This window comes from Tursiops truncatus, chromosome 4 (genome assembly GCF_011762595.2).
Source record: "Tursiops truncatus isolate mTurTru1 chromosome 4, mTurTru1.mat.Y, whole genome shotgun sequence".
Lineage (NCBI taxonomy): Eukaryota > Metazoa > Chordata > Mammalia > Artiodactyla > Delphinidae > Tursiops > Tursiops truncatus.
Genome location: NC_047037.1, coordinates 114881328 through 115458043, shown reverse-complemented (window position 1 = coordinate 115458043; position 576716 = coordinate 114881328). Strand labels below are relative to the sequence as shown.

General features: G+C 36.6%; 5 protein-coding genes, 5 long non-coding RNA genes and 1 pseudogene across 15 annotated transcripts in view; 5 read left to right on the top strand and 6 right to left on the bottom strand.

Annotated features, from left to right (window-relative positions):
- The window catches only part of LOC109547966 (uncharacterized), a 94091-nt gene extending 35147 nt beyond the window's left edge, over positions 1-58944 (top strand). Inside the window, exons 3-5 of one of the 2 annotated variants that reach the window (XR_012331564.1) lie at positions 10852-10955; positions 31949-32027; positions 57304-58944. This is a non-coding gene — a long non-coding RNA (uncharacterized lncRNA). Of the gene's footprint in view, positions 1-10851; positions 11342-31948; positions 32028-57303 lie in introns of those variants that run through there. The other variant, XR_012331563.1, reaches the window with a different exon arrangement.
- On the bottom strand, positions 37848-79138 carry LOC141278604 (uncharacterized). Its single transcript, XR_012331568.1, has 3 exons — positions 78943-79138; positions 51292-51361; positions 37848-37903 (listed from the first exon to the last, which is right to left on the bottom strand). It is a non-coding gene; the product is annotated as an uncharacterized lncRNA (long non-coding RNA).
- A 37259-nt stretch (positions 79139-116397) lies between these two features.
- On the top strand, positions 116398-244004 carry SAMSN1 (SAM domain, SH3 domain and nuclear localization signals 1). 2 transcript variants are annotated; one of them, XM_019923246.3, is made up of 14 exons: positions 116398-116535; positions 132174-132211; positions 134858-134895; positions 137049-137135; positions 143619-143698; positions 161433-161559; positions 162970-163322; positions 218438-218509; positions 220848-220997; positions 225346-225475; positions 227811-227962; positions 230095-230301; positions 232229-232379; positions 243140-244004. In XM_019923246.3, the coding sequence occupies exons 1-14, from the start codon at positions 116413-116415 to the stop codon at positions 243340-243342; spliced, it is 1911 nt and encodes a 636-aa protein (XP_019778805.3). In that variant the 5' UTR covers positions 116398-116412; the 3' UTR covers positions 243343-244004. The 2 variants fall into 2 exon arrangements, with proteins under 2 accessions (XP_019778805.3, XP_019778806.1); XM_019923247.3 differs by lacking the exons at positions 116398-116535; positions 132174-132211; positions 134858-134895; ... (2 more) ...; positions 161433-161559; positions 162970-163322 and adding an exon at positions 195409-195538.
- LOC117312181 (uncharacterized) lies at positions 150456-174896 on the bottom strand. 2 transcript variants are annotated; one of them, XR_004526437.2, is made up of 6 exons: positions 174736-174896; positions 168005-168061; positions 165612-165742; positions 155123-155241; positions 151876-151954; positions 150456-150996 (listed from the first exon to the last, which is right to left on the bottom strand). It is a non-coding gene; the product is annotated as an uncharacterized lncRNA (long non-coding RNA). The 2 variants fall into 2 exon arrangements; XR_012331567.1 differs by lacking the exon at positions 165612-165742.
- Positions 233615-338949, bottom strand: LOC117312180 (uncharacterized). Of its 3 annotated transcripts, XR_012331565.1 has the most exons (6): positions 338764-338949; positions 324227-324420; positions 322812-322896; positions 257057-257153; positions 235929-236057; positions 233615-233762 (listed from the first exon to the last, which is right to left on the bottom strand). It is a non-coding gene; the product is annotated as an uncharacterized lncRNA (long non-coding RNA). The 3 variants fall into 3 exon arrangements; XR_012331566.1 differs by lacking the exon at positions 235929-236057 and having other exon boundaries at positions 233616-233762; positions 338764-338941; XR_004526436.2 differs by lacking the exons at positions 233615-233762; positions 235929-236057 and adding an exon at positions 246848-247177 and having other exon boundaries at positions 338764-338941.
- LOC101336383 (glucose-6-phosphatase 3 pseudogene) lies at positions 249134-250782 on the top strand (annotated as a pseudogene).
- A 30-nt stretch (positions 338950-338979) lies between the features above and the next one.
- HSPA13 (heat shock protein family A (Hsp70) member 13) lies at positions 338980-349695 on the top strand. Its single transcript, XM_019923146.3, has 5 exons — positions 338980-339109; positions 340681-341021; positions 343439-343652; positions 345430-345597; positions 346556-349695. Exons 1-5 carry the CDS (start codon positions 339085-339087, stop codon positions 347221-347223), a joined length of 1416 nt encoding a protein of 471 aa, XP_019778705.1. The 5' UTR covers positions 338980-339084; the 3' UTR covers positions 347224-349695.
- A 6459-nt stretch (positions 349696-356154) lies between these two features.
- On the bottom strand, positions 356155-434143 carry LOC101328856 (multidrug resistance-associated protein 1-like). Its single transcript, XM_019923341.3, has 28 exons — positions 433778-434143; positions 428624-428685; positions 421385-421532; positions 420519-420661; positions 415051-415228; positions 409162-409416; positions 407832-407897; positions 404459-404596; positions 402900-403046; positions 401065-401149; positions 400904-400970; positions 400401-400527; positions 395837-396013; positions 392300-392467; positions 390977-391139; positions 385963-386038; positions 379149-379209; positions 378478-378697; positions 372250-372404; positions 370235-370390; positions 366805-367004; positions 365712-365838; positions 364175-364276; positions 361540-361683; positions 360459-360617; positions 359007-359173; positions 357818-358012; positions 356155-357477 (listed from the first exon to the last, which is right to left on the bottom strand). The coding sequence occupies exons 1-28, from the start codon at positions 433847-433849 to the stop codon at positions 357339-357341; spliced, it is 3897 nt and encodes a 1298-aa protein (XP_019778900.2). The 5' UTR covers positions 433850-434143; the 3' UTR covers positions 356155-357338.
- A 9568-nt stretch (positions 434144-443711) lies between these two features.
- On the bottom strand, positions 443712-455654 carry LOC117312179 (uncharacterized). Its single transcript, XR_004526435.1, has 2 exons — positions 452094-455654; positions 443712-445300 (listed from the first exon to the last, which is right to left on the bottom strand). It is a non-coding gene; the product is annotated as an uncharacterized lncRNA (long non-coding RNA).
- A 9166-nt stretch (positions 455655-464820) lies between these two features.
- RBM11 (RNA binding motif protein 11) lies at positions 464821-478759 on the bottom strand. The gene is made up of 5 exons (XM_019923244.1): positions 478566-478759; positions 474941-475103; positions 473543-473615; positions 469428-469524; positions 464821-466787 (listed from the first exon to the last, which is right to left on the bottom strand). Exons 1-5 carry the CDS (start codon positions 478659-478661, stop codon positions 466503-466505), a joined length of 714 nt encoding a protein of 237 aa, XP_019778803.1. The 5' UTR covers positions 478662-478759; the 3' UTR covers positions 464821-466502.
- LIPI (lipase I) lies at positions 478660-559627 on the top strand. The gene is made up of 11 exons (XM_019922137.3): positions 478660-478814; positions 494578-494723; positions 496742-497127; positions 499346-499454; positions 501298-501399; positions 511916-512005; positions 512966-513133; positions 514819-514923; positions 520911-521022; positions 531416-531592; positions 553733-559627. Exons 1-11 carry the CDS (start codon positions 478660-478662, stop codon positions 553818-553820), a joined length of 1638 nt encoding a protein of 545 aa, XP_019777696.1. The 3' UTR covers positions 553821-559627.
- Positions 559628-576716: the final 17089 nt, after the last annotated feature.

The following is a 576716-nucleotide window of genomic DNA, read 5'->3' as shown; positions in this document are numbered from 1 at the left end:
AGAAGATGCATTACTATGTTGAAAGAAATATTGTTCATAGGAGTCGAGATATCATAGGAGACATTCATGTGTTCAAGAACATCAGAAAAGAGGGCTTGTGATTGATGCAAGCCTCTAATACGGAGGCTGGCATTTTTATTTCCTTTTAAGTTAAAGTTCAAGGGTATTCTGTAGTATTTTCTGAGCTGCTTCTACTTTTGCAGGTAATGAGAAAACAAATAACCAAATATAGCTCTAGATTTCAAGATGTTTACAATTAGATAAGACATATTTGTATGGGCGAATAAAATTTTTAAAATTTCTTGTTTAACCACATTACTTTATAAATAAGGAAATTATGTTACTTTAGCTATTCATAGGATGATAGGATTTTGTGGCAGAGTTGGGGCTCAACTCAAGGATTTTTTTTCTTTCTTTCTACATTAAACAATGAAAGATGGCTGTGCCTTATTTTCTCCTTCTGTAAAATGGGTATTATTATCATGCCTTATGCATTTTATCATAATCATTGTGAGGATTAACTGAAGAAATACTTGTAAAGCAAATATTAATTATTAGGAACATAGTAAGGACTCAGTATGTGAAACCATCAGCAGCAGCATTGGTTCTATGTTATCTGGCAAAGACTATATTTAGTGCCATAGGAGTTTAGATAAAAGAATGATAATGAAGAATGGAGAAGGCAGATTCGCAGTCAGGTAGTAGAAAACCACAGTACACACTTGTAAAACTAAGTCTTCTAGAGAAAGACAATTTGGGTATAAATTTTCTGCCACTTACTAACATTAGAATTATGGACAATTTAGTTATAATTTTAAAAGCTTTAGTTTCCTCCAGTTTATAATGATAAAACCTATGCCCAAGTGTATCAGGGGCACAAACTTGGTGTATTATAAATAGCCAGTATATGTTAGCTTTTATTTTACTACTAACCGAACAATTTGATAAAATCTGGCAATTGGCTAGTTAGGTCAGTACAGCCAGAGGAAGTATATATTCAAACTAGCTCGTACTATACACATAAGGCTTAACTCTCAAAATTTAGTCGCATCAAGGTTGGATTTTGCCAAGGTTATAAATGAAATTTTAAGTTGTCTTAATAACAACTAGAAATATTTATTTTGCTATTTCTTTTCCATTTTACTTTCAAACAGTTTTGTTGTCTTTTTTTATAAGGATCTCTCAATGAAATGTGTTTAATAAGAACTCTTTGCTTTAAAAAGTTATGTAATTAGTGTTGAAATAATGCTGATAAGTAACATATGGTGATGATATAAATACTACAGTAGATTTTTCTCTTACAATTATTAAAAAATTGGAAAAGTTTGGTGTCTGTTGTGTTAGTCTAACAGAAGCAATGGGAACAGGATCTTATCATTTCATATTATATTGCTCACTGACAGAAAAGTGAATTATATATCACTAAAAATAGAATTTTAACCTCCCACTGTAAAAGGGAAATTCTATATTGATAGATATTGACCCTGATGTTTTAATGTATATATACCTAATTTAAGATTTCTAATGTATTTAGAAATTAGAAGGTATATATTATAAAATATTGATAGTAATTTAATGCTAAGAAAAATTAGAAACAAGTAAGAAACAAAATAACAGTTTCATTTTTTTTTCCTTTGTCCTTTGAATAAGATCCAACAGACATACTTCAAGAGTAAGGGTATATTAAATATCTACTGCTACATAACAATGAATCCAAAACCTAGCAGCTTAAAAGAACAAGCATTTCTTATTTCATGGACTTTGGGAGTGGCTTAGCTGGGCAGTTTTGGCTTAATGTGTCTCATGTAGTTGAAGTCAAGCTGTTGGCCAGGACTGTAGTCTCATCTGAAGTCTTGACTAAGGTAAAGTCTGCTTCTGATCTCATTCGCATGGTGCTGGCAGGCCTCAGTTCCTCACAGGCTGCTGCACAGAGAGTATCATTTTCTCTCTGGCTAGTGGCCAGAGGCCTCCTCAGTTCCCTGTCATATTAGCCTCTCTATGGGGCAACTCACAACATAGAAGCTGGCTTTCCCTAGAGTAAGTGACTCAAGAGAGAGAGGGCCCAAGGCAGAAGCCACAGGGTTTTATAACCTAACCTTGCAGATGACACACCACCACTTCTGCTATATCCTGTTGCTCATACATACCAACTCTGATAAGAAGTGGGAGGAGATGTTACAGTAAGCAGGAGACTGGAATCCTTGGGAGCCATTTTGGAGACTGGCTACCACTGAGAGGAAATGGTTCTCCTTACTTGCTGACAGAGAGAGTTGCTTACCTTGTCTGAGGATTCTGGGCCTATATCCCCTGCCTTAGATGATGATTTCTGTGAGACTAGCCTGTAAATTCAATAAGTCCTTACCTTAATGATTACTTTGTAAAAAGACAAAGCTTCTGGTCTAAGCAGACATTTGCTTATTTTTTTCCCATGGCTTCCTCCACAGCATTTAGCCTGTTTGGTCAGTTCTTCAGGGTTCTGAATCTCTCTCTATAAAGCAGATTGGAAGGAGGCCTCACTGAGGATATTTATATAAGGTGGTAGAATTCCTTTTATGCCATCTCACCCCTAGAGTCCATGTTTCCACAGTTATTCATCTGCATGCAAGACTGGATTGAAAACAGTTCTTTCACAGTTTAGGACTTCTTACCTCTCTTTTTGTGAACAAAAAAGGAATTGGTAAAACTGGGGTCCTTTCCAACAGACTGTTTAAGGAAGATCACAGTTGGGTTATCTCTGTGACCAGTTGACATGTATAATAAGATTTGAAGAGTCGATGGAAATAGTAAGTTTAACATGTCAATCGGTGGCTTATCAAAGTGATCATCCTTGACTAGTTGGAGGAATTTTGTTTCATTTAAATTGCATCTATTTTTCACTCAGAACAGATGAATGAAAGAGTATTTAGGCTTTACTCCTGATCCGACGGATTTTTTTTTTTTAAATCCAGGCTCCAGTACTTACTGTATAATTGATTCTGGGCATCTGATGGATGGCAGGGAAGCCACACCCCCAAGGTCTCTTTCTAGAAACTGCCTTATTTTCTCTTTCCATATGTTTTTAGCCTGCATTTTGGAGTTGAACTTAAGTGCTTATGCAAATATATCAAGGGAGTGATGATTGCTATATGTATTGTCTTAAGCTGTGGATGGCTGGAGAAGAGTAGCGGGCAAGAGCGTAGCCTGACTCTGAAGAGTGGAGCCACTCTTTCAGCTTAATTAACCACATGGGGTGGATTTTATTATTGTTCCCAAACATATGCTCTGTCCCTAAGAGGTATACATCCATTCCTTTTGCCATGTGACTGTCAACGCCTTCCACTAGGCAAAATACACTTCCCATATCACTGTTAAGCTTGATCATGTGACTTTATTTGCACAAGAGCAGAAATAATTCTTCATCAGCCTGGATCCCAGAATAAGATATATAGAACAATGTTGAGCAGAGTTGTATTAACTCTTAGACCTTGAGTGAGAAATGGATGTTTATTGTTGCAAACTCCTTAGACTTTAGAGTCATTTGTTTCCATAACCAAAGCTGATTAGTACACTATATAGACTGTGAAATGGTCATATACTGTGATGGACCCTGTGGACAATATTCCATGACTGCCAACCATAGCGCAGGCTGTCCCCTTGCACTCATTAAGAAAGGACTGATGGTATCCATTGTTTTACACATTTGAAAGTAATGAGGAACAGAACTTTCAACTGTGAAGAATATCCATAAGTATGTATGTTTTCTATCACTATATAATGGATGATCAATAGGCTAGATGGCAGTGAGCAGCTTAAGTTCAAAAAGAGAAATGTGGTACATATTAGTCTGTTATAAGTGTTTGACATTAGAAGTTTCTCAGGAAAGTGACTGTTTAGAAGAACTATGGTATCTTCATTCTTTATTCATCCATCAATTATTCCCATGAGGACTAGGAGGATATTATCAAGGAAGAGATAGATTCTTGGATTAGAACAAGAATGTATGAAGGGTGGTGGAAATCCTGAGGGAAGAGTATAGATTTCTCGTTTCAGGAGGTTGTGCGAAGTCACGTTTATGGAGGAAGTGACATTTGAATTGACCGGGAAGGAAGGATTTACCTTAACGAGGTTTGATGGAGGAAAAGACATTCCAGAAGGTCAGATTCATGAGCAAAATGTCAGAGATGGAAAAGCATGGATGGTTATGAGAAACAATAAGTATTTTAATTTTAATGGAACATGAGGCACATGGAGGAAAATAGGCTCAGGTGAGAGTGTGAAAAGACTTGAATATTAGACACTGGAGTTCAGGCTTTGATTTCTAGGAAATGGGGAAGCACCAGAGATTTTCAAGTGGGGGATTATATGACTATTGTTATTTCTCAGAAAGATATATATATATATATATATATATATATATATATATATATATGAGAAATAAGTAGTATATTTGATTCTTCCTATCTATTGTTCTTCTATCTTTTCCCTTTTCTAAAAAACATAATATGAAAATAAATAGTCACTTAAGAACCTTATCAAATTGAGTGCTTCTTAGAGAATTCTGATCTCTGGCAAATAAATCTTATCAAATTTTGCTTTCAGCACTCACCTATCTGTTTAGAAACTTTAAGTCTTTCCTTACTTCCTGTTCATCAATTCTAAATCTACTGCCTAGTTGCCAGCTTTTCTGTAATATGATCCCAAGATTTGTGGTAGGACTTCCAGTGTGAAGACATGGAAGCCTACAATGAATAGACGAATAGGAGATGACAGGAAGGACATAAGGGAGAATCTGAAATCCTAGCGGCCATAAAAGATAGTCTTGCTCTCTTTTAAGGAGGCGGCCCAGCCATTTTATATCTGAAGCTACTTGCCTGTAGGTCATATACATAAGTGATAAAATTGATGTTTAACCTCAGGTATGATTTATTATAAAGTCATTTAAAACCTTTACTATTACCCAATGTTGGAGGGAACAAGAATTTACCAGACTTGGCAGAACATACCAACTATCACAGAAAGACCAAGATATTGATCTAACTTGTTCTAACATCTAGGGCACTCTTAGTTTTGTAGGCTGATTCCAAAGGCAAATATTCAGCATCTTGCTTACTTTGATCATTTAAGATAAACCTGAGAATGGATAGTATATTCGAGTACTCTGTGAAAAATTTGATAAATACTTAAATTTCTCCATTCTTGGTTATCATCACTACTTCTCGTGGTCTGTAGTTAACTCTAGTCAAAATGGGAAAAAAAAAAAAGTATCTCAGTCTATTTCAGACTTAGAGAAGGCAAAGTTGAGAAGTCTATATGCTGCTTTCCAGAACAATCTGGGGTCAAGAGTAGTGGTGGTGCTTATCAGGAGAATAAAGTCTAAGGGCAAATACCACGAATTCGTAAGGTAAGAGCAGGAGTTTTCTGGGAATTGAACTGAGAAGAGGGGATGAGATGATCACAGAGTTTGGAGAAAGGCTTCCAGGTTTGTTTATTTTCCCCCTTCAAGTTTTATTGAAGTATAGTTTACATATAATAAAATGCACTTACAGTAGGATGAGTTTTAACAAATGTGTAACTCACATACACCACCAAAATCAAGACATAGAACACTCATCACTCCTCCCAAAGTAACCGTATATCCCTTTCAGTTGATTCCTCTTATCCCTGGCTCCAGGCAACCAATGACTGAGTAAAGTAGCTTTAATGTATTCAATCTTTTGTGCTTATCTTTTGTTCCGCATAATATTTTTGAAATGCTTCTATGCTGTTTCTACATCCATAGCTCTTTACCACTGAACTACTAGGGAAGTCCCACATTATATTTATGTTTGAATGTTTGATCAACCTTACATTCTTGGATGAATTATCCTTTGTTATGGTTTATTTTAACATTACTGGATTTGATTTGCTCATTTTCTTCAGGATTTTTCCTGAAGAAATTTTAAATTAAAATTTAAAATTTAAAACTGTTCCTATAAATGTCAAAAGCATACTGAATTTTATTATTTTTTGAGTCAGCTTTGATAATTTGTCTTTCAAATAATTTTCTCATTTATGTTGTCAAATTTATAGGGATATGGTTGTTCACAATATTCCCTTATAATTTTCTCTTAACATCAGTAACTTCTGCAGTGATATTTCTTCTTTAACTTACAAAATATTGGTAATTTAGATCCTTTCTCTATTTTATTTTTTGATTGGCCTAGCTAGACCTATTTAATTGATCTTTTCAAAGATCTGCATTTGCTTTCATTGATTTTCTCTATTGTTGGTCCATTTTCTATATTACTGATTTTGACTCAGCTTTATTTTTTCTCCTTTCTACCTCTTTGTGTTTAATTTTCTTTACTAGCTTCTTATCACAGGAGCTTGGATCATGGATATTAGATCTTTCTTATTTCCTTGTATAAGAATGTAAAGCTATAGATTTCCCTCAAAGTACTGCTTTAACTGCAACTAAGGTTTTGATAAGTTATGTTTTCATATTTGTTAGTTCAAAATATTTTCTAAATTCCCTGTGACCTCTCTGACCTGTGGCTATTTAGAAGTGTTTTGTTTAATTTCCCTATACTGGGGGATTCTCTGGATTTTTGTTGTTGTTGTTGTTATTGATGCCTTGTTTAAATCCTTTATAGTCAGGGAACATATTTTGATTTATTTTAATAATTTTAAAATTTGAATAATGTGGATGTACTTAATGACACTGAATTGTACACTAAAAATTGTTAAAGTGGTAACTTTTATGCTATGTGTATTTACCACAATAACAATTGTTAGCTATCATTTCTGAGTATAATAATTTTGAAACTGTCTATTAAGACAATTTTTGAGACTTGATTTATGTCTCAGGTCTATTTGGTCTGTGGTAACTTTTCCAGTGCCAGTGTTGTTGGCTAGAGTGTTTGATAACTATCAATTAGGTCAGTTCTTTGAGAATGTTGTTCAAGTCTTCTGTAGCCTCACTGATCTTCTGTCTGGTTGTTCTATGAATTAACAGAAAGGAATTTTGAAATTTCTAACTATAATTGCAGATTTTTCTTTTCAGTTATATTAATTTTTGTTTAGTGCATTCTTAGAGCTCTGTTCTTGAGTGCATGTCTACTTAGTGTTATGTCTTGTTCATGATTGACCACTGTATCACGAGGAAAGGTCCATTTTTTTTCCCTAATGATATTCCTTGCTCTGAAGTCTACTTTGTATATAACTACCCAACTCTCCTGTATTTAGTAATTGCATAATGCACATTTTTTCCCATTCTTTTATTTGAACCCTATCTGAAATTTTACATTTCAAGTGTGATTCTTACTGTCATTTTCTTTTATTGTTGTTTTAGTCCAACATGCTCACTTAACTTTATTATAACTATCAATGTGATTGGGTTAAATCTATGACCTTACTCTACATTTTCTATTTGTTTCAGGGTTTTTTCTTTTTCTTTTCTTTTTTTTTCCTTTGGTTGTTGTTTTCTTCTTCTTTTCCTGTTATGTTTTTTGTTGAGTATTTTTGACTATCATTTTATCTCCACTCAAATTAATATCTATACCTCAATTCTCAATTTTTTTAGTGATTATTCTGTGTTGAAGGTTTACATATGCATACTTAAGTTATCACAGTTTACTTTCAAATAATATATCTCTTCTCTACTTTATGACAGTATACTGCCATTCCTCCCTCCTGTTTTTTGTGCTGTTTGTATCATACATTTACAAACCCTACCATACATTTATAAATCCCAGCATATGGTTTTTATTTAAATAGTCTATTTTTTGTGTGTGTGTAGTACAGTGTACTATATTCTTTTTTTAAAGGTTTCTTTTTTTATTGAATGAAAGATTCTTTAAATTCTATAGTGTTTTACAATTTTCAAAAGTTTCACACATATAATTTCCCATTATAACCCTTTTTCCCCCTTACCCCTCTATTGCTCCTCCCCCCGTTCCTTCTTCCCACTGATAACCACTAGTTTGTTCTCTATGTCTGTGAGTCTACTTTTTGTTTATTCAATAGTTTGTTGTATTTTTTAGATTCCACATATAAGTGATATCATACATTATTTGTCTTTCTCTGTCTGATTTATTTCACTTAGCATAATGACCTCCAAGTCCATCTACATTGCTGCAAAGGCAAAATTTCATTCTTTTTTATGGCTGAGTAACATTCCATTTTTTATATATATATATTTTTTTTTTTCTTTCTTTTTGGATGTTTCTGCATGTGAAACATATCATACACTTTTAGAGGTGGAAAACCCCTTTCTATTTCATACCAAATTATAAGATTCTCTAGAAATAAGACATTATGCTCAAATATCTAAAATGGAATTAAGAATAGAATATAATTTTCAGACAAGTGCAAACTACTCTGGTATGCAGGTCAAAATCATTAATGTAATGGCTATGACTACCTACTTCAGAGAAAACATGAAAAAGGAATGGGCATTTTCAAGAAGAAAAACATGAACAGAGGAAAGAACTGGAAAAAATTCCATCAAAGTCCCATAGGCTCTAACCATGTCTAATGCTCTTCCCTAAACCAATCTCTGTGGCCACAGAACGCAGTACCATGGTTGGCTTAGTCTGAGCCAGCATTGGAACCCCTTTCAAAAGAGACAAAAATTTGGGAGTCTTCAGCATGAAGACGACATGTAAAGCCACTGAAATGAATAAGATCACCCAGGAAGAAAATTTAGAGAAGAGCCCCAGGAGGGCTCAAGAGGAAATAACTTTCAAGAGGAAAAACATGAACTATATATATATATGTATGTATATATATATATATATATATATATATATCACATCTTCTTTATCCATTTATCTGTTGGTGGACATTTAGGTTGCTTTCATACCTTCACAAGTGTAAATAATGCTGCTATGAACATTGGGATGCATGTATCTTTTCAAATTAGTGTTTTGGGGTTTTTGTTTTTGGGGTTTTTTTTTTTTTTTGGATATATACCAAGGAGTGGAATTGCTGGGTAATATGGTGGTTCTACTACTTTTAGTTTTTTGAGAAAATTCCATACTGTTTTTGACAGTGGCTGCACCAATTTACATTCCCACCAGCAGTGCATGAGGGTTCCCCTTTCTCCATATCCTTGTCAACATTTGTTATTTTTGTTCTTTTTGATGATAGTCATTCTGATGGGTGTGAAGTGGTAACTCACTGTGGCTTTGATTTTCATTTCCCTGTTGATTAGAGATGTGGAGCATCTTTTCATGTGCCTGTGGGCCAATTATCTTTTAAGTATATTAAAAATGAGGACAATTTTCTTTTCTTTTTTTTTTTTGACAATTTTCTTTTATATTTACTTATATTTACTGTTTCTGGTGTTCTTAATTCCTTTGCATAGATTCAAATCTCAATCTGATACACTTTTCCTGTGCCCCTCAAATTTCCTTTAACATTCCTTTCAGTGCAGATTTGCTGGTGGAAAATTTTTGCAGCACATGTTTATCTGGATTCTTTACTTCACTTTTTGAAGGGTATTTATGCTGTGCTCTCAGGGTTTTAACCAGCGGAAGGCGATGTGCCTCTCCACAGTTGGAGATGGGGAGGCACAGCTACACCTCCAGGCTCTCAATGAAGCTGGAGTTCTTCCTGGTCGTGGCACTGAATTTGTAGATGAGGTTGTTTCAATTCAAGGCTTGACAAGAAAAGAGAATAGTTGCTCTCAACAGTCTGCTAGAACAATAAAAATATTACTAGGAAATGGTAATAGTTTACTTGTAATAGATCAATAGTAATTTGTAGTGTCATTCAAATATTGAATTTTTTTTTTTCCTAGCAAGAAGTTTACTAGTGTGAGTTTTAGATTGATTTTCATTCCTGGAGAAGAATTGGTCTAGGTTTGCTTTCGATGTATGTCTGTTTGTTCTCTCCAAGGCAGTGCTTGTTTGTTTTTCCTCTTGAAAATGCCCATTCCTTTTTCATGTTGTCTCTGAAGTAGGTAATCATAGCCATTACATTAATGATTTTGACCTGAGTACCGGAGTAGTGTGCCTCTTGTCTGAAAATTCTATTCTATTCTTAATTCCATTTTAGATATTTGTACATAATGTTTCTAGAGGATCTTATAATTTGCTACAAAATAGAAAGGGGTTTTCCACCTCTAAAAACCCATGATTTGTTTCACATGCAGAAGTGTCCAAACTTTGTAAGGACAGGTTGATGGCCAGAGCTTATATTATATAGCAATACAATTAGTGAGTTACCTCTTGCCAATATATTTTTTCATTATATATTGGAACTCATGAATTATGATGCCACTTTTCTTCATTCTGTGATAGAACTTTTGCCTATCATATTCTGAAGCTAATCACCATCAGAGTGGCAGTTGTATATATCTTGATAGACCCAGCTCTGTTATATACTGGTGTGTGACTTTTGGCAAGATATTGAACCTCTAATCTTCAGTTCCCATTTCTGACATTTGTTTAGCTCACAGGGTTATTGTGAGTTTAACGAGATAATGCACATAAACCACTCAGTTACAGTGTCTGCCATACTGATGAAATCAATGTCAAGCATTATTTTAATTAGCTTTCATGTTCAGTGAAATACATGAAATTAAATAAAATTGAATCCTCTCCATTATGGATACTTCAGGAAGCATGGAGAGGACACAAGAGAGATAAACAGTTGAATGGATAAATGTTAATGTTTTTATAATTTAATGGAATGTCTTAGTAACTATGATATAAAAAGAATGCAAATGGTTTCTTGAGAAGCTTTTTGTTGTAAAGCAGAACTAACGGTACAACACAATAGGAAGGTCACTGGGCTTTGTATCAGCAGACTTTGCTTTATCATGGCTCTATCACTTCCTATTACCTAATTTTTGCAAATATAGCTTTTATCCTTTCTGGCCTTACATAGGAGATAAACTGCTTCTGGAGCCCCTTGACAAAAGTGAGAAAGGTTCTGATGCTCTGTCTGGAAGGACCATTGGTAGCCATGAATAGATGAGCTATACTCCTGAAGTAAGTAACTGAATGCCACTTGTTATGGGCTAAATTGTGTCTCCCTCTCCCCCCACCACCCCGAATTTATGTGTTGAAGTCTTAGCTCCTAGTACCACAAAATGGGACTGTATTTGGAGATATGGCCTTTAAGAAAATAATTAAGGTTGAATGATGTCATTGGAGTGAACCCTAATCCAATATGACTGATGTCCTTATAAGAAGAGGAGATTAGGACACAGACATACACAGAGGGAAGACCCTGTGAAGACACAGGGAGAAGACAGCCACCTACAAGGCCTTCAGAAGAAACTAACCCTGCTGACACCTTGATCTTGGACTTCTAGCCTCTAGAACCATGAGTAAATAAATTCCTGTTGTTTGAGCCACCTGGTCTATGGTACTTTGTTATAGCATCCCTAGCAACTAATACACCACCTGTCACCTTTGCCCAGAGTCTCCTTGTTAAACTGGCTTCTTCAAGGGCTTGGGGACTTCACTATGTGGGTAATATCATAAACTTATGAGGAGCCCTCTTCATGCTTCCCTTAAATAAAAAGAATTAAATTAAATGTGTGCAAAGTGAAAAATGACTGAGCCCACATTTGAAAGACTCTGTTTTCCTTTAAATGCTGGGGTTTGACAATATGTCATAGATTAAAGCCCATCAAGATATGGCAATGTGGCTAGCTGTGGCTCTTCTCTGAACCCATGAACTAAGTTCGCTTTACACAGAAAGATTCCTCTGAAGGAGGAGAGCAAAGAAAAAAGGTAGGCACATCCTTCTAGTTTCCAGAGATTGATATATGAATATTAGATGCTGCTATCTAGCCTAAAAGGAAAGTGAGTGTGCCCTCAAGACAAATGTACTGAAGGAGTGACTGCCTTTAGGAAGCCAAAGGGATAGTTCAGATAATCTGACCATTACAAAAGCTCACTAGGGAAGACCTCATGTTCTGAACGTTAAATTTTCAAGTGGTTCTTTTGTCATCAAAAGTAGCAGGTTCATTGCAAAATGTGGGTGACTTGCAACAGCATTTTAAGTTAACAGCTAGTATTTGTTTGTTGTTGCTGCCATAACAAATTACCTCAAATTCGGCAGCTTAAAACAACACCCATTCCTTATCTTATCGTCTGTGAGGTCAGAATCTGGGCATAACATGGCTCAGCTAGGTTCTCTCAGCTCAGCACCTTCTAAAGGCTGAAATCAAGGTGCCAGACAGCCTGGGCTCTTACCTGGAGGCTCTGGGGAAGAGTCTGCTTCCAAGCTCACTGGTGGTTTTTAGAATCCAGTTGTAGGACTGAGGTCCCCATTTCCTTAACCCCCTTCTTTTTCAAGCCAACGGTAGCAGGTCAAATCCTTCTCCTGCTTTGACTGACTTTCTCTTCTGTGACCAGCTGGAGAAAGATCTCTGATTTTAAGGGCTCATGTGATTAGATTAGGTCTACCTGGATAATCTCCCTATTTTAAAGTCAGCTGATTAGTGATCTTAATTACATCTTCCAAGTTCCTTTTGCTATATAATCTAATATATTCCTGGGAGTAATGAACAAATATTACAGGAGCCAGAATTCTGCCAACCACACATCTTTAAGTGATATTCTCTTAACTTACCTAAATGAATTTTTATTTCATTTTGGAATAGTTATGAACATGTAGGTAGCATTTAAGTAATGGCATTTTGACTTCCATGGATGCACATGTCTTTGCTTTCTTTCTTTTTTTTTTTTTTTTGCAGTAAGTGGGCCTCTCACTGTTGTGGCCTCTCCCGTTGTGGAGCACAGGCGCCAGACGCGCAGGCTCAGCGGCCATGGCTCACGGGCCCAGCCGCTCCCGGCATGTGGGATCTTCCCGGACCGGGGCACGAAACCTTGTCCCCTGCATCGGCAGGCGGACTCTCAACCACTGCACCACCAGGGAAGCCCAATAATTTGCATTTTTAATGAGTTCTTAGTAATGATATTACTACTAGTCCAGCATCCACGCTTTGGAAACCACTGCTTTAGTTTGTTTTATTTTTATTTTTTTCTATTTATGAAAAAGCACACATTTGCTGCTTCATGTCTCTGGAGATACCTGTAATATACATGTTACTATAAATATTTTATACTTATCTCATCAAATAATGTGCATAGAGTAGAAACCTGAGAAAAAAAGTGGCATGGAAAGAAAGGAGCCTGGTCATCAATGATACTTAGGACATTTCCTTATATGTACCATGCAATGATGAGTTTGTTTTTAATCCCTTATTTATTTTCTTGCTTTATCTAAATATGACCCTATAAATATTAGACATAAGACAGTAAGAGGGTCTGGTGACAATGGAGAGCCAAAGAAGAAATGAATTGTTAACATTCAAATGTTTCCATTGGAAGTGAAATGTTCAGGGGAAATTTTTTTAATCCTTATTTAAATCTCATGCTTCATCTACTGAACCAAATACCCATGCTTCATCTACTGAATGAAATAGGAAATATCTGCTAAAACTTTATCCCAAAATGTAGTAAAGTACTTTTGTCAGTGGTATAATTGTCCACGCTGAATAAGGCTATGTCTATTCAAAAATGTTTGTTATCTCCTTTTCATGGGGAAGGAGAAATATATTTCATTGTGAAGGTGGGAAATCTTTCAGCAAAGTAGGATATTGTTTCTTACAGATGACAGTTATTTCTTTCATGTTATGTAATTCCTATTGATGGTAATTATCACTAATTCTAATGAAGATGATATTGATGAATTGGTTATCATAATAGTGGTTACTATTTATTAATACCGAGTATATAATACCAGATATTACTATATAAGCGAAAGGTCAAAACTCGAATCTGTAAATGGAGACATTGAAAAAAAACATTCTCTGTTCAATTTATTGAACGTGGCAAGGTTACATGTAAGATACAGTAGACATGGGCTTTGGAAGCATAGAAGCAAGTGGAAGTTTCAGAGGAGATGAAAAGAATTCTGATCAAAGAAGAGGGAAAAAGATGATAATGAAAAGCGTTACTTTCCCTTTTCTCCATGATGTCACAGTGGATTTCTAATTCTCTTTTCTGACTTGTTTTCTTCAATACAGCTCTAGCCAGTCTGCTAGTTTCTTAGAACCTCATTGGGAAAAGCAGGAAAATATATTCCTCAAAACCTCCAATATTCTACATGGAATCTTTTGAAGTCCAGGGAATCTGACTCTGAAATAAGTTCCCCCAAGCACCCCTGCTTAGAAGGAAAGAGCACCAAAGGCCATGGGAGAGAGCAAATGGGTTTTACACCTTGACATTGTTAAGAAATTTCTAATTTCTTAAATTTCTTGCAATTTTGATACTTAAATTTTTAATATTCGTGCTTTGAATTTTAATAAACTGAAAATGATTTATACTATGAGTTTGTGACAAGAATAGACTTAGGAGCAATGCCAAAAGTTAATATGTAGCCCAGCACTGGGCTGAGGCTCTAGTTGCCGGGGGCAGTTCATGACCAAATAGGCAGTTAGGTATGTATCCTGTGTAGGGTGGGCCATTTTTACATAAAGGTGACAATGAATTGGAAGCAAATGAACAAAACTGCCAGTTGGTAAACCTTGGGTTTACCTCAGATCGTTGATGATTCATGAAATCTGGAATAACAACCCCAAGAATTCTCCCTTATATCAGCAAGTTTGTTGCTGTTCAAAGATGCTTCCCTGGGAGCTTAGAAGCTTGAAGCAACTACAAAAGTTCCAGAGGGTTTTGTCACATAAGAAGCCAGAGATAAATATCTGCTAGGTGCCACTGTATATTTTTCTTTCTTCAAGTTACAAATTGCCACTATGAATCCTAGAACCAGATAGCACTCACGTAACGTACTTTGAGATTAAGTGGTTGATCCATCAATGGGAGTGAATTTACATGTGTAGAAATGTCTTTCAAACCAAAATGTAGCGGCATGTGGGTCTAGAAGGGTCAATAATAGGTATTAAAATCCTGCCAGATAGGTTTGGGGTCCATGTGTCTGTTGTGTATATGATGTGGCAGAGGTCCTGCTTACAAGAGCGGCCTATTTCTGTTTGAAGGTTGTTATATTTGGGGAGAAGGGAGGGTTTTTCTTACTCTGACTTAGCTTCTAAGAGACATGGTAAGAGAAAGGGAAAAGTTAATGGAGAAAACAAAATACGCTGTGGCCTTGGGGAATATTCTGCAGAGAAGAAGTATAGCAACGTTCTTTTTCACCAGCTTCATGAAGTGTAATGACTGGTACTAAAGAGACAGAAATACTAGTTTAAAGTGCATGTGATGTGCCAGGCAGTAGGCTAGATGTTTACATTTGATTCCAATTATCAACCAATTTGGGGAAACTGAGGCTCAGAGTAGCAGAAGGAATATGGATGGATTGTAAGTCCGGGTGTATCTGGCTCCCAAGCCCACCCCACATCCTGAAGTGCTGACAAAATCTGACTGGAACAGCCACCGTGACCTGCATGACTTCTGCAAAAGTCACAGTGTTCTCATATGTAAAACAGTAGATCATCTTCTAAGGTTTAATCAAAAATCTAAAAACATGACTGCATTCCCAGGAAGTTAAAAGAATTTCACAAGGGCATTGGCAAAATCTCTTCTACCACAGGCTAAGGAATTTCCCCCAACTTTGTAAAAACACTCACACCCATTTAACTTCAGTTTATTCAAAGTCCTTTGGGTGTAAATAAATGAGATGTTTTAACAAGGTAATTACTTTTAGAAAATAGATAGCATAACAAATTACAGAACAATTGGCACCAGGAATAACTTTCTTGGTTTTACTTCTTCTAGATTGGCTAATTTATTTTCATTCCCCAAGAGGAGCAAGGAACGTTGAGCATGGCCCTAATTAAAGTCCTGTCACAAGTGTCATAGAAATTTAGGCTCGCACTAAAGCCTTGACTTCAGCTGCAAATCTCTAAGTGACCTGGTCCCTGCTCACCTCTCCAGCTCGTCTCCCACCTCTCACGCGAAGCCGCATTAGCCCTCTTGCTGTTCTTTGAACACTCCAGACTCTACTACCCCAGGCCTTTCTCTTCTCATTGCCTGGAATGCTCTTCCCATAGATACTTTCTTGGTTTATTCCCTTACTGCATTCAGATTTTGACACTGAGGGCTCCGCATCACAGTGGCGTTGTTGGACCACGCCGGCCTGAAGAGTGTGTTCCATCTACCCCCATGGGCCCTCTCTATACTTTTGCTCCACTCTGTTTTTCTTCATAGCACTTACTCTTATATTGCACGTTTATTCTTTTATTTATTCCCCAAACCCTTCAATAAAACCCCACTCTAAGCTCCAAGAGTGCAAGGAACGTGCTTATCTTGTTTTATCAGTCTACTCTAGCTCCTAAGGCAACCCTGGTCAAGCCAATGCCAATAAATGCCATATTTGCTGAATCAAGTGGTTGTAACTTTTGTTTAAAATGTTTAAAAGTATTTCATCTGAATAAAGCTTCTCATGGAAATTAAAACCAAGCAAAAGAGCTCATCAGATTAGTTTTTTTCCTCTGTCTTTGACTTCAAAAGCAGTCTGAAAATTCCTGGGATAGGGCAAGACACAGAAGCGGGCATCAGTTTAATTAAAGAGGAGCCATTTGAAATAGGAGAGTCACTTTGACCCCGTGTTAATGAGGGGAAACTGACGTTGCAGCTGGGGCTCCTCTCCTGGCTGTGCTGCTCCTGCCTTGCACATGTGGCTGGAGTACGGTCCCCTGCACCCAGGCTGCCACTGAGACGGCAGGTGGTGCCACTTGCCTGGGCAACCAGGGCATCTCCTGTGGGAAGGTCAGCCATGCAGTGTCATTCATGCGACGACATGGAGGAGCCCTTTCCTCTACAGCAGGTGTTTGGGAGCGAAATTTATGAGGATCCCGGAGTCAGGAACTGGGATAAAACCTGCTTCCTAGGATGCCAGTGTATGGAATAATTACATCTGTGAGTGATAAAGAGATTGAGAGGAGAAAGGCAAGTGGAGTGGGGGCGGGGAGCGGGCAGGATAACTTGCTTATCTGTCCGTTCATGTTCACGTACTCCAGGAGAGAGGGGCTCCCAAGATGCTTCATTGAGCCTTGGATGCATTCCTCACATACAAGTTTACTCTCTCAATTTTGAGAGTATGCTGTGAAGAAAATGTTCATTTATATTAATGACATTTTATTTCAAAATGGAACCTTTTTTTCAAAAGTGGAACCTATAACCCATGTTTTTGAAAGCCTACTATGTGACAGTCTTTGCACTAGCAACTGAGGCCACAAAGTATAACAAAACATGATTCTTCTCGACAAGGTGGGGTATGGAAACAATGTTTTAGGCACCCTGTGAGAGGTATGAACAAGATGTTATGGGCTTCCCATGGAGAATGTATCAGTAACTGGGGGAAGCAGGGAAGGTTTCAGTTAGAAGATGATGGGTGAATTTGAAAGATAGTGGGAATTTTTCAGGCAGAAATGTCAGGGAAAATTTGCACCATGCAAAGAGAGCAACAGCTATCAAAACAATGAACTGGATTTTAGTAACGGCAAGAATTTCGGTTTGGCTGGAGCGTAGGGTGTGTTTTTGTGTGTGTGCGTGTGTCCACTTGGGTGGGTATATCAATGTTTGTTCAGGAAAATTTCAGACACTTTCTAAATTTCAAGGTTGAAATGTTTAATTCAGGGAATTAGAAGCTTATATTCATTGGAAGGCCTTGGGGAGATAAAGATAACTGTAGTGCGGAATATCTATGGAACGATTCTGAAGAGCCACTCAGAAGGTGCTTCAGATCTCATAACCACCCAAGCACCTGCTTGCAATATCTGAGGAATAATGCCCTCTTTTTCTCTCTACCTTCCAAGTCTTGTATGGTGCCTCTCAATGGTTGATTCTAACTCAAAACCTCATAGGAAGGATATTCCCAGCATCCTCTTTGTTGTTGGCTTCTTCCAACCTTAGGGAGACTAGAATGCTGCTGAACTGATGGGAGACAAGTGAGTTCAGTGAGATAGGTAAGGTTGGCTGGCATCCTGTTGTAAGGCTTTCATGACCCAGTACGTGCTTATATTTTATCTTAGAATCATTGGGGAAATTGTTAAATGTCTTAACACAGGGAATGAAATGCTTAACTGAGTTTCAGAAAGATTAATCTGTTACTTTTATTACCAGAAAACTAATTCTATACATTTACAGAGGAAAAAATTAGGGAAGAAACCTATGACATTCTGGTAATTATGCAAAGTTTGGATTAAAGGAATAAAGATAGAAGACAGAGAGGCCAGTTGCTTTCCAAGCTCTTTCCTTGCCTTAACAAACAAGTTTTGGTTCTGTAAACATTAAATTAAATTAGCACCTCTAGTTGTGCTTCCAGAAAGAGAAGTGCCCAGATAGTCTCCACTTTCATACTTCCCAGTCCTTATTCAACTGACTGGAAACAAAAGTCTGTCTCTGCAGAGGTCACCCATGACTTCTGTGGCAGAGATGCTAGCTGTCTATTGGAAATCTGCATTGCCCTCATACAGCTGGAAAGTGGCTGCTTGACTATCGTTCCCAAGCCCTTTGTATCTACATGGGACCATATGACTGAATTCTGTTCCTTGGAATATGGGTAAAAGTGAAATACACCACATCTAGAACTGGTGCGTAAAAGCCTTCCGCACCATCTAATGAGCTCCCTTCCCAGCTGCAGGCCAGATGAAGCCCTGCTGGATGACCTTGGAAGCCACAAAATAAAAGAGTCTCTAGAAACTTAGGTCGGGGGACCTAAGCTTTACCCCTGCACTACATTGCCACCACCAACACCAACTGAACCTTATATAAGCAAGAAAAATACTTCTATTTCACTAAATCACTGGCATTTTGGAGCTTTTCTGTTCCATAGCTGGTAATACTTTTCTTTATGCTACTCTGTAGCAGTAAGTACCATCTCTTTAGCATGTGATGCTGGTGGGCATTTAAGAGCGAATGTCTTTTGGCTACCTGAAAATGTAGATAAGGTATTTAGGAGGGTCTGAATATATAGGATTTTGGAGTCATTGGCACATAGGTAGAAGTTGAAACCATAGGTAGGATGATTCAGGAAAAATGGATAGAATGAGAAAAGAGGGCCAAAGTAGGAATCTTGGGGACTCCAGCAGTAAAGGTGCAGGCAGAGGAACAGGTGGCAGCAAAAAGAGAATAAACTACATTCTGTCCTAGAATTCATGAGAATTCAAAGGAAGTAGGACTAAGTCAAAGGCTGAGGATAAATAATGTTTCACTAGAGTAAGAGACCAAAAGTAAAATTGCTGTGCAGTGAGGAGTGAATAAAGGTAGCGCAAGGAGAGACAGAAACTGCAGCTGATTGTAGATTGCAGCAGTATGGGAAGGAGACACATACCTTCGGGATCAGCAAAGTGAGAAGATGCATGTTTAGTGTGAAGATGAGTTACATAGGCTTGTAAGCTGAAAGAGAAGAGTCACCAAGAGAGGATATATTGAAGATGAAAAAGGAGGTGAACGTTAACAAGGGCTTGGAGGACACAGTAGAATGGAAAATCCATGAGGAGAGGGCCTTCATCTGTTTTGGTTAACACTGTATCCCCAGCTTTGAATATTCTGACACTAGAAGGCACTCGATAAGCAGTTATTGAAAGAACCCATGAAGAGAGGAAAAGGGAAGGGAGGGGAAGATGAAATCGAGAATACAGATAGAGGTGTTATCTTTGGAAGGATGGGGAACATGCAGATAATGTAGGGGGTGGAGTTTGTGACTGATGGTTGCTATTTTCTCTGTGAGGTAGGAGGCTAGGCCATCTGTTAAAAATGAGTGGGCAAGTCCAGCTAAGTGATTTCAGGAAGAATGATAAAGGTTTATAACATTACTGGCATAAATAAATATAGTTATTTACTTAAGATGAAATTACTGGACAATTCTAACAATGCACAAATTGTGAGAATAAATTCATTCATTTGAGATTGTTTAAAGAAAGATTTACAGAACACAGACTACTGGACCACAGGATATATTTAATCTTTGGTAAGATTAAGGTTTAAGCTTAAACCCTGAATATAAATTTGTTTTCAGATTATTTAGAGCAAAGTTGGCTGCATGTTTTATATATTATACAATTTCAGACACTACAGCAGTCTTTCTCCATGAACTGTTTTTTTTCTTCCAGTTTTATTGAGATATAATCGACATACAGCACTGTATATGTTTAAAGTGTACTTTGTCATTTGGAAAATGAAATAGTCGTTAATTTTCTGGATTCAGCTAACAAGTTTTAAATAATGCCTTTTATGAAGAAAACATAAGTGAATAAATTCTATGTGAACACTTAAATAAATATTACAGTGAGAGACTGGCTCTGAATTGTAGATTTCATAATGTTGACCATAACGAAGACTCTTATGGCGATAAAGAGCTGTTTGCTTGGTATTTTAATATAGTGTCAGGCATGTACTTTTGCTTAATTACCCTTTTCCAGACTAGATCCATATAACCTTGGGCATGCCTTCACTCATTCCTTCAAGGAATTTTTACTGAACACTTTCAGAGTGTTGGGGACATAGTGAAGACCAGAATAACATGCTTTTCCTGACCTCATAGAGATGAATAAATGAATATTTTCATTAGCCTCACAATGAGCTCTTCCCAAATTTTCTACATGAACCACAGACTCCTCCCTCTTCACAATTTTATTAAGACTCCATGCTGAATTGGGCTAACCAGTTAATTGCCCATATCTCATTTTGCCATGATCATATGGGAAAAGCAGGGATGTGAGCAAGTCATCATTTCATTTGCTTGGAAGAGTATACTAATACCATGATTAAAGGTTTTATGTTGTGTGAAAGGCTGTGTGAGAGAAGTGGACAGTGGAACCCATGTTTGGTGTGTAAGTAGCAACATTTTAAAATATGGACAAAACACATTTGACTTTTTAAGTACAATGATCTGCAGTATACATATGCTTTGGGGTTACTCTCCATTAGGCTGGGGCATTTCAGAGGTAATGCAATAAATGTCATTATCTGTGGAAGTCCCTTTGGTTATCATTGTATTATGATTTATATTGGTAGTGGGTTCTCTGAGGACAGAAGCTCCTCCAGGGAGATAAAATTTGAATCTTAGCTTTAACCACATATTTTTCCCCCTAATATGGAGTGGCTCTGGAGTTTCATGCTTCAGATAGGAGTTGAACGTTTTAATTTATAATTTTATATTATTATTAGAGAGCAGTGAGTTGAGATTAGGAAATCTTTGTTTTTCAGTCACTGTATGAAGGTAAATATTTCCTACTGTAAGAAGCCGTATTTGCCAAGATAATTTAATTTTACAATGATTATTTATTTTTATTTATTTATTTTTTTTGCGGTATGTGGGCCTCTTACTGTTGTGGCCTCTCCCGTTGCGGAGCACAGGCTCCGGACGCGCAGGCTCAGCGGCCATGACTCACGGGCCCAGCCACTCCGCGGCACGTGGGATCTTCCTGGACCAGGGCACGAACCCGTGTCCCCTGAATTGACAGGCGGACTCTCAACCACTGTGCCACCAGGGAAGCCCCTGCAATGATTACTTTTTAAATCATTAAACTGTGTATATAAATAAAAATAAGCTATAGATTAAAAGGTCCTTTCATATTTATAAATAAAGTAAGGAAATTCTTTTTTGGTGAATGTTACAAATTATTTTTTTATTGTGGAAAAAGACACATAGCTTGAGATGTATTCTTTTTACAGAACTTTAAGTGTACAAAACAGCATTGTTAACTATAAGGACAATGTTGTATAGCTGATCTCAAGAACTTTTCCATCTTGCATGACTGAAACTCTAAATCTGTTGAACAGCAATTCTCCATTTTCCCCTTCCACCAGCCCATGGCAACCACTATTCTTCTTTCTGTTTCTGTGAGTCTGACTATTTTAGATAGTCATATAAGTGACTCCACTACATAAAAGTGGAATCATGTATTATTTGCCCTTCTTTCACTGGTTTATTTCACTTCGCATAATGTCCTCAAGATTTATCCACGTTATTGCATAGGATAGTATTTCCTTTTATTCTTATAGCTGAATATCAATATTCCACTGTGATATATATATATGTGTGTGTGTATATATATATATATATGTGTGTGTGTGTGTATATATATATATGTGTGTGTGTGTATATATATATATATATATATATATATATATATGTACATTTTCTTTATCCATTCATCTGTTAATGTATATTTAGGTTATTTCCACCTCTTGGCTATTGTCAATAATGCTGCAATAAACAGGGAGTGCAAGTATCTCTTCGAGATTCTGATTTCAGTTTTTTGGATAAATATCCAGAAGTGGGATTACTGAATCATATAGTAGTTCTATTTTTAACTTTTTGAGGAAACTCCATACTGATTTCCATTGCAACTCACCATCTTACATTCTGACTAATAAGGGTGCAAATTTCTCCACATCCTCACCAACATTGGTTAGAGTGTGTTTGTGTTTGTGTGTGTGTGTGTATGTTTATGTGTGTCTGTGTGTTTATAATGGCCATCCTAACAGGTGTGAGGTGATATTTCATTGTGGCTTTGATTTGCATTTCTGTGATTAGTGAGGATGAACATCTTTTCATACCTGTTGACCATTTATATATCTTCTTTGGAGAAATGATTATTCAAGTCCCTTGCTGATTCTTATTTATTTATTTATTTATTCATTTTTGGCTGTTTTGGGTCTTCGTTTCTGTGCGTGGACTTTCTCTAGTTGCGGTGAGCGGGGGCCACTCTTCATAGCGGTGCGCGGGCCTCTCACTGTCGCAGCCTCTCTTGTTGTGGAGCACAAGCTCCAGACGTGCAGGCTCAGTAGTTGTGGCTCACGGGCCTAGTTGCTCCGCGGCATGTGGGATCTTCCCAGACCAGGGCTCGAACCCATGTCCCCTGCATTGGCAGGCAGATTCAACCACTGTGCCACCAGGAAAGCCCCCTTGCTGATTCTTAAAATCAGATTTATTTACTTATTTTGGCTGTTGAGCTGTCAGAATTTCTTATGTATTTTGGATATCAACCCCTTATCCAATATATGGTTTGCAAATATATTCTCCCATTCAATAGATTGTATTTTTACTTTATTGATTCTTTCCTTTGCTGTGCATCAGCTTTTTAGCTTGATGTAGTCCCATTTTATTGTTGTTGCCTGTGCTTTTGGTGTCATATCCATGAAATCATTGCCAAGACCAATGTCATAAAAAGTTTCCCCTATGTTTTCTTCTAGGAGTTTTATAGTTTCAGGTCTTACATTTAAATCTTTAATCTATTTTGAGTGGATTTTTGTGTATTGTGTAAGATAAAAGTTTCATTGGTATCTGTGTCCATTTTTTGGCCAGTACCATACTGTTTTGATCACAATAGCTTTGTAATATAGTTTGAAATCCAGATGTGTAATGCCTTCAGCTTTCTTCTTTCTCAGGATTGCTTTAGCTATTCAAGGTCTTTTGTGGTTCCATACAAATTTTAATATTTTTCTATTTCTGTGAAAAATGCCACTGAAATGTTGATAGAAATTGAATTGAAACTATAGATGGTTTTGGATAGTATGGATATTTTAACAATATTAATTCTTTCCATCTGTGAACATGGGATATCTTTCCATTAATTTGGGTTTTTTTATTTTCATTTCTTTCATCAAAGTCCTATAGTTTTCATTGCACAGATCCTTTACTTCCTTGGTTAAATTAAATTTATTCCTAAGTATTTTATTGTTTTTGATGTTATTATTATAAATGGGATAGTTTTCTAAATTACTTTTTCAGGTATTCTGTTGTTAGTGTATAGAAATGCCACTGATTTCTGTATGTTAAGTTTATATCTGCAGCTTTACTGAATTTGTTAATTCTAACAGTTTTTTTTTTTCATTGAGTCATCAGGATTTTCTATATATACGATACATCATCTGCAAATAATGACAGTTTTACTTCATTTCCAACTTGGATATTTTTAATTTATTAATCTTGTCTAATTGCTCTAGCTAGGACTTTCAGTACTATGTTGAATAAAAATGGTGAGAGTGGGCACCCTTGTCTTATCTTTGATCTTGAAGGAAAAGTTTCCAATCTTTCCCCATTGTGTATGATGTTCGCTCTGAGTTTGTTGTACCTGGCCTTTATTATGTTGAGGTACAATTCTACTCTACACAATTTGTTGGGTTTGTTTATTTATTTATTTATTTTTATTTAAAAAGATTTATTGGAGCATAGTTGATTTACAGGGTATATTTATTTTTTATAGTTTGTGTTTTAACCTGTATACCAGAATTAAAAGTGATTTACACACACCATTGAGTATTACAGCACTCTCTATTTGTCTAAATATCTACCTTTGCCAGCAATATTTATACTTTTGTATTGCTGTTAAATGCCCTTTTGTTTCCATTTGAAAGACTCCCTTTAGCATTTATTTTAAGCCAGGTCTAGTGGTGATGAATTTTCTCTTTTGTTTGTCTCAGAATGTCTTTATCTTTCCTTCATTTCTAAAGGACAGCTTTGCCAGGAATGATATTCTTGATTGGCAGGTTTTTCTTTGAGCTTTTTGTACATATCATACCACTCCCTCCTGGCTTGCTTGTAATGTTCCTGCTGAGAAATTCACTTATAATCTTTTGGTTCTGGTAGCAATTCCAAAGCTATGGGTGTGTGTGTGTTGTTGCAGGGGAGGGGTTGTTTCCCACACAGCAGCAAGTAATTCTTCAACACCAGTAGCATGTCTGAGAATTCAACTCAATTCTGACACTATCTACCTGGAGATAGCATCAGATCCCACAGATTAAGGATTCAGTTCTACAAGATCATCTCCCTCAACTTTAGAGGCCAGTGTAAGACCAGGTTATTACCTGTACTTCTGATTGACTGGCTATAAATCAGAGGTTCCCATGATCTCCTCAGGTTTGATTAATTTGCTAGAGCAGCTCATAGAACTCAGAGAACTATTTTACTTACTAGATCACTGGTTTATTATAAAAGGATATAACTCAGGAAGAACCAGATGGAAGAAGCATAGAGCAAGATATGGGGAAAGGGTGTGGAACTTCTGTGCCCTTTCTGGGTGTGTCACTCTCCCTGAATCTACACATGTTCACCAACTAGGAATCTTCAAACCCCATCCTTTTGGGGTTTTATGGAGGCTTTATTACGTAGGAGTGATTGATTAGCTCATTGGCCATTGGTGATTGATTCAACCTCCAGTCCCTCTCCTCTCCTTGGATGTTGAAGGGTGGGACTAAAAATTCTAAACTTCTAATCACATGGCTGGCTCCACTGGAAACCCCCATTCTTAGGGGTCCAAAAGTCACCTCATTAACATAAAAAAGACAGCTTTACGACTTTCATCACTCAGGAAATTCCAAGGGTTTTGAGTGCAACATGCCAGAAACAGGGATGAAGACCAAATATATATTTCTTATAAGCCACAATATCACAAGTCTTATGGAGGTTCTCTTGTGTATGATGAGTTTCTTTTCTCTTGCTCCTTTCAAAATTATTTCTTACTTAGTGTTTGACTTTTGAGAATTTGATTAAAAATATGTCTCTGGTTGGACTTCTTTGGATTCATTCTAGTTGGAATTTGTTAGTCTTCTTGAATCTGGTTGTCCATTCCTTTCCCAGATTTAGGATGTTTTCAGCCACTGTTTGTTAAAATAACTTTCTACCCCTTTCTCTTGCTTTCTCTTACTGAGATTCCCACAATGAATATACTGATCTACTTAACAGTGTCCCATAAATCCCTTGGATTTTCTTTTTCATTCTTCCCCTTCTCCTCCTCCTCCTTCTTCTTCTTCTTCATTGTTGTTTTTCCTTTGGTTGCATAATTTTAAACGACCTATCTTCAAGTTCACTTACACTTTCTCTGATTGATAAAATCTGCTGTGGAACCCCTATAGTGACATTTTCAGTGCAGGTTTATATTCTTCAGCTCCAAAATTTGTTTGGTTCTTTTAAAATATTTTCTATCGCTTTGTTGATATTCTCATGTTGTTTATGCATTGTTTTCTGGAGCCCATTAAACATCTTTATGACAGTTATTTTAAATTCTTTTTCAGGTAAGTCATATACCTCTGTTTCTTTATGTTTGTTTTCTGTAGATTTCTTTTGTTCCTTTGATTGGGCCATGTTTCCTTCTTTCTGCATATATTTTATATATTTTTGTTGGGATTTTTAAAATTTTATTTAAGTTCTTTAAATAAATTTTATTTACTTAGTTAGTTTTGACTGTGTTGGGTCTTTGCTGCTGCACATGGGCTTTCTCTAGTTGCGGTGAGCAGAGGCTACTCTTCGTTGTGGTGCATAGGCTTCTCATTGTGGTGGCTTCTCTTGTTGCAAGCACGGGTTCTAAGCACTTGGACTTCAGTAGTTGTAGCGTGTGGGCTCAGTAGTTGCAGAGCATGGGCTCTAGAGCACAGGCTCAGTAGTTGTGGTGTGTGGGCTTAGTTGATCCATGGCATTTGGGATCTTCCCAGACCAGGGATTGAACCCATGTCCGCTGCATTGGCAGGCATATTCTTAACCACTGTGCCACCAGGGAAGTCTGGGATTTTTGCACTTGAAAAAGCAGCCACCTCTCCCAGTCTTTACAGACTGGCTTCATGGAGGCTAAGACCCTCGCCAATTAGCCAACTGGAGATTCCAAGGACCTCTGAAACCTTTTTTCTGGGCAATATGACTTCTCTGGGCCTGTATGGACAATTTCTCAATTGTTGATTTCTTTTTCAGGAGTCTGTAATATTTTGACTGTCTGTGGCTCTGCAAGTTCTCTAGTTTTACAGAAGCAAGCCACCCAGTCCTCTTTATTGTCATTGCCTCAAGGCCTCAGGAGTATAGCAGCTCTCTTTCAGTGCTCTGAGTCAGATACCAGTCACTTGGGCAGTCCTCTGAAAGCCAAAACCCTGAAAACACACTCCACTCTTCTCCCTCCCTCCTGAGGAAGAAACCTCAAGTTATTCACCTTCTCTTGATCATGCTGTGCTGTGCCAGCTGTGGCAAGCCACCCGTCTCTTTCCTGTGTTCTGAATGGTCCCCAGACATCCAAACTATGTTGGTTCCATCAGTGTTCCAAGTGAGGTGAGACAGAAACCAGTCTCTTGAGCAGTCCTCTAAAGAGCTGGAAAGCTGAACACATGCTCCACTCTTCTCCCTCCCTCCTGAGGTAGAATCCTAAGGTTGGGCTGCTTTTCCCAATTGCACTTAGCTGTGCTGGCTACAACAATCTACCCAAAGGTTTTCTTTGTTTTCAGACGTTTCTAGACATATAAAATATACTGGTTTTGTCAGTCCTCCACCTGAGGTGAGACAGAAACCAGTTCCTCATGCAGCTCTCCAGAAAGCCAAAATATTGGAGGCATGTTCCATTATTCACTTTCCCTCTGAGGGAGTAGTCATGGGATGGAGCATTCTATCTTGGTATTGAGCTGTGCTGGCTTGAGGGAGAGGCTGATGCAAGTAAAGTGAAATTACTCTTCTTACTTATTTCAGTGTGGCTGTTCTCGGTTTTGTTCTCACCTGCTGCACTGCAACTTTTTAACTGGATTCTGGAATTCTCATAAAGGTATCCTGATTGATATATCATTGGTAAATCAGTGTTTCTATGGGTAAACAAGGGCTGGGTCATCTTGCTGATGTCACAAACTATTTTGAAATGTTTCAATATGTTAATAATTCACCTTATTCAGATTGCTTGCATCATCAAGAAACTCTGCATCAACAAGACTCTCACTTGAAAACATGTGGGTAGCCACTGGCATCAAATAGTCAAGAATCTACTCCTTCTGGAAAAAAATACTTTATTATGGATTATTAGTGTGTGCAATCTCTCACTTGTTACTGAAAAAGTCTTGTTGACATTGAACTACAGTTTATAAATAAGATATTAAGAGGCAAAAAGTGGGCTACACTATGAGTTCTTCACATGGAAGCTTTAATCTCAGAAATTTGGAGTGAGTACTCATTGTTCTGAAGCATACCTTCCCCAGAAGAAGACGGTTGGGGATTGAAGAAAGGGGGAAGACATGTCCTGGAGAGGGGTTTTTTTACATAGGGATGGTGGAGATCAGATTTTAGCAACATATTTCTAACCTTTCTTTAATGTGCAACATGGGATTTTGGTCATCATTTTAGTGTAAAAATTTCAATTTTATACCCAGAGAGACAGTATAGAAGGACATTTTAAAATTTTGTTTGTTTATCTTCTTTCTCCTTTGCTCTCTGTCCCCTGATATTCTCTATATTTATTTTCCTTCATACTTATCAATCTATTTGTTGCCATTTTATCCTGTTGAATGTGTCATGCATTTTATGTTGCCCTTTATAAATTGGCATGCATGCACTACTCACTAATTCTAGTTTATCTTTCTTCTCCAATGACCAGTGTGTTTTCTTTTTCTCCTTTACCTGACCCTCCTTTTCTCCTCTTTGGAAAAACTGCTTACTGCTTACAAGGAGTGCCTTGAATGCTAAGTCTATAATTCAAGCACTGATTTTTAGACAGAATCCAAGGGTTGTATTTGACATTGGCCTGACTGTGTTTCTGCCATATGCCACTGAAATAATCCATTGTTTATCACTATTTCATTGTGTTTTTATACAGTTTCATACTGCTTGGGTGTGATATGGCACTGTTAGCTTATCCACTTCAAAATTAACCAAGCCAGCTGGAGAAATGTAATTTAGAGGGGTAGCACATGGGTATGCTGACATCTTGAAGGTGCTCTGGGGGTGTCTCTTATGTTTCTTTATACCCTATATTCACCCAAATAAAGCATGAAAATTAAAACGTATATCCACTCCCTCACATATGCATAAAATATTTGCATTGTTTAGGTTTCACTGAAATATCAAGAAAATGAAAACAATAGTATATGGAGTTCTTTTAAATCATAGCAAGTGTGTGGTATTTAAATATATTCAAGCATGTTATGATATCTAAATAATATCTTGATGGTTATTTCCAATATTCCTTTGCATATTTTTGTCTCATTTTATTATCAAATATTGTATTTATTTAGTTCTCTCTTTCTGCCTCCCTCCTTTCCTTTTTCCGTTCCTTTCCTTTTTTCCTTCCTTCTTTTCTTTCTTCTACAAATACTTACTGAGCATCAGTTATGAACCAGAGATTTCAGTGATGAATAAGATAGGCAAGGAGATGTTGTATAGGTGAGACACACCCCATATAAAACACTAAATAGTGAAAGCATGATTTTCAACAGTGGTAAGTTTTATAAAGTAAAGTCATTGTTATATGATAAGAGATAGATGGATGATGGTGGGCTAACTATTTTCCTGTAGAAAATCAAGGAAGATATCTTTGAGGTGGTAGTATTTGAGTTGACATCTAAATGATGAAAACCAACCAACCAAAGGAGGACCTGGGGCTCAGTGTTCTAGACAGACAAATAGCACATATGAGCTTTGTATGGTTTAAGGAACATAAAGCAAGCCAGGAATGGTAAATGTGGGGAAAAGTGAAAGACATCTGTTCAGAGAGGTAGGCAGGGCTCTGTTCATGTAGGGTGATGAAGGTCATGGGGAATGGGTTTAATTTTATTCTAATTGTAACAAGAAAATATTGGAGAGTTTTAAGCAGGGAAGTGATATGGTTTGATTTATGTCTTGAAAAAGATCATATGGCTACTGCATAGCAAATGAGGAGGGCAAGGAACGGAAGCAAGAACTGGGAAACGTAAACACAAATGCACTAAAATGTTTTGTCCTAGACTACAAAGTAAGTTATAGAACTAGAACATTTTCCTTCTGACTCAAAGTCCAGTTCTCCTTATCATTTTATTAAATTGAAAATATACCTTTCGATTTAATCATTTTGTAGTTATTTTTCTATTGTTTTGCCCTCCAGACAAGATCTTCTCAGATTATTCTAGCAGTTACTAAATTATTCCTTAATTTATTCTTCTCATAGATTGACTTTGCTAGGTTATAGAAGCATGTTATACTGTCTTTATTAAGGTATGCCCTTTAGTGAGGGTATGCTTTGTGCATGTGTTGTATCTTTAATTAAATGTAAAAATATGGTTCTAGGATAAAACTGAACAGATTAATACCTTTCCTGCTGAGAGAGGACATTAAGAAATAGGGCAGTAGTAGAGAAAAAACTAATTTTTAGTGTTTTTTATCAATGGCTTCCACTGATTCCATTTAATTTTCCAGGGTAAAAATGATCACTTTTATAAAATAACACATCTAGGGAAGTGTGGGATAATTCATGCACAGTTTAAAAAGTGAAAATTTTAGATGAAAAATAGATATTATCTAACCATCCTAATTTAAAGTAGAACAGAATAAAACTGTTGCCAATATCCACAGTAAAAAAAATCTTATTTTTTCCTCTTAATTTGCTTATTCATTCAACAAGTCTTTATGGAGTAATTTGTGCGTGCCTGAGATGGATGCTCTCACAAATCTTTGACTTCCGAAGTGCTAATCTCTCTTGGTTTGTCCATTTCTTATTTCTTTGGATAATTTACTTTCCTGACATGTATTCTGGCAATTTAGTTATGATGTTCTTGCATATTTCTGCCAGATTGAACACTTTCATCGTGTTTCTCTCCTTTCAATCCCTTTCTCTGCTTCCCGGGCTCCTTATCCCGCACTCTTCTCCCTTTGTTAGAGTCACTTGATCTTGCTTGCGTATTCTAGCCCCATACATTCTTTGTAACCTGATCTGCCTTTAATCTGGGTATACTTAAGGGATCTTTTCTGAGTAACTTGCAGGAGACAACAATAAAAGTCAATCTTACTACTAGTTCTGCTTGTGGTTCCTTTGTTTTCAAGTTCGAATGATAATGCTTTTTTCAGTCACTAGTTCTCCACTTGAAATCCTTTTTTTCTCTCAGATAAGGACACATTGTGTTAGGCTAGGAATCCTAGCCTTGAACCATAATTCTACCTCTGGGTCAGACTTCTCTGCACATTGCTTACTTTGGACACTTCTGTCTCTGTGTTTGCTTCATCCCATAGTATACTATCACCCCAGGTGATGGGACATTACCTCCTGCCTGTGTAAGCCAAAAGAGATTCTAACGTCTTTCCAGACATCCGTCTCCTATTCAAAGGAACTCACTACAATCTGCTTGTTTTCCCACTACCTCACAATACATACACTGACATCTCTAAGGTCACAAATAATGTTCTATGTAGCATATCCAATGAGCATGCATCAGAGGTAACAGTCTGTTTTGATTTTTTGCACACTTGTCTTCTCTAACCCAGTGTTTTGCTGGTTCTCCTCTCTTCCCTGCTTCTTCCATGGGCTTACTGCACATGACTTATCCTTTAAAGTCAGTGTTTCTCGGGATTCTATCCCTGACTCATTTATCATTTTAAATACTCAGGGGGTGATCTTATCCGTTCTCTTATTTCAACCCATATACCCCAGCCTTAATCCTCATGCTCTAGATTCATATATCCGACTTTCTGTCAACCACTCATCATCACCTTGATCCTAATATTTCAGAAACAGAACACGTCAGCTTCTCTCAAAATTCCTCGTCTTTCTAAACTACCTGTTTAATCATCTTCATCTCCCACAGTTCCGTATCTACACAGTCATAAGTTGATAATTTTAATGCTTAAGTACTTCTTAACATTTTCAGCTTCTTTCCCTTTTATCTACGCTACCTCAATTCTGGCTGGACCATCAAAACAGTCTTCCTGCTTCTAATTTTGTCACCTTCAAGCCCATCCTCTGAAGAACTGACAAAAAGCTGCTATTTAAGATGTCAGTAACACTACATCAGGCTGTTCCTCATTATCTACAGACTAAATTTCAAACTGCTTTGACAATACGTACAAGTCATCCATGATCCAGCTTCATCCCCCTGGAACTCTGGTTCAGCGACACTGAATTACTTGCAGTTTTCTATAACTTTTTCCTCATGTTTGTGTCCTTGGTCCTGTGGTCTGTTTACCTGGAGATATCCCTTCCCCTACCTGGCTGATCTCCCCCTTTTACCTGCCTCCATGGCCAGCCATCTACTATTCATCTTTAGTTTAATGTCATTTTCTCCATTTCTTTTAGCATAACCACTATAACACTGGCATTCCTGTTCAACCTCCCTCTGCCGCGCTGAGTTAGATGTCCTTCAGCTATACTCCAGGTACTGTGTGCATATCTGTATTGTCTTTTTTTTTTTTTTTTTTTTTTTTTTTTGCCGTACGCGGGTCTCTCACTGTTGTGGCCTCTCCCGTTGCGGAACACAGGCTCCGGATGCGCAGGCTCAGCAGCCATGGCTCACGGGCCTAGCCGCTCCGCGGCATGTGGGATCTTCCCGGACCGGGTCACGAACCCGCGTCCCCTGCATCGGCAGGTGGACTCTCAACCACTGTGCCACCAGGGAAGCCCGACTCTTAAATTAAGTAAAAGCAAAAAAAAGAAAAAATCAAGGGATGAAAGAGGAATCATGAGATCATTCAACCATTTCATAGCTCAGGTATATAAATGGGTTTTCTCCTTAAATTAATTGAATAGGGAGAACACAAGAAAAGCATAATGGGTCAAATCTACTCATGATAAACTAAGTTAACTGCATGGTTTTGAGCTTTTTGGAAATGTCAAAATAACTACATTGTTGTGTATCACATTATCAGTTGGAAAAATCTAGCATTAAGGAGTAGCCTCTTGGAAGTGAATTTTCAAATAAAAACTAGTATTTTAATGCGAAAGGATAAGAGAGGGGTATTAGGAGATGGATATGGTCAACCTATTTCAAGTCTGTTTCTTCATTTTTTTTTCATTTAGTCATTCAGTGTATTTATTTGAGTGTCTCTTAGTTATTAATGACCTTTTTTCTATATTTTGTTTAGCTATGTTGTTTTTAACTGGTTTTACTTCATGACTTTAAATATTTGAGGAAAGGGGATTTAAGTATGTTAACTGGATAAAGCACTTGTTAACTTAACAAATATAGCCCACCTGGTATACAGTGAAAACAGTAAACAATAAAATATTTCAACCAATGAAAGTGACTTAGATCAGCGGAAGTTGGAGAAAAAGCACACATGGAATTATTGTTTATAAAAAAATTCTATAATTAGATGAAATAAGCATTTTTTCCCCTGTGGAATATCTGTTAAGACATAGGTATAGTTTTATCATGTAGATTTATTCTTTTCAATGGGAATTTTGAGGAAATTTTAGCTAGAGCACAAGCAGGAAGGTAGCAGAAGCTTCTAGGAACTTGAGCTAACAAGCGTACCTTTTGTTTATAAAATGTGTACTCTACAAAATGAGTTCACACTTATGGTCTCAACAACACTCTGAGGTAGGCAATAAGAAAGCTAAGCCAGCGATTTTAATTAGGGGGAGCAGCAGGGGGTAATTCAGCAGTTTTAAAATTGTATTCTAGATCAGTGCTTCTCACGTTTACCTTGCACACATACCACCTGGGGAACGTGTCACGTGTTAGATTCTATTTAGTGAGCTTGGGGTGGGGCCTGAGATCCTACACTTCTACTCTGCTCCCCAGTGATGCTGATGGACACTTTGAGAAGGGGTTTTGGAAGTTCTAGGACTGAGTTTGTACTGCCTCAGGGCTAAGATGGAAGGTGTGGAGAGGTCCAGTGGAATCCTTGAGGTCTGGCATCACTGTGATCTGATCATATGTTGAAGTTGAATGTTGGATTTTATTTGAAGAACATCTTTTGGTGCTAATTTTGTTTTCTTAACCATTGTTTTCAAAGTATTGAAAAAAAAACCCCGCTAGGCTTCCATTATATCTCTAGAAGTGTGTATCATTAATCGCTCAGGATGTGTTGCTCTTCTCTAAAGTAAGTGAAATCAAACACAAAAATCTCCAATGTAACTGCAATTCTTTAACTGATATTATTTTTTATAGTGAAACTGATAGCAAGTGGTAAAATCAGAGGTTGGATCCAGATCTTCTGGGTCCAGGGATCTTGTTGCTATACCATATGTTTATTCAAATATTTCTGGAGACTGGGAAACAAATATGGCCCTTTTGTTCATGGTGAGTAATGGAGGAATCATTGGCTTTGTTAGAGGATTTCATATAAAAAGTTAGAAAGCAATAGTGCATGTTGGAAATGACCATGTGATGAGGTGGGAGAAAGACCTGTCCCTTCCTATTTATAGGTTATTCTTGAGTATCTTGGGAAATAGTGGATAAATTGGTCAGAGAATTTACAACTGGAAGGGATATGGAAGATTTTTCTAATTTGAACATATTGTTGCAGTCACAGAAGTTAAGTAACTAGTCGCAACGTCACTCAGTGGCAAAATTTGAACTATGCCTTGGATCTCCTGATTCTTATATGAATATTTCTGCACTTCTTTTTTTTAATCTTATAACAAGCCTCCTACCAGTACTGATAAAGTGAAGCCATTGTGGTGGATTGAAGATTTCATACATTTGGTTTCTACCTTCACGCCCCGCCTCCAACTCCCCTGCTAGACATTATTTGATGAAGATGATATAAATAGGAGCAAAGCAGTAGATAGTGGGACGAACAGAGACCAAAGAATATACCCTGGGGAGCTGAGCGCCAACCAAATTTCATAAATACTGTTTATTATTCACTGTAGAAATGGCCTTTATTATGCATGCTTCAGATTCTTTGGTGTTAGTGCATTCTGGTGCAAGAACCCCTTGCTGGGATACTGGGTGAAAAGTAGAATTTCATGACAGGGTAATATGAAGCCATGGTTAAAATAGGTGATGACACTGAAGGAGATTTCATGAGTACAACAAAATATTTTGGATATCCAAAACCAAAAACATTTATTAATATACTTATTATTTTAGCAGAGTCGTCAGTATTTATTGAGAACTTATATGGTAGACTGTTCTAAGTGTTTTATACATCTTATACATTTAATTCTCAAGTACATGCAGTTTCAGGTTTGTGTGTTGCCAGAGTGATAAATAAATGAGATGGAAAAGATAACCCACAAATAAGCTTCTGCCGCTACGAGATTGAATTTTCATTGAATTTATAGTTGTTTGACTTAATGCACCAAATCTTCTGATTTCTTGGGCATCCTGTGGACACACATCTTGGCTAAGTCACTTTAGAGCTCTCCCCTTTTGTTTCATCTTGTGATGTAGAGCCTTCAAATGACTCTGAGGCCTGCTCTTTTCTCTTTAAGTTACCTAGAACTATTTAAAACATATCAATATTTTCTGTTTCTGTTCTCTCTCCATTCCACCTTGGGAACAACAATTATAAACAGTACACCTGAAACTAGTATAATATTTAAAGTCAACTGTACTTCAATAAAATTTTTTTAAAAATTAAAAAATAAGTGTAAACTATAAAGAAACTCTTATTTTAGGTTCACTAATTCTCAGTTCAGTACTTTTGGCACTAATAGTTGAAGTGGTCTAGATTTTGCTGTGTCTTTTTTTGTTATTCCAGATTTTTAATTTTTTGTTTCTTATAGGAACATCAGGTTCATTTTAAGGGATCAGAATACTTGCTTTCTTAGATATACCCTTAAGTTTCCCTTCTAATCCATTGTTGATATATCAGCTATAAATGTTAAACCTGAACTATCTACTGTATATAGATAGTTCTGGAGGAAAGAGTTCTATGAGGTTAATAACCACTGCATAAAGTCCATGACTAACTGGTCAATATGTGTGTGTGTGCGCGTGCATGCGTGTGTGTTCTTTATGGCTAGAGTCCTGGATGTTAGGGAATGCCAGTCTTCCTTCCATCAAAGCCATTCTACATGGAGATGACATAGGATATGCCTGGGACTGGGGATCCTCTGAATACAGCAGATGATCCTATGCTCATGGGGATGGCATTCTAGTGGGAAGATATATCAATACATTATGGCTATAGGGATATGGATCTCATTCTTCTTAGTCCTCTCACTGCTTCAGTCTTCCTCTTTGATAATAAGATCTTCTATCTTCTTTGTGAAAATTTTCCTGAACACTCCAGAAATAATATTGGTAAGACTCATTCAAATATATACATTTGTAATTTTGGATTGTCATCTGCTTTTTTATGTGCAAACGTGTTTTCTCCATAGTTAGACGTGATAACATTTTTACTCACAAAACTTCTGACATGAAATGTGTGGGTTTTTTCTTTCATCCAGCAACCAATTCTCCGATTCTCTGGACGCAACCGAGTGTCCTACAATTCAAATTTCTGATACTAACTACAAAGAGTTAGCACAGGTCCCATAGCTTAAGGGCTTAGTCCCATAGGACTGTCACAGTAAGTCTCAGGCTTCCATCTATACTTCTGACTCACTAGCTATAAGTTCAGGGAGTTCTCACAACCCCCTCCTCAGGTTCAATAATTTGCTAGACAAGCTCACAGAATTCAGGAAAATAGTTACTTACTATTAACAGTTTATTATAAAAGATACAACTCAGGAACAACCGAATGGGAGAAATGTATAGGGCAAGATATAAGGGAAGAGGCACAGAACTTCCATGCCCACTCTGGGTAAGCCCCTCTCCTAGCACCTCAATGTGGTCACCAACCTGGAGGATCTTCAAACCCCATCATTTAAGGGTTTTATGGAGGTTCCATTATGTAGGCATGATTGACTAAATCGCTGGCCGTAGGTGATCGAACCCAATCCTTCCTTCCCAGGTGACCTTGGGTGGGACTGAAAGTTCCAATCCTCTAATCACATGGTTGGTCTGTTTGGCAACCAGCCCCCACCTGAAGCTACTCAGGGACCTACCAAGAGTCACCTTATTAGTATAAACTCACATATGCTTGGAAGAAGCTTTGTGAATAACAAAATATGCTCTTATCATCTTTATCACTCAGGAAATTCCAAGGGTTTTAGAAAATCTGTGTCAAGAACTGGGGACAAAGATCAAATATATATTTCTCATTATCACACTAGATTTTTAAGGGCAAGGATTACTACACACATATTACTGCACACATATTCAGTTGCAATATATCTTTCATAGTGACATGTTAAAATGCCAAACCTAGCAAATTTCCTCTACATTTTAGAGTAGTCAAATTCCAAGCTGAGCTCACAAACAGGAAGGGTGAGAGGTGGAGTAGAGGTGAAGTTTTCAGAGTCACCGTAGTAAATTAAAGGTTCAAATAGAATCTGATAGGAACTTAATGATAGTGCTTAACTTAGAGTGAAACGTGGCTGCCGAATGCCCTTTGTGAGCCCACAAACACTGTTAATGTGCCGTTTCTCTGCATTACCTTTTGGACAGGACTTAACTCATACATTACTGTATAAATGAATCACAACTTTTATGGCTTGTTGTCTGTAAGGAAAACTTCCAGAATTGCTTTAAGTGTAGTCATCAGCTTACAGCTGTTATTGCTCAGCGCTCCAGAAGACAGAATTCCTATGGCTGCAGATTGGCAAGTTACCACCAGTCCACTGTGCTGTAGATGGGTGGACATTTAGCTTTCCTGGCATGGCTTGATTTAATCTACTGGCCAATCCACGCAATTAGCTTAGGTCTCTTAGAGTCTCTCAACACTGAGAGAAATATAAAAGTCCCAAGAAAAAAATGCTTTATCAATGACTAGTTTCCCCCTCTCCCTATATTTCCACATTGTGCTGCAAATCAAGTAGACAAATGTAGAAATTCAAAGGCCCTTGTGATTTTTTGCTGTTTGGAATTTATCTCAGCAAATGAGGAGATGATGTCATATCACAGGGGAAGTGTGATGATAAGTGCGAGGACAATCATCCCTTAACAAGGGAAGATTAATGTGGTGTTCTAAAATGGAACTATTACATGTGCTGTTTACCCAAAAGAAGTATGAAAGTGAACAAATGGAGCTGTCAGACAAAGTGCTGATGACATACAAAATATTGAAATAAATAGCTGATGATGCACGAAGCATCGAAAGACACGTTGATACCCATGTAGGCTCCATTGCTCATTTATTTCCACATGGTTGTCCTCTTCTGAATGTGATAGAGCTTTTGCTCTGTTAATAGTCTTCCAGATGGGGTCTTCAGAGTGACAAGGGATCAGGGAGTTGGGCAATTTTCCATTGACTATAAAATAATAGAGATAAAAAATTAAAAGAATTCAGAAAAGATAAATCAATTACCATAGTTCGTAAGGAATTGTTTTTAGCTGAAAATTAATTAAATTAGTCATAATGATTGTGGAAGTGACTGGTGCTACTCAGAAGCCTGTTCCTTTTTCTATGCACAAAATACAAACACATTTCTCTGCATTCTTTGCCATTGAGTTAGGGCCACGTACCTAGTTCAGACAAAGACAATGGGAATGAAAGTGTTGAAAGTCATCTCCAGGTTTAGTGCCTAAAATCTCCCATGAGATTCTTCATTTGCTTACCCTGTATGTCTGGAAATGAAAGACTCCAAATGACAGAACCACACAATGGAAGGAACTCAGATGCCTGGGTCTCACTTGAAGGAGACAGGAAAGTTGCCAAATGCACAAGAATTTTCTTTGAGCAAGAAATAAAACTTTATTAACACTGAGATATGAGTGTTTGTTAGAGCAGCTAGCATTTCTATCATAATATAGTAATCAACTAAGTTTCATTCAAACTCACATTTTTATCTTAGATTATTTGTATGATCTACCATTTTAGATTCCTTCAGTTAATATAACTTTAATTATTCTTCCTACAGCTAAATTGAAACAAATCATAAGTATAATGCATTTCAAGAGGACTAGACAATGAATTTCATTTACAGAAATGGGACCTTAACACTCACTTGAGAGTTTTGATTTCTGTTTCTCAGAAATATCATACTTTCTTATCATTCAGATTACTCCTGTGTAAATACTTCTTTTGGAGTTTCTAGATCGTTTTGGCCTTTAAAATATAACAAAGTTAGAAATGAATGATCATTTTAAAACTACCTTTTATGGATATAGAAGGAAGTCATGAAAGACTTTACAATGGGTTAAGAAGATTGTTTATAAGCATATACTATGGGTTATCTTATTCTAAGATTCCACAGATTCTCTGTCCTTTCACTGTCTTTGAGCTATTTACAGTTCTTTTCATTGTAGATAACTAATAGCAATGTAAATGATTCTTGTCCACAGACATACAAATGAATTTTGCCCAGTGGAATACAATTGCTATCCTTCTACTAAGCAATCCAGATGATAGCAGAGATTCTGTATTTTATCAGAATAATTTTCTGTGCTTTTTGTTGACTTGATTTCCTTATTATGCAAAACAAAAAAAAAGAAAGAACAAAAGTTCCTCACTTATGAAAGAGCGAAGTTTTCTACAGTCATGGTTATTTTAAAATATTTTATTGTCACTTTACTTAAATAGGTAACAAAGTATTATTTCTCAGGCATTCATGATCTTATTTTAATCATGTTCCAGATCTCCTCTTAAAATGTTTTGATTTTAGCCTTCCCAAATTCAGGTCTTAAGTACAGAAAAAGTAAAATAAAATTTTCAGCATTTCTTTTACTCTTAAGCTATATTTGGAATTTCCCAGAAGTCCCCTGAAAAATCACAAAGATTTGTTCTTTGAGACACTAGAACTAATTAGTTTTGTTTGATATTCTACTTTATAAGAATTGCTTGGGGGAAGTTTTCAGGTTAGAAGAGATACTAGGTTAAGTTTGTAAAGGTAAATGTTATTAATATAAATATTTCAGAAATTGTATGCTTTGTATTAAGTCCCTGAAGATTTGTCAATGCCTTACTTTATATAATACATTTTTACCTCTGGTGAGACACTGATCAAAATCCTTATGCAATAATCTGTCTTATGTATTTATCAGGGCTCTAGAGTACTTTATGTGATGATGTTAAGCCACAACAATATAGCATCATCTGTCACAAATTTAATTATTGCCACAGCCTTACTTTTTTCATTTGAATCTGTTGAAAGAGACATGGGTTGCTTGTGCTCTTGGGTGTCTTGCTGGGAATGCAAAGATTTCAAGGCCCTGACTGCTCTTTCACCTGTACCTGTTCTTGGGGCTGTGCTCTCATGAGTAATGTGGAGGAACAAGGTTCTGTTTCCCTCTGAGACAAAGATTAGCCTTGCTTACTGCTTGTGATAGAAGCAATGGATTTGCCCAAACTCAGTGTTCCTCAGGCTGTGACATAAACCCTCTGCATGTACAGCATCCATCTGGGCTCTTTCTGTCACCCCTGTGGGACTTGGGGACAAGGGAAACTAATGCAACTTTTTATGCCCGTGCTGTTTTCTGTGATGTGATCAATAATGTCCTTTATCACTGACCAAGGAGTCTCATGTCTTCTGCCAGCATCCACAAAACCATAACAGGATATCTCAGGAGCTTGTAAGTAGAGTAAAATCAAATCCCATACCTCCCAAAAGTTAGCATCTTCTGGCCAGTGGTTCTTTTTTTTTTTTTTTTAAATTTTTGACTGTGTTGGGTCTTCATTGTTGCACGTGGGCTTTCTCTGGTTGTGGTGAGTGGAGGCTTCTCATTGAGGTGGCTTCTCTCCTTGCAGAGCATGGGTTCTAGACACGTGGGCTTTAGTAGTTGCAGCACGTGGGCCTCAGTAGTTGTGGCTCGTGGGCTCTACAGCACAGGCTCAGTAGTTGTTGCACATGGGCTTTGTTGCTCCACAGCATGTGGGATCCTCCCGGACCAGGGATTGAACCCGTGTCCCCTGCATTGGGAGGTGGATTCTTAACCACTGTGCCACCAGGGAAGTCCTAGGCCAGTGGTTCTTAATTGGAGATGAACATAAAACTTAGCCAAGGAGTTTTATACATTTTGAATCCCTATTCCAGCCTTGTTGAAACTCCTTACTTGATATCCTTGCTATATTCTTTGTATCTCATGTATATTACCTCTCAGAATTATTTTATGCTATATCTTAAGATTTCTTCTCTTAAAAGTGCTCTTCCATTTAATAAAGTAGATATAACATTCAAAGACATCTTTGAAAATAGACTTAATCATTACTCAGGAATTATTTTTTGGAACGGCTTTATTTTTCATGTCACAGAAACAATCATCTGCTGCTTTTCAATTGTATTATTCATATCAGAAACCTCATCAAATTTTCACATTTGAAAATTATCAGTAATAAATTAACCACAGCCATTAATTCTCTGTCATCTTCAGATAGTGTTTGTTTTATTCTGATGCTTTCATGGGGGCTCCACTATAAGCTACAGGGAAGAGGTTGTGTCTTCAACAAAGAAGGAGAGTTTCAGAGTCTCAAGGAAAAAGCCTGTACTTCAAAGTGTTCACATATCAGGGCTGATCTTACATTTTTTATAGCAAGAGTCAGTGATCTATGGCCTGCTGGCCAAAAATATCCACTGCATGTTTTTGTAAATAAAATTTTATTGAAACATACTCATGCCCAGTTATTTATGTATTGTCTCTGGCTGACTTTTTGCTACAATTGTGGAGTTGAACCGTTGTAACAGAGAACATCTGGCTTGCAAATCTTAAAATATTTACCACCTGAGTTCTCACAGAAAAAGTTTGCTCTCAGAATCTAACAGTGGATGGCTCTGGATTTTCACAGCTGCTTTTAGCTAAAAATAGATGGCTTCATGAAACTGGTAGCCCAAGATCCAGCAGATCAAGAATTAATTTAATAGATCTAAGTGAACTGATGAGGAATTTTTATTGTAGTAATTATTTTACAATATTGTTGTCTTATTTTTCTATTTTCTGGGTAGATGAAGAAGTCCTATCTTCTTTAAAGCTATAATGTACAACAATTTAGTAAATGCTGCTTGTGTAAACTAAAATGAAATGTCTTAAAATAATAGCTGATTCTCACTGACTTCCTAGAATTCCAAAGCTCTGAGTAAGTGTCTTTACTTTTGATGGTAATATAGTTATGTGTGTAGGTTCAATAGGAATCTGTTCTCTGTTCAACCAGATTATAATTGGACAAGTCAATTATGCAACCAATGCCTCACCTGAAATGTCACTTTTGAAAATAAAGTACATTTGATCAAATATGACAAGTCGCCTTTAAGAAGTTGATTTTACATATGGAACAAATGGCTACAAAGCCCCCCCAGGAATATTGGCTCACAAGGTTCTGGTCTTATAGGTGGTAAGATGGTCTCTTTCTTACAAGGCAGGAGACAAAAATTAGGGGGCCCTCAGAATAGAGGAATCCATGCAAATTTATAAGGTACTGAAGGTGAAATATGGAGTAGATGTTTTCTTGGGCTTGTTTTTCTAGTCTTATGAGAACAAATGAAATGTTTATTAAGGTTCAATCAGAGATTCCTATGGAAACTTTCAGACAGAAATTAAGTTTAAGACCTCAGCGGTTGTTTGATACTATACAGCTGTAGATTTGCAAGGCAATCTCAAAGAGGTTCATTAGCATTCTTGATGCACCTGTGTAAATAATCAGGCCAAAAAGAGTGGGAGCAGTCTTTTATGTGATCAAGAATAATCCTTCTTTGAGATAATTATGATCTTAAAGTGGAGGGTGATTGGAGACTGTATTAATGTCCTATTGCTTCTGTAAAAATATTATCACAAACTTAGTGGCTTAAAATAACACAAATTAATTATCCTATAGTTCTGAGGTCAAAAGTCAGAAATGGGTCTCACCAACCTAACAGCAAGACGTCAGCAGGCCTGCCTTTCTACTGAAGGTCCTGGGGAGAATATGTTTCCTTGCCTTTTCTGGTTTCTAGAGGCCACCTGCATTCCTTAGCTCATGGTGTTCTCCCACCATTTTCAGAGCCAGCAGTTGCATCAGTTGGGCCTCTGCTTCCATCATCACATCTCCTTCTCTGATTCTGATTCTCCTGCCTCTCTCTTTTATTACAAGGATCCTTGTGATTGCAATGAGCCTACCTGGATAATCCATGACTATCTCCCAACCTCAAGATCCTCAATGTAATCACGATTGCATAATCTCTTTTACCAAACAAGGTAACATATTCATTGGCTCTGGGGTTAGGACACGGACATCTAGGGATGTCTACCACAGAGACAACAGGAAAAAGTGTGAAAAACTTTGAAATGGGCTGAAAACTAAGTGTTGCCTAAACACATTCTTTCAGGTCACCTGATTCTACAGCATTTCTGCAACTTTCATTGCTTTTAAGATTTTTAACAACCCTTTAAATTGCAGATAACTGCTACCAAACAGATGATTGTGGAATATAGATATAAATGTGTTTGTCCTGTGGAAATACAATTGATTTCATACCACCACCACCACCACCACATTCTCAATGGAATAAGCCAGTTTTATAAATACGCTTCAGGATTACTTACTACTTATAAAAGTTTAGTTCTTTGAAATCTCCTTTTAACTATGGGCCTTCTAACTATAGGACTTACCTAATAGATACTGAAATTAATTATAACATGGCATATATTACCATAGGAAAGTACTGGCATGAGAGTAGACAGATAAATAGAAAAGGTTATGTGGGCAAAAACAGATCCCTAAATATATTAAAATTCAACATTTGATGAAGATGATGTCATAAATTAAGTTGGGAAGAGAGAGATATTTCAAAAAAGAGGTAGTAGAAATTGGCAAAATTTGGTGGGGGGGAAATACATTGCAGAGCCTTTTCATATACTATATGTCAAAATAAATTCAGATGGTTTAAATAATTAAATGTAAAATAAAACCCAGAAAAGCTGGTGAAGGCATGACAAACTGTCCACAGATTTAATTTTAAAGGGTAAAATACAAATTACAATGAGATATCACCTCACACCTGTTAGAATGTCTATTATCAAAAAGACAAGAAATAACACATTTTGGTAAGGACATGGAAAAAAGACAAGTCTTGTGCACTGTTGGTGGGAATTTAAATTGGTGCAATCATTATGGAAAGGAGTGTGGAGGTTCCTCAAAGAATTAAAATAAAGAACTACCTTATGATCCAGCAATTCTACTTCTGGGTATTTATCTGAACAGAATGAAAACATTAACTCAAAAAGATACGTGCACCCCCATGTACCCGGCAGCACTATTTATAACAGCCAAGATATGGAAATATCCTAAGTGTCCACTGATGGATGAATGGATAAAGAAGATGTGAGATAGATATATACTATACATATATAGCTGGCCAAAGCATTAGTTTGGGTTTTTCTGTACCAACTTATGGAAAAATCTGAACAAACGTTTTTGCCAACCCAATATATACCATAAACTATTATTCAGCCATAAAAAAGGATGAAATCATGGACCTTGAGGGCATTAAGCTTAGTGAAAGCAGTCAAATAGAGAGAAGACCTTCAAGATGGTGGAGGAGTAAGATGTGGAGATCACCTTCCTCCCCACAATACATCAAAAATACATCTGCATGTGGAACAACTCTTACAGAACACCTACTAAGTGCTGGCAGAAGACCTCAGACTTCCCAAAGCCATGTGGCTGACACGGTCTTGTTGCTCAGGCCAGGTGTCAGGCCTGAGCCTCTGAGGTGGGAGAGCCGAGTTCAGGACATTGGACCACAAGAGACCTCCCTGTCCCATGTAATATCCATCAGTGAGAGCTCTCCCAGAGATCTCTGTCTCAATGCTAAGACCCAGCTCCACTGAACAACCAGCAAGCTCCAGTGCTGGAAAACCATGAAAAACAACTAGCAAGACAGAAACACAACCCCACCCATTAGCAGAGAGGCTGCTGAAAATCATACTAAGTTCACAGACACCCCAAAACACACCACCGGACATGGTTCTGCCCAGCAGAAAGACAAGATCCAGCCTCATCCACCAGGACACAGTCACCAGTCCCCTCCACCAGGAAACCTACACAACCCACTGAATCAACCTTACCCACTGGGGGCAGACACTAAAAACAACGGGAACTACGAACCTGAAGCCTGCAAAAAGGAGACACCAAACACAGTAAATTAAGCAAAATGAGAAGACAGAGAAACACACAGCAGATGAAGGAGCAAGGTAAAAACCCACCAGACCAAACAAATGAAGAGGAAATAGGCAGTCTACTTGAAAAGGAATTCAGAGTAATGATAGTAAACATGATCCAAAATCTTGGAAGTAGAATGGGGATAATACAAGAAACATTTCACAAGGACCTAGAAGAACTAAAGAGCAAATAAACAACAATGAACAATGCAATAAATGAGATTAGAAATTCTCTAGAAGGAATCAATAGCAGTATAACTGAGGCAGAAGAATGGATAAGTGATCTGGAAGACAAAATAGTGGAAATAACTACCACAGAGCAGAATCAAGAAAAAAGAATGAAAAGACTTGAGGATGGTCTCAGAGACCTCTGGGACAACTTTAACACACCAACATTCAAATTATAGGAGTCACAGAAGAACAAGAGAAAAAGAAAGGGACTGAGAAAATATTTGAAGAGTTTATAGTTGAAAACTTCCCTAATATGGGAAAGGAAATAATCAAGTCCAGGAAGTGCAGAGTCCATACAGGATAAATCCAAGGAGAACCACGACAAGACACATATATATATAAATTTTTCTTGTTTTTTGTGGTATGCGGGCCTCTCACCACTGTGGCCTCTCCTGTTGTGGAGCACAGGCTCTGGATGTGCAGGCCCAGCGGCCATGGCCCACGGGCTCAGCTGCTCCGCGGCACGTGGGATCCTCCTGGACTGGAGCATGAACCCGCTTCCCCCGCATCGGCAGGTGGACTCTCAACCACTGTGCCACCAGGGAAAGCCCAAGACACATATTAATCAAACTATCAACAATTAAATACAAAGAAAAAATATTAAAAGCAGTAAGAGAAAAGCAACAAATAACATACAAGGGAATCCCCATAAGGTTAACGCTGATCTTTCAGCAGAAACTCTGCAATCTAGAAGGGAGTGACAGGACATATTTAAAGTGATGAAAGGGAAAAACCTACAACAAAAATTACTCTACCCAGCAAGGATCTCATTCAGATTTGATGGAGAAATTAAAACCTTTACAGAAAAGGAAAAGTTAAGAGAATTCAGCACCACCAAACCAGCTTTATAACAAATGCTAAAGGAACTTCTTCAGGCAGGAAACACAAGAGAAGGAAAAGACCTACAATGACAAACCCAAAACAATTAAGAAAATGGTAATAGGAACATGCATATCGATAACTACCTTAAATGTAAATGGATTAAATGCTCCAACCAAAAGGCATAGACTGGCTGAATGGATACAAAAACAAGACCTGTATATATGCTGTCTACAAGAGGCCCACTTCAGACCTAGGGACACATGCAGACTGAAAGTGAGGTGATGGAAAAAGATATTCAATGCAAATGGAAATAAAAACAAAGCAGGAGCAGCAATTCTCATGTGACAAAAAATAGACTTTAAAATAAAGCCTATTACAAGAGACAAAGAAGGACACTACAGAATGATCAAGGGATCAAACCAAGAAGAAGATTTAATAATTGTAAATATTTATGCCCTCAACATAGGAGCACCTCAATACATAAGGCAAATGCTAACAGCCATAAAAGGGGAAACCGACAGTAACACAATCATAGTAGGGGACTTTAATACCCCACTTTCACTAGTGGATGGATCATCCAAAATGAAAATAAATAAGTAAACACAAGCTTTAAATGATACATTAAAATAAAATGGACTTAACTGATATTTATAGGACATTTGATCCAAGACAACAGAATAGAGTTTCTTCTCAAGTGCTCATGGAACATTCTCCAGGATAGACCATACCTTGGGTCACAAATCAAGCCTTGGTAAATTTAAGATATTTGAAAATGTACCAAGTATCTTTTCCGACCAAAATGCTATGGGACTAGATATCAATTACAAGAAAAAAAACTGTAAAAACTGCAAACACATTGAGGCTAAACAATACACTACTAAATAACCAAGAGATCACTGAAGAAATCAAAGAGGAAATCAAAAAATAACTAGAAACAAAGGACAATGAAAACACGATGACCCAAAACCTATGGGATGCTGCAAAAGCAGTTCCAAGAGGGAAGTTTATAGCAATACAATCCTACCTCAAGAAACAAGAAAAATCTCGAACAAACGACATAACCTTACATCTAAAGCAATTAGAGAAGAAGAACAAAAACACCCAAAGATAGCAGAAGGAAAGAAATTATAAAGATCAGATCAGAAATAAATGAAAAAGAAATGAAGGAAAGAATACCAAAGATCAATAAAATAAAAGCTGGTTCTTTGAGAAGATAAACAAAATTGATAAACCATTAACCAGACTCATCAAGAAAAAAAGGGAGAAGACTCAAATCAACAGAATTAGAAATGAAGAAGGAGAAGTAACAACTGACTCTACAGAAATACAAAGGATCATGAGAGATTACTACAAGCAACTATATGCCAATCAAATGGACAGCCTGGAAGAAATGGACAAATTCTTAGAAAAGCACAACCTTCCAAGATTGAACCAGGAAAAATAGAAAATATAAACAGACAAACCACAAGCACTGAAACTGAAACTGTGATTTAAAATCTTACAACAAATAAAAGCCCAGGACCAGATGGCTTCACAGGCAAATTCAATCAAACATTTAGAGAAGAGCTAGCATCTTTACTTTTCAAAGTTTTCCAAAATATACCAGAGGGAGGAACACCCCCAAACTCATTCTACGAGGCCACCATCACCCTGATATCAAAACCAGAAAAAGATGTCACAAAACAAGAAAACTACAGGCCAATATCACTGATACAGAAATCCTCAACAAAATACTAGCAAACGGAATCCAACAGCACATTAAAAGGATCATACACCATGATTAAGTGGGGTTTATCCCAGGAATACAAGGATTCTTCAATATATGCAAATCAATCAATGTGACACACCATAGTAATAAATTGAAGGATAAAAACCATATGATCACCTCAATAGGTGTAGAAAAGCTTCTGACAAAATTCAGCACCCATTTATGATAAAATCTCTCCACAAAGTAAGCATAGAAGGAACTATCCTCAACATAATAAAGGCCACATATGACAAACCCACAGCCAACATCATCCTCAATGGTGAAAAACTGAAACCATTTCCTCAAAGTTCAGGAACAAGACAAGGTTGCCCACTCTCACCACTATTATTCAACATAGTTTTGGAAGTTTTTGTCACAGTAATCAGAGAAGAAAAAGAAATAAAAGGAATCCAAATCGGTATAGAGGAAGTAAAGCTGTCACTGTTTGCAGATGACATGATAGTATACATAGAGAATCTTAAAGTTGTTACCAGAAAATTAGTAGAGCTAATCAGTGAATTTGGTAAAGTGGCAGGATACAAAATTAGTGCACAGAAATCTTCCATTCCTATACACTAATGATGAAAAACCTGAAAGAGAAATTAAGGAAACACTCCCATTTACCACTGTAACAAGAAGAATAAAATACCTAGGAATAAACCTATCTGAGACAAAAGACCTGTATGCAGAAAACTATAAGACACTGATGAAATTAAATAGAGATGATACAAACAAATGGAGAGATATACCATGTTCTTGAACTGGAACAATCAACATTGTAAAAATGACTGTACAACCCAAAGCAATCTACAGATTCAATGCAATCCCTATCAAACTACCAAAGGCATTTTTCACAGAACTAGGACAAAAAATTTCCCAGTTTGTATGGAAACACAAAAGACCCCGAATAGCCAAAGCAATCTTAAGAAAGAAAAACGGAGCTGGAGGAATCAGGGTCCCAGACTTCAGACTACACTACAAAGCTACAGTAATCAAGACAGTATGGGACTGGCACAAAAACAGAAATATAGAGCATTGGAACAGAATAGAAAGCCCAGAGATAAACCCACACACATACGGTCACCTTATATTTGATAAAGGTGTCAAGAGTATACAGTGGAGAAAAGACAGCCTCTTCAACAAGTGGTGCTGGGAAAACTGGACCGCTACATGTAAAAGAATTAGAACACTCCTAACACCATACACAAAATAAACTCAAAATGCATTAAAGACCTAAATGTAAGACCAGACACTATAAAACTCTTACAGGAAAACATAGGCACAATACTCTATGACATAAATCACAACAAGATCCTTTTTGACCCACCTCCTATAGAAATGGAAATAAAAACAAAAATAAACAAATGTGACCTAATGAAACTTAAAAGCTTTTGCACAGCAAAGGAAACCATAAATAGGACACAAAGACAACCCTCAGAATGGGAGAAAATATTTACAAACAAAGCAAATGACAAAGGATTGATCTCCAAAATATACAAGCAGCTCATGGAGCTCAGTATCAAAAAAGGAAACAACCCAATCCAAAAATGAGCAGAAGACCAAAATAGACATTTCTCCAAAGAAGATATACAGTTTGCCAACAAACACATGAAAAGATGCTCAACATCACTAATCATTAGGGAAATGCAAATCAGAACTGCAATGAGGTATCACCTCACAGCAGTGAGAATGGCCATCACCAAAAAATCTACAAATAAATGCTGGAGAGGGTGTGGAGAAAAGGGAACCCTCTTGCACTGTTGGTGGGAATATAAACTGATACAGCCACTATGGAGAACAGTATGGAGGTTCCTTAAAAAACTAAAAATCGAGCTACCATATGACCCAGCAATCCCATTACTGGGCACATACCCTGAAAAAAAATAATTCAAAAAAAGTCATGTACCACAATGTTCATTGCAGCTCTATTTACAATAGCCAGGACATGCAAGCAACCTAAGTGTCCATAGACAGATGAATGGATAAAGAAGATGTGGCACATATATACAGTTGAATATTACTCAGCATAAAAAGAAACGAACTTGAGTTATTTGTAGTGAGGTAGATGGACCTAGAGTCTGTCATACAGAGTGAAGTAAGTCAGAAAGAGAAAAGTATATATCATATGCTAACAGATATATATGGAATTAAAAAAAAAAAAACTTGGTTCTGAGGAACCTAGGGGCAGAACAGGAATAAAGACGCAGCCATAGAGAATGGACTTGAGGACATAGGGAGGGGGAAGGGTAAACTGGGACGAAGTGAGAGAGTGGCATTGACATATATACACTACCAAATGTAAATAGATAGCTAGTGGGAAGTAGCCGCATAGCACAGGGAGATCAGCTCGGTGCTTTGTGACCACCTAGAGGGGTGGGATAGGGAGTATGGAGGGAGACGCAAGAGGGAGAGGATATGGGGATGTGTACATATGGCTGATTCACTTTGTTATACAGCAGAAACTAACACAACATTGTAAGGCAATTATACTCCAATAAAGATGTTAAAAAAAAAAAAGTCAAATAGAGAAAGACAAATGGCAAATACCATATGCTCTCTCTTATCTGTGGAATCAAAAAAAAAAGGAAAGGGAAAGAAACCAAGCTCATGGGTACAAAAAACAGATTGGTGGTTGCGAGAGGCGAGGGCTGGAAGGTGGGAAAAATGAAATGGGTGAAGGGGGTCAAAAGGTAAAAAAATAAATAATAAATTAAAAAACTTCTTTAAGAATTCAAAAAAGATATAATACTTCAGGATATTAAACAACTTTATAATCACATATTTGCAGCATATTAACAAAGGGTTAGAGACTTAACTTTTAAAGTACTTATAAAAATTAATTAGAAAATCTCATGAAGAATACAATAGACGAATGGCAAAATTCATGAGCAGACATTTTTCAAAGAAAGAAATACTTATTGTTAACTAGTATACTTAAATGTTTATCCAGTTAGAAACTATAAATTCAGAAGAAAAAGCTGTCAAATTAAGAAAGCTGTACTAAAAATTATAATGCCCTATGTTGGCAGTTGTACGGCGAAGCATTCATTCCTCACTGTTTGTGGGTACATAAACTGGTATAATCTTTCTGAACATAATTTGGCAATATTTATCAAGAGCCTTAGAAATGTTCACACACATCCTTTGAAATTTCACCTCTGGGAATCTAAAGTTTAATGAAGAAGAGCAAAAAAAAGGAAAAAAAAAGTATATGTCCAGATTGGGGAATAATTACATAAAATATTATTATGTTACCATAGAATATTGCGTCCTTCCAGCTTACAAGAATTGTGTGCATCTCTTCCCAGCTCTGCATTCAGTGACATGATACTGATAGCTTGAAATCAGCTAAAATGGGAGTAGTCACTTCATATAAATTAGAAAATGCTAATATAAGGACTTTTCCCCCTTTAGAAATCCAGTTGTTAACTACTCATCAGCATACTACTAATTACGACTGGCATGAGCCTTGAGAATAGTAGTCTAATTTTCTTATTTTACTAATCAGTATACAATAGGCTGTTCAAGTTCTCACAGTGAATTAGTGGCAGAATTAGTGCTGTAATCTTGTCCTCTGAATTCCTAGGCCAAGAGCTTTTAACTTTAACACTTTGCCAGGGAAATTATCTGGTGCTGTTTTAAATCCCCAAACTCTTGACCTAAATACCAAGTTCTGGATGAAGCTGCAGTTAAAATGATGCTTATCTGATCAATTCTGTCAGTATTTACTGTCAAATAAAGCAGGAATTAATCATGATTGTCTATTTATACCTGGAAAACTTGCTTTAGATTGGTCCTGGCACGAAGCGTCCATATTACTCGATCTGTCTCCTATAGGTATCTAGGAAAATACCATATGAGACATTGCAGCATGTCATACTTGCAAGCAATCTAACAGAAATTCACAATTTAACTTGCAGAATATCTTTGTGATTGAAACACATAAAGTCCCATTTTCCTGGAATCTATGCAGCTGTATGAGTTCCCAATACACTGACACATTAAAAAGCAGACCCAGAATTTCCAGCCTTCCTTCCCACAAAAATTTGTTGAGGACCTATATTGTACCTGCCCAGGGCTTGTGTGATCCCTGCCAGAACTCCAGAGTTTATTCCCTTTTCTCACTACTTTCCCCTAATGATTTCTCACAGGCTGTTGACTCCATCTTGTCTTTTAGGGAACTGCAGTTCTTCCTGAGTATGGCTGCATCTTAGTTGGGAAGGAATCTCTTTTCCTTCCTATCACCATTGTGTTGCCCTCCAATCTCTTTAGATGCTACCAGGGATATATATAGATATTTTTTTTCTTTCCAATTTTTCTATTATTCTCAACCACAATCTTGTCAGCAGGGGAATTGAATTTCTGGGCTCCACTTCAAGGTGTCATGATTTGGAGATTTACTTTCTATCACGGTTCACCAATTTAAAAACCGAAGTGTGCACAAAAGTTACTTTCGTTATTTATTTATTTTTGCGGTACGCGGGCCTCATCACTGCTGTGGCCTTTCCCGCTGCGGAGCACAGGCTCCGGACGCGCAGGCTCAGCGGCCGTGGCTCACGGGCCCAGCCACTCCGCGGCATGTGGGATCTTCCCGGGCCGAGGCACGAACCCGTGTCCCCTGCATTGGCAGGCGGACTCTCAACCACTGCGCCACCAGGGAAGCCCACTTTCGTTATTTTTTTGTTGTGAAAACTCAGTTTTCCGTGCCTTCCTCCCAGTGCTGATCTGACAGACCTGACATGGGACAAGCATTATGCATCTCACAAAGCTAAGCTCTCCAGGTGATTCTGATGAAGGTGATCAGAGATTTACTCCTCTGGAAACTCTGCTTTGTAGGGAATCTGCAGTAGATGGCTCCAGGGTGCACCAGCAGAGAGCTCACATAGACGGAGAAGCCTGAGTCACCATCAGGTGAACCAGATAGTCATAACTTCTGTCTTACCTGACTTTATACCAAGTCTCCGTGTAGAAAGGATGAAGTGCATACAAAAATGGAAGTTTGGTAGTTCGATCTGTAATGTAGAATTTGAGATTTGCATGGTTTCCCAATTCCTAGTATATTTAAACTAGAAGTCAAAAAAGAATGACTCGAGAAAAAGAAGTCTTTGAAATATTCAAAAATAACTTTTTAGACTTTCTTGTCTTTCATGTCAGAATACTTTTCCACTTTGACTCTAATAAATACTGGAAGTCTTTGAGCCCTAAGATGACAGTAGTGATAATAGTAATATCAATAAAAGGATTGGGCTTCCTTGGTGGCGCAGTGGTTGAGAGTCCGCCTGCCGATGCAGGGGACATGGGTTCGTGCCCCGGTCCGGGAAGATCCCACATGCCGTGCAGCGGCTGGGCCCGTGAGCCATGGCCGCTGAGCCTGCGCGTCCAGAGCCTGTGCTCCGCAATGAGAGAGGTCATAGCAGTGAGAGGCGCGCATACCGCAAAAAAAAAAAAAAAAAAAAAAGGTAATTTTATATGAAACACCTGACCTATTTGGTATATATCATAAGAATAAGCTATGAATACTCAGCTATTCAAAAAAGTGTCAAACTCCTGATAAAATTAAATATTCTTATTATTTATTTGAAAAATGAAAATATCTGTCTGTTAATGAAGAACCAATAAATCTAAAATATCAGAACATATGAACCCACAAAGTGACGTCAACTGGCAGATTAGCTCCCCTCTTATTTATACACCCCTTTTACCTATTCAGCTTTTATTCATCCTTCAAAATTTAGTTTAGATATTACTTCTCCCCTGCATTCTCTGTTTACCCCTCTCAGAACACTTCTTATCTTCAGTTGCAACTGCCTCTTTCCCATCAGTGCTGCTTTGGGTGGAAATATACCTTGTTTACTACTGTATCTCCGGGCCTCCTACAGGCTGTGGTAATAACTGTTGCAGTATAGGTAGTCACTGGACAACAGTTAGCCAGGACCTTTCAGCGTTTCTGACAGAAAGCTTCTTGAGGATAGGTATTCTATTCCTAGTACTGAGCACCTCATAAATATTTTGGAAACAATGAAAAAATGTAAGGGGAAGCCAACTATGGTATCCCCCAGGCCCCCAGGGGGTGCTAAAGCGCCAAGTCTTGTTTACTTATGACTTCAGCCAGAGTAAAATTGCTCTGTACTGTTTCAGTTTAAGGAAACAAACATTTATTGAGTGTTTCGGGTTTCCTTAGAATTGCAAAGATAACCAAAACTCAGTTCTTGCTCTTGAGGTATTTAGAAGCTGGTGCATAACTAATGTGCAGAAAATTACATCAAGATTATCCACTAAAGGCAGAACACCTGGCGTTTTAGATGCAGTAATTTAAGGGATGCTGCAGTGCCCAAGACATTTACAATACTTCAAGGCTATTCCAACTGCCACCACAGACCATCCTGGATCATTTGCAACCGTACCCTGGATTGTCTTCTCCTTAGGAATTCTACTGAAGCTTGGGATAATTCCCAAGCCAAGAAATCTAGAGTTGATGAAAAATTCAAAAGTTCTCCACAGGCAACTTTCTATTCCTCCCTAGATGCAGGTTCAGGATTGGTCAGACCTAACTGATATAAAAGCCCTGCCCCTCTTGTTCCTTTAAGACAAGTTACATATCATTTGATGGTCAATAGATGCATTTGAATTACTGGTCACATGTATTTGGCCATATGCTCAGAAATTTAGGCACTGCCAGAGGTGCCTCTGTGGATAATGACTCTTTCCTGGCCACAGCTTCTAATTGCAAATGTCTGTAATAATATAATCTGAACATAGGTCAAAGGACTGCTGGGTGAAGTTTTCCATAGGGCAATTGTTTTTTTGTTGTTGTTGTTTTACCTGGCAATGATCAAAGCCTTCTAATTTACCTAATTAGAGAGTATGATTTTTGAGTGACCAAGGCTTAAGTTTATTACTAACAAAACACATGTCACCTGTGCCCTAAACGGAATTGGAACCTATAATTCTTCTGGCAAGAAACTAGTTTGCAAACTTATTTTAACTGCTAGGAACTTTTTACAGCAGAGTTTTTTAATGTTAAATTTGGAATTAGATGGGTAGAGTAGTAATTCTTAGTAGGAATTGCTTGGCTAACTCTGTGTCTCACTGAAAATTTATATCCTAATATTAGCTTTTGGCTAATGTATATTCTATGAGTGAGATATAAGCTCTGCTTTAGTAAGGACCCCCACTGAAGGGTAGAAATGGCAATGGGAGGGTCCAATTCTTATTGACCCCTTAGGTACTATATGCAAGCTGAAATATAACCTGAAGAGATCAAGTGATAAAATATTAGGAAACAAGGAGAGGTTAATGTATAATGTTACCTTCTGCAAGAAACAGGATGTTTTTCCTTTTTTTTTAATCATGCAAAGAACCAACACAGGTGTTTCTAAATAATGACTAGTTCAACAAAGAATGTGTTCCTTTAATAGCGAAAGCCATATTTTTGTGTTATGCTGGCTTGTCACACATTTAAAATTGACATACATTGGAGCACTTCAAATTTATATCTCCATTTCAACCATTCATTTAGTAGGTCAAATCATCATTATATTTCACCAGTATGGTGGATTTTAATTCATTTAACATTTTAATCTTCCATCAGTTTTTCATTTAAGAGGATTTCACAGCATATATGGGATTTGTATAAATTTCTGTGCAGTAAATTTATTCTTTTAACAGTTTTAGTCTTTCATCAGAAATTCATTTAAATGGATTCCACTATATGTCACTTCCACTTCCAGTGCAGCTTTAGGTCAGGCTGTAATTGATGCAAAAGAAATGAGGTATTAAAAGAGATGGGAAATATCTGAAATTGGAAAGAGTTCAAGAAGTGGGCCATTGTAAGGGCATTATGTGCCTCAGATAAGGTGGGGAGGGGAAAATGATATAGCATTTTGATCTGAAGCCTTGCATGCTTTATAATTTCAATTCTCAACAAAGTCAAAAAGATCTATGTTATCTAAGCTTGTGTCTTTAAAACAAAATTAACTGCTTCAGTGCCCTAAAACAGCCCCCATATGGCCATGTGAATGTGCATGTGTGTCTTTAACGGCCATTTGAATTAATGGCACAGCTTCTTTCAGCGAACATTCTAACTCCTCCCTCCCCCCTGCCGACATTCATTAAATGACATCCAAGTGATAAATATTAATATAATAAATACACTAGCTATGGAAATAACCCAGGGAAGAGGAGCATTCTATCATGTTTTCATATAGAAGTAGATGAAAATCACCAGTAGTGCATTATAGTTGGTGACAGAAAACTGCAGTATGAGAGATGCCTTTACCAAAGAGCGGAGGTGCTGGTGCTTGCTTTGTGTACATCAGAAAAGCAAACGGTGACCTTGAGAAAATCCTCCTTGCTCTCTAGGTCTCTGCAAAGGGAGTGACTGCTTTTATGATGCCTAATATAAGAGGGCATTGATGTCGATTGGTGAGTGAAAGTGCTAGAGAATATTGGTGGAAGTCAGTATTTATTTGAATTTGCTAATGTCTCTTTGGGAAGACAATGCCTCAGTAAGAAATGTTCTCACCACACACACACACACACACACACACACACACACACACACACACTAATGGTAATTTTGTGAGTTGATGGATGTGTTAACCAACCCTATTGGGGTAATCCGTTCATTATATATACAAGTATCAAATCATCACATTGTGTACCTTAAACTTACACAATGTTACATGTCAATTATATCTCAGTAAAGCTGGGGGAAAAAAGAAAAGAAAAGGAAAGAAGGAAGGAAAAGAAGGGCAAAAGAAAACAAGGAAGGAAAGAGGGAGAGATATTTTTTGTGATGTTGTCGTTGTATTCAATATACTCCTTTATGAAACTGACAGCTACTTCTTTCTCTGGTTTATTGACTCTGGATTGCTTGTTATGTCAAATGCCCAATAAATGTTTGTTGAATTGAATTGAATTGTACTGAATTGAAAGAAGGAAATTTTACATGCTGGGAAAGATGATCCAAGCCCATCATCCCCTAACCCCCATCTCCCCACAAGGTCACAACATAATCTGGAGTTAGAAATATGAAATCAATTTAACTTATCACTCTGTTCGTAGAGCATGTCCCTTTACCACATCTGACTAGGGAGAGAATATGACTGAGAGGAAAAAGACTGCACTCAGACTAAACATCTAAATTAGTATTTCTAGTGAAAATGATGATTGGTCATGAAAGATTACAGGAGGGTTGTAGGAAGATCATACCTTACTTCCACTTTAATGTCATGCTGAGCTCTCTTGTGCCTCCTCTTATGAAATTATGGAAGGCCTAGTTCTGGTCGATTTATATATATATGGCAGATTTTATATGGGAGTTTACAAGTGAGTTGGGGGCAATCACTGGATTTCTCTGCAGGTTCAGTGTAGCTCTCATGGGTTCTAGATCCCATAAGACATCCTAGAACTGATTGAAATATAGAAAGTCTAGAATATTTCCACCTATGTTTAGAAAAACGTCATTTTCTACAATGGTCTAGGGGAGACAGGGAGAAGGGAAGGGACACATTTTTTTCTCTCTGAGGTTTCTAGCCCTTTGGTGGACTGTATTCTGTCAAGTCTGGTCAACAGTTTTTCAGGTCAGTTGGGTAAGGCTCCTGGCCCACCAAAGGTAACCATATGTACCAGGAAGTTTATTATGTGAAAGCATCTTATGGAAGGCTAATTTTATTTGGACATAACTTAACCTAGCTGTCAAACTACAAGTAGGAAGGTGAAATTCATTGTGTGGATGATTTTATAACCTTTCAAATGATAATTTCCTCAATTTTTATGCAGGTATACACTGATGGAGACTGACAGATGTTGAAAAGAGCAGAGCCACAAGCCAAACCATAGAACTGATGATAAAAATCATCCTTCCACTAGTCCCTCCTCTCTTGCTATTTTTGTAATGCATCAAAGCTCTCCTTCAAATGCAAAATATGAAGCTGGGCTCTTATTTACCTACCTGATCTTGCATGCATGTTTCCTTTAGCTACGGCTGCTCTTCTGACCAGCCAATCTCCTGCCAGCAATTTCATATCAGTGTGTTCATCTAGATGGTTTTCTCGTTATTACTCTTCTGTCTAATATTAGTAAGACCTGGACTTAATACTTGAGTAATTTGGTTCAGGAAGAGCTAAGAAAGTCTGCAAAACTGTAGTCATCAATCAATTACACAAAGGCTGAGCCCCACAATGTATTAGATTATCTGAGCATAGTTGAGTGTGTTAATAAAGACATAGAGAACTCTGAATTTTATTTTTAATTCTTGTTTACATGGCATATCTTTTTCCATCCTTTTACTTTCAACCTACCTAGATTGTTTTTGAAGTGAATTTCTTAGAGATAGCATATAGTTGGGCCATTTTTTAAAATCTGCTCTGCCAACTCTGTCTTCTAATTGCTATATTGAGATCATTTATAATATAGGTAATTTTTGATATGATAGGGCTTAAGTCTTCCATATTGTTTGTTTGCTGTTTATTCTCTGTTTCTTGTATATCTCTTTATTCTTGCCTTTCTGTGAGTTGCTTGACCAATTTTTAAGACATCACTTTGATTTTTAATGATTTTGAGTGTATTTCTTTATATAGTTTTCTTAGTGGTTGTTCTAGATGTTATAAATATAAAAGGTATCAACAGTGTACTAGTCTTAATGTTTTACTACTTCCAGTGAAGTATAGAAATATTATTTTCATTTTGATCTCTTTATACTCCAACTGTGAAAATACAATTATCTTGAATATTTTCTCTCTCTATATTGAATATAGGGCCTTATAATTTTTCTTCAATGATCAAATGTGATTTTTTAAAAATCATGCAGAAAAGAATTGTCTTACCATTATTTTCGCCCATTACATTTTTTGTCTTTCTTTTCTGGAATTCCTAATCTCATTCTGTTGTCATTTTCTTCCTATTTAGACATCTCTTTAGCCATTCCTTAAGGGTAAGTCTGATGATAACAAATTCTCTTAAATTTCCTCTGTCTGAAAAATGTCTTTATTTTCTCTTCATACCCAAAGTACATAGTTGGGGTCAATAGCTCTTTTCTTTTTTTTTTTTTTTTTTTTTTTAATAGCTCTTTTCTTTAAGTGCTTGGAAAATGTCTTATAACTTCTCCCTGGCCTCTATGGTTTCAGATGAGAAAAATGTCGTGGGTTGACCCCCTATAAATAATACGTTGTTTGGCTGCTTTCTCTGTGTCTGCTGTCAAACTTTTGTCAAAAGTAAATAAACCTTTTATTTTAATGTGTCTTGGTGTGGATTTCTTTGAGTTTATTCTATTTGAGATTTTCTCAGCTTCTTAAATCTATAGGTTCATATCTTTCATAAAATTTAGGAAAATTTTAGCCATTATTTCTTCAAATATTTCTTCAGCTCCATTCCCTTTCTCCTCTTCTTCTGGGACTCTGAAGACAAAACATTTGATTTTTTATTATCATCCCACAGATTTCTGAGGTTCTGTGTGTGTGTGTGTGTGTGTGTGTGTGTGTGTATGTAGTCTGTTTTGTCTGTTGTTCAGAATGAGTAATTGGTTATTCTATCTTCAACTTTACTGAATTTTTCTTTTGTCATACTCATTCTGCTATTGAGCCCCTCTATTGAATTTTTAATTTGTTATTATATTTTTCTATTTCCATAACTTCCATTTGGTCTTTTAAATTTTTGATGAAATTTTAATTTTTTTCATTTGTTTCAAGGGCATTTGTAATTGCTTGTGGAAGCATTTTTATGATGGCTATGGTAAAATCCTTGTCAGATAATTCCAGTATCCTATTTATCTTAGTATTGCTATCTATTGTCTTTTCTCATTCAAGTTGGGATTTTTCTGTTTCTTGTTATGGCAAGTGATTTTCAATTGTATCCTGGAAATTTTGATTATTATTTTGGGATACTGTGGGTCCTATTTAAGTTTTCTGCTTTATCAGTCATATTCTTCATGTTTTCTATGTCTTCTATGGTTTCCTATATCTTGTGTCTTATTTTTGTGTTGAACATACAGTGCCTACATTTTGTGGGCTACAGTTGCACTGACGATTTAGTTTTCTGAGCCTCTGTAGTATATTTTTGTCTCTTTGGTTTGCTTGTTGAAACTTGGTCTCCTCATGATTCTTTTTGGTGGCAGTTACCAGACCAGGCCACCTAGAGTTTTAAGGGGGAAGAAAGGAGACTCCTGCTCATGGGGTTGAGAAAGTTCCATGGGTCTCCTATTGTTCGCAGGGTTCCCACTCAATCCTTGTTTGAGATGACTTCCTGTGTTTCTGAGCATGGGGGTAGGGGAGAGTCTTGGCCATAGGGACAGAAAATAACTATCCAGGATGATTGTTGTTGGTAGTACACTTCTTCAATCTGGGGAAGGGATCAACTTACCAGAACCATATTCTGCCATTAGGTTGGGGAATCAGAAAAAGTTGGGCCTAGTTCTCCTTCTGCTAGTGCAATTAGGGGCAGGGGGATGTGAGAAGATCCTAGGCCACAGTGTTGTTTATACATACCTGGTGTCTCTAGCTAGCCTATCTTCTTTTTATGTTTTTGGGTTCCCTGTTGGGTTATTTTCAGAGTTTTTACCTGTACTTGGTAAGGGAGGAACAGAGAAAAATGAGTCTGTACCATCCTGTTTCCCTTCTGCATTTATATGTGAATATATATTTTGATAAGAGAGAAGTAATCTTTTACACTGTTATCATAAATCTGTGTGCTTTAATGTACTCAGTAACTCTATTAAAATATAACGAATGAACTTATTAGAAAAAATATGAGAAGAAAACATCAAAAATCTTTCATGATTTTCTTTTGGTTGATAGGATTATGGGTCATTCTTATTTTCTGCTCTATTATATTTTTTAACATCTTTATTGGAGTATAACTGCTTTACAATGTTGTGTTAGTTTTTGCTGTATCACAAAGTGAATCAACTATATGCATATGTATAACACCATATCCCCTCACTCTTGCGTCTCCCTCCCACGCTCTTTATCCCACCCCTCTAGATGGCTGCAAAGAACCAAGCTGATCTCCTTGTGCTATGCAGCTGCTTCCCACTAGCTATCTATTTTACACTTTGTAGTGTATATGTGTCAGTGTTACTCTCTCACTTTGTTCCAGCTTACTCTTCCCCCTTGCCATGTCCTCAAGTCCATACTCTACTTATATGTCTTTATTCCACTCCTTCTCCTAGGTTCATCAGAATCTTTTTTTTTTTTTAGATTCCATATATATATGTTAGCATACAGTATTTGTTTTTCTCTTTCTGACTTACTTCTCTCTGTATGACAGACTCTAGGTCCATCTACCTCACTACAAATAACTCAATTTTGTTTTTTTTTATGACTGAGTAATATTCCATTGTATATATGTGCCACTTCTTCTTTATCCATTCATTTGTCGATGGACACTTAGGTTGCTTGCATGTCCTGGCTATTGTAAATAGTGCTGCAATGAACATTGTGGTACATGACTTTTTTTTTTTTTTTTTTCGGTATGTGGGCCTCTCACTGTTGTGACCTCTCCCATTGCGGAGCACAGGCTCCGGACGCGCAGGTTCAGTGACCATGGCTCACGCGCCCAGCCACTCCACAGCATGTGGGATCTTCCCGGACCGGGGCATGAACCCGCATCCCCTGCCAGAGCAGGCGGACTCTCAACCACTGCGCCACCAGGGAAACCCATGACTCTTTTTGAATTATATTTTTTTCAGGGTATATGCCCAGTAATGGGATTTCTGGGTGATACGGTAGCTCTATTATTAGTTTTTTAAGGAAGGTCCCTACTGTTCTCCATAGTGGCAGTATCAATTTACATTCCAACAAACAGTGCAAGAGGGTTCCCTTTTCTCCACACCCTCTCCAGCATTTATTGTTAGTAGATTTTTTGATGATGGCCATTCTGACTAGTGTGAGGTGATACCTCATTGTACTTTTGATTTGCATTTCTCTAATGATTAGTGATGTTGAGCATCCTTTCATGTGTTTTGTCAATCTGTATACCTTCTTTGGAGAAATGTCTATTTAGGTCTTCTGCTCATTTTTGGATTGGGTTGTTTCCTTTTTTGATACTGAGCTCCATGAGCTGCTTGTATATTTTGGAGATCAATCCTTTGTCAGTTACTTTGCTTGCACATATTTTCTCCCATTCTGAGGGTTGTCTTTTCGTCCTGTTTATGGTTTCCTTTGCTGTGCAAAAGCTTTTAAGTTTCATTAGGTCGTATGTGTTTATTTCTGTTTTTATTTCCATTTCTCTAGGAGGTGGGTCAAAAAGGATCTTGCTGTGATTTATGTCAAAGAGTGTTCTGCCTATGTTTTCCTCTAAGATTTCTATAGTGTCTGACCTTATATTTAGGTTTTTAATTCATTTTGAGTTTATTTTGTGTATGGTGTTAGGGAGTGTTCTAATATCATTCTTTTACATGTAGCAGTCCAGTTTTCCCAGCACCACTTATTGAAGAGGCTGTCTTTTCTTCATTGTATACTCTTGCCACCGTTTTCAGAGATAAGGGGACCATATGTGTGGGTTTATCTCTGGGCTTTCTATCCTGTTCCATTGATCTATATTTCTGTTTTTGTGCCACTACCATACTGTCTTGATTCCTGTAGCTTTGTAGTATAGTCCAAAGTCCAGAAACCTGATTTCTCCAGCTCCATTTTTCTTTCTCAAGATTGCTTTGGCTATTTGAGATCTTTTCTGTTTCCATACAAGTTGGGAAATTATTTGTCCTAGTTCTGTGAAAAATGCCATTGGTAGCTTGATAGGGATTGCATTGAATCTGTAGATTGCTTTGGGTAGTATAGTCATTTTCACAATGTTGATTCTTCCGATCCAAGAACATGGTATATCTCTTCATCTGTTTGTATCATCTCTGATTTCTTTCATCAGTGTCTTATAGTTTTCTACATACAGGTCTTTTGTTTCCTTAGATAGGTTTATTCCTAGATATTTTATTTTTTTTTGTCACAGTGGTAAATGGGAGTGTTTCCTTAATTTCTCTATCAGATTTTTCATCATTAGTGTATAGGAATGCAAGAGATTTCTGTGCATTCATTTTATATCCTGCTACTTTACCAAATTCATTGATTAACTCTGGTAGTTTTCTGGTAGCATCTTCAGGATTCTCTATGTATAGTATCATGTCATCTGCAAACAGTGACAGCTTATTTCTTCTTTTCTGATTTGGATTCCTTTTCCTTCTCTGATTGCTGTGGCTAAAACATCCAGGACTATGTTGAATAATAGTGGTGAGAGTGGGCAACCTTGTCATGTTCCTGATCTTAGAGGAAAGGGTTTCAGTTTTTCACCATCGAGAACAATGTTGGCTGTGGGTTTGTCATATATGGCCTTTAATATGTTGAGGAAAGTTCCCTCTATGCCTACTTTGTGAAGAGTTTTTATCATAAATGTGTGTTGAATTTTGTCAACATCTTCTTCTGCATCTACTGAGATATTCATATGGTTTTTATCCTTCAATTCGTTACTATGCTGTATCACATTGATTGATCTTCATATATTGAAGAATCCTTGTATCCCTGGGATGAACCCCACTTGATCATGGTGTATGATCCTTTTAATGTGCTGCTGGATTCTGTTTGCTAGTATTTTGTTGAGGATTTTTGCATCTATGTTCATCAGAGATACTGGCCTGTAGTTTTCTTTTTTTGTGGCATCTTTTTCTGGTTTTGGTATCAGGGTGATGGTGGCCTCATAGGATGAATTTGGGAGTGTTCATCTCTCTGCCAGATTTTGGAAGAGGTTGAGAAGGAAAGGTGTTAGCTCTTCTTTAAATGTTTGAAAGAATTCGCTGGTGAAGTCATCTGGTCCTGGGCTTTTGTTTGTTGGAAGATTTTGAATCACAGTTTCAATTTCAGTGCTTGTGATTGGTCTGTTTATATTTTCTATTTCTTCCTGGTTCAATCTTGGAAAGTTGTGCTTTTTAAAGAATTTGTCCATTTCTTCCAGGTTGTCCATTTGATTGGCATATAGTTGCTTGTAGTAATCTCTCATGATCCTTTGTATTTCTGCAGGGTCAGTTGTTACTTCTCCTTCTTCATTTCTAATTCTGTTGATTTGAGTCTTCTCCCTTTTTTTCTTGATGAGTCAGGCTAATGGTTTATCAATTATATTTTTCTTCTCAAAGGACCAGCTTTTTGTTTTTTTGATCTTTGTTATTGTTTCCTTCATTTATTTTTCACTTGTTTCTGATCTGATTTTTATGATTTATTTCCTTTTGCTAACTTTGGGTTATTTCTGTTTTTCTTTCTCTAATTGCTTTAGGTGTAAGGTTAGGTTGTTTATTTGAGATGTTTCCTGTTTCTTGAGGTAGGATTGTATTGCTATAAACTTCCCTCTTAGAACTGCTTTTGCAGCATCCCATAGGTTTTGGGTCATCGTGTTTTCATTGTCCTTTGTTTCTAGTTATTTTTTGATTTCCTCTTTGATTTCTTCAGTGATCTCTTGGTTATTTAGTAGCATATTGTTTAGCCTCCATGGGTTTGTATTTTTTACAGTTATTTTTCTGTAATTGATATCTAGTCTCATAACATTGTGGTCAAAAAGATACTTGATTCGATTTCAATTTTCTTAAATTTACCAAGGCTTGATTTGTGACCTAAGATATGGTCTATCCTGGAGAATGTTCCATGAGGACTTGAGAAGAAACTGTATTCTGTTGTTTTTGCATGGAATGTTCTAAAATATCAGTTAAGTCCATCTTGTTTAATGTGTCATTTAAAGCTTGTGTTTCCTTATTTATTTTCATTTTGGATGACCTGTCCATTGGTGCAAGTGGGGTGTTAAAGTCCCCTACTATGATTGTGTTACTGTAGGTTTCCCCTTTTATGGCTGTTAGCATTTGCCTTATGTATTGAGGTGCTCTTATGTTGCGGGCATAAATATTTACAGTTGTTATATCTACTTCTTGGATTGATCCCTTGATCATTATGTAGTGTCCTTCTTTGTCTCTTGTAATAGGCTTTATTTTAAAGTCTATTTTGTGTCATATTAGAATTGCTACTCCAGCTTTGTTTTGATTTTCTTTTGCATGGAATATCTTTTTCCATCACCTCACTTTCAGTCTGTATGTATCCCTAGGTCTGAAGTGGGTCTCTTGTAGGCAGCATATATATGGGTCTTGTTTATGTATCCATTCAGCCAGTCTATGCCTTTTGGTTGGAGCATTTAATCCATTTACATTTAAGGTAGTTATCGATATGCATGTTCCTATTACCATTTTCTTAATTGTTTTGGGTTCGTCATTTTAGGTCTTTTCCTCTCTTATGTTTCCTGCCTAGGGAAGTTCCTTTAGCATTTGTGGTAGAGCTCATTTTGTGGTGCTGAATTCTCTTACCTTTTGCTTGTCTGTAAAAATTTTAATTTCTCCATTGAATCTGAGTTAGATCTTTGCTTTGTAGAGTAATATTTGTTGGAGGTTTTTCCCTTCATCACTTTAAATATGTCCTGCCACTCCCTTCTGGCTTGCAGAGTTTCTGCTGAAACATCAGCTGTTAACCTTATGGGGATTCCCTTGTATGCTATTTGTTGTTTTTCCCTTCCTGCTTTTAATATTTTTTCTTTGTATTTAATTTTTGATAGTTTGATGAATATGTGTCTTGGTGTGTTTCTCTTTGAGTTTATCCTGTCTGGTACTCTCTGAGCTTCCTGGACTTGATTGACTATTTCCTTTCCCTTGTTAAGGAAGTTTTCGACTATAATCTCTTCAAATATTTTCTCAGACACTTTGTTTTCCTCTTCTTCTTCTGGGACCCCTATAATCTGAATGTTGGTGTGTTTAATCTTGTCCCAGAGGTCTCTGAGACTGTCCTTCATTCTTTTCATTCTTTTTTCTTTATTCCGTTTCCTGGCAGTTATTTCTATCATTTTATCTTCCAGGTCACTTATCCATTCTTCTGCCTCAGTTTTTCTGCTATTGATTCTTTCTACAGTATTTTTAATTTCAGTAATTGTGTTCTTCATCATTGTTTATTTGCTTTTAATTCTTCTAGATCCTTTTTAAATGTTTCTTGTATTTTCTTCATTCTGTTTCCGAGATTTTGGATCATTTTTACTATTGTTACTCTGAATTCTTTTTCTTGTAGGGTGCCTATTTCGTCTTCATTTATTTGGTCTTGTAGGTTTTTACCTACTCTTTCATCTGTAACATACTTTTTTGTCATTTCTTTTTTTTTTTTTTTTTTTTTTTTGATGGGTGGTGCTATATTCCTGTCTTACTGGTTTTTTGGCCTGAGAGGTTCAGCACTGGAGTTTGCAGGAAGTTGGATAGAGTCAGGTCTTGGTGCTGAGATGAGGACCACCAAATGGCTTCACTCCAATTAATATTCACTGGAGTCTGAGTTTCTCTGTTAGTCCAGCAGTTTGGACTCAGAGCTCCCACCATAGAAGCTCTGGCCCAACCTCTGGCCTGCGAACCAAGATCCCACAAGCTTCATAGCATGGTGAAAAAAGAAAGAAAAAAAGAAAGAAAGAAAGAAAGAAAGAAAGAAAGAAAGAAAGAAAGAAAGAAAGAAAGAAAGAAAGAAAGAAAGAAAGAAAGAAAGAAAAACAAAAGAGGATTACAGTATCAAAGAATAAAAAACAAAATAAAATTAGAAAGATAAAAAATATATTAGGAAAAATAAAACATTATAGTTTTATGCAGCAAGGTAAAATAAGACCACAACAGAAAAAAGAAAAAAGAAAGGGTGTGTGTGGGGGGGGGGGGGGTAACAAGCCAAAAGGAGAGAACAATAACAAAGTATAAAGAATAAAATAAAATTAGAAAAATAAAAGATTTATTAGGAAAAATAAAAATATAAAAGAATCAACAACAATGAATCAACAAGGTAAAACAGAACCCCAGTCTAAAAGAGGAAAAAGGAAAAAACAAAAAGCCTTGGTTATGGAGTGGAGTTTAGGTGGGAGTGGAATTTAGACAGGGGTGGGGTTTAGCCTGGGGTGGGACTTAGGGTGGGGGGATGACCTTTGAGGGTGGCATGGGGCCTATGTTCAGGACCCACTTAGTGGGAAAAGGCCTTGGGGGTGGGGCCTAGGCAGGGCGATGTTCAAGTGTGGGGCGGGGCCTCTGCTTAGGACCTCCATGGAAGGGGAGAGGCAGCATGTGGAAAGGAGGGCCTCTGGAGTGTGGAGTTCCAGAGTTTGGAGGTAGAGTTCTGAGTGAGGGTATGTGGGTGGGATTTAGGCCCAGCACATTGGAGAGGGTCTCCGAGTGTAGAGGTAAGGCCCTGAGTGGGGGTGTAGGGGCGGGGCTTGGGTTCTGGGCAGAAAGAGGGAGGCTCTGAGAGCAGAGGATTAGACCTGGGAGCCCAAGAGGCTCCCCAGTGCCTAAGTGGACAGGGAAAGCGCTGGCCACATTCCCTTCCATTCCTTCACCCCCCCCCCACCATCTCCCCCAAGGTCTCCCCCATTGCTGCTGGACCCATAACCATGAGTGGGTCCTGTTGCATGTAGGAACCCCTCCCCTCCCCCAGCCACCCATCAGGGGTGTTGGTCCCATAGGTCCAGCCTTTACTTTTGCTCCCCCTTCCCTCCTTCCCACTCCCTCAGGACCCGCGTGGCTAGACGGGGCCTTGGTGGGCAGAGGATCAGGTCCGGGATCTCAGCAGCTTCCTGGGGCCCCAAGTGGGCAGGGGAAACCTGACCACACTCCATTTTGATCCTGTGTCCTCACAGTGGTTCCCCAACTTCCCCCTTCAGACATGGGATCCCTTCCCCTCCCCCAGCCACCCCTCGGGGGAACCGGTCCTGTCCCACCTCCACTTCTCCTCCCCCTTCACTCCCCCCAACCCCCACGTCCTACCCAGTCACTGAGGGTTCCTCCTGTCCCCTTAGGTGTCCATGGACCCCCACCAGTTGTGAGGAGTTCCCCTAGTTGTGAGGAGATGTGAACTCCACGTCTTCTTAGTAAGCCATCTTGACTCTGCCCTCCCAACTCCATTTGCTCTATTATTTTTTGTATGTTCTAATTTTTTTTAATCAATGAACTATATTATTTATTTAGATAACTATTATTTATCAAAGAGGAAAAAAGAGGCATGAGAAAGAGATATGTATTAAGCATGGCTAGCTCATAAATCACTGAGGAATAGTAAAAATAATAGCATCAATGTTTTTTATTTCTAGGAAGTGGGCTCATGGCTTTCTGTGCATCAATACTTAACTGGATAACATCTTCAGAACTCTTGTTAGCCATCTAAAAAAGATAAAGGCCTCTAAAATCACAACAAATGTAGCCCTAGAGGGCAGTGGGAAAGGGTGGTTATTTTAATAAATAACCTGGGTCAATTGAATGTCCATCCATAGGGGAAAAATACAATATCTCAATCCATATCTCTCACTGCACACAAAAGTCAACTCTAGATGAACTTCAGATCTGCAGGTAAAAGGTAAAACAATAAATCTTTTAGAAGAAGCATTGAAAAATCTCTTCAAGATCCTAAAATAGGGAAGTATTTCTTAAATATGGCCTCAGAATCAATAACCGTAAAAGAAAAATTATTAAATTAAACTCTTAAGAATGTCCATCAGACACCAGTTAGAGAATGAAAATCAATCCACAGATTGGGAGAAAATATTTGCAAATCAATAAGAGAAAGACAGAAAACCCAAACTGAAAAATGAGCAAGAATCCAGAAAAGAGGATGTCAAAATGACCAATAAACATATGATAAGATATTCAACATTTTTAGTCTTTAGATAAATGCAAATTCAAATCACAATTGATATAACTGCATGCTCATCAGAATAGCTAAACTGAAAAACAGACAATATCAAATATTGGTGAGGATATAAAGTCAATAAACTCTCATAAATTGCTGGAGGCAGTGTACATTAGTACAACTACTTTGGAAATTCTTCAAATTTGTGTTTGTACAAGTACAACTATTTGGGGATTCTTATTAAAGTTGAACACAGGTATATCCTATCTCAACAGTTTAAATCTTATTTGTACATTCAAGAGAAATATTTACATATATTCACTGCAAGATATATTCAGTATAAAAAATATTCATTGCAGCTCCACTCAAATAACCTCAAACTGAAAACTACCCAAATACCCATCAATCGTAGAACTAATAAATACATTATAGTATAATCAGACAGTGGAATCCAATACTACAGTATGAATGAGCAAACTACAACTATTACCACAATATGGATGTACTGTATAAATATGGCACTAAGTGTAAGAAGTCAGATGCAAAAAGTACACACTATCTGATTACATTCTATAATGTTTGGAAACAGGTAAAACTTATCTATAGTGTCAGAAGTCTGGATAGTGATTATCCTTTGAAGGAGGAAGCACCTAGAAGAGGGGACAAAAGTGGTTGTTCTGAGATGTTATTAATGCTCCATTTATTGATTTGGATTCTGGTTATATGAGAGTGCTTACATTTGTGAAAATTAATTGAGTTTATTTTTTATATTCTTTTTTGTATGTTATTTAATAAAAATATGACTATATTTTCACATATAATAGAATTTTAATAAAGATAAAATCAAATAAAACAACTATATTTTAGATAGGATTTGTATTCAGTTTTAGTTTTTTATGCAATTCCTGCTTCCCCAGGCCACAGAAAGGGAGGGGACAATAATCAAAGGGTAGAAACTGGTGACAGATGCTCTTCACTCTCTTAGCCACTATCCTGGAGTGAGGCTTAGGAAACACATCTCATGCTTCTTCTCCTTTAATCTTTTTTTTTTTTTTTACATCTTTATTGGAGTATAATTGCTTTACAATGGTGTGTTAGTTTCTGCTTTATAACAAAGTGAATCAGTTATACATATACATATGTTCCCATATCTCTTCCCTCTTGCATCTCCCTCCCTCCCACCCTCCCTATCCCACCCCTCTAGGTGGTCACAAAGCACCAAGCTGATCTCCCTGTGCTATGTGGCTGCTTCCCACTAGCTATTTTACGTGTGGTAGTGTATAAATGTCCATGCCACTCTTTCACTTTGTCACAGCTTATCCTTTCCCCTCCCCATATCCTCAAGTCCATTCTCTAGTAGGTCTGTGTCTTTATTCCTGTCTTACCCCTAGGTTCTTCTTGACATTATTTTTTCTTAAATTCCATATATATGTGTTAGCATATGGTATTTGTCTTTCTCTTTCTCACTTACTTCACTCTGTATGACAGACTCTAGGTCCACCCACCTCATTACAAATAGCTCAATTTCATTTCTTTTTATGGCTGAGTAATATTCCATTGTATATATGTGCCACATCTTCTTTATCCATTCATCTGTCTATGGACACTTAGGTTGCTTCCATATCCTGGCTATTGTAAATAGAGCTGCAATGAACATTGTGGTACATGAATCTTTTTGAATTATGGTTTTCTCAGGGTATATGCCCAGTAGTGGGATTGCTGGGTCATATGATAGTTCTATTTTTAGTTTTTTAAGGAACCTCCATACTGTTCTCCATAGTGGCTGTACCAATTCACATTCCCACCAGCAGTGCAAGAGTGTGGTCTCAAAATAAAGTCTGTTTTGTCTGATATCAGTACAGCTACTCTGACTTTCTTTTGCTTACTCTTTGCATAGCACATCTTTTTCCATCCTTTCATTTTCAACCTATTTGTGTCTTTGAAAAAGTGTGTCTCCTGTAGACAGCTGTGTTGTGCATTGTAACAAGCTACTAAATATTAGAGCCATGAGAACAAAGAAGACCAAAATTTATAATGGCATTTGTGGGAATTTGTCTAAGAACACTTAGTAATTTTAATCCAGTTTTATTTCTTTATGGTTCTTAACAAAAAGGGAAATATGTACAGAGGGCTTCAATCCAGAGCCTTCCTACCTTTTTTCTTTTTTTAATGAGCTTCTAACATGAGCTTTTTTTCTTTATTTCTTCACACGGATTCACGTTACTGTCTAGTATCCTTTATTTCAGTCTGAAGGACTCCCTTTAGTAGTTCTTGTGGCAGTAGTGAATTATCTCAGTTTTTACTTATCTGGGAAATGTCTTATTTTTAAAGGGTAGTTGGATATAGAATTCTTAGTTAATAGTACTTTTCTTTTGCCCTTTGAATATGTCATCCCACTGACTTCTGGCCTCAATGGTTTCTGACAAGAAGTCAGCTGCTAATTTTAATGAATATCTCCTATACATGATGAGTTATTTCTTTCTTGTTGCTTCAGAAATCTCTTTGTCTTTCAACAATTTGATTATGATATATCTAGGTGTGGATGTCTAACATTGCCAATGATACTTGTGTTGACTTTACTGATTTTACTATGGAAGTAAAGTCTGTTACCAATAAAGTCCCAGTTCTTTTCATAAGTTCCTCAAAGAGTAGCCTTGTGTTACATTAGACCTAAGCACATATGTACATCTGTATCTTTCTTCAGTGACATCCAACCACAATGAGCTGACCACACCTGTTACCCCAGGTGAAAGTCAATCCCTTTGATTTTTCACCTATCATCTGAGTTACTTTCTTCATAGGGTTGGGGCTAATTTTATCTCCTCTTTTTTGAGTTTCAACAAGATGTTCTCCAAATGTTCTCTGCTAGTCTTCTAAGGAAAAATCAATTGTCCTTAAGTGAATAAAACTCTTGTTGTCATACACAGAATTATGGAGGTAGGCTTGACGACTTGACACTCCTTCCTCTCAATGACCACTTTTCTTCAAGTTCTTTCTTACTAGGAGAAGATGGTAACTTCAAAAACTAAAGGAGCTGTTGAAGTGAATTGAGAATATTGTGTCTCAATAGGATGTAATTACATTGTGGAAGAAATGAAAATGTATCACAGTAGTAAAGAGACATAAATTAGGAAGAAGGACAGGGCCATCTGCTTTCATTCTTCACTGACTTCATTCCTTTCTTCTCTTCTTATCAATGGCAAAGTTCAGTGAGTCCATATTTTGGTGAACTATCTTTCAAAATAGTTGTGCTAAGTGATACATTCAACTTTAACTCTCCCATTTGGAAAGAGATTGAGTGTAGTAAGATAGTGGCATGGAATTTGGAGCATTACGGATTCTCAAAATGGAAAAATAAACAGATTTTAATGACTTTCACACTAAACCCTGATCCGAGGCATTGGTTTACAGAGCATATAATTCTTTTTCACTTTCCTTAGGGAGACTGGGTATGTTCAGATGACTAATATTCCCCTTCTATCAAGTCTATCAAAAAATTGCTAGTACAAGGGAGAGCAAACAACAACCAGACGACTAAATGAGGAAGTGTGTCATGGTATCTCTCTCTTGCACTTGACTCTTTTGTGTTTTGTTTAGTTTTGTTTTTAACTGCAATAATGGCTATTTCCAGGAACACTAATTTGCCAAATTATTGACGAACTTAATAAAAATGGGGTAGTAAGACATATTAAGCAGAGATTACAACATCAACACTAAAGTATAATTTACAGTGATCTTGTGTTCTTTATTCGATTCAGGATTCTTTCACAGATAGATGTGATTGCTGAGGGAGGAACTCAATATGTCTGGGCACCAAGAGTTGTTATCAGTCTGGAAGACTTGTATATATGTTTTTATACCACAGTGGGTCATCTAATATGACTGCTTGGATCTCCTTACCTTACCGTGGTTAGAGAAATGCTTTGTTGCCAAAACTATTACCTTTAAACAGTGCCTGTTTAATAAGCTTGGTACACAAACCAGAGAAATTTTAGGTACTATCATAACTGTCTGGAAGGGCTACCCATGATTGCAATTGGTCATTGCAAAAACTACAAATCTGCAATTTATAACATTGGCGTTTGTCCTGAGATTAAGGTAACATTTAAAAATATAGGCAAAAGTGAGCACCTCTTACAGTATATTCTAGTCCTTCATCAGATTAACATTATGGATCATCCCATTGATAAAGATGTGGATAAACTGAAGAGGACAATGAAAAGAGCCCTGAAGGTGATTAAAGAAGTGAAAACAGATCTTACGTGTAAATATTAAAGGAATAGGGCATATTTAGCTTAGAGATGAGAAACCCAAGGGAAGTCTTGAGCACTAATTTAAAATTTATTAAAGATGTTATGAGGAGCACACCTAACAGTTATTCTTTCTGTTCATGGAGGACAGAATGAGAAAACAGATTTAACTGCTTATTTTCTTCTTATTATTATTTTACTTGCTGATTAACTACTTAACTAGATATTAATAGAATTTATTTCCCATTACCTAAATCACTCCCTGGCAGTAATTTGGACCCTAAGGGTTGTACATTAATTTTTTTCACAGCTCAGGGACACCATTTAGTACTCTTGAGCAGTAGCATTAGGTACTAAATAGTATAGGGTGACCTGAAGCTGGCTCACTGATCATTTAGTTATAGATCAAAAACTGACTTTAAGAGATCATCCGGTCCAGGATCCTGAGGGGAATAATGCATCATACAAAGCATAGGTTTTATTCTCTTCTTGAAGCTCTCCAGGGATGGACACGCCACACCCTTTCTCACTAATGAGAAAGGAACACACACATACACTAACTGATACATAAATTCATTACATACATTTACGGCTCACAAGAAAGCAGCATGTTAAAGGCTAATGATGAGAGAGTGGAGAGTGGAGGGAGATGAATAAAACAAAAATCCATCGCTTCTTTTATAAAATGAACAGCTTAATAAATAGTGAATGCAGAGGACATGTTTTATGAAGCTCATAAGTCAAATTTTTCGTTCTTTTCACACGATCCAAATTTATGTAAACGCTGTAAGAAACTTTAATTCATAATTAGTTAAAAGTCACATTTACACGCTATGCCTACATATCACTTCAGACTGGCCAAAAGTGCAGCTTAAAGTTTAAATAGCAAAAATAACTAGTGTTATCGTGTCTAGAAGTAGAGCTTTAAGGAAACTGGCAGATTCTCCTTCCGAAGGGAATTGAACCACTATATTTCATTTTATTAAATCATTAATATTTCTGTTTTTTTCCAATAAGAGATATGTGAAATTAATTTATGCTGCAAGAGGGAAATGAATCCTGTGAAGTTTGATATCTTCAGTCATACATCAAATTTTTAAAATTAAAATACTATTTAGAATCTTTTGCACCACGATTTGAAAATCACTGTTCTGTGCCAGCATTATTTCTTCTATTTATGAATGAATGTAGGTGGTATCTATAATTCCAACTTTCTGTTTTGGGAGTTCCACCTCCAGGCTGTTCTGCTATCTCAGTATGTCAGAGAACTAGTTCCTAGCTTGCTGCACTCCATTTCTTTCTGACAGCCAAGAACTTTGATTTTTATAATGAGGTGTAAATCATAGAAAAGGGTTGTCTATAAAAGACTTCAGCAGAGATAAGAGCAGGAGTATGAGTTTATGCCAGTCATGCTGTAGGTTGAAAAAGAACATGAGAATTCAGGACACCATCAGAGATTAATGGGACTTCAGTTTATGTGTGTATCCTATTTCTGTATTCAATATACAGTGATGGTGACAATTAGCAGTGGTATATTTCATGTTTGGATCAATTTCTCCTATGATGGTTGTCAAGTGGGCTGTCTAACAGACAGAGGCATGGCATAATACACATGATAATCTTTAACATCCTCTTGTGATTTCCACAAAGCAAGGAGAAAGCAATAAGGGAATATTCTCCCTTCCTGATCACAAACACCTGAGCATAATCATAGCATGACATCACTGTAAGGACCCTAGACATGCAGAACAGAAAAGGAGTGTTTAGAATTTTGGTAAAAAGAAAGTAAGCCTCATTGAGATGAAAAAGTTGTCTCTGTCCTAACTGATGGAGAAGAGAAAGGTTTTATTTCAGGATTTAAGTGTGGTATTGATACTTTTGGCATTTAGTCAGCTTCTTATTTTATTATTATCCTTGAATACATTTTCCTATTTAGTATCTCAGAGGATGGTTAGAAAGAAAATGAACAAATGGGATGTATCCCTAGTCGGGATTCCTGTTCTCTCTCCTTCTCTAGCCCCAGTGAATTTTTATCAGGTAAAACTGGGTTAGCATCAATATGGTGTCAGTGTAGACCTGAATGCTCATATCTTCAATTGACCAATCAAGTAAATTATAGCATTTATTCATAAAATAAAATTGAATTGATATGTAATGTGATAGCTATAGAATCCCAAAAGCCAGATAAAAATTTTGTCCAAAATATATATTCAGGTAGTTGTGTACAAAATATAAAACACTCACACAGAATGATAAATATCTAGATATTTTGCTCATTTAACACCAAGTATCCAGATATTTCAGAAATATCCAGGTAACTGATGAGATGTTTCTATACTCCATGCAGATATTTGGCAAAATTTATTGATGTATTTGTTCATGAAACAATTACATGGAGGTATGCAATCCTTTGTCACCTGAGATACGTTTGGGTAGTAAGAGGGACATAGGTCTTAGAAAATTATACACATTTTCTCTTTCCATTATATGTCTCATATGTTCACAATTATTCTTTACCATGATCAAGTTTTAATATTAATATCTTATTAGTCAAGATTAGGGTTAGGTTCAGGAAGTGGGGATGGATAGGATCTTCTATCTTCTATCTGGCTTATATCACCACTTGGATAACCTTCAAGCCCATTGGCTCAGATGCTCTATCTATACATTTATTTGACTCTTAAATAACAATTTGACAAACTCTAATGTTGATGACGAGGTTTACAATGATGATTCACAAGAAAAACCTATTTGCTTCTCTATATGTGCTTGTTTGCACATCATTCCTCTGGTTGGATTAGTGAGCAGAAGGAATTGTAAAACCACAGGGGAACGGTTTAAGTGGGATAATGCAGACATTCAAGAATGATTAACAGTAATTTCACAAAGGTAGAAGGTAAGCTGCTCATTTTTATGAAATGGAACAAATGTGTTTGGAATGATTAACGAAGTAAGACACGAAAAAAAATTTAAAATGTAGCCACTCAATTCTATTTGGGTAACAAATCATATGAAATATAAATGCAGATTTTCCCCCCAATTCATGTATTTTTAATGTTAAACTTCAGCTAGACTGTGGCAAACAACCTGCACAGAACATAAAAACCACAGTGCTTAAATGCCAGCTATCCCACTCAGTTAAAAGGCAGTTTATATGATGTGTACTTTTCTTGAATTTTTTTATCTCACAGAAACCAGCATAAGTCAATGCTTATCAATAGTATTTGAATAAAGCCTAGACCACCTTCCGCAGCTAATAGGTCAGACAAGACACTTAAATCCTGAAAGCTTCCAATTATCTTGTAAAATAAAGAAAATTCATTTATTCATGCATTCGTTCATTCCTTCCACATATATCTAACCTTTATTTTATGCAGAGCACTATCTTCAGTGTTGTGAGAAATGCAAAGGAATCTATGTAAAGTGTTGTCCTACAGAAGCTGGGCAAGGAGATGTCTATTCAAAATACTTTTGTTACTATCCAGAGGTACTTGTTTTTTCCGTCACTTATGCTAGGTAGGGACCAGTTTTAATTTCTGGAATGCTGCTACTACAGCTTTCTGAAACAACTTTCAATAACTACCCTTTCCTCTTTGTTTCCTTGCATCTGCTCACGGGTAGATGGACCAAAGAACTTCTTTGAAAGCGCTGTGTCTATACCTCCCTAGTACAGCACCCCACATGGTAGCTTTGCTCTATCATTACCACACTCTGATCCATGGATCTGAAGACCACGATGAGGGTACTCTGGAGCTTTGGCAATATGAGAACTGTTCATTCCTAGGAAGGTTCAGGATTGTCTTTGAACCTTAAATCTTTGTTTAAAAAAATGTGGTGCATGGACAAGTAGTATGGGCATCACTTGAGAGCTTCTTACCAAAGGGGTATCTCAGGTTACACATGAGATGTAATGAATCAGAATCTGCAATTATATGCAAGTTGAGGTTTGAGCACTATAATAAACTAACAAAAGATAAATGAGTTGAAAGAGCTCTCTTTTACATTCTTTTTTATTTTATCTTATATTGGAGTATATTTGATTTACAATGTTGTGTTAGTTTCAGGTATGCAGCAAAGTGATTCAGTTATACATATACATATATCTATTCTTTTTCAGGATCTTTTCCCATATAAGAATATTGAGTAGAGTTCCCTGTGCTATACATTCTTAATTTGAGTTCAGATTAATTAAGGCACAGTTGATCAGAATATGGTTTAATGAACTCTTATTTTCAATGCAATGCAGACAATTTAGGATAGGGATTGTATCTCTCAGGATATTATTATATCTCAGATTATATTTGTTTCCCAAATGCCCAGAACAATGCTGACATACACTAAATAGATATATGTTGAATGAGTTTATATGGCCTGCCCAGCATCAAGTATAAAATTCTCTCTATGCACAGTATATGCTTGTTGACTACAGATTTGAGAGAGAAATTTGGTATTTCAGCTTTCATTTCCCAATGCCTAAAAATCTATCAATGCCTTCTATCTGTTGAATTCTTATATAAGTGCATCCCATTCAATCTGTAATATTTATTGAGCTCTGCATCTATTCCCTTTACCAGGAACTTGGAATTAAAGAATGAAAAGAGATTTTCCTTGCCCTCAGCGTGTTTATATTCTAGCTCATCGGCAGTTATAAAACTATGCTGTAATAGAGGGATATATAAAGTACAATAGACACGTAGGAAGATAATTTAATATTTCTGGAGTACACCAAGAATGGCTTCACAGAAACGATGTCTGAATTGAGACTTGATGGATGAGTAAGTACTAAAGTCATAAAAGTTTGAGAGCATTCTAGGTGAAGGAGTTGAGGTGTAAGAGAGCTTATAAGATAACTTATTTCTGGTGTTTATGCAGAAAGGATGATGAAAGGGACAAGAGACTGCACAGAAAGGCAATGGCCTGACCAAGCAGACCCTTGCGTGACTAACCAATGGGTCTATTTATCATTGAGTAGACAATGTGGGAGCCATTGACACATTCTGGAACAGAATGTGAGGTGATCAGATGCATATTTTAGAAGGTGTGGGGAGGGAAGAGGAAGGCTTGCCATCAGAGTCAGAGATACTAACTATAGGAGACAATAGCAAGAGTCTACGTAATTAAAATGATAAGAACACGGGCTGTGACAGTGACGATGAGAGTGGAGAGGAGGGAAAGAAAAGAACTATTCTCAGGAGGTATAAAAGTGAGGGGGACTGTAGAGTTACCTATATTTATTCAGCTTGGCCAAAGTGAGAGTGAATTTCTCTTGGCAGAATTATTTTCATTGGTGGAATGAATAACTACTCATCATTTCCCTAAAGTAAAAAGAAGCAATGGCCTCCTGAGGACCAAAGTTATGTTTAGTCTAAGAACCTAGAGGATAATATCAAGAAGTTCAGAATCAACACAAAAATGGAGAGACCCAGGCTACTTGTCATGAAAATCTAGGCAGAGAAATTATCCTGAAAGGCACTGTCAAGACTAGCCTGCAATATAAGAAAACTGGCTGAGTTATGATTGATTTATTTCCTTTACAAGGAAAGCAAATATGAACAAGACTTTCCTCACAGGTAGGTAGGTTCCATTATTGCTTTTACATGATATGATTTAAGGAATGACTTCAAAAGCCTTCCCTGTCCCTGTCCTTACTGATGTCCCAAATTCTCATCATTAGAAGAGCCATGCATTTGGAGTAACAAGTCGTCCATGCCGGGAGAAAACACTGAAAATATCCCTGCTCTGTTGAGACATGATAGAGGGTCAGGAAAAGTGAACCCAGATCTCATGTGGAATTACAGAAATGTACCAGAGCATGAGAAGCCCTTTTTCTGTATTTCCAATTAGAGCGTGGTTTAATTAGAGGATAGCTAGTCAGACTATGGCTTAATGAGATCTAACTCAGAGTTTCTCAAATGTTAATGTCCTTACAGAGGTCTGAGGATCTTATTAAAATGCAGATTCTGACTCAGTAGTTTTGCGATGAGACCCATCTCAACAAGAGATGTGTTTCTAAAAGCTCCTGGTGACGTTATGTTGCAAACACTGGCTTAAAACAAAACACCAGGAAGTGAGGAGTAAGGTGACCAGAAGTTAACAAATCAGTTACCTCCCAGGTCTCTGAAGGAGATGAGACACAGGGCGGGTAGTTTGGACTGTGTTAGGGATAATGTGGGTAGAAGGATGTATTGCCTTCATACTTCCTTCACATAAAGAATGCCTCTGAATGCCATTCATTTATATGGCAAAGAGAAACTGGTTCCTTTGAGTGTTGCTTTATTGAGAGTAGGGTATAAAGGCACAGATATCCTTTCTATGCATGACTAGTTTATAAACAAAATGTCTCAAGATGATTTAAAAAAATCTATAACCAGATTCACAAATCAATATACTGTAAGAAAATAAAAATGAAAAGAAACTATTTACAAAAGTAAGACAGAGAACTGGGGGTGATTTAATAGAATCCCCACCTCAAATATACCTCATTATACACCACTTACTTGCATATTTTCAGCTGAACTCACTTTTATTTTTTTGGACAGTTGAAATAATTGCTCACATTTTCCACTTCATATAGACACATCCTGATTGTAATTAGAAGAAATGCATCTGGTTGAATATAATCCAAAGCATAAAGCTGAAATGAAGACATTAGCTATAGGCGACAGAACACTTTAAGGTACAATTAAAAGATTGGCTCTGGCTATGTTTGTCATTGTCCCTTCTTGCATAAAAAATACTGGTTTACTTATTTATTTTTCTTTTTTTTTTTTTTTTGCGGTACGCGGGCCTCTCACTGTCGTGGCCTCTCCCGTTGCGGAGCACAGGCTCCAGATGCGCAGGCTCAGCGGCCATGGCTCACAGGCCCAGCCACTCCGCGGCACGTGGGATCTTCCCAGACCGGGGCACAAACCCGCATCCCCTGCATCGGCAGGCGGACCCTCAACCACTGCGCCACCAGGGAAGCCCAATACCGGTTTATTTTTAATGAAAGATAAAATTTTACTAAATGTTGACACTTTGGACAGAGACAGTGCTAACAAATGGAAATTTCACCTGGCCTGAATTCCGCCTATAAAAAACTCTTTTTCATTAAGTATAACAGTCACTTTATCAGCTTATTTAGTTATTTTATATTTTAAATAGATTAAAAATATGTGACCACATCAAATTACCTGGCTTTGAAAATTAAGCCCCTGGGGCTTCCCTGGTGGCGCAGTGGTTGAGTCTGCTTGCCGATGCAGGGGACACGGGTTTGTGCCCCGGTCCGGGAGGATCCCACATGCCGCAGAGCAGCTGGGCCCGTGAGCCATGGCCGCTGAGCCTGCGTGTCCGGAGCCTGTGCTCTGCAACGGGAGAGTCCACGACAGTGAGAGGCCCGCGTACCGCAAAAAAAAAAAAAAAAAAAAAAGAAAGAAAATTAAGCCCTTGGCTGCTCCTGCCATATAGCCATTCTCTGAACTTGCTCCGCAGACAGACAGGCATAGTATAAAAAGAGGATTAAAACTGTCTTCTGTATCCTCAAGTTTATCAGGGATAACACAGAAATCTCCATCATTCATACAGCCTAGAGAGTTCTAAAGCATTAACAGTTTATCTGGCTTACATGTTATAAAAGCTAGAAAGTATATATATTTTAAACCAATCACCCAATCCAACCATAATGCAAAAAGTTTTATTGCAAGTTTGATTGGTGCAGTTCCTGCTAAATGAATAAAATAAGGGCATGCACCTGGAAAAGCTGGTGTCCAATAAACTTAACAATAAAATCTTATCCAAAGAGGTTAAAAAAGGTATTTGGGGAAACACGCTGCTTTGCAAGAAAGGTACTATCTTTGTTGTGTAAATATCTTCGTTTTCTTTCTTTTTTTTTTTTTTTTTTTTTTTGCATTTGTCAGGATGAACAACATAAGCCATTGGCTTTAGTCATATAGATATAAATAAAACTTAGATTACAATGTTCCTGGAGTTATTTCACCATCACTTATCCTTTGTCCAGAAGAACTACTTTTAAGAGTTGAGTTCAAACAGGGCTTGCCGGGCTGGCCTTAGGAAAACTCAAGAAGGAAAGGTTGCTGTTCAGTAACTTGCAATGCTTCCCCATTTTCCCCTCCTCTTTACTGTCCTTCTAGCCCTCAGTGTATGTCTGGGGTAGGGGATCTATTTTTCTTTATTTCTTATGCAAAGTAAAGGTTTGTTATGGGAAAGGAAAAGTGATCTCTGACATCCATATAATAAGCTAGTTAACAGAATGCACTTCCTAAAACCAAATGAATACCTGACAAATCTGTATTTTCTTCAAGTGTCATTATGCATATTGCAGGACAATAGATTGTAATTCATGTTTTATGTCTTTATCATTAAATTGATATTGCTAGAAACACTATATTTTTTAAGGAAGTGTCTTCCAAAGCCTGGTTTAAACAAGTTTTCAATACAAACACAAAAGTCAATAAACAAGATGAAAATAAATTACCATCCTCTGTAAAATATACAAAATGTGAAAGCAAGATGACTCTCTCTCTTTCTCTCTCTGTTTCTGTCTCTATCTTATCTCTTTGCCTCCCTCCCTCCCTCCATTCTATATGAAATCCTTAGAGTATCAAAAAGATGAAAAGCAAAAGGACAGCCAAATGAATACAACAATAGTCAAAAGAAAGTTGAATTTTAGATGAAATAACCACTGAGGGAATTGACTAGTGGTAGAAATGGATTTGGGTGACTGGACTTTAGGTAGGTTCTGGATTCTGAGAGCATGGTGAGAAATCCTGTTGCCTTAGAATCACTTGCCAGCTTATTTGAGATGTAGATGCCTGAGCCCTGCCACAGACCTCTGAATAAGGCTTGGAAGTTGGGTATTTATCAGCGTTTTAAACAAGCCTCTCTGATATTCTTATATATATCATAGTTTGAAAAACTCTACATGATTGGATTCTAGAATCAACTGGACTTGTGTGCCTGACAATGACAGTGTCTAAGGTTAATGATCTTTTCCTTGCATTGTATAGATGTGCGAAAATGTCATGTTGCTTTACAAAATACTTCTTCAAGTTAGCTGTCCCTGAAAGAGCAAGAAAGGTACAACTCAGCACTCACCCAAGGGTTCTCAATTTCTTGACTTTATCCCCATTGTTTTGTGGTATTCCTTAAGTCACATATCAAGTATCAATGCCCTAAAAATCCAACACAAAATATGGTGACAAACAAAGTTAAGTTTGGTAACCTACTGAAGTAAGGGAGAACACTCACTACCTTATTGAGTCTTGGAAGCGTCTCAAGAAGGCAAATGTCAGGACAGGGTATTTATAGGGTTTGGAATCTGGGTTTAAGTGGGTTTTAGGGTGGGTGGTTCATGGTGGAGAACTGAATGGACCTGGGCAACATTTGTGACATAATAGTTTATGATGAACTTAAGGGGGGGGGGGGGTCTTGAAGTGAATCTTGATAAGTTAACTGAAATATGGTAAGTGAGCTGTTTGCCCAGGTGAGCAATCTATTGTCCTGATAGGAGAGCGAAGTATTTGCCCAGACAAGTTGGTTTGCAGGAATTTTCCTAAAGCAAACAGCACAGTTCTTTCTTGATTTATAATCTTATCTTCTTGGGTCTCACTAACAATTACTAGGCTCTGTAGACAGAGGCCATCTTATTTCTCAAACCAAGGAGAAGCAAAGAGGGCTTTCCTGAGATTTCTTCATTCTAAATTCTTGGAGAACTTCATTTCACAAATGTTAATATGCAGTAAAAGATGGAAAGTACCAAGGACAGATACTGGTATTGTCCCCCTGACACACACACACACACACACACACACACACACACACACACACACTGCCCACGACAGACATTAATAAGCAGTCACAACATTCCTTCCTACTCATCCTGAACCTGGCCTCATGATGTTTTCCAAAGTAGCATTTAGGCAATCATTTTCAATTTACCAGAGTAGTCACTCAAACTGCAACCAAAGGGACTGTGCTAAGTATTTGGGGAATATAAACGTGAATCAGGCATGCATTGTGTTCTCAAGGAGTTTAGAGTTAAGAACGCATAGGGAGTACCCAGGGAACATTGCTAAGGGGTTGGTTAGGGCAAAGCATACATGAAGGTGAGTAGTATGTAAGTCCACATGGACAGCTGTTGGTCATTACAAGTGAACTTTAAGGTGAGAACACTGTGTGTGACACTTACGTGATAGGGAATGGGGAATAAGTGAATTAGGAAAAGTTGCAAATGAAAGAATCACCACTATGCTTTGAGATTATTTAACTGGAAGTAGACAAGAGATTCCATAAATGCAAAGAACATGCAGGATGCAACTGAAGAAAATTTGGAAGAACATAATTTAAGAATAGATTAGGTCAGTTATAGGTAGATGGAAAGGAAGGGGTGAGCAGGAGAAAACATTACAGACATGGGATTGACAAGTTTTGACCACAGTGGTTTGTTGTAGGGAAGAAATTAGAGGAGAAGAAAGAAAGAATTTTTAAAAATATAAATTTTTCATTTTTAACAACAAATTTAAACAACAAAAATTGTTAAATTTTGAACAACAACAAAAAGAAAATTTCAATCAAATTCAGTACTCATGAAGAGAAAGAGTATGAGAGAGATTTGATTATTGTAGGGCTTCTCTTATTTCTGTCTAATTTCGCTTCCTTTGGGAGGTTATCTGTTCTCTTCTCCTTGTGACTTTTGTGGAATACAACACTCCAGACCCTGTCCCTCTCGACCACAAGATTGCCATGTAGCTCACCCTTGACCAATGATTGGCACTCTATTGGGAATCTGATTCTTCAGGTGAGATACTCAGGAATGAAGGGTGGTAGGAGCTGAGTATCCAGATGGCAATGTCCTAGAGAGACGTTTTGTGTGTTAATACCATTGAGTTTGTTAAGATACTCTAGTTCTTATCCTTCGGGAGATCTGGTTGTTCAGTTCTTCCTTTGAGCCTGTAAACTATTCACTGAGAGCCAAAAGCAACATCATTCCCCGTCCCCCTGTAGGCAATACTGTGATCCAGCAAATATTGCCTACCTACTTGCTCCAGGATATACAAGTTCCTGGAAGATAAGATTGTGAACCAATGAAAATCAAGACTAACAGCTTGTTCATCAAGACTCATTTCTAGGCCCTTACCTCACTGTGTTCACTTAATCTAAAACTACTATACGATACATTCTGCCCAAATAATTCCCTGCTTTGCTGTCTTGCTCTTCAATCACTATATCCAGGCCCCCAAACCCTATAAATATTGACCTTCTTTAGTGCAGTAAGTCTAATATACTTCGCTTTGCTTAATCAACCAGTTTTTCTGGTGGTCTTCTGGGGAGCCGAAAGTCAACACTACTAAACAATTAATAAATCCTTTCTTATTTCCTGGATAAATTAGATACAGTTAAATTCTGTTGCCTGAAAGTAAAAATTGCCAATTGTATAATGCATTAGGATAAATGCTCATGGAACCTCATTTTGTGTGTAATTTGTCCCATAAAATTAGACTGCAAATTTCTGGAGGGCAAAAAAAATGTCATATTGGGGGCTAATGTTAAATAATGTAGAATATGAAGAAATAGACAAACTTACCACTTTGTGCCATTTCTTGTCTCTCAGTTACTAGCGTATTGCCTTAATAAAAGTATATCTCCGACATTTGTTGTTTGACAATAGCTGTTGTGCTATTTACAACAGGTCTGTAACTTTTAGGTAAAATCCGGCAGTAGACATTGTCGGAGTGTCACCCATTTCCTCTTGAATTCTTTTTACATTTCAGCAGGAGGCAGCCTATGATTCCTAAATAACACCATTAGCATTTTAGTTCAGGGCTGCCCTTGGGAATTTGTTGCAGAGGCAATTCTTCACTAATAACTGATGAGCATGGAGGGATAATTGGCCAGGGTAATTCTGAGTTTCTCAGGGGGTTAACTTTTAGTCATCCAGTGTGGTAACTGGCTTAATAATTCACGCTTTATTGGTTGCCTTCCCTCTGTGTCCTCTCCATCCCCCACTTGTACAGGGAAAGTTATACACAAAAATGATGTTCCTCAAACATGCCCAATAACTGCCATAATTTGGTTAAAACTTTTTGTTTGCACGTAATAGAAATTGATTTTGCCTGAAGTGTCTAAATAAGAAGGAATTACTGGTAGGTTACTGGGTTTGACTCCTCACATTGCCAGCAGAAGTACCTGTTAATCAAGCACGGCTAAGATTGTACGTAATCCTTACCTCAGGGTCTGCTTATGGAGAGAACACAACTGAGACATAGACTTCTTAGGAAAGCATGTTATCTTCATCCTTTTATGGTAAAACAGTTCCTAGAATTGCACCAGGGACAACTTTTGGGGAAGAGTCAGTGAGAACATTGACTCCCTGGCAAGGTGGTGTCTAGTTTGTCTTTGTCTATTGAGTGCCTAGTACAGTGCATATCACAGAGAAGGTAATCCGTAAACATCTGCTGAATGAATCACCATGGTCTACATAGCCTGGTTGCAGGGTCTGATAATTCCAGGGATCTGACAATCACAGCAGACTAGAGTTGAACCATACTGAAGATGAAAGAGGGATTTGTTCAAAAAGTGTTTTAGCTAGCCACATAACCAGGACTGATGATGCTCAGACAACATGGTGGCTGGACCAGTTGTCCATGGCTGTTGTCCATTCTAAAGCTTGCTTTGTCTGTTCTGCTTGGTTCATGCCCATGTTCTCCTACTTGTTAAATATTTTCATATTATCCCTGTTCATAGCCATTTTTTTCAAACTCTATTTCAGATGTGCTTGAATCTTGCTCTTCAGATCTGAAGAGAATGTTCTTATATCCTTCCATGTTCCTTATCTTAATGTCTCTTCTCACCAGCTCTTTAGCATTTCAGAGAAAGAGAGTGTCTTGGCCAAAGTCATTGCTTATTTCTAAAGCACGTATACTTGATCATGCATCCATGCAAGTATTTATTTTCCCCCTCAGGAATTATTTTTCTTATCATCACTGATTGCATTTGTCTAGTGCCAGTCTACTCCATGCCCTATTAGATAGCATTAAATATTAGTTCTGTTTGATACTGTAGAACATTACTTATGATAACCTGGACAGTTTTAAGTCAGTGCTTAAAGCCAATCAATCAGAAAATAATATGTTAGTATCTAATATAGGTAAAGCACTATAAAAATGGCCAAGGGAATCTACAAGAATTTCAACAATGATCTCTGCCTTCTAAATACATAAGATTCCAATCCAGGTTTGAACACAGTATTTTTACAGTCCCATGCAAGTGATTTAACCCTTGTTCCTCATTTACTCCTATGTAAAATGAAGATAATAACTACTGTGCAGGTTAGATGTAAACTTTTAAATACATAAATGCTCCTTAACACGTAATAGGCAGTCAAAAATGGCAACTGTGATAATCACCAGTCTAATTGCAAAGTTGAAATGTCAAACACATTCACCTGATAGGTGAAATATCACCTGATAGGTATCAAAAGGCAGAGTAATTTTTCACACGTGCAGAATCTAAGCACTCTGAATTCAGGGGAGGTAGCCATTCTGGGTTGGAGAAACCTGGGGAAGTGTTTTGGAATCAGTGGAATTAGAACTGAGTGTTGAAGAAGGGGTAGACGTTGAGCAAACACGCTCACTGTCTTAAGAGGAGAAGTGCAAGGTACACTAGGGTGCCTGGGACAGGTGCCCTAACCACACTGCATTAGGCTTCCAGGCTAAGGGGCAGGGGTCAAGGGTAAAAAGAGAATCTGACTCTTGTCCTTCACCATGAAGAGATCAGATTGAGGGAGTTATAATTTGGCTGTAATCAGTGTAATGAAGATAAAAAACAGGACTGTATTGGGCTGAATTTTGAGAGGAAACAGGCAGGGTGGAGGCAGAAGCTGGGAACTTTGATGATGAGGCCATAGCTTATTCAAAGAGATGAGAATGAGATGAGAGATGAGATGAGAATGCTCACCATCTACTTTCTGAGAATCAAGATTTCTCTCTTTGTACTCATTCTCTCTGGGGTAAGCATATATAGGGTGGTCAAAAAGAATGATAAAAATCACTTGCTTCCTTATTTTTTAATTTATTTTAAAACAAGACATGATACCATACCTATTATACAAATAAAGAATTACTTTCCAACTCTTTTGCCCATTTCATGCTGGAGTTTCATTTTTTCCTCCCTTGATTGTGCTTATTTATAAAATGGTATTATAAGTTATTCTTTCAAGTAATAGAGAAAATATGAGATATTTTCTATTTTTCATTTAAATTGGCCGTATTTTAATTTTGTTATTATTATTTTTAATATCTATTTTACTTGTTTATTTATTTATTTATTTGGGTCTTAGTTGCGGCAGGCGCACTCCTTAGTTGCAGCTCGCTGGCTCCTTAGTTGTGGCATGTAAACTCTTAGTTGTGGCATGCATTTGGGATCTAGTTCCCTGACCAGAGATTGAACTCGGGCCCCCTGCGTTGGAATTTCGGAGTCTTAACCACTGTGCCACCAGGGAAGTCCCAAAACTGGCCATATTTTTAGGAAAAATACTCATAGAGTCTACTCCTTAAAAGAAAATTTTAGAAAAGAGAGTAATGGAAAAAAGGAAATATGTTCTAGAGTTCTTCTTAAAATCATCATCTGCTATGCAGAGATGAAGGTGTTAACTTTGGTCCTCAGGTCCATTCTTATGTTACCAGGCAAAACCACTGAATTATAGGTATGAGAGCCATTATCTCCCAGAAGCACCTTGAAAAAAGAGATGTCATTGCAACTCCACATTAAGTAAATTCCCCATATTCAGTAGTCCTTCGTTCTTAAGAAGAAAATGTCTTATCCCTCCCTCCATTCATCTCTTCTAAAAAAGAAAAGAATCTCAAAGAAATTCGAATTTTTACTAACCAGAATTGATTTTATTTCTTTCTATTTGGTATTCCTCAGAACATTGTGTGTGTGTGTTTGTGTGTGTGTGTGTGATGTAATGGATGAATAAACTCAGGAGAGCCAGTTTGCTTGCCAAATGTTTACCATAAAAATTATTTTCCTATATATTGACTCCTCTCTCCATTTCTTTTACTAAGTATATGCTTATTTAAGAAAAGAAAACAGCCTAATAAGCCTAGTTTAATCAACCTAACCCTAACCCGAACCCTAACCTCTGAGGCAATACTTGGACAATGCTTGAGAAAGTATTTAACTGGGATGTTGAAAGGCTCAGGAGGGGGAATTCCCTGGTGGGCCAGTTGTTGGGACTCTGCGCTTTCACTGCCTTGGGCAGGGGTTCAGTCCCTGGTCAGGGAACTAAGATCCCCCAAGCCCTTGCGGCCAAAAAAAAAAAGAAAGGCTCAGGCCCAGGAGGTTTTTCACTTCTGCAGATGAGCTGCACTAGAGGGGCATCCTGCAGAGGCTTCATTTTCTTTTTTAAAAACCTGCTCTACGTAGTTTCAACTAGTTCTACACTAACAAGAATGTGCAGCTTGGCATTTGCAGCCAAGTTTCTAACCAAACTCTGTTCAGTTTTGATATCAATGCTGAGCTTTCTCCCTTATAATTTATGAGATATGGTTAATGGATTATATAGAACAATCATTTGAGCAATAGAAAGTAAAATGAGAATTCTTTTTTCTCTAAGTTTGACGTCAGGTGACTTTCTCTCTCTTCACCCAAACAAGTGTATCCACTCCTTCCCACCACCAAGCACACAACCTCTTCAATGAAACAGAAACAAATATTGAGGGACTTCCCTAGCAGTGCAGTGGTTAAGAATCTGCCTGCCAATGCAGGGGACACGGGTTCAAGCCCTGGTCTGGGAAAATCCCACATGCTCGGAGCAACTAAGCCCATGAGCCACAACTACTGAGCCTGCGCTCTAGAGCCCATGAGCCACAACTACTGAGCCCGCACACCTAGAGCCGGTGCTCCACAGCAGGAGAAGCCACCACAATGAGAAGCCCGCGCACAACAACGCAACTAGAGAAAGCCTACGCATGGCAATGAAGACCCAACGCAGCCAAAACTTAATTAATTCATTAATTTTAAAAAAAGAAACAAATATTGATTAAAAATAAAGAGACAAAAAGGTAAAATTATATGTTCACATTAGTGCCCCCAACAAAAGTGTTACTGAGTGACAATAAGTTTTTATTTTACTTATTTACATTTTCCTGTTACGGAGAGGCATACGATTCTCCATGTGTACACACAGCAGTAATGTACAAAGTGAAATATTACTAAATATCTAAAATTCAGGGTTTTTTTAGACACGTCTTGTATAAATGGCATATACTTATCTCACATTTTAATTTAGATATAAAATTATTTAGTCTGAGAAATCCTGAGACAAGTTTCCCTAGACTCAGAATTTTAGAGCTAGAAGTGATCATTAATATTATTTAGCCTAACTCTCTGTATCAGAACAAAGAGCTACAGAGATAACTAGCACTTGGTTCTCATTAAGAATAGAGACAAAACTATAGTCCGTATCTGTAGTAAATTATAAAGTGATCATTCTTTCCTTTTAATCTCTATCAAAAGAATATCTTCTTATAACACTAACTTTCCTCATAAAACACAGTATTATAAAATCTTAAATATGGACACTGACAGGCTTTGACCAATCGGCATGGTCACCCTTGCCTATGTGCCACTCTGGTGCTTACTACCTGAACATTAGCTCTGCTTGGTGACCATACATGAAGATTTCTTCATGTTTCCTGACATGCCATTGACCTATTAATACAGCTAGGAATTATGCTTCTCTTAGTTACAATGTGGATTATGCCAGGTTTCCAGTGGGGTCAGCTGTGACCTCAAATGCCTTTCTGGCTTAGACAAGTCAGTCTAGCTCTCTCTGGATCTTTTCTTTTCTCTTACCTAATTGACATGAGCTGCGTCCCATTACTTCATCCTATTTAGACCCACAGGCTATTTCAGCTTATAAAGGTCATGTCTTATTTTAGCTGGTTTTGGCTAATTCACAGCCATCAGAAAATGAATTGGAGAGCAGATTCACCGAAGACAGTATGTATACCATGACCAACATCCAACTGATTCAGTCAAATGGGTGAAAAATCAGTCCAGTCAGTCGTTCGGCTTTTTTGAATTAAGCAACTATTAATTTATTGTGTCACTTTTCAATAATGGTGCCGGATTGTTAATAAAATAGTTAATATTGTTTAAAGGTCTAACATAGGTGGAATGCCACTAGAATTTTGACTGCTAGGATAGGAAATACCCACTAGTAAAACTCTCTTGGAATGACCCCTAGCACTTTTACAGTCACCTGCTGATAATTTGATTTAAATCACATTTCCTCAATCTGTTGGCGAGAACAGTACTTTAGGACAGGGCGAAGGGATGGATTTTGGTGAGACGTATTATGTCTACTCCCTCCTTCGGCCTAGCAAGTTTGTCTACGTAATAGAAAAAGAATATTTTTATAGCTTTTAGGACTTGGTGTTGGAAAGCTTTTCTTAATTGGGATTAATAATTTTTAATAGAAGCTATATGGTCGACAGAAAATTGTAGTGACCAAGTTGAGCGTGATAGAAAGAAACATTCTTTTAAATAATTAATAGCTGCTAAAAGGTCCCATGCATTATGGAGGGAGAAGACCAGATTTAATCAGAGGATTCAGGAAGGAGGTTTGATGAGAGAGATTAATTAAACTAGCGCATGGTCATACAAGGGACAGGATCAGATGATTCATTCACAAAAAATGAGTAAAAGCAAAGGAGACACGGAGAGTGGGGGGAGGGTGACGCGGTGAAGAAAGTCACATATGCGGTGGTAGTCAGACGTCAAACCTCATTAAAGAAGTTGTCCAAAACCTCTCTAATGAGCCGGAAACAATGTGCGACTCACCTGGTTAGAGGCTTTTTTGCACAAATCAAACTCAGGCCAGGTTGCTCAATGGGTCTTCAGAGAAATTACAAACCCTGAAGTGAATCCTAGCCAAGGAGAGCTGTGTTAACAGACTCTTCCCAACCACACAACTTTGATTATGGAGACAGAGATGGATGCCTTACCTCTCTGAGGTTAATACTCAGTTGGCTTCACCTGTATGTCGCCATTAATAATTGCTACAGAAGATATCAGGGCTAGGGAAACAAAAATAAGAACAACAACAAACATCGCAACACAGTTTGTCTAAAATGTCAGGAGAAAGTAAGGCTGGGGGCCAGATATCCGTGAGCAGGGGAAGGATTTGATGGAAATCTGCGTCCCTCTGCCAGAAGAGTTAGCTGCACTGAGCCACCTTAGCCATCTGTACATGCAGAATGACCTTGGCACAAGTGGGACACATTATTTGTTTCCAGGGAAGAAGGGTGTGTGTGTGCTTTTTTAATCAGGTGTCATGGTCTGGTGCAGAGGTGTCCTCACTTTTCCTGCCAAGAACTCCTGGGCATGTGATGAAAGGTTGTGAAGTGCTTTTGAGTTTTTGATCTCAGTTTGTCTTCCATGTAGGCTTTAAAATGAATGGATTAAAAAATCATCGGACCTCAATCGTTTTTTTAATTTTTTTCTTCTTCTTCCAATTATAAGCAAAAAGAATGATCTTCTGCAATCATCCTTTTGATTATGTCGCCCTCTTCAAATAACTTTAAAAGAACGCTTAGTTTTCACTTTCATCAAAATACAATGTTCTGACTCTCTTCCTTTCTCTGTCCTGTACTTTACTGTTCTGATTTTGCTTGGTACACTGCTCTCTCCTCCTTTCTGCAGCCAGACATAAACTATTTGCCATCCTGCTTCCCTTATTATTTCCCTCCTTGAAGATTTGCTATTGTCCTCACCTAAAACATCACCCCAACCCCTTTCCATGAAACCAGGTCACTTATTTCTGTCCAAATTTGTTTCTGGACAAATATATTTGGACTGTATTCTGTCTTCTGTTGTGTGTGTACCTGTTCCTGATACTTTAAAAAAATTCACATGCATTTATGTTGTGCTCTTCTCCACCAACAGTTCGTAAGTTTTTTAAGGACAGGAACCCTGTATTCTTTTTTGTCATTATAGTAGTGCACGGCTTATCACTGTCAGTCCCATTTACAACCAGTAAATACCATAATCCTTTGCTCTCCCCTCAAGCTTGGGTACACTGTGTCACTTTGTACTAAGATTGATCTTTTCCATTTTCTATTTCTTCAGGTTTCTATCTCAAATCTTAACATGTTTCAAGTCTTAACAGAAGCACACTGTGGATGGATTCCAGTGATCAGGGCGTGCTTTGGAAAACCTAGAGAATGTAAAATAAGGAGCAGACTCAGAATTCTCTCATCTTGCAACCACCCAACAGATACCTGACTCTGTGTTTACGTACAATATGTTAGATTCTTACTTATTCACATACTCATCAGTGGCAGGTGTGTCTGTTATTTTATTTATAGTGTAGGTTTCCAGAGGTATCACTTTTCTATTGATTAATTTATATTGTCTAATTCATAGTATGGTGTTATGTTCCCAGTCTCTCTTAATTACTTATTGAGGATGATTAAACCACCAAACACGGTTTCTTTAACAAATATTACCAAAGCAAGAAGAAAACAAAAACACATTGTAAATGATGGCATTTTCTACATAAGCCTCACTTAAGTCTTAGTCATGATCTTGTTACTTGCTGTGAGAGCTGGATCTTCTGGGAAAAAAGCTCTGAGAACCATGCATTAAGTACACATAGACCTTTAAATGTGAAGAATTTAAGCCCAAACATGTATTTGTGTTTATGTGCAATACCCACTTCTTTTCAGAATGTCTCAAACTGACCCCAAACGACCTTCTTTGTGGATGCCTACCTTCAAGGACTAGTATTTAATTGCTCTCCTATCACTCTGTCTCTCAGGGTGTGAGCCTGGCTCTGAGATCATTGTACTAATTTAAAATATTTGGAGACCAGCAAAAAGACAGACTTGAGAATATATTGGCTAAGTCCTATTCCAGGAGGCTTCACATTTTCCCTTGTGCTGAAAATGTCAAATTTTGCCCTTCAACATTTCTCTAAACAACTTTCTCCACTCAAGTCTCAATAGCAAAAAAATAACCAATAATTGAGATAGTTAAGGGGGCATGATGAGAATACTGCTCTGAAGTTTTCTTACAATTCTGGCTAGGAAAAAATAATGCAGTGCTAATGGGATCTCTGTGGCATGCATGTGAGTTAGAGCATTGTAAGAGAGCCTTGGGAAGTGTGCATGGAGGTGTAAAGTGTGGATAAAATAATGAACAAGGATGGCAAATTGATCTGGGCTATTATTTGTATTTTTAATGTGAACGTCATGTAAGGCTGTCTCCCTCAGATTCAGGAGGAGCTTGTTAAAAATGGCCCACGGGCCTGCTGGGTCAGCCTCCTCTGGGGGCGGTATTCGGGGAAGCCACCTTCTTAACAAGACATCTTAAGAGATTCTCATGTTCAGGAAAGCTTGAGGGCCACTGTATACACTAAAACAGTAAAGAAAAATATTCACCAAGTGCTGTGTGTCGTGCTGGGTGTTGAAATAAAAGAGTAAATAAACCAAACACACTTCAAGAAATCCCAAAGACAAATTATAACACCCAAGAAAGTGAACACAATTATGTGCTCCTATAGAGCAAGTTCATCCGAAACTTGAGGACTGAGTTTTTAAGTACGTTACTTTTAGCTACTTTAAATGGAAATGAATGTTCTTAACAATTAATCTAAATAATTTATTTAAGATGTTCTTAAAATGTTCTAGCTGTTACAGTCAGAAAGTTTTTTTTTTTTTTTTTTTAATCTTATTGGGGACTTCCCTGGTGGTGCAGTGGTTAAGAATTCACCTGCCAATGCAGGGGACACGGTTTCAAGCCCTGGTCCGGGAAGATCCCACATGTCACAGAGCAACTAAGCCCACGAGTCACAACTACTGAACCTGCGTGCTGCAACTACTGAAGCCCATGCGCCTAGATCCTGTGCTCTGCAACAAGAGAAGCCACAGCAGTGAGAAGCCCACGCACTGCAATGAAGAGTAGCCCCGCCCACTGCAACTAGAGAAAGCCCGCACAACCATGAAGACCCAATGCAGTCAAAAAAATATATATATGTATATTGTAGTATAGTTGATTTACAGAGATGTGTTACTTTTTTCTGTACAGCAAAGTGACTCAGTTATACATATATACATTCTTTTTCATATTCTTTTCTGTTATGGTTTATCACAGGTTATTGAATATAGTTCCCTGTGCTATACAGTAGGACCTTATTGTTTATCCATTCTATATATAATTAAGCCCCAAACTTTTGAAAAGTTATTTGTCTAAGGCGATCTAGGATGTTTTGGCAGAACTGGAGAGGCACTTCTTCAGGACCCTGGCTTCTCCTTTTTTTGTTGCTAGCATCTCTTTGATGTTTCTTCAAGGGTCGCCTGACCTCATGGCCCTTCCCCTGCTCTCTTGTCAAAGCTGATCTAATGATATGGGTATAGTGGAGAGTGCTAAGCTGGGAATCAAGAAAATGGGTGTGCACTGTGACTCTGATAGTAAATAACTTACATGGCTCTGAGCAAGCTTCTTAACTGTTTGAGTTTCCTTATCTAAAAAAAATAAATGGTAGGGTTTTTAGAGCGCTGGTGTCCTTTCTGGTCCTCTTTCTATGATTCACTGAGTTCTCCATGCATTGCACTTTAAGATGGGAACAGAGGTCTTCATTTGGCAGGAAGAGAGGTCACGTGGGGAGGAGTCTTGGATGAGTTGCCCATGAATGTTGGAGCGGGGATGTGAGCAGGGCCCCTTCGAGCCTCAAACAGAGCACCTGTTTGAGGGAGCCCAGCTCTACCTGTGACTTGGTGCGTGAGATGTGAACACATCCTATGGCTTCTCGATGATTGATTTTCCTCGTTTCAGGGGTGGAGACAGTAATGATAACTGTTCTCACAGTGTCATTATTCCCCAGGGGATGAGCAGATGTGTTTAAGGCACAGGATGGGCATTCCATAACGTTTCTTTACTGACTAAGAAGGTGTGGTTAATTCACTGCCTCACTTTACCTTCTCAAGTTGGGCTATTTATTTAACAAGTACATTCAGGGATCATGATATTCCAAGAACTGATCTAAGAGCTTCACTTTAATAGTAACTTTTTTAATCCTTATAACAAGCCTGCAAGGAACTATTATTATCCTACTATTCAGATAAGACATTTAAGGCACATAAGCTGCCCGTGGTCACCCAGATAGCAAGCCAGGTAGGCAGTGTGGGTCCACAGTCTGTGCTCTCCATCTTTGTTCTACTAGCCTACATGAAAGATCAGAGAACAAGAAATGGGGGATGTGGGGAGTGGGCAAGACACCTATATTATTTATCTAAGAGAACATAAATTTGGTGTAGCCAAAAGGTACCATAATAACTCAGCAAAACATCTAAAATTATGTGTTAACCTACAAAACGTCCAACCGTGGGGTCCTTCTTTTGAAGAGACATTAGTCTGGCATCGGGAATATCTACAAGGCTTTTTAAATCTTTGTGGCTGTCCCTCACAGACAAACCAATGGGCGAGGATGTTCTGAATCTTGAAATAGGAGTGGCAATATTTCTTAAACATCCTCTTTCCCACATGTCTTCCTATCACACGTCTCATCGGAATAGTAACTCACGAGGAATGTTTCCCCTGATGTACTTAGAGGTCCCCAAACTCTTTCCGCAGCTCAGCAGAAGCACGTCTCACTGGCAGCTTCAGCAGGCTAGCTGTATCTTCTCTCCTTTGTTACTTAGATCATTATACATTATACATTGCCTTTTTTCTTTTTCTCTTTTTAAAAACCCCTTTTACATGGGCTAAGAGAGTAAAAATTGAACATGTTGTGGGGATAAATCTCTTTACAGAAATAATCACTAAGGCTGGTTGCTTACCTGTTTTCTTTCACTCTGGTGCCTCAAATTTGACTGTGATAGTCAGTTAGGTTTTCTTTAAACAGGAGACTTTATAAAACAAGAAAATGACTAATTAAGAATAACAATGGATTGGAAATTACTGTACCTATAACTTAGTAGATAATAAAATCAGCATAATTATTTTTACAATGAACTAATATTCATTTCCAATTTTGCCTTGTAATTAAATTTATTTAGTCAATTAGAAGTAAGAAAAGAATTCTGCTCAGGGTTGCTTTCAATGGTTACGTTTTTCTACTGCTCAAATTCTGCCAAACTTCTTAGGTAAGAGGAGATTCCACCCTGGGATGTTACTTCCTCATTTCAAGCTCCTTTGGCTACAAGCAGATGATTCTCAGCCTCTGCTTATATAATTGGTCAGAGTGTACTTTAAGTAAAAGTTCTATCCTTCATGTTTCTGAAGGGGTTCACTCCCAGCGACATGCTCCGCCAAACGCCTGCTGTTAATTACTTCTTGCCTGGGGGACCATTTCCCTTGATTGAAACATGACCCTGAAGCTCTCTGTCTCCCTTCTAGTTCTCCAACTTCTTGCTCAGCTGACTTTATGTTCTTTCACTCATTGAACTTTGACTGAACATCTACTCATGCTAGACACTGTTGGGCACTGAAGTTACCAGCGTAACTAAAAGACACCCTCTGTGTCCTGGAGGCTCACCCTTTACAGAGGGAGAGCCGTATAAACAGACACCTACCATCTTATTTGATCAATGCCACGATAGAGATTTGCCTAGGTACCATGGCAACCTAAAAGAAAGGTATCAGTTGTATAGTAGCCAAGCGGGGGCAGAAAAGATTTCACAGGAAAAGTGACCTGTAAGTCAAGTTTTAAAAAGGAAATTGAAGTTAGGTAATGAATGATGTTGGAGAGGCCAGAGTACTCTGGAAGGAGAAGCAGCGTGGGCAAAGACATGGAAAAGTTAGAGAGCTGGTGCATTCAGGAAACCAAAAGAAGTTGATGTGGCTGGGCGTAAAGTGTGCAGAACAGCTGGGGACACTGGGATTGCAGAGATCGTCAGGGCTGGGTCATGAACGGTCTTCCACTCTATGCTAAGGTTTTTTGCTTTGTCCTGAAGGTATTCATTACTACTCTTCACTACACAGAGACCACAGAGAGTTAGTTTTCTAGCAACAAAATTTATTCCAAAATGAATATTATAAAATTGACTCAAAGGATGCCATGAGTTACATGTGGTGATGGACTTAGTGGTTTTTGGTTTTCTAAGGCAACAAAATCCATCATTTCTTCATTTAAAATCGTATATAGCTATGTTTTTAAAAAAGTATTAATAATCAGGAGCTAAATTATATCATAAATAAGCATGTGTAGTATAAGAAAATAACTAAATTCAAAGTTCCTGCTAATTTGCAGCTCTGTCTCGATGCCCAACTCTGAGCTTCCTGTTAACTACCTTCAACTGGGAAAAACAATGAGTCACCATACCTTTCATTGGCCAGTAGAAGTTGGGACAACCAACATGTTTCCAGGTCCTAAACCCCGAGAACAATATTTTATTTACAAAGACTTTTCTGCCCTTCCCTCCCTCCCTCTCTTTCTCTCTTTCTTTCCATTAGGCACTCTTTGATAGTGTAAGCACTGTGTGCAAGAAGAAGGTGAGGCAGGGTGACACAGGAGGTAAGGGAAGAAGACGTGCTATAAAGAAAGCCAAAGACCTTTGTAAGCCATCTGTAGCAGGTGCTGTCAGAGCCTCACCCACATCCCTTGTACTTAAACCAGTTCACTGTGCTCCAGTGAAAACTTCAAGCTGTGACTGAGGCTTGGTTGGATCTGTAGAAGGTCATTCTGCTCACTCATAGCAGGCTAGAAGTGCCAAGGGAAGTGAGACCCCCTCCCAGAAGCAGACTGACTGGAGTTGATGTGCAGACACTTCAACAAACCTCACCCTCCAGTGGGATAGCTCTGAGACCTGAGTTTTGCAGAATTTCCCCGAATATTCCAGCAGGATTAAGCTCCAGTCACCCTGCCTTCCTGTCTCTGCCTGAGTTCCCCACTCCCTTACTGGTATTTCTTGGACGTTCAAATAAACTATCATCGTGTGAACCCTTATGTCATGCTCTGCTTCTGGGGAAATTTAAGCTAAGGCAACATGATAAGAAATGGTAGGAGGGAGTTCAAAGGTTTTAGACAAAAATAATTGTGAGAGGTCACATTGACAGCAAGAGGATAGATGAGGTGGAATTGCAAGAGGGTGGAGGCAACAAGACTCATGAGGAGAAAATTGCTAGAGTCTAAGGATAGATCATAAAGACAGAACTAGGGCACTAGGTGATGGAGGGTGGAGGCAGATGTGGAAGCAGTGGGCAGATGTCATGGCAGTAGATGGGAAGGCAGAATCAAGGCTTCGGGGGAGACTGAGAGGGAATGGTCAAAGGAATAGCAAAAGGCCATCAGAAAGGGTTATCCATTCTAGGAGGCAAGAAGCAACCAACTGTGCCAGGAGCTACAGAGAGATGGCATTGCCGTGGTTCCACTGGATTGGGAATTTGAATCCTTAGTATCTCCCACAAATCACTTTTTGTGGGATGATGGGGTCAGAATTCTGACTGCAGCAGATTAAAGAACAAATGAGCTGACCGAGTGATTATAAACCAATCTTTGGAAGAACTTAGCTATAAAAGGAATGAGAAAGAGAGTGATGGTTAATGGAATGAGGTTTAAGGTCAGAGAGGGTGTTCTTTTTGTTGTTGTTTTTGTTTTTTAAATCTTTATTGGAATATAATCTCTTTATAATGGTGTGTTAGCTTCTGCTTTATAACAAAGTGAATCAGCTATACATATATCCCCATATCTCCTCCCTCTTGCGTCTGCCTCCCACCCTCCTTATCCCACCCCTCTAGGTGGTCACAAAGCACCGAGCTGTTAAAGGCAGGGATGGCTTGAGCTGATGTGTGGGCTGCAGTGATAGAACAAGCACAGGTGAAAAGGCTGAAAACATGTCAGTTAGTAGTATAAGGTCTTCGTTCTGGAAGAGATGGTGAGGAGGGGATGAAATCATGAACATAGAAGGAACTTAACCTCACATTGCCAAGTTAAAGAGAAATCATTTACGTGCCACACACGAGGAGATGAAGGAAGTCAGGAAACTGGTCTAAGAGGGATGTCAATTGTGAAATCTCCTCTTCTGATTGTTTTCATAAGGATTCCTGAAAACTCATGTTCATGAAGAGAGTCAGAGTGCTTGTTGCAATTGCAACCCTGTGTCTTCAGCTGTGTACTACAGAAACAGAAGGTGAATATAACCAAGGATTGGGAGTGGGAAAGAAAGGGGCCAATTTGGCAAATGGGACTGTAAAATTTATGGTGCTAATGATTTTCAAACATTTTCGGAAGCAATGGAAAGAAGAATGCAAAGAAAATGAGTTTATTTTCTAAAATGCACTTTTTTGTTTTGCAGTTTTCCCTTGCTAAAATCATCTAAATTTCTGTATTTTGAAAATATAAAGACTGCACCATGTGTGTAACTTAGTACTACTCATCACTCCAGCAGTAAACAAGTGGACGAACTCTCTAGGTTTCAATAGAGCAGGTTGCTACTTCTTTACATCAACTTACTAACTTCTCTAAATTCTACCTAAGATGTATACAATGAGCACTTTTAACATCTACCCCTTCCCCAAAAAGGAGCTCTCAATATTAATCCTAAATATAGCTCTGCGTGACCTCTGTCTGCTCTTAGCAGGTTTTAGTTTTTCAGATCTTATATTTGGTGTCTAATTTCCTAAAGTCCAAGAGACAGCTGTCTGGGGGCCTGAGAGCTAAGATGATGAACATGCAGATATCAAGGAAATGGTTTTCTTACAGAAACAGCTCCATTTAGATCTGAGCATTTCCTCATTCTTGCCTGACTGTAGAGCTTCATAAATTGCAATTAGTGCTAAATTCAGTCATATCCTTTCTTGCTGGTGGGGGTGGTTAGGTTTAACTTCTTTAGCCTGCTTTAATTTAAAACAGGCCAGATCTAATTAATCTCCAGATTCCAGTAGTTTGACATTTTAACTGTGTATCCTCTAGGAAAACAAAGTACACAGATATTTGCATATCAAACCAATGGAAAGTATTAAAAATCTTTTTTTTAGCATTCAAAGAAGATTTGTTTTTATTTCTAGGCAGTAACACTTTCGATTTTAGGCATTGTTTCCTCATCAGTCTGAGAAAACAAAGCGTTTTGTCTTCTCTTGAAGTTGGGGTTTCTAGAAGAGGATGTTACTTTTCTGCATATGGAAAGAGGAAATACCCTTGACTGGTTGATTGACTTCTTTCTCTTAGCATCTGCTTGGCTAAAGTTTAGGCTTCCTAAACTTGGTTGAATCTTGATGGTGCAAGTGAAATAGAAGATAAAGCAATTAACCACTTAAATTATGTTTGAAGTCAATCCAAGTATTCTAACATCTGGCATTTTCACATCCTGAACTATTGATGAAGACAATCTACAGGGCAGAATATTGGTGATGAGCCAGTACCGAGCTGGGTCATTTAGGACGTGAACTAGACAGTTCGCTTTCTAACATAATAGAGTATTTGGAATCCCTCTGGATGACTTATATCAGTGTTGGCAAATGGCTAAGCTGATCATTTTCAATCATGTCCAACTGGAAATACTGTTATGTAGTTTGATTTTATGGCATCCTCTTTCACTTTTATGTTCTATGTAGCAGTTTTGCACTTCAGTTAAGTGACTTTACACTTAACCAAACAACTGCATGCCACTTTGTTTATAGATTATTTTTTCTTCAAGTTAACTAAAAATCCTCTGATTTGCCCTAAAGGCAGTTTTGGAAATCATTGTATTAGAAATAAAGAACAGCAAGGAATCCCAGGGAGCATCTGGTCCTAACCCTTAGAGGTAAGGAATCTGAGGCCAAGAGAGGCAAAGCGAACTGCCTAAACTCAAACAGCTTGTTCCTGGTTGTGGTAGACCAACTACAACATGGTTGTAATTGTTCTTGCCGCTCATGTCCACATCCACTGCCACATGACTTTGCAGCTCCTTCCATAAAAAGGAGACATCTACTTCCCCACACCTTGAATCTGGACTTGCACTGCAACCTCCTTTGGCTGATAGAATACAGGAGAAATAAGGGTGCCAGTTCTGCAGCAATAGTTAACTAATATATAATTTTCTTTCTTTTTTTTTTTAAGCTCCCAGAGTATTCTAGAAAATCAGCAGTACTCAGATTTTTTTTTTTCCTCAACTTCTGCTTCCAGCTACTTGGCAAATTTTCAAATATTTGATTTCTTTGCTTGTATGTTGTGCCACTTCTTTTACATCTTCTGCCTCATGAAGCTTTCTAAATGCGTTCTTTTCTGGTTTTGAGTTTTTAGGGACATTTTCAGCTGAGGTGGAATTCTTGATGGTGCTATTGGGCATTACTTTGTGGTACAAACTTTTAATCCACTTAACAGCTTCCAGCACATTAATTTTTTTGGCAGGCAGGTGATGTTGTCAGCTATGTCCATACTAGAAAGGCAAATTGCAGCAAGTGAGTAGCTCTTGGAATGAATAAAAAAAAATCTTTAACTAAGGGGGAGGTCAGCTTGCTGTGTTTGATAAATTTCAGTTCTTTGTCCCCTGAAGTCATGTATATTAGCATAAGGCTCGAATGGAACCATGTTATCTGAAAGCCTCTATTTATTTTGGATGATTTACTCACTTGGGGGGGGGGCAGGGAAAGGAAGCATGACATAATAAAATTAGCATTGAATTTGGTGATTGGAAATGTGAGTTTCAATTCTAGATCATCCACGTATTAGGTGTGTCACTTGAGAAGTCACTTAACTGCTTTTAATTCAGTTTCTTTCATTTTCAATTTCCAATTTACTTAGGGTTTTTTGTTTGTTTTTTTGAGAATAAGGTGAAGTACCTAAAGCATTTCGTAAGCTGCAAACTCTAATTTCTACTGCTCTTCTGAACTCTACATATTTTCAGTTGCTTACTGGACATTCTTTCCTGGATGTTCCACATCTAAAATCCATCTCCACACGCACTACTCAAGCTTTCATTTTCTCTTGACTTCCCTAATTCTATTCAATGACGCTAACATTTTCTCAATTACCTAGGTTTCAAATCACAAAATAAGTTTTTTATGCCTCTCTCTCATTTACTCCTCATAAGGCATTTACTTATGTATTAATTTATACAACCAGCGAATGCTTATTAATCACCTGCTCTTTTCTATTGCTGCATACCCTCCTTTCAGTCCCATCCCTATGTTTCAAACTAGTGTTTGCTCCATGTAATCTCTTTATTTCAAACTCTGCTCCTCTGGATTTGGCATCCACCTTGGATCCCTCAGCCTAGACCTTGACCACATTTTATCATTCTCTCTCAGTCTTCTCACCAGTTCCAGTGTCTCTTGTCTCTGGCAATAAGAACATCCTATTTCTAGTCTGTGCCCTTTAGGACCTCCCTCCTCACCCCCAATAGCCAGCGGTGCCACTAATCCAATTTGTTCCCATCCCCGTCTCCTTGACAGAAGAAGGGAATCAGACACTCTGACACTGAGGGTATTACCTAATTGTAATAAACCTTTCCTCATTTATGAAATAAGAGGGATACTGGCTACAAACTACCTCACTAGGTCATTGTGAAATGAGATACACATATGACTGGCACAGAAGAAGCACTCACAACCTACGAGTTCTTCCCAAAGACCTGGATGTGATTGTACAATGCTAAATGCAATACTCCCAGGCTTCCCTGGTGGCGCAGTGGTCGAGAGTCCGCCTGCCGATGCAGGGGACACGGGTTCGTGCCCCGGTCTGGGAAGATCCCACATGCCGCGGAGCGGCTGGGCCCGTGAGCCATGGCCACTGAGCCTGTGCGTCCGGAGCCTGTGCTCTGCAACGGGAGAGGCCACAACAGTGAGAGCCCCGCGTACCGCAAAAAATAAACAAACAAACAAATAAATAAATAAATGCAATACTCCCCATCCTGCTGACAATTCAAAATAAAAGCATCTTAGAATCTAATTAAGGAGATGAGAACGACATGTTTAATACAATTTATGTATACGGATAGAGTATGAAATGCAGTGCAGGTGAGTGAGTACTAAGTATGAAGTAAGTTTACTCAAGGAAGACAAGCAGGTAGTGACTTGTAAAGAAACTAAGAGATATGAATTTGTGAAAAGAGAGCAAGAGAATATTTTAGGTGTGAAAAATTACACAGGAAAATTCTCAAGAGCAAAACAAAGTGTGACATTGGGGCACTGGCCTGATGAAATGGAGACAATGGCTTTTAGGTTAAAGATTGTGGCACCAGGTACTGCAGACTTCAATTCTTTAAGACTTCATCTTAAAGAATTTGTAAATCTTTTGATAATGTATTAAACATTATCTCTAAATCCACTTCAAATGCATTGTTTTAAATGTGAAATAATATTTGTGGAAGGAAAAATTTGGCTACATTGAAGCAACCATCCTTCCAAGGGAGGTCTCCTGTGTTTTATTTATGAACATTAATTCCCTTCCCTTTCTATGTGAATTGGGCTAGAAAATCACAAATGTGTCCTTGGGTTTGTCTAATTCAGGTCCTGCATATTTTACAAATGAGGAACAGAGAGAGGGAGGTTAAATGTCTTTCACAAGGTCGTAGCTAGACAGTGGCCAAGACGAAACTTAAACTTCTCTCCAGGTTTTCAATCTCATGCCTTAAAAAATATACTGAAGGACTTAGGATAGTCAAGATGATATTAAAGACAAAGAGCAAAGCTGGAGTACATCCACTACCAGATAGCAAGACTTGCTCTAAAGCTATAGTAATTAAGAAAGTGTATAATTGGCACAAAGATTGACCAGTGGAATATGATAGAGATTCCAAAAACATGTCTATTGATACTTGGAAACAGTGCCTTGATTTGATAAGGACGCCAGTTCACTTCAACAGAAAATCGATGGTCTTCTCAAAAAATAGCATTGGGTCAACTGGATGTATCAGTGAAAAACAGACAAGCAAAAAGAACCTAGAATCCTACCTCGAATTCACCAAACAGAGAAATTAATTTGAAATGGATCACAGACATTACGTATGAAAGCTAAATCCATCAAGCTTCTTGAATAAAACATAGAGAATATCCTCATGACTTTGAAATAGGTAACGATTCCTTAACTAAGACAAAAAGCCACTAACAAAAAGGAAAGATTAATAAATAATTAAATTTAATTGTTTAATGAATACATAATTTAAAAATGCTCTTTAAATGACAGCAGATGAAAATCAAGCCACAGGCTTGGAAAAGATTGATGTAATACACGTGTGTGTGTGTGTGTGTGTGTGTGTGTGTGTGTGTGTGTGTATTTGTCAGTGTTCATCAACAGAATATAAAGAACTCTTACAAATAAATAAATAACTCTTACAAAGAAAAAAATACCCAGACAACTCAATTAAGAATGGGTGAAAGATTTGAACAAAAATTTCTTAGAGTCGAAAAGGCTAAGAAACATGAAAAGGAGTTCAACATTGTTAAAACCACAATTAAAACACACATGCCAGGGTTTCCCTGGTGGCACAGTGGTTGAGAGTCTGCCTCCTGATGCAGGGGACGCGGGTTCGTGCCCCGGTCCGGGAAGATCCCACATGCCGCGGAGCGGCTGGGCCCGTGAGCCATGGCCGCTGAGCCTGCGCGTCCGGAGCCTGTGCTCCGCAACGGGAGAGGCCACAATGGTGAGAGGCCCGCGTACCGCAAAGAAAACACACACACACAGATGCCAGAACAGCTAAAATTAAGAAGGTAAGTTACAGCTCAATTTTTAAAAATTGGCAATGGTGTTATTTCCTGAAACAAATAGTTTACCATTAGAAATCTTGGAGGAAAATTTGCCTCATTTCTCTTAGGCTAATAAATACTTCAAACGTTTGCTCTTGTCATCCCAGCACCGTAGCTCCCAATCCTTGTGTCATCATGGCCCACACAGACAATGCTGATATTTATGACACCTGGTACGTTACACAGCCGGAAGGGACAGGTCTGGGATTTCTAGTTCCTCGAGGCCCTGCCTGGTGGCCTGGATGCATATCAGTATTTTGGATTGGCCAACTCTGTGAAAATAAACACTGTTTTAGCATCATTAAACAAAGCATTGGCATAAGGCAGATACGGTCTGAGGTTGTTCTGGACAATGGTACATAAAAAGAGAAATTCAACAAGTAGACACTGACGGCTGTTCTGTGGCACATATTTTCCTTGATACTAAATTTATACTGTACCGAAAGCAAAGAGATTAACAGTAGACAACCATGTGTACTTCCTAGTGTCATGAAATCTTACCAAGGAAAAGCCTTTCAATTTAGTTGAGAAAAAGGTTGTATTCCAGAGTCATTAGCATCATGCAGCTCACACGGAGTGCTCTCTGGGGCTAGTGAGCAGGTCTTCTCTTGAAATTTATTGGATAGAAGATACTAGTTATATTTGCTATTACCTATATATATATCTTTTATACTAAATTAAAATGTTAAAGGTCTATTAATGGAAAAAATGACAATTTTATTTGTAGTCATACTGCTTCTTTTTTTTTTTTTTTTTTTTTTTTTTGCGATATGCGGGCCTCTCACTGTTGTGACCTCTCCCGTTGCGAAGCACAGGCTCCGGACGCGCAGGCTCAGCGGCCATGGCTCACGGGCCCAGCCGCTCCGCGGCATGTGGGATCTTCCTGGACCGGGGCACGAACCCGTGTCCCCTGCATCGGCAGGCGGACTCTCAACCACTGCGCCACCAGGGAAGCCCCATCTTTTTAAGTTAAATACATTTTTTCCATTTAGTTTAGTGTTGTCAGATATTTTAAAACTCACTTATTCCAGTTTGCTCACAAAGCTTAAAGCCATCTTCCATTCATTGCAGTTTTCTACAGGAGTTTGGAAAAAGATGCAAGAACCTTGAGACCTTGAGATTATTCAATTCTATGCCGTATGCCTTACAGATGAAATTGAGGCACAGAGATATCATTTATGGATCATTCTTCTCCCACTAGAATATCCCTTTAAGAAATATTTTTCTTCTCTACCGTATCTGTAAATCACTACTTTCTAAAATGTATCTCTTAAAAGTCCCCAAATCTTATTCTTTATCAAATTCTAGTTTGGTTGCAAGAAACATTGACAATCTTTATCAGATAAAGCTAGAAATCTCAGCATTTCAAAACCAACACATTTCTGTAAACATGTATCTAACAAATATGGCTCTCCCTAGCTGTTCTTCAAAATCTGTCCGTGAAAAGTTAATATTTATTGTTTGTTACAAGAATGTACTTTCTCTTTCTCCTCTCCTCTCTTCTCCCTCCCTCTCCCTCTTCTCTCCCTTTCTCTCTCCCTCTCTTTTCCTTTGATACTAGATGATTTAAAAACGGGAAAACAATGTTATCTTGGTTAACCAGCTAATAGAGATGATGGTAATACTGCCTATGCATTATTTCCAAAATGTTAGGTATTTTATGTTCTACTATTCTAATTAGCTTCTTCAAAATGCATGGCTTTACATCTGTCCTTTGTTTATGAAATTTTAGAAATGGACCAGAAACAATAAATGACTATTTATTGAATTAAGACATTCCGTTGCAATGAAAAAGATGGTGTGATTTATAATTATTTCAATTTAATTTAAGGAAGTGTCACCTGCGGATATGGGGGTCTCAGAATTGTCTGTACTATAATTCATGCAGCAGTCCACAAATTTGAATATAAACATTAGATTTACCTCTATCTAACTTGAAAGGCATTTCCTCTCCCTCACTCTAACTTTACCATTTTCCCTGCTCTGAAATATCCATCACGAGTATCAGGAGCTAGAGGGATTCTAGATATCCTCCAGACCAGAGTTTTCAAATGGTGTGTACAACTGGTGTACTGGTGTGTACAACTGGTGTGTACCTGCTGATACACTGTGAATGGTTATAGATGTGTTGAGATAGCATCTCCTCGGAACCTGAAGTGGCTGGTAGGGCCTTGAGGAAACTTCTGTTTTTTGTGTGTGCTTTTTGTAAAAAATGTTGAGAAAGACTTAGTCTATCTCTTTTGTTTCGTTGATAAAGAAGCTGAAAAACCCTTTGAGTTTGGGAGGCTTTGTCACGAAGTCCCTTAGTTCTAGGTCTAGGTATAGGATCCAGATCTTGTGGCTTCTGCTCTGAGGTACTTTGGTCATGACACACACTTCCTTCCTTCTCTTCGAATGAGACAGTGAAGTTTAGTGGCTGCTCGTGTTACGCACTTTAATTGGAAGACGTGACCAAACTAATTCATGCTAGCAGTCTGCTGAATTCTTCCTGGAATTCACTTTATACACTTTGGTATCAATTTATATAAACAGATTTTAAGACAGATTCTATCATCACTTTTTTTTATAGAAGTGGGAAATCAGCATTCAGAGAAGTTAAGTGACTTGTCAAGGATTTCATAGTAAGTTACAGAATTCAAATGCAGGGCTGTCTGGTTCCAAAGCTTAAGATCTTTGCACACTACCGTAATAACTACCTGTTGGAATGAAAAGTAACTGTCATCTTACAGCGTATAGAAATTATGTCTGCGGAATATATAGATAAAACACAGTTAATTTTCAGCATCTGAGAAAAGAAGGATGTGAAGGGAGGCAATAGGGGCATTTGCTGTGCCCACCAGGACCTATTCTGCCCTTTGAATTAGCCATGACTTTTGGGGAGTGGGTGCCTGGTATAACATGAAACACCTCAGAGACCTTTTGCAGAAAGAATCTTAGGATATTTTATTGTTTTTATTGCTTCTACCAGATATAAGTATTAGGAAAATTTCAAGTTGAAGAAAAAGTACAGAGAGAAAATTTTTACAAAGATTTAAAAAGTTAGATACTACAGTTTTATCTTTGGATTCTCCCAATAGCCACCTCCTCCCAAATGACAGGAGTCCATGAAACAGAAGGATTACAAGGAGGGATCTCTGACTCTAAACTGTACCACAAATAGTTTGAAGAAACAAGTTCTCTAATCATTATATGTGGGAAATAACTGATGTCTTAAAACAAGCAAATGATCTTGCTGTGATTTTTGTCAAAGAGTATTCTTCCTGTATTTTCTTCTAAGAGTTTTATAGTGTCCGGTCTTATGCTTAGGTCTGAAACTAACACAACATTGTAAAGCAACTATACCCCAATTTTAAAAATTGGGAAAAAAAACAAGCAAATGAGGATCAGAGAGAAAAATTTAACAGCAAAATACCATGGCACGTGGATTTGGCCTTTTAGAAGCTATTGAAAGATTTCAGGCTTTCCTTGGACGGATGGCTGACTCTTGATTTGAGGAGGAAAATGAGCCCAGAACTTCCTGTTGTGCTGGAATTCAAGAAACTCTGAGAATGTGAAGATGTTCTTTGCTAGAATACAATTACTGAAAGTCTGTCAATGGCCAAAGATAGGACATAATTGGGCATCAAGAATATTGGAGATGGGCTTCCCTGGTGGCGCAGCGGTTGAGAGTCCGCCTGCCGATGCAGGGGACACAGGTTCGTGCCCCGGTCCAGAAAGATCCCACATGCAGCGGAGCAGCTGGGCCCGTGAGCCATGGCCGCTGAGCCTGCACGTCCGGGGCCTATGCTCCGCAACGGGAGAGGCCACAGCAGTGAGAGGCCCGCATACCGAAAAAAAAAAAAAAAAAAAATCATTGGGGAATTTAACTATGGAAAGTGCTTTGGCTATCTTGTCATATAACAAACCACCCCAGGATTCAGTGGCTTAAAAAAACCAATAATTTCTTTTCTCACAGTCTTGTAACTCGGGCAGGCCTCTTGGGGGACAGCTCTCTGCTCCATTTGGCATAGCTACGGTGGCTCGTCGGGGACTTGGGGATTTACTCCCAAGATGGTCTCTCCTACAGCGCTAGCGCACTGGCTCTGTCTGCCAACTTGGAGGGCAGCTGGGGCCGTCACAGGAGCCTTCAATGTTCCTTCATGTAGGTATCTTTATGTGCTGCTTGACCTTCCTCACAACAGGACGGATGGGTTCAAAGAAGAAGGAAGTGGAAGTTGGCAGTCCTCTTAGAGACTAGGCTTAGATGGAGCGCAGTGATACAGCTGCCGCATTCTAGAGACTTATCAGTGTAGTCACAGCCTCAGCCTCATTCAGGGGATTGGAGAAATAGACGCCCTCTCTCTGCGGGGGGTGTGACATAAGGAGGTTGTTTGAAGTTATCAAGGAATAATGTTTAAGTGTAGCAAGGGCATTCTGATTATCTAAGAAAATTTCAAAAAAATTTTAGAGATACAAAGTGAAGGTATGTAGGAGTGAAATGGCTTTTTGTTTGGGGTTTAAAATATTTTAGCAGGAAAGAAGAAGGATAAGGATAAAACAAAATATCTTGATAATTTTTTTTCATATAGGTGATGGAAATACAAAGGTATTATTTATTTATTTATTTATTAATATCTTTATTGGAGTATAATTGCTTTACAATGGTGTGTTAGTTTCTGCTTTATAACAAAGTGAATCAGCTACACATATGCATATATCCCCATATCTCTTCCCTCTTGCATCTCCCTCCCTCCCGCCCTCCCTATCCCACCCCTCTAGGTGGTCACAAAGCACTGAACTGATCTCCCTGTGCTATGCAGCTGTTTCCCACTAGCTATCTACTTTACATTTGGTAGTGTATATATGTCAAAGGTATTATTGAACTCTACTTTTGAGCATGTGTGACAATTTTTTAAAAATATTGGGATTTGAAGTAATGTTATAGCTCCTAAAAGAGACCCTAAGGAAGAGATTCAAAGTTTTAGTTTCATCTGGTTTTGATTAAATTTTAATATTACATCTTCTCAAAATATACCTTAAATAATACTCCCCACAGGTACTAACTTTGAGAAAGTATGCAGAAAGAGCGAACCTTACAGGGGTGCTTAGGCTGTTGGTAGGAATCATAGAAAGGCAGCTAAACACAGAAGGCTGCTTGACATCAGTGCCTATGATGTCTGATTCTTTCATCCAAGAGTGTGAGGACTTAATGCTTTGAGCTTCTGCATCGATATTCAGACCCTGAAGGGAAGGGAAAGGGAACTGCAGCCAGTGCCCACGACTCTGACCTCACTGACCCTCTGCATCAGTGCCAACAACTGTCAATCTGCAGACCAATTCTTATATGAGAAGAACAGCTCTAATTAATGAGTAAGCACTCAGTCAGGTACTTTGTTACATGAAATTCAAAGCTTTCTTAGCTAATAACATTCCAAAGCAGAAGTTGCCAATGCAACTCTCCACGTATTCCTAATTAAAGGATAAGGGACTACTGTAGATGTGCTTTCCGGGAGTACTAGAAATAAATGTGGCTTAAAGGAAAAATAAGTCTGGGACCAGCTGAAGAATAAGCCTGTTTGCAAGATGTAAATTTAACTTTGCAGCAATTCTACCTTAGCATTTATAGTCAAAAGAATGAAAAGCAGGGACACACAGAGTTATGTACACTCATGTTCATAGCCGCATTATTCACAATAGTCAAAAGGTAAAAGCAACCTAAGTGTCCATCAACAAAAGAATAGGTAAACGAAATGTAGTACACATATACAATGAATATTATTTAGCCTTAAAAAAGAAAGAAATTCTGACACACACTACAACATGCGTGAGCCTTGAAGACATTATGCTGGGTGAAAGAAGCCAATTAACAAAAGACAAATACTGCATGATTCCACTGAAATGAGGTATATAGAATAGTGAAATTCTTAGAAAGTAGAATGGTGGTAGGGGCTAGGGGGAGGGAGGGATTGGGAGTTAGTGTTTAATAGGTATAGAGTTTCAGTTTTATAAGACAGACAAATTCTGGAGATGGATGGTGATAATGTTTGCACAGCAATGTGAATATACTTAATGCTACAAAACTGTACATTAAAAAATGGTTAGAATGGAAAATTTTAAGCTATGTATATTTTACCACCATAAAAGTGCTTATCTCAGTATCTTTCTATATAAGAGATCCAACATTATTTTAATTAATGGAAGAGATAAAAGGCACGGGAAGTGGGGAGGCACATGGTACCAGAGCCTCAAATTAACCCTTTGAAGGGAATGTGTTACTTTTATATTGGAGGATGACATTTTCTTCAGGGTGTGTTTCATATTCTCAATTTAGTTAGGTAGGCCTATGATTATTTTCACTGCATTCTTCCTCCAGGTTTTAGGAATATTATTGTCACCTTTGAAATCTCTTTACAAAGATCATGGTAAGTCTTACTCTCTCATTTTGTTAGTCAGCGTTCCTCATTAATTTAGAAAATTGTTCAATAAAGACCCATCTCATTTGATAATGGTCTGTGAATCCTGGGATTATGGCAGGGATTTTACTTCGTAGTAATCTCCCAGAACTGTCCAAACAGCTTTGAAGGCAAGAGAGAGCTACAGGGGGCACAGCAACAGGGGGCTAAATCTGACCAAAATGAATCTTTTCTGCTTTTCGCTGGTAAGTGTTTTTTTATGTGCACCATTTATATCCTCTTTTTTATTTTATTGTATGGAATTCGGGTTTACCCTAAACTTCCTAAGTGTTATACTAATACATTTTAAGGTTTCATAAGAGAGTCCACATCAGGAAAAGGAGGAAGCATGTTTTCATTAAAGAACGTAAGCCGACTGTATTCAGAGGAAGTAATTTACAAAAAAGTATACATTTATCTATAACAATGACTAATTACTTAAAATTTTTATACTGAATTTCTAAGTGGAATATGTAAATAGTATTTTTGAGGAACTATTTTCTTTTTTTTATTATTGAGTATGAGTTTTTTTTTCAAAATATGCTGCATTTGGGTTGCTGGTTTTGCTTTGGGACATTCCTAGGAATCAAAATTTCTTCTTTATTGTTTGAGTAATGAATTCTGTTCGATGTTGGTTTGGTTAACCTACCATGAGGCAGCTTTCTGAGTTACACAGCACTGTAAATGCAAGGTACAATAGATTAATCCACTCCTGCAGATGTGCTCATTCAGGGTATAAGCACCTCTCAAATTCTTTTTTACATTATTGCTTTTTTTTTTTCTTTAGCCTGAAGTGGATCAGTGGAAGTTAGCAGGTAGTCACAGATATGGAAATACTTTATAACTCTAACCTGCAATTGTGACCATCTGCCAATGCAGAAAATGGATTTCAAAAATAATTTTATTCATTTCTATATGTGTTTACAGCAGGGTATTATGCCTATTCATTGGTTTTTCAAGATGTCTGTGGGAGATCCCTGTCATTTGAGGAAATAAAATGGTTTACTATGATGTTTGTTTTCTTTCCAAATTGCAAAGAAGATTAACATAACTGCTAGAGATGGTGCTGACATAGGTTGTAATACCTAAACAGGAGGCAGTTTAAGTCAAGATAAGGGATTTAATCTTAGAGCATCTTGAAAAATAAAATGGAATTGTGAGTTGTGGCAGGCTGAATCATTGAGTTCAGTTTGCCTATATAGTCCCAATTTACAAAATAAATGCCAGTGCTCAACTTTGCTTTGTGCCATATAAATCTGACTGGAGAAATCCCATTTCGGGTGATTTAAGTGGTATTGTGCATTCTTCTCTAGTTGCTCTGCAAGAGCTATATGAGGTTTACATGAATATACTTCCCATGGAGAGAGGCAGTGTAGCGGCACAGATGATTGTGTTCTGAAATCACCCTAAATGGTACTATAATCAGTATGCTAATGTTTCTATCACATAGCATAGCTCAGCATACTGTGGCATACACTTTGTAATCCTGCTACGAAAGACATATAACCACATAATGAGCATGATTGTCTTTCTCTGTAATATAGGCAAGAAGGCACATACTCAAAAAGAATTGCTTCAAAGCTATGCCTCATGGACTCAATTTGACTGCAACTCTTTTCCATCTTTTAAAGTTATCCTTAAAAAGTTCCTCGCTCAGAAACATATTGGATTAGGCTGAGCCATCATGAACACTAACTAAAATTATGTAAGCATTCCGAAGTTTATATGTGATCAAAATTAATTATTGCTTTGATAAGAAAATGTCCACAAGGTACCTGGGGAAAAAAATCAAAACTATTTTAGGTATTTTTATTCCTTCCTGGGGAATAAATAAATAATGTTATTTAGCGTATGGGCTCTCAACCAGGGTGTTGTGACACCCTACTGTGCTGTTATGAGCTGTGAAGAAGGGGCGGGGTTACAGTTTTTGCCAGGAATTTGTGCATAATTCAAAACATATTTTATCTGTGCCTGTAGGAATGTGAACATATGGGACACAGCATTTTAAAAAAGAGATTTAAAACTACTGATTTAGTGGAACATTTACAGAATTAAAAAGTGGAAGTGGATATAAATATATTGACCTTTAAATCTCTAGGAAGGAGGGGATTTAAAATATTAAGCATCACCTAAAAATTAGCACTCAGGAAAGTCAGTGAAAGAGTTAAACTTCTCTTAAGTGTAGGGGGAAATTGTAAATCTTTTAGTAAATGGGGTTTTTAAGAGAAATATAAAGGAAAACTTAATGAACTACCCGTTTTGAACCAAGGATACTATAAATAATCCGTTAAAGGTGATTGCTATTATTTTGGATCTATAAACTCCAAACAGGGTCTATCTTTCAAAAGGGAGGCAGAAATATCCTTTTATGTGTGCCACTCTGAATCCAGAATTTTTCTTAGAGTTTTACATCGTGATGAGGTTTTTAGAAAGCTTGCTCGTTAGAAGCAAGGTGATTTTCCTGTTGAGCTCATCATATAGTTACAGAGTTTAATTTGACTTTGTAACCCAATAAGGCTACAAATCAATTATCCCTGAACCATTCCTTCAGTGATTCGAAATGCTGCCTTTATGTTTATTTGGTGTATATATTTTATCCCAATGGTTTATCTCCATCCTTCTCTTTATTACTGTTCTACATACTATTAAGGTAATTCTAACGCCAACTAGATACCTTACTCAGAATACCCTCTCCTTGTCTTTCTTCAAAATGTGGACTTCTAAAGTCTCTGTGCTTCTATATAAATACAGAAGCATCTTATCAAGTTATATGAAAATCTTTGATAGGATTTTGATTAAAATGAATTTGAATTTTACACCTTTAGGGGAACTTGACTTCATTATGAGGTTGAGGCCTCTCATCCGCAAATATGGATAGCTCTTCATTTATTCTAATCTTCTTTCATGGTCTTTAATGATGTTTTATAATTTTCTCTATAAAATTCTTTTTTAAAGAATTTTTTTAATTTAATTTAATTTATTTTTTTTATACAGCAGGTTCTTATTAGTTACTTTATACATATTAGTGTATATATGTCAATCCCAATCTTTTGCTAACTTTATTGCTAGCAGTCTAAGAATTTTGGTTGCTGTTATTATTTGTTTTCCTAATTTGTTTTTGCTGATTTATAGATACATTATTGATTTTCAGATATTGATACTGCAAATAAGTAGTTTTGCTGAATTTCTAAAATTCTGGTAGTCTGTGGTTTTTAATGCAGATAATCTGTAAGTTTTCCTCTTCTTTAGCAATTATACCATTCTCAGCTTCTCTCTCTCTTTTATAACATTGACAAGTAGAAACACTATAATGGCAGGCATCCTAGTCTTGTTTCTAACATTCATTTAATTACCTTTAATTGCATCTTCCTGAGGTTTTTGATAAATAACTCTAATGAGGTTGAGGAAGTCCTTCTTTTCCCAGTTTGCTGAGATTTTATCAAGGATGAGTAATAATAAATCTTTCAAATGCCTTAGAATATTTATTGAAATTATAAGCTTTCTTTTAAACACGTTACAGTATATTTAAATATTGAAACATCTTATATTCCTGTATTAAACACTAACTGGCCATGGTATATTTTAAAATACATTACTAAATTTAATTTTGTTAACACTACAGTTAGGATTTCTTAAAACTATAAGTAAAATTAGTTCATAGTTTTCTTGAAATGACGAGAAATATCTGTCATTTTATTTTTCTAGAATTCCTATTAATCTGATGTTGTAATGCCTCAAAACGTCCTCCACACTTTTACCCGAATATTTCATGTGTTTTCTATTTATCCTTTTATGCTGCACCCTGGGTGAACTCCTCAGCATTTGCTAATTCTTTTGAGAGGTCCAGAGTTCATCCCAATTTTTGATTATTTAATACAAATTTCTATGATTATATTATTCATTTTCAAGACTTTTTAATTATTCAGTGTTTGTTTCCTTTCTGCCTGTTTTGGTTTCATCACAGGTTATTTATTTTTAATTGTATATTCCGTTTTTATTTAGCTCTGTGAAGATAATAAATATTTTTCCTGAAATTATTTTTCATCCATTTTATGATTTTAATTTCATCTGGAATGGAAATGGCTTTATTTTCAGATTGTCAATTCAGTTGACTCTCTTTCTCAGCATTCGATCCCTTCCTGTGTTTTGGCTAATGTTGAACGATAACTCTTTTTCTCTTCTCTCTCTGTGTCTCTCTCTGTGTGTCTCTTCTCTGTCTCTCCCTCTCCCACTCCTCTCCCTTTCACCTCCATCCTCCCCTCTCTCTCTCTTCTCTCCTTCCTGGCCTCTTTACATTTCTCCATTTGGTTGTAAGGCATAAATCTCCAGGCTCTCCGAGGCCCCAGTTAAGAACTAAGGCTTACATTGCTGGTCCAGGGATCTCATCCCAAGGTGATATTTGATGTATTACTGATCCATCACTGAGCCAGCTGGCAGCTTGTTTCTGATCTCAGTGTGCCAGCTGCATTGTTGAATTTTGCTTTTCTGACCTACAGCTTCCTAGAAGCAAGAGCCCCAGCAGCTATGGGTAGGAGATATTTTCAACCTCTTTTCATAGCTGTGGGTACTGCTGCAGCCCATGGATTTCAGCACAGAGTTTGCTTTATGTGGAGGAAAGCTATTACACATTACACCACCAGGCCCAAGGTCCATCAAGGCTGCCCGTTTGTGGGTGGACAACTAACAGGTCCAAAGCTTAACTTCCATGCACCACTTTGTGCTTCTGTTAGGTTTTTGGTTTCCCTACATGTTTAGGTATTTAGAGCACAAATGTCTTAGAGCTTACTTAAGTCTTTCAAATTTTCCCAATAATTTGCCATGTGTTTGGAGCAGAAGTTACTTGAATTATGGAACTGTAGAACACATTGGTTGAAATTTTTAAAGGTAGACAATGTGAATACAATTCAATCTTAACTTTGCTTGTATCTTAATAAAATATATTTTTAAAGATGAGAACATTTTCAGTGCAACACTCATTATTTAAAGCAAAAAACTTTTTCATAATCCAGCAGACCTTTGTTTTGATGCCACCATTATCAGCCTCCCCAGTTACTATGTCTAGAAATTTTCAATATATTAAGTGTGTACCTCTTTCCCTTAAGGTTGTTTCCAGATGACGCCATAACTAGACCAATTCTGTCTTAAAAGGAAAAAAAACATAAGAAGCCAATTCAGTTAAGTTTGCTTCCCAAATACAAAGGGGATTTAACACAGAGTTTACAATGGTTTTCAATGCAAACTCATACATTCTAACATTCAATATTCCATGAAAATATAAAAACAAATGAACAATATTATTTATTAAGATAAATACTGTAAACATTAATATGAATGCCTTTACTGTACTTGTGAAATACTTTTGCTGTTTCAAAGCAAACACTGTATTCATTTCATCCTGAGAGTTCCTCTGTAAGGTGGATAAAACTGCAGCTTTACAGTTGAGGAAGCTGAAGTACAACAGATTGTGTTTCTTATACAAGGACATGTACTAATTAGTACTAATTAGTACCCTAATTAGAGGGATACATATAACTAAAACCTATGACCTGACACCCAACACAGTTTATTGGTGTCCAAATAGGTCTTTATTTAGTACCTCGAACTTCATGTCTTCGTCATGCTTCTTGAGAAATTGCCACATTTTGTGCATGGCTCCCCAACACTTAGAGTTTTGTTTGAATTCCTGGCTCTGTAATAAGTGCTAAGAATGCCTCTCTTTACTGTCTTGTTCACTGTTGAACACTGGCATACCATAAACTCGTAATCCCAATGCACGGGATCATTTAGATGGGGTACTGTATAAAGGTGGGTAGATGGTTAGATGACTTTTCAATGAAAATTATCATTTTATTTTTCCTTGACTCAGAAATCTCTTTATTCCAGGAGGGCTCTATGGACAGCTTATATGAGCCAGTCCCAGAACAACAACCTCACCAAAAGGGAACTTCTGGTAGAACTGATTCTCTTTTCTCACCCTCTGGGGAAAATGGAGACTTACACAACAATCTCTTCATGGTGAGTGAACCTTGAATGGATCACCTCTTCTCTATTATATATTTAGAATCACTTGCTTAATGAAATCTGTTAATACAGCAAAAAGACCCTGTTTTCAGAAAGTTCTTCATTTACTTTTAGTTTCTGCTTTGCTCTTCACTGTGTCTCTTACATGATTTTGGCTTATTAGTATGAACTACCATTTACAAAGTATGCATTAGGTGATTATATAACTTCAGTCACTTAACCAAAAGCAACCTTATGACAAAGAAATAATTGTATTGTTTTCTAGATGAGGAAATTGCAGGAGAGAAATACAACATAATTTGTTAAAGACTATAAACCATTAAGTGGTAAATCTGGCAAGTAAATATATATATGCCTGCATCAGCAGTTTACTGGTATACCAGGTTTTTGGGGTGGATGCGGGGAACCTGAGATTTGTATAATAGCCTTTGCCAGTTTCCATGGTGTGAATGCTCCTGCCATGGTTGATTTCAAACTACCAATGGTTTAATTACAGTCTTACAATACCTGAATATTTAATTATTCATTCTCTCTAGTGTCAACTCCAGCACACCTCTGGCTGCTTTAAAGTCTGTGCTAACCACTTTACTGAGCTGCTTCTTAAATTTATGGACACACACCATCAACTTACTTACAAAATATTGAGTATTACTAGAATGCAAAGGCAAATGGTTTTTGTGAATTATATTTATAATTACTAGAGGCATAGAGTTCTCCGTGCTCAGCAAAGTTGACTCTGTTCCTGTTTTACAGTGCAGGCTGTTTTCTTAGTCAGTTGTGCTGTATTTGTGTTAATCCCATTCTAATAAACTTATGTGGCTTCTATTATGACTTAGGACAATACAAAAGATCCTACGTCTGCAGCAAATAAAGAACTTCTCTATACTTGTAGATTTAGATGCCACCTCTTACCCTTGCAATCACACATTTCCCCAATAACAAAAAATAATATTAACTACACTAGATGATGTTATATATGAAATTATCTGTGTTGATCCTTACAATAAACCTTTACAGAGGTTTAGAAATGTTGAGAAAGGCTAAATAACTTTCCCAGTTAAAAAGAGGATGACCCAGGATTCAAACCCAGATATCTTTTTGCTCTAGAGAAAGCGTTAGAGTAAAATACCTTCGAGTTTTGTACTTGCCTGTACAGCTACCAGTTTTATTCTTCGGGAACATTGAAAACTTCTTATTTTCCCAACTTCCAGAATGTTTCTGTTTCCCAGAAACTTAGATCAACTGAAAGGTAATGTACTGTAAGTTAGTAAACAAGTTCAATAATAAGTCTCAGTAAGTAAATATAATTTTAAAAATTTAGTGCAGTGGAAACTCTTCCCTCAACTCTGTATACTTTTTAATACCCAGAAGATATTGATGTTGACAGATATGCTTAAGAGGAAGCAGCAATACATTTTACATCTTAATGTGAGAGACAGAGAGAGACCATTTACAGTGATACTGTCAATTGACATTGCAAACTGTTTGGAAGCATTTTTACGCTACAATTAAAAAGAAAAACTGAATAGGCTGAAAAGCCTGAAGATATTTCCTTAAACACGTGAGTTTAATAAGTATGCATGAAAAATAAACAAGTTCATGGCCAGTCTAATAGGATTGTTATCAAACTTCATCTACACTGCAAAAGTAGATGAGAATAATAAAAACATGATTTAAATTGCTACAGCTCTCTCTCTTTCTGTCTGTATATTTCTGTCTTTCTGCATATATAATTAAATACTGAGGTATATATATATATTTTATATATGCATATATAATATATATACTCACTAATTTTAAAATATATACATTTATACAAACATAAATGTGTGTGTGTGTGTGTGTGTGTATATATATATATATATATATATATATACTGAAAAACAACTGGTTCAATTATTGATTCTACTATTCAATTGGTGAATTATACCAGTTGTATCAAATTATCATTGATACCTACTTTATTCCTAATTAAAATGATTCCACAGCTTGGATAAAAGAAGGTTAGTCTTTTAATAATGAAATTTAGTGATTTAGAACTTTCCTCCTGACTTTCCATCTAAGCCTCTGAAGAATGGATGCTTTTTTTCTCCTACTTTCACTCCTCACTTTCCTTTTTTTTTTTTTCAAGGAAAAAAAGATTTGGACCAGTTTTAATAGAATTGGAAATAGATTCTTCTTTTGGATTAATGTTCTGAAAATACTATGAAAACATCCCTAAAGTTAATGGAGTTATTCCTCAAGTTCCGAGAGTCCTCAGCCCAAATGTATTTGTAATTTTAATTTTACTGGAAAGGAGAGGTGCTCTCAAACTTAAACTCTTTACACCCAACCCGACAGCATATCTAGTTGTTACAGTGGAAATTTGTAGCCCATACTAAAAATGTCACTTGCCCCATGAATTGAAGAGAAAAACCAAAATGAAAAAAGAATCCTAAGCTTCTTGGCTTCCCTTAAAGCTATTTTATTTATGCATACTAATTAGGAGCTTTGCTATGTGGAAAACACCATGTTAATCAAAATGAGGAGTTACACAGGTGGATGGAAGATGCTCCAGAGTCCCAAAGCAGATGATCAGTTGTGGACCAACTGCACAATTAAGGATAGAGAAGGCATTTAAGGGAAAGAAGTTAATGTTGGGATTTTAAATGAAGAACATCAAAAATATCTAGTTTACATTTTAATTGCAGTTCTAGGAGGGGTTGGTAAGGGAGAGCTGGTCTAAAGAGAAATTGATTTAAAATGAGACTTTATTAAATTTCATAAAGGTAAATAATAAGAGATCCACTTATAGTATATGGCAAAGCCAGAGAGTTTTGGAGGTCTTCTGCCAAAAAAAAAAAAAAAACTAGCTATAAAGTTTGACAGAGTGAATGATCATGCAATTAAATAAACATGCTGAAAGAAAATAGAATAACATACTAGCCTCACTGGAGATTGACTACTTTATCATTACATTGGTTAAAATGTAGGCTGTTACTCCTTGATCCTCTACCTATTTTAGCACCTCTTTATTATGTCTGAAGCTAATAAAGGATCTTGAATTAGAAAAAAAGTAAGAACATAAAATGTTTGTACCTCTGCCAATTGCGGTTAACAGGATCAAGCCTGAATTATCAGGCTTGCCATCTATATTGATTGAAGTTAGCAAATAATTGTTAATTTTCCACTTCATTTTGTATCTCATAAATTAAATTGGTAAGATATTTGAACCTTTTCAAAAATGAGCTTAAATGTGGAACAGGGGAAATGTCTGTATTACTTGTATGTTGCACAAATACTCATTCAATGACTACTGAATGAATGGATCAGTGAAGGTTCATTAATCAAACTAAGGAAAGTCTTAATAATGCAGAATGTATGATGCAGTGTCATATGTGAGCCCTGGAGCTGGGCAGATATGAATTCTCATTCTAGCTCTGCACTTACCAGCTATTTGACTTGGGAAAGTTGCTTAAATTCTCTAGACCTCAGTGTCCTCTTCGTAAAATGAGGAGAACAATCCTAGGTATGGATTCAGCTTAGTTCAGTTTCAGAGAAGAGCATTCCTTCTTGCTACTGAGCACCGGGGTTAGAAGGGCAAATATGTCACTGTAGAGCTGCGGCTAGAACTACTGCCCCAGGCGACCTGTGTGTGTACTGCCCATGAGCTAAGAACAGCTTTTACATTAAAGCAATTTTTTTTAAAACAAAAATAGAGAAGACCATGCCATAGAAACTGTATATGGCCCACAGAGCCTAAAATATTTCTATCTGACTTTTTAGGGAAAAAGTTTGCTGACCCAGGGAGTGACATTTTTAAAAAGAGAAACAGGTGGACATTTATTTAATAATGTATTTAAGCAAGTATATCTAAAAGATTATTCTTTCAACATGTAATTATTATAAAAAGTTAATTTTATATATATATATATATATATATATGTATATATATATATTTTTTTTTTTGCCATACGCGAGCCTCTCACTGTTGTGGCCTCTCCCGTTGCGGAGCACAGGCTCCGGACGCGCAGCCTCAGCGGCCATGGCTCACGCGCCCAGCCGCTCCGCGGCATGTGGGATCTTCCCGGACCGGGGCACGAACCCGTGTCGCCTGCATGGGCAGGCGGACTCTCAACCACTGCGCCACCAGGGAAGCCCGTGGTGTGTATCTTATATATCTCAATTCAGATGCTAAAGTTTCAATGGTTAAAGTGAATCCTGCTCCTAATGAAACAATAAAAATTGTGTATTTTTTGACCCAGCTTCAATTTCGAAATTAAGATTAAATTAAATTAAAATTTAGTTCTTCGATCGGACCAACCAAATATCAATTGCTCAATAGCTACATACCGCCAGAAATGGCTACAATGTTGGACAGCATAGAATTAGAGGCTTGAATTTGCTGGTGATGTTGAGGCATCAGAGTAATCAGATAATATAAATCCCCTACTTTACTTATAAAAGTATATATAAGTATATATATATAAGTATACTTATAAAAGAAATATAAAGTATAAAAATACTTGAAGATAAACAGTTATATACTTTTAGGAAGAGACAAGACCAGAGGGAACAAGTATATTAACCAATAAGGAGGCTGAGATTAATGACTTGTCTGAAATGAGGGATGGAGTCAAGACTGCAGCTCTGGCTTCCCAAATACTAATGTTCTTTGGCCTTTCTGTCCCAAGCATGTGTGTGTGTGTGTGCTATGCATGTACGTCTATGCAAGACTTAGAGAGAGTAGGAGAGGCTGAGTGTGAGAACATGTTTTGGGGAGATGAGAAGTGAAGAGGAGGGGAAGATAGGAAGATAAAGAATCCAACCTTTTTATATGCACATTAAATACAATCTGATATGTATATATATATATGTATGTGTGTATATATAAATATATATGTATATATAGGACATACAGAGAGAACTTGAGATGAGCAATGAAGTTAATAAACTTGAGTTTTATTCCGGTTCCCCAGGTAGCTGAGAACTGTGTATCCTTGAGAATGTTTTTGAACTTCTCTAACCCTAAGTTTTCTGAGGAATAGAACATGTATAAAAATGTCTGTCTCTTGGTTTGTAGTGAGGATCAAATGTTAAAACAAATGTTAAGCACCTGGCAAAATGCATGTTAATGTGCATTTTCCTTCCTTTAATTTGGTATCCTTGATTAAATGACTTTAAGTCAAACTCTCATTTGAGCTTGGATGTCGTTTTAAAATAACTGTTCAAAATAATTTGTAATCAACACTCCTTACCTAAAAGCATTGATTTTTACCAGGCTGGACAAGAAGAAGCAACAGAATTTATTGTTACGTGCATTAGAAAACCCAAGATTTTAATCTCCACAAATTGCCTCAAATCATGAACACCCAGTTTGAGTGCAATGTTTGACATTCATTCCTAGATTTCCTTCCATGTGTAAATAACAGTAAACAAGAAAATCTATCACGGTGGCTCTTGTTAGCCTAATTTATAATTCAGGTGCTGGTTTTTTTGGGGAGGGTCCATTTTAACTTAAATATTTTAAAATGCAAGTTTCATTTTTTAATGTACTCACATTCATCAACATTCTGCACTGATAAAAAGCACTGGAGAAATCAATTTAATTGTTCCCAGCTACCAGATGTGAATAAGAGCGTAATATTCATATTTTTATGAATATGTTTTAAAGACAGAGTTTTAAAGACAAATGATACAATACATGTCTAACAGTTGGTTAGAGCGCAGCACTAATGAATGATACAATACATGTCTAACAGTTGGTTAGAGCTCAGCACTAATGAGCCCAAGGTCAAGGGTTTAATCCCTTCTTGGCCAGTTAGTTTTGCTCTTTTCCGTAGCCACTGGCAGGATCTATGACCCAGCCTGCCATCTTGGCTGTGAACACCACTGATCATTAAGGAATCTGGGTTGGAGGATGAGGCAGCACCGGCACAAAACCATTACCCGCTATCGGAAGAGCGACTGAAGGGAAGAACAACCCAGCTGGTCAGTAGTTTATCTGCCCAGGAAGATTTTCCTTCACTATAATCAGTCTTCAGGCGACTAAGTGCAATTCTCGGCTCTCAACTTAGGAGAATTTATGGGGTGATGGTAAGGACCTTAAGAGAGAAAACTGAGGTCTTGCCCTGGCTTTGTTCCTAAATAGCGCTGAATAAGTCATTACACTATCTGGTTCTCTGTTTCCACCTCTATAAGATAATAAGGTTAGACTAGATGGTCTCCAAGGTCCCTTGCTGCTCTAAAATGGTTCCATGTGTACACTTTAAATTTTTTGGGAAGGGGGAGTGTTTTCTAACCTAAAACACTATTATTCTCCTTTTGGAACTGTGGAAGGCAGACTTTTAAGATGGCCTCTAATGAACCCTCTTGTATAAATCAGGGCTCTGTAGAGAAATGGAACTGATAGGATGAGGATATATAGAAAGAGAAATTTATTTTAAGGAATTGGCTCATTGGCTCCAATATGGAGGCTGGCAGGTCTGAAATTTGGAGGGCAGGCCACCAGGCTAGAGACTCAGGGAAGGGCTGATGTTGTAATAAGAGTCAGAAGGTAGTCTAGAGGCAGAATCCCCCTTCCTTGGGGGGCTACAGTTTTTTTGTCTTAAGACCTTCAACTATGGAGATGAGGTCCAGCCACATTATACGAAGTAATCTGCTTTACTCAAAGTCTACTGACTTAAATGATAATTTCACTTGGTGTTTGACCAAATACCTGAGTTGTGTGGCCAAGCCAAGGTGACACATAAAATTCACCATCACATCTGCCTCTGGTATTTACGTCTTTATGTAATACTCACCTTTCTTTGTGTGAGACTTGATTCCAATAGAATTTGGCAAAGGTGATAGGAAGTCACTTCCATGATTAAGTTATAAAAGACTATAACTTCTGTCTTGCAAGAGGACTGTCTCCATTGCTTTCTTGCTTGCACGTTATGGTGAAGCAAGATCCCATCTAGAAGAGGCCCAGGTGAGCAGCATTCAGCCTACAACCAGCAAGGAACAGTGGCCTTCATTTCAACAGACTTCAGAAAACTGAATGCTGCCAACAATCACTGAGTGAGCTTGGAAGAGGATACTCTTCCCAGCTAAGCCTTTAGATGAAACCTCATACCTTTGGGCCAATAACTTGACTGCAAGCCTGAATCAGAGGACCCATTTAAGTCATACCCATATTCTTGACACACAGAACCTGTGAGATAATCCATGTATATTGTTTTAAGGCATTCTATTTTGGAGTAATATATTGAATAGCAATAGCTAACTAATACAGGACCTAAAATTAACCTGATAAGTTATTGATCAGGATTAATTTGAAGATAACCAAATCCATGTTAGCTAATTTAAGCAGAAAGAAATGGATTACAGCTTAAAGAAATCTCAGAATTGTTGGGAGGCTGAAGATAGATACTCTAGCCGAGCTTGCAGAAATTACTGAGAAGCACACTACAAAACTTGCCACCCCCAAGAGCTGTTGCTTCTGCCACCATCAGGAAGTGTCCAAATCAAGAAGCTACTATCATAGCAGTAGGCTCCAGAACCACACTCTCTCTGCTGAGATTTGCTACATTAAAAATGGATGCCCACACCTTATCTTTTCTCCCATTTAGTCAGTTTTGAATCAGTGTCTTAAGTTTGCCCGTGTGATGGATAAGACCTAAGTCACATATCTCATCCTAGTAACAATGGGAGTCCTTTCTCTCTCTCTCCCTCCCTCCCTCTCTCTTTCTTTCTTTCTCTTTTTTTCTCTCTCTCTTTGCTTCTTTCCTTCCTGCTCTCCTTCCATCCTTCACTTCTCCTTCTCTTTCTCCCTTCTTCTTCTTCTTCCTCCTTCTTCTACGCATTGATTTTAGGTTTAGTGAATGACAGTTGTCAACTACAGTAGAAATATGTATATCAAAAATATCTAGAGAATAAAATAAGACACTATGTAATTAAATGCTGTATTATAAGTATCAAGCCCAACTTCTACAATATTTCTCAGAAGGAATTTCAAAAAATAAATAATGTAATAGTCAGGAGCACAACATTTGAGGGTCAAATAAACTTTATTAAAATGCCAGCTTTGAAATTTACTAGCTACATGATCTTGGACAAGTTCCTTAAATTCTTTAAGCCCAGTTTCTTCTCCTATAAAATGAGGAAACTGCTTGTTACTCTCATTCATTATTTGAGAATAAAAAGTGACAGTGCAATTAACATTATTAGCACAGTGGCAGGCACAAAGTAAATGATCAATAATGTGTTATGACTAAGAACATGATAGTGGTTTGTGGTTTAACGGTGCAAGTTCAGTGGAGAAGGTGAGATTTAAGCTGGGTTTGTAAAGGAAGAACTACAGCTTAAAATGGTGAAAGGAGGGCTTCCCTGGTGGCGCAGTTGTTGAGAGTCCGCCTGCCGATGCAGGGGACACGGGTTCGTGCCCCAGTCCGGGAAGATCCCACATGCCGCGGAGCAGCTGGGCCCGTGAACCATGGCCGCTGAGCCTGCGCGTCCGGAGCCTGTGCTCCGCAACGGGAGAGGTCACAACAGTGAGAGGCCCACGTACCGCAAAAAAAAAAAAAAAAAAAATGGTGAAAGGAAGGTAAGACAGTATCCCTGAACATTGTCCTAACATCTTCCAGAAAAGACCTTAAAAATCACTTATAGCCAAGTGTCTTATAAGCGGATAAATGGACACTGAAATGTGACATATCTTAGAATAGGTGTAATGAAGTCATGGTAGGTGACTCCCAGGTTGGTATTCTAAACACTCAGCTGCATTTCTTACTTGCCTCCAAACTATTAAAATCGGGAGTTCTTGTGTTCTGTCTCCATATTAACGTCAGGATTGACATAGCTATGAATAACATAGACACTAAAGGAAGAAAATGAGACTAACAATGGCATCCCATAAGCTAGGTCTTCATCAAACTATAAACAAGAGGAGTCAGTGTCAAAACAGTGCATGTAATCCTTTTCTTGATTTCTAGATTGTGAAATGACTCATAACAAGTTGACATATAAAACATAGATCACCTTCATTAAAAACACTGCACTTTTCTTTTTTATTTTTTACCCATTATATCTACGATCACATACAGCTATTCTTCTGCCACCAATTCATATGTGAACACTTTCTGTTGGTTTTAATTAGTTTCCTCCCTTAAATAGAAACTTATGTTAAAATAAAATAAAATCAATAGATTGAGGTTAATTATGCCCTATTCTCTTTTTTATTTCCTAAGTTCATGATATAATTACTAATTGAATCTAAGGAAAGCCATGCTTATCTCTTTATTCATGTTTTAAAGAAAAAGCTGTAAAGCAAAAAAGCCCATTCCCATTTTAATTTTCTCTTAAAACCTTTTGTCATCCCTACTGACTTTGGATTGAAATATTGTAGATAAGGAAACATGGATTGTTTTTACTGGAAGAGATTTTCAAGTTCCTGTTCACTAACCTTCATACTATTGATGTAGAGACAGTTCTGAGAGGGTTCTTGGAACTGGCCCAGTTTAGTAGCAGACCTGAGAAATCAAGCCACGTTCTGGAGTGCCAGTTCGGTGCTTTTCCACTGTAAGGATGGAAGTTGATATTTTTACCCATCTTATTTCCTATCACACTTCTTGCAAGTTTGTTTGGTTTGCTTTTGTTCCATTTGTGGCTATAAGGATTAAATAAAATAATGATATAAGTGGCAGGTAACATGAAATCTAAACATTAGTTGTCTTTCCCCTTTCTAAAACCTTGTGTAAATATAATTTCATAAGTCAGAACACATTTAAGCCTACTTAAGAAAGTTCTAAAAAATGATAAAAATGAACTTATTTACAAAACAGAAACAGACTCACAGACTTAAAGAATGAAATTATGGTTACCAGGGGGGAAGGGTGGGAGGGAGGGGTAGACTGGGAATTTGGGATCGACATGTACACACTGCTTTATTTAAAATAAAATGCCTTTCCATGAAAAAAAATGGAAGTCTGGAAAAGAATCTTTTTGAAAAGGAAGAACCTTTTATAATGCAAATAACCATCCTCTAAGTACCCTATTTTGCCATCCTGGATATTTATAACACTGTGAGAGGAGTTTGTTAGTTCAGGATTGATAGAAAGCTCACTTGGCACACCACTAGATGAATGACAAAGTTCTATGCAGTTTACCAGCTCTGTCCCTCATGGGTTAGATACAGTACCCGTGCATTCTCCAGGCACTGCAAGCTATAAGGTCTGCCCTGAGATGATGAGCCTTGTTGGGACGCCATACACCACCTGCTTCTCTTGGGGAAATCAGAATTCATTAGCGTATAGGGTTATTACTCTTTGACAGGAGCTGGTGGGCTGGCAAGAAAGTCTACTTTTCCCATCACAATGAGCTGAGGTTGCTTCTGCTTCTTCTTCTTTGTTGTATTCTCATAGGGGGATAAAATCTGTTTTCCCTGAGAACCATAATTTTATTACAGTAATATACTGGGGGGCCTCCAATGTGCAGTCTCTCATCTAAATTCAAAGATTCCTGAAGTGCCCCTTTTTTTTTGCGGAACTATACTCAATATTTTGTAATAACCTATAAAGGAAAAGAATCTAAAAAAGATTCTTACATATATATTCTTTAGTTATATGCATAACTAAATATAACTGAATCACTGTGCTGTACACCTAAAACTAACACATTGTAAATCAACTATATTTCAATTAAAAAAAAGAATTATGTGCAAAAAATACTGAATTATTCGTATTAGTACTTTGATAAAAGTGTGCTTTCTGAGTTTTTTGTTTAGTAGTGGCATATAGTATTACATTTCTCTAGCCACTCTCTCTTCTGGCCAACAGTTCGTTTGTGGGATCTCTGATCTAGACGACAGGGAGATTTTGTATCTGTGTAGTCAAGTATTGAAGTAGCATTGTGTACTCATTAAGGCATCAGGCATAAAATCCCAGTTTTACCACTTACTAGTTATGTGACCTTAGGCAAGAATTTGACTGCTCTGTGTCTCAGTTTATTCATGTGTAAATTGAAGACACATGACTGTATAAACCTCACGGGATTGTTGGGAGGATTAAATGAATTACTCCATGTAAAGCATTTGGAAGTGTGCTTGATAATCCGTAAGTGTTCTGCCATTATTACTTCGCAAATGTGTTAAATCAAGAAATTAGAAAAGCTATAAAAGTCTTGTCATTCTTAGTAACTTGCTTTAACCACCTGGGCTCAAACTAGCTATGTTGACTAACATTTCTCTTTGTGGTGTGATCTATTTGATAGTTTAGGAGACTTCTTCATGTGATTTTTCTCCACATGTTTGTAATCAGGTGTAGAGGCAGGATGGAGGACCTCATAGGTGGCAGGACTCCCTCACACGGGTGATGGTTTGTTATCCAGCACACAAACTGCCTCCTCGTTTTGAGAACAGAGCTGAAAGCTGGGTATACGTTTTTTCATCTCTCTGGTGGCTTTTCAGTGCACTTCAAAATTAGCCCACTTTATTAAATTTGAAGCATCATAAGCATCCTCTTTCCAGATGTCTATTAGAATTTTTTTAAAGGGAAATTCTGTGAATTTCCCTTTCTTTTTTTGAACATCTGTGGGAACGTTATTGAAGCCTAAGAGGTTAAGAAATGTCCAGACATAAGCTCATTTAGTTTGGATGTGGCATTCTTGGAATCACAGTATTTTGATATTAGTTAAAATAATTTTAGTTATGCAAGTGAATTATCTTTATTCTTGCAAGAGAATGAGTTGAATAAAATAGAAACTGGGTTAGCTTATTTGAATAAGAAGTTATATGTATGTATGTTTATGTGTGTGTGTTTGTATTTATGTTCAATTCTTACCTTATTATCAGAATTCCATGTAATCATTAATGAATAATTAATCTAATGAGAAATAACATCTGTAAGTATCTTCAGTGTGTTTGGAATCATGTAAGGATTTTATAAAGGCTAGCTCATTTAATCTTCAAAATTAGGAAAATCATGGAATCCAACAGGATCCTGAGAGCAGCGGTCATTGATGGTGGATATTTGAGAGAAGAGCCACTTGTAATTCTTTTTTGACTCTAAAAGAGTGTTTGGTACATAACAGATGCTCAATAAATGTTTGTTGAATGAACTATAAATCTATGAATGAATGAATTATATGATTCTAAAGAATACATTAGAATGAAAAATATGAGTAACATTTAACCAAGGTAAAGCACTGTATGTATGCCCCTAGACATGTCAATTTACCATCTGGGACCTCAATTTATTCATTTGCAAATCAAAGGTCAGATCTCATCAGCTCTTCAATCTTAAAAATTCACCATGGAATTTACACCATCATTTACTGTCAGTCATTATTCTCTGTGCAGAAATACCTTTCACATTTCCATTAGCTGGTCAACAACAACTCCTGACATATTCTTCACTTCATTTTTCCTTTTGACTTTGTGATTTGAAAGTAAGATTTAAAAACGAATAACACAAGAAACAGGCACATATTAGACTCAATCCCAAAGGACAGTCAACTGTAACCACTGCATAAGAATAGAAATATGGCAGTTAGTATCCAAAATTTCTCTATTCTTTTAAATGACACCTTCTCTCTCTTCATTTCTAATTGTTTTTAAAGTTTCCTTAATTTGACCTAGTTTCATAGTTATGTGAAAATGCTTTGCTCCTAGAGCCTACTCTCATCTACTTGAAAAATAACATAGGTTGGACATATTCTTTAGTTTCTACTGGCCCATTTATAATAATTTGTCTACATTTCATATTTTTTTATTTTCCTAAAAATTGCCAAGGATAACAATTAAATTAAGCCACAAGCTCCCTAGTGAATGAAAGGTAAGACTAATGATTAGTGCTTGACTTAGGGGATAATGAAGGCTAACAGGAGCAAGTTTTAGCTGGTATTTATGGCAAGTGTCAAATTAATGGACTAGACAGAATGATTTCACTGACTCTCTGAAATGGTATTTTCCTTTTGTAGTTCAGAGTATCACACGTGCACCGCACACACACACACACACACACACACACAGATATAGTTCTAAAAATAAAGCTATGTTTAGTCCTTCTTGACTTGCCCCTCCAGAAATAAAGAACCTAGGATCTGAACTCCAAAGTACATGACAGTCTGCTTATGTAAGCAGACTGCTTGGTACAAGAAGTACTAAAAATTGCTTAACCAGTTCAGTAGTCATCTACAATTAAGCAACACCCAGGGAACAGAAGTCTTATTCTTATAAGTAGATGTTGCCCTATTTGAGTAATCCCTTTCCTTCATATAATCACACCTGAGACTGAATTTAGGGTGCTTGACTCTCCCTACCCTCTTGTAGGAAGAAGGTTACCTAAGGAGAACTACATTAACTCTCTCATCTTAATAAGGATTCGAAAGAAGTTTTAGCTCAAAATCTTTTTCAAAGTATTCATTACAAGAAAACTCTTTAATAAAAGATCCCCAAACCTAAGCTGATTCATTACAAGCAAATGTTGGATGACCCGGATTCCAGTAAAATAGAACAAAGTAGATAGTCCCTAGAGAATGTTGTGACAACGTATGTTCTAAAAATAACCAGTCTCCATCTATGGTCTTATGAAATTCTTTCAAGTCTTGGTCCAGATGTCTCTAAACCTCAGCTCAGAAGCTAATTGTGTCCCTTTCACTACAATCAGTAACTACACATATTTAACCAGTTTTGGTCCAACATCTGATTTTATTAACTTAGCTAAGGCTTCACCCAGCTGAAGCAAGAGGCTGTGCTTGAATAATATGCCCTCTGCCCCAATTCAAACACTTGGGGCTCAATTGCACACAAGTTTTGTGTCATCTGGAATTAAATCTCTTTGGTAGCAAAACACAATGAATTATTGATATAATAAGTGGATTCAAAAAGTACTATGATTCAAATGATAACAAATACAAAAGATATCTAATGTTTCCTATCTTTCTTATTTCAAATCCATCTTCTGTACTGCTTAACTCTGGACCAGACACCTTTCCTCTTTATACTCAAAAGAGGTAGAATTATTTTGAAGAGTGCAAGATTCACAATCCAAAGAAATTTATCTAAACTCACATAACAAATTAATGAGACTCATGACAATGGATTCTGATTATTGAGACATAACTGGCCCAAACTGCATAGATTATGGGAACATGGAGTTTGCTCCTTCCTAGCTACATTCCAAATATGTATGACAGGAAAATGCTACTACAAAGATGGGTGGCCATCCCCTTTCCTGATGACCCTCACAAAGCTTGTGTGTCCTCTGATTGTGGTGAAAAGGATACAGTTAGCTTCCGGACTGAGGTTTGGAGACTTCTAGACCAGACTGAAAAAATTTCATAAAAAGACCATGGTTAGAGATGGATTATTTTTAGGACCCCTGATGACAAAGCACAGAGAATCGAAGGAGTGATCAATCTAACCATTAAGTCCTCAAAGTCTGTTGATATCCCAATTCACCTCAGGGCTTGGTTCGTGACTCCCACATTTTTACCTTCACCCCCACATCTCTTCTATAAGACGTTGTCCTCTGGGTGATCCACAGGCATCTTAACTTGGCAAAACTTGTTTCTCGAGTTGGGGACTGATTATTTCAGTACATGGGTTTTCAGTTCTACCCAACAATGTGAAATAGGTAATTCAAATTGTCTTTGAAGTTAAATCTTGATAAAAACACAATAAGGGTTTGAGAAAGGTCCCCCTCAGTTACTATGTAGGGGAAAGTTTCTCCTGAATTTTACAGTGCTCAGACTAATACTGTCAACTATTGGAATAATAAAACCAGCTTTGAGTAACATCTGCAAAAAGAATACTGAATCACTATGCTGTATACTTGAAACTAATGTAATATTGTAAGTCAACCATACTTTAATTAAAAAAAAAAACAACTTTCCTTTTTCTGATTTTTGTTCACCACTCCTTCCAGCCTTTGCTTTTCTCACTACGTGGAATATTGGTCTCAATGTCCTTTACTACACAAATTCCTACCTCGCCAAACAAAACCCTTCAGAACATGGTCTGTTGCCTATCATATAGTAGGTGTTCAAAAAACACTGAACATCAAAAACATAAATGGTTTTTGAATGAAGGAGTGGATGAATGAGAAGGAGAATCTGAAGAGTTCTTAAAGGCGCCTGGAAGCAGTTTAAGCTCTTTCGAGGATGGTGAAAGATGTGGCAACATATTTCTTCTGCCAGAGTATAAGGGATTTTACGTAGCATCAGCGGCTCTGAAGAAAAAGGTCAGATGAATCACAGGTGTATTTCAACACACTTAGGGTATTGTAATAGGCTACTTTCCATCTTTCTTAAAGAAAGGTAATGTAATTAACATACTCTGGTATGTGTCTCTCCCCCTGGTCTTGGTGGGTTGAAGGGGGATATAAACTTGAGGCTACAAGGATTTAATTACAGGTTTTTGTTTAAAAGACTTGCTCACTAACTGTCACGGACTTACAATAAGGTAAACATTTATCAAAATTACAAAGACAAAGAGAGAAAAAAGTAAAAACTAGAAGCAAGAGTCTACTAAATAAAGTACTAAAATACAGTCATTTTACTAGGAAAAGGCAAAATGAACTGCATTTGGATTATACTCAAAGATAAACTATACTTGAATTCTCTGATTTCTTGGGGTAGTAGTATTTTATTTTACTTTTTATTTTATTTTACAGGAAGTTTCTCATTTTGAGAATGCAAAACCAGAAAGAAAGTAAGTCAAATTTACTTTGAAAACTTTATGTTCTCTTAGTTCTACAATGTTGAATGGACTATTTTAGTGGGTTTCCTGTCAAAGTGCTTTTTTAAAAATCGTCATGTACAAATCTAGGTATGCTTTACCCTGCTAACATTTATGTTTATGCTTATACTTAGGAAACTTGTGTTGTGACATTCCTGTAGACTGGGATGTGAAAATTAAATTTTCAGAAGAAGAAACATGTGTCTAAACTAGACTCAGATTAAAGTGGAAGCCTACTCGAAAACATGTTTCTATCGGTGAACTATTAATCTTCTGGAGTTCTCCTAATCCAAACAAAAATGTGTTTGCAAAGAGATTTGGGTTATTTAGGTCAGGCTTGGCTTTATATTCAGCACATCAAGCTGCCAGAGGACGTGACACACACATGTTGCATAAGGTAATGAGATTTTTAACTAATAAGCAGGAAATACATAGCAGCAGGAAGTTGGTTTATGGGGAAATTTCCAGATTGGTTGCTGATGATACAGAAGAACGGCTTCCTTGCACTCTGGAATGGTCTGAGACAAAATTGTTAACATGTGAAGTTCTTTCTGGATGTAGTCTTTTTTGACAGCTCTTGCCTCTCCTCCTCCCCCAACTACTTCCTCCCACAAAACATTTTGTGCTTTCATAGTCTTTCCTTCCTTTCCTGCTCAAAGCTTTCTCCCAGTAAGGATATAAAATGCAGCCATAGTAAGTAGATAATTTCATGATTAACAGTTTAGAGCACCTGCCAGGCAAGGGTAGTTGCATTTTAGTCATAGTTACCTACTTAAACTACCTCAGTGGCATTTGAAGCATGAATGGGAGTAAAGAGGGTTTTTTTAGCAGGGTTCTTCTCAGTCTTCAAAATCGCCCCACCTATGTAGCTGTTTATTCTATCCATGGATAAGGAACTCACTCATCCCAAATCAAATACTTAAACAAAATTACAGCCATTGGCTGACGATTGATGCTTCTACAGATTAGATGATACCTAAACATGGAGGGGCAGAAGGAATTAGGAATCCTTAATTATTAGGATTAATTAAGGATTAGGAATTAGGAATCTTCAAACATAAGCCAAATCAATTAACACCCTCCTCGGATTCCAACCAGTTAAAGTTGAAGACTTTCCTGAGTTCCTCAATTCTTTTGTCCATCACTCCCCTGAAGGGAATAACCTCTCCTGTCATTATGCACCTACTTCACTTTATAATATTATAAGTAGCTTTATTGGGAACACCTGTTACTTCCCAAGAGTTGTCCTGAATGAGCATTTTGCGTTAAAAAATTAAAACAAACCAAAATAAAATGGTTAAGAAAAAAAGAAACATTATATATGTAAGTTTTTGCTTACAAACCTGAGCTTAAAAAAAAGGTGAATAATGGAAAACACTCCAGCTCTAACAAAATTATTTACATGTACACTATGTGTGTGTGTTCACCCAATGTGTAAATTGATTAACATAATCAAGTATCAATTTATAGTCAATCTTATTTCATCTCTACCCATCTGACTCCCCACTCCCACCCCCCTCACTGGGTTTTGTTTAAAGCATATCAGACAATTTCATGTTCCAGTATATCATTAAGAAACAAGAATTGTTTTTTTTAAACATAGCCACAACACCACAGCCGTACTAGAACAAAATAAGAAAAATAACCTAATATCACCAAGTATACAGTCAGTATTAAAATGTCTCCGATAGCCTCAAGAGCTTTTTTAACAGTAGCTAGTTTATTTGAATCACGATCCAAAGAAGATCCAAGTGATGCATTTTGTTCATGTTTCTTAATTTATAGGTTTTTCTCCCCATTTATTTGCTGAAGAAACTGGATTATTCGTTCTGAGGAATTTTCCATATTTTTTAATTTTACTGATTGCATCCTTGTGTGTGTGTGTGTGTGTGTGCGTGTATATGTGTGCGTGTTTGTGTGTGTTTTAAACATGTGTTCTCTCTTCTGTTTCCTGTAAATTTTTAGTTAGATCTCCAGGCTTGATAAGATTCAAGTTTGATTATCTATCTATATATATTTTAAAAGTAGGTCATCAGTGACTGTATATTTCCTGTTGCATTACATTGGAAGCTCATATATCTGGTTGTCTCTATTTTTACAACTGTGAAGTTGCTTAATGGGTTCAGATGGTATCAGACTGATCCATCCAGCACTAAGTTGCCCATCGGCCTTTCAATTAAAAACTTTAACAGCAACTGGTAATTACTGCCCCGATTTATTGTTTCATTAGGGATTGTACAATAGTTACATTCAATTTGCAATGTTCTTTCTGTATGTATTGAATAGAATTATTTGAAAAAGAACTTTCCCATATGAACTATTTGATTATCTTGAGATGCATTCATGTAGAAATGGCCTACCCTTTTTTTTTTTTTGCAGGGGTGGGGTAGTGAGATTTATGAAAGTTAGTTTCTTCATATTGCACGGAAATTTCCAGGCAATATGTATTAGCTGTACTTTGCCATCCAGAGTCAGGAAGATTCAGGCCCATATGTAGAACTTAGAATTTATTCCTGCTCTCCAGGACATTGCACACATGTCTAAGTGATCTAATTTCTGTTCACTTAAAATATAAATGATTAAATCTAGACTTAAATATTGGTTTCTTTTTTTTCCTAGGTCAATCCGGAGATCTATGTCTGAAAGCAAAGTATTTGGTTAGTAATTCATAAGATTACTCACGCATGATATGTTCTGTTTCTCTAAGAGTGATTTTCTGCTGCTAATGCCATAAAGCAACAGAAAGTAATGGATGAAAGTCAAATTGATTTGTCTTTGAATTTTATAGAAGAAATTTAAAAAAAAGACATGTGGTTCCATTCTAATTTTAAATGGCTAAGACAAATAAACCATTGATTTATTCAGAATAATTTCCTTTTATATTAAAAAAATAATTCTTTTTGGCTTATTGGCTGACTATCTTCCAATTTCCCAACTTCAGCTTGGAAGGTCCATGGTCAAGATGATCTCTTAGATATCTTTTCATATCTAGGAATCTAGGAATGAATAAAAAAGAAATAAAAAATGGTTGAATTATGAAAGACTTTCCTCAGCATTTCAAGCACCAGAGCTTTTCTTCAGTTTCTGTGGTTACAGTACCCATAGTAATAATAGGGGCAATTGGCTTGATTTGTATTTTAATTTTAAAGTAAATATCTAATTATTTTTAGAAAGTTAATGGAAGATATCTCTCTTTCCTTTACAGAATATAGAAAAATAGAATGTTTTATAGGAATTATAAAACATTTGTAGTGACAAAACAACTGGATTATTCAGTTAATAATTCATTTTTTATGCAGTTCATCAAACTTGTGGGTACCCTTTTTCCCCAGCAGCACCTAGAAGTCGGATGCTCAAATCCCCTTTTTCCTCTTTTCAAAACCAGGTTCCTGGATAGGGCATGAAAAGCACACTCAGGCCAAAGTCATGATCGCCCATGGATGCATCTACCAAGGGCATCTGCATTTTAATTGGGTCTGATATTCTTCCAGTGGCAACATCTACAGGGGCTGAGTCCCATCTCATTAGTCAAGGCCCTGTGGGCAGTAGTTGCTAAATATTTTGAATACTAGCCCTGATTTGAATAGTGCATGATCTGAAATAAAAGGAAGTAGTCACTCTTTTATTTTCCATTTATATATGCCCTTCTCATAGCATATTCAGTTTGTGCACGTAGGACTCTAGATGTGTCCATGCCAATATAATTCTTGATGATCACCTGCCTTCTCTGTAGTCAAATATGAGAGCAAATACTGACTTTAGAAACAGCACAGCATGCTGAGTTTGTGTGATGCTTTTGTCGCATTATTTAAAATTTGCTTTATCAATGGTGTGATACAGCATGTGGGATGCTTAGTCTTCAGTAAACAGATTAGAAGGGATTCCAGTTCTTTATTCTGGTGCAGTTCACTTCTTTACAACATGTCTAGACCCTGCTCCACGTGTTAGAAGGACAAGTCTGGGAAAATCATGGTTCTCCCAGTCAAGGATCTTAAGCGTTTCTTGAAACAACTCAATGTTCTCTCTACACGCTTACTTAATCATTTTGTTAAAAACAGTGAAAAGGGCTTCCCTGGTGGCGCAGTGGTTGAGAGTCCGCCTGCCGATGCAGGGGACACGGGTTCGTGCCCCGGTCCGGGAAGGTCCCACATGCCGCGGAGCGGCTGGGCCCGTGGGCCATGGCCGCTGAGCCTGCGCGTCTGGGGCCTGTGCTCCGCAACGGGAGAGGCCACAACAGTGAGAGGCCCGCGTACCGCCAAAAACAAAAAACAAAAAACAGTGAAGAATGTGGAGGGTGGAGCTACTTTAATTGATGTATAAAAAAATAAATGGTTATTAATTCAAGAAAAATACTCCAAAGAATAATGTAATCAAAATCTATCAAGAGGTATTTCAGTAGCAACCTTCTACCATCTATGCTTGAGTGCTTATGTAGTTTATGGAAATAAATGGGAGCCCACAGAACATCTGGGAGTGTCCATCAGGGACCAGAACTCCCCAGAATGGACCACAATGCTTTCTTTTTTTCCCGCTGCGGAGCACAGGCTCGGGACGCGCAGGCTCAGCGGCCATGGTTCACGGGCCCAGCTGCTCCGCGGCATGTGGGATCTTCCCGGACTGGGGCACGACCCCGTGTCCCCTGCATTGGCAGGCGGACTCTCAACCACTGCGCCACCAGGGAAGCCCCCACAATGGTTTCTTAACATATTACTTACCAAGTTACAACCGTGTGCTGAACTTGTTTTGATATCAAATTTCTTACACAGATGTTACCGTGAATTGTTCTAACCAATCTTCTGCTTTGCTTTAGATGGAAAAACTGTGAATGACACAACTTGGCAGGAACCCAGCAAGCCTGAGAATGATTCCCACATCAGAAGACTCTGTCAGCTAAAAGGTAATTGCTAAATTTAGTTCAGCTGACTTTGCATTTTCCCAAAGCAGTTTAAAGGGCAGGTAAGAAAAATTTACATCTTTCTTCATTAAAATAAGCAGTGCACTGTGGTCTACTTAAAAAGGAAAAACTAATAGAATAGAATGTATACATTATTAATAGAATATATACGTGTGTGTGTGTGTGTGTGTGTGTGTGTAGATACACACAGACATGCAAAAAGGAAGTAGAATGTAATTAAGTTGCCTGTTGAAGCAAAGAATCAGTTGCAAAAATATTTGAAAGTCTTTAATGTCTAAAAGAATGCAAAAATATATTAACAGTTGTGATTTTTAGGTTTTCTTTAAGAATTTAAGAGAAATAAACTTGACTATTAATGCAAAATTATGTCATTTTATGATTTAAAAAATCCCAAGAAAAGCAAATTAGCAGTCAGGTATAGGAAAATGTATTAATAATAAAAGACTTCATAATTAAAATTACTTAACTTTGGGAAGGTAATGAATAAAACAGAAAGTCGTAAGAGTTCAGAAAGATGAACAAGAACATAAAAAGCTGATCTGCTTGGTATTCACCTTCCAATGTTACTGGAACAAGAAATAATTGCTCATATTAGTTATTGATTATTTAAGAGTTTCTGATTTTTAATTTTAAAAGACTTTTTAATATTTGGGGACAAAGGGAATTATAATGTATTTTTATAGTCAGGAATTTAATGGTTTGATTATACACTCTGTTCAGATTTTGCCTTTTGAGCTCCATGAAGGAGCTCATAGATTTACAAAGTAATTATTTATGAAAATAATCATTTTCCTTTGAAATATATCAATTTTATCCAAGATTAAATAATGTTTTGGTAAATAGTTTTAACTTAATTTTTAAATATTCACAGATTTCTCCATTATAAATAAATAAATAGGTGAAACATTTTGGGATTATTTTAGATATTTTCTTTTAATTATAGGAAATCTTTTATTAATATTGTGTTTTGATTGGATTCTGTCTTCACCTCATGAATGCTAGCTGTATTCATTCACACCTCAGTTAGTTAATCAAACATTCATCCACCCATCCATTCATTCATCCATTTCTTTAATAAGCACGTGTTACTTTTAGATTATTGTACATTAATCTGTGAATAAAGAAGGTATAACTATATTACAGATTATTTTTAGTCATAAATTTTGCCATAAAACTCTTCAAGTATTCTATTTTCTTTAACATCCTTTTTGTAAAATGCTGTGGGTTTTGTTTTTGTTTTCAATTTAGCAGTAGTAGGTAAGTAATTCTATTATAGCTACACTGACAAAGCAGCAAAAAATCTTGGCCTGAGTTGAGGTGCTTCTGATTAGTGATCTTTTCATTGTCAGAGAACAAAAAAGAAGCCTTTAAAGAAGACTTTTCAGCTTTGATATTTCTCAGATTTTTAAGCACCCCTGTGTTCAGTCTGTGTATGTGTGTGAGTGTGTGTGAGTGTGTGTGTGTGTGTGTGTGTGTGTGCATGTGTGCCTAAGAAGTTCAGCTGACATTTCAGCAGTACCAGCTGAGTCACAGGACATTTCTTAGGGATTAATGCTGTGCTAGAAAGAGTTGATGGCCTGAGACCAAGGCTGTCGGTTCCATTGTAAATTGTAGGGAGACATTTAGTGGGAGAGGGAGAGCCACAAGTTGTGGACTTGAATTTTATGGGTGTAGTAGTTTCCTTTGGAAGGCTCAGAGTCTTTCTAAGCAACCTGTGCCCTACATATCAACCTATAATATTTCTTTCTCATTTTAAGCACTACTATTTAGCTGTTAATTGCATAATTACTTAAGAGTGGTTTACTGGGCCTGAGGATAGGCAGACTGTGAAGTTTACTGAGGTGAAGATAGATAGGTGCATTTTTGTTATCACCCATGCCCGTGTTTTTATTGAACACTAATGATGAAATTGTAAAGACCATCTTTCAATAAAACAGAAGAAAACCTATAGGGAAATGATAGGAGTGACATAAACTCCTAAAGAATCTATTACATACTTCAAGAACCAAAAAAGTCCATTCCTCTCAATTTCAATATCAAAATGGTCTTTCCACATGACACAAGTTATATTAACAGCAATTCAGTCCTGAAGAGTATTGAGCCTGATGAACGAAACTGCCACAGGCTATATTTAGCCAAGGATTTGTGCCTGGTATTTTAATCCATAAAGATATTCGCATACCCCAATAACATGATTATGTTATGTTGCTTAAGACAAATTTTATCACAATAGTTGAGAGCCAGAAGCATTTTTAGTTTATGTAGTCCATTTCCTTCTTCTAAGAATACTTTCATCTAAATCTACATCTGTGATACTGGGACTACATCTGTAAAATACATGCAGCTTAAATTGAGTGTTCAGGACTTTACAACTGAAAGATTGGCATAATTTAGGTATCAAGGCAAATTAATCTATAATTCATGTTAATTGTTTTATTTTTAGCATTCTAAACAGGCAGAATATTCATAATATTCATTTTAGTAAAATTAAAATTGATTTTAAAAATCTTTAAATTTATTTTGGCCTTAGTTTTATGGGGGGGAAAAAAGCCTGAAAAGAATAAACTTTGAAATCTATGAATTGGAATTTACCCAAGATCAAGTTATGATTTAAGTAAAGATATCTTCAAGAACAGGGTTTTCATTATTTTATACTAAAAAGTACAAAGAATAAAAACAAAGCAAAATTTAAAAAATGGTAAAGGAAACAAAACGCACTTGGAGATTTAGAGATTTTTTTCAAATGGTGTTCCTGTGATAGACTATTCCATGAAACAGAAAATATGTGAAAATAATTGGCTATGTTTGTAAAGGATATAAGGGGCTGGATACATTCAGGAAACATGGTTAGTGATGGAAGGAAAATTAACTCTACTCATGCTGCTGCAAAATTATTTTTAAAATGAATCCTCTTTACATATGATTTTGATGAGATTCATTATAAAAACCACATTGGTAAAGACATTAAGACCTTCCAGTGTAACACTGGAGTTACCATTAGTTTGAAAGATTCTTTCTGGAATTCTAGTCAATATCATTATTTGACCAGCCTTTTCAGAGTAAGCATAAGCATATAAATATTTCAGTTTAACTTCTCGAGATCTTATTCAGTCTTCTTCTTTACTGGCTTGATACCCTCATTTTCAAGATGGTGAATGTATAGAGTCACAGGTGCATTTACCGTTCTGCTTAATTTTCAGGGACCACAATTTGATTGAGACATTATTTCCCAAGAGCATGTACTTTAACTCTGTTTAGACTGGACTACATGAGGAATGACAGAGAGAAGCCTGATCTCACACCTGAATGTCTGCTTCTGATGTGGGAATAAACTTCCTAAGCAAAGACTGCTTGCCACAGCAGGCCTCTTTTATTTCTAAGGAAGCCTTTCTGAATTGAATGACAAGAACACTCTGAGTTCTAGTGTTTTATACAAATGAATTTTGGTATCCCTTCAATTCTTTAGGCGAGTTCTTACTAGAATTATAGTTACATGAGTATGGTCCGAAGTCTAATTTCCATTAGAATCACCTAGAAGCTGATTAGAGATATTGCTTTTTTAATCAAATCCCATTTTTTTTTTTCTGCATCTGCATTTGAAGGGTAGTTGGAGTCTGAATGTTTATGCTGGAATATACATTCTTATGTACACTGTCTTTTGTGACCCGCTGATGTAGTTTATGCATGTACAGATAATCTATTGCTACAACAAACCACCCCAAAATGTAATGACATGAAGCAAAATGTTATTCGGCTCATGGATTTTGCCAGTCAGAGATTCAGTCAGGGTAGTGCTTCACAATGTCTGAGGCTTCCTCTAGGAAGACTTGAATGACTGAGGCTGGTGGCTGGAGTCATCTAGAGGTTTCTTCACTTACATGTCTGGTACTTGTCTGGGATAACTTCAGGTTGGGCTCAGCTGGGAGTGTCAACTGGAGAACTAATATGTGGCCTCTCCATGTAATTTGAGCTTTTCCCAGGCTAAAGCCTGGGTTTCAGGAGGGAAAGACATGAGAGGGAGCTTCACACATCACACAAGGAAGTGTCTTGAGAGTGAGTATAACAAGAGACCCAGGTAGAAGCTGCCAGCCTTCTTCTGACCCAGACTTAGAGGTCACAACACATCACTTCCACTGCACTCTCCTGTGACAAGCAAATCACTATGGCCAGTTCAATTCAGCAGAAGGAGAATTAAACTCCATTTCTTGGTGGAGGAGTTCTAAGGTCACATTGCAGAAGAACATGTGCTATGGGAGATATTGTTGTGGCTGTCTTTGGAAAATATAACCTGCATATTGCCTAATTCAACTATTGCCTTTGTTGCTGCTTCGGACCAAATTGCTCCTATCTTTATAAATGTTTTTGGCAGGGTAACATTTGGGAGGTTAGAAATAAATGAAATGTGTAAGATTACAAAACGAAGAGTTAATCTTCATAAAATGCCATTTTCCTGGTGTCCCTTTCTTCGTCCAAAACCCTCATAAATCTCCCATTTTTTAAGCAGAGGCCACAAATGGGTAGTTTTGGAAATAAATTTATTTTGAGAAAAAGCTTGTTTAGGCCGTACAGTATTTTAAAAATCAAGAAATTTTACCTTAAAATTCATATATTTATACTCTATTGAGAAACATGAGGGACATTGCCAATCGTAGGTCCAAAGTCTGAGGTGATTTCTGTTGAGAGAGCTGAGAACAATGGCTGCCCGTTAGCAATGGCGGACAGACCTTCACCTCACCACAGATCTCCCAATGTCTCCTTGACAAAATTCACTTCACTGAGTTAAATTACTTATTTGCCTTCTGTAGATGTTTATATTTGCAGCACTGGTCTCGTGGGTTATGTCCACATTCCTCCACCTGGCACTCAAGGTCCATTGCCATTTGGCCTTACTCACCCACCCAGGCTCACCTCCTCTTGTGCAATATCTAGAACTGCCCTCTGACGTGACCAATCTCAATTTCTACATTTAATTCAACATGTTCCACTTATTCCACACTATAGGCTAGTGTTCACAGTATTGCTGCTGTATCTAACTTTTCCTTTTCTTCTGCCTTTCCAAACAATCTCCATTCTTCAAGCTTCCACTGGGGCCCTGCATCTTCTGGGAGTACTCTGGGTCCTGGTGCTCTCTTCCCACCATAGTGTATGAATCACTCATCTTACTGCCTTGCACTGTTATGGAAGTGATATAAATGCATTGTGCCCATCCCTCGCTCTGTGGCTTCCAGATTCGAGAGTACAGGAGTCTACTTCACTGGTGTTTTCCTGAGCCCAAAAGAGTAATTATAGAGGGAGCTCTCCAAAATTCAGTTTCGAGGGATCACAAAAAAGAAAAGAATTGAAAAGGAATATAGGAACAGAGGAAAGATTTTTTTTTCTAAGTACAGAAAATAAATTTTAAGAAAAAGATGTAAAAACTCTGTTTCTACCATTCTGACTGTGTGATGGCAGATCTTTCTTCAAAGAGGCAGATCACAAAACCAGCTCATTTTAAAATTTCAGCATTTTCTGGAGCCCTGTAGTGTGGTGACTCTGATGTGAAATATTAACTAGGTGGTGTAAATAATTCTGAGACTGAGCTGTGAATTTAATATATCTTTTAACCATAGCTATAATGGGGATGGGGGGATAAACCTGCTTCTGTTTTTCACTATGCGTGGAAGGTAGGCCTTGCCCCTTCCTTCCTCCCCCTCAGAATACAAGAATGAGGAATAGTGGAAACTTGAAGTAGTAGTAGTGACTGGAAGTAAAAGGGAGTGAAGGTGAAAGAAAAAGTCATTGGCCTGGAGGCCAGGTGATTTCTGTGGGTCTCAGTATCCTCATCTGTAAACTACGGGGCTTGGAGTAAGTGATCCATGAAGTCCTGTCTTCTTTTAGCGCACTGTGTATGTCAGATTTATATAAATGGAGCCCGTTTTACAGGGCCTGAAAGGGAAATGCTGCTATCTTTTGAAAAGGTTTCATTTAGCTGCAAGCAAATGGATGACACACTCCAAAGCTTTTACCAAAGCAGGCAGAGAAGAATTTCAACATAAATAATTCATGTTGAGAAGACATAAGCTAATGAAGCTCAAAATGCCAGGGATGGAAAGCTCGGTTTAACAGAAACAAGTGAGGTGATAACATTACCTCATAGCATTTTGGAGTTAGAAGTGGTTTAGTAGCTTAGATGCTACTCTTTTATAAGTGGGAAGGAAACTGAGTCCCAGAAAAGTTCCATGGCTTGCTCAAGGACACAGCTGGTCAGAGGCATCCTTTGTTTTTTTTTTTTTTGTTAAATTTCTATTTTACTTTGATTGGTTTCTTATAAGAACAGTGTATCTTTAAGAAAGTAAACATTCATGGTCTAGTCAATATAAGGCCTTAATAGACTAAAGAAAAGTTTTTAGGTATTCAATTGCACTTAAACTTCTTAAATCTTGTAATTTCTGATAATCTCTGTGTAACGCTTACCTCTTTTCATAGATCTAAATGAAGATGATTTTCTTTTGAGTAATAATAGACATACTCTTCAAGGAAAAAAACTCCAAGGCATTTCTTATCAGGTAATGTAAATAATCAACATTTACACGGTGTTTGGTGAAAATCATCTTGTTATAGATGTGTACGTGGTGTACAATACTTAGCTTTGTAGCTATTTTGTATTTAGTTACTGCAGGCTGTTTTGTAATTCATAGGCTTATGTCTCTGTGAATTGGAATATAAATGAAAAAATTAAATGATGATGAGTTAATAAACCATTTTGATTATGCAAAACATCATGCTCTATAGCCTCTTGATAAGTAACTCTGAACTTGATAAATTAATATACTGGGATTTTCTCTGGCAAAACCTGTGCTAAGTGTTTAGAACTCTCTGGCAATCTTCAGTGAGGGGCATGTCCCTCATGTTTTATGCTTGATGTAAAAACATATACTGTGATTTCTGACATAGCCCTTTAAAACTTGCATTAATTAGCCCAGGAGTTCAAGCAATTAAGCATGTCTGAACCTTGGGCCTCCCTAATAATAACAACATAGCATTAAGTAACAGCCAAATCATTGCTATTCACCCTGTAACAAAAAATCATATATGAGTCAATAGGGCCAACTCAGTCATCATACTGATTTTTGATATTTTTCTGACAGCCATAGGGTTCTCTTTAATCATTCTGATGGTTTTATTAGAAAATTTAGAACTGACCTTCCTCAGCACAGTAGATTGATCCACAGGCAGATGGTAGGTAGCATATGAATTATGAGGGGTTGATTTGGTGAGGAAAGGGAACTCAAATTCCTAAATCCAGCCTGATTTCTGAGGCTGTCGGAGGTCCTCCGATGAGTTAGACAGTGGACCATAACTTTTGATCAAGCACAGCTCCTGCTGGCTGCTCTGATGTCGCCGGAGCTATAGAACTATGCTCCCGAGAGAGGGCTGCTGCACCAGCTTGCACTTCGCCGGGAAGTCTGTCAACCAATGGGTTCTCCTGCAGTGTACGGTTGAGAGCTCTGAAAACAGACAGGGCTCTGCTGGAGTCTTAGTTTGGCCCTCGTAGCTATATGACCTTGGGCAATTTACTTAATCTCTCGATGCCTCAGTTTTCATCATCTGTAAAATCAATCTATAAAGAACCTATATCTCATGGCTGTCATGAGGATTAAGTGAAATACTTCATTAAAGCACTTAGCCTCATGGCTGGCATTTAAGAGATGTTTTTAAAAATTTAGTTGTTGTTAGAGAGCCTCGTCTCTTCTCTTTCCCCTTCCTTCTCCTCTTACTCTTTGCAAGAATTTAATGACCCTTTCACGAGCACAGCTGGTAGATTATCTCTGAAACATGCAGTCTCATCCTCCCAAATTTAGATGAGCTTAAGTGAAACACTGTCTGATAGCAAGGAAAAAATAACAACTGGTTTATAGTAAGAGCTCCCCTGACATGTTTTGTGCCCAGAGGAATTCTTCTTTAGGTCTTTAGTAGAAAAATAGAACTATCTCTTAGAAATAAGAAAATGATATAGAACATTCTTAGACTAAAGGGTTGAAGGTAAATCTTTAACACCAAACTTTCTGTACAGTTTAATTGGCTAAGAAATGATTCTTCTAGAATGGTAACCGTTCAAATGTACTATGTAGTTTATCACTAAAGATTAGTTGAGGGAATTCATACCCAGTGACAGACAGGCAGGAGCTATCTAATCTAGAAATCTTCATTTGAGAGTTGGGAGGTGATCTTATCTATCTTTAATATCCCTCTTCTTATTCACAGTAGGCATTCAGTTGAGCTTAGTTAATTAAGAAACACTTTTTCTGTATGACAGAATACTTCAGTGTAACAGAGTATTATTAAATATTAAGCAGCGCTATGAAAATTATTAATATATTAACTCCTTGTGACTGAGGAAAAGAAAAGTAGAAGCAGTTTACCCTTTGAAAGATGAAGGAGAGAGGGAACCATTCTCTGGTGAGAAGGGGAAACTGGCCCTTTGGTGGAATCCATAAGAATGGACTTTGGCACAGACTGTGGCCTCTCATCATGTGAGCAAATGACTTACCAGAGCATCGTTTCTCCAAGTGTGGCCTGGGGACCATCTATATCAGAATAACTTAGGGTATTTTTTTAAAATGCAGATTTCTGGGCCACACCCCGGTCCAACTGAATTATCATGTCTGAGGTCCAGGAATCAGTATTTTTATGTGAGTTTTCAGAGGAGGCTCAGTACATGAACCATGAGACTCTGGGAACCAGATAGTTGATGAGAACTTGTCTGCAGACTTGATGTCTCACGTATTTTCACTTTACAAGCCCCAACTAGGTTCAGGTCTGGTCTGGGAAGAGAACAGCCTCCTGGAAAAACAAAGTTGAGAGTTGTTCCATATTACAGGAATGATATGCATTCATTACAGAACTTTTTAGAACTATATAAAAGTAGAAAGGATCAAAATACTGAATAATATCTTAAAAGGGTGAATATATTCATATCACTGGCAATTTTACTGAATATCATTAACATGGGATAAAGTTCATAAGATGTAAAACATATTATAGTTATTATTACCCTAGGACCATGCCTACAAAATATATTTTGGACAATACAAACATTCAGAATAAAAGATTTAAACATGAATTGAATTTCCAGCCAGAATACATTCAACCAGACATGTTTCCTTCATGTTCTCAAACTGAGAAGATGATCTCAGAAGTAAAAGAAAGTACAAGGAACCAAGTGGCCGGAGTGGGGGAAGATATTTATGGAATGCTTTCTCTGATACTGACTTTACTCCGTGAATATTTTTGTCTACTTGGCCTGGGATTAGTTTGTTGGAGGACCAGGCTTGCAGGAGAAGTGCTCAAGGGGAGAGTTTGAAGCAAAGCCAGCTGCCTGGTACTGTGATCATTATAACGACCATAAAGAACATCTTGCGGCAACTTGACTCCCAGCCTTGATTTTTGTATCCTTGTTCTTGTTTGTTCTTTTCCGGCAGCATTCAGTTGATGGCTCAAACCTTCTGTAGCATATTGAAAAGGGTATAAAATATGCAGTAATACGGACTTTGGGCTAATATATTTTCAAAAATGTTTCATGCCTCATTTCTCATGTAAATTCTTTGGTTGCATTCAGCCTTCAGAGCACCATTCATATTCATGATATAGAAGAAGGATAACATTTATTACTTTCAGTGCTAGTGGTATTCAGCAATGTCAAGTACCTCCAGCCAGGAATGCACCAAAACATTTTCTCCCTGAGCAACTTCCGTGGAAAAAGTGTTGCTGAATGAATGAATTTTTTAAATATTAAAATAAATATTTATATTTATACACAATATATTTATAAAATATATAAATATATTTATATATTTATTATATATTTACATATAAATATATAATAAAAATATATTTTATTATATCTATTTACATGTAAATAATATGTTTATATTTTTATAAAAATATATGTATATTCCCCAAAACCTTAGGTTTCCTAAGGTTAGAGTGTTAGATCACTCCATACGCTTTCAATCAATTTCTTTCTTTCTTTCGCGGTACGCGGGCCTCTCACTGCTGTGGCCTCTCCCGTTGCGGAGCACAGGCTCCGGACGCGCAGGCTCAGCGGCCATGGCTCACAGGCGCAGCCGCTCCCGGGCACTCGGGATCTTCCCGGACCGGGGCATGAACCCGTGTCCCCTGCATCGGCAGGCGGACTCTCAGCCACTGCGCCACCAGGGAAGCCCCCAATCAGTCTCTTTCTTTATGTTCTTTTCTATGGCAACTGTAAGGATAAGTATTTGAATTGTCAGCCTCCCCTGCAGTTAGGGGTGGTCATGAAACCCAATTCTGGCCAATGAGATGTAGTCAGAAATGCCTGGGGAGGGCTTTCTTTTTTGAAAAAAAATAAAGCAAAGCTTCATGAGGAGAAAGCTTTGTCCTTTGCCCTTCTCCCTCCCTGGAGCTGGGACTTGATATCTGGTAAGTTAGCAGCTATCTTGCAACCCTCAGGGCAAAAGGCACATGTTAAGGATGGTGAAGCAGGCAAATGTGTGGAGCTTTACTCATCATTGACGTTCTTGAGTAACTGCATCAGCATTGGACCGCCTATGTCTGGACTTCTTATTGTGTGGAAATATAAACCCCATACTTGTTTAAGCCGCTATTGTTAGGTTTTCTGTTCCTCAAAGCTGAATGTATTCCTAACTGATATACTTTATTTTTAAAATGGTTACTTCTGCTAATACTGAATCCTAATTGGTTTAAGATATTAGACCCAAACTGTGCTCACAGAGTTGGATGATGTCTGGAATCAGCTCTGACTGTACAATCTAGACTAGCCTCCTTCAATTCTCAAGCAGTGTAATCACCATCTAGAGTTGGGAGTCAGTCATTTAGTCTGTCAGATGAAAATTAGATTAATAACAAAAAATCTATGGACTACATACAGTTCATTGGCTATATATATATACTTAAAACTGTATCCAGTACAGCACAGCATTGTTGGGAAAGGTGTGTATATTAGATCAAAGCAGAATTGCTTTTTGGTGAGCTTAACTGAGGTCATGACACCAAGTGACTAGGGAAGAGCTTTAAGGTTATGCTGTGATCCTCTCGTTAACAAGCAGCAGAGGCAGGTCCCTCATTAGGTTTCATCAGACAACTTTTCTGTGGTTCTAAGCAAAGTTGTGAACAAACCATAAGGCAGGAAAAAAAAAGAGGCCAAAATGACAGATTATTTAAATAGCTCCTGAAAGTGTCAACTAAAAAATAGTCTTTATGTGTGATGTGATCACTTAAAGATGAACTAATGATGTTGTGCATTGCTCTTATTTTCAAGTACTTTCTTCTCCATTATATAACTTTAGCTACTATATTATCTGTTGCTGCATAACAAATTACCCCTAAATTTAAGGACTTAAAACAGAAAACATTTATTATGCCACAGTTTCTGTGAGTTAGGAGTTTGGCAGTGGTAAAGCTGGGTGATTCTAGCTCAGGGTCTCTCATGAAGTTGGAATTAAAATAGCATCTGAAGGCTGCCTAAGACGAAGGAACTGCTTCCAAACTCCCTCTTGTGGCCGCAGCCAGGAGGCCTCAGCTCCTTGTGGGAGGAGCTGTTTGGAGGCATCAGTCTCTCACCATGTTGGACTTCGCATGGGGCTGCTTAAGTGTCCTCGCAGCATGGAATTTGGCTTCTCCCAGAGTGAGTTGTCACAGAGTAAGAAGGAAACCAAAATGCCTTCTAAGATCTAGTCTCAGAAGTCAGATACCATCACTTCCAGCTTATTTTATTTGCTAAAGGCAAGTTATTAAATCCAGCTCATACTAAGGGGAGGGGACTTATGACCCATCTTTTGAAGAGAGCAGTATAAAACAATTTGTGGGTATATTTTAAAACCACCAGAGCTACCTAATAATATTTTGAGGCTACAGGTGGAGGACAGGTGGAGGTGGATTCCTGCATCCCAAGACCAAGATTATAACTCATTTCACAAACAGAGAGAAGTAGAACTCTATTTGGTAGCTAGAATAGACTGTAACCTCTTTTTTTTTTTTTAACTTTAAGACTTTAAAGACTGGCTTTAATTGGTATTAAAAAACATTGAATGTTATGTAATGTACATTTTTGTCTCTGGTGAAATGAAGTTAAAATCAGACTAGATCTTGTTTCAGTATCCAAAGTTATACTCTATCTACCTATCTATCTATCTATATTCCCTTTTAAAGCAAGGAAAAGAGTTTAAGCAACCTTCATTTTAACTTTTAGTTTATTCACAGAAAAGGAAATGGCTGGTAGTAACAAATGAATTTTATGAATGAGCTGTGTTATCTAGCCAAGTTCTAATTCTAAATATCTGTGGGCATTTTCACCTCTTGATCATCTTAAAAGGTTGATAGGAATTATTTGGGTATTTCTCAGTATTATTCTCATTTTTAAAAATTAATTAATTTATTTATTTTTGGCTGCGTTGGGTCTTCGTTGCTACATGCAGCTTTCTCTAGTTGCAGTGAGCGGGGGCTATTCTTCATTGCGGTGTGTGGGCGTCTCATTGTGGCATCTCATTCTCTTATTGTGGAGCATTGCCTCTAGGCACGAGGGCTTCAGTAGTTGTGGCTCACGGGCTCTAGAGCACAGGCTCAGTAGCTGTGGCGCATGGGCTCAGCCGCTCCACGCATGTGGGATCTTCCCGGACCAGGGTTCGAACCTGTGTCACCTGCATTGGCAGGCGGATTCCTAACCACTGCGCCACCAGGGAAGTTCCAGTATTATTCTCATTTTTAAAAGAATTATATAATTTAAAAAATGACTAGCAAACATATTCTGGTAACTTAAACTGTGCCAAACTAGTTGATATCTTTAAAAGAGAACACAAGCCTGAAAATGTGGGCCTAATTCTTTAAAAATCCACATGCTACACTCAATGGCAAAATAAAATCCAATCACTCAGTACTAGTTTCCATCGCTTCAGCTACTCTGTCAATTTCTACATTTTGCCTCTTGGTTTTGGTCTAGAACTTGTGGACTTCTGCCTAGCTTTGGTTACTATAAAGTAACCAAACTTGCTTTACCTTTATGTGAGTCATAACTCTTGACTTTGGACTTGTTTAAACTCTGTGCCTCAAATTCATTATGTGTAAAATGATGCTAAGAGAAACTTCTTATGATTGTTATAAATATTAAATGAAGCAGCATATGTATACTACCCCTAGAAGATATTCAATGAACATTTATGTCCTTTCCCTAAACTCTTCTTAATCCCATTTTAAGACTTCCCCTCAGAATAAAAGTTGAAATTCGTGTCTGTTTTCTATTATAAACTCCATCCAGTGCCTTTTGCTGTAGGCTTGTGGTGCCCTGGGTAGAAACCGTGCTTAATGCCAGGTACTTGGATTTTTCAAAAGAGTAGAAGTTGACAGTAAGGACCTTACATTGACAGGAACCAAACATAATAAAAATATCCTGTGCTATTGATGCAGGAAGGGGAACCTCTTCCAGGGCCCAAGGATGAGCTCTTGTCTAACACTCAGAAATGAATTGCCCGAGGAGACACACGTGCTGACAAAACAAGAGACTTTATTGGGAAGGGGCTCCCGGGCAGAGAACAGCAGGGTAAGGAACCCAGGAGAACTCTGCCACATGGCTTGCAATCTCAGGTTTTACGGTAGTTGGGTTAGTTTCCAGGTTGTCTCTGGCCAATCACTCTGACCCAAGGTCCTTCCTGGTGGCGTGAGCATCACTCAGCCAAGATGGATTCCAGTGAGAAGGATTCTGGGAAGTTGGTAGGACATATGGACTAGAGTCTCCGCTCTCCTTTTGACCTTTCCCGAATTCTTCCCATTGGTGGTAGCTTGCTAGTTCCACATTCCTTACCAGGATCTCCTGTTGTAAGATAACGCATGCAAGTGGTTACTACGGTGCCTGGCCAAGGCGGGCGGTTTCAGTCCCCTAACACTATGATGCCAGATATGACCCAACTCCAAATGTATATTTAGTTTGAGTTTAAACTCTATCAGAGTTTCAAAGAGAGATACCCATTATGTACCCAATGATGGAGGGCATTAAGGGAAGAAGAAATAGACGGCTTCATAAACCATTTTTCTGACCCTAACTTTCTTTCTACCAAACTTCTTCTGGGCTTTGGACCATGTGTTGGGACTTGAGTAAGTGAGGGGTTGGGAGTGAATTCACTATACATATAATGTATATATACTATATGTACATACATGCGCATACGTATTCATCTTTGTATACATGTATGTAACGATCAAGTTACCGATGAAACATTAATCACTGTACTTTGATAATGTGATAATTTTGGTTGAGGAAATGAATCCTTTCCCAGTTATTCTGGTATCTTTGTACAGTTTTGTTTTTGTTTGTTTTAAAGAATGTCAACGTCAATCTTCTTTTCTTTTTTTAACATTAAAAAGGGTGACATTTGAATGTTGAAGTTCTTCTCACTCCCAAGACATATTAAGCCTACTGTATCATATTTAAGGGGTTTCTCCATCTCTTTCCCAATAATTTTAATGCCATGAGCATTGTTTTCTATAGTTCTTTGTTACATTTGTTTTCAACTGGCACATGGAAGTGTTTTTAGAGAACATAAAAAGACTTGTCCTTATTGAGAAAGTTCCTGACCCAAGAGAAGCATTTCCTTCAAAGAAGGATGAGTTTTTAATGTAAAAAAACTTTCCCTAAAATTTAGCAATTTCTCTTGAGACATGGAAAACTTTTTAGTGTTATAAAGTATATCACCTTTGTGTGCCAACTCTCTCGTATGACATTGAAATCCTCAGATCACGTCAACCACCTTCCTTTCCTTGTTGAGCTATTGCTAAACAGAGGTTCAGGGAAAGGACATGTTTTAGCAGGTATGGAAACATTTCCAGGACACTCATGTACAGCAGCAAGTCTTGTAATATTATGGGCTTGAATAGACTGTAAATCCTCTTTGCAGTTCTTTTTCCAGATTGGCTTTTGGGAACACTATAAGCTAAATTATACAACTTTCTTTGATTATTATTTCCCAAGATGTAATATAAATTTGCAGAGTCTGTGGCAAATAACCATCTATAACAAATCATTTTCTTTATGTAGGTACAAATATAATAGTTTCAAGATATCTCCATTTATGGCCCGCTCTTCCCAAAGATAATTAACATGTTAACATCTAAGTTTCTATAGTTTTCTTCTCAACAGTACTTTTTTGTCAAAGGAATGATAGCTATACTAGGTAGGAAGAGGTGATGGAAAGGTACTATTTAAATATTACTTCTATTCCCTGAAAAATTACTGTACCCTACCTTTGCTGTTTCCCATGACTTCTGAGTTTTTAATGACTAGTTAAAATATCAAAGAGCTGTGGGAAGAAAAACAACTGAATCTCAATGAATACTAGAAGGACTTCCCCGATGAAAATAAGGCTATGCGTTTGGGAAGACTAACAGATAACTTAATTAGAACAGAATCAAAAGAACTGGATCAAAGGACCTGGAGCTACCACTGACTGTGTTCTTAGGCTATGAAATTCATATTTCTGTGCCTCAGTTTTCTCACCATTAAGGTGTTGGACTAGATGAATACAAAGGCTTTTTCAAATGCTAATAATCTGTGATTAATAGTAGCTCATTCCCACTTTTTCCTTGATACTCTTCTGAGGTCCAAGAGTTTATATAAGGTAGCAAAATGGATACATATATAATGTAATGTCCCTAAACTTATTTGAGCAGCAATGCATTCCTATGATCCAGCTCCTCATTTTGCAGACATATAGGGAAGTGACGTGGCTTGCTCAAGTGCACATGTCTAGTCACAAAGCAGAGCATCACAGCAGAGCAGTCACTTATCTGCAGTCCAAGGCTGGTTCTATTAAACCAGGTTTTCCTGACACTTTTCATTTATTTATTGTGTATGTTAAATTATAACTCCTAGATACAAGGGTTGTATTTTTTCTATGTAATTTACTATACCCATAGCTCCGTATAGTGTTAGGAATCCAACAGGTGCTTAAAATAAATTAATTAACTTGTATACTGGCTCTGAAATTTCTTATCATTCACATTTTTTGGTCAACTAGAGACTGTACCCCCCCCAAAAAGAAATGTGCTTATGAACTGTTCCAGAAACTTCTTCAAAATTTCAAAGCAGAGGATATTACATGCAAGTAGGAAAGATATTGCTTCTGCAGCCTTTCCCCTTAAACCAACACAACCTCATTTGCATCTCTGACTTGTGTAATCCTGGCAGCTTCCAGATGGCTTGGCAGTGTCTCCACGTTAAAAGATAGACCGCAACCTACGGGTCAATGAGCAAAGAGCAGTCTTGGCTACCCACACAGAAATGGGGAGAGATGGCTGTGAACTTGTAACTTCCTTGCGTCTTGGAAAATAGAGCCTAGATGACTCATTATTCCAAGACCAGAATTATGCACCCCAAAATCTGCTTGAGAGGTAGAAGAAGGAGCCAGAAATCTGTTAGAACTTGAGTGGGTGATTTGTATTTATCTAGTGGGATAAGCCTGTTACACAAAAGGTTTTATTAGACATGCTAAATTACATTGCTTAGCTGTTCGAATGCCTGCTAATCCTCTAGGCAAATGCATTTCCTTTCCGCACCTTACTTGGTGCAGTCTTTCCTGTGAATAACCATCACATTTTATTTGTATTTCTCATATGACACACATTCACCTTTTCCTCCAGATGTATTTTTCACCAACTGTTCAGTTCCCATATATTTATTGAGCATGTTAGAGACCGGGGTTGAGATGTACAAAACAGCTCTGGAACCCCAAAGAGCTCACCTTTCAGGGGAAGGGACAGACACAGAAACTTAGGTGACTGTTTTCTAAAATCACTCATATTAAGCAATGAGCATCACAAGGCAGACAAAGTGTCTTATTCTCTTTTGCGTCTCCCAGAGGTTAGGTGCTCAGTAAATATGTGTTGAATGAATGAGTAAATATCTTATAAGGCTTCTAGGAGAATATATTCTATTTCATTAATTAGTGTAGGCACCTGCCTATTCATTCAATGACTTTTTTTATTGTGCCCAACCCTATTTTAAGTGCTGATACAGTCTTCATTTCATTTCAATTTCTATCACAAAAATAATACATTTTCTAATTATAATTATGTAAGTATATTTAACATCAACATGGCAATTTTTCCACCAGTTATTTCTTCAATCAATATTTCTTTTGTGTAAATGAATTATTTCCAAATTGTCTTTTTAGCTAGTTGTAGTTCCGAAGAAAGCAGTGAAATAAACCTCTGAGATGAAACTTGTTTGCATTGATTGATTCTAGTTCATAATCCTCTTGGTTTTATTACTGTCCATTGAGTTACTAAATGTTAATTGATCATTGTGACCTTACAAATTATCTTTTTAGAGTATGTTTTAGGTCATAAATAGAGAGTAATCACTTTCACGTGAAAGAGAATGGAGATACAGTTTTGGCAGAAATAGATTTGATTAAAACAAACCTATATTCTTAATACATTTTTAAAATTATGTAGTTTCTCCCAATTATAGAAGTAATACGTCTTCATTGTAGAAAACTTGGAAAATGCCGAGTATGTAAAGAAGAAAGAAGGCACTTAGAGTGGTGTTTATACTTTTTATACAAATTTGCATTCTGATTTTCCACTTAACAGTGTATTGTGTGCATTAAAAAAAATCATTTCTAAAGCCCTAAGAATTGGCAAAATTTGAGTAAATATGTGAAAAGTCATAAGACTACGAGGTTCAGAGAAATCGTCAATGTAAAATACATGAAACTACTTGAAGTTTCACTTCAGGGTGTTAATTAAAGCTTCCTTTAAAAATAAACCAAGATAATAGGTTTTTAAAAACCTCTATTTCCGCTTTTGAAGAAATTATGTGCTATAGATGTCAGGTGATCTGGTTTTTTCTATTTGAATACTTGCTAAAGAGATCACTAGGAGGAAAAGTTTTCTAAATCAGAAATTAAGAACAAAAAAAGAACAAAGGGAAATTATTTTACTTCATTCAAGGTCTATCATGTTACTTTCCAACTTCCTTTTCATTAGTAGCATAAAGAGATCGCAGTTCATACAGTTAGATGATTTGGATTTACTTAGTCTCCATAAGCCTCAGTTTCTCCTGTGTAAAAGGAAGGGGATAAAATTAGAAGAGATTTAAATTCCCTGGTAGTGAAATACATATATGAAAGAGAACACATGTATAAATATATGTGATATTAAATATTCATATGTATTATATATAAAGACATATATAAAAGAAGATATATATTATATATTATATTATATATATATATGAAGATAGGCCTATAAATCTATATACCTGATACTTATCCTCTATATTGGAGAATCATATTTAACTTATAGATCAAAACCCTGAGTTTGGTTGGTCTTAATTTGACCATCAATACCAGATAACTAGTAACTAGATAATTAGTTGGTTCCTAAAAATCTTGTGAGAAAGAATATTGGATTAAAAGTCAGAATACTTGGGCTTCCCTGGTGGAGCAGTGGTTGAGAGTTCGCCTCCTGATGCAGGGGACACGGGTTCGTGCCCCGGTCCGGGAAGATCCCACATGCCGCGGAGCAGCTGGGCCCGTGAGCCATGGCCGCTGAGCCTGCGCGTCCAGAGCCTGTGCTCCGCAACGGGAGAGGCCACAACAGTGAGAGGCCCGCGTACCGCAAAAAAAAAAAAAAGTCAGAAAACTTGATTCTCATCCTAGCTCTGTTATTAATGAATTATCTTTCCCTGGATAAGCCACTTATCTTCTCTGGGTTTTCTCTTTTTTTAAATAGGGTGGTAGACTAGAAGTCCAGTAATTTCCATCCTGGCTCATAAAATATGATTGTAGGACTAATCCAGTTCAATAATTCATTGGTGCTATTTTCTAAAAATTGTTCTATCATCCTAATAGTCAAGCAAAGTGTCAGAAAATGAGGTGTATTTAATCCAACACTTATAACAAAATTTTTACATTATTTAAGGAATGTGAGCCAAGTGAACTAAAAGATATGCACATTTACATATAAAAATATAGTATATAAATTTTAAAATATATGTATGAAACTATTAAATTTATATTCACATATAATTACCATTTTGTTGAAGGAAAACAATAAGTAAGCAAAATACAATAATTTTTAAATTTCCTCTCATTTCTCAATTCCTAATCCTGTTTTTTGCATCATTACATTTTGAAGAAATAGATAGATTTTACCAAATCAAGTCCTCATCCATTTATTCATTCATTCATTTCATATTATTTATTTATTTATTTTGGGGTACGTGGGCCTCTCACTGCTGTGGCTTCTCCCGTTGCGGAGCACAGGCTCCAGACGCGCAGGCTCAGCGGCCATGGCTCACGGGCCCAGCCGCTCCGCGGCATGTGGGATCTTCCCGGACCGGGGCACGAACCCGTGTGCCCTGCATCGGCAGGCGGACTCTCAACCACTGCGCCACCAGGGAAGCCCTCATATTATTATTTTAACTAATTCATGTGGAGTACTAACTGTCAACAATGTTACAGATACTAAGGCTACTGCATGATACCTATATAGAAGGGTATGGTTCCTACCTTCCTTCAGTTTAGAGCCTATTGGAGAAGAAAGACATTTAACCAATGATGACACAAAAATGTAAATCTGAAATTTCAGTGAAAGACAAGACTGTAAAAGAATGCAGACCTAATTTGGACTTGGGAGTCAGGAACGATCTGCCTGAAAAAAATGACATTAGGCGGAGGCTCCAGGGGTGAGTAGGAAGGAATTAACCAGGTCAAGAGAATGAGAATAAGCATTCCAGGCAGACGGAGCAGCATATACAAAAACCCCGAGAAAGGAGAGTTACAGAGATTAGGAAACTAGAGGCCTGCACCTTCTGAGCCAGTGGGGACCCTAGAGAAGTGGGCCTTATAGACCCAATTAAGTTTTGGATTTTATTAAAAGAATACTTGGGATTTCTGCAGTCATTTAAGAGATAGTAATATCACCAGATTTACATCTTTCAAAGAGAACTCTAACCTTATATTACAAATCAACTAAAGGAGTACAAAAACTAAAAGAAAACCAATTGGGGACTCGGCAATAGCTTCAATGAAAGAAAATTAAACTAGGGTGATAACAATGGAAATGGTAAAAAAGAAACAGCTTCAAGACACATATTGGAGAATAGACCAAACTCGGTAATGGGATAAATATAAGTAACCAAAAGAGAGGTAAATGGCAAAGGTGATAATCCGATTTGTGGGATATGCAGGAGGGTGGATGAAGATGGCATTCAGTGAGTTGAAGAAGACCAGATGAGAAACATGTTTGGGAGCGGGGCGGCTAGAGGTCACTCTTGATCAGGCTTATAAATCATTTTAAATAGACAGTTGGAGAGGTGAGTCTGAAGCTCTGAAGAAAGCCTTAGAGAAATAAATTGGAAATCATCAGCATATAAGTGGTATTAAAAGCTGTGTGTGTGTGTGTGTGTGTGTGTGTGTGTGTGTGTGTGTGTGTGTGTGTCTGTGTGTGTGTAGATGAGAAAAAAAATGATGGCAATATTATATAAAGGCCCAGAGCTAGTTCTAAAGGAATTTAAGCATTTAATTTTGAGAGAAAATGAGATGCCAGCATATAGGAGTTAGAGAAAAAACAGCCAAAAAAGGTGAAAGGAAAACACAGGAACATATAGTCACAGAAGCCAAGAAAAGAAAGTATTTGCTAAAGGTCATCATGGTCAATATTGCTGAATATCACGTAGTAATGGAGTTTGTGGAGTTCATTGGACCACAAAAGCAATTTAAATGGAATAGTAGAGACAAAAGCTGATTGATGAGTACATGAGATGGGTTGAAAGGATGAGAAATTAAAAAGATTCAATTAAAGGAAACATACATAGTTAGCTTTTTTGAGAAGCATGCCTGGGAAAGGGAGTAGAAAGAGTGGTAAATAAAAGATTGTGAATTAAAGATGGATGAGATCAGAGCACGTTTGAAGGCTATTGGGAAAAGTCCTTTAAAAAGGAAGATGATCAAAATTCAATGAAGAGGGAAGATGAATAAAAATATAAGCCAAGTTGTGTCACTCCTCTGATTAGAATAAAATATATATTCCTCAGCCTGCTTTAAAAAATCTTCCTTGAAGACTCCTAGTTAAATCTCCAGCCTTATCTCACGCCACTCTTCCCTTCTTTCTCTTCCTTAGGTATACAGTAAGAATTCTCTCAAGAATTCCAGGTTTAGAACCTTTGCACAGGCTGTATCCTCTTCCAGGAATTCTCTTCCCTCTGCAATTTGCCTAGCTCGCTCTTTTCCATCAAAGTTTCAGTTGAAATGTTCTTCCTGACCATCCACTGAATCCAAAACGATCTCCAAATTTTCATATGTCTGGTTCCTTCTTGTCATTCAAGCCTCAGTTTCAGTATCCTCAGTGAAACCCTTCTGATAACCTAATGTAAATTAGTAACCCCCCCATTCCCTTGCCATCACCCTGTGAATTCTTAGCACAGCACTTCTTATGCCACATTTTATTGTTCATGTGCTTGTTTATATGTTAATGGTATGTCACTTCTCTCTAGAATGTAGACTACGAAAGCAGGGATCTCATCTTACTTGCTCAATGCCGTATTCTCAGAAAATGTGATAGTGTTTGGCATATAGTAGGTGCTCAATAAAAGTTTGTTGATTGGTTGAATGGTAAGTTTAATTTACAGGTCGGCCTTCTTAGAAAATATCTAGAAATTAAAGGGCACATTATGGAAATTTTAATCAAATTCAGTCTAAATATACAGGTAACAGATTAGAGGATTGTAGTGAATAACACTATTATTTAAAAATATTCTAGAAGACTTATTTTTAATAGAAAATCTTAATGATTCTATACCCCTTATAATAATATTAACTCTAATTTTCATGCATCAGGTATATACAATCTAATAGCAAGAGAAAGTTTTCCAGAAGTACTTTGCTATTAAAAAGTAGCCAGCCTAATATAAACAATTTACTACGAGTAATCCATTTGGTAGATAAAACATAAGTATGAAGCCAAGAATATATTTACATTCAGCAAGCATTTATTAAGCCATGCACAATCCTAGGCATATCGGATTCAAAAATGAATAAAATGCAATAGACTGATCTCTAATAATTCAAATATGAGTAAGTGAATAAAGATACAAAAGTTAACAATACTGTGTCTTAAAAACGCTATAATAGGGCTTCCCTGGTGGTGCAGTGGTTGAGAGTCCGTCTGCCAATGCAGGGGACACGGGTTCGTGCCCCGGTCTGGGAAGATCCCACATGCCGCGGAGCGGCCAGGCCCGTGAGCCATGGCCACTGAGCCTGCGCGTCCGGAGCCTGTTGCTCCGCAACGGGAGAGGCCACAGCAGTGAGAGGCCCGCGTACCGCAAAAAAAAAAAAAAAAAGGCTATAATAGATTGTGAACAAAATAATGCAGGGCCAGTTTGTTTTACCACCTCTGGGCCGTGGAACCACACATTTGAATTTAGACACTATTCAAAAGTTTCCATTCCTCCTAGGGGCAAATGGTTAATAAGAAATTCAGTTACCCTGGATCTAACATCTTTCCCCAAATCAAGTGAAAGTCTTTTTCACAAAGAAGGGGGAAAGAGAAGGTTATTTTTCTGCCAGTGTTTCAATGGAGCAATTAAGCTTTGTCTGTAAGATGAAGAGGTTGCCATAAGAAAAGAAGCACAACAACAAAAAATACTGTGCTCAATGGTTGTGCAATGCCAGCTCATTATTTCTGGAAGGGGCTAAAGATTAGAAAATCACTCTTCTTGAGTTGTAATAGACCTGTAAAGCTGAGTAACTCAGAAAGTACTGAAAAGGAATACTGGGGAAAATAATACAAAAATAAATAGCAATAGAAATCGCGGTAAGCTAAGCATGACCTATGGAAAAAGAGGAAAATTTTGCATATCTAAGAAAATCTCATCACAGTCCTCTCTGTAAGATTAAAATGATTTCAGTATTTTTTCATTTATTTAATGCAAACAGGTATGGCTTGCTCTGACAAAACATCCCATTTAGGTATACCTAAATGGTATACCTAAATAAGGTATACCTTATTTAGGTATTATTATGCAATCAGAACATCAAGTTTATGTTGGTTGTTCAAAGTCATTCTTAAAAGACCAAGAATAAGAACTAAATATAATAATTAGAAACGTTTGCATGCCAGAGATCCTTTTCTTCCAAATATTTCTTTGGGCTTACAGTCTCTGTCAAAGGATTGGGAAGCACTGTTATAAATATGGCTCATTCAAACATTAATGAGGAAGCAAATCATTCAACTTTTAAAAATTGCAGCATCTATTTCGATGTCATTTATCAGCTGTTCGATGAAAGAATGAGGCAGAAGCAGGCAGAGAAGTATTTCTGAATCCTGAGTTTTCTGAATGAAAAAGAAGTATTCCTCTATGCATAATTTCTTATCTTGTTAATACAACAGAATACAGCTATCTTACCAATTAGTATAACATTTAGCACGTAAAGTATTAATTTCCAAAATATTTTGAAATCTTTAAGAGAATAATATCTTAAAAATAATAGGTAAAAGCAATATAAATACAAATTTGTCAACATTAAGCTAGCGAGAAATATTTCTGTATCTTCCAAAAAAAACTTTGAGTCATTAAAGCAATGTTAATTCTTTTATCAATACTTTTTTTTGCCACAATAAACCAATGACTAAATACTAATGACTATGTACTAAAACGTAACATAGAACATTGTGGCTGTGTTTTTGCTTTTCTCCATGTGTATCTTTTAGAAAGCAAGAGGCTATTTAAAGAAAAGTATATTGTTTGAAAATATTTTATACTTGAAATAAAATGCTGTTTTACCAGAAGTTTCCAGAAGGAAAATAAAGAAAATTGTATTCTGCTTTTTTTTTTTTTTTTTTTACCACTATCAGTCTATTCTAACACATGCAAGTAGCAACTTTCAATTTCTGGCTCTATCTACGTTATGCTGCAAAGGACTTTTTCCTGTCCACCATTTCACCTTGAGCAGGGGTGCCTCATTTATAGATTGCTCTGGATTCAATCCATTTTGCTGCATTTTAAAGTAAAAAGAAAAAAATTGGTTAAAAATTGCTCCGTCTTGTTATGACTGGCCAGCTGTAATATACTTTTACAAATTTGAACCTGCAAAAGGTGGTGTGTTTTCAAGTTATTGCTTAAATTGTCTCAGGCTACAGGTCAAGGTCATATTATTCAATTTTCCTACGTTTATGATCTCGACACATTTTATATTTAATTTTTTGTGGAGAATGATTTGTCTTTACCCCGAGCTGTGTTTGTGCTAGGCCATAAAATCAGGTGATGACCCCGCAGAATCCGTGGGCACCTTAAAGAGACTACAGAAATTGGTTTGGACCAAGAAAGCCAGGGTGCCGAGTCTGAATGAGATGAAACCTACATCAATAAATCTCCGTAAGTAAGAGCTCAATGAGCTGATAAAAACGTTTTGAGGAAGAATTGGGGTAGCATATATTAATGAAGGACATTTTGATAAGGCCTTAAAGTCATCATTAAATGTTGAGTTTTTTGGGGTTTTTTTTTGCCAAGTTATTTGTGAAACAAATATCCTTACACTGTTCCTGAATTTCATCCATGACATTCCCTTTCCCCTTTCCTTCAGAACCAGACTCAGAGGAAGAGTAAGAGAAAGCTACGGGTAAAGCTCAACAAGAAAATAAGGGTCAACATTGTCCACTGTTCCCATTCCTTGGCCATAGAAAACAGTATGATTCAGTTTTGATGTGAGTGCAGCTAATTGGCAGATCGTGACATGCAACTTTGATTTTCATTTATTTACAAGAATGAGCTATTAATCATAATCTTTTGTTTATACCAGCTAAGCATTTGAACTTAAATAGATTCGACCATATGGCACAATTTACTAAGGGTAATATATGTTTCTATTTTCTATAAATGTTTTATATACTAACAGAAATTTCATCAGACCCTACACTACATGCAAATATAGGTCTCACTAATCAACTTTATAGGACCAAAGATTGTGCCTTTTCCTTTTGTTTTCTCAGTCTTGTTCTTACTTTTCCAAAATATTTCACCAGGAGACATACCACATGAATAAATCTCTTTGCAGATTGATACTAAAATAGAGAATTTTAGGATACCAAAAGAATTTCCAAAAATCTCTACTGAGATTTCATTCTTTTAAGTAAGGCAAAGATTTGATGCGCTTCTTTATGATACTCTCTTATACACATGACCTCAAACATTAAAAATATTTAAGAATAGAAACATACCATATCATGCTTATAACATGTGGAGAATTTTTTTTAATTTGTATTTTTTCTACAGTGTCTTTCAGTACACTATTTGCATGTGGCTTCCAGTCATTCCAGTCAAACTGGCTTTAATCATTATATATGCCTTCAAAAAATTTTAGGTAAATCTGTTTTTACAAAACCAGTCACTTAATATATCAAAGATTTACCCTTTAAAGAAATGCTATTGTAGGGCTTCCCTGGTGGTGCAGTGGTTGAGTCCGCCTGCCGATGCAGGGGACACGGGTTTGTGGCCCGGTCTGGGAAGACCCCACATGCCGCGGAGCGGCTGGGCCCGTGAGCCATGGCCGCTGAGCCTGCGCGTCCAGAGCCTGTGCTCCGCAACGGGAGAGGCCACAGCAGTGAGAGGCCCGCGTACAGCAAAAAAAAAAAAGAAATGCTATTGTAAAACTATTTTGTAAAATTATATGACTTCCTGGTTTAGCCTGTGATGTTCATTCATTTCTATTATATAAAAGGAATTATAATAGTCATAATTTCTACATGTGAAAAATTATCAGACCTCTTATTTTTCTTTACCATTCAGAAGATGAAGATGAAACATTGATTTCCTGTATGAAAGTAGCCAAATCCCAAGAAAAGAGAGTTAATAATGTTAGTACAAGGAGGAAGGAAGAAATGGAGATTAGATTGGATTCTATTTCTGCATCACTGGTTAGACCCAGTACTTCAACTGGATGCAGCTTGGCCAAAATATTATCCCCCAGTGGAGGTGAAGTTCAGATGTGGAAAAGCTGGAAGCCTTTCCCAGAAAACCCGCTGTGGACATATGTTGATTTCCAAATTGACCGGGTTGGACCCTGGGACAACTGTTTCCACTGCACTCACCACCCACATCTCAAGTCTTCTTGTACAGATATGGATCTCCCACACTCATGGGTAAGTTTGTAAACTACGGAAATGTATCATCTTATCTGGTTGTTTGTACTAGCTGGAAAGAAACAGATAACAAACGTACTATTCAGTCAAATTTATGAGTCTCTGGAAAGTTACCAGAGCTAGAGCTGTCTTTCCAAAAAGCAATGCAGCTCTTGTGACTTCTGCTATCATGTTACTATTAGACATGTTCCTTGTGTTTGAATAAACTACTGCATAATATTTTCCAGGGATTTCTTTTTAACTAAAGGAAGACAATGAATGTTGATTCAGATCAAGAAGATGTGCGTTGAATTGTCTAAATTATTGCTGTTGTCTTGCAGTTTCACTGACAAATAATAGCTAATTTAAATGAGCATTTTCTTTGTGCATGCTATTCTTCTAAGCACTTCACATGTATCATTTCATTTAAATTTCACAACAACCCTATAATGTAGGAAGTGTTATTCTACTATTAATTCCTTCCTATTTTACAACTGAGAAAAATGAGGTACAAAAAAGTAACAGGTACAACGTCACAGATCTAATAAGAAATGGAGCCAAGATCTAGAAACTAGACTAGGGATCCTGATTTAAGCTAATACATTATAGTGTTTTCCATATACTAAGCTAGGTCATAAGGCTATATGGTGCAAGAGAAAGAGTATGGATTTGGAGTTAGACAAATCTGGGCTTGAATCCAACCTCTGCTATTTGTTTAGCTTGGGCAAATTATTGAACTTTTTAGTTTCAATTTTCTCAATAGTGAAATGGAAATAGTAATATTAAACTCATGAGGTAATTGACAAACTAAAATTAACTAACACAAATATTCTAAGATTTAAAAGTGTCTAATTTTTTTCAACTTGAACATAAGTTACTTATCTGCCTGGTATATTATTGTTTCCTTTAAAAACATTACCCTATCCCTTCAGACTCAGATCAAATGCTTTGTCCTCTAGAAAGCCTTCCTGGGTCATGCCAGACAGGAAGTTCCTTCCTTTGAACTTCTAGATCACTTAAGGGCATTATTCTTTCATTGTATAGGCATCAAATATATATTGGTGTCGCTGTGTGCCAGTACAATATTAGATTGGGGACGCAGAGCTAAACAATACATGCACTGCTCCTGTCTTCATGGAGCTTACCACACTCCACACTGTAGTGGGATGAGTTGGACGTTAGTTTATTTGCTATAAGTAATTCATCTTTGTATCCACCATCGTCTCTAGAATATTATAGGCACTCAATAAATATTTGAGTAAAATTTGCTGACTAAATGAATGGAGTTTTAGAAACCAATGGACTTTGTTACCATAGATCTAGATAAAACTTTTCTTCTCATTCTTCTAACTGGCCCTATATTAATGCAATCGTACATAAACTCAGTTATTATGTGTGTGTGAGTGTTTGTGAATGCGTGTATTGATTTTGGTATATATACATAGTAATGTTTTTCTTTTTTATTTAGGTAGTTTTGCCTATTTTAGTACATAGCTAAAATGATTAAGTAAGGAGTTTTTATCTGCAGAAGGTCAAACATATCTGCAGAGTGCTCAGAATTTCAGATGATAGTGTTCAGCATTTGTGAACAGGAAAACCTCAGTGGATTTGGAGAGAAGGTTCAAGAACATGTTAGAGTTAAATTGGTTTGGTAAACTTAATGAGACCCCTTGCACTCAGGGATTTGAGACATAGAGTGAAAGAAGTTGGATGAGTGCAAATTATTATTTTTATATTCTACACATATATGCTATAATAATAGCAAGTAAAAAATCTAGTTTCATTTTAGCATAGCTGGTATTTTTTTTCTGTAGTAATTACAAGGCTATTATTTGGGTTATACTTTAACTGTCATTCTAGGCAAGATACAGAAGGCAGATAGTGTTGAGGGAAAAGTCTTCTCAAATGAGTGTTACTTACTATCAATGACAGATAGTCAGCAGTGACATTTTTGCAATTTTATAGGGTAAAAGTGTGACCAGATTTTTTTCTAAATGTACCTACATATACAGATACATTGGAGCTGGGCCTAAACCCCACATTTTTGGGGAAATAAAACCAATCCACGAATTAGTTTCTCGATGTCAGAAATTTCAGCAATAGTGGATTGCAGTGTTTTTGATCCCATCATTAAATCAGAGTTTTGAGGTGGCCTGAAGGTGACTTGTCTTCCAGACAGTCCTTATTCACCCAGGTACACCTCCCTGCTAGCCCACTTCAGGCTCACACTCTCAAAGCTTGTTCTTATAGAGCTGGGTGTAATGCCAATGCTGACATCACTAGCAAAGTGAGATTGGGCAAACTCCTTACCCTCTTTAATGCGCAAATTCCAATTCTGTATTGGTTTCAGACCCTACTCATCTCTTTTCCTCCAAGTGATTCTTTGCATACTGAAAATACCCATTTGTAAAACAAGGTTATCGAGGTCTGCTGTGCAAAGGCTGTTGGGAAGATTAAATGAAATCACGTCAGGACTCAGTTGATAGTAGGTAATATTTATACCTAAATCAAAGGGTCAAGAGGCTTGAACTGGGCTTGGAAAGGAGCAACATTTTACTCAGTTGAGATACCATAAACAAATTGAATCCAGACAGGGAAATGTATTATTTGTGAAGGACTCTTCACAGAAGTCAACGAGGGGAGAATGAGACACACATAGATGTTTAACATGCAGTTTAGTTGTGTATAAGGTCTATGGGATCTGAGGAGTGGGGAGAGATATGTGATTACAGACTTGATATAAATTGAGAAAGGCAAAAGATGAGATTTATGAAAGTGTAAATTCCACAAGAGAGATGTGAAAGGAAAAACTACTTAGGGTTGTCGATCTTTTCTAACATCCAAGATGAGTGGTGTTGAGAATTTCAGATGCATCTTAAGAAAGGTAATAGTGGAGGTAACCAAAAATAATATTTGTAGCCAAGTGTTTACAATCAACTTACAAGGAGAGTGATTGAAGTGTATTTATGAAATCCTGCGTGCTGAGAACTTGAAACATCATAACAAAAAAGAAGAAAGTGAGCCACAGACTTAGTTGGGAATAAGGGCAAGAAAGAATAAATTTGTGTGTTGCAAAGGAGATGAGGTCTTCCTTTAAGGTAATATTAAAAGAGTAGCTAATATATTTTTCAAAATCTCGGATACTTTTTTCAGATTTATAAGAAGAATAAATAGTTTATCAGATTAAGAAATGGAAGTAATCTTGACATGAAAAAGGGGAATAAATATCCCTTTTTCCCTTCAAATGTCTAAAATGTTCCAGAATCTATTTTATAAAAATAGTGTGATATATTTAAAAATGATAGTAACAAAATCTCTTTCAGAAAGAAGGAAAGTCAAAGGCCTGAAAGAACAAAACAGAGACCCATGTACAGAAGAATTCAAATGCAGCATAGATAGAAAAATTATAATAATGAGAAACCAAATTACATAAAAGTCAAAGAAAAATGAGTGAAGTTTATATACCAAATCTCAAGGTGAGAAAATAAACAAAGCTCTACTTAAAGCATCTTAAAATGCATAAGAAGAGGATGATAAGAGTGGAGCTGAAAGGTCTTATTGGAGTATTATGTGAACCCATCAAAATTGCACCAAAAGAGAAAGTATGGAGAATGGAAGATTTTTTTACAGAACTGTTTCAGTGAGAGGAACAGGATGTGTGCTAAAGTTAACCAAGAAATAAAGGAACAAAGATTTTACAGTTAACCTTTCCATTCAAATGGGAGTAGTGGATGTTCTAATTATTGACATAGAAAAATGCTCTTGGGTCCTACAGCCCCACTGCTAAGTGGTTTCAGAGTTTTAATACTGTCCCCCCAAAACTACTGATCTATGGGAGAGAGATGACAAAACCAGGATAAGCTATTTGTGCCTATCTTCTACTTTGTCTTTCTATTCTCAACCTTGGCAATCTCTCCCAGTATCTCTGACCCTAGTCTAGTCTACTTCCTTCAATCAACATGACATGTCATTACCAGATTAATTTACTTGACTAATCTACTTGATAAATGCTACCTGAATAATGATTCTGAAGCTCAGAATCATTAGTGTTACTAGTGCTGCTGCTCCCCTTACAAACTTTTAAGCATCTCCCCAACATCGACAGGTTCAAAAGCAAACTCATTCACCTATTCTGCTTTCTAACTAGATTCTCACCAATCTCTTTCACACACACACTCTGCTATAAGCACAGTGATACCATCCTTTTGCCAAACACAATGATTTGTTTCCCATCTTCGTAGCTTTGTTTATACTGTTTTCTCATTTAGAACTTCCTTTCTTCTCTACCTGTTTGATGAATAGTATGGAAGGTTAAAAATACATATGGATGAGTAAGTATTCATGTGGTACACTTTGAAGAAAAAAATGTGTGAAAAGGAATGAGGATGAGAGGACCAGTAAAAAGAGAGTAAGGAGGCACGTGGTTTAGAAAAAATGCAAAATTAATTTCATAGGCTCTATTATCATTTTCTTTGTACATTAGTGATGTTAGATTCCTGACAAAAGTCTCTGTGTCCCACTGATGGGCATATTTTTACTGGCCCAGTGAATAACACATACCAAGAAGACTGTTCCCACATCCACGCAGAGGAAGACAGGCTATGAACCATCAATGCCTGATTCCTCATAGTTTAACGCCCTTGTATGCAACTCTAACAGCAAAAGCTATTTGTTAGAACAGCTTTAAACTTGTATCTGCTTACCTTGGAATTACGGCGGTATGGAAAGAGAACAGGTTTTAATGAATGGATCTGGACAACCTGTGAAAAGGAAGGCAGAGTAAATGATAATCTGGACTGAGAAATGCAGAAGGAAAAATAGGAAAATGTGATAGAAAAATACCAAAAGATATTTATACTTATTACAATCTGCACGGAAATTAATTAACTTGAGAATCAAGATTCTAAAAATAATTTAAGGTCCTAAATGAACAAGAACAAATAATTAATTATGAGTATTTTACATGACAAATTTTTAATTATAGCCAATGATATTTGATGGAAGGAAAATTAACATTTACCCAAGAGAAGAATTTGAAAAATGGGAGATGCTGCAACAGCTTATTCATTCATTCATTTATTCATTCATCCATTTATTCACTCATTAGCAAACTCATGTCAAGTGCCTCCTAAGCCACTTAGGCTATGAATATGTATGTGGGAGGAAGAATCTACCGTTTCATATTTATAATGAGAGTTTATGGGGTCTTATGAAAAAAGGTAAAAAGGAAAAACAAATAATCACAATCCTCAATATAAAAATTCACTAAGATGGGAAACATATTGTGATACTTGTATATAAAATAATCCTGGAGAAGATCTGGCCAGATGTGCAAACACATTTACATTAAAAAAGAGAAGTTGGGCTTCCCTGGTGGCGCAGGGGTTAAGAATCTGCCTGTCAGTGCAGGGGACATGGGTTTGAGCCCTGGTCCAGGAAGATCCCACATGCCACAGAGCAACTAAGCCCATTCACCACAACTACTGAGCCCGCGCGCCTAGAGCCCGTGCTCCGCAACAAACAGTAGCCCCCACTCACTGCAACTAGAGAAAGCCCACGCACAGCAACAAAAACCCAACACAGCCAAAAATAAATAAAATAAATTAATTTTAAAAAATTAAAAATTTAAAAAAATTAAAAAAGAAGTTATGGAAGAAACATTTAAATTATGAGACCTTATAATAATGCAAGATATCAGATTTATGGAAATTATTTAGGTTGAGTTTGATGAGAGTAATTTGGAAATGTTTATGAAATGTTTAAATGTATTTTTCTAATAAAATCTTGTATAATAAATATAAAGATAAAATGAGAAAATGTAATTGCTCTGTAAGTGTGAAGTCTTATTCTAGAAGTCCAGGATAACTAGAGATATTTTTAAATTAGACTTTTGAAGCAGGACAATGTAGAATGCAAACGAATCAAATTATTTGGGCTAATGTTTGGCTTTTCCCAGTTACACAAACCTCATGAATATAAGTGAAAATAACAGACCCGTGGTCTAGTTCTAGAACTATTATAGAAACCAAGAATCCCTCTTTTTCATGAATTGCCCTAAGAGTTTTGTCCCACTTCTCTCTTTGTTTTGTTGTTGTTTTTTCTCTGTGCTTATTTACGCAAGTGCATCAAATTAAGGAGAAAGTTGAATTGGTACTCCCCAAAATAAACTCTTTCTAAAGTCATCATAAAATATTTGTAATTTAGAATAGCTCTTGTGATAATGATATAGGACCCATGATAATCAATTATAACTACATTTTGGCTTCTACAAGAAAGTTGAAATTTGCTTCTTTGGATTCTCAGATAGACAAAGGAGGACAACGAATGTCAATCTGAAGGGGACCCAGTTATGCTCATTGAACATGGGAGACCTCAAGTGCCTCCTTACTGAGAACCTAACTCTTTTGCGCGGTTCAGAAGAATGAAGCAAATCACTAATACTGGACATTGGCCTTTGGGAAGAGAGAGGCCTAAATGTTAGAACATTTTATATAATGAGCCTTGGAGAATGCCCCAAGTATTGGTAGAATTTCTTCTGTGGCAGAGAAGCAAGCTCAAAATTCAAATATTGCTAAGCAAGCTAAAGACAAAGTCATATTTTGAGTGTGCAGCATAGTGTGTCAGAAGCCATGTTACACATCAAAGGAGCACAGGTTGGAGCCAGGAGAGCCAGTTGTGAGCTCAACTCTGTCACTTACTGGGATCTCTCTGGGTCAGGATGCTTAATCTCCATGGCCTGCTACCTCCTCATCTTTAGAAAGAGGGAGAGCTATCAATGATATTTAAGACTCCTTTTTATCTTCAGTATTTGGGCTATGAGGGTACACCAAGGAAGATAAGACCTATGTGCAGAAAGAGATTAGTACATAAAGATTTTCTTTCAGCTTTTTCAAAGCAGCTCTCTTCTCACTTTTCAGGTGCCCATTGTTGACCTGGTTTCTTTCTTTTTTTTTTTTTTACATAAGCTATTTTAGGTTTGGATTTTTATTTTTTATTCTTTTTCCTGACCAACTACATTTCCTCTGTCCTGGCTACTTCCTCATGTTCTGAACCAGCAACTATGTATGTGAATACAGACTTCACCTGGGATACAGCCAGGTTCTCCTGACCATGAAAACTTCTTCATGAACCAAAATGTCTATATTTCCATTCTCAGGAACTAAGAAGGTTTCTGCCACTCAAGAAGAACTATTTTTTTAAATCCTTTTGAATGCCATCTCAGAGGACAAAACCTTGTTTTGACAAATGGGCGGGTGAAGTTTAAATAGAATTGTAGAGGGTGGCAGAAGAGCAGGGGCCATGCAGTGTGAAGAGTGCTGGGCTGGAGTGAAACATCCTCTTCTGCCACCATCACCCATCTCTCTCTCTTGCTCCCTCTCTCTCTCTCTCTCTCTCTCTCTCTCTCTCACACACACACACACACACACACACACACACACACACTAGGTGGCACCTTTGAGATCTTGTCCTGATCATGCAGACATGTCAATACAATGACGATCATAATCTCCATTGAGTTAGCAGTTGACTATATTTCAGGTGCTTTTATATATGCTATCTTTGTGTTATGATTCAGTTAGGTGGTATTATTATTCCCATTTTAATGGTAAAAGAGATTAAATAATTTATGTAATGTAACAGTAGGTTGCAGGACTAGATTTTAAACCCAAATCAGTAAGAGTCCAATGTTTTCCTGCAAAGAGCATGACTTCGTAACTTTCGAGATTAGGCTAGTAATGTATCTACACTTTCTCATCTGTGAAAAATGAAGACGTTAGTTCCCAACTTTCAGTATAAAATGAAATGATGCATTTGAAAGTGCCAATTCAAGATAGGGGCTTAATCACTTAATAAATAGAGTCCCTGCCTTTGAGATGCAATATAACTTTTCCCACATTTCATTTTATACTGGCGCTGTGAACTAGGCAAAACATCACTGCCATCTTACAGATGGAGAAATTGAGGCGCATGAAGGTTAAGTGAATTACCTGAGGTCCCACAGCAGATGATGGCAGAGGTGGTACTGAACATAAACCTCCTAACTCTCAGTCCAGACCTTTCCTATCACAAAGTTATCTTTAAATAGTTCAGCAGAAAGAAAAATAAACATGGTGGCAAAGAGGAGCTGTACATGGTGGAAACTAAGAGTAGTGGAGCCGAAGAAGCCTAGACTTGAACTGTAGCCTCACTGCTTACTGTCTGTGTGATTCCTAAGTTACTTGAATTCTTTGAGTTTCAGTTTCTTATCTATATAGGCATAATGAAGATTTCGTTGTGGAGTTCTTGTAAAAATTGGATGCAAAATGTTTAACTATACCTGACACACAGTTGGAACGTAATGAAGAAGAGCTACTATTTCTAGTGATGATTAGTACTATTTAATTACAAGTTTTAATTATGTGTTTATAATTATTTACCTTTCATGCAGTGAAAAACAGCATTATGTCTACGATACGTCAGGTATTTCTCTGGGCTGTGGGACCACAAAGATGTCACACCTGACGTCAGAGTCTCACCATCAATAATTCTCAGCAATTTTGTATCATATGAGATAATGTTGTAGTAAATGTACATTTACTAATTTTCACTAATTTTTAAAATGTATAAGTATAGTTTGCCCAATTTTCTCCCTATAGATAAGAAAGCCAGAACTGCCTAGTTTGGGTAGGGTGAGACCCCGCTTATAGCTTCTCGGAGGTGCCCTGGTGACCCCACGCTTGTGAATCTCTGAGACATGCAGACAAAAAGAAGGTGGGGTTCAGAGTACACGTACTGGGCTCCCCATTGCCCTTTTCTGACTTTCCAAATTATTCACCGTATCAGCAGTGTCTTACATATGTAAAACAATTTTAGCTTTTTAAAACTCCTTTCATATATTTTGTCATAGCCATATCACATATGCAGGTCATGGCATTTTATTTTAGAGTCAGAAGATAACTCTCAGGCATAACACACCTTTTTCATAAGAGAATGAAAAATGAAGGAAAGAAATTCATGTCCCCTTGCCTTCCTATGAAATTGTAAAGCAACTGGTTGAATTCACCCTTAAAGCCCTTATGAATATTCAGTGTAAGATCTTTATGCATCTCATGGTTCCCAGCTATTAAACGCAACCACACTGATGAATAATTAGATTAGAAATATGGCCTTTTTGCAGTTCACCTCAAGCCCAACCCAAACTGAAGCCCACATCTCACCCACTGAAAAGGATTTTTAGCCAGGGTGCAAAATGGATTAAAGTCAGGAACTCATTTATTTATTCACTCAACAATTTGTTTTGAAGTATTTGCATTGTTCCAGGTGAGGAAGATACAATGTTGAGCAGAACAAACACTGCCAGCCTCATAATCCAATCAGAAACAAAAATAGAAATAACCACAAAAATAAAAATGAAATGGTAACTTTGATGAGAGCTATGAGAGCCACGTGGCTCTATGGAAGCCTATATAGGTAGATTTGATCCAGCTGAGGAGTCAGGATACACTTTCAGGGGTGATGATGATTGAGCTCAAATCTGATGTAAAAAGCAGGAGTTAACTAGCCAAAAGGAGGGAGGATGAGAGTCAGCATGGCGGGGAGAGAGAGCAAGAAGTTGTGGCACAGGTAAGTACAGATGCGGTACAAGAAAAGCAAGGAGATGAGGCACAAGGGAGGATCAGACCACTTACGGCCTCATAGGTTATGCTAAATTTTGTTGTTCATCTCCTAAAACAAGGGGGAGCTATGCAAGAAGTGTTTTAAGCTAATGGCTTGTGTTTTTTGTTTGTTCGTTTCTTGTTTAGATGCTTAAGTTTTTATTTTGAGAAGAGTGCTTTCCATACAGTGATGAAAACAGATTGGAAGAGAAAAATAGATGCAAGATGATGGTGACTTGAACGGTAGTGGTAGAAAAAGAAGAGACGAACAGTTCTCAGGCTCGTAGACTTAGGTCCCCAGTATACACATTTCTCCAAAGGAAAGAAATGTCAGTTTTGAAAGCCATCTTTGGTCATGCAAACCAAAAAGCCCCTTTCACTTTAGGACATGTGGTCACAGATGACGACGGAGAAGTGATACAGTGACATGACTGTACATTCCAAATCTGTCCTTTCATTTTTAAAACTTAGAAGCTCATAGCCACCACAATGGCTTAACGGAATCATTACCAATGGATAAGGAAATTTCATCCATTTGCCCCCTCTGACTCCACTTGGACATAGGCCATGGTTTCTACAAAGAGTGGCTTGGAGCCATGCAAGGTTTCAAGGGAAATTGGCCTTTCAGAGGGGCATAGGAATAGATAATGCATATTGCCACCATAAAAATCTCTAATGAATATTAAGGGTGGCTTTCATTTGTGGTGATTGAAATGAACCCATAAATTCTCTCTCTAAGGTGTGGGAACTTTTTTCCTCCCTGTGGAGAGATTTAATGGATTTGTGGCATTCTGGATGATTTGGCAAGAAATCAGAGGTACCTACGCAGTCACCCACAAAGGGAACTTAGTTTCTTGCATGGGATAGTCACCACCACAAAACATTTTCTGTAAGAACCCAGAATGATTGATGCAACCCACCGTAAGTCATGACAAGGTGTCAATTGAAAAACTAGAAAAAGAAGTGGTTAAAGACACCACAGCAGCTTTGAAAACAAATTTGACTTTTAGAGAAGGGTTATTTCCTTTTGGAAAAAAGTTAGACCTGCCACCTGCAAGAAATTTAGATCAGTTGTTTGTGGCGAGGGCCATCATATTTTGAGGCCACTGAGACCTCCTACTGCTCTCTCTGGAGTAGATTAAACTGTTCCCACACAGTGATAAATATATCACAAAGAGCCATAACAGGAATACAGTAAGTTGTAGCAGTTAATGGTACAATTTCCAGTTAAAACAATATTCTTAGGGTTTCGTTCGCCAGTCCCCATTTTATGTGTGCTGTTTTTTGATAAGTTAATTTTTCAACATTTGCAGAATCAATATCTTTCAAAGCTTTATGAAGAGTGAAAAGAATTAGAGGAAAGAGTTCTGGGGATCTTTGCAAGCTGTGTGGGCCTGGGTTAGCAGAACACACTCTGAAAAGTGCAAAAATAATCTGTGAAAACAGCAGATAAAGATTCGTATTAAAAATATCATCAGCTCTAAATTTTCTGTACACATGGAAAGAAAATGGGGAAATAACCCAAAGCAGCAATTACCCAAAGAGCATTCAGATTTTACGATGGAAAGTGGCAGAGAATCTCTATTCAGAGCAAATAACTTTTTAATGCTCTTTAATGCTAGACTTTCAATTATTGAAGTAAAAAGGTAACTTTATTCTGTTGGAGGAGTGTATTCCTTTGTGGAATAAATCTATGATCCTACTTTTTTATCCCATGAGTTAAGGCATTATGAAAGAAATTAACCCAAATGTCCTGCATTCTATTTATATGAAGGATTTATGACTGTAATTTAAGATACCAGATTCCTTTCTGACGTGGGATAACAAAGCTTGGTTCAGTGGGGAAATTTTTCTGAGCGTAGACTGGCTTCTCGATTAGGATTCCCTCGGATGGGAAAATTCTTCGTTGGTGAAGATTCTGAGTTGGAGGATAAGCCAGATGGTATAGGTTGCGATTTCTTCATCTGTAAAACAAATAGGTAAGACTAGGTAACCACTAAGATCTCGTCCAGGATAAATATTCATGAATCAACTTTGTGAAGGAATAAATAGCAGTTGTGAATTATATTAAGCCATCATCTAGGGAATAGGACCTGATTCCCATGAAAATATTCCCAAACTCAGAGCCTTATATTTTAATATGTAAAATGGTGAACACCTTTTAATTTATTTTTATCCAGTTTTAAAATAAATAGGCAGGAGGAAATGTGTAGTGCTCTTCTAACTTGATGTCTTGCCATTGCATGCTTACTAGAACTCAATGCTGCTTGGATGTGAAAACTTGATATACGTCTATTTAGGAGTGGGACTTAGGGAACTCATTCTAGATGAGAATTAGAGGGTTTGGAAGCCTGAAGATTTGAAGGAGAGAAAAGACATTGAAAGAAAGAATCACAGTATGTCTGATGATTCCAAATAAAACAATCTGCCTTAAAATCTGGCTAGAGTATTATGTTTTAAAACTATTTCTCTGTGTGTGGTTTCATGAACCAACCACATCGGAATCACCTACGGTATTTGTTACCAAGGTCTGCCCACTCCAGATTACTGAATCAGAATTTCTAGGATGAACATTCTTTGACAAACTCTTCAGATGATATTTTTATGTTCACCAAAGTTTGAGAATCATCTCTGCATAGAAGAAAAGAATTCCCTGATTTTTCAATTTCACCTTCACCAATCCAGGAAGTCTTTTTGAGAAGCTCTCATATGTATATCACTTTCAGAAGTTATTTAATCTCATAAACACGACAATCCCAAAAAGTAGATAATTCAATTTTCCAAATGAGGTAATAGGCCTCAGAAGGTTGAGGAAGTTGCCCAAGCCCTGTTACAGGGCCAAGCTGGGATTTTAAAGTCTTCCAAGTCCCATACCTATAAGATAGTCAAGTCACTTTAGGGATCTCACACTGAGAACACAACAAAGGAATGCACTGGGCAGCCGTTGGGAATTCTCAGTGCTAAAGACTCCTGTGATCAGCCTATATGGAAGTGTACAGAGCCCTTAGTGGGTGCCACTGATATTTCCCCAGAAATAGTTTTGTGCTTTCCAAACTGATTTGGTTGAAACTCCTATCAGAGAGTGTTTGGGACTTTTGGTAAATCACAGAGTAGAAAAACCCCTGGACAGAGGGTATAACAAATGACCAGGCCAATTATGTATCTTCCAGGTTTTACAAAATGCTTTTGAATATAAATAGCTCTTATGATAATACTTATTTTTTTAAGTCACTTTCTAAATAGAATGTGATTTTCTTAACTGGGTCATTGTTGTTTTCTTTTGAGCTTAATATCCAAGCTGGGTAAAAACCATTCACCTTACTCATTGGTGAAACTTTCCCCAATTTATGGGTGACTTTCATTTTTTATGCTCCCATTTCTCAACTGTCTCTTCTGCCAACTCCTTAATACAGATGTTTTAGTGGATTGCCTTCCTATTGTTCTAGTGGCATGGAACTCTCTGCCAACATTCCTCTATGACCTAAGGCCCTTAACACAGTGTTCTACCCGATTGCTGAGGAAAAAAATCATTCCCTCTGTCAGAGAGTCAAAGAAAATGTCCAATTTTGCTAATTACAGAGCCCATTTACTTTAATAAGAGTTTCCAATATCATTTGGTCATGATCATTAAATCCTGAGATGTTTGAACCAAGTTGATAGGTTTGAATGGGATCTTGAGGTGGTATGTGTGTGTGTGTGTGTGTGTGTTTCTTTGCATCATATAACACTAACATAACTCAAAAAGAAATATGTGAAAAAGGTTTCATTTGATTCACCATAGCCAACCTTCCTCTGCCTTTATCTTTATTCTAAACCAACTTTTAAGTGGCATTATATGGTGGTAGCCATATATAATGCAATATGTATTTTTTCTTAATGTTCCTTTAAATGTCAGAATAGGTTTGGGAAATAAAAATCATTGGTGTGAAATGGTAACAAAGCTGATACTTTTGAAATATTTATGTTAAAAGGCTTTTTGAAATTGAATGCTTAGGTTCTGTAGTGTGCTTTTCCTGACAGTCTGTAACCCTTGGATATCCTTATTCACCGCAATTAGTAAATTTGATGCCTGTATTTATTATGCATTAATTCAGTTCAGATGGAAGTGGGAAAGAGCCTCCCTTGAATAAAATACAGCTGAATTTAAATTCAGCCAAAGGAACCACAGCCCAAATGTGGTTACTGCCAAAGAGTTGTCAAGCAACATTCTGGTCTTTGTATCCAGGCAAATTGTTAGAAGAGTGAGCTTATGTCTTTACCAGTAACAGAACTAACTAGAAATTCAGTCTGCGTGTATGGAATTGGAAGTGAATAAACTGTGATATGTCCCTGTTCTTTCCACTGTCTAGATTTCTGCCCTCTCTCCACCCCACTGGCAAATGTACATTAGCTTTCCTTTTAAAGCAAAACCTATCAATCTCCAACATTTAGTAAATGCTAGCATCCACAGAATATTTTTGCATTTTTCGTATGGCTAGCATTGTACTCACCATGACGTTTAGAAGTTTATGCAACACAGTATAAGGGGAAGGCCATTAGACTTTAAAGGAAGAAATCCTGAGTTTAAATTTGGAATCCATGGCATACACAATCACATTACTGTCTGAGTCCCAGTTGTTTCTTCGGTGTAGCGGGAAAAATATAGCCTTTCTCCCAGACTTATCATTAAGATGGTAAGAGATGTTTTATGTAAAGGTGCTTAGCTCCCTGCCTGGCATATTAATGGTGACCAAGAACCCCAGGAACCAAAGTTAAAAGGAAACAAATACATTTTTAGAAAGTTGTATCTCAAGACCAGGGTGGTAATTATAGATGCAGGTGTAAATGAAGAATTTTGTTGAGTTCATTGACCTACTTTTGAACTTTACTACTGACTCTCAACTTTTCAGTATTGCTCCCAGAGTAAATGTTAACTTTATCAACAGAGGATGAATCGTTGAAATATTTTCAGTACATTTTCCAGGACTTCTATATGGTATACAGAAATCAAAATGTGTTTTCTTCTCAGCTTTACATGTTCTGTGGTGTGTCCCTTTTGTTTTTCTCCCTATCACCTCCACTCAATTTCAGTTACCTCCTCAGTCCTTTTTCCATTCTTTCAAAGCCTGCATGCTGTCTGGTAAGTATGTGTTTGCTACAACTTCTCCTACTGGGTTGATTTTGAGTTACCCTTCTCTGCCCTCAATTTCCTTCTCTGACTGCTCCTGAAATATACTCCTTTGGGGCCTTAGGAGGAAGTGACAGTGTAGTGAGGCCTTGGAAAAGAACTACAAAATAGAGAGTGAGAAAAGGGACTAGAGCAGAAGAAGGGGAGGTGGCCCATTCTCTAGCTACAAAACCAAGGTTTATATGTATAGCTGACTGCTAAAGAAATGAGTGGGGTTGCTTTTGGCTTGCTGTGTTCTTCCTTAATTTGTTTGTGAGTTTTATTCTACATGAAAGGTTTGGCTGTGTAGTATAGTGAAGTCAGCCCTGAGATCAATTCTTGGCCATTTGTTACCTTTCTGACTTTAGGTGAGGTAGCTCTTTTGTGCCTCAGTTTCTTCTTTGTAAAACGGGAGATAATAACACTTTATACGTTGTTAAGAGGATTGATATGTAATGCTCTACAGCAGCGTTATCAATAAATGTTTGTTCATTTTCCTCTTCCAAAACTCTATCTTCTTCTTGTCTCATTCTATACTTTAATAACAAACTAGACTGAATATATGAGTATGCAAAATGTTGGCTTTTAAACTCTAAACTGTATCCATATAACTCTTCTTTCAAGTCAATATTTTCTCTCTTAGATGATCTGATCTGAAATCAATTGCATGGGTTCAGAACTAGTCATCTTCTTCTTTCTAAAGTGCAAATAATATATGCAAAGTGGCAATTTTTAAAATGAAGATAATTTCCAATGCTAGGCAACACAGTAGGAAGTAAAATATGGTGTTTGGAAGAAGGAATGAAAAAAATGAATGAATGCCAGTGGGTATGTATACTTAACTCAGCCTCCCATGTGGACATAGGGTATTTTGGGTTTACTTTTTGTTACCACTCTGAATTGTGCCCGTATTACTGGTTCAGTCTTTTCCTATTTAGGTAGTTCTACCGCTATGGGTGCTGATACATGTGTCAATCACAGAGAGACAAGGCACTCCTCTATCAATATCCATGTTCACAACTGCTCCCAAATATTTTATATCTGTTCTTTCCTGTTTTGCAGGGTAAGAAACTGTCATACAATACCATTTAAGGCCTCCAACCTCTCTAAAATGTCACTTTGTAGGAACAACTAATCGAAAACCCCTGTTGTTTGTATACCCATGGCTTAATAAGTGGGGAGGAAGGTCACATGACAATAGTTCCGCACTACATTTTCATGACAAATGACAAATGAAGAGGCCAGTGCTGTCCTTAGATCCAGTACTGCCCTTAGCTGTTTCCTTAAATCAACATTCTTCTTCTCTCTCAGCCTTAACTTTCCCAAGTGAATTTTATGATTTTACATGTGTCCAAGACATCTGAATATTAACTTGTGTTCACAAGTTTTTCATGTTTATTTAGAGTCTTAATAATCTCACTGATTTTTAAATGTATTGTACTCTGTGCTTCATGTTTTTAAAAACAGAAGTGACATTAAATTGTTTCTTCAATATAATACAATTAGAAACATAATTTACATTTTGGGTTATGTCATATAATTAATATTTTTGTAACATTGTCAGTTATGGTATTCAGTAAATGAGATGAAAGATATATGGAGATGTGTTTTATATTCATTAAATTATTTACTCATATATGCAAGTATGACATGTTGTGTCTCAGGAGGTTGAAAACAGCTAAATAGTATGTAGCCTTAGAAGTGTAAGTGTCATAGGTTTGAATACCACCTACTTCAATTGGAGAAAAGTCATTTTCTTGCATCAAAGCTGCCAGTTATCACAGTTCATGATATTTCTAGGAAATACCCTTAACAGAAATAACAGCTGTAGTCTAGTTTCCTTAGTATTGATCTTAGTGATAGTGTGTTTCTTAACAAATTTTTTACGTGTACAGGAATAGACATTTCAAGATGTGGATATAAACCAGATTCTGCAACTAAGATAAAGAGCAAAGGAAACAATTTTGGGAACCTAAATGGCTTGCTACTGGAAAATTAATTTTATTCATTTCAGGGTTCTAAGATTTTTTAACTGAATTTTTAAATCAGTATCAAAATACCAATATCAACATCATTTCAAATGTCCATATTATTGTATTAGTACTGTCAGTCTTCATTGTGACATTTCCATCACTAAATAAAGTGATCTGGTAGGACTGAATTTCAAAGTATGCCCTTTTCTTTATCCAGGTAATGTTATGCAGACAGGAGAGCTCTAATATAATGTTTTGGGCCAAACTGAGAGAAGTAGAAGGGTGATCCTTTTTGTTTGTTTCGTAGGTGAGGAGGTACTGAGGAACTATATTGGTCAATAAGCTTCGGAAATGTTGCAGATTCTCTCCATTCCCCACCTCTAATCTGTGCTCCACATTTCAGCCAGAACCCATTCTGTAACACACAAATCTGGTCGCGTTGCTCTCTTGCTTCAGTAGTTTCCAACCCATATAAATTATGATCCCATTACATTCAAATCTACACTATTTAACATGTTGTATCAGTTTCCTAAGGCTACCATGATAAAGTACGCACCCTGGGTAGCTTAAAACAACAGATATTTATTATCTCACAGTTCTGGAGGTTAGAAGTCCAAAATCAAGGTGTTGACAGGGCCATGATGTCTCAGAAGCCTTTACAGAAGGATTTTTCCTTTTTTCTTCCAGCTTCTGGTAGCTCCAGGTTTTCCATGGCCTGTGGCAGCATAACTCCAATTTGTGCTTCCATCTTCACATGGCTATCCTCTCCCTGTGAGTTTCTATGTAGACTTTCCTTTGTGCATGTGTGTGTCCAAATTCCCTCTTCTTTTAAGGACACCTGTCATGTTAGATTAAGTGGTCACTTTAATCAAGGATGACCTCAATTGAACTAATTATGTCTGAAACAACCCTATTTCCAAATAAGGTCACATTCTGAAGTACTGGGGGTTAGAACCCCAACATAGCTTTTTGGAGGGATACGATTCAACCCATAACACATGGCCTCCAAATCCTTCATAGTCTGGCCTTAAGCCACCTGCCAGACCCATCATCCGTCTTTCTCCTCAATTCCCACACCCACTTGCTGTGGGGAATTACTCCTCACTCCCAGACCATACCAAACACTCTCATGCCTCTTGCCCTCATATACTCTTCTTGCTGGAATCCCCTTGCATTTCCCCTTGTCTGCCTGGTAAATTCCTGTTTAGCTCATTATTACGTCAAGTACTCCTGAGAGTTTTACTTCCTTAGTAAAATTTTTCCTTATTTCTTCAGACAAATTAACAATGTGCCCTCTATGCTGTCCCTGCTCATATACCCTGGGTTGATACAAAACACATTATGTTGAATTGTCACTCTATTGGTCTGTCTTCTCACTAAACTGTAAACTCTTAGATGGCAGTGCCCATGCCTCTCCATCTTTGGAAACCTGGTAGACTGCCAGGCCGACAGTAGACATTCAAGACATATTTGTTAAACAAATAAGATAGGGCCCCACGTCCATATCTTGGAATACAACGAGAATGATGAGAAGAGTCGAGAAGTAATATTTTACACCTGTGGGGCATTCAAGTCCCACTTAGTCTTCTCTGTTTGTTTGCTAGAGGGCTTTTGCCAAATCTGTCTCTCCAGGGCAAAACAGTGTGTCACAGGAAAGGCGTTAAAGCATATTAAGGGTTGCTACACTCATGATGGCCAGAGGTGTGATGGCTTAAAGACTAGCAACAGATTTCTACAGTTTCCAAATTGGTACCATCTCCAGGTGGATTGTATTCACCTGCTGATTGTCAGCGGAGGAGATGACCTTTGCTGGCTGAAATAAAGAAGTTGGCTCTGCATGAACCATATGACATACTGACTGATTGTGCTAAGAGCTAGAAAAAAAAAAATACACATTTTCCCCTAAGTATTTATCATCTTGTAAAGAAAGTTTATTTTTTCTTTCAAAGGAGAAGTGTTAGTTTTCTAAAGTGTCATCTCCACAACGATGAGTTAACAAGTTCAAGTCAAGCTTTAATATTTAGAGAATTATGGGGCCAGCATTTTAGTGGAGATGGGACCAATATAATTTCTTTCAATAAGAAAGAAGATATTTCACTCCAGTGAATGCTTTGCAGGAAAGATCCCAGGCTCAAAATTAGATGTCCTAGAATCAGGAGCCGAGTTGGTAGAAGAGGAAATTAGGTCTCCCATGTGCATAATAACATCAGGATAAACACTTTATTGGAAAGCTGTTATGGTAAAAACTTATGTTAAAAGATGTTCAGCCTTAAGAAAAAATGTGATATAAATCAATAATAGATCATACAGATGGCCAACAAACACATGAAAGGATGCTCAACATCACTCATCATTAGAGAAATACAAATCAAAACCACAATGAGGACTTCCCTGGTGGTGCAGTGGGTGAGAGTCCGCCTGCCAATGCAGGCGACATGGGTTCATGCCCCAGTCCGGGAAGATCCCACATGCCACAGAGCAGCTGGGCCCGTGAGCCATGGCCGCTGAGCCTGTGCGTACGGAGCCTGTGCTCCACAATCGGAGAGGCCACAACAGTGAGAGGCCCACGTATCGCAAAAAAAAAAAAAAAAACTAAAAATAGAACTACCATATGACACAGCAGTCCCACTACTGGGCATATACCCTGAGAAAACCATAATTCAAAAAGAGTCATGTACCAAAATCTTCATTGCAGCTCTATTTACAATAGCCAGGACATGGAAGAAACCTAAGTGTCCATCAACAGATGAATGGATAAAGAAGTTATGGCACATGTATACAATGGAATATTACTCAGCCATAAAAAGAAACGAAATTGAGTTATTTATAGTGAGGTGGATGGACCTAGAGTCTGTCATACAGAGTGAAGTAAGTCAGAAAGAGAAAAACAAATACCGTATGCTAACACATATATATGGTATCTAAAAAAAAAAAAATGGTTTTGATGAACCTAGTGGCAGGACAGGAATAAAGACGCAGATGTAGAGAATGGACTTGAGGACATGGGGAGGTGGAAGGGGAAGCTGGGGCGCAGTGAGAGATTAGCATTGACATATATACACTACCAAATGTAAAATAGATAGCTAGCGGGAAGCAGCCGCATAGCACAGGGAGATCAGCTCAGTGCTTTGTGACCACCTAGAGGGGTGGGATAGGAAGGGTGGGAGGGAGACGCAAGAGGGAGGGGGATATATGTATACATATAGCTGATTCACTTTGTTATACAGCAGAAACTAACACAACATTGTAAAGCAATTATACTCCAATAAGGATGTTAAAAAAAATAATAGATCTTTATCTTCATTAGCAAGGTATGTTGACATATCTCACTGATTTCTCCATAAAAGAGAGTTTTTTGAAAGCGGTTTATAGTCTGTGTGTTTCAAAATTTTTGCAAGATTTTTTTCTGATAATGTCTAGTTAAACAGTTATTCTGCCTGCCATAATCCTTTCTGGTTTTGAGGGGTACTAATTCTGAGATTTCAATCCTGATACTTGTTAATCCAAAGAAATGGCCTAAACTGCACAAACCTATAGAGTTGAGTTATTCATCTATTCAACAAACACTTCCTGACCTCTCCCTATGCCAGGCACTGTGCTAGTGCTAGCAATAGGGGTGGCCTCTACCTTCTAGGTAACCGAGACAAACAAACAAACAAATAAAAGCAGTTAAAAAAAAGGTCAAGCACCTACGTATATTTAGTTGGAGAAAGCCCTCTGTGGAGGTGACATGGAGGCCGATGCTTTAAGAATGACAAGGAGCCAGTCATGTGAAAGGGAAGGGAAGAGCACTTCAAACAAAAGAGAGGGCTTGACTAAAAGACCAAGACACAAAAGAACTGAACAGTGTCCAAGCACAGAGCGAAGACCAGCATGACTGGATCAGGGAAAGAAAGGAGAGTGGCCCACACAGGCAAAGGCCATAGATGTCCAGGCCTTCCTGGTCATGAGAAAGTATGGAGTTTGTTTTCAAAGTGCAATTACAAATCCACACTTAAATGCTTATCACCAAATCTAACTGAAAGCAGAACTGAAGTCTTCTGTAGAAATTTCCCCTGGTTGGTGGCTGAGGATAAACAGCATATTCAAATATCATTATAGCATGTGACAATGAGAGAACAGCAGGTTAAACTAGCCATGGCACATGTACCAGCATTGGAAACCAGAGGCTAGACGTGTTCCCAAGAAGTTGGGTCACACTGTGACCACAATGTAGAATGAAAATAGGACTTGAAAGCCTAGAAATCTAATGCTTTTCTACTATGTATTTGAAGGAGAGGGGATAAAACTAGCATTTGTTAAGATCTTCTATGTATCAGGAATTTTATATATATTGTCTGATTTAATCCCAACAATAATCACACGAGGAAATACTGTTTTCCCCTTTTACCAATGAGGCAATTGAAAGTTGGAGAGGTCAAATGTTGGGCCCAAGTTTATATAGTTTGACTGAACTCAAACCTATGTCAGTCTTCCAAAGTCCACACACTCTCATCACATCACAGGGCCTCCAGAGAAGGGTGACATGAGGAAAAGCAGACCCCAAGCCAGGCTTGCTCAGCAGACGACTAGTAACCAGAGCGTGTAACTGCTGCAGTGGCTGCTTTGAGGGTCTAGAATCCCATGCCCTTGAAAATAAAACAGGGAATCCTATTTCCTTCCAAATAGATGTTAGGTTTCAATTAATCAGTTAGTTTTCTTAGGCTGCTGGACACGGATGTTAACTTGGCTATTTGATTCACCACACTACTTGATTGACAAAGAAAAAACAGATTTTCCTTTCTCACAAGTATAGCTGCAAAAGTTATGGAAAGTTTTCATATTCGAGAAGAAAATAGAATTGAATTATGGGTAACATACTTGTAAAATCCTGTAAATGATCACTTGATTTCTCCCTTCCCAGAAATGACAAATACAAATGCTTTAAAATTAGAATGCAGAAGAATTCTCAAGAAGAAGGCTTCTGAGGACCTGTGTCTTGCTGTGGTTTCACACTTTATGTGGAAACCTCAGTCTGTATGTGTTGGGTTGGGGTGGGCAATGTCTACCTATTTATATCATACGTGGTCTCCTAAGAAGTTCTTCCATTACTCTTTGTATTAAAAGGTAAAGATGGAATTCCATATAAATGAACACATATATACATGCATATATACACATGTATACATACATATAAATACATATATATGCATACATATGATTTAAGTGTATGTATGTATGACACTGTGAAATTTGATTTTGCTGTATACAGTTTTACATTAAAAACCTTCACTACAATCATATTCTATTCATTTCTTTTGTAATTAAACTGATATGCAATTAAAGTATTCCATCTTAATTACAAAGTTGAAGGGATGAAGGTCCCATAAGGGGTTTTGATTAAGTAATAGGCTATACAGTTACTATCTCTTACAGCTTTAGCATAGTTTCAAATGTTAAGGTATGAAAAATAATCTGGTCACTCTTGAATCTGCTATAAATTTTTCCAATGAGTGAAGGTAGAAAGGAAATAGAAATAATTTTGTACTTCCTGTGTAAGAATAACTTCCTGAGGAAGCTCATATATATCTCACCAGGAGTATTTTATTAATACATTTTTCTTCAACAGGTAAAGAGAGGAAATCATGGTCTATTGATCAGCGTAGTCTACCTTCCTCTTGTGCTTCTGGGGAAAGAAGTACGAATTAAGCAGGGGATTTTTTATGGCTTTAGAAGTATTTTAAAGCCGACATTTTTTAATGGAATGAAAGATTTTTTAAATTCTATAGTGCTTTACAATTTCCAAAAGTTTCACACACTCATTGCTCCTCTCCCTGCTGGTAACCACTAGTTTGTTCTCTATATCTGTGAGTCTGTTTCTTTTTTGTTTTATTGACTAATCTGTTGTATTTTTTAGATTCCACTTATAAGTGATATCATGCAGTATTTGTCTTCCTCTGTCTGACTTATTTCACTTAACATAATGTGCTCCAAGTCCATCCTTGTTGCTGCAATTGGCAAAATTTCATTCTTTTTTATGGCTGAGTAGTATCCCATTGGGTATACATAGCATATTGTCTTTATCCATTCATCTGTTGATGGACACTTAGGTTACTTCTATACCTTGGCAATTGTAAATAATGTTGCTCTGAACATTGGGGTGCATGTATCTTTTCAAATAAGTGTTTTTGTTTTTTTCAGATACATACCCAGGAGTGGGATTGCTGGGTCATATGGTGGTTCTAGTCTTAGTTTTTTGAGAAACCTCCATACAGTTTTCCACAGAGGCTGCACCAGTTTATATTCCCACCAGCAGTGTATGAGTGTTCCCTTTTCTCAACATCCTCTCCAATATTTGTTATTTGTGTTCTTTTTAATGATGATAGCCATTCTGACAGGTGTGAGGTGATATCTCATTGTAGTTTTGATTTGCACTTCCCTGATGATTAGTGAAGTTGAGCATTTTTCATGTGCCTGTTGGCTATCTATATTTCCTCTTGGGAAAAATGTCTATTCAGTTCTTCTGCCCATTTTTTTAACTGGGTAGTTTGGGTTTTTTGATGTTTTTTGATGTTGAGTTGTATGAGCTGTTTATATATGTTGGATATTAACCCTTTATCAGTCATATCATTTTCAAATAGCTTCTCCCATTCAGGTTGTGTTTTTGTTTTGTTGAGGATTTCCTTTGCTATGCAAAAGCTTTTAAGTTTAATTAGGTCCCATTTGTTTACTTTTGCTTTTGTTTCCTTTACTCTAGGAGACAGACACCCCCCCCCCCCCCCCAAATAATGCTGCAATTCATGTCAAAGATTGTTTTGCCTATGTTTTCCTCTAGGAGTTTGTAGTATCCAGTCTTACATTTAGGTCTTTAATCCATTTTGAGTTTATTTTTGTATATAGTATTAAAGAACGTTCTAATTTTGTTCTTTTACATGTAGCTGTCCAGTTTCCCCAGCACCACTTATTGAAGAGGCTGTCTTTTCTCCATTATATATTCTTGCCTCCTTTGTCATCGATTAACTGACCATAAGTGTATGGGTTTATTTTTGGGCTCTCTATTCTGTTCCATTGATCTATGTGTCTGTTTTTGTGCCAGTACCATACTGTTTTGCTTACTGTAGCTTTATAATACAGTCTGAAGTCAGAGAGCATGATTCTTCCAGCTTCATTCTTCTTTCTCAAGATTGTTTTGGCTATTCGGGGTCTTTTGTGTTCCCATACAAATTTTTAAATTATTTGTTCTAGTCCTGTGAAAATACCATTGATGTTTTGATAGGAATTGTATTGAACCTATAGATTGTCTTTGGTAGTATGGTCATTTTTAACAATATTAATTCTTCCAATCCAAGAACATGGTATCTTTCCATCTGTTTTTGTCATCTTCAATTTCTGTCATCAGTGTCTTATAGTTTTCCAAGTATGGGTCTTTAACCTCCTTAGGTAGGTTTATTTGCAGGATTTTATCCTTTTTGATGCAATGGTAAATGGGATTGTTTCCTTAATTTCTCTTTCTGATAATTCATTGTTACTGTATAGAAATGCAACAGATTTCTGCATATTAATTTTGTATCCTACAACTTTACCAAATTCATTGATGAGCTCTAGCAGTTTTCTGGTGGTGTCTTTAGGATTTTCTATGTAAAGTATCAAGTCATCTGCAAAAAGAGACAGTTTTACTTCTTCCTTTACAATTTGGATTCCTTTTATTTCTTTTTCTTCTCTGACTGCTGGGGCTAGGACTTGCAAAACTATGTTGAATAAAAGTGGCAAGAGTGGACATCCTTGTCTTGTACCTGATCTTAGAGAAAAAAAAAAAAGGATTTTAATTGTACATGTACTATGATCTGATAAAAATTAATTTAAAAATGTTTTTATGCAAAGTTAGTTCAATTTGTTCAGTCAGTATTGTACTATGAACAGAATTTCCTTTTAGCCTAATGAGGCATAATTCAGGAGGTACTGGATTATATTCTTAGTTTAAAAATTACTTTGAAGATTTTTAATAAAAACATTTCTTATTGTTTTAGACTATCTATAAAGAATGAAAAGGCAAACTATTTTCACAGGTTACTGTATTTCTGTGCTTGTGAGAAGAATCTGAAAATGTGGAGAGAACACAATTACTTAAATGTGAAAATGGATTTCTATTGAAAAGCTTCATATTTTTACCTGCTTTCTTCCTACTGTGTCATACCAGTAGCCATGTCCTATGTCAATCTTAAAAATTATAAGGTTGGAGTGGTAGTGATAGGGATCAGTTTTATGTAATTAGCTACATGCTTCATGTAATTAGGAGTTTAGCAAATAAGATAAAGAACACAAATGTTTTAAAGGGCAGAATTAAAGAAGAGAGTTGGAGGTGATAAAAATGTGAACAGTTGGCAAAGCTAGACTTTGCTTAAATGTAGCATATCATCTATATACATTTACCAAAAAGATGCAAACCCACAAATACAAAGACATTTGGTAAAAGGATAGGAGAAGAGATGCCAACTAATGTTTGGGATGATGGAAGGTGAATGGAGGATTGGAGCAAGGCAATCTCAGAACCTGCAGAAAAGGATGCTGCAATGAAGTGAGTTAGTGTGCACCAAAGAGTCCCTCAGAGCCCCAGCATTTGAAGCCTGCAAGGAAACTAACCTGCTCCTTCACAGCCCATCCAGGACATGGGAGGATTATTACCTGCAGAACTTAAATGATCTCAGAGAACAGAATTTCAGAAGCTGCCATTTAGGGTTCTCCTGATAAAAAGGCTTCTTGCTGCCTGATCACTTAACAAGCCCACCCATTTACACAGAGCTTCCAGTCAGGATTTTTATACCATACTCTTAGTGATGTATCAACAACCAAAAATCACTAGACATTTGAAGAAAGCCTCAAAGATGAAAGACAGTGGTTAAAGCAAACAGTGGTCAAAGAAATCAGAAAGAGACAAAAACAACGAAAGGAACAGAAGGAAATTATAAAAATGGTAATTAATAACCTCAGATATATAAGAGAACTTATTCCATTTATATTTTAGTTCTTAGTGTTTTAGTACACGCCAGGCACTTTTCTACTAACTTTATAATAGTGTCGTTAATCCTCAGAGCAATTCCTTTGAGGTAGGCACTACTATCATGTCCATTTTATAGGAAGGCTATGTAACTAGCCAAGGACATCTTAGCAAATGGCAGAGCCAGGATTTGAACCCAGGTAATCAGCTTAAAGTCCACCCTCTTAACCATTACATTTTACCTCCTTTCCAAAAATTAAGAATAGAATGTTCTCAAAACCTCACTTTTCTTTAGTTAGTTTTTAAAATGTATTGCTATTAAAATATACCCTTGAAGTAAAAGCTAAGACCTCAAAAATAACCTGTACCCATTTACACTAACCCCCCATTCCATCCCCTGACTCTCTGCACCCAAGTAAATCATTACACTAAAAGCTATGTTCCTCACTCCTTTATTTTTTATACTGTGTATGTATTTTTCTAAAGAGCATCATGCTATATGCAATTCTTCTGTGAAATGTTCTTTTCGCTTAATATTGTATTTCCAATATTCATCCATATCGTTGCATGTTAATTGATTTCATTAATTGTTACTCCTGTATTTAAAAAAAGAACAAAGTGTTATGAAAGGAAACAATACGAAGTTTTACAAAACAAAAATTTTTTTTTTTATAAATTTATTTTTGGCTGCGTTGGGTCTTCGTTGCTGCACACGGGCTTTCTCTAGTTGCAGCGAACAGGGGCTACCCTTCATTGTGGTGCGCGGTCTTCTCATTGCTGTGGCTTCTCTTGTTGCAGAGCATGGGCTCTAGGCACATGGGCTTCAGTAGTTGTGTCATGCGGGCTCAGTAGTTGTGGCTCGTGGGCTCTAGAGTGCAGGCTCAGTAGTTGTGGCACACGGGCTTAGTTGCTCCACGACAGGTGGGATCTTCCTGGACCAGGGTTCAAACCTATGCCCCCTGCATTGGCGGGCAGATTCTTAACCACTGTGCCACCAAGGAAGTCCCAAAACAAAATATTATAGTTAAAAGCAAATATTTATTAGAATAATTAGTGGAAAAATAATGGAATTTCCTAGAAAGTTAAAAGAAAAAATGAAGAAGGGGAAGGAGAAGGGGAAGAAGAACAAGGAGGAAAAGAAGAAGGAGAAGGAGGAGGAGGGGGAGGAGAAGAAGAAAACAGAGAAATATAATACAGTTGGGGTGTCTAACACTGTACTAATAAGATTTCCAGAAAAAGAGAACAGAGAAAGAGATGAAGAATTTATTAAAGAAACAGACCTTAAGGTTGTGTGTTTCCAGTTTGAAGAGCCATTGAGAGAGCAGTGCAGGGAAAGAAAAAATAAACTATATCAAGACACAATATGACATTTTAGGACATACCAAGGATAAAAGGAATATATATATGCATATATATATACATGTATATATATATACATGTATATATATATATATATATTTTTTTTTCTTTCTCTCCAATGTCATTTGTCTTCTCAACAAAAACTTTGGAAGCTAGAAGACAATGGAGAGGCTGTCTAAATTCTGCAGAAGAATAAAGTTAGAATTCCAAGTCAAGATAGCATTCAAATGTTAAGGATCTACAAGGTCCTAAAACATTTCCATTAGGGAGGTGTGTTTCTGCAAATGAAAGAATAGACAAAAAAGATAATGTGAGATTCAGGTCAAAGAGGATCCAAACCAAGAGGTGATTGAGAATTTCCATTTAAGCATACTTAGAGATTAATCACACCCCACTGAAACCAGGAAAAACTAAATTTGAAATGTTTGAGCATTTAAAATTATAAGTATGGTGACTGAACTTAAATGTTCAAAAAAAATCAGTTGATAAATTTGTTGGGGGCATTTATTTGGGATATGTTAGCAATTATGAACTCCAAAAATAAACAGCAAGGGAACACAAAGCAATAAACATAATTTTACTTATCCATGAACAATATTTATAAAATAACAATAAGTAATGATTTAACGAAATAATTATAAGAGAGTAGGGAAGTGAAAGGAGTACAAAATCCTCAAGGACAAAAACAGGAATCAATAGACAACGTCTAATACATAAATCAAGAAAGTGTGGGCCTATCATGTAGAAAAATGAATTTAACCAATGAGAAAAATGGTTTTAATACTGGATGGATAAAACAAAGAATTGAAATAAGAACTCTGGGTGTATAAATGGATGTCACAGGGAGCTACTGTTTTTTAAGTTTTTAGGGTAAACATTTCAGTTTTTACAAGATGTTAAATGACATTTAGAAGTGTAAAAGGGAAACATATTATAGAAATGAGAAGATTATAACTATAATTTGGGTGTGACATTGAGGCAAGCAAAGATTGTAAGATTAAAAGTCAAAGGTTAAGAGAATAATAAATATTTTTTAGAAACATAAATTGGGGAGCTATAGCTCCAGATCAAGGAGAAAATAGAATATGCTTATGGTAGTAACTTCAGAGATAATATCAATTCATAGATGGATGCTTTATCAAAAGCCATCAGCAGGGAACTTCAGAACCTAGGGAATTTCATATCATGTAGACAAATCTAATCTGTGCTCCAACCCTGATTTTTATAAGCGTGAAATTAGAAAAAATGATTTTAAAGATTGCTTAGAGAAGATCTGGACTCTTTACTCAGAGTCACAACAAGGTAGCCTGGGTGGGAGAAGAAAATTGAAGAGGTAGCAGTTTTGTCTATGTGGTACTGAGTCTTAATTAAAGAATAGGGTTCTAGATAGTTACACACTTACTGGTTTGATATTTTTATACACACCTACTGATTGAAACACTCTTTCCAACCAATAGCTCAGCATTACCTTCCCTCTCCCCAGTCTTAACCCCTAACCATTCCAGACCTTAACCCCTAAATAAATCACTCCCATTTTATGTCAGGTCCTTAGGCATAACTATGGTATAGAGTGATGTTTATGAGCTGAGATTTTTGGATTGAACCTTGACTCCACCACTTCCTAGCTGTGCAAACTGGGCACATTACCTAACCTCACCTGGAAGTTGAGGATGACAATGTTAGTACCAGCTTATGGAGATTTTTTGAGGATTACATGGGAAATATGAGTAAAGCACAATGCAAGGCATATAATAAGCACTCAAAATTAATAGTCATCATTATTATTATTAACTTTGAGAATAAGAAGACGTCATGAATATTAAATTTTTAATCATGAATGTATGAAATTTTGTTTTATCATTACTTATTATGGCAACCACTTAGAAAGTATATATTTATAATTTGTTGAAATAATCTGAGTAAGTTGCATATATTTTAAACTTAGATCCCCTAATTGTTTTATTCAGTGATGAACTGGGACACCTCATTTTTTGTTTACTAAGTCTTCTCTTATGTTGTTTTCAAACATCTTGCCATGCATAGATGTGATCTAAGAAGTTCTTCCTCTGTTTCAAAAGAGTTTCTTCCTGTATGATTCTTTAGGTTCACCATTCATCTTAGACTGTTGGTCCTTTTTATTTATCTCAATTCTCTGTTTCTTCTACAACTAAGATAGTGAGGTAATGTGCCACATTATCTCTTTAGAAATTTAAATAAGAAATAATGTCACAAGGCCAGGTTCTCTCCCAAGAGACTTCCCAAGATATCTAGGGCCTCACCAGCAGCTCTCCTCTAACAGAAGCATAATGTTTGCAGCACACCAAGAGGGGATCCTTTTTGCGATACACTCTGATTAACCACCATAGTATTTTTAAAATTTACAGTGAGAAATAGCGATTGCAGAGTTTCTGGGACTTGTTGTCCCTATGAACAATGCATTCTCTTTCTGCTGACAGGAATTAATCTGTGATTTGAATTTGGATAGCAAACTATCAATAAATATTTATTGGACTGCTGAAACAACTCTTTTATGTCTCACTTTACTTTCTCATAAAATACACCCCAATAGCTGTCATTTGTTTGCAATTTCTTTAAAATGTTGCCTTACCCACTATGATGCAGAAATTGTAACTGACATATATGCCACGAAGTCCCAGCCTTTTTTCACCTTGCCTGTGTTAAGACCATTAAGGTAATGTGTGAAAACAAAGCAATGAGACTTTGCTCTTTTGCAATTTCCCTGTTTGAGAACATGTCTTAAGCAACATGTGGCTTCGTGGTTCCATCATGACAGGGAATTTGTGTGCTCAATACTGACTTTCTACCTCATTCCTGTTCTATATACCTTTGACTTTAGAATTTGCTATATCACTCTGGGTCATTCATTAAATATCTTGATAGCACCAGACTTCCACAGAATAGGAGATAATCGATCACAGCATTTGCTACTCTGTCACCTGAGATTTTCCGAGGACCAATATGTTTAATACAGATTGTAATAGCACCTCAAACGTCACACCTGTTTTTAATCTCTGGAAAACATCTTTCTCGAGTAGAAGAGAAAGTTGGAAAATTGCTTTTCCCATCTTTAATTCTGAGGGAAAAAATTTCAAGCTTTATTTACATTTTAAATATTTCTTACAGTATTAATGATGGTAAAAAGGCCTAGAGATCATAAATGGAGATTTTTCTACAAGCCGCTTGAGTGCAATACTTTTAAAAGCGGCATATAGTCCAGCTGTGGTCACGATGAATGTGAGTGTTCTCTATTCTTTACTTGTGATTATAGAAATACAATCTATAGCAAACATTATCCCAAACATAACTGTTTGAAATCCATGAACATTTCTTGACATAAAACATTTCTTAAATAAGTACATTCTTTATTGGCATTTCCTTTTATTCTCACCAAAACCCTAACATGTGATTAGCACATTATCATTCCCATGTTATTGCCTGAAGTCTAAAATTGAATTAAATTTCTACTCAGAGGTGAAGAAATGGGGCCACAGAGGTTGCAAATGTTTCAGTTAAGAAATACTTTTTTCATGACTTTCAATTTCTGAAGAAATGAAAAAAATTTTGCTTAGATCACTGCCGTAACTTAAGCCCCAACAGAAAGTCTGAAAGGAAGCATACTTCTAGGGAATTACCCAACCTCAGAGTCCTCAGGTTTTTTAGTGTTATCCTCTGTGTCATTATTTTGAAAATACCAGCCTGGTTACCCTCTGTGTCATTATTTTGAAAATACCAGCCTGATAATTCTTGAAAAATATAATTCCGCTCTTAATATCCAGTAGAAGAAGCATATTAACCATAATCTTGACAAGTGTATTCCTTCAATTCTGCTATAGAACATAAACTATTTTTAGCTAGTCAGGATGCTCGATATATTGTCAGACAGCACACAACAGACGCTCAATTTAATATTCGTTAAATGAATCAGTGAAATTTGGAAACTAGAACTGGGTTTCAGAGAGTAGGGTCTTAGAGGTATGAGGAAAGACTGAGAAATAGAGTCAGCTGATTTGTAGAGAAGCTGCTCATTAAGAATATGATACCACTGTTTTTCACCCCAGGGGTTTTATAAACAAAATCTAAGTTGATTTCCTTTACAAGCCGGTTTTAATAGAAGTGGAATTTCAGACATTTTACCAGTCTCCCTTTGGTAAATCACTAATTAATAAGAAATCTTGAACTTCTTGCTTTTACTTCCTATGTTGGTTTTGACATTATAATAAAAATGTTAAACCCTTTAGTTTGATAGGGAAAGTCTTTCTAAGCCTTATTAGCTCTCTTCCAGGCCCGTTAAATAAGGACTTGGGATGCTTCATTTGAAGGTACCATTGATCCGTTGGATCATCACTCTAACAGCAATTATCAGCATATGACAAAGAAGTTTGTAGCAGAAGGACACTGGTTAATTGAGGGACTGTTTAATTGATTTCCATATTAATCAGAACTTTACAAAAGTAACAATATGCATAATCATTTAATTCTGGATTCATATTCCTATTTATATGAATTTCATCCATACTCTATTTTTTTTAATGTGCATACATGCTTTAAATAGGATTAGTATTGTTTAAAGTCTAGTTTATTATGTCTTCCAATAAAGTTTACCTAGGAAGCAAAATTGACTACCTTGAGTATTCTCTTCATTTTTAAATACTAAAAAGCTCACATTTCAAGTTTTGTTTCATTTATTGGCTCAGATGTTTTCTTCCCTCTACCTGTGGAATGTGTTATAGATTTTTATTTTTGTGTCTACTGAAAAAATGCGTTTTATTTGGAAATCTTCATGGTCCTTGTAAACGCAGGCATGTCAAAATGTGAGATTTAGGAATCTACCTCGTAGAATACAGCAGGAACAGAACGTTAAAGAGTTACCAAAGAATTACCGTTAAAAAAAAAACCAAAAAAAACTTCACCCGTGTATATGTGAAGTCATATCCTGACCAAAAGAGGAAGTGGCAGGTTACTAGGCTCAAACTTATCTGTGGCTCTACATCATAGATAACATACTGCTGACCGTCTTCAGTTGTTTCTGTAACAACAGAAAGTGCACTCACTCGGAGTAGTCTGAATTCAAAATGCTGAAGAGAAAACCATCCAATGTTTCAGAGAAGGAGAAACATCAAAAACCAAAGGTAAGGTAATTTCATACATAGTCGGACAAAACCAACATGTTTAATAGAATACACACGCACACACATTGTTCTTATCTGTCAGTTATAAATCAATTCAACCATAGGGTTGAATCCCTCATGGCAAATATGGAAAAAATTGAATTGCTAAGTTAAGTTTAGGTGTTAAATAATACCTGACAATTATTGTCTCTGTAATTTTATCTTATAGGGCATATTTGATTATTTACATCTGTAACTGAACTTTGAGCTTGTATTGTCAACTTCACGGAAATCATTTTGGTGGTCTCTTTTTGAAAGGCTGATATTATGAAATCTTGGTGTACATTTTTAATAACTATAAAGGCGTCAAGGTCTATTTAACAATCTACCAAGTGCATTTTATCTTATGCATTCTCAGCTCTTCATAATATATTTAATTATGAGGTTGTAAAATGGAGGTGTTTTGATTAAATATTTAATTTTTTTCATTTTTTCAGACTAAAATATGATAGCTTGTTGTAGAGGTTATTTTTTCTACTCTCTCTCTCTTGAACTAACTTCACTACTAGAGAGAGGACTGGGTTGTGTTTGGGAAACATCAAAACCCCATAAATTTATAGATTTGACAAATTGGTTTTATTTGAAATGTTACCCTACTCTTTGTATTGAAAATAATTATTACTTAAAAAGTAGGATATGAGATAACAAAGTTTACATTCTATTGTAGAACTATAAATTAGTTTCATTAATAACATAAAAGAAAATATCTGTGAAATATTGGTGTCAGAGAAGTTTTCCAAAACCTGTACAGTTTTTGAGTTTCTTAGGTAAATAACAATTTAAATCTGCTTGTGAATAAACAATAACTGAGTTCAGGTGTCTTTTTAGAGGACTGATTTATTATCAATTATTGACCTTTATTTGCTAGGCACCATTCAGAGAGAAAGGAGTTGGGAATTGATTGTGAACTTTTGAATTGTTGTGACATTGAACAATGGTCTATGTTTTATAACTCTTTGCAAGTTACCACACAACCTCTCTGAATAAAACTGAAAATAAATGATTGCCAGTCTTTGAAAACTAAGAATAAATGATTTTCAATATTAATTCTTTCTGACACAAAAATCTGATAAAGGGTAGGCAAGCATCTCTAGTTAAAAATACAGCTGGGGGCTTCCCTGAGGGTGCAGTGGTTGAGAGTCCACCTGCCGATGCGGGGGACAAGGGTTCGTGCCCCGGTCCGGGAAGATCCCACATGCCGCGGAGCGGCTGGGCCTGTGAGCCATGGCCGCTGAGCCTGCGCGTCCGTAGCCTGTGCTCCGCAACAGGAGAGGCCACAACAGTGAGAGGCCCGCGTACCGCAAAGAAAAACCAAAAATACAGCTGGATAACATAGCATGATTTCTTTTTCCTTAATAAAATAAAAATTCAAGGTAACATTTCCCAAAGAATACAACAAAGTTTTTAAAAGCATTACTTACCTTTCTGTTCAAGATTATTTTTACATACAATTTGCTTGATTAAATACAACCAATATTGAGTTGACAGTAGTAAGTTTTAAGGAGATCACAAAAATTAATATGAAGCAGTGGTTTCCCTCCAAGTATTTAAAATTTAAAGTTAGAGTATCTCATAAAAACTCTATTATGTAGTGAACTACTATCATATTTATGTCATTGAACAATTTTCAAAATGATACTTTAGTCTATGATCATCATTTGCCTTAATTGTAGGAACTATTGTAATAGAAGTGGTATATTGTTCATCTTACTGACTTACTTATTCATAAATGTAAAAATATATTTGATAAAATATACATCTGGTAACAAAATATATCACAGAAAATAGTCACACTGGAAACATTAACTTTTGCTGTGAATGAATTCCTGTTTCCTTTAGATGGATGGTTTCATTTTATATGAATTTAAAGAGCTATGTGAATGTATATTCACATGTTCATACCTTCCAGATCAACTAAATCCTTTCCTTTTAATATGGAGGTGATATTTTTCCAATTATTATAATTATGTGTTAGAAACAACTTTGCTTTAATTCACATTTATTTTACTGGGTAATTTTCTTTGTGTATTTTATGGGAAAAGAGCCAAATCCCTAAGAGATGGCAGAGATTCCTACAAATAAATGTCTAGTAGAGTGAGGACTGCAAATCCCTTCATCTACTAGAAGGGAACATAGGACCTGTGTCTAGAAAGATAGAATAGGACCATCAAGAAATCAGTCTGAAATGTAGGGAATCACCGTCTACACTAATTGACTACATACCAGACAATCATTCACATCTCTTGACCTGGAAACATACATTCCTTGTGCTATACTCTTTCAAAATTTCTGAGAGAGATTTCCTTGCTTTTTAACTGTAAATGCTAAAGTAGGTAAGAAGCAACAACATTAAAAATGAGGTGACTATTATTTAGTCATGCAGTTCATGTTAACTTCTGTGGGTTGTAGTTCAGGTGACCTAATACCCAATTCAAATGGTGAGTGAATATTATACCTAATGTTATTCCTTAAATAAAAGTTACAAAACTGTTCATTTGAAAAAGTAAGTAAATGGAGAAGGACTTTGTTATTAGTATTTTTAAATATGTCCTGTGGTTGTAAGAAAGTTCAAAACATTCATGGATATAAAATGTAGCAATAGATTTTATAAGTCCGTATACAAAATAATTTATTATTTTCTTATATTCACAAGACTTATCAATAAAGATATCCATGAATCAAAAAAAATCAGAACCCATTAAAATATCATTTTACCATCTATAATTTATTAATATGTTTTCTTTTTCACCTTTTATTCTCCTCTGTTTCTCCATTTTTGGTATGGGTTCTTTCCTTCAAATAGCTCATAAATAGGACAAATAGCATTCATATTTATTATAAGAAATTCATAGTGTAGGTTAAAAAGGAGAGACCAGAAATATTCCATAAGGGAAACTGTTGTAATTCATGTCTCAGAACTCTCTATGGCGTATTAGTAAATTCCAAATTAAGAAAGATATTGGATAAATTTCTTTTTGATAAATGATTAAGTATTCTACATTTAGATTAGTCAATCAAAAATAGCCTTTCTTAACATACTTGCAAGGTACTGTACTTTCCTTTTTGAATTTTGTTTTCACCTCATCATCACTAGTGCCCACTACTGATTGTGAATTAAAAAAATAAGCATATCTAGTATGCAGAGTGCAAAAGATATGATCTCATTACACTCAATAAATCTTTAAATTATAGAACATAATTTTCCTTAACTCTTTTTCCAACTAAAATGTTTTAGTTTGCTATATTTACTGTGAGGTTATGATGTACCAGTGGCTGTGTTTAGAGCTTTTTGCACATTAATTTATTTAATATTTGTAACATTTCTGTGAGAGAATAACTTTTATTTAGCCTTATAGTTGAGAAGGCATAGAGAAGGTTAATGAACTTAAGCAAAGATACACAGATAAAAAATAAAACTCTGTTGTATAAAATACATATGTCAATTTCCGGCACTCCTGTTCTTAATTATTATGCCACCGTTACAAGCATAGGGACCATAGATACTATTTCTATTTCTGTCTTAATCACCAGCTAAATTTTAAGGAAAACTGGGAGAGCATATTTTTAAGAGCCTCTCTCTGTCAGGTGGAAAGGAATTTAGAGGTCCTCCATTCCTGTCTCTGACAGGATTCCACCTATTAAATCCCTCCAGGTGTCCATCCAAGCTTTAAAACTTAAAATTGTAAAACAACAATAAGAACAACTTTATTAGCATTCAAATGTTCAAATTGTCAAAAAAATCATGACCTAGTATTGCGATAGCTAAACGCATGTATTTCCCTCCTAAATCTAGTATAACACCTTTAATGTAGTAAGCTCTTAATAAGTATTTGGAAAGTGAATGAAGTTTCTTGCTTCTACTGTATGCAACCTGGTTCAAGTATGAATACTGACTAGTACTATGTATTTTCATTATTCTTGGTAGCAAGACTGTTAGTGTGTACATAAGAAAGTTTGTATGCATGTGTGTAAATACAATTATAAATCACTTCTAAGTTTTATTTTGAGAAAAACTCCAATAAAGTAAATGTTGTGCAAGAATCCCTAGAGAGTCCCATTGTTACATAACAAGTAGACCATTGTTCCAGGTTAGGGAATATGGTAGAAACTTTGAAAATAGAAAAGGAATAGACACCACAAATGAAGCTCTGCTCCTGTAATTGGAACAGGTTGACCTTTATTTGGCTGGGATTAATGATCTGTGTTAATAAATCTTAACTCAGGTTTTTCTTTGAGTAAAGGAGATTCAAATACCACTGTTATTTTAAAGGGAAACACTGATATAATGGCAGCTCTGGAAATAGTTTTTTCTTTGTTTTTTTTACCATTTTTTAAAATCTAAAGTGCATACTAAATGAGACACCATTAGTGTCACAGATGCTAATTTTCACTAGCAATGACTGAAGTGGCATTCTTTCCCATTTGCATTTGATCCTAGCAATGATGAGAGGTGATGAGTTGATTATGAGTTGTTTTCACTGCACTGCCCGCTGTGCAAATTTATGCTCCTAGACAAGGATGACACATAGTTGTGGCATTTAAGAGCTTTCTTCATTGCTTTTCCTATCAAGACTGTTAAGATACATTTTTAACTCTTATCTAACCAGGTATAAGAAAAGAGAAGAAGTATTTATATGAACCGGTGCTTACTTTAGGCCAAGTACTTGCACAAGGGGTTTATGGAACTCCCTCCACCACCTAATTTACAGAAAACAGCACTGTAGCTGTGAAAAATTTTGTCCAAGATATCATGGCTAGCAAAAAAATTGATTTGAGATTATTCGGGCGGCTTTTCTTTTTCTAAACCTGTGGGTTTCCCCCCTGCTACTTCTTTTTGCGTCATCATCTGGGGTATAATTTTCAGACTTTAATTTATGTTTCTTCAGTTGAATGTTTTGGCTTTTCAAACAAAGTGATTCCAAGTAAGGTATGTGATATACAATGTAAGTAATATTTTGAATCTACTTTTCCCATTAGAAAAATGGTGGGTATAAATAAATGTTTATCTTTACTTTGAGTTATTACCCCCCCGTTCCCCTAAAAAATCTCTCTAAAGGTTCTCTTCACTTCTGTATTTAGTTAGTATTTGTGTCATATTTGTTTTCCAAGAAATATTTAAAGTAAATTATAATGCAAACCTAAAGACAAATAACATAAGACAGAAGAAAATGGAGTATAGACCACAGTAAAAAGTATTACAGGGCCACCAAGTTTGAGTTGAATATGGATCTAAGTATTGCTACTCATTGTGGTCCTACAGACTAGCAACACTGGCATTCCAGGAGTTTGTTAGAAATGCAGATTCTCTGGCCTACCCCAGGCCTATTAACTCAGAATATACATTGTAGTGAGATACCCAGGAGCTCTGTGAGCACTTTAAAGTTTGGAAATGATTTCTACATTGATGGTTCTCAACCTAGGTTGCACATTTGAATCACTGAAGAGCTTTAAGAAATACTGATGATTGGGTTCCTTCTTCAATATTCTAATTTACCTAATGTAGAATGTACCTGAGCATCAATAACGTTTAAAGTTTCCCAATCTGGAGATATTTTTTTCTACTAATCTCTTCAAAGAACTTAAAAGTTAATTCACTCCTTCCTTCCTTCATTCTTCAAAGCAATAGATATCTACTGAGTGCTTACTATGAACAATATAGACCATATGCTGGGAATACAGTGGTGAATAAAACAAAGACCCCTGGCCTCATAGGATTTACATTTACTGGGGGTGACAGACAATAAAAAAGATGAATATGTTAAATACAGAGTAGGTTAAGTGATGGTAAGTGTTAAGAAGAAAAGGAAGAATACGAAATACAAAGAACCAGGGAAGACTTGGTGAGAATGGGACATTTAAAAAGGGACCTGAAGGGAATGAAGTGCTGGCCATGAGATTGGCTGAGGAAATCTTACTCCAGGCCCAGGGATGAGCAAGACCAAAAGCCTTTTTTTTTTTCTTAAATTAATTTTTATTAGAGCAGAGTTGCTTTACAATGTTGTGTTAGTTTCTGCTGTACAGCAAAGTGAATCAGTTACACGTATACATATAGCCCCTCTGTTTTGGATTTCCTTCCCATTTAATTCACCACAGAGCATTGAGTAGAGTTCTCTGAGCTATACAGTAGGTTCTCATTAATTATCTATTTTATACATAGTAGTGTATATATGGAGTGTCCCTGGTGTGTTTGAGAAACAATGGATCAGAATACACAAGGGAAAGAGCAGTCACACAGAGATGTAGAGGGCCTTCTAGGTCATTATAAGGATTTGAGCTAGTATTAAAAGACTTTGAGAAGGGAAGAGAAGGATCTGGCTTATATTTAGTGGGTTTATTCTTGCTTTTGTGTTTCAAATACACTGAAGAAAGTGAGGGAGGAAGCAGGGAAAGGAGACCCTTTAAGAAGCTATTACAGAAACTAGGAAAGAGATAATGGTGGCTCAGACAAGGGAAGTGACAGGTGGATGTTGAGAAGATGTTGAATTTGGGATTTATTTGTACATACTGTATACATCTAGATATATAAGAAAGGAACTTACCACATGGGCTCTAAAGGTGGTAAAGAGAAAGGCTGCCCCTGCTCTGCACTGTTCTTTCTTCCAGCTGGTGCCCACACTTCAAGGAGAAATGCCCTCATCCCTCTGCTCCCAGCCACCAGAAAATTACCCCCATACTGATATGCCACTTCCCAAAAGTTTCTACTTCTTTCTTCAAAATACAATTTTCTATTGAATTTAATTTTCATTTCTGGGGTACCTTGAATCAGAATAGATGAACTAATAATTTGTTTATTTCAACTTGTTGAATTGTTTGAAAGAGGTAAATAATTTTAGCCTTGAAAAATTATCTTCAAACAAAGTATCAATTCACTCTAGCCATCCCATTTTATAGAACATGAATCTGTAATCAAGTTTTATTTCAAGCAAGTAGCAAAGGGTTAGTACCAAATAGACGGCTATATCTGAAAAAAACACAGTGCCCAGATGATACATAGAAAGTTCTGGAGACAAATGGTTTGAGAGAAATGACAGAAGTGTAGACTCCCCTTGTAAATGTGGGTATTACATCCTATAGGAAGGTATAAAGTCATTACCTTGACTACCAATGCACTGGATTTGTTAAAAATCAATTTAATGACACACTTATCTCTTTAAACTTTCCTTACCTTGCTTAGGAGATAAATGGCTTCATTATCCCTGCAGATTGTGTGGTTTCTTTTTAATAATGGAATTAAGTCCATACTCTACATAGCTGTGTTTCCAAATTTAGCATTCCCAAACTGATCCATTTCTCTTCCTTTCTAGTGTTAAGGACTTAGGTGAACTTTTGGAAACAAGACATTCATAATTAGCTTCTTAGTAGAGAACAAAAATGTCCTCCATTAAGAATTGATTAATAAGAATAGAAGAGGGTTTTAAGCTGTCTCTGGTGGTAGACAAAATGATTCTTCTATACATAGAGAGCCATTTGTCAACACAGCTGGCCATGTCCCCTTTCTCCCCTCACTTAAAGAGTTTTGGAAGTTTTCACCTAAGTCTGTATTAGTTTTCTAGGGCTTCTGTAACAAAATACCATAGACTCAGTGGCATAGAGAACAGAAATTTATTTTCTCACAGTTCTGGTGTTTGGAAGTCCAAGATCAAGATGCGGCAGAATTGGTTTCCTTTGAGGGCCATAGGGAAGGATCTGTCTAGGCTTCTTTCTGGCTGGCAGTTGGCCACCACTTGCTGCCCTTTAACTTTGTTGCCCCTCTGTGCACATAACCTGGTGTCTCTCTTTGTGTATCCAACTCTCAGCTTTCAGTGGCTCTGACCACTCATTCTTTCCTGTTTGTGCCTCTCTTACCCTAGAATACATTTGCCCATTTTTCTCAATTCATGAACTTATTTTTTAATACCTCACTGGACTCTCATTCCCTCAAGAAAGCCTCCACCAGTTAACCCAAGGCAGTGCATTAGAGGGCATTCTGGCAGAGCAGGAGGAAATATGAACTAAAGTCTTATAGATTGGGTTTGAGGTCTTATTTTGATATTTCTTAACTATGAGATGTTGAACATTTTGTTAAACATCTTTTGAGTTTCTTGTGCTTATCTGAAGAAGGGGATATGTTAAGGCACGTCACATAGGATTGATGTGAGAATTAAGTTAATTACCATATGTAAATTCCCTAGCACATGGTACATGTTTGATTAATAATCTCTCCCTCCTTTCTAGTTTAATAGTACTTGTTCAATACCTCTATTGTTTCTTTTAGCATAGTTTATTCTAATATGTCCTCCCAAATGGAGTTACCATCAAGAACAGGGGATGCATCTAATTCATATTTGTATCCCTGCAATTTTGGGGGGGGAACAAAGGGTATTGAACTCTGTCTAACTTTCAGACTCCATGTGCCCTCTATTACACTTTGGCTACCATCAAAAATATTTATAATATGGAACATAGTCGTGTTTCCTCAACATATGCACAATACTTGTGTAATGACTAATGGATAATATAAGTCATCTAAAGTAGTACTCTACTCCAAGACATAGTTTGTAAATGTGTCACTGATAAAGATCTGGGCAACACCCATATAAAACAAAGTAACCATTCTTAGAATGTAATGAGACAAAACAATAATCAAAAATTGTAATGTAATCTGTCTGAAGGAAAAAAAAAACAGCATTTGCAAAGAGTTGCTTTCAGGGAGGTTAGAAAGGAGGTGGAGAGTAGAAATTTGCCATTGAGTCTGCAGAACAATCTGTATCAACAAAAGCAAATATTCCATTAGGCTCAGCAGACTTGCTCACTTAGGTGAACTAAGTTCAGGCTATTATAACTTCGTGTCTCTAGCCTTTAATACAACCTAATTCACTTTTCTGTGACTCTACTATACTAATCAAACAAACTCCCAGCAATGACTTTGCATCCCATGTCTCTAGGGGAGACATTTCTTTGATCAGTCAACAAGAATATGCATTCTTCTTGGCAGTTGAATTTCTCATACCTAACCAATACTTGGTATTGCCATTTTTGGTAGCCTAACAGTTTAGTTTATGAGTCAGTCCCCCTTGGAGTTGTTTAGTTCTGCAAGCTTGAAAAATAAAGTTCTTGTACCTGTCAATGTGAGGGCTTGACATTGGACATGGAGACCCAACCAAGGAACTGGCTTCTTGGAAAGACTGGCTTAAGTTGCCACCTGACCCCACCTTTTCTCTATATTCATAAAATAAAGACAGCTAAACAATGAAGTTTCTTTTCTATGTTTTTCATAATGTTAACAATTTAAATTCCTGGAATAAGATTCAAGACAGATTTACCTTATATCAATATCATAATATATAGTGATATGACATTGGTCTGAATATTTGATTAAAATTTTTTCTGAATATTCACATGGTTTTAGCCTGGCAACTTTGATTTTTTAATTAACAGTAATAATAAATAATTTGATATATAAATTTTGTAATGCTTATGGGTATATATTCTTTATATTGTGAGTTATTATACAGCCACCATCTTTTCTAAACTAAGCCATCTACAAATTTCAAATTACTTTAAGCTTATGAATATCTCACTATAATTATTTACCAATTTTAAAGTACCCATTACCAATGAAACAAAGGTTCATAATTTTAAAAATAAAATTCCTTCAAAGATAAATGTTCTACAATTATCAGACATATATTGTAGGTTTAGGAATTGTCGTAAACTGAGTTCATTTCTACCACTACTATTAGATTTCAAACCACTATTAACTCCTCAATAGACTAAAATATTTTTAGAGCCAAATCCAAATACAATGAAAGGAAAATAGATGTAATTGACAATGAAGAAGTTATAGAACCCAAACATCTCTTCCAAATATCCTAGCATGAACTTACAACTATTTTTTTTCTACTTATTCTTTCCTTGTTCAGGATTACATACTGTATATTTGCCCCACATAAACATGTCTGTTCTTACTAAGAAAAAATAGTTTAAATTCCTAAGCATAGTGTCAGCGGGTGCTGCCTGAGATGGGAATGTTTATAAGCTTTATGATATTAACTGCAGCACTCAACCTCAGGTGGCATAAAACATGCAAAAAAGAACTTTCTGTCAGTTTTATTATTTCTAAAAAGGTTCCCCTTGAAGCAGAAGAGTGACCTTGCTCTGCTGAGCTGACATATGCCACTGGATTAATGGTCGAGCTCTGCTGGAGGGAAGCTCACAGAAACATTACAATTCCAGAAGCTGGGCTGGCGGTGACCATTAATCAGGGGGACCAAAATCATGCATCAAACACACTCATTTAAAAGTAGTAAAAATGACTTTAAAAAAAAAAACCTTTTTGAGAATTAGCTTGTTGTTTGTCATTACCTGTGTTCAAGGAGATCACTGCATGACTGGACCATCCCTTGGGGAGAATGTTAGAGGTCATTATGTACCCAGAGACCAAGTGAATGTGGTGCACATTGCAGACTAACGGAGGTAAAGGAGAGTTTTTGTTCCAGAGAATTTGATGGGAAAGTGTATTAAATGGATTCTATTTTCCCAACTTTATTTTCACTCCTTTATTTAACTAAGATTTCAAAGCAATGGGTACTATGAATGCTGGCCTCTTTGTGAAGATTTTATTTTATTTTTAAAACTGGAGTAATTGGATTTAGTGGTAGAAACATTTGACTGGTAAACTTGGTTAGGAAATTTCTCAAGATCCTAAAGTTTGAGTCAACATACTCAACTACTAAGTACGTGAATAAGTATCTTCATGGACTTAAAGGTACTGTACATTCTTCTACCACATGTCAACTAAGAAAAAATTTTCAAGACTTTTTCTCTCTCTGACTACTGAAAAGGAGAAAAGGCTTAAATCTAAAACCTGAAAGAGAATGTTCAGTTTAATTTAGATGATAAAAAGTTACTCTTGCTTTTTACAAATCTCTTTGATGATAAAGTTGAATAGGCATAACCTCTCTTTCATTTCTTTAATAGTTTGTCTTTTAGATTAATGATACTATGCATAATACATATGATATAATTTCATTAGTAGGTAGAACAAATAGTAGATTATGGCCTTTATTGAGAAAACCAGCCCATTGACCATTAAGATTATGATCAATGTAGTAAGGCCTGCTATGATTACTACTTCAAAGTCATTCTTCTCCTAAATAACTGCTGCCTTCCTTAACCATGATATTCAATATTATCTTCTTTTGTTAGCCATATGCTACTCTGGAGAATTACTTATGCAGACTTATTTGTTTTTGAAGATTATAGGATTAAAATAGTTGACAATGTCGTGACTATAGTTAAAATATTATTGAATATTTGGCTATAAGTAGAAAAACTCTAATAGGTACATAATAGAAAGTTAATTTCTAAATTTATGGGAGGATTATACATATTTCTTGTAACTGGAAATCTGAATCATCCATTTTTCATACTGCATTCTCTCTATCAAGGTGCCTAGGAAACAAAATTAGTAATGGAAATTTGCTCACAGAAATTACTTATCATTGAATAGGTATGGTAAATGCATAAAGTATGTTACCTGTAATTCCTCATTCCCCTCCCCACCATCTTCCCTAAAACACAGACCATCTTGTGTAACCTTGGTGGACATGGTTAATCATGATCTCTAACTCTCAGCCCGAAAGTGGCATTGGAACGCTTTTCAACACAGCTCTCCATGAAGGTCTTAACAACCCATCCATGCTGGTGCAAAGAATTGAAAAGTTCCACTTATTCTGGTTTCGAAAGATAGTCCATCCAGACAATGGGAAATCCTAGTGATATATTCTTGTGAATACACAACACTTTTCTAGTGCCCCCAAATGATTATGTTCACTAGAAACAATCTTTCTTTCTCTCCCTTGAAGAGTTCGGGATATATATATATATATTTTTGCAGTACTCGGGCCTCATTGTTGTGGCCTCTCCCGTTGCGGAGCACAGGCTCCAGATGTGCAGGCTCAGCGGCCATGGCTCACGGGCCCAGCCGCTCCGCAGCATGTGGGATGTTCCTGGACCGGGACACGAACCTGTGTCCCCTGCATCGGCAGGCGGACTCTCAACCACTGCGCCACCAGGGAAGCCCCGGGAGATAATTATTAAGACACATTTTTTTGTCATCCAGTGCTCCTTTTAATACACAGTGTGTGGTTCATTGTATTTTTATTACTTTAATCATCATTTTAGCAATTATCCTCTTTAGATTTGGCAATTTCTAAGTAGTCCCTCAGTCAATAACTACACAATCTCTTACAGTAAATAATTTTTGAAGATGGTTAAGCAAATTCAAATTGTATTGATTTCAGCTAATTTCATGTCCAAAATCTGTGATCATTTTACTGTCTTTCTTTAGACTATCAATAATATAGATATAGACATATGCATACAAAATGCCTTTCATGTATTAAGTAGTCAGTACAAGTATAAATAATGATGAATATAAATTTCCAAGCTGACATCTAGTATACATTTTTAATTTATTGTGTGTGTAAATATAGTCTGCTTTTAGGAATTGCTTCTATATTTGTATACCATTCATCTGAATATGGCTCTATTTAGCTCTTATAGATTGGAATTCTGTGATTGATGCCACCAATAGAGTGTAAATTCCTCCAGGATGGATTCTTATTCATACAGACAGCCCTGATCCCAAGCACAAAGTTTAGCCATAGAAGCCCCTTAGTATATTTACACTGAATTGCATAATGTAAAACATTATGCTCCTTAAGTAAACATCAGCAAATTGTTTTCTTTGACTATAACGTGACTAAGTTATAATTTGCTTTTGTGTAACTGTGAAATGTATGGTTTTTGTCATTTAACTTGAAGAGAAATATGTGGGATTTGTCATCTGTTGTGATTTTCCCAAGGCTCCCAACTGTAGGATTTTTTCTATAGGCCTACATCGCTTAAGATCGGTGGCAATCAATGTGTGCTAAAATGATGAGGTGTCGGCAAGTGGTCTCATAGACAAGGTAGGACTTGATCCTGCCCTTGAAGAATGGGCTGGATTTGAGTAGGAGGAAGAAGAGCGGAAGAACTTTCCTTGAGAGAAAAACAGCGTGAGCAACAGCTTAGAAACATAAACGAGTGTGTCCATACTGGCCAGCAAGAAGTGTCAGAAGTTCTGCTTAATCAGATTGACTAGCACTACCTGAATCCATGGGGAATCATGAATGTGCAGCATGCTAAGTTTGGACTTCATTTTGTTAACTAAAGAAGAGTCACTTAAACTCTCTGAGCCTCAGTTTTCCTCATCTGTAAACTGAAGGAATCAATAACCATCTCAGAGGGGGGTTGTATTTGTTTAATGAAATAATTATAGATAAATCACTCGGCATAAAGCAAGCTCTCAGGGGCCAAGAAACCAATGTGGAGCAAGCTTTACATTTTGAGAAGATGAATGGAATGATGAGAATTGGTATTTTAGGGAAAGGAGTCCAGTGTTGTGACGTCTTTAGATGACTGGAGAGGCAAGAATTTGGGAACTAAAGAGCTGAAAGTTGTTATTTCGTTGACTCAGGAATGGGGTTATAAGCACATAGTTGCATAGCGGTAATGAAGATAAATGCCTACAACAGAGATTTGGGAAAAGAATTGAGCAGATGTGAAGGCTGAAAGAATGTGTGTGTGGTAAATATATTACATTTTGCATTATGTGTCCAAACTCCCCAAAGACAGCAGTGAGCAAATACCGGTTTCCAACAGTGCAGGTGGAAGGTTCAGAAGGCATGATCAAAACAGATCCTCAGGGGTAAGAGGCCATAAGCAGAGAGAGATTTTTGTTGGCATATACGCCTTCCAGCCTGAAGGCAGGCAGAGAAGCTACTGTAAATTAGAGAAGCTGCAAAATTGGGTTCCCTAAGGGAATTCTTGAAGATTTCAAGGAAGGATGGTATAATGAAACAATTCCAGGAGGATCAAGAGGGACCACTTAGTATACTTGTTTAGTTTAGTAGTTAGAAAAAGAGAGAGAAGGAATAGAAAGTCAGTGCTATAATAATAATACAGGACTGAGTAAGCCAGCAGAAGTTTTACAATAGGTAAAACAAGAAGCTGAGAGGTTCAAGATAGCCTGATCATGGTCACATTTTTTAAAGTTTTGCATTTCCTTTTTAATAGGATTTTGTAAGAGTTGATACCTAGTAATATCAAGTGACTGAACTTTGGTTGCATTATGCTTTTTACCTGAAAAAAAGATATTTAAGACATATCAGTATTATTTATTTTAAAAATTCTTTCCAGCTAAAATAGAATATCTTAATTTTTATTCAATTCCTAAAAGTGCAGCATACTTATAGTCAGTGAATGTAATGTAAATCATGAGATATGGTAATAAGTAAGTAATGCAGCAGTGCAATTGAGAATTCTCAATGTTTGAATCTTTTTCACTCATAAAACTTATTTTTGTTACATTAAATAATAACTCTTTTACAGGTATGGCTCATTCTGCATTGATTTTTTTTAGTTCTAGTTTTCTTTCCTTTAGGTAATTTTCTTTGAGGTAGTTTCAATTTACAGAAAACATCTCTTGGCACATCAACTTCTGAAAGGAAAGCTTTAGCATGGAAATTTTGACACAACTTTTTAAAACGCTGTGGTGGAGTCAGAATCTGCACTTCCTTTAGATAGCGTGCAGTTGATAGGAAAGATACTGAAACAGAGAGATCAAGTAGACTCACTTTTGTTCTAAGAGTCCAGATGTACATTAAAAATATTTAGAGCATTGATACATATTTGAGTACTGAGTTGCCTTTACCCAAGGTTAAAATGTTAGTGTTGAAGGCCTTATTTCACACGCTGCTTGTCTTTCAGCCTTCAGCTCCCTGACGCCCAAACAACTGTCTTCCATCAGCGCCACATGATAGTGTAATTATTTAACACTGAGTCAATCCTCATAGATTATTTTAAGTGAGTTAAATTTGTTTCATACTCTTCAAAAGATCTCAGCACCTGAGTTAGTTAGAACAATTAAATCCTCAAATGCCTTTGGATAAAGGCTGACAAGCTTATTGAGATTTAGCATACCATTATTATAGAATATTCATACAAGCACGTGCTGAAACAGAATTCTGAACTTTAAGAGCATATTACCAATGAAGGCTCTATGTGCAATATTTAGATGATGTGAGAACTCATTGGCAGAGTGTGTGTGATTTTTAATTTGCCAGTATATTTCAAAATACTGCAGATGTCTGACTCATATATGCAAATTTTTCTTTGAAATAGACTGTGAAATTTTCCACCGATGCCTTACCCAAATATTGTCATGCTGGATGGAGATAAGATTTTACTTGAAGATCCCAGAAGCTGGAGAGTGGTTAAAAAATGAAAATAAGGGTTCAATTCTTTTGGTTTTGGTCAAAAGGTTGATTTACGTTCCAAAAAAAAAAGAGACTCCCTAATTCTCCTTCATGTTGATAAATTTAGGATGGTCATTGTTTTAAGAAACCTACTCAGTTCTATTCTATATATCAAGCTAACTTTACATATTTTTCATCCCGCTTAAATAGCAAGTTTCTTTGAAAATGGAAAACAGGATCAAAACTTTGTAATGCAATGACATAGTGGAGAGTACAGCAGGGTGGAGAATTGAAAAAAAAAAGGGGGGGGGATTTTTTTTGCAAGTTTTTGTTCCTATAACAGTTTCCTCATTGAGAGGGACTATATGATTTCCAAGAATCCTGCTAGCTTTATATAATGAATAGACATTCTGTAATAATTAGAATTATACAAAACTAGAGAAGAAATGTGACGAACAAAAAAGAATCCTTTCTTAAGTTCTTTGCATTGCGTAGGGACACACACACACGAATGAGTCCAAACAACCCAAATGCCAGTTATTCAGCCCTATTTTTGCGGAAGCCAAGTAGGCTATGTGGAAGAGGGTAACTGTACCACATAACCAGATAGTCTTCAAAAGGTAGTCTAGTAAAATACATTTATATCGGAAAGTTAGTTGTACTAAAATAAATTTAGAAAGCAAAACTTTATTTTCTCCTTAAATACATCCATACCTCTAAACAACCATGACCTAAGTAATGTTAATGATCTCTTTAAAAATTAGTTCCTTAGAAAGTTGTGCAACCATTTACCCTTTTTTTTTTAAGACTAATTTTTTAAGAACAGCTTCAGGATCACAGCAAGATTGAGGAAGTTACAATTTTCCCATATGCTTCCCCCTGCCCTACACCTTATTAACTCTTTGTAAATTATTTTTAACTTTTATATAGGTACATTTGGTTCTTTTTTTAACCCAACATTTTATTATGGAAAATTTCAAGCATATGTAAACTCAGAGTGTAGTACAATCTACCCCATATATCCATCACCCAGTTAATCATTAAATAACATCCAGTCATGTCTCCTTTATGCCCACATACTTCCTGCCCTCACTAGATTATTTTGAATTACAAATGAAAAATAACAATACTTCCTCAATATCATCATCTAGCTACTTATTTTAAAATTTCCTCAGTTGTCTCCTGGATGTGTTTTGCTACAGTGGTTTATTTGATTTATATCTAAATAAGATCTATGGATTTTGCAGTATTTATTTAGTTGATACAACTCTTAAAGATTCTCAATTTATACTTTCCCTCTCTTCTTTTATTTCTTTCTGTTGATTAGTTGAAGCAACCAGGTTATTTGTGCTGTAAATTTTCTCATTGTCTAAAATTTTCTGGTTGACTTCATCTTTTTGATGTCATTTAAGATGCTCCTCTGTCTCTGTATTTTTTGTAATCTGGTAGTTAGATACAGAAGCTTGGTGTGATTGCAGGTTTTTTTAAAAAGAATATTTCATTGGTGATATTAGGTGCTTCCGTTATGAAGCCCATATTCTGGTTCATTCTTTTTTGTGATTTGAGTAGCCATTGATGATTGTTGCCTAGATCCATTATTGCATTTGGGACTTACAAAATGGTACTTCGGTAATTTCATCACTTAATTGATTAGCTAGAATATATCACACATATACATGGAAAGAAAAATTTTCCTTTATTAAATATTTATTTACTCTCAAATATGTTTTATACAAGAAGGACAGATTAAATGTTTGTTTTTCCCTTTATTTGCCAGTTTTCATAATATGGCTGTAACATTTCCAAAAGTGACAACTGATATTTTTCTTCTTAGTATCATTATGAACTCATGAATTTTGATATATTAGATGTATTTCAGTGTAGCTCAGTTATTATTCTTCCTTTTACTAAAATTGTCCCATATTTGGATACAATTTACCCTAGTGACAATCTTTTAATATGGCCCTTGTGTCGTTTTGGCATGGCCCTAGTAGTCTTTGAAAGCTTACCTACTTTATGGTATGACAAAATGAAAAATTTGAGAATATAGACTGAGAATTTTGACTTCAAATGTCATTAACATCGTTACTTATTTTCATTGTCTCTCAACATTTGCATTTATATATATCGATATCATTAACAATGGTGTGAATACTGAAAACAGGTTAAAATTAAAAATTTTTTCCTTCCAGTTTTATTGATATATAATTGGCATACAGTACTATATAAGTTTAACATGCACCGCATAATGATCTGACTTACATCCATCATGAAATTATTATCACACTAAGTTTAGTGAACATTCATCATCTCATATAGATATAAGATAAAATAAAGATTAAAAAATCTTTTCCTTGTGATGGGAACTCTTACAATTTACTCTTTTAACAATCATATATAATATACAGCAGTATTAATTATATTTATCATGCTGTACATTACATCCCTAGTACTTACTTACCTTACAACTGGAAGTTTGTACCTTTGACTACCTTCATCCAATCCCCCTCTCTCTACCCCCTGAATCTAGTAACCACCATCTGATCTCTTTTTCTGAGTTTGTTTTTGAAGTATAATTGACCTACAACACTATGTTAATTCCTGGGGCACAACATAATGATTTAATCTTTCTATATATTTCAAAATGACCAACATGCTGTCTAGTTACCATTTGCCACCATACAATGATATTACATTATTATTCCCATATTCCCCAATTTCATACCTGTGACTCATTTATTTTTCAGTTGGAAGTCTGTATCTCTTAATCTTCCTCACTTATTTCTCTCATCCCCCAACCCCTCCCCTCTGGCAATCACCTGTTTGTTCTCTGTATGTATGACTGTTTCTGTTTTATTACGTTGTTCATTTGTTTGCCTTTTTTCAGATTCCATATACAAGTGAAATCATACAGTATTTGTCTTTCTCTGTTTGACTTATTTCAGTTAACAAAATACTCTCTAGGTCCATTCACGTTGTTGCAAATGGCAAGATTTTGTTCCTTTTTGTTCCATTGTGTGTGGGGGGTGTGTGTGTGTGTATGTGTGTGTGTGTGTGTGTATTTGTATACCACATCTTCTTTATCCATTCATTTATTGATGTGCACCTAGGTTGCTTCCATAGCTTGGTTATTGTAAATAATGCTGCAATGAACAAAGGGGGGCAAGTACCTTTTTGAATTAGTGTGCTTTTTTTTTTCTTTGCATTAATACCCAAGAGTGAAATTGCTGGATTGTATGGTAGTTTTATTTTTTAATTTTTTGAGGAACCTCCATACTGTTCTCCATTGTGGCTACACCAGTTTACATTCCCACCAAGAGTGTACAAAAGTCCCCTTTTCTCCCCATCCTTGCCAACACTTGTTATTTGCTGTCTTTTGATAATAGTCATTTGACAGGTGTGAAGTGATATTGTAGTTTAGATTTGCATTTCCCTGATGATTAGTGATGCTGAGCATCTTTTCATGTGCCTGTTGGCCACCTGTATGTTTTCTTTGGAAAAATGTCTACTCAGGGCCTCTGCCCATTTTTTGATTGGGTTGTTGGATTGTTTTTTTTTTTTTTTTTATTTTTTTTATGCTGAGTTGTATGAGTTCTTTGTATATTTCCAATATTAATCCCTATTTGGATACATCATTTGCAAATACCTCCTCCTATTCAGTAGGCAGCCTTTTGTTTTGTTGATAATTCCCTTTGCTGTGCAAAAGCTTTTTAGTTTGATGTAGTCCCATTTATTTATTTTTGCTTTTGTTTCCCTTGCAGGAGGAGACATATCCAAAAAATATATTGCTAAGATCAATGTCAAAGAACCTACTGCTTATGACTTTGTCTAGGAGTTTTATGTTTTCAGGACTTACATTTAAGTCTTTAATCCATTTTGAGTTTATTTTCTTATGTGGTGTGAGAAAGTAATCCAGTCTGATTCCTTTGTATGTAGCTTTCCAGTTTTCCAACACCATTTGTTGAAGAAGCTGTCTTTTCTCTATTGTGTATTCTTGTCTCCTTTGCTGTAGATTGACTATATAAGTGTGGTATATTTCTGGGCTCTCTATTCTGTTCCATTAAACTATGTGTCTGTTCTTGTGTCAGTACCATACTGTTTTGATTATTGTAGCTGTGTAGTATAGTTTCAAATCAGGGAATGTGGTAACTACAGCTTTGTTCTTCTTTCTCAAGATTGCTTTGGCTATTCAAGGTCTTTTGTGTTTCTATACAAATTTTAGAGTTATTTGTGAATTCATACAATTCTGTGAAAAATGCCTTTTGTATTTTGGTAGGGATTGCACTGAATCCATAGATTGCTTTGGCTAATGTGGTCATTTTTACAATATTAACTCTTCCAATCCATGAGCATGGTATATGTTTCTATTTGTTAGTGTCATCTTCAATTTCTTTCATGAGTGACATAGTTTTCTGAGTACATGTCTTTTACCTCCTTAGTTAGATTTATTCCTAGGTAATTTTTTTGGATGCAATTGTAAATGGGATTGGAAAACAGGTTAAAATTTGTCTTTTTTTTTTTTTTTTTTTTTTTTGGTCCTTCAAACTATCAAATTACTGTCTTTTTTTTTAATTGTTTAAAATAATTCCTCTCTCTAAGCCACCAATTCAATATGAAATTAGATTCATTATTTTTATTTGGAATTGTTAAGGATTGCTTTTATTTTTATTTAATTTTGTTTATAAATATGTTTTTAAAGTTACATGGTTTTAAAGTCAAATTTATAAAACAAGGCATATTCAGAGAAGTTTGTTTTCTGTCCCTTTTACTTTGTTTCTTTTACCCCATTTCTCTAAGAAGGAAAATATATTTTTGCCTGTATTGAGACACATACATGTATTTTCACCCTTAGATAAAAGGTGGTCTATTATGTACACATTTCTCCATTTGTCTTTTTTCACGTACACTGTCCTGGAGATAATTCCATAGCAGATAGTTATATTTCAGTGTTTTTGCAGATGCACACATTTCTATTGTTTGAATTTACCATAAATTATTCAATCAGTCTTCTGTTGATGAACATTGAGATTTATAGCTTTTCAATATTATAAAAGATTTACATTGAATGTGCATGATTTATATTCAAGTGTATCTCTGACATAGACGTCTAGAAATGAAATTTCTGGGTCAAAGGGCATATACATGTAATTTTGCTAGTTTTTCCAAATTACCTTCTACAGGTGTGCCATTTTACAAACACATATCTAATTGCATAAGGAAAGACTGTATAGATTTATAGTTAAAGACTAAATATAATCTAATGTCAACAAAAACAAAGAATTATCTAAAATATAAATTGCATTTTTATTTAAGTTACTCTTGTCGATAGCTATTTGTTTATATAATAGCTCTGTCTTGATGGGAGTTCTGTCACAAAATAGTATTTGCTAAACCTAATCCATTATAATTATACAGTGCAAAATTATCAATATTGAAATACATTCTTATTTATAAAGGACTATCATCTATGAAACCAGCTTACCTCCACGTGATTCACCTTTTCACTGGAAACTTAACAGCAGTAGAAATTACACATTTGTTCACTGTCCATATCTCATAGTAGACATTAGCCCTTTTTCATTAAGGCATAACCTATACATTGTGAAACCATCTCAGAAAGTCACTAACTTTTTGACTAGAGAATACTGAAATTTTAAAAACGTTATTTTAAATACTTAGATTTGCTTCTAAAGGGTGTCTTAGGACAGATTGGTATTTTACTCCTCTGGCTTAAAGCTGTTGAGTGATTCATAATGAGATGACTGACAAAACCCAAAGTAATAGTCCTGAAAACCACTACTCCATTATCTGCTTCTCTTTATTGACATAGTGAGGGGAGAATTAATTTTAAAAGATGGTGACTATAGATTAGTTAATGGCAGAAGATACTGTAGAGAAACGCTGAAGTGAGCCTATTCATGCCGGGCAACACGACCGATTATCCAGTGGTGGATATCATGCTGTAACCCTCATTAATATTTAGTAGGCAGGACATAGGCTGGTTGTAGACTACAAAATTGCCCTAAGCACAGGCTCCAATAGGCCATAAGAATGTTTCAAGTAGATAAAAGAGTAACAGATTTCCCTGTGTTCAGGTAGTTTATAAGCAACACAAGAATACACTCAATTCCCTTTTGTGATTTCTGGGCAATTATGGCCTGGCAGAAATGCCTACTAGGCAAGTAGAAATGATTAATGCTCTGGGAAATCACTCTAAGTTAGTAAGCCCTGCGTGAGAACCAGAGTGGTTCTCAGTTTCAGTCCTTCTTTTTCTCTCCCCTCACCACAAGGTGAAGGGCTTCTTCATCAGGGGTAGCAAGTCAGCGAAAGGCATTATTTGTGTCTAACACAGCCATCATCCTTGGGGTGACGTTCTGTATCACACTGTCTATCAAGCTAACCCCTTGTCACGTGTCAGGATCTTTTTATTTAAACTGATTTAAAAGGGAAACAAGGAGTTTTAAAGATCACTATTAGGGAGACATGAGAATAAAAATGCTTGTAAAGACTGAGCCTTTGAAGCCGACTTGAACTAATGATCTGTGACTTTTAAAGGACAATACAAAGTTTTATAGATTACTGACTCCCATTTTTAACTTTTCAAATTACCAGGTTATTTTTCAGTACCACCAGCTTATTTTGAAAATATTATAAGCTTGAAATGAGATAAAGTTCTTAAGATAACATATTCTTGGGATTTGTGGGTATATAAAGTCTGTAACATCCGATATCCACCATCCCAAACAATGTATAAAATTAAATAGTGAGAAAATATCAATTTTGTGACTCAAAGACTCTAAAGATTTTTGAAAATGTGTTTAGGAGAATCATTTACTTTGCAGTATATCAGGAATTGCTTGTAATTACCTGCCTAGAATGAGTTACATAGGAATAAAAATTTAGCCTTGTAGGCAAGAAGTATCCAAGAGAATAAGTCTTCTATTAACATACTGAGCTTTTTCTTAAAACGAGTGAATGAAATTGACCCAGGGGTCTCACTGTAATTCCATGTTAAATGTGGAAAAATTCATTTTCCTCCCAACCTGTGTACACCTAAATGCGCTTTTCAATTTATTAATAGGTCTGTGTATGTGCCTTCTCATTCTGACATCTAGTAGAGAGTTTCAAATTATCAGGAGTTAGTTACAGGAAATGCATTTGTGTTCATTTTTACTTTTTGATAAATATGATCTTTATGAGGAACAATTGTGGATCTACTCAAATGCTTGTTTTTGTGTGTTTGTTTTGTTGTTTTTTTATTAGTTGGTTGGTTGTTTAGTAATACATGCCATTCTCAAGAGCAAAAGTAACACTATAAATTAAAAATAATTTAATAGATTTTTCTCCAAGGTGCTTAACACTGTAACATAAACATATGAAGACATTTTATGAACTGTAAATATTACAATGTTAATAATAGTTACACCTTCAGTGCCATTAGATAGTCCAGAGAGATTTTTTAATCCTGTATTTGCAAGAGACTGATGCTTACTGAACCATAATCTAATCTATTTAGCAGTTTTATCAGTGAAAGTCACAAATCCTAAATTTCCTTTCCTTTTTCTTTCCTATTTTATAGCGCAGCAGCAGTTTTGGGAATTTTGACCGTTTTCGGAATAATTCCATATCAAAACCAGATGATTCAACTGGGGTTAGTATTCTATTCCATTTTAATGAGTGTTATACAAACACATTATGAAAAATTATGAAGCCAATGTAATTTTTGCGAATTACAGTAAGAAAAAGGAATATATTTAAAGATCATAACCTTGCATACATTTTTGTGATAAATGAACAAACAATTATTTAGTATCTAGTACCATGCTGGACATTAAGAGTAAAAATCTATATAAGAAACCTAACAGATGTTTGGGAAGGCAGAACATCAACTTATGAAGGATTTACAGTTTAAAGTAACACAGACGATCCCAAATTTTCTGAGCATTTCCACTATAAAACAACATATATGTTAAATTTCATGTAAGTTGTAATTGCTTTAATTTAGGAAATGATTAAATGGCTTAATTGGAAATTAGTTAAGGAGAGCATAGGCTGCTCATTTGCACTCTCATACTTCTGTACACTTTGAAATGTCTCAGTGGTGACCATTCCATACACATTTGCAAACCATGAACACTTTGAATGTAGCTTAAGAAAAGCTTCCCATAAAATTATTTACATCATCATCATCATCATCATCACTACATTTAACTGAGCACTTACCAGGAAGTAAGCACAGCACTAAGCACTTTACCTACCTGTAAGTAGGAACTATTATTATTTTTATTTTATCACTGAAGAAATATGTTTGAATAAAATTACTTCTAAATTATACAGGTCATAAATGACAAAGGCAGGATGCAACATCGTGTCCAAAGTTTGCTATTTGTTATACTGTCTCATAAACCATGGACCAACTGTGATAAGTGATTAATGAAATGTAAAACAACTAATAAAATAGAGGGGAGGGATGTACATTGAGAAAAGTAAAAATATATGCTTATCATTGAACCTGAGTTATCTATTCATGTGATAGATTTGTTTTAGATCAATAGGCTTTAGATCTTATGCACTTCTTAATTATTCATTCTATATATTGCATCTTTATTTTTTGTTTTTTTTAATAAAGAATTCTTTTTATCATATCTGACTCTCAGAATACCTTTCAGATTCCTATATCCATCTACCTATAATATCTTTAAATATGTTGATTTCAGCAATGGATATTCTAGACAAAAAAAAAGTAGAAAGAAAATGACACCTATTATTACTTTATAAATACCTCCATTAGTGCATACATATGCATGTGTATATATAATATATCCCCTTTTATACATATATTACATCTATCCCTTTTTATTCACCTATATATTTATGTATATATAAACTTATGGATAAACTTGTATACATGCATGAATATACATTGATAAACTTGTATATAGCTATATGGTCTATCAACATTTACACAGTTGTAAATAATACAATGCAGTATGTGTATACAAATAGTGAGAAGCCCTATATAATTTTTTTATCATGAGGGATTTCTTGTTGATCTTTTTTTAAAATTTTTATTTTATATCAGAGTATAGTTGATTAAGAATATTGTGTTAGTTTCAGGTGTACAGCAAAATGATTCAGTTATACATATACAAGTATCTGTTCTTTTTCAAATTCTTTTCCCATTTAGGTTATTACAGAGTATTGAGTAGAGTTCCCTGTGTTATACAGTAGGTCCCTGTTGGTTATCTATTTTAAATATAGCTGTGTGTATATGTCAATCTCAAACTCCCATATTGTATAAACCTTCAACTTTCCATAATCATACATAGATATATTTACTGTTATTAAGTTTATAATTCTAGAGTTAACCTATAAAAGTTGCTCAGGCTCATTCAAATTCATTGATTAGTAATGGTGGCCTAGCAATTTGTGAAAGAACTTAGTGAATCTGATAAAGTAGTTTGCACATTTTTTAGCAAACCATCATTTATTCATTCAGTAAATGTGTGTTGAGCATCTACTCTATGACAGGATCTCCCTTAGGCACTCAGAAAGTACTGTTACAATACAGGTGAAAATCCTTACTTCATGAAGCCTAGAGTCTAGGAGGAGACAGACTTTAAAACAACAGCAAAACCCATAAATAAATATCTAAATAAAATTGTGATTCAGGCTATGAAAGAGAACAGCACAGAAAAATGTTGAAGTTAAAAATATGCTTAGATAGTTTCTTCAAAGCTTTTGTAAAGGAAGATAGAAAAACCTGAAATTAAAAATATTTATAGTACTCTTTTCTAAAACTTAGGTAATGGTAAGTTAACACAGATAGTAATAAACTAATCTACTTTCTTATTTATTTTAGTTTGTAATTTTACAGTGAAGATAAAGAACATTGAAGTAGAGAAAAGAGAGAAGAAGAGGGAGTGTGGACAAATGACAATGTTTTTCATTGCTTTATTGTTTTGTTTTTTGTAAATAATTCTAACTAGGTACATGAAGGGGAACGCATAAATGAAAGTGAAGAACAAAACAAAACTTCAAATAATGGAGGAAGTTTAGGTAAAAAAATGAGAGTTATTTCCTGGACAATGAAGAAAAAAGTGGGTAAAAAGTATATCAAAGCCCTTTCTGAAGAAAAGGTAAGTGTCCTCTGTTAATCACTTGTGTTTTTCTGTTAATATTTTTCTAGGTAGTTTAGAAATATTTGGCAGTTTATGAAGGCCTTCAATGTATTTTCTCCCTCAATAATTGTGCCCAGAAGTTGGGCGGAAGAAAGCATTATCACATTCTCATAGAGGAAATTGAGGCTTAGAAAGATCACTCATGTAGTATGTGAAGAACATATGTCATTTATGTTGTAACAAACAGTAGTACATCACTTCTTTTCATCACCAAATGATATTCCATTTTATAGATAAGCCTCATTTTATTCATCCTTTCATCAATTGATGAACATTTGGTTGTTTCCATTTTGGGATTATTTTAAATCATGCTGAATGAATGATTCAGCATGATTTAAAATATGAATATGAATATCTGTGTTCAAGTTTTTATGTGGAAGTATTCTTTCATTTCTCTTGGTTATATGGTAACTCTGTCTGATACTTTGAGAAACTGGCAAACTATTTCCCAAAGAAGTTGCATCATTTTACATTCCCACTAGCAATATGTGAGAGTTCCACTTTCTCCACATGCTTGCTAACACTTGTTATTGTATGATTTTTGATGCTACCCATCAAAATGGGTGTGAAATAGATTCTCATTATAGTTTTGATTTCCACTTCCCTGATGACTAATGATGTTGAGAATATTTTCATGTGGCCATTTGCATATCTTCTTTCAAAAAGTGTTTATACAAATTTTTTACCTGCTTTTTAATTGGGTTGTATTTTTATTGTTGCTTTTTTAAAAAATACCTTATGGATACAGATCCTTTATGAGATATACGATTTGCGATATGATATATTTTCTTCCGTTCATGGATAGTATTTTCATTTTCTTGATGTTGTCATTTACAGAACAAATGGTTATAATTTTGATGTAGTTCAATTTATTTTTTCTTTCATCATTTGTGCTTTTAGTATTGTATTTAAGAAACCATTGCTTAATCTAGGGTTACAAAGATTTACTCCAATGTTTTCTTCTAAGAGTTTTATAGTTGTAGCTCTTAAATTTTGATGTATGATCTATTAATTTTTCTACACGGTGTGTGGTAGGAGTCCAACTTCATTCATTTGAATGTGGATATTCAATTGTCCCAGCACTACTTGTTGAAAAGACAATTATTTCTCCATTGTATTGTCTTGGCATCCTTGCTGAAAAATCAATTGATCATAAATATATGGTCAGAAATATATGGATCATAAATATATGGATTTATTTACGGACTCTCAATTCTATTCCATTGATCTATATGTCTTACAGCTATTTTCTTTTTAATGCATTTCAATAGGATCTGTCCCCAGTACTCCATTAAAACAGTTGTCACAGTCAGTATTAACCTCTATGTTGCCAAAGCGAATGGTCACTTTTCTTTCTTCTTACATGACTTTTCAGCTGTACCTGATGCAAGTGATGATTTCATTACATATGAAACATTCTTTTTTCTTGGTTTCTTTGGGCATTCTTCTGGCTTTCCTTCTTTCTCAAAGTTTCCTTTCTTAGCTCTGCTTTCTTTCCTGTCCTTCTAAATATTGAGTCTTCCTGAGGCTTGTTCCTAGATGTTCTACTAGTTTAGTCTCTCTTCCTAAGTGATCTCATCTTGTCTCATGACTTTTTCACAATTACATCTCTAGCTATGATCTCTCTCTCTTTTTAAAAAAAAAAATATTTATTTTATTTATTTATCTTTGGCTGTGTTGGGTCTTCGTTGCTGTGCGTGGGCTTTCTCTAGTTACGTTGAGCAGGGGCTACTCTTCATTGTGGTGTGCAGGCTTCTCATTGTGGTGGCTTCTCTTGTTGTGGAGCATAGGCTCTAGTCCCGTGGGCTTCAGTAGTTGTGGAGCATAGGCTTAGTTGCTCCGCAGCATGTGGGATCTTCCCAGACCAGGGCTCGAACCTGTGTCCCCTGCACTGCCAGGCAGATTCCTAACCACCGCACCACCAGGGAAGTCCCATATGATCTCTTTATTTATCTGTTATACAACCAACTGCTTATTTGATATTATCACTTAGATGCATAATAGATAACTGGAACCTAATATATCTAAAATGGAATTATTGATTCTCTAAGCTCTACAGAAATTTTGTTTCTTGTCCAGTCTTCCACGTAGAAATAGACAACACTGTCATAACTGTAGATGCTGGAAAGAAAGGAGAGGGAGGAGAGAGAGACAGAGACAGAGAGAGAAGAAAGCCTACAAATCACTCAAAATTCCTTCTTTTTCTCACTTTTCACACCAATTCATCAGCATATCCTCTTGGTACTAACTCCAAAGTATATCTAAAACCCTTAACTTCTCCATGTAAATTATTCCTGCTTTAGACTAAATAAACAAACTCTCTTGCCTAGATTACCTAATTGGTTTCCTTTCTTCCACTCTTTCCTCCATAAAAGCGATTCTCCACATGAAAGCCAGAAAGATCTTTGAAAAGTCAGATTCAGAACACATCACTCCCTTGGTTAAAATTTTACAGTACCAAAATGCATTCCCTTACTATGATGTGTTCATTCCAGTCCTCTGAGAAGTAGACCCACAAGAAGGGAATAGACACACCAAAGACTTACTGGAGGAAATGCCTGTGAAGGATAAAGAAGAGAAAGAAAAAATGAGCAAGGAAATCCTTCAGACTACAGTGCAAGTCTGACACCTGTAAAGGGAGAGGAAGAAAGAAGGAAGATCATTCAAGTCTCAGGCTTCAACACTGTTCTAAGAAAATTTTGGCCAGATTGATGGGAAGTCCTTGAACCAAAAGTTTCCATTAGAGAAGCCCCACATCCCACCAGAATGGACTCAAATGGTAGCCCCACTGCTTAAGTCATTGGAACATGGCTTCCTTGCAAACACAGTGATCGATACAGAAGGCTAGTAGTTGGGGCTGTCAGTAAAGAAGTGTCCCGCAGCAAGAGATCTGAGTGCACATTTCCATGGTTACTGAAAGTGCTCTATAAAGCCCTTCCTGAGCTGACTCCAGTCTACTTCTCTGAGCTCACATCCTAATGCTCTCCTTGCTCTCACTCAGCTCCAGCTACCCTGGCCTTGCTGTTTTCCTCTGCATAACCCAAGCTAATTCTGAGTTTAGTTATTTTGTTCTTGCTATTTCTTTTGCTTGGAAAACTGTCTCCAAATCTTCATATAAGTCACATCTTCTTATCATTCAGGTCAAGAATTCAGAGACTCTATTACCTTATGGAGGAGGTCTTTGGAGGCTCTTCCCTCTAAATCAGTCAACATTCCTTCAACCCTAACCCGAGTAGCTAATCCTCTCACATCACCCAGTTTTATTTCCTTCATAGCACTTATTATTCTCTGAAATTGTCTTGCTCACTTTGTTTACACAAACCTCCCCAAACACTACAAACACACACACACACACACGCGCGTGCGCACACACCCTGACAAACTAAAATGTACCTCACTTAAGATAGGATCCTGTATATTGTTTCCCATGATATCTCCAGTTCCCAAAACAATGCCAGGTACTTAGAAGGTGTTCTACAAACTTGTGTCAAATAACTGAACAAATGAATAAAAGAATGGATAAAAGCAGAGAATCAAACTGAGCATATATCGTATGTATAGTCTGAATTTTTACCAATGTTTAGAAATGCTCAAAAATGAGGAATATTGAATTATATTTTGAAGAATATTAAGAAATTCATAGGCTTTGTTGAAACTATATAAACATGGAAAATATTTGAGATGTTTTCAAGCAGATGTAATTTCTTTTGAAATTGTCTGTCTTTCCTAATTTTATGCAAGATGTGCTTTTCACTTGACTAGGTGGCAAGCACCATATGAGATTTGTAAAGCTTCTTAGATAAGCTTTGCTTTAGAATTGCAAAGTGTGTATGTTTTATTCATATCTAGTGGTCTGGTAGGGTGCAAATAACTGACATGAAGCAACTATGCAGGGTTTAAACTTGTAATATCAGATCTCAAAGGATTAGTAATGGTGGTAAATAGATGATAAGGAGACCATGAAGAAATAAAAGTGCTTTAACAGATAAAGCACAGATGTTAATAAATCTAGCATTTCTGATTAAATAGTCTTGATACGATATTCATCCTAACTACAAAAATAAACTTTATAATTTCAGTTAAATTCCAAAATGTGGGCTGTTTCATCTAAAGAATTTTTCCCACTATACCATAAAATGTTATGCTTGAAATTGAGCTAAAGATTCATGACACTCATATTTTATGCTGATGTATTCCTAAGTATTTTATTGCTAAAATATGTCTTCTTTGTTAAATCAATGCACACAGTGAAAGTCTCCAAGGAAATCAGTTCTTTGCATTTAACCTCTGATATGATTTTCTGAAGGATGGGGAAGATGGAGAGGATGCCTTACCTTATCAGAACAGTGATCCCACGATTGGAACCCATACAGAGAAGAGCTCCCTCAAAGCCAGTGACTCCATGGACAGTCTCTACAGTGGGCGGAGCTCATCAAGTAAGGCTATAAAATAAGTGACAAGAGTCTAGATGGGAGATCTGGGTTAAGTTAATTAAAAACAACAGATTTATTTCTCTTTGGCTTGTTTGTCAAAATTTCACCAATGTTCCAACTACTTGATAAGAGAAATAGTGAAAATGTAGGATGTGTTGAATCTATAGCAATGCTATTGTCTAAAATAATATATAATATATTAGAATTATGGATTATTTTGAAACTTTTAGCACTGTGGTCAGCAAGGCTCTTGGGGATATTCCTCCAAAAGATTATATTGCACAATTAAATCAGAATCCCTACAATAAAGTGTGCTGGGGAGAACTAGCATTATTTTGAGTCCAAATTTTTTAAATGACTTGAAGTATTCAGGAAACTAAAATCCTGTTTTCTCTTTTTCCTTCCCTTTCTCCCCCCCTCCATGTACTTCTTCCTTTCCTTTTCTCTTCCTTTCTTTCTTCCTTCCCTCTCTCCCTACCTCCTACCTCCTTCCCCTCCTTCCTTTCTTTCTTCCTTTTTTCTTTCTTTCTCTTTCTTTCTTTCTTTTATTTTCTTTCATTTTTTCTTTATTCCTTCCCTGTCCTGCCCTCTGTCATGTTTTCCTTCCTTTCCCTTCCTTTTTATCCTGAAGTATTCTGAAAAGAGCAGGACATCTGCATCAGTTCTAACATTTACTTTCTAGGTTTCCATTCAGCATTAGCCGGTAAAGAGTGAAGTAGTATGTAAATACTAAATAGTAGGAATATCACCAATTAGTGACAAAAAGGAATCAGCATGTGTTCAATAAGAATTTTCTAAAAACATCGTTTCTACCAAAGAAGTCACTCAGGCTTCAGTCACATGTCCTGCTACAATATTTGAATGAAACTACTGATACTACAGGGTGCCTTATAATTTTTTTTTATATGCACACTGTTACTTATCCCTCTAATCTTTTCAGGGCTTTTAAATGTTTTTTTCAAAGTTTATTTTCCATTTCATTTAAAATCAACTGCTTCTGTTATTTGAAGATGGATCACAAAGACCAGCTGCTGCAAATATCCTGAATTTTATTCCTACTTTCCTACTGGCTGTAGAACAGTTATTTTGTGAAGAAAAAGCTAATACAGAAGCATTTGGGGGATATATTTTTGCATGTGTGAAATTCAGATTTTATTAGTATTCATTTCTGCTGGAAGTTTTAAAATTCAAAACTGTAATGCCAAATATGGGTAGAATTTTATAATTCTACAATTATAATTATAAAATTTTATAATTTTACAATGAAAAGCCAGGGACTGGAGTGGTCATGGAAGGGAGGGTGTGAGGAGATGGAGGTCTACTTAGCTGTTATCATAAACAACTTAATTTCTGTGACTAGACGCAACTCACCTTTCTTTTACACCAGTCCATATTTAAAAAAAAAAAAAAAATGGAGAATCGCTAAGGATCTTTCTCTTATTTCTGTACTTATTTGAAAGAATGGCAGAGATACTGGGGCTGTTCCCTCATGAAGCAGAGCACTGAAAGGCCACAGTGAAGGAAAAAATGAGGTGACAAGTGAGAGCAGTAGGGAGACTCAGAGTTACTTCCACTGGGAGATATTCTTGCCCCCAGGCAGGCAGGAAAAATGGAATCTCTTTTTTTTCCCCCTTGAGGTTCAAAATCAGAAAGGAAGAGGACCAGAGAGCAAGGATTTGGAGCAGTTTAAAAAGCCCAGTTTAGAACAATTTTGAACAGTTTAGGAGTACAGACATTGGAACACACTTCCTCTTTCCCTGATGCTCACACAACAAGCAAAAATGCTACCTTTTATACACAGAGATGTTGCCTCAAAATGGCTTTTGGTACACAGTAGGAAGTCTGAGACACTATTTTTGCTACATTGTGATAAGTTGTAGGGAAGCTTGTGGTCTTATGCTTTGATCATTCCTGATCAATAGCACACAAAGATCAAACTGTCGCTATAGGTTTCTGCCTTTGTTTACACGTACAAAATTAATTATCTGGTTTGTACAGGGAATTAAGTCTCTACTGTCTGCCTCTTTAGCAAGTATCCAATGCTCAAAGCACTGTGCTACTGGATCAGATGATAGAGACTGAAGTAAGAGTGTTTGGTTTGGTGGTAGAGGAAAGAATGATCAGGTTGACTGGAGAAAGATCAGAAATGGCTCAGAGGACAGAAGTCAGCGGTGGAAAATGACTGGGAGGCAGAAACAGGGATCGGTCACTTAGGACCGCCTCAGGAGGCTGGCATCCAATGCTTCAGCATTATTCCTGCCTAGTTATGTCCAGGTGATGGTTCAGAATGTTATGAACCTTCAGTGAGAACTGTTAACCTCTGCTTTGCCTTTATCAGGTGGAATAACAAGCTGTTCAGATGGTACAAGTAACCGGGACAGCTTTCGACTCGATGATGATGGCCCCTACTCTGGACCATTCTGTGGCCGTGCCCGTGTACATACCAGTTTCACACCGAGCCCTTATGACACTGACTCCCTCAAAATCAAGGTGTGTGCACATCATATCCGCATTCTGTATGGTTTGTCTAGGGCTGGGTGTATGATCTTTTTCAGGAAGTGCAAGTATGGGGAACTAGGGGGTGAGCACGTTCTTCCCAATAGAACTGGGGACTGGTGTACTACGGCAGGAGTTCAAACAAAACATGAGAGGTAGGGTAGGGGGATCAGTGTTTTGAGGCTATTTGCAAAAGTTGCATTATGTAGATAATGTAGAATCAGAGCTTATTCGGGAAGAAGGAATTGTCTACATTTTTCTGAAAACCAAAATCCTCACAAGTTGCTGGAGGTGCCCAGTTCTACCTGAAGCCAAGGAGAGGGAGAGAAAATGGAACTATCAGGCAAGAGCCCAGCAGAGCAAACGTCTTGGGAACCTGACTTGGCCAGGCAACTTCAATACTTAAGTCAATACTTGCAAATGCCATGAGTAACCTGACAACTTTCTCTCAGTGACATTCCCTCCTGAATTCCCTTTTTTTATTCTTATCCTCTTTGTTCATTTTCTTTTGCTGTGAGGGCTTCACAACACAAAGGTTGCACCACCGTTTGTGCTGCCTAAGGGGACATTTGTGGAGCTCGAGTAGGACACAATAAGGATTTCCACAGACACACGGTGTTGAATACTGTTGCTGACCATCCTGGGTCTTATCCGAAATGAAATTGGATTTTTGCTTGTGATCTGTGGGCTTCCCTGTAATGTATGTTTTTTACAAGTTTAAAGGATAATAAGAAGGATGTAGCATAGGACTGCCATACTTTGAAGCTTCCCCTAGAGCTTCTGGGGATTTTCTAGGTCTGCTTAGCTGATCCCATCTAGCCTAGGATTTGATTCCCTATAGTTAAAGACAGGAAAAACTAGGTGAACAGCTCATAGTGTCTGAAGAGCAAACTATCATAAATCGGAAAGAGCAGATCTTTTAATCACATTGAATTCTACTATTACAAATAAAATCCATGTTTTAGATGGAAGAATACACATTCACAGAGCAGCAGCAAAAAAAATATATTTAGTAGCAGACTTAATGCTTTGTTTGAGGGTAGACCCTTAAAATGACAAAAATATCAGAATCTATAATGTTATCTCTGAGGTAGAAAGCTGTAAGTCTCAACGGAGTAACTATGACACAAATATAGACACTATATTTGCATAGAAATCAACTTTCTTTACAAAAAAAATACCCTGTGGAGTTTTCTACTCTTGCCAATAACTCCTGCAGTCTTACTCTTAGATGTGAATAAAGAGAAAGACCAACTGGCTTGTCTATCCCAATGCATTTCATTCATACTTCAATCCAAACTTTGCTGTGGAGCTCAATCTAAGTGTTAAATAAGTAATTAGTAATTAATTATTAATTAATCTAGGATAATTAGCTTAATTTATCCTTAGTGCATATATACTTTTGTTACATATTTGCTATGTACAAAGTTCTGAACATTTTGATTATTTTAGATGGATACAATACTTGAGGTGGATTTATTTCACACTGTAGATGAATTTTTCAGATGAACTAGAAGGACAGACAGAGTCATAGACTTGTCTTTCTTCCCCTTCCTTACTTGGGACCCCCTCCAGGAATGATAGCTTGAGTTTTGCTACATATATATTGTTTTGACAGGGTAAATAAAAAGAGCATTATTTTTGAATTCAAGCAACTTAGGCTTGAGTTCTGGTTCTGTCACTAACTTCCTGTAAGCTCTTGGGAAATTATTTAATGCTTGCATTTCTTTTTCTGTAATATTTAGAGTAATAATGATACCTCGCATACATATCTAAGAGGCATGTTGTGGGCATAAAATGACTTAATGAATGCAAAAGTGTTTTGTAAACTATAGGATACTCTACAAATATAAGTTGATAAGTTGATACGATACCAAAAACATAAACACATCATCAAATACATTTAGGAGCCTTTCTTCAAGTATGTTGGGGTTTTTTTCAATATTACTAGTAAATAGTTTCCTTAAACTTTTAAAAGAAATTTCCTCTTAGATTTATTTTTAACTCTAAACCTCCTTAGTGTAATGCCCTCATTATTCTAATTTTCAATGATTCCATTCTTTCTACCAATTGTCATGGACACCAGAGTTCTCTGAAATCTAATTTGTATATTTCTTTGTCTTTAGAAAGGAGATATCATAGACATTATCTGCAAAACGCCAATGGGGATGTGGACAGGAATGTTGAACAATAAGGTGGGAAACTTCAAATTTATTTATGTGGATGTCATCTCAGAAGAAGAAGCAGCCCCCAAGAAAATAAAGGCACACAGAAGGAGTGGAAAGGAAAAACCTAAGACTCTGCATGAGTTCTTAGAGAGGATTCACCTTCAGGTTAGCAAACCTATGGCCTGTTTGATTTTGGTGGCATACGGATGGAGTAATTGAGAATGGGTCAGTGTTTGTTTAGTTAAAAAATACATGACTTACAGAAAGGGAAAATCTGTTTTCCAAAAAACAGTTTATATATACCCTTTATTACTTTTATTATGCGAGGACAGGTCTTGATACAACATCCTTTGGACTAAACTCTAATGGTACTTAGCAGTCGTGGTAGAGATTAGGTTGAGAAAGTGCAGTGAAAAATGAAATATACTTGGGAGAATAAAAGTCCTGGAGAAAACATGTAATGAGAATGATAAAGAGAATATAAAGAGTGAAGGTAAAGATTCAGAGAATTGAAAGGAGAAATGAAAAGAAAATTGTATTTTCTATAGAGCAGAGATCAAAAGCAAGTCAAGAGAAGATAACTAAATTGTTTTTAAAGTAATTTGTTAGGAAACAGTGATCATTAAGCCCTCATAATGATTGTGTTAAGAAAACTGTGTTGTCTGTATTTAAAATCCAATTATTTTCTTGTTACATTAGAAAACTTTTTATGAAATATCTATGTTGTTAAATGGCATGTACATACAATATGCCTAGCCTCACTCAATTTACTGTTTTGCAATCCATTTCTAAAATTAACACAGCAGTACTTTGATAGTTTTCAAAATTCATCAAGACAATAGCCAATTAATCTTTCCTTAACTGGTTTTCCTGAATTATCTAGTTGCATTTTTGTCTGTAGACACATTACATAGACCTTTCAATATTACTATTGGTGTCCCCCAAATGGGGTACTCCTTGGAGGAAGCACAAGTTTGAATCCTGCTTCAGCTACTTGTTTGTTCTGTGACCTATGAAAAAACCAAGGTCTAAGGAAGTGAAATACCTTACTCAAGAATCCACAGTTAGTTACATCAGGATGGGAATTTTTTGTTGTTGTTGTTGTTCTAACACAGTGCTCCTTCTAGGATACATCACTTTTAAAAGAGTTGAATTGCTACTCCTTCTTTCCCTTTTTTAAAAATAAATAAAGGGCTAGTAATAAGTTCTTTCTGATTACTTAAAACTTTTATACCTCCTCTTACTCAATTTTAGTAACTAAAATAAGGATATTGAAATTATGATCAAGTAAAATGGGAGGAATATCTGAGAAAGTTGAAAAGCATTCAAATTTACTTTGCATTTCTATTGTTAGAGAGAAGTTACATAAATAACATAACAGACTTTGAAATCAGAAGCCTATGAATTTTAAACTAATTTATATTGATGCAAATGATGGACAAAATATACATGATAAGAAATGGAAACAATACTTTTCCCAACCACAGTGCTTTCATGCTTAATAAAAGCTTTTAAATAAATAGAAAGTCTGAGATTCCTTAGGTTTCTATAATGCCTTTCCACCAAAATGCTAAGTATACTTTTTTATATAAATTGAGTCTATTTCAAATTCATTTTTTAACCTACTCCAAGAAGTTAATAAGGGTAGATGATTTTGCAACCAAGCAAACAAGAAAAGATATAGATCCAGAAATATTATTATAATATACTGTATTAGAGGCATTTTATTGACAGACTTAATAACATACTAGCTTTGTCAATTTCACTATTTGAGAAGTGAAAAACTGCCAAATGGGATGAATGATCCAGCTATTTAATTGATCCATGATTTAGCATTGTATAGCTTAAGGTAGTCATTTCTTCTTTACATTTGTCCTTCCAGAAGGTGAGAACTGTACAACATACTGTTTAAATGCCCCCAAGTTCATATGTGGAAAACTAGTACAAATAAAATAAAGTTAAGCAAAAGTTCTGTTGGCACCTTTGGTTTTCGTGCATTCCTACACTTTTTGTTTTTTAATCTAAAGAGAACTAAAAATAAAATATTTGAATCTGACTATCTTATATTATGCATATTTTTTCTTCCCCACAGGAATACACCTCAACACTTTTGCTCAATGGTTACGAGACCCTAGAAGATTTAAAGGATATAAAAGAGAGTCATCTCATTGAATTAAACATTAAAAATCCAGAAGATAGGATGAGGTTACTATCAGCTGCTGAAAATCTTCTTGATGAAGAAAGTAAGTACGCACACCTACTCTTCTCCCTAGTTGAGAATCACAGTTTAATGTAAACAGTAAGATCATTAAAAACAAAGCCCCAGTTTTATTTACTGAGAATCATGTAAAGCATTCTTTCCAATAAAATAAGTATTTTCTTATACATTTGGAAACAACAACTCTGGTCAAATATATCATTAGAAAGAGGGCCTTTTTTTCCTGACTGGATTCAGGAAACAAAAGGGCTTTTCTGGGTACCTCATTTAAATTCTGCAGAGCTATTAATTTACACACAAGTGGATGTCCACATTCCCCAAAACTGAGGGAGTTAGAAACAAATATTTAGTGACAGCATGAGCCATTAGCGAGAAATGTCATATGCAACTTCTGTAGAACAGCACAGAGCATCGCTCTGAGCTAATGAGTCTTCGCTCCACACAAGAAAATTTGTTTCATTACCATAGAGTCACATCTTGTAAGTGTTTACAGTATTCTTTCAAAATGCTATAATAGCTTGCAAAAATATTCAGCACTTACTTTTATTATCTGAGATGGTTCTCTGTATTTGTAAGTATAAACTAAAGATGGAGTAACACATGTAGATTCCCTTGAATATTGGCTACATTAACTGGATTTGTAAAGATGGGATAGCTTTTGTTTTTACAACTGCCCAATCTGAGCATTCTTCTTATTAAATCTGGCCAGGCTCCCAAAACTCTGAGCTCAGGGAGTGCCAAACTCTGCAAGGAGTATTTTGTTAGAAAAAAGGGGGGAAGGTGTCTAATTTTAAAGGAGAAAAAGAACTTAGATCATCTAATCCAACCTTCTCTTTCACAAGTAATATTAATAATAATCATTAATTATCCTTTGAACATGTTCTCTGACTAAAACTTTGAGCCAAGATCTTTACATTTATTTTCTTCTTTAATGCTCTCCACAACTCTGTGAGCTAGTATCATCCCTATTTTTATAATGAGAAATTGAGAAGATAAGCAACTTGTCCAAGCTCACGCACTTAGTGAATTAGAAAGCTAGGACCAGCGTTTGTGATGCTATGTTATACTTTCTTACACAGCCCAGACTGAGAGTAAAGAGGAAAGTTCTATTTAGGACCCAGGTCTCCTGACTGTCCCTTCGTGAGCTTTTCTATATCCTCCCTCATATGCCTCACAAAATGGCATAGTTGAACTGCACATGTGTATTATACACTGGCCTTTTATCTAGTGAGAATTAATTTACTTTTTTAGAAACTGTACCTTACTTTATCCTTACTTACTGTCTTGAGTTTGCATAGATCCTCATCCTGTTCAAAGAGTTTTCACATGCATCACTAATTTGACACCCGCAGAATTGATTTCATCCTTTGGCCTAGGAGTTTGTATGCATTCTTTGAAGTTGTGGAGGCTAGGAGGTGCAGAAGAGAGAGGAATCGGGTCACAGAGGCAGACACAGGTCAAACTTAAGAAAGTAGCCTATTTACTCAAAAGTACAAGCCAAAACAAAACTGATCAGTGTAAACTGGTATAGCAATATCTTCAAAGGAAATGAGGCAGTTCCTTTCACATCTCATCATTTCAGAACATGGGTCCTCACTAAGCAATATTACGCTAAGAAATGGATTCTGTAGATTTCTTGTAATTGATAATTTTCAGTGTCATTGTCAATGCTCTCCGAAATAAGTTGATGCTGAAGTAGAGGGAGGAAGAAGAGTATTTTTTGAGCACTTGTAAATAATTGCTTTTCGTCTACAATAACATCCATGTAGGTATTTTCCCATTTTATAGATGAGAACATATTTCAGAGATGAATTTCAAAGAGGCCAAACAGCTAGATTAGTAGCAGAGTTGGAGTTTTAATCAAAGGCAGTCTACTCTAAAAATCCAAGTTCTTTCTTCCACACATACAAACTGGTAAATATGAATAGAACAGTGACTATTTGAAAATTCAAGTTTTCTACTGCTTGGTCAATTTTCCCAAGAGCTTCAGTTCAGTTTTCCATCTCAGAAAGTGGAAGTTAATATTTAAGTGAGAACGGAAACTTTGCGACAGCATGACGCCCTGAAAGGTGAAAGGCTACTATGGCCTCATTGAAACAAGATTTGTGAATGAAGGGACCTGAGAGCCATGGGAAACAGGGCTTTCAGCCAGACAAGTGCGCTCAGCAGAGACCCACAGAGGGAAGCTCAGTCCAGTGCCAAAGGCATGGGCCACTGAAGGCCTCCCTCATCACCCATCTACTTTCCATGTTAACAAAAGAATAACTTATGGATGATACCATATTAGAGCTAGGTGTAATTTTCAAAACCGTCTGACCCAAATTCTTCCTATACAAGATGGGGAAACTAAAACTAAAGTAGATAAGTAGCCTTCTCAAGGTCACATACCTAGAACCCAGTCTCCTAAATCTATTAGAAATACATTCTGCTACGCCCTGGTCTCTGAAAACAAAAGACAGTATCTCCAAAGCATGATGTGACTTTCCATGTTTGACCTAAAAAAGTAAAAATTCCCTGAATTATTTCTCTTTATAAAACTTCAGAAAACAGTACTTGAAGGTCACTAGAGGTTGATCATTTAATAATATCCAGTAATGTACAAACATACCCACACTGAGTCAAATTCTGGGAGATGAAAAATGGACAAAATGTAGATTCGACCAGTGTTTGTTGTCAACATACAACCCTGAGATTTTTCTTCCTTTAATCTTACCGGTCTAAGGTAGTATTAGAATATACATGTCAAAAAGATGCATATTGCATGTTAGCCTATTCTGACTGAAAGCTATTTATCTTATATGAAACTGCTTTGCTCAAGAAATAAAGAAGAATGACTTCTATTTGTTGATAAGAGGCTGAGTTCTGATGATTCAGCACCATGCTGCTGCGTGCTTATTTTTATCTATTCTCTACTCTGTGAATCATATCTTCTACAACCATGCTAAAGATTAAATGCACAACCTTCATGTACCTTGAATGATAAAGACCTTGAACGTATGGTTGTATAAAACTGAGACGTTATTAGAAACAAATGCATGTCATAGTCATAGGTTAAAAATAGTTAGCTTTTTGTGTGTGTTTAAGAATGAGGTATGCAAATTGGCCAGGATTTTATGTATGCATTTTATTTTGATCACTGAATAATGTCAGTTTGGGGGAATGTCAATAAATTCCTAGTTTAGAGTTTCTTTGCTTCTTAGGTTGGAAACTGGAAAGTTTTGCTTTGCTTATCATTCAATGTAAAAATTGAGCAGAGTGGGCCCCTGTTTTGAGGGCAGGAGTTAAAGCTTTGAGATTAGGTAGAAAAGACCACAAGCTCCATGTGAGCCTTTAATACATCTAGAGGGACCAAGAGGATGGGGGATGGAACAGGGACAAACAGAAATCTAAGATTAGAGCAAGCAATTTCCCTGTTCTCTTAGGCCAAAATAGATAGCATTGTACCCACTCTGACCTTGAAAATGTTAACCGGATTAAACTTTTTTAGGTCACTACTTGATAGGAGGTAAAGTTGCTTCTCCAAGAAGCTGACAGTAGGGCTGGCCAGTGGTGTTAGGGCTGATCACAGTATTACCTCTGGAGTAGAATAACGACTTTGGGTTCTGCAATCCCAGGCAAGACCAATACAGAGATATTCTGAATTTGTTCTCAAGTTGCATTAGAACTGAGCAGAATTAGGCTACTGGCTCCTTCAGCTGGGAATCTAGATGAGGTTAGAAGAAGAAGAAAAATTAGGGTGAAGTACTCAGCTCTTGAAGGAGCAAAAGACCACAATCTGTTTATTTTGTGCACATTGGATTTTCTCTATTTATCTTCTGAATTTTAAAATTGTTTGTTTACTTTGAGTAAATATTCCCAGCAAGGAAAAAAGAGAATAGAGAATATATGTGTGTGTGTTTTTCCATAAACACAACCTTCAAAACCCCTTTGCCTTGCTGAGAAATGGCTCTTTAAAATAATAAGAGAGGTAACTGCTGTTTATAGTTAAACAGCTCTTTTTATTCTGAACTTGTTTCTCTTTTCCTACATTTAGAAGCACTTTGATGTGTCTTAAAAGTGTGTCTATGAGAATGTGTACTATTGTCCTTGGGGAAAACAGGAGATGGAAATATCTTGTTTTCCCCATAACAGAGGGATAATTAAAATTTAAGTTGGAAACCAAAAACAACTTAGTAACAGAATACACAGACTATACTAGAGTCTGTCTATAACATATTGGAGGTTACTACCTGCAACCTTTGTTTGCAGTGTTCAGTGAGGAGGAAGGGGGAGGGTGGGTTGTGTGCCAGGCTGTCAGCACCAGCTGTGGTCACAGCAGCCCCTCATTGCTCAGCTATCCCCAGTTGTGTCTTCCTGCCTGCCTCCCTGCCCCAAACGATACAGGGCAAATGGCAAGGCCCAGCCAGGAGCCTGGAACATGAGCTGCCAGCAGGGGAGGCTTGTAGCTATGCCAAGCAGCAGTCCAGCAGTTGGCCTGACAGTGTGCCAGGGTAGCCTGGTGCATTAGCCCCTGACATGCATGCCTGGCGTTTCCAACCCACTTGCCGTATGATTTGGATCTAGATTCAAGAAATGTGGGGCCTTTAAGAAAATATATGCTAACTATCCAGAGAGACGGAGAAGGCACCCAGGCATTTTACATTTATGTATTTATAAATATGCATTTAATATCTATTTCTAGGCATAGAAATTTTGCTTCATGAAATTTACTTTCTTCAGATTTTTTTGGTTTTACCCCCTAAGATTGAAATTATGTTAGATGCCGTATTCTGTATAATACAAAGAACAATAAAATGAAATAGAAACATTTTGTACTTCAACCAGAGAACAATCTCCAGAGGAAAGAGTTCATAGAATTTTCACCTCAGTCACTTATAATGTCTGTACATGTAGGGCATTCCTGTACTTGTTTTTATATTGCACTGTGATTGTGTACTAGGCAATGGCTTTGTAGTGTTTACCCTGGCCAAACAAGACCGAATTCTCTATTACCATGTACCTTCCCAAAGCCCCTAGCACCACACTTTGCATTGAGTGGATGGTAACAGATGCTTGTAGAATGCATACATGTTGAATGAGGGAGTGAAGAGATCTGCAAATAGTGAGCAAAACTTTTTTCTGTTTATAAAACTTAAAGTCCCCTTCAATCCCACTTTACACACAGAAGTTTTGTAACGGGCAGGTGGGTGTTGATACGTGTTGTCAAGATTCATTTTATGTATATGCTAACCATGTGTGCATGTGAGTGTGCAAGTGTGTAAATGAGTACATTTCTAGAAGGAGATAATGTAAAAACTGTCAAAGTTTAAAATGTGCATACTTTTTTATGCAGAAACTCCAGTTTTAGGAATTTGATTAATTTCTACAAATGCATAAAAACACTAGCTAAACTACGAGGAGTTTCATTAAAAACTAAAACCAATGTGAACTTCCATCAGTAATTAATTTGTTATAAATAAATTAAGATATATGTGAACAATAAAATAGTAGGAAAATATTAGGAGAATGAAATGCCTACTGACATGACAATGTCCGAAACATATTAAATGATAAAAGCAAATTGTAGATCAGTAATATGCAAGGTAATGTTATTTTTGCCAAATAATAATATATTTTAAAATAATGAAGTTAGGTTATTTTTTCACCATGTGAAGTAAACAGGATTAATTTAACCTGTAAGAAATACGATATTGATTTTCCAAGGTCCCTAATTTAGCAATAGAATAATAGCCTTTAATATTATTTGGTCATTATCAAAATAGTCCAATGTGACAACAACTCAACCACGGGTAAACATTTCCTGGGACCAAAGCCTCTCATGGAACTGTGTGCTTGAGTGAAGTGGCAGCCTAATGGTGCTGTCCCTGTCGGTGCTGAGTGATTGGATCTTGAGTGAGTGTGCCTCTACCCTACTGAAGGAGCCAGCAGAGTGGAGTGGAAGTTGTTGGGAGTGTAAGTGAAAAGATGTACATCTCATTAGAGAGGAGAGTACGATGCTAGGATGCAAAGAGAGATCTGCAAACAGGGAGAGTCATTTCAACTCCATATTCTCTCATGGCCTCGGGAAGATAGCAACTGGTTGGTTTCCCGTGAAGACATTACTATTTTCAGTTTGTTCTTGTTGTTTTTCCAAAAGGTGGGTAGGTATTCAAATGAAATAAATACCAAATCATCACTAAATAGAAAATTAAAATATTCAGGTAATTTAAGGACAGATAGAATAAGAAATAATTAAGAGTTACACCATGTAACTGAATGTTCCTCCATGGACAATGCTACCTCTGGACAAATAAATATAGCCATAGTTATCTGGAGAGTGCTTGAGTTTTGGTTTGAGTGACTCATGTGGAGCTACCAATGAGGATGAGATTTTGAGCCATCCTAAGATGTGCTTTAAGCCTGGTCTTTCCTCTTTGGAGATGGTACCAGGCTAGAGAACAAGAGGAAGATAATACAAAGACTCAAGAGGTACCGTCATTTGAATTTCAACAAATTTCTTACTTGATCTTCTTTAGTTCATATTTCCTTTAATTAATCTAAACATTACATTCTTTTTATTAAACACATTGTTTATGGAGCACTTTCATTGGCCAGCTATTTTCCAGTGCCCTCCGGATTGCATTATTTTATAATGTTGTACTTGGCCTAAAGAACAGAGGCTTCATACCTAAGGAAAACAAGATAGTAAAGTCAAAATCTGGAATATTTGGGTAAAGAAAACTGGGAAAGTCAAGCAAAAACTAGTAGTTTACATTTTTTTATTAAACCTTTAACTTTCTAATACGTGAATATAGGACAAATTTTTCTCCTTAGGGCATGAGAAATTTTTCCCAGCAATAGGAATCTAGTTTGATTTCCTTAAAGCTTTCTTCATGTTTAGTATAATTGAGATTGCCTATACTTAATTAATTAAATGTCACAACTGGATATTTATTTTATGAATAATTATATTAGCTCTCTTATGTTCTAATCACCATGCCACTTTTTATCTCCATTGATGACTACCTTATGTTGAACCATGGGCTTTATACAATTCCATAAAAATTTTGGTAAGAAATAAAGTATTTTAGTATTCAAATTAGTTCTTTATGACAAAATACCTCCTAAATAATTTTTTGTTAACATAATTATTTTATTTTTATTACATAAAGTACAGAACTGTTTGGGGCTGCTTTATGTACTCCTATTATGCCTGCTGTTAGCTGGTAGCAATAAGATATACCCTTTCTCAAATTATTTACTAACTCTCCAATATACCCAGATTTTTTAAATGTACAGCTTTGGGGATATTTGCAAACCATTCAGGAGCTTTATTAAAAAATGGTACCATTTTTTTTTTGTACTTTATTAAAATAAAATATAAAATGTATATGATCCAGAAATATAGAGGAACTCTATCTAAAATTTTAACACTTTCATTTGTGAATTATATGATATCTCTAAGCTTTTACAGTTTTAATAATAGAAAAATTATATATAATAATTTTTTAACTTAACATATTATCAGAAATATTTTGGTATAAAAAGATGCACTCATATACCCTACGGCAAGTCTGTAATTTTGTAGGCAAACTGTTTCTTATTCCAATGTATTACTTGCCTGGTTAGCTCAGATGATTGGACCATGGGACAAAATTGATGAAGGTTATAGTTTCAATTTCTAGGTAGGTCAGTTAGCTTTACTTGGCTTCATGGCCACATGAAGGGACTAAATGACTTAGAAAGAACATGTGGAGGTATTAGTGTGAATTCATCTCCTCTGCTGGAAAAACACGCATAGCAGAAGACCTAGGTTTGTGCCAATCCCTAAGTCATTAGCGTCAAGATGAAAAAAAAAAAACAAGAAGAGGAAAGTCTTGACCCTCCAAATACAAAAACTGAATGCTAGATAGCTTTCATTTCCATAATATAATTTACTGACCTGCCTTCTCTTTTTATAGTTACAGTTGAGGGTCTCCAGCCGATCACCTGCCTGAAATTACTGCAAGCCTAGTAGGAAGCTTTTGAGGAGGCGTAGTCATGTTTTCATTTCATTAGGAAATCATTTAGCAAATTACTGCTGTTCTGTAAATTACTGTGCTGCATAACTTTCATACTGAGCAATTATTTCCTTTTTCCGTAAAAACTGCAGATGAAAGCTTTCTACAATAAATAAACTGTATTGAAAACAAACCATTCCTGGAATTTGGAGAATGTGATACAGCATTTCTCAGGTGGAAATAAAAACAAATATATTGTTTACTTTGTTACTCTTTGAGGTGAATGTATAGCGGCTTCTGAGGATGAAATCACAAACTAAGTATCTAGTTTTTGAAAGGAAAAGAGCTAATTTTGGAAATCAGAGTTCTTTAAACCTAAGTTTTACACCCTGAAGAGAGCCCCACCATCAGTAATCAACCTAAACAGAACACGGTGTTGGGAGCAGTTTTCATTATGCCAAGTCCAAATGTTTAGGATGTCAGTCTGTGGGTAGGAACTCAGTTCTTTCAATTTTGTGTTGAGGCAATGGGCCCAAATATAAACTGAGGAAATACAGCCTTATCCCCACAGCCATTCTGACTAACAGGACCACATTCCAAATATGGAGATCACTGCTGATGTGGCAAGAAGCATTGCAAAAAGACTGATTCCTCTGGCCTTTTCCGGAAACACTTGGCTAATGGAACACAGGGCTGGCTCTTTCATTTCAGTGGCAGTAAGACCGAAAAGCAAAGGAAGAGGAGAAAGCTTTTCCTTAAAGAATGAGGTCCCATTTCAGTGCTGCCTTTTCATAAAAGAAGGGCTTGGAAACAAAAATGAATGACTGATACTCATAAAGACTAGTCAATATTAAGTAGATGCCCCCAAACCTGAAGGTCATTATAGCTAATAAAGAGAAAATGCTTCATGATAGCTAACATTTTAAAATAACAATCACAATAGGTGTATATTAAGTTTAAGGTCCTTATACCTAGAACTAGTTATAACATCACTAGACTTAAATTTGTGCTACTTGAGTCCACAGTTAAATAAAGTTGTGACAAATGTGGAGAAGATTAAGAAGAATGGCATAAATGTGGTTTCATCGTTGCAAATGAAAACTTTGAGGAAAAGGTTAAAAGAACTGTTATGATTCATTTTGAAAATGAGTGAACTAAGAAATTTTTATCATTTTTTCCAACCTTTCTCAACTTGTGTTTCCCATATAAACCACATGATACAGAAAATAATTTAAGTGACTCAATTCCTCCATGAAAGGTACATAACTAGTACCATTGTAGATACATTGATAAGAACTTAATTCATTATGTACAAGGATGTTGAGGTACCAGGGCTTAATTCTCTCTTGTAATAGAGGTTGATAACAATTGGATACACAGTGGACCATAAACTAATGTTGGCAAGATATCCGAAGCCTAGAAAATGCATTTAAAAGCAGGAGATGTGTAGACAAGATAAAGGGTAGATTTCCAAAAGATAAATTACAGGAAAATTATACAATTACACAATTTCCTTCTTCCAAAGATTTTGAAGTTTGGATTTACTTTATTCTCACTGGAAGGGGATGAAGTGCATAGCCTCTGAAGGCAGAGGTCTTAATCCACCCTGAAATGTATGTTTTTCCAATGTAGGGCTATTCAAATCTCCAAAGTGGAGAAGCCCCAAGGTTAGAAGGGGAAATAGCAAAACATGCTGATACAGCTGAGAGGTGGTAGCCTAAGATCCATCTCCTTTCCTTGAAACCCATCTCATGATACAGAGAAACATGTGTTTACTGGTGTCAGGCATGCAAAGAAGGAAAGTTCACATTGAAAATGAGAACACTGATGCTTAATATTCTTGAGGAGAGTAAAACTATAGGGCTGCTTAGGTTCTTTAGAAATATCTTTCGTTACATCGCTAATGTAATTTTTTTTTCTAAAAAGATAATGCCTGTTGAATCCAGAACACTGCCTTGATGACACAGAATTACCACTCTGAATATAAATAATTGTTATTCAGAACTATAAACAAAGAAGTAGCAGACAAACTATAAAAGGCAGATTCAATGGACATAGTGTTTCTATCTAAAAGCAACCTGGGGAATTCCCTGGTGGTTCAGTGGTTAGGATTCGGTGCGGTACTTTCACTGCCATGGCCCGGGTTCAATCCTTGGTGGGGGAACTAATATCCCGCAAGCCATGTGGCACAGCCAAAAAATTAAAAAAAATAAAAGCAGCTTGGTTTCTACGTCTACTTTTCTGATGAATGCAAACATAGGAAAATTCTGGACACTCTTAAGTTTTATTAGTTAAATTCCAGGTTATTGAAATCCTATTGTACATTGTTGCCCATAGTGATTTTTTATTCATTAATCCACATTATCATGATTCGAGAACTGTTCGAGAAGATCACTACTGACTTGGATTGTACATTTAAACTACAAATGACTTCTTCTAATGTTACTTTAAGGAGTATTTGGACAAGGCATCAGTCACACTGTGGGTGCAATCTGCTTTCTTTGGCAACTTGTTATTAATGTAAAATGAGAGCCCATATTGATCTTCACTTATGTAAGCCATTCACATGAACTCCGTGAAACTGCAAGTGAGCAACAAAGGGAAAACTGTCTTCTAAGAAAACAGTGGTTTGAATATTGGAGTTCAAACTACTCTTTTATAGTAAACAAACATATTGTTTACTTACAGAATTTTCAATTGTAATGAAGTCAAGTTTGGAACAGTTAAAATAGCTCAAAGATGAATGAGTATATGAGCAAAACTTTTCTTGGCTTTGCCTAACTGCTGCCCTCTTTTCCATTTACAGCTATTCAGGAGCAAGAAAATGAATCCGTGTCCCTGTTCTTAAGCCCAGACATCTCCTTAAATAAGTCACAGTTAGATGACTGCCCAAGGGACTCTGGTTGTTATATCTCATCAGAAAATTCAGATAATGGTAAAGAAGATCTGGAGTCTGAAAATCTGTCCGACATGGTACAGAAGATTACTATCACAGAGCCAAGCGGCTGAATACATACTATCAACTCTACATCTACAAATGTGTTCTATTTTAACTCTTCTTGAGCTATCAATAAAAGATCAAAAAGGAGAGGAAGGGAAGTATTTGCAGATACAACCTGAAGTTAAAATGTTTTAATAGGAATGATTGTACATAAAAGCTCATATCTCTAATGTTCCCAATTATTGTAAATAATATGTATATTTATCATTTTAAATGCTACGTGTTAATATTTCACTTACCTGTATCAGAAAAAGGATAGCTTAATTTTTTGGTATGTGCGACATAAGCCTTATTTGGCTTTATTTTATAAGTGCAAAATAATTCTGCAAAAAAAAAAAAACTTCCTTTTTTTATACCTGCCAGTTTTGAATTTGTGTATATTGTTGAATGAATAGTAACAGAGCGTGTGTCTGTTTAACTAATTGTCCAAGCAAAGTGTGAGTTAATACTGGAGACATTTTATGCTGATCCACAGTGGAGTTTTAGTCATTATTTTTTGTTGATTTCTTCACTGTTATCTGTATGAAAGTATAGATAATGATATATTGTCAATTCTGATTTAGTAAAACTAATTTTAATAATTGTACAGATTTTTCATCTTTAAGTGTAAATATTTTTAATTTTGAAATACCCTAATTTTAATAATAAAATGAACTATGTGCATTTGGTATTTTCCAGACTAGTGTTACTTAAAGTATATTCATCTTAGAACTTTAGACAAAATATTTCCTATCAGACGAGGTTTTATAGTCAGTTCTCACATATATATATACAATTTCCAAATCAATTACCTCACCTCAGTCTCTCTCCTGAACCCCAGATCTGTGTTATCCAACTTCCTAAATACTTGTATGTATTAGCTCAGGCTGCCATAACAAAACACCATAGACTGAGTGGCTTAAACAATAGAAATTTATTTCTCACAGTTTCAGAAGATAGAAGTCCAAGATCAAGTCACCAGCATGGTTGGGTTCTGGTCAGACCTCTCTTCCTGGCTTGCAGATAGCCTCCAACATGGCAGAGAGAGACAGCAAGCTCTCTGGTGTTTCTTCTTATAAGGGCATTAATCCCATCATGAGGTCCCCACCCTCATGACCTAATCTAAACCTAATTATCTCCCAAAGACTCCATCTCCAAATACCATACGCTGGGGTTTAGAGCTTCAACATCTGAATTTAAGGGGATGGGGGGAGGCACAATTCAGTCCACTGCACTCTAGGAAGCTTCAACTCAACTTACCTAAATTCTTGATTTTCTCTGCAAATTTGTCTCTCTTGTTTTATTGCCAATCTACCTCTCTCTTTAACAGTACCAACCTCTTGCCAGTTACCCAAAGCAGAAAATAATTTCTTGCTTCATCTCACATGTATCCTTTTCATACAGATTCAATAAGTAATCAAGCCCTATGTATCCTACCTCTAGAAACACTTTCATATTCATGGCTTTCTATCTATTCCCATAGTTGCTGTCTTGCTTTGGAACCTCATAATCTCATGTGTGAAATGATGCAATAATTTTCCAACTGACTTCTATTCTGTCAATGCCCTACCTTCTAATCCATCCTCCACATGATCTCCAGAAAAAGCTTCTAATACAAAATTAAATCACATACTTCCCAGCCTAAAATTTTTTAATGGCTTTTCATTGTCTTTAGTATAATATTTAAACCCTCAGGGATATAGAAAATCCTTCCCAACAATTTTTAACCTACTCTATGAGTCATACCTTTCCTCTCCCACTCTCACTCTACATTCTCCAGCCAAAATAATCTACTTGCAATGCCCTGAATTCACTATTCCCTTGGCAACTTTTCTTATGTTACTTGTTTTCCTGGAGTGGCTCCTGCTATTTTCTATATCCAGAAGCCACCCTCTGTTTTCTGTCTTGAGACTCACCACCAAAGTCACTTAACTCTGTGAAGCCTTCCATGATTCCCTTTGGTGTTCCCCTCTTTGTGTTTCCATAGCAACTTGTACCTCTGTTGGTTACAACACTTATCATGTTACACTTTATTTATTATGACACTTGCCCTTACATGAGACTGTAATCTCCTTGTGACAGGTTATGTTGTTTAGTCTTTTTAATCTCTGGTGTAATACCAGGTACAGAGTGGGCATTTAGGAATTGTTTGCTAGAGGGCATTAAATATAACGATTATTCCCATACAACACATTCCATATTTATGTTTAAATCAATCTACTCAATCCATAGGTAAATGCTTTCCAAAGTGACCTAAAAGTTTTTTTAAATAAATAAAACATAATGCCTTAGGAAAAATCAGGAAACACAAAGTGTTATTTTAAATTCTTGGAGACAATATTACACTGTTAATCTCGATCATATTTTTCCAGATCCATGAGAGTTAATCCCAGATATAGTGCCCAGGTCAGGAGTAAAGCACATGTCTCTTTCTGTTCTTCCCTCTCCACAGCAGGAAATCATGTTTCAATTTCAAATTTCCAACATGCTGGCTCCATCATGGCCCCACTCCTGGTAGGACTGCTACCTCAAAGAGATTATTCTAGGGCCTCCTTGGACACAGCACAACCACTGACTGTAATTTTTACACTTTAATCAACCTGTTGCCTCAGAGAGGTCAAGAGAGTATAGCTTCTTTATGAAGATGCCAGGAAATTGTAGGTTGGGAAGCATATAAGGAACTTCCTGATTGTAAAATGGTGGATATCACCTGTGAAACATACTCAGCCACAACTTCAATCCCTTCAAAATGAAGGTACCAATCAAGAATTAAGGGAAATACTTTTGAGCAGAAGTGCTGCAGAGGCCTTGAGGAGACTGAAGCAGAGGAAGAGAACTTGGATTCATGCAAAGAGAGAAGAAAGGAGGAAAGTGAAGACACCTTGAGGTTGCAGTTGCTGGTAGGATGGCCCCATCATGGAGCACAGCACCGAAAAGGACACTGTAGTAGAAGTACATGTTGGGAGCACTGCTGCCTTTACTTTACCTACTCAATCCCTGCAGCTGTAGCCTCACCTTCCTTAGGTTTTTCTCTTGACCATGGAAAGCTGGATAAAGAGGAGTGGAAAGGCAATAAATAGGTCATCCAAGGTTGTGAGGTAGTTGAGAGACTTAGACCTTCCACTGTTGGCTGGGAGAGAGACACGAGTCTGAGTCTTTTAAGAGTAGATGTGAAGGTGGTTCAAGGATTGACATTTTAATGTTTACCAGATGATTACACTGGCTTAGGCTGAAACCTGGTGAGAGAACCAGTCTCACTCATTTATTTAATCACTCAACAATATTTAGACATGGAATATATATGCTGCCCAAGACTATGCCATAAAAACCCTTTGGATCAGATAATCTGCATCACAATCTCGCCACAGCCTCTCCATTGGAAGCAGCTGAGTCTCTCAGTTTAGAAAGGTTGTAAAACCGTTCTGGAACACAGTGATTATTCTGATCCCGGGGATAGCCTATATTTACAGATTCAAGTTTGTTGTGACAGTATGCATGGTTAGAGAAATTTCATTTCAGGTAAATGGATAAAATCTTTATAATACTTTATTGATAAGAGCAAAACTTAGATGATTTAAATTCTGGTTTCCTCCCCCCCACCATTCTATTGCTGATATAAACAGGCATGTATCTTCACCCTGAAGTATTTTATCAGAAGCTTTTTTTAATCAATTAAATTGTAAAAAGAATTCATTAAGAAATAAAATAACTTTTGAAACTTCTAAAATGACAGCGAGCTAAAAATTTTCAGCTTTTAGACACTGTCCAATTCTCTGAGGTTACAGTCACGTGCCTTGCAACTTCCTGAGTGAGACCAAATTGATGACATTTCATGTTGAGAAACTTCCGTTACAGGCGTAAGTTCTGAGAAAAATAATATGATGAAATTTTAGATACTTCATCACCCCACACACACACCCACTTCCATCTCCCCACCACCGATAAAGAAAATTGTATAACCCATCAGCATGCAGACTTCAAGTACTCTTTCATAAAAGTGGGAAGTCATGCTAAAATTATGTAAAGGTTGAAAGCAAAATGAATAGGGACTAAATACAGGCAAAAGAACAGCAGTTTCTAAATTTGACCAGGTTTTTGGCTATGGAAATAAGACAGAAGTAACCCTCACTTTATGCTACCGCCTATCTTACTACTGAATTCATCTCATCACACCCAGTGTTGACCTAAACACATTGACCGGAGATCCTGGTTTGAGGACTGTGTGACTTTGGGTAGGTCACTTATTCTCTGAGCTTAGCTTTTTCCCTCTACAAAATATATATAATTATAGTACTAATATTCCACGTTATCTTGTCGATTAAATGAGATAATGTGTTTGAAGCACCAGCACAATGCATGCAGTATGTGCATAAAAACTGATATCTGAACATAAAATCAAAGCAGTGCACATGTTACCATAATACTGGCATGGTTTTGTAGTGATATGAAATTCTTCAGACGCAAATGCCCGAGGGCTAAGACAAATGTGCTGTCCAGCAGCAATGAGAGAGAGTCAGTTGATTTAACAGACCTTTACAGATTCATGACCATTTTGTCATGACAGAATATTTCTTTGTTTACTCCTGGCAGTTTAGGGAGAGGCTATATTGTATTTAGCTCTGACTCCTCACTCTTGGCACATGATAGGGATAATCATTTTTGAAGAATAAATGATTAAATATATAAATGAATGTCTATATTAAATAAATAAAAGGTTTGGGGTTATTCTGCACCTTAAGCCCTGGTCTTTACAGTATAGAGTCACAGCCGAGTGTGCTATAGCCAACAAAGAAGCCCTTAGGAAGATACCCGAAATGTAAGATTTAAATATTTGCAAAGTTTATGGGCATTTGGGCAAATGATCTATCATGGGAAATCAAAGAGCAAAGAGAGGCTACCAGGAAAATATGAGCTTTTCATTACTCCCCCTTTCCTACTCCATCACGCAAACTTCTCACATAGAGTATCAATGCATCTGTATGATATTATAAATTAAGAAGCCAAGACAAAAGAACCTAAAAAATGTAACATTAGTGTGTTCAGAGATTTTTTTTGACCTCTGGGGGCCCCGGTGAGCCTGAGTGCAAAGCACCATTTCCTCACGGGGAAGAGGTGAAATCCTGATGCATAGGCTAAAGGCATGGTTTTCCTCTCTGAGTTCTTGGGCACTAGGCCAAGTGAATGGGCAGGAATCATTCCACTTGCAGAGTAAAATGGGGTGAAAAGCACTTCTGGCACACTTTGTCCATATAAATTATACTTGTTTGCAATTCATCAACTCCTTCTCTCCTTTATATCCATATGTAATGTAAAGGATCATCTTTCTCTGAAGCTCCATAATGATGCACAGTTCAAAAATGTGATAGAATCAGCTAAAAGAGAGCAGATGGAAGCCTTTTTTCCCCAATATGCATATTCATAAAAAAATAGAGAACTCAACAAAAGGAGATACAGAAGTACTTGTACCCGGGGGCTGCAGAGACTTATGTATAATAGTAAGTTGGTTTTCTGCCACTATTCATTCTTGAAACCTTTACTCATTCATTCCTGCAGTAATCATTGAAAATGCTCTGGGAAAAAGTCTGTCTCTCTATATAACACCAAATATATTTCCCTTTGGATTTTTATTGTACCTTAGAATCCACGATTCAGGAAGAAATGGTTAAACATTTTACTAAACAAATATAATTAGAAGGCAAACTATGGAAAGGGGGAGGGGCAAGGCGAGCTTAGAACTGGGAGGAAGTGTGACTTTGACTCTTATACTTGTTTGCAATTCATCAACTCCTTCTATGTGTAAGAACTCTAAAGCCTTTGGGGATGACCCATCAAAATCAAGAGGCTTATCTGTCAGCCTCCAAATCAACAGCAGATGAATTCAAGCAAGAGAGTCTTGGGCTGGGGAAGGAAGGCATGGACCGATTTGCCAGCTGTGTGTGCAAACTTAAGGTCCTGCTTCAGCACGGGCCTGGGATGCCTGGTTCCCTGGAGCAGGGGTTGTCCCTAGCCTTTTCTCCAAGAGATCTCGAAATATCTAGGAGGGTAGTGGTGCTGGAGGAGAAAGCTCTGGTCTGGAAGGAATCTTGGCCCTTGATATTACATATCCATCTTCACAGCAGCAAAGGAGGGACCCTGGACACATCACCAACCCTCTGATCAAACCCTGGCCGGGCCGGCCCCTTGGTCGCCACAGAGTTCACACTGGGCGAGGGCATTGCAATGGTCGAGGCGCTGCAGAACCAGCTGCCCTGGTTAGAGAACGTGTGGCTCTGGGTCAACTTTCTGGCTTTTTTCTGTTCTACTTCCCTGCGGCCTACTAGGCCTCTTGCTGGGTGGGCATTGCAGAGCTCTGGATCAGCCTCATCACCAAGTGGCTTGACCTTGTCTTCATGTGGTTTCTGTTCAGAGGCAAGCCCTTTTGGTGGGTCCATGTGTCTGGGTACTACAGCCAGGCTCCAGCCCAGGTTCACCAGTTCCCCTCTTCTTGTGAAACTGGTCTAGGCAGCCCTTCCAGACACTGTAAGATCACAGGAGCAGCTCTCTGGCCCATAATGATGGCCATCTCTTCCCAGGTGGCCACTCGGACCTACAGCCACTGGGTGAGAGTGATACCTAGCTTGGCTTATTGCACCTTCCTGCTGGCAGTTGGCTTGTCCCAGGTCTTCCTCTTACCACATTTCCCTCACCAGGTGTTGGCTGGCCTAATAACTGGTGCTGTCCTGGGCTGGCTGATGACCACACCCCCAGGTGCCCATAGAGCAGGAGCTAAGCTTCTATGGGTTGAGCTCACTGGCCCTCTTGCTGGGTGCCAGCCTCATCTGTTGGACTCTCTTTACACTGGGGCTGGATCTTTCTCGGTCCATCAACCTGGCTTCTAAGTGGTGTGAGCGGCCTGAGTGAGTACACTTGGACAGCCGGCCCTTTGCCTCCCTGAGCCATGACTCAGGGGCCGCCCTGGGTCTGGGCATCACCCTGCACTCTCCCTGCTATGCCCAGGTACAGAGGGCATACCTGGGATACAGCCTGAAGCTAGCCTGCCTTGTGCTGTCCACGGGGCTGCTGGGCCCCCTGGACTGGCTGGGCTACCCCCTCAGATCAGCCTTTTCTACATCTTCAATTTCCTCAAGCACACCCTCTGGCCATGCCTGGTCCTGGCCCTCGTGCCCTGGCTGGTGCACACATTCAGTGCCCAGGAAGCACCACCCATCCGCTCTTCCTACTCTAGGCGCTTCCTACTGCCACTCTCCTTCTCACAAAGCCCACACTCCATGACCTCCACAATCTGGGTGGCAGCCCCATCCCCTTCCAGCTCCCAACAGGCCCCTCTCATCTTGAATTTTCTACTTTTCCCACCACCTGGTCTCAGCCCCAAATAAGGGCCTTCTCTCTCCCAGGAAGGCTGGTCTTCCTCCTGCCTTTCCTCCCAAGTCCCCAAAGAGCAAAGGCAACAGCAAGACCAGTGGGTGCCTGGAACACTGTGAGGGGCTCAGAACAGCCCTAATAAAGACCTTCCACAGCTCTGGAAAAAAAAAACAGAAGAAGACAAACTATGTAAAAAAGTGAAGACTTCCGTGTTCCTTTAGCAGTACGGATTACAGATATTTAAAAGCACACTGTTATACCAAACTCTATAGTAATAGTCAGAATAAAGTTCAGAATAATGAACTGTCTGGATGGCATTTAGCTATGTGGTTTTTCTCCCCTATGTACTTTTTTTTAAAATTGGGGTATAGTTATTTTACAATGTTGTGTTAGTTTCTACTGTACAGCGAAGTTGAGTTCCTCATGCTATACAGCAAGTTCTCATTAGCTATCTATTTTATACATATTAGTGTATATATGTTAATCTCAATCTCCCAGTTCTTACCACCCCTCCTTTTCCCCCATGGTGTCCATACACTTGTTCTCTACATTTGTGTCTCTATTTCTGCCTTGCACACCAGTTCAGAATCTAGCTAGGTGGGTTTTTTAAAAAAATATCTGATTACTCAGAGGCTAAGGTAGTTAATGCTTTTGTACTGAGGAAGCAGCATTGCTACTAGAAATTTTGTTAAGATAATGAATATAGTATCAGGTGATATTGTGAAAGAAACTAGCCATAAAAGAAGTGCTTTAAAAAAGGAAACACATTCAAAGAGTGGTTATGAATTTTGGTCAGATAACTAAAGAAGTGGTATTCATACTAAAATTAGATGTTTCTGACTTCCCATGTCACCCTCACTCTCCACATGTGAATCCCTAGTATCCACTCAGGGAAGCTATAACCTGTATGGATCACATTCTTGACCTGTGCCTTTAGGTTCCTGTTAGGCTCAATGAATGGAAAGTCCCATCAGGAGACTGAAGGGAGAGAGGGGAGTGAAGTCAGGGTATTTGTTTTCTCCATGAGATCACCTTGTGCTGGCGGTCCCCCTGAATCAACGGTCCCCCAAAGGTGGCTTTTGGTAATGACTCTCTTTCCTTCAAATTCTGATAACTACTCCTTTCTCTTGTCTCCTGAGGCATATATTTAATAACAGCTCTGTGGCTGTTAGCTCTCACTACCTACACAGCCCTTAATGGTTCCCCTACATTTGTAATTAGTCCCTTTATAAATAAGCTTTCCTTGAATTACCCTAATTTTATTGTGCCATCTGTTTCCTGTTGGGAGCTGGACTAGTGCACTGATCCACCACAATTGCTCATGACCTCCAGTTACTTAGGTCATGTTCTTGAGTCCAATGAGCACTGCTCTGTTATTCCAGTGCAACTGCATTTACACAGTCACAGGTCACTTCTATCTATTTCAGGACCAACCTCCATCCCTGCTGACAATCAAATAACTTCAGGGTAAAGCATTTCCCCTAACATTACCAAAACTCATGCCCTTTACTCTTTCAATTCCTCATTCATCTGTTTCATGGGGCCCACCCACATATTTCTCCTTTTCCCAAGCAACTAAGAATCCTTGGAATTGGGGTGACTGGCAAAACATAAATGGAGGTTTTCATGGTGAAGTTCAGGCCAACCTAACTGCAAGGAACTCATATTCTATCCTTTTCTAACAACTGAGCCCACAGTCCATTTTGCTATGAAACATAGTGTCATTTCTATTAGGACAATATACCATCTACCAACATTAACATCCATCCACCAACTATGTAATAGAATAGAATGAAGCTAGTGCATATTTTCACTGCTTGCTACCTAATCAGAAGTATCTGACATTAATATAATTTTTGTTTTTTTAATAAACATGATGGCACATAGCTACTGAAACTTTACTAGCAACTTTTCATTGCTAAAATTCTTTAAGTTATATTTCATCTACAATATCATTCACTAACATGGGTCTCTCATACACAAAGCCTAAGGCCTCAATCTCTGAAGAGAGTTATTGTAAAATATGGATGCCCAGATAATTTGCATGATTAATGAAAATATGTTTTAGAATATTAAACATTTAAGATGTTAGCATTTAGTAGGCTCTCAGACAGAAGTTAAAAGACTATTAGAATGACTGATGAATTGCTACAGTACATTAGCCCTCAGAACAGGGAACGTGCTAGAGGACATTTATGTAACTTCTTTGCACTCTTTTTTTTTTTCCTTTTTTCCCCCCTCCAACTAAGCTGTCCTTTTGTGACCTTGGTTCGGTTGTAAATGACCAAGCATACAACTTTGCAAAATTCTGAAGACTTAAAAATTACATGGAAAGCTATTGACAGGGAGAAAGAAAGCAATTGTATTAGCCAGGGCTTTGTACATGATATCTGTCATGGTAGGAGATGAATAAAATGTGTTGAAGGAATAAAACCTCTTTTTCATGGTTCAGAGGGTCTTACCTCAACACAGTGGAAAAAATGAAATAGAGAATTCCTCCCTGGCTAGTGACAAGGTCACTGACAGTTTAGCTGTCCATAACGAGGGAATGTAGACACACTTATTCTTTCCATTTGTTATGAACTGTGTTTCCAAATGAAACTCCACATGCTGATGTCTTTCTAGAGCTTTTATCTTTGATTGCTGCAGAGTTTATCAGTGCTTATTTGGTCATTTATTTCCTCCTCTTGTTATATTTACAGATGAAATATACCAGAAAGGACTGTCAAGGAGGTGGGTAAAAAGTAAAAAGTAAAATACCATTGAAAAGGTAGGACCACAAGAAATACCAAAATAAATTCTAGAGGTAGGTGCAATAACCTGCTTAATGGCCTTGCTTTGGGGGAGACAATTAACATTAATTTATGTGAGGTATTATCACGAAGTTATGAGCTCCCTTTCTGAGCTCTTCTTGCCAAAGCCTGCTTCTTTAGGCAGCATTTTCCTTAAAGTGTTATTTAGTTTACAGTTCTCCAACACTCACTTATACAGTACCCTCGTTTCTGCGTCGGTGAGCATAGAGAAATGTACACTATTATACATCAACTGGAATCCCACTACATAGTCATTAATGCAAAAGTGAACAGGGAAAAAGTAGCAATCTGAATAATTGCCCCCAAAGACAGAAGACTGTAATCCATGGGACCTTGTAAATGTTACCTTATTTGGGAAAAGGGTCTTTGCAAATGTGATTAAGTTAAGGATCTCAAGTTAGGGAGACTATCCTAGATTATCTGAGTGGGCCCTAAATGCAATCACAAGTGTCCTTATAAGGGAGAGGAAGAAGGAGATTTGACACGCAAAGAAGAGAAGGCAATGTGAAGACACAGCAGAGATTTGAAGATGTTGGCTTTGATGATTGGAGCGATGTCTTCATAAGCCAAGGAATGCTAGCAGCTACCCGAAGCCGGAAGAGGCAAGGAATGGATTTTCCTCTAGATCCTCCAAAGGAAGTGTGACCCTGCAGACATGCTTTGGATTTTGGTCCAGTGATACTGGTCCTGGACTTTCGCCCTAGACAACTAGGAGAGAATAAATTTCTGTTGTTTTACATTATGGATTTTGTGTTAGTTATAGCCACAGGAAACTAATACTAATACAGTAAGGCTGAACTAAACCACGTTCAGACTTAAACAAAAGCATAGTGACCCCTATTCATGGTCATTACTAGTAGAGCATGGGAACAATTATATTATTAGCAGCAAGTTTAATGCAAAAGTATATCAACATACATATCCTTTGAAAACTATATATACAGTACTCTTCTTTATTTGTACTTGTGTTGTGTGAATGTATTCAAGCAAGCCTTTTTTGTTTTAAACAGGACAAAAATCTCCTTCAATAACATAATGAATTTCTGAATATGACAGTTAAGTACGCATTATTTTTACCCTTAAGATGTTTAAGATTTCACTTAATAAGAGTATGCTTTCTTTCATCCCCACCTGGAAGAAACATAGCTGTTATGGGCTAAAGAGCATAGTTTAAAATGTTCTTGCAAAACAAAAAATCCTGATTTTGGTTTTATTAAGACCAAAATCTTCCTTAAGACTTGGAAATATTTATTTTGCTGAACGAAAAATGATATTTTTATCACGATTTATTTATTTCTTAGTTTCTTCATTAAATGTTTATTGAACATGTTCTAGGTGCCTGGAAACTCTTCTCAGCTCTGGGAATAGCAAGATAAATGGCAACAGCACCTGTTCTCAAGGAGTTAAGAGTTTAGTGTGCTCCCTTGGCAAATGTGTAAATAAATAAATCCCTACGCAATGTGATATGCTAGAATAGCACTATAGGCAAGTGGCGTGGAAGCAGGATTTTAAAATAAATCCTTCATTTCAGAATCAAAGAATTCTATGAGCTTGAGAAGAGTTAAACTCTGCCTAGGTATATGCAGTAGAAAAATAATTCAACGCATTACGTTGGAAAAGTTTCTTATTCCTTATTTTGCTGCCAAATGCTTGGGTCATTCATGGTCAAAATCATATTCAAGGTTATAGTAGACAAGATTCAGCATTTTCAGATTCTGGATAACAGAATTAGCAAATTATAGTAATTTTCTCATGGTTTCAAAAACAACTACTTGTACGATAAAGGTTGCTTAATTAAAACCTACCCAACTGAAATGCCCATTTATCTGAAACAAATGTTTGTGCTATAGACATCAACCAACTCTTCACATGAGTAGCTAACAATAAACAATGGAATGATGCTTGATGAATATCAATTAAAACAAATTGCTCCCAATAAACTTTGTCCTAAAAAAAAAAAACACCCTGCATGGGCACATGTTCACGCACACGCACACACACACACACACACACACACACACACACACACACACACATATAGCTTTGCCATTGTAATTTGCCTTCTTTAAATTTAAGGTCAGTTAGCATTAACTGCATCTTAAAGATTGTACCTTCATTTTTTCATTGAGCCTAGTTTTAGTCTCTGGTAAGGCATGAGTTTCAGGTAGGACCAGATACACAATAGGAGATGGCCAGAGTGCTTAGAATAATGGCCCAGGGTGAAATGGAAATGCAAGGCCCCTTGTTCAAAACTATTAAGAATTTTAAGACAGCAATAGGAGAGCATTAACCTGAATATGGGGCCTTTGTGAGAGCAGAGCCCTGTGCAATAACACAGGTTACATGCCCATAAAGCCCGCCCTGGTTTCAGGTATTCCTTATCAGTAGTCCCCGTTTGCATTCTCCGAAGGACCATACTATAGATTATAAAAATGAAAATAATCTGCCTAAAAGTCACATTATGATCATATATTCTTTGCACTGGCCTATATTAACTCTGAAGGCATTGTTGGGCACCCATTAAAATTCTATTATGATCAAAGTTTTTCATGCTTACTTGATTTTGCTTTTCTCTGCTCTACCCAGCCTTACTCACATAATCTATGAGGCAGAGAAAATGCTATGTGTTCACCAAACTGTGTCTATTAGGCTCCTGGGCATATTATGAGCTCTCTTGCATTCAATCCAAGTAACAAGTTCTGGGCAAAGTTAAGGCCTGGACCATAAGATCTTTCTTTGAGGTTCATGTCCTCCCCTCACTAGGTTTTCCTTAATCTTTCTTGTGCTTCCCCACCCCATTATCTATATACCTGGAAGCAATGAACTCTGAATTATAGAACTCTGAATTGTGGAGACTACAGGAAAAGTCTGAACCCCTGAGTCATATTTGGAGAGAGCCATTCAGGAATGCTGCTTGTCCCAAGTTAGAGTACCACATAAAATTAAATTTTACTATCTTAAGCCACTTACATTCCCCTAATACTCTGTGTTTGAGAGTATAATAGTCTGAGGCAGGGAGCATAGGGCCCAGAGCAGTATCAAGCTCATTGAGTGATTCTGATCCATCTTTTGAAAAACATCGCTAAATTCATCTTTTTAGTGGACTATAAATCAGTGTGTTATTCGTGTTATCTTGTGAGATTGTTTAGATTCTCATAATAGCATACATTTATAATTTTCAAAGCACTCTTTCCTATGTATTTTTAGAGAATTCTGGAACCTTTTAAAGACTTCAAAATCGATAGCAATGAATTATCAGGGATAGAATGACCAATGGCAACAATGACCCTTTGCCAAACACCTCTGCAAATCTCATAAATCGTCACCTGTCTGCTTGTAGGATTTACAGACCTCAAAAATTCAAATTACCCAAGGAAATGTTTGATAGCAACCCTGGAATCGGGCTGAGTCTAAGAATCTGGTAACACTAGTCTTAGGAAACTCAGAGCCAGGTATTATTGGTAGGGACAAGAGCGCGGGCCAGAGTGCTTAGAATAATGGCAAGTGTTCTTTTCCCTTTGGCTGCAGAATGTCAGCATTTATGGGAAAAAGTCGATCAAGTACTTACTGGATCTGCTTAATCAAGCATAACTGTCACCATGTGACTGGCAGTTATCGGAAGCTCCTTGGTGAGACAGCGCCAGAACCAGTATGCGAAGATCTACCTATATTTTAGAGAGTAAAAGAAAAAATAAGTTTTCCTCAGCACAGGAAATCAACATTAAGCAACTTAAGAACATGCATTTTTGAAATGTGAGAGATTTGGGATCAGACTTAGTTTCAACACTCATTTGCTTCAGTTCTTAAGCATCTAAGCTCTAGTTTACTCCAATGTAAAAAGAGAGGTTAATGCCTCCATTGCAGAGTTGTAGCTTAAACAAGTAAGGCACCTAGCATGATTTCTGCAGCATTTTACCTCTGTCAGTTTCATTATTTGTATTAGTGATATTATTTTTAATAGTAATTATACTTTAAGAATGAAGAAACACCCTCATTGGGCACTCTCAAATTTATACCATAAAGAATCCCCTTAAACGTCCTTCCTGGCCTCTCTAAAGCATAGAAATGATTTCTCCCAGATGTTTTCTAGACACAGTGTCAAGCATTTATAATTACCCATTTCCCCACACAGCCAGACTTATATTCCAAACAAAGCTTCAATTGTCCAAACACTCAAAACTTGTAGGAAATAATAATTCATTAAATATTTATGAAATATTGAACTATCATATTCATACCAAGGGAGTTTAATGAGAGAAATTACATCCTTATCCTGAGTCTTAAAAAGGACTCTGGGGACCCTGATTTATATAGATTTTCATAGAATGTCTCTTTTATACTGCCTTTATAAATGTTGTGTTTACTATGCTTTTAGAGGTCTAGGGTAGGTTTCCCTGAACAAAGCCCCCAAATTCTTCAAAACCTAGGCTAATTATTTAAATTTAAGGTTTATAAGTGCATTTCTGAGATATGAATCAGGCAGAATATAAACTTCTATTAATAAAAATCTACTATCTTTTGTCAATAATTAGGAAGCTGCCCACATTTTAATGTGTACTGAAATGTTGATAAAGAAAAAATTCAGTTATCCAACAAATTTGTTATTTTAGATGAATTAAAGTCATTTTAATCTTGAAATACCCTACACCTGCATAAGATCACAGACTAACCTCTATGATATTATCTAAAAGACGTAAATATATCTTTTGATATAAAGGAAACAGAATAACACATCTTTAGAGTAGTTAAATTATTATAAAAGAAAAATAGGTATTTCTACATTAAGCTTGTTTCATGAATTAGGAAATTCAATAAGTAAACTTACATTTGTTGCCTTTATGGTGAGCTTGCAATGGGAAATGTGTCTATTGCCCTACCTATAGCATTCCAGCAAATATTAATTGAGCACTTTCTAGATAAGTAAAACTCTATTAGACTCTTGGAATACAGAATCATAAGATATGTGGTCTTTGCTCTCAATAAATCTGCAATCTAGCTGGGGAGGCAGGACAAATACCAAAGACTATAATAGCAACACCATCCTATAACAAAAGATGCATCATAGTGCCAAACCAACAGGACAGAATAATAGCTGTAGAATTCAGAGAAGGAAGGCAGGCATCCCTAAAAGCTGTAAGATTGGGACACTTCTAAACTGAGACATTCTGCTTCTCAATTTGTAGTTTCAGAGGGAAGGGGGAAACCACACAGAAATATATGGTATCTGGGTGGTCCCCACCTCCGCTGTGTTAAAACTATAAGTTGAGAACCAGAATACATCAGTTTGTAATAAATATAATCATATACTAGATAAGTTATTTGTGAAGTAGCAACTACTTAGCTGTATACAATATTATTTATGGGAGGTATTGTCAATTAAAAATCGAATAACCATCAATTACACTAGTGTGGATTTCAGTTTACAACAGAATACCAAATGATTCATTTCTACATTCCCTTTTCATTGAGTTCCATGGAGAACTGTTTATTTTTCAGTGATTAAAAAGAAATCTGCAGCCTATACAATTTTTTTCCATAAGGTTTAAAAAATTATGTTGTATAACTTACTCAGCGATCAGTTATATGGCTTTATTAGATGGTAGGTGCTAGGGATACTTAGAGGCCCAAAATGCATTTCAGATCTTCAAGGACTTATCAGCTAGCTGGGAAGTCAGGACTTATATGTAATACAATAATACAAAGTGGCCAAAGGAGTCTATTGGACATCGGTGTCCCAATGGTTATAAGATTTCCCAAACCAAAAGGAATCAATTCCATTCTAACCCTGACTCTATGAATATGGGGATGATGCTGATATACCCTTCTCTGACTTCAAATTCCCAAAATTTCCATTGTCTGCAATAATACAAGACAGGTATGGGTAAAATCCTGGGAGAAAAGAGTTACTAAACATTAGTAACCTGTAACTTGAGTATCATAGATAACTATTTTCAAAAAATTATATATAGGGCTTCCCTGGTGGCCCAGTGGTTGAGGGTCTGCCTGCCGATGCAGGGTACATGGGTTCGTGCCCCGGTCCGGGAAGATACCACATGCCACAAAGTGGCTGGGCTCGTGAGCCATGGCCACTGAGCCTGCGCGTCCGGAGCCTGTGCTCTGCAACGGGAGAGGCCACAACAGTGAGAGGCCCGCGTACTGCAAAAAAAAAAAAAAAAAAAATTATATATAAAGTACTTTAATGCTGATGGTCAAGAGGATGGACTCCCGTTTTCAAGGAATCACAGATGTCACAGATGGAGGGGACCTGGAGAGGGTCTATCCCAATGCCATCACATTGTAGAAAAGATTTGAGGTCTAGAGGGGTGAATAGATCTATCCACGGTCACACCTATTCACAAACAAGAAGAATTCAGGTTTGCACTGTGATCTGGAATTAAGTCCAGGCTCTTTCCTTCATACCATGCTGTTCAACCCTACGTGAAACAGGATATTGGGCAAAGTTAGATATTTAACATAATATCGCTGACTGAAGTTTTGGCTCATCAGTAAAAAGCAACTTCTCTCGTCCTTACAAATCCTCTGAAATTTGTGTTTCCTAAATAACATATGGTCCCTAAGTAGGAAGAAAATAGAATCACCAGTCTAGGTAACATTGATCTTAGTAACAGCAAAATAAAAAATATCAACAATATAGTGTTTGCCTTTCAGAATCCTTATAAGTGTACCATGCCAGAGTAAGAGAATTTTTGAGCCAGACGAGGCTTTACGAATTTTCCCAGAACTTCATGTGAAATACTAGATCTACACCAGCCAATTTAGAGAAAAATCATACCTCCTATAAGGTGTTTTGAACACCATCAGAGCCTGTGAAACAACATTTTGATTAGCAAAGTGAAAATGAATCACAATTATTGGCAAAGAGCTGTGCCACAGTTTTAGTCAAACCAAGAACAATTGGTTGAAAAGAGGTGAAATGTCAAGAAGAAAGATTCATTCTACACACTGCATTCTGATTAGGTTCCTGGATCCCTGCATTTAAGACCCTTACTTTCCCCAGGATTCATCATGGCCCGGTGATAATTACAAAGGTATGGTAATCGAGGGCCTTAAATCAAACATGCATAATAGATCTGCTGTCACTGCAAGAATCATTTCATTGCAAGCTGGCAGGGAAGGATGTGCTTGCCTTTCAACTGGCAGAGCCGGCCTCTTGGCTGGCACAGCAACCAGCTCTGCTTTAAATCTTCCTGAGCTATGCCCTGTTAGAGTAATTTGGCTAATTGAAAATGTCTGTCTTTGGAGACATTTTTCATAATATGAGTGTCATTTGCAGGTTGCTAAGGAAGATCTCTAGAGCTGCAGTGCTGCCTTGCTGCCTACAAAGCCCCCAGTGATTAAGGTCCCATCCAAAGAGTCCACTTAGGCAAGAGACCATCCAATGACTTGCCAGTCATCCTCTCTTGCCAAAAGGCAAAAGTGAGTAAAGTGTCTTGAGTGGACATGTAGCCTCCAAGTAAAGCAATGTTGATGAGGGATTCCCAGGCCACTCTGGACAGTTCCAGTTATCTCAAGAAGTAGTATGGAATTGGAATATCCCCAAAGGAAAATTTTCCAACCATCTTTGATTGTAAAAATAAAGTTATTTACAGCCACTTGGGAGGCATAAGCAAGAGGAGGTAAAAATCAAAGCAGAGGGCTTCCCTGGTGGCGCAGTGGTTGAGAGTCTACCTGCCGATGCAGGGGACGCGGGTTCGTGCTCCGGTCCGGGAAGATCCCACATGCTGCGGAGCGGCTGGGCCCGTGAGCCATGGCTGCTGAGACTGCGCGTCTGGAGCCTGTGCTCCGCAACGGGAGAGGCCACAACAGTGAGAGGTCCGCGTACAGGAAAAAAAAAAAAAAAAATCAAAGCAGAAATTCTTTCACAATTTAGGCAGAAACCACAGTTGAGACACCATGTGTTAAAAGTTGTATGGAAAATGATTTTTAATAAAATCACAATAAACATGGTATTGTTTTTCAATATTCTTATTTCCTCGTCATTTCATCTCCTTTCAATCACAGAGCCAATTTTCCTTAACCTTTAAAGCATTAATCTGCTAATAGAAAATGTGCAAGTTTTCGATTCTTTCCCTGAAATGAGAGGTTAAATTTCACACTATGTCTACCCAAATAAATTATACCAAAATATATCAGTGGATTTGACAAAACAAGCTGAGAGCATTGGTGGGAAAAAGAAATCAGTCTGTGAGCAAATAATTTTTGTTTTATTCTTCCTTTCCAGCTCAGCTCAGCCTTAATTGGCCTCCAGTTCCCCCTTTTCCTGTGTCTCTGAGTCCCTTATCTAATCCTGGTCTCATTATGCTCTGTTGGTCTCACCAATCCTTCTGCATCCAATGACTCACTCTTGCTTCCCCTCTTTACTTCTTCCCTGAACACTATCTGGTTGATTTCAAGCCTTCCCTTCTTCTCCAAGTGGTTTATTGCTTCAAAATCTCCTCAACCATGAAAAACTAGCAGTTATAAACCCTTACAAATATTTCAGGCAGAACAGTCAATCTAGGAGCCCCCAAAACACAGACCTAATCTTTGGGATCTGATATCATGACAGATGTGCCTCTCCTCAAAATTCATTTCTAAGGGCTCTAAAATATGCCTTGGTAAGTGCTCTCTATTATATGCCTGGGATGAGTTCATCTGTTTAAAAGTATTCCCCAGCTGAGCAGAGCTATCTTCCAAAGTTTATTTGTAAACCAATCCTTTGGAATTCTAAATTTCTTTTCTAATGTAAACTATCTTACACAGATTGGTTTAAGTTCCAGATCAATTTCGAATATCTATCTAGCCCACAAATTATATGAAGAATAATACTAAACTAGAGCCAGAAGGGAGCTTGGAGCCGGAAGGGAGCACAGAGATTATATAATCCAACTCTTTTGCTTTATGGATGAGAAAACTGAATCTAACATTTCCATTCCCATGTAGCATGCAAGAGACAAGTGGAACTCTATTACTGTCTGGCTTTATCTCAATTAACCCACACACAATCTTAAAAGACTGGTATTATTATCCATGTAAGGAAAGTGAAGCTAAGAGAACCAAGTAATTTGGCCAAGACACATAGCTAGTACCAGTAAATTGGAGCTGTGGTTTAATCTCAGTTTTCTTAGATTTTATGTATGTTCCAGTCCACTGTCCCTCACCTATATTATCTTTCTTTCCCTTCACAGTCCAGTTTCTTCAGAGATGTTTAAACTTGTTTTCTCTTTTCAATCTCCCATTTATGGCACAACTTATTACAGTTAGGATTTTGCCCCACCACTGCACTGTAATTGCTCTAACAAAGATCACAGTGTCTTGTAGATCATTCAGATCAGTGATTTTCAATCCATTTTCTGAACTCTGTAGGCAGCATTCAATAGCTTTGACTATTCCCTTCCTGAAACTCTTTTGATTTATGTAAGTCCTATCCATCTCTGAACCATTTCTTATCTGCCTCATTCATAAGTTCCTCAGCCACTACTTGGTCTTGAATGCTTACGTTTTCTATAATCTTTCCCTTGATACTCTTGTCTCTAAAAATCAGTGGTTTCAACTTTCCTTGAACATTGGAAACTATCTATAAGGAGATTTAAAATTTCTAATAGAAAACACTTCTGAATGGCAGAGCACAGACCTATATAAATCCACTCCTCTATAAAAGCAAAGAGAATACTAGCAAAAATGGTCAAAATAAACTTTTTCAGAACTCTAGAAATTAATAAAAGGCTTTCAAAAACATGAGTTTAAAAAAAAAAAAAACAGATGAACTTTGTTAAAAACACCAAGCTTTGTGGCATTTCAACCTGTTCTACTCCTACTATCCTTATCCACCAGTCTCTGTGGTAGCCTTCAAACCAAAAGCTACATTGTACAACTCAGGGGATACAGCCACTGTTTTATAATAACTATAAGTGGAATATAACTTTTAAAATTGTGAATCATTATATTGTACACCTGAAACTTATATAATATTGTACATCATCTATACCTCAACTTAAAGAAAACAAAAAACAGCTACATAAAATGAGCAACTGGGAGGAACAGAATGAGTTTGGCATTCCCCCCAAATCCCATCCCTACAGAATTGTCACTGTTTACCTGTCTGGCACTTCCATTCTCGGACATATTTTTATTTGACCTGAGTGACAGCTGAATCAAACCTAACTCAGCTCACTTAGTGTGAACAGCAATGTCTCTAAGGCACTTGTGAAAACAATCAATGCCAGTGGTTCAACAGTGCAGTTGCCTGAGGTAGCAATACCAGTTGGGTTAAATAAGAGACATACCAAAAAATTTAAAAAGAAAAGCTGGAGAATGAGAGTCTCACATGGGATGTTGAAAATATACATCAAATTCCCAGAAATCTCAAAGTTCACATGCATGTGCACAGGTGTGTACAGGCTCAGGAAAGACCTGAGAAGACCCTAATCTCACACCTATGGATGATTTTGAGGCTCTGCATAAGCAGGAAATAAAGAATAAAGTAGAGTTTTAAACTGCTTACTGGAGTATTGAAATATTCAACCCCACACATACAAAGCCCATCAGTAAAGTCATGAACATTTGTTGGTTTAATGCATTCAAGGAAATATCTCTCCAACCATTAGCTGACCACTAAGCCAACTGAGAAGAGATGTTGAGTGGTATATACAACAAAGAATTAAGGTACTACAGAATTAGTCCAGGAAACTCAATAAATAAACAAACATCCAAGGCAACAAAAAAACACTACCACCAAACAGCTACAAAAAAAAAAAAAAAAAAAAAAAAGAGTGGAGAGAACTGATTTCCAGAATTGGAAACATCCTGTTTTTAAGAAAAAACAAACTATGAGACATGCAAACAAACAGGAAATTATGGCCCATACAAAGAAAAAATACCAGTCAATAGAAACTATCTCTGAGGAGTTCAAATATTAGACTTACTAGACAAAGATATTATATCAACAATTATAAACATGTTCAAAGAAATAAAAACATTTCCAAAGAATTAAAGGAGAATTTAAGAACCATGTCTCACTGAATAGAGTATTAATAAAGGGAAATTATTTTTTTAAAAAGCCAAACAGAAATTCTGGAGTTGAAAAGTATAAAAAGTGAAATGAAAAATTATTAGAGGGATTTAATAGCAGATTTGAAATGGCAGAATTTTTGTTTGTTTGTTTTGTTTTGTTTTTAACATCTTTATTGGAGCAAAATTGCTTTACAATGGTGTGTTAGTTTCTGCTTTATAACAAAGTGAATCAGCTATACATCTACATATGTTCCCATATCTCTTCCCTCTTGCATCTCCTTCCCTCCCACCCTCCCTATCCCACCCCTCTAGGTGGTCACAAAGCACCGAGCTGATCTCCCTGTGCTATGCGGCTGCTTCCCACTAGATATCTACTTTACATTTGGTAGTGTATATATATCCATGCCACTCTTTCACTTCGTCCCAACTTACCCTTCCCCATCCCCATGTCCTCAAGTCCATTCTCTACATCTGCATCTTTATTCCTGTCCTGCCCCTAGGTTCTTCAGAACCTTTTTTTTTTTTTTAGATTCCATATATACGTGTTAGCATACAGTATTTGTTTTTCTCTTTCTGACTTACTTCATTCTGTATGACAGACTCTAGGTCCATCCACCTCACTACAAATAACTCAGTTTCGTTTCTTTTATGGCTGAGTAATATTCCATTGATTACATGTGTCACATCTTCTTTATCCATTCATCTCTCGATGGAAAGTTAGGTTGCTTCCATGTCCCGGTTATTGTAAATAGAGCTGCAATGAACATTGTGGTACATGACCCTTTTTGAATTATGATTTTCTCATGGTATATGCCCAGTAGTGGGATTGCTGGGTCGTATGGTAGTTCTACTTTTAGTTTTCTAAGCAACCTCCATATTGTTCTCCAGAGTGGCTATATCAATTTACATTCTCACCAAAGGTGCAAGAGGGTTCCCTTTTCTCCACACCCTCTCCAGCATTTATTGTTTGTAGATTTTTTGATGATGGCCATTCTGACTGGTGGGAGGTGATACTTCATTGTAGTTTTCATTTGCATTTTTCTAAAGATTAGTGATGTTGAGCATTCTTTCATGTGCTCTTGACCATCTGTATGTCTTCTTTGGAGAAAAGTCTATTTAGTTCTTCTGCCATTTTTGGATTGGATTGTTTGTTTTTTTTTTGATATTGAGCTGCAAGAGCTGCTTGTAAATTTTGGAGATTAATCATTTTTCAGTTGCTTCATTTGCAAATATTTTCTCCCATTCTGAGGGTTGTTTTGTCATCTTATTTATGGTTTCCTTTGCTGTGCAAAAGCTTTTAAGATTCGTTAGGTCCCATTGGTTTATTTTTGCTTTTATTTCCATTTCTCTAGGAGGTGGGTCAAAAAGGATCTTGCTGTGATTCATGTCATAGAGTGTTCTGCCTATGTTTTCCTCTAAGAGTTTTATAGTGTCTGGCCTTACATTTAGGTCTTTAATCCATCTTGAGTTTATTTTTGTGTCTGGTGTTAGGGAGTGTTCTGATTTCATTCTTTTACATGTAGTTGTCCAGTTTTCCCAGCACCACTTATTGAAGAGGTTGTCTTTTCTCCATTGTATATTCTTGCCTCCTTTATCAAAAATAAGGTGACCATATGTGTATGGGTTTATCTCTGGGCTTTCTATCCTGTTCCATTGATCTATATTTCTGTTTTTGTGCCAGTACCATACTGTCCTGATTACTGTAGTTTGTAGCTTTGTAGTTTTGTCTGAAGTCTGGGACCCTGATTCCTCCAGCTCCGTTTTTATTTCTCAAGATTGCTTAGGCTATTCAGGCTCTTTTGTGTTTCCATACAAATTGGGAAATTTTTTGTTCTAGTTCTGTGAAAAATGCTATTGGTAGTTTGATAGGGATTACATTGAATCTGTAGATAGTTTTGGGTACTATAGTCATTTTCACAGTGTTGATTCTTCCAGTCCAAGAACATGGTATATCTCTCCATCTATTGTATCATCTTTAATATCTTTCATCAGTGTCTTATAGTTTTCTGCATACAGGTCTTTTGTCTCCTTAGGTAGGTTTATTCCTAGGTATTTTATTCTTTTTGTTGCAGTAGTAAATGGGAGTGTTTTCTTAATTTCTCTTTCAGATTTTTCATCATTAGTGTATAGGAATGCAAGAAATTTCTGTGCATTAATTTTGTATCCTGCTACTTTACCAAATTCATTGATTAGCTCTAGTAGTTTTCTGGTAGCATCTTCAGGATTATCTATGTATAGTGTCATGTCACCTGCAAACAGTGACAGCTTTACTTCTTCTTTTCCAATTTGGATTCCTTTTATTTCTTTTTCTTCTCTGACTGCTGTGGCTAAAATTTCCAAAACTATGTTGAATAATAGTGGTGAGAGTGGGCAACCTTGTCATGTTCCTGATCTTAGAGCAAATGGTATCAGTTTTTCAACATTGAGAAGAAGGTTGGCTGTGGGTTTGTCATATATGACCTTTATTATGTTGAGGTAAGTTCCCTCTGTGCCTACTCTCTGGAGGGTTTTTATCATAAATGGGTGCTGAATTTTGTCAAAAGCTTTTTCTGCATCTGTTGAGATGATCATATGTTTTTTATCCTTGAATTTGTTAGTATAGTGTATCACATTGATTCATTTGCATATATTGAAGAATCCTTGCATTCCTGGGATAAACCTCACTTGATCATGGTGTATAATCATTTTAATGTGCTGTTGGATTCTGTTTGCGAGTATGTTGTTGAACAGTTTTCCATCTATGTTCATCAGTGATATTGGCCTGTAGTTTTCTTTCTTTGTGACATCTTTGTCTGGCTTTGGTATCAGGGTGATGGTGGCCTCGTAGAATGCGTTTGGGAGTGTTCCTCCCTCTGCTATATATTGGAAGAGTTTGAGAAGGATAGGTGTTAGCTCATATCCAAATGTTTGATAGAATTCGCCTGTGAAGCCATCTAGTCCTGGGCTTTTGTTTGTTGGAAGATTTTTAATCACAGTTTCAATTTTAGTGCTTGTGATTGGTCTGTTTATATTTTCTGTTTCTTCCTGGTTCAATCTCGGAGGTTGTGCTTTTCTAAGAATTGTCCATTTCTTCCAGGTTGTCCATTTTATTGGCATATAGTTGCTTGTAGTAATCTCTCATGATCCTTTGTATGCCTGCTGTGTCTGTTGTAAGTTCTCCTTTATCATTTCTAATTCTACTGATTTGAGTTTTCTTTTTTTTCTCATGAGTCTGGCTAATGGTTTATCAATTGTGTTTATCTTCTAAAGAACCAGATTTTAGTTTTATTGATCTTTGCTATTAATTTCTTTTTCATTTATTTCTGATCTGATCTTTATGATTTCTTTCCTTCTGTTATCTTTGGGGTTTTTCTGTTCTTTCTCTAATTGTTTTAGGGGTAATGTTAGGTTGTTTATTTGAGACATTTCTTGTTTCTTGAGGTAGGATTGTATTGCTATAAACTTCCTTCTTAGAACTGATTTTGCTTCATTCCATGGATTTGGGTAGTCGTGTTTTCATTGTCATTTGTTTCTAAGTATTTTTTTATTTCCTCTTTGATTTCTTCAGTGATCTCTTGGTTATTTAGTAGTGTATTGTTTAGCCTCCATGTGTTTGTATTTTTTACAGATTTTTCCCTGTAATTGATATCTAGCCTCATAGCATTGTGGTCAGAAAAGATACTTCATATGATTTCAATTTTCTTAAATTTACCAAGGCTTGATTTGTGATGCAAGATATGATTTATCCTGGAGAATGTTCCATGAGCACTTGAGAAGAAAGTGTATTCTGTTGTTTTTGAATGGATTGTCCTATAAATATCAATTATGTCTACCTTGTTTAATGTAACATTTAAAGCTTGTGTTTCCTTATTTATTTTCATTTTGGATAATTTGTCCATCAGGGAAATTGGGGTGTTAAAGTCCCCTACTATGATTGTGTTACTGTCAATTCCCCCTTTTATGGCTGTTAGCATTTGCCTTATGTATTGAGGTGTTCCTATGTTGGGTGCATAAATATTTACAGTTGTTATATCTTCTTGAATTGATCCTTTGATCATTATGTAGTGTCCTTCTTTGTCTCTTGTAATAGTCTTTATTTTAAAGTCATTTTTTCTGATATGAGAATTGCTACTCCAGCTTTCTTCTGATTTCCATTTGCATGGAATGTCTTTTTCCATCCCCTCACTTTCAGTTTGTATGTGTCCCTAGGTCTGAAGTGGGCCTCTTATGGACAGCATATATATGGGTCTTGTTTTTATATCCATTCAGCCAGTCTATGTCTTTTCATTGGAGCATTTAATGCATTTATATTTAAGGTAGTTATCGATATGTATGATCCTATTACCATTTTCTCAATTGGTTTGGGTTTGTTATTGTAGGTCTTTTCCTTCTCTTGTGTTTCCTGCCTAGAGAAGTTCCTTATCATTTGTTGTAAAGCTGGTTTGGTGGTGCTGAATTCCCTTAGTTTTTGCTTGTCTGTAAAGTTTAATTTCTCCATCAAATCTTAATGAGATCCTTGCTGGTAGAGTAATCTTGGTTGGAGGTTTTTCCCTTTCATCACTTTAAATATGTCCTGCCATTCCCTTTTGGCTTGCAGAGTTTCTGCTAAAATCAGCTGTTAACCTTATGGGGATTCCCTTGTGTGTTATTTGCTGTTATTCCCTTGCTGCTTTTAATATTTTTTCTTTGTATTTAATTTTTGATTGTTTGATTAATACGTGTCTTGGTGTGTTTCCCCTTGGATTTATCCTGTATGGGACTCTGAACTTCCTGGACTTGATTGACTATTTCCTTTCCCATATCTGGGAAGTTTTCAACTACAATTTCTTCAAATATTTTCTCAGTCCCTTTCTTTTTCTCTTCTTCTTCTGGGACACCTATAGTTCAAATGTTGGTGAGTTTAATGTTGTCCCAGAGGTCTCTGACACTGTCCTCAATTCTTTTCATTCTTTTTTCTTTATTCTGCTCTGCAGTAGTCATTTCCAGTATTTTATCTTCCAGGTCACTTATCCCTTCCTCTGCCTCAGTTTTTCTGCTATTGATTCCTTCTAGAGAATTTTTAATTTCATTCATTGTTTTGTTCATCATTGTTTGTTTGGTCTTTAGTTCTTCTAGGTCCTTGTTAAAAGTTTCTTGTATTTTCTCCATTCTATTTCCAAGATTTTGGATCATCTTTACTATCATTACTCTGAATACTTTTTCAGGTAGACTGTTTATTTGTTTTCATTTGTTTGGTGTCGTGGGTTTTTACCTTGTTCCTTCATTTGCTGTGTGTTTCTCTGTCTTCTCATTTTGTTTAACTTATTTTGTTTGGGGTCTCCTTTTCATAGGCTGCAGGTTCGTAGCTCCCTTTGTTTTTGGTGTTTGCCCCCAGTGGCTAAGATTGGTTCAGTGGGTTGTGTAGGTTTCCTGGTGTAGGGGACTGGTGCCTGTGTTCTGGTGGATGAGGCTGGATCTTGTCTTTCTGGTGGGCAGGACCATGTCCAGTGGTGTGTTTTGGGGTGTCTGTGACCTTATTATTATTTTAGGCAGCCTCTCTTCTAATGGGTGGGGTTGTGTTCCTCTCTTGCTAGTTGTTTCGTATAGGGTGTCCAGCACTGTAGCTTGCTGGTCGTTGAATGGAGCTGGGTCTTAGCACTGAGATGGATAACTCTGGGAGAGCTTTTGCCTTTTTATATTACTTGGAGCCAGGAGGTCTCTGGTGCACCAATGTCCTGAACTCAGCTCTCCCACCTCAGAAACACAGGCCTGACAACTGGCTGGAGCACCAAGACCCTGTCAGTCACACGGCTCAGAAGAAAAGGGAGAATGAAGAAAGAAAGAAAGAGAGAAAGAAAGAAAGAAAGAGAGAAAAAAGAAAGAAAGAAAGAAAGAAAGAAAGAAAGAAAGAGAGAAAAAAGAAAGAAAGAAAGAAAGAAAGAAAGAAAGAAAGAAAGAAGGAAGGAAAGAAAGAAAGAAAGAAGGAAAGAAAGAAAGAAAGAGAAAGAAGGAAGGAAGGAAGGAAGGAAAAGAAAGTTATTAAAAAATAAAAAGTATTAAAAATAAAAAAAAGAAGACAGCAACCAAATCAAAAAACAAATTCACCTATAATAACAAGGGCTAAAAACCATACTTAAAAAAAAAATGACAGACAGAACTCTAGGACAAATGATAAAAGCAAAGCTATACAGGCAAAATCACACAAAGTCCACCGCCTCAATTTTGGGATGATTCGTTGTCTGCTCAGGTATTCCACAGATGCAAGGTACATCAAGTTGATTGTGGAGATTTAATCCACTGCTCCTGAGGCTGCTGGAAAAAATTTCCCTTTCTCTTCTTTGTTCACACAGCTCCTGGGGTTCAGCTTTGGATTTGGCCCTGCCTCTGCGTGTAGGTCGCCTGAGGGCGTCTTTTCTTGGCTCAGACAGGACAGGAATACCGTAGCAGCTGATTAGGGGGCTCTGGCTCACTCAGGCCAGGAGGGGGATGAGGAGTACGGAATTCAGGGCGAGCCTACAGTGACAGAGGCCGGAGTGACGTTGCAACAGCCTGAGGTGCGCTGTGTGTGCTCCTGGGGAAGTTGTCCTTGGATCATGGGACCCTGGCAGTGGCGGGCTGCACAGGCTCCCCAGAAGGTGGGTGTGGATAGTGACCTGTGCTCGCACACAGGCTTCTTGGTGGCTGCAGCAGCAGCCTTAGCGTCTCATGCCCGTCTCTGGGGTCCATGCTGATAGCCGCAGCTCGCGCCCATCTCTGGAGCTCATTTAGGTGATGCTCTGAATCCCCTCTGCTCGTGCACTGAATTAATGGTCTCTTGCCTCTTAGGCAGTTCTAGACTTTTTCCCGGACTCCCTCCCTGCTAGCTGTGGCGCACTGGCCCCCCTCAAGCTGTGTTCACGCAGCCAACCCCAGTTCTCTCCCTGGGATCCGATCTCCGAAGCCAGAGCCTCAGTTCCCAGCCCCTGCCTGCGCCCGGCGCAGGAGCAGACAAGCCTCTCAGTCTGGTGAGTGCTGGTCGGCACGGATCCTCTGTATGGGAATCTCTCCACTTTGCCGTCTGTACCCGTATTGCTGTGCTCTCCTCCATGGCTCTGAAGCTTCCCTCCTTCCCAACCCCCGACGTGAAGGGGCTCCCTAGTGTGTGGAACATTTCCTCCTTCACAGCTCCCCCCCAGAGTTGCAGGTCCCGTCCCTATTCTTTGTCTCTGTTTATTCTGTTTTCTTTTTCCCTACCCAGGTATGTGGGGAGTTTCTTGCCTTTTGGGAAGTCTGAGGTCTTCTGCCAGCATTCAGTAGGTGTTCTGTAGGAGTTGTTCCACATGTAGATGTATTTCCAATGTATTTGTTGAGAGGAAGGTGATCTCCATGTCTTAGTCCTCCGCCATTTTGAAGGTCTCCTCAAAATGGCAGAATTTGAAGTTAGATAATCTAGGCTGAAGAACAGAAAGAAAACTAATGAAAAAAAATGGACAGAGTCTCAGAGACCTATGGGATACCATCAACTATACCAATATACAATTGTAGTTCCAGAAGAAGAGAGAAAGAAAGGGCAGAAAGACTACTTTAAAAAGTAATGACTAGGGACTTCCCAGGTGGTCCAGTGGTTAAGACTCCACACTCCAAATACATGGGGCCTGGGTTCAGTCCCTGGTCAGAGAAGTAGAACCCCCATGCCACAAGTACGAATCTGCATGCTGCAACTCAAGATCCCTCATGCTACAATGAAGATCTCACATACCGCAATGAAAGACCCAGCATGGCCAAATAAATAAATAAATATTTAAAAAAATAGAAATAAAAAGTAATGACCAGAAACTTCCCAAAGCTGATGGAAAAAATTAAAATGCATACCCAAGACGCTCAATCAACTCCAAGTAGGATAAACTCAGAGATCCATACCTAGGCAACTTATAGTAAAACTGTCAAAAGCCAAGGACAAAGAGATCATCTTGAAGGCAGTAAAAGAAAATTATCTTATCATGTACAAAGGTTTCTCAAAGATTAACAGGCGATTTCTCATAAGAAATCATGGATTCTAGAAGGCAGCTGTATGACAAGTTCAAAGTGTTCAAAGAAAAATACTATCAGCCAATACTGTTAAGAATTTTATATTCAGAAAAACTATCCTGCAAAAATGAAGGGGAAATTAAGACATTCTCAGGAAACATAAACTAAAGAATATAACCCTACCATACCTTCTTTACAAGAAATATTAATGGAAGTTTTTCAGGCTAAAATGAGAGACAGTAGACAGTAGCTCAAATGCACAAGAAGAAATAAAGAGCATTGGTAAAGATAACTGCAGAGGTTAATATAAAGAACAGTATAAATGTATTTTTGTTTGTAATTCCTTTTTTCTACTATTTGATTAAAAAGACAATTACATAAACAATAATTTTACAAAACTGTGCATTGGCTTATAATATGTAAATATATAATTTGTATGCAATAATAACACAAAAGAAGGAGAAAAGAACAGAGCTATATCAGAATAAGTTTTGTATACCGTTTAACATTAGGTTTCTTTTAATAAGAACTAGGGACTTCCCTGGTGGCACAGTGGTTAAGAATCCATCTGCAAATGCAGGGGACACGGGTTCGAGCCCTAGTCCAGGAAGATCCCACATGCCGTGGAGCAACTAAGCCCGAGCGCCACAACTACAGAGCCTGTGCCCTAGAGCCCGTGAGCCACAACTACTGAAGTCCACACGCCTAGAGCCCATGCTCCACAAGAGAAGACACTGCAATGAGAAGCCCATGCACCGCAATGAAGAGTAGCCCCTGCTCGCCGCTACTAGAGAAAGCCCACACAGAGCAACGAAGACCTGACATGGCCAAAAAAGGAATAAATAAATAAATTTACTTTTTAAAAAGAGAACTAGATTTTTTAAACTTCAGACATTAATTATAATCCTCAGAGCAATCGTGAAGAAAAATTTTAAAACAGTAAAAGAAATAAAGGAATTATAATGGTATAACTTCAAATATCTATATAATAAAAAATAAGGAAGAAATGGAAAAGTAAAGGAACACAAAGACAATAACACATAGAAATCATACCCTACCAGTAAATAAATTAATGTAAGTCATTAAAATACTACAATTAAAAGATAGAATTTGGCCGAATCAGTTGAAAAAAAAAAACCACTATTCAACAATATGCTGTCTACGAGAGACACACTTCCAGTTCAAAGAGACAAACAGGTTGAAAGTAAAAGGACAGGAAAAGATATCATGCAAGTAGTTAACCAAAGAGAACTGGACTGGCTTTCAAAATCTCAGACCAAATATGTTTTCATTCCACATAAAACAGCAGAATACACATGCTTCTCAAGTGTAGATGGAACATTCTCCAGTATACAGTTAGGTGATAAAACAAATCTGATTAAATTTAAAATTTAAGGGAATACAAATTATGTTATCTGACCATAATGAAAAAATTCCTAGAAACAAACTATTAAAAATGACTTGAGAAGAAACAGAAAATCTGAATACACTTACAAGTTAACATATTGAATTAATATCCAAAAATTTCCCACAAAGAAAAGCCTACAACAGGATAGCTTCACCAGTGCATTTCATCAAACATTTAAAGAATAATTAACACAATATTTCCAAAATCTCCCCCCAAATAGAAGAATGTAATACTTCCCAACACATTCTATAAAGCCACTATTATTCTGACACCAAAAGCTGAAAAGGCATCACAAGGGAAGGAAGTCTACGGGGCAATATTTTTACAACTATAGAGACAGTAATCCTCAACCAAAATACTCAATAATCTCAACAAACGCAGGAAAAGCATTTAAGAAAGCCCAACACTCTTTAATGATTAAAAACACTCATTAAACTAGAAATAGAAGGGAACTTCCTCAATATGATAAAGAGTATTTATAAAAATCCCACAGCTAACATTATACTTACTGGTTAAAGACTGAATGCTTCCCCCCTAAGACCAGAAACAAGACAAGGATATTCACTCTTGCTATCTCTATTCAACACTGTACTAGAAGTTTGAACCAGGGTAATGGTAAGGAAAATATGTTAAAGACATCCAGATTGGAAAGGAAGAAGTAAAATTATATTTATTTGCATACGACCTGGTCTTGTATATAGAAAATCCTAAGAAATCTATCAAAAAAAATTGGAACGAATACATGAGTTCAGCAAGGTGGAAGGATACAAAATCAATATTAAAAAATCAGCTGTATTCCTATACACTAACAATAAATAATCCAAAAATGAAATTAAGAAAACTACTATATTTGTAATACCATGAAGAATACTTAGGAATTAATTTTTTTAAAGTGCAAGACAGGTACACTGAAAACCACAAAACATCATTGAAAGAAATTGAGACCTAAATAAATGGAAAGATATGGATATTCATGGGTTTGAACACATAACATGGCTAAGATGGCAATACCCCCCCAAATGATCTATGCATCCAATGCAATCCATATCAATATTCCTTCTACCATTTTTGGAGAAACTGACCCTCTGATCCTAAAAGTCATACGAAAATGCAAGGCATACAGAATAGACAAAATAATCTTGAAAAAGAACAAATTTGGGCTACTCACACTTCCTGATTTCAAAATACTGGCATAAGATTATTCATAACATATCAGTGGATTAGAATAGAGTCCAAATATAACATTAATGGCCATTTGATTTTCAACAAGGGTGCTAAGACAATACAGTAAGGAAGGAATACTACTTTCAACAAGTGGTGCTGTGACAACTATATATCCACATGTAAAGAATAAAATTGAACGTCTATCACACACAATGTAGAAAAATTAACTTAAAGTGAATGATACGCAAAAATGCAAGAGCTAAAACTATAACACTTTTAGAGGAAAACATAGGAGTAAATCTTCCAAATCTTAGATTAGACAACGGTTTCTTTGAAATGATACAAAAAGCACAAGTAACGAAAGAAAAACAGATAAATTGGATTTCATCAAAACCAAAAACTTTTGTGCTGCAAAGGATACCATCGATAAAATGTACAGGGGCTTCCCTGGTGGCGCAGTGGTTGAGAGTCCGCCTGCCAATGCAGGGGACACGGGTTCGTGCCCCGGTCCGGGAAGATCCCACATGCCACGGAGAGGCTAGGCCCATGAGCCATGGCCGCTGAGCCTGCGCATCCGGAGCCTGTGCTCCGCAATGGGAGAGGCCACAACAGTGAGAGGCCCGCGTACCGGAAAAAAAAAAAAAATGTACAGACAACTCGCAGATTGGAGGAAAATATTTGTAAATCACATAACTGATAATGGACTTGTATCCATAAAATACATAGAATTCTTACAACTCAACAATGTAAGAAACAACTCAATTTTAAAAATGGACAAAGGATTTGAACAGACATTTCTCCAAAGAAGGTACGCAATGACCCATAAGCACATGACACCATGTTAAATATCATTGGTCTTTCGGGAAATGCAAATCAAAATCACACTGTGATACTACTTCACACTGACTGAAATGGCTAGAATCAAAAAGATAACAAATGTTGAGAATGTAGAGAAGCTAGAACCCTCATGCATTGCAGTGGGAATGTGAAATGGTGTAGCTATTGTGGAGACAGTTTGATAGTTCTTCAAAAAGAGTTCCCATAGAGTTAAACGTAGACTTACTCCATGACTCAGTAATTTCACTCTTAGTTAGGTATCCAACATTGAAAAAATGCTTCCACTCTAAATTTTCAGCCCAGCCTTTCTATCCAATGACTTATTTTAAGTGTCTCACATGAATCTCCAACTCAGCCTGTTCAAAATTAAATTCATCATTTTCATTCCAAAACCTTATCCTCTACCAGTTCTCCATCATCCATTTAGAAATCCAAAAATGACACTTAACTCTTCCCTCTCCCTTGTATTTCACATGCAATCAGTCACTCAGTCCCAACAGTATTAGTATCAAAACATAACGCTCCAGTTTATTCCTTCCCCTTCATCTCCACTTCCTCTGCCTCAGGATTTGGAATCATCTCCTTTCACAGAATCATTATCATCAGGAGTCTAACTAATCTCCACAAGTCCATACTCGATCTCCTCCAATCTATTCCCTAGACTGCACTGTAAAATGCAAATCTGATTACACCACTCCCCAGTTGAAAATCCTTCCCTGGCTCTCAAGTACTTTCTGAATGAAATTCAAACATTTAGACTGATTTTTTAATTATCTGCTCCTACCTAATTCTCCAACCTTATCATTCATCACTCTACCACTCCTACCTCATTACCCAATCCTCTGATGATGGGAGACTGCTTTCAATTTTTCCAATGTGGTTTATCTCACACCTTTTGAACTAATCCACATCCCCTCCCTATATCAACACCCACTCCTTTTACTGAAACTCTTACTCAGGCTTTGAGACTTAACTCGGATATTAACCTTCTCTGAAAGAACAACCTGCATACCGTCAGTATAAATCAAATTCCCTCCTGTGCGCTCTCATATAATATTGGCCATTCTCCTATTAATCGAACTATCACCCTTGCAAAATTGTCTATTTACTCTATTAATCTGATTGCTCTCTGGAGCAAATATTGTATCCTCAGCACTGAGTAAAGATCCAACATATAGTAAATGTGTAATAACCTAAATATGCAATGGAGAAATGGTTAGCTAATTTGGGGGGTTTTTTAGATTATATATAACACTACTGGAATGATCCACAACTTATTATTAATCTATTAAAATTATGAAACAAAATTTATAGTTGAAGGAATGCATATATATGTATGTATATACACACATATTTATATATATGAAATACACACATACACATTATGTAATGTATGTATGTATACACAGAAAGAACCTATACAGAAATTGAAAAAAAAATTATCAATGGTTTTCTAGGAAATGGGTTACAGATTTTTTTTTATTTTCTTTTTTAGACTTTTCTGTGTTTCTCTATGTGAACATGTATTTCTTTTACAATAAGAATAATTTTTCAAATATAAGCTTGTCTATTTTTTTCTCATTGATTCTATCTGCCACAGTTTATGAGCCGAACAGAGCACAATTCACCCTCTTATCATTTTTCTCTGTTCTCTTGTCCTGAAATAGGCACAAAACCCACTGATGGGTTGGAAACTGCCAAGGAAATCAGGATTCTGGAGCTACGGGCATTGGCAGAAGTTTAGAAGGCAGGTATAGTTAATGGGGTGTCATCTTTTCTCCCCTCCTCCATTTTGTAGTCTTTAAAGTTGATACTAAAATAAAATTGATTTGTATGCAATCAAAATAGAAATAAATTGAGAGAGTAGTTTGTAATTCTCATGTTTTGAATCCCTATGATCACCATTTACAAATTATAATTAACTGCTTTCCTGTAACTTAACAAGGGAAAGAAGAAGTTACACAGTTATTTCTTAATCTAGCACTAAATATGAGAAATTCACATTTAATCAGACTAAAACAACAATGTTAAGACCCAAATGTGTATTTGAGAATAAACATTGCACTTTGGTTTAAACATTGTTTACTCAAAAATTATAATGGTTTCTTCAGAGCAGCAAAGGTTGACTGAGAAAAATTTTCCATATGAAAGCAGTTAAAATTATGCTATAGATAACATAAGGTTCTGGTACTATTTTAGAGTAAGATGCACTCTTAGTTTGTAGACTATTTTCCTGATTATGTCATTAATCTGACTGAAGCATACAGGCATTGATTCTGAATGTTACAAACTGTATTATGTTGCCATTGAGAAGTCTTTCCTGTTTGCAAACTTTAGAAAGCATTAACTGTTAGTTCACTTTTCTTTTATAAAACCGTGATTCTCAAACAATTTTTGATGAGGGATAGGACAATATAAACAAAGCAAACCAGTGCCTAACTATGCATCTATTTGTTTTGATCATCTTAAGCCATTGCCTTGTTGCCTTTAAGCCCCTCTGGAGATTTCCTAGGTCAGAAATACTGTTAAATTCAGATATCTCTCAAGATGTAAAGCAAATTCAGCCACAGCAGGGACATATCACCCACATGAAGACAATGAAATAGAGGAATCTAGGAAAACCTTAAAGGGGAAAATAATACACAAAGAACACTCCGAAGTTTGAGAAAAGAGGAACTTGGAACAGAAAGGACAATGGGCCTTGCCTCCTGATATTTAGATGAGTTATTGGTATGAGTATAAACTCTACTTTATTTGCATGAGTATAAATCTATTTATTTGTATAAGTATAAACCTCAACTGTTAAATATCATATGGCCTTCCTGCCTCCTCATTTCTACCTGCCCTGTGTCATCCCACCTCCTAAGCATTCCCCAACTCATCCCAAGTTAGGACATGTATTCTCCATCCTCTCGCTAGCACCACCTACTATCAGATACTTTGACTTAAATGTAAATTGGAGGATGGTGTTTTAAAATCCAACTGTACTTGGGGCAGGATGGCTAGAGTTGAGGGCCTCTGTATTTGACTTCTTTCCACTTCTCTCACCCTATACTTTGTGCTTTTGGCATGGGAGAGGCCAGGTAATTTACAGAATTCAGAGTAACAAGTGCATTCATTTGTATATGATTGGTTCCCTTCAAACAGACCTGAGTCTACACATAAGCATAATCATTAGCTACTACAATGTGAGAGTAAGGCCATGTATCTGAAGGTAACATAGCAAAAATCAACCCCACAATTGTGATCAAATTTCTATGGTGCTTGATCTCACCTGTGGGTGAGAAAATTTTTCTAAGAAGCTTCTTTTAAAACATAGTTAACTCATACAATCACTAAAAAAATTGCCTAGGTTAGTTTTTTAGGATAGCTATGAAGCAGAAAGACGCATTAGGGAATGAAAGATAAGAAAAAAAATCTATCCAAGGTCCCAAAGTTCCAGGGTGGAGGCCAGTAAATATAGTGAAAGATAGCAGAATAGAGTCATTAGCCTTGGGTTCCAGTCCCAGTTTTGTTACTTGCCACACATGGCAAAGGACAATTCTCTGAGTTATTCTATGTCAAGAAGTCTACAATTACTTGCAGGATACTTCATTATGATGTCATGAATCCAAGTGAGATAATTTGAGAGTTCTCTAAAAATTGCTGAATATCATACAAATAAAGAGTATCATTACTCTTTTCTTATAGAAATATATATACTCATTTCTTATAGAAATTTAATAATTTAGAGATTGGGTTGGCTCATGTATATTGGAAATAATGGGATTATTTATTTCAAGCAAGGCAGCTTCTTTTGTAACTTTTTAATTGAGGAATTGTACAACTCAGAAAAATGCACAAATCAATGGACAATTTGAATTATCAAAAAATGAACACACCCATGAAATCGCCACCAAGGTCAAGAAAGAGAAAGTTTCCAGCACCCTGATTTTCACTTTGTACCCATTCTGATTACCCGCTCTTCTTCTTCTTCTTCCCCAAAAGTAATCACCATACTGACATCTAATGCCGTAGATTAGTTTTGCCTCCTTTTAAATTTTCTCTAAATGAAGTCATACAATATGTACTCTTTTCTATTTGACTTCCTTTGTTCACTAACTTTTGTGAGATTAATCTTTTTTTATGTAACAGCAGTTTACCAATTTCATTGCTGTATAGAAGTCATGCTGTATGTACTAATATATGAATATTTTCAACATATTTATACATTTTTCTGATGATGGATGGACATTAGGTTGTTTCTAGTTTGGGACTACTGAAAATAATACTGATATGAACATTATCAAAAATGTCTTTTGCTGTACCTGTATATGCATTTCTATTGAATGTACACCTCGAAGTGAATTTTCCAGATTATAGGTCTTGTGTGTGTTCAAATTTGGTAGATAATGCCAGTTTCACCAATGGTTTTATCAGTTTTCATTACTATCATCTGGTAAAGGAGTTCTAGTTGCCATGCAGCCTTGCCAACTCTTTATAACATCAGTCTTTTTCACTTTAACCATTTTGGTGAGTGTGCAGTGACAAATCATTAACACCTTTATTTGTATTTTCCTGAATAACATCATTTTCACCTGTCTTGCCAGGAGTAGAACTCCAGTTTTCTGGTATAACTGTTTCGTGTAATCACAAAGAATCAATCCGTCTCTATGGGGACAACTTGTCTTCCTCCTTGGGTGAGGGATTTGAGCAGTCAAGGATTGGGTCTATGTATATTTATTATCATATTCAGTAGGTTTTACCTTGGAAATTTGTCTCTGCAAGTTTTTTTAAAAACATGGTGGGGAAAAAAGGGTGGGGGAAGCAGGGAAGTATTTCAAGAAGTCTATATGTAATAAGAAAAAAAAGGCATAGAGGCTCTCAAGATGGCTTACCAAAGGCTCTTGAGTTTAGCTTTCCTGCTTCCTCAAATCCCTTTTCTAATGACCCAAGAAATAAAATGATAAAAATAAATCCATAACAGCGCTTGAAATCTCGGTGATATGCTACTAAAAACCAGAAAAGTGAAGAACTCCTGGAAGATATTATAAAACAAGTGGGACGAGATTGACAGTTCAAACCTAACAAAGCTGAGGAACTATAAATCCCAGGCAGCCAAAGAAGAGCTCAAAATAGATGAGTCTTTCAAGCACCAAATCACATAAAAAACAAAAGGAGTAGAGTGTGAGAGATGGTGCTGGCCATGGGAGCTGTCCAGGTAATTAAATATAGAATGCTTAAACGGCTATGTCAGGAATCCTCAAAATCCTTTGAGGATTTTTGCATCTATGCTCATCAGTGATATTGGTCTATAATTCTCTGTTTTTGTGACATCTTTGTCTGGTTTTGGTATCAGAGAGTTGGTGGCCTTGTAGAATGAGTTTGGAAGGGTTCCTCCCTCTACAATTTTTTGGAAGAGTTTGACAAGGATGGGTGTTAGCTCTTCTCTATATGTTCGATGGAATTCGCCTGTGAAGCCATCTGGTCCTGGACTTTTGTTTGTTGGAAAATTTTTAAATACAGTTTCAATTTCATTACCTGTGATTGGTCTGTTTATATTTTCTAATTCTTCCTGGTTCAATCTTGGAAAGTAGTAGTTTTCCAAGAATTTGACCATTTCTTCCAGGTTGTCCATTTTATTTGCATATCGTTGCCTGTAGGAGTCTTCTACGATCTTTTGTATTTCTGCGGTGTCAGTTGTAATCTCTCCTTTTTCATTTCTAATTTTATTGATTTGAGTCCTCTCCCTTTTTTTCTTGATGACTCTGGCTAACCATTTATCAATTTTGTTTATCTTCTCAAAGAACCAGCTTTTAGTTTTATTAACCTTTGCTATTGCTTTCTTTGTTTCTATTTCATTTATTTTTGCTCTGATCTTTATGATTTCTTTCCTTCTACTAACTTTGGGTTTTCTTTGTTCTTCTTTTTCTACTTGCTTTAGGTGTAAGGTTAGATTGTTTGAGATTGTTCTTGTTTCTTGAGGTGAGCTTGAATTGCTATGACCCTGCCTCTTAGAACTGCTTTTGCAGCATCCCATAGGTTTTGAATCATCTTTTTTCATTGTCATTTGTTTCTAGGTATTTTTTGATTTCCTCTTTGATTTCTTCAGTGATCTCTTGGTTATTTAGCAGTGCAGTGTTTAGCCTCTGTGTGTTTGTGTTTTTTACTGTTTTTTTTCCTGTAACTGATTTCTAATCTCATAGCATTGTGGTCAGAAAAGATGCTTGATACAATTTCAATTTTCCAAGGCTTGATTTGTGACCCAAGATGTGATCTATTCTGGAGAACATTTCGTGTGCACTTGAGAAGAAAGTGAATTCTTCCGTTTTCAGGTGGAATGTCCTAAAAATATCAGTTAAGTCTATCTGGTCTATTGTGTCATTTAAAGCTTGTGTTTCCTTATTTATTTTATGTCTGGATGATCTGTCTGTTGGTGTAAGTGGGGTGTTACAGTCCCCTATTACTATTGTGTCACTGTCAATTTCTCCTTTTATGGCTGTCAGCATTTGCCTTATGTATTGAAGTGCTCCTATGTTGGGTACATAAATATTTATAATTGTTATGTTTTCTTCTTGGATTGATCCCTTGATCATTATGTAGTGTCCTTCCTTATATCTGGTAACAGTCTTTATTTTAAAGTCTATTTTATCTGATATGAGTATTGCTACTCCAACTTTCTTGTCATTTCCATTTGCATGCGATATCTTTTTCCATCCCCTCACTTTCAGTCTGTATGTGTCCCTAGGTCTGAAATGGTTTCTTGTAGACAGCATATATATGGGTCTTGTTTTTGTATCCATTCAGCCACTCTGTGTATTTTGGTTGGAGCATTTAATCCATTTACATTCAAGATGATTATTGATATGTATATTCCTAATACCATTTTCTTAATTGATTTGGGTTTGTTCTTGTGGGTCTTTTCCTTCTCTTGTGTTTCCCACTTAGAGAAATTCCTGTTGCATTTGGTGGTGCTGAATCCTCATAGCTTTTGCTTGTCTGTTAAGCTTTTGATTTCTCCATTGAATCTGAATGAGATCCTTGCTGGTAGAGTAATCTTGGTTGTAGGTTTTTCCCTTTCATCACTTTAAATATGTCCTGCCAGTACCTTCTGGCTTGCAGAGTTTCTGCTGAAAGATCAGCTGTTAACCTTATGGGGATTCCCTTGTATGTTATTTGTTGCTTTTCCCTTGCTGCTTTCAATATTTTTTCTTTGTGTTTAATTTTTGATAGTTTGATTAATGTGTGTCTTGGTTGTTTCTCTTTGGGTTTATCCTGTATGGGACTCTCTGTGCTTCATTGATTTGATTGACTATTTCCTTTCCCATGTTAGGGAAGTTTTCAACTATAATCTCTTCAAATATTTTCTCAGACCCTTTCTTTTCCTTTTCTTTTCTGGGACACCTATAATTCGAATGTTGGTGTGTTGAATGTTGTCCCAGAAGTCTCTGAGACTGTCCTCAATTCTTTTCATTCTTTTTTCTTTATTCTGCTCTGCAGTAGTTATTTCCACTATTTTATCTTCCAGGTCACTTATCCATCCTTCTGCCTCAATTATTCTGCTACTGATTCCTTCTAGAGTATTTTTATTTTCAGTTATTGTGTTGTTCATCACTGTTTGTTTGCTCTTTAGTTCTCCTCCATCCTTGTTAAATGTTTCTTGTATTTTCTTCATTCTGTTTCCGAGATTTTGGATCATCTTTACTATCACTACTCTGAATTCTTTTTCAGGTAGGTTGCGTATTTCATCTTCATTTTTTCGGTATTGTAGGTTTTTACCTTGCTCCTTCGTCTGTAACATATTTTTTTGTCATTTCTTTTTTTTTTGATGGGTGGGGCTGTATTCCTGTGTTACTGGTTGTTTGGTCTGAGGTGTCCAGTACTGGAGTTTGCAGGCAGTGGATAGAGCCAGGTCCTTGTGCCAAGATGAGGACCTCTGAGTGGCCTCACTCCAATTAATATTTCCTGAGGTCTGAGGTTTTCTGTTAGTCCAGCAGTTTGGACTCAGAGCTCCCACCACGGGAGCTTGGGCCTGACCTCCAGCCTGGGAACCAAGATCCTGCAAGCCATGTGATGAGGCAAAAAAAAAAAAAAAAAAAAAGGAGCAGTACAATAACAAAGAATAAAAAACAAAATAAAATTTGAAAGATAAAAAATATGCTAGGATAAATTAAAATATAATTGAAACAACTGCAACAAAGTAAAACAAAACCACTACAGAAAAAAGAAAAAAAAAAGGGTGGCGGGGAACAAGCCAAAAGGAGCAGAACAATAACAAAGCATAAAGAATAAAATAAAATTAGAAAAATAAAAGATTAGAAAAAATAAAACTATAAATGAATCAACAAGGCTAAACAGAACCCCAATCTAAAAGAGGAAAAAAGAAAAAAAAATCCTTGGCCATGGGGGCAGAGTTTAGGCAGAGATGGAACTTAGGCAGGGGTGGGGTTTAGGGTGGGGTGGGACCTAAGGGGGTGGCGGCATGATGTTCGAGTGTGAGGCAGGGCCTAGGCTCAGGACCCACTCAGCCAGGACAGGACTTGGGGGCGGGGCCTAGGCAGCGACCTTCAAACTTGGGGTGGGGCCTCTGCTTAGGACCTGTCCAGAAGCAGAGACACAGCATGACAAATGGGGGCCTCTGGAGTGTGGAGGTCAGGAGTTTGGAGGTGAGGACCTGGGTGCGGGTGTGTGGATGGGGTTTAGGCCTAGCGCGGTTGGAGGGGGTCTCAGAGGGGCTTTCCGATTGTAAAGGTGGGGCCCTGGGGGGTGGTGTAGGGGCGGGGCTTAGGCTCTGTGCGGTAGGAGGGAGGCTCTGAGGGCAGAGAATTAGGCTCGGGAGCTCAACAGGCTCCCCGGTGCCTAAGTGGACAGGGTAAGCGCTGGTTGCTTTCCCTTCCATTCGTCCACGTCCCCCCACCCCATCTCCCACAGGGTCTCCCCCATCCCTGCTGGACTCCTAACCGTGGGTGGTCCCGCTGGGTGTAGGAACCCCTCCCCCCCCAGCTGTCCTTGAGGGGTGCCGGTCCTGGAGGTCCAGCCTTTACTTTTGCTCCCCCTTCCCTCCCTCCCACTCCCTCAGGGCCCATATGGCTGGAGGAGGCCTAGCTGGGCAGAGGATCAGGCCCGGCATCTCAGCAGGGAAGTGGGCAGGGAAACCTGGCCACGCTCCCTTTTGATCCTCTGCCCTCCCAGTGGTCCCCCAGTTTCCCCCTTCGGGCGTGGGATCCCTTCCCCTCCCCCAGCCACCCCTCAGGGGCACCAGTCCTGTCCCGCTTCCACTTCTCCTCCCCCCTCACTCCCCCCATGCCCCATGTCCTACCCGGTTGCTGGGGGTTCCTCCTGTCCCCTTAGGTGTCTGTGGTCCCCCACTGGTGCCTGGTAGGTGCCCTAGTTCGCCCCTGGATTTTCTACTCCATTCTCTCTCCTTTGCCTTAGATTGTAAACTGAGCTGGTACAGCCACAAAATGAGAACATTGTGGACTGCTGGGCCAGTGCATAAAGGACAACTGCCCAGGAGAGTCACTTAATCCTGGAGTGGACTTTGCATGAGCAAAAGCCACTGCGATTCCGGCGTTGTTCATTACTGTGAAATGAACATGTGTGAATACATGTTCATAATAATAAAAACAGTCATTATTGTTCTATCCAAAAATATAACTATATGGCAGGGATAGGAAATGTGTTTTTTGAGAGCGCTGTGGGGGTGCCGGAGCTAGGTGGAGAAGTTGGGTGTCAAAGAGAACAAAAGTCTCCTTTTCCACAGTGGAAAGTCAATGAATAGTGCCTAAAATTAAAAAAAAAAAAAAAAAAGTAATAGAAGTATGTCTTCTCTTCAGCTTTGGACCTTACTTTCTTTTTTTGCCACAAAGGAAAAGCCCCTCTTGATAAGCACATCAATCAAGGACATACATCGAGTTTTATTTTCATTGGTTTGAGTACAAAAGTTCAGGTCTTTGACAATGGTCAATAGTCTTTAGTCAATTATACTTGAGTGGCTTCCTTGACACAGAGTGGTGTGGAGGTGAAGAGTTAGTACATTCCCAACAGCTAAATATGGGTTTCCTTATAGAACCCCCTTACCACAGGTAATTCAAGGGACAATATTCATTCGACGTGAGCTGAGACAAAAAAATACTGCTCTCTCCTTATTTTGGAGTTGGGACTGAAAGACCCTCAGTTTAGCAAGGTCTATTTTCTGTTGTTGGTGTTTGTTTGCTTTAAGACAGCAGGATCCTAGGAGCTGTGAGGTATTTATATTCCCTGACCAAATAACAAGTCTGTGTGAAACATGAGAAAAGAAAACAGATGCACAGAGATATGTCCCCAGTCTGTATAACACCCCAGTTTCTAGTCCTGTGAAGCACATTTTCTTACATATGTAAACTAACTCAATTCTTTTCCATACTTGGAGCCACAGAGTTCTGACTGTTAAAACTATGCTTATCAACTAGGACCTAAAAAGGCAGCTTAATTCTCTCCTTTGCACCTAAAAATACACATTCTTTAGGTAGTCAGAGGGAAAGACCTCATGCAAATACTCTCCTTTGCCTAGACACTTACGCTTCTCTGACAGCTGTGCACATTTTATAATTGGCCTCTGGTCCTTCTTTAGAGGACACAGAAAACTTTGTTTAGGAAGCAGTGTGGAACTAACGGAAGAATTAGAATCTTGAACTGGATGATTTCACCAGTGTCTCCTGCTTCCCTGTAGGCCACTTATTCACAACACAAAGTTTTACAGGATATGGAAAAGAGAAACACCATCCCTCTCTGACATTTATATTTTTTAGTAGAGGAGACTAACATTAATTATCTGTTTCCCCACCTCTAGAAACTGCTGAAATCCTTTTGCTGACAGTGTCAGCCTGGGTTTATAGCATCCTGCTCTCCTGGAAGACAGAAGGAACATCAAATGCATTATACTACCAAGGGGACATAAGCTAATAAAGAAAAATGATTAATCGATATTTGCGTGCAACAAACTGAAACAAGGAGGGTCTGCATTAGCTCCGGAGTGTAAACCATTTTGTAGAAAGAGCACTTTTGAATCCACTTCGTCATTCTTGATTTAGCAAATGTGAGCTTTTCTTCTTTCTCAGCTAACAGCCAAAATAATTAACACAGAGTTTACATGAACTGGGAAAGTGCTGTGTTGAGAAAAAAAGAGAAATTGTACAAGCCCTGTGGCCAAGCAGCTTGCTGCCAGAAATAGAACTGTGAACATCAGTCTGATGGAAACGCTGCCATGTGGAGTAAAGGTGACTGAGCCTTGGAAATCAGCTCAGTATTTCCCATATTCACACCCTGTGCGAGGTTCTCTGAGTAGCCCATCAGCAGAAGTAAGGTGGATAGGACCAGCTTTTCGTTAAAAATCTTAGATGAAATAAATTAGTTATTTAAATCAACGTTAAGGAGTACAGTAAAACAGAAAAAAAAAAGATTTAAAGTACTTCATTTGACACTGTCCAGTCTAAATTCATAACAAAGCTAAGTATTTTAAGCTTGTTATGCTTCTGCCTTTTGAACTAAAATGGACCCATAAGATCACATGGCTCCACATTCTTGCTTTAAATGGCAGAGGAAGAGGATGCTTGTAAAGGTTAAGTACAGGTCCAATTTAAGTAGCTAGTGGAGAGCAGGAGAGAGTATCAACAGTCTTCCTGGTTCCTAATTAGCGCTCCCTCCACCAGACTGTGCTTCAAGTAAAATCTGTAAGAGTCCCAGCATGCTAATGGGAATAATGTCACACATGAGGAGACTGGTGGTCTCTGGGGAATATCGACTTCCCACTTGTTAGAAGGCAATTTTTCGTTTCCAAAGAGGCAATGATGGCCTTCTTTTTGAAAGTAATTCAAAGGTGCAAACGTGTAAACTTCGAGCAAAGCGATAAGGCAAGTGTATTGCCTAAGCAGGAAAAAGAAAGGGCACAAGCAAAATCAGGTGATTTTATGTACAAATTTTATCCTCTGGAGTGTAAATATCTTGATGACCCTTAAAAAGAAAAAAAAATCAGTCTTCTTGTCACAGTTGAACTGCAACTCCATTACAGAATCAATACTCCTGCTAGCAAATATCCCTTCTGAAAACAGCCTTGCAACACAAATTAAAACAGTTTGCAGAGGGAGGAGTGGTAATTCTGGGAAACTTGGGAAAAATAATGACCTCAAAATGGAATTCATTTAATAGACCGAACCAGGACGGCGTGGGTTGGGGTGTGGCTTGAAGGGGGTGGGGATGGCTTATATTATGATGAAATTTTTAATAAAAGCAGGACATAAACATTTTGGTTTCAAGACAGAGGATGCAATGATCAAATGGATCTTTTCTCCAAATAAATACCGTTATGCTACATTTTCATGGTCAATAGTGCTCCATTTGTAGGTGCCCCTCGTCTCAAAAACCAATTTTGCTTATCTGTTTTCTCCTCCTTACACATATCTCAAAAGCTGTAACAGATTCAGGGAAATAGATGACCCAGTCACAAATGCTCACTTCTCCGGGGACTTGCCTTTAAATTGACCTTGAGCTTCCAAAACCAAAAAGAGCATTTATGTACCTCAGGAAAGTATTAAATCTGGAAAAAAATAAATAAAAAGGAAGGCAGGATAGGCAGAGTTGGACAAAACAAAAAGACTCAAGTTAGAGAGCCAAACCAGCAGATAAGAATGCACAACCCCCATTGAGCTGCTGATTCGTTATGGGGCGTAAGTGATTACAGGAAATGTCTGTTTAGATTACTGCCTCACAATCATCAGTCTTTTACAAGAAATTTTAAAACGTGGACGTGGCCAACTTTTTATGTGTGTTTTTATTTCTGTCCTTTTCATATGGAAGATTTTGTTGGTGTTGCTGTGGAAGAGAAAGAAGAGCCTGAGGTTCAGCCCAGCAGTGGATGCATCCAGGAAAATCTGATTGTTTACTAATGAATTTTAATGTACTTAGATAGCACCTTTTTTTCTAAGTCCTTGGCCTCTCAGAGGAAACACACAACTGTGTGGTGATATTAGTGGGATTATTGGCTACAGTGAACAAACTGAAACTGAGCTCTGTGTGACTTGTGGCATAAATAAAAACCAGTGCTGTCACGGGGGGGGGGGGGGGGGGGGAGAATTTCCCACAGTTAATGCTCAGTGGTCTGTGTAGGGTGCACCAGTTTTTAAAACTCCAGCTGCCACCTACTATTTTAAGAAGTATGCAAAGGTAAAGAAAAAGCAAGGCTGAAGTTCGACTTTGCTACGACAACCTGAAATGAACATATAACCACACTTTTTGAAAGGTGTAACGGGATATAATAATTATAGCTTAGACTTATCTAGTACTTTCCAGGTGCTGTGGATGGTGTGGCAGGTTAAAGATGGCTACAAATTCTGTGACATATCTGGAAAGGTGGGCTCTATAACTCCTTCCTGAATCTGAGTTGGTTCTCTGATAACTTTGACTACTTGAATATGGCGAAAGCATCTCTGTGTTAGTTTCTGGACCCAGGCTCTAAGGAGACATCAGGTGCTGTTTCCTCTTTCTTAGAACACTCTCTCTGGGAGCCCTGAGCCTCCACATAAGAAATCTAATTATTCTGCAAGACTAAGTCTAAAGACATAACATAGGAGCTCTGTTCTATGGGTCCAGACTTCCACTCATCCCACCACATGACATACATGTGAGTGAAGAAGCCACTTGGAACCCTCACTCCCTGCTCCTGCACTTTTCCTGACTAGTTCATCCACCAGCTAGAAACCACCAAGTGACTTCAGCTGATGAGTCAGCAGAATAACGCAGAAGAATTACCTCACTGAGATCTGCCCATGTTCCTGACCCACAAAATTGTGAGATATCACAAAATGGTTGTTTTTCAAAAGCACGAAGTACTGAGGTGAACATCAGAAAACATAATATACAAGCTCTTTACATTTGTTAACCTATTTAATCCTCATAACAGGCTAATTGTGTAGGGAATACTATTTGCCCAATTTTAGAGATAAGCCTGAAGAAACTAGTTTATGAGATTAAGTAACTTGCCCATAACCACGTTGCTAGTAAAGGGCAGAGCAAGGATTCAAGTTCAAGCAGTCTGATGCCAGAATCTATACTCTTAGACATGATATTTTCTCCATCTATCCTTAAAAAATTAAATAAAATTACCAGTCAATAAATATTCATGAAGTGCTTTGAAATATTGTGAAGTACTCTGTTAGGTGTAATATGACAGGGGAGGCATGACCACAAACATTTGTATAGCAATCCAAGTTAATAAAAGAGACACATTCTCTGATCCCCAGCTCAAAATAAACTGCCTTCCTTAATCTATCCCCCTCCTTCCCAGTTGTTTCTATCGTATCCTTTATAACTTAACCCTATCTAAAAAATCATCTTATTCGGTTGCTTATTGCCTCTCTCCCCTTTTGGAACTTAAGCTCAGTGGAGCTGGTATGGTATGGCTTGAAAACCCTTATACTGCTAGATTTATTTTATTCAGTAAAAATTATGAACTAAGTGTTGAATAAATTCTCTCATCCTCTTTAGGCTAGGTTCTTAGCTCTAAAATCCTAAAGGTATTCAGGCTAACATACAGAAATGTTGAAGAAAATGGCCCAGAAGAAATCTCAAGGGGTCATTTCTCCCCTTTCCAGGAAAAGCATTTTAGCTAGAGCAAGTGTTCTTAACGTGAGATAAGTAGGTAAGATTCATATAGCCTACAGGTCCTTTAAAATGGTACCAAAAACATAGGTATATGAATGTGTGTGCATTCATCTTGGGAAAGGGACCACACGTTTATCATATTATCAAAAGAATCCTAAATTCAAAAGTATGGAGAGCTGGGTGTTTTTTTTAAAGAAATGTTTCTCACTTTTTTCACTGCCATCTATCAAGAAATACATTTTTCATAAGGATCCAGTATGTGGGCTTGCACACACACAGAGGAAAAAAAATGGAAACAAAATTTTCATGAAACTATATTTTCTCTCATTTCATGCAGTGCACTCTGCTATCTTCCATTTTATTTTATTGTACTTCATATTTGAAATGCTGGTCTTGACCCACAAAATTTATTTCATAACTCACTAGTGAAAAACAGTTGTTATAGTGACAGTTGAGACATTTTGTTTGTTTTTTTTACCAATTTTAGCTCTTCTTATAGATGAGGTGTTAGAATCAGTTAAGAGGAGGAAGTATAGCATCTTGGCAGACATATCTGAAGGCAGATGTGAGCTTGTGAACTTCTCAATCATACTGTGTAGCAGTTAGTGACCACTCCCCTTTGGGTAAGTTCCACATTCAGAAAATGCACTCCCATAAGTATAAGATATGGCTTTGTGAGTGTGGATATGCGTATCCATTTGCATGCCATTGGGCTTCCAGGGTTGGAGGGGCAAGGTGGAGAGGGTGAGGAGTAGATAGTTTGATCTTTCACAAAGGAAGTTCTTTGATAGCATATCCTGTGGTGAATCTACAAGTTACGTACAGAACTTCACACAGTATCCTGTGGGTACACTGAATAGGAAGGCAGCCAGTACAGCAAACGATTACTGCACTGTGAATCAAAAGAAGTGGGTGGAGTCTTAGTTCTACCACTTGGGCAAGTTACACAAATTCTTTGAGCTTCAACTCCTTATTCTCTACAATGATAAAAAATAAAGGAACTCTGTTTACCTAACAAGATTATGGCGAAGAGCAAACAAAACAATGACTGGAGCTAGGGATTTCTATTATTTTCTCCTGAAACTAGTTCCCATGAGTTGAGAATAATTTCAATTAATCTTGTAGTTATTTGCAAAAAATCCATATTCATTCAATAATTGTCTTTTTTTCAGACTACACATAATTGTACAACCTCCTTAATCTATATTTTAAACGTTTTACTTCCTGACTGCTGACTCTTTTTCTTATAGCTCACTCACTCCATATTCTCAACAGAAGAAGGACTTTAATCTCCTCAAAATCTTACTAGCAAGGAGCAGCACCCTGGGATGGTGAGAAGTAGAGTTTAATAAGAGGGATTACAGGTAGTGGAAAAGAGAATTAATGACATAGAGGCAGATTTGGTATGGTAGAAAAATTTGGACTTTGGAGTCAGAAAGCCCATTGTTTGAACTTCAGACACCTTAATTCACTACGTGTTATGGACTGAATTGTGTCTCCTCGCACCAAAAATTTTTATGTTGACATCATATGTGACTGTATTTGGAGATAGGGGCTTTAAAGAGATAACTAAGTAAAAATGAGGCCATTAGGGTGGACCCTAGTCCAATATGACTGGTGTCCTTATAAGAAGAGGGGATTAGGACACAGACACTTGCAGAGGAAAGACCTTGTGAAGACACAGGGAGAACACAGTCGTCTACAAGCCAAGGAGAAAGGCTTCCAAATCTTAAGAAGCACTTCCAAAATGTTTTGCTTTGTTTTTAACAAATGTTAAGTGATTCTGGATTTACAGTGAAAAATCACAGGTCTAGGTCTACATAAAAATCAGCAAGGGTTTGAGACAAAATCTATCCATATAGATGAAAGGACAGTGGCTATGACACAGATATATACAGATATAGATATAAAAACTGCTATGAGGGAGAGATGTAGATACATATATATATGTATAGCTATAACATCGCTATGAGAACAGAAGAACCTATTTTAGATGGATGAGTTGAGGAAACTATGAGGGCAATGTTTCAGCAGAGACCTAAGTGATGAGTAGGAGTAGCCAGGCAGATTCTGAAGGAGTGCTTCAGGCAGCCTGGGTAGAAACAGCACATTTGAAGGTGAGACAAGTATGCATGTTCTAGAAGAGAAAGACTGTCATGAGCCTGGATGGCATGAGCTAGGAGAGGGTGGTAAAGACGAGCTGGAGAAGCAGGTGGACTCAGAACAGGCCAGGTGTGAGGGGTCAGCTTCCACAGAACTTCACAGACCAGGATTTTACAGGGAGGAGCAATGTGAATCAATATGCATTTTTAAAAGAAAATTCTGGCTACTGTGTAGGTTGGATGGGAGCCAGAATGGAAAGAACTGTTATTGCAGGAAGCTAAGTGAGGGATGATAGTGCCTTGAACTAGCAGGTTAACCCTGGATATGGAGCTAAGTGGACAGTTTGAGCTGTATTCTGGGGGTAAAGTCAATAGGGCTGGTGATGATGTAAGTGTGAGGTGAAGGGATGGCTGACTTCTTTTTAAAATGAGGGGTAAAAAGGGATCCACTGCACAGGCTCATGGTAAGCATTCAAAAAGGTGCACATAGGAAGCATTCAGTGTATGTAAGCTATTATTATTACAAAGGTAGATTATAAGAATAAGCATTTCAAAATGATTTGCAGTCATTCTAAATTGCCCAGAAAGTATCTTTATACTGGTTGGGAGTTGAAGAAAATTTAGGGGTAATAACTTGTTAATTTTGAATCATAACCTTCCCTTAGATGCACACGTCTTTGAAGATACTGTTATTTTTCACTGGTTTGGAACTGCCTCATAACTTCACCATATCCTGAAAACAACGCCAAGCAGGGGGAGAACTGCTTAGATTTCTGAATGCCCACTAAGGAATCAAAGAGATGACAGAGGATGAAAACTTTCATTAAAGATTTACTTCCACATAAGTAATTCAAACATCCATAAAGTGGGTACATTCCTTATGATTCAAACAAATAAACTAATTGAAGGATTGTGGTAACCTAACTTTTTGCCTTTGTATCTTGAAATCATTAATTCTGAGAAAGAGTAATGCGGTTTTCTTACATGACAAATACTTGACCTTTTGTAAAGCTGTCATTCTCTCAATGTGACTACAGGAATGACAAGAGAGATGGAGGGTCAGAGAAGCCAATGAGTGCTATTTGCATCTTAAGAAAAGGAAAATACATATTACAAAAGTGCTATGCAGAAGACAGAAAAATAGATCTCTCCTGGTCACTCTTCTAAACCAATAGACCCCACCCTTACCTCATCACCGGAGACCTCTGGTTGTTTCCTCAATCAAAATAACTATTAAAGGGTATGTTTTTCCCCTGAGGTTTCTACAGGTGTCTTTCTACTTGTCAGCCTTGTTGTTTTTAAGGTTTCAGTAATGAGCAAAGAAGAAAGCACAGGTACTTTGGAAAAGTCCATACTCTGGTCACCATAGTGTGATAATTTTCCTCAGAGCTTCTACCAAACAGAACTACAAATAATACCATTAACCCTGGCCATAGAGGACTCAGTAGGCCTTTCTAAAAAAACAGATTCATTGAGTCATCCAGATCTGTCTTCTTGATTTTCACTGATTTATTTTCAAAGTTTCTGCAACAATTAATTGGTCATTATTTACAATATCCTTCTGGGATGAGTCAATGCTATTACCCCTGTTGTAATTCAATACTACAATATCATCTCGATACGTTTCCATCTACTTACTGTGTTCCCTGGTCTGCAAGGATGCCTTATTGTCATGACAGCTTTCAATGCAGGTTTGCTACTGATAATAAAAAAAATGTATTTGTGTGGTGCATCTTCCTACTAACTAGTAAAATGGTCCCCTGCCAAGTCACAACTTAAGAGAGTTAGACCTGTAATACCTTTAATGCCCTTGGCTGTCAGCCACTCCAAGAGTACAAGACTGTTAGAACAGTCCACCACTTCTCGTGGGTTGTTCTAGTGACCCCTATGGAGCTGCACAGAGCACTTGGAGTCCATTGCCACCTTCAGAGATAGGAAAGGAGCTGAGAGGTCTAATGTGAATGGATGAGTGCCTCTCATTGGGGTGATAAATGCCTCCCCAGCACTATTGCTTATTTGTCCATAGAACGAATAGTCCCCTTATCACAATATATTGTAAGCATCTACCTCATCTGAAACAAACTCCTATTTATTTCTGTGTGCTTTCTTCCAGTCACAGAGTGTCCTCTCAAACATATGTGATGCATTGACCTGAATTCAGTTTAAATCAGGTATATTAAGCCCATTTGGCTTTCTCCTTTTCCACAAGTCAATAAAATGGCAGTTTACCTGGCTGTTATTTTTCAGGTGCTCTCACCTGAGAGTGGCAAAAAGCCAGGTAGGTGTGATGAGAACTGATAGTGTATTTCTCCTGTTCCCAGGCTTCTGGGTCTTTGCCATAGGAGAGAGTGGCAGTGAGCCAGAAATGGAAGCCAGAACAGCACAAGGAGGGTGAGTCTCTGCCTTACACTACCGTGTCCCATAATTATAACTTACTCAGTGCTAGAATGCTAGTACTAAAGAAATGGATTAGATGCATTGACAATTCTAGAATATTCTGACAGAATCACCACAGGATCAGAAGTCAAACAGAAATGAGAGAAAAGTTAAAACACCTAGAGTTTATGTTACTGCATTTTTACTATTTACTTCCAGGAAATCTCGGCATTTGACATTTTGGATTCAGCTCTCTATAAACACTTTCAAAAATAATAATGATACGTGATATGAGTCATGACTTTCCTTTTGATCCCAAGTTTGCAACATCTGTACTGACAAGGTAAACGGAAAGACTATGGGGGGGCGAGGCTGGGCAGTTTATCATTTAGCAATGAAGACACATGGCAAGAGCTTAGTTGCCGAACTGTGCCGAGTCTGTTCCAGGGGAGGGAATAGCTCTCATGGAGGCAGCAAGGTGCAGGGCCTCCGAGAAAGGAAAAGAAATGATTTCTGAGGTCTAGGGTTTAGAGTGAAAGAGTTGTTGTAGCAATAATTAATTTTGTTATTATTACAAACACAAGCACAAATCACACACACACACTGGGAATATTAGTTACATGAGTAACTGATAACCATATATGTCCTCGTTGGCATAATTTACACAATCAGTACTAAATGGCTGATAGATTTAAAAACAAAATTTGGATTGGTGACCTATGACAACAGTACCACTGAGTGTCCAGAGACAATTTGCATGATATTACTCTCTACCTCATCTCTTGACTTAGTTTTTTATTCTTTCCTTCTTAACTTCTGTAACCGGTATTCATTCCACCTGCATTAGAGTACTGCCATTGATACTCTGTGGGCATAGTCTAAGCTCAGTGATAAAGCAGAGTTAAAATAATGCTAACCTTTTCTGGTAGAGTTGTATACTTGAACAAGCAATGGGCCAGGAGTCAAAGGACTTGTGCACTAGCCCAAGTTCTACTAATCAGTATCCATGTAATTAGCCACATGTGCTAACTCCTTAGACAGCTTCTTAGGAATCTGAACCTTGGCTTTCCCTTTGTAAAATGGAGCTAAGAATTTATTTTCTGTCCACCCCCAAAAGGTGTGGGATCAAGTAAGACCATATACATGAAAGTTATTTTTACAAACTGTGAAATGCTATAAAATATCCTCAAATTCATATTTATGGTCAGGAAGTATAGACTTGTATCTGGAATAAAACTAAAATGCTAACAGGAGGTGATTAGTTGGAAGTGTAAAAATAAAAGCTAGAAAACTATCTGCAGGAACTAAATCAAAGTTATAACATCAGCAACAGTAATGTTTAATGGGATCCTACTTACATCAGTGCTGTGTCAGATAGATGCAGGGTGGCATTTGAGTTTTGTATAATTGTCAATATATTATCAATTTAATATCCAAAGTTTATTTGCCTAGCAAATATCACAAAAGCTAAGCTAATTTTGAGAAACCATAATGCCATGTTCCCTTGACCCCGAATCTCTGCTCCATGCGTTAGGTTTCATTTTCTGTTCATTGTGTGTTGCCCTCAAGGTTATAAGGAAAGGAATAGAATGGATGAGTCAATAATTAATATTCTTACCAGAAAAATAAACACTGAATTGGACTGCTGTTAATAAAAGTATCACATGTGAAAACAAATGAGGTAATTTTTCTGCCCTACTTGGCATTTAAAAGCCCTCACCATTCAGGGTTCTGGGTTTTCTTTGTTAAAATACACCAAGAAATTGGAAGAAATTCAGAGAACGGCTACCAAATTTAAAAGTTTAATACAGGAAATGTCTACATTTTTGTGACTCTTCCATAAATCTAAAATTAGATCAAAATAAAAGTTGAAAAATGTCGTCCATGCATATGAAGGTATTTGTTTTTGTCTGACATATTAACTACAATTTACTTTGAATAAAATATTTGGGGTTTAAAAAAAAGTTTAGTAAATAAAGGGTTGAGAAGATGGGGAAATCTTAGTTTTGAGAAAAACAAATAGCACAGTAAAAGGTCAAGGGAAGATAGATGGTAAATTTAGAACCATTTTACATAGCAAGCAAAGGATAAAATATGATGCATTAAAGTTCTTGCTGGTAGGATCTATTGTTACAAAAGAAAATACACAGCGACACGTCAATTATCCAGTTTCATTTGAGTGCAAAAAAGCCCCATTTTTAAGAAGTAACTTGAGGTTCATAACTGTAATCATCCACAATGCCAACTTGCTTGACTTGCCCAAGTCACTTCCATTCTTTCTTTTTTTTCCATGAATGACAGAAATAAAGATGCAAATAACCTGGACACCATCCCTCAATGCTATTAAAATGCTAAAGTGTAAACAGTGCAAAATAAAATAGACATTACAGAATTAACAATTTGTTTTTTATTGCTAAATTATTCAAAATCTCATGGAAATGTAACCCCTACGGTATTGTAAATAGTAACACCCAAAACATGACTGCCGGGAGACTATTTAAAGATGTTTCATCGGGAATATCATGACTTCCATGTTTCTGCACAGTGGGCAACTTATTCTCATTTTGGACTCCAGGCAGGAAGTATTTATTCCTGCCAAAGAAGATGTAAAATTTCCCTCTCTCCTGTTGCCACTGAGGTTGCTACTACCACAGAGATAACAGAGTTGCCAAAGAGAACATATATCCAAACGAATGATTGAGGCATGAGAGAAGAGAGTCAGAGTATCACATGGCTTCAGACATTCAGTGAGATTTTGGACAAAATCAGATATTCTAAAAATCCATTGAGAATGATTCAGTGCATTGTGTACTCTGATTAAATACATATGCATACAATAAAAGATAATGATAAAAATGTAAGTAGCAGATATGCCAGTGAAGATCACGTGGGACAAGAGAAATACAAGGCACACAGAAGAATCCAGGCCAAGCCAGAGGTATTTCCTCAGCTGATGTAGGATCACTACTAGTTCCTCACAGAGAAAACTTGATAAAATGTGGCAGATATTTTTCTCATTTTTAAAAAATGCTTCTAATATGAAAATAGAAAAAGACAATTTCCTAAATATCATAAGTAGTATTTATTAGAAACTAACAGACAATATTAAAGGGTCATATACTAAAAGCATCCCCAATAAAGCCAGAGCAAGATAGGTAAGAATGAGGGGCACCAATAATTTGGAGAGTTTCGCCTATGCAACAAATTTCAGAAAAGAATTTGCTAATTCATTAAATTTTGGAAAAAAGATAAAATTATTATTTTTTGCAGATGATGTAAATTTATATCTAGGGAATCCAAAATAAATAATTAAAATATTATTATTTTAAAAAACTTTTTATTTTTAGAAATAGTGTCATGTATGAAAAATTATAAAGGTTGGAACCTATCAGATTTCATGACTGATTGCACGTTGGTAGCAAGAGTAAAGGAGATATCAAAGTCTCAAGTTTTAACTAGGATCATAAACCTAGTTCTCTCTGTATCCAATACAACCCCTTTATTGCAGGCCACCAACATCTCTGGCCTGAGTTATTGTCACAACTCCATTCTTTCCCTTCCAATCAATTATCATCACAGCTATTTGAAATATAATTGACATATAATATTAGTTTCAGGTGTACAACATAATGATCTGATATTTGTACATATTATGAAATGATCACCACAGAGTCTAGTTAACCATCATCATCACTCATGGTTAAATTTTTTTTTTCTTGTGATAAGAACTTTTAAGATCCACTTTCTTAGCAACTTTCAAATATAAAACACAGTATTGTTAACGATTGTCACCATGCTGTGCATTATCTCTCAGGACTTTATTTCATAAATGAAAGTTTGTACATTTTGGCCACCTTCACCCATTTTGACCACCCCTACCCTCCCTCCTCTGGCAACCACCAATCTGTTCTCTGTATCTATGAGTTCAGTTTTGTATTTTTAAATTCCACGTATAAGTGATGACACCATGTGATATGTCTGACTTATGTCACTTAGCATAACCCCCAAGGTCCATCCATGTTGTCACAAATGACAAAATTTCATTCTTTTTTATAGCTGAATAATATTCCATTGTGCGACATATACACATATATATCACATTTTCTTTATCCACTCATCCGTTAATGGGCACTTAGGTAGCTTCCATGTCTTGGCTATTATAAATAACGTTGCAGAGAACATGGAGGTGCATATCTCTTTTCAAGTTAGTGTTTTCATTTCCTTCAGATAAATACCCGGAAATCGAATTGCTAGATTGTATGGTAGCTCAATTTTTTAAGGAACCTCCATACTATTTTCCATAGTGGCTGCACCAGTTTACCTTCCTACTAATAGTACATAAGGGTTACCTTTTCTCCACATTCTTGCCAACACTTGTTATTTCTGGTCTTTTTTTTTTTTTTTTGGCTGCATTGGGTCCTCGCCACTGCACATGGGCCCTCTCTAGTTGCAGTGAGCGGGGGCCACTCTTCTTTTCAGTGCACAGGCGTCTCACTGCAGTGGCTTCTCTTGTTGTGGAGCACAGGCCCCAGGCACGTGGCCTTCAGTAGTTGTAGCACGTGGGCTCAGTAGTTGTGGCTCGCGGGCTATAGAGCACAGGCTCAGCAGCCGTGGCACACGGGCCTAGCTGCTCCACAGCATGTGGGATCCTCCCGGACCAGGGCTCAAACCCATGTCCCCTGCATTGGCAGGTGAACTCCCAACCACTGCGTCACCAGGGAAGCCCTCTTGTCTTTTTTATAATAGCCATTCTAACAGGTGTGAGACAATATTTTATTGTGGTTTCGATTTGCATCTCCCTGAAGATTCGTGATGTTGAGCACGTTTTCGTATAGTTGTTGGCCATCTGTATGTCTTCTTTGGAAAAATGTCTATTCAGATCCTCTGCCCATGTTTTCATTAGATTGCTTGTTTGTTTGGGGTTTTGTTTCTTTTTTTTTGCTATTGTGTTATATAGGTTTTTTTAAAAATATATTTTGGATCTTACCCCCTTCTCAGATATATGATTTGTAAATATGGTCTCCTTTACTGTGCTAAAGTAATTTTTTTTTTTCTTTTTTGCCGTACGCGGGCCTCTCACTGCTGTGGCCTCTCCCATTGCACAGCACAGGCTCCGGACGCGCAGGCTCAGCGGCCATGGCTCACGGGCCCAGCTGCTCCGCAGCATGTGGGATCTTCCCGGACCAGAGCACGAACCCGTGTCCCCTGCATTGGCAGGCGGACTCTTCCCCACCAGGGAAGCCCTAAAATAATTTTAAAACTAACAATTGAGTTCTATAAAGTGGCTCTATGTGAGAAAAAACAAAAATTAACAGTTTTCCTTTATGAATAAAAAATTAATTTGGAAAATAAAATGGGGGAAGAGATCAAATTTATATTAGCAACAAAATTTATAAATGCCTAAGTATGGATTTAATAAGAAAGTAATAAAAATTATAAGAAGAAACCTATATAGTCTTACTAAAGAACATACAGGAACAAACATACCATTTTCCCAGATGGGAAGCCTTAACCCTGTTCAGATATAAAGGATTTATATTATTAGATAAATTTAATAGTATTCCAAACATAAGTTTGACTTTTTTTCTCTTTGAAATCTGACAAGTGGATACAAAAAATAAGAAAATTTTGAAAAGAATAATGAGAAGGGATGTGGCTCACCAGATATTAAAATGTATTTCCTTATTATTATAAAGTCTCATATGCATACAAGAATTGAGAATTAGGTTAGTGGACTAGAATAGAGTGCAGAAATAACGCAAGTATATATTGGAACCTATATATGATAAATTTTGCATTTCACATCAGTGGAGAAAGGATGTTTTATTCAATTCATAGTATTAAGGCACTTAGCTGTCATATAAAAAAGAATAGTTGAATCATTATATCACACTTGTACCGTAATAAATGAGAGATCATTTAAGATGTAAATGGGAAAAAACAGAATTGTAATCATCCTAGAAAAAATATAGATTTTTTTTATAATGGAAACAAGAAGTCAAAATAAGTCAGATACCATTCTTCATCTATCAGCTTTGCAAAATTAAAAAAGTTTAAGGTTGATTTAAAGGTGGAGAAAAAAAGACTCTCCTATATTGTTGATGGGAGTATAAATTGTTAAAAACGTGCATACTCTGTAACCCAGTGATCATACTTCTAAGAATCTATCCTTTAAAAATAATAGCAAGGAACCTCCATACTGTTCTCCATAGTGGCTGTGTCAATTTACATTCCCACCAACAGTGCAGGAGGGTTCCCTTTTCTCTACACCCTCTCCAGCATTTATTGTTCGTAGATTTTTTGATTATGGCCATTTTGACAGGTGTGAGGTGATACCTAATTGTAGTTTTGATCTGCATTTCTCTAATGATTAGTGATGTTGAGCATCTTTTCATGTGCTTCTTGGCCATCTGTATGTCTTCTTTGGAGAAATGTCTATTTAGGTCTTCTGCCCATTTTTTGATAGGGTTGTTTATTTTTGTGATATTGAGCTGCGTGAGCTGCCTGTAAATTTTGGAAATTAATCCCTCATCAGTTGCTACACTACCATACGTAAAACAGATAGCTAGCGGGAACCTGCTGTATAGCACAGGGAGCTCAGCTTGGTGCTCTGTGGTGACATAGATGGGTGAGATGAGGGGGGTGAGAGGATGGTCCAAGAAGGTGTGTATATATACACATATAGCTGATTCACTTCATTGTACAGCAGAGACTAACACAGCATTGTAAAGCAACTGTACCCCCCAAAAAATATATTAATACAATTTTAAAAAAAACAGCAAGAATATCCTGTCAAAAAATTGTTTACAATAGCAAAACACTGAAAGCAACTTAATCCATCAGGGAGTAATTAAACAAATCATAATACGTCTTTAGAATGGAATACTATGCAGTCATTAAAAAGAATGAGGTGGATAACCTGGAAATACGTCCTGAATATCCTGTTAAATGCTAAGAAAAGGCTGGAGAGAATAAAAAGAAAGCCATTGAATAAAAAATCTGGAAGGATATAATCACAAAATAATTTACAGAGATTACAGTGAAATGGAATTGAAGGGGAATGGGAGTGGGTAAAGGAAAGTTTTTTAAGGATTAAAAGCTCTAAGTGACAGTAAAATTTTGTGTGTAATACAATACTATGTGTAAAGAAAGTGTAGGCTCAGTTATTCACACAAAAAATTTTGATTATCTTGTAAAGTCTTACAATTATCTTTCTAGGGAACCCAGATCAGGTAGATCTTTGCTAGCTATTAGAATCACTATTCTATTGTCCAAAGAAAGCAAAAACCAAAGAAGCAGAACACCTTTTAAAATTCTATCTTAATGAAACTCACTTTGTCTTTTATATTATCAGCTAAATAAATGTATCACCATAATTCTACTCTTACTGATTTTCGGTGACAAAGAATTTGATTTACTGTACTACAATCATTCTCATGCCTGTTTCCTTCCTTTGGTGATAGTCTCAAATAGATGGGGCCAAGTCATCATAATAAGAAGTGGAATCTTGAAGATGTTATCCGGATGATTCTGGGAGACCTCCTACTTATCATGTTTGGCCATTTATTCCAAATGATTGATTTGTTAATATACTATAACCATTTTCTAGTTCTTTTCAATTCTTATAGCTGTAGTCTTATCTTAAATGAAGGATGAGAATCTCCTCGTCTTTTTAGATAACCACAAGTGACATCCAGACAAAGAAATAGTGAAGAGGGTTTCCCCTTCAATCTGACTAATAAGAGGATGAGGATTTTTATGGTGTATTTTTTGAAAGGGGCATCAGGTAGGGCTCCATATAATTTCACCTGCCACTTCTATCACTATCTATCTTTGCTTCAAAATTCTATTGTGGGGTCCTCAAATCAAATATAAACATTCTCACCTCATGCTAAACATAAGAATACCACCATTTTCCATATCTATTTATTGAGTGGGAAAAAAAAAAAAAAAAACTACTTTGGAATGGCATCCAAGAGAGAATTGATGCCAGGATGTAGGAGCCAGAGCAGACTGAGGCAACAGAATCACTGAAAGCAGTGCTCACAACAGAGGTGAGTGAGCACAAAACACAAACAATATCCCTTATATTTTGTGTCTAGTGATAGACTAAAGTTTGGCTTTTCCATAAGGTAAGTAAATGTTAGAAGAGGCCTGGCTCGAAGGTGAAAAAAGAAGTTTAAATGAGCTGCAACACCTGCAATTTTTGAAATTCCTTTATGAAACCACAAATGATAGGAAGCCAATAATCATGAAAATTCTGGAGGTGAAAGAATCCAAGGTAAAGAATGAATTATTTCAGAAGTTATATCAAAAGCAGTTTCTTAGCACTGTCAGTGGCTTACCAGCTTCCTGAAAGAAATGCTTGTGCTAATGAGTGCATGAGCTGCAAATCTGGCCAAATTTTCCACGTAGTTGCTTTACTTCTCTACTTTTTTCTCCTGTTATGAAGACTTGATCCCTCAAGTGACATTTACCAACATCGCCAAAACTAAATAAAAAACAAATACAAGCAAGTAATGTCAATCCTGAAGTGATGTGAACTGTGACAGGAATTTTATTTTTCATGGTGTTTCCCTAAAACAACTCCAAAGCCTCAGTTCCGTCATTGTTAGGTTTTAGAGGTTTAGTCCATTTAGAGGGAAAGCCATCCATCCTGCTGTTCCCCTGAAGGCGATGGAACACTGCAAAGCTCTATTATCTTGAAAGCACTTCTTTGGAAATTCTCAAGACCTCATTTCTCAATCCAGCAGTGTGGTTGAACAACTGCATGTGTTCTTCAGAATCAGAATTACTGTCCACAGGAAATCTGGCTCCCCCTGTCCCTTTTAAGCCCTTTTCTGTGTACTTTGAGACAGAACATTTGGGACATGACCCATGTAAAATATATGTATTGCAGAAAAAGCTTTTACTTATCCAAAGGCAGTTGTGGTAAAAAGAGCCAGTGTTGGTCTCCTTAAACATCTGTGTGCCATTTTCCCACCTAGATGTTGGATGTTGTCCTCTACCATCCATCGGAAATCCAGTGGTCTTTCTCTCCTTCTACCATCATTTCAAAGACTGATTTTATATTATTCGTTGACACTTGACTGTGAATGGCTTTAATCATCATAATTGTTCTTGGGAAATTTGCACTTAAGCCTTGCTTCTAATTGTGTAAAAATTATGTAACAAATATTTTGTTCCTCATTAAATTAAGCTTAGGCATCGTATAAAACTTCGCAATTACGAATTCTCATCACATTCCATGATCTTTTCTCTTGCGTGAAAGAGAAAATAAGCAGAAGCCTGACTGGACTATGGCAGTGACTGAGGGAGTCCAGAGCTGGTTGAAAGCAGAAGATTGTGGGTTCAGGCAGCGTGCACAGCTTCAGTGCCCTGCGTCCACCTGTTCAAGCTCCACCTTCATGCCTCGTGCTTCCTTTCCTCTAGTGATCCGTTATCATTCTTTTTCTCAAGAACCTAATATCTCAGTGATCAAAACCCATTTACCCTGTGCTTTCTTTTCTCTTTTGTGTTTATCTAAACTCCCAGGTGCTTAGAGAGCACCATGTCCACAGGGCCTAGAAGTTCTACTTCCTTAAACCCTTCATTTTACAAATTACTCAAGCTGAAATTTCTGAGTGTATACAAAGGTCAGGAAGATTTGAGAATGAGAAAAGTGAAATGAATAAAAGGAGGAAGATAGTAACAGTAGTGTCTTCAAACCTGAAAAGTGAAATGTACGCATGTATTTCTCCTCCTCGACTTCTTTCATACATCCTCCCAACCCTGAAGAGCAAAAGACAAGCCGGGAGGAACCAAAGCTCAAAGCAGGAAAGGGGAGAAAAATCCAATAACAGAGTCCTTACCTCTTCCACATGTGGCTTCCCAGCTATAGCAGGCCAGAGCTGAGAGAGGTTATTTAGCTATAAATGAAGAATTCATATGAATACAATGGATTGAATCTATCACTAAAGCAAGAGGTTTTTTTTGTTTGAAAGTGATCAGAGTTCTTTTATCATCGGAAAGAATAGAAAAGTTAGGAGATAAGTCTGAGATAGCAGATGGGGTAAAAAATAGAACTATTTCACTGAGCAGTTTAAAGGGACAGTAGGAGAAAGAAATGGTGTCTTCAGCACGCACCTAAGGACAGGTGCACACCGCCATACTTTGAAGTCAGCTGTATTTAGTCTGTTTTCATTTAGGAGGAGCAATGTTTGAGGCACAATTTTCTATGCAGTACGATGACAATGGCTCTGATATTTATGTTCTTTCATTTGTCATTGGCTTTGGAGAAAGCAAGTGCACTCCAGAGACCAATGTGTCAGGTATGCTGAATAACAAGGAGCCAAAAAGTGTTCAGTACAATAATGAGTGACACCAATAATTTATGTTAAAGCTTGATGAAAAAGCAAAGTATGAAAAAACAAGATTTTTATTGTAAAAACTTTATCCCCAGTCCAGACAGAGTGGAAACAGCTTTGCGCTGATGGGAAAAAGTCCCTGGGGAGTGCTATAGGCTTAGATGAGGAGAGAGAAAGTTTTGAGGAATTTGAGAATCAGCACCTTTCCTCTTTAATGTATTACAGAAAAGCAGACTATTGGTAGAATTATTTGTGAGAATGGCCACGAGGCTGCTGTCAGAAGTACAGGGCGCTACTTGATGTCTTTCTCCAAACCAGTGGATTCTTGGGTAAAGGCTTTACCTCATAAGATAAAATTAGCACAGTTCAAACTCTGGTTCTGGTGATTTTAAAACATGCCAGCAAGTTCTTTGACAGTGTTCTCGTCAAGAGGTAAAGTCTAAATCTCCTCCCCTTGAATACACACTGACCTTGGTGACTCTTTTAAATAACAGAATCAACAGTGATGCTACATGAATTTTGAGTCTCGATCATAAAAACAGATAAAACTTCCAACTGGCTCTCTCTCTCGGAACATGGCCTTGGAGCTCTGAACGATGTAAGAATTCCTACTTCTCTGAAGCCACTGTGCTGGAGAGAAACAAAGAGAGAACGCAGAGAGACAGATGCATGAGGAGACTCAGCTGCTGGAGTCTTGCCAGCCCAGGGGCAACAGGTGAATGAGCAAAGCTATCAGATGATTCTGGCCCCAGTTACTACCTCGTCCCTAGAAGAAGAAACCATTCTAGGATTAAAAGGTCTAAAAACAAATGACAGGACATGGAAAATTCCCTATACTAATACTCTCTCATGTTTTATAAAATTGTGTGAGAATATGTGAACAAGTCAAACAGAAGTTAATTCATAGAAAACTCAAGGCATAGCCTAGTTTCATTTCTTTTTGATTAATTAAAATTTTAAATTATGAAGTAACTCCAAAGTATAGAGAGACTATATCCCTCATACAAAATATAACAGATTAGAACATTTGGCCTATTTATTTTAGGTCTTTTTTTTAATAGAAAATTATAGACACAGTAAAAATTCTACCCCCTTCAATTCATCATCCACTATCCTGACCTTGGTGTGTATTATTCTCACGAATATTTTTTGTAATTGTATTACATATGTATATGTATATTAACAATATAAACTCTCACTTGTGTGTTTTAAATTTTACATAAGTGGTTATCACACTATATCTTACTTTTAACTCATTTGTGACAAATTTACATGTTGATATAGTTTGATACATTCATTTATTTTAATCAAGAAATTGTATTACATCGTATAAGTAGAGCGCAAAGTTTATTTATATCACTATTGGGTGACAGGTTTTTCCACCTTTTCTCTTTTATAAATAATCTATTCTTGAATTGTTTATTGTGTGTGTGTGAATATTTGAGAAGATGCTTCTAGGTTACTGACAGAGATATAAAATTACTGGTTCAATGCTATGCACATCTTTCATTTTCCTAGAATTGCCAAATTGCTTTCCCAAGAATATCAGTATGTACACACGCGAGAAATCCCTCAGAGCTCCTAGAAACTGAGGCCTTGCCGAAACTTGTGTTACCTGACACATTATTTCTGCCCATCTGATAGGTGTGAAATATTTCACTTTGATTTAATTTGCATTTCCCTAAATATTAGTTAGCTTGAACAGCTCATCAGCTTGATGGTCACTGGCTAATAATTCCCATTTGTGTATTTTGCCTATTTGTTCCTGAATTGTTTGTGCTTTTCTTCTGTTTTATTAATTTTTAGAAGTTCTTTATAGAGCTTGGACACCAATCCTTTTTGGTTACATAGTTGCAAACATTGTCACCCTTTTGTCACTTGTATTTTCACTTTTTTAGTGAATCCAATTGATAAGTGATTTTGGTTTTTATTTTTTTCTTGAGGTATAAAGTGGCATTAAAGTGTATAAATCTTAAGTGTACAGATCTATGAATTTTTACATGTCTGTATACTTGGGTACCCACCACACTACCGAAGGTATAGAACATTTTCAGCACCCTGGTAGGCTTACTAGTGTCTTATCCCTGTGAATTCTTTCTGTAAACATATCATGACCGATCAGTTTTGCCTGCTGTTAAATGTCATACTAATAGAAACATACAATGTCTACTCCTGTATCTGGTTTCTTTTGCTCAGCATTTTGTTTGTGAGATTCATCCATGTTGTGAGTAGCAGTGGTTCATTCTTTACCATAATTCATTCATTCTCATGCTGGTGGCCATCTGGGTTGTTTCTAGTGATGGGAACACTGGAACTATGAATAAAAGTGCTGCGAATATTATTGAATGTGTGGATTTGCTTGATCACAGGGTAAGCATCTGTTTAGAATTGGCAGAAACTAACAAGTTTTACAAAGTAGTTACCTCAATTTACACTCACACCAGCAGTGTATGAGTGTTCCAAATATTCCACACCAATCTCAGTACTTGGTATGTCAGTGCTTTTAATTCTAGACACTCTAGTGGGAGAACAGAGCTGTGTTGTTGTGGTTTTTATGTTTGCATTTCCTTGATGATGTTGAACACATTTGAATATGTTTACTTGTTACTCCTTTAAAGTTTCTGTTTGTCTTGTTTACAAAAGTACCTACTCCAATAACATAAAGATATGATCTTTAAAAATGTTTAGTTTTCTATATTTAGTATATAATGTACTTGGAATGTATTTTTGTACGTGGTAACAGGTGTCTAGTTTTATATGTTTACATAGGTATAGCTATGGAAATATTACAGTACCGTTTGATAGTCCATCCTTGTTCTACTGATTTGGTAATGCTTTCTTTGTCTTGCTTGCAATAGCTTTTATAATAATGTGTTGTAGTTAAAACAATGTCAGAGATAGGCCAAAAAGAGAAAAGAAGAAAATGTTAGAACACATATAAACAAACCTGCACAGATCTAAGAACTCGGTGCATGACTTTTGATGACCTTTATTATTCATTTCTATTTCATGTCACTAATTTTCTAACCTTTATTATATGCTACGAGGCTGCTTTCTATTTTTATTCTTTCTCTAACTTCTTTAGTTGAATGCCTCAATCATTATTTATCACCATAACTTCTCTTCAAATGAATTTAAGTTTATACATTTCTTTTACTGCTTCAGCAGCATCTGCTAAGTTTTGTTATATAATGTATTCATCGTTATCTAGTACTAAATACTAAGTTAGAAATGTATTGTGCTAAGTTACTAATGTATAAGGAATTTTGATTATATTTTTGTATTAAAGATACTCATTTTTATTTACCTCATTATTTTTACATGTTTACCTGGTCAGGGGATATTGTCTGCATAATAATGATGTACTTGCATCTTTGAGGCTTTTTTCACAATAAGAGTATAATTAATTTTGGTACATCCATGTTTTCTTGAATAGAACATATATTTTATAAACATTGGGTACTATAAAAGTCCATGGGTTAAGAAGGTTAACTGAAATGCTCAAGTCTTCTACAGTCTTATTAATATTTCATTGGCTTAATATATTATTAACTGAATGGGGTTTAAAATTCCCCATTACATTTGAAACAAAAATGGACATAAATACATGTATTTTGAGGCTATATTCTCAGCGCGTACAAGTTCAAGATTGTTATATTCTTTTAGCAAATTGTTTCTTTTACCTATCTGTTATTATTATAAACAAGTGAGGCATTTTTTTCCAAAAGTTCTATTTGGTTCCTTTTAAAACAATATTTTTCTTATTGTTTCAATTTCTTGTTATGCCTTCAAAATTTTCTTTGCAGTCCTTTCAGATTGTTCTATTATACAAAGTTCTAGAGATTCTGCTCCTCCTGTTTGTCACCTCCTGTGTTTTGTCATTTTTGAGTGGATTTCTGTGACCTTGATTATGTAGTCTAATTCCAGTGTGATTTTGCAAAGGCTTCTGCAAGAGATTCAAGAGTATCCCCATACTAGGGTCAAGTTTTATGTTAATCTCTCATTTTGGTGTTTCAGGGTCAGCAATAAAGTATAAATTTGACTCTTTAACTTGTAAAATGAAGAACTAGGGATTTTGATTTCTCAGAAAAGACCACCATTGCTGTGTTTCAGTTTTATTTTCACTCAGGTCTTAGAGAAAGCTCCCTTGTTGCTGGATGTGGATTTTTTTTTCCCTTAGTGTATTCTCTCTCTCAATAGCAGAGCTCTTCAAGGATTTTGGCTTTTGTATAGATCTTGGCTTCAAAGGTCCGTAAGATCCCAGGCCTCATGTCCAGCCGCCATATGAATCTTAAAATTCAGCACCTTGGTTACTACCAGAACTGAGATCTCCATAAACTGCATGGTGAATTAATGCATTTAGCGCTCCAGAGATCAGTTGCCTCTTCATTTTTGGCACCTTGGCATTTCCCTTTCTTCTTTTGAACTCATTTGTGCAGTTACAAATTATTTTATCCATGTTTGCGAAAGGAGGAGAATCACATATTTGTTTGTTTTAATCAGGAGACCTTCTGGAAGCATCTTCCTTAATTGTTACATATGGAAATTTAAGAGGTACACCTATTAATTCCCTATTTCCACATTGAAATACAGACTATTACAACTTTGAGAAGGGATTTTACATGGAGGCAAAGAACAAGAATTGTGGAAATTATCTACAAAGTATGTTCCAAATTATGTAAAATAGAAAAGTGTTCAAAATGTGTTTTGTCCCAAAATTACATTCACATCAAGGTGGTACAAATATTGGACTCATTATTTTAATACATTTACATACATATTAATTTATGCAGATGAAACAGAAACATATAGTTACACATTATTAGTTCAGTGCCCTGCTTAATCTATTTAATTGCTTTCAAGTATATAACATATGTGTTCTGTGATTTCATTTTACCATGTTCCTAAAAATGACATTTAAAAAAAATAAATTGGAAATATACATGCAAAAATGAGTGAAAATCATTTTGAAAATTATTTTCCTACAGTGTGTTATTAGGGAAGGTATGAAATCAGAATTATAAAGGAGGAGGGAACAATTTTTCTGGGATGGTTGACTGTGTTTTGCTTCCAGGCAGACAAAGGAATGTACAGCCCAAAGGAGATCTCAAGTACTCCAAGATTTTTGATTCTTAAATCTTTTCTAATATGCTCTAACAACCTACTAAATTGTTTAAATTGCCATTTCTTAGTCATTACATTTTTCAAGAAAAGCAATTTTTTTCAAATTATTGAATAGCTTGTTTCATAAAATGCTTCGAGCTTCATGTAAGGAAGATAATGTGCATCTTTTTTTCTAAATTTATTTATTTATTCATTTATTTTTGGCTGCATTGCTGTCCACGGGCTTTCTCTAGTTGTGGAGAGCGGGGGCTACTCTTTGTTGGGGTGTGTGGGCTTCTCATTGCGGTGGCTTCTTTTGTTGTGGAGCACAGGCTCCAGGTGTGCAGACTTCAGTAGCTGTGGCTCGTGGGCTCTAGAGCGCAGGCTCAGTAGTTGTGGCGCACGGGCTCAGTTATGCTGCGGCATGTGGGATCTTCCCAGACCAGGGCTCGAAGCCGTGTCCCCTGCATTGGCAGGTGGATTCTTACCACTGTACCACCAGGGAAGTCCCGGTAATGTGCATCTTGCTTCCTTTTTCTATTATAGGTACTTGATTTCTGCTAATCCATAGGCAAACTTCAACCCACTTCCCCTACATTATGTAACTGTCAAATTATTATATGGAGTTAAGGCACTGGGGAGAGGAACACAACAAAGCTAAATGGACTATAAAGTCCATATCCCTAACCTCATTAACATTATACTCTAACTTCAAAATATGCTCAGCTGTAACTTCTGGAACAAGTTATAGTGCACTAAGGAAGCCTGTGTGAATTAGATCATTCTCTGCTGACCAGGGAGAGCAAGAAGGCTCAAAATTACATTTACTCCAAACAATTCTTTACACTCATCAGACACCTAGACAACTACAAGTCGCATGTCAGCACAGTGGGGGTGACATCTAGATGATGAGGCATTGCAGTGGTTAATAGTCTAGACTGCCTTAGAAGAACCATTTGACAAACATCAGCATGATCCCACATGCATTGTCAGATTGTGTCTCAAGCGCTTCTCAGATGTGTTTTCAAGATGAGATGATATTTCAAAGAAATGGCTATAAATTAGATGCTGGAAAATTAGTAATCTTTGTAACTGGAAATTTATCATTGCTATCTAATGCTTTTGTAGTAAAATTTGCCTAAAATACTTAACACATGCTACAAATGTTCTTATTCATTTTCTCAGTGCTCCTATAAATTCAATAAATAGTATGAGTACTTCTCCCTCATAGAGAAAATAAGGTAAATTCATGAAATAAGCAAAGAAATTAGAACCACCCAGATTTTCCAATTATTTCAAATCAGATAATGCTCATTCTTATTCAGTGATTCTCAAACAATTTCCTGGCACAGTCCACATGGCTTAAATCAGCCTCTGCACCTATTTACACAGGCATATAAACACACAAAACAAATGACAATGGGGAGGGAAAAGTTACATTTCTTGAAGATACACACACACACACACACACACACACACACACAGCACTCTTCTCTCCACTAAAGATTCTAAAGATTAACTGGAACTGAAAAGTGATGGGAGACCTAGTAAAGAAGTCATGAGAAAAGGAAGTACAAACTGTTAAGAAGAAGAAAAAGCTGCTGGGCAATTTTAGGAAAGTACTTAGTTCCACTAACTAAGAATTAGTGTTTCCGAATTCCACATAAAGGAATGCATATTTGTGACTCTGTATGTGTTTTTACAAGAAAGGATTAATACATTACATATTGTTTTAATTTTAATTTAACTTTATCAGTATATCATGATATTGCCCAATGTCAAGAAACAGTCTTTCACAACTTCATTTTTAATTGTTCATTTGTATTCTATTAGATTGATATAATTAATCCATTAATCCTCCATTGCTGGATATTTCCATTTTAAAGTAGTCTATGTTCATTTGTCTCTTTCTTATTTTTAGTCTTCCCAGCTTCATTCCCTCTCCCCAGTAGCATCCTAATTTCCAACTAGTAAAGTAACTGTTTTCCAGTGTTTTAAGTCTTCGGGGAGAAAAATTCTAGGAGACTTGTCTTCTATTCCAGATGCCAAAAGAGAGAAATTATCTCTCCTGGTTCAATAGCCAGGCATTGGTATATGACCTAAATCTGGTCAGTTGGAGGTCCTCTCCTGGGACATAGAACCTGGAATTTTGAATTAAGTACAGAAAGAAAATGCTAGAGTTTGTTCATCCCAACAGTGGTAATGTCTGCTAGAGTTGTGATGGCATCTGGACCAGATCTGCTAGCTACAGGACAGTAACTGCTTCCTTCCTCTTCCTTATTGATAACTTGATCCTCATCAAATCAGCTTCCCATTCTTCTGGAGATGCCCAAGAAGCCTCATGGGAAACAAACTTTTGTGGAAACCTGATTCTATAACATTAAGAATTTCAATATTATAAAAGTCCCTAATAAAAACCTTGTAGATATATTTTGCACTTATCCATTATTATGACTTTGTATCTTAGAAGTGCTAAGACAAGGGGATGCAAAATTTTAAATAAGAAAATACATAGTGTCAAGCTACCTTCTAAAAATATAGCATAGAGGTTAAGAATGTTAGCCAATCTCTTATTGCAGAAACTTTTGAAACTTATCTCTAAGCCTGAGCTTATTCACTTTAGCATGAGATTCATCATAGCACTGATTAGGGCTACAGTGAGGAAAAATGAGGGAATACATACAAAGTTTAGCACATAATAAATTATTGATAAATGTTAGATTTTTATTTGTAAGAATGTACAAATTACACTCCCTTTGGCAATGTCTAGGTGCACACATTCACACCTCCTCTGCTTTCACTTGGCTCTCCCTTGACACCTTTATCCAATCCTGTTTGTCTGATCAATGAAAACTCCTGGCTGAGGCCTTTTGCATAATCTACAAAGCAATCTACAGATTCAATACAATCCTTATCAAACTACCAATGGCATTTTTCACAGAACTAAAACAAAAATTTCACAATTTGTATGGAAGCACAAAAGACCCCGAATAGCCAAAGTAATCTTGAGAAAGAAAAACAGAGCTGCAGGAATCAGGCTCCCTGACTTCAGACTATACTACAAAGCTACAGTAAGCAAGACAGTATGGTACTGGCACAAAAACAGAAATATAGATGAATGGAACACAATAGAAAGCCCAGAGATAAACCTACGCACATATGGTCACCTTATTTATTTATTTATTTTTTTGCAGTATGCGGGCCTTTCACTGCTGCAGCCTCTTCCGTTGCGGAGCACAGGCTCTGGACGCGCAGGCCCAGTGGCCATGGCTCACGGGCCCAGCCGCTCCGCGGCATGTGGGATCCTCCTGGACTGGGGCACTAACCCGTGTCCTCTGCATCGACAGGCAGACTCTCAACCACTGCACCACCAGGGAAGCCCTGGTCACCTTATTTTTGATAAAGGAGGCAAGAACATACAATGGAGAAAAGACAGCCTCTTCAATAAGTGGTGCTGGGAAAACTGGACAGCTACATATAAAAGAATGAAATTAGAACACTCCCTAACACCACACACAAAAATAAACTCAGAATGGATTTAAGACCTAAATGTAAGGCCAGACACTATAAAACTCTTAGAGGAAGTCATAGGCAGAACACTCTATGACATAAATCACAGCAAGATCCTTTTTGACCCACCTCCTGGAGAAATGGAAATAAAAACAAAAATAAACAAATGGGACCTAATAAAATTTAATAGCTTTTGCACAGCAAAGGAAACCATAAACAAGACAAAAAGACAACCCTCAGACTGGAAGAAAATATTTGCAAATGAAGCAACTGACAAAGGATTAATCTCCAAAATTTACAAGCAGCTCATGCAGCTCAATATCAAAAAAAACAAATAACCCAATCCAAAAATGGGCCGAAGACCTAAATAGACATTTCTCCAAAGAAGATATACAGACCGCCAACAAACACATGAAAGGATGCTCAACATCACTAATCATTAGAGAAATGCAAATCAAAACTACAATGAGGTATCATCTCACACAGGTCAGAATGGCCATCATCAAAAAATCTACAAACAATAAATGCTGGAGAGGGTGTGGAGAAAAGGGAACCCTCTTGCACTGTTGGTGGAAATGTAAATTGATACAGCCACTATGGAGAACAGTATGGAGGTTCCTTAAAAAACTAAAAATAGAACTACCATATCACCCACTACTGGGCATATACCCTGAGAAAACCATAATTCAAAAAAAGTCATGTACCACAATGTTCATTGCAGCTCCATTTACAATAGCCAGGACATGGAAACAACCTACGTGTCCATCGACAGATGAATGGATAAAGAAGATGTGGCACATATATACAATGGAATATTAGCCATAAACAGAAACAAAATTGCGTTATTTGTAGTGAGGTGGATGGACCTAGAGTCTGTCATACAGAGTGAAGTAAGTCAGAAAGAGAAAAATAAATACTGTATACTAACACATATATACGGAATCTAAAAAAAAAAAGAAAGAAAATGGTTATGAAGAACCTAGGGGCAGGATGGGAATAAAGACGCAGACCTACTAGAGAATGGACTTGAGGACATGGGGAGGGGGAAGGGCAAGCTGGGACGAAGTGAGAGAGTGGCATGGACATATATACACTACCAAATGTAAAATAGATAGCTAGTGGGAAGCAGCCTCATAGCACAGGGAGATCAGCTAGGTGCTCTGTGACCACCTAGAGGGGTGGGATAGGGAGGGTGGGAGGGAGGGAGAGGCAAGAGGGAAGAGATATGGGGATATATGTATAGCTGATTCATTTTGTTATAAAACAGAAACTAACACATCATTGTAAAGCAATTATACTCCAGTAAAGATGTTAAACTATTAAAATAAATAAAAATAAAAAGAGCAACTTTGTCAAACTTCTTTACCATTACTTTACAGTTTACTATATTTTGATTTCGTTACATATGTGAAGATGTGATTTTACAATCTTTTTAGTGTTGAGGGCTTCTAAAGATCTTAATCCAATCCTCATTCTAAAAAATGGTACAAGATAAACTTAAAGGAAGAAGGCAGAAGTTGGGCACTAAAAAATGAATTTTGGATACAGCATCTTAAGGAAAATAAAAAGCAGAGCCATGATGAACCATATAAGGAGTAAGGATTTCTTTAAGTGGTGTGGAAGAAGAGAGGAAATTTAAATGTAAAAATTGAAGAGAATTTAGTTAGATGTAAAATAGGGTCAATGTTAGAAAAGCCTCCAGAATCTCAACTACATTGTGTAACAGAGACACCTGCTGGTCACTATATATTTCACTGTTCAAACCTTCAAAATACCATTTGTTCTTTCACTCTGTAACTTGTTCGCCAGATCATCTCTAGACCATTAAAATTTCACAGCATGAACACGGTGAGAGATTCATATTAAAAAGATAATAATTAAATAAATGGAGTGCATTTTTCCTCGAATCTGGGAACAAAATCTGGGCTAGCAAGACACCTTTAATTACATTAAGCCTGCTTTGTGTAATGTATAATAATATCCTACTAAAAGTTATAGTATACCATACAACTCGAGTAAAATAACTAGTTTTCTTTTTTGAAAGTACATAATAATAGTATGGTTAATGAAAAAGATAAAAAAGTATAAAACAAATATATCGAAGACATTAAATTAGGATTCTGTCTTAGAAAATGAATGTAAGCCATGATTATGTAAAAATATTAAAAGTTTATCTTATAGTATTATAAGGCAGTAAAAGAAACTGGTTTATTTTCTCCCACTGCTATAAAATTCTCAAGATAGATGTATCAACTACAGAAGTACCTAAAAGTCATCAGACATAAGCATTAATCAGCTGATTGTGACTGATAAATTGGGACTCCTGTCCCAAGAGCACTTTGACTCAGTGGAAATATAGCCCTTTTTCTTAAATAGTTTAGGTTAATTAAGATACTATAAATATACCTTTGGGTAACAAAATATAATTTGCATATTCTTTAGCACCCTCAAATTTCATGCTTTGAACCCTGAGATTTAAAAAATATTTCAAAAACCAAGAATTGTAAGCAGAATCTTAATTTGCTTGTACCATAAATTAACTCAGTATGTTAGATATTATCCATGGCTAAAGTCACAATGTGGGCGAATATAAAAATGCTAATTATAATCAAATAGTTCATCAGTTAACATGTATCAAGCCTCTGTGTTCAATACTATACTTAGGATTGTAAGAGATGCAGGACTATAAGACAATCTATTTTCAAGGACCCCATATTCTGATTGGATAGACCACTTTATTTCACATGAAATAATATTGTCAACAAAAGTCAGCATTAAATTATGAGCTAAATTAAGTCATGTAAAAGTTCCTGCACAAGTTTGGGGATTGTTAGAGACTAGTTTGGGAAATGCTCATAATGGAAAAGCAATGAAAGGGCATGTGAATACTGGTCTGGATCTGAGAAGGCAGAAGTCTTAGTGAACGTTGCATCAGGCAAAGAGAACATGAGCAATGGGGAGGGAGCAAAGCCTGGTCAGAATCTGTTTGTGGGCAGGGAGTAGGTCACCCTAAAGCAGAGAGTAGGGTAAGGGAATAGCAAGAAATACTTGGCTTGAAAGTGAGTGGCCCGTATAGGGAGATTCAAGCTTTCAAGCTTGGCGGAAAGTTTAGATTTGGTGAATCAGGACGTAAGAAAGATGAGTTTTGATAGATTCAAAGAGAGTGACTTGATAAATTCACTGTTTAGGGAAGATTAGTTGGGCAGCAACCTTCACCATAAGTGGTCTAAAATAGATTGGCTCTGCTTGAGTTACTTTGCTAATAATATTTGGATTCGAACTTCAGCTACAGGGAAAGCAGTTCATATATAACTTCATACATTCTATATGGTGCTTAAATTATTTACTTGATGTCTATGCCAATAATAAATGAGGAAGACAGTTGAGCAATAAATGTGATTCATATTGATGACCAACCTAGTAAATGAGATCCCCATGCTCACCCTCTTCTACCTCCTTTGCTCCACTCCTTGATTAAAGGACAAATATTGCTTAAGAGGAAAGAATAATTATCATTCTCCTCTTATTATCTAATCCTCATTAGGAAAATGTAGATTTGTCCAAAACAAGTAAGTACATAATAATTATAATAGGGAATACAGTATATGCTATTACTGAATGCCTATTATGTGTCAAGTATAATACACATATTATTTCACTTCATTTTCACCACAGCCCTGCAAAGAAGGAACTGTGATCATTTTTCCAGCTGGGTTGTCTGAGGCTAACAGGGTCTAGAACTTCCCTCGGATTGTGTATTGGGATGTGAAGTCAGGTCTGTCTGGCTTCAAAGCTTGTGCTCTCAGCATGCTTCTACCCAGTCTCTCTGGTGAGGATACTGCTTGAAACATTGAAATGACTCCTTTCCCACTTCATCCCCATAGAACTAAATGTCAAAGTTAAAGGTCACTTCAAACTACATCCAAATTATAGCATGCCAAAATGTTAGTGAACTGCTACAGCCATGATCGTGGAAAGCATGAGTATTGATAGCAAGGTCTGGCTAAGAACTCAAGTGGCAGACTTTCAATTCATAGTTTTAAAATTAATTTGAAGTATCTGAGAGTCATAATGAAGCCTGATATTGAATAAGAGGTTAACAAAATAATCTTCTGGTTTTGTTTCTTTGTTTCAGAGACTTCTTAGTTTTGGGGATACCATCCAGGCATATCTACATTCTGGACTGTTTTTTAAAGTTCTTAAACTACTGATATTGAGATTTTCTTGACTATCCTTCTCATTTTGGCATGGCTTTTCACTATTATTGATTCATATAACCCCATCTGGAGAGCAAATAATCTCTGGTTTATAGTTTTTAAATAAGAGGGAAAGGTGGTTAAGAGTTCTCAGCTATCTAGGTACACAGTTCTTTCCAACTTCGGTAATAACGTACAATAGAGAAACAGGATATGGGTCCAGGTCAATTGATTTTAATGGCAGAAGTTAAAGTGTGTGGTCACTTTCACTGGCCCTAACTCACAAGTAAAAATTGCCTTTCTGGGGGTCATAAGTCAATTTAAATTATGCCATTTTTAGCTCAGAGTTTTTAAGGTTGCAACATAAGAAATCTGGAGGACTTGCACTTCTGGAAGAATTGTATATTAGACACATTAGAGTCCTCTCACTACGGAAAAAAAAAAGAGCTTCAATAAGAAATTATTTTTATTGCATGCTGCTGAAAATTTAAGGAAAATCTCTAAGTGACTAAAATATATATATTTTAAAAAGCTTGCTGAAATTCAAAAGGAAAGCCAAAAAAGAATCCTCAGGAGGCAGAGATGCCCTAAGGGCAAATGCAAAAATCATCACTCCAAATCCTTGCTAGTAGCAAGACAGAGAAAATGAATCTGAGACTCGTGGATTTAGCTAAGGTCCTTGGACAGGACTAAAATGGTCCCAGATCCACTTTTCTGATCAAAGTGGATCACCCAAGTGCTTTTTTTTAAAAAAAAAAAAAGACAAGTTTTTTAGAGCAGTTTTGGGCTCACAGCAAAACTGGGGGGAAGATACAGAAATTTCCCATATACCTCCTGCCCTGCACATGTATAGCCTCCTCCATTATCAACATCTCCCACGAGAGTGGCTACGACTGATGGACCTACATTAACACATCATAATCATCCAAAGTCCACAGTTTACCCTAGGGTTCACTCTCAGTTTTGCACATTCTACAGGTTTGGATAAATGTATAAGGACATGTATACATCATTATTGTATCATACGGAATAGTTCCACTGCCCTAAAAGTCCTCTGTTCTTTGCCTTTTCATCCCTTGACTTGACGCCACTCTAACCCCTAGAAACCACTGATCTTTTTACTATCCTTTTACTATCTTCATAGTTTTGTATTTTTTAGAATGTCATATAGTTGGAACCATATAGTATGTAGCCTTTTCAGATTGGCTGCTTTCACTTAGTAATATGCATTTAAGGTTCCTCCATGTCTATTCATGGCCTGATAGCTCCTTTCTTTTTAGCACTAAATAATATTCCATTGTCTGGCTGTACCACAGTTTATTTATACAGTCACCTACGTAAGGACATCTTGGTTGCTTCCAAATTTTGTTAATTATGAAGGAAGCTGCTATAAACAATCACATGCAGGTTTCTGTGTGGACCTAAGTTTTCATCTCCTTTAGGTAAATATCAGTGAGCACGACTGCTCAATCATATGGGTATGTTTAATTTTGTAAGAAACTGCAGAACTATTGTGCAAAATGACTGTACCATTTTGCATTCCCACTAGCAATTAATTTGAGTTCCTGTTGTCCGCATCCCCACCAGGATTTGGTGTTGTCAGTGTTCTGGTTTTGGGCCATTTTAATAAGTGTGTAGTGGTATCTCATGCTTGTTAAATGTGCATTTCCCTGATGACACATGATGTAAAGCATCTTTTCACATGAACATTTGGCATCTGTATATCTTCTTGTTCAGGTGTCAAGACCTTTGGCCCATTTGTTAATGTGGTTGTTTGTTTTCTTATTGTTAAGTTTTACTGTCTTTGTATATTTTGGATAATAATCATTTATCAGATGTCTTTTGCAAATATTTTCTCCTAGTCCATGGCTTGTCTTCTCCGACATTGTCTTTTGCAGAACAGAAGTTTTTAATTTTAATGAAGTCCAACTTAACAATTACTTCTTTCATGGATCATGTCTTTGGTGTTGTATCTAAAAAGTCATCACCATACCCAAGGTCATCTAGGTTTTCTCCCACGTTATCTTCTAGTTCTACAGTTTTGTGTTTTACACTTAGGTCTATGATCCATTTGGAGTTAATTTTGTGAAAGATGTCAAATCTGTGTCTATATTAAATTTTTCACATGTGGATGTCCAGTTGTTCCAGCACCATTTGCTGAAAAGACCACCTTTACTCCATTGTATTGACTTTGCTCCTTTGACAAGGATCAGCTGATTATACTTACTTGGTCCTATTTCTGAGCTCTCTATTCTGTTCCATTAATCTATTTGTCTATTCTTTTACCAATATCACACTGTCTTCAGTACTACAGCTTTATAGTAAGTCTTGAAATCAGGTAGTGTCAGTTAACCAAACTTGTTCTTCTCCTTTAATATTGTTTTGGCTATTCTGGGTCTTTCACCTCTCCATTTAAACTTTAGAATCAGTTTGTTGATATTCAAAAATAACTTTCTGGGAGTTTGATTGGGATTTCATTGAGTCTATAGATCAAGTTGGGAAGAACTGATATCTTTACAATATTGAGTCTTCCTAGCCATGTATAGAGTATCTATTTATTTAGTTCTTTGATTTCATTCATCAGGATTTTGTAGTTTTCTTTACACAGATCTTGTACACATTTTGTTAGATTTATACCTAAAAATTTCATATTCTGAGTGCTAAGGCAAATGTTATTGTTTTAAATTTCAAATTCCACTTGTTCATTGCTGATATATAAAAAAGTAATTGACTTTTGTCTATTAACCTTGAATCCTGAAAACTTGCGAATCACTTATTAGTTCTAGGAGTTTTTGATGTTATTGTTAACTCTTTTGGATTTTATACATAGACAATTATGTCAACCACAAAGAAAGAGAGTTTTGTTTTTTCCTTCCCAGCCTGTATAACTTTTATTTCTTTTTCTTTTCTTATTGGCTAGGACTTCCAATACAATGTCAAAATGAGTGATGAGAGGGGACAACCTTGCCTTGTACTTGATCTCAGTAGGAAAGATTCGAGTTTCTCACTATTAAGTATGGTGTTAGCTAAAGGTTTTTTACAGATATTTTTTAATCAAGTTGAGCAAGTTTCCTTCCATTCCTAGTTTACTGAGAGTTTTTATCGTGAATGGTTTTTGGCTTCTGTCAAATGCTTTTTCTGTATCTATTGATATGATCATGTGTTTTTGTTTTTGCTTTTAGCCTGTTGATGTGATGAATTACACTAATTGATTTTTGAATGTTGAATTAGCCTTGCATACCTGGGATAAATCCCAATTGGCCATGGATTTGATTTGCTAATATTTTACTGAGAATTTTTGCATCTATGTTCATGAGAGAGATTGGTTTGTATTTTTCTTTTCTTGTAATGTCTTTGTCTGGTTTTGGTATTACAGTAATGTTGGCCTCATAGAATGGGTTAGAAGTATTTCCTCTGTTGTATACTCTGAAAGAGATTGTAGAGAACTGGCATAATTTCTTCCTTAAATGTTTGACAGAATTCACCAGTGAACCCATCTGGGCCTGTTGTTTCCAGTTTTGGAAAGTTATTAATTATTGATTCAATTTTTTCAATAAATATACATCTGTCCAGACTATTTCTTCTTGTGTGAGTTTTGGCAGATTGTATCTTTCAATAAATTGGCCTATTTCATGTAGGTTATAAAACTTATGGGCATTGAACTGTTCATAGTATTCCTTTATTAACCTTTTAATGTTCATTGGGAGTACAGTAATGTCTCCTTTTTGATTTCTGATATTAGTAATCTGTATCCTCTCTTTCACTTTTTTTCTTAATTAGCCTGGCTAGAGGCTTATTGATTTTGTTGATTTTCAAAGAGCCAGCTTTTGGTTTCATTTTTTCTCACTGTTGATTTCTTGTTTTCAATTTCATTGATTTCTGCTCTAATTCTTGTTATTTCTTTTATTTGCATACTTTGGATTTAATTTGACCTTTTTCTAGTTTCTTACAGTAAAAACTTAGACTTTTTATTTTCCATCTTTCTTCTTTCTAATGTATGTGTTCAGTGCTCTAAATTTCATTCAAAGCACTACTTTTGTTGCATCTCACAAATTTTGATAAATTGTGTTTTTATTTTCATCTAGTTCAAAATATTTTAAATTTCTCTTGAGATTTCTTCTCTGATCCATGTGTTATTTAAAAGTACATTGTTTGATTCTGTACATATTTTGGAATTTTCCAATCATCTTTCTATTATTATGACTTCCATTGTGGTCTGAGAGCAGATATTGAATGATCTCTATTCTTTTAAATTTGTTAAGTCATGTTAACAAATATAGCCCAGAATGTGGTCTGTCTCAGTGAATGTTCCATATGTGCTTGCAAAGAATGTGTAATCTACTATTTTTTGATGAAATGGTCTGTAGATGTCAGTTATATCCAATGGATTGATGGATTATTGAGTTCAACTATGTCCCTACTGATTTTTCTACCTATTGGATCTATTTCTGATAAAGGCAGTTTTTGCCTCATGTATTTTGACACTCTGTTGTTAGGAACATATATGTTAAGGATTGTTATTTCTTCTACAAGGATTGACTCCTTTATCAATAGGCAATGCCCTCTAAAGAGGGCATCCCTAACGTTCCTTACTTTAAAGTTTGCTCTGCACGAAATTAATATAGCTAGTCTTGCTTTCTTTTGACTAGTGTTAGCGTGGTATATTTTTCTCCAACCATTTACCCACCTCTCTTATGGATCCTAGAAGAGTTGATTTTTCAGTCTGTTCAGCTTTTTACTTGTTGTAGGACAGAATGGAGGCTTCTAAGTTCCTTGAATACAGAAATGGAAACTAGACTTTTTTTCTAATATTTGTATAAAAAATAAATGGAAGAAAAACAGCCAACACACTCTTGAAGAAAAGGAATAAAGCAACGGTATTTGCCCTGATAAATAGCATGATCTATTATAAAACTATAATAATAAAAATGATATTAGATCAATTGACTGGTAAAATAAAATAGCTCAGAAACAGACCTATAAATATTGAAATCTGATGTATAATAGAGATGGCCATGCAAAACATAGAAATTATGGACTCTTCAATAAATAGTATTCAGCTAATAGTTATAAATCTGAAAAAAAAAAAGAGTATGGGATCCTTACCACAAACCACACACAAATCAATTCCAATTTGATTAAAGACCCAATCTCAAAGCTAACAGAGTATAGGAGGATATATTAATGACCTCAGAGTAGGTTAGGTGTTTTTAAACAAGATATAAACAGTATTAATCATAAGAGACTGATAAAATTGACCACATTATATAGTTAAAGTTTATGTCACTAAAAAACATTATAGAGGTAAGCTAAAGATAGGCCATAGAAATATTTGCAACATATATTAGTACTAAAAACTGCAAAATATAGTGTTAAAAACATGTAAAGAACTCAATCTCATTAACAATCAGGAAAATGCAAATAAATATCACAAAGAGATATCACTCTACTTTCATCAGAGTAGAAAATATTAACCAGTATGATAAAGCCAAGTGTTGGCAACCATGTGGTTCAATTAAAACTCTGTATGGCATGGCTATGAGTATAAATTTGGTAAAACCACTCTAACAAACAATTTGGATTTATTTTATAAAGCCAAATATTCATGTATTCTACATTCTCCTATTTCTAAACCATTGGGAAATGCTTTTATAATTACATCAGGAGAATGTCTACAGCAGCATTCTTCATAACGACAATTATAACTGGAAACAAATGAAATGTCCATAAAACAGCAGAATGGATAAGTTGTGAGGTTTCTTCACATAATGAGCTATTATATACCAATAAAATTAAGGATATATAACTACAAAAAATAGCTCAGAAAGTAAATATTGAGAGAAAAAAGTTACAGAAATCTATAAAGAGTGGATAACTTTTCATTAGGTCGATTCAACTAATTTGAAACTATGTGCCCTAGAGTCCCCCTGTCTCTGTGCTTTTTAGTTAGGTTGCTACAAGAGAAATTTATCTGAGATTTGGAAGGTGAAATTTTTAACTCCCAGAATATCAGTATCATTCATGTGCAGTTGCAGTTCACAAACATTGTGACTGATCTTGGCAAAGGACAGCAGCCAGGCCAACAGCTCCCCCCCCAGATACCTCCAGGTCTTGTTCAGCTTCTCTGATTCTGGCTGTGGTTCAGCTCCAGGGTCAAGAGAGTCATCTTATCCTGCAGGTCATCTGCCTCATCAAAACTGGAGGCCATGGGAGGCAAATATGTTTCCAGTTTGTCCTTGGTCTCTCCCACTTCATGTACAGCTTCACTTACAGACCCAGTCCTAGCTGACTTCAAACTGATGGGAGTAAAAAAAAAAAAAAAAAAAAAAAGACCTATGGAGACTGCGTATTTGGTTCTATAATTGCCTAAATTCTAATTCCTATGATAAATACCTAATTCTATATCACTCATATGGGTTCTGCTTCCCCGAGCAAACCCTAACTGATGCCAACATGTGGCCAAATGTTTTACACAGCTCAAAACTAAAACTAAATAATGTACTGTTTTGGTATGCATCATATTGATAATTTTTAAAGAAAGGAAATGGGTAACACAAAATTTATTTCTAAGAGGAAGGCAGGAATAGGAAAAGATAGGAAAGAAACACATTGGTAGATTCAGTGGTATTTGGAATGGCATGGGTAAAGTTCTTAAGGTAGGAGGGGGATTCATCAGTGTACATTTTATTATTTTGCTTCACAATTTACACATAGATTATATACATAATTTTGTGTACCAAATATTATACAAGAATCATAAAAAATAAAGCACTGAGATAAGAAGGGCATGAAAAGAAAGAAAAAAAAATCAAAAATTCAACAGGAAAAGAATGTAGTATCCAGAGCGAAGCTGCACCAACTTTCTGAACCAGTGCTAGGAAGAAACCCATCAGCAGAGGTTGGAAACAAGAGCAGGCCCGGGAGTAAGCAACTCCCAGGGTAATTGGAAAAATTTAGGAGTAAAGCATGCCTTTATAATACTCTGGAGGTACTAGCTTGTCTGTCTAATGAATGAAGGCTACAACCAGTGAGGACTCCATTTTGGACAAAGTTAAACAGGTTCCTAACACGGTTCTCAAAGCCAAAGAAAAAGTGGAATAGTATCCCCATATAGCACTGCTCCATACAGTATAAATAAAAAGAAAAATGCTTCCCCACACTTGCAGGGAACTCCTTCACTATTTTCTCACTCCACAACAGTAATGAATTATCATTATTTAAAGATGATAGCTACTTAGAAAATCAGAAATAAATCAAATGAGAATTAAACTGATTAAATGTATCAAAAAATCAGTAGTCTAAGAGTTTTAATTGACAGTGTAATTCTAACAAAGATTGCATAATAATACCAACAAAGGCTACAGATTACCTTTGAATAAACTTAACAGGGAATGTGTAAAACCTATTTGAGGAAATTAAAACTGTACCACTGGACACAGAAGTCCTCTTTAAATACGGAAATACATCTTATTCCTAGATAGAAAATCTCATTGCTGGAAAGATGTCAATTCTCCTCAAACCAATACAAAAGATTAAAGTTTTAATCAAAATCCTATTAGAATTTTTTAGAGAAAAAAGAACTAAGTTGATTCTTCAATCCATGTGGAAAAGTAAGTCAATGAAAAGGGGCAAGAAATTGTCAAAAGTGAGTAATAAATATACACTTATCCAATCAGATACAATATTTATGATAAAGCTTCAGTGATTAAAACAGTATGTTACTGACCCCGATAATTGGATTAATGAAACACAATAGTCAAGCAAAGACCCATGAGCATATGGAAGTTTTGAACACTATAAATGAATCATTTCAAACCAGTGAGGAACAGAACAGCCTACTTGGTAACTATTATTTAAACAATTGCCTGTATATTTAGGAATAGAATTGGAAATCAATCTCACAACATATGTTATAATAAATTTCTGTTAACTTTAAGATTTGGATATAAAACAAAAATATATAAGAATAAAATGTGGGAACGTTATTCAAATCTTAATTTGGGAAGTTCTTTCAATGAATGACACCAACCTTAGAAGCCATAAAAGAAAACACTTGACTATATAAAAATTTAAAACTTGAACATGACAAAAGATGGCATAAACAGAATAAAAAACAAACAACATACTGGGAAAAACTACTACAGCATATAAATGAGAATTTTGATATGAATATTAATAAGAAGTATCCACAAAATAATAAATAAAAAGACCAACTAATGAATGAAGGATATGAACAAAATAAAATATAAATGAACTATAAACATTAACAAAGATTTTTTAATATCACTAATAAACATATAAACGCAAAAATAAAGTAACTGTAAGATTACAGTTACTGTAATGAGATTAGCAAATCCTATGAGATTAGCAAGTATTGATAATATGCAGCACTGGCCAGAAGGAAGGGAGGGGCAGCTACACATACACATTTATATACAGGAGTATAAATTTGTACAGATTTTTGGAGGACAAATTAGCAATACTTATCAAAATACCTATTCAAAATTAAAGTTTTTAACTCCTAATAAGTGATACACAGAAATAATTATAGAAGAAGGAAAGACAGATGCAGAAAGATTTCAGTGCATAATTATAAGAGCAAAAAGCTAGATATAACACAAGTGTCCAATAGTACCCAAGTACATATCTGATTGCTTAAATAAATTACAGTACATTAGTGTAGTGGAGAATTACATAGCTATTAGATTGGAACAGAATTTTGCATAACAACGTGGAAAGATATTTACTATATATTATTAAGGAAAATATGCAAAATTACAGAATAATATATATCATATGAGCACATTTCTGTTTTAAAAAATGTATAGTTATGTTATGTATGTCTGCAGAAAAAAAAAAAAAATTCAAGGAAACACACCATATGGGAAAGTTGGATTTTTCAAAGGGGAAAAGTTTTCTAATTCTACATACTACTGCATTGTTTAAATTTTTTACAACAAGCTATATAAAGAAAATGTTTTCAGCTGGCCTAAAATTTACAGAAAAAAATTTCACATAAAAAATGAGAAATCTAGAGCAACAGTATATTTCACCTAATCCTCTGAGCTCATCATCTTCATGAATAAAACAACTCATTGCCAACATTTGAAATGGCACTGAAATAAGTTTAAACCTATTTCCTAGAATACTGCAAAAGAAAAATTTTAGGAAAGTACAGCTAATTTTGTTTAAAAATATATTTAAAATAGTCCTAAAGTTAGTCTAAAAGAGTCCTAAGTAGACTGCATTATCAGTATTATCTTCTTTATAGAAATTTTGGCCCATTAGCAATTAAATCTCTATTTCATTACAGTAAAAGAAAAAAAAAGGCTGAATGCTTCCCTTTAATACATGGAAATAACTGTTGGGAAATAAAGACATAAAATATTATCCAAAAAGTCCCCTCTCCATTAAGGTAAATCTTTCTCTAAAGCAGTTATCACACTTAAAATTGTATGACTATTTTAGCAAGTAGTTGTTAAATATGTGGGCTTCTCCAACTAAGTTATAAGCTCCTTGAGCTCAGAAATTCTTTCATTCTGGTTCCTTACTGTAAGAAACGGTAGGTGTAAAATAAATATTTATGGAAGGAAGGAAGGAGGGAAGGAAGGAAGGAAGGAAGGAAGGAAGGAAGGAAGGAAGGAAGGAAGGAAGGAAGGAAAGAAGGGAGGGAAGAAAGGTGGGAAAAGGGAGGGAGAGAAATCAGTTACAACATTTTAGAAGAAAAATGAATCTCCAAGGCCATCTCTGTTGAAGAGATGTAATCAGTGTCACAGAGCTGGCCCTGGAACTCTCTTCTAATAGCTGGCCCAGAGTTATTCCTGTTCTACCAGGCAACATATGCTATTCTGTTTCAAGTTTATAGATTTCATCCCAATCTCAACCAAAAGAGTATCTTAGTACAGACAATCTGGTAAAAATTAGCCAACCTTTTCAACACTTATCACTAAAATCTCAGATAGGTTGTTGTTAAAATATTTAAGTCAGACCATTTGAATAGGACCTAGAGATTCTGAACATTTTACATCCCTCCCCTTCTCTCCTCTATCTTCAGCCTGTATGTAGCTGAGGCTAGAAAGCTATTTTATTTTGCACTTCTCTTGAACTTCTTCTTTATGTCAGATAAAAATTTAAGGCCAAAACTTTTTGTTATGGAAAACAAATAAATACTTTGAAAAACACCATGTTTCTTAAGGCTTTCTTTGTTGAAAAAGAGAAAACCACCTGAAAATTGATACACGCTGTCATATTCTAGAATCCATATTAACTCCCCATGGAATGTTCCAGCTATATAAAATAATTTTTAACCACTGGGACAGTTTTATTCATGTGCTCCAAAACCATATCTAAAATATAATGATCTTGCTGTGGCTACATACTCTTTTGATGGGCTGAGGAACAATGAAGGTGGCAAAGAGGATTAGACTGTTGAAGTGCCATATCGTAAGGCATAATTAAATTTAGGAAACCAAAGATAGTTTAGGTTTATAACCATTCCCTGAATTCTAGAGCTACTAGGAAGAATAATTACAGAGTGTCATTTGCATTAAAAATAATGTATAACTTATACTTTGGAGAGAAAAAATTGAAAATCATACAAGAACACAAATCTGTATGACCATAAACTTGTTCTTAGGAGATAGAATTCATTCATTCATTCAAAAAATATTACTATTTGCCAGAGAGTTATTCATGGAGTTATTAATTGTAGGTCACAAAGCAAATTACACCCAGAAGACGAATAAAATAACTGAAAAAAGCTCAAGATATTAAATCATTTCATCCTTATTTAAAAATTATAAATAGTACTAATTACAAAATTGCCTATTATAGTGTTGAAGAACTCCCATTAAAATCTTATGTTGAGGCCCTAACCCCCAATGTGACTGTATCTAGAGATAGGGTACTTAGGAAGTAAGAAAGATTAAACGAGGTTAGAAGGATGGGGCCCTAATCTGAAAGGACTGTGGTCTTAAAGGGAAGAAAAAAGATCTTTCTCTCTCTCTCTCTCTCTCTCTCTCTCTCTCAACCATGTGAGGATACAGTGAGAAGGCAACCATCTGCAAGCCAGGAAGAGAACTCTCATCAGGAACTGAATTGGCTGGCATCTTGATCATGGATATTACAGCCTCCAGAACCACTATGGGAAAATAAATTTCTGTTGTTTAAGCCAGCCAGTCTATTCTGTAATGGCAGCCCAAGCTGACTAAGACAAGAAGATAGTTTCTTTGTTTGCTTTTAATAAGATAGACCTGGTTTCAAATTCTGCCTTAGCTAACTCTCTAAATCTTAGCTACCTGTCTGTAAAAAATTATTAACCTATCCCCAAATCCATTTTTAGAAATACAGCTTATAATACACATAAAGCAGTTATTATAGAATTAAATAAATGATAAATATTATTTTGTTTTATTCATCATTTAAATAAATTGTTTAGCAAATCATAGACTGTTATAACTTAAAGAGAACTTAAATAATACATATTTATATACAAATTCATCATTAATAAATGGCTTTTCAGAAAGAAGTGGTTTATCTCTCATGAGTAGAGTCATTTGTTTTGATCTTCAAGTTCAAGGTAGTATAATCTTTGAACGACTAGCTTTGTGGCAGAAGACACTAATGCTCATTAAACAAGATAAAAGACTAAAATTATTTTAACACGTTGTTGAATACACTGTTTATGTAGCATTTAGTGAAAAAGAAATTTAAGATATTATCTTATTGTTTGTATAAATTTTCACATTGTTATTACTTTAAGTAAAAGCTGTCCTCAGTATATGTAGAATTTGACAACAGGCAATCAGTAAAAGTTCATGTAATGAATAGATAAATCCAATTATTTTAGCAACACTAAAAATATATATGATAACCTGCTCCAATACACATTCAATCACTCATTCAAAAGCATCTAATCACCATGTATGGCATGCTGTGGAAATACTAAGATGAGCCAGACATGATCATAGTCTGCAAGCAGCTGGGTCCCCAAAATTCAGGAAAGGGTCTCACCTACATCCAATTATATCCACTCCATATTTACTTCTCTTACTTATTCACTCACTTAATATATTTTAAGCAGCCCCAATGTATTTAGCACTCACTGTTTCAGAAACTGGGAATACAATGGAGAACAAGACAACAAAGCCCCTTCTCCCATGGAGGCTCCATTCATAGTCTATAATGTACATGCCTCTTTCCGTCTTTATCTTTCTTTGTCTTGGGCACATCCACCACCCGCCAAAGTTTGTAGCACACAGTAATAGTGCAGTTAGACACAGGACTAGCATATGTGCCACACTCCCATATCCAAACCCATGGTAGAAATTGTTAATTAATTATGGCCCTCATTCCCCAAGAGTCTGAATGTGATGTCAAAATCCTTTTCATCACAGTATTCATACCAGCCATGACTAATCAATTAGACTTAACAAAAAAGCTAAAATATCTATTTAAACCACTGAGTAGAATGCAGAATATAGGTGCAAGCTATAACCCCCCCCCCCCACCATGCTAACAAACAAGGGAAAAATGCATGCATCCGTAAGTCAAATTTATAAAGACACCAGAGCAGTGAGGAAGCAAAAAGGAATGGACAAACTATCTCCAGAGATGGAATATCTCTTCTTAGGCAAGATGAGATTAACAGTGATTAGCTTCATTAGGAGCATTTGTCAAATCTGTGATTTGAAGATCTAGTTAAGACTTATGTAGAGGAACTCTACTAGGAGAAGAGAAACTAGCAGAGCTTTGGGTAGTCACTGGAAATGGAATATGAGTGTTGGGGTGGTGCAAAAAACTCTTGCTTTCTTGCAATGCTTAGGAGACAAAGCCCTTCTACAGGGAGGGGCCTGTGAAAACAAAAGAAATGTCTCTACTTGAAATATATGAAACCCAAGAAGTACTAAATTTATCTTAACCTACAATTCAGCACCCATCACGCTAAATTTCCAACTGAACGGAAGTAATTTGCCCTCAGTCTATGTGTGTAACAGAGAAGAGCAAATACTGACTGAGGGAAAATAAGATCAACCTCTCTCTCTATGGTTTTTGGCATGCTAAAATAAATATGAGATATCTGAAGAAGCAAGAGAATGTAACTGAAAAGAAAAAGAAAAGGAAACAAGATGATATAAGGAGATTCTCCACCCTCCATCATGTCATTGGAATAAACAGATGAGACCTTTAAAATAAATAACAAGAATAATTGTAAATAAAGTAAATTGGAAAGAATAAAAGATTTTCAGTATATAATTAGAATCAACATAAAAATTAAATGAGACATTCTAAAACTGAAAAAAAATACATATATGAGTTTAAGGACTCATGGAATGTGTTTAACAGCAGACTACACACAGTAAATAGCAGACTGACACAATAAAGACATTATTAGTGAGCATAAAAATAGAATATTCAAACAGAAGTACACAGAGAAACAACTTGGAAAAAATGGAACTGCACATTAGACTATAGGACAATAAATAATGCAGGACATGAATATATGTGTAATTGGAATCTCAGAAGAAGAGAAAAGGGATGAAGACAATATTTGAAAAGATATGGTTGCTAATTTTTCCAAACCTGATGGCAGGCATCAACCAGAGATCCAAGAATCTCTGCCAACCCCAAGAAGGATAAATACAAAGAAACTGTATATCAAAAAACACAGTTAAAATGCTCAAATTATAGAGAAAAAGAACATTTTTAATCAGGCAGAGAAAAAAAGACACATCACCTTCCAAAAGTAAGAATGAGATTTATGACTGACTTTCCAAAATAAATAATAAAAGACAAAAGTAATGGAATGACATCTTTAAAGCACTGAAAAAAAAATTAAAACTGCCAACTAAATCCTATATCCAATGAAAATATTCTTCAAAAATGAAGGTGAATTAAAGATGTTTTCAGCCCCTCCTTAAAAAACCTGAAAGAATGTGTTACCAGTGAACCAGCACTATAAGAAACATGAAAGGAATATTTTCTTTTCTTTTTTTTTTTTTTGTGGTACGCAGGCCTCTCACCGTTGTGGCCTCTCCCATTGTGGAGCACAGGCTCTGGACACACGGGCCCAGCGGCCATGGCCCACAGGCCCAGCCGCTCCGCGGCATGTGGGATCCTCCCGGACCGGGGCACGAACCCGTGTCCCCTGCATCGGCAAGCGGACTCTCAACCACTGCGCCACCAGGGAAGCCCATGAAAGGAATATTTTCAAGTTGAAAGAAAATAGTCAAAGATGAAAGAAATGAACACTATAAAAGTTAAAGTTAAATCAAATGCATATTTATGATTTAAAAGTAATAATAAGTATGCCTTGTGGGGTTAATAACATACTCTATGTACAAAATATAACATAGCAATAGTTCAAGGATAGGAGTGGTAAATGGAAAGAAACCCTAATCACATTTAAATAAATGTAAATCAAAAGAGTAACATGACTTTTTGCTGTCTGTTATAAGTTGAATTGTTTCCCCCTCCCAAAAAAAGATATGCTGAAGTCCTAACCTTCAGTACCTCAGAGTGTGACCTTATTTGAAAGTTAGGATTGTTGCACATGTAATTAGGTAAAATGAGGTCACAATGGAGTAGAGTGGTTTCTCAATCCAATATTACTGATGTCCTTATAAGAAAATGGCCAACTAAGATACACTGAGACACACAGAGAAATGTCATATGATGATAATGTCATGTTCTGTTACTGAGAGTGGTATGCTAAAATGTCCATCTATGGCTCTGGGTTTTACTGTTTTTCCTGTATGTGTTTTTAAAGCTATGTCGATTTTAGCTTTACATATTTCAAAGCTCTTTTTTTAGGCATATGCAAATTTAAGATTGCTGTTATCCTTTATTATCATGAAATATTCCTTTTTACATCTAATAATACTTCTTGCTTCAGAGTCTACTTTGTCATAGGGCCATAACCAGAGTGCAAAATTTAAGGAGACACTGATTCTCTGGTGCGGACTCTGCACTTGCATTTTTATTTTCTTTCTATTAATTGGTTATTAATAACTTTTATGATATTTTAATTAGGTTGTAAATATTTATATTTAGAGGAGCTCTCTATAAAGTAAGGAAGTTAATCTCTCTTGTATCTCATGTATGTTTAATATTTCCTCAGCTTGTCATTTGTCTTTTGACTTCATATATATTTATATATGAATAATTTAAAATTCTATATAATGAAATTTCTCTTTTTTTGTATAGTTTTGCTTCACAATTTCTGGGTTTTACGTTTTAATTTGAAATACCTCTTCAAATCCCAAGTTAATGAATAAAACCACCTATACTTTTTGAATTAAATCTTTCATCCATCTGGAATTTATTTTGATGTTAAAGTAAAATATCTCTATGGTTAATGACATAGCCAATTGTTCCAATAAAACTTATTGGATAACCCATCTCTCCCTTTCTCCTCATTTTAAAGGAAATGCCACTTTCTTCTTTGGTCTATTTTCTGTTTCCTCTATAGTATAAAGTTGTTTTGATTTTTGTAGCTTTGTCATTTATTTTAACATGTGAAAGGGCTTTCTCATTAAATTCTTATTCCTAAATATTCCAAATGAGTTTTATTGTCATTTTGTCAAGTTATAAAATATCCTTCTGGCATTGTATTTGATATTTCATTGAAATTAAAAATATAAGGAGAACTGCATCTTTAAAATAGTAACTCCCTATCTCACAAATTATGGTCTCTAAATACCAAATCCAAGCAGAGATCCTTGGAGGTATGGCTAATAATAAATATGAGGCAAAAAAAAGAATAAGGGGATCCTGAGGCATCTTTTCAGAGCAAGTAGCAAGGAAATAAGTAAAGCCTACTAGGGTTGTGGTAAAAGCACTCAACAGTGAATTTTGAAGAGGCTGCCACTGGCCAAAGTTAAGAAAATCTAAGTATTAAAAGGATAATAATTAAAATAGATTGGAACATATACCACCACACAAAAACAGTAACAATAACAACAAATTAACTGGTCACCACTGGAGGATGCAAGTAAGCTAACTGATTATTTTTAAAAGTAGAAAGTAAAGAGAACAAATCAAGCGTTAATCTTGCCTTTTTACATAAACTATGCCACTAGGTAATCAAATAGTAAATGAGAGAAGTTCTTGCTTATAAATATATTCCACCTAACAAAGAAGGAAAAATAGAATATCATTGTTTTGCAATGTTTAATAAATTAATGAGCTTGGGCATTAATCATCAACTAAAAGGGAGACAACCAAGTATTATTTGCCTTCCAATAGAAAAACACATGACCAAAGACAATATAGTTTTGCAAGAACAAAACAAAAAAGAGCCTAAATTCGATCAAACCACCATATCCAACTAACAATCTTTACTAGATACACAAAAGGAACAAACATGTTTATACCATAGAGATGTAATCAGCAAAATTCAGACTATACAAAACCTTGGAGGACAATTTTTTTAAAACTGCAAGTTGTAGACTTTATTTGAATTCTAAGTCAATGGACCAAACTGGAAAACGATATAATATTTATGAAGCAATTGGAAATTTGAGTACTAACTAGATTCTTAATAGTAGAGAATTATTTTTAATATTTGGGTTTGACAATGTGTATTTGCAAATTATTAATTTTTTTTTTTTTTTTTTTTTTCCGGTACGCGGGCCTCTCACCTTTGTGGCCTCTCCCGTTGCGGAGCACAGGCTCCGGACGCGCAGGCTCAGCGGCCATGGCTCACGGGCCCAGCCGCTCCGCGGCATGTGGGATCTTCCCGGACTGGGGCACGAACCCGTGTCCCCTGCATTGGCAGGCGGACTCTCAACCACTGCGCCAACAGGGAAGCCCGCAAATTATTAATTTTTAAATATATTTATTGAAATATTTAAAGATAAAAAATATATCTATTTTCTACTAGTTTCAAACTAATATGGAATGGGGAATGGGTGGAAATAGATACAAAACATGATTAGTCACTAGTTGATAATTATTGAATCTAGATAAAGTACATGTAATTAATTTATTTTACGTATGTTTAAAATTTTCTATAATAAATTTATTGAGTTTTCCTATCCAAGAAGGTTTTATCTTTCATTTACTTAAATATATTGTTCTAGTCTTAGGGGAGTTTGAAAGTTTCTCCTTTTATTTTTAAATTTAATTCTATGGGTTTTACCTTTTTGTTTCTACATTAAACAGGATCTTTCCTGCCATATTTTTCTAACTGGTTATTGTTTGCATATAGGAAAATTATTTGTGCACAATATTATTAAAGGAGCCCCTTATTCAATTCTTATTGTTTCTCAGATATTTTTGGTGTGCTAATTTTGCCATGTATATAATTGCTATAGACTGAATGTTTGTGTTTGTGCCCCTACCATACACATATTAAAACTTAATCCCCAGTGTGATGGTGTTATAAGGTGGGACCTTAGGAGGTGACTGGATCTTGAGGGTGGAACACTCCTGAATGGGGTTAGTACCCTTATCAAAGAGACTCCAGAGAGTTCCCTTGTCCCTTCCACTCTGTGAAGACACAAAGACAAGACAGCTTTCTATGAACCAGAAAGCAGGTTCTTCCCGGACATCAAATCTGCCAGTGCCTTGATCTTGGACTTCACAGAACTTGGACTCCAGAACTGTGAGAAGTAAATTTCTGTTGTTTATGAGCTACCCAGTCTGTGGCATTTTGTTACAGTTGTCTGAATTAAGACGATAATTATATAATTAGAAAAGAATCATACATTTTCTTCTTTATTCTTTCTCCAAATTTATACTTCTATTTCATTCTCTTGCACTGGCTGTTAACTCCAGAGCAATGCTCTATAATAGTTGTAAACGGGTATACTTATTTCATTCTCAGTTTTACTGGTAATAATTCTAAGTTTTGTCTGGTTTATTGTTTGGGATATATATTGTTGATCATGTAAGAAGTATTAATGCCTTCTTATGCCTTTAAGTTTTTATTATGTTTTGCTTTGATCAGAAATATATTTTTAAAAGACAATATGTTACTTATTGGGGACATATGTAATATATATTTCCATTTAAATTCATTGGAAACGTATAGGCAATATCCAAAATAAAAGATATTTCCAAACTAAATAGCAAATACATTTATCAAAGATTCTGAAGTGTAATAGATTCTTTGAAAAAAACAACACTGGCATCAGCTTTTTAGTTACAAACCAAATTTATTACTTACTATACCTCTACATGAAAAATCTTCATGTAATAAATGTTCAGTCCCCAGAAGATAGAAATATATGAAGCCATAACACTCTAGTAAAAGAAAAAAAAGTACACATATTCTGGTTCATTAAATGAGATTTGTCCTGTTATGGCATAATTTTAACAAAGGAATAATTTTTTATGTTCAAATATTATAGTGTTTCATACAGTCTAAAAATGTAATGCACAGTAAGTTGTAATTTCAATATGCTTACTCTTTTAATGAATGTGCAGAGAACTGGATCAATTTTCCATTGAATGAATTTTTCTTAAACAACAACAAGGGCAATTTGGCCTCTGAATTACATTGATATGTTGTAAGATTTTAATTATTTGGCAATGAGTTTCCTAATGGAGCACATTTCTGAAATAATAATGTGAATTACTGGGATATATAATTAGACAATTTTCACTCTGCCTACTATTTTTAAAGATTACCTACCTCTAATCACTAAATTGAAGGTAAGGTTTAATTTATTAAGAGAATGAATGCTAATTGAGAGCATAATTTTCTTGACTTCCCTTGGCCTTTTATTTTTCTCTCTGTAAATAAGGGGTAGGTCCACCTTGCCCTCTAGGATATTTTCAAGCTATGAACTTCATTTAGTTATCCACTCAAAAATTCTCTCATAAATAGCTACAACTGCATAAAAAAAAAAAAAAAAGAAAATCTGACAATGTGCCAGTTTTTAGTCTAGCCCATTTATATTTATAAATATAATAAAAATTGATCTTAAATCTGTCATCTGATATATTTTTTGGTTTTACTGCTTCCTTTGTTGATATATTTTGCTATATAGATTTTAAAAGTTTAACTTTAAATTATATATACTGACATTCCTCCGTGAAAAACTGAAAAAATGTACATTTTAATTTTATCCCACTTATTCTTAATAACCTATTCCTTTTTCTATAAGTTTTATCAGTTTTTGGTCCTTCAGGAAGTTGCCTTCATAAACTTAAATGATCTACTTATGTTTCTATTTCTGAAATTCGCCATTCTACATAATACCTATTAACTCCCTGCTAGGAAAAATGAAGAAATCAGTATATCCACATTTCTTTCCATATCCCTGCCCTCATCCTTATTTCCCAACTCCGGTGTTTTCTGTTCTTAATAACATTACTATACCCCTGAGAAACAACTGGGATAGTCTTACCAGTAATTTTTGTTCCTATTAGCAAGGAGGAAGGGGTGGGTGGCAAGGAGAATGGCAATGACCAGTGCCTGCCACAAATGACTAATCCTCCTGATTTGGTTTACACCTCTAGTTCTATCTCTGAAACTTCCACCTCACGCTTTATGATCCAGCAGCCTTCTATGAGATTGCCTTCTGCTCCACACTCTTGGTAATTCAGTTCCCTCTTCCTAGAACACCTCCAGCCAACTGCTTCTTATTATCCCATCAACCCATCTCGTGGCTCCCTTTTACTCTTCAAAGTACTACTTAGACGTATTATCTTCCACCAAGTCGTCTCTTCAAGGTAAAATTATACAGCCTTTATTCAATCCTGTTTCTGCCCTATGGCCATACTGCAATTATGTTACACACCATAATAAATTACATTTATGTGTTTATCTTCTGTCTCTCCTTCTGGTTGTTACTAGTGGCTAACACTGTGCTCAATAAATGTTAACATGATCATTATACCCAGTAATATTCAGGAACTGAGTGTTTGAATTATGCATTCTTCATAAGGAAATGGTAGTGAACACTATTCACTATAGGCACACATGCTTTTTATTCTTTACATTATGACACATTTAAAATATACACGAAAGTGGAGAGCACACATAAAGTACACTAGGGACCAGGAAGCGAGAAAACTCGGGTCTATTTAAGACTAGAACCAGAAAAACAGTTCACAAGTGTCCTAAATGGCCATTGCATGTTAAGTGATTTGTGCATGAAAACAATTCCTGACACTTATAACTTAATTCAAGAGAAAGTTAAGGTATTTCGTTTACGTTTTTCTTTTCAACGGCCCTCTTCAGTGTTAGCAATAGAGGAAAATGTGTCCCTGCTCCTTTGGATAAATCGCATTAACTGAGGATTCCTCGAATTCCTTTTTTCCAAAACGAAAGCACAGGAGTGAGGATCGTATCCAAGTTCCAGGGTCGCCAGCCCCTGCCTCCCTCTAACGCCCGCACTGTGGCAGGGGCTCTTCTAGGGATGCTGGAGCGAGGGGCGGGGGCGGGGGGAATGTTTGGGACAACCCCCCCCTCCCCCGCAATCTGGAATCCAGATCGCAGGCAAACGAGAACGCTTTAAAAGGTAGAAAGAACGAAATAACAAACGCTGGATCCTGGGCCTGGTTAGGGACATCACCCTAAAACGCAATAACCTAATGGTGCTCACTGTCCCTCAGGCGAATGGGTCAGGCCGTAACTATACTTCCCAGAAGGCAAAGCGGCGAGGCGGTGCTAAAAACACTGTTTTTACCTCAAGTTGGCTCCAGGCGCTACAGGTTTGGTTAGAAACTCCAGTCCCTCTTGTTAGCGCTCCTCCACCCCAGCCTAATTGGCTCTGTAGTCCGTTGCGTGGGAGGGCGGCTCGGGCGCCCCTGGCAGCGGTTGAATGGGGGCCCTCATGCCCGCGTCCTCACGGTAAAGGAAGTCCTTTCTCTGGTCCGAGATGTAGCTTCTCGGGCCGCGTCAGAGCAACAGGACTACATTTCCCAGAGGAGCGCGGGGCTGCCGGGCGGCGTGGGGGCGGTGCCTCACGTCCGGTACAGTCATCCTAAGCCTCTTCGGCGGGACTGTGATGGCCGGAGAGATGACGATCTTAGGTCAGTGATCAGGAGGGTCCTTTGCGCTGTTGCGGGCACCTGAGCGGTTGAGGGAGGCCGGGGTGTTGGGGTCGTTGTTGCATCTGCTGGATCCCGCTGACGCAGCGGGTAGGGCGCCAGAAAGGTGACTCAGAGGCGGTTTGGGGCTGTTCGTGACGCCGGGTTGGGGGGTCGCCTCTAGGAAGGCCCGAGCCGCAGTAGGCCCGGGTAAGGCCGGCGGCGACCTCTGCATACATCCCAGGGACGTTGGGCCTCGGGAAGGGTTCTTTCCTACGCAACGTCGATTTTTGAATCGTTGGTTGAATTGGGGCCTTTGAGAAGCTGCCAGAATGTGCATCTCCTAGATCCCTAGACCCCTTTGTGGAGGAAGGGAGAGGAACAGCAGCAGCATCCCGAGCTGTAGACTCATGGGATGCTGGATTTTGAGAGAGTCAGATACCTCTTTGATGTATAGTCCAGTGTTCTTTCCACCAATCCGGGTAGGGATTACCCTCTCCGGAGGAGAAGGTGATGAAATGCTTCCGAAAATGTGTACGTAGGGGCAAGAGGAAGGTGGGATTGGCACCTGATGTCATTTCATTATGTGTTGATGAGGATGACCTAATAATTAGTAAAGCCGACTCCTACAAATTGGTGTTTTGAGTTGTATGTAACGTGGATGGACACAGGTGTATAGCACAGCCTCCTGAAACCAAATAACAGGTTAGCTGTAAATACGAATTGACTTCTTTCTCCATCACTTATGTTTACAGTCTGCGTGGCGTTTGTTCGTATTTGGCTTTTTCAGCAATTAATATTTATTGAACAGTCTTCTACTGGCTGGGAACCATTGGTGCAGGGAATACAGCGTGACTAAAACCTGACTTCTAAGAGCTTCCATTTATGTTATCATCAGGGTTACACACTCTTAATTCTTCTCCGAAATATCACCTCTGCAAGATGTCCTCGACTCGTATTTAATACAGAAAAAGTTAACTATGTTCTGTTATGAAGTGACCGTTTAAAAATATCTAAGCAATTTCCAAAATTATTTTAATCCAGTTTATCCATTTCATCCTTTTGAAAGGAAAAAAGAGAGGGGATATAAAGAGTTTCACGTTTACAATAACAGAGCTTTTGCTGTGGAAATTTTAATGCTAGTTTCTTTTTAATAATGATATCTAAAGCTAATTATAAAACTATAAAATCTAAATATCATTTGATCAAGAATTGGATTATATTCTAGCTTTTGCTCCAGATGAATGACTTCTCCTGTCAGCATTAGCACAATTATTATCGAAATGTTTTTATTTTTTATTCCTTTACTCACCCATAAGTGAAGCACACAAACATACAGGGGGTTTTTTGTTTGTTTGTTTTTGTTGTTACTTCATTTTAATTGTATTATAGTCAGTTTGCATTATGAAAAACTTGATGTTTGAGAAATGTTATCGTGAGTACTATAAAAGAAAATATTTGGACAGTATTTTTAGTCTAGTATGGAAGCGTGATAGTAAAGGGATTTTACTGTTGTAATTTTGCACACTGTACTAGTTTGATAAGACGCAACTTGTAATTTGCCTGTATTTCAGGATCAGCTGTTCTGACTCTCCTGTTGGCTGGCTATTTCGCGCAACAGTATTTACCACTGCCTACTCCTAAGGTGATTGGAATTGACCTTGGCACTACCTACTGTTCAGTTGGGGTGTTTTTTCCTGGAACAGGAAAAGTAAAGGTCATTCCAGATGAAAATGGGCACGTCAGCCTACCCAGCATGGTGTCCTTTACTGACAACGATGTTTATGTGGGGTATGAAAGCTTAGAGCTGGCGGACTCAAATCCTCAGAACACAATATATGACGCTAAAAGATTCATAGGCAAGATTTTTACCCCAGAAGAGCTAGAAGCTGAAATTGGCAGATACCCATTTAAGGTAAGTGAAGCCAAAATCTATTTTAACTTAAGTTCAGCATACTGTTTCAATTACTGCTTTGGCTTCAAGTTACAAAACATTCTATTTCAACAGACTCAGTTTGCCTGGAAGTTATATTATCTCATATAACAAACAATCCCACAGCAGCTCCAGGGTTAGCTAATTCAGTGGTCCCGCAGTATTACTGAGGACTTAGGACATTACCATCTCCTCACTCTGCTATCCTCAGAATGTCTGCACAGCTCTTTCATTGTAGCCGGAGGCTAATGAAGCCCCAGTACCTATAGATGAGTGGATGGATAAATAGATATTCTTCCTGTGTTTGTGTGTATACATATTTATATTCATAAAAAGAGATCATACTAGGCATGCTGTGTAATGACTTGTTTGAAACTCATCAATATATCATGGACAGTTAGTCAGTGGGCTCACATCATTATCTTTCATGGTTTTGTGAAACGACTGTTCCGCCAATTAATTGTCCAGTCTCTGTCAGTGTAAGTTTTATTTTTTTCCCTGGTTTTCCACTATTGTTGGAGCTTCAGTGAATATCCTTGTACATGTGTGTTTTTACACTTCTCTGATAATTTCCTAAATTTGAATTCAAGAACTGGAATTGATAGGCCAAATGATTGCATGTTTTTAAGTGTTTTGATTTGTATTGCCAGATTGTGCACCGAAAAGTTTATGTGCCCTTACCTATTTTTTAGACTGCCTGTATCTTCACTAGTTATTGTTTTTCAATCTTTGCCAATAGATAAATAAAAAATGGTATCTTGTATTAATTTGCATTCCTGTGATTTCTGTTGAGGTCAGACTTTTAAAAATGTGTTTATTGGCATTTTCATTTTCTTTAGTGATCCACTTCTTACCCTTTGTCCTGTTTTCTTTTGGGGTGTTTATCATTCCCTTAATGACTATAAAATACCTTTGTGATGTGTTTTCAGTATTTTTTCCTTTTTTTTTAATAAAACTGACGTATAATTTTATTTTTGAACTGTCAAGACTGTTAAATTTTTATGTGGTAAAATCATCTCTTAATAATTTTTTAAAAATGTTTTTGGACTCTTACCATGCTTACGGTGGCCTTTCCCATCCTATCCACTTGTACTTTTTTTCTAATGCTTTTATATAAGTATTTGTAGGTTTAGGTTTTGCTGGGTTTTTTTTTCTTTTAAACATTTAAATGTTTATTCCATGTAGGGTTCCCCCCACCCTTTTGGTTAATTATGAAGTGAGATTCTAAATAAATAGATTTTAAAATAGTGGTATCAGTGCTGCTTATTGATTAACGCATCATAAAAATTCTCAAATTTTTATTCATTTTCAAAGGAGCAAAAAAACAATCTCTCCAGGCATTTCTTAGGTTTACTTCTTTGTTTTCTTTTAGCTTCTTTCTTAAGACCCTTTACTAATTTGTAATTTTTCTTATGTAATGATAAAATCATATAAAGCTATACAGTTTCCTCTAAATTACAGCTTTGGGTACATTACTTATTGATCCAAGAGTTATTTTAAAGGTTTTTTTGTTTGTTTTAAGTTTCTAAGTGATCATGTTTTTTTGTTGTTTCTGTTTCATGATCACTCTGAAGGTACTGGTATATTTGGGTCTTATTTTAAGGACCTTATTTTAAGTGTTCATAGCTTGTTTTTGTTTTCCCCAGGCAGGTAAAATACTTTTTGGAAGGTCAGATTTTCTTAATTGAAAACTAATTATGTAGTCTTGAATGATTGGGGTAAACTTCTTATAATTTCTTAGAACAGACTAATTCTCTTTTACTATTGATGTTAATACAAACTATTGGTGAAACTAGTATGTTTTAGAATTAGTCTAATTTTTTAAATGTACAAATGTACAACTACATTAGCAGGAAAAAGATGCTAATACATGTTTCCGTGGAAACAAGAATGTGAGTGATATTGATTCTTAGATAAGAACATATCGAAGTACTAAAATTATTCTTGTTAATATGTACCAGAACATTCTTTCAATTATCTATTACTTTTGGAAATAAATTAATTTTTTAAAAAAGAAGATCTTGAGTCACAAACATGACTTAGCCACTGTTATTCCTTCTATTTTATCATTCATCTTTTCTTTCATTTAACAGATATATATGGAGAATCTTCTATGTTTCAATTATATGCTTAGTAATGAATTTTATTTTTCTGCTCTTATTGAGAACTGTGGAGTGGATTCATTTTATAGCTTTTAAAGTATGACTTTTAATAACTTCTAATCTTAGTAAATGCACTTGCTAGATAACAAATGAATTTTGTGACCCTTTAAAGGTAAGTTTTGATTGAATACATTCCATATGTATGTGTGTTAGTGTATGTGTATGTATGTATATGTAGATATATACACACACAGTTTTATATATATATTTTTTTATCTTTGCAAATCTTATTCACAGGTTTTAAACAAAAATGGAATGGTTGAGTTTTCTGTGACAAGTAATGAGACGATCACCGTTTCCCCAGAATATGTTGGCTCTAGACTGTTGTTGAAATTAAAGGAAATGGCAGAGGAATATCTTGGAATGCCAGTTGCCAATGCTGTTATTTCTGTACCAGCAGAATTTGATCTAAAACAGAGAAATTCAACAATTCAAGCTGCTAACCTTGCAGGTAATATCACTTGCCTGAGTTACATTTTGCTCAAAATTTTGTTAGGCTGAAAATCTATAGTAATGTGTGTCATTTGCAAACCACCTAACTAGGCACCTAGACAAACTATATGGTAGATAAATCAGATGGATTTTTATACAGGTTTACAAACAATTTAGAAAGCCCCATGGTGCAATGTAAAATGTATATATTATGACAGCAGCCTATCAGGCATATGAGAAAGGCTAAGAAAGAACATGGACACACATTAGCAATGAGGAATTTTTTCTTCTAAAATTCTTTTAATGTTAAGATGAATATAATATAATGTTTTTTAAAAATCTGAGGTGGGAGAAAATTCATTCAACACCATTCAGCAAGTATTAAGTGCCTAGGTAAACAAAACAGATAAATCCATTTTCTCATGGAGCTTGTATTCTGTTGGAGGGAACAGAAAATCAGCCTTGAAGATAAGTATATTATGGCATTTCTTACTTAGCATTATTAACATTTGGGGCTGGATTATTCTTTGCTGTGGGGAACTGTCCTGTGTATTATAGGGCATTTTGAAGCACCCCTAGCCTGTACACACTCAAAGGTAGTGGAACTCTCCCCACCAAGTAGTGATAATTTTATGTCTCCAGATAATGCCAATTGTCCCCAGAGGAACAAAATGACCTCTGGTTGAGAGCCTTGATACAATGTATGTCAGAAAGTACCTTGCCGTAGAAAAAAAGACAGGATAAGAGGAGAGGGTGGGTGATCAGAGAATAGGGGGATTTGCAGGTTTTAAAGAGAGCGGTCAGGTAGACCTCATTGAGAAAGTGACATTTAAGCAGATTTGAAGGAAGCAAGGTTGTGAACCAAGCAGATATATGGAGGAACTGTGTTGTAGGAGAGAGAGTGCCAGTGTAGCAGCCATAAAATGAGAATTTGCTGGTACATAAGAAGATAGGAAGTTGGCCAGTGTGGCCAGAGCAGAGTGAGTGATGAAGTCAGAGAGCTAAGGGGAAGGTATTATGGTCTTTGAATAAATTCTTCAGAGGTTGACTAGTTTCTATGGCTCGTGATACATAAAGCCATGCTACTTTCACGGCCGCTCGTTATGTGTGGCAGTTAGTTTAAAGCAGGAGTTTTGCTCAAGGAAATCTGATCTTTTGCTTGCACATTTACTGTTTAACTTTACCTTGAAGTCAGATTTTGCTGTATATTTCAGATTTGCATTCAAGGGTCTTGCATCTTAAGTACTTTTTAAAAGTGTCATTGTAGCTATTGGAGCCTATCATCTGGATTTTTCATTTTATTATCATTTCTTCTCTGTTTATTCATGTGTTCTTTTTATCAAAAAGTCATTTTTAAAAGAAGAGCACACTAAGCTTACCTCATTTCTATAGCAGTTTGTTACAGTGCATAATGACCAAAGTTTATTTGCTTATTTAAGTTTATTATTAAGTATAATAATAAACTTATTAAGTTTATTCCCAAGTAAAATAGGAAAATTAGAAGAGGCTGAGAGATTTTTAAAAATTAAGTATTAATAAATAATAGAATGATGTATTCCGTGAATCTGGGCCTTTATTTCTTTATACTATAATCTTCTTTTAGAATAATTTTAATGACATCCATTTAGAAGAACGTATATTTACCCATCCCATGTCATTATTTTTATTGGGTTTGTGACTGTGTACTCAGTGGAGTTCACATCAGAGAAGATACTAACGTGTTGTAAGATTAAGTGAGAAGAAATTTCTTAATAGTGTCCTCTCATGATTGTTCTTCCCTCCAACCAATTTTATAGGACTGAAGATCTTAAGAGTAATAAATGAACCCACAGCAGCAGCTATGGCCTATGGTCTCCACAAAGCTGATGTCTTTCACGTCTTGGTGATAGATTTGGGCGGAGGAACTCTAGATGTGTCATTGCTGAATAAACAAGGAGGAATGTTTTTAACCCGAGCGATGTCTGGTAAGAAAAATAGAGGGAGCGTTAAAGAGATTGAGGCACGTTAACATATCTAATGTGTAAAGTGTTCATTTAAAAATTTTTCCATATTCTTTGCGTTCATTTTGGTAATCTTCTGTACATGTAATCTTATGCCACCACTTATTGTATTTATAGCAAAAAGTTAAGTCTCAAAAAATAACTGGACATCCTGTAAGTCAAATAAATATACTGCCATTTGTAGCTAACTGAGCCAGTAGTTTTCACCTCCATGGTAAAGGGAACAGAAGGAAAGAAATTATTTTAAAATGAAGGATGATCAGTTTATTTCATTTAATAATCTGTTTCACAAAATAGATATCTTTAGGAAATCTAATAATAGTATTTTGCATTCTAAATTTTTTTTTAAGGTTAATTTAGTTTCAGGAATTAAGCCTGTGGAGCTTAAGTTACAGGTGGCCTAACTGGACTCCATTTAGAACAAAGTTCAGTTGTGAGCATTTATATTGCATTATTCTTTTCCTAATTAAATTATTTTTTCTACTTTTCAGCCCTTAATCATTTAAACAAAAGGATTTTTTAAAAAAGAAAATGCTTACTGGTACTTCTTAATTAAAAGAAGGACTTCCTTCTGTTGAAAATAATGACATTTAGTGTTTTTAAATTGCTACTTAAAAGCCGGTCAGTGTTCTCAATTTCTTACTTTCTGCAAAAGTATTTGATATCACTGAGATACTTCCTATTACATCATTTAAACCCGGATGTGCACTGTATTTTAATAGTACACATTTGAATTAAAATCATTTTAATCCAGTTATTTTTAATCAGTCTTTGTATGAATAAAATCTTAATACATTAAATAAGGACTTATTATTCCCAGAATATCATTTATACATACATACTACACAGACACACGTATATATGTACACACATACACATATATTCATAAATATAATATAAACTTTTTTAATTTTTAACTTAGGAAACAATAAACTTGGAGGACAAGACTTCAATCAAAGATTGCTTCAGTACTTATATAAACAGATCTATCAAACATATGGCTTCCTACCCTCTAGGAAAGAGGAAATCCACAGATTAAGACAAGCTGTAGAAATGGTCAAATTAAACCTGACTCTTCATCAGACTGCCCAGATGTCGGTATTACTAACGGTGGAGAAAAAGGACGGGAAGGAACCTCAGAGTAGTGACACTGAACTGCCAAAGGATGAACTTTCCCCAGCAGACAGCCCCCATGTGAACAGCATGTTTGGAGCTAGCCTTCCTGAAAAGAAAAATGGAGAAAGTCAGGTTTTATTTGAAACAGAAATATCACGGAAGCTCTTCGACACCCTTAATGAAGATCTTTTCCAGAAAATACTAGTACCCATTCAGCAAGTGTTAGAAGAAGGCCACTTGGAAAAAACTGAGATTGATGAGGTGGTTTTGGTTGGGGGCTCAACTCGAATTCCTCGAATCCGCCAAGTCATTCAAGAGTTCTTTGGAAAGGATCCCAACACGTCTGTAGACCCTGACTTGGCAGTGGTGACAGGAGTGGCAATCCAAGCAGGGATTGATGGAGGCTCTTGGCCTCTCCAAGTCAGTGCGTTAGAAATTCCCAGTAAGCATTTACAAAAGACCAACTTCAACTGAATTATGGAGGGATGGTCATTTGAGATCTTGTCTGCTGATCTCTTCCTATTTATCAGACCACCTCTGTCCACTAAATCAAGTCTCTAAAATATCTCACACATTTACCTAAAAGGTAACATTTATATATATGAAATTTTACAGAACATTTTGTTTTAGAATTGAATGTGGCCAGATTGATCCTTGATTTTGGAGAGATCCCATTTCAACAAATACTTCTAAAGTGAAAGAATTGAGGTAAAACTCTTATAGGAGCATAGGTGACTGTATTTTCTGCGTTCTGGAAGTAGATATCCATGTGCACTTAAAACTGTCTTCTATAAACATTGCCTAGTGCCAATTATAGGATTCCCAGTTCTTACTAAATTGTATTAGCAGGAGCTGGTAATTTATTTACTTGGTTATCACATGTAACTCTTAAATTTGAACTATACTTGAAGGACAGTGTTGATGTCAGGTACTTAGAGTGGCTGGGAGATAGTGTTATTAATATAAGCTGCATATATAATATTCAGTAACTGCCATATATAACAAAATTACTTTCACAAACTCAGTATCCCATTTTGTGTCCTATTCCTATAACCTGCGTTCTCCAGACTTTCAAAATATATTTATTGGATCAATTTATTCTCTTTCTAAAATAGCTACAGATTTATTCAAATGTCTCATTACCGATTTATATTTTAGTTCCTTCATCTGCTATGTGTCATTCTCTGCTTGGATTTCCATGATTCTGCATGGTTTGAAAACAATAGAGAATTATTGATTACATTTTAAAAATGTGTTAATGTCACAATAAAGCCGTCATTACTATAAATTTGTTTTGTTATTTAAGACCTTTGTAGACATTGATAAACAGCAGTAATTAGGTACAGTATTTATTTTATGTTTTTGTTTTTGTTTCATTGTTTATTTTCAGTAAGCCCTGGAGAATTTAGCTTGCATTTGATTCAGTTTTACTGAGATTTTTACCCGTATTTAGTTTTGAATGAGGAAAATTGTACTCATTTGTAAAAACCTTGTTATTGTTTCCTACCATCATTTAAAACTAATCAGACTTGGACTGTTTTTAGCCTTAAGGTTAGTGTGTGATGAGAGCAAAAAGTTTGCGAATACTGGAAATAATGTGGAAATCTAATGTGGAAGACAATGTGAAAAAAATGTCCACAAATCCGTATTTGTAGTAGTTTTGGTTTGTTTCCTTTTAGAAAAGATGCAGGAACCAAGAAAGAAAATATAGTAGTTTTATTTATGTGATGCCCATATTATTTGAAGATTTTCTTTTTCCTTAATAGAGGCTACTTCCTATCGATATTCAAAAATTAAACTCTGGTCAGCAGTTTTGCTAATATAAAATATGTCTGCTTTATCCATTGTTGAATTTGAAAGGATGTTGAAGTTCCAACCACTGAAAAAGAGAAATAAGCAAGCTCATTTCAGCAACATCAAAACATTTCTGCTTCTCATAGTAAAAATCTGAGTGTTTTTTGCAGATCCTAAAAAAAAAAAATTTCTTAGCAATGAAATTGCTGTTAAAACAATTTCAATCAAATACTTTTGTGTACAGAAAATGTCTGTAGTAGGTAAATAGAAAAATATAAAATGTTGACATGTTTTATTTTAGAACTAAATGGAGAAATGCCAAAGAGGAATCCTTCACTGCGTTCTGAAAATATTCAAGTGTTCTTTTGGACTTTATAAAAATCTTTACTAGATTTTAAAATTGAAAAATATCTTTTTGCAAAGGTCTTTAAGAGAAAAGTGTTCAATTTATCAAAATCTCCATAGATAGTAACCAGCTTTAACCTAAAGCATTTTAAGACTTTTTTTTAAAAAGCTTGAATTTTTCCAGTATATGAGATAGTTCAGGACAATCTGTTAACAGTCCTTAGAGGAAACAATTTGCAAAACAGGGCAGCTAATCTCATACTCTAAAATTGGAATTTAAATAATTTGATTGTTTCTGAAAAATAGGCAGTGTTGGAATTGGGGGACATTAGTTTAGCATATTAGAAAAGCATAACTATTCTCTAGTATAGTTATACCTTTAAAAAAAATGTCTTCAATCATATTAGGGGGCTATATATAAATAGTCTTGAAATCAATGTAGTTTATTTAAAAGGTTAAAAATGCATTCTGAAAGGGATCATTTATGCATAATAATCTGAAGACATTTTTCATAAAATACATTTTGGTTGTACATCTTGCTAGTGTTTTTTGAAGTACATAACTTTTAAAATATTAACTGTCTTGTATGATTAGAATATGTGAATGAATAATTTATTTTGTCAGGAATGTTTTGGTATTTACTGTTTTCACTGGAACCACTTATGTATCAGCAGATACTGTTGTGTATAACATGTTCTGAAGATCATAGTTATTGTGCATAACAGATTGTGCCTCTTAGATTTGTGTGTATACAGGTATTTCACATTTTAATGTAAATAAATACCACTTTGCAGTTTGTTTTTTAAATTGTGTCCTTTATTTTCTATTCTGGACTATGCCCAGAGTACATATTTGAGGTATGTAAATAAGAAAGGAAACGGGAATAGAGCTGATCTGATACTCACGGCACGTGACCTCAGCAGCTATTACCTAATTCCCTACATCCTGAATGTCCCTGGAATTGCTTACTTTTCTACTTACTTTTCTTTTTTTAATTAATTTTTATTGGAGTACAGTTGCTTTACAATGTTGTGTTAGTTTCTGCTGTACAGCGAAGTGAATCAGCTATACATATACATATATCCCCTCTTACTTGGATTTCCTTCCCACTTAGGTCACCACAGAGGATTAAGTAGAGTTCCCTGTGCTGTACAGTAGGTTCTCATTAGTTATCTGTTTTATACATAGTAGTGTATATGTGTCAATCCCAATTTCCCAGTTCATCCACCGCTCCTTCCTGCCTTGGTGTCCATATGTTTGTTCTCTACGTCTGTGTCTCTATTTCTGCTCTGCAAATACGTTCATCTGTATCCTTTTTCTGGATTCCACATATAAGCGATATATGATATTTGTTTTTCTAGATTAGTTTTGGCTCTGTTATAGTCGGAAGCCATGAATTGGTATTCAGAATTTTGAGTATACTGTTCATGATACAGGAAATGTCTCTTCTTTGACTAATTTAGAAGAGACATTTCTTGTATCATGAACAGTATACTCAAAATTCTGAATACCAGTTCATGGCTTCCAACTATAACAGAGCCAAAACTAATCTAGATAGTTAATAATCCTGCATAATAGACTACTGTAATCCTTTGGTTGGTGATTAATACTTTATAATTCTCTAATAAAGTTTATTCTTTGGGCAAGAAACTCAATACAATTTTTTTTTAAGTTCATTTGATAAATGTCTTTTCAAATGAGCCCTTAAATAAAAACAGTAGATTTGACTCTCCAATCACTAGTTCCTGTGATTCCTTCATAGTTATTTTAACTACTGCTGCTCGGAGATTCAAAATATATGAGGAAATAATAGTGATACATCCACATTTATTTCACTTGACTAACAAATACACAGTGCCCTATTGAGGTAGGCAGCTTCTTATGTGACTTCAAATGCTTCCACCTGGTATTCAAGGCTTCAAATGATGTCGCCATACTTCAAATTTGAATGTAATCTTATGAGAAACCCTAAGCCCGAATCACTGAGCTAAGCAGTTCCAGAGTCACGATTCACAGAAACTGAGATAATACATTTTTTGTTGTTTTAAGCTTACTAAATTTTTATTTATTTCTTATTCAGCAATAGATAATAGTGCTTACTATGTACAGGAGTGTTCTAAATGTTTTAACAATACTAATTAATTTTGTTCTAACAAACTTAGGGGTAGTTCCTCTTACCCCATTTTCAGATAGGGAAATTAAGGCACAGATGTGTTAGGTAATTTTCCCAGGATTATACAACTAATACGTAGCAGAGTTATTCAAATCCAGTCCATGTTCAGCCCCAATGCTGTGCTGCCTTATCCATCCCATAATGCAATCCTATAGCACCATTTTTGTTCAGTACTAAACTGGATAGTATCCATGAAAGACCTCTTGTTTACCAGATAATGTTACAGGTTTAGACAGTGCTATTTAATTCTTTACATTTCTGAGAAGCAAATTTGAATTTACAGATTTTTTAAGATGCGAAATGAAGATAATAGTACCTAATTCATTGGGGTTTTGTGAGTGCCTGGCAAGAAAGTGCTAAGTATTATGAATGGAGATGATAGAAGGAGAATGAACAAAGTTCAGTGACTTGCTAATTTTATGAGGGATTATAAGAAAATGCCACAAGAAAATAGGTTATTTTCCCTAATATCCTCAAGACCCTGAAACTATGAGTCAAAAACTTCTGCAGAATTCTGCAGAAATATGAGAGAAAATAAATTTGCTGTGGTAAAGCATTTATTTAGTTTTGGGAAGAATTAATAGCTTGCCTCACATTAAGTTTTTTGGATGTTAAAAAACTAACAAATACAGTCTGTCTTACACCTCATTGAATTAACTATTTTTTGGCTTACCTAAAAGACCTCCTGAAATGTCTTAAATGGCATAACACAACTTTATAACTATAGCTATATATGTGTGTGTGTGTGTGTGTGTGTGTGTGTGTATCTACGTACACAACGTAAATACATAAATACACACACACAAACACACAATTCTGTTAAGAGTTCATCCAATCACCTTAAATTGCTTAACATAGCCTATATAGTATTGGAAACTGGAAATTGGATCTTATTAGTTGTAACCACTACCCTTCTTTTGTCTCCCAAGTAACTAAATTAAGAATATTTTGTCATAGTCAAAAAATACTTTGCGACAAAAAGTAGTGGTGGCAGACCTTGCTAAATGCTACTGCAATTATCTTTTCTATTCATTCTTACTTTCAGAACCCAGTTTTTTTGGAGTGGCGACATCCCCTACTTTAAAAATTATTTTGCAGCTAGGGATGGGTATGTGACATAATTCTGCTCTACCTTCTTGAAATGCAGACATGATGCTGGAGATAAAGCAATGGGTTTGCAACTACCAATCAATGGACATGTAATAGAAGTGGCCAGTGGTGTTATGGAACTGCTCTGGCCAGCTTGGTCCTTTCTACCTTGGGACTTCTTTCTACCTAAGAAAAACAAGCCCCTTAGTTGTTTACACTTCTTTCTTTGTTTTCCTTCTTTCCTTCCTTGTGTTTTTAAACTTTTGACCCTTACTTTGTGGTTAAACATTTGGTCAAATTGCCATTTGTTGGACTTCTGCTTCTGGCCAAGATGGAATAAAAAGGAACTGATTCAACTAAAAAGTGGAAGAAAATACATGAAACAACTGTTTTCAAGACCTTACGCATCACGGCCAACGTTAATTCTTGTCTATTACCTCTGTAAAGTCATAGCTATAGCAATACAGGGAAAGCAGAGGCTGTTCTGTAATACCTGGAAATTGTTGCACAAATGCTCAGAACAGAAAGCCAGAAGCAGATGTTCAGACAGAGTTAGTGTTGACTAAAGCTGGGTTAACATTTATGCCTAGTTCCTGTGGTACTCCACTGTCACGTATTCTAAATCATTCATTTAGTCTTATTCTCTGATAACCACATTACATTTTCTATCAAGAGTTGAAAAATAGCAGTAAACCAATAATCATTCGCAAGTATATTAATGATAAGCTGAGTCTTATAAACATGAACTCAAAAATCAATCTTGTATCTCTTCCCTTGACACAAAAAATGCACATGTATCATTTTCCTTGTAAGTGTTTTGGAAAAATATTTTTCAAATTTTTCACAAATATTTTTCACAACTATCACAAACATTTTTCAGTTTATGATATATTTTAACACTTTACTCATATGCCTATTCATTTTTTTTTTTTGCGGTACGCGGGCCTCTCACTGTTGTGGCCTCTGCCGTTGCGGAGCACAGGCTCCGGACGCACAGGCTCAGCGGCCATGGCTCAGGGGCCCAGCCGCTCCGCGGCATGTGGGATCTTCCCGGACCGTGGCACGAATCCATGTCCTCTGCATCAGCAGGCGGACTCTCAACCACTGTGCCACCAGGGAAGCCCCCTATTCAGTTTTATTTTTCTCTTTGTGCTGCCCTCAAGAGAGAAAATGTTGCTATCTTTGATCAACTATGATAACTTGAGCATGTGCAAAATCTGGTTGATCTGTAAATAACCTGGTTACCTAGTCAGCGGTCATCAAGAGAAGCCAGTCAGCCTTTACTGGGTTCACACCAGTTACCTCGGCCCCATTAACCCAACAGCAGCCACCATACAAACTACCAAAATAGTATTAATTTTCATAAAAAGATTTAGAGAAATGTGGCTCATAATGTATCCAGAAGTCCTGATTTCTGTATTCCACAGATGGTCTACTTGCTTGGAAAATGACAGCTAGAAAAGTGGGAACTAGGAGAACTGGAAGGAACTAGAAAGAGATCTGCCCTGTTTCTGCCTTCTTAGCTTTGCTTAATCTCACTGAGATCAATCACACTGCACACCACTGAGGACCGTGTCTTATTTTAATCTCCAATTATCCCCAAGTTGTTGCTGTGTATAGAATAGCCTTTCATAAACATTGGCTCAGTTTTGCCCTTTTTATTTACTTAATACTATGTCCTATGATGTGATTTTGTTTGTAAACACAAAACTGCAACTATAAGGAGAGGAGATACGACTGTTGGCACTGAAGTGATTGCTAACATGTTACTGAATGTTTTCTATATTCCAGAAAGAGTTTTATCTGTCCTAAATGTTGTGTTATCTCATTTAATTTTCAAAAAAAAAAACCCAAAACCCTTAGGAGGTAGATAAAATTCTTACACCCAAATAAGTCCAGAGAACTAAGTTAACTTGCCCAAGTTTACACAATTAGAAAGTGGTGGAGTTGAGATTTAGCATAAGCACTTTGTCACTAGATCCTGAACTCTTTTAACTACTATAATATTTTATTTTAATTTTCTTGATTTTTTTTCCTAGAATAAAAGCCCTCTAGACCAGTTAGAACTATTTATTATTTTCACATGTATTAAAATACTGCATTACATCTTCTTAACACTAACTTTGATATCAAAGCTATATTTAAAAGTGTATGAAATTGCCCTTATTCAACTATTTTTTTACCTACAAAAATGACTATTTCATATGGCTCAAACTAATACTATATTTGAAGAAGCACCCTACCCCCAAGGTTTAATTCCATTTGTCTACACAGCTATTGGTTTAAATTCTTCTCCGCCCCATTCTTGAACTATGGACTCTTTAAGTGGCTCTTCTAGGAATGAGACATCTTATTAGAGAACTGAAAAGAACATCATCATCAGTTTTGTAGTCATGTGGGCCTGGATTCTACACTTTATTGGCCAAGATCCTCTTGGTATCTTATCATATTTGGTAAAATAGGATGAGCGGTAATAACTTTCTTATATTCTTTATTGAGAATTGAAAGTAATAAATTATTCCAGTGCCTTGCACATTACTTGGCATATAGTGGGCTTTCAGTAATAAATATTCTCATCCTAAAATAATTCAATCTAATGCTTCTTAGGATTTTCATTCTATCAGCTAAGGTAAATATTTCTGCATGTCCAAATGATAATAATTATTTTCTTAATATATTTTGAAGTTAAAATTTTGAAATAAATAAATCATTGAATTAAAAGGTTTTTTTAATTCAAATTTACTACTTCTCTATAATCCAGTCATTTTAAGTATCCTGCACTTTGTTTCAAAGAGTACTTCAGTGATTGAACAAACTTGATGTACATAATAAAAATGAGAATGAAATATTGATTTTTTAAAACACAATAATATTATATTGAGTAATTTTGGCTTAGTCATTTTAAATGACTAATTTATTTTACTTTTTCTTTTTCCTCTTTATTTAACTATATTATACATGAGATATCATGTATATATATAGCTATAACTATCTATCTATATTTTCATAAATCCTAAGTATACAGATTGATGATTTTTACAAATTGAACCAATATTCAGACCCAGATCAAGAAACAGAACATAATCATTTCCCAGAAGCCCACCTTGTTCACCCTTTCAATCATTACCCATCACCACCAAGAGTAGCCAATATCCCGACTTCTAGGAGTATAGTTTCTCTTCTTTATTTCTTTTTTAAAAAAAAAAACCTTTTGTATCAATAGAATCATGGAATCATATAAGAATATGCTTTTGTGGTTGACTTCTCTTTTTTATAGTTTTTTTTTAAATTTTATTTATTTGGTTGCATGGGGTCTTAGTTGTGTCAGGCAGCCTCTTTGTTGTAGCTCGTGGTCTCCTTAGTTGCAGCACACAGCTCCTTAGTTGTTGCACATGAACTCTTAGTTGCGGCATGCATGTGGGATCCAGTTCCCTGACCAGGAACCAAACCCGGGCCTCTGGCATTGGGAGCATGGAGTCTTATCCACTGTGCCACCAGGGAAGGCCCCTGTGTTTTCTTTCACTCCACATTATGTTTGTGAGATTCATTGGTGGTGTTGCCTGTAGCATTTGTTCATTCATTCTCATAGCTGTATAGAATTCCACTGTATGAAGATACCGCAATTTATCCAGGTGACTGTTGATTTCCCATTAGATTTCTAAATTATGCAGTGTCTCTGATTGATTTTACTACATGTGTAAAGAGGCCAAAACATAAATTTTAACTGATATTAATGAAATATCCAGTTCCCTTTCTTAATGGATTTCAATAGATATTTATTCAATGCCTCCTGAGTACAAAACATAGTGGTAGGTACTACAGGAATTGTAAAGACAGGACAACACTTTCAGTAGCTTACATTTTAAGGAATGAAGCTTTAGATAATATAGGGTTTTATAATTTACAGTAACTTTTCATAAATACACTTAGGGGATGAAGCAAGGTTGTACAAAGTTGTTGCAGAGGAAGGAGAAAAAGAGGATAAAAGAAATGGCTGTTGAGTCTTAACATGTTAAAATATTTTATTAAAATCATCTTGAAAGGAAAATACCATTGAAGTTTGAAAACTTCAAATTTGAATGGCAATTCAGAGAAATAATGTGACTTCTATTACATAAAACTACCAAATGAAAAAACCCTTCAAAATATAATTAGTACTACAAATCAACAATTACTTGTGAATGTATACCATCTGATATATAACTCACTGAGGTTAATCAAGCCAGAAAATGACGTTCCATAGAAAATATGTTTTTTACTCAAAGTAAATAGTAAAAATATTATAAAATATTATTTTTAAATAAAGCAAAATTTTATTTTATAAAATTCAGTTAACATATAATTACTCTTTCCAAAAAGCAGCTGAATAACTCAATATGTTTTTCTGTGATTCCTCCATAATTTTTTTTTTTTGCGGTACGCGGGCCTCTCACCGCCGCGGCCTCTCCCATTGCGGAACACAGGCTCCGGACGCGCAGGCCCAGTGGCCATGGCTCAGGGGCCCAGCCGCTCCGCGGCATGTGGGGTCCTCCCAGACCGGGGCATGAACCCGTGTCCCCCGCATCGGCAGGCAGACTCTCAACCACTGCGCCACCACGGAAACCCCTCCATAATTTTATATACTGTAAAATAACTCAAAAGTTATTATAGGTGCCTGTATAATATTACTCTAAGATGCCTAATCATTCGTTCTACAAATGTTTGTGGAGTATCAACAATCTGAAAGGTACTATGTTAGGAACCTAACACACAAAAACAATAAACTGGGCACTTGCCTTCAAGTAGCTTTAAGGAGAGGCAGACTAAAAGGATTTAAATAGAGTATGGTCCCTGCCATGATAAAGGTATGCACATAGGGCTACTCAGAGGACAGAAAAAGGGCATGTGGATCAGACAGGGGAGCGAAGGGAAAAATCAAGAGATGCTTTGTGCAGAAGATGACTCCTGAACAAAGTCAGAGACTTAAGGGATAAATGGCATTTAGCACTTTGGGCAATGAGGAAAAGGCAGATATTCTGGAGGGAATGAATGGAAGAAAGAAGGTTGGGTATAGCCCGTTATGGTTAGAGCTATGGTGCTTATCTCTTGTTTGTGTTAACATGTAGCTAGGGGCCCGCTGTTTTGCATTTCTCCCCTGTCTTTATTTTTTCAAATACTATTTTTTTTATTTGGTATAATCAATATACAACTAAAAGTATTTACTTTTTGTCCCTGAGTCTTGTGTTATTCCTGCTTCTGTTAGCATGTTAAAGAAAAGTCCTTTCTGGTGTATCAAATTCTGTGGTGTTTCAAATTGTGTAATCCTTCCAGAGTCTAGAACAAGCACCCTGCAATGTGAAAAGAATCCAGTCAGGTAACCTATAATCAGTGTTTCAGTTCACCCTTCTTGTTCTTGCTACCGTAAGGTTTAAATTACTGTATGAGTTATGTCAGTACAAAATAAAGGTACTATTTAACTAAGGAAATATATCAAGTTTTCTAATATTCTTTGAGCATTAACAAATTCCTCTAATTATTTTGGAAAATATCTTCCATACTATTGGGGACATTTTGTATCTCTCAGCACAGATAAAATCCTTTACTAGTGGCAAGTAATTAATGTGTTTCATATGTTCAGTAGGTATCTCTGTAGAAACTGGTTTATTTCTGAAAACAAATAAAGCATACCTGTCTGAATCAATGATAGAATGCAGTCTGTGAGCAATCATCAGGATGGTACAATCAGAAAACTCCTTCCTGATTGTGGTCTGCACCAAGTTATCGGTCTCAAAATCGATGGAAGCTGTTGCCTCATCCAAGATGAGAATTTTTGTTTTTCTCAGCAAAGCACGAGCAAGACAGACAAGCTGTCTCTGTCCAACACTGTTATAAAAAATGGTAAAATGATTTCCACAATGGATTTTATGGTCACACACTTCCTGTTCTAAAATTCTAATTATACTGTTATTCTCTTCCTAACCCACACATTCATTCATTCTTTTCTTTAAGAAATATTCACTGAGTGATTACTATATGCCAGACTCTGGTCCAAGTTCTGCAAATAGAACAATGAATTAAACAGACAAAAGGCTCTGTCTGTGTGTTTACATAGGGAAACAAAAAAATAAATGAGCAAAATGCATAGTAATGAGAAGAATTCGAACGTACAGAAAGGGAGGGTGTAAAATGTGGGTACGGGGTGGGCACTTTAGATGGGCATGCCAAAATAATCCTCTCTGAGAAGATGCCTTTAAATTCAAGGTCTGAAGGAAGTGGAAAGTGAGTCCTGAAGATTTCCAATGGGAACCTGTTCCTGGCAAAGTGATTGGCAGATGTAAAATTCCTGAGGCAGGCAGGAACCGGCCTGGCATCTTCACGAAACAGCAAGGAACCAAGGAGGCCAAGGTGGCAGAAACAGAGAGAGGGAGGAGAGAGTAAACAGAGAAGAAGCTGAGTCATACAGGCTGTGTCTCTCCAGTGCAGAGAGGGTCTAACTGATTTCCCTTAGGTCTCTGATCACATAAAGGGACCATCCTAAGACATCAAACATCAAAGTAGCCCTCACAACAATTTTTTTTAGGAAGACAGCTATTAGAGTAGGAGTCTTGGCAGAAGAAGATTCAATTAAATAGTGACTTTTCCTGCTGCATTGTTCCTCTTTTGCCCCTTTGTTTCCCTTCACCAGCAGTTTCCCAGCCAGTGGCTATCATTTTATTTATTCCTTGTCTGTCTTCCCTAGGAGAAATCAGCAATGGTGTGCTTTGAAGAGGCCAGACAAGATCCGTGGTAGCTCAGGAGTGACTTCCTTTTGAGGCCAACTCGTTTCTAAAAAGCCCTGAATGAATAACCTGGCCAAGCTCTGTTCTTAGCAGCTTACCTGAGGTTTTCACCACCCTCTGAAATTTCATGCAGCAGCTTCTTGGGAAGGGACAGCACAAACTCTTTTAAGTGACATAGTTCCAGCACCTCCCATAGCTTGCCATCAGAATACTTGTCTAGGGGGTCCAGGTTCATTTGAAGGGTTCCAGAAAATAAAACAGGGTCCTAGAGAATAAAATGGTCACCAGTAATCTTACTGTCACATGAGGCATGCGTACATTAAATAAGGAAAAAACAAAATGATCAAAACTAAATAGTTATCAAATTCATTTTATATTGAACCCAAAAGCAGAAGAAAATCAGAATAAGTTGCAAGTTAGATTAAATCATTATAAGCTTCCTGATTCTTTCTCGTCCTCTTATTAATAATGTCTCGATCACAACCACGATAATAATGATGGTAGCTGCCCTTTAGTCAGGGATATAATATAATACAGAAAAGAACTGAATAAATGTAATCTATACTATGTATATAATATTATCTATCAGCCCACCAATCCAGAAAGATAGAAGTAAATATCCTCATTTGACAGACAGTGAACTGGAGGTTTTAAAAACTCTCATCCAAGGACACACAGAAGGTAAGTGCTCAAGTAGAATTCAAAGACGACAAGTCCACACTCTTTCCAATACACTGACATGTCTAGTGAAACTGTATTTTACTACGCCTGTTTTGATTTATAAGAGAGGAATGACTGTTTCTTTTCTCCAGTCAATTTTATCCCTGTCAGAATTTCAGATTTTACTCAAATTTGTTTTGAAGTAAATTCATGAATGTAAGTATGTGTTTAAACAGTACGACAAAGAGATGATAGTATTTTAAGATATTTTTAAAGAATAATATAAAGATATTTCATAAATGCTCAGCTTAAATCTCTCAAACACAACTGAATAAAGTCATCTTGGACTGCAGAGGCATATTATTGAGCCAATTTGCATATTTGTTAATGATCAAGTTCCTCTGACGCCACAGATGGAAAAATCAAAGGACTTGAAAAAAGATCTAACTGCATTATTGTTCTTTTCATTTTTTCAATATTTCTAAACCTCAAGTCAAAAGAATCAAAATCCTACATTCAAATTACCAACTAAGCAAAAGCCTCAGTAATTGTTTTTTTCTTCCAAAAACTACCAATGTGTTTCAGCCTGATCTCTACATTTGAATTTTATTTGTATTTACTATTATGAAGGAAACTTGCAAAGCAACATAGTTTTTCAAATAGATAAATGCACGTAGGGAGAACACTTCAGATTTAGAGTGTTTAATAGGATTTAATTACATAGTTATTTTTCATAATACATTTAAAATAATTTGGCTCCCCAAAATGAATGTGTATGCTTGAAAGGAATATATTTAAAAAAAATTAAAACAAAAACAAAATAAAATAGAACAAAAGATGAAGTTTCCCTAGAGGGAGTTAAGAAAGACTAACGACAAAACAGTCTTTACCTGTGGAATAATATTAAGTTTGCCACGAAGGTCATGAAGCCCAATTGTAGATATGTCAATTCCATCAATAATAATTTTGCCTCCTGATCCTTCTACAATTCTAAATAGGCAATTTGATAGTGTTGATTTGCCTGCTCCAGTTCGTCCCACAATTCCAATCTATAATGAAATCATCATAAACAGTTTACATTGTACTTTTTGTAAGGGAAGGGGACCTTGGTACTGACAACAAATACATTACGTGTCAGGTCAGTAGAATCTAATTTTGCCAACCAGGATAACATTGACTGTCATGGAAGACTTAACGTGACATGCAAGGATGAGTCTTTATCCAGACACTCCTTACTCACTGGAAAGGCTTGGGCTAATATGTGTGTTGAAGAGTGTATGCCATGCATGAATGGATAAAGAAAAAAAATATGTATATAAACATATATATAATCCTGCATAAAAATGAAGAAAATCCTGTGATTTGTGGTAACATGGTGAACCTCGAGGACATTATGCTAAGTAAAAGAAGCCAGACAGAGAAAAATATTGTATGATCTCACTTAAATGCGGAATCTAAAAACATCAAAACGTCAAACAAAAGGTTACCAGGGATTGAAGGGTGGGGAAAATGGGAAGATGTTGGTCAAAGGGTACAAACTTTCAGTTATAAGGCAAATAAATTCTAGGTATCTAATGCACAGCATGGTGATTATAATTAATAATACTGAAATTTGCTAGGAGAGTAGATCTTAAGTGTTCTTAAGGTTATGATAATCATTTCACAATATGTGTATATCAAACTATCACACTGTACACCCTAAAAAATACAATTTTTATTTGTTAATTTTACCTCAATAAAGCTAAAAAATAGTAAAGTCATGTTTCACAATAGATTATGAACAGCTTAAAATATATATTTTTGTTGATAGAGGAAAAGCTTATTTTGTACAAACCAACCACGTCTTTATTACTTTTATATGAAATTTGAACAAATGACCATCTTATATTCAATATCACGGTATACTTTGGCCTTAACAATAAATATATTCAGATGAAAGGTAAAGTGAGACTTATGAAATATATATGGTACCTTCTCTTCCCCATGAGTCTGGAAAGTGATATCTTGTAATGCTAAACCAAGATCATCTCGGTATCGAGCCTGATAATTAACAAATTCCACTATCCCTTTATTGGGCCATTGTGACGGAGGCCTTTTAGACATTATCCAGGGTGCCTTAAAACAAAGAAATATTTTTTAAACTATAATTACAATAAAAATAGCTCCCCCCAATAAAAATAATTCTCATGCATATAAACAAAAGTGATAAAACAAAAATGATGAATGACGTTTGTAAACATTATGAGTTTTCTGAAAACGCTTTTAAAAAATACCAAAATCTTAGAAATAAATTTTTACACATAAAGAGGCTTCCCATCTTCTATTAAGTTATTAAGAAAAATCTAAAACCTTATAAAGGAGCTGAAGGTAACCTGAAATTTTCAGCTGAGAGGAGGACAGTTTGTCATTTATTCATTTCCCAAATACTGAGTGTTTACTGTGCCAGTTAGTGCTTTGGTTGTTGGTGATTTAGCAGTGAGAAAAACAAATAATTCTTGCCCTTACGGAGCATGCATGCTGGTGAGGAGAGACAAAAAGCACCATATAGCCTATGCAGAATGTTAGTTGATGATAAAACTTTGGAAATCAGGAAATAGGCAGGGTTGGTGTAATTTTAAACAGGGAGGTTAGAAAAGGCTTAACTGGACATGGTCAGGAAACAAATCATGTGCATATCAGAGGCAACCCTTTCCAGGTAAAGGAGACTAACTACATATGCTGAGGACCTGAGACTGAGGCCTGGCTCTGGAACACTGGAGGAAGAGCAGGAGGTAGAAGAACACGCAGAAGACTGTGGTGCCCCGCCAGGGAGGTGAAGTGTTTTCATGAGAGGGAGCGATCACAAGTGTCAAATGATAGGCCAGGTAAAGTGAAGACTGAGAGGCTACCATTGGTGATCTTGACTAGGGCAGGCTCAGTGAAGTGGTAGGATTTAAAGCCTGTGTGAAAGAGGGTCCAGAAAAGAATGAGAAAAGAGGAATTAGAGAGAGCAAGTACAGGAACTATTCCCAAGAATTCTGCTGTAAAGAGGAGCAGAGAAACGGGGCTATAGAGGAGTAAATAGGGGTCGTTTGGACACATTTACTTCTTTCCACATCAAGGGTTTTTGCAATGGTGTCTGTTACAACTTGCATCAAATTACATAAAGATGATTTTTTTTAAATGTGTGTGTGCTTGTGTGTGCACACACACATTTTACTGAACTTTTTTCAAAATGAAAAGAAAACATATATTAATAGCAAAAGATTTAGAAAATATAGAAAATGATACAATTTTTATATTAGTCATTACATGGCACTAAGCTGAACAAACTAGATATTCGTAACTGTGATTGTGATCGTGAAGGTAGACTAATCTTTCGTGAAATGTGTATGAAAAAGGAAGGTAAGACCCAGGGAAGAATCTAGAGGAAGATTCAAAGTTCAGGTAGGAGTTGGAGTATGCAGAAAATATTTTAGTATATTTATAGGCTGAAAGGAGTAAAGGGGTTGGGGGGTTGAAATTAGGAATTAGAGAAGGTGGTTAATGGAATAAGGTCTGAGAAAAGATATGAAGAGATGTTTCCAAAATACAACTGGAAATTTGTAGGTTTTTTTTTTTTTTTTTTTTTTTTGCGGTGTGTGGGCCTCTCACTGTTGCGGCCTCCCCCGTTGCGGGGCACAGGCTCCGGATGTGCAGGCTCAGCAGCCATGGCTCACAGGCCCAGCCGCTCCGCAGCATGTGGGATCCTCCCGGACCGGGGCACGAACCCGTGTCCCCTGCATCGGCAGGCGGACCCTCAACCACTGCGCCACCAGGGGAGCCCTGTAGGTTTTTATTTGGAGGAGGAACACTTCTTCCTCAGAGTTATGAGCGAGCAAAAGAGGAAAGTTTCACGAAGATTTAGATACCTTTATAAATAGATTGAAGAAGATGCAGAAATTCAACATATACCCTTTATCATCTGCCCTGTTAATTCATGGAACTGGGAGTCAGAAGTACCCTAGATTAGTAAAATATGAAGATAATGCTAACATTATACTCTGTCTATAGTCTAATTCTTCTCTCTCCCAAATTATAGTTAATTAAAGGGAACAAAGCAGACTGATTTTTTCTCCTTCTCCTTCCCATCCACAGAGATGCTAATGGTGAGTAAATGGGACAGAAGGTATAAGCAGTAAAGGCGTAGTTAATTTTGAAATTGGACAATCAGGCTGTAAATAATTGTGAGGTGACTGCATTAAGACACTTTTCTCAATGTAAAATCTTTACAAAGTTATAATCATAGGTTGCATATTTTACTTTACATTGGTAGGGGACAGATCACTGTGCCCCTTAAAAACAGGTGCTCATATTTCATTTTTATAACAATACTGAAATGGGATATCTTATAATTTATGAACAGTCCTAATTTAATTAGCAGTGCTTTTTTTCTACTTTAGTGATTATATAAAATAATGGTGTATTTTACAATAGATTGAATTTTAATTTCGTCAAAATGCAAAATATTACAGCATAAATTTGGAAATGCAGGTTTTGTTCAAAATTGATTTTTAAGATGTCAGTTCAAGGTGTATTACAATATTTTAATTCTGCATCCATTTATTAGTTATTTAGGAGTGCTTACCTCTTTATCCATATTTTCATATTCACAAACTCTTTCAATGGAAACTGCATTGGTTTCAATTTCACATGCTTTCCTTACCCAAAAATTGAGAGATTGGGTAATCTGGAGGTGAAAAACCAAGAGCTTAATGAATGAGTATCAGTTTTTTATATACTATTAATAATACTTTATAAAGCTTCATTTTTCAGAATTTTCATATATTTTATTTCTTAGAATTATTTAACAACTTTAGAAATAAGCATATTTATTCTTAGACACACATGTGCTTCTTTGTTTGTTAAATTCATTAATATCATAAACAATGGTTATTTGTCAGAAGAAGGAATGAATATAGTTCAACATATATTAAAGGAGACCATACTTGGTGTAAGAAATGATGAATACCAAGATTGATGGGATATGCCTTAAGAAATGTACATCCTAAGTGAGGAAAAAATTTGTACACAATGTTACCTTTGGCATTCTTTACCAGCTTCCATTTGAAGGAATTTTCTGACTACTCCTGTCTCCTTTTTTTCCCCCAAACTCTACTTTCTTCTCACGCAACTTACCCCTAAATATAAGTTCCCCAAGGTTGTAACTTCAAATCTAGTTCTGAAAGTCACAAAACTCACACGATTCAGATTTTTCTTGAGTTTGGTGCTAAACCATTTGATGGCCAACCTGACTGAACTGATGTGGGTCTCCTTAAAGTGTTGATTTAACCCACTTAGGATGTACATTCACATATTTCACTGCAGAACAAAGAGTTTGATTACAGAGTTCTGCCCCAGGCCCTGCATATATACATACATACATACATACATATGGATATATTTATTTGTGTGTGTGTGCGTGTGTGTGTGTGTGTGTATATATATATATATATATATATATATATATATGTTAAATGTATCATAATTCCTTTCTAGAAGCCTAAGTTCTGAATTCTGAAATGCAACTGACTTGAGGCTTTTAGATAAGGGACTAAGGGCATGTACCCAAATCATGTAGACCCATCTTTTAAATAATATGGAATTATATTAAGCAGTTTGATACATTTTCTATTTTACTAAGGGGACTTGCACACAGTCATACCACTAGCACTTTGCAGTATCATATAAAATAGGGCTTATTAGGAAAAAAAATTACAAGCAGAGCATATATTCTCCCCAGAGCTTGCATTATCTCTCTGCTTAGTTTGGGCAAACCAGATGGACAGGCCACGGTAGAGAGGGGTCCTATCCCTGTTATACTTTATAACTCTATAAGGATAGGAGAACAGGAAACTTCTGGGTAATGATGCAACAGCAGGAGTTTCCTGGATCCTCTAGCACTGAGCCTTGGGTATCAGCCTGTTTTCTCTGTGAGCTAACTTAGAAATACTGAGCTAGCTCTTTTGCTAGTGGCAAAAGAAAGAAATGAGCCTCCAGGGTAATCCAGATTTGTCTCTCATAACTTAGTTAATACAGTCTATAATTCAGACAGGAAAAGGAGAAGAGAGCTTAATTAATTGGATTATAAACATATCATATACCACAAAATCACTATTACTTACATTTAAGGCATAGGATATGGACAAACCAACTACTGCTGAATCCATAGAATTGCCAGCCTGCAGAGCAAGCAGTGAAGCGAAGAACACCATTAAATTGCCAAGAAATTCAAGTCTAACAGACAGCCACCTGTAATAATGGAAAATATTCCTGAACTGAGATGCAAAAGTTTTGGTGCACTTAGTATGAACTCTCCTCTGAAACCTGAAGAAGTAAACATCAATAGCTGCATTCTCTTTTTTCACACTTACTTAGAACTCAATCAAACAGGATTTTTGCAGTGATGATAGAGTAAAGGATTTCTCTGCATAAAAATACACTTTACTTTTGCAGAACTTTGCTTTAAAACTTAATCAGAATTAAAAATCAAAACAAAAGAACATCAGCTGAAATGATGCATTTATCTTAAAATCCCATTGGAAAATCACTTACCTTTCTGATTACATACACGTTTTTTATATGATAAAATTAGTCACTAAAAGTTAACATGTGCCCAACTATTTAATGTTTTTTTTCTTCTCTATGTGAAATGTATAGCTTCAAATTCAAAATATTATAGATTATTGTTTGCAAAGAAAATCCATTCTACAAATATAAAATACAACAAAGAGTCACATCTTTACTAATTCTAATAGCATCCTGTATAACCTTCAAAAAACGTGGGACCTTATTTTCACGTAAAGTATCATGTACTATTCAGACGGACATAAATAGACACACTTTAACTTAAGTGTATATTAAATACTAGAAATATTTAAGGCTTTAATATTTTTTATGAAATATCATTAAAAACACTTTCTGGGGCTTCCCCGGTGGCGCAGTGGTTGAGAGTCTGCCTGCCGATGCAGGGGACACGGGTTTGTGCCCCGGTCCGAGAAGATCCCACATGCCGCGGAGCAGCTGGGCCCGTGAGCCATGGCCGCTGAGCCTGCGCGTCCGGAGCCTGTGCTCCGCAACGGGAGAGGCCACAACAGTGAGAGGCCCGCGTACCGCAAAAAACCCACAAAAAACAAAAAACACTTTTTGTTTAGAAGTTAGTGAACAAAATATCCAAGAAGAGACTAGTCCTGAACTGGGTATGTGAATATGACTTACCTGTTCGAAATCACATTGTTGTAGAAACAGACCAAATTCTCATTCACCACGTCTTTGTTTTGCTGGATGAACCTCTGTTCATGTCCAAATGCCCTGATAGTGGACACCCCAAGGAGAGTCTCGCTAAAGTGGGAAAGGACAGGAGAGCGAGATGCTCCTGCCAGCCGCCGAATCTGCCGAGAGCTTGCCACGTAGTATCTCTAACAGGAAAACAGAAAGAGGCGGTTGGGAAGATGTAGGCAAAATTGCTTCAATAGTTTGAAAATGGCAAGATACTTGTGTAGTGGGTACTTGTGTAACTAAAGAGCAGCCCCCAAAAGTTAAGTTCAAGTTCTAACCTCCAGTACCTGTGAATGTGACCTTATTTGGAAATAGGATCTTTGCAGATGTCATTAAGGTTCTTGAGATGAGATCATCCTGGATTTCGGGTGGGCCCTAAATACAATCTGAGTGTCATTATAAAAAGTAGAAAAGGAGAAGACACAGACACAGGGAGAAAGCCATGTGAAGACGAGACTGGAGTGATGGACCTAGGAGTCAAGGAAAATGCCAGGGGTCTCTGATAGCCGCCAGAAGCTAGGAGAGAAGCATGCAACAGAAGCTCCCTCAGAGCCTCCAGAAGAAGCCAACCCTGCCTACTCCTGGATTTTGGACTTTTGGCCTCCAGAACTGTGAGAGAATAAAATTTCTGTTGTTTTAAGCCACGAAGTTTGTTACAGGAGCCCCAGGAAACGAATGCACCTTTGTAACAGTAAAAAGCCCAAATTCTGGATAGCACAACTAGAACATAATTGGGCAAAATTTCACTTTGATAATGCTCTCAAACACCCATTATTGAGTACCTACTGTGGAAAAAGCTCTATGTTACATGTTGGAAGTGTGGCCAGGTGGTTAACCCATTAAGTGAAGGAAGCCAACCAAATGTACAAACAATAATATTTTTGTACCTAAATATAGTTATGGAAAAAATTTTCTTTATTTTTTTCTGCCAATAAAACCAACGTGGCCACAATTATAATTGACTACTTCCCCTCTGACTTGGACTGAGGACAGCTGGGATGGGTGGATCCTTCATCAGCCCCACGTAATTGCTACAAACTGGAAATGAAAATAAAGAGTTTGCTACATCTTGCAATTTTTTTTCATGAAAATCTTCAGATCTGGAATTTTACGTAAAATTCCTAATTTTAAAAATGTCTTCATTTTGGTAAAAACATTAAGCAAGCTACGCTAAAACATACCTGACGCTACATGTGGGCTGTCAACTTACAGTTTACAAGCTCTGCTCTATGCTAAGTGCTCTAGAGAATACAAATGATTACGGCATTCTGAGCCTGCAAGAGGATTTAAGAGATTGTCTCAAAGGTAGTTTCATAAAAGTTCAATGAATTATAGAAGCCCTGGGGTCCTTCCATGAAACTGACCAGAGCACTGAGCTTAAGAACATTTGATTTAGATCAGTGCTTCTCATACTTTAGTAAAAATTACCAGAAGGATTTTAAAAACACAGACTTCTGTGAGAACTTCTTTATTTCCCTCTGATCTATTAGGGTATGATTAGTAAATAAAAATTGTGTATATTTTGGTTGTAAAATGTGATTTTTTAAAAAAGAGATTCTGATTCTATAGGCCCATGGGTCCAGGGACCACACTTTGAGTAGTACTGACCTAAAGCAAACCTCTTATTTTACAGGGAAAAGAAATGAAGCCTGGAAAAGAAAGTGATATACCAAACACAGGAGTCAGGAAAGTAATCTGAGGTTCCTGAATCTTCATTCAAGGCTCACCCTATAAAGTTCCGCCTAACAAGACATGGTTTCTAGACTCTTTTCCACTCCCAGACACCCTGTTATAGTGCACTAACCACAAGACTATCACTTGTGATATGTTTTGTTGTTTTTGTTTTTTTAAGCAGACACAATTGATCCTCAACACCATTCCTCAATTTCTTGACTTTTTTTTTTTTTCTAACTATAAGACATAGTGTCTGCCCCAGAGGACTTACAATCACACTGAGGAGACAATTTTTGGTCTAGTAAATAAATAAATGAATAAATAAATAAATAAATAAAATGACAACAAGAACAACAACAAAAAAACAGCCTATAATACTAGCAGCATAATAAACCCATAATACCTACATGAGTCATATCTCTTTGCCCTACTTTGGTAGAGAATGCTTCTCACAGAAAGTAGAATATAACCTAGGCATGAAGGGTAAGTAAGATCCAGATAGGCAGAGAGAAGAGGGACAACATAGGAAGTAGGAGGAATAATGGTAGTACAGGTGCGGAAATGAGCAAATGATTAACATCCTGGTTGGACAAATTAAACTCCAATATGCATTTGAAAACTTAGGTTTAGAAAACATTAAACTACAAGAACTGCATCGTTTTGTATAAAGATCCTCAAAAAACTTTTATATTTAATTTAAATATGTGTTAAGAAATTTTTTTTTTACACTACAGCCTCACAGTGACATAATTTTGGAATTCAAACTGGTTGACCACATTTTTTTTTTTTTTTTTCCTGTACGCGGACCTCTCACTGTTGTGGCCTCTCCTGTTGAGGAGCACAGGCTCCGGACGCACAGGCTCAGTGGCCATGGCTCATGGGTCCAGCTGCTCCGCGGCATGTGGGATCTTCCCGGGCCGGGGCACGAACCCGTGCCCCCTGCATCGGCAGGCGGACTCTCAACCACTGTGCCACCAGGGAAGCCCCCGGTTGACCACATTTTAATTGGAATATAAGGATATATACATATCATGAGAGATCTGTTGTAGTTCTTCCAGCAATAGTTTGTTGATAGCAGGGATAACAGGGCAAAAGGCAATATGTGCTTCTCTCTTGGATATTCAGGCAAATTAACTTTCTGCTAAAATGTAAACAAAACCTAGGTTTTATGGTGGCCATGAAAATGCACAACTCAGTTCTCCTGTTGCAGGGCCCATAGCTGACTGACAGCCCAGCCGCTGCCCCTCCAAATCCACTACTATAGTAGAATGAAGGCCATTTTTCCCACAGATGACTCCCAGGCAAAGACTGAGCATGGCAGGGGTGATAAACAAGCCCATTCAGGGGTCACATGGGCGCATCCATTGGGCAGTGTTGGTTGTGGGCTTCCCATTCATTCAACCAAACCTCTTATGGAACCGTCCTGCAGTCCAAGACTCTTCCTACCCAATCCTCTTCCTTCTCCCTCGAAGGGAGCAGACCTGCCTCACTGTCGAAGGGCTCACCCAGCCTTCTCTTGCTCCCTCTCCTTTATCTTTTACAGGCATTTCCCCCAGCAATTCTCTAGTACATCTAATCCTTTCTTGATGTCTGCTCCTTAGAGAACCTTAACTAACAGGCAGTCTAAGTGGGTCTGAAACTATATTTGACTGTGAACTTATAAGTTATTAATACACATAAAAATCTGTGTACTTACTTGTATAGTGAAATAGAGGAAAACCAAAGGAATAATCCCCAGAATGAAGAATGGTAAAGCTCCCACAATGACCAAAACTGTTCCAATAACATCCAGTGTACAATTCAGCCAGGTCCGTAAGTAGTAATGGAAACGCATATCAATTATAAACATGTCCTGAAAAATTTGATATCGAGTCACTTTATTTTTAACTTTTCATTGGTTTAAAATGAGGGGAAGAAGACATATATCATTCATTGTAAAAATAAAAACATTTACCCAGATGTGACAATCTGATTATTAAATATCTAACTATTCAATATATGATCTCTGCCCTCCCCAGCCCACCCCCATGTATTTTTCAGCTGTAACAATTAAGAGGGTGTTCTAGTACCAATATGTCTATGATCAAGCAATTTGTACTTCCCAATGACAACTACATGGCACTTAATTTATATGACTGAAATCAGACTCTGTTAAAAAAAAAAAAGAGTCCAAACCCCGGTAGTTGGGGATTTAGGGGCATTGGTCTACCATTATTCACTCCCTAAAAACTGTAAAACACTCCTGGGCCATTCTTATCCACTGAGAACATGTCCAGTGACCTTCTTGGATAGCTGGATCCTGCCAATATCAGAAGAAACAGGAAAACAAAATAATCTTCACTTACAAAATTAAAAACCGAAAGATAGAGGTGGACAATGGGACTGAGAAATGGACATGGGAAGGTCATGCATCAGTTCACATGTAACTTAAAGCTATGTTTGTGGTATAAGGTATGACCTTAGAGATCCCAGGGAATAGGAAGGCACTCAACCTTGAAGGGATGGAGTATTCAGTTTAGGACAACATGATAAAGAATGGAGATAGAATTTTATTTCTTCTCAGCCTTGCTTTGGGACTTCCCTGATTATCTCACATACCAAATAGTGTAAGAGCATCATATTCATAAGTAACTTCCTGCCTGTCTTTAAAATACACCTTCTCATATTCTCATCTGTTCAAGACCCAATCATTTGTCATGTTACTGTATAATAATGAGAGTTGTTTAGGAGGGTCATAGAGATATGTCCACTGGGAGACAAAGAACACTGGTGATCAAGTTCTTCTATAAACTTTCAAAGAACAGTGTGACACTGGTATGATTAAGCAAGATTTAATACTCCATCAAAAATTGATTATGCTAGGTATTCTCATTTATATTTTGATGTTTTATCCTCACTTTTCCCCATACCACACCAAATGTTTTTCATATACACAAAAATATATTGCCATATTTTAAGATCATGGCTATGCACTAATACAGAAGCCACATGGCTGCTGCAAACTGAGATCTAACAGAAGTCTATTATACAAACCAGATTTTGAAGACTTTGTAGGAGAAAAATAAAATATTCAATCAATAATTTTACATTGATTATACTTTAATGTTTCAGATATTTTCTGTTAAAATATATTATTATAAATAATTACTTCAACTGTTTCTTTTTACTTTTATATTGTGGCTACTAGAAAATTTTAAATTACCTCTGTGGCTTGCATTACATTTTATTGGACAGTACAATTACAAGTACTTAGTAGTAAACACAATGGGCAAAACCCTATAGGTTAGCAGAGACACTCTGGGAACCTCTACCCATCCCCCATTTGCCATTAATGAGTTGATAGTTCTTTTAAACTCAGAATGCTTAAAATCTGGATATGTCGATACAGACTTACATTTCTCCCCCTCCTCAGCCTGAACCACTGATTCTCAAACTAAATGTGTATAAGAATTGGAGTTGTAGACACCAGAGCACATGCACTTCTTGGATTCTTTCAGCTATTTTTAAGGGTTATTTTAAGTATGTGTGTAAGATGTGACTCTGCTATACATCAATTATAAATGTCCCAATAATTAGAAATAAAATAACAATGAAATCTACCCTAAACGTAATCCCATCTTTTTAGAATGATATTTTTTACAAATGAGATAATAAGGTACTAAATGTGGATCATTTATACGTATGCTATTTAATAAGGTATGGCTTACTTACCTTGGTGAACCGATTGACGATCTGGCCTATGGGATTGGTTTCAAAGAACTGGAGTGGGAGATGCAGCACATTATCCAACAGTTGAGCATGCAAAGTTCGAGAGGCAGCCAAGGACCCTCTGGTGAGTACATAAGCTCCCGAGCAAACAAAGAGACCTAAACACAAATTGTTATCAATGACATGTTAACAGCTTAAACTCTGAATTTTAACTCTCAAAAGATTGCTTGTAATAGCATTTATTTTTAATGGAAAACTCAAATATCAAACTTAAAAGTGTATCACTGCGGACCAAACTAAGTATAAATGCATATGGTACCTGGAAAATAAATACGGACACTCTGGTGAGCTATAAGAGCAGGGCTCTCCTTATTCATGAGCATAGGTTCTAGAGAAATGCTCTAAAGATAAGAGATCAACCGGGTTGACAGAATTTTGGCAACCTATTAACTTTATGATGTCCTGAAAGACAATGTGGTAGTGACCGATGTTGCTAGACAAATAATTTCAGTTCTCCTAGCTTCTAGGTCCATGGTAGAATTGCACTTTCTGACCTCCTTGTGATTGATGGGATCAAATGAATAGTTCTGAACAGTAAGTTGAGATATTTCACATGACACTTCCAGGTGTCAGACTTGCTAAAGCTCCTATTCCCTTTGCACAGTGCCTGCCAACATTTAAAATAGTGGTTGGATTGCTTCTTCATCTTGGGCCCTAGAATCAGAAGAGTCCCTTTCCTGACCTACAGTGGACAAGTGGTATGAGTCATGAATAAACTATTTTTGGTCTGTCAAGCTATTACAGTTTGGTTGGTGAGAAGGTTCTTGAAAAAACTAAAAAGTTAGAAAATATAAATAATAAACATGTAGCTTCAGTGGAACAGGTTAAAACACAGTTAATAGCATCTATTGACTATTGGTAACTGTGTTTGACAAAAATATAACAAGAAAGAGACAAGCTCAGAAAAGAACTATCCAGGTGTGTAAGAAGAAATGAAAGGACAAAGAATCCCCAAACTGGGGAACTTGTAGGGGTGGAGGAAGAAATGCTTGGTTACAATGATTGGTTCAAGGGTGGATATGTGACTCAAATTGTTTCAAGGAGAGTAATTTCATGGATTTCTATGGAAAGATGTTCTTTGAAAGAGAATATTTTCGTCACCATGTGAAGCCTGAGAATGGCTCAGGAAAAGAGGAAAACGAGCAGAACTGAGGAAGCATGGTGGACACTTCGTTTGAGCCCCTGGATCAAGTGTGTTTAAAAACTTGTGCCTGGACTTTTCCATTTGAGGCATCAATAAATTTCCATGTTATTTAAGCCATTTGCTCTTGAGTCTTCTGGGATACATAATTGCACCGCTGATCTCTACTATACAAAATTGTTAGTAAAAGTGTGTTGCCAAGAGGATTCTTGTTCCAACCTCAAATTCTTTTAGCTAGTTCCTTTATATTTTAAATAACATCACACACTGCTCTTTAATAATTTCTTACTCTTAAATACTTTCTATTATTTTCCTACCTCACTCCCCATACTTGCTTCTAGTCCTTCCAAAAATAGGTTGTTGCCCTTTTGTTCTCAAATATTCAGTGTTTACATTACTACTAAACATAATATTCATGAAGTTCACAAAATGTATAATGCTTGTACCACTATTTTTCTATGCAACAAGCACTAATCTATTCCCAAACAATTCAATAGTCAGCAAATCTCTTTGGAATATGTTTAAACTCAGCAGAGAGTCTATTATATCTTTCATCCTATTTCACCCCCTCATCCTGCAACATAAACTACTCTCTTGGAACCCTCTGTATTTCTGCTCTAAACTGGAAATTTTTGTGGGAACAGGCTTTAGTATTCTTCAGTTACAGAAAATGTTGTTAAATATTATGCATTTGACAATTTCCATCTGTATTTACTGTGTCTTATTGTATGGATGTTGAACATCTTGGATTATTCCTCTGATTTTTCCTTATTTATCATTTGCCATCTATGTTTTTGATGTTGTACATCTGGGACAATTTCTACCGATTTATCTTCTCACACTTGTACAATCTTTTTAAAATTCTTTAAATTTTTTAAGAACTTTCTTGTTCTTAGACTGAACTTATTTAAGCACATTCTGGTCTTGCTTTGCCTCTGCTTTTGAATATCTGAAGATACTAATTTTAAGCTTCTCTTACATATCAAATATGACTATTTTACTTCTGGGCTCCACTGCTCTATTTGCTGGCTCATATCTATACTGCTCACTTGACTAAAATGCATGACCATCCATCATTACCAGTTAAAACATGCAAGATAAAGACATGGTGATTAAAAAAAAAAAAAAAAAACCATGGTGAATTAAGAGGTACCTGGTGTGGCTTTCTTCTGCCTGTGTGCACATTAATTTTCCCCAATCTCCTCTGAATGGAAATTCCACTTAAGTGGGTGTGAAACTGGAAGTCTCATATGGTGATCTAGACATAGGCTGGAACTTCTCCAAAAGCCACATAAGGAGGCTTTCTTCTATGTAGGTCACACACACTAGTAACCCTAATTTCCTTTTTAAACATCAGCTTCCTAGTTTTCACTGTACTACTGCTGTGCCAGTTGGTAACAGGAAAACAATGTTCTAGTGAATCACTTTGATTATTTCGACGCTACTCAATCCTACTCTCTGTACCTGAGTTCCTCCACAGCTAGACTGAACCGCTCCCTATTCTTTGACAGTTTCATCTAGTATCTGTTCCTGGTTACAGGTTCTTCTACCCTTGATTATCAGTATAATCGCTTTTGTAGACATTTATCACTCTGAAATCCCCTGAACCCTTTACTTTTATATTTATCCACTGTCATTTCAGTGGAATTTTGTGAGGTAAGTAAAGTAAATGATCAACTCACTCATCTTAGACTGGTGTGTACTCCTTAAACATTGCACTTTGAAAATAAGGTGCCTACATTTTACACATTGGGTTGGAAAAGGAAGTTCCTAACAAGGGGGCATAAAACACAATAGATTAAGGATGTTCAGAGTGCCCTAGAGATTCTAAAGGAAATAGCTGGGAACCAGGAATAAAATGTTCAGGGCTATTTCTTTTTCAGAAGATAAGGTAAGATCTTTATTATTGTTATAAAATATAGATGCAATGTTTTCTGCTTCAGTACGCCAGTTTTCTTTGAATGTTAGCCTTCTATATTATTCATAGCCTCCGGCATTAACACGTGAAAGTGCTATTTATGTTTTAAAGCTCAAAAAATAATGTGAGCTTTGATGATATCAGTGAATACAGCCTGCTCTTGATTGAACCAGGTTCCATAGGACACAGCTGCAGACTACTAAAAAAATCAGAAATTATATATTTTCATTTCTTAAGAAATAATTTATAATTGTATTTAATAATAAGTCAAAAATTTAAATGTTTTTAAATGTAAAAAACAAAAATCCAATCAGGAAAAAATCTTTTTGATTAAACTCTGCATAATCTGTTACCTTTACTACAAAATACTTTCTATACCTACTGATAGTTAATTAAAAGTCAGACTTTACACAAGTAAAATTTTGAACACTAAACTTGCATACCTTGTCTAGTATAGGAAAAACAGTATTTGCTCACTTAAAATATTCTCCGAAGGATACTGAGTCTCCCTTAAAACTGTAACATGAGCTCACTGGATTGGTAAGAGTTTAACCCTCCTATATATGTGTGACAGACATAGATATAGAGATGTATATGGGACATTTCTTTTGCTGCTCAGCATTCTAGATGTCTATACCTACTTTTTCCTCAAGTTGCAAACCACAAGCCAAAAAACTTGATTCACTGACTCAAAACCAAACACATTCTAAGTCCTGGTGTCTCATTTTAGTTGTTAACATAACAACTCTTTCCTCAATGAATGTTGTTAACAGAATGACAAAAACATAAATTTGTCTCACAATATTTGCTTACTTTCTGATGGAGATACTTATAAGAAGTACTATGGTCACACAATAAAAATAAGATAGGAGAGCAGAAAACAGAAGCAAGGCCCTAAATCACAAATTTTTAAATGTTATCTTCATTTTCTGTTACCAAAAGCATGCATCTCTGTTTTCCCTTATGCATATCCCTAGACAGCAAGACTTCCACGTAGATGGCTTTGTTATTTCTTATTTGAATTTATCACTCTCCTTCACTCTGTCTTCCTTTCTTCTTATAAACACATCAAAAATTGTCTATTTAAAAAATCTTCCCTTGGGTTTCCCTGGTGGTGCAGTGGTTAAAAATCTGCCTGCCAACACAGGGGACACGGATTCGAGCCCTGGTCCGGGAGGATCCCACATGCCGCAGAGCGGCTGAGCCCGTGTGCCGCAACTACTGAGCCTGCGCTCTAGAGCCACGACTGCTGAGCCGACGAGCCACAGCTACTGAAGCCCTCATGCCTAAAGGCCGTGCCCCACGATAAGAGAGGCCACCGCAATGAGAAGCCCGCGCACTGCAACAAAGAGTAGCCCCTGCTCGCTGCAACTAGAGAAAGCCTGTGCGCAGCAATGAAGACCCAACGCAGCCAAAAGTTAATTAATTAATTAAAAATATCTTCCCTTTAATTGTTCTACACTTTTGAGTACTATACTTTTGAGTGTCTTTCTTCTTACTCTTTCAAATCACCTAACTTCTTTGAAGGACAATGTGTATCTATTCTGCTACTGGGGAGAAAAAAAACAGCAGAAAAATATGTATCCACACTTCCCATTAAACATGCTCCAAATTGAATTAATCATTTCTCTGCTCTACCAACTGACTTCCCTCATCCTTGGTTTCTTTATTTTTGTCTTCATTGTTCTCTCAATTACCCAAACTTCAAAATCATGAGTGATGTTCTCTTCCTACCCACAAATCAGCAATTCTTACATATGTTTTCACTGCAGTGTCTTTCCTATCCATCCCTTTTCTCCAGTCCCACTGCAGCTCTCTGACCCTTCCTCCATTCATACTTTATTCAAATCTTATTTCATTCCCTACCCATTGGTTAGCACTAGTCTAGATGCTTTGGGTGACAAGGAGATGCATCAGATAAGAGATCTTTTTGTACTAGATGATCTCCCATCTAGACTCCTGAAGATCATTGATTATTTTTTCCCTACCAACCTCAACTTCTCCCTGGTCTCTGACTTTAGTCCCATCAATAAAAATCCATCTTTTTTCATCACTGAAAATTTATTCTTATTCTGAAAAATGACTCCAAATTCTGTCACTTCTTTTTCCCCCAATTCTCAAAGTTTTCTACTTGCCTTTCTAACTATCATCTCCAAACTACCTTTCCACCTCTAGTTCCCCTACTGCCCTATCAATAACCTAGAGACTGGGGGCTTCCCTGGTGGCGCAGTGGTTGAGAGTCCGCCTGCCAATGCAGGGGACACGGGTTCGTGCCCCGGTCTGGGAAGATCCCACATGCCACGGAGCGGCTGGGCCCGTGAGCCATGGCCGCTGAGCCTGCGCGTCCGGAGCCTGTGCTCCGCAATCGGAGAGGCCACAATGGTGAGAGGGCCGCGTATCGCAAAAAAAAAAAACAAAAAAACTAAAGACTACTCAGACTGGCACCCTCACCTATGCCTATATCCCCCTCACCTTCCCCATCCGTCTTTATTCACATCTTTCTCTGCATCTATCAGCTTTTGTCCTCTGTGATCCCTGACAAAATTCCCTCCATCTTTTTAGTGTCACCTCAAATGCCAACTATGCCTTAGAAATTACCTTAATCTCTCAACCAAATACGGCTTTCCCCTGCTCTAAATCCTTACAGTGTTTTCTTTTACTACTTTTACACGCATATTGCTTGTGATGTAGTTTTAAGCTTTACTTACAATGCAGTTTTTAAGACGCACTTACTGATCTTCACATCAGTCACAAGCCTCACACATACAGTGGACAGCCACGTATTCAAGACTTCTGAGTCCTGACTGACTTAACATATGAGACTCAGTTTCCTCAGCTGTAAAATGGGGATAATGACACCTTGCTAAATACTTATTGTCAAGATTAAATGAGACAAATTGATAATATTCAGTGTGGGCCATGTAGTTGACACATACAAGTTTTTGTTTACTCTTGCAAATATGGTGAACTAAAAACACAGGCATTTGAATTCTCCCAAAGTATTTGAATATTATGACATAGATTTTTAAAAAGTAAAACAATGCCCTACGTTTGCATCTGAATCAATTAGGTTAGAAAGAGAAAAGAAAAGCAGCTAGACTTTTTGTTTAACCTTGCATTAATCCCAATAATCCATAGATGTAAAGTTTATTGCTTCTTATTCGCTTCCATTCTGTGAAATCATTCATGTGCTTTGCTTCTTTTGCCCAGGCACTAAGCCATAGATTCTGTCCAATTCCCACCAAATTCTGCCCCAGGTAAGTGGCCACATTCAGCCATACCCAGAGCCAGCCGAAGGCTTGGAGGTACTTCAGAATGATTGAGAACTTCACCTAAAAGCAAAATTGTTTTTAAAAATAAAGTTACTGTACTTAAAAGTCACACAAGCTAGATTTAAATCCTGCTCTGACATATCCTAAGCTTTATGATCTTGGTCTAAGTTACTAACTACTCTAATCCTCAGATTACTCATCTATAAATTGGAGTAATGCTAGTAGCCACCTTATAAATACAAGCAAAGTGCCTGCACAGTCCTGAGCACTTAAAAATAAAAGTCGAAATAATGTTAGTTACTATTATTAGTAAACCAGAATATACATAGCTAAATAACATGTAATCCTAATTAAACACCACTATAATGTCCAACTGTTCCATTTCATTCAATTTCTTCAAACTATCATATAGCAACCTTCCTCAAATTCAATGAAAAACGTATGGTATTTATTAATAACATTTATATTTGAGTGGTTAGTAACAAATAACACTAGTTATTCTGGTGCTTACCCCACCAACAGGGACCTTTTCTTTTCTCACTGAGAACTGTTTTCCTTGATCCAATAAGGGCCTGATAAAGCAAAATGATGTACATTTTTTTTAGGTTTTTAGATCAACTAAACATTTTTTAAAAAGTTAAACATTCTCAACCACTTTGTTGCACACTCTTCTGCTTCATTAACAGAGACCTGACTTGCCGTGATAATAACAATGTTCCTTTAATCTTCTGGAAGGGAGATCGTTTATTCTTTTTTACCCCATATATTTTAGGGCCAGGGCATATTGTATGATTTTTTTTCACTGCTTCTTCTAGATAATTATCCTTCAAACTTGAGCCAAATCCCTAGATTGTGTAAGACAATGCCATCTGGCTGTACCATAATCTGTGCCTCCGCATCTACTCGCCTCCTGTCCTATCAGAAGACTAGCATCGGGCTAATTCGTCCCACTTCGTTCTGCCACCATTCTGGGTGACGTCACAGCTGACAAGGACAAATGTATTAAACTCAATCTCTTTTCACCTTCATGACCTTCATACTTCCAGAGTCCTGCATCTGCATTCTACATTGGCCATCAACTTTCATGACCGCAAACCATGAGTCTTATTACCTGGAACTAATCCACCTTTGAAAACTTGACTCCAGTTGTTTCAGTCCCTGGCCATAACATAACCTTTTCTATTTCTAAATTGTACATTCAGTTACTCTCACTGTATTTGGTTTTTATTCTACCTAGGCCCCCAGTTCCCAAATGTAACTTTCTATCATCCTTGCCCCCTAAAATGTTTAACGATCCTGGTTTACCTGGGATATTCCTGGTTTTAGCACTGACTGTCCCACATCCGGGAAACTCTCAGCCCCAGGCAAACCTAGGCCCTGTCTCCATTCCTTTTATTATCCAACCTGTACTCCATGATTACCATGTCATCCAAACTGTGGTGACATTCTGAACTTTAATAGCTTTCTTTCAATTAAATTTCAACGTTAAAACTGACAAGTTAGCCTTTGTCACACTTGCTGCCCATCTGTGGAGTGCTGCTTCAAAAGATCATAGAGCCCAGCAAACTGGCTCCACCATAAATTAATATCTTCCTTCCACCCGGGTTTTTATAGTGCCTAGAAATTCTTGCATCTCTCTCAGAAGGGGCTTTTTACAGTGCCTAGAAATTCTTGCATCTCTCTCAGAAGGGGCTTTTTATAGTGCCTAGAAATTCTTGCATCTCTCTCAGAAGGGGCCCCTGTGTCCTACTTGATGGAGAAAGTCAAAGGAGATAGGGAAGTCAGTCACCACACTTCTACTTTTATCTGCATCTCCACCCAGCCTTTTCTAATTCTCTCCTGTAAAAAACAAAGGTAGTTTTCTCCTCAGATCTAAGGATAACCTTATGAGCTGAATCCCATTCTGCCCCATTTTCTCAAAATACATTTATTAAATATAGCGTTTCCACACTTTCCTGTCAATGACACACTTGACAGTGTTTTTTTAAAATGCAGATTATAAGATTTCCCCTCTAGAAATCTGTCTTTTAAACAAATGATGCAAGGGATTCTTAGCTTAAGGCAAATCTAGGAGACCCCGAATTGTGTCCTCTCTTTTCTAATCTTCGTATTCTTCCTTTCTAGCGACTCCTTCCCTTCAGCCCACAGAGAACTCCACATTTTTCTCATCTATAATTAATACCATCACCACAGAAATGATTCCACCCTCAACTCTATGTTCAGTTACTATCCTACTTCTTGCCTTCTTTCTGTAGCCAAACATTTTTCTGCCAAACCACCTTTTTCTCCTCGAACTTTCTGGCACCTGGTTGAAACGGTTTCCATCAACGGGGCCTTGATAAAGTAGGTACAATACTTATTGCTGTATTCATGGGATACTTTAAAAATTATTTCACTTAAACTCTCCATGGCATTTAACATCATTGACCGTTCCCTTGTTGAAGAGACATTTCCTCTTACTTCCCTACCATCACACATTTGTGTTTTCTCCCACCTCTCTGGGCCTCCATTAGTTTCTGTCTTCCTTTAACGTTTGTATTTCCTGAGGCTCAGTTCTAGTCATTATTTCCTTTCTATGCTCCACACTCTTTCCTGAGCACTCTCATCCATTCCCAGTTTCAACAACCTTCGTCTTTGTGGGTGACTCTCACATGGATTTCTCAAGTCCATACCTCTTCCTTGAGCTCCAGATCCATACGGTAAAAAACCTACTCGCCACCTACTTCGTCTCTGCTTGATTACCTCAAACACGCCCTACACGAAACCAGTTACTTCCTACCTCCTCAAAAGCTTTCTCTGGCCACGACGCTTCCTCGGTCTCAACATTGACACATTTCCAACCAATCACCAAGTAGCTGTCAATTCCTCTGGAATTGTGTTACTGAAGAAATGTTTGGAAAATACAGAATGGCACGAAGAGGAGCAAAGACAACAGAGGAGAGAGAAGAGAGAAAACAGACGAAGACAAGCAGAAGCAAAATACTCATAATGCTATATTCCAGAGATATTTGGTGCTAACATGCTGGTGAGGATTGCTATAGTCTTTTCTCTATATGTGTGGTATCATAATTCAAATGTTGCTCTATAACAAGTCTTAATTTTTAAAAAATTTTACCCGTGGTCTTTGTAACTCAGTATATAATGCACCTCAAATATTATTCTATTACAGCATTATATTTTGTCAAATGGCAACATAATATTTTATCATTTTACTACATTAAGATTTATTTAACAAAATCAAAATGTATCCCGGTTGCAGATTTTTCCTGCTTTAATTATTGCTGTAATGATAATTCTCTTTACACATCTCTCATGGTCCCTTGTAGGGACATAGGAGCATGAGATATGCTACATTCTAAGTCATTTGATATATCTAATATCAAACTGACCTCTAGAAATTCTAAACTGAGGTACATGCCCCCATTTCTCCACATTTCCCATTTTGTTTATCAGAATAAGAAATGGCTATTTGATCAGCCCAGTAGTTCTTCCGTTTCCGTCTCTGGCATTAGTGTCAAGAAACATTCTGTGGGAGGTTGCAGTACATGCATGCCCTTTGTAGGATCAGCTTTACCTCAGGAAAAGATACACTATTTAACAGACACTTTCATTGGAATAGCTCCTGGTATATGATTTGGGTTAATTACTGTCATCATCCTTCAAGCCCTTGGCATGGCTTCTGTTTGGATAAGCAAATTTAGCATTGGTGTCAAGCCAAAAAATTAATTCTTAATGTAGCTGGATATAAAATGCTATGAACCCAACTGTTAAAAGGGAATTAAAGCATCCTAATTAGACATAACTAAGAAAGACCAATAATTTACTGGCCACTACACAGGAGGGTACTGTTTTTCCAAACTACAATGTTAATGATCCTTTTTCCACAAAAGTTCTGCATTTGGTCCTGGGCACTTTGTTGTGAATAGCAGGTTTTATTTGAATTTTAAAAGAGCAAATTTTTTTATGCTGGTAGAGAAGTTTTAAAAATGAGTTTTGCTCTGTCCTTCAGAAACCCTTGGGAAAGTCGGCATAATACCGGTCTGCATATTTTTGTATAAAATATATAAAATTAACATACTGAAACGTTATCCCTGAACTGAGCATACAGTTGCAAAGTATAGAGTATGTATGGGAGGATTAAAGTGATTAATAGAGTCTGACATGAAAGCCAAAAGGGGGCAGTCTAGATACTAAAATAGCATTTCCAGTTTATTTTGGTCAGGGAAGATAGTAATAAATATTTAAGGAAATAAAATAATATATACCATATAAATTTAAACCAAAAAATGAAAAACAAAATATTGAAACAGTTCAACTTATTTTAGTCCCCATTTGAAAACAAAACTAACATCATAATGTAATTCTAACCCTTAAATTTCAAAGGGAGGGACTCTCAGTCATCATTCGGTCCAACTTCCTTTCCACCTCCCGCTTGATGGGTAGTTAGTTTCCCTGTGAACCCTTCCATGAGGAAGATTCATTGTCCTATCTCAGTACATCCCACTGTAGAGAGTCTCCATTGTGAAGTTCTTGTCTGTTTGTATCTTCCAATCTCTAGTCTATCTTAATTCTGCATAAATTGGAAATAATTGGGTATGGTTAAAAAAATTAGGTTGAAAGTCAGGAAAATTTTCCCCATGTAATGTTACCTTACCAAATAGTAAAGCAGATAAAAAATGATGAAAGCTAGACTAGGAATAGTATAGAAAGTAATAAACTAGGAAATACATGGAAGTAGGCAAAGATGCACATGTTTTGGAGAAATGAAAATAGGTCTCTGACCTCTCAAACAAAAAATAAAAGTGATATAATTACCATGCTTAAAAACAAGAAAAGATTGGTATGCGGGGATTCATGGACCTCCAATAACATTTTTATCACAGTCATTAAAAAGAAAGTTTGACGCTGGGTTCTGTTGACATGAATGTGCCATGGTAGAACTGAGGTGATCCTTTTGATGTACTCTACTGAAGAAGTAAGTTTCAGCATGCTGGCTTCTGTTTGAGCCGCCAGAACTTGAGAAATGTTTAGAAACCAGTTCTCTAAACAAACGTTTATAGGGATTGGGGTTCTTTTTTCAAGGAGAAATTTTGTAAAAGTGGTTCACAAAAATTTTAAGAGGTTCAATTTGGATATGACTAACCGTGACTTATAAATAGAAAAAATGATTTATTACAGAGGAAAGGGTATGATTATGTTTATAACAATACTTATTGATTTTTAAGAGTTAAGCCTTAAAGCAAGCTACTTATTGAGTGTATGGTGAGACTATACACAGGTGAAAACTCTCTTTATAATTTAGAGATTTGAAGATCCAACAGCCCAGAAATTTCAAAGTCTGTTTCAGTGTTTTTTTTTGCTTTTCTTGGATATCCTTAAAAACTGACACTCATTTAAATGAAACTTATTGTTATAATGGTATGAAAAATAAAATAAAATAAATGATGGATTAAAAGTTCCTTGAGTGTGCTTTCAGTCTCTAGTTATTTATTCATCCATTCAAAGTACTTACTGAACACATGCTATTCAGTGTTTAGTTGAAATGTGTTATGTAGATGGCAAGAGAAGAGTGAACAAAAAGACAAAAATTCCTGCTCTTATAAAGCTTATAACCTAGAGGTAAGAGAAAGACAAAATAAAAGTAAATAAGTATATTTTCCAGTATGCTGATAATTAGTAAAAATTATGGGGGAAAAAGCATGGAAGGGGTAAGAAGTATTGTGGTATAAAATAGGGTGGCTAAGTCAGTCTTCACTGATGAGGTGACATTTGAGCAGAAGACCTGCAGAAGATGGGCGAGCAAGCCATATGGATATCTGGGAGAAATATGCCCTAAGCAGTGGGATCGGAAAGTGCAAAGGCACCAGGGGAGGCGCATGCCTAGTCTTCCAGGAATAGCAGAGTCAGTCTTGCTGCAGTAGAATAGTGAGATGAGCTTTAGGAGGTTCTGAGAAAGGTAAACAGGTCCAGGTCCTCCAAGGCTTTATAGGTCATTGTGAGGACTTGGGATTTTACTCTGAGATGTGAATCCTTTGGAGATTTGGGGCAGAAGAATGACATGATCTGACTCATATTTGTAAAACAAACCACTCTGGATGTTACGCTGCAAACAGACTGTACAGGGCAAGGCTGGTGGCAGGAAGACCTGTAAGAAGACAATTATAATAATTCAGGGGAGAAATGATAGTGATTTGGACAAAGGGAAGCTGTGAAAGTGATGAGTAGTGTTTGAATTCTGGATTCTTGGATATATTTTGAAGATAGAGCCAATGGGATCTGATGATGGATTGGATATGGAGTAAGAGAGAGGTCAAGGGTGATTGCAAGATATTTTATCTAAGCAACGGGAAGAACAGTGCTGCCATTAGCTAAGAAGATTAGACATCAAAGAGGAGGGTCCAACTCTGGGGTTCAGAGGACAGGTTGGGCTGGGGATATAAACTTGGAGTAAAGGTAATTAAAGTCATGAGACTGGATGACAACACCAAGACAATAAAGAAGAAAAGCAGTCCAAGGTCTTTATGATCCAGAGGAATAATTTAATTTACCTATTCAGTCAGCTAAACCTGGTATGTACACAGAGCTCCAAGCTGCAACATCCACATCATCACACAACCACAGGAATATCCAATCCTTTCCAAAAAAATAATAAATTCAAGGCCCATTCATTCACTCGAGGTCAAAACTACAAAATTCTGAGCTATTGGATCCTGAAGTATTTGCTTCTCTCTAATCCATTCCAATCCTGCATTTTAGCACCTCCCTATAATTCTAGCCACTTACTTTTGAAACCACTTTTTGCTATTATTCCTTTTTGTGTGTGTGTGTCCTCTTTGCAACTGTTGGAGTATTAGGGCAAATAACTGATTAGGTTAATTTGCTTCAATCACTGTTCATTTTAATTACTTACAAAAATGAAAAAGAAGTATAACAATCTAATCAGGGTCAAAGTTTTATTATTTTTATTTCTCTCTTCCTTTCCCTTATCATTCTTTTCCTCCCTCCTTCCCTTCCTCTTATTTTTCTAAACAGATTCATTTGGGGTATATCTTTAGCTCACACAGAAATCCGAGTAGATTTCTTCTAGTAGAATTTGGCTAGAAATTACTGAGAGTTACTATGTGTCCCAAATTAAGTCACAAACATCTCACTTAAACACTTAGATACAACCTTGTAACTCATAGTATAAAATTTGGAAACCACTAAGTACATTTTGTATCCATCATTAATGTACAGATCACTTTTATAGCATGCATTTTAAATGCTAAAAAATGTAATTAATTAGTCCATAATCCCTATGAGCCTGGTATTACCCTAATACTCACCTATCATTTTGCTCCAGGATTTGTTCTTTCAGTACAGTTCTGGAGTTGATTACACTGACTCGCTTTAAAGCATGAGCTGCGGAAGAAGACGGTGAGTGCTTTTATATCCATAAAAGCAAACAATGCACAAACTAGAGAGAAATATGATGAAAGATTATAGAAGTTAGAGAATTTTTTTGTGTTCTGGATCCACAGGTATACTGGGAGACTTTCATTTTCCCCATTATTTCTTATTCACCTAAATGTTTTGTAATGTCTTGATAAAACTAAGATTCCATAATGAAAAAGCCTACGGAGAAGTTCTTTCTTAGACATTAGAGAGGAGTGCTAACTTGTTTTGTATCTTCCACAGAAGGTTTAAGTATTTGCCCAAGAGGAACATGACTCCAGTCTTTAAAAAAAAAAAAGCAATATCATCAAGTCTTATAGACAAATATTATTGTGAAAAGTATTAAGAGCATGCAATGGTAATCCCCGAATCTCTGTCATGTTCTTACTATTGTCACTAATAATAGCTTCCTACATGACAGGCAATGTTCTAGATACTTTACATATTTTAACTCTTATGTTTCAAAACTACCCCTGTGAGGAAGATGCTATGATTATCCTTATTTTACAGATAAAAAGCACAGAGAAGTAAAGCAGGTAGCATTAATCAAAGTCACACATCTAGAACTACAAGACTGAGGTTCAAGTTACTGTTAGTGAATTCGATGGGAAACATCTCAGAGCTAGGCAGATTTTTGTCTTTTCCCACAGTGTAATACTTAACCTCATTGAATTTCAGACTTTTTATCTTTAAAAAGAAGGAAGTGGACTTGGAGATTTCTAAGGTCTCTTATATGAACTCTATGTTTTCTTATTTCTAGAAGTAAACATCTGGTCCTTAAAGGAAGCCTCTGATTTACATCAACTATCTCTAAGAAACGTGGGATTCCATGTCTCACAGAATTAAAATTCAATTTGGGGATGTTTCATCCTCTCCTGCCTAAGGCATATTTTCATCTTTATAGCTGATAATAATAATGTTTGAATTTATATATTTATAATTTATAGAACGTGTTCACATACATTATACAATTTGAGTGCCAAAATGAGCTGATAAGATAAAGAGAACAACAGGCAAATTTACCCCTATTTTGAAGGGAAAAATAAAACTCAGATAGGATAAGTGATTTGTCTGAAACCCAAATTTGTCAAAGAGACAGAGAGGGAGAGAGAGAGAAAAAGAGAAAGACAGAGAGATGGAGAGAGCAAGCGTGCGCTGAGCCCTACACTCCTTCCTGTCTTTCACACTAAGTCAATGTACTTGTTCCTACAGGTTTGATATAATGTTTAAGAGTTTGATTGGCCTCTGGCATGAAACAGAGGAAGTGATGGATTCAAATTCTGAAACTTACACTGTCTTAACTTGGGCAAGATGTATATCCTCTTTGTAAAATTAAGACCATGTAGCCTCAGGGGGTTTTGGGGAGAATTAAGTAAAACACTTGTGACTATATTGACAGAATTAATACCTAAGACATCTTAGCTACCATCAGTATTATTAGTATGGGTAAGAATTATCCTAGACTAAACCTATAAATATGTAAATTTATCTTTAGTCATATCTTTTTCCATAAACTCTTTTCTCTCCTCTGATTCTCACCTCTTATATAATATTCCCATAAGGTGAGACTTATAGATTTTTCAGAGCTAGATGGAGTTTTAGAGGTCTGATGTATCCAAACCAAATTATACTGTAAACTCTACTTATCTGTCATCAACTCTGGTAGTGAGGGTGAGAATTATAGGAAAAGAAAAAGTGTCTGGGTCATAAGCAGTTTTGGGGGCAAGGCAGTGATAAAAATGTACACTGTTCATTTCCATATCAGACACCAGGACAAACAGATCTAGTTCAAGTCCCATTTTTCATAAATGGGAAGAATGAAAAGAGGTCATTTTTACAAAGATTCATATAATTATTCAGTGCTAGAACCAGAACCCAGGGCTCTGAAATTGGTCCCATGTTTTTTCCACTATGTTGTGCTGACTTTTACTCCCACTTTCATGTCACATTAAGTTAATAAAAAGTTTTAAATGGAAATACTGTGTGCTTTTTAAAGTAATTCCTGAACAGACTCAAGGCCAAAAGGATAAATTGTAAAAAATAAATGATAGATCACAGATTGAATTTAGAAGTGGGGATCACACTTCTCAAATCACACTCTGTCCATGTAGCCCTCTTTCTTCTAAATTCCAGTACAAATGTTCTCAGATATAAGTTGATTTTTATTCACTACTTATGCAAAGAAGAGAAAGAAATTCCCCACAGGGACAGGCCTGCGCCTAACATTTGTGGTAACTGGGGCAAGAGTATAAATGAAGGCCCGCATACCATACTTCTAAGTATTTGATAGTTATAGATGGAACTAACAGACTGGTAAATAAGTTCTATCACTTACCCTAACACATACACCTTCCCGACCACCTGGAAGGCAAAATCCAGGTGAGAGTGTTTGGAGCCCTGTGAGTTCCTCTGGGGAATGCGGTAGTCCCGGGTGATGTGGTCAAGGTGCTTGCTGGGTTTTCTCCCACCCCAGCTCCACCCCTCACCATGTCTGTGGCTGCCTCAGCTACATGTCCAGACTCTGCCAACCCTCCTCCAAGAAAAAAAAAAATCCTTCATCCAAGGAGTAGTGAATGCCAGTAGAGCAGTCGACCCTTAAGAGGGTAGAACTAAAGAATGAGAGCCCAGGTCCTTGGAGCAAATTTATGTCATATGGGCAGAGAACTCTGGGACTCCAAGTACCTGGAATGGTCAAGGAGTGGCGGGATGGGAAGAGGACCCCCTATGGGCACAATCCCTAGGCCTTGGCCAGAGAGCCAGCCAGGGAAGGCAGAGCGGAGACGTAGTACAGGACTGGGTCAAATTGGCCCAGGTCTAAGGGCAATACTGTAGGAATGTGACTAAATGTAACCAGGTTTGAAGTTGTTGTCTGGGGGATGTTTTATATAAATTGTATATCAGTTGATCTATTTTTGTTCTGCTCTGTGTGGTCACTAATAAAATTACAATATATATGGCTGACCTTTTACAAATATCTATCTATCTGGTATTAACACGAGTAATTTTATGCCTGCTTTTTAAAAGACTTTATATATTTTTTACTCACCATCCAAATAAATCAAAATCCCAGAAATATTCATTGTAAAAAACATATTCTATTTCTAGTACAAAAATGATCTCTACTCACCACCTTTCTGAATTTTAACAGAAAAGACACAATACTGAAGTAACTAGAAGAAAGCTCAATTTACATTTTCCTAAATCTGTCATATTTCTGTTGCTGAGATAGTAACATCTATTAATGTCAGCTCAACTTCAAGAATGTTTTCCACTTGTTACCACAGAGGACTGGTGTACATAAGATATATCAATGGAGGGAGGTATGATATTTGTTTCCAAAACTGGAGACTTAAACAAGAGCAAATTCCACAACTTTCAAAATTGTGTTCCATATTTTATGGTAGATTAAATATTGAACTTAAAACTTACACACTGCCTGCTTTCAGAGCTATATTTTCCAAAGTAATACAACTTATATTTCATGTTGCCTTTAAAATAAGTAGCAAAAAATATATCCTGGCTCGTAGCATTACAAATCATCCCATTCACTCTGAGGAGACATACTTTTGGTAGAAAAAATGGAGGCAGATTCATCTGTTTAACAAACAGCTATTGAGTACCTGTTATTTGCCTAACATGAGGCTACCTAAGTGCTGGGGATAGAGAAAATGACAGACCACATCCTCATTGCAGCCCTCAGAGACACTCATAGATATATCTTTCCGACACACTAAATATAAATTATTACTTAGTCTGACCAAATAGGCAAGGGCTCATTTCCAAAACTGCTAGCCATTAAGAAAAGACAAGGTCTTCTTTTATTAAGAATGATCACAGCCACCTGACAATGGATCAGGGTTTTCTGAATGTATCTACATACAGAATATTTAAATTTGAGAAAGGGGCATACACAAGGAATAAAGAAAATAGTAGTGCATACCTAAAGTGTATTAGCTTAGAGAAACACATCAGCAAAATGGCTCTGCTTTTTGATTTCATGGCATTAAAATACTAAATTGCACTGATCTTGTTATAAACTGCTTTCATATCTTTCTGACTTTTATATCCAGGTAAAGTGTAAAGTGAATGAATAGATACCAGTTCATGTAGGAAATACTAAGAATAACTCTATATGTCTTCTTTTAGCCTGCAATTATGAAATAGTTCCCTGGTTTTCCAGCCATTTCTCAGTGGTGTTCTGGAAAGGTATAGAACAAGGATCATGATGGTGGTACACATGAGAAAACGTCTACAGCTGGAAAAAGATAATGGTACATCCAACTTTCAGAGCTGGAAAATGACTGATCTCTGGAATATTAAACTAATACTAGATTTCAAACATCCTTATGTCCTAATTAGATAAAGACCAAACCACTTCATTTACACAAATATCTATGAATCTTAATTTAAAATACTAGGACTATAGTAACAAAAATTAGTAGTAAATAAACTCAGTTGCTATTTTGTAAAAGTTAGACAAATATCATTCTCCTTTGTCATTCTTCAGATTTTCTTTTCTTTTGTTTCTCTCCCACAACATGCCATAGTATGTTTCAAATATTTATTATTTATTTGACATGGATTTAATTTCAAAGAAAGTAGAATGTTTAGACCCATTATATTCTAAACCTGCAACAGAGCTTATAAACCATCTAATCTCTTATTTCATAAATGAACAAACTGACCCTGGGGCATAACATTTTGCTTAAAAATCATAAACAAGGTTGATTTTTAGCTGATGTGTCCCAACGTATTTGTTTCTTTTCTAGAGAAAGGAAGACACCCAGTTCCTGACTTAAGTAGCATGAATGAAGAAAAATGCATAGTAAGAAATCAGGCAATTCATGGGCTTTCAAAATGGGTAAGCACACTGTATCTTAGGTTTATTTTTCACTGTGTCCTCACCTTTTTCTTGTTCACTGAAGGCCTGAAGCAAATTCGTGAGATTTTTGGTTTTAGACAGAAGTTCCTGGTATGTTCCCATTTGTGCTACTCTGCCACTTTCCATTACAACAATAAGATCCATCAGGGGTAGAAGTGTGAGGTTGTGTGTCACTAAAATTCGAGTCTACAAAAGAGTATTTTATTCCCTGGGTTACAAAAGATGGCAAAAATAAGCCATTTTAAAGAGAGCTACAATCATTATTTTTTGTCTTTACTGTTTTAGAGTATAATTCTTGGTAGGTGCCAGTTTAAGGCAGCATATATAAATATATTTCACGATGAATGATGATACACTGCTAGACAAAAAAGAAAAAAGAAAAAAGTCAGCAAATGTTTTTAACCCATTAGTTCAGGTATTCTTCATTCATTAAAAATGAATCAAATTTACAGCAAATTAAAAACAATCTTATAACTGTCACTCTTGCTTCCTTTTTCTAAGGTCCTGTAGCATTACAAAAACATGTTTGATTCAAGTCTTTATTTTTAAATCTTTCCATATTATTGTATACATATACATAAAATTGAATGAGAAGATTTATCTCGGTTTCATTTCAATAAGTAAAGACATTTGTCTATTCTTTAAATATTTATACATTTATTTAAATTTTCCAGAATTCTCTATGTTAATAAATCTGTAAACACATATTGTGAATCGATGAGTATGGTTTTGTGGTCAGACAGGCTTTTAAAAATCTCTGTGGCTCTTAAATTAAGCAAGCTACAACAAGTCATTATAAGCCCTGAGTTTCTTCATGTATAAAACAAGAACAATGATAATGCCTATCTCAGAGACTTGCTATAAGAACTAAATGAACTAATTTAGTGTCAAACATAGTATGCACTTGGTAAATATTAATTCCTTTCTTCTTGGTTCCTTCACAAGACAATTGAATTGTTATGAATGCTAGATTAATAATACCACATTTTAAGTAATAAATAATAAAGTAATACTATTATTTATAAAAGTGCTATGCACCAAAATACCACTTTTCAAAAAAAGTCACCTAAGCTAAAAACAACTCATTTTGGCATGTAAACCACCTTCGAATATGGTATTAGTCAATGAGGTAATAATCACATAAGTTGTGGTCAGAGTAAACTTGTAAAAAATTTTAACACATTCATTAAAGTGAGTCTGTAAAAGAGCAATATAACATCTCATTCTTTATGTGAAATTTAACTACTCTGCTTCAACAAATAAACAAAATATTAGAATTTGGGGCACAATGCTACATAGATTATCCTCTCCTTCCCTCACTAAAGCATAAGTGATGCTATGGCTACCTTGTTTTTCAACATGCCGGAGGACCCAATCACTTTTTCAAAAAGTTGCTTTCCAACATGAACATCAACTGCAGACAAGGGATCATCCAGGAGGTAGATGTCGGCCCCACTATAGACAGCTCTGGCCAGACTGACTCGATGCCTCTGACCTCCACTTATATTCACACCCTGAAAATGAAGCAGGAGAAAAAACAAAACCAGAGGAAAAATGTGTAAATCTCAAAGCACATAGAGTTACGTCCAAATTCTCTTCTGTAGCAGGGATAGGTAATAATTCAGGGTTAACACTCCAACCTTTCTTTATCCTAAAATTCCAAAAGCCTCTATTTCCTAGTACCACTAATTTGTGCACATTAACAGATATATCTGCTTTCTCTTAATTGCGTGCTTTCAAAAGTAGACACTAACAGTTATGGAGAAAAGAATTTCTGGTTCCCTAACTCTGAAAAGTTGTGCCTGTGGAACATTAAAGAAAACTTTTGGCTGCCAGCCGTGTACTGACACTGGTGATCATTTTTAAATTGACACATAGGAGACTGAGAATAATAGCTAAATTACCAAAGCAGCAATCAACATGTCCTATTTTCTTCTGTAGAAAGATTAGTACAAGTCTTGTTGGCAAAAGTACAACTCTAAGAAGCAAGAATAAGGAATATACATCACTCTGTGAGAATTAAAGTCGACGTGTACAGCCATGTATGGAGAATTATGGGGCCAGGCCCAATTTACTTGATTTATTTTATGTTTAGTGTTTACAGATCTGGTTTAAAAGCTCTCCATGCAGCACAGAAATCAGCCAGTGCCCTATAATTGTAAAATGTCATTGCTTCTTTGCCTTTCTCGTCCTCCTACTATTCAACAAATATCTCCTATACTCTGGGTGCTGTGCTAGCAGTTGGGATTTAAAGATAAATGAAACCGAGCCTCTGTCATGAGGAGGTCACATTTTAGCAGGGGAGCCAGGAGTGAAAAAAAAAAATACAAAGTACTATGATACGTATATATGTGTGTGTGTGTGTGTGTTTGTGTGTGTGTGTGTGTGTGTGTGGTGTGATTATAACAGCCCCCAACTCATGGGCTTGTCATGAGCATTTACTGAGTGTAAAATATTTAGGACAGGGCTTCCCTGGTGGCGCAGTGGTTGAGAGTCCGCCTGCCGATGCAGGGGACGCGGGTTCGTGCCCCGGTCTGGGAAGATCCCACATACCGCGGAGCGGCTGGGCCTGTGAGCCATGGCCGCTGGACCTGTGCGTCCGGAGCCTGTGCTCTGCAACCAGAGAGGCCGCAACAGTGAGAGGCCCACGTACCGCAAAAAAAAAAAAAAAAAAAAATATATATATATATATTTAGGACAAAGCCAATACCAAATACAGACACAATCAACATTAGCTATTATCACCCAATCACTCCTCTCTCCAATCCATCCTCTGACTTGTCATCACGAATCTTGTAATTATGTTATCATCTTGCTTAAAAATCTTGTACGCCTGTGTCTCTCTCTTCCCATCATCCATGAGCATCAGCAAATTCCTTAGTAGAAACCTAAGATACTTATACTCTGGTATTAACTCATCTTTCAACCACTCACCCAATGCTGCCTTCTCAAGTGACTGTGACCTACAAGCAGACTAGCCTGCCTTTTCATATCTGGGCAGAGCCTATACACTCTGCTTGGGTGCCCATACCCTCCCTTTTCAACTCAAAAGATACTCTAAGTCCTCTTTGAAATCAATCTTCTACCCAGAGTTCCAAGTAAAGTGATTCATTCCCTCCCTTCTTGTCTTGCAGTGTCCTGTTTACTCACCCATTGCTAGAAATGACAATACCCATGTCAGTGTCTCACTCTCCTATGAGCTCGTGCCTAGTTTATCCTTGCATTCCCAGCACATAGTGTCCAAATAAATATTGGTAAAGACAATTGATAATATCATTGGCAGAGATCCAGTTGATTGCAGTCCCTTGAAGACTGGGTGATTGATAGCTCTTTTGCTCACCCTATATACCCCATTGCAGAATAAGGGCATATAATAGATTAATAACTATTTGTGTTCAGTGGAAGAATGCCAAAGAAAAAGATGAATAAAAGTGAGGAAAATTCTACATTCATTATCTTGGTCATCTCATAAACAGCTGTAAACAGATTTCTTTTTGAAATATTCAATTATATGTTTATTTTAAAGTACATCATCAGATTGGGAGAAATTTAATTTAAAAATATAAAAAGCAGAAATTATAAGTGGCAATAACATTTAATGACTATATTAAATCTATACTTCACATTTTGAATTTTTCCCACTTCAATTTTTTAGTTACATACTAAGCTATTTCATTTTATTAGAGATTGGCTTTATCAGCATAATGTTTGATATGTATTAACAAGTTTGAAAAGGAAGTCACATTTCTGCATAATTCTAGCTATGGTGCCATTTCACCAAGGGATAGTGAAGATGCCAGAAAAAACACAGAGGTTGCAAAAAAATTAAATCAATTTAACACTTCGAGAAAATACATCTGCAAAGTAACAGGCTATGAATGAAACCAAAGTAAGCCTAGTTAAAGGTAAAATTTGCCTCATCCTAGATTTTATTTTTTAAATTTTTATTGAAATATAGTTGATTTACAATGTTGTGTTAATTTCAGATGTACAGCAAAATGTACACCCTCGATTTTAAATATTTCCCCTTTCTATAGTTTTGTTCTATAACTTTCAATTTATATAACAAGACAATTAAATAACTTGAAGCCAGGGTAAAAATGCCTAACAATGTTATTCTAACTCTCTTCTCAGAAATTCAAAGCACTAAGGATTATTTACTTATCTTCATAGTACACATGAATCGTAGGCAGAGGCTGCTTTTGCATTCATGTTTAATTAGTGGAGATTTTAGTCATGGGTTGGGGATCATCTCTTGGGCTTCATACTTTGGCTCATGATATCTTGTTTTGTTTTGTTTTATTTTTAACTCCAAAACACTGGGCAGCATAATGACTATTCATTAATGAGATGAAAATAAAATAGAGCAAAGAATACGACGCCTGGGAAACAAGTTCCTCTTAAGCAGGAATGTGTAAATATGGAGCAGGTACATTCATGACAGCATCGTCTCAGAGCCTCGTCGGAACCTGGCCTTGGTGCCACCACTGGAGACTGGGGCTCTGTTGTTACTGTCCTAGGCTTGACTTTGTGCACAAGAGCTTCAGGAAGAAACAAAACTATTATTCCCTCATTAGATAGTGAACGGCCTTATGCCAGCAACTAAGGCAAAGCATTGATGATCCACTTGGTGGGCTTTCATTCCCCCATTTGGACACTAACAACAGAATTTCCTGCTGATTTTTAATCTATTTTCAAAATAGTCAATAATAAATAATTATTCTTCCTTAATATGGCCATCTCTTTCATAGGAATTCTACAATGACTTTTTAAAATTATAGTTGTATAGCTCTCCAAGACCTCAGTAAAAAGGCTATAAATATTCTATTAGCGCAGCTGAATGGAATGTTATTCCTGCATAAGATAAAATATATTTTCCTTACTCTTTCTCCAATCTCAGTTTGATCTCCATTTGGTAACTGCTCCAGATCGGGAAGGAGCGCACAGGCTTCCAAAACTCGCGCATAAAGCTGCTTCTGCATGACAGAGCCAAAAAGAATGTTTTCTTGCAAAATGCAATTCTGAATCCAAGCCTGCTGGGAAACATAAGCCACAGAGCCCTACAAAAGAAAGAAATAAAATAAATACTCTTAACAAGGGAAAAGGAGAACTTGCATGCACCACATTAAAGGAACGTATCTAGTCCATGGTTTTGCTTTCTTTAAATCGAATTTAAAAATATTTAGATGATTTCTTCAATGTAAATATATTCTATTTACATTTTCATCTTATATCCTGTTTTAATCTTATGTATTTTTATTAGAGGCCCCTTCAAATGAGTTACTTGGTGCCTTTTATTTACTTTCACTCTAGCTTCTATCAAAGTTACCTGTCTGGTGGGATTTTCTGGAAGCAGACACTGAGTTTATTAGTCAGCTCTACCTACCCTAACAAGGTACCATGAACTGGGTTGTTTAAACAACAGAAATTTCTTTTCTCACAAGTGTGAGATCAGGTGTTGGCAGGGTTGGCTTCTCCTTAGGCCTATCTCCTTAGCTTGTAGATGGCTTTCTTCTCCTGAGTCTTCACATGGCCTTCCCTTTGTGTGTGTGTCCTAATTTCTTCTTCTCATAGAGATATCAGCCATACTGGATTAGGGCCCACTCTACTGACCTTATTTTAACTTATTATCTCCTTAAAGACCTTATCTCCAAATACAGTCACATTCTCAGGTACTGTGGGTTAGGACTTCAACATATGAATTTGGGGGGAATACAATTCAGCCCATAATGTTGAATTTGGGGTGCAAGTTGTTTATTTGGGATCAATTCTTAGGAAAGAAAAGGAAGAAGGAGGATTGGGTAGAGCAGGAAGTCGCACAGCAATTCAGATCCAACAAAGATTTAGTCAACCCTCCAGAGAGCTATGGAGGTGCATCACCCATCAGTTGTTCTCTGTTAGGCTGAACTGGCCTGGCCTTTCAGAGTGGGACCCCAGGAGGCCAGCATGAAGGTGCTGATGTGCTATATGTACTCCCAAGGCTGGGTGGCAAGCCCTTCCTAGGAGGGGGGGTCTGTGCAGCACATCTCTCTCTTCCACATACTCTCTGCTCTTAAATTCATTTTTGATAATTTTATATCTTGACATTATTCTTGAATATGACTCTGCTCCATAAAATATCCTTTGAACTAGCCCTTGTCTTCCAAAGGATTCCCAGTATTTGAACTAGAGACTCACATTTCAATCTGCCCCATGGACTCTATCCAAACACTGATTTGAGTATTTTGAATATTATGCACTCTGTAACAATACCACACATTTAAAGTACTTTCTGATGTAGACCTGTGTGTAACTACCAGTCTTTTGATTTCTACCAACTACTTTGAAGGTCAAAGATTAATTTTTAATTCCTCCTTGTTGAGCATGTAAGACATAGAATGGCTTTTGAGCCAAAACAATATAGTTCTGATCTGACTTGATCTTGAAAACAAAAGTAATTGCTCTTGAATTGCCTCATTTAGTGAATAACTTTTGATTAGAATAGCATATTAAATCTGTCCTCGGGTGATAGAAGTCCTGAATACTTGATATACATTAGTCAAGATAAGGGGAACAGAGGGTGAAGAACACAGGAGAAAAGATTGTAGAACAGGGAAAAGTGGTATATAATATAAAACCAGAACTAAATACTACATTGAGAGGTGTGGACTTGATGTTCTGGTATGACAGCAGCTGAAAAAAAGTTAATCAATTTTCACAGAGATGTAAATTTTTCCTTTTATCATCATTATAATTATCATTTGCGTCTCACATACAAATGAAAATGTTTTTGTTTCATTTCATTCTTAATAATAAAACTACGATAGAAGTTTTGCTAATTCAAAAATGGACTCTAAATCTCTGATGTTTTATCAAAGAACATTGAATATTGGATACTCTGCATGAATGATGTCTGATGTAAGCCTTAGAAACTGAGAATAGGGGATCTTAGAATTTGAACGTTGGAATGATATACCTCAAAAAAGTGCTCATGTGAAACCTTGAGAAACAGAAAGATGTAAACAAGATCACCTTATAAATACTAAATGTTAAGTTGGCCATGCCATCATTATGATATGACTACTAAATTAGATATAATAAGGATGACACATATATTTAGGATTAAAAATGTTTTCAGAAATAATTCAGAGTGTGGTACCTCAAATCCTCCACTGATCCAGACCAACAAGCTTCCTAAAGAACAATGTGGCCAATTATACAGGCAGATAATATTGTTTCCCTTTAAAACAAATATCGTATATTAACGCATGTATGTGGAACCTAGAAAAATGGTACAGATGAACCAGTTTGCAGGGCATAAGTTGAGACACAGATGTAGAGAACAAACGTATGGACACCAAGGGGGGAAAACCGTGGTGGGGTGGGTGGGGATGGTGGTGTGCTGAATTGGGCGATTGGGATTGACATGTATACACTGATGTGTATAAAATTGATGACTAATAAGAACCTGCAGTATAAAAAACCAACCAAACAAACAAACAAACAACTAATACTAAACTTTCTTTGGGTTATTTGTATGGAAATACGTTAATATAAATGTTGCAGACATTACATGAAATTTCTAAAAATCTTATATGTTCTGGGGTAATGTTATAAGTCATAATTCTATTTATTACTTTAAAATGTATATCTCAGAAATAAATAAATTTCATTGTTAGTTGCATTATTATGAACTTTCATCAAATCTTTAAAAAAAAAAAAGAAAGAAAAACAAGCCATTAAAGAGAAATTCTTCCAAGAGAATTAAAACATGTTATGTACCTCTGAAAAAAATATATATATATAGTTTCTCTTTGACAACCCTAGCTTAACATAAACAAAGTGTGTCCTCTCTGCTTTACGATTAGTAATAGCAATGTTATGGTTTCTATTATCACCATGAACACTTTCTTAATTACGAATTCTCAAAGGTATCAGAAATAATCTTTAAATCTTACCATGAGTACCTCAACAATCATAATGAAGATAACAAAACCATAAAAATTCATAGGGAGCCAGCTGACTCTATGCCAAGAACTAGTCTAGGTCTTTGCACATTATCTTATTCAATCTACTGCTTAACCTTTCAAGCTTATTATTATCATTTATGCATCAGGTGAAACCTAGAATTGATATTGTTTTTATATTGATACACTCCTAATTATTTTTCAAGATTAAATAAAAGGCTACCTACTTTCTGATTGTTTTTCTCTTTAAAGCAGAATTTGTTGTTTTTATACCGTTTCATTTAAAAAATCTAATTTAAATACTTGTTGTAATTGATCTTAGTATCTCCCTCACTAGACTATGAACTCTGTAGGAAGCGTAGCATATCCTATTCACGTTTATTTCCCTGGTACTAAGTGCTAGGCACATAGTATGTGCTCAATAATTGCTTTGTGAAATTAACCAAAGAAACTGAACGATAATAAAATCAACATGACAAGCATTATATTTTTAAAGGATACTAACTGGCCTAGGAAAAGGTATAGTCATCTTGATCGATAGACAAATGGCTGATTGTAATCATTAGGAAGCACATAAGGAGACAAAGATCGTGTACTTAAAGTTAAATAGTGGTATTCATTAAGTGTAACCTTATCAGAAAAAGTCCTAAAAATCATACTTGATTCCAAACTAAGAAATAGCAATGCTGAGAGAGAAATAAATAATCACTAAAGAACTGGAGTCAGGAAAGATATAAAGACATGAGGAAAGATATATTATGAACAAAAAATAAAATGATTTGGAGTTGCTTTTTCCTCGAGAGCAAAACTGTGAAGACACTGGTTTCAGATCTATAGAGCTTCTCCATCTTGTCAGATGTGAGAGGAGCGAATAGGTAGTATTTTACCTAACAGTTAGTTAGGTCTAAGGAAAAACTCATTAGATAGTCCAGTATTTCAGAGAAGAAAAAGCTGATGAAGAACTTCTTGAATTCTTATTCCTACTGACCTTTAAGAATAAAACAAATGGCTGGGAGTGGAGTAGACCTCTCCTTAGTCCAAAGGCTTAAATTTAAATGTAAGCTATTAATATTATTATTTTCCTGAGGTTTTTCTAGGTCAAAGGTCCTTCTCATGAGCAACTACAAGATTTCTTAGAAATAGAACGGCCATAATTACTTAGGAAACCTTGCAGTGAATGATAATTAGAAACCTAATCAAACTACATTATAAATCACATTCGTTTCTCTATAATTGGTTGCAATTTAGTTAATATCATCAAACAATTACCATAAGCATTCCTAAATGATTTGCTGAAGTATTTGAAGGACACAATGCTCTTACTAAGCCATCCATAGTTAATCAATTTCTGTGGAAATTTAAATGATTGTTACAAACTAGAAATGCTCATTAAATACTTGCATCTTCAATTCAATTTGATAAATTCTTATTGACACTAATGATATGCTGGCTGTAGCCTATTACACTAGGAGATGTGAAAAGAATGCATTGTTGACTTTACCTTTCTTTGGACTACTCCTTTAAGTTTCTCCATTTCCCCTAGAATGGCAGAAAGCAGAGATGATTTTCCAGACCCAACTTGCCCTATAACAGCCACTAAAGCTCCTTCTGGAATCTTTATGTTTAAGCTGCATGACAAGAAAAGGAGAGAGGTGACATAAGAAGTTCATGTTATAATTGTTTTTAATGTATATTCCTAGACAAGTCACTGTATCACTGCACTGGGTATCATCCCTGAAATTGCTGCTATTCACACTGTCCTACATTCCAAACTTCCAAAATGCAACAGCAAATGCTGCAGAGGAAATAGAGGAAATGAAAAGGGAAAAAAGAGAGTAAAACAACCATAAAAATGAAATGTGCAGTGAAAGGTTTAAAAAAAATCTTGTAAATTCCAAAAGATTCATCTTCTGCTTAAAAACTCTAAAAAATAAAAACATGGAACATTATAGAATTCAATGCTAAAATTTTTTTGTTTTTAATTTTCCCCAAACCATGACTTACTCTTTTAATATTGGAATCCCTGTTTTATCCCAGGAAAAGGAAGCATTTGTAAAACCAATGGCATGATCTAGGAAGAAAAAATAAATACAAATGTATCTTCAAATCAATTGTCTTCAGCCTAGAAGTCAAATAAATATTGAATACAAAGAGGAACTGCTGACCTCCTATGTACTTTGTTTCTATACTTCGAGGATGAAAGTCCTCAGTATTGAGAAAGTCTTCCAAACGAACCAATGATATTCTTGTCTATCAAAATAAATGCAAATGAAATTTTTTGGGTTTCAAACACAAGTTAAACTGAAAAGCATTTATTGTGAATTACAGTATGATTAAAATTTTTTGATGTAAATTGAAGATATTGATAAAAATATTCAGCAAGCATAGTTTGCATTGTTTTAATGTTTATAAATGAGTCCATCCATAAAGAAAAAGAACAGTTTCAAGGATCAAAGATCAAAACAAATATCATATATGCAGGAAAGCATGAGAAGAAGAAAGCAAAATTCCTCCTTAACATTCTAATAAAGACATAATAACTGATTAATTAATAATTATACAAAAATTAGTTTTTAAAAGCAACTTCAGGACGATTGAATGAATTCTGCTTCTGAGCATAAATAAAATGATTGTTTTGGCAATAGTAACTTTTAGTTATAGTAAAATACCTGTAAAATGTTTAGCTACAATTATGATAAATAGAATCATTTTTCCCCCTGAAACTAACTTGCATGAAACCTCTAGTATATTTTTATTCACTTTATGCTAGGAAATGTCTATTGTTAATGGATAAGATGTAATTGGGCTGTGGTTTTGTTTACCAAGTGTGTCATATCAGTATGCAGAGCTGGTTCTTTTTCTTTTTCTTCTCTTTTCTTTTTTTTTTTTTAACAATTGTTCTCCTTATTTGTTTAGTGACAGTAGTAGCATACCACTAGGAGTTGGAAGACACTTTGCCATACCAGACCTTTAGCTAGATTCTAATTTCAAAAGCAAAACTAAACTGTTACTCTAAGAATGACATTTTCTTTAAGAGAAGTGTGCTGTGAAACAAGTGTTAAAAGCATCACAACAATAGTACTTCTATGCCCTCTGTTGGTCATTATTAGTAAAATAACATAAAAATGGTATTATGTAACAAAAATAGCTTAATTGGTATTTACTATAGAAGTATGTTACTCTTCGTTTAAATAATTTAAAAATTAAAAGGCAAAGTTCTTAGATCAAAGAGCCGGTTCCAATAAGCAAAGATTCACTTTGTTTATGAACCCAGACTTGAAAAGGATTTGATGGTGGAATGCCCAAACCTGGTATCAAAAAAATTTAACTGAGAAAATCTCAGGGCAAAGGGATGAAGGAACTCAGTTCTTTGGATTCCTTGTGGTTTTAGCCACCTTCTACTCATTATAGCATCTACAGAGCCTCTAGCAATTGGAGATTACAATAAAAGCAGGCTGAACCAGATACCTCAAACAAGGTTTGTTGGCAGACTGATATTATCAATGCACTTTTCTCCCTGGTTTATTCATTTAGTATAGACGAAATGCTGCTGAACCCTGGGAAAATTCAGATCCAGCTCTGTGCAAAGCACCTAGTTAAAAATTTTTCAGCTGAAAACAGGAAATGAACCCTTTAATGGCATAGTGTCAAACACCAAATTTTAAAAAGCTAAATAAAAGAAACTAACACTTAGCAAAGAAAACAGTATCACATATTGAAAAGTCATTTTCAATTGACTTGAAAAGAAAGTCAATTGACTTTCTATTGAAAAGACGCGTAAAAGTCATTTTTATAGAAGAGAAGCACAGGCAAAGAAGACACGATTCCTTCCATTCTATAATGTTCTCTATTGCTGATTAAATCAGGGAGGTTAACTTTGAAAGCAGTGTAAAGCAACTACAAAAAGTGAAATTTAAAAAAAAGACAAAGAAATGAAATATGCAAAACCATAGATTTCGGTAGAGAAATGATTCTCAGTTTAAGGATACTTTGGATGTACCTGGACCACAGCTGAGATCACCATTGGTAAATCAAACAGAGGAAGCCTCAAAATATTAAACAAAGACAGAGATGTGAACACTTTAGTGGCTGTTAAAATGTTGCCTTCGTCCAGTAAGAAATAGACCCCAAATGTTGCCAGGGACACCTTAAAAATAGAGATATGTTATTATCTTCAATTATTCAATTATGAGTTAGAGACTCAAAATTAGGAAAGAAAATTTTAATAACCTTTATTGTTGCTGTTTACCAAAATTCAGTACAATTCAGTACTACTGCAGAAAGTTATGAAATCAATGTTTAGTACAGATCATACAATTGTGTATCTTAGATAACGACATCCTGTGAACATGTGGTCTAGCTTCCTTCTTTGACATATCGTATTTTCACTAGAGCAATTATTCCCATTTAAAACGTATAGTAGTTCATCTTTTTTCAAAGTGGAGAAGTTTTATGTAAATTTTTGCCAGTAATGTGTGCATACCTTCTGTCTCATATTCAATAATTATACTTTCTCTGTGTCTTAGTATTAACTAAGGAAGGCATAAATAAATCACGACTGATAAGATTTATATTTACTCGCGTTAAGTTTCATTTAGAAAAGGCAGAAAAGTTCATTTATGCATGAGAATGTATTGACTATTTATCATGTACACAGGACTGTCTTAAACAAATGTTTCTTGGACATTTCTACTAAAGTATTCCAAATGTAAATATTGCTTTTACTTTCATAATACCCATATGTCTGTTTGAATAAAAAATAATAATATTTTAAATTAACAACAGGGGAAACATATAGAATGTTCCCTGACCCCATCACCACTGAGAGTGGTAACTTTGGTTAAAATTGATGCTTCAGGTATATGTAGTTTTCTTATCCTTTGGCTTTCAGCTGCTGCTTCATATTTTAAGGCAATTTATACTCTTTAAATAGCATGAGATTCCCAATATTTGTATGAAGTGACAGAAGAAGAATGACCTCAGTTCATATCAATTCACCTACAAATACTAATTCTATAACTTTGAGGATGTTTCCAAACTATCAATATTTCCATTTCCTTTTGTGAAATGAGAAAAGTAATGCCTTATTATTTCAAGAATGAAATAAAGCAATGCATATAACTTGTCTGGTAAACAGTAGAAACACTCAATAAATGTTTAGATAACTTCCCTTCCCAACTCTATGTAGTGTGACTTTGGGTCTTGCTTAAAAGGGATTAATCATGAAAATCAAAAAACTTTAGAGCTGAAATGGAACTCTGAAATACAGGTTATATTTTTTAAGAATGAGGATGGCATATGTTCAATCCATAAGAAATTTACAAAGATGTAAAATCTTATTATATATAAAAAATACAGACCAATGAGAATGCACGAAAAAATTTTTCCCCTTCTTTAAAACTTTCATTCTCTTATCTCCATAGGTTAATGACTGCATACTTTTTAATTTAAATTCAGATAAATAAGATTTCACTTTGGACACCTTAATTCCAGGTAATTTGAAGGTGAATCCACAAATCAAATTTGAAAATCAAAACAAGAAATAATACACACACTCACAAAGAATGGAACGCAAGTTAAAGTCAGCATAGAAAATACAGCAAGATACCCAGCTGATTCTTGAACTTCCAATTCCTGTTCTCGAATTTCAATAATCTTCTTTTTATAGGAGGGTTCCCATGCATAAAGTTTAAGGATCTGTGAAGAAGTCAGACAATGACTATTTGACAATCAATATCATAGAAGGAATAAAAGCATGCACACATACAAATACACACACTATAACACATACACACACTCACATAATTGTGTAGGTAAAAAAAACAGATGTTACCTATAAAGTAAAGAAAATTTCTCCTGTTTTCAACTGAGTCAAAACACTTCCTTGAATTGTGTTTTTTTGGGGTGGGTCGGGGGAGGAAATCACCATTTCCCCAGGCTTATGTCTCTCTTACCCACCAGTAGCTTATTCTTGAGCCAGATTTTGGCAACATCCCAGTTCCTGGCATGAGCTCCATAGCAGTTTCTATCTAGCTTAATCCTGTCAATTTTCCTTCTGGTCCAACTCTCAGTTCTGTTCTCTTCCCATTTCTAAATATCTAAGCTTCTCTCCTTGGTCTCCTAATTTCTTGAAAACTGATGTCTTGGGACTTCAAGCCATTTTCTGAAAGGTTACTGGTGTTCTGAGATTGTAAACTATTTTCTGAGATGGAAAACATGCAGAAGCAGAATCATACAATGGCTCACCACATATGTTTTAGAGTGAGATAGACCTACATTCAAATTCCAGCTCTATCTCTTTGTGATGATTAATTTTATGTGTTAATTTGGCTACGTTATGTTGCCCAGTTCTTTGATTAAACACCAGTCTAGATGTTGCTGTGAAGGTAATTTTTAGATCTGATTACCATTTAAATCATCAGACTTTAAATAAAGCAGATTACCCTCCATTAAATGGGTTGGCCTCATCCAATCAGTTGAAGACATTAAGAGAAAAAACTGAGGCTCCCTGAGAAGGAAGGAATTCTGCCTCCAGACTCAAGATGGCAACATCAACTCCTGCTGGAATTTCCAGGCTGCTCAACAGATTTCACACTTGCCAGCCCCCATAATCATAAGCCAATTCCTTAAAATAAATCTTTATCTATCTATCTATCTATCATCTATCTATCTATCTATCATCTATCTATCTGTCTATCTATCTATCTATCTATCTATCTATCTATCTATCTATCTGTCCTATTACTCCTGGTTTTCTGGAGATCCCTAATAATCTCTCATCAGATCTGTGAACTTAGACATGACCCTTACCTGCTCAGATACTTTGTTTCCTTATTTGTAAAATGAAAATGAGAAATCTTTTTCTTGAGGTTTATAAGAGGAAACAGATATAAAGTGATAGGCACAGTGCATGACACATAGAAAATGTTCAATAAATGCTAATATATTATCATTATCAAATAGAGGCTCTATGACACCTGTTTTCAGACTCCAAGGATGCAAACTGCTCACACCTTTAAACTATACTAATTGATTGCCACTTGGACCTCTACCAATATTCTAGTGTATTTACTACTGGGACTGCTATTTTAAATCTTGAACTTTGCTTAGATCTTGAGGAAATTTTCTTTTATTTTATCTACACTGTCCTAGTCCTACTGATAATACAAATTTCCTTTTATGAATATCAATACTTAAAACCTATGAACATACATCACTCTACTTTCTAATGGATGCAGGAGCTCTCAATTAACCCACCAAGAGGTGCAAGATACATCTGGATCATATACTTTGGGGATGTGTGACCTTATTGAATAATCTGAGTTAAATTTCAGAGTTAGTTACTGCCATTCTAAAGTTCAGATGATTAAATGGATAACAGCCTCCTTTCAAGGTATCTTCAATCTAACAATGTCTTTCACTTCAGTAATTTATATTTTTGTAAAAATTCTACACAGCACAATACAGTATATCATTTATTGATTCTAAGGTGAATCAATGGGTACATATAATGGGTTTATTCTGTGTATATAATGATAGATGCACCAGACAGAGGGAATGTCCTATGCATCTTTAAATGTTAGAAGGAGGGCTTCCCTGGTGACGCAGTGGTTGAGAGTCCGCCTGCCGATGCAGGGGACACGGGTTCATGTCCCGGTCCGGGAAGATCCCACATGCCGCGGAGCAGCTGGGCCTGTGAGCCATGGCTGCTGAGCCTGTGTGTCAGGAGCCTGTGGAGCCTGTGCTCCGCAACGGGAGAGGCCATAACGGTGAGAGGCCACAACGGTGAGAGGCCCGCGTACCGCAAAATAAATAAATAAATAAAATAAATGTTAGAAGGAAATTCCATGTGAACTCTGCAAATTTTGTGCTTTAGAAAAATCTGGTAAGCTATAATCCAAGTGCAATAGGATTTGAAATTATATACAGGTCTCCAATTTACAATGATTCAATTTAGGATTTTTCAGCTCTAGGATGGTGCAAAAAGCAATGCTCATTCAATGGAAACTGCACCTCCAATTTCGGATTTTGATCTTTTCCCGGGTTAGTAATATGTGGTATACTACTCTGTCATGACGCTGGGCAGCCACACAGTCCAGAGAGTAAACAACCAATACACTTGCAACCATTCTGTAACCATACTACCATTCTGTTTTTCACTTTCAGTACAGTATTCAATAAATTAATGAACTTTTCAACACCTTATTATAAAATAGGCTCTGTGTTAGATGATTTTGCCCAACTGTAGTCTAATGTAAGTGATCTGAGCATATTTAGGCTAGGCTAAGCTATGATATTCAGTATGTCAGGTGTATTAAATGCATTTTCGACTTAAGGATATTTTCAGCTTATGATGGGTTTATCAGGATATAGCTCCATTGTAAATTCAGGAAGATCTCTATTCAAAAGTTCAAAAGGTTTCACTCATTTTATCACAGAGAAAATGTTAGTGGTGTGGCATGGGGGTAGCTTTTCTAGGAAACAAATAATCTGTAACACACCTTTCATAGAATAGCATTTGTATGATCATTTCTATTCTGAGTAAAAGAACCCCATATAAATCTGCCTTCTCATCACTTACCCTGTCTGTATAAATCTGCCTTCACACTGATGACAATGATATTGTCACTCTGCCCTGCTTCATCCCATCACTTCTACCCTTGAAACAAGTAATATTTTGTATCTTTTGGGATGTTTGTGTTTAGTTGTTGGTTGAGAATCAAAAAAAAAAAAAAGCCTGCATTTTATTTGGCTTTATTTAAATGTTATTTCAACAATAAGAATTCCTATACATCTGAAATCTAAAATAGTCCCTCAAAAATTATACTTATATCATTACTTTGATATTGAGAATGCTAAAAAATTCATTTATTGTTTAACTCATTGCTATATTCTAAATAGTTAAATTAAAGGTATGCTCTTTTTATATTACCTTAATTCCATGTAAGATTTCATTGAGCAGTTTTATCTGTTTGTCTTTGTTCTTCGTTTGGCTTTTCTAGGTAAGGAAAAGAAAATGAAAGTATATTTGACGAGAGTTGCTAATACTTTAATTGACATGACCATAGCTATTTTTAAAAATACAATGTATTTCCTCTATTTTGTATAATATTTTATATAAAACCATCTTATAATGTTCATGCAATATTATTCTGTTGATAATGTTAGAAAATAGTTATAAATAGACATTATAAACTTGAAAGTAGCCAGCAGTAGGATAAAAACAAGGTGTACATTTTCCAAAAGAGTAGAAAATATAACAGTTATTTAGAGTGGAATGATAAAATAATATCCATAGTCTATTAAAATGGGATAAAATTCCCCAAACTCTATCAATTATATATATATATATATAAATAAAGGTTTCTATATTTTAAGTGTACTATCTTGAGTGTTATTAGCACTTTGGAAATTAGAGTGATTAAAATGTATATTTTCAAATACTGTTTTTTTGGCAAACATTATATAAGTATTATACATTTATTCAAATGCTTAATATTTATATTATTTTATACTTATTATTGTTTAGGTATTGCTTCTTAAGGGTTTCCTCCAATAATACTGTCACAATTATTTTATATATAATAATAAGTATTTGTATATCTAACAAAGTACACATTTACAAGTTAATATCCTTAATATTGTTTGTATGATTAAAGCATATTTTCTGTTTGGAATATTTGTATATAATATTGGAGTCTCTTTGGATGTCTTAGGGCTCTAGATTAAGGTCCTAAAAATGTAAGTCCAGGGCTTCCCTGGTGGCGCAGTGGTTGGGAGTCCGCCTGCCAATGCAGGGGACACGGGTTCGTGCCCCGGTCCGGGAAGATCCCACGTGCCGCGGAGCGGCTGGGCCCGTGAGCCATGGCCGCTGAGCCTGCGCGTCCGGAGCCTGTGCCCCGCAACGCGAGAGGCCAAAGCAGTGAGAGGCCCGTGTACCTCAAAAAAAAAAAAAAAAAAAAAGTAAGTCCATTCCTAAAAATTTGACTTACAATCATTTAAAATCAGAATATTTTTTAAAAATTAGTTTAAAAGAATTCACTGAAAAACCTGTTATTCTAAATACTAGTGTGTTTAGTAATTCGTAATTATTTTATAATCATATGTTATTTTCTATTTCTCATCTTTAAAGCCTAATCTTTTTGGTAATTACTTGAAAACTTCAGAAAAATATAAAAGAAGGCATAAATTTTCAGCACCTAAATGTATTAAAGTAATAAGTACTATTGAACACATGTAACTTGAGGCAATCATATTCTTACCTTCAGCTTTTTCATTCTATTTGCAACTAAAGTATTCATTGGGATAACAAACACAAGGACTGCTACCCCTGCTAACACTGCTGGACCCAGCTCTTGCCAAAGGAATGATACGGCCATCAGGATTTGAAAAGGACCTGACCAAAGGAGATTGATGTTTGCGGTCAAGTCCATGAGCTGCTGGGCATCTGCTGACATCAAGTTAATAATTTCCCCAGTGGAAAACTTTTTTCTAGAAACATTAGATAAAAGCAGGGCCTGGAAAAAGAGAAGCAAAATACTCAGAGTTCTGTAGATCATGAGGGATCTTTACAGTCAAACAATGGTAACTTTTAACTAAAAATAAAAATTTGTAATATATTTAGACAAATATGCATGATTACTTATGCATCAGATCATATAATATCAAGAGCTATGTTTTTAGATGAAGAAAAAACAATTATTGATCAAATTACATAGTTTTAAAATTTACTATGTATTGGTAGAGAGTAACAGTTGGATTCCCAAGCAAATACATTCACCAAGGACCCTTTACAATTTGTGGAATTGAAAAACTGCAAAAGAAATCAATTCTAGATTTCTAGCACTGAGTTCCTCTCTATTTACTGGCGTATAATGCTAAACCATCTAACTTTTATCAATACAAAGTACACAAGTGAATCAATGAATATCTAATGAATGCTAATTTTTCAATGATACAGTCCTAAATCTTAAAGAGATTATAATCTAATTGTGCAGTCCACTCCCCTCCTACACAAAGGTCCTACACACAGGCTGATTATAACAATAGGTAAGAAGGGCCATGGGGATTCAGAGAGATAAGAGTATTGAAAAGGCTTCATGGACAAGTTGGAAATACATGTTTTCTTTTCTTCCAAAGCCTAATTCTCACTTTCCCTCTGTGTATGTTATTTAATATTATATTGAATTCAATATCCTTAAGGTTAATTACTGGTATCTTCTTACTAAGGTTGATATTAGAAATTCATTTATTTAATTTCCCACTCATTTAAAATTCCCAGTGAAAAGCATAAATAACTGTAAAAATAGTGGAAATTTATATTTAAACTGGAAAAGAGGCAAAAGTCCATTCATATGACAAAAGTTCTAAAGAATTTCCATCACATTGATTTAAAGAGAGACAGGATTGAGAGCTGGATCTAACAAAAGTAAATGGTATACAGGAGGCACTCAAGATCTATTTATTCAATAAATGACTAATACAAAGCCAGAGGAAAAGCCCATCTGGAAAAAAAGTAGGCAGGGCCTTCAGTGGAACACTTCTAACATTCCCTAGCTTAAAGCCGAGGGGCTCAGTGCGTGTGGGAGGTCATGGGGCTGCTGGAGGAGATGCACAAACCTGGGAGTTTCACAGAGTGTCAGGATCCCCCTAAGCCCTATGGCTACTGCAGTGTTGAATCCTTTACATTTCTGCTACTGACTTCTAAGGGGCACAGTGGTGTTGATGATAAAACAGAATAAACACTGCTCCCATAAGAGGAAAAAAGGAAAAAATACTAATCACAACAATAGTTAGGCTTCTATCCACGCCTCCTCCAAATGTAGCTTTGTAAACTCCCTTAATAAGTTATTGACCATTTAAAGTGGCCAAGTAAAACAATGGAAATCCAAGAAGAGTTATTCTCATTTCATTAAGACTATAGCATTTTTTAAGAGAGATCCATTGATCTCTAATAGCACCCACCCCCAACTTACTATTATAAACAAATATAAACTCTTTTCTCCCACTTTTCTAGAAGGAAAAGATAAACCACACTTAGTATTTATGAAAATACTAAAAGACTGAGTAATTCAAAATCATCAAATTATCCAAGGAACCAAATAAATACCCTCCTTTTGGAAAACACACAAAGCACAACTGTCACCCGCAAAACCCATTAACAATTCTAGTGGGAGGGAGGGAGACGCAAGAGGGAAGAGATATGGGGACATATGTATATGTATAACTGATTCACTTTGTTATAAAGCAGAAACTAACACACCATTGTAAAAAAAAAAACAATTCTAAGGGGACTGGGTAATACAATAAAGTCTAACCTTTTTTTTTCCCTTTCCCTGGGTGTTTAGTCTAGTCTCACTTGCTCCCAGGGGACAGTGTGCAGAGGCCTCGCACCCAGCCCTTCAGACCAGAGTTCCTGCTGAGAAAGGAAACGGCCGAGCCTACACCGATGCTCGGTGTCGGGGTGCAGTAGCCACGCATGACACTTAATCCAAGATGGCAGCAGCGGGCCGCGAGCAGAGATGTTGGGCCTGGCACCTTGATCAGGAGCCTGAGCAGCACAGCTGCAACCACCCAGCAAGAACCCCGCCCCCTCCCCTCCCCTCCCCGCCAGCCTGTCGGGAGAGCCCAGTGCTGTAGAGCAGCGGTCCCCAAGGACTGGTTTCCTGGAAGAAAATTCTTCCACGGACTGGGGGTCCGGGGTGGAGGGGGATTGTGGACCCCTGCTCTAGAGCGAGCTCCCGTCTCTCCGTTATCTGATCAGAGAATAAAGCTTTCCTTTGCTCCTAACCCAATCTTGGTGGGCTCGAAGGACACTGAACAGAAGGACCCTTGTTGGGGACCCACTCAGGAGGATCTGTAACACAACTATGTGACTCGTCACTTTTTGAAACTTCATTCATTTCATTGACTGAATTATGCTCTAAGAAGACCCAGATAAACCAGATATGGCTTCCAACCTCAAAAACCCTTTTTATGGACTGGAAATATCTTTTTATCACTGAGCTCAATTCACTAATGGTTCATTTCATCTTATGATGATGAAATTTGTTTTACAATTTCACATTCTCCCTCGTGTATTTGTTCCTTTCTGGACTCATTGCCACGGCCCTGGTTCATATCTTTATTTCCTGAACTATTTTTCCTGACCATCCTAGCTGTAAGTCATAGACATCATATAATTTAGAACTTGCTGGGCCCTAAACACTTCTATCCCAGTGATTCTCAAACAGTGGTTGCCATACTTCTAATGAGTCATGGTGTTCGTAAAGGTGGATCCTCATAAATCTATGAGAATTCATTTCTTTTCAGTTCCTTTGGATGCAAAATAAGTATGCCAGGATTTTCTTTCTCTCTCCTCCTTCTGATCACACTTAAGTATACCTATTTTAAAGAATGGAAACAGAATTTTATCAGTTTTCTTTATATTATATACTTCCCACAATTAAGGAAAGAATAAACCTTTAAGCCACAAATGTAGACAGTCTAGACACGGTTATTCAACTTAAATTTAATTGAAATTAAAAATCTACCTCCTTACTCTTACTAGCCACGTTTCAGTTTCAAGGGTTCAACAGCCATATATGACTAGTGGCTACGATACTGGGCAATGTGGATATAGAATATTTTAAAAAATCACAGAAACTCCTATTGGATGGTATTTGATGGAAGAATGCCCTCAGACTGCCCACATTAAGCCCAGGACTACCTGATGCTGCTTTTGAACCATATCTTGTTTCTTAGCCCTCAAGAATTCCCATGGAGGGCTTCCCTGGTGGCGCAGTGGTGGAGAGTCCGCCTGCCGATGCAGGGGACCCGGGTTCGCGCCCCGGTCCGGGAGGATCCCACATGCCGCGGAGCGGCTGGGCCCATTAGCCATGGCCGCTCAGCCTGCGCGTCCGGAGCCTGTGCTCCGCAACGGGAGAGGCCACAACAGTGAAAGGCCTGCCTAACGCAAAAAAAAAAAAAAAAAAAAAAAAAGAATTCCCATGGAGCCTGCAACGGAGAGCTAAGGGGTAACAAAACCTGAGTTTTAAGACCCAAAGACTCGTGCAGTGATCAAGTGGAAGGAGGCCTGTGTTCTTCCCCACAAACCTTAAAAAATGATGTTCCCTGAACTTTACTCCAAAGTAGCAGCAGTCATGTGGATGGATACAGAACAAGAGCTTTCAAACACCTCCCTTCCTCACCAAGAAAAAGGTGTGAGACCAGCTTTAACCCAGTGTAACAAATCCCTGGTGAAGGAGGGCCAGTGTCAGATGAACATGGGTCATCTGGTGCCACTATGAGAGCCATTTAGGATCTTGAAGTTATCTAAATATGACAAAAATCAGAATCCTAAAATCTGTATAGGAGAAGGGAAATTTAGCAACCCCAGTTGGTCCCCCTGGAAAGCAGATATAGGATAAGAGACTCAGAAGGAAGACTGCCTTATATTTGTGCCACTGCATGGGCTGTCCCAGAGCATCCTAGCACAACAGGTCACTACTAATATCTTCCGCTGTTTGTCTGATGGAGTTAGAATTAAATCTTAATCCCTACTGCAGGATCCACTGAACCAGCTTGATTGCTGTATTCCTTTGATCCTTGAGTGCCCTTTGTTATTAAACATTCTCTAAGGACCCATACAGTCTCACTCTTGTAGACTCTGTTCCCTCTTACATTATCTCCAGGGTCTTTTTGCCCTTATGATGGACTCACCCATAGCACTTGATTTTCCTTTTTATTTCGGACAGTTTGCTCCAATTTCTACCGCAATCTACTCTTTTATGCTTGTAAATGCACCCCAATCCTATACCTAAACTCCAATGCTTTAATCAATGAATGAAGTCCTGTTCCATATAGACCATATATCGAAAACAAATGTTAGCATTTAAACTGATTCCTAGACTCTTTGATCAATCTTTTCTCCATATTTGGATTCTGTAAATTCTCAGAATTTACAGCCGTTAAAATTACAACTGGGGCAGCCTCTCTGACCCTGTACCTGGGCTACGTTATACAGAGCTAGCTCTACTTCAAGTTCAGTATTTCCTGGCTCAATTGAGCTTGGGTCATTCCAGAGTCTCTAAAATCACTCTATGCCTCCATTTTGGCCTAATATGGCCAAATCGTCTGTAACACTTCATGCCCAGGTCAACCCAAATTATATTTCCTTCCACTTACACAAATCCTACAGCTTTCCGAAAGACTATTTCAAGTCTCCTTTCTATGTGAAACCTTCCTTAACTGCCTACACACATTGTAGATTTCCTGCTTATCTGATCTCTTATAATATCTGCATTTAGTTCCACACATTTATTATGTATGTTAATAGTTCTCTCCAGTTTCTTGAAGGCAATGGCTCATTTATTCACTTACTCAGTCTTCCAACTTTTATAAAAATGTGTAAAAGCCACTCTCTTAGATGATAAAGGTACAACAGGTTAAAAAGTTCCTATTCCAAATCTGAAGAGCCCATAATTTAAAGAGGAGTACAGACTAAGAAGGCAAAATACTCCTGTTGATTTAATAACTCCGTGATAACTACGGGAGGGAGGAAACTCTTTAATTGTTTGTAACTATCATGTAAATAAAAGGCTCTGAATGGTAAAGAGGTGGTATTTAAAATTGTATTTTCAAGAAAGGACAAATTAAACTTTAGGGTCATGCTAGGTATAAGGATCAGGTAGGTTTTGGGGTGGGTGGGAGAGGGCTTGGACTCAAAGAGAAATAGGTAACGACTGTAGAGAGAAGGATGGCTTTGTTGCATGAAAAGACAGAGTGAGCAGAGCAAGTAAAAGGTACTATGTAGATGGAACATGATCATGGAAAGGAATTTTATTGATACATAAATATAGACAACCATAAAACATTCAATTCCATTCATCTTCTGAGGAGGAGTTAAGTGATATAACAGTGGACACAGAATATCATTTAATTTCATGGATTGGAGTTGACTAGAAATTTCAGGGACTATAGACAGAGGACCCTATAAAGAAATTAATGTAACCAATATTGATGAGTCAAAGTTCTTTCATAGCAAAATAAATGTATATTCAAAGGACACACTAGAACTTTTTAACATACACTTCTATTTTTCCAGATCCCTTATTTGAAAGCACATAAGGATACGGTTCATTTAGAAATTGGGAATTTCTTCAATCTTTTACCTTCTTGTAGATCAGTCCAATTACAGCTGTCTTAATTTTTGCTGAAGTGAGCATGTTAAAACGTTGGTACTGCTGAAGGATCAGGGTTTGCAAGAAGACTACGACAAAAAGTGCCAAAGCATAACCATAGCCACTCCAGCCAAAATCTGGGCGGTGTTCACAGAAAATGATCATTTGCCTGAATGTCATATGCAAATTGAGAAAAGAGAAGAAATGTTAAACATCTGAAGTAATAAAATGCTTATGTGAATTAAGTGCTGTCAAAATGTTACACACACACACACACACACACACACACACACACACACACACGTACATACTCTTGCCTGTTCTTCTTTTACTTGCCCAATTTGGCATCCTTTCCCCCTTTATTTTTACTCAAGCATATATAATAAATAGAATCAACAATTATTATCGCAGGCTTGTGGGTAGAAGGATATTTTCTAGTTTTCATATGGCAATCTCATTAAATAATTAAATGTTCTGGTCTAACTTCATCATGAAAATTGAGACACAGAGACATTTAAAAGGTCTTTTTTTTTTTGCTGAAATCATGCATTTTGTTAAATATAGGGAAACATGACAATTAGAACCTAAGCAGACAATCTCTTAGCATGGCAAAAAGACACTGTTTCTTTAAAGGCCTGAATTATAGCTCCCCTTTTATTACTTTTATGCATATCCAATTTCCCTCTCCTCTACCTTTACTTATTTCCTCTTAAGTTTGGTGACAACATGGTCATCGTGATTAAGGTCAATGCTGGGTACACCTAGACAATAGGGATGGTTCTAATTATCTAAGCTTCGATCTACTTTATTAACAGCTTGGACAGTTAATAGATGTATACTTAAATGCAATTCATGTTGCCCGAATTGCTTTATAAACCAAGTACTTCAGAAATTATCTTTATTAAAATTGTACCTTCGAATCAAATATAATACCAGTGCCTCTAAAAATCCTACTATAAAACTCTAGTCACTGAAAATCACTATTTGAAGTGACCACAACCCACATAAACATTATACAACAGCAGGTTCTGTATTTTTAGTTGATGTCTATCAGATGCTATCCATTGGGACTCCAAATTATTTTTACAAAAGCAACTTACTAAATAACTTCTTGGTCTCAGAATTAAATTTCCTGAACGAGAAGCACTATTCTTCTTACTGTAGATACATCTATCAATAGACTGTTTCCTGTTTCATAAAATCAAACAACTAAATGACTATCACCAGGTACTATATTAATATGGAACTACTAAAAATATTTCCAGGAAATACTGTAAATAATCTGTGATCAAGGCATGGTAAAGACCGTAAATCTATATTCATGATATCAGATATAAATACTCATTTTTTGGTTTGACTGACATTAGAATAAAATCCCAATAAATGGGAAAAAAGAGTAAGCACCATGATCAACAAGAAACAAATTTCTTCTACTAGTAAATTAATGAAAGTATTATTTTGATATATTTATTATACATGAGACATGATCATATAAATTCATAAAATTCTGATGACTCAATTCTTCCCCAGTGTGGGAATTGTAAGCTTATTCAGCTACTCTAGAATGAGTGCTTCTTGGAAAAGCATAGCTTTGGATAAATACATTTACTCAGTAATCCATTCAGGAATTGTATTTCGTTCTATGTGCCAGGCTCTGTGCTAGGAGCTAAGGACACAAAAATTGAATAAGTTCCTGGAGGAACGTACAGTCTACTCAGGGAGAAAGACATGTCAACTGACTCATTGCAATGCAATGTTGAAATTTCTGTTTTGCAGGTGTCATCAAGCTAGTATGTTATAAAAGGTGTGTGACAAAATTAGGGAGACAATTCTCTACCCCACAGCCAAGGACTTAACAATTCTTTAGTACCCCACAGACTGCAGATTTGGGAAGAATACAGAGACACTGAATTGCTATCGTCTATAACTATTTTCAGAAAGAGTGACCACAGTGAGATTCTCTAATGAGTTTCTTGAGCAGTAGTCAGTCATTGGCAAATGGAAATCAGAACATGACTAAGAATGGCTGGGGATCACTTGCTACTCCTCTCATTTTGAATTTGAACCTAATTCCCCTCCCTTTGGATCTGAGTTGAATTAAGGAATTGCTTGACTAAAATAATATGGCCCAAGTGACATCCTGGGATTTCCAAGTCTAGGTTGTAAAACGACTTGCCTAAACTTCTTGGAATGTTTACTCTGGGAACATCCAGCTGCTATGTAAGAAGATCAACTAACCAGAGACCTCAATGCTTAAGCTAACCATTCAGAGAAGCTGTGGAGAGAGAGAAAAAGAGGGAAAGAGAGATGACCATTTCCAGCCATCCTAGCCCAGGCATCAGGCATATAAGTTTAGAAGCCATCTTCACATTCTGGTACCAGCAGATGCAGAAAAGAATCAAGGTATCACTCAGCCAACAGCTAGGTCCAAGTTCCCAGATGTATGTCTCTATTGGAGCTGCTACAACTATCTCAACTCTTCAAGCTACTCAGTGAATTCCCCAGTCATTGTGGAGCAGAGAAAAACAATCTCTCTCTGAAGCCCTGGTCCACAAAATCATGCACATAATAAAATCATGGTTGTTTTATACCACTTAGTTTTGAAGTGGCTAATTTTGCAGCAATAGATCACCAGAACAGGGCAGGAGAGAAGATGCTGGCCAATGCATCTCTGATAGATGGACTTCTGGTCATAGGTGAATGGTAATTACTCAGTGGTAACTACTTAAAAATAACTGGAATATTCAGAGGTGAGGGGCAGAGGCAGGGGGAATGAGACATCTGTTATCTTGTCTGTGGGAGGAGGGGACAGTTAATCCAGGAGACATTTGGCTTATATGTCTATAGACAAGGGAACCAAATAGAGACTCTGGGGTAAAAACAACAGAAACAGTTTTCTGACAGCAATAAAACAGCTTCTGCCCTTGGATTCCTTAACACCATTCTCTTTCGGTTCTCCTCTCTCTGTTCCAGCCACTCCTTCTCACTATCTTTTGATGGATTTCCCTGTCTTCACCACCTCTACACACTGAAAAAGCTTGTGATTTTTTGTGTGGACATCTTTACTTCCCTTCACTGTAACTAAGGTGAGCTCATCCAGAACATAGCTTGATATACCTAGTCTAATTTGGAACAGTTCCCACATTTATCACTCTAGCCTATATCTTTCCTAACTCCAAACTTATGTAGACGATTGCTCATTCAAACTTTTTACCTAAATGTCTGTCAGGGATCCCCAAGACCACTCCCTCGTTAAATGATTCATTAGAACAACTTTTAGGACTCAACATATAGTCATATCCACGAGTATTAATTATTATGGTGAAAGGATGCAAAACAAAATTAACAAAGAGAAAAGGTGAATGGGGTGAAGTCTAGGGGAAAACAGGTACAAGCTTCAAAAAGTCCTCTCTCAGTAGAGTCACAGAGAACTCTCTTAATTCTCCCAGCAGCTAGTTGTGGCAAATATGTGAAATGTTGTCCACCAGGGAAGCCCTTTAAAGACTCAGCATCCAGGGCACACTTTTCCTAACACACGCCCAAATTCCAGACTCTCGGAAGGAAAGCAGGTATTCAGCATGGACCATGTTGACTGTATGAACAGTCTGGAGATACTGAACCACTCCTATCAGTTAAGGTGGTGGGAACCCTCCTGAAGTTCAAGTTCCAACTGCCAGCCAAAGGCCAGCCCTATAAACAGGCCTTCCAAAGGACAGCAGTCAGGTCTGCTATTTTAATTCTTTTCTGCAGAATGGCTAATACATATTTCACATTTAGCAAATTCCACTCCCTACTTGACTCTTTCCTGAGCCTTCCATACCTTCCATAAACGGTAACTCATTGACCTTGTGATTTAACAGAAACTCGGAAGCCATCCTTGACTCCTTTCTTCCTCTCTCAACGTACGTTCAATCTATCAGTGCATTATGTTGACTCTACCTTTAAAATAAAGCCAGAAGCTGACCACGTATCACCTTCATTGCTACAACCTAGTTGAAGCCATCATTGACTTTTGCCTGGATTATCTTAGCTGTTCCTTCTTCCACTCTTGCTCTACTTTATTCTCTGTGCAGCAGCTAGAGTGATTCCTGTAAAACTGAAGTCTAATCATATCATTCTACGCTCAAAATCTCTCAAAGGTTTCCCTTCTAATATATCACGTTCCATAAGGCCCTTCAAAATCTTTTCCAGCCCCCAAATCTTTCTGACCTCAGTCTTATCACTTTCCTTTTCTGACCTCTCAGCTTCCCTGCTCCAGCCTCACTTGCCTTCTAAGGGTCCTCAAAGACACCAAGCACGCTGCTGCCTCAGGGCTTTAGCCATGCAATAGATATGGTCTCGGCTTCCTCCCTAACTTCCTTCAGAACTTTGTTCAAATTTCACCTTATAACAAATGTCCTCCCTAATCACCTCACAGAAAAAAACAACTTCCAGTTCCCCAGACTGGTATTCTCTACCCTATTGCCTTGCCGCACTTTGCTTTCCTTAGCACTGACTATTTCTTAATACAATTTATATTTATTCATTTGTTTAGTATTTATCTCTCCCTTCTAAGTGTCATCGGAGCAGGGACTTTTTGATTTTTGCTCTATCCCCATGGTCTACTTAGAACAGTTTGGCATGTAGTAGGTGCTTAATAAATATTGGATAAATATGTGCCTGAATATTATTTGGGATCCAGGCAACTCGGGATTAACTCTATTTTCATGAATTAAATTGTTCTTAAAAACTCCAACTTGAAAACTTATTCAAAACAAAAAGTATAATTATTAGTTCATAAAAAAAAGTTTCCTTGTGTTTCCTTCATACGACAGGCAGAAGTATGGAAATGTCCCCTTGAAAAAGTTAGCCTATAGTCAAGGACTCGATTTTAATGTCTGCCTGTGAATCCTTGCATATAGATACTATAGAAATATTATAGAAATTCTTTCATTTTTTTCTCTCTATGTGTACACATAAATATATACACATACATATATATTTATATATATTTATATATTATTACCTTGGCTGATAAATTTCAATTCCCAAAAGTCCACAGCTAAGAAAAATAGAGGTATGTGTCCTTTCATTTTCTAAACATATACTCAAGCCAGATTTCCTAGATTTGAATTGTAACTCTGGCATTTTCTAGCTGTATGGTCTTAGGCAAAGTACTAGAAATTCTTTGTTTCTGCATTGTGATAGTGGGTACAATACTACTTCCTACATCATAGGATTGTTGTAAAGATTAAATAAGATAATTAATATAAAGATTTTTAGAACAGTGCTTAGTACATGGTAGGTTTCAGTAATTACTCACTATAGTATCATAATTCACATTCATATCACAGGCAAACGTAATAGACTGCCTGTATTCTAAATAAAATTTGTAATTGGGACCTATCTCACTCTTTTTTAGTGAATGATTTGCTTATCATTTTCCTGTGGGAAGAAGAAAAAACAAGACTTCAACTTACTTCATTATGAGTGGGCTAGTGAAGGACAGAACATCAGCAAACACTTTGAATAAAGCAACTTGAATCAGGACAAACTTAAAGGTGTTCCACAATGCACGGAGCAGAGATGGTTTCCTGGTATGTGCCTCTTTATGAAAAGATGACTACATAATTAAAGAAAATAAAAACAATGTGAAAAGGGAACAGAACTAATATATAAAATATATATAAACTAACCATAAAATTAGTATTGCACTCCAAAGATAGTAAAGCAACAACAAAAAAATAAATTCAGCTAAACTTGAAAATATGGCCCATATCATTGGTATGGTATGTCTCCAAACCACATGGCATTATTTATACCACGTGGCATAAGTGCAAAAATATTTTATTTTATCCCTTTTGTGAGTTTTGAAACTGTTTAAATAATACAGTTTTTATCTTCAAATTATATTTTCTTTTTGAGAAGTCTAAAGACTATATATATATTCATATGTGTGTGTGTGTGTGTGTGTGTGTGTATCATGCTACATGTGGAGAACCTATCCCTGCCCCACAAGCTTTGGCCTTGGCCACTATATGATTTACTTTGACCAACAGACATGATTCTCTGAGATATGCAGACCATCTTTGCCATGATGGATGAGGAAAGATATTGGTGAGATGCCAAAAATTATATACATATCAACACATTTGCTCCTGAACTTTGAAGGGAAGAGATGCTTAATAATTTGATGACAGAAATTAGCTGCAATAACAACCAATTATACTTATAGAAATGGCTTGTTATTTCACATATTTAAGGTATTTTCTATATCGATACCTCATATTTCGAACAAGCTTTATTAGTTTTTTCGTTAAGTACTAACAATTTAATAATTAATTACCTTTACTTTTTGCCTCTCTTGATTCTTTAGAACTTCCTTCCTCCATTGTTTTTCAAACATGGGACACACAATATAGGAGGAATCACTTTCATTTAGTTCGAAAAGATCCTCTCTTTCCAAAGGTTTTTTATAGCCTAAAATAATTATTCTAAAAATGAAAGAGCAAGGTAAACAATTCAGCAAAATCAATAATGAAGTTAAAACTAATTTTGCACACATCAGCTTGACTTCTTGATTTATAAATTATTTTATTGATCAGGTTGGAATGACGAGAGAGTGTGTTTGAAAAATCATACAACTCTATCCTGGAGTTCAATAATGTATAATAATCCTTTGTAGCTTTTAACAGGGCTGTTTAGATATCCAATTATTCAGTGAAACACTAACTTCATTTACTCATCTCATACTGGAGACACCCACCTACCCTACCTCCCTTACTGAAATTTAAATAGCTAACTTTCACAGTAAGGTATTCATGCCAAAACCCATATTTGCTTTTTAGGCTTGTATCAGAAGAGAAATGGATCCATCCTCTGCTGGGACTATATATACCCTTTGACACTTGACTTTACAGAATGTCCAAGTGGAGTAGCTGTATCTGCCCCACAAACTTAGGCCTTGGCCATATGACTTACTTTGATCCATAGCATATGAGTCAATATCACAGAGCCATTTTGGAGCTGATGCCTTAAGAAGTACGGCAAGATACTGCCAGCCTCTCAGTACTTTCCTCCATTCAAAAAGCTTGCCCCAGAGTACATGGTGAGTCATTATGCAAAAACAATGGGTCTAAGCTGAGATTTTCCCAGGCAAACAAAGGTGCATGGTCTAGTTATACCACGAACGTTATTGTGGCAGACAATGATTTGTATTTACCTTACACCCATCCCTTCTGCCTCAACTCTTCCTACAAACTGGAATTTGATATTTATTCATTTGAAAATCTCTTGAACTCAGAGTAAGTGCTTATTCCAGCCACAGAGTTATGATCTATGATTGGCCTAAATCAGTCCTGGTAATCTCATTACTTTTTTGCTTAGCATTAAATAATATAACTCAGTTACGGCTAAGGAAATCTAAACAAAAGTCTACTGAGGAGAACTTTCTTTTTCAAAAGAAAACACAAAACAGGGAGTTCCCTGGTGGCCTAGTGGTTAGGAGTCCACACTCTCACTGCCGTGACCCGGGTTCAATCCCTGGTGGGGGAACTGAGATCCCGCAAGCCGGGCCGCATGGCCCAAAAAAAAAAAAAAGACACAAAACTTCACAAGGAGAAAATGCTTGCCTTCCTTTTCCTGCACCTTCCTCCTTCCTCCCTGTACTGAAGACATAATGGTCTGAGATGGAGAAGCCATCTTTGCCACCATGGGTGAAAAGCCGAATACTAGAAATGGAGGGTGGAAAGATAGAAAAAGCCTGGGTCCTTGATAACATTTCTGAGGTAGTTCACCAGCCTATTCCCTGCTGGTGAACTACCCAATAACATAAGAAAATAAATACATATCTATTTAAGCTATTATTATTTGACTATTCTGTTACCTGAAGCCAAACACACTGCTAAGTAATATAGTTCAGATATACTCAGTTTCAAGCTTGATGACATGACTGATTCAATAAGAAATTAAACTACCATTTAAACCCAGGCCTTCTGACTCTATAGCTTCAGTTTTTTCCATTACAAAGTATATTAGTCCAAGAGACCATAACAAAGTATTACACTACTCCAAATTGGAACTGCTTTCATTGTCATTGTTACTGAACAATCTGAATTGATTGACCCTCGGATGGATTTAAACCCTGTGGTAACCGGTCTCCACTGGATTCAATTTTACTTTTATTACACTGTCTAATATCATATTACAATTCATAATTAACAAAAAGGCTTAAATGTACTAAGAAAGGACCTTCCATAATCATGCCTCTGTTGGTTCAATATGCTGGACAATTTCCTTCAGTGCACTTTTAAAAACATATTAAGCAATAAACTACTTTTATGTCATATTAAGTCCTTCTATTCTGTTCCACAAAATAAATATTCATTTTCAAAATAAGACTGCATTGATTTTCACAAAAGCATTTTTAATAACATTTACTGCTTCAGCATTTTGAGTTAGAACCGTGCAAAACTCAGCGGTTTTGGTTCACGGGGATAAGTGACCCCTGGCTTTCATGCTGTCTCCAAATAATGCAGCATCTAAAAGTGACACTTAAGCCGAATTGATTGTGGTGTATTTGGGTTCGGCTGTGACTTCCCTTTTGCCATGTGTGTGCTTCTTCCACCTCTTTTGCTCTCTTCTGGTCTAACTTTTACACATAAGCATCTAGGAAAAGAGGAAGTGGTGTTTCTTTAAATCAATTGATGAAGTAGCTTTGGGGAAGCAACTAGGACCAATAGTTGACCCTCCCAATGAGTGAAACGGAGCATGCACCAGGTCCCACAAACTTGTGGACTTTAGTCCTAAAGCAATAATAAAGGTACTTACATTCACCTTGTGTTTTTTAGATTGATATTTCTTTTCAAAGGACATTCACTTAAACTACTTTGATACTCACAACTCTCTACAGCATGCAGAGCAATATTAATTTTCCATTTTTACAGGTGGTTAAACAGCAGGAACTCTAGGGACTGGCCACAGGTTTGTAAATGTGATATACACCAGTGCTAACTTAACCAAAGGCAGACAGTGTCATTAAGTGTAATATTTCTACTCTGCATTCAATTTTGTTACATTAGAGAGAATTTTGAGCATATTTAACATTAACAAGTGTGCATAAGTATCTCATCCAACTGATGTTAAAGGTAGTAAACCAGTGGCAGTTGGGTAGGAGGATGAGACGAAAAGTAAATTTTGTAGATGAGTAATAATTGAATACTTGGAAAGTATAGATAATACAGTAACATCATCATTTTCATTATTGCTAATTACTTTTTTTTTTTTTTTTTTGGGTTCGCGGACCTCTCAGTGTTGTGGCCTCTCCCTTTGCGGAGCACCGGCTCCGGACACGCAGGCTCAGCGGCCATGGCTTACGGGCCCAGCCACTCTGCGGCACGTGGGATCTTCCCGGACCGCGGCACGAACCCGTGTCCCCTGCATCGCAGGCGGACTCTCAACCACTGCGCCACCAGGGAAGCCCGCTAATTACATTTTTAAACATTTCTGGAAAGGGGTGATTGTGTAATGGGAAAAGGCAAGACAGTCTGTACAAAAATCATAGTATAGGACAAAGTTAGGAAATGTACAAGTTTTATTAATATGTGAGCAAAAGGTAGGACAGATTGAATAGTGTATCCCTGGTTAAAATTATTATTCAACTGTGACCTATAAGAACTTTAACTAGATTTTTCCATGTATGTCAGGGGGATTATTCTATGACCATGATTATTATACACTGATGACAGATTATATTTGCTAATAAAGCCTTCATAATTACTTGATCATCAACATGATCTAGACAGCTACTGCCTTAGGGATTAAGGCTCATAAGCATATAATTTGCTAATTGTTTGTATCATCTGAGTACATTTTAATTGAACTATTCATATAATTATGGGAGCTTGAATTTGGCCTAGGAAATAATTTCTGACTTCATTCTGTAACTCAAAGAACAGATCTGAGAACACAATTAACCACTGTCTTCAAAGAGACATTCTCTTGAACAATAGCTATGTTTCAGCTGCAATTGTTTGATCACCAGATAAGAAACCACATTAGATTAACGCCAATGATAGTTTCAGATAATGGCATGCCATGAAAATATCTCCTATCTAGTGCTGAGATGTTAAATTTAAACAGAAAATAAATGTGATATTCAAAAATTATAGCTTATTGCCTATTTGATCTAAGATATGGACTTCAAGCTATTGGGTTGCCATATTTTAAATTTTGCTATGTTTTATCTTGTTTATTACATTTCATTTCAGCTTTTTCCTTTAGGCCTCCTAAAATGGTGTTTGTAATGTTTAATATAAATGCACATAGTTTTTATAACTTGATATAAAAGTTTTAAAGTACATTTACTTAAAATTATTTGCGTCTTTCACATTCTGTGATAGTCTGTGACTTAAAAATGACACTCTGATAACTATGTATAAAACAGGTAACTAATGAGAACCAACTGTATAGCACAGGGAACTCTACTCAGTGCTCTGTGGTGACCTAAATGGGAAGGAAATCCAAAAAAGAGGGGATATATGTAAACGTACAGCTGATTCACTTTGCTATACATTAGAAACTAACACAACATTGCAAAGCAACTATACTCTAATAAAAATTAATTTAAAAAAGAAAGAAAAAAGTTATTATAATGGTATATTTGAAAAGCAGGATACAAAACTGTGTATGGAATCTGACAAGGGCAATGTCAGTGATTTGTGTGTGTGTGTGTGTGTGTGTTACGTGGGCCTCTCACTGTTGTGGCCTCTCCCGTTTGCGGAGCACAGGCTCCAGATGTGCAGGCTCAGCGGCCATGGCTCACGGGCCCAGCCATTCCGCGGCATGTGGGATCTTCCCGGACCGGGGCACGAACCCGTGTTCCCTGCCTCGGCAGATGGACTGTCAACCACTGCGCCACCAGGGAAGCCCCTCAGTGATTTTTTTTAAAAGGCAAAGCATGAAAATAAAATGGAAAGAAAAATCCGCGCTCCCCCCACCAAAAAAATGACAGTCTGAAATTTTTAAAGCCAGTGTAGACATCACTCTTTCTCTCAATTCATGGATGAGACAGAACTCAGGTTTGGAAAACATATCTACACATACACAAATTTGAAAAATCAAAATCGTTAACTGTAAATAGTCCACATTTACATTTATATTTAATCTTTATTTTTTTCTAGTGCATAACTTAATGTAGCATATAGGTGTAAAATTTTTGCCATCCTCTAAGTGATTCCTAGATTTGTATAACTTGGAATTCTTATCATAATTCAACCTCTTCTGCCCAATTATTTGCTCATCAAGTATACCAGTTCTCTACTTCAACAGCTTTCATAAAAATCACCAATCATCTTTACAATGGAGAATATACTCAGCTCTTATTTCAATTTACTCCTTTTCAGTATTTAGCCCTATTGGTCACTTTGTATTTCTCCTTTTTTGACTGTTTCCCTAGCTTGCAATCACATGTTTTCTTTGGTTTGTCTCTCATATTCTGAGTACTTAGCTTCCTTTGTAGATTCCCCCTCCTCTCACTGTTTAAATACTGAGAATTCCCAATGTACTGTTTGTTCATCCTATTCAATAGGCTCTCCTTCTCGATGATCTCAATCATGCTCATGGCTTCAACTACTGATCTATGGTCATTGACCCTCAAATTCACATCCATAGGTCTGAGAGCTACTTTTCCGTAGATATTTTTTATGGGAATGAGTCAGGCACCGGAAATTGAAACTTCCCCAAACCGAATTCACAAAATTTTTTACAACACCTAATCCTCTCAGTTAGCTGAGCCAGAAATTGAGATTTATTCAAGACTTTTCCCAGTTCCTCAATTTCCTCAACCAGCCAACTCTCTCTCTTAAATAGCTCTTGAATCTGTTCCTTCCTCTTCATCATTACCATTACCGCAATTCAGATGGTAACCATAAATCTACCAGGATACCCAAAGAGCCTTTTAACCTTGCTCTCCGTCTCCATTTTCATCTCCTACATATCATATCCACAGAATTGCAAAGTGATTTTTCTAAAGTGCAAATAGTATGTCACTCTCTATTGAAAATCCTTCCCTGGCTTCCCACTATCTTCAGGATGTCCTAGAGAACTCTTTCTGATCTGTCCTTCCAGCTTGATGGCTTGCCACACCAACACTCTGCAATGTGGAAGGGTCAGTTCTCCTCTGCCTCTGTGGTTTGCATATGGTATCTGCTCAACTTGGAATGCCACGTGGCTCACCCCTACACCTTTTAAATGTTGGGTTAAACCATTAATCACTTGTGAAACATTCCCAAACTGTGCAAACTTGGTTAGATGACACTCCTGAAAATTGTTTCTCCATCATGTTTATACTACCTTTTGCTTTTTTGGGTAATTGATACTGTACTTCTTAATCTTTCTAATTCTACTATGAATTCCTGGAAGACAGGATCTAGGTCACTTATGTCTGCATTTTTAAAAGTCAGCATAATGTAGGGTATCTAGTATACAACCAAACTTTTCTTTTACACTATTCGGCTACTCTAGAGAACATATTTGTAGATCAAATTGGGCAATTTTGTTTCTACCAACTAAAGATCAAGAAGCATTAAGATGGGGCTTCCCTGGTGGCACAGTGGTTGGGAGTCCGCGTGCCGATGCAGGGGACGCGGGTTCGTGCCTCGGTCCGGGAGGATCCCGCATGCCGCGGAGCGGCTGGGCCTGTGGGCCTCCGGCCTGCGCGTCCGGAGCCTGTGCTCTGCGGCAGGAGAGGCCGCAACAGTGACAGGCCTGCGTACCGCAAAAAAAAAAAAAAAAAAGAAGCATTAAGATGATAAACTTAGTTTCATATTATCATAAAATTTCTGTGGGGAAAATAAATACATTTCTAAAGAAAGCTTCTGAATTTATAAAATTAGAAAAAAAATCAACTCTTCTCATTTAATATGATGTAATTCTTGTGTTAAAGCCTTCATCACACATTATAGATGAATTACTCTATGAGAAGAATCACATTATATGTCTTACAAAAATGATTGTGTGTTTTAATAGTAGTATACATAAGTATATGAGAGCATTTCCAGTAAAGAGTAGAATAATGAAACGAACAAACAAACAAACAAACAAAAGTGTGAAACATGAACTCAAAAAAACTGACTTCTAACATCAGGTCAGTGTGCTCCTACATGGGTATCAATGGACAAGTTACTTCCTCTTCCTGAGCCTCAGATTTTCTCATCTGTTAAAGCCTATCTCATAGGACATAGGGGAGAATTAAATGAAATAAAATGTATAAAGTGGGTAACATATTTGATGGAGATATATATATATATACTCTTTTTTTTTTTTGCCCTTCCCTAGTGCTAACAGGGATACAAATCCTATAAAGGGGCAGCCTTATTACAGGAGTATTAGTAGTCTTATCTGTGGAACTATTTAGTATGTTACTATATGTGATTGTTTTTGTAATAAATAATATGAGAAGAAAAGCTTTACAAAGTTATTTTGTAAAAATATTCATGCTTAGATTAAAGGAATAACATGTAGGTGTCATTTCTCTTGGAATCTTCCTCAGTGTGGTATACTACAGATAAATTAGTAAAATTCCTACCTGCTAAACCAGGAATAGGTCATCTTACTGAAGAATGAAGCACTTTTCTCTGGACTGCATTTCTAAAAAACAAAACAAAACAAAACAATATATATATATATAAAACAGCTATTGTATGAAGAAAATGTCTTTATTTTACATTTGAAATATCTTTGTCAGCAAGTGGAAGAGTAGACGTGAAATCATTTATGTTTCAGCTACGTTGATATCATAATCTTTAAGGAATACAATTAAGATATTCTTGGACAGTGGTTGCACTAGAAAAATTTTAAGATTTCTCCCAACATTACAACTGCTTACATAGCAAGAAACCATGTAGAAAAGGAAAATTATTTCTAAAATTCCCATTACTTCCTCTCTCTCTATATAAATATATACACACACATACATATATATATACATAGCTCCTTGAATTTATATGACTGTGTATATATGTATGCATATGCTTATGTATATGAATACATATATACACACATAATTTAGCTTACATATATGTATAAGCTAAATTTAAAACATTTTAATTGCTAAATTAAAAACAGTTTTGGCTTTCTTCTGAAAAATAGAAAAATAATAGACTATAACAGGCATTTGGTTTACTAACTTCTGTATGTGTTTAATTACATAATTTGTATAAATGTATAAACATACACACAATTATATATTTATCACTATTGCATATTATTTGGGGAGGTTATAATATTTCCATAAAATTCTTCCCATTGACCTGATGAGTTCAACCGAAAGAGGAGGGGTTTAAAAGGGAAGATCTCAAAAGTCATAATTTTACATTTTTAAGGTCAGCATCAATTTGTGTCTTTTAAAAAGTTAAACTAATCACAATATTAAATTTCATTCTCAGAAATTGTCCCATATTTAACAATTTTTGCATTGATCCTCTCTAATCCAGTTCTGATTTCATATTGAAAAAGTGTTTACCACATTTTTTAAAATTCTGATTCTAGAAGTAATAAGTGAAACAGTGTTTCATCCTGTACAGTAAAATGTCCCGACTATAGAGGAGAAAACATAATACTCCAAATCTGTTCTCTTAGTTATAGCAAACGGTATACTCTAAATCTTTGAAGAAATATATATGTGTGTGTGTATACACACACACACACATAGAGTTGACCCTTGAACAACATGAGTTTGAACTGCATGGATTTGAACATTTGGATTGCTTTCAATAGTAAGTACTACACAATCAGGGGTTGTTTGAATCTGTGGATGAGGAACTTTGGATGGGGAGGAACAGCATATATGGAAAGCCGACTATATGTTACATGTGAATTTTCAACTTTGATGAGGCTTGGCACCCTTAACCTCTGTGTTGTTCAAGGGTAAACTCTAATTTAGCAAATTGGTATCCATCCTTATATGATTGTTTCAAGAAGTAAATGCTGTGACAAACGTAAAACATTTATCACGTGATGGCCCCAAATAACCACTCAAACATGTGAACTATAAAATTGTCATAACTTTTGTTACCAAACATATTATTTGGAAAATAAGTATCAATGCATATATCAGTGGGGAAAATGTTCTGAAAACTCTCTGATCAACCTGGAAGCCACATTTTATTTTACAGGGAGTTGCCAATTTGATAACTGGCCACCAATGTGAAGATTGTATTCTCATCCAAAATACATATATTTCTGTGTCTGACTACAAACGGCTACAAATTCTTTGCAGCTTTTCCCATCAAGAGACAGACTCTATTTTCCACTCCTTGAATCTGGGCTGGCATTGCTTCTTGTTTTGATTATGAGAATGCAACAGGAGTGACATTAAGAGAACTCCAACTCTAAGCTTCAAGAGGCTTGCTATGCTTGGAACCCTGAGTGAACCACATGACTGAGACCCAGCTAACCTCCTGGAGGATGAGAGACCACATGGAGGAGAACCAAGGTTCTCATCTGGTCATCCTGGCCAACAGCTTGAAAACTGCCAGACATATGAGGAAATAGGTCCTACATTATCCAGCCACCAGCCAACTCTCCAGACGATAGCACATGCTGAGAGAGCTCAGCAGAGATCAGCCAAGCTAACCCAAACAAGGACATGATCTAGCTGGTCCAGAGAATCATTAGCTAAATAAAAAAGGTTGTCGTTTTCAGGGCCAAAGTCTTGCAAAGCTACTAGATAAGGTTACTTTAGCAGGTCAAGAACTGGGTATTTGACTTAATATTTGCTCTAGGCCCATTTTCCATGTGAAAGCATCTTATACGAGGCTCTTTGAGCCCTCTGGTAAATAGCCTCCTTAAATTTGGGTCAGGCATCTTATGCTGAATTTATTACAGTGAATTCCAAGCATATTTACGTCCCAGAAGAAATGGCAGGCAGGTAAAATATCTGGTAAATGTAATTAAGCCTTACCAAGCACCAAGAATGTATAAATGACTTCTCAATAAATAATTACTGAATTCATAACATGGGTCTCACTGAGTTTCTTATTGATATATTGCTGCAAAGCAACATCTATGTTAAAAACCAGGATATGACAATTCTGACAGTATCTTCCAATGTTCTAATTTACTCCCATCTTCTCCATTGACCATTTTGCAATCCTTCTAACTCACCTATTCTCACTCTGACAGCACTTCCTCTGCAGATGTAACTGACACCAAATGATTTCTCATTTTTTTCATCTCCCCAGGCCCACTACAGGCCTTTGTTTTCTAAGCTATTTTATTATCTTTGTACTTATCTACCACTGGGCATATAGTAGGCATCCCATAAACACACCTTAATATTAATGACTTATGGGCAATTTTCATTTGAATGGTGGTCCTGTTATTTCTGAATTATGATGGAGGAGCAGAAAGTTTAGCCCACAGCATAGCTTGGGTCCAGGATTTAGTGAAATGTGTTGCTCTCAATCTTCTTTGGGTTCAACCTTGAGATGCAGCCTCCTGAGGATGTGGTGTGATTGCTACAGTTAACAATACCTCATAATCCCTAACTTCAGGTGCTTTCCTTGTGGGTATTAAAGGAGGGTCCTGGGAATCGTGAAGGAAGTTATGGGAAAGTGTCTGTACAGGCTCACGGAGAAGGGAAAACATCTAGAAAGCAAAAGGAACTTATGTTTCTTAATCACTTATTCTGCGCCAGATACTGTACTAAAAGTATATTATTAAATATAACATGTCTTTGTGGTGGGACTATTTTTGTCATCCCCATTTTATAGAAGAGGAAACTAAGGCCTAGAGTTTAAAAATACTTGCCCAAAGTCCTCCAACTGAGAAGTATAAGACACTGGATTGGATCCAGTAAATTCATTCTATTTTCCAGTCATAATTCTACACCCTCAGCTCTACCTGTTACACACTGTTGCTGTTTGCTGCTGCTTAGAAACACCTTTCTTCTTGTCCACTTCCTTGTACTTCACGTCTCCTGGCTACATCTTACTTGTGGTCCAATCCTCTGTAGGATTTATTGCCTTTGGTGATTCCTCTCCTCCATCCCAACCTCCAATGCTCAGATTCTTGTTCTGTGTTAACATAGTTTAAAGGCTCTTCAGATCTGCCCTCTCTGAATTTACCCTCACTCTTACCTGACTATCCAATCATTTGCCTACAGGTACTTCTCTCCTGCTAGACTTAGTTTCTCTGGAGGACAGAAGCTATGTTTGATCTACATTTATATTTCCAGGGCCCAGCTCATAACATGTTCTAGATGAATGAATATATGAATGAATGAATGTTAATCACTGCCAATAAAAATTTTTAGAGGTTTTCTATTCATGGGTCACTATGCCAGCCCTAGAAATTCAATCAGAAGGTCAAGTTCTTGGCTTACAGGTCAGGTTGGGATTTTTATCTGAGATCTATTATGTCAAAAATATAAAGTCTCAGCAATGAAATGTAATCATACAAGGTTTTCAACATGCTTTGAAGCCATCAATTTTTTTTTAACTTGGCATCATAGAAGTAACAAATAGAAAATGAGTATTTTCAATCTTGCCCAAATGGATTCTTGGTCCATAAAGCTATTGAGGTTGAGTAATAGTCAAGGAAATAAACATTGTTGGAATCTTAGAGGAAGAATCCACTAGAATTGGGGGTGAGGGAATTGTTTGAGTTTTATAATTTCCCACCCCACCTATTTGTAATTCACTGCCTTTGGCCACCTCTGTGGTTAGACTAATGATCAGTTAAACCAGTGTGCCTGATTAAGCCTTCTACGTCTAAAATAAAATAGGTATATTGTCCTGGTGGAGCGCTTGCACATTTTTAAGGGACTTATTCAACGCCTATATTTTATAGATTTAAATAAAATTTGCTTTACTTTTAAAGAAATTTATAGTTTCATATGTAATCAGAAGAATAGCTGTCATATTCATTTGACACTTGGAGTTAATAACAAAAGCCAGGATTAGAACAAGGTCCTCTGAAATCTGAATCTGAAATCTTTTTTTTTTTTTCCTTTTTAGTACTACAGAACTACATGTGTTAAGGGCTAGATCTAAGACCCGGTCTTGTGAGGTGATGAGAAGTAAAACAAAGAGAATTTTTATTAGGGAAATTGCTCCTGATACACAACTGCAGGTTTCATTTCCTTGTACCACTGCCTTAGCACATGACTTCTATTGTGAAAGGAGCACGTGTTATGGGGGCCAGGGGGGAGGGTAGCAAGGCACAGTCAAATGTCTGCAGTTTTTGGATTTGCCCCAGGCCTCAGTGTCCCAACACCATGTCAGTTGACACACAGAGTTTAGTTATCCCAGATCTCTCCTGTGGTTTTAACAGGCTCTATCACTGGTTTTAGAGTCCCATCCCAACCTCTACTCCTTCAGCAGAAGTCAGGTCCATTCATTCCTTTCTCAAATATTTGCTTCTGTTTGCAAACAGTGGAGTCACTTAGACCTTCAAAGATGCTGCTTTCTCTTCCAGCAGCCACCTTGACTGAGATCGCGCTGGCTGAAGTTTCACACCATCCTGGGGTCTGATCTCAGCTCTCCCGACTGTGTGTGTGTCTGTGTGTGTGCGTGCGCGTCTGAATCTGTGCTGTCCCTGTGTGATTACGACAAAAACAGGGATCTAAGACACCAGTTCGCGTTTCAGGGTCTGGACAATCAGCTCTCCCCGCTTCCCCTCGCCGCCAGATTGGCCAGAAAACCGTCCCGCCTCCCGCACCTCCACCGGGAATCTTTACCTGCGCCTCGGGGCCTCGGGGGAGCCGCTGGTAGGAGCCGCTGGCGCTCCACCTCCCCAAGCTGGAAAACATGGTCCGCGCGGGCTCCCGGCGACGGGAAGCGTATAGAGGTCCGCGGCTGTCACCTCTCTTGTCTGGGGATGGTCAATTCGGCGCCTGGAAGGTGGGAGGACGCGAGCACTCGGCCCGGGAGTCAGCTGTCGCCCTACCCTCCACCCGCCCTTCCAGCGAGCGCCCTGGGCGGCGGCGGGGAACGGAGGGAGGAAAGGGCGGGGCGGAGCGGGAAGAAGTGGGACCTTCTGCAGAGGCCAAAGATCTCTGCCTTTGGGGGAATTTGCACTTGACTCGGTAATTCTCAATTTCCAGGGTTGCTCTGTTAGAAAATGTGTCCCTTTATAATAGAAGCAGAAAGCTCTTTCTTCCTTGGGATGACATTTAGGTGTTTGCAAACAGTGTTAACAGCTGTCCCCTACAGAAAATTGTTAAGGACAACAGGTTTCAGTAGAATTTTACAGAGTGAACTAAACTGCAAGGGCTTTAAAATTAGAAACTAATGAAATGCTTCCCTTAGTATTACAAAATAATAACAGTATAGGGAATCTAAATTTTACTTTTCAAATTAATCATAAAGCTATGTAATAAATGGGAAAACTTCGTAGTATAGGATTAGCAAAGAACTAAATGAAATACATGACATAAATGGGGATATGAAAATTAAGAAGAATAGCATTTTGACTTTTAATAAATATTGATGGGACATGAACCTTGTATAAATAAGTATTTGGTGTATGCAACAAATCACTTTCCATGAGATGTGTCTAATGGTCTAATGAAATAGTTTGTTTCAGTTCAGTAAGAAGGTGAAATAACAGAAGAGGGAGTAATTTTAAGAATTCTGTATAATGAGGATAAGGCCATGTGATAATTTTACAAGGATGGGTACTGTGTTTGTATTATGATTCAGGACCAAGGAACATTCTGTCTGCTTCTTGAAATTAATGTTAGAGGTAAGTGGAAAGAATTGAGTATATAGGAAAAGAAAAGGCCAGCATCCTTGAGAAAGGCGTTCAAAAGATGTTACTTACCGGGAGTTTTAGCCTGTCCACAGAATGGGTCAAACTGAGGTACCAAAAATGTCTACATGAGGATTAGACCACACGATAGCTCATGGAATTAAAGTCCTGGGGAATATTTAGAACATTTATTTGGCTTTCTTCCTCCCTTCAGAGGGTATTTGTCTGGCCCCATGCAAAGAGGAAGTTGTAGATTTCACTTTAAAATAAATGTGTCTGTGAAGAATTGAGGTCGAAGTTCAGGACTTAGAAATTTTGTTTCATGTCTTCCAGAACTTTTCACAAATTCACATACCAATTTGGGGACATCTTTTACTCAGCAGCCTCAGCCTGAGGGGCCCTTTCTCCATCTGCACTTTTAAACTATTCACTCTGTGGATTCTTTGTAGAAAAGGCAAGGTGTTATAGAGATAGTTCCTGCTTTTTTCAGCTATAAGGAAAGAAGGAACTTGAACCTGAACCAGAGGGGGAAGCCAGGAAGAAGAAAAGGCCTGGAAATAGCTCAGGCTCCAAACTCAACATATGTCTACCTTCCTCCGATTGGAATTAATCCCCTCAGGAAAGGGCGGTTCTAGCAACTGGAAACAGACAGATTTTCATGAATACTCAGCTCTTTAAAGAGACCCAGCTCCTTGATTGGTGGGGAAAGAGGAATCCCTAAAGTAATGGAATAGATGAAGTTAGAAAGGCCTATAGGTGTGTTGGAGCTGGAGTGCTGGAGCCCCTACCCAAAGGGATTGAGGGAAACATCTCTGGCAGCCCCACAAAATTACATTTTAATCTCAAGCTTCCGAAAAGGAGATACAAGATAAGACTATGCTAATGAAAAGGAGGGCATGAGTTTTGGGGTGTTTGTTTGTTTTTAAGAAAGAAATTACAGTTTTTATTGCTTCAGTGCTTAGTTAAGGAAAACTCAGTGAACTATTCAGATTTGTCTGAGGAACAGAAAATATTAAATAAAATGACCCTGGCATAAACAAACCTTATCACAAAATTAGCATTCTGATTCACTGAATTCTCATGCTAGCTGAATTGTGAAATAAATATTTCCTTTTGCAGCAAAAAAAAACAAAAATCATAGACAGGTAAGGAGTGGAACGTATTTTATGTCACAATATTCAATTTTTTAGGCCGCTGGAAAGAATCCTTAGTAGGGTTCTTACCTTTCCAGGGATTCTGCTCTACTTTACACGTTCTGCAGGCACTGTACCTCACCCTTTCTTGTTGAGGAGAGCCTCATAGATCAGGGTCAGAATCCCTGAGACTGATTAAAAGTAAAGCTGAAAGAAAGAGCTGGCTGTTTCCTATTGTTACCTGGGCATATGGTTGTCACCGTGGCAGAAAGGGGACAATTCTTTTCTTCAAGGTGATTGCAGGTTATATCTTCATGGGAGGTGAGGGACGGAATAGACGTTATTTTCTTTGTTCTTGTTAACCTTGGTATTAAAATTGAATTCACAACTCTTCGGTTCTTGGCATACTATCATCATTTTGTTAAGGACCATTTTTATTTTATTTTGTTTTACTTATATTTCCCCACCTTCCTATCCATTTTCCCTACCATAAGTCAACTGATCTGGAGTAACACATAAGTATCTTTTCAATTCAACTTCCACACATTTATTGAGACACTTCTTTATATTTAAAAACTCTATGGTGCTGTTTCACCTGTTTCAAATATATATACAAATGGTATTTTCCTACAAAGTTATTGCAATACACCTCCCTCCCTCCCCGCATATTTTTTCACTTAACGTTATTTGTAGAGCATCTACCCACGTGAGGCTACTCACACATTGTTCCTGACTGCTGCGTGATGTTTTGTTCTATGCAAATACTGCAATTTCCAGGAACTCAGAATGTGATTGAGCACACAGGCTCCAAGGGAAGACTGCAGATGCAAGTCTGGCACCAACATTTACCAGCAAATCATTAACACCTCAGGGCTCACTTTCCCATTTATAAAATGGAACAGTACTGCCTTCCTCATAGGTTTGTTGTAAGCACTGTGTGATTTATTCATGTAATAAGTAAAGCATTTAGAACAGCAAGGGCACATGGTAAATATTGCATAAATTATTATGATGATTATTACTTAGCTAGTCACTTAGTGAACAATATGTAGGCTAACTCCAACTGTTTTCCCTCGTGGTTAGTGCTGTAAGGACTCTCTTCAGGACTGATATTACATTTTTCTTAGATCAAGGGTTCTCAATTTTTGGACTCAGGACTTCTTCACATTCTTGAAAATTATTGACTACCCAAGTAACTTTTGTGTGTGTGGAGCAGCTCTACTGATATCTATGTTAGAAATTAAAATTTTAAGTGTAAAAATATTTATTAATTATTTAAAGATAACAATAATAAACCCATTACATGTTTTCGTAAATGCTAAAAATTAAAAACAAAGATTACAGGATTCTCAGGATATATTCCAAATCCACCACATCACAGAGGAGGTGACCAAGTCAGGAGAAAGTTTGATGACTTTCCCAACATTACAGTCATAAGGAAAACTGAGGAAAAACATCCGATTTCCTTGAATCCAGGATTCTTTTTGTTTCTTTTTTCCACTTTACCCATCTGATACCCTTTCATTTTGCCCCAAGTAGCTACTGATTTGCAAACATAAGAGAGAAGATGCAAAGTCTGCTCATTTTTACACTAACAAAGAGTAGCACAGTTTATTTGTGATTATTTTTGTTACGATCCTAAAGTTGTATCCACATGACTTGGCAAAAAAAGGAATTTCCAAATATTTTCCAAAAAATTTCTTCGGATCTCCACTGCATTTTGCTGAATGCTGTTCTTTACTTAACTAATATATTTCACAAGCATTAATTTAGTACCTCTGTGTGCTAGGCATTCTGGAAGGTGCTAGAAATGTAATGAATCATTCCTGTCCTCGTCAAATTATGCACTAGTGGGAGAGACCAAGAAGAAACAAGTACACCAAAAATAAATAAATAAATAACTACAAAAATGTACAGTGCAATGAAGAAAATGAACGGGATGCAATATCAGAGAATAATGAACCAAGACAGGCACCTCCTTCCAGACTAGTTTGGTGAAGGCTCACAGGTTATGACATGATAAATACACTGTAGGGAGCCATAAAAATAGCTGGAGGCAAACTATTTCAGGTAAAGGAATACTATGGACGGAAGCCTGAATTCTTCTTTGTGTTTGTTTTTTCATACATTTTAAGATGTAAATTACTTGAAAAATATAATCTTCCCATGACTAGGTGTTGCTATACCTGCAGCAGGGCTGTATTCTTTATTTCTCCACCTTCCTTCCCCATCATCATCTGAAGCATTATTCGATTTGTAAGGAGGTAAATATGGGATAAAGTCCACATTTACTGTACTTAAATGAACATTTATTGACCCTTCTCCCACATATCTGTATGGGATTCTTTCCGGACATTCTGTACATAACGCATTTCAAATAGATTTGAATATTTTTGCTCAAACTCATGTAGGATGCTAGAACCGAGCCCGGGAGGACTTTAAAAACTTAATAGCTAATATGTATACTGCATTTATTACATGTCAAGTATATACTAAGATACTTACATTCAATATCTAATGAAGTCTACAAAACCAAACCCATGCATTTTTGAGAAAACAAATAACTTGTAAAGCGTCCTATGGCCGATAAGCCAAGAGTTGACCAGAAGCAGTTTTACCATCAAGATAGTCAGAAGGAAGGGAAACAGTGCACTCAAAACTCAAAAGCTGTGGTGGTTTATACGTACATTCATATTAACACAGCTAGGGAGGATGGTGTCAAAAGGGGTGGGGTTGTTACCATAGAGGAGGGTTCGAGGAGAAATACGTTTTCTCACTGTGTAAACCCTGTCTTTCAAAGGCAGGGCGATGCCTGTGAATTAGGAATACTTTTCTGAATTTTCCATAGTTTAGGTGAATAGTCATTGAGTCATTCATCAGTTATTCATTGATTATCTATTATGGGATAGGTACTGTGCTAGGTGCTGGGTAAAAAAAGGGTGGGGAAGTAAAATCCTGTCTCATAACACTTACAGTCTAGTGTGTCTGGGGGAAGACAATAAATAGATAAATGAGGAAATGTTTTGATGTCAGATGGGAATAAATGCTACTGGGAAGAAGAATGAGGGGAAGAGGAAAAGGAATATGGATGCTGTTGTTGCATACAATGTTGTTGTATGGTGATCAGCAAAAGACTCCCTGAAAAAGGGTCTTTCAGCAAACACCTGAGTAGAAAGAGGAACAAGGAATGTGGTATTTGGTAATATTCAAGGAAACCTTGACATGAAAACTTGCAAAACAGATGTCGACAGTTTGGAGAAAAGCTGGGACAACTGTGGGGCACTTTTCAGAATATCCACCTCACTATGGTTCTTGATGGCACAGTGGACGATATAGTGCAGACACAGAGGACCAAACAACCCTGATCCAAAGAAAGATTTATTAAAGTTGGATCTGAGTGTGAAGATGTTTTAGAAATATATCAGTTGACTTGGTTTGTTTCTATTTATCTTTTTTATGTAGGCACAATAGCGATACAATAAAACCACTGTCTAAAGTCGAAAGAAGCTCTCTAAAGAAGTATAAAATAACACATCTAATAGATAAGAGAACATTGTTTCATAGTTTCATTGGTAGTTTTATTGCTTTTTGGTTTTGTTTGTTTAAAAAGTATCATTTCAAAATAAGGTTAATATCGTTTAAGTACCTAGAAGTAGAAACAATAGAAACGCAGATGTAGAGAACGGAGTTGTGGACATGGGCGGTTGGGGGATGGTGAATAGGGAGATTAGGTTTGACATAAATACACTACCATGTGTAAAATAGATAGCTAGTGGGAACCTGCTGTATAGCACAGGGAGCTCAGCTCGGTGCTCTGTGATGACCTAGATGGGTGAGATGGGGGGCATGGGAGGGAGGTCCAAGAGGGAGGGGATATATGTATACATATAGCCGATTCACTTCATTGTACAGCAGAAACTAACACAACATTGTAAAACAATTATACTTCAATAAAAAAAAAAATCGTGTGTATTTAAAAGCTTGAAAAAGAAGTCACAACAGGTTGTGTACAATTTCTGCCTCTTTCCCTATCCCCTCCTGGGCCAACATTCTCCTACTTAGAATCACTATCAATCTTTATCTGTTAAAGAAAAGGTGGTGGTTATGACACAAGAATGTAATCATTATCTTCCCATTAACATTAACAAGATGAATTTATGGGACAAGGGTGAGCTATAGAAGAAAATTTTATTAATTAGGCTGTAAAAATGGCATATTAATGAACAGAGAGAAATCAGAAAAGATTTAGATTTAGATTCTTCAGACTATGGAAGTGATTATCCTTAATCATAGTAAATTCCTACTAAAACATAGACACGGTTTCTCCCCCCCTCCAGTGATTAGTTGGGAATTAATTTAAGGATTAATGAGAAAATTTTATTTTTATTCAAATTTGTAAAAAATGGAGGAGAAAGTGAAAATATATTATTTAATATGTTAAATTTATCCCTTTTTAATGAGCTGAAACAATCTAATTAAATCTCACATTAATTTGAACTTAAATGTCAATATACTTATGTATATTTGGAAATAATAATTATATTATGAATATATTAAGCAAATTACCTAAATGTATTATCTCCCAATTTTATGACTTGAACATAAAAAATATTTTTTAAAAAAGCGAAGAAAAAAAATCACCAAAACTCCATATCCCCATGATGGTCACCCTATGTGTGATCTTCTGTGTAAGCACCATTATTGTAGTTAAGTGTAGTTAAATTGTAGTTAAATGTAGTTAAATTAAGTGTAGTTAAATTGTAGTTAAGTGTAGTTAAATTTTACCAGGATTACATTTATGTTCTTCCTTTTGCTACAATGATTTCCTTTTGCTACATTATCTACATAATTATCACTTAAAAAAAATCAACCTACTATTCTATTGTGCTAATGCAGCAAATTTAATTAATGAAGTAATGTCGATTCTTCAAATTTTAGATTATTATCAAATTTTTACTGTCACAGAGGACCTAGTCATAAACCTCTTTGTGCAGAAAGTGTTTTTATCCACTTCTTTTTATTACTTCCTTGAAACAAATTACCAAGAATCATTAGTTCAGGAGGTTTAAAATTTTTATTGGCTCTTGGTAACTTTTGGCAACATTATGTAAAAGTACACTACTAACATTGTTTCCAAGTCATATTTATTTCTAAATTGATTTATTTACTTCATCAATTCTGCAACTCTCCTCTAGTTCTATGGATAATAATGATTGTAATGGTGTAAACACCACTAACAATGATAAATTTATCTAGTTCAAAACATGCCAGTCACTATTCTAAGCACTTAATATAGAATTGTAATGGAAAATTATAGATTTTGTATTTAAATATACTTGCATTTGATTACTTACTCTTTCACTAATTAGCACAGTGACCTTGGGTAAGTTACTTAACCTCTTTGAGATAAGCTTTCCCAGTCATACTATGCAAATAGTATTAAAAATCTTGCAGGATTTTTGAGAGGATTGGTTTTCTTAATTTTAAATTTCTTGAATTTTTTTTTTTTATTTAGCCCTTTAATCTGACTGGAATTTATTTCTGAACATGTTAAAATTTGTGTAACTTCTTTTTCTAAATTGTTAATTTTTCATAACATTGCTTATTAAATATTATCCCTTTGCCAATATTTAGTGATATGTACTTCCTTATATTTAAATTGTCATATACAATTGTATGTTTATGAACTTTCTATTCTTTTTCACTGATATATTTTCATGCCAACACAATAATACTTTAGTGATTATTGCATCCAAATATGTTTCATTCTTTAGCAGGCTATACTTTGCTTGCTAAACTCACGTTTTTTATTGTTCCATTTTTTCAAAGCACTATTTCATGGTTTTGAAAATTTATTTTTACCAGAAAATTTTAGAATTATTTTCTTGAGTTTCAAAATAAGTGTATGGGGTGGGTTTTGTTAAATGCATTCATTAACTTCAGGAGTACCGATATCTTTTCAATATAATCAAATTGTTAAGGCTTTGTGGATAGTTGCTCAATGTAAACAGGTGCAGCAGTCTCTGTAAATGAGACCGTTGGGGAGAGAGGGGCCCTCCAGTGCTCCTATTAAAATCAGTCGGCTTTAATAAATGTTTTCACTAGAACAAAACCCATGTGTGATTGTATCTACAGAATTAACTGAAATATATTAAATCGGGTACCTTTTTTGAAATATACAGGATATGCATTCTACACTATTCCAGTTAAGTATAAAATTTGCAATCATATTTTAATTATCAAGAGTATAAATATTGGTATATTGAACCAGAATGTGGCATTCATAAAAAAGCATGAGGAAATTAATTCTGACTAATGAATTAAATCCTGATTTAACTGAAATCTGTTTCAATTTAATTACATATGCCCTCAGTGTCATGCTATTTAAATGGAAGATAATAACATGGCATTTTATAAAGTTGATTTGCATGAAATATTTAAATAAGAAAAAGGACAAACGTATCTTAAATGAATGGCCCAAGTTATACAGTACAATTTTAATATTTTAGACAGCTGTTCACAAAATTTAAATTTGTTAAATAATAGTAATGATAATTAATATTATTAGCATTCATTTAGTGCTTCCTACATGGCAGGCATATTCTAAGTGCTTTCTTTGTATTCATGTTATCTCAGAGTAAACTTATGAGGAAGAAATTATATGATCCTCATTTTATAATTGAGGAAACTGAGGCACAGAAAAATCTAAGAACCTTGCTCCAAATTATACAGAGTGAGTATTTGAACCTGGGTTGTTCTCCAGAGACTGTGCTTTCAACCATTTTGCCCAGAACAGTTAAATCCTTTATATAGTCTATCTTTCTTCAACTTTGCTTAGCAATTGCTTTTGATTATCTATAGATTTGTAAATTTTAGCTGAAATCTTTTACAATATTTTGACTATTTATTTCAGCTAATGAGGGATTCCTAGAAAAGATCAAACAAGGCTTAATAAGTGTTCTTGTTCAGGATTAAAGGCTAATCAGAGAACAAAACAGTGAGCATATAGAATGGATTAAAAATAGAGCACAGCTTTCAAATATGACTTTTCAATTAAAAGTATGACATATGACTATAAAGTATTGCCCTTTTGCCCATATAACACTTTCTGATTTAATTTCAAGACTATTTTATGATTCTATAAAAATTGTATCAGTAGAATTGTATCAGTAGAGGTCTATAAAAGTAAGGTATTCGTTTGACCTTTATTCTTTCTACACCAAAAGTAAAATAAGCAATTACATTCAGCTCCTATATAGAAGCGGGGGCTGTCCAGCTCTAGCATTAACAATTGCAAATTCAGCCTTTACCTTTCTCTGGCCAAGGATGGCTGGTCAGGAGCAAATCATCAGCCAATAGGAGTCCCCCAAGTCAACTATATATGTTGCTTGAGCACCATCTTCTGGACACTTTAAATAGCAACCAATTTGGGAACACTAAGATACCAGGGCAACGTTTGAATTCCAAATATACTTCCCTTTATGCCCCTGTGTAGTAGCAATCCATTTCCACTAGCTCTTCGGAATTAATTGCCCAGGCAGGACATTCACCTCCTTCTTTGCCTACTGATTCGCTGGGATGAGGCGCTTCAAGTGGCCAGGTGGTAGGCTAAACTTCCTAGTTTAATGGAACCATATTACTGGGTCTCCTGGTGGAAGAATTCCTCCCTTGGGAACCAAGACCACTAAACTAGCAGAACCACAAATCCTGAGGTCCCTAAGGGCTCTGACACAGCTACTTAACTCTGCCATTGTAGTGTGAAAGCAACCATAGACAATGGTGTGGCTGTATTATTACAATAAAAGTTTATTTAACAAATAAGCAGCAAGCTGAATGTGGCCTGTGGTTCATAGTTTACCAACCCCTGATATATATATGATACATCTCATATATATATATATCTCCCCGATTTTTTGGCAGATAGATACAGATACATTTAGAGATAGAGATAAACATGATAGATATAGAAATAAATTTCTAGTAATAAGGAGCGTCTACTTGGCTGCTGAGACTGTTTTATCTGCCACCGTGAACCAATAACCCTTAAAAGCCCTGTGCTAATCTTTTTCTTAATAACTGTGGTGTGTGTACACGTCTGTGTGTGTGTATGCATGTTAATCTAAAATCTTCTGTGATAACTAAACTTATCCTGCTACTTAAGATTGTAAGATTGATTCAAATCCCAAATCCACATCTTATGAAATATTCAAGGGGCTCCCTAAGACTTCTGGGAATACCCAGCATAGTCTTAGTCAGTGTCATCTTTACTTTCAAACTCCTACTTTAACTAAATTAGAACAAATAATTTATTGCCACTTCTCCACAACTTGTTAACTCAAACAGTGAACTCAGAGTTTTCCTTATTTTCCACACACACACACACACACACACACACACACACACACTTTACTGAAGGCCTTATCTGGCATATCTGACTTTACTGATGTTCTGGACAGATGACCTAGGTTGACCTAGACTGCAAAGTAAGAATTTGAAATTGAACATTAAACATTATCTCATGGTGCTTTCCACCAACAAAGGGTCCAGTCTCACGGCATTTTAATCAGCTCTCCCCCACACCATCCTATTCTGACACATTTTATTTTGTATTTTATATTTTATTTTACATTAACACAGTTCTGACACATTTTATTTTCCCAACTTCCTGCTAACTATTGCCCTCTAGTGGCTTCTCAAGGTGTTTCCCTAAACACAGACTTCTCACACCTAAAAAGAACTCAGGTGTCAGCTGTTCAGATCAACTCATCTTTAAACATTTTGCTTGCAATAGACCAAACCAGTATTCAGCATAGTCTTTATATAACTTTACTTTGTAACTCATTTAAGTTATTGAGTAATAATTAGGAAGATATTATTTCTCCACATAATTTGCCAAAATATGGCATCTCTGATAATAAATGATCTGTCAACGAACAATATCAAAAAAAGATATCTTCCAATAGGGTAATTCACTCGGCCACATTTCATAGTAGTTAATCTTATTTTGTGTAACACAAGAAATAATGAAAATTAGAAGGCTTAAAGGAACCATATTGACGTGTTTGTTGTTTTTGTTTTGTTTAATGGTACTGGCAACTGGATTTACTACCCATCTATAAAATTCTGTGGGCCAGAATACTATGTTTTAGTCTCAATGATCAGATCTCAGCCAAATACCTTTATAGACACTTGTGTGATTAAAAATACCTTTTGAAAGAAAGCTGTTCATTGTCACATTGTTCATTGTCCTTTGATACAACTCAGGTGGGCTCCCTGCCTGAGAGGGAATGTAGAGAGGACTCCTTATTTCTTGGAGCAGAGCTGTAACCTTGGCTTTTCTCCTGCTGGTCTTCAAAATAATCAAATATGTCAAGTATCTGCAGTTAAGACACATTATAGGCACTTGTGAACAAGAGATCAGTATTCAGGAGTAAGCTCAGAGATGGAATATGAACTCAGGTATGATTCACAGAGGTCATGATGAGATATTTTTGACAAAGAGCACAGTGAGAGAAGAGCAAAGGGTCAAGGAGATTTATTGATCAGTCCTAAGATATACTGATTGCCCTTGACTATGCACCTTTTACTAGAAGCTCAATGTCTAAAATTTCTTGAGTTAAGACTCTCAGAGTGAAGTTTGATTTTGCTTAATATTTAGTTGACTACTTATTACGCTTTACTGGATTTGGTAATTCAGACCAAAAAAAAAAAAAATCCTCCACACAGGATTAGTGGGATTAATAGCCAAACTTTGTCTTTCATTATACTTACAGAACCCCAGGGAAGTGCCAATGTTGGAACTCAAGATGAGGAGTCCTATTCTCTGGAAATAGTTTTCAGTTTGCCCTTATCGTTCTTGGGACTGGAATGATTTTCTCAGCCTTCCTTTGACATCTGCTGGGTAGGATCAGTGATTCTGTATAATGATTCTATATTCATGAGTGCTATCTATCTTTTCAGAAAGTTCTATGATTATAATAGTACAACTCTTAGACACGTAAGGTGTAATCTTTCTCTTTTCTATTTCTCATTGCAAAAATGAATTTTGTAAGTGATTTTAGGTATTGCTATCTCCATGGTAGCAAAGGGGGTGATGAATCAAAACATTCATGTTTTCTTTGCATAGAGAAAACTGGAGAATAAAGTAAGGTGTCCCTACATCATCACTGCACTCTGGGATATCCAGATAGTTACCTTAGATTATGTTAAAAAGAATTTTAATTTACTATTTGTGCTGTGTCATTGTTACATTGTAACAATCTGACTATTCTAGTTAGATAATGGGTAAACAATTTAAGGGAATGAAATACATTTCTCTTTTCCTGATTATGTTTTCTAGGGTGAAAAATATTAAAATTCATCCTTGCACTTGAATTGGAGAATTGTATAAATTATCTGTCTCAATAGATAAACACAGGCATAGAAATATGGAAAACTGAACATAGTTATAGTATAGCCTTGTACATATTAATATTGAAAGCTATTAAATTGTGCCACTGTGTTGAATGTTTTTTCATTTTCGTGCAACAGAACTTTGCTTTTGCTTTTAAGAACTGAGAAAACATCAGTCCTTTTCCACACACCCTCTCATGATTACATGTCAAATTCTTAAATTAAATATGGCATGTTAGATTTTTTTGTGGTCCAGAGGGTAAATAATATGTACTAAACATTTGTAAGATATCTAGGACATTCTTAGTTGCTTTATCCTTAACATGTGGAAAAGATTATTGTTTCCCACTCTGTGTACAAATAAACTAAGAAGAGAAATTGTACAAAGTTTTTATTGCTGCATGTTTCTATATTTGATTTGAACTGGACATAGATTTCAGATATTCAGTTTCTTGAAGAAATATTAAGGATCTGTTCTATAGGAAATTTAAGATGACTAGTACATGGTAATTTATGAAAATGTCCTAAGTAACAATATAAGTCAATTTAATTGCATATGTTCCTACAGTAAAATTGTTTTTCATGGCATCCTGACTTAAGTACCTAAGTATTAGTAAACAATGATATCTTCAGATGAATGGTAAGAACAATGAATACACAGTCCATTTGATTCAAAGTTACTATTTATCTCCCTTAGAAGCTATGGTGAAGGAACAGATGAACTTGCTTTCATGATATGACTGCCATTAAGAGAAGTAATCAAGACTAATGTGATTTTTTTTATAAGATGTTTACTCTTTCCATTTAAATTAATTGTGCCCCAGCAAGTATTTAAATGCTTTTCTTAGTAAAAGATAAAGTAAATGGCAGAAAATATCAGTAGTTTAAATTTTGAAAACATAATCAATCTTTTATACAGTATTTTTCCCCACCCGGTTGCTTTGGTTTCCTTTTTACATCTCATGAATAAAAAGCATCTAGTTAATGATCTCTTGTCTTTTGAGAAAATGGCTATAATTAATTTGCCTCACTCAACTTCTAACTCAGATAACCGATTCTAGAAACAGAAGAAAATAAAAACTCACAACAGTCATGGTAGTAAACCTAACTGAATTTGGGAACATTTTCTACAAACTGCCAGGATGATAGAAATGAGAAACCAATTAGCTCAGTGATGGGAAGCAGTAAGCCATTCTCTCTGCATCCTCTGCCATTTTCTTCCTGTTTCAGAACCTGAAGATCTTTATCAAATAGAAAAATTTACAGCTATTCTTCTACTTCCTAGATGCTACCTTATGATGTCAATGTCTACAACCCAACTCAACTTTTTCTACATCTAATTAGAGACCAAAATTTCTGTAATACTAGTCGGATAGAACCAGGGGCCACCCAAAATTGAGACTGATGGTGGCAGCTTACTATCTTCTGCAAGATGTAATGCACACAAATAAGTATTAGAAAGAGGGATGGGGTCGGGAAGACCTCCGGTCATGGTACATACTGAAGGTTCTACAGATCCATGTGCATTATTCGTTCAGAACATTAAAAACCCAGGTGGTGAGTATAGAAAGGGCTCATTTCATTCCTGCAGGATCCAAATAGATAAAAGCCTTCTAAGTAATGAAAGAGCATATGAAATCAGCACATGCTCCTGAAACAGTGTTCTGGATAAAGTCCCAATAAAAGAATGGGACTTGCACCCAAGTTGGATCACAATGGACATAAACTCATTCCTCGGTCCTTGTGATGTGGTAATCACTGTGCCTGGCAAGAGTTCTCCTTATTTAGGACTAGTACATTTTTAAAAGAGGGAAATTAAAATGTATGATAAAGCAACAGAAAAGAAGTCTTTGTGAAATTTCAGAGAAAGAGGAGACTCCAAAAACGATTTACTTTAAGACATATAACGATCAGCATGTTAATTCTCCTCAGGACACAAGGTGTTTCCACATTAATTAAGCATGGCAGAAGACCACAAAGAAAGAGCAGGTTGGCATGAAGGTGAGTTAGACATGATAAAAAGGAGATGGGTGAGAAAAAGAGGGACTTAATATATTCCATAAATGAAAAAAGCCAAATTGGAAGAAGAGTACAGCATATTCCAGGTAAAGTCAATGATAATAAATTCGCACCTTAAGATATCCTGTGAAAGAAAAGGAATTAACACCTTGAACATACCTTCATATTTTAAGAAACAGAATGGTAAATAGAAAAATTCTAGAAGTATCAAGGCAGGATAACTAAGTTGCTTACAAAGAATGAAAGAATATTTTTACCGGTCTCTGAGTTCATCTTTGGAAAGTTTTTTTCCCATATTCATTGGCAATTTACTTTTCTTGTTTTGTGAATCACTGGTTAATATTATTTACTATTTTTAAAACTAAAAGATTTTAGTTTCACAACTGATTCATAAATGTTGGTTCTTATTGTAAAACTCAAACACTGTAGAAGTATAAAGGAAAAAATAAAAGTCTCTTGTATCTCTCAACCTTCATCATAACTCCTCTGAGCAAATCTGGCCACTTTCAACTAATGCAATAGGAGGACTAAAAGAGCTCATCCTTCTCAATCTATTAACTCCTAGAAATGTATGTCATTAAATAAAGTCATTAACAATCAGCAGTTTATACAGAGATGTGTAGTATAGCATTATCTATGTTAGTGAAAAACTTTTCAAATTCCTAACAATAAAGTAATGAAGCAATACTATGAAATGTGAGTTTCTCTAGTCTGTATTAGCTCAGGGTTTAAAATGTGATCATATGAGCTCTAGTCTCTATCTTGCTCTTGCCCACACCTGTTAATGGAGAGACAGGAGTTGGTCTGTGAAGAGCAGAATTCTTGAAGTTGAAATATGGAGTGGTTACATTTTTTGGTAATGAGTCAAAATCTAAGATATGACCACAGGAGTGAGTGTATGAGGTAGGGCAAGAGTTGAGATCCTTAGAGGAGAGTTCAGGAAACTAAGGAACCAGGGCTTTGGAAGGATCAGCTAGGTGTACATTGAAATCACTGAGAATTTTGGCAGGAACAGCATTGAAGAGATGGACAGTAAGCCAGGAGTGAAGTTGGACAGGAATAAAGACGCAGATGTAGAGAATGGACTTGAGGACACGGGGAGGGGGAAGGGTAAGCTGGGACGAAGTGAGAGATTAGCACTTACATATATACACTACCAAATGTAAAATAGATAGCTGGTGGGAAGCAGCTGCACTGCACAGGGAGATCAGCTCGGTGCTTTGTGACCACCTAGAGGGGTGGGATAGGGAGGGTGGGAGGGAGGGAGACGCTAGAGGGAGGGGATATGGGGATATATGTTTATATATAGCTGATTCACTCTGTTATAAAGCAGAAACTAACACACCATTGTAAAGCAATTATACGCCAATAAAGATGTTAAAAAAAAAAAGTGAGAGCACTGCAAATCATGCAATGAGAAGGCATGGCTGGTGATGTATCGCGATAGAGGGAAGAAGGGAGAGTGATCTTGAAGTGGCAATGCTGAGCAAACAGCCAGCCACCCCTCCTCCAGGCTGAGCAGTGTTCAGTGGATGCCTCCACCAGAGAGGGCTGCAAGGGAGCCAGTGTCCTCAGAGGAGAACTTAGTTTCAGTTCAAGCAGGTAGTTAAGGGAACAGGTTAAGGATACAGGAGGTTTTTCTACCGAATGACTATGAGTTCTAAAAGCACAGCAGGAAGGTTCAGGGAGTGAGAAGGAGAGGAACGTGAATAAGAGGAGGGATGTTCAGACGCCTCATGGTCCCTATAGTCTGGGAGAGGAGGGATGACCTGATGTGTTTTTTTGTAGCAACTGAAAGAAATCCAGATGGATACCATAATAAGAATCGTCTTAATGGGCTCAGGGGAAATGGTGATGGAGGATCTGTGAGCACCAGGGTTGGTGGCAGGGAGAGAGAGAGTGATGAGGCTCTCGCCAGAGCATCACAGATATGGAGCCCTCCTTTATTCTCACTGAGGAGGCCAGAGGAGGGGACATCTTGCCAGTATACAGTGTCCCTTTGGATGGAACCCCCAATAATCCAGTCTACTGAGGGATCTAGAACTCTGATTTAACAATAAAAGAGCTATAGATTCCAGATTCTTATTTATAGAATACCTTATACTCTATACTTTCTTATACCTAGATTCTTATTTAATAGTTCTAGGAAATACTGGGGGGCCTAATACCACTTAGATGTTTAGAGTTAGGAAGCCTGAGAATGACACGGCTGGATCTGCTGTGAAGCCTGAGAATGACACGGCTGGTCACTGTGAAGAAACAGGGTGGATTTGGAAAGAAGATGGGAAGAGACTATTTTGTCTCCTTGAATGAAATGTAAAGAAACGAAAGGCATTTAGTGACATAAACAGAGCTTTTGTAATCTACTTGAGCTGAGAAGATTAAACTGGGTTTGAAGCTTTCTAGGTTATGTGGCTTTGTGGTAGCCACAGTTTAGGTGTGACAAAGGAAGTCCGAGAGACAGTTACACAGATGCCAGCTCAGAGAGGAACCAAAAGCCAAAAATAAGCAGAATATGCAAATTCTTAGAATAGTTTTAATGCAAGTTCTTTCCCAAGACTTTTTAAGACCAGGTTTTAAAATATCTGTTTATGGGGCTTCCCTGGTGGCGCACTGGTTGAGAGTCCGCCTGCCAATGCAGGGGACACGGGTTCGTGCCCCGGTCCGGGAAGATCCCACATGCCACAGAGCCATGGCTGTAAGCCATGGCTGCTGAGCCTGCGCGTCTGGAGCCTGTGCTCTGCAACGGGAGAGGCCACAACAGTGACAGGCCCGCCTACCGCAAAAAAAAAAAAAAAAAAAAATCTGTTTATGGATACAGCATATGATTAAATTGGATTTTTTATGGTTAAAATGAAATGAGCAGTAAAAATTTTACAGATTACTCTCAGGATTAAAGCTCTGTAATTTTACTCACTCTCTAACCATAAGGAGGGAGAGGTGTCACGCTGATCTAAACTTCCCCGTTAACAAATATGCTGAAAAAAGATTAAAGGCAGGCTGACTTGCAGAAATGCATTTAAATTGTTCAGCGAGCATATGGAAAGTTATTTGCGTTGGTTAATGGAAGATGACACACACACACAAAAAAATCAGTTCTTTCCTTTCCATCTCACTGGTATTTAAAAGCAAATAAAACCAATCTGATTGCATTAAAATTCTGAAAGTTGGGCTTGGCAGAAATACTTTAGAGAGGAATGAGGAAATATCCCTCTACATCTCTGCCTGAATTCCAAAGATGTCTGAAGAAAAAGGAGTGGCAGATGGAGGCCAAAACATAACACTTTTTATTAATAAAGCTTGGTGGGAAGATGCAGTGGAGAATTAGATCCAAATGGTCCCAATAATCGGACTCTAAAGTCCAAAAAGTTTACTAACGTAGTAAAGGTTGTGTTGGTAAAATCTCTGGTATGAGGAACAGAGAATTACTACACCTTGAGGCCAAGTGACCACTAAGGAGACCAAGGGGAAGAGCAGTGCTTTTTTTTTCCATTTTAAAATGATACGAGTTTTTTTTCCATATCCCAGCTGCTGTACATTGAGATGTCTCACACTGAATGTCATTCCAGTTATCTATGGCAGAGCAATAAACTACCCCAAAACTAAGTGGCTAAAAGCAAAACATTTTGTTATATTTCATGATTCTGTGGGTCAGAAATCAAAACAGGGCTCAGCTATAAAATTCTTCTGGCTCCCCAGGGTCATTTGGGGGTATTCAGCTGATGGGCTGATACAGAAGTCCAAAATGGATTCACTCACATGCCTGCCTTAGCACAGATTGATGGAAGACTGGGTTCAACTCTGCTCTTCTATCTCTCCATGCAGTCTCAGGACCTCTCCACATGGTTCCTCCAGCTGAACTTCTTACATGGAGACTCAAGACTCCAAAGGTGAATATTCGAGATACAAGAAATGGAAATGTTAGTCTGTTAAGAGTTGGACCCAGAATCTAGCATCTCATCATTTTAGCCACATTCTATTTGCAAAGAAGTCAAAGAGTCCACTCAGATTCAATCAGCGTGGTAGCTTGCCTGCCCTTTGACTACACAGAAAATACATTCAACCCTTCCCATGACCCCTCTGAGTTCTCACTGCACTACAGCAACACGCTTAGGCCAGGTGCCAGGTGTGGACGAGCCTCCTTGCTCTTGGGGCTTGATTCCTCTCTATCTGATGAGCTATGAACTAAAGAGACACGTTTTCCTACCACCACACAATGGTGAGATAAAATAAAAGCAGTAGGAAACTCAGTTCAAATAAGGAGGGAATGAGAGGTACAGCGATTACTGAAATCTAGGGTCAGGGACAGTTTTGCTCCCTGGGAATGATTCACCTCTGCTCTTGGCATTGCCTTTTAGCTCTTGGTTCTGGTTTTTTAGGTCCTTACCTATATGCACTGATCAATTTTTTTTTTAACCAAGTGACCTCCTCAGCCTGCTTTCTGTCCATAGCAGGTTGGGGAGGTCCAAAGACTCCTTTGTATTTTACTTTTAAAATCCATGCCATTAGCATAAACCACTCACAATTTTTTTTTTTTTTTTTAACTGAGACAGGCCCTTTTCTACCTCAGGCAGAGAGTAAGGCTGCTGTGGGGCACCATCTATAAGATCCTTTAGAGTCCTAGGAGTCATGCGATTACATTTTTTGAGGTCTCAGCAAGGGGATTTAGAGCAGCCACACATTTACAGTCTTTACTGTGAGTTTCTTTCAGTGCATTGGATTTTATATTTGCTGAGGCTATTTCTTTCTTTGAGAATTTTTTTGGGAATAACTAGGGACGAAAAACCATTTTATTTTCAAACCTGACAATCCCTGGATTCTTTGTATTTCCTCTAAATTCTTAAAGTCTAAGTGAAAATGGTACAATTCTTTCTTTAGTTTCTCTTTCTTTTCCCATCCCCCTTTCATTTTGTATTTAATCATAGAAAGAAGTCTGTTGGAATTTTCCACGTTCTGTCTATAAATTTCTCCAGCTAGATCAGCGAGTTCATTAAATATTTATTTTCCACATTATGACTGGGAGCTATGTTACCAAACTTTCCAATAAAAATTTTCTTACTGTTTTTCAAATTTTCACTGTCTTCTGTAGACTCTTCAACTTTAACGAATCATCTTGGGAAGACCCTTCCAGCTTCGGCCAGCTGCCCTCTTCCTGCCATGCTGTCCCAAAGCCAGGGGCAGTTGTTTTAGGTTTTTGTTATGACAGCATTTCTATTTCAGGCACCAGATTTTGTAGGATGCAACCAAGGAAGAAGAACTACTATGAGTGATAAGGAATGGGGATTTATTCTAGGGATTAAAACTTGCACCATCATTGAACCTGGTGGAGAAGTCTTGGAAGAGTGTTACCTCTGCATCCAGTAGCCAGCCTGAAGTTGCTATAGATCATTACGGCCAGAAGTAGAGAAAAAAAAAGGGGGGATGTGAAAGTGGGGTGATCAAGGACAAACTGGAACCTATGTTTATTTCTTAGAATTTCCAACCAGGATGATGTGAGTGACTGCAGAAGCAGCTGACGCTTCACACAGAACTAAACACACGCCTGCCCCAGGACTCAGAAAAACTGAACAAGGAGACCCCTGGGATATTGAGGAGCTGTGGGCTTGAACGTGAACCTGCAGAACAGTAACAGTGTGGCAGTGGGCTGCAACAGTGTCTGATGTCCCACATGCAACTTCAAAGCCTAATTGTTGCTGCTTCCATATTTCCTTCCAGATACAGTTTTCCATATGCCTAACCTGACTGGAATTACAGAGACAAGAATTCTGGGAAATGTAGTTCCAGTTCAGCTAAATTGACACAGGACAATTTCACTGAAAATAGGTATAAGTCCTTCAAGGTGAGTTCATTCCCACCAAGTCTCTGATGTACCTCAACTTTGAAAGAGTTCAAGAGTTAATAGGAAGCTCATAAATATCCCAGCACTGACCAAACCCTACGCAAATTTAGAAAAAAGCCAATTCCTAGCCATGAGGACTATTATTATAGAACTCAATATTTAGCATTGCCAAAGTCTATTGCAAGAGACTTAGCTGTAAATGAGTAGCGATGGGTAGATGGGACGATGGGTAGGGCATCCTGGTTTCAGCTCTGACAGAATGCTAGTGCTATCCATTTAATACCAGATAGTCGATGCTCACCGTATAGATACATAAATTGTAAACCTTAACTCATTCCTGTAGGAGGGTTATTTTGATACAAGCATTTACCACATTTCTGGGTAAAGTCCACAAAGACATACCCCTTTTTTTTCCAAAGTGGCAATCAAAACATTGCTAATGTCTTAGAAAGTGTGGACATTTGCAAAGTTGAAAGCTTTTCTTTGCAATCTGGAAAACCCTCTTCATTTTCACTTCCTTGCTCTTTATTGCTGTATTAAAGGGGAGCTTTGTCAGGTAATGTGGACTCCACACGTGGGAAGGTATTTTTAGCCTTGTTGCTTCTACCATTTGTTGTAGAATTGCTTAGATCTACAAAGTCTTCCTGCTTTCACATTTGTTTCAGCTAGAGAAAACTTCCTCTGAAGATTTCTCAGTTGAAGCTGCTGTTGATATTTCTGGTGTTCATGTACCTAACAGCCCAGAGAGAACAGATAACTCTGTCAGTCTCTCCTCCACTTCTGAATTCCATAACTTTCATGTACATGTTCATTTAAGACAGAATATTTGCATGTCCACCTGTAATAACTACACCACCCTGTTATAACTCTAGTACTTCCTGCTCTTGAGCCGGAGGTCATGTTATATGAATTCCAGATTAGCCTTTTCCTGGTTTCTGGATGCTAAAAGGCTATACCATTGAAGGTCTCTCTGTGGGGAAAAACTTGTCTTACATAGATATAAATATTCAAGGACTTGGGGATGTTTAGTCCTTTGAAAGTATTATGTGTCAATACCACTGGAACTAGGGTTGGCACATTTTTATAATAGGAAGAGAACTTGAAGAAAAAAAGTTTCATGTTACAAGAGCTACCAATTGAACAAAGAAGAGAGAAGAAAAAATAAAGCAATATTAGATTGCTCACTTTCCCTTATAATTTATTTCTAATGACACAGTCATATAAACGTTCAAAAATATTGATTTTGTTTTATCCTTTTCACCCTGAATAGAGACTACTTAAAACTGGAATGACTGATAAAATGTAAATTACATTGACACAAGAGGGCAGCCTTCTCATATATATTTTCAAAATAAGTTGCCAGGACTTCAAAAAATTCTGTAGATATTTTAACTCACATTAGAAAAGAAGGAAAAAAGGAATCCTAAGCAAAATTAACCCTTCAAGGTGATTATTTTGCTAGGTTCCTTATTTAATTACTGGTAAATAGTTCTTGAATTTAAACTATCTTACATCAATAAGATTAAATAAGCAGGAAAACAAATTTTAACTGCAATAAAATTGCACTGATTTTAATGTTTTATGGAGATACAAAAGCCTGTGAAGATTATATTCTGAAGCTAGAGTAATTAAAACAATGTAGTATTTTTTTAAAGCCAAATACTTCAATGGAATATAGTAAAAAGCACAGAAACACGAACAAGTAAGAATTTATTATGTAACAGAGGAGTCATTTTTAACTAACTATTTGGAGAATAAATAGGTTAGATCTTTAACTTATACCACACAACAATATTAATTCTAGATAGATTATATTATATATTTGAATGCTAAATATGAAATAACATGCCAGAGGTAAAGCTAGAAAATGTCACATAATTTAATAATGAAAAAGCCTTCCTAAGAATGACACCCAAAGAAGGTACCTACCACAAAGGAAAAGAATGACAGACTTGAGAACAAATTGTAAATTCTTCAGTTCAAAGGTCCCCAAACAAGATTTGACAAACAGGGAAAGTACATTTGTAACAACTATGAATGCAATGGTTAGTATTCCTTTCATAAAGGACTCACTTAAAATAACTAAGAAAATTAAGAAAAATATGAGTCCCCACTAGACAAAATGGACAAAGAACTTCATTTACACAGAGCAGGAAGTGATCAATAATTAAAATAAAATATTCTCCCTCTTTTTCCTCATAAATTTCATTTATAATAAAGTAACAACAACAACAAGATAACATACTTGGCTTATTAGAGACTGGCAATTATAAAAGAAATTAAATATCTAGTGAGAGTAAGATTGTTGGAAAATGAGCTACCTTACATTGTCATGGATGAATGTTTGTGTTCCTCTAGAATTCATATGTTGAAACCATATCTCTTAATGTCATGGTGTTAGGAGGTGGAACCTTTGGGAAGTAATTAGGACTAGATGAGGTCATGAGGGTGGAACCCTCCTGAATGGGATTAGTGCCCTTATAAGAGTCATGGGAAAGCTTGCCTCACCTCTCTGCTCTCTGCCATGTGAGGAAACAATGAGAAGGTCACTGCCTACAACCTGGAAGAGAGTTCTCACTAGAGAACACCCTGGATGTCCATCCTCCAGAACTATGAGAAATAAATTTTATTTATTTATAAGACACCCAGTCTATGGTAATTTGACATAGCAGCTAGAAGTGACTAATACTGCTGATAGAAACATAGATTACCATAATCTTTCTAAAGAGAAAACCAAAATAAGAAGAGTTAAGCCACTTACCCTAAGTAACAGATTGGATTTTGACACAGAGATCACTACCAGCTTGACCTATGATCCTTATTTTACAATAAATGCTTGGATTTAAGGAGTATATTATTTAGAATCTAAATCAAAGACCTAAGCAAAGAGAGGAAATTTATTGTAAAACTACAGATTCTTAGGTAGATTATTTGAACCACGGTCCCAAATGCCTTTATTACTCTCTTTTGTTTCTCTGCATATCTATGTTATTCTCTTCTGTAAAGGACTTTATCTGTTTTCCTTACACACAAGATGAAAACTGCTACAGACATCTCCTGAATTTACATTTTCTGAATACAGCCATTCCTTCTCTTTCCCTTTCGTCTTTTCCAGAGGAAGAGACCATGATTGAGCCATCCTGGATTGGGTGCCAATTCTGATCAAGTCGTTTTGGCCAGAAGTTGAAGGCACCAAGAGGCTTTGATTGGCTAGGCTTGGGTTTTGTACATTTAGCTGCTTCAAACATTCATGACTAAGGAACCAGTGTCCTTTGGCTGCTATAGTGTGGATAATGGTGGTAAGGAATTGGTATTTCAATGAGATTATTTAAAGTGGGTCAATTCGCAATAGGTGTGCAGATATAATCAGGTTTCTGAACTTTGAAATGGAGGAACAGACTCTTCATAGACTGCTCTTTGTATTAAATTTAACAATTCCACCTTGTAAGTCCTCTTGTCAGGGAGCTGGCTACTCTCTCCAGACAAAAATCCTGCTTTATATTGTACCTTTCTTTCAAATTTCGGTACAGTCAATATGCCTCAAGTTTAGGTTTCTTTAAGCAAGTGACATAAAAACTAACCAAGCAAAAATTAAAAGTGAAGTATGTCGTTTCATCGTCATTCATCTTTGTAGGTGTTGTCTTGCATTTAAAAATTCTTTTAATTTCTGTTTTTTGTTTGATTTTTTTGATACCGATAACTCTTAAACACAGACACCCATCCACACACGCACACACACACACACATACACAAACACACACACATTCCACTTGCTCTTTTAAAATTTCTCATGTTTTTTCTCAGTGGTGAATGTTATGTGGAGAAAAAAGAATTGCAACTTCAGGAAATATGGGATTAAAATAGGAAAATTAGGGAAACAAAGAATGTAAAAGCAGTTTTGTCATAAAATGATTCTCTTCCAAAGAATATTTGCAGGAAAGCCTCCATTTAATTTACCCAAAGCAACCTTAATAGATTTGAAATTTATACTAAGTTAAGGCAGAGTCTTTACACAGAGCCTCATTTTTAGTCACACTGACCATTAGGTCCAGGTTTGTATCTAGGAGAAGTGACAATGAAATCAATTCTAGAAAGAGGTAATTATGATAGCTGTTAACAAATTTCCATTTAAAAGCACCAATCAGGGCTTCCCTGGTGGCACAGTGGTTGAGAGTCCGCCTGCCGATGCAAGAGATACGGGTTAGTGCCCGGTCCGGGAAGATCCCACATGCCGCGGAGCGGCTGGGCCCGTGAGCCATGGCCGCTGAGCCTGCGCGTCCGGAGCCTGTGCTCCGCAACGGGAGAGGCCACAACAGTGAGAGGCCCGCGTACCAAAAAAAAAAAAAAAAAAAAAAAAAAGCACCAATCAGTTATTCTGGATCTGCCAGTAAATCTTTAGTACCAATAGTGTGGTAGTATATTTAGAGCCCTGGAACAGGTCCCATGACACTTATATCCTAGCTTTTTTCTCTGCTGAAAAAAGATGTGCATTTTTGGGCAATTAAACTTCAGCTTCCTCATTTACAGGTGTTTTTCTCAGGACTAATGTCTGGCACACAGCAGCCTGAATAAGTAATAGTTATTCAGATTATTAGCTTCTTACAGCTTCAGTCCCTTATTCCTTCATTCATTAATCATTCACCCATTCATTTATTCATACTCCCCAAATCAAGTAATGAACATCTGTACTAAACAAAGTTTGACTGATGTTCTATTCTGCTATCGCCTGAAGATTTAGTTCTTTGAAGCAGTTCAGTGAACTCATCTTCAATGTTCTTCAGAAAAGTACATTATGGTAAACTGCACAATTCTTTCATAAGGTTCCCAATTACTTCTGTGGTACAGTGGACCAGAATGATTGTCTTAGTCCTACTTTAATGGGGGAAGAGGAGGGAAGAAACTGCTGCATGGGCAGCTGGATAAACTGTGGGCAGAAGCTGGAGGTGGTACCAATTTGTGATAAAGACAGATCTGAGACTTTCATCAAAGTAATAGCATGTAACTGCCTCTCTCCTATGTTCACATACAACCCACAGGCTGACATTTGGAATTTCTTATCTTCTTGTTTCCTGGGTATGATGTTTATTTTAATCAGATTCTATCTTTGTGCACATATTCTGAGTTAGGGCAAGTTGGGGCAAATGACTGGTCTGATCTGCCATCCAAAATCTGGTTGTATGGCCCTGAGCTTTGCTACTACCTAGGGATAATGTTTTAAGCCCAGGCGATTTTAATTCAATTTTAAAGCAATATGATTATTTAAGAATCTCTGGTTAAAAAAAGATGACAGTTTTTCAGACCAAGTGTTGTACAGACATTTGAACAATTAAAAAATGTCTGGCCATGCATACAGAGGCATGTGTTAGTTGAGCCCAAAACACCTTAGCTCATAATAAACAGAATTTAAGGGTTACTGAATTTTGCCACTTAAGAAAGACTAATTTTTTTTTCAAAATGTAGTATCAGGTTCCTTACATAAATATAAACAGACAAGTGAATTTGCTAATAAAGGGACCAACCACCCACCAGAATGGTATAAGGATTACTTTAAACTAAAAACATCTGAACAAACAGCAGCCTCAGAAAGAAACCTTATCTAAACTTCCCGTTACTGACTTAAGCAGAGCCATGATCCCCTCTCTGAAGGAGTTTCCTGTTTGGGAGAAGACTGATCCTTAGCACTGGGATGTGGGAGTTCAACTGCCATAAACTCTGCTTAGGGGGAGGTTCCAGCTCAGAAGGAGGTTGCCCCCAGCACCTGGATGAAAAATTGTGTAAACAAGCCTGATAAAAACTTCTATACTTTTCCACTGAAGCTCTAAAACACCCCTCCCCTTTTGTTAAACTGGTGTATAAACCATGACCTCTGGCAATTTGGGGAGCCCCTCCTTATAGTGTTCCCTCATGCATGTGGATTAAACTGTCCTCCTATGTGATGGTTAATTTTATGTGTCAACTTGACTGGGCCACAGGGTGCCCAGATATTTTGTCAAACATTATTCTGGGTATTTCTGGGAGGGTGTTTTTGGATGAGTCTAATATTTAAATTGATTGAGTAAAGCAGATTGCTCTCCCTAATGTAGGTTGTCCTCATCCAATCTGTTACAGTCCTGAGTAGAACAAAAGGTTGACTTCTCCCTGAATAAGCGGGAATTCTTCCTGCCTGGCAGCTTTGAAGCTGGGACCTTGGTTTTTTAATGTCCTTCAGACTGGAAGCACACCATTGGCTCTCCTGACTCTCAGGCATTGAGTTGGGCTGGAACTACATCACTGGCTCCGCTGAACCTCCAGCTTGCCTACTGCAGATCTTGTCAGCCTCCATATCATGTGAGACAATCCCTTACAATCAATCAATCAACCAACCAACCAATCCTATTGGCTCTGTTTCTCTAGAAAACTCCAATACATCTTGTTGATCTGTATGTTGTTAATTAATTCACAGGTCCCCACCCACTTGGACATAAGTTGATAGGGGAACTGTTTTCTCCCAACAGTTCTGATAATGAGGATGGGGTATTCCAGGCTCCCCACTCACTCTGGAGCCTAAAGTTGAGTTTTTTGTTTTGTTTTTTTAATTGGGGTATAGCTGTTTTACAATGTTGTGTTAGTTTCTACTTACAGCGAAATGAATCAGCCATATGTATACATATATCCCTCTTTTTGTTGGATTTCCTTCTCATTTAGGTCAGCACAGAGCACTATGTAGAGTTCCCTGTGCTGTACAGCAGGTTCTCATTAGTTATCTGTTTTATACATATTAGTGTATATGTGTCAATCCCAATCTCCCCATTTATCCCTCTCCCCCTTTCCCCCCTTGGTGTCCATTCATTTGTCCTCTATGTCTGTGTCTCTATTTCTGCCTTGCAAACAGGTTCATCTGTACCATCTGTACCAGATTCCACATATATGCGTTAATATACGATATTTGTCTTTCTCCTTCTGACTTAACTTCACTCTGTATGACAGTCTCTAGCTCCATTTCTATGTGGACCATTTTTGAAATCTTTATTGAATTTGTTACAATATTGCTTCTGTTTTATGTTTTGGTTTTTTGGCCACGAGGTATGTGGGATCTTAGCTCCCTGACCAGGGATCGAACCCACACCCCCTGCATTGGAAGGCAAAGTCTGAACCACTGGACCGCCAGGGAAGTCCCTGCAGTTGAGATTTTGAAACCTCCAACCAAGCCAGAGAAAGTAAGCTTTCTTACCAGTCAGACTCTTGGGTCTCTGCTAAGTGTCCAATTAAGTGAGGCCAATAAGAAATTTCCCTTGACTTTTAAAAAGGGAAATATCCATAATTTAGATTTACAAGAAAAAAACTTTTTGGCTAGAACTAGTTCTCTGGGTATTGTGATTCTTGGTTTGGATTAGTCTTTCCCAGGGATAATCATTGTGTCCATTTGTCGTTGTCTTGTGTGCTACTGTTTTGCATTGTGCCGTCTAAAAGTGTTTTTCATAAGAATGAGAATCATAGGGTAGAATACAGGCATAGGTTTTATAAATCTGTAGTTTGAGCTGGCCTCATAGGCCAGTGAGTTTGCGATTCTCGCTGGACTGCTGTTCACTTGGATGAACTTTTCTGTGAGTCACCTCTAAAACTGGATGAGGCCCTCCTTCCATCTTGATTTTGCGTTCTGAGAGCTTGGCCTAGCTCCAGAAAGAGCATTCTCTCTAATTTTCTGCCTGCTGGAGGTGCAGATTATAGAGTCTGTGCCTGCATGAGGCTGACTGTCAGGTCAGGGTTCTGAGACACGAGGTACCATTATCAGCTCTCAGGGAACTGTCTAATCTAAAACCTTTCCTATCTCACTGCCTTTGTAGTGTTGAGATTCCTTTCTCAGTATTACCCATCCGGAATCATGGATTAGATGGTTCCTGATTAGAGGTGTCTCCCTTTTGTACGAGATTGTAGTACCATTCTTACTGCCGGTAGCAACTTGTTCTCCTTCTTTCCAGCTATATTTGGGAGTGACTTTGGATTACGGAGGCTGCATTTTCTGTGCCCTCTTCAGGGACATCTCTTGTGTACATAGTTAAATCATATTCTAAGCCTGGAAGGTTACCTCCAGGTCTTCCCAAAAAGAGACTTACTGGTTTGTGTTACATTTGAACAGGTATACTTATGCAGATCCTAAGTGTCGGTGGCCAGACAATGGGTCCTATGATTTATAAAACTTTCATATATAAGGGGATTTATAGAGAGCTCTCATCCTAAACAAATATCCTCTTGGTACCTCTGGGAGGATCAAATTGAAAGCAGGTCACAAAAATGTATTACGGCTGGCTTAAAAGATTCCCTTAACAAAAGAAAACAGCAGAAGTCAGACTTAGGACAAAAATTTAAGTTCACCATAAATTCTCCTCTGCCTTCCTCCTATACTCACCTTTAGCCCCAGTTCCCTGTTCCTGACCCCCCAGAAGATCTTTTAGATCTCTGGACCCCTGTCCCAAATCTACGTGCTTCCAAGCCCAGCCCCACTTCTTCAACAAATTCTTTTAATCCCCCAAACTTCTCTGGCTTCCCCAGAAAATCTCTTGACCACCTAACACCTGCTTTAACCTCTCTTTCCTTACAACAATTATAGGAGGCTTTTAAAACTGACCTCAAAACATGAGGCAGTCAAGTCATTCATGTGACTAGTGTCAACCAAGAAGTAGCTCTAGCTGAAGCCCCAGAGATGCACAGCAAGGCTCATTTTACCAATCCCTTTTGATTCCACCTACTTTCGGGGACTCTGTAATCAGGCCTAAAACAATCAGGCCCAACCAGCCTCAAGCCTTCCTATGAAATCCCCATTATGCAGGTTCCCTGTATCCCCACCACAAAGAATTCATGAACCCTGTACAGCAGCTGACCTTCTAAATTACAAAACCCTTTTCACCCCCACTTTCTGGAGATCCTACTGCATCCAGAGAAGAACTAGCAATAGAAAGATGGGTGGCCATCCACAATCCCACTCATAGGGCTACCAAAGAGTGTCCTTCCCACCTCTGATTATACTAGAGTCATATGACAAGCCAGGTGGCCCCCTGGAGAAAATCCTCTTCACTGAGTATATAAACAGCCAGACCCTCTCCCAGGCCCTCCTCCAAATGATCAAGAAATGGCCCAATTGGAGCCATTTCTTGGCTGATATTTAGGACTTGATAGGAGCCAGAGAAGACTTCCCTTCAAAAGTTAAGTGGGCTAAAGTAGAACTAGGCACTCGGAAGGAAGGAGAGTATTCTAAAGCCTTTGTGGAATGCAGTACACAGATATTCCAAAGACACAACTGCCCTAAATCCAGAGGCCTCAGAAAATAGAAATCTTTGAATTTATGTCTCAATTGAAAATCTCTCTGATACAAAGAAACACGTCTAAAATAATGTAGCTGGATGAGCAGGCAAGTCTCTGTCCTCCCAGAGGAATGGAGACTCTCATGCACTCCTACTGCAGTGTGTGTTTACATGTTATATATATGTTATATATATGTGTTATATATATATATTATAATGTTATCCTGAAATTACCTAATTGTCGGGCTATGCTAGTAGACCAAATGCTCCTTGAATGTTGGGACCACAGTCTTTCAGTGATGTAACCTCAGCACCAAAATCTCTGTTTAGAATGATATTCATTCATTGTTGATTGGTTTGCTTAATGAAAATTCCCAGCAGGAAATGAACAGAACCTGGACAAATTCACAATGAGGAGCTAATAACCACTTAGAAACAAAGTGAAGGAAATTGTCTAGAGTAACTCCCAGGGTTTTGATTGGCATGCAGGAGAGTCTGCAATGTTTCACTTGTGATTGACTTGGAGGTGGAATAAAATAATGAAGATACTTTCAGCCTGGGATAGGTGGCTGAGATGAGGGTTATTTTTCTATCCAGGATCTTACCATTTTTCTCATTTAAAAATAGAAGCAAAGACATTAATTATTAGGATTCAGCTAGTGTGCTGGACTGATCAACAGTATGCATCTAAAAATGTTTTCATTTATTAAGCTCCTCAAGCAAGGTCAAGTAGCTGTGCCAATTATTGTTAGATCCAGGTTCCTTGCAGTAGATACTATACAGGCTTTTTGGGCTCAATCCTTCCCAGGGTTTATAACACAGGAAATATATTAGTATCCTTACCTACTGGTTATATTCTCTAATTACAATGCAAGTAGCTTGTGTGTTTCTTAATCAATACATAACCTATTGATAATGTAACAAGGTAGTACTGGAAGCTCAAAAGTAAGTTTTACCAGGAACCAGATAATAGATCACTTGTCTCACTTGCTAAGGGAGTTTCTGCATGTACATGAAGTAATTTTTGCAGGCTGGGCATGATTGGGAATAAAGAGACTTAGCCCACAGTCATGGGGTGACATGTGACCTCATAGATCTCATCCTGATTGGGCAGAAAAACATCATCACTAACCACTTCAGCAAATATTGCTTAGTGCAGACTGGAGAGGCTGTGCTCACTGAACTTTTGTGGGCTTGAGGTATCGAGGTAGATATCATCTTTGTTAAAAAGAGGTTTTTCTGAGCTTTCTGAAGTTAAATGTTATTTCTATAGAGATTTATATATTATGCTCATTTTTCACCAACATCACACCCATGCTATCAATTTACTTTTCTTGATGGTAAGTAAATTAATGAGAGACAAACTCAATTCTGATTTAACTAGCTTTACTGGGATGTACAGAAACAGAAAACAGTGGTAGGATACGGACACTCTAAAGCTCCTGAGCTTTCAACACAGACCAGAGTGGCTGCAGTTGGTGTGCCATCGGTTCTTTAGGATGATATTATAGGAGCCAACTCTACTCCTCCAGCCTTCCGCCCCTTCCTAGAGAGAGGGAAGGCTGGGAACCAAACAGCCAAGTCATCCTTGGGGAATAGCTACTGAAATCACATCTGCCACAGGCCACATCTACCCTAAGGGAGAATACACCCAGCTCTTAAATATACTTAAATTGAGATGAAGCTGAAAAACCAGTGTCACATCTATCTTTTCATTTTGTTCACCATCCTGATAAATGGGCCTATTTTCATTTCTCTAAGTGCCTGACATCAAGAGTGCTTCCTTACCACTGAAGCATGCAAGTGGGCTAAGACGGACTGAACAGCTCTCTGTTAAGTCATTGAAACGAGGTCAACAATTGTCGAAACCCTCCAGCAACTGGTCCATAGTAGAATATTGGCCCAAGCTGGTCAAAGAAGAAAATATCTGGAGAGAAAAAAATTAGGGTAAAATTGAAAGTGTTGAATTGCAGTGCTAATGAGACACCCAGGTGGGTATGCTCTGTAGGCACAGGAGAAAATGGTCTGGGGATGCCGCTTTGGATGTTCTGGCAAGAGGGAGAGATCTCACTCTCTAATCACCCATCAGTTATTATTTTAGCAATACAAAGGAAGGGGTTGACTACACATCAGTGTACAATGCCCCAGCACGTGGACGGTGCTAAAGGAACGGTAATAATTCTTAACGCTGTTTCTTTCATTAAACTGTTACCAAAATCATTTTTACATCAGAATTTTATAATAATCATGTAACAATAAATTAGTTATTATCTTATTATAGCTGCATTCAATGCTAATATTTCAAAGGTGATATACTTGTTTTAACAGCAATACATTTGAAACCATACCTCAGGACGTGTCATTACAGCAAAGATTTCAGGGTGTGTTCTGCATTCATCTTTTTGACCAAGTTTAAATGTAATTTCCGTCTTGTTCTTCAACTGCCTTGTTTTTCAGTATTACAGAAACTCATTTACAAAATAAAGTAGTGAATGTGAGAATAAAAAGATGATTGTTCACAAATTCCAAGCTTCTAGCATTTGAAGCAGAATGTGTACACATATACTTAAATAAATAGATTTTGAGAGTGGAGAATTAAAATTGGAAAGATAATTTAAATACTGAAGGAAAATAATTTAAATAATTTTTAACTCAAAGATATAACATTGGGAAAATTGATAATTTAAAATAATATAGGATTGTAGATGATATTAACCTTTTTAAGGAAAGTTTTATATTTTCTAATAACAAAATACAAAAGTGCTCAGTGACTTTTGATTAATATTTTAGTGCAAGTTCATTATAATACTAAAATATAACAACTCAAAGAGCATTTCTTGTTAACAACACCATTACAAATACAAAAAGCACACTATATTATTTTTAAGTTTTTGTCATTCAAGACAAAAATTGAATAGCAAATCAGAGGTCATATTATTATATATTTCAAAGAAGACAAGAAAGCCATGGAATTGGTCATTTAGTGGAATACAGAGTTTTCTTTTAAGAGAATGAAGACCAGTGTAGATACATTTCATTAGAATGTAAATACTAGTGCCTTTTTTTCTTACACTTTCGGAAATTTTGGCTATATTCATTTCCTCTATTGTTTTCTGTGCTACTATCACTATCACTGGTTTGTTTTTGCCTCTTGCGTTTATTCATCTGATAAAGGTCAGAGTCACTTGGTTGTTGGTGTGCCCATTCATAAGAGCTGGGTCCAGCCTCTAGATCTGGAACACAATTCAGTGAGGAAGACACAGAAGTGCTATTAGGAAGTGGTGCTGTCATCTCATAGTAAGGAAGCTGCAGTGCTGGATTATATGCATGCCACTGCTGTGGAAAAAACCCACAAACATTCATCTACCAAAACAAGCCCACAAAGTTAGGAAAAAAAAAAAAAAAGAGTTAACAGTTTACATTCATTACACAAATAACTACAGGCAAACCAAACCATGTGTTGGTATAAGAAGGACAGTGACTTTTCATACTAGGGATATGGTAGTTTCCTTAAATGGTTAACATAAAGATTCAAGGTAGTGTATAACTTACTACAATACAGATTAGTGCTGTCCTATCGAAATATAATGTAAGCCACGTATGTAGTTTCAAGTCTTCTAGTAGCCACAATATGAAAATAAAAATGAAACAGGGGTTTCCCTGGTGGCACAGTGGTTGAGAGTCCGCCTGCCGACGCAGGGGACACGGGTTCGTGCCCCGGTCCGGGAGGATCCCACATGCCGCGGAGTGGCTGGGCCCGTGGGCCATGGCCACTGAGCCTGCGCGTCCGGAGCCTGTGCTCCGCAACGGGAGAGGCCACAACAGTGAGAGGCCCGCATACGGCAAAAAGAAAAAAAAAAGAAACAGGTGCAATTAAATAATGTAATTTATTTATCCCCAAATATCCAAAATATTATCATTTCAACAAGTAACCAATATAAAAATTGTTAATGATACATTTTACTTTTTTTATACTAAGTCTTTGAAATTTGGTGTGCCTTTTATAGCGTATTTCATTTGGATGGTAAATTTTCATTGAAAATACTTCATCTGAATTTAGATTACATAAAATTTAGTTGAAAAAGTAGATATACTACCCAAGTTCTTTCAAACATACTTAAAAGTTTTACAATAACTGAATCAAGTCTCTGTTTTTAAATTTAAATTAATTAAAATTAAAAAGAAATTTAAAACTCAGCTCCTTATGGATGGCTGATGGCCACCATATTATACAGCAGTTTTCAATTGTTAAGATAGACACTTCCTTGTTTTTAAAATAGTTTTTAACTCAAAGTAGATTAAAGATTAATAGAGATAACATGATCTTGTGTGTGTGTGTGTGTGTGTGTGTGTGTGTGTGTGTATTTCTCATCTCATCAAAGATTAAAAAAATGCCAGAAAGAAGATATTGACAGTTTTAGACAAGAACTGGCAGTTTATTAATATCTCACTATAACTAAGAAAAGATTTTTCTAAAGGTTAAATTACCAATTTTCCTTATGGTTGCAAAGTGAAAATGGCTATTTGAAAAATCTGAAGCTCACAGGTATGTGGGATGTTTGCAAGAAATCACATCCTGTGAATCAGAATACCTTGTTATAGTCCCACATCTTTTATTAACAAGTTGTATAATCTTGGGCTTGTTGATTAATACCTCTGAACCTCAATTTTATTATGTATAAAATGAGGAGTTAGAAAAAACAAATTTCATAAGTTCCCCTTTAACAATATAGACCATCATTATGATTTCTAGGCCAGAACCATATTTTTGAGAGTCTTCGGAAATAATGTAGTTTACTCTACCAGTTGAGAATCTTTGCCTTTAGTTAAAAGAAGAAATTTATTTTTAAAAATATCCATGTCCAAAAGCAATATATTTGTAATTGATGATTACATTTTACCAAAATGTTTCACTAAATGAAATTATTCGATTCTAAAAACATATCTTCTAAAATAGTCATTTTTTTCCACTTTTTTTATTGGAGTATAATTGCTTTACAATGCTGTGTTAGTTTCTGCTGTAGAGTGAAGTGAATCAGCTATATGTATACATACACCCCCTACCTCTTGGACCTTCCTTCCCCTCCATCCCACCCATCTAGGTCATCACAGAGCACCAAGCTGAGCTCCCTGTGCTATACAGAAGGTTCCCACTAGCTATCTATTTTACACATGGTACTGTATTTATGTCAAACCTAATCTCCCAATTGATCCCACCCTCTCCTTCCCGCTCTGTGTCCATGTGTCCATTCTCTACGTTTGCATTTCTATTCCTGCCCTGCAAATAGGTTTATCTGTACCATTTTTCTAGATTCCACATATATGCGTTAATATACGACATTTGTTTTTCTCTTTCTGACTTACTTCACTCTGTATGACAGACTCTAGGTCCATCCACATATCTACAAATGACCCAATTTCATTTCCTTTTATGGCTGAGTAATATTCCATTGTATATATGTGCCACATCTTCTTTACCCATTCATCTGTCGATGCACATTTAGGTTGTTTCTATGTCCTGGCTATTGTAAATAGCGCTGCAATGAACACTGGGGTACATGGGTTATGGGTGTATGCCCAGTAGTGGGATTTCTGGGTCATATTCTACTTTTAGTTCTATTTTTAGTTTATTTATTTTAGTTCTATTTTTTAGTTTTTTAAGGAATCTCCATACTGTTTTATACAGTGGCTTTATCAATTTAAATGAGAACTCTATAGTCAAATTTTACTTGTACCACAGTGAATCATCACTAGCACCTGCTCCTTTTCTGTTGACACACTGGCTGTTTGCTTACATACTATGTGTAGGATTTCAGATGATTGCGTTAGAGCAGACTGCCATTGGGGCATAGAACTCAGGGCAGCTGCTGCCTTCATTCTAGGTTTAGATTTGAGCAGCTTAAGTTCCAAGTAGTTTTCATGTTCTTTATAGTTTGTATCATGCTATATATTGAACCAAAGGCATATCAAACTTACCATCTTCGGAAAGAAAAGATATTCCTGAGGTAAAGCTGCATTATTAATTGGAGAGAACTGCATGGGAAAGGAAGTTCTGCCCACGACTTCTTCATTTCTTGGGGGACGTAAAAGAAGTAACACAAAGTTACAATTCCTATGCATAAATGTCCTTTATTCTTATAATAAGATAGGTCTTCATAATTTTTTAAAAAAAGAGCTTTTCTAAAAGAACTCAATTAAGATAACTTTAAACACATGATCCTTATTACACTAATAATGTAGTGACACTGCAGTACCACAAGTCTTACTAATTACTACATACTGAAAGCTCAATATTTAGAGTCACATTTGGCTTTCTGATAGGAAAATGTTAATCAATGTTATAGTTGTATAAAGACAAAGAACACTTAGATATGAAGAAAGCAAAGCAAGTTCTTAATAATCACCAAGGGTACATTCAATCTTCTACAAAAAAAAAAAAGCAAAAGAAAGGTAGAAATTTTCTCAATTTATTTTTGAAGGAATGTTCACTGTATAACTACAAAAATTATGTTCTTTCCTAAATGGTCTGCTGATGTTAACATGAACACATAATATCTGCTGATTTCTTCCACACACTATTTAAAACAATACCAATCCCTAATTTAAAAGCAGTAGTGTCCTAAAGGTTTATTTATACATGTAATATTTGCTTCTATGGAGATGTCTAATAAATTCCAATGGTATGCATAGTGACTAGACTCTACAGCTAGTCATTAGCTTACTTGCTCCATAGTATTCCACAATTTTAATGCTAATACTACTAATCTTAGGACAGGAAGTTTACTGTGGGGAAGGGTGAAATTAATACAGGCAGGTGGAGGCAAAGGCAAAGGCAGGAGAACAAAGGGAAGCAGTCAGATTGATAGGCATTGGTAAGTGGTGAGAGTAGTATCACAGAAGCCAGTGGAAGATGCATTTCATTAAGGAAATACTTAGGGTCGGGTGTTACAGAACAGTAAACTGGGTAAGCACCAAAGCTACTCAATTGTTGATCAGAAGGTTCCTGATAACCTTTAAAAGAACAACTTCCACATAACAATGGGGTTAAGAAGTGAATAGGAGGTAAGGATGTGAAAGATAATTTTTCCGTGAGAGGAAGGGGAAAAATAAAACAGCATGATTTGGAGGTAGAGTTCAAGGAGTTTGGAACATGTGTGTGGGGTAAGTGATGGAAAAGAAACAAGATAAAAAGTGCAATGAAGTTATAGAGTGGGGAAGATACAACCCAGTAACAGAGGTGGTGAGATTAGCACCGTTATGAAAACAGCTGCCGACTTTCTAAAACCATTACCTTTCCTATGTGAATCTCAGGGCATGCATAGTTGTCTCCACAGAGGAATCACACGTAAATTGGGAAGAGCTGTGAGTTGAACCATGTCAACTCAAAATTTATATGTTGAAGTCCTAACTCCCAATACTTCAGAATGTGACCTTATTTGGAAACAGCATTGTTGCAGATGTAATTAGCTAAGAGGAGGTCATACTGGAGTAGGATGGGTTAAACAGGTACCCTTATTATAATCAAAAGGGGAAATTTGGAGACGGATGCACACAGGGAGAACACCATATGAAGATGAAGATGGAGAGCCGGGTGATGCTTGTACAAGCCAAGGAATATCAAAGATTGCCAACAAACCGGGACAAGCTATGAGAGAGGCCCAGAACAGACTCCTTCTCACAGCCCTCATAAAGAAATCTAGCAGACACCTTGATCTTGGACTTTGAGGCTTCAGAACTGTGAGACAATTCATTTCTGTGTTTAAGCACTCTGTTTGCAGTACTTTTTATGGTAGCCTTAGCACGCTAATACAGGAACTATTTATTAAAAACAGAACTATTTATTGCCTAAGAGTCAATAACAAGCATAAAAACCCATTTCCAAGAAAGACTATAGGGTATAACAAGTGCACCATTTTTCTCTGCACAACACTTCTAGAACATGATAACCTTTTCCCATTCTTCCTTTATAATGTAGCACATACTAGAAGAATAAGGTACAACCAGTGAAGTGGAGTATTATGGAATATACACATATTTCTGATCTTCTACCCTAGAATTTGTGATGATTAAAAGTACATCAATCATAAGTAGAGAATGCAAGTTACTGCCATCTTCTAGCTGTTTATCTAGTCTTTCTTGTTCTGCCCCAAACCTAGCAATAGCTTGTTTTTTCCAAAATCCTGAGAAAAAAAGAGGTATCTTTTCCCACTAGAAGAAGAGGGGAAGCTTTTATATTACATAAACGGCTCAATTCAAGAGTCCATAGTTCCTCTCATATGAAGGAAGTGAATCACTACCCCTTTTTGCTAACATTTGCTGAAAGTATTTACTGGATGCTTGCTATGTGCTCAGTATTTTAAATACCTTGAATTTATTATAAAATTTGATTCTCACAATAACCTTCTGAAGTACTATCCTCATTTTAGAGATGGGCTACAGGGTGATAATCTGTCCAAGGTTAATAAAGTGGCACAGGCAGGATTCAAATTCAGGTAGTCTGGTTTCAGTACCTATTTTGTCTTTATTTCACTGATACAGAAATGTTGGGGAGAATGAAGACACGGAGAACACCGTGTTATACTTGGAGTGCAGTACTTCTCCTAAAGATAAGACTGGGAAATTGTCAGTTCTAAGAGGCCACTCTTCCATGCCTAGGAGGGCTGATATAATTAGCAGGCATGGGAGGTTCAGCTGTTGTTAGCCTACTGGCGAATACTCAGTTCTGCTACAGAAAACAATAAAAAAACAGGGATGGATGAAACTCACAAGAAATGCTTAGGGTAGCCTTTAAGTAAGCTACACTGATGCAGCTGATGCAGCAGAGAGAGAAACAGGGTCTACGAATATTAGTGTAGCCAGAACTCAGCTAATACGAGCTTATGAGATAGCAATGAAACCGTGTTAGAAACAGAATAAGCAAGTGGCTTGGGAGACACAGGCAGAATTCATAATATATATTAAATACGCATAATAAATAAGTTAGTGTGTTCCAAGAGATGCCACAGATAGATCCGATAGAAAATATGATGGAACAAATAAGATTGTTACTCATAGAAAGAAAGTAAAGGAAATACCTAGTACTTATCATGGCACCTATGGGCTAACAGTTTTGCTGCTCTTGTTTTTGTTCTGCCTAAGAAACTCAGATAGAACCTGTGAGTACCTAGCTCCTTCTGTAGCCAGGTGTATTTGCCCCTATGTCTTTTTGAGAGAGCAAGTGAGTGAAACTAGCTCCGGGAACCTTCTATCTGAATGGAATTCGTTACTCAAACCTCAACTCTAGGGTTCATGACCACACTATCAGTGGGAAAGGTTGATGCAGCAGAGAGAGAAACAGGGCATATGAATATTAGTGTAATCAGAACTCAGCTAGTATGCTCCTTTTGCCCATTTATGCTAACTATCCACTATCTTTCCTTTTGCTTTTCACTATCCAGTATCTTTCCTTTTGCTTTTGACTGTATCTTTTAAATTGTTTTACTAAATGCTGTTATTTGAGCATCTTATTTGGTTTGGGAGACTTTCTGTTCCACGACCTTTGGGATAGCTGCACTGAGAGTGTCCTTGCAGGCTACCATTGCATCGAGAAATCAGCCTACACAAAACTTGAGAATATTTTGAAAATTACCATAGAGAAGTTTTTAAAAATAGTAACATAAACGGTAGAGTGGCTTAATGTCAGAAGGCTTAATTTTAAGCCTAGCAACTATCACTTTTTCATCTTTGTGCCCTTGGCAATTAGTTAACTTTTGCATCTCTATGTTTATTCAAGTATAAAATGTGGATAATAGTGATCCATCGCAATGAGACTTTGGATGCTTAAGTGACTGAACAGTTATGAAAAGTACGCAGTAACCTATAAAGAATGCCACAAATATATATCTCTCCCACCTACTGCAGAAAATATTGACTGAACTCTAAATGAAAATATTTTCTGTCGCTTTTCATGTTTTCAGGAAAAATGAATTCCTTAATATTATCCTATGTCTAAACAGTAAGGTTTTACAGTAGTCCAGAATATATAAAAACCTTTCCTGGCGTGAGACCATATTTATTTGCTTTACCTTTATGAAAAAAATATTTTTAATTACCTGTAGCTGTGTGAATTTATCTTAACACAGCTCTCAAAACTTTGGTTAGCTGGATCACAAGAGCGAGAGCTCCCTTTAAAAGAAACAGAATAACAGATTACTTCATGGTACAAGTTTCTGGAGTTCTCACATTAAACCATTTAAAAAAATTCCATATAAGATACATGGATATATCTTTGATCTCCCAATATTCATAAGTTGTTTACATCACTATAAATGACTGAATTATAACCAAGCTTTGTCCAAAGCAATGGGTGTAGAAAAGAATTATGTTGACATGGGGCCACATAAGACAGGTGATGCTATTTGGTTCTACACACCTGGAAACTAAAAATGGCAAATACACACCTGGAAACTAAAAATGGCAAATAATCAGTGTTATTTGCCTCCTGTTTTGAAGGCATGAGTTCTCTAAACTGTACTGACAAAAGTGAATGCAACCTGACAGGATAATGAGCAGCTGGCTGGGGATGTGTCAGAACACGATATGGCCTGGCCCGTTTTACCAGTCAGTATGAGTTAACGGGACAGTACGTGAGAGCATGATGCAACCAATTAATTATCTTTGCAAAGACAAAATAAAACAAAACGAAATGCAAAGTTATGCTTTTCCTTTGCAAAAAGGCATTGTTTCCTTATTCTTATTTATTTTTTTTAGTAGAGCAAGAAGAATAAAAACCAAACAAACAAGAGATACATCAATAAACCTGAATCATTAGGGGAGGTAGGCAACATAAGCATTGCAAACATTGCAGCAAAAGCATAAGCATTGCTTCTATCAGTACCTCAAACTATGAAAGGGCTAGAGCAATAGTACAATGTTCTCTGGGCATCTAATCAAAGATGATCAGTTCTTGACATTGTAGCAGGAGAAGGCATTTGAGGCCGTTCATGTCAGGAAGCTTTCTTCCATTAAGGGTCAGCCTTTGGCCAGCTGCTTTTACGGGGACTCAGATCCAGGGTGATATGTATAGCATGATGACACCAGGAGAAGAACTAGGCACCCACCTTATCTTCCAAATAGTAGATATTTGACACCATTGACAAGAAGATCAGCAAATAGCATTGCTATATAGAAGCTAGAGTTGTGTGTCCCCAGTTCATTTAGATTTGTTTAATTCTTAACAGCCAATAGCAACTATCATAGCTATTTGCTGGCTGACATTAAAATAGAACATTTAAAATTTTAATACACAAAAGATGCTATAGAGTTGGCAACCTAATTGGTAATATTAACTAATTGCATAACATTATGAATGTGTTCTGAGAAATTTTAAGAGACTACAGGGGCACTGTTTTGGTCTTAGGCTATAATATAAAAAACAAAAATGTTTACACCTCTGGGAATAGCACCACCAACAAAACACACTTGGAAGATTCATCAGTGATAAAACCTACCAAATCGATACTGCACATTAATTGGTCTTCCATATAAACGAATTCCATTCAGCAAAGCTATGGCATAAGACACTGATTCTGGGTGTTTAAAGCAGACAAACCCAAAAGACTTCGGCTTTCCTTCTCTGTCTTTGCAGATAGTCACTTTGGTTAATGGCCCAGCCTGTAAGAAACTTAAAAATTATTTTCTCATAAATCTAAAGATTTTTTTTACACTGAGAAAATCAAGTATACGCAACTTTAGACTAAAAAAAAAATCTGTTAGCAATAACAGCTCTGTTAATAATGTATTTCCCTAACAATAAATATCATACTTACACTTTCTTGGCATTTTTCTGGCTCATCAAAAAATATTTATGGTGTTAAGATCAGGAAATTTTAGGTAATAGTTCCAAATCTTAAAAGGAAAGATATGTTACCCTTATGTTAGGCCTAACAAAACAATTTAGAGTGCATTTAAATCTAAGGTTAAAATACTACTTTGTCTCCACACATATTAACAGTGTATAACTCAAAAATAACTGAAATGACAAACCCAATATTCTTTGACTTATCATAAAGAAACTGGTAATATTACATCAAAGCCTAATTTTTTCTGACAAGATTAAACATTTTCACAGGAGAAACTAAATTTTTGATCTATATAGAAACTATTTTGATCTGGTAATCCCATTTGGTAAATATTCCCAAAGGGAAAAATATTTTAATATGTTTAACACTTTTAGGTAGGTGCATTATTTATAAGAATGAAAATTGAGGAAGGCTCTAAATCCAACAACAGGAGAATATTACTCCATGGTGTATCATTAAAATAGAATAAAATAAAATAAATTGAAAATATTCAGATTTTATTGATAATAAAACCTATAATTAGCAATACAGAGTAAAAATGCAGAGCCAACTATTGTAAAATGTGTTAATTACAACCAAAAGAATGTTACCTCTCCACCATGATAGTGATTTGAGGAAGTGCTCACCAAGACTCACAATACCTAAGAGTTAATGGTGAACAGCTCATAGTTTTCCATAGTACTTTAATGATTGATTACTGATCTCTGTTGAGTTGGATAAGTACATTAAGAAATTGTTTCTAGTCTAAAGAAAAATGTTAATTATCGTCTTCAAAACGATGCTGTATTTTAAGATTCAATCTTTCTTTTTTTATTCTCTACTTTCCCAGAGAGTAGCTCATCCTCCCTTCTGTCTTCAAGAGCCACTGCATCAACAAATCTATTTTTCCCACTCATGCCTCATTCATGGAGACAGTCTCCTAGAGACCTCCATGTGATTGTGTTTCAAACTCAACATATTTGAAACTGAATTCATTATCTTTCCCCTTGAAATCTCTACTTCAGTATTTCTTGGTTAAAAGTACAAAGATATTGAAACTGATGTCCACTCTTCCAAGGATAAGCAGAAATTTGAAAGAAACCAGTAAAAAGGATAACTATATATAGTAATAAAATAAATCAATTTTAATCAGTACTTTTCCACTGCTGATATTAAATATATAAAATCGCGAATGGACAGAATGTGCTTACATGCTTTGAGTTTCACAAATTCAAAACTATGCCCGTGCATTTTTAAAGTCCAACAAGAAGGCTTGCCAGTAGCAACAATCACATCAAAACTTTTTAGTCTCTTTAAAACAGAATGAAACACATAAACAGTGTGGTCAGTTGTCAAGATCTGCTAACTTCTGCTGGGTCGAAGCCTTCCTAAAAGATACCTCACTTTAACAAATTCTTCTAGAATACAGAAGGGCTTAGGCAAAAATACAAACGTATGCTTGGTTGTCTGAACTGTTAAAAGAGATGAATATTTTGTTTAGGGAGAAATTATAAGCAATGAGATCTACCTATCTATCTTGTAGATCCACATACAACTGATATAGATCCAGTCCCTACTGACTAGAAATAATATATGTGCATGGGGGCCTTCATGCCTATCCCATTCCCCTCATCAGTGCCCTCTGCTCCTTTTTTGTTGGCTCAACATGAAAGAAGCCTCTTGGAGAAAAAGAACTAGTTTTCTTTCTCTCTCTCGCCCCCTCCTTCCCTCCCTTCCTCCCTCTCTCCCTCCCTTCCTCCCCCCCCTTCCTCCCCCCCCTTTTTTTTAAGTTAAAATGATAAGTTTCAAGTAATACGGGGAGAAAAACATAACCATAGGAAAAGACAAGTATTAGAGTAGATTAAAAAGGGCAAGTTTAAAAAAGACGGCAAGTTAGAAGAATAAAAGCCTTAAAATCAACAATATTTTTCAAATAATAAAAATGTTTTATGTCCAGGAAAGGTAACTGAGTTCCTGGAGGAAATTCTATCAAATTGTGTGTATCTGTAATTAACAGAGGGGTGCTTTAGTTCAGAGATGAAGGTAGAGCCTTTTAGAAACTATATAAAGAACGCCTTTCACCTCTGGTGCTCATACTTAGCCTTTGATATTTAGTTTTGCTATTGCTCCCTTTGAACTTGCCCTTATTCTGATAGGAGGAAGTCACTCTTGATTTCTCTTGATGTTAGTATCAGTAGTATTATTGATAGTAATAGTAGTGATATGAGTAGTGGCAGCAGCAGCAAACACTTAGTAAGGGCCAGGTTCAGTTTTGTTTTATCCGGATTAGTTTATTCAATCTTCACACCACATCATATTGTGGATACTATTACTCCCATTGACATTTGAGGAAACTGGGCACTGAGCTATTCATTTAGTTGGCCAGAGTCACATTGTTGACATCAGAATTCACACTCTAAACAACTTTTCTGTACTATGTGTCCCTCTTTTTCTTTTTTGCAGATTATCTTAAATCATGGTAATTAATTTGAAATTTCTCCTTTTAGGAAGACCAAGGGCTGTCTCTTAAATTTGTATGTCCAGCACCTTACTTACTGTTTGTCACATAATTGTGGATCATTAAATGGTTAAATGAATGGCTGAATGAAGACATCTCTTTAGCAAGTGAGACCTATGTGTATACAGTAGGTGAGTGTTTACAGGGGACAGGAGTTTTAATCCTGGAGGTACCAGGTCTGGAAAAGTTTTCATAAGATCCTCTTGGTATGAAATAAAGGGAACTGGCCAGGGAATCAATTGGTCACAGTCACGATTTGGCTGCCCAAATCATTTCAAATCTCATTTATCATTCTGGAGTAAAAATACTTGCCGTGTAAAAGGGCTTGGGGGGAATAAGTAATGTAGATGGAAACATGTTAAAATGTATTCCTCTCATTTCGCGGGATGTAAGACGTGAGGTGCTTATTACCTGAAGCAAGACAGCGACAGGGCTGTTTTGTGTTTTGCCTAAACACACCCAAGGCCCAGGCAGCGCCTCTGAAAAGCCCTTACTCAGGGCTGGGGGTTGAAGGGGGCCCAGTCACTGCTCACCCCAGGACTCTGCAGTGGGGATGGGATGCGGAAGGGATGGGGACGGGGCGCACTCTGTCACTTCACTACCCAGTTGCTCACCTGGTGACAGGTGCGCCAAAGCGGAACTAAATTAAAACCAAGGCACAGGATGGGGCGGGAAGTGGGCCGGGCTCCGGATGGTTCAGGTGCGGCCCGCCCCTCTGGCTGCGTTTCCGGCTCGACGCGCCCTGCCCCTCAGCCACCCCTTCCCCGCCGACAGTACCTGAAGGAACAGCTCGTAAAGAATCTCTTCCCGCACTCGGGCCTCTAAATTTCCCACAAACACCGTTCTGTCGGCTTCCTCCTGAGCAGGGAACATGCCTTCGCCTCGGCCCAAGAACGGAGGAGGCCTCGAGACCACGACCCCTCGTCTCGAGACCACGACCCTTCTCCTCAGCCGCGGAGCCGGCTACGAGAATAAGCGCGCAAGGGGCGGAGCGAGGCTGCGGCGCCACGCCCCCAGCACCCCGTGGTAACCGCCCAGCGCGCCTTCGCCACGCCCCGGATCCGGCTGGGACCTTGGGAGAGTGAGTGACAGTAAGTAAGATTAGTGTGCAAGGGGCGTTGACCTCTTGCTTATGGAGGTTCCTTCATTTAACAGGGCACGACATTATGAATTGATTTTGGATTTATTCAACAAACATTTAAAATAAAATGACTATAGAGGTGATTTAAAACATACTAACTTCATTACAGAAGCTCCCAGGCTAAGGGGGAAGACTAATTTCTTTGCTTCCAAAGAGTAAATGAATAAATCATTGGGATTTGAAATTTGTATTCTTCATAAAATACTTTTTGAAAGAGTGAGTGCATGCATGCATGCATGGATGTGGATACAGTAGAGTACTAGAATTAGTTTATATACCTAGGAAGCGGTCCCTAGTGAAGTCTTTGAAAATGGACACAGGTTTTAAGTGGACTGCAGAAGGCATTTGAACTTGAGAAAACAAACTATACCAAGGCATACTGGAAAGAATATAGCAAGTTTTGTTACTGAAGCCAGAATTCTTGAGGATGGCTGCTGGGTGATTGTGGTAGGATCCAATGTTTGTGTTTTGTATCAGGGCTGTACTTTGTAAGCTGTGGGACCAGGGTGAAGAATTAATTCTTACTTGAAGATTGAAAAAAAAATCCTAAAAACAATAAAGATAATTAAAAGAAAGGAGGAAGAAAACTTACTCAGAATCTCAGTGCTTTGATAAATTAACTGTCAACTGTTAACTTGGCTTCCTTTCTGACATGATATGTCTACATAGGACCCTGAAATCATCCTGTAAATATCATGCAAGTAATCACTATTTGGCCTTTACTTAGGTGTGGTGATCATTCATTTTTAATTGAAAAGGTATTCTTTTACATGGTTACTGGACCAAAGAAATCATCTTTTCTAATGAAAAGGGACACATCTTTAGAATCCTGATTTCTAACTGAACTCTGACAATACTTAATTTTATGACTTTAAGCAAGTAATTTCACTTTTTGAAATTCAAGTTCTGTTTCTTGAGGAACAGATTGGACTAATATAATTACCTCATTTAATAGATATTTTCTGAGTGCTTATTATGTGCCAGGCACTGTTTTTAATCCTTGGGAAACAAAGGTGAGTATAAAGATCTGCCCTCCTAAACCATACAGTGTAATGGGAGAAACAGACTTCTTGAACATATAAATATAAAATCATGTGTCAGTAACTTTCACTAGTTACCTTTGGTTGATATATTATGAATCTATAAGTCCTGTCTTCATTTCTTCTTTCTTTCTTCTATCATCAATATTGTTGTAGTAGGGTAGGAGGGGGTTGAGAAAACTTGCACGTTGTAGGCATGTAACAAATATATGTTGATCAAATGAGTGGATACTTGCAGGTCTGTATTATGTGTAGACCTATTTATTTTTAAAATTCATTTACCCCATAAATTTTATCCAGACCAAGATATTTTCTCTTTAACTTCCCCTCAGACACTACTTATCTGGGAGCTGTAACTTCAGGTTTCATTGTAAAATATGTAGTGCATATAAGTCATGAGCATATTTTCTTGCTGGATTGAAATTTGCATCATTCTTTGTCTACAGTGTGTATGATTTTGGTGTTCTTATCACATCCTCTTTTCTTTTGGCAGTACATAAGTTTATGGCCCATGTAGTACTTCTAGAGTAATTATTTAATGTTTTAAGCTCTGAAGGTCAGCTCAATGCAGTTAGCTGTTTGCTTAGAATTTGACCTCTCTCTCTCTCTCTCTCTCTCTCTCTCTCTCTCTCCATATATATGGAGAGAGAGAGAGAGAGAGTTTTTCTAATGTAAGCTTACTGTATTTCCTAATTGAAATTGAGTGAATGCTAGTGGTAGGTAAAAAAGAATCCACTTTATTCTCAGAATTTCCTGGGCCATTAGTCACGTATAAGGTTTAATGGGTTAAATGAATGAATAAAGAATTAACCTTTCTTCACTCATATCAGGATGTCTTATACCCCTAACTGCATGAAGACATCAAAAATGAAAATGTATGTGTGTGTGTATACATAGATATAGATGATATAGATATAGATATATAGAGAGCTCTGGAGTTCCTTTCTCCCCTTTTTTGCCCAGGTGACTTATTCTCTTTTGTAGTTCAGCTCTTTTGTCTCTTTTGTAGACAGCATGTCCTGCAAGGCTTCCCATTCTGCACTGTAGATTAGCTGGCTGTTCCACCTGTGTGGTTCCATAGTTTCCTAGATATACCTTTTCCCAGCCCTCCTCACTGTGAAGTACTGTAGGATAAATATATTTTGGTACCTAGAACAATCCCTGACACCTCTGTAGATGTATCATAAATAGTTGTTGAAATAATACAGTTTGACTAAAGGAATGTCTCTACATTGTATGTCCAGCAACTAAGTTAAGCCTGGAAATTAATAGATACTTAATAAAAGTTGCATAAATGAGTGAACACATGAATGAATGAATGGAGAAACTTGGGAAATCAATGTTAAGGGAGTGTAGTGGATGCCTTTTAAAAATTGACCTCAATTTTGTCTTCATTTTTTTCTTCTTACTGTCTTTTTGTCTTTATTCTGATTTTCTTAACCATATTTGTCCCAAGTAAATATAACTTTGTGTTGCTTTACTTACGTAAGATGTTTATTGTAAAGACGTGTTCATAATATTTAAAGAGATAACTAAGAGAGTGAAAATCATCGAGTCTACCATGCAGATATAAACATTTTGGAGGAAAATCCTCCTAACTTTGATCTATACATATATACATGAAGCATATTTTAGGAAAATAAACCTTACTATACATACTGTTTTTTAGCTTGCCTTTTATAACCCCAAAACCATGTAATGAAGGCTTTCTACACCAATAAATACTGATTTCTCTACATCATTAATTATAATTCACAGTATGTATATAATTAGACTAATCCCCCACTGTTAGACGTTTATATTGTTTCCATTTTTTGGCTATTATACAAATGTTGAGATGAACTTCCTTGCTCATATAGCTTTGTGCACATATGTTAGTATTTCTGTGGGAAAGTATCTTGGATATTTAATTACGGAACCAAATGGTAAGCTCATTAAGCATTTTGACACATGTTGCTAAATTATTCAACTTTTTGTGCCACAATATATTCTGACAAAAAATGACTTCCTCATCTCAATAAATACGAGTCAACTACCTACTGTAATTAGCTAGAGTGCCTAGAAGCTTGCCTGATGCATAGGGCTCCATCAATTTTATATCTTCATCATCATCATTCTCATTTTCAGTCTTATAGTATGATTTATATTGTATGCATGTCTGCAAGATTCTTAAAATAATTTTTTTATATCCAAGGAGACTAAATAGTACATATATATTGTCTTACTAAGCTATAGGCCTTTTATATAATATTGCATCATTCCTCAATATTTTGCTATTTAATGCAATGGCCATGAACAATCCCAACTTTCTCAGTATTGACAGTAAGTGAAAAATATGAAAATGAAATATAATTTTATATTTTGAAACTCTGCCATGTATTGTCTTAAATGCCAACTTGATATTTTCAATGAGCACTTTAGAATGGCTAAGATGAAAATAATTTGCAAGATTCATATTACAGTGTCACATCAAAGGCACAGAGCAAAAGAAAAATGATATGTTAAATAGGAAAGGCTTATCTGTTAATTTGATTATAAACTTATTAAGAATTTCTCTAAAGATGAATGACATATCTTTCTTCCCACATTCTGAAAAGATGTAGTTTACTTATATCTTTGTTAGAAAAGTATACTTGTTACAGCTAAATGGTGTGGAAGGACCTAGGTTATTTGTTGGTCTCCAGTCAAATTATCGTGGTGGCACCCTTTTAAAACTGAAGTCTACATAAAATTCCAACAGATCAAACAGGCCAAAATAATGATGACATCTCATCAGCGGTTACATTTTTCATGATTTTTAACTGAATACCTCATTTTGTTTGTGGTTCCTCTGAAACACCTCCCCAGACCTCAGCATAGTTTCTACGGATTGATGTAAATTAAACAGGTCTGTTCTTAAAATATCTTTGGAAATTTACAGAGATTTGAATTTCCAAAATGCAAGTTTAGTTTTTGAACTTATAAGGCATGTACATAGAGAATAGCAATTCTGTATTTTGCTTGCCTACTAAAGTCCATTTCTAAGAAGGAAAATAAGGGAAAAATTAAGTAAACATGTGAAAAGAAATCCTGTAATACTTTTTAAATGTTTGTTATATTGAAAACAGAAATTTTTTTTTAAAATTGCAAATAGTAGATCTCAAGAGACAGGCTAGCATTTTGAATTTTAAAATAGCCACTGAGTTTGGGTTGCAAAATGACACAAATATAAAAGGGCCATATTTTATACTTGGCAGCTTGGTGGATATGGATTTTATTATTGATTTTATGGTGGATAAAGACAACTTAGTTTGTAATCAAAATGCACATAAACCACAACTTTTTCTGACTCTTTTCATTTCTAGCATTTTCTAACATTACATTTGCTTTAGGCTTTCAAGAAACATATTCTTCCCAACCACTTCTGAAATCCTGAGGCTTAGAGGAATAAAGAAAGATATTTTTAGCTTTTTCTTTCCCTTAAATTCAACTTGTGTAGTTGAATGTTTGTGACTTATTACAGTCTTTAACTTAAAAATCCTTCTCACAAGTACAAGCTAAATTGGAGAAAACAAACTGCCTCACCTTTTCAACAAACAGGGAGGAGCAAAGGCCAGGGGTATTTTACGTTAAAACCTACCAGACTGTGACAGTCCTACCAGAGAAACCTTAATGAATTTCAGAATTTCTTTTTCGGTGAACCTGAGTGCTTCTTTTACTTTTATCAGATTCCAAATGAGAGTATACATTTTTCTCTGTTTGATGTGCTGGGCAAGATCTGGTAAGAACTAATGCTTTGATTTATCTTTAAAAATTATGTATAAAATAATCAGTATGGTCTGTATTCTGGAATAAAGAATGATATGACATTATGGTATAAAAATATACTATGATTATGGGTACTAATTATATCAAACAGATTATTATGAAGAAAGTTCGTGTGTGTGTGTGTGTGTGTGTGTGTGCATGTATGTGAGCTTGGTAAATTGTATGTTCTGTATTTTATTTTACTTTCTAGATAATTAGTAACTAGACAATCTTTTACAAGGAGCTATAAATAGAGAACAAATACAAGTATTCAAGAGAAATTTAGAATAATTTAGTAATAGAGAAATTAATTCAGTATTTGGAAATCATGACTTAATAAACATCTTGTTTCAATTTCATTTGTTCAAATAACCCTGACTTTGAGGAAAATTTTTACATGGGTAAATTGTCAATTATAAAAGAAACAGTATAAACATACTCTACAACTTTTTTTTTTGTCCTATTACACTAAACCAAAACAAGTTTACAGTAATAAAGTAGAACTTTATTGTCCTGGTTTACTGGCTTATGGTAATAAAGTTTACTAATTTTAGTAATATCATTTACTACTTTATGGTAATAAAGTAGAACTACTTGTTCTACTTTATGATAATAAGAAAAGTAGCAAATTTACAATTAACAATGAATAGTTTTTTTGTAGAGATTTTGCAAAAGCAGGCCATTTCCTTCATTTTAAATTTCTTTTAAAAAAATTCTTGAATGCGTACTAGAATAACCTTAAAATGTCAGCTAGAAATTCAAATTATTCCTTATTTCTTTTCAATTAAATTGTAATTTTCAATTGTATATTGAGCTAGAAGTACATTCTGGAAATATTTCAGTTTTACATTCAAATACAGAATCTAAATAGTAACAATATACAGTTTATTATTTATATTTTACTCACTTGGAATTCTCCTGATAGGCATGTTATGTTTTTGTAATGAATAGTAGTGGTGGCTAGTTCTGGTGGCTTGTTCTCCTAGGCCAAATCACTTAACCTCCTTGAACCTCAGTTCACTCATTTTTAAATGTAAGTAAAATTTATAATACTATCTCAGTGCATTGTAAAGCTCGAAAGAGATGACATAAATGAGTGATTTGGTCAATTGTAAAGCAATATAAATTAGGTTAGAATAATCCACTGTGTTTTCTTCCACATGCATTTTCTCTGTATTTCTCTCAGAGTAATTTCCAGGTGTAGGGCTTCACACTGTATCTACCTGTGTACAGTTATGTTAGACCTGTATGTATATCAGAATTCCCTGAGTTATGCATTTAAAAGTGTAGGTGTACCTACCAGATCAGAATCTCTGGAGATGGCCCGGAAAACTAACAATACATTTGAATAAACTTTCCCGGTCAGTTTTTACACCCATTTTTAAACCCATGCTTGGGAATTTCTGGTCTAAAGACTTATCAGTCACCTACTTTATTTTGCTTGTGTAGTCAGCTGCATTTTCAACAGCTTTCCAAACATTTGCATAGTTGAAAAAGTTACTGATTGAATATCTTGATTTCTTGTGACATGTTAAATAAATGTATGTTTTCAAAATGTGCTTTGATTGCTTCAGAATCAGAAAATTAAACGTACTGGATCACTTTCTGTCACAAGCGTTCAGGGATTTTAAACTTCTACCTACAGTTTTTTGTCTCAACTGGCTCTATGGCCATGCAAACCTCTGTCTTCAATTCAGTTAATTGTCTTATAGTATCAAATCGGTCAGCCGTTTGTTATCTGGAATTCTGCTGGCCCCAGAAGGTCTTCATTCTTCTTATTACACATGAATAAATAATCGAGTTAGTGAACTTCTGATAGAGTCTTATTTATGTTGCTCAACTGTTTGCATAATAACTTGTGCCATAAATAAACTCATGCTTTTCAGATCTCACCCACAAATGTTCTGTTGCTTCTGTGTGACCTTCCACAGGTCATTTAACTTTATCTATTTATTTAATTTATTTATTTTTGGCTGCATTGGGTGTTTGTTACTGCGCGTGGGCTTTCTCTAGTTGTGCTGAGCGGGGGCTACTCTGCATTGTGGTGCGTGGGCTTCTCATTGTGGTGGCTTCTCTTATTGCGGAGCCCGGGCTCTAGGCACGTGGGCTTCAGTAGTTGTGGCTTGTGGGCTCTAGAGCACAGGCTCAGTAGTTGTGGCACACGGGCTTAGTTGCTCCGCGGCATCTGGGATCTTCCCAGAACCAGGGCTTGAACCCGTGTCCCAAGCATTATCAGGCGGATTCTTAACCACTGCGCCACCAGGGAAACCCCATTTAATCTTTTTAAATTTCACTTTCTTCATACATAAAATGAGGGAAAGGATAGCAAATATAAAACAGTACAGTTCCTACATGGAGTGATTCCTAAATAAACATAAGCAATTATTAACATTATTGATGTTATTGTTATTGCTGTTAACAAATACATTTCGTTTTCAGAAATGGAGAAAGAGAAGGAGGGAGGTTTTCATGCAGGCTTTTGGGGATAAATGTGGATTTCAGAGGATTTTCAGAGGAAGGAAGAAGGGTTAAATCTTTCCAGGATGTGTTAGGATTGGTAAATTTTTATGACTGGGTTTTGAGGCCCCTCTGTTATTCATTTGGTCAATGCTGAAAGTTGCAAGACAGACTAACTTGTCTCAGCAGCTAACCGAGTGTACAAATGGGTTTGAAATCAAAGAATATTAGAATAACACAAGTCATAGGGGACCATTTGTTTCAACTCCTTCCATTTAAAGAAACTGAGGCTCAGAAGTAAGAGGAGAAAAAAATTTGCTCAGAGTCACAAGGGAGGTTTGAGAGAAGCTAGAGTCACCTGGGTCTCAGCTGTCCACGTCCAAGGTGCTGTCCACACCTCTGGACTCTGTCCATTTGATCACCTTGTCTTCCTCTTCACAGCCATTGCAACTATAATGGAAATATATTTCAGAGATAGAGCTGAACAACCTAGAATCATTGTTCCTAACTTCATATGTCTTTGATATTTTAAAAAATTTTACTGCTTCTATAATTTGAAACCTAAGAAGATTTTCAGAATTCTTTCTGTGTACTGCTCTGTTGAGATTACTGCTAGAGTCATCATCTTTCTACATATTTGGCAATGAAATCCAATACTGTGCCCCTGCTACTAAATTTCTAATCACAGTAGCATTACTTAATCTAGTCCCCAGAACCTCAATTTGTTCAAGTTTCAAACAAAATCAGTGCTTATTTTTCTGTTCTAAGTACCTTTATCTTTTTGCTGGTAACATTACTTGTTATCAGTTTTTAATTAACTGAAGTCTATTTAAACCATATTTCCTCATAACACTAACAAAGAGTATGTCAGATCTAGAATACTCAGAAAAGATTAAAATACAGGAGAGAGAAAACACACAGAAAAATATAGAAAAACACATAAAAAATTACCATCATCACAAACTACAATTAAGGTATTGGTTTATTTCCTACCAGTTCTATTACAATAAATATGTTTGTACGTGCACAAATGTGCATTTAGAGTGCCCTGTATATACACTATGTATTACGGCTAAAATTAGGACTATATGTGTGTATTTATGGACTATATAGATTTCTTAATTCCTGCATTATCATGGATACATCATAATTTATTTTTATAGACTTGCAATGCCATATATTTAGTTGTTTTCCTAAATAACTACTTTTTTTTTTTTGGATGTTGGGGGTAGGAGTTTTTATTAATTAATTAATTTATTTTTGCTGTGTTGGGTCTTCGTTTCCGTGCGAGGGCTTTCTCTAGTTGTGGCAAGTGGGGGCCACTCTTCACCGCGGTGCACGGGCTTCTCACTATCGTGGCCTCTCTTGTTGCAGAGCACAGGCTCCAGACACGCGGGCTCAGTAGTTGTGGCTCACGGGCCTAGCTGCCCCGCGGCATGTGGGATCCTCCCAGACCAGGGCTCGAACCCGTGTCCCCTGCCTTAGCAGGCAGATTCTCAACCACTGCGCCACCAGGGAAGCCCCCTAAATAACTAGTTTTAAAAATTCTGTGATATACATTGGTGTTAATGGTCATGGGTATAATGGTAAAAATGATATGTCATTATTTTAATTAATTTTTATCAGATTTTAAGAAGATTGAACACATTTTGATACATTTATGAGCTGCTTGAATATTTAACTTTGTAAAATGTATGTTTATATTCTTCACTTGGTGTTCAATTGGGGTGTTCTTTTTCTTCATTAATAGCTCTTTATATATATAAATTCCTTTTCTACTTTACACTGAAAATACTTCCCTAAGTTTTTTTTTTTTGTCATTCGGCTAGTTTATAGTGTTTATGTTACAGAAGTTTTAAATTCATGTGCTGTGAAATCTATTGGTCATACTTTATGGTTGGTTTCTTCCTTGGTTTTTATGCTAAAAAGTCATTCCTCAATCTGAGATCATGTACATATTAACTGTATTCTTCTTCTAGTTCACATAATTTTACTTTTACATGGAATGCTTTTTATATAACTAGAATCAAATAATTATCACAACCATTATTTATTTTAAAATAGGTATCCTTAGGTATCATGGATAATAGAGTGTATTTCTGGGTGTTCCATTCTTTTTCATTAATCTATCTGTCACTTCTTGATTCAGTTTCATAGGCCTCTTTTTACTTGACTTATAATATAAATATAATTTTAATCGTGCCATCTTATTATCTGTAAAGTTCATTCATTTTTCTTGTGCAATTTTCCCCTTCCCCAAGACATCTCATCAATCAAGATACAAAACATTTCTTGCGTCCAAAAATGTAGCTTCTAGCAGTTAATCTGCTCCCTACCTCTGGCTCCGTACAACCCTGATCTGCTTTCTGACACTCTAGATTAGATATTATCCCTTTTCTAGAATTTTGTATACATGGAATTAAACAACACGTCCTTTTTCTGTTGTTATTTTATTATTTATTTATTTAATTTATTTTTTTTATTGGGGTATAGTTGTTTTACAATGTTGTGTTAGTTTCTACTGTACAGTGAAGTGGAGTTCCCTGTGCTATACAGCAGGTTCTTATTATTTATCTATTTTATACATATTAATGTATATATGTCAATCCCAATCTCCCAATTCATCCCACCCCCCGCCGCCCGCTTTCCCCCCTTGGTGTCCATTTGTTTGTTCTCTACATCTGTGTCTCTATATCTGCCCTGCAAACCGGTTCATTTTTCTAGGTTCCACATATATGCGTTAATATACGATATTTGTTTTTCTCTTTCTGACTTATTTCACTCTGTATGACAGTCTCTAGATTCACTTCACTCTGTATGACAGTCTCTAGATTCATCCATGTCTCTACCAATGACCCAATTTCGTTCTTTTTTATGGCTGAGTAATATTCCATTGTATATACGTACCACATCATCTTTATCCATTCGTCTGTTGATGGGCATTTAGGTTGCTTCCATGTCCTGGCTATTGTAAATAGTGCTGCAGTGAACACTGGGGTGCATGTGTCTTTTTGAATTATGGTTTTCTCTGGGTATATGCCCAGTAGTGGGATTGCTGGGTCATGTGGTAATTCTATTTTTAGTTTTTTAAGGAACCTCCATGCTGTTCTCCATAGTGGCTGTATCAATTTACATTCCCACCAACAGTGCAAGAGGGAATATGTCCTTTTTTGTTTCTGGAGTCTTTTGCTCAGGGTGATGTTTTTGAGATTCATCAAAGTTTTTGCATGTGTAATCAGCTTATTCCTTTTTATTGCTGGGTAGTATTACATCATGTAGATAACCCATAATTTGTTTATCCGGATTCCTCTTGATTGACATGTAGCTTTTTTCCAATTTGGGGTTTTTATGAAAAAAAACTGCTATGAACTTGTTATACACACTGTGGAAAATGTTTTCATTTCTTATGTGTAAACACCTAGAAGTGAATGTTTGGGGTCATGTAAGTGTATATTTAACATTAGAAAAAATCTACCAACTCTTTTCCAAAGTATTGTATCATTTTGTCATTTTCCTCAGCACTGTAGGATGCTTCAAGTTGCTCTGTATCCTTCCAAATAGTTGGTTTTGTCAGTCTTTAAATTGTAGCCATTCTAGTGATTGTGTAGCAGTACATTGTTTTGGTTTAATTTACATTTTCTTGATAACTGATCATGTTGAACATTTTTGAGCCTAGTGGCCATTAGACCATCTCTTGTGAAGTATCTTCAATTCTTTTGTCATTTTTTAAAAATCACATTTTCCTATTTTACATATTTGTGTGTGTATACACACACATACAACACAACACACATATATTCTGGATACAGGTACTTTTTCAGGTGTATATTTTGCAAGCCTGCATATTCGCATTCTTAACAGTGTCCTTTTAGGAGCAGACATCCTTCACTATGACAGTTTCCAATTTATCACTTTTATGTTGCGTGCTTACTCTATCGTATCTGAAAAATCTTTGCTTACGTCAAGATTGTTAATATTTTCTCTCAGTATTTCACACACAAGGCCTGTTGCCTGCCAGAGAATGAAGCCAAATCAAAGCAAGCAGAGCTGAGAGAATGAGAAGGAGAGAGACTGGGTCTAAGTTCTCTTTTACTCTAGAACTAGTTTAGCTCCGTTGTAACTAAGTCTGACCCTTCTGGGGTCCCCACTGAATGTCCCTGATGTTCATTAAGGTTTTTCTACTCTGGCTGGTCAGAACTTCAGTGTCTTCTAGCCTGATGTGACCTTTGGAATTGTTCAGCTTACAGCTCTTTGTGGAGTTTCACCCTATGCAGGCATAGGTTTGTCTCCAGCAACAGATTCAAGAGGACTCCTCTGCAGGGTTTAGAGCTCTGCCTCTGCATGGCTCCCTCCTTTGTGGCACACTGTGATACAAATCCTAGTTGCTTCAACTTCTTCAAACTCCCGTCTTTCTCCTCAACTTGGCAAAACCGCCATGCTTTGTTGGGTTCAACCTTCCTGCACTGACGTCTGGAAACTGCCTCCAGGTAGAAAGGTATTAGGTATATGGTTTAAATCATTTGTTTACCTTTTTTTAGATATTATAGTCCTGTGGTTCTTGTTGTCCAGTGTCTAAACTTTTTTTTTTCATATATTTTATCGAGTGTTCTAGTTGTTTACAGAAGTAAAGCATGTCTGGAATAGTATCTATAATGACAGGAATTGGATTCTGTAAGATTTTTTGTTTGTTTGTTTTGTTTTAATTGTGGTAAAACATATATTAAAAATGACCATTTTCACCGTTTTTAAGTGTACAGTTCAGTGGCATTAAGTACATTCACACTGTTGTGCAACCATCCCCACCCTCCATCTCCAGAACATCTTCAGCTTCCCAAACTGAAAATCTGTACCCCTTGAACTCCCCATTTTCCACTTTTCCCCAGCCCTTGGCAACCGCTATTCTACATTATGTTTTTATAAATTTGACTTCTTTAGGTACCTCATTTCAGTGGAATCATACAGCATTTGTATTTTTGTGACTGACATTTCGCTTAATATAACATATTCAAAGTTATTCCACGTTGTAACATGTGTAAGAACTTCCTTCCTTTTAAAGGCTGAATAATATTCCATTGGGTGTATATACCAGGTGTTATTTATCCATCCATCCTTTGATGGATATTGGGGTTGCTTCTACCTTTTGGCTATTGTGAATAATGTTGCTATGAACATGCGTGTATAAAAATCTCTTTGAATCTCTGCTTTCAATTCTTTTGGATATATACCCAGAAGTGGAGTTTCTGGATTATGTAGTAATTCTATTTTTAATTGTTTGAGGCACCACCGTAACATTTCCACAGCAGCTGCAACCTTTCAGCAATGCACAAGGGTTCTATTTCTCCACATTCTTGCCAAGAGTTGTTTCCTGGTTTTTTGTTTGTTTGTTTTTAATAGTAGCCATCCTAATGTGTTTGAAGTGAGTGTTATCTCTTTTCTTCATTGTTTTTAATTGATTTTTTGTTCTGACACATTTTGATCTCCATCTCATTTTCTTTTGTGTATATTCTATAGATTATTTTGTTTGTGTTTATCATGGGGATTACATATAACATCTAAAGTTATGACAATTTATCTTAAATTGATACTAACTTAACTCCAATTAAGACAATAAAGACTTCAGTAAAAACTTAACTTTCACATAAAATAGTTGTTTTGCCGAAAGCCTGCTTTCGGTTTTAAGGTTCGTTGGATTCACTGGCAAAATAACCACTCGTTTCTCACAAATAAACAGCTTTAATCAACGATTTAATGAAAGGTGATTTAACTTAATTTTTTTTTTTTTTTTTTTTTGCGGTATGTGGGCCTCTCACTGTTGTGGCCTCTCCTGTTGCAGAGCACCGGCTCCAGACGCGCAGGCTCAGCAGCCATGGCTTACGGGCCCAGCCGCTCCGCGGCATGTGGGATCTTCCCGGACCAGGGCACGAACCCGTGTCCCCTGCATCGGCAGGCGGACTCTCAACCACTGCGCCACCAGGGAAGCCCTCTCTCTCATATTTGAAGAACAGTTTTGCTGGATATAGAATTCTAGGTTGAAAGTTCTCCTCTTTAACCACTCTAAATATATTATCTTACTGCTTCTGGCTTGCAAACTTTCTGCTGAGAAATCCACTGATAATCTTATTGGGGATTCCTGTAAGTGTCTGATGCCTAGAACTTTATTTTTCTTTCTGTTCCTATAATCTACCTGAATTGAGTCAGTTCGATGTTCTTTAAGAGTTTTACAGTACACTAGTTTAACTTTTTTGTATCATTGGAAAAGTTTTGTTTTTATTTTCTTTACCTAATATTAATATTGCTGATGAAATTGATTATATGATGTCACAATAAAGCTAAACAAAACAAAACAAAATAAAAACCCAGATCCTCAGTGGCATTTGAGGTAATGCAGTTATTACTCACATTTATCACATTTATGGAGTCAGGTGGGAATTGGGTCGGCACTGCTTTTCTTTGTTGGGTTTGCTGGCAGGTTTGGCTGTTGACTCGCTGTCAATCAGCTGGGGAGACTAACACAACTTAGTTCTTTTACACCTGTCCTTACTTTTCTAGCAGGCCAGACCTGGGGTATTTTCACGGTGATGGCAGAAGTGTGGGAGGTCCAGCCCTAACGTGCAAGCCCAGTTCAGCGTCTGCTTGCATTACGTCTACCAACGTCCTATTTTCCAGGGCAAGCTCTACTATTTGCACCCACATCAGGAAGCGGGGCAAATCACCCCGCTTATCATGGGAATACCTCAAAGTTACAAGACAAATGGCATGGACTCAGGAAAGAGTGATGAATTGGAGCCATCACTGCAATCTAGTATATCAACCTAGTTTCCTTTTATTTTATTTGTGTAGAATATACCTACCTCTCCATTAAAATTTCCCATGTACTTCTTTAAATAATTTATAGATGTTTCTTTTTTTATGAAAGCTGATTTTATTTTGGTTTTTAATAGGAAGGCTTTATTACAGTTACATAACTTTATATATCATATATATCTTTTTCTCTTGTGTAATTTTATCATTTTGTTTTATGCTTTCTACTTTCATTTTTCATTTTCTTTGTGTCTTGTATATATACACTGTTGCTATACTTATATATTATTTAGTGTGTAGAAATTTATGTGTACTGTTTTATATAGTGTAATGGTTAACAGTTAAGTTTTCAATATGTTTTAAATCCCACACTTATCTATTTATTAAAATTTTTTTAATTGACATATTTTGAATCCCCCAGTTAAGGAATTTTTGTACCACACTTACTTTCTCTATACCCCTTTTAACCTACATTCCCATTTTATTAGCATATTGACTTATACTAAATATTCTTATTAAACATTTGAACAAGAATAACTTCTGATATTGCATATTTTTTTACTCAGTTTTATGCTGTTTACACTTATATTAGTGTCTAACTTGTTTCTGTGCTCACTTTCATTCTTTTTATACTGTGAGTTTTTATCGATCTTGTCTTCAATAAATCTATCATTTATTTAACAGTGATGTCAGGAACTGTACTTAGTCAATTATGGGTGGTATACTTTAGGAAGAATATAAAATTATTAGGCCACAAACTTTTGCACTTATAAGCTTCATTTATTATACTTTCATCTGTCTGATGTGTTGTTTTGGAAGACAAATCTGACGTCACCATAACTTCATTCTTCTATTTGTACCTGGATTTTCTGCTTTGATATTTTTAGGATATTTTTTCTTTCATTGAAACCAAAACTGGGTTCTAGGAGGTCTCTTGGTGAGTCTGATGAACTGATTTTCTCTAGGTCATGCTGAGGCTTTTTCAGTTTGCACACCCTGGTATGCAATTATTTCCTTAGTTGTTTTAACCGCTACCCTCTCTCTCCCCAATTCCTCCCCCACCTGCCAGGGGAACATTGATGATTTTTAACTTGATTCATTATTTCCTATCCCATATCTGTGTTTACCTTCATAATTTAAATGTCTTTCTTCCTTCATTTTCTTACTATAAGGTGAGATTTCCAGGTTTTAGCATTTATAAAGTGAATTTTTATTCAGCAGTTGCATTTTTACTTTTCCTGAAGTGGAGTATCTTTTTATTCCATTTTGTCAATTTTTTTTTTGGCTGCACCACACGCGGGATTTTAGTTCCCTGACCAGGGATCAAACCTGTGACCTCTGCAGCGGAACACAGAGTCCTAACCACTGGACTGCCAGGGAATTTCCTCGTTATTCCATTTTAAATTTAACCTATTGTTTTTCGCCTCAGTAAATTTTCTCTTAGTGGCCTCCTGTTTTTGAGATGTGGTTTTTCTTGCATTCTAATGAGGGTGCTAAAGAGTTTTCTGCTATTACTTCTGGATCCTGGTAATAGGCCATAGACTTTTCTGTTGACTGTTTTAAGGGATTTCTTTCCCTTATTTTATCACAGAGATTCCATTGTTTATTCCTCATTACTCATTCCAGGACCAGGTAAAATCTACCTTGGCTTGGAGTGGACCAGCAGTTTGGATGTATCAGTTGCATTTAGACTTCTCAGAGTTCCAGCTGGTAGGAAGGTGGATAAGCACAATTCCCTACACAATTTGTACTGTGTAGTAAGCACTGATATTGCACTGAGGTTTATTTCTCATCTCCACTTCCTCATTCCTTTGTATTTAGAACAAATGAAGTATCAAAGTTTTTCACTTGTCCAAGTAGCTCTCAGCTGTTAATCTGAGAATTGAATGCAGGTCTTGCTTCTTCTTCACTGTCTTCGTCCTTTATTTTCTTCTAAATGATTGTGACAATGTCACATATATAATTTCCAAACTAGATTGATGGCAACTAGTGCATATTATTATGGATTTACCAAATATATCTACATATAAAATATATATGTGTAGTTTTAAATATATGTTTATATATGTTAAAATAAACATTTAAATGTATATATGTAGTGGCTTAAGCACATCATTATTTCTGGGCATTTAAATCACTTCTATTTCTCCAGTATTAAAATAATGTATATTCATTTTTTACATGTGTTCAGACTATTTTCTTGGGATAAATTCTTAGAAGTGTAATTACTGGCATAAACATTACTAATATTTTTGTGCATTTTTGATATATATTGACAAATTGTTTTCCCAAATCTTCTTACCAAGTTAAATTTCCAGAAGCAGTACGAGCATATGTTCTCATTAAAATTTTTTTTGAGATTATATGCTTATTTTGGAAAAAAAAATACAATTCTTAAAAACTATGAAAAGAAAATAAAAAGCAGCCATGTTTCACTGCCTAGTAATGACTATTGCTGTTGGTTTGGCTTAGTTATTTCATTTTCTGCTCTACTTTCTAGGATGGATGGATGGATAGATACGTAGGTATGTAGGTAGATAGACAAATAGGATGCACACATTGATGAAATTCTGTATGACGATAATTAAGGCGTTTTAAATTTTTGTGTGATTATGCATAACCCTCTGATTAATGTCTTTATATTTTTTAGAAGTTTTTTTTTGTATTGGAGGATAGTTGATTTAATGTCTTTATATTTAATACAAATTATTTATTTCATTAAGGTAAATCCTAGGAAGAAAATCAGGAAGAGTAAATATTTTTAAGATTATGTCTGTGTAGTATACACTTAGACACATATAAAATTTCAAAAGGATGTGTCAACTTATGCTCTCAGCATCCATGTATATAAATATTTGTTACAAATTTACCCTTGTAAGTATTATGTATTTAAAGGATTTTTTCATTTTGTTTAATTTGATAGGAAGAAAATGATATATTTTTTGGTTTTGATTTGTGTTTATTTGATTACTAGGCAGGTAAAATATATTTTTTCTAATGGTTATTATCCATACCTAAATATTCTTCTGTAAATTTATTTTTTAATTTTGGGCTGCAATGGGTCTTCATTGCTGTGCATGGGCTTTCTCTAGTTGCAGCAAGCAGGGGCTACTCTACGTTGCGGTGCGTGCCTTTCTCATTGCAGTGCCTTCTCTTGCTGTGGAGCACGGGCTCTACACACGTGAGCTTCAGTAGTTGTGGCTCGAGGGCTCTAGAGCGCAGGCTCAGTAATTGTGGTGCATGGGCTTAGCTGTTCCCTGGCATGTGGGATCTTCCGAGACCAGGGCTCGAACCCATGTCCCCTGCATTGGCGGGTGGATTCTTAACCACTGCGCCACCAGGGAAGTCCCTGTAAAATTTATGTTAAAGTTCATAGTCAATTTATGGACTTTTATTGGTGTGTATAACAATTTCCTTATTAATGTTAACGATTTTAATCACACGGTTGCTATTTTGTACAGATAAAAATTAATTCTTAATTTTTAGCCAACCACATTTATTTCTATATTTCGTTGTAAATTTTGAGTACATCTAGTTCAAAAAGTCTATTTAAGTAATCAGCGAATTACTTAAAACATTGTAGTTGCTCAGAAAATTATGTTAAAAGGCTAATAAAGTGAAAACCTCCCCACCCTCCAAGTTCAATTTTTTTCTTTGCAACAGCAACAGGAATCGAATCAAATACTATCCCAATACTCAGCTTGACTGACTTCTTTTTTTTATTTCAGAGAGTAAAGGACCATGCCTTACATTCTCTCACCTAAGTTTAAAGGATTCCTTCAGAGATCTGTTTAATCCCAAAATGGAGATATTTTTGATATTGTATACAAGGAACAACCCGAGCTGTGCTGAGTCACTGTTTGAGCAGGATAACTCACTTAATGTTAATTTCAACACAAGAAAGAAAACAGTCTGGCTTATTCATGGATACAGACCAACGGGCTCCACTCCACCATGGCTTCAGAACTTTGTGAGAATTTTGTTGGACCAAGACGATATAAATATAATTGTAGTAGACTGGAACCGAGGTGCTACAACTTTTCTTTACAGTAGAGCGGTTAAAAATACCAGAAAAGTTGCTGTGAGTCTGAGTAGGTACATTCAGAATCTTTTGGTAAGTCTGGAATTTTATGTGTTATATATGTTATACAATATACAGTATGTTATGTAATACTGCAAAGTGGTAATAAAATACCATTTTCCTGTAGCATTTAGAATTACTGCATTGATGCTAATGTATGCAGCCATCTTTTCTTTGTGTAAGGATAATTCTATACCTAGACGTGACCTTAGTTTTTAAAAATTATCTTAAAGACTCAATTATTGTGTTTTATCTTAAAATCTTTTAAGATTTTTGTTTTTTTAACTCTACCTATACTTCAGGATAATGTAGTGATTCTATGTACACAGAGGGGATAAACTATACAATCATTAGATTTTTTTAGATATATTTTCTAAGGTACGTCTAAAATGTTTCAAATTAATCAAGTGTGCGTTGGTAAAAGTGAGGGGAAAACAGCTTGAAAAGTAGCATACTTTTGCCAACCGTGGAGGCAGGTCTCAGTTCCATTTACGTTTATCCAGCATTTAGGTCCAGGGTTGGGATGAGTCAAATAAATTCAGGCCAGTTCTAGATCATCTATAGTTTGACTGATCTTTGACTGCTAAGTCAATACATATGAAGATCCATGTCTGTTCTGGAGGGAGGTGGTAGTGATGGCACTCGAGAGAAGGAAGGGTGATATATGATTTGGGGACATTCTTGAGCTTGAAATCGCCTTTGAGTTGTGTTGTGCTAACTTCCAAGCCTCTGCTGAAATCGAGCAAGCGTCAAAGATCCAAGAAGCAGTTGCACACAGTGGTTAGGAGTCAGACTGGAGGGGTTCAAAGACCACCAAATCCATATCATCTGTGTGAGTTGGAGCAATTGCTTAACTATTCTGCCTCATTTCCTTGTCTATACATTTGGGATATCAAAACTTTCTAACAATATTTTATTTAGTATTAAATGAAATTAATTCTTAACCAGCACTTGGCATATAATAACCATTGAATAAAATCAGCTATCATTGTTATTTTTACATCCTCAAATTTGGACAAAACCAAACTATGCCTCTGGAGACAGAAGAAGTAATTGATTCACCTGTTCTTACTGATAGTCTATAAATTGCATAATTGATTTTTCCTTTTAGCGGTGGTCTTTGCTCTAATTCATAAATATGTACCTCAAAGTGTGGAACATGTGAATGTTAAGTAGAGAAATTTAGGAAAATTGTAGTATTAGATTTCTAACAGTGCTTTTGCTTGCAAAGTCTCCGTATTAAGGAGAAGGGATGAAAAGTTCAGTAGCACTGAAGTTGAGAGTGATACTCCCTGGAGGTTCCAGGCATTGGTCTGAGAAATTTGTTGAAGAAAATTATCATTCTGTGCCTGGAAAACCTGAATCTAGTTTCTCATTAGAGTAAATTTTCCACATCTTTCTGTAAGCCATTGGATGTGTCACTGTGTAGAATGGACCATGACCTGCTTCCTGAGAGTGTGGTAGAAGAAATTCTTCCTCATTTAAGTTCCTAATGCCCCCCTCCCCCTCCCCTGGGCTGAGACTCTAGAAGGTGTTCAAAACTTGGGCTTGGAAGATCAGACTCCATTACTCTCCAGATTGTGCTGGGGGAAATCACTTAAAATCTCTGAGTCTCATTTTATCATCTCCAAAGTAAGGATAATTTTTCACACGGTTCAGTCTTCCTAAAGTTTTTGACACAATCTACAGATAAAAAAGGGAGGTAGATTAGTTTATATTTTGGAGTTGAACAGACCTGGATTTCAAGTCTTTTTCCCTTATAGTAATAAGTATATGAGACTTTGGGCAACTCATTATCAAACGGTATTTATTCAGCATTTAATAGATGCTGGGGAAAGTTTTAGGCAATAGGATAAAAATATGTAACTCATAGGACTATTGTGAATATTACATATGAGATTTAAAAAACACATACCAAGGTAGCTAGCACAAAGTTAGTTTTGTTATTATTATTACAAAATGCTTTATTAATTAAATGTATTATTTTGCATATGCTATTCTAGATAAAAATGACAACGTTTTCTAAATTTTTAAATAAAAATTTAATGGTATTAAAACTGTACAGAAAAATCAGATATTTTATGGAAAAAGTTGAACAAAGATATAGTTATTTGAAATTATAAAATCCCATTCCCTGTCTCCCAGAAATGGATTAAACCAGAAAAAATAATGAATTTTAGAATATTGATGCAACAGGCATAATTTGTGATTTTCTGAAATGAAAATTGTAACATTGTATTTTGAATTGCAGGGGCATGGAGCATCTCTTGATAATTTTCATTTCATAGGTGTGAGCTTAGGGGCTCATATTAGTGGATTTGTTGGAAAGATATTTCATGGTCAAGTTGGAAGAATAACAGGTAAAATATTTTTGACAAAATTAATATTTAATATACTTTTAGCATCAGAAGTTATTACTTTATTTAACATTTAACAGGGGCAATATTTAAGGAAAGGAAATGATGCACAAACTTTTTTTTTCTATATCATATTCAGATGCTGGTCTTTGTTTGGTTAGACTCTTAAGTCTTACTTATTTCTTCACCAAACTTAAATTACCCATATAGAAATGAGAGGAAAATGATTAATTTCTGCAGTCCCATATGAATTTTAAGGACACATTATTGTATCAATCCTAAGGAAAGTTTGGCCCATTAAATGTAAAACTTTTTTCATGTATTAACTAAGAAGATAACCTATTACCATGTACTTAAATTTTAGAAACTTTAATGTATTTTAATTCTTTTAACAATTTTACTTGAACACTAGAAGGGAGGATCAGGAGTTGATATCCATGCCTGAGGGATTCCGGACCCCAGTTCTCCTTGTATTTCCTTAACAAGGTTACTGCATCCACAAAGCTTAGTAACCAAATAATGCTGACATGGACGTTCAGGCTTCCCTTTAGGAATGGTGGTGATTTAAAAACTATCCTTCCCCAGTTAATTTAGCTTTTTAGAATTATTGAGATCTATTCCCAAAGATGATTTGTAATAATTTCAAATGTTAATACTAGAGTCTTAAGTTAACAAAGAGGGAGGGTAGAGGTGAATAACTTGTTTAGATATTTAGGATCTTTACAAACCTTAAGTATACCTTACTTACTTTGATCAGTTTTAACTTGATTCTCATTATATGGATGTGAAAGTTGAGGTTAACTGAATGAATGCAGGAGCGTCAAAAAGTTAGTAACAGCTAAGCCAGGATTTATACAAAGGCCTCTAGCATCCAAAGTCCATTCTCTTTCAACCACCATACTAGCTCAATTTGATCTGCTGGTAATCCTACTTTATTTTAAGGTGTGTTGATTCACATATTAGTCTAGTTTGAATGGTTCCACATGGCAAGCAATCATCAGGGTTTAAAAAGCCAGCAAATGCAGTGATTCTACATCAGAACAATTTATAGGAAGAGAGAAGTTTCTGTCTCATTCAGTCATGTGGGCCAAATAAACTAGGGCTAACAGAAGGTACTGAGATAAAGCAATATTATATTTTACTTCTTAAGATGATTGTTGCCCTATTGCATAGATGTTCTCAAGGCATTGCATTTCATGTCCTCCCCACCTTTTTTGACACACTGCAGTAGGTCATGAGCTTCAAATTTTTATTGAGAATTTCAAGTATACCAGAAATAATATCTATATTTTATGAAACTTTTAATATATTTTTCTTATGTGTATGCGGGAAACTTTTGTGAGAAATGAATGATAAGCTAATAATAAATATGTTTTATTCCAAGCTCAAATTGCACTTAACATTTTAGACCTATAGAGAGATCCAGGATGAGCTGGTGCCGAATGAGGCTCAAGACAGGACCAGGATAGTATTTATTATTTCCCCTCCTCAGCAGTAGTAGTAGTTACTTTCTATTACATAGAGATTTACTATCAGTGTATTCCTAATTACTTCTTAAGTAAAAATGCTAAAAAAAACCCACAATATTTTGTCTAGGCATCTGTAGCGTGGCTTAACACTACATCATTGATGAACTCTGAAGACTGGAAACAAGATTATTCAAATAAAGAAGATAGTTGCTATTCGTCTAATTTCATTTATTGTTAGATTTGTTTTTGGACAGGTTTAAGCTAAAACTGTATAGGCTCATTATGTTTATAATATAATAATAATGCAAGCATATGACCTACTGAACTCTGTAGTATGACTTGATTAATAGATTAATAGCTTCTTTCTTGAATTTCAGGTCTTGACCCTGCTGGACCACAATTCTCTGGAAAACCATCAAATGGCAAATTAGATTACACTGATGCACATATTGTGGATGTCATACACACTGATACCAATGGTAACAACGTAGGATTTATTGCTTAATTATTTGAAAATAGAAAAGGAGATGTAGACACTGGGGAACAGGAAAACTTAATAAGAGAGAGTAGTGGATGAAGTGATAAGACTGTAATTATATAGTGATTATATTTCCCACAAGCAACATTTCTTGGAGTTAGTGAAAACCTGTGGTGTCCAATGGAACTCTTTGCCTTCAGCTTTCCTCCTTCAGGTTTCAAGAAATGTCATGTCATCCTAAAAAAACTGAAATTTGATAAAAAAATATACTTCATCCTTTTCATGTTATTAACATTTTATTGATTTGATTACAACAACATGCTTAATGTTCCTGATGCATTTAGATTACCATTCTCGCTTATCATTTTATCACTTTGTTGTATGTCAACTCAAACTCAGCACAGATCTTCAGGCACAGAGAGAGTACTTTTCCCTAAAGATTTTTAATTATTTTCCTCAAAATGTCTAACCGACTATTGATCGTTTTAACCAGAGTGCGTTGGACAGACACTTTCAGGTAATATTTTAGATGGCCCAGATCCCCTTCCTGAGTTGAAACTGATGGTACTAATATTTATTGAGTACTTCCTATATACGAGGCACTTCAAGTTCTTTATGTGAATTAATTATGGAATTCTCCTAAGTCCCCATGAGTAAGTAAACGTTATCATCCCCCTTTTACAAATGGAGAAGAGGCTCAGGTCAAGGTGACAAGGCCAATAGGAGGCAGAGTCAGAATTTGAAATAGAATCTTCTGATTCCAAAATCTGCACTTCACCAGTATGCTGCTCAAATTAACTGGAAATTTACATGTGTTTGGTTGGGGTGCATGGGGAGGATATAGTGCTAAGGCAGAGACAGGAGGAAGTGACCCAAAGACTGCTCCCAACTCCTTGTTTCCTCAGGTTTATTTTCTCTTTGGTCCAGGTAATTTATTTTCCCCCATATTATTCTGAATTTACCCTGTGGTGATCCATACCAATGATTCTGTGAGATATATAAATACCATTAATGCCATAGATGACAATTTTTCAAATTCTGTGTCTATATGCCCATGGGCTGAGCCTATAATCAGAACAATTATGCTCTTTATTTGGAATCTAAGTTCATCTACATCATACAGAGAGTCAGTGCCTAAAGTCTCATAGTTCTGATACCCTCAACCTTTCACGTTTTCCTTCTCTAGCCCTGTATATCAGCTTAACATTCCCACACACAGCATACCTAGTGCCAATTACTCTGCAATTTTGAACTCTTCTTTTTGAAATTCCAACTTCAATTCTGCTTATGGCCTTTTGAATTGGCTCTTCATACTTTTTATTGTTTTTGTTTGCATTTTTGACTTTTCCTAATAAACTGTTTGGATTGTCTTATATTCTGAATATCTTTTGATGACTCAGCTTATCAAATCTAACTTTCCACTAGATGCCACATAGTTGGCACCTTTAACTGATCTTTTTATGACTATCACAAATGAGGAACACAGATTTTTGATACTGCATATTCACCTGTCTCAAGGAATCTCTGAATGAGATACTGCCCTTTCCTTAAATACTAACCTATGAGTGCATTTTCTACTTGCCAGTAATTCTTGTCCTTTTTCAGTTGTATATGTTAAAGAAGCTATGTTGCCTTTCATAATTGTTGATTAGGTAATTTGAACAAACATTCCTGCTGGGATATCAGGAAAAAATTACCAGTCTAATATCCAGAAGACAGAAAAATTCCAGGGAGGTGAACTGGTAATTTGGAGTCATTTTTCTCTGGTGTAGAGAATATGGGAAGTGTTTTTGAAACCCTCATATGAGGCTTGTAAAACATCTTATACTACTTTTTGGGACCCCAAAGGGTAGCACTATAGGAATAAATGTAAACTTGAAATAAACCAGCCTTTTTATAATCTCTAGAAAAGCTTTTAATAATCTGAAGTTGCCAGAAAAATCTCATTTATTGTGTTTTGTTTAAGGAGCTCTTGGATTGTTGGATCTGCTAGGTACCTGATAGAAGCCAATAATAGTCCTTTTTTGTAGGAAGATCACATCATCCTTGGTCTCAAATTATTTTTATAAATATATATATATATATTTATTATTATTTTTTTTTGCGGTACACGGGCCTCTCACTGTTGTGGCCCCTCCCATTGCGGAGCACAGCCTCCGGACGCGCAGGCTCAGCGGCCATGGCTCATGGGCCCAGCCGCTCTGCGGCATGTAGGATCTTCCTGCACCGGGTCACGAACCCGCGTCCCCTGCATCGGCAGGCAGACTCTCAACCACTGCGCCACCAGGGAAGCCCTATAAATATATTTTTAAATGTCCAGCATCCAAATAAAGATAGCCAGGTACACTTGAAGCAAGAAACGTGCATGAGAACCAACAGAAACAATAATCAGCAGAAACAGACCCATAGGCCTGCAACTATTGGAATTATTATACACTGGCTAAAACGTGCTTAATATTTTCAAAGAGATAAGACCGCAAATATCAGCAGAGAATGACATTTAAATATAAATATGACCTATTATATTTGATAAAAATAATAAAATGTTTTTAACTTAAAAAATAAAATAATTGACAATTATTGAATGGGTTGAACAGAAATTTTGAATCAGGTAAAAAGAGAAAGCGAGTGACTTGGAAAATAGGTGAGAAGTCTGTTTCTAGAATAAAGTAAAAGGGTACAATACGGAGCAAAAATCAGAGAGCAGACAATACAGAGAGGTAAGAGGTACATAGGATAAATAGTGAGAAGGTCAATAATGTTTCATTCAAATTCAAAACAAAAAGAGAAAAATAGGACAGAAATGATATCTAAAGATAATATCTCAGAATTTCTAAAAACTGAGGAATTAAAATCAATAAAAAAATTGGAATGCAGTTAATTCCAATGTGAATAGACGTCCTCATTGAGACACATGATAGTAAAGTTACAGAAAAGACCACAACAAAGCATACAGCATAAAATTAAATGAATAAAAAATGACCCAAATTATAACTAGTTTCTCAACAGAAACAGTGGAAGCTAGGAAAGAATAGAGTTATATTTCCAATATGGTGAAAGAAAATAAATGCCTAGTATCCCAATCTATTTCAGGAAAAAAAAAAGGAAACTATATAGTTTCAGACAAGTATACACTGAGAGAAATTGTCATCAAAAGAAGGAAAATTATCCTTTGATGGCTATTCAGGAAGGAAGAGTATTGAAAATGGTAAAATACAGTTCAATCTAAATGGCTGTTGATGGCATAAAACACATTGTTTTATGGAATTTGGAATATATAGAGAGAATTAAAATATATTACAAAAATAGCATATTTGGGGGGCTGTTAACTGAAGTTCAAGCATTTTTTGTTCCTTTAATTGTATGGAAGAAAGGTTAAAAGTAATTGTCAACAGTTGGTATTTATAAATCAAGGCTTTCTGTTAAATCTCTAGGTATCCAAAAAGAAAAGAGTAAAAGAGTATATAACTTCCAAAGCAACGGAGGACAAAAGGGAATAATTTTTTTTAAGTCCAAAAGAAGGCAAGAAAGGAGAGAAAGAATCATAAAGATCAGACAAAGTAAATAGAAGTAAATAATATGATGGTAAAATTAAACCCAGCTATACCATTAAATGTAAATAGCCTAAATGAAATTTAGCCTATTAGATTCAATTAAAATATGGTGTCACACTTAGCTAAAAAGACAAAAATTCAATTATGTGTTATTTATTAAAGACATATATAACAGTAAGGAAGCAGAATATGTGAAAGTAGAACATTGATATGCAAATATTATCCACCAAAAGGTGGTGAATCTACATACATTAACTTAGACTAAAATAATTTTATTTCAAAATTAGTAGAAACATAGAAAGGCTTAAAATTATAAAACTTTCAACTCATCAGGAAGATAGTTTGTATATACCTAATAACATGGCTTAAAATTACATAAAGCAAACTTTACACTATCCCATTGCAGAAAGAAAAGCAACTGCGCAATCATACTGGGAGATTTTAATTAGAAAAATTGATCTAATGGACATTTATAAAACATTATACCCAACAACTGGAGAATATACATTCTTCTAAAGCACCATGGATATTTTAGAGAAACATTATACACTGGGCCTTAAAAATATTCTCAAAATTTTCATAGAGGGGGAAGCATAAAAGGTAGTATTCTCTATATTCAAAGCAATTAAACTATAAATAAATAAGAAAAATATAAGTAGAAAATCCATATATTTTTAGAAGAAACATATTTTTAGATAACTAATGAAGGAAGAATAAATAATAATGGAAATATAAAATATTTTGATTCAATAGTATTAAAGTTACTACATATTAAAATTTGTTGGAGTCAGCAAAAGCCATGACTAGAAATAAATGTCCAGTTACAGATATCTTAAAAGGCTGAAAATCAATAATCTAAGCATCTATCTTGGGAAATTAAGAATTAAACATAAAACATACCCATAGATATTAAGAAGTTGATGATAAACATACAAAAATGGAATAAAAATATCAATTAGAAGTGATATAAAAAGCCAAAAATTTGCACTTTAAAAAGACAACATTAATTATTTAAAACTATGTCATTTTTACCTTCTTTCAATAAAATGAAAGGAACATAGAATGCTTGAACTTTATATATCACCTTCCAGAGTAATGAGTCCTTGGAGAGAAGAAAACAGAAAGGACAAGGAGAGAAAACACAACTAATATCAATAATAATAAAGGAGATAGTGTTACAGATACTATAGGTATTAAAATCATCACAAAGCAATGTAATGAACAATATTTTGCAAATAAATATGAAAATATATGACCATATGGTATGATATATGAAATATAAAAATTCTTACGAAAAGCAAAAGCATTTACCAAACTGACAAATGAAAAGGGAAAGTTTGAAGAGTTTTTTAACTATTGATAAAATAGAAACTGTAATTTAAAGCCTTCCATCAGAGTAAATTCCCAGACAAGTTTTTGTTCTCTACCAAACAATTAAGTGATAAATAAGACCACTGTTTCACAAACACCTTCAGATAATAACAAATAAATAGGAAATGGTTTCCAACCTTTTTAGAAAGCCATCACAAACTTAATGTCAAAAGTTGAGAAAGACATTGCAGAAAAGACAGTTTGCTGGACATTCTCTGTAATAATCATAGATGCAAAAATTCTGCATAAAATATAAAATTAGTAAGCCAGCAGCATATAGAATTGGTACTGAATCACATCCATTTGGATTTATTATCAAAAAGCAAATTTAGTTTAACATTCAAAAATCAGTTTCTTAATTCATCTTAGCAAAAGAATAAGGGAGAAAATTCATTTAATAATCTCAATCAAATGAAGAAAAAGCTTTAGGGAGAATTTATGTATGGCAAAAACTGGAAAATTGGGAAAAGAAGTAAAATTCCACAATCTGTTAAAATATATCTATTCAAAAATCTGTAGAAAATGTGACGTTGATGATGGAATTTGGAAGACTTTCTTTTTGAGACTGGGAACTGGAAAAGGATGCCTAGTCTAGTCATTCTGAAGCAACATTTTACTGGATGTCTTAAGTGCAGTAAGGGGAGAAAAGTATTAAAAGATATAAAAATATAAAATCATTTTCAGATGATATGTTTGCATACATAGATAACCCCAAAGAATCTCCAGGTAATTAGAATTCACAGGAAAATTTAGCAAGGTTGTTGAATATAAGCTATATACACAAAATTCAATTCTTTCTAGAAACCAGCAATAAGAGATAGCAAATAAAACTTTAGAATTATACCCTTTTAATAAGATAAAATCTAGAAATAACTCTTAAGAAAATTGTGCAAGTGCTCTACGCAGAAAACCACAAAACATTGCAGACCAAAATAAAAAGGAACTAAACCACACATATGAATGTGAGTGTTGTATACATGTCAATTTTTGCAAGTTGACCTACAGATTCAATGCAATCTTTGTCAAAAGCCAATATTTTTTAAATAACCTCACAAGCTAATTATAAAATTAATATGGAAATGCAAAGGGTCAAGTATTGTTATTCTTTTTTTTTAAATTAATTTATTTGTTCATTTTTGGCTGTGTTGGGTCTTTGTTGCTGCGTGCGGGCTTCCTCTACTTGTGGCGAGTGGGGGCTTCTCTTGTTGCGGAGCACGGCTCTAGGCACACAGGCTTCAGTCGTTGTGGCTAGTGGGCTCTAGAGCGCAGGCTCAGTAGTTCTGGCGAACGGGCTTAGCTACTCTGCAGCATGTGGGATCTTCCCGGACCAGGATTCGAACCCATGTCCCCTGCATTGGCAGGTGGATTCTTAACCACTGCGCCACCAGGGAAGCCCCTGTTAAAGTGTTCTTGAAGAAGAAAAAAGTGCAAACACATGTGCTTCCGGATATCAAGTCTTATGAAATGGTAATAGTGAAGACAGTGTCATTAGTGTAAGGGTGACAAAAAAGTCAGTAAAAAAAAAAACACCCCAAAACAGGGCTTCCCTGGTGGCGCAGTGGTTGAGAGTCCGCCTGCCGATGCAGGGGATGCGGGTTTGTGCCCCGGTCTGGGAGGATCCCACATGCCGCGGAGCGGCTGGGCCCGTGAGCTATGGCCGCCGGGCCTGCGTGTCCGGAGCCTGTGCTCCGCAATGGGAGAGGCCACAGCAGTGAGAGGCCACCGTACCACGAAAAAAAACCAAAAAAAAAAAACAGAGTTATGGAACTTATTACATTTATTATGAGTTTGGTACTGCTGGACGGTGTGAAAATGATTCTTTTTATTCTGGGTTTCATTTTTTTAATTGAAGAATAGTTGATTTACAATATTGTGTTAGTTTCAGGTATACAGGATAGTGTTTCTTTTTTTTCTTTTTTTTTTTTACAGATTATATTCCACTATAAGTTATTACAAGATATTGGGTATAATTCCCTGTGCTATACAGTAAACCCTGTTGCTTATCTGTTTGATGTACTAATCCCATACTCCTAATTGGTCCCTCCTCCTGCTCTCTCCCCTTTGGTAACCATAAATTTGTTTTCTATGTCTGTGTGTCTGTTTCTGTTTTGTATATACATTTATTTGTATTATATTTTAGATTCCACTTATAAGTAATACCGTATTTGTTTTTCTTTGACTTATTTCACTATGCGTAATATTCTTTAGATCCATCCATGTTGCTGCAAATGCCAACATTTCATTTTTTATGGCTAAATAATATTCCATTCACATCTTCTTAATCCAGTTGTTGATGGGCACTTGGGTTGCTTCCATGTCATGGCTGTTGTACATAGTACTGCTTTGAACACTGGGGAGCATGTAACTTTTCAAATTGGTGTTTTCATTTATTTCAGATATATACTCAGGAGTGGAATTGCTGGATCATATGGTAGTTCTATTTTTAGTTTTTTAAGGAACCTCCATACTGTTTTCCATAGTGTCTGCACAAATTTACATTCCCGCCAACAATGTACGAGGGTTCCCTTTTCTTAACATTTGTTATTTGTAGACTTTCTGATAAGTGGTTCTGTGTCAGTCAACTGAAAACTCAAAATGAAATAAAAAGGTCTCTAACTCCCATAAAACACAAAATTTCTTTTCCTATGGTGTGTATAAATGTGAAAGGAAAAGCAATAAACACATTACAAGATATTATTTAAAAAATCTTCATAACATTTTTCTTCAGTGTGCATGAAAAAGCATAAGCCAAATTCAAACATTAAGATGTCTGATTATATTAAAATTGAGAACTTCATTAAAGAAACAGCAAGGCAAAACAGAAAAAGAGACAAGTAAGCACTATACATTAGTAATAAAGAAAAATACAACTTAATTAAAAAAAAATCAAGACTTGAACAGACATTTTACAAAAGAGAAATTCCAACTAGGCAATGGAAAGTTCTTAAAATCTTCAGTGAGCAGAAACATGTAAATTAAAACCCCAGTGAAACAGCACATGCCTACCAGAATGACTAAAATTAGAAAGCCTTACAAGACCATTTATTGGAGAGGATGTAGAATAACAGAAATGTTCACATGTTGTTGGTAGGGCGTAAATTGGTACAACCTCTTTGGCAAATTATTTAGGATTATTTATTAAAATTGAAGATATTCATATTCTATAACACAGCAATTCTACTCCTAGGTATAAAACCAACAGATATTCCTTCACATATGCATTGATGTGTGTGTTCAAGAATGTTCATAGTATTAACACATATTAACCCCAAATTTGAAACAACGTATGTCCACCAACAGGAGAATGGATAAATAAGTTGTAGTATGTTCATTCAATAAAATACTATATAGCAATGAATGATTACAAATGAATGACTACATTTACACCTGACAATGTGGTTTAATATCACAAATATACTGATAATTGAAAGAAGCCAGATACAAATATGAATACAAATATATTTCCAAAATGAGCTAATCTAAAATATATTGTTTTAGAGGCATCCGTGGAAGGTAAAGAATAGCAATAGCAAAAAAGAAAAAAAAAATTAAAAGTAAACATGGTTCTTAGTTTTATAGAAAAGTAAGAAGCTAGTTACTGGGTTAAGGTCACACTGGGAGTTTCTAGGTTCTATTTCCTGACATGGGTGTGGTAGTTAAGTGGCTATTTGCTTTATATTCATTAATTAATCTTTAGTTTTATGTTCTTTTCTGCATGTAGGTTTTATATTTTACAATAAAAAGAAAATTAGAAAGCCATATCTGCTCTCCCCACCCTTCTTGAAATCAAAAGAATGAATGGCCTAAGCAGACCAAGCTGCCCTGCCCCTTCCATCTGATAAAAGGGAAATGACATGCCTGAATCAAGGGCTGCTTGTAATAATAAATATCTTTTGCTTCTTCCTGATTCCTGAGCAGTCTTCTTGGTTTGATTTTACTTCAGAAGCAGATTGGAGAAAATGATGGCTCTAAACCTGAAACACCCTAGTCTTGGAACTCTATGTTAAGTTCAGATAGGAGGAAATTGTAAAGATCTCCAAAATTATTGGACTTTTTTGGGGTTATATTTAGAAGACTGTCCTTCCTTACTAAAATTCCACAAGCTAAGTGGATAATGGAATGTAGAGGAATTGGTTAGCATACCCTCACCACTGTCACAATCAAATCATACATATGCTTCCCTGGATTCCAGGGAGTTCTAAGGAAGTCATGTAAGGTGTCCTTTGTCTTTCCTTATATGCTGTATCCCCTCCCCTGTAATGTACCTGCCCAGTGTCCTCATGCCCTGCTAACACCTCACTAGCTGTTATCGTGTTCCGATACATACTAGAACTAAATCAACTAACTGCAACTTAATCCGTACCGTCAGACCCAAGTATTTATCTTCATTGTACTGAATCTATTGCTGATCTCTCTCAAGAGTTCATTATGTTGTAGGAAATTTCTTGTACCCCAACCCAAAGCATTGCAATCTTACTTGGCAGCAAGATTTTATATCTAACCGCAGTCCTGAATATTCTGAGCTTGCTAACCTCTTTCCTTCCTATGGCTCCCCTGGGTTATAGACCCCACAGTGGTAATGCACCCAGAACTTGCATCTTCCCTGGTGCCCCAAGGCTCTACAGATACAGTTGGCCGTCCGTATGTGCGGATGTGGAACTCTTGGGCACAGAGGGACGACTGTGCTGCGCCATTTTGTATATGGGACTTGAGCATCCTCAGATTTTGGTGTCCGTGTGGGAGGGCGGGAGACTGGCGGGGGGAGTCTTGGAACCAATATCCCATGGATATCAATGGACAAGTGTATACAGAAACTCTTAAATCATAGCTACATGTTTCGTGTCACTCTGGCACAACTTGTTCCAGCAGAAGCAGCGTTCGATTTTTCCAGTTAGTGAGTCTAGCACCAAATCCTACACATTATTATCCAGAATGAGAGCGAATGATCACACTCACCTAAAAGATCCTAAATGACTTGGCTTCATTTCCTCCAATGCTCTTTCTCACGCAATACACCAGCTAACCTGGATTCTTTGAATACTCCATGTGCACACAGATACCTTCTTGACTCACTGCGTTGCTCACATCCTTCACATCTCTGCTCAATTCTCACCTCCTCAGTGGGAAATTCCCCAACCAAACTACTTAAAAGTGCAACCTAACACACTCACTAGGCATTCACTGTTCCTTATTCTACTTAATTTTTCTCTACAGCACTTATTATTATCTGACATACTGTATTTTTACTTGTTTATTATGTCCTTCTCCCATTAGGATGTAATTTCCACTATGATAAGGATTTTTGCTCTATTTTCCTTTTTCACTTATATATTCATAGCGCAAAGAACTGTGATGGACCCATAATAAACTGATCACATGTAAATGTGTTAAATTAATGAAACATAATTTGCATGAGGAATTAATTGAGGAATTAATACCAGAAAAACTCATCTTTTAAAAAATAGCATTTATCTTATTTTCAATTCAAATTTTGAGTCACTTTCAAAGGATTTTATAGGAGATTTTGTTTTACATAAGTGTTGCTGACCTGATTATATTGACTTTGTGATTCTTGGGTGCTTTTCTTCTCAGGTTTAGGCATTAAAGAACCCTTGGGACATATAGATTTCTATCCAAATGGAGGGAAAAAGCAACCCGGCTGTCCTAAATCAATTTTTTCAGGTATACCAATAGTATTTTAGAATTAATTGTGCATGAGTCAAAATAATGAAAGAAAATCAGTTTACTTTTTTCCCTTATTAATCTGGGGGCAAGATTTTTTTTATCACCATTGCTCATGATTCAGGAGTTATTGGTGGAAAATGGTTTAATGTGATCCTTCTCGGTTCATAAATGTTACCAGTAGACATCCCATTTGGTTATGGGTGAAACCTATTACATTATAGTCTCAACAGTTTTAGTTTATCATTTTAAACATTAGGAGAAGTTATAAGTCAATGAAGAAGCATGTATAGCAAAGTTATATAACACAAGTTTGGCTTCAGGATTTAATTTTTACCATTACCATAGTATTGTACAAACACAGATTTATGAACTTCTGCACTTGGTTATTCTGTACATAAATAGCTGAGCAACATCTCCAGGTGTGGAATTTGGCTCACTTCAGAGCTATGGCAAAAAAATGTTCTGAGGTCTACAGTGGCAACCAGTCACGTACCACATCATTAAAGGCCACTGCAACTAGAGAAGTTTGGTTAAAGGGATAGGGATGTGAGAAGTTAGGAAAGGAAAGAGACATGATAAAGTTTTAATGTCACCTTGTTTCACATTCATCTCCGACACTGAATAGAAATGTTAAGCGTGAGAGTTTAGAAGGGAGATATGTGTACACTAGTTACTAAATATGGTAGCACTGTGTGTAGAGTTTGTTGAATAATTGAAATTAAACATTTTTGCTGTGTTATTACTTTAGAAAAATTTCTAATAAATCTCATGTAAAAGGCATATTACATATAAGTTTTAAATGGTAACATTTGTTTAGGTGCCTGAGATAAAACTGCATTGTAGTCAGCACTTTGATATTCATACAGTGCACAGCATTAGGTAGAACTTAGTATTTTTTTTTCAAACTTACTTGAACTTGGCTTAATACATCTAACTGCTTGACTTTGAACACTTAAGGACTTGAATTTATTAAATGCGACCATCAGAGAGCAGTTTACTTATTCATGGCAGCTTTGGAAACAAGCTGCAATTTTATTTCATTTCCTTGTCATTCGTACAAAGATTACAAGACTGGTTCATGTGTGGATTGTGCCGACTTTAAGGAAAAATCGTGTCCTAAACTAGGTAAGAGAGATTATCATACTTACTATACTTCTTTGTGGAAAATGAACATGTAATTTTGTTAGTATTTTCTGCTGGAAGCTTTCATACTTACTTGTGAATATGCTATTAACATTTTATGGAAAAATTTTCTGTGGAACAGAGAAAATAGTTATTTCCTACTAAATATTTTTCAGATTCTTAGTGAGAGGAACTTGGTCAACCTCCTTTCTGTGTTCCATGTTGTGGGCGCATTTGGTCGTCTCATGATGATACTTGTTCTTGATTCACAAAAGGATCTCACTCTTTAGCATCCATCTATATTTCCACTAAAGAAAGAAACTTGTGCATTCTTAGTGGTACTGAGGGTTTTGTTTGTTTGTTAGTTTGTATTTTTAAGGGAATTCTTAACAAGTGAAGAGGTGTGAACCATGGTTAGCTTTTCATTTGCTATTAGCAAGTAGATATGAATCACGCATGGTTCACACCATCTAAATCAATAAACTTAAGAGCAGTTAAGTGTTGCAACTTTTGATAACTAAAGCCTGCCAGTGGGAAATTATAGAGAAAAAAAGAATCCATATAAAAAATAGAATGTTAGAGCTGGAAAGAATCTCAGAGGCTGTTTGTTCAGGGTTTGCCAAAGACAATACCAGACCCCAAGCGTGTCATGGGCATGTAGACATCTGATCAGTATCATGATAGGTTCTACCAGAAATGTTTCCAAAGCCAAGTAACCTCAATGAAATGGGTAGCAATTACAAAGGCTGAATTAAACAGCCTCCTGCGGTTTTCTTTCACAGGAGGTTTATACTAATATACTAGAGAATTGCTAGAAGAGGCAGGCAATATGCAGGCTTTGCATGACTTATTTCCTCATAGACCCCTTCTGTCCACAAAATATCTTGTGGGATTAGTTTTCTTCAGTCCTCATGTTGGGGATTGCTTTTCTGGTCCCGTTGCTTTTCCATATAAATGAGGAAATTGTGACCCCGTGTGAACATATGGATTGCTGAAGGGCACAAGTGAAAACAGGAGTTAAATCTCTGAATTTTCAATTCAGTATTCTTTCTACTGCATTCAAATTTCGAATTCGGAGGTAGCAGTGTGGAAACAGACACATACATGAAGTAGGAAGCATATTAAATACGTGTGTGTGTATATGTTATATATTCTGTATGTACAAATATTGTTTGTATCTGAAATATATATTATACATACAATATGTAGTGTACATAGATGCTATCTATAATATATACATTGTATATATAATGTATACATATGCGTACTGTATCTGTATGAATGTGTATATAGGATAATTGAAGGCTGTGCTCATGGAGCTAAATTCTGTGTTCAAGTTTTATCTAATCAATTTATTCTGCTGAATTAACTGAAAAGAGTTTCAAGTAAAATCCTGCATTTGTAATAGTAAAAACTTATACAAATGGACTTTAACTATATGGCATGTGCAAAGCTCTGATAAGGTTTCCAGGGAGTAGATTTATTTGTGAATCTTGAATTTAAGAGTTGTTACTGTAGTTGAAATAAATAGAATGTGAAATTATTTGAAAAATGATTTTTTAATTATAAAAATTCATAAATTATAATTATCATAATACATTGATCCTTTAGTTCTTTTAGTGATTTGATATTTTTGTATGCTATTTGATAAAAGTCCAATTACTAATATTCTATTTCTCAAATCTCAGGTTATCAAACTGAGCTATGGAAAGATGTTTTAAAAGAGAGAATAGAGAACAGAACTCTCAGGACCACTGTGTTTTTGGATACTGTTGGCACAAATCCATTCTGTAGTAAGTTAACATTTTTAACAAATGAACAATTGATTAGTTTTATATAGTAATTCATATTTTTATTCAAAATTCAAATCTCAAAATGTACTTTCAAGGAACTTTAAATTTTGTTAGAGCCAGTTATACAAATTCAAATAAGGACTTAATTTTTGAATAAAATGAGCATATGCTTTGGGTAATATTCTTCCAAAAAAATCAAGGTCTTTTTTTTTTTACCCCCAATTTCCATGATTCTTCTTCCCACGTTTAGAGTTATGTCAGCTTACAGAGTTTAAGACATCTGTCTACACTATTACCACCCTTTCAGAAACTGAAACTAAATTATATAAATACAAAAATATGCAAGTAAATAATAATCTTCCCAATATATTTAGACAAGAGGAAAAAATTTGAAGAACAGAAGAGAATCTCAGAAATGTAATAACTAATTAGATTTATGAGGAGCTATTTAAAAAAGTAAAATTATTCTGTTTGGAGAGCAAGATCTTAAAGTGCTTTATAAATAAAAGCAAATCCTATGATATGAAGAATCTTATGAAATAAGTTTCCAGTCACTGCCATTGATCTTGGTTACTGGGGAATAAATATTTAAAACAGACTCTTATTATTTTAAAATATTTTAGGTCAGTTATTGCAGATGTTTTGCAGTCAAAGTTATTATCAATTTTTAAGATACTCTTTAAACATTTGTGATGTGCCCTGTCATTCAGAATTGGGCTCATCCATTTTTTAATTTAAAATTTTTATTGAATTAAAATTTAGATTCACATGCAGATATAAGAAATAATGCAGAGGGATCCTGTGTACAATTTATTCAGTTTTCTTCAGTGGTAAAATTTTGTAGCACTATAGAATAAATGTAATATCATTACCACATGATACTGATATTGCTAGAATCCATCCATTTTATTTATATTTCCTCACTGGTGTGTGTGTGTGTGTGTGTGTGTGTGTGTGTGTGTGTGTGTGTGTGTTTAGCTCTGTACAACTTAATCATCATATAGGGCTCTGTATCTATCACCACAGTGAAGATATTGGACAGTTCCATCACTACCAGACCCTTTGGGTGGCACTTTTATAGCCATATATACCAGCTTCTTGTCCTGCTGTTTCTAATCCCTGACATCCATTAATACACTCCTAAAATTTTGTCATTTTGAAAATGTTATATAAAGGGAATCGTTCACTATGTGACCTTTTAATTGGCCTTTTTAAAGTCAGCATGATTCTCTGGAGGTTCATCCAGCATGTATCAATAATTCATTCCGTTTTATTGCTGAGTAGTATTCCACAGTACGTACGTACTGAAGTTTGTTTAATCACTCATCTCTTGTAGGACATTAGGCATGTGTTTAGATTTGGCTATTATGATTAAAGTTGCTGTGGATATTTGTATAAAAGTTTTTGTGTGAATTTAGGTTATCATTTCTCTGTTAGAAAGGCCCAGGAATACAAATGCTGGGTCAGAAGTTAATTGTACATTTAACCTTATAAGAAATTGAGAAAGTGTTTTTCAGTGTGGCTGACCATTTTACATTACCTGCAGCAAAGTATGAGTGATATAATGAGTGACTTCTTACTAGCATTTGGTGTTGTCATTATTTAAAAAAATTATCCCTCCTGATAGGTATATAGTGATGCCTTGTTGAGGTATTAATCTTTGTTGCCTTAATGGCTTATGAGATTGTGTATCTTCTCTGTATATCCTCTTTGGTGAAGTGTGTCTTTTGCTCATTTTCCAATTGGAGTTTTTTTAACTATTGAGTTTTGAGGATTCTTTATATATTTTTGATAGTAGTCCTTGTTTCCTTGTTGAAGATTTGGTTTGCAATTATTTTTTCCCAGTCTGAAACTTGACTGTCTTTTCATCTTCTTCACAAGGGCTTTCACAAGGGCAAAAGTGTTTACTTTTGATGAGGTCTAATTTATCATGTTTTCCTTTCATGGACTATGCTTTCGGTATCTAAGAATTCTTTGCTGAGCCCTAGGTCCTGAAGATTTTCACCCCCAATTTTTTTCTAACAGTGTTATAGTTCTGTTTGTTCCTTTAAACACAGACAACCTTGTTTTAAATTTATATTGAAAAGTACATACCCCAGAATATCTAAAATAATCATTGCCAAGAAGAATAAAGAAGAAATAATCAATTTGACCTTTCTTCTGTATCACATCTCTTTTTCTGATTCTCTTCTTCTGTCTTCCTCTTCTACCTTTAAGGGTTTGTGATTACAATCTTTGGGACTGCATTGGGCCCACTTGGATAATTCAAGATAACCTCTTTATTTTAAGGGCAGCTGATTAGCAATCTTAATTCCATTTGAGATCTTAATTATCCTTTGCCATTTCAGGTAACATATTCACAGGTTCCAGAGATTAGGGCACGGACATATTTGGGGAGGTCTACCACAATTATAATATGCATATGTGATTTTTCACAGTTTACTGGTATCAACATTTACCATGTCAAGTGAAACGTGGGAACTTCACTTCCATTTAGGTTATTTTACATTCTCCACTTTTATATATCATTGTCTTGAGTATCGGATCATGTGATAATTTTTACTTCAAGTATCAAATATGATGTATAAATTCACAAGGATAAGGATAATTTATTGTACGTACCCATATTTCTTCTCTTCCCATTATTACCTTTTTGTTTCTGATATTCCAAGATTATTTATTTCATCAATTCCTCTGTGTTCCTTCTTACAATATTTAAGAATGGGTCTGTTAAAGAGAAATCCTTTAAGTTTTTCTTTGTCTGAGAATGTCTTTATTTCTCCTTTATTCTCAAAGGATAGTTTTTCTGGGTATAAGATTTAGAGTTGAGTTCCTTCTTTTAGCACTTGAAAAATGCCGTGTCTCTTCCTTTTGGCTTCTGTGTTTTCACATGAGAAATCCATTGTAACTCAATTTGGTGTTCTCCTGTAGATAACACATCATTTCTCTTTGGCTGCTTTCAAGAGATTTTTCTTTGTTTCTAGTTTTCTGAAGCTTAATTATAATTCTTTTGTTATACTCCCACAGGTCCCTGAGATTCTGTCCATTTTTTTTCTCAGTCTGTTTTCTCTCTGTTTTCAGGTGGAGTTTCAGGCAGATCGATCTGTTCTCCAGTTCACTGATTTCTATCCTCTTTCATTTCCACTCTGCTATTGAGGCTGTCCAGTGAGTTCTGTATCCATTATGGTATTTGTCATTTATGTAATGTCTACTTTTATTTTCTTTTATAGCTTCTATTTCTTGGCTGAGATTTTGCTATTCCTTCATTTTTTTTCAAGAGACTCTGACTTGGAAGGATTTTTATGACAGTTTCTTTAAAATCCTTGTCAGATAATCCCAGCCTCTGATTCATTTCAGTGCTGGCATTAGTCGATTGTCTTTTCTCACCAGAGTTGTGATTTTCTTTGTTCTTGGTATAATGGGTAATTTTCAGTCACATCTTGGACATTTTCTCTATGTGACAATTTGAGTCCTGTTTAAATCTTCCATTTTAGCAGGAGTTATATTGTTTAGGTTTTGGCTTTATGTATTCTGAGACTGTGAGTTTTAGCCACATAAAGCTTCAGGATTATCATATTCTCCTGGTGATTTGCTTTACTTTGCTCTTTTTTTGTGCTTCATAAATAAAAATGCATTTTTTTTTTGCCTCACAGACTATTTTATCAGATTTTATCACAACAACAATTTGTCTCATAGAGCCTTTGAACCTTGTGTCTTCTTTTCTATCCTCAGTATTATATTCAGTAGTATTTTATTTCACTTATTTAACAATAAATAATTATTATGAATATTATCATTAATCAAATGCTCACTTATATTTACCAATTTCAGTTTTCTACATTTTATCTTGTCCTTTCCTCCCTTCCCAACTCCTTCCTTTGGGACTTAATTTCTATCTTGCTAAAATAGATCCTTAATGACTTTTCACTAAGTAATGTTTCTCAGTTTGTTTGTTTGTTTCCTTGAAAATGTCCTTATCTTTTTCTTACTCTGGAATGTAAATTTAGTCCGGAATAGAATTCTACATTGAGAGTTTTTTCATTGAGTACTTTGAAGATATTAATTCTCCCATTTTAAGATAATTTTCTTATCATTTATTAGCAGTCTAATTGTCCCCTGCAGATAATCTATATTTTTCTTCTGGTTAAACTTATGTATGTATATATGTATTTATTTATCCATCTATTAATTTATGCATGATTTGTTGTTATTTTCTAGTCTCAGTGGTCAGTTCAAGTCTCTATTAAAGAAAAAAATATTTGTGTTATTTCAAAATAAAGATTCATGTCACATTTTAGCAGAAAACTCTCATCAGTCTGCTCTTCTTCAAAATTCTCCCTTCAGGAACAAGTTGGATTTTGTTTTTTCCAGAATTTAGTTACCATAATACTAGAGGATTTTTCATGTAAATTTTTGGAGGTTCTTAACCAATGGGGACTTGTAAATTTAAATTCTGTGTTACCTGGAGTTTTATTTAGTCTTAAGGAATTTATTTTTCCACTTAAGACCCATACACAACCAGTAGGAAGAATTTTTCAAGTTTCTCTTTCAATGACAAAGCAGAGAGCTAAGGTCCCTGACTGTGCAATGTTTTTCATTGTAGCTCCATCACTTAGTGTTGTCTCCTGCTGTACCATGGAAATTGACACTTCATCCTTTGTCTCCATGCTACACCCAGTTCTCAAGTCCCATGCAGATCCAGGGCTTCAGTTCTTCTTAAGCCTTGCCTTTAATTTCTCTTCATTGCTGTCTCCTGATATTTTCTCTTCCTTCATCTGAGCTTTGTCGTGTTTTCAATTTACACCCAGAATGTCTATACACTTGTAGCAGGAGGCAGGCTTATTATGTAACATCTCAATATATCATACTGCCAGGAATCATCTGAGCAAGTATGAGCACCCACTTTTTTGGGTGAGGGAACCAAAGTATTTTATCTAAAGCTGGGCAGTCACTTCAAAGTAAGAAGTGTTCCTTTATGTCTTTTGTGTTAGCAATTGATAAGGGTCAATTATAAATCCATTACCTTATTTGAGGTAGTACTAAGCATCTGGCATAGGCAAGAAGTTACTCTGGGCTGTTGAGTAGCAACATTTAATGGCTAGCATGCACAATTTTAGTACATATGTATTTCACAAGAAAAGTTCATCTATCCCATGTTCTGTTTATATACATTGTCTTCCAAGAGTTTTGCACAATACTGGGAAAATTCACGGAGAGTAAGAAATTTCTGTGTACACCAGACAATATCGGGTATAGGGATGAGTTCAGCATCTTTGCCTCTGAAAGATATATCAATTTTTTTGTACGGGAATTTTGAAAAAGAACTACTGTGAGCTCACTCTGTATAGGACTGTCTAATTTTACAGTCATTCCAAAACAACCAGTGAAATCGGGAATTATATTTGTCAAGCAAATTTAGCTAGGACTATTAATCAGATAATTAAGGAACCTTATCATATTTACCTTAGATGTGCTATTGATAGAGAAAAATTGTTTAATTGACCTAAATTCTGATATTTTTCGATTTGCAGACAAGTTAGTATTTACTAATTATTTGACCAACTTTTCACCATACCCATGACTGTCTGGCAAGCTTTTATTCCTCATTTTCAAGACCAGTTAAAAATTAACAAGAGGGAATTTCCCTGGTAGTCCAGTGGCTAAGACTACGTGCTCCCAATGCAGGGGGCCTGGTTTGATCCCTGGTCAAGGAACTAAGAGTTCTCAACTAAGAGTTCGCATACCACAACTAAAGATCCTGCAGGCCACATGCCACAACCAAGACCCGGCACAGCCGAATAAATAAATGTTAAAAAAAGATTAACAATAGGTAAAATATATTACATATGTACCAAATGAGTGCCTCTCAATATTATTTGCAGATATTATATATGCCTAGATTACATAAATATATATTTACATGCATATCTCCACCAAACCAAAGTTAAAAAATAACATGAATTGCATTCCATATTTTTGTTTTGTAGCCTATTATTTTGTTCTCAGTATAATTGTTCTGGATAAAACAATGAAGGATGGCTGTATTACATTTAAATTATTAAACCAACTTGGAATGGTTGAAGAGCCAAGGCTCTTTGAGTAAGTAGAATTTAGTATCTTTTTGTTTTGTAAAATATGTTTTCTTGAGCTTTTGGAGGATAATCTAAATAGTATAAATTTTCTATGCAGTGAGTCTTAAACTGTTAAATATTAAATGGATCTCTGGTGTCATATTCTAATTCATTCATTCTATGGAGGGAGATGCCGAATATGAAAGAAACTAAATAACTTGTTCATGTGATACATCTAGCTACTACAAGAGTTAGAAGAAGAGAAGAAACTTTCCACCTAATTTTGAACACTGATAGAATGCGTTGTAATAACTAATAATATCACTCCATAATATTTTATTATTTTAAATTGCTTAGAATTGTGTATATATGTATATACCCATGCACACATATACGTATGATTCATCACTTATTCTTATCAGACACATGGTGATCAGACACATGGTGATCCAAACTGAAATAGCAATGTTACCGTGCTCAAGGAGGTCACAGAATCCTGGAGGAGACTAATGCATAATTACAGCTCTGAGTAATAAGTTTTATAGTAGCAGAACACTTATGTGCTATGGGAGTACAGAGGAAGAAGCAAGGAAGCATTTGAAAGGGTGGTATTGCAGTCAGGGAATGGGAGATGGTACTTTCAAAGGCATGGATAGGTAAGTACGTGAGTTCATTAATAGCACAGATTGCAGTCCTAGAGCAGTTGTTTCAAACTTGTTCAGAAGGCAAACTGTGAGTCTTGCTTTCCTTTACAAGAATCATGTTCTATGCAGAACACCATGAAATACTGATGCATTTTTATTCAAACACTTGATTATTGCATTTTTCATGAACAATGTAAAATATAAAACCCATATGCATGGTAAATCTATCCATCTAAGCCTGGCCAATGGCTTCTTGTTTTTCTATTAATAATTCTTTGCTCATAAATTTATACATGCTTTAGGATTTTAACCCTATTAGATGCCAGGGAAGTCAGAGACTTTTTTTTTTTTTTTCTGGTACGCGGGCCTCTCACCACCGCGGCCTCTCCCGTTGCGGAGCACAGGCTCCAGACGCACAGACTCAGCAGCCATGGCTCACGGGCCCAGCCACTCCGCGGCATGTGGGATCCTCCCGACTGGGGCATGAACCTGTGTCCCCTGCATAGGCAGGCGGACTCCCAACCACTGTGCCACCAGGGAAGCCCAATCAGAGACTTTTAAATGATCTTTTATTTCCCTTTTAAAAATTAGAAAAGGAATTTTTTTTTGCTGTAGAAAATGTGTTATACAGTAGAAAGTGAGAATAATCTATAATTACATTGTCCAGGGATATTCACATTTACTATTTGGTTTATAAACATTCCTCTTTTTCTTCCTCCCCCTCCTCTTCCGTCTCCTTCTCTTCCACTTTCATCTCTTCCTTTTCCTCCTCTTTGTTCTTCTTCTACATGCCCCTGAACATGCATACATTATTTTTTTACTTAGCAAAATTAGGATCATTTTGCAAATGTGTTCTGCATTCTGATTTTTATACTGAATGCTATAGTGTGATCATTTTTTCTGTGTCACTGAAAATCACTTACACATCATAATAGGATGCCAAATATATTAATATGGCAATATAGGATTTTAAACAGAGAGTGTCAATATTGTGTATTCAGGGTAGAATGACTCCCCAGATGGATGAGTAATGGGGAGATTAGTGTGGAACAAGTGCAGAGTGGTTGCTATTGTAATAATTTATAGGAAAGATAATGGAGGCTTGGATAGAGTCAGTAGAAGTGGGTTTTTAGGATTTAGAGTAGATTCGTTTCTGTGATTAATTAAACATGTGAAAGTGAAGGGAAAAAACCCAATCTGGAGTGACTTTGAGTTTTAAGCTTGGTGACTATTTGAATTATGGTGCCATTTACTGAGCTAGGAGATACATGGAGAGGAGCCAATTTAATCATTCAATAAAATTTCTTGAACTGTACTAGAAATTAAGGACAAAATTTAGGGAGAATTATAGATTTCTGTCCTTTCATAATTTTTGTCTAGTAAGCAGTTTGCAAATACATAATACAAATAAAATGATGATGTTCATCATTCCTGTTTTCAAAACAATTTTTTTTTTTTTTTTTTTTTTGCGGTACATGGGCCTCCCACTGCTGTGGCCTCTCCCACTGTGGAGCACAGGCTCCGGACGTGCAGGCTCAGTGGCCATGGCTCACGGGCCCAGCTGCTCCGCGGCATGTGTGATCTTCCCGGACTGGGGCACGAACCCATGTCCCCTGCATCGGCAGGCGGACTCTCAACCACTGTGCCACGAGGGAAGCCCTCAAACAATTTTTAATGAATATCTATACTGAGCTAGGCACTGTACTAGGTGCTGAATATACTATGATGAGAAAAACAGACATGATCCTACCCTCATTAAATTTACAGTCTAATGAGGGATATAAAATAAATAATTATAAAAATATGTAAATAAAAATCTGTCTGTGAAAAATGTCTTGAGGCAAATTATAGTATGTACAGGAATACAGAATAGGAAATGTGAAATAGTTAGTGGGGTCACTAAACTTTCTCTAACGCCTTTTTATATCAGTTGAGACCAAAAGGAGGAGCAGGAGTTAGTCGCTCTGCTGCATTCTGGGCAGAGGGGCCAACAAAGGCAAAACTCCTGAAGCAGGAGAAAGTAGAGTCCATTTTGGGAGCTGAAGGAAGTTTATTATGTCTGAGAACAGAGGCAGGGAAAGGAAGAGAATGATGAGAGAGGTAGAAAACACTTATATTTTGTAGGAATTAGAACCTGTAGGACATGTTCAAGGATTTCTATTTTATTCACTTGGCAAATGAAAACCAATGAAGTGTTTGCGCTGGGGCAGTCTGGTTGGAGCCAGGACTGGATTATTATTTTAGAAAAACAATTTAACCACAGTGGATTGGAGAGGGAAAAGACAGGATGCTGTTGCAAGAATAAAGACCAGGAACAATGGTGCCCTGAGATAAAGTGTTTACAGTGGAAATGGAAAAATGAGAATGAGGATGGATTCAAAGCAGATTCAGGATATTTCATAGACAGTCAGCAGGCACATGGGATAGATTAGATGTAGGAGTTAAAGAGAGGATGGGGGGACCTTCAAGATGGCGGAGGAGTAAGATGTGGAGATCACCTTCCTCCCCACAAATACATCTACATGTGGAACAACTCCTACAAAACACCTACTGAACACTGGCAGAAGACCTCAGACTTCCCAAAAGGCAAGAAAAACCCCATGTACCTGGCCATGTGGCTGACAGGGTCCATGTGCCTGGCCATTTGGCTGACAGGGTCTTGGTGCTCCAGGGTGGTGTCAGACCTGAGCCTCTGAGGTGGGAGAGCCGAGTTCAGGACATTGGGCCACCAGAGACCTCCTGGCCCCATGTAATATCAATTGGTGAGACCTCTCCCAGAGATCTCCAACTTAATGCTAAGATCCAGCTCCACCCAACGACGAGCAAGGTGCAGTGCTGGAGGCCCCATGCCAAACAACTAGCAAGGCAAGAACACAACCCCACCCATTAGCAGAGAGCCTGCCTAAAATCATAATAAGTTCACAGACACCCCAAAACACACCAACAGACATGGCCCTGCTCACTAGAAAGACAAGATCCAGCCTCACCCACCAGAACACAAGCAGTTCCCTCTACCAGGAAGCCTACAAAAGCCACTGAACCAACCTCACCCATTGGGGGCAGACACCAAAAACAACGGGAACTACAAACATGCAGCCTGCAAAAAGGAGACCTCAAACACAGTAAGTTAAACAAAATGGGAAGACAGAGAAATATGCAGCAGATGAAGGAGCAAGGTAAAAACCCATGAGACCAAACAAATGAAGAGGAAAGAGGCAGTCTACCTGAAAATGAATTCAGAGTAATGATAGGAAACATGATCCAAAATCTTGGAAACAGAATGGAGAAAATACAAAAAACGTTTAACAAGGCCCTAGAAGAATGAAAGAGCAAACAAACAATGATAAACTGCACAATAAATGAAATTAAAAATTCTCTAGAAGGAATCAATAGCAGAATAACTGAGGCAGAAGAACGGATAAGTGACCTAGAAGATAAAATAGTGGAAATAACTACTGCAGAGCAGAATAAAGAAAAAAAGAATGAAAAGAATTGAGGACAGTCTCAGAGACATCTGGGACAACATTAAACTCACCAACATTCTAATTGCAGGGGTCCCAGAAAAGAAGAGAAAAAGAAAGGGTCTGAGAAAATATTTGAAGAGATTATAGTTAAAAATTTCCCTAACATGGGAAAGGAAATAGTCAATCAAGTCCAGGAAGTGCAGAGAGTCCCATACAGGATAAATCCAAGGAGAAACACGCCAAGGCACATATTAATCAAACTATGAAAATTTAAATACAAAGAAAAAATTTAAAAGCAGCAAGGGGAAAGCAACAAATAACATACTAGGGAATCCCTATAAGGTTAACACCTGATCTTTCAGCAGACAGAATGGAGTGGCAGGACATATATAAAGTGATGAAAGGGAAAACCCTATAACCAAGATTACTCTACCCAACAAGGATCTCATTCAGATTCGATGGAGAAATTAAAACCTTTACAGACAAGCAAAAGCTAAGAGAATTCAAACCAGCTTTACAACAAATGCTAAAGGAACTTCTCTAGGCAGGAAACACAAGAGAAGGAAAAGACCTACAATAACAAACCCAAAACAATTAAGAAAATGGTAACAGGAACATACATATCGATAATTACCTTAAATGGAAATGGATTAAATGCTCCAACCAAAAGACATACACTGGCTGAATGGATACAAAAACAAGACCCGTATATATGCTGTGTACAAGAGACCCACTTCAGACCTAGGGACACATACAGACTGAAAGTGAGGGTATGGAAAAAGATATTCCATGCAAATGGAAATCAGAAGAAAGGTGGAGTAGCAATTCTCATATCAGACAAAACGGACTTAAAAATAAAGACTATTACAAGAGACAAAGAAGGACACTACATAACGATCAAGGGATCAATCCAAGAAGAAGGTATAACAATTGTAAATATTTATGCACCCAACATAGGAGGACCTCAATACATAAGGCAAATGCTAACAGCCATAAAAGGAGAAATGGATGGTAACACAATAACAGTATGGGACTTTAACACCCCACTTTCATCAATGGACAGATCATGCAAGATGAAAATAAATAAGGAAACACAAGCTTTAAATGACACATTAGACAAGATGCACTTAATTGATATTTATAGGATATTCCATCCAAAAACAACAGAATACACATTCTTCTCAAGTGCTCATGGAACATTCTCCAGAATAGATCATATCTTGGATCACAAATCAAGCCTTGGTAAATTTAAGAAAACTGAAATCGTATCAAGTATCTTTTCCAACCACAATGCTATGAGACTAGATATCAATTACAGGGAAAAAAATGTAAAAAATAGAAACACATGGAGGTTAAACAATATGCTATACTAAACAACCAAGAGATCACGGAAGAAATCAAAGAGGAAATCAAAAAATACCTAGAAACAAATAACAAAACACGACGACCCAAAACCTATGGGATGCAGCAAAAGCAGTTGTAAGAGGGAAGTTTATAGCAATGCAATCCTAGCTCAAGAAACAAGAAACATCTCAAATAAACAACCTAAACTTACACCTAAAGCAATTAGAGAAACAAGAACCAAAAAACCCCAAAGTTAGCAGAAGGAAAGAAATCATAAAGATCAGATCAGAAATAAATGAAAAAGAAATGAAGGAAAGAATACCAAAGCTAAATAAACCTAAAAGCTGGTTCTTTGAGAAGATAAACAAAATTGATCAACCATTAGCCAGACTCGTCAAGAAAAAAAGGGAAAAGACTCAAATCCACAGAATTAGAAATGAAAAAGGAGAAGTAACAACTGACACTGCAAAAATACAAAGGATCACGAGAGATTACTACAAGCAACTATATGCCAATAAAATGGACAACCTGGAAGAAATGGACAAATTCTTAGAAAAGCACAACCTTCTGAGACTGAACCAGGAAGAAATAGAAAATATAAACAGACCAATCACAAGCACTGAAATAGAAACTGTGATTAAAAACCTTCCAAAAAACAAAAGCCCAGGACCAGATGGCTTCACAGGCGAATTCTATCAAACATTTAGATACGAGCTAACACCTATCCTTCTCAAACTCTTCTAAAGTAGAGCAGAGGGAGGAACACTCCCAAACTCGTTCTACGAGGCCACCATCACCCTGATACCAAAACCAGACAAAGATGTCATTAAAAAAGAAAAGCACAGGCCAATATCACTGATGAACATAGATGCAAAAATCCTCAACAAAATACTAGCAAACAGAATCCAACAGCACATTAAAAGGATCATACACCATGATAAAGTAGGATTTACCCCAGGAATGCAAGGATTCTTCAATATATGCAAATCAATCATTTTGATATACCATATTAATGAATTGAAGGATAAAAACCATATGATCATCTCAATAGACGCAGAAAAAGCTGACAAAAGTTAACACTCATTTATGATAAAAACTCTCCAGAAAGTAGACACAGAGGGAACCAACTTCAACATAAGAAAGGCCATATATGACAAACTCACAGTCAACATCATTCTCGATGAAAAACTGAAACCATTTCCACTAAGATCAGGAACAAGATAAGTTGCCCATTCTCACCACTGTTATTCAACATAGTTTTGGAAGTTTTAGCTACAGCAATCAGAGAAGAAAAAGAAATAAAAGGTATCCAAATCAGAAAAGAAGAAGTAAAACTGTCACTGTTTGCAAATTACATGATACTATACATAGAGAATCATAAAGATGCTACCAGAAAACTACTAGAGCTAATCAATAAATTTGGTAAAGTAGCATGATACAAAATCAATGCACAGAAATCTCTTGCATTCCTTACACTAATGACAAAAAATCTGAAAGAGAAGTTAAGGAAACACTCCCATTTACCACTGCAACAAAAAGAATAAAATACCTAGAGATAAACCTATCTAAGGTGACAAAAGACCTGTATGCAGAAAACTATAAGACACTGATGAAATAAATTAAAGACGATACAAATAGATGGAGAGATATACCACGTTCTTGGATTAGAAGAATCAACATTGTGAAAATGACTATACTACCCAAAGCAATCTACAGATTCAATGCAATCCCTATCAAACTACCAATGGCATTTTTCACAGAACTAGAAAAAAAAATCTTAAAATCTGTATGGAGACACAAAAGACCCCGAATAGCCAAAGCAATCTTGAGAAAGAAAAATGGAGCTGGAGCAAGCAGGCTCCCTGACTTCAGGCTAAACTACAAAGCTACAGTAAACAAGTCAGTATGGTACTGGCACAGAAACAGAAATATAGATCAATGGAACAGGATAGAAAGCTCAGAGATAAGCCCACACACTTATGGTCACCTTATCTTTGATGAAGGAGGAAAGAATATACAATGGAGAAAACACAGCCTCTTCAATGGGTGGTGCTGGGAAAACTGGACAGCTTAAAAGGGTGAAATTAGAACACTCCCTAACACCATACACAAAAATAAACTCCAAATGGATTAAAGACCTAAATGTAAGTCCAGACACTATAAAACTCTTAGAGGAAATCATAGGCAGAACACTCTATGACATAAATCACAGCAAGATCCTTTTTGACCCAGCTCCTAGAGAAATGGAAAACAAAAATAAACAAATGGGACCTAATGAAACTTCAAAGTTTTTGCACAGCAAAGGAAACCATAAACAGGACGAAAATAGTACCCTCAGAATGGGAGAAAATATTTGCAAATGAAGCAACTGACAAAAAATTCATGTCCAAAATATACAAGCAGCTCATTCAGCTCAGTATCAAAAAACCAAATAACCCAATCCAAAAATGGGCAGGAGACCTAAATGGGCATTTCTCCAAAGAAGATATACAGATTGCCAAAAAACACATGAAAGGATGCTCATAATCATTAGAGAAATGCAAATCAAAACTCCAATGAGGTATCACCTCACACCAGTCAGAATAGCCATTATAAAAAACTCTACAAATAATAAACGCTGGAGAGGGTGTGAGAAAAGGGAACCCTCTTGCATTGTTGGTGGGAATGTAAATTGATACAGCCACTATGGAGAACAGTATGGAGGTTCCTTTAAAAACTATAAATAGAACCACCATATGACCCAGCAATCCCACTACTGGGCATATACCCTGAATAAACCATAAGTCAAAAAGAGTCATGTACCACAATATTCGTTGCAGCACTATTTACAACAGCCAGGACATGGAAGCAACCTAAATGGCCATTGACAGATGAATGGGTAAAGAAGATGTGGCACATATATACAATGGAATATTACTCAGCCATAATAAGAAACGAAATTGAGTTATTTGTAGTGAGGTGGATGGACCTAGAGTCTGTCCTACAGAGTAAGTCAGAAAGAGAGAAACAAATACCGTATGCTAACACATATATATGGAATCTAAAAAAAGAAGGTTCTGATGAACCTAGGAGCAGGACAGGAATAAATACACAGACATAGAGAATGGACTTGAGGACATGGGGTGGGGGAAGGGTAAGCTGGGATGAAGTGAGACAGTAGCATTGACAATATATACACTACCAAATGTAAAATAGATAGCTAGTGGGAAGCACCCGCATAGCACAGGAAGATCAGCTCGGTGCTTTGTGACTACCTAGAGGGGTGGGATAGGGAGGGTGGGAGGGAGACGCAAGAGGGAGGGGATATGGAGATATATGTATGCATATGGCTGATTCACTTAGTTACACAGCAGAAACTAACACAACATTGTAAAGCAACTATACTACAATAAAGATGCTAAAAAAATTTTTTTAATTAAAAAATAAAAAATAAAGAGAGGATGATCTCAAGGGCAAAGCCTAGTTGTCCGGCTTGGGCAATAGATAGTGGTGCCATTTAAAATTATAAGAAAATTTCTAAGTTTTAGGGCAGCAGTGTCCAACCTTTTGGGCACCAGGGACCGGTTTTGTGGAAAACACATTTTCCAAGGACTGCGGGGGCACGGGGGGAGTTCAGCTGGTAATGCTAGCGATGGTTCAGGTGGTAATGCGAGTGATGGGGAGCGGCAGATGAAGCTTCACTCGCTCGGCTGCCACTCACCTCCTGTGTGGCCCGGTTCCTAACAGGTCATGGACCAGCACTGGTCGGCAGCCCGGCGGTTGGGGACCCCTGTTTTAGGGGTTTTGTTTTTCTTTTTTGGTGAGAGTTGAGTGTTGGGGAAGATGTCATTAAATTTGAACTTAGTGAGCTTTAGGCATCCTTGAGATATCCAAGTAGATATGGTGAGTAACAGCGGGTATATGTGTCTGGGTCTCATCAGACAGGGCTCAGCTGGGGGCAGAGGCTTGGTGGAGCACACAGTTGGTATTTGGAACCGGTGGAGAAGATGTGAGTTTTGGGGGGAAGACAACATGTTTCCATCTGGATATGTTGACTCTGAAGTATCTCTGAGAAATCTAGATAAGCTCTTGGACAGAAATTAGAGATATGACCAATGACATTATATTCTATGAAAGAGGAGGTAGTCACTCTGCCGCAGGGAGGAGGGATGGGTTTTGAGGGGAGTGATAACAACCTTTTCTGGATCTAGAGGCTGTGGGAGAATCAAAAGTAGAAGAGAGCAGGGACAAATATAAGATGGCAGAAGTGCTGGGTGTCCCGCTAGTTGCTTTTCAGCTATTCTATGTGTGATAGTTGCCTTTGCTCAAGTCAGTCATTGTTGCCTCAAAGGAAGAAATTATTTCAACAGATTTTTTTTTCAGTTTCTTTTCCTCTTCTTTTTCTTTCCCTTTCCTTCTCTTCTCTCCTTCCTTCATCCCCTTCCTTCCTTCTTTCCTTTGTACCTTCCACCCATCCTCCATCCCTTCCCCCTTCCCTGTCTTTCCTCCTCCTCCTCTTTCTTACCTTTCTCCTCTTCATACTCCTTTTCTGTTTCCTTTGGAGTCAGGCAGACCCATGAAGTGATAAAGTGGCACAGAACAACAAAGCATCACTATCTGAGGGCTCCGTCTATTCAAAGAACGGCAATAGTTGTTCAGGGGCCTATAAAAAGAAGTAAAATGTGACTTCTCTAATCTTAGTAATATGTACAATCTAGATACCAAGTCAGAAAGACAAGATGTCCCAGTTTTTCTCAGAAAAGTTTTCCCAAACTATTTGAGTGTGGGGATATATATATTATTATTATTTTATTTTGTTTTTAATTACTGTTTAAATTATTTTAATTAATACTTTACCACATATTTTATTGTTTGGCCTTTTCCCTATAATATCGGTATTTCTATCTAATGTTTATAAGATTGTATTGATTTTGAAGTTGTATTACATTTTGAATTACTAATATAATGAGATATGAAATTTTCTGTTTAGGAAGAACAGATTATTTTATAAACTTCAAGAATTCAAGATTCTTGCTCAGTTTTTAAATGATGTTGTAAATATTTCAGCCATTAGTTTGGCATATTTTCAGAGCTCAAATCAGCAATGTTCCACATGCAGATACACTATTCAGCGTCTCAAGTTAAAATCACTTACATATCCAGAAAGGTAAGAAAACTAAATTTTGATTTCAATGTTATCTTTTAAACTTGAAAATATTGCTTTGCTAAGGAGTGGTTTAAAAATTCATGTATTTGAATATCTGTTTATTGTATTTTAGATTGTATTTTATATAAATGTTGGAATATCTAAAAGATACAAAAATTTTTTTTGGCTTAGATGAGATTTATTTTGGAATCACATTACCCAAGCAAAGAAAAAACACAATAATTTCATGAGACACAATAAACATGAAAAAAGTGAGACAAATGTCTGCCTTAGAACTTTATCAGTCATTTCAATGGGTTTCTGGATTGCTAGAAATCTCTCTTCTTTGGTTGACTGCAACACTTTATCTTTATCTCTGTTTATGTTCCTGTATTTATATACTTGATTTCCCAATTACCTTTTTGTGAATGTCGAACACAGTAAATAAGAATTTCTGGAGAATAAAAATAATAAGTGGTAAGCATATGCATTTAGATGAGGTCTACTTCAACAAAGGAGAACTGGGAAAATTCTTTGAAGTATGTTATTTTGTAAACTTTTGGTATGAGAATATTTAGTCATTCAAAAGTCAATGAGTGGGGACTTCCCTGGTGGCACAGTGGTTAAGAGTCTGCCTGCCAATGCAGGGGACACAGGGTTCGAGCCCAGTCCGGGAGGATCCCACATACCACGGAGCAACTAAGCCCATGCACCACAGCTACTGAGCCCGAGCACCGCAACTACTGAAGCCCGAGGGCCTAGAGCCCGTGCTCCGTAACAAGAGAAGCCACCACAATGAGAAGCCTGCACACCACAACAAAGAGTAGACCCAGCTCGCCACAACCTAGAGAAAGCTCGCACACAGCAGCGAAGATCCAGCACAGCCAAAAAATAAAAAATAAATAAATAAATTTATTTTAAAAAAACAGTCAATGAGTGAAATGTCATTGTAACGGAGAGATAACTTGCACTATCATATTCCACTAGTCTCCTCCATTAATACCTGTCTGAGCCTCAGGATGCTGAGTATGAACAAAGAAGTGTAGTTGTTATAGTTTTACATGCTCTGTTTCTGGCACTTAAATGTAAAGGATTTATATTGTTCTGGAATATATTCTTCTCCCTGTATATCATAACTGGAAAGAGAAACAAAAGAGTTTCTTCCTCAGTCTAGAAGAAGCATATGCTGTAAGTCTTGGCCAGGCATTAGCTAGAATCTTTGTATATAAAACAGCACATGAGCTCACTATGAGAAAGAGAAATTTAGTTCCATACATCTGTACAGTAAAAGGAACCAAGGATAATGTATATATGGGCAAGTGCCAGAGCTGGATACTCATCTCTCATTGTTCAAGCAGAGGAGAACAGGAAAAACACAACAACAAAATGGTGCCTAATTCAGCATCAGCAACATGAGAAAGATCCAACAGTCAAGATTTAGAAATAAGGTTGACTTTTTAAAAGATTTATTACAGGAAATTTCACAAAGAATTGCTTGGTGTTCTCAATAATATTTAAGGAAACAGTAATCCGTGAAGGAACAAGTGAAGAGCAAGATGATCAAACAACTGACCGTGATTAAATGGAACTGAGACTTAAGAAACTAAGGTCAACATCAAATTTAGTGTCAACATTAAAAACAAGAAAGAGTAGAATTATAATGTAGAAAACTCATTTTTAATAACCTACAGAATAAGGTAATAGAGAAGACTGAGGAATAATTTTTTGGGGAAATAATTAAAATGAAAAAATGTAGATACCTAGTATTGCTGAAGAGGAGACACAACAGAAGAAGTAACTACAGATCTGATGAAAGGAATCTCTCCTCAACTGAAGAAGATACAGATCTCAAATTGATAGAATGAACTAAGAACCAGGAAACTAAAAGAGAGCAACATTTTGAGCCACTCATATATTTTATTTTTAAGATTGAGTGATAAGTATAGAATTCTGCAAGTATTCAAAACTTCTTCATGGAATGGAAGATTTAATGCTGTAGCAATGGCAATTCTTATTAAACTCACCTGTAAGTTTAACAGGACTCCCATCAAAATCTCCAGAAGAGATGGCTTAGCTCTTCCTAATTAACTTGGAATAACAAATTACTGAGATGAGCCAAGAAAATTTGAATAATGAGAGTCGTGTTTATAACTTTAACTATGAAACAGAAAAGCAAATTCCAAAACAGCAATAATTTAAAAAATTTGATACTGGCAGAAGAATATATATGCATTTAAGGGAGTAAAAGGAAAACTCCAAAACGTAATTTTGTAGATCATGTGAATAACCTTTCAAGTAATGACACAACAATAAATGACAACTGAAAAAGAGTTTAATGTCTTAATTATAACATACTCAAAATTAGTTATAGATATAGTAACATATTAAATATAAAACAGTAAGGAGAAAACATAGGCAAATGTTTATGTATGCAGAATAATGACAGCCAAGACAGAGAAACTAAATGGAAAATATTAATCAATTTGCCTCCATACAAATTAAAAAAATAAAATCTGTATGTCACAAACATTAACAAAAACAAAATAAGAAAACTTATAATGTGTGGGATACAGAATGGCTTTAAATTATTTATATATTAATACATTTTATAAAAATACAGAAAGACACATCTCAGTTAAAACATAGAGAAACATCTTTTTAGTTGCCTTAGTCAAAAAACCTGGGTTCAGCATAGACGTCTTTTTCTGTCACACTCCACATCCAATCATAAAATCTTTTGCCCCTACCTTCTAAACATATCCAGTATTCAACCACAGTCTCAATAAAAGCCAAAGCCCTCACGATGGTTTACAAATCCCACCTGACTCGGGGGCTACACATCCACTATCCCATACCTCTTTGACCTCAGCTCTTCCTTCACTGAACTGGCTCTTTAGATCCAGCATTGCAGGCCTCCTTGCTGTTCCTTGAACAGACCAGGCAGGATCTTTCTTAGAACCTTTGCACGGGCTGTTTCCTCTGCCTGAAAATTGCCTTCCCTAGAAGCCTAACTTTCTCTTCAAGATTTTGCTCAGATGTCATTTTTTCAATATAGCAATCCTACCACTCCTGATCTCCCTGACCTTGCTCAAGTTTTGTTTGTTTTGTTTTTCCTCAGAGGACTTATAGGTAGTATACTACATACTTATTTATTATGTTTGTTGTTTATTGGTTGTCTCTTCCCATGTAGAATTTAAGTTCCTTGAGGACATTGATTTTATCCATTTTGTTCACACAAGTACTTCAACTGTGCCTGGTACAAAATAGACACTAAGTGAATAGTTGAATGAAGAACCACAGAAATAAATTGACAAAGAGCAGTTTAAAAAATTAAAGGAGGGCTTCCCTGGTGGCGCAGTGGTTGAGAGTCTGCCTGCCGATGCAGGGGACACGGGTTCGTGCCCCGGTCCGGGAGGATCCCACATGCCGCGGAGCGGATAGGCCCGTGAGCCATGGTCGCTGAGCCTGCGCGTCCGGAGCCTGTGCTCTGCAATGGGAGAGGCCACAGCAGTGAGAGACCTGCGTACCGCAAAAAAAAAAAAAAAAAAAAAAAAAAATTAAAGGAATAAATGGCTAACAGTCATATTTTAAAATTTGTAACCCCAATAGTATTCAAATAAATTAAAATTAAGGCAATGAGATATATCTCTTCCCAAGATGGAAAAAGAAAAATATCTGTTGTTGCTGAAGTTATACAGAAATTTCCACTGTGTTTCACTGCCGGTAGGTGTGTAAACTTATAAGCACATTCTGGAAAGAATTTAGCAAAATATGTCAAGAATCCTCAAATGTTAATACTTCTAGCCTGTTATTTCTTCTTCTAGAACTTACACTTCAGAGACCAGGTAGCATAGGGTAATGTTCAGAGTGCCTGAGTTTTCACTTTAGTTCAGTTCCTTGCTAGTTCTGTGACCTTGTCAAATTGATTCATCTTTCTGTGTCTCAGTTTTTTAATCTGTAAAATGAGTGTAGTGATAATCAACTTCACTACTAAGGTTAAATATTGTAACATTTATAAAGGATATTGTCTGACATAGAATAAGGGTTACACAAATGTTTGTGAAATAGATACAATATCAGAAATACACATAAATATTTGTATAGAAGAGAACTCTTTCAACAGTCTGATTTATAGTGCTGAAATTAGAAATAAATTAACTGCTCAACAATGAGGCACTTGATAAATTTATTATGGAGTATCCACAATATGAAATGTTAGGCAATCATTAAAATGGCAAAATTACCATAACATAATGGTTAATGACTCATTTTAATATAATAAAAATGTATGTATGCCATAATTAGAAAAAACTTAATGAAATTATTTCCTCTTATAAAGGGACCTTGATAAATTAAATTTATACTGATACTAAATGAAGGACTTTCTTAAGAAGTTGTAATTTGCTGTATACTTTAACAATTATTGCTCTTCTTGGTTACTATGTAGAAAAATTAGCATATACTAAAAACTGTAGTGTTTACAAAAAGTGAAATTGTTTAATATTTTAATATTTAAATAAGAAATTGTTTTTGGATTTTGAAGTTGATGATGTGATTTTAAAATTATTTCCATATCTACCTCTTGAATTTTTAAAACTTATAGACTCCTTAAAAACAAAGAGGCAAATAATAGTTTGTGGTAATTATTAGAATTGAGATCTTTGGTTCCTCTAAAAAATCACTGAGGATTTTATATTTTATCTTCAATAAGTAGTTATCTGATTTATAGCTCAAAAAAGAATAGATAGTGACTTCCCCGGTGGCACAGTAGTTAAGAATTCGCCTGCCAATGCAGGGGACATAGGTTCAATCCTTGGTCCAGGAAGATCCCACATGCCATGGAGCAACTAAGCCCGTGTACCACAACTACTGAGCCTACGCTCTACAGCCCACAAACCACAACTACTGAGCCCATGTGCCACAACTACTGAAGCCTGCATGCCTAGAGCTCATGCTCTGCAACAAGAGAAGCCAGCACAATGAGAAGCCCGCACACTGCAATGAAAGCATTGCTGCAACTAGAGAAAGCCTGCGTGCAGCAACGAAGATGCAACACAGCCAAAAAAATAAATAAAATAAATAAATTAATAAAAAAGTAGATAGATTAAATATTGCCATTTGGGTTTTCTTCATTGTATGCCAGTTTAGGAATAAAATTGGTATCAGTAATCACTAGAGGAATGTAAGTCAAAACCACTTCACACCTATTAGAATGGCTATCATCAAAGAGACAAGAGATAAGTGTTGGCTAGGAAGTGGAGGAAAGGAAACACTTGTGAACCGTTGGTAGGAATGTAAATTGTTGCAGCCACTATGGAAAACAGTATGGAGGTTCCTCAAAAAATTAAAAATAGAAATACCATATGATTCAGCAATTCTACCTTCTGGGTATATATCCAAAGGAAATGAGAACAGGATATTGAAGATTGAAGAGATATCTGTACTCCCATGTTTATTGCAGCATTATTCACAATAGCCAGGATATGGAAACCACCTAAGTATCCATCAAAGGATGAACGGATCAAGAAGATGTGGAGGAGCTTCAAGATGGCGGAAGAGTAAGACGCAGAGATCACCTTCCTCCCCACAAATACATCAGAAATACATCTACACGTGGAACAACTCCTATAGAACACCTACTGAACGCTGGCAGAAGACCTCAGACCTCCCAAAAGGCAAGAAAGGCCCCATGTACCTGGGTAGGGCAAAAGAAAAAAGAAAAAACAGAGACAAAAGAACAGGGATGGGTTCTGCACCAGTGGGAGGGAACTGTGAAGGAGGAAAGGTTTCCACACACTAGGAAGCCCCTTCGCGGGTGGAGACTGCGGGTGGCGGAGAGGGGAAGATTCGGAGCCGCGGAGGAGAGCACAGCAACAGGGGTGCGGAGGGCAAAGCAGAGAGACTCCCACATGGAGGATCGGGGCACCCGGCACACACCAGCCCGAGAGGCTTGTCTGCTCACCCGCTGGGGTGCGCGGGGCTGGGAGCTTAGGCTCGGGCTTTGGTCGGAGGCAGGGAGAGGACTGGGGTTGGCAGCGTGAACATAGCCTGAAGGGGCTAGTGCGCCACAGCTAGCCGGGAGGGAGCCCTGAAGAAAGTCTGGACCTGCCTAAGAGGCAAGAGACCATTACTTTGGGGTGCGCCAGGAGAGGTGATTCAGAGCATCACATAAACGAGCTCCAGAGACGGGCGCAAGCTGCAGCTATCACCGCGGACCCCAAAGACAGGCATGAGACACTAAGGCTGCTGCTGCTGCCACCAAGAAGACTGTGTGCAAGCACAGGTCACTCTCCACACCTCCCCTCCCAGGAGCCTGTGCAGCCCGTCACTGCCAGGTTCCCGTGATCCAGGGACAACTTCTCCGGGAGAACACACAGTGCGCCTCAGGCTGTTGTAATGTCACGTTGGCCTCTGCCTCTGCAGGCTCGCCCCGCACTCCATACCCCTCTCTCCCCCTGGCCTGAGTGAGCCAAAGACCCTAATTAGCTGCTCCTTCAATCCCATCCTGTCTGGGTGGGGAACAGACGCCTTCAGGCAACCTACACGCAAAGGTGGGGCCAAATCCAAAGCTGAACCCCAGGATCTGTGCGAACAAAGAAGAGAAAGGGAAATCTCTCCCATCAGCCTCAGAAGCAGCAGATTAAATCTCCACTATCAACAGACATAACCCTGCATCTGTGGAATACCTGAACAGACAACGAATCATCCCAACTTGAGGCGGTGGACTTTGGGAGCAACGATATATATATATATATATATTTTTTTTTTTTTTCCATTTCCTCTTTTTGTGAGTGTGTATGTGTATGCTTCTGTGTGTGATTTTGTCGTTATAGCTTTGCTTTTACCATTTGTCCTAGGGTTCTGTCCGTTTTTTTTTTTTTAGAAGAGTTTTTAGTGCTTGTTATCATTGGTGGATTTGTTTTTTGGTTTGGTTGCTCTCTTCCTTCTTTCCGTTTTTTATTTTTAATAATTATATTTTATTATAATAACTTTATTCTATTTTTAAATTTTTTTCTTATTTTCTTTTTTCTCCCCTTTATTCTGAGCCATGGGGATGACAGGGTCTTGGTGCTCTGGCCGGGCGTCAGGCCTGTGCCTCTGAGGTGGGAGAGCTGAGTTCAGGACAATGGCCCACAAGAGAACTCCCAGCTCCACATAATATCAAATGGTGAAAAATCTCCCAGAGATCTCCATCTCAACACCAAGACCCAGCTCCACTCAATGACCAGCAAGCTACAATGCTGGACACCCTATGCCAAACAACTAGCAAGACAGAAACACAACCCCATCCATTAGCAGAGAGGCTGCCTAAAATCATAATAAGGTCACAGACACCCCAAAACACACCACCAGATGTGGACCTGCCCACCAGAAAGACAAGATCCAGCCTCATCCACCCGAACACAGGCACTAGTCCTCTCCACCAGGAAGCCTACACAACCTGCTGAACAAACCTTAGCCACTGGGGGCAGACACCAAAAACAACGGGAACTACTAACTAGAGCTTGCGAAAAGGAGACCCTAAACACAGTAAGTTAAGCAAAATGAGAAGACAGAGAAACACACAGCAGATGAAGGAGCAAGGTAAAAACCCAAAAGACCAAACAAATGAAGAGGAAACACGCAGTCTACCTGAAAAAGAATTCAGAATAATGATAGTAAACGTGATCCAAAATCTTGGAAATAAAATGGAGAAAATACAAGAAACGTTTAACAAGGACGCAGAAGTAATAAAGAGCAAACAAAAAGTGATGAACAACACAATAAATGAAATTTAAAATTCTCTAGAAGAAATCAGTAGCAGAATAACTGAGGCAGAAGAATGGATAAGTGACCTGGAAGATAACATAGTGGAAATAACTACTGCAGAGCAGAATAAAGAAAAAAGAATGAAAAGAATTGAGGACAGTCTCAGAGACCTCTGGGACAACATTAAACTCACCAACATTCGAACTATAGGGGTCCCAGAAGAGGAAGAGAAAAAGAAAGGGTCTGAGAAAATATTTGAGAGATTATAGTTGAAAACTTACCTCATATGGGAAAGGAAATAGTTAATCAAGTCCAGGAAGTGCAGAGAGTCCCATACAGGATAAGTCTAAAGAGAAACACACCAAGACACATATTAATCAAACTACCAAAAATTAAACACAAAGAACAAACATTAAAAGCAGCAAGGGAAAAGCAACAAATAACATACAAGGAAATCCCCATAAGGTTAACAGCTGATCTTTCAGCAGAAACTTTGAAAGCCAGAAGGGAGTGGCAGGACATATTTAAAGTGATGAAAGGGAGAAACCTACAACCAAGATTACTCTACCCAGCAAGGATCTCATTCAGATTCGATGGAGCAATTAAAACCTTTACAGATAAGCAAAAGCTAAGAGAATTCAGCACAACCAAACCAGCTTTACAACAAATGCTAGAGGAACTTCTCTAGCCAAGAAACACAAGAGAAGGAAAAGACCTACAATAACAAACCCAAAACAATTAAGAAAATGGTAATAGGAACATACATATCCATAATTACCTTAAATGGAAATGGATTAAATGCTCCAACCGAAAGACATAGACTGGCTGAATGGATACAAAAACAAGACCCGTATATATGCTGTCTACAAGAGACCCACTTCAGACCTAGGGACACATACAGACTGAAAGTGAGGGTATGGAAAAAGATATTCCATGCAAATGGAAATCAGAAGAAAGGTGGAGTAGCAATTCTCATATCAGACAAAACGGACTTTAAAATAAAGACTATTACAAGAGACAAAGAAGGACACTACATAACGATCAAGGGATCAATCCAAGAAGAAGATATAATAATTGTAAATATTTATGCACCCAACATAGGAGGACCTCAATACATAAGGCAAATGCTAACAGCCATAAAAGGAGAAATGGATGGTAACACAATAATAGTATGGGACTTTAACACCCCAGTTTCATCAATGGACAGATCATGCAAGATGAAAATAAATAAGGAAACACAAGCTTTAAATGACACATTAGACAAGATGCACTTAATTGATATCTATAGGACATTCCATCCAAAAACAACAGAATACACATTATTCTCAAGTGCTCAAGGAACATTCTCCAGAATAGATCATATCTTGGATCACAAATTAAGCCTTGGCAAATTTAAGAAAACTGAAATCGTATGAAGTATCTTTTCCAACCACAATGCTATGAGACTAGATATCAATTACAGGAACAATCTGTTAAACATACAAACACATGGAGGCTAAATAATACACGACTTAATAACCAAGAGGTCACTGAAGAAATCAAAGAGGAAATCAAAATATACCTAGAAACAAATGCCAATGAAAACACGACGACCCAAAACCTATGGGATGCAGCAAAAGCAGTTGTAAGAGGGAAGTTTATAGCAATACAATCCTACCTTAAGAAACAAGAAACATCTCAAATAAACAACCTAACCTTACACCTAAAGGAATTAGAGAAACAAGAACCAAAAAACCCCAAAGTTAGCAGAAGGAAAGAAATCATAAAGATCAGATCAGAAATAAATGAAAAAGAAATGAAGGAAACAATATCAAAGTTCAATTAAAATAAAAGCTGGTTTTTTTGAGAAGATAAACAAAATTGATAAAGCATTAGCGAGACTCATCAAGAAAAAAAGGGAAAAGACTCAAATCAACAGAATTAGAAATGAAAAAGGAGAAGTAACAACTGACACTGCAAAAATACAAAGGATCATGAGAGATTACTACAAGCAACTATATGCCAATAAAATGGACAACCTGAAAGAAATGGACAAATTCTTAGAAAAGCACAACTTTCCGAGACTGAACCAGGAAGAAATAGAAAATATAAACAGACCAATCACAAGCACTGAAATGGAAACTGTGATTAAAAATCTTCCAACAAACAAAAGCCCAGGACCAGATGGCTTCACAGGCGAATTCTATCAAACATTTAGATACGAGGTAACACCTATCCTTCTCAAACTCTTCTAAAGTATAGTAGAGGGAGGAACACTCCCAAACGCATTGTACGAGGCCACCATCACCCTGATACCAAAACCAGACAAAGATGTCACAAAGAACGAAAACTACAGGCCAATATCACTGATGAACATAGATGCAAAAATCCTCAACAAAATACTAGCAAACAGATTCTAACAGCACATTAAAAGGATCATACACCATGATCAAGTAGGATTTACCCCAGGAATGCAAGGATTCTTCAGTATATGCAAATCAATCACTGTGATATACCATATTAATGAATTGAAGGATAAAAACCATATGATATTCTCAATGGACGCAGAAAAAGCTAACAAAATTCAACACCCATTTATGATAAAAACTCTCCAGAAAGTAGGCATAGAGGGAACCAACCTCAACATAAGAAAAGCCATATATGACAAACCCACAGCCAACATCATCCTCAATGGTGAAAAACTGAAACCATTTCCACTGAGATCAGGAACAAGACAAGGTTGCCCACTCTCACCACTATTATTCAGCTTTGTTTTGGAAGTTTTAGCCACAGCAATCAGAGAAGAAAAAGAAATAAAAGGAATTCAATCAGAAAAGAGGAAGTAAAGCCGTCATTCTTCGCAGATGACACGATACTATATGTAGAGAATTGTAAAAATGCTACCAGAAAACTACTAGAGCTAATCAATGAATTTGGCAGAGTAGCAGGATACAAAATTAATGCACAGAAATCTCTTGCATTCCTATACACTAATGATGAAAAATCTGAAAGTGAAATTAAGGAAACACTCCCATTTACCACTGCAACAAAAAGAATAAAATACCTAGGAATAAACCTACCTAAGGAGACAAAAGACCTGTATGCAGAAAACTATAAGACACTGATGAAAGTAATTAAAGACGATACAAATAGATGGAGAGATATACCATGTTCTTGGATTGGAAGAATCAACATTGTGAAAATGACTACACTACCCAAAGCAATCTACAGATTCAATGCAATCCCTATCAAACTACCACTGGCATTTTTCACAGAACTAGTACAAAAAATTTCTCAATTTGTATGGAAACAGAAAAGACCCCGAATAGCCAAAGCAATCTTGAGAAAGAGAAATGGAGCTAGAGGAATCAGGCTCCCTGACTTCAGACAATACTACTCAGTTATAGTAGTCAAGACTGTATGGTACTGGCACAGAAACAGAAATATAGATCAATGGAATAGGATAGAAAGCCCAGAGATAAACCCACACACAGATGATCACCTTATTTTTGATAAAGAAGGCAAGATTATACAATGGAGAAAAGACAGCGTCTTCAATAAGGTGTGCTGCGAAAACTGGAGAGCTACATATAAAAGAATGAAATTAGAACACTCCCTAACACCATATACAAAAACAAACTCAAAATGGATTAAAGACCTAAATGTAAGGCCAGACACTATAAAACTCCTAGGCAGAACACTGTATGACATAAATCACAGCAAGATCCTTTTTGACTCATCTCCTAGAGAAATGAAATCAAAACAGAAATAAACAAATGGGACCTAATGAAACTTAAAAGCTTTTGCACAGCAAAGGAAACCACAAACAAGATGAAAGACAACCCTCAGAATGGGAGAAAATATTTGCAAATGAAGCAACTGACAAAGGATTCATGTCCAAAATTTACAAGCAGCTCACGCAGCTCAATATGAAAAAAACAACCCAATCCCCAAACGCGCAGAAGACCTAAATTTCTCCAAAGACATTTCTCCAAAGAAGGTATACAGATTGCCAGCAAACACATGAAAGAATGCTCAACATCACTAATCATTAGAGAAATGCAAATCAAAACTACAATGAGATATCATCTCACACCAGTCAGAATGGCCATCATCAAAAAATCTACAAGCAATAAATGCTGGAGAGGGTGTGGAGAAAAGGGAACCCTCTTGCATTGTTGGTGGGAATGTAAATTGATACAGCCACTATGGAGAACACTATGGAGGTTCCTTAAAAAACTAAAAATAGAACTACCATACAACCCAGCAATCCCACTACTGTGCATATACCCTGAGAAAACCATAATTCAAAGAGTCATGTACCACATCATGCATTGCAGCTCCATTTACATTAGCCAGGACATGGAGGCAACCTAAGTGTCCATCGACAGATGAATGGATAAAGAAGATGTGGCACATATATATATAATGGAATACTCAGCCATAAAACGAAACGAAATTGAGTTATTTGTAGTGACGTGGATGGACCTAGAGTCTGTCATACTGAGTGAAGTAAGTTAGAAAGAGAACAAATACCGTAGGCTAACACATATATATGGAATCTAAAAGAAAAAAATAATGGTCATGAAGAACCTAGGGGCATGACGGGAATAAAGACGCAGACCTACTAGAGAATGGACTTGAGGACACAGGGAGGGGGAAGGGTAAGCTAGGATGAAGTGAGAGCGTGGCATGGACATATATACACTACCAAATGTAAAACCAATAACTAGTGGGAAGCAGCTGCATAGCATAGGGAGATCAGCTCGGTGCTTTGTGACCACCTAGAGTGGTGGGATAGGGAGGGTGGGAGGAAGGGAGATGCAAGAGGGAAGAGATATGGGGATATATGTATATGTATAGCTGATTCACTTTGTTATAAAGCAGAAACTAACAACACCATTGTAAAGCAATTATACTCCAATAAAGATGTTAAAAAAAAAAAAAGATGTGGAAGGGGTGTGTGTGTGTGTGTGTGTGTGTGTGTGTTTGTGTGATGGAATATTATTCAGCCACAGGGAAGAAGACATCCAGCAGTTTGTGACAACATGGATGAATCTTGGGCACACTATGCTAAGTGATATGTCAGACAGAGAAAGAGAAATACTGTATGATATCAGATGTGGAAGCTAAAAAAGCTGAAATTATAGACACAGAAACTAGAATGGTGGTTAACTAGAGCCTGGGAGGTGGAGGAAAAGAGATGTTGGTCAAAGAGTACAAGCTTCCAGTTATAAGATGAATAAGTTCTGGGGAACTAATGTACAGCCGAGTGATTATAGTTAACAGATATTGTATTATATACTTGAAAGTTGCTAATACAGTAGATCTTAAATGCTCTCACCACAAACTAAATGGTAATTATGTGATGTGATGTGATGTGATGCATGTGTTAGCTAACACTATCATGGTAATAGGTACTATGATAGGTAACTATCATACCTACCTGATTCCAAGTTCACACCCCTCAGGGGGAAAAAAAAAGTTTTAAGGTCCCCCTGCATCTTACCGATTTTGATTGGGCAAGTACATATCTTTGAACCTCACAGTGTGCTTGGGGAATTATATTCTTCTCCTTGGCCAGGGAAATAAGTTCTTTCAGTGTTTTATGCTTAACTCTGAGACAAGATGGGATCAAGTTCATCCAACGTTTATAGATTGAGAGTGGGGTAAAGAATGATGAGGGTAATATACCCGAAAGGGATAGATGCTTGGTGGCAAAAATAACAGACCACTACAGAGAGACTGAAAATATTTTGATAAGTCAGCAAAACATTAATTAAACATTGATTGTCTGGCTTGTAATATATCTTACTAAAGTTAAATATTGATTTAACTAAAAAATATAATTCTGACTGGCCGACACAATTAACTTGTGAATGAAAGCAATAAATGAATAGCTAAGCTAGAGCACTCAAATTCAGATCTTTCAGGGTCTGGATACTTCAAACAATTTGGGGGTAAGTTAGGTTTTTTAAACAGCTATGTTTATAGTTCTGCATGACTATAATGTAATATTTTGACTGACAAGACAATGTGAGATTAAACATTGAAGTAACTCCTCAAATAATTTACTCCAGTATCATGAGGGTTTATGTATAAATTCAGACGTTTGTCCTTTTTCAAATTAATTAAACATTTAAATCTATAATTTTGTAGCTTTGGCCTCTATGCTTTACTTACTTCATGGTAACTTCTTTTGTTAATTTAGTATTTCATTTCATTAAATAGTTTCAATATTCTTTTGAAAATATTATACATGAAGCTTAGATTTAATGAGGGTAAGTATTTGGTTAAGAACAGCCAAAGAACTGTCTTTAGAGAGTAACCTCAGAAAACCAATTTACAGTTATACTATTTGTGCTGAAGTCATTAACACTTCATTTTTTGTCTTTTAAACTGCCTGGTTAAAAGGCCAAAGGTACTTTGGGAGAATGTGGGGATTGGAACGCTAGAATTGTGAAGGGCGTTTAAAGGTAACAATTTTGGCAAAACTGTTTCACATTTTTACAAAGTTTGTTCACTCATTCTGAAGCCTGTCCCGCATCTTCACTCTCCACAGCCCATTTTCTCGAGGGTCCTCAAATGGTGCTCTAGGTCTGTATAATGTTGAGAGGTGACACAGATAAAGAATTCCAAAAAATGTCAGCAGTGTGAATAGCCACTGTGTGTTTCTATATGTAATGTAAACTATGCCTCATATAAGAATAAGGTTTTAGGATGACTGGAGATGAGCTTCTTTTGTATACCATTAGAGTATTGAACAAAGAGGTTACTATACCTAAATATTTTTAGAAATTCAATATTTTATTTACCATATATAGGGACAAGATACTTTATTCATATTCTACTTCTAAAATTATCTTAGATTAAAATTTTGTTGCAGTTATATATATTTTTAAAAAATATTTTTTTTTTTTTTTTTTTTGCGGTACGCGGACCTCTCACTGTTGTGGCCTCTCCCGTTGTGGAGCACAGGCTCCAGATGAGCAGGCTCAGCGGCCATGGCTCACGGGCCCAGCCGCTCTGCGGCATGTGGGATCTTCCCCGACCGGGGCACGAACCCGTGTCCCCTGCATCGTCAGGCGGACTCTCAACCATTGCGCCACCAGGGAAGCCCAGTGATTATCTTTTTAATTTGCCTAAAGTTATGACATAATTTTAAATGGTAATTGTATAATTGGACATTGTAAGCAAGAAATTTCAGGTTATAATCCTAAAAACTACAGCACATATATTTTCACTAACTATGCTGTAAGATACAATTATAGTTATATAAATACCCAATAATTGATACAAATCTTAATAAAATTTGATTAAAAGTACATTACATAAATATATAAATATAAATGCATTTTACAGTCAACCTGCGTTCACAAAATAGTTGCTTGTCTTTCTGTATTTGCCTTGCAATATGTTCCATATGCTTTCAGTGACATTATATATGTGAAGTATACATTCGGCTCATAGCAGATACTCAGTTAGACTTCCTTTTTTTTTTTTTTTTTTTTTTTTTGCGGTACGTGGGCCTCTCACTGTTGTGGCCTCTCCCGTTGCGGAGCGCAGGCTCCGGATGCGCAGGCTCAGCGGCCATGGCTCACGGGCCCAGCCGCTCTGCGGCATGTGGGATCTTCCCGGACCGGGGCACGAACCCGTGTCCCCTGCATCGGCAGGTGGACTCTCAACCACTGCACCACCAAGGAAACCCCCAGATGCTCAGTTAGTAGCAATCCTTTCGTTTCATTTTTATTCCCTTCTTTTGTTTGTCCCCAATTTAACTCTTCTTATACCTCCTTTTATCTATAAATACACAGCTCAAGCAATAGACTGGCCCAGCCCATAATTATATGAAAAATATCGGCCTGTTTTGCTGAGGTAATTCATCAATAAAACGCTTTATTCCCAATAAGTCTGTGAAACTATGTCACATTCTCCAACCATAAAAACACTTCTACCTTTTTGTAAAAGTTCCATTCATTAATACTTTGTAAACTTCTTATCCAAACTCTCTATTCACTTCTACCACACTTCCCACTCTTATAATGTAGTGATCAGAATCCTCACCCATCAGAGTTTTGGGGGTATAGGAAGACTCTCAGCAGAGTTAAGAACTTCAGAAAAAGAAATCTGCATTGATTGCAAATTTATCTCATAAAGTGGAATTTATCTTGTGAGTTATTTGCCCTAAACTCAATTTAACCTTCTCCTTTAGGGAACTAGTATATAAGAAGGAGGAATTTTAGTTTTTTTCCAAGTTGCATGTTTTGGATGATGCATGTGATTTAAGGAAACATTATTGTGTACAAAGGATTGATTACTTCTTTGAAAGGATATCCCAGAGAAGTTTGTTTTAATATTAGTGAACTTCTTTCAAGATGAATTATAGTGGTTAAATTTATTTAGTATCTACTACATCCCAAATACTATTTTTACAATTTTTGCAACAACTCCATGAGTTAAGTATTTTCTTTGTTTTACTGGTAAGGGAACAGAAACTCAGAGGCTTTATAACATGTCTAAGGTTTCTCAGCTGAGAAGTGCCTTTGCAATGACTCGAAGCCAAACTTTTCTTGGCTTTTTTCATTTGTTGTTTTCTTTGCTTTTAGTTGCTGCTCTTTTTATAGGAATAACAGTTTTTCACTAATTAATATAGTCAATTATTCCCATTGTGGAACATTTGGAAAATTTAATTCATATATAATCCTACAACTAAGAGATAACGCTTAATATTTTGTCATACTTACTTATAGTCACACATGCTACAGTTGAATCGTGAATTTAACTATTTACATTGAATTATAAGCAGGCTTTTTGTGTAGAATCATGCAGCTTATTCACCACAATAATAGCTTCAAGGGTCACTGTCCACACAGATAATAATGTGACCACATTGGACTTGGAGCTGTGCAACATCATGTACCTGGTTATAAGCAATTTTTCTCTTTTTAACTGTAAGTTAATGACTCAATATATTTCATCTTTTGTAGAATATTCAACTTAGATTTTCCTTTATGTTGAATACTTTTTCCCCAATTTTTGTTTTTCATAAACACTATCCATGTATAGACAACTATCTGCACTTTAAACAAGTGCCTTTTTTATATTCATAGAAAGAACATTTTCAAATCTTTTACCTCACCACATGATGTTCACACCTTGACACAGAATGTCGGTGACCCAACAGTCATAGGTTGCTCCATTTATTTCTCTTTTTCAAGTCACTTATAAGAGGAAAAGAAAGTGTAAAGGCAGACAGGTATGTCCACTATTATATCTGATTCACTGTCTCCTTAATCGTGTTTTACACAGACGAATGTTATATACAACTCCTTCATTGGTTAAGTAAGAAATGCGGTAAAGTCATTGGGATAGGCCACAGAGAAAAAAAATAAGCATGCATGTCATTTTAATTTTTATGTAAAATCTAAACAGTGGATAGCCTATGAAAATTTACTAAATTTACAAAATTTAGATGCAATTACTTCTACTCAGGGGAAAAAAACCCTAAAATACATTTTGCGGGTGGTTAACAAAACTCTTAACATTCCCTGTTGGCTGTGGGTGCTAACAGATGCTTGGATGAAATATGTGCTTTAAAGTTTAATTACCTAGATAATTGCAGTAACCATTTAGTTGCTTTTCCCATTTAGATCTGTCCATACAGATAATGTGCAATTAATGAGAATTAGCACTGCCAAATCATTGGGAATGTGAGTTATAAAAATATGATGCCTTATGGTCCAGACTAAACTGTATATCTACTCAATCAGTAATTAGCTATCTGTAACAAACTATGATAGAGACTACACAAACAACATAGTTCTTCTGAGCTTTTCCAGTGGACTAGGCTTTCAAACTTAGGGACTGAGAGGAATATTCAAGTGGAGGTACCTGGATGACTTCCTGAGAAAAGGTGAACTAAATCTACTTTTAAAAACTTTACTTAGTAAGTAAAATGTACTCTTTTGGGTATACAGTTCTATGAGTTTTAATAAGTGCATAGAGTCATATAACCACCACCACAATTAAGATACAGAACATTTCCATCAATCATAAAAACTGCCTTGTACTGCCCCTTTATTTTCAACTCCCCATGCCCACTCTCTGACAACCTCTGCACCTAGATTTGCCCTTTCCAGAACATTATATAAATGGAATCATATAGTATGTTGCCCTATAAGTGTGGCTTCTTTCACTTTTAGACAATTAAAATTCATCCATGTTGTTGCCTCTATCAGTGGAATGTTATTGCTGAATAGTATTTTATTGTATGGATATACCACAGTTCCTTTATCCATTCACCAGTTGGAGGAAATATAATTTGTTCATAATTTTTGATATCTGTCCATGACCAAAGCCAACATAAATATTTGCCTGCAGGTTTTTATGTGAACATACGTTTTCGTTTCTCTTAGATAAACACCTAGAAGAGAGACTGTGGGGTCATATTGTGAGTGTATGTTTAACTTTATAAGAAACTGACAGACTTTTCCAAGGTGACTGTACATTTTGTATTCCCACTGGCGCTTATCAGAGTTCTACTGCTCTCTTACACCAAAACTGCACCTTCAACAGTTTTTTTATTGTTTGTTTTTTATTTTTGCTGTTCTAATACTTGTGTAGAGGTAGCTCACTGTGTTTTTAATTTGCATTTCTCAAATGACAAATGATGTTGATGACTTCTGCCATTTAATTGAGGGTATCTGCATCTTTAAATTTAATGTAATTGTAGATATATTTGGTTTAAATCTATCATCTTGCTATTTTGTTTTCTGTTTGTCCCATCTGTTCTTTGTTCCTAATTTCTCATTGTCTGCCTTCTTTTGGTAAATTGAGGAGTCTTATGATTACATTTGATCTTCTTTGTGGGTTTATTATCTATAACTGTTTATTTTAGTGGTTTCTTTGGGGTTTATATTATAATCTTTATTTTATCATAGTGTACCTTCAAGTGAATTTTACTACTTTACATATAACATGAGAGCCTTACAGTAGTATACTTCCATTTCTCTCTTGTGCTGTTATTGGCATACATTTTAATTATACATATGCTAAGATTTCTATAATACAGTGCATCACTTTTCTTCAAAGAGTTATGTCCATTAAAGATACATAAATCATTAGGAAAAGTCTTATATATTTTTTCCATATCGTTACCATTCCTGGTGCACTTCTAACCCTTATGTAGATGCGTATTTCCTTCTGGTATAATTTATCTTATAACAAAAGGAGTTCCTTTAAGATTTTTTTGTAGGATCTGATAGTTGTGAATTCTTTCAACTTTTGTGTGTCTGAAAAAGTCTTTATGACGTCTTTATTTTGAAAGATAATTTCTCTGTGTATAGAATTCTAGTTTGATGGTTGTTGTTTTACTTTCAGTACGTTAAGAATGTTGCTGTACAGTCTTAGACCATGCATTGATCTTAATGAGAAATATACTACTATCATTCCTTTGTTCCTATGAGGAAAATAAGCCTCTTTTCTCTGGCTGGTTTTAAGATTTTCTCCTTATCACTGATTTTAAGCAGTTTGATTCGATGTGGCTTTTTGGAATTATTTTTCATATCTCTTGTGTTTACTGTTTGACCTTATAGGATCCATGGGTTTACGGATTTCATCAGATTTTATGTAAATTTTTAACCCTTTTTGAAATATCTTTTTCTATGCCCCTACTCTCTCCTCTCCCTTTGGGGACTCTAATTTCAAGTTTATTAGGCTGCTTGAAGTTGTCCTACAGTTCACTGATACTCTGTGAAGTTCTAAATTTCATTTACTCCCTACATTTCATTTTGAATAGTTTCTGTTGTTGTGTCTTCAAGTTCACTATTCTTTTCTTCTGCAGTGTCTAAGTTGATATTTATCCTATCCGGGGTATTTTTCAACTCAGATATTATAGTTTTCACCTATGGAAGTTTGATTTGACTCTCTTAAAATCTCTTATGTCTCTACCTAGCTATTTGAACATATGAAATACAGTTATAATAACTCTTTGAATACCTTTGTCTGCTGATTCTCACATCTATGCTAGTTCTCGGGTGGTTTCAGTTGGTTGACCCTCATATGTTCCATTTTCCTGCTTCTTTGCATGCTTGGTAATTCTTGATGAGACACCAGACATTGTGTATTTCATCATGTTAGGTGCTCCATATTTTTGTATTCTTATAAATATTCTTCAGGTTAATTCTCAAGATGCTGTTAAGTTACTTTTAAACAGGTTGATTCTTTGAGGTCCTGCCTTCAAGGTGTTTTAGGCAGGACTGGAGTAGTGCTAAGTTTAGGGTTAATTACCCTCACTACTGAGGCAAGACCATTCTATTCTTTTTACCTGATCATCTGGCAGGTAGGAACAGACACCTTTGTTAATTATGGGAACCTTATCCTAAGTAAGTTTTAAAAATACTAGATGCATAGATGTGGTGATATGTTGTACAAAAGCCCTAGGGAGCTTTTTTAAATAAAGAAGCATGTCTATTCCCTGTAATTTGGTACAATATATATGGATTAAAATTAAAAGCTAATTGTATTTGAATTTTAGAGAGATTTTTTAACACTTGGATTTCTTCTATTATTTTTTATTAAAGTTTATACTTTATCAATGTACTGTGCTCATTTCTGCTAATTTGTGGTAAACAAAGCATTAGAAATGCAATAATCAGTGCTCTTTTTTTAAATTAAAAAAATCCACTAAATAGTCTTCTTTCTATGATAGTTCAACATATATCACATAGTTTTTTCTAAATTATAGAGTTTAAAAATTTTGATTCGGGGAGAAGGAACTATTAATAACATAGGATAAATGATCTCAAAATCAGAGTCCTGGCAGTAGAACCAGATAGGCTTTTCACAATGTAAAAACAAAGAAAATTAATTTTTCTCATATGTTTTGGTAAAATTTCACTTTGGTAGGCGTAATGAACCTGACTAAACTGTTTTGTAATGCTTGCAGAAGCTTTGTAAAATGTGGAATATTTAATAAAAATATACATTTACTATATTGAACATATTTCAATGGTAACAGGGTTATGAGCTTTTGTTTTTTTGTAGAAAATAAGAGCACACTTGCCATAATATTGTATTATGAATATGTGAATAGAACAATTACTTAATGACTGAGGTAATTTATTAATAAGTCTAGTAACACCCTTGTCCTATGATGACAACTTAAAAATTAGGTGGATCAGGGATATCCATAACACTGAAGGCTCACTCACTGAATAAAGGCTGTAGCAGGCTAGATTAAAAATTGACATAAGTATATATGTATTTGTTAGGGGAAGTGGTAAAGTCATTCTTCCACTTATTTCTTAATAATGGAGAAAGGATTATATCTGATTTTTCGATTATGTTCTGAACTCCGACAATTTAACAAAAAGCTACTTTTGCTAATATCTAAGAATCAGAATCTTATCAAATTGAGGTACTGTCATTTCATATTTACTTCTATACTATTAAAATTAAAATTCCTAGATGCATTTATTATTTCAAGTGGAAAATATTGTAGTATTCTATATCAGCTTTTAAAATTAAAGATGAATATGTTCATATTTTACTACTTTTCAAATATTAGCAGATACAGGAAATTGATTTAAAATGGAAGAATTTAACCTAACAACACTGTTGATATTTTTAAAACATGTTCAACGGTGTCTTAATCAAGCTAGAAGGAGACAGACAGCAATATATCTCTTGAACTAGAGCAGTGCATATGTCAAATAAAGGCGAACTACCAGCACCTGTGCAGTTGAATTGCTCCCTTTTCCTTGACTAAGTTAGTATGGCTGATACAGGAAATTTCCATTTATTACACCACTTTTTCCTTTAGCTCCTTTCCTGAATTTTGACCAATCTTTGCTTATTCTAGTTGATTGCTTTTTTGAAGTTTTCAAGACATTAACAGGAAGATAAATCATGAGACAAGATGCCTGATTCACCACAGTGACGTGACTTCTCAGAAACCTTCAAATACTAAATACACAATTTCTCCAAGATATAGAATATTTTAAATGTTATTATTTCCATTTTAGCAGGTGGCAGAGGATTGATTAAAATATTTGGCAAAATTGTCTATGCAATTCAGCCCAACTCTTCCATGGTGGCTTTCATGGTAGAAGAAGTGGCCCAGCTACTAAGAGTTGAGTTCAGTTTTCAGCTATTTCAGTATCCAAAAATATTTCCCATTCAATGTAAGTTTTCCAGTGAAGCAGCAAAGAGAGAAGATGTTGAAGCACAGAGAATTTTTTCTTTCTCACAAATACTGTGTCTATTCATCGACAAATTAGATGGAGTAGAAACGATCCCAGAGGTTTATCTCAACTCCCTGCATTTAGAGAACTAGTTAATCACAGGCATAGGGTATTCCAATATTTATGAGAAGAAAATAAATTTGCTGTTTTACTAATAGTTATTTTTTCTCTCTGTTTTTCTCTTTCACAGACCACCACTATGCACTTATAATTTTGTACTTAAAGAAAATGAGGAAATATTTCTCAGTCCAAATACATGCACACCAGATGAAATATAAAATGCCTTCTTCTATCAAATGTAACAACTTGTTTGTGAATTAAAGAACTTGTAAATGGAAACAACACAATTAGTATTTCTTTCAGAATGCATTGTTCAATCTGAAATTCAGATATTTCTACTTCTTGAATAAATTTTTAAGAATCAAAAATATAGAATATTTTTAAATGCATATGCTAAAGCATTCTGAATATATTTTAAAAGCTATTTATTTCTGTTTACCTTAATCAAATGTTTCTCATTGAATGTTTCCCTTAATTACTTAGTATTAATAGATAATATGTCTTTAGAAAAAGAGAGAAGCTTATTGCTTCAACACACTGTCTAAATGCAGTAGACAGTGTCAGAATGACACTGTCAGAATGCAGTAATAAATGAATTTTTTAAAAATTTGTAAATTTATCATTTTGAGAAGTCATTTGGATTAATGTAAATCTTGTAAACATAAATACACCTTCTGTTTAGTGAGCTATTTGGCATTTTGTAATGCTTTGTAAATAAAGGCTTTGTTTCTGTGGAGCACGATAATCTATGGGCCTGAAATCCTTAATGTCAGATCTGGGGTCTACCATTTACTAATGGTGTGATCTTGAGTAACAAAATTTACCTCACCATGTTGCAGTTACCTAAGAATCTTTGTGAAGATTGATTCAACACTTTGACTAGTGTCTGCCCATAGTGATAATAATAATAAAAATAATAACAGCTAACGCTTACATACATCACTGTATTCTTGGCATAATTTGATACTTTATATACATCAATTCATTTAATCCCTACAAAAGCCCTATGAGATTGGCCTTGTTATCTCCACTGATGAAGAAACAGAGGCACAGAAATGTTAACTAATTTACCCAGGATTGGGTAGTTGTGTCCTTATACGATTATGGCCCACTCTAACGGACTCATTTTAATTTAATCACCTCTTTAAAGACCCTGTCTCTAAATATATTCACATTCTGAGGTACTGGGAGTTAGGGATTTAACATATGAATTTTGGGGGTAAAAAGTTCATCTCATAATACCTTCTATCACTCATTAGCTCCACAATGATGACCTTTGTGTAATGACATTTGAAGGTGAATTGGGACCATTATTGGTGCCTACCTGGAAAACACTGACGTGTAAGACCCTTGATGTATTATATGTGTGTTCCAGGCAGAAACAAGTAGAAGGCTCTTCACATTTTGCTTAGGGATTTAAGCAGTGCTGCCTGCACCTCTACTGTCTGTCAGTCCTTCTTGAAAACAGCTCCTTCAGGTTCTGCCTCAGCCCTTCACTCTACAGGCCTCTGACTCCAAGCAATAGATACTTCTCTCTCCTCTCTGTCACTTGGGCATTTGCTCACAAACTTCCCACATTCTTAAACAAAACCACGGACGCTTATGTAATTTCACTTTTCTAATCCCCCTCAAATAGTTTGTCAGATATCCCCAGAAATTTTGAATCTCAGTGTGTGACATTTAAAATTAAATAAAATGCATTCGAGATACATTCCTAGGGGCAGAAATCCTGCTCCAGTATTTGTGACTGCTTAGGACCTCTGGGTAGCAGAGAAACAGTACCCGACTTGTCCCACAGCACATTAAATTAGGGCCCTGTAATCATCGTAAGAAAACTTCCTTGTCATAAGTGATGGAATCTTTCACAGATAAGTTGAAGATATAAACTTATGAAATGTTTATAGGTTTTCCTATTGCATTACCTTCACCAGTGTCCTAATACCCTCTACTTTTTTTAAGATGAACAATGAAAGGAAACCTTTGGAGCCTGTCTTCAGGGTGAGGGAAGTAAACTCCTCTGATCCACAAGTCTTCAAGCAATACTTTTAATCATCTTTGTTTTTTTCCAAATTTGTAGAAATCATAGATCAAAAATAGTAGTAAGAGGGAAAAAATTAACTGTTTGAACGACTGTGATGAAGCACAGGTATTTTTATAGCAATTATCTAGGACAACAGAAGGAACAGATAGCCATTACGCACAAAATGCGTTACACCAGGCTGCTTTGAAGACATGCTGCTCTGGGTCAGATACAGAAAGCTACAGAGAGAGGAGTTGTTTAAGTTCTTTATCCTTCAGGATGCCTACTTGGCATGCGTCATAGTCTCGAACTCAACATTGTCGTTCAAAGTCCTCTCAACAACATATAGTGTATTTTTAAGTTAATTTGAGGATTTATCTAATTAAATAACATGTTCCATATTTTACTGATGTGCCCTCTTTGTGCTTCCATTGAATAATAAACATTTTATTAAAAAAATAAATCCCCAACACAGCAACAAATCATACTTTGCTACACACAATAGTTGACTGAAATTTTAAGTGGACATAATCAAAGGGCAACTAGATTTTGTTTGTTTTAACAAACTACAATTTAAAAAAATTGCACCATTCAGATAAGTTGCAATACCAATCTAATTTACTGGATAATTGTTTAATTGTGTGTGTGTGTGCCCATTATTGACAAGGCACAATTATGTAAGCTTACAATCAGCCGTAATCATAAAAGTGTTGTCGCGAGTCATAACATTTATGGTCTATGCATTAATCCTGTTTTTTCTAATAATAATAATAGCAAGTACATAATGAGTAATTACTATATGCCAGTCTGTGTTTTAAGTCTTTCATTTGCAATATTTCATTTAGTCCTTACAAATGCCCTATCAGGTATGTTATTTTATCATCTTCAGTGACTAAGGGGAGAAACAGAAAAAAAAAAAAATCCTTCAGACTATTACTTTCAATACTTGAAAGATATATTTGTTGTGTTTTGATAGTTATCTATTGGGTATTTATTAGGCATCCTGTAAATGTTTGTGAATGGGTGAACAGGAAGTCAAATGCTCTCAATAAAAAGCACAGGACAAAGGGGGAAGCCCGGCCCTGAGAAACTGTGATGTGGCCAGTGAGTGCCTGCCAACAGCCATGACGCTTGCTGCACGGGAACATCCCAGCAAGTCATAAGACACATGTGCTGGTTTTCTGGTCTGTGCTTTCAGGATCTTAGGATGAAGATGCTGCTAAAAGTTACCAAATACCTGAATCCTTCCCCAAGATAGTATAACCTGCCTCTCCAAGTGGCATAAACAGAATTGTCAGAGGACATTAGGGGATGCCATTGGAGTTATGAAATGTAGGACTTCAGTGCACAGAGAGCATTTTCATTCATAATTTCTTTTATCCTATGAACATGTGGTACATGAAAAAAGAAGGATATATGGGAGGTTGAACAGCTGGTTATGCAGATGGTGTTGATGAGTTGAATTTGGATTTCTGTACCATGGCTTGAGTTTCTGGAATGTGAGGCTCTTGGCTGGGGGTAGGATTACATATCTCACAGGGACATGGAACAATGTGTTTGCATGTAGGCTAGCAGTCATGATTAAAGTGCTTTAAATGGAACATAATATTGCAGAAAGTGTTTGAAGATTCAAAGCAACAGATCATTCACCCAAATTCACTAGGACCCTTTGAAAACTCTTCCAGATTTCCTATTGATCCCCATCAGCACCTTCCAGCTCTTTAACTCAGGTTTACCCTTGCACCTTCCTTCACGCTTGGGCCCTTTCTTGGCCTTTTCCATGGTTAACTTGTTATCTCTCCCAAACTCACTCCTTCCTTTGCTTTTGCCTCCTCCTCTGTTCCCCAAAGATGCTATTTCATGTCTCTGTTACAGCATAGGGTATTATAACTCTTTGCTTACTTGTTCATATCCATCACTAGAATGTGATCTTCCTGAGAGTAAGGAATTTTGTGTTATATATACATTTTTGTATTTTCAGGGTCTAGGTGAATGCCTGGTTTGTTTCAGGGGCTCCATAAACATCTGTTGGATGATAAATGCAAAATTAAATATATGAAGCAGTAAGTTTCTTTTTGGCTTAGCTGGGTAGGAGTGGGCAGACACCAATGATTGCTGGCTACTTAGAAGAACAAAATGTTTCAAGTGGTTCTGGTTAGAGATCAGAGAGCCCTCACGAAGATAATTTAAGATTATTTTTGTCTTACATTCTTTTCTAAGAATGTAGTAAAACCAGATTTGATTTTAATATTAGACAATGTTAGTCAAGACAATTATAGTATTTAAGAATAATTTGCATTTAGAATTAAAAAGTTCTTTTACATATATTGTTAAAGTATTAAAATATTAACATTCTAAACACAGATGAATTATAAATTTTAGGTTTTTCCTTAATAACTCTCTGGGAAAAGAAACAATTTGAAGGTTAAAAAAAAAAAAGTCTACTGCAGGCATAGATCCTGAAATCATTGGAACTTTGTCAGTGGAACCTGTCCTAAGTTTTCAAAGGAGTTTTTACTCTCTAATATTTATTAGTGTTGTGTTTCTTTTTAACACTTGGTAGTAGAGATGTTTAATTAGGAAAATGTCTATGGAAAAAGCTTTTTCAAGATAAGAGTTGTCAAAATTAATGAAGAGTGAAGAACTAGAAAGTGGGTTTACTCCTAGCAGAATACTCTTTAAATGGGGGATATGGGATGAGAAAGAGAGAGAGTGACAAAGAGAATCAGAATTTATTAAAAGTAATATTATTTTAATGTTTAAAGTAAATGTATTCTCAGAACCATGTGACCTGGGTCACTTCCCACAAGAAACTTTCCATCTAAATGCCAAGATACAGTTTTTGTTAAATAATGAGTTACTGAACATAGGGACTATCTTATTTCAACCTTATTTTCCCACAGCCTGTACCAAAAAACACTTGATCAATATTTATAGATTTGAATATAGGCACAGTCTTTCACATATGGTAAATGAAAATTATTTGAAAGACACCCCAGTGTTAGGGTGCTGGCAACCAACAGTGCTGGATTCACCCTTATCTCCCTTCCCATTGAACGAGTCAAGGAAATACACAGAATCTAGGTTTGAAAATCTCTGCAATCTAGGAAAACTGTTCACAATCTTCCAAACTTCAGGAGGAAACTATGATAATCAAAGTCAAATAGGACACTGAGGCAGACAGTTGAGCTGAGAATAAGGAGGAAGAGGTTGACCCACTGCTCTGTGATTCTATTTCACTTTCCAACTTGAGGTATATGGTCATTTATCTACTGGGAAGTAATTACTTTCTGAGAGCAAGAAAATTTTCACACTCTCCTCCATTATTTCACTTTCCAGTCATCAGGAGTCCCCAAGTCCAGGAAAATTATGCTGTTGGAAACAAATACAGACAGGCAATGATGGTCTGCCACCTGTGGTAAATTTTTTTTTTCAGTAATGGCCCGCAATTTGTTCAAATCTCCCTGTAACCATTCCTGTAGATAAGCCCCTCAAACCCTTCCTGTAGGCTTGAACATATGTCTTAATTTGGACACTGGTACAATAACGAAATGTGATGCAAGCTGAGTCCTGAAAAGTACCTGATACCATTGGATCCCAGAGACCTCAGTGGAAATGCCCAAGCTCGTCTCCCGGAAGGATGAGACACCAAATGGAGGAGAACTGAAACACCCCAGCCAACAAACGCCATCGAAAGGACTGACCACAGACACAGAGGCTGGCAGAGCTGGCCCAGACCTGAAGAAACACACACCCAACCCATGAAGTCATGAACTCTAAATAAAGCGGTGGTTGTTTTAGACACTGTTTTGGGACGGTTTGTTATACAGCAAAAGTTAAGCAATACACTTTCTGAAACTTGAAATAGGCAGAGCATGGATGACAGCAAGAAAAACTGTGTATTTTATATATATAATTGTTAGATAACAAACAAAATATAATATGTATCTTATAGAAGAATGTTATATAGGATACTTTAGTATAACATATTACAATAAAATATATTACCACCATCTGCAAACAATGTCGTGAGTTCTCCTTTCCAAAGTTATTAGATGATAATGCTGTCTACAAACAAAACACAATAGAGTAAACTACCCTCATAACGTAAGAATGTAGTAGAGTGGTAGAATATAAAAGAATACACAGAAATTAATAACTTCCCTATATTATTAGCTAGAAAACATTGAAAATACAATTATAAAAGAGATCTACTTCACATTTGCAATGAAGTATAGTATACCTAGTTTGTTATTTTTTATAAAACATTAATTTTTATGTTTATAAACCTATCAATTATAGAAAAATGGAAAAATAAGTAAAATTTACAATCATAAAATCTTATCCCTGTGAGCATTTTTCTTAATTTCTCTCTCCCCACTTCACTGATTCACTCCAAACATGTATCTCTGTATAAAAAGGTACATTGAAAGATTTTTTAGATCATATTTGCCAGGAACTTAGAAATTCCTGAGACATTTCCTTACTTGCAGGCTAACAAATTTCTCTGCTATAGTTTCATGGATGCTGGCTGAAGATATATGATTTCTGACTCAGAGAAAAAAATAACCTCACAATAGCATAGGCTGAGTATCCAACTCTGACAGCTCCAGCTCTCACAGGGCAACACAAAGTGGGCCAAGTTATGCGTGAACACTGCAGTGCAGGAGAGCAACCCAAGCTTAGGGACGCTGATGCACTTCACTTGCAGAACTTTTCCCCAGAGGGAGGCATTATCTGTATTATACTGTATAGTAAACAAATCTTTTCTTTGCTCCAGAAGGAGACATGGTTTATATTCTACGGCTGTTTTCTTTATAGACATTCTCAAAGACAGTCAAGAACTAGGAGGTCAGTGCCTGCAACCTGTGCAGAAACGAAAGAGACCCCAAAATTGTATCTACATTCCTCCCACCACCGCCTACAAAATCCTGTTTTTCAAAAAAAGAAAAACAACAAGTTTTTAAAATACATAACACTATGCCTTTAATGTGCTATCATATTCTGAAATGGTATTAAAAATTAATTTCTGAGTCTAGAAGCTTAATATAAATTTGATTTTATTTAGTACCACTCTAAATAGTAATAATTATAATAACTATGAGATATGAACTTTATAGTATTAAGAAAAAAATAACAATATATTGTGAGGTGACGTACAAATAAAGCCAGTCATTTCTAGTTGTAACAGTGTAGCGATTATTTTCTGCTGTAAAATTGATAGACGAAAAAGAAAAAGAGATTAGAATAAATGAACTCAATGGTAAATTTTCAAATGTAGGTGGAGCAAGAGGAATTGGTTTCTGATTAAAAAAAAGAGAATCTCAACAGAAATGCCCATGAAGCACCATCCCTTCATGGTGAGAACTGCCGGAATATCAGAACATCTAAATCAGTGAGAACTCTGTGGAGTCCTGTATGTACCAACTGTTATGGTTTAGGAGCAATCAAAGTTAAACTCAACATGGAACACCCACATTCAAGGCTACCAAGCTAAAGCTAAGGAATCCAGTCCATGGGTGGCTGTGCATCGGATCCTAAAGAGCCTGGGAATGGGGTTATTTTTGAAACATTTTATCAAGATTGTAAATATACTCTGCCCACTTTCTCTGGGTTTTACCAGATTGAGTGCATCTATTTTTAAGTGTGGAATGAACATGCAAACTACCTGTTTAGGCATAAAACGTTGTGATGAATACATGTATAGGGGAAAACAATACAATGTCGCTATCACTGTCACTATATTTTCTGCCTGAAATCTCATCTTGCAAAATAAGCTACAGAAGGAAATTGGTCATCCCACAGGACTTCATGTCTTAAGCATTTCTGAATGCATTTCACAGAATCAGAGTGTCTGGGGTTCTGACTCTGCTGGAGGATGTGGTGCTGGAGAGTGGTTTCCAATCCAAGCCTGGGTGATAGTCTTCCTGAGTTCAAATCCTGGATCTGCCACTTCCCATCTGGGTGCTTTTCACCTAACTACTTAAGCACCCTGTGTCTCCATTTCCTTAGCTGAGAAGTGGTAGTATTAATTATACTTTCTTCACAGGGTTGGTGTGTGGATTAAATAATTATAATGTCTAGAACATAATGACAGAATTCACAGAGACATAGTAATTATTCTAACTGTTATCTTTATGTATGGTAGAGACCAGAAGCAGGACATTGGTCATTGGTGTCAGCTACTTCAGGAGTTACAGAGCGGCCATGCTGCATGGGCAATATATGTCAGGGTAAGATTGTGCTCTGACATCATTGGAAGCTGCTCATTTGGCTTGCTTGTGAGCCAGAGGGTCTCAATTTGAATACTGTTGGAAAATTTTATTTTACTAAGACTTTTTAAAAGAGCAGTTTAAGCTTCACAGCAAAGTTGAGAGGAAGGTACAGAGATTTCCCATATGCCCCCTGCTCACATACTAACAGAGCCGCCCACATTATCAACATTCCCCACAGAGTGGAAAATGTGCTGAATCTACATTGTAGTTGATGAATCTACATTGACACATCATAATCACCCAAAGCCTGTAGCTTACATTATGGTTCATTCTTAGCGTTGTATATTCTATGGGTTTGGATAAATTCCATAGCTGTACTTTCACAGAATGCCATATAGTTGGAATCATACAGTATGTAGCCTTTTCAGATTGGCTTTTTCACTTAGTAATATGCATTTAAGTTTCCTCCATGTGTTTTCATAGCTTGGGAACTCATTTCTTTTTAGTGCTGAAAAAATATTCCATTGTCTGGATAGATCACAGTTTATTTATCCATTCACCTACTGAAGGACATCTTAGTTGCTTCCAAGTTTTGTCGATTATGAATAAAACTGTTATAAACATCCACCTGTAGGTTTTTGTGTAGACATAAGTTTTCAGTTCCTGTGAGTAAATATCAAGGAGCACAATTGTCAGATCATATGGTAAGAGTGTGTTTAGCTTTATAAGAAACCATCAAACTGTCTTCCAAAGTGCTGTACCAATTTGCATTGCTACCAGCAACGAATGAGAGTTCCTGTTGCTACACATCCTCACCAGCATTTGGTGCTATCAGTGTCCTGGATGTGGGCCATTCTAATAGATGTATAGTAGAATCTAACTTTTGTTTTGATTTACATTTCCCTGATGACATATGAGGTTGAGCATTTTTTAACATGATTATTCATCATCCTTATATCTTCTTTGGTGAGGTGTCTGTTAAGGTTTGTTTTTTTTTCCCATTTTTTAATAGGGTTATTTTCTTATTGTTGAGTTTTAAGAGTTCTTTGTATATTTTGCATAAGTCCTTTATTAGATGTGTTTTCCCAGTCTGTGGTTTATTTTCTCATTCTCTTGGCATTGTCTGTTGAAGAGCAGAGTTTTTAATTTTAATGAGGTCCAGCTTATCAATTACTCTTTTCATGGATCATTCCTTGGGAGTTGTCTTATCTAAAAAGCAATGGCCATGATAAAGGTCATCTAGGTTTTCTTCTATGTTATCTTCTAGGAGTTTAATAGCTTTGCATTTTATATTTAGGTCCACGATCCATTTTGAGTTAATTTTTGTGAAGGGTAGGGTCTTTGTCTAAATTCATTCTTTTGTATATTGATGTCCAATTGTTCCAGCACTGTTGTTGAAAAGTGACCTTTGCTCCCTGTACTGCCTTTGCTCCTTTGTCCTATATTTATGTGGGTCTGTTTCTGGGCTGTCTGTTCTGTTCCATCCATCTAGTTGGCTATCCTTTTGCTGCACCATCTTGATTACTGTAGCTTTATAGTAAGTCTTACAGTTGAGTAATGTCAGTGCTCCAACTTTGTTCATCTCCTTCAATTTTGTGCTAGCTATCTCCTGAAACATTTTTTAGAGAGTGTACCTCTGAAGACTTACTTTTGCAGCTTTAAAATATTTGTAAACATTCAAGAGTTCCTCATGCATCTCCTTGAAAGGAGTGAGGTTACTGTGTATTTAACAACGAGCCTTGCTCAAGTATGCTAGGTATTTGGAATATAAAAAGGGAGAAATTTGAATTCCTAGACTCAAGGAAGTTATATTCTATTAGAAAAGCGACCTGGTTAAACACATGTTATCATACCCTGTGATTATTGCAGAAGTAATGATTACTCCGAGGGCTGGTGTGGAGCAGAGGCTGAGTATCAGCTGCAGTGGAGGTTAGGGAAGGCTTGACTGATAATAGAGATGATTAAATTGGTTCCTGGTGGATGTTCAGGGATTAGCTCATGCAAAGAGAGGCCTATAGAGGAGAATGTAGCTTGGTACAGTTGTAGAGTATGAGGCAAGAAGAGAGAACAGATGTTATACAGCTGAGTCAGATTATATAAAGTTTTGTATGTCATAGAAAAGGAGTTATTCTAGTCAGGAGTTATTTAAGATTATCAGGTAACAATAAGGCATGAGCATACTTGTGTTATTAAAAAGACATATCTCTCATATGCCTTATTGGAGAGGACATTACCAACCCCTCTGCTGGAGCCCTGAACATATTGAGGTAGGATAATAAAAGGAGATGTTAGGTAAGCAAGGGAAATAAAAGATGGAAGGATTCAGCACAGTGATACATTGGAGTTTTGTCACAACAGCCTGGAAAGAGCAAAGGAAAAGTTCATGTGTTGTGTAGATGTGGCCCTCTAACATGACATAAGTTTCTTCATCCCTTCTTTAATACATGCTGCGACCCCTTTTGAGTTCCAAAGGGAAAACCCAGTGGGAGTTCTGTTAAATGTCCTCAAATGGGCTTCCCTGGTGGCGCAGTGGTTGAGAGTCTGCCTGCCGATGCAGGGGACACGGCTTCGTGCCCCGATCCGGGAAGATCCCACATGCTGCAGAGCGGCTGGGCCCGTGAGCCATGGCCGCTGAGCCTGCGCGTCTGGAGCCTGTGCTCTGCAACGGGAGAGGCCACAACAGTGAGAGGCCTGCGTATCGCAAAAAAAAAAAAAAAAAAAAGTCCTCAAATGGAGTGAGTAAAAACATAAGAGAAACCATTAAGGATTGCTATATACCATCCACCTGAAAACTGTATGCGTTTTATTTTGAAAGACCGTATTATAGTGTTTCTTTCTGGCAATAGCAGGGACTTGAAGAACACGGCAGATTTAGTTGATCTACATAATAGAGATAAAATCTGAATGGGACCTGCTATTTGAAGTACTACTAGTAGTGATGGTTTGAAAATCCATGCCTGCCAAACACAGAGGTCCCAAATGAGTTAGATCAATACTGTCTAGGCCCAAATTGCATCACATCTCGGCAATTCCTTCTCCAAAATAAGGGTATTTTTTCTTTGTTCAGTTTTTTTTTTTTAAGAGATCATGATAAGCGTCTTAAATGTTATTTTTATTTTCTCTTTCTTCCTAGGGAAAAAATCACTGACTAATAACTATATATATCTACTTATGTCCCTGGGTGGGGAAAGGGAGGGTATTACAGATCTCCCAAATTTTCCCATTGAGAAGATCCAGTTTTTCATGTGAGCAAACTCGAATGTATAAATTGAATACAGAAGTTATGCTGTGGATAAAAGTCAAACATCTACTTATAAAATGTATTAATTATACATATTATATAAGATGATATGCTGATATAGAAATTCTCACTTTTCATGAAACAATTTACCCAAACTCTTCACGTGCATTTTTTTTACATAAATATGTTTTTTTTTAATCAATTAAGCCCTCTTTAAAGTTATCTTACAGGGTTTTGTAGGCCATAGTTTACCTGTCTAAGTTGTCTGAGTTACAGAACTCTTGGAATCTGTATATAGTGTTACAGGGAATTTCCTATTGCTTGTGTAAGGGTTTCTCTCTCAATATGATACAGAATAAAAATGCACTAAAAGGACATAGATCCAGAGTTCCCTGCTCTAGAGACAAAACTATTAACAAATTCTTGTATATCCCAGATATCTCGTACCTGGAGTTAAACTATTCATTTTAAGTCATCATGAAGTACCATGTTTAACTGCAATTTTGATGTTACACTCTTGGGATTGCTTATTAAGTCTTTGATAAAATTATTTTACTCCTCTTTTGACTCTGAGAGGGTCTAAAATTTCTTCTAAATCAGAGTAAGGAAGCCACACCTTTTATGTCCACATGACCAGTCTTTGGATAGGGACTGTCCCTGAAAAGGGGTTGTGAACTTGGATGAGATCATTTTATTCATCTGCATATTCATCTGCATTATTGCAAGGAGTCAGCTGTCAACACTCCCAGGAGCTAGAAGAATGATGCCGTAGTCCTGAAGATGGCATCGGGGTGGCAGAGCATAGCCTTGGCGAGCAGAGCCAGAGCATGGGGGATGGAGGTGGGATTAGGCATTTAGTGTTTGGCCATCTGTCCACACAGTCTGCTGCTGGCCTCTCCTTCGTCCATTCCTGCATGACACATTGAGGACAGCAAGCTCACTGCTGCTGCTTTATCGTACTTGGAGTGCACAAATCCTCCATGAGTCTCCCCTTGGCCCCTTCCGCCTAGACACCCTTGTTGCTGTTTTTTTTCTGGGACCTTTACATCTCCTAGGATATTTCTAGAGAACTGCTCCTAGATCTCTACTGTTCATCAAGGGGCCCCTCCTTTCCCCTCATCTCAACCATGGGGAGAGAGTGTAGAGTTATCGACAGTAGATTTTTTCCTAATCTGGGGACAAGCTTTCTCCTTTCACATGTGTACAAGTCTTTCTCACTCAGCAAAATACTGCTCTCCACCAGTTCCATGATGCTTCTAAACTGTCCCTAAGGCTCAGGCTTCTAGAAGTCAAAAGACAGAAAGAATTGCAGGTTTTTATGCCTTTCCATGAAATTCTTCCTTCTTCTTTGCTATTTCTCTAAATCAGTGAGACCAGAATAGCTTTGCTCCTAGAACTGGGGAAGAAGACCTCAGAAAATACTGGAAATAAAAAACCCCCCAAATTGATATCACAAAACATTACAGTCTTTCTTTGCAATTGTTTATTTATATCATCTCTCTCCTACATTAGGCCAAGAGCATTTGAAAGCCAGAAGATATGTACTAGTCATCATTCCATTACTGATGTTTACTGATTAACTGATTCTTCAATCTGGAGGTGATATTCATGGTTACAGGAACATAGATGACAACTTAAGCTGTTAAGTTCTATGATATGTGCCACTGACACCTTGATCTATAGTGAAATTTAACTAATTTTTTTAAAAGAAACAGAAAAGTGGTTTATAAATGTTAGAAACATATCCATTAAGTAAATTAAATAATGAGAGAAGTTTAAACCTTCATCTCCCTGGAACATCTATCTAATCAGAACTATCCATTATCCAAAATTTCCATATATGCAAAGTATTATTAAAATATCTCAAAATATGTTCAGGTTTTATTTCTTTTTAATACTATTATGAGTTGGATTCTAAAGGGTATAAGGTCGTTTTACCAGTAAAACACACAACACATTGTCACAAGAGGGCAGCCTTTTAACATGAATTGTTCCTCAATCTATAGTCAATCCTTGAAATTTTAAGGTGACTTTGATCCACATAACTAAATAATGATAAAACAATACAAAGCATTCAAGCAGCTTTCTGCGTTATGCATGTTGTTTTGCATTACTACTATGAAAAATATTTAAATCCACAAGGAAAACAAGAGCTGAATTGTCTCATGTAGAAAGATGGGTTTATATAGGTGTATCTTTTAAATGTCAACAGTAGGTCAGTGGCTGAGTTGAATCCATTAAAATTTCATGTGATCAAATGTGAAATTCTCCTCTGAGCTACCCAAAATTCTAACCAAGCAAGGGCAAGCTGGAAGCATCCAGACTGATATATTACCCAAGGGCAAATGAATGTCATTGGATGTATGTTTCTAATATTTAACCTCTTAAAGCGTCTAAAGACACAATGCCATTTGGATATATTGATAAAGAGTAAATTGTAAGATGTCTTGGTGTATGGCTCAGATCATCACTGTCAGCACCTCTCCCTGTCCGTCTGCCCCTGTCCTAAGCTGAATAATTACCTCTCTCAAAGTCAATGTTCTTTCCAGGAGCAGCCCACAGTGTCATCAATGTCCAGCTTACCCCATCTTGCTCCAATTTGGGTTTCTTACAGAACTGGAAACTCTCCCAGCCAACTGTGGTTTCACAAGCCCTCCAGGAGATTATGATTGAGAACTACTGGCAGCTGCTGGCGGGGAACAACAAAGGTCAAATCCCTCCATGTAGTTTAAAGACTGCATCCAGTTTTCAGCCTTAACATTGGGTTGGCCAAAAAGTTCATTTGGTGTGAAGTAAAGATAAAAGACACATTTTTCATTTTCACCAAGAACTTTATTGAACAGCATATTCGTTAACCAAACGAACGTTTTGGTCAACCCAATACCTCTCTCCCATCCACAGTCTCATCCCCTGCTACTAACACACACTTATCTGTAGGCTATATCCCTCTCCCTGTCTCTAGAACCAATCCTGGGGATTAAAAGAGCTCACAGTTAAAGTTTTATTTCTGCAACACCTCTGACAGTTATGGAGTTTTCCAATTAAGATCTCAGGTTACCCCATTTATTTCCAGACTCATGCTCTTTCTCTCTACCACTGTCTACCTCATAATTACCTCAATAATCTGGCAAGTAAGTTTCTGTCCCCTAAGAATCCATATTCCTGAGCTCCAGTTTTGGTAATTGGCTTAGTGGTCCAATCATTCTCACTGCCTGAAAGCCCCGGCAGACAGCCTTCTGCTTTAGCTTCTTCTAAATTTTTCAATTATAAACCTTCCTAGGGCCTAATTTTATTCTAAAACTGGATCTCCGCTTTTCTTGCAAGTTTCACTCAACCTAAAGGCCTAATCTCTTTCTGAATTTCAAGTACTGACTATTCGAAATGTCCTTTTGTGGGTAATATACTCTTTCATCTTAGACACCATTGCCAATCCATTTACCTTGAATGTAACTGAAATAGTTGAATCTGTATTATCTCCCAGTAGCAAGGACCTTCTTTACCAAACCCTGAAGGGGGCTGGGGGTGTCTGTCTAATAGCATGTGACCGACTCCTTGTGTGGAGTTTATGTCAGAGCTAGGCCTTTCCCTTTTTACCTAGCTTGGTTTCCAGTAACTAGATTTGCCTCACAAATTTCCAAGATAACACTCATGAGTCAGCACAGTTCCTGGGGTTAACACAAACTGAAATAAGCCTGGCTTACATATAGAATTAAAGTGTAAAGGGGCAGGAAAGAATTGTTTTTTCTCTCCTGATAGATCTTTAATTGTTCAACTATACTCACTGGTTTGTGAGTTTTGAAAGTTTCTTTTGTTTTTCTAATTAATTTTTATTGGAGTATAGTTGTTTTACAGTGTTGTGTTAGTTTGTACTGTACAGCAAAGTGAATCAGATTTATGCATACATATATGAAAATTTCTTTTTTAATTAGTGAAGAACTATTCTTCCCCTTAATTTGCCTTTTTTTGGGTTGCAAGTGGACACTGTAGATGGTCTTAAGAATTTAATACCAGGGGCTTTCCTGGTGGCACAGTGGTTAGGAATCTGCCTGCCAATGCAGGGGACATGGGTTCGAGCCCTGGTCCGGGAAGATCCCACATGCTGCGGAGCAACTAAGCCCGTGTGCCACAACTACTGAGCCCGTGCGCTTCAACTACTGAAGCCCATGCTCTCTAGGGCCTGTGCGCCACAACTACTGAAGCCTGTGTGCCTAGATACTGTGCTCTACAACAAGAGAAGTCACCGCAATGAGAAGCCTGCGCACCGCAATGAAGAGTAGCCCCCACTCGCCACAACTAGAGAAACCCAGCACGTAGCAATAAAGACCCAACACAAGCCAGAAACAAAATAGATTAAAAAATTAATTAATGAATTAATTAAAAAAATTTTGATACCAACTAAGCACTCTTGAAACAGTCTGGGTATTGCTCTAGGACTCCAGATAAAACACCCATTCAGGGCTTCCCTGGTGACGCAGTGGTTGAGGGTCCGCCTGCCGATGCAGGGGACATGGGTTCGTGCCCCGGTCCAGGAAGATCCCACATGCTACACAGCGGCTGGGCCCATGAGCCATGGCCACTAAGCCTGCGCGTCCGGCGCCTGTGCTCCGCAACGGGAGAGGCCACAACAGTGAGAGGCCCGCGTACCGCAAAAAAAAAAAAAAAAAAAATCCATTCGTTGAGAGGAAACTAAATTATGTCACTGTTTATACCCTTTTAAAATTTGTTTATGTATTTTAAAAAAATCATAAGAGACAGAATAAACTACAAAGACCAGTTGTCGGGTGATGTGGTATAATTATAATTTATATGTTTTTTATTTGAATATGGATGACACTGCATAGGGCAAAAAACCAAACCAGTCAACTTTTTGTCAGGCTCTTGGGTTTTAAAGCCTAGGTCAGGACCCAAACATTTTGGGATCACAGATGTAGAGAAGTTGTCTTCCCCTTGATCCCCTAGGTTAGGCTGTGGGTAGGGAAGAGAAAAGACAGAGGAGAAGCAGCACAGATAGCAATTTCTAAGAGAGCTTAGAAATTGATGGTGAGAACCTCTCCTCACTTCAGGTTGAAACTGGTATTGGGGAGTGACTGTTGGAAATGGATTTGGAGAATCCAAGAAGAGTGGTTAAAAACAAGATCCTAAAGTTCCCCTGTACCAGCTCCTGCAGGAGCAGGAGAAATGTCTGCAATGTGGTGGAATCAGATCGGCCTGAGAAGCCTCTCTGGGACCCTATCCTGGACATTGCTCTCAAGAAAAAAGTGAGATGCTTAGTCAAATTAGTGCACTTTGTGCAGCAGGTAGAATGACAAGGGAGCTTCATCATGAGCCTGTGGACCTGATATCAGAAATATGTGTTCCACAGACCCGGCAGATCTGAAGAGGTCTTATGGTTGTCCTTGGAACAAAGTGGACACAGCAGTGATCTTCATGGACTAATGACTAAAGACCCAATAAGAGTAAGTCTATCTTGATGGTTAACTTTGGTGCTACTTCCCACCCACCGCAAAATCTCAACAATACAGAAAACCCCGCCGTGGTCCCTGGAATCTAGATGCAATTCTGGGGAGATGAAGGGGAATGTGAACTGACAATTAAATTTTGCCGTCCAGTGGCTGTGCACGTGACGTGTACATGCATCAGCCACTGTCATCCATTTGGTGGCAATTTACAGCAATTCTCAGCCTTGTCACCAGCAGAAAATAACTTTCTAATATAAAGTGACACTTGCCTTCATAAATTTAAAAAATGATGGGAAACATTACACACCTGTCAAGCCAGATGTAAACACAGAGCAACTATGTTCTTTACCCCTAAATATTGATATCATATACACAGCTAATCTTTATGTGAGATAGAGTGGCATTTATTTAAACTAGTAAGATTTTAAAATCTACCTTTTACCTCCTGATGATAAAAATCATAGTAACTCATCAATTTTCAATCTAAAATATAAATATTTCAATGCATTTTGAGCTTCATTAAACTTTATATCAGGGAAGAAACTCATTAATTTCTTTGGAAAAACTAAAAGCGAAACCTTAAACTATAAATTATGTGGGAACTTGGATATTATATCAGCAAAATATCATGTGAAATTGCATTGAACAATTTTCATCTGTACATAATAAAGCATTTAATCTAATCACCACAGTCCACTTTAGTCTCAAACTATTAGAACAAATCTGATTAAAGATGAAGAGAATTATTAATGACAATAATTTAAAATATATATATTATGTATGTTATGAACTTGGCTAGCTTTTAAAAATTTACCTCTATTTTATAATTCAAAGCCTTGTGCCCCATTAATCAGCATTTTATGAATTGAATGTAATTAGATAAACTTATTTATCAATTTATGACTGAAAGATTTTTAGACAAGCAAATTCCAAGAGAAGTACTTATAAATTAAATATTTTAAAAAGGCATTGATAGTACATTTTTAACAGTTGAAGATTATTAACCTAAAAATTAAACCATTTCTATATGACATGGTATATTAATTTCCTGTGTATTAGCAGAATTTCAACCTAAATTATAAACGCAGTTGGGAATTTCATAGAATAATGTAGTTCTGTTGTTGGAACTTTACATTCTTTTTTTTTCAGTACGCAGGCCTCACTGTTGTGGCCTCTCCCGTTGCGGAGCACAGGCTCCAGACGCGCAGGCTCAGCAGCCATGGCTCATGGGCCCAGCCGCTCCGTGGCATGTGGGATCTTCCCGGACCGGGGCACGAACCCATGTCCCCTGCATCGGCAGGCGGACTCTCAACCATTGTGCCACCAGGGAAGCCCCCACATTCATTTTTGATTCTAGACTGAGTGTACTTCTCTGTCTTCAAACAAACAGCAAAATTACCTGGGTAATTTTCAGCTACATTCCTGAGTCTAGCATGCAACTGAAAATATAGTCAGTTGTCAATAAATATTGGTTAAATAAATGGATATACTGTAGTTGCAAAGAAACTAAGTGGTCATGTTTATAGTCAAAACTGGCTTTCACATACAAAAGAAAATTGAGTTTGGAGAAAATTAATGAAGTACACGTGGTTGAATAAGGCAGAGCCAGATTGCAGAGTGGAATCACTGGGGAGTTGACAACAAAAAAAATTAGAAGCCTGGGTGTTACTCCTTAAGACACTAATTCAGCTCTTAAAGATATTTTTTAAATTTTAAGCAAATTTACTGTGGTCTGAAAATCACTGGATTAAAGTGATGAAAAAGGCATATGATGTGACAATGAACAGTCCAGTCCATTTAGAGAAATTACATTCCATTGCAGAATTTAATTGGTATTTTTTCCTCTGTATTCTTCATATTGGAAAATTCTCTTGACCTGTCTTCAAGTTTACTGATATTTTCTTCTGCCATTCTGGTAAGACTATCAAGTAAAATTTTCATATCAGATATTGTATTTCTCAGTTTTAGAATTTCTATTTCCTCATTTTTCCATTTTTATTTCTCACCTGAAATTCCCCATATATTCATATGTATGACCACCTGTTCCTTTAATCTTGAACATACTTATGTCCTTGTCTTCAAATTCCAACATGTACTCCATCTCAACGTCTCTTTCCATTGCCTGCTTTTTTTAATGTGACATATTTTCCTGTTTCTTTTTATGTCTAGCTATTTTTAATTATATACTAGATTTTGTGGTTGATACATTGTAGAGACTCTGGGTTCTGTTATTTTCCTTTGAAGAGTGACCTTCTTCTAGTATTATGCATCTATCTGTACCCAAACATCAAATTTTCATTCCTTTGTGGTGGGTAGTAATTGAAATCTCTGCTCTAATTCCCCAGCTATTGCTTTCTGCTGGGGTCTAATGGAGTTTCCCCTATGGGTGTGTAATTTAGGGGTCACCCATAATCTGAATGGTGTTTATATGCATAGTTCAGATCTTTACTATCTGTGACATTCTCCTCTGTGGCTTTCAATTGTATGGGATTCTCTCCCACCCCACTCGATTTCCCAGACCTCCTTTTCTTTTAGCCTGGAACTCGGTACTTATTACTTATTCCTCAAGTTAGAAAAACTTTACTGCTTCATATAGTCATCCAGTTCTTCAGAGACTGCAGAGTCTCATCAGATATAAAACTGAATTAATGCGAACTTAACTAATGCTGTCATCTTCTTTCATACTCTGATATCTCTACCTATTTACTTTTTCATTCTATGATATCAAATGTCTTTCAAATGTTTTGATCTGAGTTTATATTTCTTCCTCTGCATTTGAGTTAGGCAGATATGAGCTACTACCACATCGTTGTAATTTAAATTTCTGTACATCATATTTTGAAAAGACCTCTCTGTATTTAAAGAAATTTCCAAGTTGTAAATCCCTCTGTAAACAGAATCAAGGCCTGAAGTTCCAATATCCCATGTAGGCAGATGTGCATATAAAATTTAGGCTCAGCTAATCAGATATACCCATACATTTGAAAGTAAGAACAGTGATAAAAGGTATTATTTGCAGGTATCATTTTAGCTGATGCAGGCAAGGACAACAATAATCAACTTTCACCAAAAAAATCTGCCTTCAGTGATTGTTTTTCTGTGGATAAGTGGTTAACTTCATGGTATAGAAGTGGAACTGGTGTTGTGGTAATGATTGATTCTGATAATATTCTGGTTTTGTCTTTGTTTCTGGCCCTGCTACTTATTATACAATCAATCCCTCATATACGATTTGATTCTAGCCTTCTGTTTTCCAGTTTAAAATGGATTTTTTCGGTACGCGGGCCTCTCACTGCTGTGGCCTCTCCCACTGCGGAGCACAGGCTCCGGACGCACAGGCCCAGCGGCCATGGCCCACGGGCCCAGCCGCTCCGCGGCACGCGGGATCCTCCCAGACCGGGGCACGAACCCGCGTCCCCTGCATCGGCAGGCGGACTCTCAACAACTGCGCCACCAGGGAAGCCCTAAACTGGATTTTTATGGGTAAAATTCTCATCTTTGAATGAAAGGAATAGTTTTGGTCAACACTAGAAATGACAAAGGAAAGTAAGGAAATATCGCATCTTATAACATTATGTTAATGAAACGTTGAAAATTCAACAATTCTTTTTTCTAAAAAATAGGAAGTTTCTACTGTTTCTCAACATCTTCAAATCCATATCATTAAATGAAATTTGTACTTTATGAAGAATTGCCAGAAATGTGTGATACTTAATAGCATCCAGATAATTGCGGGGGGGGGGGGGAATGGAATGAATAGAAGTTTGAAAGAGGTAGCACTGTGCAGTAATCTAGTTGAGACACAGGTGTGTGCATGGAGCTCTAATACTTTCTATTATGGCATTTATAAAATAAAAGTTAGGTTCTTGTGAACTTGCTAATTAGTAGACATTTCATTAACCTAAACAGTTTAGGTTTCCTATAGATAGACTGCATGTATTCTCATCTTTAACCTTTCCTTAATGTTCCCTAATTATAGATTTCACTGATTCTTAATAGCAAAGGAACAGTAGTGGTGATTTTTGTCTTTCATTCTACCTCTAGAGCTAATTATGCATTTTAGGTTAACGAAAATTCCTGATCACGCTATCACTGATTTAAACTTTACAATGACCTCATTATTTCTGTGTATTCCTAGCCTGTATTATGGTGATATGTGGCTAATGAGTTCTCAAAATGTTGTCCGAAAGGTTAAAGAGTACCTCAAGTAAATGCCAGCATTAGTTTGTGTGAATTTTCAAAGAAAGATTTCTTTTTAAAGCCAAAGGACACTAATAAAGTTAGGATATAAGCACTCTCTGGTTAATATAATTTAAAAAGTTAAAGTAGATTATTTCATTTTTTTCCTCATACTCTGATGGTTATATAACTTTTTAAAACAGTGAAAATGTTTAATTTGTAAAGGCTGTCTAGTGTCTGTTTAATTAAAAGGGTTAACCTACTCAGTTTGGTTGGTTGTTGAAATTTGAGCAATATTTCTTTCTTTTGTTTAATATAATTATTGACCAGTCCAGGTCTCCAGTTACTGGTATATACAAAATCATATAAACAGTCATTAGACACATATATAAGGCAGACAGCTTTCTGTAGCAACCTTTGTTCTTGTATTATAAATCCTATGCACCTGGACATTGATTCCTTCAATTTCTAAATTTTGAAATACAAGTGGAAGCACTGTATAGTTACAACAGCACATAATTCTAATTACGTAAAACTTTTGATTTTGAAGAAAATTCTTCTAAACTGCACATAAATAGCATATGGAACCTATAAATAGTTATCTATAGCTGAGTAGGTAAAGATATCCATGAATAAAACAAAGTTTGGTAAAGTACTTTTTTTTCTATATCTAATAACTTTATGTTGAAGCATTTCCAGAAATAGTTAATGCTACAGGGCACTGATCATGAGGTACAGGCAGGAGACAAAAGATGGGCTGGAGGTGAAAATGAGAAAAAAATAGAAATAGGCCTTTAAGTGGACATATTTTTATAAGAAAAATATCACATGGAAGGTAACTTCCAAACTTGACTTTACCAGGTAGAACTTTCTGAATGTACCACAGAAGATGGATCATCTGTTTATGTATATCATGCCAGTGCAATGAGCAATAAAGACTACTTACTGGACTGTTGAAAGTGGTTGAAAGTGGATAAATTATTTATATTTATGTTAAAAGCAATAACCTTGATGTTTGGGGGGTGTGATGACTTCCTGAAAACTCCCCCTCCAAGATTTTCTAGGGGTGTCTAGTTGGCAAAAGCTCAACTCCAAACAGCTACCTCCGTCAAAGTGTATAGGACATTTATAGTTGGATTTTTAGCAAGTTTCAAGTTCTACTATTCTTACATGTTTATAAGAGGAATGCCTGCTAGGTTAAAATATTGAATGGTTAAAATTAATTGGATTTTACAAGTGAAAAGCTAGGCTACCACAGTTCTTCCTTTGTAATGACTGATTTTCATTAAGTCTCTTCATTCATGCCCTTGTAGGTGAAATAACACTCTTAGGACCTTCTTGTGAGACCCATGGCCACCAATATAATTGTGATGTATAACTAATTAGCCCACCCGCAGGGGGCTGGTTAAATTAAATTGAAAGTAATCTCCTAATTGGCATATCCTAATATGCCATAAAAATCTAATAACAGCATTTGTAAGAGTATAAGCTTAAAAATATTTTTATCAAATTTTACAGAACACAAAATATACAATTTGGTCTCTTGTTTTGAAGTTTGATAGTGTGAATGTGCTGACATACAACAGTTGCTTAATAAGAAAATTTATGCAAAAGCTCTGGGACAGGTCCAGCTCTATGTAAATTTGATGCTTGTGTTCCGTTTTTCTCCCTTAGAGGTAACCCACATATCAAAAGATACATGGGCTGTGGGTAAAGCTTCCCAAAACTGCTGGTGGGAAATATGCCTTGCATAAGTAAACCTCAGTAGCCTGCCTTTCCCATTGGTTTCACAGGCAACAAATGCAGCATTGCAGGTCATCTATCTCCACACACTTTTGTACACAGCACGACCAAGGAACATGCCTGGTTAAGATGCGTCCAGGTTACAGAATGTATTTATTTGTTATTCTCACTGTTGAATTCAGTAAATCAAGTGTTGATATAATAAGAATCAAGAAATAAGCAGAATCTTAACAACTTTACCTTATCAAGGCAAGTAA

Coding starts and splice junctions, on each gene's coding strand:
- HSPA13 (XM_019923146.3), top strand. CDS start 339,085: ATGGCCGGAGAGATGACGATCTTAG. Junction 341,022..343,438: donor TTGGCAGATACCCATTTAAG/GTAAGTGAAGCC, acceptor TCTTATTCACAG/GTTTTAAACAAAAATGGAAT. Junction 343,653..345,429: donor TCAAGCTGCTAACCTTGCAG/GTAATATCACTT, acceptor CCAATTTTATAG/GACTGAAGATCTTAAGAGTA.
- LIPI (XM_019922137.3), top strand. CDS start 478,660: ATGCCTTCGCCTCGGCCCAAGAACGGAGGAGGCCTCGAGACCACGACC. Junction 501,400..511,915: donor CATACACACTGATACCAATG/GTAACAACGTAG, acceptor TTTTCTTCTCAG/GTTTAGGCATTAAAGAACCC. Junction 513,134..514,818: donor AAAATCGTGTCCTAAACTAG/GTAAGAGAGATT, acceptor CTCAAATCTCAG/GTTATCAAACTGAGCTATGG.
- SAMSN1 (XM_019923246.3), top strand. CDS start 116,413: ATGGACAGCTTATATGAGCCAGTCCCAGAACAACAACCTCACCAAAAG. Junction 143,699..161,432: donor TCCAAGGCATTTCTTATCAG/GTAATGTAAATA, acceptor TGTTTGTGCTAG/GCCATAAAATCAGGTGATGA. Junction 230,302..232,228: donor TAGAGAGGATTCACCTTCAG/GTTAGCAAACCT, acceptor TCTTCCCCACAG/GAATACACCTCAACACTTTT.
- LOC101328856 (XM_019923341.3), bottom strand. CDS start 433,849: ATGTTTTCCAGCTTGGGGAGGTGGAGCGCCAGCGGCTCCTACCAGCGG. Junction 428,686..433,777: donor CCCGAGGCCCCGAGGCGCAG/GTAAAGATTCCC, acceptor TTTGTTTTTTAG/AAATGCAGTCCAGAGAAAAG. Junction 372,405..378,477: donor ATTATTGGGATTAATGCAAG/GTTAAACAAAAA, acceptor ATTTGTGTTTAG/GTCTCTTTGTTTGCTCGGGA.
- RBM11 (XM_019923244.1), bottom strand. CDS start 478,661: ATGTTCCCTGCTCAGGAGGAAGCCGACAGAACGGTGTTTGTGGGAAAT. Junction 473,616..474,940: donor TAATGTGCAGTATCGATTTG/GTAGGTTTTATC, acceptor TTTCTTTTAAAG/GGAGCTCTCGCTCTTGTGAT. Junction 469,525..473,542: donor ATAAATTCACACAGCTACAG/GTAATTAAAAAT, acceptor ACGTCCCCCAAG/AAATGAAGAAGTCGTGGGCA.